The sequence below is a fragment of the Thermobia domestica genome, chromosome 8, assembly GCF_964235325.1.
Source record: "Thermobia domestica chromosome 8, izTheDome1.hap1.1, whole genome shotgun sequence".
Lineage (NCBI taxonomy): Eukaryota > Metazoa > Arthropoda > Insecta > Zygentoma > Lepismatidae > Thermobia > Thermobia domestica.
In genome coordinates, this window is record NC_137461.1 from 194,033,163 (window position 1) to 194,532,350 (window position 499,188).

The 499,188-nt window shown below is 36.2% G+C and overlaps 3 protein-coding genes across 3 annotated transcripts; 1 reads left to right on the forward strand and 2 right to left on the reverse strand.

Moving 5' to 3' along the window:
• Positions 1 to 36,134: 36,134 nt before the first annotated feature.
• Positions 36,135 to 134,288, forward strand: LOC145693405 (carboxylic ester hydrolase). The gene is made up of 11 exons (XM_081769372.1): positions 36,135 to 36,451; positions 73,505 to 73,642; positions 85,163 to 85,319; positions 85,686 to 85,871; positions 91,557 to 91,747; positions 92,104 to 92,308; positions 93,043 to 93,129; positions 107,252 to 107,355; positions 117,060 to 117,213; positions 127,684 to 127,831; positions 133,507 to 134,288. Exons 1-11 carry the CDS (start codon positions 36,185 to 36,187, stop codon positions 134,084 to 134,086), a joined length of 2,217 nt encoding a protein of 738 aa, XP_081625498.1. The 5' UTR covers positions 36,135 to 36,184; the 3' UTR covers positions 134,087 to 134,288.
• Positions 134,289 to 141,429: 7,141 nt separating this feature from the next.
• LOC145693404 (proline-, glutamic acid- and leucine-rich protein 1-like) lies at positions 141,430 to 278,547 on the reverse strand. The gene is made up of 13 exons (XM_081769371.1): positions 278,331 to 278,547; positions 254,413 to 254,477; positions 229,437 to 229,588; positions 227,293 to 227,396; positions 219,190 to 219,261; positions 196,746 to 196,961; positions 187,732 to 187,856; positions 180,541 to 180,723; positions 178,147 to 178,257; positions 172,394 to 172,538; positions 160,666 to 160,854; positions 153,433 to 153,639; positions 141,430 to 143,998 (listed from the first exon to the last, which is right to left on the reverse strand). Exons 1-13 carry the CDS (start codon positions 278,439 to 278,441, stop codon positions 142,538 to 142,540), a joined length of 3,141 nt encoding a protein of 1,046 aa, XP_081625497.1. The 5' UTR covers positions 278,442 to 278,547; the 3' UTR covers positions 141,430 to 142,537.
• A 58,719-nt stretch (positions 278,548 to 337,266) lies between these two features.
• On the reverse strand, positions 337,267 to 358,412 carry LOC145692406 (uncharacterized). Its single transcript, XM_081767712.1, has 2 exons — positions 358,026 to 358,412; positions 337,267 to 337,323 (listed from the first exon to the last, which is right to left on the reverse strand). Exons 1-2 carry the CDS (start codon positions 358,410 to 358,412, stop codon positions 337,267 to 337,269), a joined length of 444 nt encoding a protein of 147 aa, XP_081623838.1.
• Positions 358,413 to 499,188: the final 140,776 nt, after the last annotated feature.

The following is a 499,188-nucleotide window of genomic DNA, read 5'->3' on the forward strand; positions in this document are numbered from 1 at the left end:
TGTATTCCCACTACGCCACTGGATATGAAAATATCACCATTTGGTTTGTCATGTACCATTCGGTCATCCATTTTTGTTTCCAGTGTCTACGTGCGCTACGTGCTGAGAAAAATGCCTAAGACTGGTGGTCTGATACACCCAATTTTTTAATATATATATATAATATATATATATCACTCTCCCCTTCCCTACATTGCACCGTCAAACTTAAATGATAAAAGTCATCCCAGGTCCGAACTTCATCCAAGTTAAAAATTTGAATGAGATCGGTTCAGTGGTTCCAAAGTTATGAAGTTTTACTAGCATATATTTACCCGCTTTGCTGGGTGAAATGAATACAATTCCGTATCTCGTGTGTTTAGCACCGGTAAATATGATGTTTTTGTTTTTAATGGCATCAAATTAAACGGCATCGGAAAGATCATTGTTCATCTCGACAACCCCGAAAACCATGAATTCGACACTAATATTATCGTTTAAATCGTTTTCGTTCATTTTATTATCTCCCCCTTTCCTAAGTTACAGGGCAGAATTTGGTTTCAAACGGGATCGGAAGTGTCATTCTTCATCTCAGCGACCCTAAAAATTACGGATGAGACACTAACATCGGAAAATTTTGACTATTTTTATATATCTGCCCCTCCTCCGCTTCAGTGTTGCGCGGCATAGCATCGGATGTGTCACCGCTCATCTCAGCGACCCCGGAAACTATGGATTCGACCCTAATATGGGTTACTTTTATCCGTTTTATTTATTTCCCTTTCCCCTCTCCCAAGATGCGGGACTGGATTTGGATTTAAACAGCATAAGAAGTACTGTTCATCTCGGCGATCCCCAAAACTATAGATTCAACACAAACATCGGTCATTTTTGACCAATATATCCCCCTCCCCCATGTTGCGGCCGATGTCATCGGAAGTGTCACCTTCATCTCAGCGACCCCAAAAAATGTGGATTGAGCACTATTATCGGTCATTTTTGATCATTTTTAAACCTCTTTCTCCGCCTCCTCCAAGTTGAAGGTTTGAATTTGAATTTAAACTGGATCTAAAGTATCACTCTTCATCTAAGCGACCCAGAAGACTATAAATTCGATACTGATAGTGGCCATTTTCGATCATTTTTATATCTCTCTTTTTCCCTCTCCTGGAGTTGATTTTGGATTTAAACCGGATCGTTAATGTCACTGTTCATCTGAATGGTCCCGAAAACTATGGAGTAGACACTAATATTTGTCATTTTCGACCATTATTATATATAGATCCCCAATTCCCTCAACCGTGCTGCGGCAGACGGCATCAGAATTGTCACTGATCATCTCAGCTAATCCTAAAACTACGGTTTCGTCATTAATATTAGTCATTTCCGATCATTTTTATGTTTATTCCCCCTACGTTGTATCCTCCCCCTCCCCAACTATGAGGGCTGAACTTGGATTGAAACAGCATCAGAAGTTTCACTGATTCTCTCATCGACCCCGAAAACTATGGATTCAACACTAATGTCAGTCATTTTGCCCATTTTTAAATTTCTACCCCGTCCCCCTCCCCTACGTTGCATCGTCAAAGCGAATATCCTAAAGATATCCCTGCCCCAAAACTCATGTATGTGGAAATTTGATTGAGATCGGTCAGGTGGTTCAAGAGTGATGAAGTCAAAAACAATTCCTTTTTATTTATATTTCCTTTTTACATATATATCTTCCCCTCCACCTCCCCTACGCTGGTTCGTCAAAGTGAAACGATAAACAACACTCAAGGCCCGACCCTTATACATGTTGAAAATTTGATTGAGATTGGTTGGGTGGTTACAAAGTTATTAGTTTTATTAATTTTTATTCATAAGTTTCTCTCCCCTCCCCTTCCCTAAGATCTACCGTTAAAGTGAAATTACAGAACTTTTTCCAAATCCAAATCTCATGTATCTGGAAAATTTTATTGAGATCGGTCGGATAGTTCAAGATTTATTAACTTACAAAAATAGTCACTTTCAGTCTTATATAAATTGATTTTACATATCACCCCCTCCTTCTCCTCCCCTACGTTGCTCCGTCACATTTAAATCATAGAAACGACCCCAGGCCTGAGCCTCACCTATGTTGAAAATTTTATCAAGATCGGTCGAGTGGTTCGGGAGTTATTAACTTTTATTTATTCTTATACCCCCTCCTCTTCCCCTATCCCTCAGTTGTACCGTCAAAGCGAATAGCCTAAAACCAGCCCAGCCTCGAACCTCATCCATGTTACAAATTTGATCTTGATCGGTCAGGCAGTTCAGCAGATTTAGTCACAAACATAGTGATTTTCAAGTTTATATATATAGATTTATTTTTATATACACACACCTCTACCTCCCCTCTCCCAACTCTCACTTCTAATAAAATCATTTTAGGCATAGGGTTATTTTTACGTAATATCCATATCCGAGTTCTTACCGTGAATAATTCCTATGCTAAAGTTGCTAATTTTCTTTAACATTTCAACAAATACTTGATTGGCAACAATGGTGAACGCAGCCGCTGGAAGTTTGAATTGCTCTAGTTCCAGCTTGGAACACACACGTAGATGGCACTGCGTCGGAATACACACCGATCGAGAAACGAAATTTTTCAGTCTGAATACACTTTACACACACAACCGGCTGTATCCGTATAAACGAGCGGAGTGAAAAGAACTCGCGGGGGGACCCCTATAAGGGTCCTACACGCGTTAAAAGTGAAAAACATTTCAAGCAACCACTAAAAAATGCTCGCTTTGCAAAAATTGCTCACAGTGCTGCTGTGTAGACCGACCGACCTACAAAGATTGTCGGGTTCACCAACGCACATACACACACACATGTGCATATATATATATATATATATATATATATATATATATATATATATATATATATATATATATATACTTGTATTTTTTGCATTTAAAAAACTTAGGGTACGTCATAATCTGGATTCTTATAAAGCAATTTGAACAATTCTTTAGAAAATGTGTACTGCTTAAAATCGGATTAAATCGGAATGCCAGTAATCTGTAATATCTTACATTTTTATCTATTTACATTGAATGTGTATCTGTTTTATACTGTATAGCATGAATATTAGCTGCTACATAAGAAACAATTATCTATAATTGAATTTAAGTCGGAAATCGATATAGTTATTATAAGAAGAAGCTTCTGAAAATGAAGTGTATAATAATGGTTGTATTTGAAATAGATGTTGCGTAATGGTGTAGTTGGTTACCCCGCCAGCTTTGGAATGCTGGGTTCTTCAAACTGTCCTTCCTTAGGGATGTGCAGAGTCGAGTCGATACAGAATTTTCCTGACAAAATTCGAGTCGAGACACAGCTCTTCCAATAGAAAAATATACATTTGTCAAGTCGAGACATCACTTTTACAGCATATTGTCGAGACGAGAGGGCCTGAAACCTTGTCTCGTGCGCATCCCTATCCATCCTACCTACATAAAATCAATTTTGAATACGAATATTCAATTTCTTTTAACAATAATTGTAATCTACGATACAGATTAAAGTAAGATATTGGCTTGAACTGCTCTATTAACCACTTAACCTTCGTATACTACAATTATATCTAAGTTTGGCATAAATATTTATTATTATTAGAATGTAAACACTGAAGAATATATATTAACACACAATGAGGAAGAACTCAATGCTCGTAGTAATTAACAAATTGCTTGCATGTTTATTTAAAATTAACTCTCTTGAAATCTAAATAATCATTATTAGAAAGAAAGCAGGAGAACCGTTTTGTTAATTTGGACATATTATAAGAGATTGAGGAATGTGTATGTAATCGAACAGAATATATGAAACGAAATGGAATGGCATGTGGAACTGAACTTGAAAGAAGATAGGATGTGTAAATGAAAAATTAAAGAAAGCAATGGTTAACATCAGTAGTCACTACTTACAGCAGATGAATGAAATCCACCCCCCCCCCCCATAAAAAGTTCAACAACTCTGAAACATAAGGGCGTCACATTTTCTTCGTTTCCTGACAAAATTGAAAAATGGATTTTGCATATTTTTCGTCTATATCCCTTCAATATAGTTAGCTAACAAACCAAGTACGATCGACTGACTAGACGTTACGTGAGTGAAATTTATATAGGAAGTTTCGATACAGCGTTCACCGAAGTGACGAGGACATGGTGTTGAAGCTTCTGGTAGGTCCTATTTCATAATGAAATTTAGGTCAGTGAGATTTCTTTATACGTATCAGAAAGCTCTTTAACTCCATACTAAAGGCGTGTCGTATGATTTATTCAAATCGTCAGGTATTCGGACAACCATGAAGCCCAATTGTTTTGCTTCACTGCTCACAAGTTTAACTTGAAATATATTCTTACTTTTCCACGGAAATACAAACTGTTTTAATGCTCATTTTATTATGGGTGAAATGTATAATTCTGCAAGTAATAAAATTTTCATGTCTTCTCCTAGATTTGATCCCTCGTCCTTTGGCTCAGCAATTCGACACGTAGGCAACTAGACTAATTGTCGTTGTGTAACAGCTTGTAGGAAAATCGGTTTCAACTGTACGAAGGAAATTGAGGGCATTGATTATAGCTGAATGGAGGCAAATACCATGTGCTTCCAAGTTCGTAGTGCCACTTGCTGTTTTTGGAAGATGAGGACAGCCTTAGGGAAATCACGTGTACTGATTGAAAGCACCTGGAAGATTTTGTCGTAGATTTTGAGAGCTCCAAATCAATACATTCAGTGAGTGAACTAGGAGTGCAATGATACCGGTAGTCTATTTTACTTTGATTGGTGTTGTTTTTATAAAGATGGAGAACGAAAATATTTTACCGTTCGAACATTTGAAAGTATACTTTTTTCTTAAGAGCTGAGGATGATGGTGGACAGAACTTAAAAGTAAACAGTCTGAACTGCCCCGGTGGAAAATATTTATCAACAACTAGGGTACCATAATTAACGATTTATAGTAAGGGGTTAATATGAATAAACTGTGTTCTGATGAGCAGGCCTACTTTATTACTAGAAAATAGTTTGCTGATGGTATGTAATATTGGAGTTCTTTCAGATCAGTTTACTTATCCAAGAGTCCCGTTGATTATAGAGTTTGAAACTAGCTTTAAAAAGCATGTATCAATTTTAGAGTTACTGTCAAGTTTTGATTCACTCCCAGTTCTTGTGTTCTCATTTTATTAGTTGTAGTGTAATGTTTCTCTATATTCTGTATTTTTAATTTTACGTAACAACATTGTTATTATTATATAATTAGTTTAGCAGAATAATAATAAGCAACCATTTTTTCTAACGCATAGGAATGAGAACGAGTCAAGCTAAAACTCTACTCGACTCGAATTCAAATCGAGTTTCGAGTCAAGTCAAAGGTAATAACCTCGAGTCGAGTTCCGAGCCGATTCAGTTTATCGCGTCGAGTTTCGAGTTCAGTCGAGTTTGATAAATGGTTCGTTCGTTTTAACTCGTCTTGAAATCATGGCCTGATTACACTGGAAAACGAAAGCCATGAGAAATGTAAGCTAAACAGTAATATGGAATACTTTTAGTGTTGCTCACGACAGAGGACACTGCTCGCATCTCGTCTCGTCTCGATAGAGAAAACACAAGAGATTTTTCATAACAAGCTCAGCTCGGCTCGGCTCAACTGAGAGGATGGCTCGAGTCGGATCACTTGGGATGAACCATCGGCTCGAGCTGGCTTGGTAGGGATGAGCCATCTGCTCGGTTTGGCTCAGCTGAGCCGAGTCGTTGGGTGAGCTGTTGGCTCGGCTCACTTCTCGGTTCGGGTTGATAGTGAATGAGCTTGAGCCGAGCTGGTCGAGTCGTTGACAATTCTAAACCCGGACCGAGCAGTTTTGAAGATATTTGGCCAGTGCCCTATAACTTTTAACACTGTTTGGCTCGAGCCCGAATACTCAACCTAGACCCTCAACCCAAATTCAGAAGCTAGTGAACAATGTCCTTGATTTCTAGACTTCACGACTACCGAGGTTCTCATTCAACTAGTTTTTTAATACTCAAATACAAACCGCCTATCTTTCATGTTTACATACAGAGTTGTTATAATTAATAATAATAATAATAATAATAATAATAATAATAATAATAATAATAATAATAATAATAATAATAATAATAATAATAATAATAATAAAAGTTGTAGTAGTAGTAGTGTCATTGATAATAATTATACTGTCTATGTAATATACTTGAAGAATGTATTCGAAACTACACACCGGATTTTGCTCGACTCGACTCGAATCTCGACCCCAATTCGAGTTGAATTAAAGGAAATTTTTCGAGCCTAGTTCTCGGTTCGATCTCAAAGATGTCTGTTTCTAGTCGAATCGAGTTTCAAAGAAAACTCGCTCGAACTCACTTGTGTGCATCCCTACGAGTAACAACACAGTATGGCATTTTATCAATGTTACATTATATGAGAATGTTCATATATCAAGTAAAAATGTATCCTTGTATTTACATAAAGCGATTCAGAACGTGCAATAATAATAATAATAATAATAATAATAATAATAATAATAATAATAATAATAATAATAATAATAATAATAATAATAATAATCTTAATCATAATAATAATAATAGTAGTGGTAGTAATAGTAGTACGGAAAATTGAAGTCATAACTTTTTTCACATTTTTAAAGTTCCTGACCTAAAAGTAACGCGTTAGTAACGCGTTACTTTCCAAGTAAATTAACAGTTACTTTTTGTTGCAAGTAACGCGTTACTAACGCGTTACATTTTAAGAGAAAGTAAAGTAACTTGTAACGCGTTACATTTTTACAAGTAACTTACCCAACATTGCTTGAGACTGACAACATCGTGCTCATGGGTTTTCTCGGGACACTCGCACTTTCTCATTCCATCAATTCGTCCATTATAATTGACTTGCTTCAATCATAGTCTTCCTCAACCTAACAGGCATTATCGTTGGACATTAAACATAAAGATTTATTTTTCAAGCTGTTAACCCAAACCAATACGAATCGAAAAACAGTTGTACTTTCTATTGCTCATTAACGTGTTTTCACACAAAAATATATATATATATATAGAGAGAGAGAAAAAACATGGGGAAACGTAATTCCATTCAAAAGTGAAACAGCAGACTCAGAATTTCTTAACCTAAAACGAAACCATCATATATCGTTAATTAATATGTCGTTAATTATATTAATCTTTTACGAGATAATTATTATTATTATTACTATTATTATTCCTGAAGATTTGATTTCTCAAATATTGAAACGTCCGAGTATTCAAATATCTGAATATAATAATACGTGTGTCATCGCTGATCAATCACCATCAAAATTCCTTAAGTAAATAAAAAAAATGCCCGACGTGGATTCGATGAAAAAGCTCCAGATTACTCCAAGCGCCTTGACCACTGAACCACGATCATTACAGTGTAAATGATTTGCTGTTAGTCTGGTTACGTTAGGTTTCTTTGCCTCCGCTTGTAAAGTTGTACCATATTTCTCAAAAGTAAATCCCCACGTTAAGCGGGTTTGCATATCCAGGCTCCTAACTATGAAAACATTTACGATCACTCCAACCCCAATCATTTCACAGATTCAACCTGTTGTATATAAGTTATTAGGACGTAAAATTGAATATAATTTATACGAAAAAGACTTTTATGCATTGCAAGACCTGTAACTGCCAAATATTCCCACAAACTTATAGTCGTATCGACATAAACAAAAAGAAGTATGAAGCATGAGACTACTTTATCCAAAAGTCAAAAGAGACGCACTGAAGACATACGAAGTAGTCGAGCGGTTTGGGTCATTAGTTTATCAATTAGAAGTTTATGTGTTCAAACCCTGAATGAAGTATTAGTTTTTTGTTGTTTTTTAAAATTGTGTTCCTAGTTTCATCAGAGGACTGAGAACATTTCTTTAAATAAATCTTTGGCAACTACTTTTCTCTCAAATTCCATTAGAAGGGAACATTATATGAATTGCAAATCTAAAATCCACAGCTGAGAAAATATTATGTTCAATATTTCATTATTATCCTTTGATTTGTAATAAGAAATTAATTATAAGCATTGACGATTTCAGAAGATTCTCCCCCGGTAATGGTCAATATATGAATGAGAGAAAAGAAGCCACTTTGAGCATGATCGAAAATAACTTATGGCCACGAAGGGGGAAATTTATGTCGACAGAGCCTCAAATTCTCCCACACGTCATGCCCTGCAATCATCACTGTTTGAAAGGTTTCCTTAACAAATAGAATATTACATTTATTTCTCGTTCTACGTTTTCAAATGGAAAAATCATAATTTTAAAGTGAATTATAATACGATAAGCATAAAGATTTATAGAACTAATGAAGTAAATATTCTTGTGTAAGTTATCGATTTCTAATCGAATTAAAACTCGAATATTCGTTTGCATTGCACTTTAAAGTAAATCCTCTCTCTATATAATTCTTACTGGAAAGTCTGTTTAACTCCAATTACTTAATCAATATTTTTAATCATATATTTTTATTGTAATACTTTTACTATACAATGTTGCATATACACTACATTTCCCAAAGCAAAACCTCGCAAATGTATAGTGGACTAGTGAATATTATCAAATAAATTATCAGCTTGTTTACGTAAATACTACATCGCCTCATTTGAAACTTCGTACTTTAAATAATAATAATAATAATAATAATAATAATAATAATAATAATAATAATAATAATAATAATAATAATAATAATAATAAAATCATAGCCATACCTTTATCAGAACTTCAGGCTTAGTCAATAAATGAATTCAACGTGGTCTCTATTCGAAGTTCTATTTAATCGAATCCGATAGAAATACAGAGAGAAACTTCGAGAACAATTAAAAGAAAACGTTACTTTGGTGGGATTGGAAGTAACTTTTAGGAGTTCTTTACAATTTACAAACAAATGCCTTAGACAGTTTTTTCTTTTCTGTAAGTTAACTTATTCACCGAACGTATCTGAGTAACTTGTCTCTATTTTCTACTCGGTTATATACGTTTTACAATCATTTCCCTTCATCTTGAACGACATGAACACGAATACAAAAACATCTAAGAGAATTAAAATTCCACACCTGCCCACCGGGAATCGAACCCGGGACCCCGTACACCTTAGGCACACGTCCTAGCCACTAGACCAGCGGGGATAGCAAGTGAAATGCATTTTGTAGTATCTGAAATTTACACCTATTTCATCCTGCTGTAATAATGTTTACCGTATTCGTTACTTTGAGGAATGATACATGTTATTCATATAGGTTCTATTACATATTCGTTCATAAATGTTATATAAATTATCATAATTATTCATGATCTTCCATGGAAATTCACTGGTGCATGCGCAGTAGAAACAGAAGAATGCAGTTTACTGATATTAGTCAGAATGCAAATTTCTAACAGGCTATCAGAATTCCTTATTGGAAAGTAGTGGTTCCCAACCTGGGGACGCGCAACTTCCTCCTGAGTAAGCATGAAGCGGGAGTAAGGGGGCGAATGCTACTGGCAGAAATGAATTGTGAAATATATTATTATTATTATTATTATTATTATTATTATTATTATTATTATTATTATTATTATTATTATTATTTGTCATACCGCTAAAACAATTTCTTCACTGCTTTCTCGTCGCAGCCCAAAAACCAAGCGATCTGAGTGAGAGTTTGTTCCACTTGTACTCGACTATAATTTCTCCTCGCAGACTAACAGATAGTTCTCTACAGGCTTTAGAGCTAGGCATTTTGACAACTTGTAGAAATTTGCATTGTGATTCGTATGAGCAATGACAGTAAAGTGGATCTTTCTGTTTCTACTGTGCATCATCAGCATCATTATATCAGAAGTATTCCGCCATTACCAGCGGGTCACTTACCGCAGCTGAGAAGCTGCCATGCTCCACAATCTTCTGTTAACCTCTCCACCTTCACATACGATTTTTCTGTTTTGATATCGCCAATAGCCTAATTATGTTTCTATATAGTCTAATTCGTCCCCTCCCTCTCTTTCCTGCCACCATATCCTCTAGCACATCCCTCATGATACAGTTCCTTCTTAACCAATATTCCAACCAGTTTCTCTTCCTCTTCTTAATAATATTTTTTCCTTCCATTTTCAACCCTCTCATTCGTTTTCCTCTCGACCCAGCTATTTCTCTTCATTCTTCTCCACGCACATATTTCGAAAGCCTCCAATTGTTTCTCATCATTTCTGCGTAATGTCCATGTTTCTGTCCTATAAATACAGCAAAATACAGTACACGAAGAATTTTATGAGTCTTTTTTTTAAACTCTAAGGCCCCACAAAATAGTATTTTCTTCATCCTAAAGGCTTCTTTCGCCATTTCTATCCTTGCTTTTATTTCACGTTCACATGTCATATCACTAATAATACTACTCAGACATCAAAAACTAGTCACCTGTTTTTTTCCCGCTCCTACTTCTATATTTGACGCCGATCGCTTCGTTTCAATCACCATGGATTTTGTCTTTCTAACATTTATTTTCATCCCATATTCTTCAAAAGCCTTTCCCAAGTTTTCTACATCTTATTAATTTTCTTTTTAGATTCTGCAACAACTATCATATCAACCCCAAACCGTATACACCTCATCATTCTATCTCATACCGAAATTCCATCTTCATTATGACAACTCATTTTTGCTATCTCTTCTACATAGCTATTAAATAATGTCGGCGAAATATATAATATCTGTTGAATTCACCTTTCAATTACACTGTCTGTCTACTGTGCATGCGCCAGTGAATTTCCATGGAAGATCATGAATAATTCTGATAATTTATATAATATTTACGGACGAATACGTAATAGAACCTATATGAATAACATATATCATTCCTCAAAGAAACGAATACGGTAAACGTTATTACAGCAGGATGAAATAGGTGTAAACTCCAGATACTACAAAATGCATTTCACTTGCTTTCCCCGCTGGTCTAGAGGCCAGCACGTGCGCCTAAGGTGTATGGGGTCCCGGGTTCGATTCCCAGTGGGAAGGTTTGAAATTTTAATTCTCTTAGATGTTTTTGTATTCGTGTTCATGTCGTTAAAAATTAACGGAAATGATTGTAAAACGTATATAACTGAGTTGAAAATAAAGACAAGTTACTCAGATACGTTCGGTGAATCAGTTAACTTAAAAAAAGAAACAAAGTGCCTAAGGCATTTGTCTGTAAATTGAAAGGAACTCTTAAAGGTTAGTTCCAGTCCCACCAAGGTAACATTTTTCTTTTATCTGTTCTCGAAGTTTCTCTCTGTATTTCTATCGGATTCGATTAAATAGAACTTCGAATAGAGACCACGTTGAATTAATTTATTGAGCCTGATATTCTGATAAAGGTATGGCTATGATTTTATTATTATTATTATTATTATTATTATTATTATTATTATTATTATTATTATTATTATTATTATTATTATTATTTAAAGTACGAAGTTTCAAATGAGGCGATGCAGTATTTACGTAAACAAAATGATAATTTATTTGATAATATTCACTAGTCCACTATACATTTGCGAGGTTTTGCTTTGGGAAATGTAGTGTATATAACATTGAATAGTAAAAGTATTACAATAAAAATATATGATTAAAAATATTGATTAAGTAATTGGAGTTAAACAGACTTTCCAGTAAGAATTATATAGAGAGAGGATTTACTTTAAACTGCAATGCAAACGAATATTCGAGTTTTAATCTAATTAGAAATCGATAACTTACAGAAGAATATTTACTTCATTAGTTCTATAAATCTTTATGCTTATCGTATTATAATTCACTTTAAAATTATGATTTTTCCATTTGAAAACGTAGAACGAGAAATAAATGTAATATTCTATTTGTTAAGGAAACCTTTCAAACAGTGATGATTTCAGGGCATGACGTGTGGGAGAATTTGAGGCTCTGTCGACATAAATTTTCCCCTTCGTGGCCATAAGTTATCTTCGATCATGTTCAAAGTGGACTAATAATGTTTTATAAGTTTTCTCTCATTCATATATTGACCATTACCGGGGGAGAATCTTCTGAAATCGTCAATGATTATAATTAATTTCTCATTACAAATCAAAGGATAATAATAAAATTTTGAACATAATATTTTGTTCTCAGCTGTGGATTTTAGATTTGCAATTCATATAATGTTCCCTTCTAATGGAATTTGAGAGAAAAGTAGTTGCCAAAGATTTATTTAAAGAAATGTTCTCAGGAACACACTTTTAAAAAAAGGGAAAAAAACTAATACTTCATTCAGGGTTTGAACACATATATTTCTAATTGATAGACTAGTGACCCAAACCGCTTTTTTTTAACATCTTTATTTCCCAAGGTCACTTACATACCTGAAAGAAATTGGTCGTTTAGACATAAGACATAGACGGTAAATACAAGTAGAAAGTTGAAATATATACAGTGCTATAAGAACAATACAAATCACATCATCATATTACAATTTTTTGTGCTTATCAAGGTAGAGACAAGAATTTGTAAAATATTGACCGTATTATAAGAAATTTAGAGGTACTACAAATATGATCTTACAGATATTACACTAGTCGTATCATGTTAAAATGAGGCAGTCAAAAAGTTTGCGAAATTCTTTTGGAAAGGTACTATACCAAAAGTTTTCCATCTGGTGCGTTTTAAGACTTCATGATAATCCGTGACACTTATGTGACTGCGACTGGAATCAATATAGTATAAGGTGTGTCCTATTAGCCAAGTAACAGCATTATTGCGGGTTGGAGGGTACCAATGGTAATCGGGTAAGGTAATAATATCAGGTGTAAAATGGTGGGGAGATGTCCGACATACGATAGCAAGGAGAGCACATAATTTTAACCACACAGACATTACTAGCTGGCAAGAGGTGTATCTGTGGATAATGGTGTCGGGGTGTCCACAATGGGAACACGCATTATGTGGTAGGCGATGAATGTCGAACAAACGTTGATTAGTAGCATGAATATCATGCACAACACTATACCATAAACTACGTACACAAGTCGGAAGAAACTTTCTATGAATATTAAACCATATGCGATTCCAGTTACAACTATTATTGTTCTGCTGTACTCGTATCATAGTTGGAGTAAAGGTCATTTTTAAAAAATACTGATAATAATCACGAGAACAGATTTCTCTTATCTCATCATGTTTAGACAGATAACTCCAGGCTAGGACGAATTTATATACATATAAAGGTGCGTGTTGAAGGAAAGGAACATTGGGTGGATTTGGAGCAGGTAAGGTGGGCGTCCAACATTGTAGCCATTGTTGTGTATGACTATGGTCCAAATGATACAATTTATAGCTACGTAATAAAAATAATATTTTACACTTGAGTCGTACATTGATTAAAGCAAGGCCACCATTGTCTACTGGTAACACCATTACTACCTGTGGAACTCGGAAGAAAAAGCCGCACCAAATAAACCAGCCAATGATCGATTGCACTTTTTTGGCACAGATGTCCGGAAGTGGCCATACCTGTGCTGTATACCATAATTGAGAACATATATAAGTATTCACATACCAGACTCTCTGGATTAAATTCAGCTGTCGATGACGATTTTGGAGAACAACTGTCCTGATTTTATTGATTATTGGCGTCTAGACTGTCTCAGAGTCTGGATCAAGATTACTCGTAAAATTAACACCTAAAATTTTTAATTTCGTCACAATTTCTGAATGACAGATAGTTAACCCTTTATTGACCGTTGCCCAATTATTAAAGGTTAAACTCTTCGTTTTATTGACATTAATACTTGCTCCACTAGCATTACAATAACTATTTAAGCACTGGTGCACATAGTTTACCTGAGCAACAGTGGTACAACTGATTGAGACATCATCAGCGAAAGCAAAACAAACAATATTTTGAAAATCATGTAAATGTGAGACTGGAAAACAGGACAAATTTTGCAATAAAGGTTCAAGAACTAAGCCAAATAACAACATTGACAATGGACATCCTTGGCGGATACCTCGCTTGATAGATATGGGTGAGCTAAAGTAACCATTGATGTGAAGCTGGGATTTTGCATTGTGATATAAATTTTTAATATTAGCAATAAAACGTGAATCAAAACCAAATGCTTGTAGTACAGCATAAAGATAGTTATGCTCGACAAAATCAAAAGCATGTTTGAAATCTATAGAAGTGACACAGGCAGGGAGCTGTTGCACTTGAAAATATCCCATGATGTCTCGTAGGCTACACAGGGCATAGTAAATATTACGTTCTTTTGATAGCGCTGCCTGCTTACCACTTAAAAGTTTCTCGATAACTTTTTCCATGCGTACTTTATATACCTTAGACAATAATTTGACATCAGTATTTAACAGCGTAATGGGTCTAAAATTAGAAATATGAGCTTGGGCTCCTTTTTTCGGAACTAAAATAATGATACCATCATTTTGCATAACATTTCCAGATTGAAACATATCATTAAGTACAGCAGTGAAAGTATCTCCTACCACATCCCAATACTGTTTATAGAAGAGAAAAATGAGTCCATCCTTGCCAGGACTGCTACAATGCTTTGTAGTATTTAACACATCATAAATCTCTTGTTTAGTAATCGGGGCTAACAATTGTGCATTGTCAGCCGCTGTTAATTTACAAGATATATTGGAAAAGAAAGTGGGCCATATCTGAGTAGCAACTGGATGCGATTCAAATAGTTGTTCATAATGCTGTGTTAAACTGGACATAATATCAGGTAATGCAGTAACAACTTGGCAATTTTCTAATACAAGATGTTCCATAAAAGTAGTTCTCCTTCTATTATGTTGCCGCATGATGTGGAAAAATGTAACTCGTTCATTAGACAACAATAATTTGGAATCGAATGATTTAGTGATAGTCTGTAAAGAGTCGTTTTCTAATCGAATTAATTTTGCTCTGATTTTATTAATATGCATATACGTGTGCGCAGAGGGAGGCTGTTGCCACAACTCATGTAACACTTTGTAAAGGTAGTCAATGGTATTTTTGCTGTTCTGACGGTATTCAGAATGCATCCATTGGAAAAAGGATTTAATTTTATGCTTAGCATAATGAACCCACCACAAATTTAAACTGCCAAAATATCTCTGTTGTCGACACCAGTAAGCCCATTTCTCTCGAAACAGTTCTTTAATATCATCAGATTTCAGAAGCTGTGGATTAAGTTTCCAGTTAGAGGGACCGAACGTTGGGCTCAAACCAAGGAGAGGGGGAGGAAATTTGAGTAACATACACACAGCACTATGATCACTAAACGGAGCCATAAGAACATTAATGTCACACACACGAGGAACGAGATCGAAGGAGGTATAGATCCTGTCTATGCGTGACTTCACTGATGGAGTGACATGCGTATAAATGATATCAGTTCGTTTGGACCGCCAGGTATCAACTAATCGGAATCCGTGGACCAGTCTTCCTAACGCTAAGCATTTATTAAAATAGCCAGTAGAATCGTTACAAAACAAAATGGAATTGAAATCTCCAGCAAGGATAATACTCGTATGCGGAATAGAAAACAGAGGCACGATATCAGCATTAAAAAAATTTTCACGGTCAGTTTTGTGTAGAAAACCTGACATGCAATACACATTTACATATAGAATGTTATCGCATACAAGGCTGAGCCCATTGCCAGACGGTAAACGAGTAACGTGTTGCACATGGATTCCTTTCTTCACTAATATTGCAGTACCTCTACCACTATATCCAAGATTAACAAAACAATTATACCGATCTAGGAAACTTAAATCAGCAATTTTGAGTTCTTGCAAATTGAGTATATCAAAGTCATGTAATCGTATAAAGTTATGTAACAAGCGTTGTTTCGTAGGACTAGTTATACCATTTAAAATTAAAGTACCCACTTTACGAACAGTGACAATAGGGTAAGACATACACAGCGGATAGAAAGTAAATAAAATTATTAGAGCTGCAAAATAAACAAACTGCATGCTGAGACCTGACAAACAGGAAAAAGAAAAAACAACACTATTCAGGTTGATTCTTTACACTGTCTGTTTGTAATGAATCGTCAAGGACAGTCGAGAAGCTAGGTTGCGATGATGTAATCGAAGCACCAACAACAGGCTCACGTGAGTCACGTGTCACGACAGCCTTCCCTTTCCCTGTGTTTGTTTTGATTTTCTTGTGTGTTGACAAGGCAATCTTACCTGCTTTTTCACTTATATAAACCGTTCTCACAGTTTTGCTGCTTTCCGCATCAACTGAGTCAGATAAAGGAGGCGGAAGGTCGTGAAGTACCTTAGTAGGCGGTATCTGCGAAGCACTGGTGTTGGAAGCCTCGTCCATTGCCGACACACTTATTAACGAACACTGGTCATTGACATCAGGCACCATGGGCGGATCTCCTATATCTTCGGGGGGCGCACTAGTTATTAAATCCTGTATCCCGGTATCCGTGGGTCGATCCAGGGAAGTAGGCACAGTCAGCACTGGAAACTCATTGAGGTCCTGTAGCGATGGAGCACTGTGGGCACTGGGTAATGAGTCAGATAAGGCCGTTGTTAACGTACTGTTACCAGGTTGAAAGCTCTGATCGGTTGAGTAACGAGGAGTTTGAGGAAGAGTTTTTCCAGATAACTGGGACATATTGAGCGTCAGAGGAGCTGTACTCAAATGTTTGGCGCGCTGTAGGCGTCGGGGACAAGAACTAAACGTGTGATCGACCTGGTGGCACGCGAAGCAAGTTGGGGGTTGCCCAGAGTATATAACGCTTGTTCGATAACCTTGGATGAGTAATTTCGAAGGAATATGCTTCTTGAGTTCCATATACGCTATACGTACGCCATTAAACACAGGAAAGCGGTACTTCTGGGGCCACTGCTCATTTTCTATCTTTTTCACACTTCCGTAATTACTGAGGGCAGAATTGAGAAAACTAACATCTAGTTCAAGGGGGAGATCTGTGATACGTACACGTGTAAGAGTATCTGAAGCATTTTGCACTGAAACAAGGCTCCGCGAGCCATCTTGATGCAAAAAGGGAAGTTCATTAGGTGTATTGACGAGAAATTGTTCAAATTTTTCCGGAGAACTAAATTTCAAGAACACGCAATATTCCTCACTGTTTAATTGAATACCATCAATCTGATCCAAATTCACATGTACCTGTTCATCCAGCCAAATATGGATATCCAAAGCAGTTGGGCGTATATGTCGTGTACTTTTATCGAATGCAAGTTTCACTGTGTTCTGACGTAAACCACGAAACATGATGCTCACCAATTCAAACAAAAAACAACAAATACTTTTCAAACAATAACTATATACTCGAAAAGTATCAAAGCTGTGCACTATAGCAAGATAGCACTAATCACAGTCACTTGAAATAACACTTAGCTAGCCGCACTTAACTGGCTATTCGGTAGTCACAACGAGCAGGAGCAAACGTCCGCACTCCTTCACGTCTACCGGTGAACTCACCGCTCGACCAGTTCGTATGTCTTCAGTGCGTCTCTTTTGACTTTTGGATAAAGTAGTTTCATGCTTCACACTTCTTTTTGTTTATGTCGATATGACTATAAGTTTGTGGTGAATATTTGGCAGTTACAGGTCTTGCAATGCATAAGTCTTTTTCGTATAAATTATATTCAATTTTACGTCCTAATAACTTATATACAACAGGTTAAATCTGTGAAATGATTGGGGTTGGAGTGATCGTAAATGTTATCATAATTAGGAGCCTGGGTATGCAAACCCGCTCACGTGGGGATTTACTTTTGAGAAATTTGGTATGTTATTTTTCTACGTTTCAAAGTCTCTCGTATTTCTTTTATGATGATGTAAGTTAATAATCTTTGGCAAAGTTTATATTAATAACATTAGTTGTTCTTAAACCTTTGGTTCACATGTTTGTTTCTTCTCCACACGAAACTACAGATATAGCAGATTTAATTCTCATACTCTACATTTGTTTCAAAGGAGTCGCCATTACTTGGTCAAAGACTTATGTCCGCAACGATACATTTGCCTTTTTCACTATGAGGTAACTTGCAAACAAAATGAAAACAATATATGTTATTAGGAACTCTCTCAAGACAAAACTGGCAAGAAAATTGTGGGTGTCCCAGTTAGTCCTCCACTATTTTTTTGAAAATTAAAAAAAAATCAATTTTCAACCCCAGAAAATTTCAATAAAATATTTTCCGACTTTTCTCTTGTTGAGTACACCTAACATATTTTTTTCATGAAAATCGGTTGAGCCGTTCAGGAGAAAAAAATAATTTCAATTTTCCTTCCCCCCTCCAAAAGCGCTTGGGGGGCTGAAAATTTTGGAAACTGAGTTTCTCATAAATGTTAATCGATACTATAAATTTGGTGCAGATATACTTGGGGCAGTTTTCGCTTGCTTATTCCGCTAGGCCCTTTACTATAATGACGTACTGATCAAATTATTTGAAACTATATGGGTATTATTACAGCCAACTGTCCAACAACTTTTCTACAAAGAAAACATGGACAAATAAATCACGTGAAAGTATTGTTTGCCTCTGCTCATTTTATGTCATTTTCGCTATCGTTGTTAAATAGAACACTTCTGAATCCTGCATTGTTATTTTTCTGCATGGAACTCGCCGATTTCTACATTACGTTGCGTTGCAGCTATTTTCAAGAATGGTGTCTTTTTGTTGAAAAAATTCAAGCTACACTACTGTGGATTCGAAGCCGAGTGCGCCGAACAGAAGTCACGTGATTTAACCGCTACAGTACATACATGTTGTGTTATGTTCGTTCCTATATTGTGAACTTACGAAGCTTCTTCATCGTGATTTGTATATTGTGATTAATGATAATTCTGTTTTTTGACTATTGTTTCGTATTTTTCTCTCGCAGCAGAATTCAGAGTATTCTAACAGAACGCGTGTATAGTAAGATAAAATAGCTAACAAGGTGATTGTAAAATGATCCTTCCCTGTTTGTTAAGTGTAATAGATAATTTTGTGGTTGGAAATAATTGAATAAGGACGCTACGAAGTAGTTGTTTCGTAGTCGTGTGGTTAGAGTGGCTGTCTAAAGTTGCGAAGGTTCGCTTCTGGATGTGGGCCTTTTTTTCTAATCATTTCTGACATTTTTCATGTTCGTGAGAAAAAATATTATACATTTCCACGTGAATTGCAATTTGGAGGCAACAAGTCATGTGACTATGTTTGTGGTAAAGTAGTACATTTTTAACAAATTATAACGATTATAAATTAAATGTGTCGCGGAGTATCGTAATGGCGTATTCGAAAACTCCTTGCTTTCCAAGCATCAGTCTCACGTTCGAGTTTATATTATTTTATCCTTTTTGCAATTGAGTGGTGATATTTCACTTGGTTTTACTGTGATGCACTTTTCTCTCTCATAAAATTAAATAGAGACATGAATTAGGAAGTACGGTCGCTGAAAGTGTTTTTTTGAGAAACGTGACGTAACCTAAGTTGCAAATACACAGACCTTGAATCACATAATACTTAATGTAAAATGAAATCTTGCAGGTTTACGCCCTATGATTATGCCGAGTAGGCTAAGGGAGACAGTGATGATGAAAATAATGAAATGATGGAGTCAAAGGGGTGAGAGGAAACGGAAAAACCCAAGAAAACCCACCACACCCTGTTTGTCTACTAGAGAGACCACTTGACGCGAGATAGGATCGAACTAAAAACCCCACTTACAAGAGGTGATTGCTCTATTATTGTGCCATACTTAATGTAAAATAGCTATTATTTAAGCACATTGCTTAACTACAGTGAATACGTTCAATACTATAGTATGTAAGTAAATCTAATGTGTTTTGACACGTATCTAGAAAGAACCGAAATTGTTTTGCAAATCCGGAGTGGGGGCAACTTCGACCCCCGCAGTGGGAACCCATGGTCCTACTTTTTCCTCTTTATTTATGCTAATTCCGTAAGCACGCCTAAGCTATTCAAGTGTTGTTGTTTCACGGATTCTTATTTTTGATTATCATTTTAACTCACCAACAATTTGGGGCACTTCGTGGTATTTGTTATAAACGTGCCCCCTCGGAACTTGTGGATTTTTAATCCATTTGTGTCGGAACTATTCTCAAGACAGAAAGTGCAACAAAACCTTACCTCAATGCTTATAAATATTTTTTACAAAGTTTGAGGTCCACACACACCGAACTCTTCCCCTGGTTATCCCCTATTCCCAAAGATTCTTTTAGTGTCTTCTCACTTCAGGAAATTTCTCCTTGGTAATATATACGTATGAAATTCCTCTAGGGGTCTGTGGTGTATCGTACGAGCTAACAAACTTGTTTTTCTTAGTTACGTTTCCGCACTATATTTAAACGTATAACAGTAAGAATCAACTATTATACGCGTAGTACCACCCGACTGCCGCCGCTGTGCAAACTTTCATCATAATCTGACGTAGGACAATGAGTGGAATTAACGTAGTAAGATTTGAAATCAAATTTGCAATATTGCAAGTAAGAGAAAAACATATAATAAAAAGTCTCATATTTGAAAAGAAATTCGGCTCAAACTGCCTGAGACTACATATAAGTCTTAACAGAACTTGTGGAATGCTCAGAATAAATGTTGCCAAAAATGCCCCTTGCGTGGACCCGAACCCGTGACCATCTATGTAGAAGTCCAGTACGCTAACCACTCATCCAAGAAACCTAACGGAAAGCGATCCTTTATTTGAAATGATAAACGAAGGGCACTATTATGGTTATGACTAATTCTCTCTCTTTCTCTCTCTCTTATGTTTAACAAATATTACATGTTTCAGACATTTTTGAATATTAGCTATGCTTTATGTCTGATTATTTGGTAGTAGTTTTTAGCAGACGGTTCTTCCAAATAAATCTTAACTAACACAGTAGTAACCAATGTTTTGTTTACTGATTTTCTGGAGGGGAAAGAACTTAGACTCTTGGCTAGCTCTTGGCAACTTAAAAATTGCGGCTCCCTCCTGGGCCAGGGCATGGTGGAAAGACTACAAGGTGGATGCACTGCAGTGCTACATTCTTGTCGCTCTGGCGCATGACGTCACTTTGGTCGCAGACGTGGCCAGCGAGAGTCAGATGAACTTTTAACAAGCGCTTGCTCGCAATCTTCTGTTCTATTTATAGTGATCTTCAACGAAGTAAAAATTTTAGTACAAACAATAATTATATAAACGTAATGCAATCAATGCTTAAGCTAAGTGAATTCAAAGGAAGATATTTACAATAGCAAAAGAAACAGCAATATCAGTTCATAAATTTATTAAACAACTTTGAAGCTTGAACAAGCCGATATTACTCACTACATTTTCTGCTTTTTCTTCCTTTTTTTTTTCTTTTTCTTTTTTAAACATCTGAGGTAATACACTCGAGTATGTATAGGCCTGAATAATTTATAATACAGTGTGTTGTTAATGCATTTCATTATATATTTATGTATGCTCACGTATATTTTCGTAACACATTAATCGGTTTTGATTTACTATTATTATTATTTTGCTTGATGAGAATTCTTTACTGATGATCCCATATAAATTTTAAGAATACCTCAAGGGAGAATTCATGGTTTTCGTAAACAGAAATGCACGTACTTATATTTTAGTTATGCTTGGACAGTTTTTCTAAGAGGTTGCTCCCACGTAAGTTTCGTCAGAATCTCAGGGGAGGTTAAAATCTTTATTGAGCAGGGACGCAATTTAATATTTTAAACATCGTTTTTTTTTATTTACAAAAAAATCATCTTATTTTAAGTCGCTGATCGTTTATTTGTAGAATTTGTATTTAAACAAAAGGTTTGGTGAAACTGACAGTTCTCTGAATATTAGTGTCAAAATTTACGCCATAACAAACTGTATTATTAAACATTTGTACGAAATAAAACGTTACATATACTATTGTATTCTAAAAATATATAGAAATAAATATGTATATACAAAGCACCTCAAACAAATTGCAACTTGACTATTTCAAGCAAGAAACAAAGTACTAGGCGTAGGTGAAGACGATGTAGGCATGTTACAGCTAGACTAGAAAAAATAAACCATAAAATTACATAACTTCTTTAATTTTTGGTTTGGAGGCGGTATTAAGAGTAGCAAACGGAGTTTCGTCACTGCAATTCCATTATACGACATTTTCTCCCTATGGATATGTGCCTGTCTTTACAGGTATTTCTCTACCTTATATCAGTAACGACTTTACAAGAAACCCTTTTTTATTAATCTTGAAATTGGGGGAAAGAAGTGAAGATGTTTTTGTGTTTCTTATCCCATATTGATGGAACACTCCTCACTAGTTCTATTAATATGTCTTTCATAATCACATTTAACAGTGCAGCAAAACCTCTCGAGTATAGACATACAGAATCCTCTGCAGACGAAATTTTAAGCAAATAAAGACTTTATTCCTTGCAGCGCTTCAAGGCAGTAGCGTCATTTCAGATTTGGCTTGGGAGGGCAAGACCCCATGATATATGTAAAATTTCGCGTTTTGAACTTACTTACTACTATTTTATTGATAAAATCTATATAAATCTCAAACTCAGGGTGGGAAAATGTCCCTCCCTGCTCCCCTAAATGACGCCCCTGCTACAAGGAGAACCAAAGAAACATGAGCCACAGCGATGCTTCCGCTGAACACCGATGTAAAAACAAACTCGGTTGTTTATAATCGCGACCACTGATTCACCCTCGCTGTCGACCTCTAGGTCGCAATGTAGCGTACATATTCCGCATGTGCATACCCATTTGAATCCATGTGTTTGTGCCAGTATCGAGAGTGACACCTCGACCTCGATCGCGAGGTCTCTTCGATATGTTTCTACCCTTGGAGCTTATTTTAACAACTTGTGCAAATGTCCGGGGGTTCCAGACCTCCTGGCTACGCCACTGCTTGGTAGCATGCATTCTTCCTAAACATCATCAGTCTCTGTTCACTTCCACCTTCAGCCGTAATTTTATTTTTTAAAGCCAAAGAGAATACATTCGTTCTCCTTCGCGTTTGGCGTTCTTAAAAATAAAATTATGTTATAATTAAACGTGCGATTTTGCATTTTCAATGTAAATTTCTGTCCCCTCCTCCGCAAAACAAATCTCATGGGCGCAACTTGGGTGTATGGTCCCCCTGTTCCAAATAGAAAAATTGAATTTGGATATTTTCTGCAAGACTATTGCCGAGATATAGAATTTCATATCCAGTATTTCTGTTTACTTGGTACTGGAATTAATAGAATCAGAAGTAATTGTTTTGTGTAAGTATACTTGTGCAGAACAGCCATGGATAAATGTTTTGTGCTGCTACATATAAATTGTTAGGAAAGTTTATGGAGGGGTGGAAAATATTCTTCTCAGGCTGCGACAACAGTAATTAAGTTAGTGCCAGGGAAAGAAAAGCTAGAGACGGGGAATTTCCTTAGCTTTCCCCCTTACAAAAACGTTTTGTAAGTAACAAACGTTCTTTGTCTGACGTATGACTGCCTATCGTTCAGTGTGGCTCCGTGGATGAGTGAACAGAGTCGTTGCTTGGTAATCGTAAGTTTCATGGTTCGAGCCCTCTTCAGGGCAATTCATTTTTTTCATCATTTGTTTCCCATATATGAAGATGTTTCTTCCCCTCCGTAATCATCTGACACTCTCAACTGAGTTCTTCACTTGAATTCAACAATTGGTAGTGGGATGCTCTTAGATTCGGGTGAGCTTTTACATGTCTACTTACCAAATCAAACTTTTCGAGAAAATATGGATGCTATCTGGTCATTTTGTCTCAAATTCTAAATTTGCGCATGTGACTGTATCTTTCATCATATTTGCATCTCTCATTCTCCAATGTCATCAGCTATGGGATGAGATGACTTGGGAGTAAAACTTGAAATCATAAAAGTGCTACACCAATGGGCTCACTCTCACTAAGCATTTGATTAAATGTATGTTTTCACACTGAGGAGGGGGTGTCCGCTCTTCCTACCCTCTTTAAGTGACAGAATATTTATTCAGACTCTGCAATGTAATTTCAGATCAAACGACTGAAAGAGTGTTCATTCCAACAGCAACAGAATTGGACTTTAAATTTTTGTTTCAATTTATCTCCACAAATAGGACAAATTTCAAGTAATATGATTGTCATAAGAAGTATACGTCTAAGATTCATTTCATTTGGAGAAATGATGCTGTAGACGATAGTGGGAATTTCGCCCAAGTGTACGGGAATTTTCAGTGCCTGGCGATTATGCCACCCGCCTTCTTTTAAAGTTAATTCGGTTGCAATACTTCCCGGCAAATGCTTCAGACTCAACTGGTGGAGCACTTTAGCCGTAAATCTCCATATGGCTGTACCATCCAGCAATGTCCCTTACTGTACGTATTGAGCTACCTAATGGTAATCATTAGCTTTCGATAAATAATATTGACTACCGGAGATTTTACAAATCCGTCCGTTAGTCGACAGGTATCAGAGCTAGGTATCAACATAAGAAATAGGGATTCTTGATATAGGATCACTCTGCCATAAATAGAGATTCACTGGGCCACGTTCGTTCTTACCACTATACGAAGTCTCAAATTCAAATAATAGTAATAATAATAATAATTATTATTATTATTATTATTATTATTATTATTATTATTATTATTATTATTATTATTATTATTATTATTATTATACGGTAATAATAAAAATACTACCAACTTCAATTTCAATATCTTTCCCATAGAGCAAGTATAGTAATGGACAGCGAGAAAGGTTTCTCTATATCAGTTTAGAGTCCTAATAGTAGATCCAATCTCGGCTGTAATCTCTATATTGACACCGGAAGTAAAAGAAATATACTATTTCCAGTTTCAGTTTCAATGTTTGGCGCTATAGAGCATAGTTGGTAAATGACAAAAAATGTTTTAAAATGGATTCAACTTTAAGACAGCAGATAACATCTCCGTCCTCATGCCCTGTTTTAACCGGAAGTGATAAATTTATCATTTCTGGTTTCAGTATTGCATACACACAGTGGCGTAGGGGAAGGGGGCAGGGTCCCCCAAAAGGGTTCCGACAATGTACCGTGATTTTTTCTCAGAAGAAACAATTGCATTCCATGTACTCTATTTCAAAATAAAATATCATATGTCACTAAACAGTTTCAAGAAAAGCTATGTTCGCCAACGTCATCTTTATTCTTTAAAAATGTTTGCATTTGTGGGAAGGAGCATTGAAATCGAATTTTCCAGGAATTCCTGCTGTTCAAAAGGAAGAAAGGAAAAAGAGTGAGAAATAGATGAAATGATGGAATGAAGAAAGTGGGAGGAAACGGGCGTACCCCGAGAAAACCCACGAGCACGGTGTTTGTCCACCACAAAGTGCACACGGCGCAAGCTGGGATCGAACCAAAACCCGTCGCAAAACATTTTAAAAAGTGGTTAAAGCGGAAGAAAGATAATTGTGTTAATTTCGGTGAGAAAAATGGGTAAAGAAAGGAAAAAAACGGAGAAAAATCTAAATAAGATGTTAGATCGAAAAAACGACAGTTGTGGTGTTAATTTTGACGAGGAAAATGTGCATAAACCAGGGGTGCCCACAAGGGGGGGCTATGACGCAAACTGCGTCATTGAAATATTTGGGGGGGGTTAAAAATCTATATAAATATGTTTGATGGGGGGGGGTAAAATTAATCGGAAAGAAAATTTTTTTCATGGAAGAACACCTACAGATAGACAATTGGGGGGGTGCGTCATGGACATAAGGGGGGGTGGGCACCACTGCATAAACAGCCATCGAAAAACAACGAAGAAATATCTAAAACAGCCAGTACTTCAGACAAGGATGTATTATTATTATTATTATTATTATTATTATTATTATTATTTATATTATTATTATATTTTATCTAAACATTCTGGCGTAAGAAACGCATATATACCTTAATCCTAACTATATATAACTACATGAACTAACAAAATAACGGGTACTTCCGGTGACGTGGAAAGTTGAAATTTGTCATGATTCTAGCTTTTCGGGACTAACTCACAGGAAAATTGCCAAAAGTGATATTTTTAAATTTTAGGAGGTCTAAAGGGGAGATAAAGAAATGCTTTATGTTTTTTAAATAGAATATTTTTTGGACATATAATCTCAGGTGTTAGCTACTTGGGAGTGAAATAAAAACTTGAAATTCGGTATGCGTGTACATTTTCGACACTAGAAATAAAAATTTCCAATTTTAGTGGAGTTTTAATGGCAATTGCAAAATCTTTCCCGTTATTTATACGGACATCTACACTCCAAAATTATAGGGCACTTTCTGTAGGGCTACCATAATTAAATGTGGTATGATTGTAGGTTTTCAGGACTAACCTACAGAAAAAATGCCAAAAGTGAATATTTTAAATTTTAACAGGGTCTAAAGGGGGGATGAAGAAATTCTCCATGTTATTTAAACAAGCATTTTTTGGACCTATAATATCATATTTTAGGTACTTGGAATAAAAACTTGAAATTCGATATATCTGTAAGCGTTACCCAAGTAAATCACTAAAAGTAAAAATTTTCAACTTTCATGTGGAACTTCTTCTGCACTATAAAATGTTTAGTCACTTCCGACAGGATTAGAATAAAAATTGGCATGATTGTAGCCTTCCGAAACTAACCCGGAGGAAAATTGCCAAAAGTTAATATTTTTAGTTTTTAAGGGGTCTGAAAGGGAAATTAAGAAATTTCCATGTAAGTTAAATAGGCGTTTTCTTGGGATATTAAACCTTATCTTTTAGGTAAAGTATTAAAATAAACTTCGGTAGAATTTTGGATTTAAGAAGTGATTGGCCGTAGACCGAGAAACGCGGGGGTTTGGGGGACAAAGCCTCCAGCTGGCCAAATTCAGAAAATATTAAGAGCAATGCACGAAATTCGCCCTTTATGCAAAGGCTGATAGGTGCGAGGCCATAGGCCGAGCAAAACACGTGCTCTGGGGGCATTGCCCCAACTAGCCAAAGACTAGTCTATATTATAAAATTGAAAGTCACTATGTTTGTGACTCTTAATCCTTTGAACCACCCAACCGATCTCGATCAAATTATCAACATAGAAAGGTTCGGACCTGGAAGGATTTTTATCATTTCAGTTTGACGGAGCAGCATTGGACAGAGGGATGAGGGGGAGATATGCAAAAATCAACATGGAAGTAATTATATTTGTAACTTAATAACTCTTGAATCATCTGACCGATCTCAATCTAATTTTCAACATAAGTGAGGTTCGGAACTGGGATTTTTTTTTCCTTTACAATTTCACTTTTACGGTAGAACTTTAGGGAGGAAGGGAAGGGTGAGAAGCATAAAAATAAATAAAATCTAATAACTCTTGAACCACCCAACCGATCTCGATCAAATTTTCAACATAGATGAGGTTCGGTCCTAGGAAAATTTTTGTCATTTTATCCTGACGGTGCACCATATGGGATAAGAGGGGATATATATAAAATGTAATTGAAAATAACAATCTTTGTGACTTCACCACACTTGAACCATCCTACCGATCTCGATCACCATGGGTGAGGTTCAGACCTGGGATATGACCGATATCAATGTCAATGTGAAATCCGTAGTTTTCGCGGTCGCTGAGTTGAACAGTGACACTTCCGATCCCATTTACATCTAAATTCAGCTCAGCAACTTCGTGGAGGGGAGGGAGAGAAACATAAAAATGACAAAAAATGACCAATATTAGTATCGAATCCATAGTTTTCGGGGTCTTTGTGAACAGTGAATACTGACACTTCCCTCAACGTTTAAATCCAAATTCAGCCACGCAACATGGGGAAGGAGGAGGGAAGAGACATATGAAAATGATCTAAAATGACCGATATCAGAGCGCTTTAGTAATAGTAAAAGAAATGACTGATTAATGGAAGATACTGCTATTTTTTTCTTAATTTAACCTAGTTTCAACATTCACTAATACTGAATATCCAATGAATAAAAGTAAAAAACTTGAAAACTTGTTTTACGGTGTGGATTCAGTGGGAAGAATAAATTCTATAACCGTCATCGTCTCTTTATTGAAACCTGAAATAAATAAATACAGTGGAGTTCCGATAATCCGAACACGTTTAATCCGAACATCTGGTTAATTCGATCAGGTTCGGGAGGATTTTTTTGGCAAATATACGCAGTTTTAGGAAATTAATAACTAAAAGGATGGAAATGGGACTATGTTTTCGTAAAAAACAAAGTAAACTTTCGCTAAATACAGTTTTTTTCTTTAATATCTGTATTTAGACCTTAAACCACATTACGACAACTTCACAAAGTTTGAAATAGAATAAAGTCATCAAATTTTTCCAACATTTTAAACATTTTTCCAGTACAGTACATATACTGTAGTCAGAAAACGTGTTTTGAAATAGACCTACTATACGCTATATTACAGCACAATAAATTCGTTCATCTGCTTCAAACCGCGATTTTACTGTTATTCCGGCTAATCCAAACACGGTTCGGTCTTAATTAGTTCGGATTAATTACTCCACTGCAGGGTTGGCAAAAACCATGGTTTTTATTGAAAAAACGAAAAAACCCGTTTTGTTTTTGGTTTAAACCTTTTTTTTTTTTTTTTTTGTTTAAACCAGGTTTTATTGATTTAAATAATTTGCTCTATGTATTTATAATACATAAAGACAGAAATAAGTTTGTTTCGCCTTGCTGTTATTATGCAACGACAGCGTTATGCTGGAAGGGGTCTTATAAGCTTAAAGTGGGATCCAAACAGCTTCCCGGCTTACATCCGAGAGAAATTGTCCTCCATTTGGACTCGAAACCGGGACTAATTGGCCACCAATGCAATGAGTCTGCCGACTCACTCAGGAAGGACTCCTGATTAAAATACGTTGTACTGATCTTTACATACTTGTTAATATAATTGTCAAGAGTCATTTCAGGACAAGAAGATAAATAGTTGCACAAGTGAAACCATTATACAGAATTACATATAAATCGGGAAACTCCCGCGTTAGCCATTGGGAAAATTTTGTTATTACTTTAAATGCAAAGCAAATCCTATTATTGCTTTGCATGTAAAATCTAAGGTCAACGTATCATAATCAGTACGCTAAAACTGAGGTATTAAATTCCAAATTTAGTATGTAGATATCATTCAATAAAATTAAAACGAAGTTCAATCCAAGCTAATGTTGGAAGCTACGTAGGCAGTCGTTAAATTTTGCCAATGTCTATCAATACATTTAGGGAACCTTTGCTTCTTTATAAAGCAACAAGCATTCAGGAAATCAAAAACATACAATTTGGCTTCGTTTCGTATGTTTAGGCTTAACATATTTATGTAATACCGAGGTTATAAAGAAGACTTTCGCTTTAAAGTGACATCCAAACCGTTACTTGGTTTACACATGAAAGAAGGGTTATGGTTCGATCGAGAATTGAACATGGGACACCTTGATTAAAAGGTGAAAAGGAGATAAAACTAATGCAGATGGTTTGATATGTGGTAGCGTCACCATGAAGTTCACACGATTTAAAGTGTTTTTCGTTTGTTTTTTCTTTTTGGTTTAAAGCAGTTTTTTTTTTGTTTAAAAAAAACAGCTGGTTTAAACCAAGGTTTAAACCAGCCAACCCTGCTCCACTGCAATTACTATTTCTGGTTTAGGTATTGGATTCTCATATAAGAAAAAAAAAAGTTTTAAAAATAATCATTTGTTCATTTATTTAGATTCAACATTCCAAGAATAAGTTCCACGTTCATATTTATTCCTCTTTTGACACCGGAAATGATAAATCTAACACTTTCTGTTACAATATTGGGTTGGTTCCTATAGTTTGGATTGGAAATCCATCATTGTAGTTTTACAATGAGAAATGGAACGCGCTTTTTATTAATAGAATAAATTAGATAGACACTCTTTTAGTAGTGAATTGCACCTCCCTATAAGAATACTGTAATCACAATTTTTTCAATTTCCAGTCCTTAAATTATATCAAAATGAATTGAAATCTTTCAATTTAACATCCACAATTATGCCCGTTATGCTAAGGGAGACGATGATTAAAGCAAGTGAATGATAATGGAAGAACTACTGGAATAAAAATGTGGGAGGAAACGGGAGTATTCTGAATAAACCAGGACACCATTTTGTCCACCACAAACTTACTTGGTTAAGGATCGAATCAGGGACCTAACGCACTAGAGATAAGCACTCTACCACTTATCAACTGTGCCTCCCTCTCAAATTATATAATGTAAATAGGGATGCATTCGAGTCGAGTCGAGTCGAGATTTAAGCCTGTCTCGACTCGACTCGAGAAAATGTTGTCTCGACTCGTGTCTCGACTCGAAAATATGTTTCTGTCTCGACTCGTGTCTCGACTCGACAGTCTCTGTCTCGACTCGACTCGAATTCGAGTCGAGACGTCTCGAAATTCGAGTCGAGACAAAATGTACGAGTTAAAATATACGCACACATCAGCCAGACCATCATGACTACCTACCTAATTGTCAGTATGTCTACTTTTGGCATGGATAAAAACGGCGACACGTCTTGGCATACACGCAATGATCCTTGATAGGTCGCTGGAGAGAGCTGGCACCACATGTGCTCACTCAGCTCACCTTCAATCACATCCCACAAGGGACATCACTCAAATGTCCGGCTCCAGTTTCAATGAAACTTTTTTGCTGATAGAAGGCATGTATGCATCATTACTTGTGATGACAATTTTTTGCCATGGTGAATGTTTTCTATTTTTTTTAAAAAAAAATAACTTTTAAGAGTTGTGATGTGGTTATTAGAGATTACTACAGAAGTCCCTTACTACCCTTTGTAAACGGAGCGTTAATGAAGAAAAGTGAAGAAAAACCATGTGGATACATGTAAGTCCTGGGGGGAAGTCGTATGGTAGATATGACCTTGATGGCAGTCATCTTGAAATCCGCCATTTTGAATTAAGGTCAAGTTTTCAAAATGGGAATAGGGTAATATGATACATAATTTCGGGCTAGAATTTAATTAGAAAAATAATGGTGAGGTTAGTTTTAAGATACACCCATTTAAGAGAAAGTTACAGGCATATTAATTGTTTTTACTTACTGTGTGCGTAAGTCCCTTCTTACTTTCGTCTCAAGACCTGTAAATCGATCGCAACGGCAGAGCCCGGTTTCGCACTAGTGTTTAGAAATCTTTAAACTCACTTGAGGCAATATTTGAGGATTATTGTATTGTATTTTGCCTTTAATTAAATTTGAACCCACTTCATGATCTTGTGTAAAGTATCACTAAAAGAGAATTTCTGTTTTTATGGAGAACGTAAGCATAACAATTATAAAAGGTGAGTAAGGTGCGTATGTATTTATAAGAAAGTTTATTTTACGAGTCTTTTCTGGTTCCTCCAACCTATTCTTTAGTTGTTTTTTTTTCAAAATACTCATATCTCATAAATAAAAGAGCTATTATAAAATCTCTTACCACTATTCTTTAATACTTATAAAATTTTATTTATTGTAAAAGCACTGGCGAGATATTTCTTATCGCCCACTAAAATTATGGTGGAGCTCCTTCCTGGCTAACGGTTAGCATACTTGCCTTTGGCGTGGGAAACCTGGGCTTGATTCCCGGTGGGAGTTCATGTGGTTCGGTGGTAGCCGCGGTGGCTCAGTGGTAGAGCGTTCACCTCTGGTGCTTGGGGTCCCGGGTTCGATCCCAGCCCCCGCCAAGTGAACTTTGTGGTGGACAAACACCGTGTGCGTGGGTTTTCTCGGGGTTCTCCCGTTTCCTCCCACTTTCTTCATTCCACCATTTCATTCATTACTCATAATCACCGTCTCCTTTAGCCTAACCGGCATAAGCGTGGGACGTAAAACTCACAGATTTCATTTCATTTTCACGGTCAGTTCGCAGGAGGAGTCCATGGTAAAAGATTTGACTATCTCGAAAACACTCGCAAAACCGTACAAATACAAAAGACTGCGCTTCAAAGAAAGTTTAGACACAGATGTTTCAATTTTCTTTTAGCATCTTTCTTCAGCAAAAGAGTCGGTTCATTGTATTCGAAAAAGGGAAGGGAGAAAGGGTGAATTTATATTTTATGTGGGGGTAACTTTGTAAGTAGTATAAACAATACATACCGCTTCCGACTCTGTACTGAAGCACTTCCTTTAGCGGTATATCACTAGATCTATCTTGACCCTCATCCCACCTCAAGTTGTAAAGTAGAAAGGGACAGAAGTATTCAACATGACTGCGCACTTGAGTTTCAGTTCACAATACTAAAACCAGTGAGCAAGTAAACAGTCTTTTGTAGGATCGTGTTTTACTTCTTGAATTTATTTTTGAACATTTCTGTGAATTCAACAACAGAACGCAGTAGAAATACGGACTAGTTTTTACTCCAACCATTACTTTCGCTCCAACCCAGGGATGCCACATTTATGATTTCGTACTAGATTTAGTGTTACTATTGAACTAGTGATCTAGTATGTACTTTGGGTAAATAGGCACATTCTAGTGATTTTTTTTGCATTTTTTTCTGATGCAGACAAATGAGAAGGAAATGGTTCTTAAAAGGAAGAAGTATATTGCACTTCAAAACAAATGTAGAAACCTTAAATTATTTTTTCTTTTCCCTCTGACTGAATGAAACCCCTGCTGTGTAACGACCTTAGGTAAACAACGGCTATCTTTGGTCCGCTACCTCCTTTTGTTAGCCGACATGAGATGGGTTACTTTTTTTTCTGGAAGAAAGTGAAGAAATAATTATCCAGTACATTTACGTTTTGTCAGGCGCAGTCTGTACTTGTTTCCTAACGAATTTTTTGCAACATAACATAAATGAAACATATGTACCAGAAAATAGAGGCAGTACAAACGGAAATTTTCATTTGTGACACATTTGATGAGAAATATAGTTAGATGTCACGTGCAAGCACTCTAAACATGTCCTATCCTGTAATTCTATTCGTATGTTTATGTAGGTGAGACTGAGAAATCAAGAAACAATAATAACTGGTTTTCTTCCAGGGGAAAAATCTAAATGTGAAGGGGTGTTACACTGGGACTTTAATTGCGTCCTTTGTACAAGATTAACAAGTAATAGCAATTTTTTAATTTATTTTAGTTCTTGGGGAGAGGAAGACGGAAGCGAACCCTCGTAAGGACCTCTGCAAGGAAACATGAATACTATCCGCCACTGTTTGTTACATTACACAAAATAGTTTTATATATATATATTAGTCAGGGTTTTCATTCTGCAGGAGAGGGGGGATAGTAATACCTGACGAACATTTTCTATTCTCAGAGTGTTGCAATGATAGCATTTCCTCCATTATAACTTGGCCAAGCTAGTTGCATTATATGTAAGGATTAAGTTAGCCTAAAAAGCTTAAATTTCTATGGCTGTTTTACTCTGTAGCCATGGATCTCATTTTCGGTCTACGGGACTCTGTGTCCGGAAATTTTCGATGGCTTCCAAGTCGGAAAATAAGTGTATCAAAGGCATATATATTATATCTATGGTTATATGAGGCATGGATCTACAGTTTAAAGTGGGATACCGGTAACAACTTCATGAGCTTCCACCGTAAATCGAACCAGAGTCTCCCGCGATCAAGGCGTATGTGTTAACCATACAGCCATGAGGAAATTCACATAAGCACACACACACATATATATTGTTGAGTTGATTTTGACTTTACCGTCTCTTTCAGCAGCGAGGATATATGAAATGTACACCTACTGATTAACGTGGAATCCGAACTACATGAGCTCGCGCCGGGAATTGAACCCGAGTCTTCCACGGCAAAGACGCGTACACTAGCCGCGGAGTTCACACACACACACAGAATCAGAGTCCTCACACACCAAGGGTGAGAGCTGTGCCACTGAGTCACAGCGGCCACGGGGCTAGGTCGAGTCCACTTTACGTTCATAGTTTCTTAGTACATAAATGTTACGATTATGAAATAGATTTTCCTTAATGAGCTGCATAAAAACAAAAGCTTTCGAAATGCATTAAACAATTAGCTCGATTTGAGTGTGAACTTAAAGTTATATCAGAGTGTAAATATGGATACGCACCAAAGCTCGAAAACTTAATACACTATTTCTCCTATATAGTCAGCATGTATCAAGCAATCGTTCAGCTTTCATTTGAGAGGATGGAAATCGAAGGCCCCTGAACAACTATGTTACTAATGTGCGGAATGTATTTATCTTACAGTGAACTGCTTTGATGCCAAGTGGCCTAACTCCAAAATTGAAATTTTCCAGGAGTGAAAGTTGAAGTTCAATATCTCATGAACAATCCATATTTCTTTTATGTTGGGAACCAAAACCATAACTACTGTATGTAGTTCATTGTTTCATAACTTAGTGTTTACAAAAATCCTTTTAAAAAATACCTATTCATAGAAGTGAATGGTACTTATCTGTACTAGTTCTTGGCATCCAAGCAGTCCATTTATTGTAATACTAGCTTAATATATTTGGAAGTCAACACCTGTGGAAGTATCACCATTCATTTCAGTGACTGCGAAAACTATGGATTTGACACAAGTATCAATCAATATGGGCTATTTATACACGTCTCGGTATTCCTCACCCGCTGACACCCGGCCCACATACAGTAGTAGCTGAATTTGCAAGTCATCACTGATGGAAGTGTCACCATTGATCTCAGCGACCGTGAAAACTATGGATTTGACACTAATGTCGATCAATTTGGATTACTTTTACTACATGTCTCGCTAAACGCCACCCTGAGACCCCCTGGTTCCAATTTTGACAAAAACGCTTCGCCTAAGACTGGGACCTGGACCAAGGTATCCGTGACCAAAATTTGGTAACTCTCGGTCAACTTGTCTGGTCCCCAGGTCGGTCCCAGTAAACGTCCCCCCCGAGACCCTCTGGTTCGAAATTAAAAAAAAAAACGCTTCGTCTTGATCTGGGGCCTGGACTAAGGTACCCGTGACCAAATTTTGGGAACTCTCGGTCCATTCGTCTGGTCTCCACGTCGCACACAGACAGACAGACAAACACACAAACAAACTCTTTATTTTATTTATATTAGATAAGATATACTATGTAAAATAGTCTCGTATCATAATATGTGATGTACAACAAATGTTACATTATATATTATCCGTAGCTCGTAATATGCTGCAACATATTAAAGCCTCAGAATAGTTGGGCAAGCGAATAATCCAGAAGTTACGTAACCCTATTGCGTTCATGGGAACGAAAACACAATAATTATAACTATGCTAAATTACTATAGACTACCAACTGCTCATTCAGAGAATTTATGAAGTTCACTTTATCGCAATAGTTTTATACAAACTAGATTTAGACTACTGATAATAGTTTTATACAAACTAAATAATCAATTATTATTATTATTATCATTATATTTGCAGTACAACCAAATACAACGACATTAACTATTAGTTCTAATTAACTGAATTGAACTGAAAATTAAATCTTGATCTTTAAAGATTAACTACTAATTTTATGCGTTCTGTACCTTTCTGAAGGAATAAAAGCTGGAATTGGTTTCAAGGCTGTTTCTGAGTGAATACTTTCTTCAAAATAATATTAAAAATTATAGAAAGATTTTCGAGACATTCGAGTCGAGTCGAGATTTTTAAGAGCCGTCTCGACTCGACTCGTGTCTCGACTCGAAAATTCGAGTCGAGAAATACGTTTGTCTCGACTCGTCTCGAATTTTACAAAGTGTGTCTCGACTCGAATCTCGACTCGAATTCGAGTCGAGTCGAGTCGAGATTCGAGACATGTCTCGACTCGAGCGCATCCCTAAATGTAAACCTAAATAATATTTCCGATTTCAATGTTTGAATATTCTAATTTAATGAAAAGGATGCACATATAGCCACATGAAGGGTTCCATATAGCGGCTCATAAATATAGCTTTCGCTGTGAACCAGTTATGTGACACTGTGCAAATGTTATCTGTTAATTGTATTGTTCGTTGTCCTGATCGCAACATATCACAGGAAAGGAAGAGAGGAAGCACGGATAATTGGATGAAGGCCGCTCTCTTTCCAGCAGAGAGTTGGTGACTTCTCGTAAACTTCTGCAGATCTTCGCAACATCAGTCTTGTTTCCATTGTGTGCGATGGCCTTGCGTGAATCGGTTCTTGTGTTGTTGCTACTTGTAGTAATATCAGTATCAAGTGAAAATTCTCACAGAAGATCAAAACGAATTGTAGGTGGACATCCAGCAGCTATTCCGGATGAAGATCAGCCCTTAGTTTATGTCTACAAGGACGGAAATGAAGCTCGAATATCTGGAACCAAAAACACCACAAGAAATGGCAAAAGTTATTACGCCTTCCGAGGTTTGCGCTTCGCTGAACCTCCTGTTGGGAAATTCCGCTTCCAGGTAATCTTTTCATCTACTTTTTTTTCTTTCTTTAAGTCAATTACTCATAAAATGTACACGTAGCCACTCACTGAATTCAATAATAAATGTACGAGGTCCTCATTGTTTCTTTTATACAACACAAAAGCAGATATCCTTCTCCTTTACAAGTTAAATTTGCTACAATGTCCTTATTTACTTATTGATATACGATGCTATATGCAAGTAGAGTGCACTTCATACTTTCACATTGCTTACCAAAAAATGTTAATAATATGAACAAAAGCAACGAAGAATACACTTATGTATGTACCTAGGTGTGGTATATTATTTGAATGCTTTGTCCGACGACGAAGAAAATGAAATGAAATGAAATCTTTCAGTTTAACGTCCCAGACTAGACTAAAGACGGTGCCGTGTAGACTAAAAGAGACGGTGATGATGATAAATTAATGAAATGACTGAATGAAGGGTGGGGTGCTGACTGCTACAGCCAATTATTGGTGCTGATTGCCACGACTGGCGCTGATTACCGATATCAAGGTGCTGATTGCCACGTCGGCGTGCTGACTGCCACGAGTCTGAGAGAAAGTTGCTAGACGTAACATTACCGGATCCCAAGAAGCATGAAAGAAACGCGATGAATCTTAACACGCCACATTTAATCCATACTTTCAGGCTCCGATAGGAACCTTATCACTTGCTTTCTTCAGTACGCACGTCTTCCAGGAGACTTGTTCAATACATACGTCGTCAAGTAAAAAAGAAAATAAAAATCATTACAAAAATGCCTCTAATATATACTGACTTATATTGATATATAAAAATCATTACAAAAATGACTTTAATATACACTGACGATTACTCTAATTTATTTACTGTGATGATTACTAGATTTATTGTGATGATTACTGAATTAATCGATCATACTCAGTGGCGGCGATTGGACGTTAAAGTTGGGGGGGGGGGCAAGACCTGAATATTTGTATATTAATGTTAGTTTCCTTGGTTTTTCTAGCACTGTTTGACGAAAGATTGTATAACAAATAGGATACTTTTTTCAGTTAAAATATCGTATAACGTATTTCATATTTTATTAAGCAAATTGAGAAGAGCAACGCAAGTAGGTACTAGTCCTTTATACTCTTAAACAACAAAGGTGTAAGAAGAGATTTAATTCCTTGCTCATGACATCTGAAAATTCTGCCTGGAAAACTGTATGATCAGATTATTTAATAATAGATTTGCAAAACAAATAAACAGAAAGGATAATATTAATCATAGATCAGTGGCGTATTTACGATTTTGTTTCGGGAGGGGCTTTGCTAACTTTCGGGAGGGGCTTTGCCTAGAAATGTGAAAATTCTGCAAGATATTTAATTTACTTTACTATACTAAGTAAGATTTCGGGGGGGGCTTAAGCCCGGAAGCCACCCCCCTAAATACGCCACTATTCATAGTAATGAATAATGAGGCTTGTTTTGTAGAAGTTATATTTAAACTGAGGATTAATGAACAACTTATATTTTTAATTCCACACATACTATTAAATGTATGTTAATAGCTTATTACTCTTAGAAAATGAAAGAAATAAAATACTACAAGCATATGCTACGACATTTAAGGAAATACTTCTGCAGCTTCCCGAAACATTTTCGTTGCCATTAGGTGCAGTTTTCACTTTCTTGGACACCAAAACACAACGATACTTAGAATCACTCCACATTTCAGTTATAAAACCTAGAGTTATGTCGAATTCACTATATATAATTGTATATACAATCGTACACCCCTAAATACATTACTTCACTCGTATATTACACTGCAAAACAATGGAAAAGGTATGGGAGACTCGGCTTCAATTCCCGGTCGGAGCTCATGTGTTCGGATTCCACATTAATCAGTAGGTTCCGTCTCATATAGCCTCGCTGCTGAAAAGGGCGTTAAGCTAAAAATCAACCCTTACTATTAGAAAGATGAAAAGATATTTTAGAAACTGTCGAATTTTGTGCAATTAAAGAATAACTTGTGAAAGACTTATTTTTTGCGAAATATTCTCTCAATTAGTTTCAAAGCGGCTGATTACGATATTGAACCCTTGTAAAAATAAATAAAAGTACGCTGGAATTGTTGCGCTCCAACAGGAAAGTTTTTGGACCATTTTCCGTGGCAATTAAAACGCAATTCATGTAGTTTAACTACACGGGGAAGCAATCAATACGTACTCACGCAACGGAAAATATTATATGGTACATTTTATTTTCTATGAACCAGTAATACATAACAAAAACTTTACATTTCCAAATGAAACTCTATACATTAATGGGTCACTTCAAAAAAAAGTGGGAGCAACTGCCCCTTTGCCCCTCCCTAATCGCCGCCCATGGTCATACTAAATTTACTATGATGATTAGTAAATTTAGTATGAAGGATTAATTCCGCTCTTTCCAAATACAGTTTCTCCAGGCTAGTGGCAGTCAGCACACCGTCGTGGCAATCAGCACCTTGATATTTGCAATCAATGCCAGTCGTGGCAATGAGCACCAATAATTGGCTGTGGCAGTCAGCACCCGTGGCAATCAGCACCTATCCGAATGAAGAAACTGCGAGAAGACCGAGAAAACCCATGCACACGGTGTACGTCCACCATAAAGCCTACTTAGCGCGAACAGGTATCAAACCAAGGGTCCCACGTACCAAGGCTTTAGCACTGAGCCACCGCTGCCCCCTATTGAACGGCGAGTTCTACAAGTATTATCTATAATAGGAGAGTAAGGGTAGAAAGCTAGATTATTTCCTTGCAGCAAGAAAGAATACAGAAAATGTAAAATATAAAAGTAGATAAAGTGAAGGAATAAATTAGAAAATTAAAGATAACATGCATACAATAATTAACCAATGCATTGGATTTATTAAACAGGTTTTTACTTGTATATGTCGATTATTGTCAACTAATAGGACAATATTAAGATGGATCTCGCAGAAATAGGAATACAAAGTAGAAACTGTATTCTGCTGGCTAAGAATAGAAGTCAGTGGAGAGCTTTTGTGAATGCGCAGGCACGTAGCCAGGATTTCGTGAAGGGGGGGCATGTCACGTCTGTGACATGAAATACTGTGGTCAGCACACCAGGGGCTCGATCATTCTAAACTATTTTACTGGAACATATATTGATTCGTTTAGCCAGGATTTCGTAAACGGGGGGAGGGGGGAGGGGGCAGGCATGACATGAAATTCTGAAGGCCCAGGAGTTCGATTATATCAACATATTTTGGTTTGTGAGGATATGTTTGTAAGTATTTTAATAAACTATGAAGAAGTCTCGAGTAAAATTTAAAAAAAAAACTTATTGAAAAAGATTTTACAATATTTACATCCTTCCTCTGTTTATTCAAATATAACAATTTTCCCTTCATTATGACCCCAACTATTATAAAAAGCATATTCACTATTATAAAAAGTACATACTCAATAATGTCTTGTAAAATATTTTTACAATATCCGCGTTCCTTTTTCTGTTGAATCAAATGTTAACAGAACTTTCTTTCCACATATGTTTTTGTTTTTATTATTCAGTCAACTACTGTCTGTTTCAAATGACAGGTTAAAGGAGCAGTTGAAAATTGATTTTGAAATAACATCTTTGATGTTGCAAGGACGCGATGACGAAAAATTATGATAAAAAAATATCCACGCTGTTACACAACGGCACTACGGTTTCGGACGCTTGAACTCTCCCTGACTAGTAGCAGAAATTCTGAGAATTCCGCAACTTTTCTAGAAATTTCAAATTCCCTGACTCTTCCAGGATATATCGCTCACCTCGCAACCATGTATTGCAAGTAATACAAATTTCCTCATAAGAAAGAGTAACCAAAAGCTTCCTGTAGTTTATTTTTAACACTGATCCTTCTTTTTCTCATTTTATTTTGTTTCATCCTTCCTTAATTTTTTCATTTCTGGTCTCCAAGGGGGGAGGGTCCGGACCCCCGGACCCCCCCCCCCCTTGGCTACGTGCCTGGAATGCGGCATTAAACCTCCGGTTCCATAGGCCATAGAGTTAGTTAGTTATATATCAATTAATATTCTGCTTATATGAGATGTTGACTTCAAATGTTGAGATCCTTAACTATAAGTATACAACTATTCAATCATAACTCAAATTAACATCTACTAGCAAGTTTATTCCAAAGAGCAATTAGACTCTAAATACTTCTGTTTATCGTTAATTTGAGTAAGTCATAATCCCAGGAACCAAAGGCCTAAACTAAGCTCCATATGCTTACTAAGCTTGTCATGAACTCTCTCGTGGCTAGGGGGCGCGGTGGCTCAGTGGTAGAGCGTTCACCTCTGGTGCTTGGGGTCCCGGGTTCGATCCCAGCCCCCGCCAAGTGAACTTTGTGGTGGACAAACACCGTGCTCGTGGGTTTTCTCGGGGTTCTCCCGTTTCCTCCCACTTTCTTCATTCCACCATTTCACTCATCTCTCATCATCACCGTCTCCTTTAGCCTAACCGGCATAACCGTGGGACGTAAAACTTAAAGATTTCTCTCGTGGCTACATAGGTTAGCGTACGTGACGTAGGCGCAGAAGATCTGGGTTCGATTCCCAATAGATCATGTGCTAAGATTCCACTTTAAGCTGTAGACCCACGTCTCATATATCATCGGTCCTGAACGAAACGCAAAACTCCAAACCAACCAGCCACGTTCATTATGATCTATCTCCATGTCAAGTTTTATCAGTTGCACGTATTATTATTATTATTATTATTATTATTATTATTATTATTATTATTATTATTATTATTATTATTACAAATATCAAATAAAAGACTGAAATTATTTTCAAGATAGAGTATACTTTGAATATGAAAGATATAACAACAGGGGCTCGAGTGAATATAGTGGTATGTTACATTTTCTAACTTTCGAATAAACTGGGTTGACCATTTACATGGCATTCAGTTCAATGATACATCAAACAAGCTTTTCCTGCCATCTGCAGGTACATTTCCAAAATTAAACAGTGTACATTCTCTTCTAATGGTTCGATCACAACTCTCACCTCAATTTCACCGGAAGTAGCGCTTACTATTATGTTCGCCTGAGCCGCCCGTATCTTGAGTGGAGATATGGTACCTTTTTATGGATGAAACAATAGAAGAAATTGCAAACTACATCTTTAGACAATGAGAAGCAACTACAGCAGGGACAGCAATGTTATAGACAATCACGATGAGGTTCATGTTCTCATACGGATGTTGTATTCGGCTGGAGTACTCATATCTTCGCATCAAATCTGTGCTATAATTTTCACGTAAATTTTTCTGTATATCTTACTGAAAAACATTAGGCAGCGAGCTGAAATAAAAGTAGACATGGTTCACTTTCCATATGTTTAAACAAATCTTCTATTGGAATTTATTAATATAATATCAGAACGTGAAAATCTCATATTGCGCAAAATATCAACTGAAAATTCCAAATTATAACTACAAGAATAAAATAAACGCGTTTTTTAGGTGTGAGCACGGTGGTCACAACCGACCAAACGCATTACAAAATTTAACCGAGCGATGTAGGGTTAAAGGGTAATACCGCTATCATTAATCTTCTTTATCCTACAGAATATAACGCTTCGATTTTTTTTCTCTCTCTCTTGTAAGAAACTCCGAAATGTTCAACAGATAATTCTTTCAGCAATAGGGAACAGATTATTTTCGGACGTCTGTAGGTTGACCAGTTTTATTATGATGATCTGAGTCAAGAACATTTATCAATGATGTCAAAGGAAGAGAAAAATTTCGAAACTGATTTTTCCGATGACACGTCCAAAGCTCAACACAATAACACCAGCGTACACTTCATAGAGGGTAGGCTACATGACATATGTGGTACATTTTATGAATGATAAATAAAGCTGAGAACTTATAACATCAACAGCACATAATATGAACAGCCCAAAAAAAAAAAAAAAAATGAAGTTGAGTTCACCTAGCAACCCTTTCAAGTCTTTAGGTACTTTGGTATGACTAGCTCAAGAAGACCTCCCTCCCTCGTTTGAGGGGAGGAGGAGAATGAGAGCCCTTTTACAAATATGGTATCTAACACTAGCGGATCCAGAAGAGTCGTTTGGAGGGGACGGATCGTCTCCTGAACATTCATGCAGGCACGAAATACGAAATATATATCCAATACCTAATAAAGCAAATCATAAAACATGATTTATTATTTTTCGTGGTAGATTTTAATATAATATCCTATAATGATTCTAATGTGATGCTAAATAGCAGAGCTTAGAAAAAAAGGAAGCTTTCGAGGGAGGCAATTGCCCCTATCACTCTCCCTCAATTCTTACAACGAGCACCTGAATTTCTTAGAATTGACAACCGTTGCGCGAGCGGAATACCTTAATCAATTTGAACAATTCCTTTTTTCTTCAACATTAGCAGTTCGAGTAAGATTCTACTAGAGCTATTACATTTAAATGTTGACACGTTAAGATAAAAAGTATAGTAAAAATGTTAGACAAAAGCAAATTTTTTACTGGATACCACAAGTGACAAGAAGTGACCTGCACAGCATTCTAATACAAGGTGGTGTGACGAAATTAGGTACTACTGCAAATATCTAGGAAACAAATTACACAACATATATTGTTGTCAAAAACTATTGGAAAAATCTTAATCCAGCAATGGATCAGCAAGTGTTGATAATATGTATGCGTTTATCAAAATTCGGCAAATTTTAAAGCACTGTGCGACCAGAAGGTATAGATCGATTCTCCTTTCTAGTCTCCCGAAATCGCAACTTTTCCGCAGTATTACGACTTACAGAAAAACAATCTTGAATTTTTTTCGGACACCCTAATGTATATAAAATACATATGGTTTTCATTCGCACGAATTCAGTGTGGCAGTAAAGAAAAGGATTTATGAGCCATGATTGTGAGGTGAAGGACTTGATCGGTTAATTAGAATTTGTGTCAACGCCGCTCTTTATGCAAAAAAAAGAGATTTTTTTTTTACAATGGATTGATAATATTTTGTTTGTTTGTTTGTTGGTTGGTTGGATACAAATTTTTGCAACTTAAATTTCACATACTTGCATACTAATTAGAGCTCTGAAAATTTGTACAAACACGTAAACTCGATGACTATACAACATTTTCACATAATTTTGCTGTAGCTTATGGTTGTATTGTAAAATTAATCAAATTAATTGTTTAGAAATAATTATGGAGTGCCTGTTGCGTACAACCGAAACCCTTACAGAAGTTTGGTTGGTTGCAGATAATTACACTTTCTGATCATTTCGTATTAACAAATTTGAGCATTTTTCTTTTTGTAATAATAGTATACTGTAGAGATTATTGTTTTCCACAATTCAATTAAAAATTTATCCGAATTCTATGTTCATACGTTAGTTGCCAATTTCTTTCGACGATGAGATCTGAGAAATCACAAGTTCTTGAAACGTATCGGTTTCGTTGATTATTCCACATTTTGTGTAGGTTTGTTCTCATTTATTTTTTTAATGTGCTGTTATCTTTCTATTCAGCATTTTAGTGGTCATCTTGAAACTATAATATTAACTTTGTCGTTGCGGCATTGCTAATGTAAACAATACTGAGGCGGAAAATGATTTTGTTTTTCTAACGATTGTTTCTTCGTTCCAAAGCGCCAATTTTGGCTAGTCTTGGTTTAGATATTTTAAGAAATTATACAATTTTGCAATATTGTATGTAATAGAAAATTGTTGCACATAGATAAATTCGCCTCCTTTGTGAGTCCTCCCATTCTTCACTTGTGTCTGTAAAAGGAAGTGTACAGTGGGCCACAGAAATTCTTGATGTAAATACAAAATATTTTCAGCGGTTCAACGAGGACTGTGTTCTTCATCCAGACGATCCCTTCTTTGTGTGTCAACAGTGTGAAATCTCAGACATATATGAATATAATGTTTGCACTTTCCTATCTATGAAGCTAACACTAATATTTTAATCTATAACCATACTTTTAATAACATGTGGTTAACATAAATTAACAAATACTTTTTTATGAAGTACAGAATTTTTATGCTCTCTGCACTAGCTCACATTTAGCATATTATTTTTTAAATTAACAAATACTTTTTTATGAAGTACAGAATTTTTGTGCTCTCTGCACTAGCTTACATTTAGCATATTATTTTTTAAAAGAAATTCTTGCTTCATATATTTTTTGTAACTGAACAAATTTTGCTATTATTTTTTCCCTCATTTGTAACTCAGTGACATTTTTGAAATATTTTCTGTAGCTGTAAATAAAGACATTCTACATTCCCACAATTACAGATTCCCGTGTTTGTTTAAAGCTCGTGAACTACTTTACGAACAGTAATGTGCGTTGTGGAATTATTAATGACATTAACATAGTACGTAAGGTTTTAATGTTGATGTCGGTATTACCCCATCAACCTGTCGGTCTTCCCCATAGAGTTGGGGAATTCCGACACTTCTTCATCGTTCATTTGAATTGTGGCTCCATAGCCACACATTGCTTTTGTGGAACATGTATTGTATCTGTCAAGTAGGTGAAATAGTATACTTAACCATGGGCTATAATTCGTTACAATCTTGTAGTAGTGCAAATGTCCTTAGGGTGTCGGTATTGCCCCAAACGACCATATGAGTCTCACATCCTTCACTTGTGTCTGTAAATAGCAAAGAAGTGGGAAAGAGATCCATATTCACATGGGAATGATGCGCTGTGCACACAGTGGAGATTCAGGAAGACGGATCTAGAAAGTGAAAACGGAGGGGGGGGGGGCAGCCAGAATCTAGAGTATGGTAGGTTATCATGAGATTACTACAAACTTCTAAAATATATAAATAATAGTTTACATTATTTTTGTTATTAAAAAACTGGGGGCCTAGGCCCCCAGCCCCGGGCTAGATCCACCACTATATATTAAAATGCTAAGTTTATAAGTTTCTGGCCAACTATTTCGATAGTGAGATCTTGGAAACCACGAGTTCTAGAAGTAAGCTAATTTCGTTTCAGCTGGCCAATTCCAAAGTTGGTGTAGATTTACAAAGTTATCACTGTAAGGGTAGGGACATGCCGAAGATATCTCAAGATTGAGGTCGAGGTTTAAGGGTCTTCACTACTGCGAAATTAAACTACCGCTAATCTTAGAGTTTGTCTGTAATATCTTCAAAACAAATAAAAAATATTCCAAAAGCAGAAACGTAGTGAACTAGACAATACGATTATGCATGTGATACCTTTACCACAATTCACCTATCTGCTTTTGGTATGCCGCTATTTACAGAACTCGCAAAAATGCTATATATATATATATATATATATATATATATATATATATATATATATATATATATATATATATATATATATATATATACAGTTGCAAATCGAAAGCAGATAGATGAGTAGTGATAACAGTATCACATGCAAAATCATATTCTCTAGTTCACTACGTTTTTGCTTTTCGAATACACTTATTTGTCTTGAAGATATTACAGAAAAACTCTAAAATTAGCGGTAGTTTAATTTCGCTGTAGTGAAGACCCTTAAGTCGCGGTCGCTACCTCGATGTCTTGGTCGCGATGGATGAAGGGCGCACATAGCGAGGAGGTCGCACCCTCGCTGTTAAGTTCTCAGTTTAAGGAGAAACATTGCTGTGACGCATGTGAAATTATTCCCTCAGTGCATAAAAATCACTGCGAAACCACATTTTGAAATTGAAAGAACCAAACAGTTTGTTTATAAATAGGGATGGACGTGAGACGCGATATTAGAAATGTCAAAGTTTCATCTCTTGTTTCACAAAAATATTTGAGTCTCAGCTCTTGTTCATCTCTATCTATATTCTAAATCAAAGACTTTTGCCTTTTATTCAATTTTCCGTGAAGAAATGCCCTCTTTCAGCAATCAGGCGAGAAATCGTTTCCCAGTAAAATTTAATAAATAAATAAATCAGGTATGTCTTCGGGTCTCGAGGTGGAGGGGTATTAACTGCAGCAAGTGAAGTTTCGGCACTGCAATTCCATTATTCGACGTTTCCTCCCTATGGATACGTGCCTGTCTTTACAGGTATTTCTTTACCTTATATCAATAACGAATTCAGAAGAAACCCTTTTTATTAATCATGGAATTGGGGCGGAGGCGTGCAGTTTTTAAGAACAGATATGATTAACAGTAGCTTCTTTTTTTCTTTAAAAATTCTACAATTTACGGACTTCAGCCCGAAAGCGCCCTCCCTGTGACCGCCACTGCATTATATAATAATAAGCTATAGTATAATTCTCAAATGAATAAGTTATCTGACATTCCCATTTCAGTTGCTAGTTTCTTCCATTCTCTATTTAAAACGTGCCTATTATGATATTGTTTGTTTTTCTTATTCAATATGGCCGAAACATTTCTCATTAGTTCTATTAATATGTATTTCATAATCAAATACAATAGTGCAGCAAAACATCTCGAGCATAGACACATACAATCCTCTGCAGACGAAATTCTAAACAAATGAAGACTTTATTCCGTGCAGCGCTTCAGGGAGAGCCAATGAGAACATGAGCCACAGCGATGCTTCCGCTGGACATCGATGTAAAAACAAACTCAGTTGTTCATCATCGCGACCACTAATTCACCCTCGCGGTCGACCTCTACGTCGCAATGTAGCGTGCATTTTCGGCATGCGCTTACCCATTTGGATCCATGTGTTTGTGCCAGTATCGAGGGTAAAACCGCGATTTAAACCTCGACCTCCATCGCGAGGTGTCTTCGGCATATTCCAACCCTAACTTTTTTCCTTAAATGTGCCATTATTTTTCTTTTCAACGTTTTAGCGGTTACTTTGTGCACATAAGAGTAACAATGTCGTTAGGGCATTGCAAAGATAAACAAATACACTGAGAAAAAAAATGCAGGTGGCGTACTTAAAAATTCGTAATGCGTAATTCCTGTAGTTTTTGGACTTAACGTACAGCAGACGCATGGTTTATAATACTTTCTGTATAAGTGTTCCATCTGTACGTACTTTCCGTATGAAACAATGTAGGCGGTCATGATTTCACATACAAATGGACGGACGTATATAACATATAGCTGACGAAGGTAACGTAAGTATATCCATGTGATATACGGAAAACTGTTAGATGTCAGACATCCTGCAACGGCATCTAAGGTCAGTGCCTATGTAGCATACGGATAACGTATGCTCCGTACTGATTTCTATAGTAAGCAAGAGGATACCGTATATTTGTACAATACACCGTTGTCCGGAGAACGGAATTTTCTCTGTGTACTGAGGTGCAAAACTACGTTCTTTTACAAACGATTTTTTTTGTTGTTGTTTGTTTGCGTAAAAGCTCTAATTCTCGCTTACGTATTTTTAGAAGTGATACAATTTTATAATTGTATAATAGAAAATTCTTTCATGTAATCATATAGCAATTCACTTTCTCTGTGGATCCTCCTGTCCTTCGCTTATGTCTGTAAAGGGAGATGTACAAATATAGTGAGCTAGTGAGAAGGAAATTAATGCACGTATTAGAATGACGCATTGTGTAGACAGTGCAGGTTCAGCTGATTCGAATAAGAATGAAAGTAACGTTGCTTGGCGGCTAACTCCTCCTAGACTGCTGGATAGATTTTGATCGTTGTTGGTATATGAATGGAGCATGGCTCAAGTTAGGGCTTTATCATGATATACTGTACTTTGATGAAACTGCATATCCTAAAGTGGAGAAAGGGATCAAAATTTATGTGAAAAATCGAGCATTTCATAATCCTGTAAAGTTGGAAATATTAAACTTGGTATATAAACTTCTGATTAAAAGTATGCAAACTTGTATCCCAGCAATTTTGAGAATTGTTGGTTTCTTTTCTTTAAAAAAAGAAAAAGAAAAAAGAAAAAACAAACCACTGATATCTCTTCGAAAAACCCTGTACTCTTACCTACAGTTAGAAGTAAATCAAACAACTGTGAGTTTTCTGCAGCCAACTGAGAGCTTGATTTACTGTCAAATTATTAAAATTTTCACGTAATTGCCACAATATGGTCTTCTGAAGCAAGATTAGTGACCAAGACTTTTTGAACAAGACCTGCGTAATTCTGGAACGCCTGAAGGAATTTCAACCAAACTTGTTATGCAAATAGTTGATTTCTACCACTTCCGATGTGAATAGCGGGTTAATCTAGAATATGGAGTCTATTCTTGAAATGCTGAATCGATTGCAGAAACCTGCTTCTCGTACTTTTTTTTCACCGTTTTTGCTCTATGAAAATTAGCATTGAAACCGTAAGTAGTAGCAAATTTTAACCTCTTTACATTTTGGTAGAGCGTTGTGGATGGTGACGATATGTTTCCGGGAAATACTAAATCGATTGCAAGAAACATTTGTCGTTATCTATTACGGTTTTTTTTTTTTTTAGTGAAAAACATTGAAACCAGAAATGACTAATTTCAACCATTTCTGGTTTGAATGACATGTTAATAGAGAAAATCAAACCTTTTCGTGGGACGTTGAATTGATTGCAAAAAGAATTGACCGCTTGTCGATATCTCCTACCGTTTTTGCTCTGATACCTGTCAACAGACAGATAGCTGTACAGACGGACGGACGGATGGATATACCCATTCTATAAGACTTCCGACAGTTAAGCATAGGATAGTTTGGAACTCTAAAAACAGAAATTAATGTACTAAGGTTATGCTAATAATGATTAGATCTGTTGATGACGATTTTATTGTTACTATTGCAAGCTCCAGTTTAGCCCAATGATGAGCACTCGTGCCTTCAGTAGTCTAGTTTCGAATCCAATTCCCAGTGCGAGCTTTCAGATTTCCCGGTGTAGAGCCAGTATCGTACGGTAATCGGAGAGTTACCTTAAAAGGTAGCACTCAAGTAAGGCAGACATAATTCTAATGAGACACTAACTAGGGATGATTCCATACCGGGACCAAGTATCTGGGGGAAAACCTATATATTATCTGAAAGCTCTGGCCATGAGAAGTACGAAACCGTTTTGAAATCACGGTCAAACCCGCAACTTGACCCTATAAGAGGCCAGTTTGTTGGTGTTAGTGACACTATGTGCAGTATAGTATAGTAGAGTTTGTCAGTGTTGTCAACCAATTGTAAAAATGAGAAATTGTTAAACAGATTCCGTACGACGAGACGTTTATACATCAAGCTTGGCAGAAACATCACATGACACTATAGCAGAAAGACGTTGAGTCAGTGGTTGTCAGTGTTTCCAACCATTCTAAAATACATTTTCTCGATAGGTTGCCTGACCATTGCATGCATAGAGAAAAAACTTGCCATAAACATCATTTGACACAACAGCAAACATACTGTGTGGTTGGTACCATTCCCCAAACACCCCAGTCGGTCAGTATTGCTAACGTTTTCAAAATGAAAGTTTTTCAAATAGCAGTATACTAGCTTGATGGTATTTTTATATTGTTTCATAATATTAACATGCGGGTAAACATATATCATGAGACATGACTGTTGACCAGGCAACAATGAACGGCACAGGTTAGGAGCTCGTATACAAAGATAGGGTTGGATGAGTCATGCATACGTCTGGTCATAGGTGCTTCATTGTGACATACCGAATAGAAAGCAGTTGTGGGGAACGAGAAACCAAGATTTGTCTTTAGAGTTTGCTCATCGTATCAAATTATGTGATATGCTTCATGCTAAGGTTGTGCCATACAGATCCAGAGTCCAACAATCTTGACAACACATTCCACATACAATCAGCGGAACATTACGAGCGTAGTCAATCAGCAAGGTGGGTCAATAGATTGTAAGAGAAAAACAGTTATGAAAATTATTCCGTGAAGCAAACGATTACTGTTGAATCCTAGAGCTTTCTCAATTGGAGGTATCCCTGACCGTGCGCATTGCAAACTTTCGTGAAACATAAACGTACCGGTATTTAAACCCACTGTGTTTGACATTTTCGTTTTATAAACAGTTGTTCAAGGTGAAACTCGTGTTGCTATTCTACGTGATTTTCGAGAACTCTTGTTCTAATTCTGACAGCATGTTTTCAAAACGTACATCAGACTTTCGTCATGGCAACGTCAGTTGGTGTCATAAAAACCCTCCCTCAGTTCCAACCTGTCCATGGTGCGACAGTTACACCCACAGCAAGGCAGAAAACAATTGCATGGAAGATACATACCAACATGGAAATAATGATTGGCCGACGAAGAACCGATGGATGCCTTGCCATTTAAACCGCTTCCTCTTGGTGGTGAGTCAGACGCCAATGTGAATAAGAAGACATTCACTCTCTCACAAGAAACTGCAGCGTGGTGATTGTGGAAGCATGCCAAGATTGCTGCAGTAGTTGAAGCCCACGAGAGTGCACCAAGAGCCAAACAGGCTAAATCAGCATCTCGAAGAGCAAGAGTTACAGTCACTGACAAGGATATCCAGCGCATGAGACGGCAATTGTGCCAAGATTCGAAGAACCTCAAGTTGAGCACTCTTCACGAATCTATAAAGTCTTGGGTTCTGTTTGAACGTGCTCCTCCCAACTATCATCGGATTATTGAAGAGGAACTTCGGATATATGCACGAAATCGAGAACCGATTTTGGGATTGCTGGATTTATGGCTTCTCGGAAATGACTTCCCGAATCAAAAAGGAATTAAACCTGCAGCCACGGAAAATCACCAAATTTGTAACAATGGTTACTCGTGCAAAGCAGGATGATCAGTCAGTGGAAGCGGATAGTTTCGTTCGAGATATACGTCAAATGATTCACGACAAGAAGTATTCACTGTACAACATTAATCAGAGTGGATTTAGTTATGTAATGATTACGCCATGACGTAATAATTTCTCCACAAGGACCGAAAAACTCTACGAGGACCGAAAGACGTGTCCTGCCAGTTCCGCTCTGAAGATAAGACGAAACACTCGTTCACATTCCAGCAGACAATAAGTGCTGCAGGACAAGCATACAACAAAAGCCTCTCCAAACCAGGCAGTCAGTGCACCCAAAGGATTAGGGTCTCAAGTAACTGCCAAAGTACCCGCGTGTCCAGGACTCATCCTGCGAGGTAACTCGTCCGATAAAATGACTGCTGACGTCTTTGAAGAGTACTTGGAAGCGTTGGTGGCCGAAACGGGAACGACTTTACTGCTGATCAAAAACGGGGCATCAATCATGAAGTGTTCTTCAATGTACGACAAATGACCTGATTTGGAGACCATTTCCATTTAAGCTGAAACATTAGGTTTAATTCAACCTTGGGATGTGCAGGTCATACTGCAGATGAAACACATGGTGCGAAGATGTGTGCACGAAGAGTCGATTTGCTCTCGTCGCCATCATGACAGTGACTAGGAACCAGCTGCAATCCGAAAGATCCCATCCTCGTTTGCAGTACGCGTTCATGAAACCAGGATACATCGATCTACCTGCGAACTTCACGTTCACGTCTGTCAAGGATATGTTTTGGCTTTTCAAGAAAGAAACCTTCGCTGTCAAAATGCAGCAAATCCGATGAAGAACCTTGTATGGACACAAGTTTCATCCAGTGTAGTCATTGCCTCCAGCCTTTTTGTTTCTACCACTTGTTCATTAAGAACAACATTGGGAAGGGAATTGAACACACATGGAAACTTCATTACCATGCTGTATAATCAGCATGAATGTGTGTGAGATATATGGACCTCACACATTATAACATGGAACTCCAATGTGGAGTGTTCGTTATATGGCACGTACATACAACAATAAGCCTAACTCTGGCGAACAACATTTATCCAGATTTTTACATCTCATTATTCGAACCTTACCATGGACAGAGTGCTTGAACTCATAAAGTTCACCAAGCGGGGCTCTAACAGAAGGAGTAGACACATCGCTTTGATCAAGTAAACACATATAGTGTTGTAAAAAAACGGTTTTTTTTCTGTGAAGTTTTTTTCAATAAAAAACATCGTTCTTTTTCATGTTTTTTTCAAATGTCTGTTTTTTTTCTGGCAGCTATTATTTATTGATTTATGTTGAAGATTATTGAAATAATCAATAGAACTTGAGTCGAAGCCCTCGTAACTTACAAATCGTTTGTTTCCTTGTACCTATACGAGCAAAATCGTGTGATTATTCCTTTCGGACCCAGATCATTTTTGGCGTTTTCCTACTTTGTCAGTTAGTGACTTATTGCTCAAAAACCATTTACCCTATTGATATGGTTAAGACCTTGTTTTTTAGAAAAGGAATGTGGCTATTTTTGCTGTACGTTACATTGCAGTGTTGCGAGCGGGTGGGAAATCACTGAGGGAAATGTAGGGGTGAAAATTTACAAAAAATCCCTAACCGAATTTCAAGATTTTTTGTATCTAGCACCACTTTTGCAATATGGGTCTAAGTCACCTAAAAAAATTCTTTGGTGCGTTGACAAGGTACAGTGAAAACCTAAAGTCGCTGGCTTCCATTCAAAGAGAGAAAGAAAAAATTCTCTGTTTCCATACACATGAAATTTTGACACTTTTTACGCCTCACAAGCAAAAACCAACAGATATGCCGGGGCTACAGCTTCTCTAATTATCCTATTGAAACTTTTTATGGTGCATTCTGTAGGCTAAAGAGAAGGCTTTCAGGTAGTGGTACATTTGTTGCAACGAAAAAAGCAAGAGGGAAATAATAGAGGGGAAAGGGAAATTTGCCGAATTTTTTACTTAAAATCGGGAATTAATTGTTTTGGCTAAAAACACTGCCATAAAACAGACGTAAACTATTTGAAAGTAAACCTTCGTACCCCAAGAATACTTCCTACAAGTATCATGGCGATATCTAACAAAGTAAGCATGATTTAAAAAAAAAAAAAATCTCATTCTACCTCAGAAATTCACAATTTTCTTAACATTTACAGAACATAGTTTATTATAAGCCTTAACTGTACTTCCCCTAATTATTCTACCGAAACTTTTTATGGTGTGTTGTGTAGGCTAAGGACGAGACTTTCAGACAGTGGTACGTTTGCTGGAATGTAGCCAACAAGAGGGAAAATAATAGAGACAAAAAGGGATTTTTTCCAAAATTTCCCTCTAAAATCGAAAATTAAAATTTTCTGTAGCTGGCAACAGTGCTAGCAGACACACACAAACTATCTTAAAAGAAGCTTTGGTATCCCTATAATATACCCTATAAGTATTGTGACTATATCTAATAAAGTAAGCAGGTCATTAAAAATATTCAGTCTACCTAAAAAAAATCACAGTTATCTTTCCACTTAGAGAACAAGATCTACTGTAAACCTTAGCTGTACTTCCCCTAACTATCCTATTGAAACTTTCTATAGTGCGTTGTGAAGGATAAAGACAAGACTTTCAGATACTGGTACTTTTGTTCCTATGTAGCCAACAAGAGGGATATAACAGACAAAACACGTAATTTTCCCCTAACATCTTGAATTAAAATTTTCCGTAGCTGGCAACACTGCTACCAGACAGATGAAAACTATCTTAAACACTGGTACATTACTAATATATCCTACAAGTATCATGGTGATATTTAAAAAACAATGCTTTTAATTACCAAAAATATATTTCGATAAAGAGAAAAGTAGGGGAAAATCAAGAGTTAGAACCTAAATCCGAATTTTTCGTGCGTCCCCTAATTACCCCACTGTAACGATATGTACTCGAGTTTGTTCAGTAAGAACAAATGTTCGACTGGCGTAAGTTGACTTGCATTCGGACGTATAGGTACGGTTTACAACAAAAATTTCGAATTTTTTGCCCCAATTTAAGGAGATTTTAATTTCCGTAGTTGGCAACACTGCGTGCAAGCCCGTCCAATTGATGTCAACAATTAGGTATCCATCCGACGTATCTACCTGACAAGTCTTAAGGAGGTCTCTCTAAAGGGAATGAAGCTACAGGGGCAAAGTAATAAAGAAAATTCGAAAATTCTCGAATTTTTGAGTGGGGTGAAATTTGAGAGGGAAATTCCACACACAGAAGAAAAAGAAACTAAAATGATAAACTATGGACCAACCATATTTAGCAAAAAATATATATACCGATATCTTAATTAGTGACCATACAGGAGCTGATTAAAAAATTGACACACCCGTATGTGCCGCTTTGGCCACCTGGGTCCGAAAGGGTTACGACTGTACATTTAATTACATTTTTGACTACTAACTTGTGTTGTTGTAGTAATTATAATCTTGACTAATAATAATATCGTTGTTGTAAACAATCACAATATCTCCTTTTTACATCTTAGTTCCAATACTGATGCTGAGAAATGCAGGGTGTTTCAAAATGAATATCGGGGAATTAAGTCTTCGTAGTACTTATTACATTTTACGCACAATTATAAATAATACATCAAACAAAAGAACACCGCAAACAGTTTTTGCTTCAAGTGTTCGATGTGAGCTTCATTCGTCACATGGCACACATTGAGTCAATAAGTGAGAAATGCCCATAAACTTTCCGCCATATGACACAAAACATTCAATTCACACAGACGGTTGCACTGTAACTACAGATTCAGTCTTTGCAAAGTTAAAACACACAAAGCTTTCTGGTCTCTAGTCTCCATCTTTGCTACTTGCTCTTTCTAACGGCAGACAGAGGAAACAATGCATGGCATGCGTGTGTACAAAACTGTTTGAGTTGCTCTTTTATTTGATAATACTTATAATTGTAAGTTAATTGTAATAGATACTACAAAGTTTCAAAATCCTAATATTCATTTTGAAACACCCTGCATTACTTCAAATTATGTCATCCTATATTCATGTCTTGTATGTACACTTATGTCCAAGATTATTGTCGCATGTCTATAAATATGTTGTTGTAGGAATATAATTTGATAACGAATCCGCCTGGTATTTCTTATAATGTTAGTATGTGTATAAACGGCAAAGACATGTATGTGGCAAATTTCATGTCAAAACAGCAGTAAATAAGAACAATAAAACGAAAATAAAACTTTCTTGTCCATTTAACAACAGTTTTTTTTTACTCTTTCTCATTTTCGTATTTATAATTCTTTTCCTTTGAAATTTACCACAAATATACATTTTCCGATTATACACACATCATCAGTATTAAAAGTACCCTGCAAAATCATTATCAAATTATATTCTTACAAAAAGACCGTTATAGATATGCGACAATCATTGTGGACATGAGTGTACATATCATCGGGCCGGCTCTAGGCAATTTGTCGCCCGCGCAATGACGTAATTTGCCGCCTAAATCTTTCTCCAGAAAGAACAAATCTTAAAAGTCACGATTTTAAGTATGCTACTCCAGCATGAACAACGAAAGGGAGGGAAACTACACTCGCACTCAGAAAGGCTTAAATACTTACTTACTACAAATACAATATTGTTGTGTCTGTTTTTTTTAATTATTAATCTATTATGTTAGTGAAAAATAAAGCAAATACATCCTTTTTATAGAATTCAATATCGAGTTTCAGTCTCAACATATCAGTTTGCAATCATAGTGCAACTAGCTCTTTTACCTTTATTTCTTGATTTTCCTTCTACATCTGTTATTATTATTTTTTTTTAAATAGTGTTTCCACCTTCAATGATAACGATCTTATTTGCGACAAAGACAAGAGAAGCTTTCATATCAGAACTTTGATAACTAACCGAAGGGGACAGGCATTCGAGAATTGAGTTCCTGTATTTGACAACAATCAAGCAATTTATTCTGGGATTTGTTTTACCATTTGCTTTAGCACTGATCATGTGACTTAAACTAATGCGACCTAAACAAAATTTATGAATGTAGTATTCAAATAGAAGGTCAGCTTAGTAAATTTAGCTACCATGATTATGAAGTCTGTCTCCAACAAGAAATATTTATTTTAAATAAAATACTTAGGACAGATATTGCAACCCAGTGCAAATGTACGTGTTGCACATATTGTAGAGCCGGGAATGCATATTATATATCTAGTCGACAAATTATTTATATATGATATTCAGAAAAATATTAGTAGGCAAATTAGTATTAATTTTTACCTTTAGACAAGTTATTTGCATTTTATACTGTTCGTGATATTATTTTCGTACTTATTAAAGGCCTACTTTCACGAAAAAAACAAACGTTCATTTATACTTTTATTTCTTCGTTGATATTGGTGAAACAGTACAGAAACCCGGATTAGTAGGTACGCTACTCATATAAATTGTAAAATATTTGTAGCGTATCAGTATCTAGTGTTTAATTTATGTTGCATTTTATGGTAATTATACCTACATAAAAATACTTCAGACTTAAATGACGTAAGATACATTACAAATGACTATTTGAAAAAAAAAACTAAATTTAGAAAAAAAACGAGAGGCAATGTTTTTTTTTTCTAAAAAAAAACGTACATTTCTGAAAAAATACGAACGGTTTTTTTCTATTTGGTCTAGGAATTAATTCGTGCGGTTGGTACGCACACATTGAAGCTGTAGTACAAGCACAAAATACATAAATACCTTAAGAAAAATATTGTCCATCGCTAGCCACCACTTTCGCCCATCTGTCAGGCAATGTACGGATTCCGTGGCGAAAGAAGTCCTCATCCTTGGAAGCGATCCAGTCAGAGACCCATGTTTCGATATCTTCTGAAGAAGTAAACCGCTGTCCAATCAAATCGTTGTTCATGCAATCGAACAAGTAGTAGTCCGAAGGAGCAACGTCTGGTGAATACGGCGGGTGGGGTAAAACTTCCCATCCGACATTTTCTAAATAGGTTTTGACCGGTTTTGCGACATGTGGGCGAGCGTTATCATGTTGAACAATAAGTTTATCATGTCTGTTCTCCCATTCTGGTCGTGTTCTGGCCAGAGCTTGCTTCAAACGCATTAATTGTCGTCGATAACGTTCTCCATTCATAGTTTCACCCGGTTGCAGCAGCTCATAGTACACCACACCTTTCATATCCCACCATATGCACAGCATAACCTTTGCACAGTGAATATCTCGTTTTGGTTGTGATGGACCTGGTTCACCTGGTTTCACCCAGGCCTTTTTTCGTTTAGGGTTCTCGTAATGGATCCACTTCTCATCACCCGTAATAATTCGATGCAGAAACCCCTTTCTGCTCTGTCGTTGAAGCAGCAATTCGCAAATGGTTTTTCGTCTTTCAACGTCTCTGTCTTTCAATTCATGTGGAACCCAATGTGACATCTTTTGAATCATTCCCATGGCTTTCAAGCGTTTGGAGACTGTTGTTTGATCAACGCCTAATGCTGCTGCAAGTTGTTCCTGCGTTTGACACGAATCCTGCTCGAGCAATGCTGTCAATTCTTCGTCTTGAAATTTTTTTGGCTGTCCAGCTCGCTCTTGGTCTGCCAAGCCGAAATCACCACTTCTAAACCGTGCAAACCACTTCTGACACGTTCGCTCAGCTAGAGCATGGTCACCATACACTTCCACCAAAATACGATGACTTTCAGTCGCACTTTTCTGCATGTTAAAGTAATGCAGCAGGACACCCCGCAAAAACACTTTATCAGGCACAAATTGCGCCATGTTCACTTAACTACAAACTGGTGTTGTTGACGCTTTAATCCACTGCCCTATACTACGAACGATACGCGATGACAGGGGTTTGCAACACATGTGTGGATACACGGAACTGTGGGACGCTCCGTTCGTTGCGCCATCTCTTGTCCACCCGCACGAATTAATTCCTAGACCAAATATTTACAACACTAAACACATATGTACATAATAACGTATCAATACTGACTCTACTTTCATGGCCTTCCCTACTATGCTACATTTCAAATAACTCACTGCGATGCCAGAAAAACACATATGCTTCCAGTTTGAAATTGATTAGCTTTCCTGCCACAGTTTTTGTAAACGCTAGTAATGTAATACCATACTTGAAATGACCCTGGGGTCGTTTGGCTCAACCCTAGCATGTGGCATATTACCTAATTTGGTATGATGAGCAAATTTTAAAGACAAATCGTGGTTTCTCCACGATTGCTTTCTATACGGTATGTCACAATGAAGCTCCTATGACCAGTTGTATGCATAATTCATACAACCCTTTCTTTCTATACGAGCTCCTAACTTGTTCCGTTCGTTGTTGCCTGGTCAACAGTCATGTCTCATGATATATGTTCAGTCACATGTTCATATTATTAGACAATACAAAAATACCACCAAGATAGTATACTGCTATTAGAAAAACATTCATTTTGAAAACATTAGCAATACTCACAGTATGTTCGCTGTTGTGTCGAATGATGTTTTTGCCAAGTTTTTATTTCTATGCATGCAATGGTCAGGCAACCTTTCGAGAAAATGTATTTTAGAATGGTTGCAAACACTGGCAATATGGATGTTTGTAGGTTTGCACTAACATACTGCAAACAAGTATGAGTCGGAGTCTAATTATGTCTCGCTATGCTGTAGACTTCATGTGAAAATCTTGACTGTTTGCATTGGTTGGCAACACTGCCGAACTTGGGTGCTTGGGAGACAGAGACATTTACATTATGCTTTCCATTGTCCAATACTGCTTCTGTCACATTTGTTCTATATGGCACGCACCCCAATTGCAACATTATGATGTTTACACTTGCTTGGCAACACTGACAACCTATTATGGTTGGGAGACGGTAACACTCAACGTCTTTTTGCTGTAGGCAATTGAAGGTGAGTCTCATTTATTTCGTTTCAAAATGTACATTTTAAAATTGCAATTTCTAGGTTTCCAACCTCAATGTTCATAGCTTCTTTTCTCGACGTTCTGAAACACGTCTCAGTGTGCACAGAGCACAGAATATTCTCCATTCCATTATCTTTCATATGGTTTTGGTTTGAACTGATTACCTTTAACACCTATAAAGTTACAGAGTTTAACGGAATGCACCAGAAAGTTCAAAATGTGCTCAGGCGCCTTTGCAAAATGGCCGCTACGACAAAACTTACACGGCTAAAAAATAAATGAATACCCGTTTTCAACTCACTAAATGTGGTACAAACATAGGTAAAAAATTAATAAAAAAAACTAAATTTTGTTAGCAACCATCATCGGTCGATTTCATTTGGATTGCCCCATCAGTAAGAGTCATTTATAGATGTGGGAATTAAGGTATCTGTCTTAATATAGCTTTAAATATCGAGTGACAGTTTTGGATATAGAGTTGTAAATACGTTATGCTATGAAATGGTGGTACTCGTTCCCTTCTGACAGGTACGCGTATCATTCAATAGTATTTATTTAAGCAGTTACCGATAGTGAAAGAGACAGACTGAATAAAGTATTCTGGAGAGGTGCCTAAGGCCTTTCAGCGGAATGAAACAAATATAAGACAATGAGTCACTTATGTTTCGTGTCTGCATAACTTGAAACAAACAATAAACCAGGTGCTAACTTAAAAAACACAGCGAAATTTGCATTTGCTAAGGTAAAGAACAAATTATCCAGCGATGAAGATAATAGCATGCGCACATCCGATAAAGACAACAAAATGACATATTTATTTGATAGTATTATTTATTATTTACTTATTTATTTTCTGAAATACAAACACATAGGTCTAACCTTGCAGACAACATTCTCGTCAAGTTCATTGTGCAGAAAGTTTCTATGGCGTACAACAGCCAGAGATGGAGTGCTCATAGATCACGTGGGTCAAGATTTGTGAGTGCGCCGTGGGTCAACAGGTTGTGACTCACTGCGATCCAACACACACCCACACTCACCGAACCACCATGACCCACTCTGACACACCGACCAACTACGATCCACCGACCCACTCTGGTCAGTGCCTTGTATTTAGCATCTTCTGAACACTGGTGAATATGTCTACGTTTTACTTTTAATGCCTTCATTTTTCTTCCTCTTTAACCCTTTAATTCAGCGTTTCCCAACCAGTGTGCCGCGGCACACTGGTTGCCGTGAATGGGCCGCTGGTGTGCCGCAAGGAATCGAAACAAAATTATTAATTTTATAGCAATCAAATTGTAGAAAGTAGGGGAAACTGTATATTTGTATTTCACATTACTATGAACCTCTACTAGAAATGTACAATTTTAAGTTTCATACCGTGTTACTGTTCTGCACATTTCTAATGTTGAAAAAAGTATTTGTTGTCATTGTTATGGCCATTATTGCTTCTTTGTTGTAGACTATTTCGTAGCTTGAAAATTTAAAATATCATTCAATCCTTTCGACAAATTACCTACATTTGTGTTCTAAAAGTAAATGAGGTTTGTTTGTTCGTTCGTTGTTTAGTGATTTTTCTTCTTAGTAAAAGGTTGGATACATTTTTTAAAAAGAAAGCGTATTTAAAAAAAAAAAAAACTTGAGTACAATATTTCATTGCAATTGTTTTCTATTTTTAAATTAAAATGAAAAATAAGCATAATGATTTACCACGGGGAAAAAACAGTATTCGAGCTTTCTTCTTTGTGAGCAGGAGATCAATAATCACAGAAAAAATACCACTGTGTTTTATATTTACAAATAATATCTTTAAGTGTGCCGCGAGAATCCAAGTAACACCCATAGTGTGCCGCAAGTTGAAAAAGGTTGGGAAACGCTGCTTTAATTGGCAAGCATTGATAGCATTACCATTAAAATATTTAGTTTGTTTTTATGCTTGAAGCATGTCTTCTTGATCATAATTTCATATTTTTAAAAATACTTTTGTATTTTGGTTACAAAATACAAAGTGTTTATTTCAATGCAACATTCCCATAAAATAGATTTTATGTGCAGCTCCTGAGCAGCATTGCCCTATTATGGTCAAATATCATAAGAATACTCTCAGTACTTAGCAGCAGTTTCGTTGAAATATTTTCCTACAGAGCAAGAAATCACAAATAATAAATAAATAAATAAATAGGAACTTTCGCGGAACGTAAGAGATAAAGCTTCTACAATACTAAATTTGACTGTCCCCTGTTGACTAAGGTGACCCGCAAATCGTGTATATGAATATGTATGAAAGCAATAATGATCACTGAAGTTATAATTCGTGCGGATAACGCACTAGAATGCGATGTTGCTTGAGAGCAACAGTGCCAAATATGTTCCTACATAGTACTGAAAATTGTCTGAGCCATGAAAATTTTCAGATTCTTTAAATGATCTTTCACATTTTAACATTTATATACATGAATTCAATCAATTTTATGATTACTGAGGAATTGTTACTTGATTACTGTTTTTTTTTTTTTTTTTTTCAGAACGGAAAATTTTTCGGAAAAATGTAGCGGAAAATTGTTCGAAATGGAAATTTTTCCGCGGAAAATTTTCCACCTCACATCACTACTCATGGAATATTTTTAAATTTTTTTATTGGGGGCACTTTCTATAAATGGGACATTGGTAGTGGATTGATGCACAAAAATAATCGAAAACAATCGACATTAGTAATCAGCCTTATAGAAACTAGCAAACAATTCTAGTAAGCAAATTTATAGAATCGAAATGTTATCTGTCTAAGAGGTTATATGTTAACAAACCGAGCAATACAATGCAACTTTTCGTAAGTTGTAAATATTGCCTGATACACGAGCCAGGGATACCCGTTCTGAAATAGCTTGTTTCGGGGCAGGGTGAGAACTTTTAGGGAAAACACTCCCCACACCAAACCTGTCCACTTAAATTAGCATCATTGATGAAATTAAAGGTAAATGTTACAGTTATCACATTATTTGTAAATGTCAACCCTGCAAAAGGTGGCTGTAAGAACGGGCTCTGAGTCTTCCATAAGGTTTTCTGGAAGAGTGAATGAAGAAAGAAGAATACTGAAGTTCAAGCAAAATGGAAAAGATATTTATTAGAACACTGTCCAAGGATGAATTGCCTTATAAGAGATAATTTATAAGTATTAGTTTCTGGAGAAAAAAGAGGGGAAGAGGAAAGTGTCAGCTCGATCGAAAATTTTGATTCCGTAACAAAATCGAAGGCTGAGAATAGAAATGAAAGATCGGTTTGCTATCATGACCTGTTAGTGTGGTGGAACACTGATGATGATAGTAAGGTTATAGTCACGCTCGTAATAAAATAAGTAGGATTTTTGTTGTCTTCATCATGATACATAGTAACGCCATTTCTTTGGGTAAAAGAATATGGATTGTTTATGCGTTATATTGGTATTTTAACAAAATATACATATACGAATATAATAAAGAATTGATCCTATTTACAAATTTTGATTGAACGGATATATTGGAAATGGTGAACGAAAATATTATTATTATTTCTAGCAGAAATACTAATAGTAGAAGAAGAATAGAAAGTTAGAAACAATTCCACAATTGCTAGGAAACAATAACGTCTGTTCTTGATCAGTCACACTTTTAACCTTTACTAGCAGTAAAAATGATGGGGAAGGGGAAAAAACAAGGGATGGGATGGGGAAGGGATGTTCATGTGTGTGCTTTATCGGGTACTTTCTCCTATCTGTTGGTGACTCTTGGCACTATTTGACAGTATATACCATGCATGCGTAGATGTCGAAATGTTCATGTAAAAAGGGGCTAAAGATTTGACTCACCTATTTTATTACGCAGTTTAAAATATAAAAACGCCGTTTTCTCGAAAATGAAGTTTTGTGACATTCCTTCTTTTTTTTCCCTTATCCTTCAAATAAGCCTTATGTATTCATTTGGTTCAACACTTCACGTACCCAGACAGTACGAATCAAGGTTGATACGACTGGCGTATGTTGTGTTGTTAGTATTTCACCTACGAAGAAAGTCGTTTCAAGACAGTGAGAAACTTGATATTTTTCATGTTAGTATACATCAGAAGTATGAATATTACAAATGATAAAATTTTCCATAATTATTTCAAAGGGAATCGAACCCAGGATCCAAAGATTGTGGAACCGACGCTTAAACCCCAACTCTGAGACATCACTGTTGAGGAAGAGGGGGAAAGACTCGATATGCAATGAATTTAGCAAATTGTATACTTTTACGATTCCAGTGTTGTAATAATGAAGGAATACTCTGATTTCAGTCATGATAAAATAGTAGTGTTATGAAGAAACAATAGTCCAAAGAATTCAAATTTAAATTGAAAAATAAAGATATACAAATACGCAAGGACACGAAGGAGAAATTGGTCTTCAGAGGACTTCGAACCCTTAAGAGGCACTCCTCTTGGCCGGAATCTAGTGTTTCAGAGCACTGGATTATTATTATTTTTTTTTTAGAAAGGTAACTAATTTAGCGAACTTTCATCAGCACTCTAAGTTGCGTATTTTTACTCGCTTTACTTAATTTTACTCGTTTCACTCACTTTTACCATTTTTTCCAGTAATTCTTTAAAGAACAGTAACAAGAACACGGAAACATCGAGGACAGTTAATATCACAAAGACTCTCCCATAAAGAAGCGAACGCGGAACCTCGTACCCCAAACCACGGAACTGAAGTAAATATATGTTGTAGTAAGACGATGAGAGGCAAACGTTCCAGTAGAAATATCAAACAGAAAATATCCATAGAAAGCAATTACTAATATGTATATTACTTCCATATTATTATTATTATTATTATTATAATTAATAATAATAATAATAATAATAATAATAATAATAATAATAATAATAATAATAATAATAATAATAATAATAATAATAATAATAATAATAATAATAGTAGTAGTAATAACAGTTGTTGTTGTACTTGGGGTTGTTGAAATATGTGTGGTAGCAGTAGTATTAATGGATGTTGTTGCAGCATTTAGATAATCTTATCGCCCTGCTTGAGGACTGAGGCTATACGTTATGTTAATTAACAATATTTTTCGGGTGTTTCTTCATTATTATATTTTTTCACGAGGCACTTGTGCATTGTAGATTGTCGTGTTTACTATTTTTCTAGTCTCCTTGATATTGAGGAATTGTCGGGAGCAGGGATGTCTAATTGTTGGACTGCGAAGCAATGATATGTGACCTCGCGTCCTCAAACATATGTTCTGTTTATTACGTTATTGTGTATGGATTTTTTTTGTGGAGTGTAAAAAGCGAGGAATTATAATGTAAAAAAACTGATACTACAGCTATTGCCTTTTACACCTCAAGGAAAGCTAAAATAGGTTTGAAATAAATAATATTCGTAACATTTCTTTTCCATAATGTCCAAATTGCCACTTTTCCATATAAATGCAAAAGGAGTAAAGTTTTAAATTCATATTAACAACTTTTAACATTTAAAGTATATTTACAACTACAAAAGTTTAGTGTTTGGTATCTAACGTTTACAAAAACGTTGAAAAGTTTGTTTTTTTAATGGATTTTGCGAAGACTGCTGCTTGTATTGTTTTTCATTGTGGCCTGCAACATGATGCTAAACTGTTCAAGTAGCCTGTTGAGTTCAAAACAACTTTGGTCATATCCTTGACCTAAGAGCGTATTCATTACCTTCCTTATATATATATATATATATATATATATATATATATATATATATATATATATATATATATATATATATATATATATATATATATATATATATATATATATATATGCGTGGATATAGGGTATGGTCAAAGGGGTGGTTGGTAAAGCTGGACGGTTCGAGGAATCGCAAGCCTCAGTTTTGGTTTGTAATATGAACCGGTTTCAAACTTAACGGAACTGAAAATGGTTCTATTTTCTGTTGATTATTAATGTCTTTTCTCAAGACTATTAAGAATAAAACATGTGAAATCGTAATTCCCTTCAAAAGTGAAACAGCAAATCCTCTGCAAAGTGGCAACCTAATGTCTGTTTTCAAATCGAACTGAGGAAAATTATGGTTCGGGTTCTGAAGTAAACCGACAGATTATGTTTGATCGGTTTGATGAACTTCGACCGAACCTAAATCGGTTAAACGGGTTTTGGGACATTTCTAGTAACTAGACTCATAGTTAAGGGATGATAGGAGAACAATAGAAAGAAATGCAGAGGTCTTAGTAAAAGCTTGCAGGGACATGGGTTTAGAAGTAAATGCAGAGAAAACTAAATACATGGAAGTTCGTCGGGATCGTAACACGGCAAATTATGGATGCGTCAAAATATCAAATATTTTTGATAAAGTGGATACTTTCAAATATCTAGGATCAATATTAACAAACGCAAACTATATTCGCGAATAAATTAAATGTCGACTAAAAGCAGGGGATCCGTGTTATTATTCAGTTCAAAATCTCTTATTGTCGCGAATTCTGTCGAGGAATTTGAGGGATAAAATATACAAAACGATAATCATGCTTGTTGTTCTGTATGGTTGCGAAATATGGTCTCTTACTCTGAGGGAAGAACATAAACTGGAAGTATTTGAGAACAAGATCCTGAGACGAATATTCGGACCCAAGAGGAACGAGAATGGGGAGTGGCGGAAACTTCATAACGAGAAACTACATAATTTATACGATGTACCAAACATTGTTAGCGTAATCAAATCTAGGAGGCTTAGGTGGACAGGTCATGTAGCCAGAATGGAAGAAAGTAGGAACACTTTCAAAGTCTTAACTGGAAGGCCAATCGGAAAACGACCATTAAGAAGACCTAAGCGCAGATGGGAAGACAATATAATGATGGATCTCGCAGAAATAGGAATACAAAGTAGAATCTAGATCCCGTTGGCTAAGGATAGGTCAGTGGAGAGGATTTGTGACCGCGGCAACTTCTGGGTTCCATAGGCCATAGAGTTAGTATTTTTTTAAAAAAATAGACTCTAGTTAGTCCTTCTATTGTCCACTGAAACCAAAGGCCATTATGCACTAGAAATTTTGAGGTAAAGCCCATTTAGCCCCTCGATCCGCCCATATATATACAGTATAATACATTACATAAAAACAATATTTAATCATCAACAAGACTACTTCAAAAAAATTACCATGATTAATACTACTGTACTGTTGTTCAAATATGTAGCGGCTTCCTTTCGCTTCGCCCTGTAAGTCAAATCTTGTCTTGCGAGAAAAACAATCTCAACTATTCGCATTAGAACTTTCTTCCGTAAATCAACGTCACTTTTGTCTCTCACTAACATCCCTGTTTTTCATAGTTTCATCTTTCCATCACATAAGCTACAGTATAGCATGTATGTGCACTTTTGAATGTTCCTGCTCTTCAAGATCATTATACTGATGTTTTATATCAATCTTGGGCCTAATTACAAATGAACTTTTTCATTTGAAAATGCCATGCAAATCAAACAAACGCACTTGTTGTTTTCTTTACAATAAGTAAATCATTTATGTACTCCATAGTTTTCCTGGATAGGTGCTGATTGCCACGGGTGCTGACTGCCACAGCCAATTATTGGTGTTGATTGCCACGACTGTCGATGATTGCAAATATGAAGGTGCTGACTGCCACGAGCCTGGGAGAAACTGTATTTGGAAATTAGAGGAATTAATCCCTCATACTAAATTTATGATTATTAATTTAGTAGGAATTAATTAGGAATTAATTTAGTAATCATCGCAGCAAATCTATGTGGCATCCTATAAGTTACAAAGTTGCTCACTAAGTGGAACGACATACATTTGGATGTTTATAAAGGAATTGTCTTTTTTGTTATATGTACAATTTGCACATTTCATTGTTTACATTAATTGTTTTATTGTATTATTTAATGGATATGATGGTCTGAAGCCAGCTGACAAGGGAAGTTTGGGAGAAAGCACTCGCCTGCAGAGAAATAAGCATGTCATTTGAAGGACCAATTCATGCTGATTACAACAGGTAATAAAACTCCTGTACGTTGAGAAATGTTCGTGATATTCATCTTGGAAATTTATATAAGAAAATGAGTGGATGCACGTTTCAATGCATTGTTTCTAAGTATTCTCTCCCTTGGCGAAGCCTGATGGTTTGAATTTGCTATTGCTTGATCATTGGGGTCCATTCACAGACAAATTGTCCATTACAAGTAGCATTACGGATGGCAAAGACCTAATGGTTGAGAAGATACCAAAGAATTACACAAGATTTGTGCAACCATTTGATGTGTTTTGATTCCGATCAATCAAAGATTATGGCAGGAGATGAAACTTCTTCATCTGGACGTTATAATGTACCAATGAAACAATCAAATAAAGTTAGTGTCCATACGAATCACTTCCGATCACCGCAATACATTGGATTGTTTCAGTTTGCGTTCTACAAGGCAGGTTACGAACAAATTATAGGCCTATAACTTTTGAATCACTTGTCGAATTTGCTTTTTGCTTTGGTTCTGCGAACTGTTCCCTTGACAGATGCAACGCAATTGCACATATAAAATGTTCATGGTGCAAGGGAGTCTTTTGCCTGCGTCATTTCTTCAAAAAACAACAGTGATCAATTTTCATCTCTAACCTATGATTATTGTGAACAATGTAATGACTAATTGTATCTATCAAAATCGTTAGTTATTGCAAAGCACTTTTTTCTGTTACTTCCGATAGCTTTCAATTCGTATGTCAATATTCGTTACTAATTATGTTGTACTTAACGCGTATAAATGCGTATATCCTCATTTTCTCATATAAACTTCCAAGTTGAATATTAGCCCAGTCAATGGTCAAAAAACATCAAAGTTCGGAAAAAATTTGGGTAAAGCTGATTTTCTCTCAAGTTGGGTAAAGCTGATTTTCTCTCAAGTGATAGACCACTATGACAGGAACATTTTCCCAAAAGTCCCCGCCCCTCCCCCTGGAGCTTTCCCCCCCATGCCTCCTCAAAGTTAAAAAATTGGCGTTTTAGAAAAAAGGCCATATCTTCAAAACTAATGGACATATTGACATGCTTCTTCTTTTCTCGTAATCTGTGAAATGTGCTCTACAATTTCGTATTCCTTAAAGGTTTTCATAAACCTAATGGTTTCTTGGCAATTTTAACCTAAAGAGTAAAAAATGAAAAAATCGCCCGCGCCATTTTGTTTTTCCTCTTATATTTCCTTAGTGAGTTGTGATATGGAAAAATGTTTCAAATGAATCTTAAAGAGCATAAAATTATCTTTCCAACGGTGTATATATTGTGGGGGTTACTCTTAAAATTAGCCATGTAGCGAGGTAAGTTTGAAGACGAGCGGGCTCAAATTTTCGCCTCAAATATCATGGAGGATAAAATGCATAACACTAAGTAAATGTGTTAAAACAGAAGTGGAGGTGAAGCGAACTCCGTTGGGAACATTTAATCCTGAAACTATTCGTATTCTTTCGTATGCCAAAAAAAGTCACCGTAGTGGGCTCTCCAATATTTTTGAGGAAGATTTTAATGACCTGAAAGTTACCAGAGGAATTGAATGTCGAACGGTACACCCCATATTTCCAATGAATGTTTTGTGGATTGCAGACGCAGATATGCAGCCTGGGTGGAATGGATTCATGACCTCCGTAATGAGTAGACGAGAATATTGTGAGGATACATATATATTAGGAATTCCCTTTATAAACATGGATCCTAGCAATCCATCAACAATTTTCTCTGCTCTCAGTTATGCTGCAGAACAATGTCAGAAGCAACGCCGTGCCTGTATTGTTACGTTCGACCAACCATTGTTTTTAAAGGCGGCTGAAATTGTAGCGTCAGCAAATCCCAACAGTGAAGTGTCAAAAATTATTCTGAGGCTAGGAGGATTCCATCTATTAATGTCTTTTATGGGTGCTATTGGAAAGATAATGGAGGGGAGTGGTTTGGAAGACCTATGGGCTACAGTTTACGGTAAACTGACTGTGAACCACATGTTAAATGGTCACGCATACGCAAGAGCTGTCCGAGCATATAGCCTTACTGCTTGTGCGATTGTTAAAGTGATGAAGAGCAGTTTTCCTGAAATAAATGGCTCTCTTGCATATTTGGAAAATATTTCTAAAGATCTTCTTGAAAAGGGTTTTAATGAACAAGATGTTCTAGAAGAACCAGCTGTAAAAGAAGCTTTGAGCAAATTTAACGATTTCTTGCAGGAAATTAGAACTTTAAGCAGAACAATTAAGCTGTGGGTTAATCTCCTTAGGTGCATTGACCTTATAATGCTGTTTATCTATGCAGAAAGATCAGGAAACTGGGATTTACATCTGAATACAACAATTCAAATACTCCCATATTTTCATGCTGCCGGACATCTCCCTTATGCTAAATCCGCCCACTTGTATGCACAAGAGATGTGCAAACTTGAATCAAAACTCACAAATCAAGAACTAGTTCTTTTTAAGGAGAAAGGATTCTTCACTATTAGGCGGAAAGGCAAGTACTGGTCAGGAACGTGGTCTGATATGTGCATAGAACAAGATTTGATGCGACCCACGAAATCTGTTGGAGGACTGACACATGACCGTGGCATTACTGACAATACTCTTTCAAAATGGGTACTTGGAACACCATTCTTTCTCAAAGTTCATGAGGCTGTAGAAGATTTTTTCGGAACAGCAATGCAGTTTAGCGAATGAAGCCCGATACCACAGATTTTTGTCTTTGACAAAGAAAAGTTCACTAAGATCTAACTTTGACCTGGCCAAACTACCTCCAACTTCTGAAGCGTGTAATGAACATTCGCTCAGAGTATTTTTGCAAGTACAGAAATGGTTAGGAAATAAACTTCCTGACACAGAATGGGGTTGGAGGATAGAATTAATTAAAGAAAACGGACGCTTCAAAAAGACATTGAAACCTATTCCCACCTCCAAGCCATTTGCACCAGACGAGCTTCTGTACATAATATCATGTTCGTGTAAGCAAGGATGTGGCCAATACTGTAAATGTAAAATAACTAAAATAGATTGCTCTGCAATGTGTGAGCACTGTAGTGGGCTGTCTTGCCTAAATTCACATTTCTATTCCGAGGAAGAACTTGTAGAATCATCATCCGAAAATTAAATAGTATACTGTATAGCTACGGAAGATTAAGTTGAAAATACTGCAGTAACAAAATATTTCAAATTTTTATAGTTTATTTGTTTATCTAGAAATTATTAGATTTATAAAAAAATAGAAAATAAAATAAAATAATTTTGTCACTTTTTAAGAATAAAACAGAATGTGAAAATTACCAGTGTGTTGAATAGTTTTGGAGATAATACCTTTTGTCAGAAACGCTTATTTTTAAATTTGGAATGGTAATGGGGATAGAGTAAGGGTTAAAGCTTCACAGGGGAGACAGGACTAAACAAAAATGCTTTTCTTGGTTTATTATTTGAAAAAAAAAGCTTTGTTATTAGTATTTTTTTTTCTTTCGAAATGAAACATAGTGACTGATGTTTGAGGCGAAAATTTGAGCCCGCTCGTCTTCAAACTTACCTCGCTACATGGCTAATTTTAAGAGTAACCTCCACAATATATACACCGTTGAAAAGATAATTTTATGCTCTTTAAGATTTATTTTAAACATTTTTCCATATCACAACTCACTAAGGAAATATAAGAGGAAAAACAAAATGGCGCGGGCGATTTTTTCGTTTTTTACTCTTTAGGTTAAAATTGCCAAGAAACCATTAGGTTTATGAAAAACTTTAAGGAAAAAAATGTGTAGAGCACATTTCACAGATTACGAGAAAAAAAGAAGCATGTCAATATGTCCATTAGTTTTGAAGATATGGCCTTTTATCTAAAACGCCAATTTTTTAACTTTGAGGAGGCATGGGGGGGAAAGCTCCAGGGGGAGGGGCGGGGACTTTTGGGAAAATGTTCCCCTCATAGTGGTCTATCACTTGGGAGAAAATCAGCTTTACCCAAATTTTTTCCTTGCAAAAACCTTTATTGACTGGGCTATATCTCGAACCGTTCTCAACCGTACAGGAATTTTATTAGCTTGTTGTAATCAGCATGAATTGGGGCTTCAAATGGCATGCTTACTTTCTCTGCAGCCGAGTGCTTTCTCCTGAACTTCCCTTTCCGAAACAATTTGCGCAGCTGTACACAGTTCATGCTGACAAAGGGAGTTCAAGTGAGAACACATAAATCGTACCAATTTTGTACGCACCGCAACCTGACAAAACTGAAAGTACACTCATGTCCAAAATTATTGTCGCATATCTATAACTGTCTTCTTATAAGAATATAATTTGATAATTTTGCAGAGTACTTTCAATACTGATATTATGTGTATAATCAGGAAATGTATATTTGTGGTAAATTTCATAGGTAAAGAATTATAAATACGAAAATCATAATGAGTAAAATAAAATGTAACTAAATGGACAAGAAAATTTTATTTTCGTTTTATTGTTCTTATTTACTGCTCTTTTGACATGAAATTTACCACATACTTGTCTTTGCCGATTATACACATACTAACATTATAAGAAATACCGGGCGAAATCGTTATCAAATTATATTACTAGAACAACATATTTATAGTCATGCGGCAATAATTTTGGACATGAGTGTACATACAGAGACCTGTTTACCTTTGTTAGGTGTTGGTGTGAACAACACGATCCTAAGGTTCATCTAGTTTCTTTCATGCTTCTTGGCGTCCGGTAATGTTACGTCTAGCAACTTTCTCTCAGGCTCGTGGCAGTCAGCACCTTGATATTGGCAATCAGCGCCAGTCGTGGCAATCAGCACCAATAATTGGCTGTGCAGTCAGCACCCCACCGTTTTCCCTAGTGAAGTGCGATAATACACCATTTCTTCAGTTGAATATAAAGTTATCAAGATCAATTTCAGTTGACCGAATAGGATACCGCTTTACGAAATTTAGCTGGTCCAGTACTGTTGAATGGGATGACGACGAGAGAGTACAGAATGTTCCATAATCCTGTTTATCTTCGTGGAAACTGTATCCTCTTCTTCAGACAGGCCTTCACTGCTGAAGGTTTTGTTAAGTATTTACTGTTCTTCAGCCTGAACTCTTCAAATTTACTGAATAATGTATCATGTGAAGTTTTTTGTAAGTTCTCGAGTTCCGTCCACAGTGTTTTCATTGAGATTATAATTTTTTTGAAGTTTTATCAGTTGTAGATACTTAAATAGTTAAAGATAATTACGAGAAATATAACAATAAAGCCATCAATCCCACATCTTATTGATTTATTTAAAGACTCACTCATACCATTGGACTAAAAAAAAAAAAAAACGACAGTAAAGTCGTAAAGACAATGAACAAAACAAAGATTAGCCCTTAGTTTCAGCTGGGCTAGCTTTAGTTTCAGCATTGTGCATATCTTTTCAGATGTAGGCTGTGGTTGATGTCGGTTAGCTTCTTAATCAGTGGCGTATTTACGATTTTGTTTCGGGGGGAGCTTCGCTAACTTTAGTCCTGGAAATTGAAAATTCTGCAAGATATTACATTTACTTCAGTATCGTAAATAAAATTTCAGGGGGAATTAAGCCCGAAACCCTCCTTAAATACGCCACTGTTGTTAATGCTCATTTACTATGCTTCGTAGATGTAAGAAGTGTTTTGACTTCAATTTGTGCTTAGGTCCTAACTCAACTGGACAGCTGCTAAGGAGGAATCTACGATTTTAATGAGTGACCCACACCACTACATTCAATCCATTCCTCATTATTCTAATGTGGAAGAGCTTGGTAGTAAGGAGAGATCCCTACTATACAATCAGTTTTCTGATGGCCCAATTGAAACAAATGTATCAATTATAGAAAACTAATCATCCTGTTCTATTTTTAAATTGTAAAAAAAAAAGAAAAGAAAAAAGAAAGAAGTTTTGCGAAAAATACAGGAAAACGGATAACAAATGAACTGGCAGTATTTAAGATGATTAAAGCCTCCTCCTCCTCCTTTTTTTTTTTTTTTTTTTTTTTTTTTTTAAGAAAATATATTCATGAGAACATTTCATGCAGTCTAACACTAGAAGGTGTTGAAGGAAAAACAAGGTAAAACATTCAAGCAATTTCTAGAAATAGTCGCTTTCGTCTTTATCATGTTGACTCATCCACCGATTGCTAGGTAACTGGGTAGACCAGTCCGCCCCTGATGAAGAGATGCGCACTGGACTCGATTGCCGCAGCAGCTCATGAAATTAATAATGAAAGACGCTAAATCTACTATGCATATATATTTTTATTATGATTTACAAATAGAAATAAAAAAATATGTAAATTTTCCTAACTAATAAAAATTATTTGTATTGACAGCGACCAAGAAAGTTATTTTTGAAAGGCAACATCAATGGAACAGCACCGGGTCCTCCATGTCCACAACCAGCACCTTGGGGCCAGGAAGGAATTATTGGAAGTGAAGATTGTTTGTTTCTTAATGTGTTTACACCACGGGTAAGAATAGATTTAATATTATAATTGTATTGTTAGAGGTGGTAGACTGCGATTAAGAAAGCTAGCAACAACGGTTATTATTATTATCTACAAGAGAAAATTGATTGACTCTGTATTTGTAAAAAAGATACTTGACAATCGATGTACCTCGAACTATATTTTTAAAAATGTAGATTTTAAAGTTCCAACATATATGATACAATGGTAAAAATTTTATTGGAACCACATAATAGAAAACATATTTTAATTTTTAGGATTCTAACACGCTATAATGAATGCATGTCTCAAAACATGACTTTATTTTAGAATTTTTAATGTAACTTAGTAGTTTTTATTTTTACTTTTAATTTTTGACTTGTCATTCTTTTTAGTAATTGACATAGACTACACTGTCAGTAATTTTATAACCAATAATTAGGGGCAGGAGTTTTTCGCAATTTGAAATTAAACATTTCGCATTTAAAATTAAACATTTCATATTTTGTCGCATTTTGAGATATAAAATTTCTCATTTTGTCGCTAAGTAAATTATTTTACAAACTCTAATATAAATTATACAAACTCTTATATACGTCCAATATAAGTAATAAACAATATTACTACTTAGGACAATGAAGTTATTCTTTATGCAGCTAATAACAACAAACTACTTCTTTCTTCTTTTACAAGTCCAAAAACTTAAAATACATTAGCACAGTATCATCATGATTGCCATCACAAAACACCATACGTTGTATTAGCTATACACCAAAAACACATGCAAAAAAAGAAAAAAAAAGATACATTACATTAGATTAGGAAAATTATACTTTTTATTTTTGTATTTTAACAACTGAATTTGATGTTTTAAAAAAATCGCAATTTGTCGCGTTTTGCGACATATTTCGCTCAGAATGTCAGTTATCGCATTTTGTCGCGACTTCAAAATACCTACTTCCTTACTCAATCTGATGTAGTTCGTTGAAAAACTAATTCCCGACTTTGTTCGAAAACTTGCGAAAAGCTCCTGCCCCTATCAATAATTTATGTTTAAGAGGTAATAAATTTTTATCACTACTACTACTATAAATTATAGCGCTAAAATAATGTATATTAAGACAAAGTGCTGTATTTTAGCTGTTCTCAGCACGTGAAATAAAGTTTATTATTATTATTACATTGTGTTTTATATTAGTGCTCTTCTTTTTATTGTTTTCTTATTTCTTCTTCTTCTTCTTCTTCTTCTTCTTCTTCTTATTATTATTATTATTATTATTATTATTATTATTATTATTATTATTATTATTATTATTATTATTATTATTATCACACATCCCCATGTCAAATCACGCGTCGGTCTTCTGACGTTCTTTGGAGTTCGGTGCCACGTTAGAAGAGCCCGGATAAAAGGGCGAGGACACAAAGGCCCGGGTCAAAAGAACTCCGGTCATAAGGACTCGGGTCGAAAGGCCTTGGCGCGGGAGACCCGGGTTCGATTCCCGGCAGGAACTCATGTGGTTCGGATTCCACGTTAATCAGTAGGTCCACGTCTCACATAGCCTCGCTGCTGAAAGGGACGCTAAACTGAATTTCAACTCAACTCGAGTCGAAAGGGCACCGCGACAAAAGGCCCAAGTCAAAGGTGAACCGCAAAAGGACTCGAGTCAAAAGAAAATGAAATCTTTCACTTCCCACGATACTGCCCTTTAGGCTAAGGGAGACGGATGATTAAGGCAAGTAAATGATGGAAAAATTAGTGGAATGAGAATGTGGGAGGAAAGAGAGTACTCCGAGAGAAAACACGTTATTATCCACCACAAACTCACTTGGCCGGGGATCGAGCCAAAGAACCCAGGCACAAGAAAAAATATCTACCACTGAGCCACCGTACCCCCTCCACGTCAAAAAACAAAGAAACCTGAGATCTAACCTGAAAAGCTTGAAAAGTATAGGTCTAAATGGAGTAAGCCTATATGAAAAATATTCTGTGGACAGTAGCTGATTTATTTGAGTTGAAAACACATACATCTGTATACAGAGTTAGTCAAAACACATACATCTGTATACAGAGTTAGTCAAAAATATTACGACTGACAAGTAATAGCGATACGCGTGGACGGAGGAAAAGGAATCCCCTTTTGTTGGAAGGGGGAAAGGTCTCTTCCCATTAAAGCCCGCTTTTAAAAGAAGAAAACGGAAGTTTTCGCTTTTCTTTTGGTTTTCTGTGACTTCCTTATTCAAGTAGCACCTCTGTATTCTTGTAATGGTCTTACAATTAAAAATAGTGCCTTTACGTACATCCTATTCAATCAGGGGTTGGCTATATTAATTGGTTTTCAAACTGGTATTTCTTCGGTTCCCAGGAAGTATAAGTTACGTAACCCAACATTTACATGGTGTCGATTTGGTTATCTAAGCACGTAATCCAGTGCCTGAAAATTGTACATCTTGTATGTATATCTTTTACGGAATGTCTAAATTCGAACTAATAGGCAAGAAAAATTACCGTAAACCAAGAAACAGATAAAATAACATCTTCGCTTGCATTTCTTCTCCGTTCAAAAGTACTCTTTACAGTTCTACAAGTAAATCCTTGGAAGTAGGAAAATGGGGCGAAATGGGGCGTATACGGGAGTATACGGCGTATACCCACCTAAAATTTTTATAGTTCAGCGTATACTCACCTTAAATTCACGAAAGAATGAGCTTATATTGGAGTGCGTATACGCCAAGTAATCTTGCGTATACGCTATACTTTTGAAAACGATCAAGCATATGCCTACCAAAAATGCTAGCATTACACCACTGAGGAAACCCAATGTGTCCACTCATTTGACTTTTCCTTTCCTATCAAGTAATTGATTCTTGAATTTTTCTGTCTTTTTCTTCAGAGTACAGAAATTAAAGGTTTCACGTGTTATAACGGAGGAAAGAAAACGTACTGTTGTCTCTTCATTAAAGTCAGTGCGTTCAGAACAGCCTAAAATGTCCCAGACAAAAGAACTTGATTTTCTTTCTTTCTTTCTTTCTTTCTTCAAAAAAGTTGTTTCTTTTTCGAGTCTTTGCATCTCTAGATGGAAGAAGAGATCATTAGAAAGAGAAAGAGTGACGAGGAACTCTATTGACATCAGTGCAGAACATAAATATTTGAATCCTAATTTGAAACTAGTATAGAAACTACTTTCACTGAATGATATATATATATGTATATATATATATATATATATATATATATATATATATATATATATATATATATATATATATTGATATGTATAATTAATTGCAAGGGCCTCCGAATGAGACATGAGAGCATGCTAGACAAGGACTACACACAGGAAATGACGTTATATTTTTTTCCAACGTGCTTGATTAGCCATCCGAATGATATTAGAGTGATATTACTATCAAGTGACAAGGAATTTATGAGTTAGCGGCTATTACGAGTCTCTGAACAGCAACTTAGTTGTACATAAAGCTCGAAAGAATCATAAAGGAAATGTCGAATATATTTTTGAGAGGCAGATGGAAAAAGATGTGGAAATTAGATTGCAATAAATTATGTAGACTGATTTGAATATTTCTCATAGAATATTAATAACAATTTTAAAAATTTATACATAAAAACATCTTAATGATGTCAAATTCTCTCGCAGTTACTGGTTAGCATTATTGCTTTTAGTTCAGTAGACTTGAATTTGATTCCCGACGTAATACATGTAATTCGCGCTGTAATTACGTCTTACGCGGTCTCGATGTGAACAAGAATGTTAAACTAAAAATAAATAATATGAAGCGTTTGGTTTTATAAGCTTCAATTTTCTTTCAAATACTTACAATTACTGTAATTATGTAAGTAATGTTGTGCGTTTCTATGCTCTGAATTAGAGCAACATTGCTTAGTTTCCCATAAACTATATCTCTTTCTTGCTTCTTAAATACTAAACTTTTTCAGTGATTCCTAAGTAGCTTTCAATATTTCAATCATAAAAGATCTTCACAAAAACTGTCATACCTATATAGGAAAACACGAACATTGTATAAAATTAGTTATATCTGACTCTAATAGCTACAAGAATACTTATAGTGGGGGTGTGGTAGTTTAGTCAAAGAGTGCTCACCTCTAATACAAGAATCCTTGCTTCGATCCCCGACCGAATTTGTGGTGAACAACATTCTGGTTTTTCTCCAGGTTCTTTCCTTTTCTCCCACATTCTCACTGCCACTCTACCAATTATTTCATAATCCTTCACTTTCATTATTCATCCATCTCCTTTAAATTAAGGACATACTCGTGGGATGAAAAACTAGATATTTCATACATAGGACTAAGTTGTAATACACTCATTTCTGGCCCAGTTGGTCACAGGCTTGGTTTTAGAACATAAATTTGTGATTAGACATCCTTCTTACAACATTTCTCGTTATTTCGTTTCCTTCCACTGTTATTAATCAGCTAATTCTGTCATGAGTCATAAGCTATGTGAACTTTGTGGAGGACAAATACAGTGTGCGTTGGTTTCTTGTTCCTCGGAGTTCTTCCATTTTCTTCATTCACCATTTTATTCATTGTCATCATCACAATCTTTCTCAGTTTCGGTGCATAATCGTGGGGCGTTAGAGTAGAAATTTCATTTAATTGATCATGAACTATCCTTTCAGCCTTTATCGATAATTAATTATTATTATTTTTTTGTTTCAGAAATTGTCATCAGGTAATTATGTCAATACATTAAAATCAAACGTATTATTATTATTTGTGTTGAGAGAATGAAATTGCAAATTTATTTTCAATTTCGTTTTTTACTGCTAATAATTTTGACTGAATTATACTTTTATGAATCGTTTAAATGAGACATGATTCCTACTCACAGAGAATCGTAAAAGAGAAGACGCACCATCTTACGAACACTATTCTTTGTTATTTATGCTATTGGCTTATACTCATAGACTAATTTGAGGGGGTGAGCGCAACAGTGGTCTAATCCACATTGTTTAAAAATGGAGAAAAGTCAAGTTAGTTAAACACATATGCTTTTTGTACATTATACCAAAAGCAACCACAAGAGGTTGAATGTTGAGTGGTACAATGTTTTCATACATACATATATATTTGTATTATATATACGAGGGCTATCCAGAAAGTAGATTACGTTTTCGTCTGTGTCCGCTAGGGGCGGGGCTAGCGCGGCCATCTTGGGGTCAGAGCGTTGCGCAGCTCAGTCGGCATCTAGCAGTGCTAGTGAGAGGTTCGTGCTGTGCTCCGTTAAGATACTGTGACGGTTTGAAATGTCTGCGTTAATTGAAAATCCCGCGAGCTGCGAGGTGCGTGCAGTAATAAGGTTTCTGACAGCAAAAAACTGTAAACCGATAGAAATCTATCGGCAGCTGTGTGAAGTGCATGGGGACAACATTATCACTGAAGGTGGAGTGCGACAGTGGGTCATAAGATTTAAAAAGGGCCGAACCAATGTTCACGACGAAGATCGAAGTGGGAGACCCAGCAAAGTGACTGCCGAACTTGTCGAAAAAGTCGATGTTAAAGTCCGTGAAAATCGAAAGTTCACAATAACGGAACTTTCTTTGAGTTTTCCACAAATTTCGCGAAGTTTGTTGCACGAAATCATCAGCGAAAAGCTTGGTTACCACAAGTTTTGTGCAAGATGGATTCCAAAAATCTTGACAGAGGACCACAAAAATCAGCGAATGGCTGCAGCGTTGCACTTTTTGGACGCCTACAATAAGGATGGTGACTCTTTACTCGATCGCATCGTTACTGGTGACGAAACATGGGTGAAACACGTGAACTGTGAAACGAAATTGCAATCAATGCAGTGGGGGCACACAGGTTCTCCCCAAAAACCCAAGAAATGCATGCAAACAATGTCGGCAAGGAAGATGATGGCGACTGTTTTTTGGGACAGAAAAGGTGTGATTTTGGTGGACTTCCTGGAAAGAGGCACTACAATAAACGCTCAAAGGTATTACCAAACTCTGCAAAACCTCAGAAGAGCAATTCAAAACAAGCGCAGAGGAATGTTGAGCTCTAAGATCTTGTTGATTCACGACAACGCCCGGCCCCACACGGCAAATGTCACGCGTGAAGTTCTTGAATCTTTTCAGTGGAAGTTGTTTCCTCATCCGCCGTACAGTCCCGACCTGGCACCGAGCGACTTCCACCTATTCCCAGCAATGAAGAAGTGGCTGGCTATGCAGCGTTTTGATGACGACGAACAGCTGCAAGAAGAGGTAACGAAGTGGTTGAAGTCGCAGGCGGCCGAATTTTTCGACGAAGGAATTTCCAAGCTCGTACATCGCTACGATAAATGCCTTAATTTGAATGGTGACTATGTCGAAAAGTAGTATTTGTGTGTGGCTTTCATCTGTATATAATAAAATTTGTTTCCTATACTTTGTTGATTTTTTATTCCAAAACGTAATCTACTTTCTGGATAGCCCTCGTATATATATATATATATATATATATATATATATATATATATATATATATATATATATATATATATATATATATATATATATATATATATATATATATATATATATATATATTACAAAAAAACACATGTATTTAACTTTAACTTGATTTTCTCCATTTTCAAAAATGTGGGTTAGACCACTGTTGCGCTTACCTCCTCAATTGTGAAATTAGATTCACATTATTAATATTTTTCACTCTTAAACTTGAAACAGTAATCATTTTATCTTCAACATCATTATATAGTTTTATATAATAGATAAACGGTAGAGTAAATAGTGAACTAAAGTCCGATTCAAACCTCTTGATGTGTATCGAAAGCTAATGTTGTTCAGGTGCGACGTAGTCGGATTTCGCTTCCTTTCGTGCGCAGGCATAACGTGAAACATTGTCGTGAGAAATTAAGAGAGAAACAAGAGAAACATTGGCGCGAGAGAAACAAATCCGTTCTTACAAATTTATCAGTGCTATAGTGACATATATCATAAGGACATTCCCGCCTTTCTCCTAGTCCAGGAACAAAACTATTAGACAACGTTGCCCAACTTGCATTGGATATTGTGAAAAGGAATCACATCTTAAATATCAGGAGGTTTGAGCTGGACTGTTAACTGAAAAATTGATTAATTTCTCACCAAAAACATTCCTAACGAAGTTAAAGCTTGGCATGTGTGTTTTCTGTGTATCTGGTTCCAGATTCAATTTCAGGAAATGGCACCTTTGCTTTTCATTCATTTTAACTGTAGGCTTTGTTAATATTATATCGGCACTGAAAACGAATATTAAATTCTAATCTCCTCCTTAATGACTGTAAATTACACTGCTGCTAGTGGACAATGCAACACCAAGAATGAGTAACGGAAATGTATTCAAACTCACAGAATTTGTACGTCAGGTGTGACGTATACATTGCTATAATTTCATCCTAGGACCCAGTGAAGTGCAGTGAGTTCAATTTCCGTAATATAAAGATAATCAAGAAAGTTCTGTCGCTTTTTTGTGGAGGTCTGTGTTCAATTGGCCCTCACACCTTGAGCTGAATGCGAATGGAGATAAAGCGAAGGCCAGTTGTTGGTGTTGATATATCCAACATACTGCCTGGTTGTGACTTTGGAGGAAACACATACTATGTATACTAAAGGTCTGACTACTGCATGAAACATACGTTAGTCGAACTCTTTAGTATGGCACTAATCACACGACTCTGCATAAGGCCCAATAAGTTTATTTTCCAATACTAGTTCAGGCTCCTTTGGTATAGAGACAACTAAGGGAAAAAGAGTACTGTTCGCAAGCATCGAAGTTCACTGAAAAATGTTTTGTCATAAGCTATTAAAATCTATTCAGTGATCTACATACAATAGTGAGAATAGTTAATTTAAATGACTTGTTAACCAACATTTTAGAAACAGCTCTTCCCGCTGATATAGTGGTTAGTGCATAGACCATTGATACACGTAGTTCCGGGTCCGATTCCTATACAGAGAGCGTTGAAATCGGATTACGGTGGATCCAATTCCACTTTAATCTATAACTCCGCGTCTTATAGGCTATAGTCTTGTTGCTGGAAAGGGATGCTAAATTTCCCAGAAGTTTTCGAAGCATTTTACATTAGCCATTTCATAATATTGTAATGTAAACACTCATCCAGAGAGAGAGAGAGAGAGAGAGAGAAACGCCCTAACCACCCCACTTCTACTTGTGAATCTCGCGAGATAAATAATAGTGCTAGAGTTGCCAATCCAACATATGAATTTTCGGCTCGGTTTCTTTTTGCGGATATTAGGCATAGAAAAGGACAAAATCAGTAAGAAGAAATCGTTTATCAACGGCACGTTGTAATAATTTAACATTTTATAGAAGAACCTCGAAAGGTGATTTAAAATAAACCAACAACACAAAAAGTAGTGTGTTTCTGGTACTTAATCTACCTTAAAATAAACTATTGTGCTGCCAAAATGTCTTGAGCCGTGGCAAAAATGCAAACTAAAACTCACACCCTCGTGTTGAGCCAATAAGAGTTCAGATGTTGCTAAGCGAGAGAATGTGAGTGGAGTTCCTTCAGCCGATAGCAGCGCTTGCAACGGAAGACTAGGGATCAAGTCAATGTGGTATATGTATAAACTGCCAACCCTGTAATAGACGGAGCGCCTAACGTTTTCTGGAAGGTTACACAAAGCGAGTAATTGGTCTTTAATCGCGGTGACTCGTACTCCTACGCTTCTATAGATTGATGCAAGAAATATAGATCCAACACAGGGATAATGTTTAAGGTTTCACTTGACGGTGGACGATCTGTCTACCTACATGGAAACAGGGTCTAAATAAGAATATACTTTCAACTCGAGAAAAGAAAGGAAAATAAATTATAGGAAATTTTAAGGTAGGAAAAGACCTAAACTTAATGCACATAAAATTCTAACGGGTAGTCGCTGTCTACCTTGTCTACTCTTAAGCCTTGCCACTGGAGATGAAGTATATGTGCAAGAGCGGATAAAATGTAATGCAGCATTGTTATAATTCGTACCAGGCTTTATGCATGAAGAACGCGTATTATATTCCGTCAATGTAATCGCTTCTCATCTGCATAACCTTCTTCCATGTGTGGAAGACGTTGTACATCGACAGTGCGTCAATCTTTGTCGATGTCCGCAGGTACTGCCATATAGCATAACTGATGACTTATCTTGTGTCATAGCACTTCACGCGAACTGGTCGTCACGGTGTCCTTGGAAACATTGTTGTGCACTGCGCCGAAGTACCATTTCAATCTTGATATACTCATATTGTTCGTCTTTCCGAATCATATTATTATGGCGGTTCCAGTTTTGTCCTCCATTTCACGACACTGCTGCTTTGTACTGAATAACACACAGTCGTAGCCACTGGCCCCATTTCATCGCCTCACATTCCCTTATCAGGTACGGAACTCTTGTAGTGCTCAGACACAGCCCTCTGACGTGACAACAGTGCAGCTACATTTCTTTTATCTAACCTATGTAAGTAAGTCAAGAACTACACATTAAACCAGTCAACTGGGTGCTTGACGCCGTTGAATGAGCGTATGCAGTGTGAAATTATCGCATTTACAATGACTGAATGGTCACAGACATTAGAATACTCAATTTGCATCAAAGTGGAACATTCACATTTACTGAATATTTGCGAAGGCTTTCGAAGACAAAAAACTACGCGTAAGGCCTACCGCTCACTGGCGACAAAACAGTTGCGCAACTATCTCGTCGCTGTCGCCTGCAGTCAGCAACTTCGCGGAGACAAAACAGTTTTGTTGCCATACCCTCGCTCACTGGCGACGGCAACAGAAAAGTTGCCGAGCATTTGATATCACAATTTACATAATCGGCAACCGGAACAGTTCACATAATCGCTGGTTTCGGACATAAAAAAACTACCGCCCATTCCAATGGTTAAATAAATAAATTTAAATAAACTTTCGAAGATAGCGTCAACAGGGGCGTTATTTCAGACTTCACTTGAGGGAGGCAAAAGCACCACCGACATAAGACTTTCACGTTTTGTACTAGTATATTAGTAGAGAATTGATTAAAGTATATGTATTCGTCAAACTCTTGTAGAGCAATTGCACCTCCTGCCCCCCTTAAATGACATCCCTGAACGTCAATGAGTGAGCTAATATGAACGGGAACAATTATTCGAATCAAAAGATAACAAGAATAACGAAAATATGACTGGAAATAACTAACAGAACGAAACTAACAAAACCGTCAATCCGACAACACTGTACAGTAACTGTACTCTTAATGTTCTACGTATAGCCATAAAATAAAAATTGGCTTTCTTCGTTCTTCCCGCGTATTCTTCACGTTTTAAAATCGGTCATTTTTATACAGTACAGTTTTTTCTTTTTTATATTTGAAATGGAAAGAAACTTGAAAATGATAATTTTATCTGTATTTTTTTCTAGTTATGGGAAATTAATGAAAGTAGTAGTGTGTAGTATGACATCGATATGTCATTATCGAAAAATGTGCCTACCTGTGTTGTTGTTTCTTGGCTGGAAAGCTCATTCTAGTTTCTTATAACAGCGAAACATACTTCCTTCCATAATTTCTTCTTTATATATATTTCTTCTTTAATGCTGGGCGTTTCTCTATTTCCTCAATTAATTTTTCATAGTCTTTATCACTGAAGAAATGCTAGTCACTAATCAAATAATGTGTTAGTTTCCATTGCGAACACTTCTTTTCACGCGCTACACACGGAACGAACTGTTACGTGAAAAAAATGTAGAAAACATTTATTTTTTTTATCTTTCTATTTGGAGGTACCTCGGCAACTTTTCTGTCGCCGTCGCCTCAGTGAGCGGACTACCATAAAACTCAATGCATTTTTAGATGTTGCGCAACTGTTCCGTCGCCGAGCTGTTGCCCTGCTGTCGCCCTGCTTGGCGACACCTCGGCAACTTTTCTGTCGCTGTCGCCTCAGTGAGCGGACTCCAATAAGACTCAATGCATTTAGCCAGAGCAACAAGATAGTTGCCCGACAAAATGTTGCCAGTGAGCGGTAGGCCTAAGTGTAGCTCAAATTTAAGTTTGCTACAATGGCTGAGAAATTATCAGAAACCACAGCAACGCGAAGATTAAATTGACAACTTTCCCAAACCCATTAAATTAATTAGGAGTATTATTGGACGCTCTTTATCAGATAAATGATATAGTACAAAGGAAACTCCTGCAGCTGGTAGCAAATGGTATTTAGTATTTATATCATTACAATATGCTCACTCATTTTACTGAGTCAAGTGGTGAATGTTTTGTAACAAAAGCAGCGATTTATTTAGGACTCTCATTTCCCTATAACATAGATAAAGATATTTTTAGCCACTCTATAGTTCTGCTAAAACAAACAAACATGGTGTTTTGGATGTTGATTTTAAAAATCTATCACATATTAATCCATCGGTTTAGTACAATACTTTTCAAAGATACTTGTACCAAGACACGGTTTTCATATCTTATTCGAGTTTAATAATTTAATAATTATGAAATATATTATTTCAGGTGCCAGATGTTGGCAGCGATGAAACTGGCCACCCAGTTCTATTTTGGATTCACGGAGGAGGCTACAGAAGAGGTTCTGCAGCCCAGTATGAGCCTGGCCCCCTCGTGGAAAAGGGAGTAGTAGTAGTCACAACACAATACAGGTTAGGATCACTAGGTGAGTACATAATGCAATCGCTATTTTCTTTTTAATAATTAGTAATTACTCTTTTATTATTATATTCAAAACACAATACTCACATAAATCGTTTGTGTAAGAAATTTATGGAATCACCTTGTTTCCAGTAACTCTTTTTATACAAATTATAACCTTATTAACGATAACATATTGATATAAAAGTCCCTTTTATACTTTTAGTTCAATAACCGATTATATATATATACCTCATTTTCTTCATTGAGCTAAGAATTTCGAGTATGAGTGTTGTAAGACTAACTGAGATACAAAATAACTGTTTTGTAATACTTATATTAATTTAGCTTCGTCAATGTAAAACAATGATTGATTTTACTTTCACCTCAGGTTTTCTCAGTGCGGGAGTAGAGGAATTGCCTGGTAACATGGGTATGTTTGACTTAGTGGTAGCAGTTGAATGGGTAAGAGATTACATCGAATTCTTTGGAGGCAACCCTAATCTCGTTATTCCCTTCGGTCAAGATACTGGCGCAAGTTCAGCTTTTTTCCTTTCCATATCACGGTTAACGCAAGGTAAGTCTAAAGATAAAATAACGTCTGAACATGAGATAAACACAAACACGACTATTCTTGTTACCAGTCTTTACATGTAATGGTTTCAATATCATTGCTGAAAATTCATATTATAACGAAATGCAGATTCTAAGGTTGCAATCTACATGAAAATTGAATTATGAACTAAGTTTGGTAATAACTTAAATATTTCCAACAAACTTGGAAATAATACCGTAACCTTAAAACGGAGTCTAAATAATGACTTATTATAGCCTATTTCATTATTATTAACACAAATTACTAACATGAATTGTGGAAAATATAGCATAATTATTGTGTATTACTAATAGAAAAGAATGCTATCAACCAAACTAACAGCAGGCCTATAGTTAAAATTTATAGTAATTATTAATTTTGAATTGAATAGAGACGCTTTCCATCTCTAAGTATTAAATTACTTGCTTTTGATGCTGGACATCTGGATTTCATTTCCGGTAGGAATGCATATGATTCAGACCTCATGTTAGTAGTTGGTGGTTTAGTAGTAGGACTAATGTATAAGTATGAAGGGTCTTGTTTCGATTTGGTTCCAGACTATGTAATCTTATAGTACACATCTCCGTGGGTTTTTGGGTCTCGCCCACTTACTTGGCGGTAACATGCCATCTACATAAAATGGATATCAACGAAGGACAACTTTGAATTTTTTACTGTTAAACTAATAACATTGACGAAGCCACGCATGCACAGAAGCACGATATAGTACTCTGCGCCTACAACAAATGTATAAATATCAATGTGGAATTGCGTAAGTGCGAGGAGCAGTAAGTAGAAACAACTTCGCCTTAGAAAATCCTGCCCAACGTGAGGAAAGATCTGTGATCCAATTTCCTAATTCAAAAGAACAAAATGCACTTGACATCGTAGCAGACGTATATTACCAAATACTGTGTAAGCTGCGATGTGCTATCCAAAACCGGTAAAGACGAATATTACGGTCTGTAAATCTTCTGATTCATGACAAACAGCCGTCCACACACAGCTTTCTGTGTTGTTGAGACAATACAAAAATTCGATGAGAACTTTTTAATCACTCTTCATACAGCCTCAACTCTGCCTCCTAGTGGTTTTTTGTCTTCTTTTCACCTGGAAAGGTGTCTAGCTTCAAAATGTCTCAATGAGACTGAAGTGGTCAAGAAAAAATTTTCGTTTAGCTGATAACATATTTAAAAAATGCAAAAGTAATATATTGTAAATAAGTAGATAGTTAGTTGAGTAGATAAAATTGAATTTTTTATAGTTAGGCTGTGTTGTGTAATTTATTTTTTTAAAATTTTGAGTGTGGTTAGTATTAGTGGCCTGAAATGAGAATTAGAGGTTTTATTTAAAAAAATATAATTTATTATGATTGCATTGTATAGTGGGTTGCGTGTTACCAGGAGACTTGTATTTATAATGATGAATCATCTTTTGTTTATACATGCCAGATGGCAGAGCTTTATTGAAATTTTTTAAAGTGGAGGAGGGATATTATGAAAAAAAAGAAAAGGTATTTATAAAGCAAGCAAAGCAAATAGTAAATTGTGATTATTTATGCTTTTTCCCGTGCTTTTTAAATAATACTAGTCAACAAATTTTAACTTTTTTTCTGCCACATGAGAGAAAACACCTGATCTTAAAGGAACTTTGGCCGCTGAATTCGAATTTGCAATCCGTTTTTTTCTATCACGCACAGTTTTCCCGTGACAGAGGGATTTTCGGGAAATTTCCCCCAAAATTTCCCTTTCTCTTCATTTTTGTACCTCTAGCTCGGGTACCCTTAGGCATATAAACATACAAATTATATTTTAGGTTAGCTTGATTTATACTTAGTAAACCCTGTAAGTTTCATTTGAGTCGCATCATTCTTCATTGAGAAATAAATATATTTCTATAAATATATGCTATGTGTACTGTCCATTTTACCATATACAATAGGTGCAGAAAAATCACATGTAACTTCCACGGGAATTTTAATATAAGCAAGGTTTATACTTCATTGGATTTGTAATGAAACATGTCCGCCATTTTTATAAGAGGGAAATTCTAGAGGGATTTTTCGGGAAATTCCCTAAAAAAGTAGATTTTTTTGTCTCATGTCACTGTTCATATAGTGATACAGAAGCAGGAATTGCGCCAGAATATAGATTTATATCAATTCAATAAATCAATACCTCACTAGTAAACAAGGTTTTTGCCACATGAAAGAATACATCTGATCCTAAAGGAACTTTGGTCGCTGAATTCGAAAGTGCAATCCGTTTTTCTCCATCACCCACAGTGTTTTGCGTGACAAGGGGAGGGGGCTGAGAAATTCCCTCAAAATATACCTTTTTTCCTAATTTTCGTACCACTGGCCCTTGAAATATAAATACAAAAATGACACCATATAAAACTTTGATTTATACTTAAGAAACCTCGCAAGTTTCAGAACAATCGCATTATTATTTCTAGAGAAATAAATATAGCTGCATGTATGTTGTTTCTTTGCACTGAAAGAAAAAAACACAATTTCATTTACCCATACAGGCACAAATACGAAAAATGAGAGTATACGACATGAAGTAAGAGGTCTGTGGTTTTCTACCACCTGGCATGTGATTGCATTGATACAGCTGTACAACAACACGTGTTTAGCTTATGCAATAAAGCTGCGCAAAATCGGACTCTACTGATAAATTGTCAGGTGCATGCAAATAGATAAGGAAGTGTTGTATAACTGCATACATATTGTAGGTTTAGTTTTAATTTGGATTTATGCTATTCTAACATGCTATTCTACTCTTATTAAGTAGAAAAGTGGCGATAAAACTCGAGCTATGCCTTTTGCGGTGCCAATGGTCTGGCGAGAACCAACCAGTCATGCTGAAGACTGTTATTTCTGTCTAACAAAAATTTGGGGTCATTCTAAACGAACAAAAACTAATATTGAGTACCCAAATATTCCATCCGATCTAAAACCCATACCACATGGACCTGAACTCCCAATCCCTGATCCATACGCACAGTCAGAAGAATCTTCTCCAGCAGAAGAGCAAGTAGGTGAGTTGCCCGAACCATCAACTTCCTTTGATCCAAACTATAGCCCAACCAAAAACACACCTCTTCTTGTTAACCAATCCAGACTGAATGACTTAGTGAGGGATCTAAATCTGAGTAAGCAACAAGCTGAGTTGCTCGGATCGAGACTTCAAGAATGGAATTTACTGGCTCCTACCACCTGAATTTCAATTTTCAGAAACCTACATGATCAATTTTCAGATTACTATATAATGCAAAATTCCCTCTGTGCATGTACAAATATAGATGGTTTAATGGATGCACTAGGTTTCCAACACATCCCTGAAGAATGGAGGTTGTTTATCGACTCCTCTAAAACAAGCCTTAAGGCTGTTTTGCTACATAATGGGAACACTAAACCATCAATTCCAATGGCATATTCCGTAGAGATGAAGGAAACTTATGAAAGCTTGTCTGTGTTGTTAGCTGTGATACATTATAACAAGTACTGTTGGCAAATTTGTGGTGATTTAAAGGTCATTGCTATATTACTGGGGCTTCAGGGAGGATTTACAAAATACTGCTGTTTTCTTTGCTTGTGGGACAGTAGGGCAACTGAATCACACTACATTCAAAAAGAATGGTCCCCAAGAGAAACATATATGCCAGGAAAACACAATGTTAAGTATTCTCCCTTAGTTAATTCAGAAAAAATTCTGCTGCCGCCTTTACATATAAAATTAGGCTTAATGAAAAACTTTGTTAAGGCCATGGACAAGAATGGAGAAGGTTTTGCGTACCTTAGAAGTCAGTTTCCAAAACTTAGTGACGCGAAAGTAAAAGAGGGGATATTCGTCGGGCCCCAAATTCGGAAACTATTAAAGGACAACATCTTTGAGACAAAGTTAAATAATGATGAACTATCCGCCTGGAGAGCTTTCAGTAAAGTGGTGTATGGATTTTTGGGAAATCATAAGGCAGAAAATTACCGTCAATTGGTTCAAGAGCTTTTGGATAGCTATCAAAGGTTAGGATGTAAAATGTCCCTGAAAATTCACTTTCTTCATTCCCACTTGGAATTTCCAACCGAAAATTTAGGAGCTGTAAGTGACTAACAAGGGGAACGATTCAATCAGGACATTCAAAAACTGGAGCAACGTTATCAAGGTAAATGGCATCCTCATATGATGGGCGACTACTGCTGGTTTTTAGTTAGAGAAAGTGACTACAAAAGGAAGAATTAATTGTAAGTACAAATGTTTTATTTTCATACTGTGTAAAGCAGTTGTGCATTTGATCCATTGTGAGTTATTGATATTTGTTTTTGTAGGTCAATATTAATTTTTTGTTTACTATCTTGAATAACGTTTAAAAGGCGTGGAAACTAAGAATTTTGTTGTATACTTTTGGAGTTAAAGATCAGTTTTTCAATAGGATTAATCTGGCGCAATTCCCGTTTCTGTATCACTATATGAACAGTGACATGAGATAAAAAATCTACTTTTTAGGGAATTTCCCGAAAAATCCCTCTAGAATTTCCCTCTTATAAAAATGGCGCACATGGTGTATACATCATTGTAAAGTGTGTTTCATTACATATCCAATGAAGTATAAACCTTGCTTATATTAAAATTCCCGTGGAAGTTACATGTGATTTTTCTGCACCTATTGTATATGGTAAAATGGACAGTACACATAGCATATATTTATAGAAATATATTTATTTCTCAATGAAGAATGATGCGACTCAGATGAAACTTACAGGGTTTACTAAGTATAAATTAAGCTAACCTAGAATATAATTTGTATGTTTATATGCCTAAGGGTACCCGAGCTAGAGGTATAAAAATGAAGAAAAAGGGAAATTTGGGGGGAAATTTCCCAAAAATCCCTCTGTCACGGGAAAACTGTGCGTGATAGAGAAAAACGGATTGCAGATTCGAATTCAGCGGCCAAAGTTCCTTAAAGATCAGCATTCTTCTTTCATGTGGCAAAAACCTTGTTGACTAGTGTAATTTAATTTTTTGACATATTACGCAAACAAATAAAAATTGTTTTAATAAGTATTTTTATTGCTGTTATTTTTTTTTAAAAAAAAGTTTGTGCGTTTGCTTTTTATATTACATTATTAAATGTGTTTATGTTTAGTAGAAACAACGGGTTAAAAAGCTTAGGTAAAAGTCAACTGACTATTATGTTGTTGTTTTTAATAAAAACATTTGTTCTTTCTATTTATACAACTAATCTTAATTATATATTGTTGTTTTTTATTTGTTATTTTCTACCTTCCGTGTACGAAAATGCTGAAAATATAATTTTAATTAATCATTTATTGCAATTTTATAAAAAAAAACTTTATTATACTAATTTATTATATAACACTGAAGTATCAGGCGACAAATTTCTGTACAGAAGTCTACAAAAGTTGTGCTACTCTGTCAAATATGCTTAGAGGCCTATGTCGATGTAGATTAATAGCCAAGGTATGTACTTGTAGAATCAGCAATAAAAAATGTCTCCCTTTATTTTCTTATTTGGAATAACGAATATTTTTTTTTACATGAACGTTGTATTTAAAATGATAGTATTCGTAACGTTACTGGAAAACAATAAACAAACTTATGTACTTTCTATACTTCTACTCATCATCATCATTATTATTAGGTTATTTCAGTGGATTGATTGCTCTGAGTGGAACTGCACTTTCCGCATTTGCTCTCGATCGAGATCCATTTGGTACTGCAAAATCTATTGCCGAACAAAATGATTGTCCTACAGAACCAGTGAGAGATATGGTTCGCTGTTTACAAGAACTAGATGTTGATAGGATAATTCAAGCAGACTCTGGCCTTCAGGTACGTTTACATCATTAACTTCATTCAGGTATGACATGAAAGTTACAATCATCTAGTAAATACTTAATGTAAAGATCCGTGAAAACTAATTATGTGAACAACTAGTAAATAATATCTGTGTCTAGTAAACTAGAATTATAAAATGACTATTTACATGTATTCAAATCAAATGATAGTTCATATTATACATTTGAATAAAGAAGTCCTAAAATCTTATCTTTTTGTTATTTTTTATACTAGGTATAAGTTATTTTCATATTTAATTACTTAAGGTGATTTTCCATTCCAGTGTTCTTTATTAATGATCTAAAGTTGTGTTAAAATTGCTGAACGATTATAATTCTGAATAACTGCAGGAAATGAGATTAGCGGCTCAGGGATTCATAGCTGCTGTGACAGGATTGTTAGGACCTGCTCCTGTTGTTGAAGGTGAAAATGATGCACGTTTCTTGCCAAGTTTCTTAACAGAATCACCCATGGATACGCTCAAAGGAGGGAAGTTTCCAGACATTCCTTTAATCACTGGTGTAACTAAAGACGAAACAGCGGGAAGAACAACAGGTAATTCTCACATTACAAAAATGTGTCTGGATATTATACTAAATAGTTGTTAAGAATCCTAAATAGTTGTTATACTAAATAGGTAGTTGTTAATACAAAGATGTTAAGAATCCAAATCGTTACTAAAAATAACACGAGGAATATTGGACTGGCGATAATAAGACCTATTTGTAGTGAGTTCTAATTCACCGAAGGTTATGAACTGTACTATATATTCATCCATTAATTTTCATCATCTTCTTTAGCCAAAACGGCTGAGAGACGGAATCTAAACACAAAAGCGAACAGAAAATAACCCTTCGGTAGATACAAAGTTATTATGCATCTCCTTCCATTCGAAAAGCGATAATGGTATCAGATGGGTCTTATTTGGACCAATTCTCTTTGATATATTTGATATTTATATATTTGTAGAAAGTAGGTTCTAGCATTTCCTTTTTTCCAAACAATATAAAACTAAATATAATTACAAAAATAAGAAAAACGAATGTTTTGTAGAACTTGGAATACTTCGGTGTGAAAACTTGAACATTCTCAAATATTTCATTCTACAAAACGCATCGATTCTACAGTTTTTGGTGGTTTTCTGGGATTTGATGTAAATGGACAAGAGCCGTTTTGGTACTGGACTCAAGTTAAACTGCTCTCCCTTTGGGTGAACAAAAGTGCTTATCTCCAAGAAAAATGAAATGTCTAATTCAATTCATTTGAAAATTTACTTTATTATTTTTCAGAATATGAGGATGATATTTTCAACAAAATTTCTACTGTTCCTAATTACCTTAATGAAGTTCTACTTGGAAATCTGATTCGGAGTATAGGTAAGTTTCAGGAGCAAGGATACTAATAGCTAACAATCGTGAAAAGTATTAAGTAGTCAAATCTGAAACACTTGTCTATTTATAACTTTAAATTAGGCAATTTAAATCATAATGACCAAGCTATCAAACCAAATTCAACACCCATTTTTACACAAAAGTAACTTTAGTATGAATAACAAAAGATAATTTCCAAACATTAGATAAAAAATATTAGAGGACTATTACAGTTCAAAAGGAATAGCTATAATATTGATGCATTTGAAATATTGCGAAGACTAAGATCATAATATCACAATATCAGTTTATGAATTTCCGCAACAAATCTTAGAGTTACTAGAATGCCCATATAGTTCTTATTGATTCAGTTCAGTCACTTCGACGTATTTGCATAAAGGTTATTAATTTCCCAATGACATTATCTTGGACACGACACGAGTAACTCGCACGATATTTCATTCCATATAAATTGTATTTTTATATCAGAATGAATTAGACTCAATTGTCGAACTCCTCTCCTGTTTATATGATTAGGGCAGTGGTTTGGATCCCAAGTTAAACTGTACGCCAACATCTCATATAACTTTGATGCTAAAGAGACGTTGAACTTCCAACCAAAATAAATTCATGTTAAAAGAAATCGGACAGGATTATAGAAAATATTAGTAGTTCCTACCCAGAGATTAAGCTGTTCGATGAGAGACCTTACCTTTTACGGTGTTATGGCACTGCCATAACACTCACCAGTTGCTGTTGAGCGATGATAGTATTGGCAGTGCGAAGACATTTTCGTTCTTTGCATGTGGTGTATAGGGCTCTCCATTTACAAAGTAGCCACTCTTTTGATATTTTCTCGGACAACAGTTAGAAGGGTGTATCAAGAATGCGTAAATTCTGGAGAGGCATGAGATTGATCTCCCAGAGCGAATGGAGAAACGCAACCGCAGGCTGCTAACTACAATAGTAACACGCAACGAGGACAAACTCTACGATAAATCCCAATTGATGGTGGATGTTGTTAAACCTATAACAATCAATGCATTGCACAAACATACACTGTGCTCCCTGAAGCGTGGTAGTCATGGACTAACACGGGTGTCAATTTGAACATTCAGGCATCAGTTCTGCACTTGACCTAAGATGGACAACGAACGACTTTTGTAGTCTGTCAAACTACGTATCAAAGGGCCTTATGCAGATTCGTTCTGACGCGTGATTAGTGCCATACTAAAGAGTTCGGCTAACATATGTTTCCTGCAGTAGTCAGGCCTTTAGTATGACACTAATCATATGTGAAAACGACTCTGCATAAGGCGGAAAATATTTTAAGTACATTGTCGTGTATTATTTGTCAGGAAAGTAAATGTACACCTATTTTTCGAGTCTGGCATTCCTGCGCTCCATCCGTGGAGAGTATGAGAATTAAATCAATCAAATGTTTACTGAGGGTCAAAGAGAAAAGATTAATCTGAATAAGACATTGCAGAGGGACACAAGCTGTGAATACGAATAGTGCATAATGTAAATAAAAGAAGACACCGAAAGAGAAAGCCAGAAACAGTGTTAAACTTAGAAAAAAAGAGTAAAAATTGTCGAAGTGGGACATAAAACCCAAATATAACAAATACGTCGACAACTAAACGTTCACCATGTCATGATCTTGGTGTAGTGGTTAAAGTGCTGGTTTACGAATACGAAGGAGGGCAGTTCGAATCCCAGGGAAGGACTTTTTTTTTAAATTTTTTGCTAATAATACATACAGCTCATGAGAGATGGTAAAAGAGGTCGTATTTAGTTTTTCGTAGCAATTATTATTGGTAATGTTTAGTACTGATAATACTTTTTGTCTTTGCGTATTGCTTTTATTCTTTTCTTCATTTCAAAAGAGAAGAATATCCGATCAAATGCCACTAAAATTCCTCATATTTTGAATGTAAACACCATTTGCAATTAGTAAAGAATAAAAATTGAACGTTCCGATGTAGGTGCAAAAAGTAAAAAAAAAAAAAAAAAAAAAAAATGGAAGTAGACCATACTCATGGTTATTAAAAATAAAATTTCTACATGCCTTACACCTCCCGACCACGTTTCTACGTTAGCAAGTAAGAGATTTGTGTTTACGTTAGGCTGGTCAATACGTTTTGCAAAGGGACCCGGTTTAGCTCTGACGCACCACAGGTGTGAGAAGGGAGCAAAACACTTTTTCTCTCTCCCTCTGTGCGTCTATTATTCTATCTATCTGTATATATATAACGCTTTTTGCAAATGCCATAACCACTCTAATTTTCAGCGGATTGAGACGAAACTTGGCACAAACATTAATAGTTGAAATATCTTGAGGTCGTTAACCAGAATAATCAGACGAAAATGTTCAAAATGGCAGCCCATCAAACTCTTAAAAACTTCCAAGGGAACCAAATTTCGCCCATAAATAGGTATTCAGAAAGTTTGAATAACTTTTCCTCTTTTACTGAAATATTTGTGTGCAGAGACTTATTGAAATATTGGACCCGATTAATCGCTTAAAGAAGGTTCACGCCCTTTCGCTACGGTCAGGCTTTTTTTTTTTTTTTTTTTTTTTGCAGGAGGGGGTTACTTTCCTATCGGAACAAGATAATTGTTAGTGATGATATGAAATTACACATTGAAAAAGAAGTAACTTGTGAAACGTGTTATTTCAAACAATAATATAATAAATGTGATTTCCTCTAACAGAGAACTGTAAATCATTTGTTTCGAGTTCGGGAGCGTGAATGGTGAGGATTGTTATTTGATTTGCTTTTTAGTAACACATTGCATTGCAAATAAAGGAGGCAACATTAGTGGTAAGTAAAACAACAACAAGAACAATAATAATAATAATAATAATAATAATAATAATAATAATAATAATAATAATAATAATAATAATAATAATAATAATAATAATAATAATAATATGAACTATTACTAGCTAACTCGTGTGTGTATTTCGACAATATAATTTTATATTATTATGTGGAAATAAGTAAGACTGGCTGGCGCCCGCCCCCCTAATTTTTTCGATCCGCTTTATGGGTCCACGGTGTCCAACGTTGGTCCAATCTCACCAACACCTCTTGTTCTCTCGATATAAGTTATCGACATTTTGCCTAAAGAGGGCTCTGCCGTGGTTCCATGACTACCCATGACAATGACTCTTCGTTCATTTTGCATTGAAATCGCTTATTTTTCTGAGTACTATGAGTGCATACTTTTTCTCAAATGGATAAGAAATCAAGCCGAGATAGATTCGAACTCGACGGCGCGAACAGCCAGTTCATTGTCCACTATTATTTTTAACTGACTCACCGAACGTGTTTTAGTAAATCACTTATTGCTAATTTTACTTGCTTCACCTGTTTAACTTGCTTTTTCTAGTAACTTATAACAACAGGGACACGAACGCAGAAACATCGAGGACAGTTAAAAATCATAGATGCTCTCCCGCCGGGAATCGAACCCGGGACACTATACACCAAAGGCGCACTGGCAAGCCACTAGACCAGCGGGGAGGGCACCGCTCACTCTCTGTGTCGTTAGGGATTACGACCACTGTATTGCCAGCTATCACTTCTGTGGGTTGTATACTATGATCACATGTTTCTTCTTTCCTGGAAGAGTTAAACCTACATTCTATGTAATACATGAGGTATTTAGACCTACATGCTCTTCATATAATGTAATAAAAGGGTCATGCCGGGAATAAGAAAAAGAACTTTCCTTGGACAAAACGGGAACTATTGCCATCAGAAATATTTATCTAGGAGGCATGCGCAGTAGTATATTTCAGAATAGTTACTGTTTAGTTCAGTAAATGAAGAAAGGGGTATAAAAAAGCAAATATGTCGCGTCAACGAGATCGACCACAGTTGATAGAGGCGGAAGCAGATGTGTGGTAATACAACAACTTGGTTAAATTGATAATTGGTTCTTTATTCTGTAGTAGATCGTATCACAACTTTACAGGAGAGCAGAGAAAGATTTACTAACGCTGTCATATAGTAAGCTTTAGTAACACGATCATATAGACACAAATGGATGTAACTGTGAGTACTACAACTTGGATTTAACGAAAGCCGTTTAGATATTCAGTGGTTTGCGGAGTTCTATAAGACACAAAAAGTTAAGACACAATACAATTCTTCATACCTCAGCTTCCAGTAACTAGATACATACAATTTCTGGATAGATACTGAAACTGCTGTCGGATTTTAATACATGACGTATTGCAGGATACAAAATGCTTTGCATTACTTGTTTGTTTGTAGACAGCTACTAGCTTAGTGTTCTGAAAGGTTGTGTATAAACTAGAGATAGCCAATTCCGAAATTATTACTTTTCGGACTCCCGAAGATAAAACCGGACAAATTCCGGAATTCGGAAAATTCCGATTTTGGAATAATTCCGGAATTCGGAAAAATTCGGAATTTAGAAATTTCTGATTTCGTTAACATTCCGGAATTCAGAACAATGCGATTTTTTCGAAATCCAGAGCTTTTCTCAATTCCGGAATTTTCTGAATTCCGGATACTTCCCGAGTTCCGGAGTTGTTCTAAATTAGGGAGTTTAACTGAATTCCATAATTTTTCGAAATCCGGAAAGTGAAAGTTCCGCTTCCAAAAAATGAATTTATTTTGGTTAATATGAATCGTGGCGGAAATAAGTCTTTGACCACGTAATGGCGACTACTTTGAAAGAAATAGGGTGTATGAGAATTCAATGTCATATTTGTAGTTTCGTGTGGAGAAAAAAAAAACTTGTGAACCATGTTTTAAGAAAAAGTCAAGTTATTAATGTAAACTTTGCCGACATCATAAAAGAAATACGAAAGACATTTTGAATCGAAGAAATATAACATACAAGTTTGCAAGCGGAGACAAAGAAACCTAACGTAACCAGACTAAAGACGAATCGTTTACCGCGTAGCGATCAATGTCAAGCTGTTTTCGAGGGCGAGTTTCGAGTTGAGTCGAGTTTCATAACAGCTCGCTCGCTCGTTCAGCTCGTTTTAACTCGTTTTGACATAATGGCCTGATTAGACTGGAAAGCGAAAGCCATGAGAAATGTAAGCAGTAATGTGGAATGCTTTTAGTGTTGCTCACGACAGCGGTGCGTCTCGTCTCGTAATTTTAGTGCATCTCGTGGGGCAATTTTAGTGTATCTCGTCTCGTCTAGATAACGAGAAGACAAGATTTTTTTTATTATTACGAGACAGCCTCAAATGTCGTAATCACCAATAGAAGTATATACTGTGGTTCTTAAAATCAAGGCTGAGACCTGCACTGTCGAATTCTTGATCCCAAGCAGAAGACCAACTCGGGTAGTGATATCAACCGGCTCGGCTCGTATCAACTGAGCGAACAGCTCGAGTCGGCTCGGTTGGGATGAGCCGATGACCCGAGCCGGCTCAGTTGGAACGAGCCATCGACTCAGCTCAATTGAGCCGATGATTCGAGCTTTCTCGGTTCGGATGGGTCCCCTACTAGGCTCATGTAAACCGGTTCAAGCCAGCTAAGTTGAAACTAGTCCATTGGCACGTTTCGATTCAGCTCAACTAAGCCGATGGCTCAAATCGGCTCGGTTGGGTAAGCTGTTGGCTCGGCTCAGTTATCGGTTCGGTTCGATAGTGAATGAGCTGTAAGCCGAGCCGCTCGAGCCGTTGAGAAGCCTAAGCCCGGTCCCAGCTGTTTTGAACATGTTTGGCTGAAGCCTATATGGCTCGAGCCCAAATACTTGTCCCTTCGGAACTCAAACCAAGAACGTGAAAGATGTCTTTCCCTCCTGAAGACTTCTCGACGACCGAGATCGACAGTCAATTAGCTCTTACTATTCAGATACAAACCGTATATCTTTTAAAGATTATACACGGTGTTGATATAATAATAATAATAATAATAATAATAATAATAATAATAATAATAATAATAATAATAATAATAATAATAATAATAATAATAAAAGTTTTAACCTTGCCGTTGAAATTTGGCAAAACTTACTTAAAAGTAGAGATTTCGGGGAAAGGGTTCCGTACCTTCAAGACACACCTCTGCAACTACCAAAATTTTAAACTAGAGCGTTCCAATAAAGATTCATGTAGAAAGTATTCTACTGTATGTTTTAACGAAAATAACTGTTATAAAAATAACTGAATATCACGCAACAGTGAGGCATATAATAAACTAATTTTTTAGGATATGCAGAGGTAAATATAAAAGCTTTGCTACAAAATACCCACACAGAGCATAATTCAATGAGCTATGAAATATAATGTAAGGAAATAGCCTATGAGATTCAGTCTACAGAGCAATTGTTACTTAAAGAATGGACATACACTATTTCGAGAATCGAGAGAAGACGGGAAATGTTTACCATACTTTTCGTCTCGTCTCGATTCTCATCTCCAAAGAGAGACGAAACTTTTGAGTTAGCCTTGAACCGTCTCGAATGTAAAATGTTAATTCTCATGTTATTTTATTTGTTTTAGAAACGAGATGAGAAACTCCTCTTCACGTAAGCAACATTAAACCAAACCGAAATATTCTTTCCAAATGTCACGTTTCTGCTTGTAATAGTATGACCTGAGAGATAATTAGCTTCTAGCTTTTAATCTTCTACGAGATAATAATTATTATTATTAGTTTATTATTATTACTATTATTATTCCTGAAGATTTGATAGTTTAAGTATTGAAACATCCGAGTACTCAAATATCTGAATATAATAAAACGTATGTTATCGCCGATCAATCGCCATCAAAAATCCTAAAGTAAAAAAAAAAAAATTACAATATGCATTCGCACAAGCACCTTGACCACTGAACCGCGATCGCTACGCGGTAAAAGATTCGTTTTTAGTCTGGTTACGTTAGGTTTCTTTGTGTCCGTTTGTAAACTTGTATATTTCTTCGATTCAAAATGTCTTTCGTATTTCTTTTATGAAGTCGGAAAAGTTTACATTGATAACTTGAGTTTTTGTTAAAACATGGTTCACAAGTTTGTTTTTTCTCCACACGAAACTACAAATATGATAGATTGAATTCTCATACACCCCATTTCTTTCAAAGCAGTCGCCAATGCCTGATCAAAGACTTATTTCCGCCACGATTCATATTAACCAAAATAAATTCATTTTTCGGAAGCGGAACTTTCACTTTCCGGATTTCGGAAAATTATGGAATTCAGTTAAACTCCGGAATTCAGAAGAATTTCGAAACTCGGAAACAATCCGGAATTTAGAAAATTCAGGAATTGAGAAAAACTCCGGATTTCGAAAAAAATCGGATTTTTTTCGAATTCCGGAATGTTAACGAAATCGGAAATTTTTAAATTCCGGATTTTTCCGAATTCCGGAATTATTCCAAAATCGGAATTTTCCGAATTCCGGAATTTGTCCACTTTTACTTTCGGGAGTCCGAAAAGTAATAATTCCGGAATTGACTATCCCTAGTTTATACACAACCTTTCAGAACACTAAGCTAGTAGCTGTCTACAAACAAACAAGTAATGCAAAGCATTTTGTATCCTGCAATACGTCATGTATTAAAATCCGACAGCAGTTTCAGTGTCTATCCAGAAATTGTATGTATCTAGTTACTGGAAGCTGAGGTATGAAGAATTGTATTGTGTCTTATTTTTTTGTGTCTTATACAACCCTGCAAACCACTGAATATCTAAACGGCTTTCGTTAAATCCAAGTTGTAGTACTCACAGTTAAATCCATTTGTGTCTATATGATCGTGTTACTAAAGCTTACTATATGACAGCGTTAATAAGTCTTTCTCTGTTCTCCCGTAAAGTTGTGATACGATCTACTACAGAATAAAGAACCAATTATCAAATTTAACCAAGTTGTTGTATTACTACACATCTGTTTCCGCCTCTGTCAACTGTGGTCGATCTCGTTGACGCGACATATTTGCTTTTTTATACCCCTTTCTTCGTTTACTGAACTAAACAGTAACTATTCTGAAATATACTACTGCGCATGCCTCCTAGATAAATATTTCTGATGCCAATAGGTTCCGTTTTGTCCAAGGAATGTTCTTTTTCTAATTCCCAGCATGACCCTTTTATTACATTATATGAAGAGCATGTAGGTCTAAATACCTCATGTATTACATAGAATGTAGGTTTAACTCTTCCAGGAAAGAAGAAACATGTGATCATAGTATACAACCCACAGAAGTGATAGCTGGCAATACAGTGGTCGTAATCCCTATCGACACAGAGAGTGAGCGGTGCCCTCCCCGCTGGTCTAGTGGCTAGCCCGTGCGCCTTTGGTGTATGGTGTCCCGGGTTCGATTCCCGGCGGGAGAGCATCTATGATTTTTAACTGTCCTCGATGTTTCTGCGTTCGTGTCCCTGTTGTTATAAGTTACTAGAAAAAGCAAGTTAAACGAGTGAAGCAAGTAAAATTAGCAATAAGTAAGTTACTAAAACACGTTCGGTGAGTCAGTTTAAAAAAAAGTGGACAAAGCACTGATTTTTCGCGCCGTTCATGCGAGTTCGAATCTATCTAGTCTTTAAAGTAACTGACAATTCTTATTCTTTCTACGAATGATAGATCTTGTCTTTGACTTCATGTCAAACATGCACACGTAATGAAAAGATGCTGTCGATAATAATAAAAATTTAAATAATAATAATAATAATAATAATATGAAATATTACTAGCTAACTGTCGTGTGTGTATTTCGACAATATAATTTTATTTTATTATGAGGAAATAAGTAAGGCTGGCTGGCGCCCGCCCCCCTAATTTTTTCGATGCGCCTTATGGGTCCGCGGTGTCCAACGTTGGTCCCATCTCACTAACACCTCCTTTCTCTCGATATAAGTTATCGACATTTTGCCTAAAGAGGGCTCTGCCGTGGTTCCATGACTACCCATGACAATGACTCTTCGTTTATTTTGCATTGAAATCGCTTATTTTCCTGAGTACTATGAGTGCATACTGTGCAACGTTGCTCCCATCACTCAACAGTTTCCCGTTCTTTCGATATAAATTGCTAATATTTTGTTTGTAAGGGAGATATGGCGTTACAATTATTACGTTTGAAGAAGAATTGAGGAAGATATTGCCTTGCCGCAAACAACACCTATTATTATTATTATTATTATTATTATTATTATTATTATTATTATTATTATTATTATTATTATTATTATTATTATTATTATTATTATTATTATTATTATTATTATTATTATTATTATTATTATTATTATTATTATTATTATTATTAACCACTAATGTTGCCTACCTTTATTTGCAATGCAATGTGTTACTAAAAGCAAATCAAAAACCACTCCTCGCAATTCACGCTCCCGAACATGAAATACATGATTTACAGTTCTCTTTGTTAGGGGTAAGCACATTTATTATATTATTCTTTCAAATAACATTTTTCACAAGTTACTTCACTTTCAATGTGTAATTTCATATAATCACTAACAATCATCTTGTTCCGATAGGAAAATAACCCCCCTCCTGCAAAAAAAAAAAAAAGCCTGACCGTAGCGAAAGGGCGTGAACCTTCTTTATGCGATTAATCGAGTCCAATATTTCAATAAGTCCCTGCACACAAATATTTCAGTAAAAGAGGAAAGGTATTCAAACTTTTTGAATACCTATTTATGGGCGAAATTTGGATCCCTTGGAAGTTTTTAAGAGTTTGAAGGGCTGCCATTTTGAACATTTTCGTCTGATTATTCTGGTTAACGACCTCTTCAAGATATTTTATAACCGCCACCAGGTTATAGAAGGATTTTTTGTGGACACTCTGTATATTTCGTAAAGACAGTGATTATTATTTTCGATTTATACTTTATTCTGCAACGCACATAAGTTCTTTCTTTGGTGGGAATTGCTTCTTTCCCACACAATTGGACAAAGAAGTCTTTCATCGTTTTTTTTCATATATATATTTAAAACATTGCTTTTGCTGAGAACATTTCGGTTAGTGACTAACCATTTCAGTGTTTCTCCCTGACTCATTATATGCACAGTATTTATTCTGCAGTTATTTGGAACTGAATTAAGTGCTTTCGTTAATCGCTTATGGAAACATTACAATAGATTAGAGAAATACGGGCTGACCAGATGTTCAGTAGCCAAAGTGGCACCAGCCTCACAGTTTTCGTAGTTCGTTATCTGTACTTTCTCACGCCAGTGTTATCGCCGCGTCTAGTGCATTATAGGCAGTTGACTAAAATTAACATAAATTGTTTTCCGTATTCTGTTTGTATGTGCATACAGGTGAGTTAACCGAGTTATTTTTGAAATGAACTGCCAACACTTTTCCGTTGACCATTGCAACCCGTAGCTTGAGCTTGGACGCTCGAAGAGTTTGACTCCAGGTCTGGAAGATGCAACCACGCATCTCGCGTTGAACTTCAAACATAAGTTGTGTTAAGAGGCACAAGCTATTTAGCCGGTGAAGGACGATTTCTTACGGCTAGCCCCAATCAGTGAAATCCCAGGTCCTCAGACCTTGTGCGTTTAAAATGTTACATACGCGCCCTCCAATATCTGTATTCCATTGTGGAGATCTTCTTTTGTGTGTTTGCTGAAGATTCACCTTTACGCTGCAGGACTGTTCAGCGTAACAACTGGATTCATCGTGGGACGATCCAGACAACTTTTCCCCAGTGCGAATCCCCCAAGTGTGTTAATGGTGTGAGCAAAGTATTTATAGTGATACCTGAATTATAATCATATATATAGAAAGGGCTCTATTTCCCGAAAAGGGCAAAACGTAATTTCAGCGGCAAAATTTATTAGTGTCCAGTGTTGTGTTCATTTCTCTTCGTTATTTTTTTTTCAGAATAGTGTTCTAATAAATAAGTATAGTGTCATTTAATTCAGTGTGTTTTCGTTGTTTGTATGAGTGATGTTTGTGTGCGTTATGGTCTGGATGACCGTCTGATCGTCCGTGAGGTTTTCGAGACGAGACACCCGAACCTCTCGGCGCCTAATGCTCATCTCATTATTGAGACCGACGAGCTTTTTGGGAAACAGTTTGTAACCTTTCTTGGAGAGGTCTTCGTCGTCCTGTCCAGGTAAGTTAAAGTATCAGGAGTATACTTATTGGTAATACCACGAGCCAAGGACCACGAACTTGAGAACGGTTACAAATAAATGCCGCCCGAACATGGACCACGAACTACAGGCGGTTACAATTTCAACTATTAATGTTTGTGCCACGTTTCGTCTCAATCCGCTGAAAATTAGGGTGGTTATGGCATTCACAAATAGCGTTATATATATACAGATAGATAGATAAATAGACACACAGAGGGAGAGAGAAAAAGTGTTTTGCTCCCTTCTCGCATCTGTGGTGCGTCAGAGCTAAACCGGACCCCTTTGCAAAACGTATTGACCAGCCTAACCTAAACACAAACCTTTTACTTGCTAACATAGAAACGTGGTCGGGAGTTGTAAGGCATGTAGAAATTTTATTTTTAATAACCATGAGTGTGGTCTACTTCCATGTTTTTTTTTTTTTTTTTTTTTTTACTTTTTGCACCTACATCGGAACGTTCAATTTTTATTCTTTACTAATTGCAAATGGTGTTTACATTCAAACTATGAGAAATTTTAGTGGCATTTGTTCGGATGTTCTTCTCTTTTGAAATAAAGAAAAGAATAAAAGCAATGCGCAAAGACAAAAAGTATTATCAGTACTAAACATTACCAATAATAATTGCTACGAAAAACTAAATACGACCTCTTTTACCATCTCTCATGAGCTGTATGTATTATTAACAAAAATTTTTTTAAAAAAAGTCCTTGCTTGGGATTCGAACTGACGTCCTTCGTATTTGTAAGCCAGCACTTTAACCACTACACCAAGATCATGGCATAGTGAACGTTTAGTTGTCGACGTATTTGTTGTATTTGTGTTTTATGTTCCCATTTCGACAATTTTTACTCTTTTTTTCTAAGTTTAACACTGTTTCTGGCTTTCTCTTTCGGTGTCTTCTTTTATTTACATTATGCACTATTCGTATTCACAGCTTGTGTCCCTCTGCAATGTCTTATTCAGATTAATCTTTTCTCTTTGCCCCTCAGTAAACATTTGATTGATTTAATTCTCATACTCTCCACGGATGGAGCGCAGGAATGCCAGACTCGAAAAATAGGTGTACATTTACTTTCCTGACAAATAATACATGTGTGCCTAAGATCACTTAAAACTATGACTTCACCATGTCAGTAAAGATATGGTTCAGGGTGATAGTGCTTCTGTAATGGGGGAAGTATGTTCTATTGAAAGGAAAAGGAATTCCGTAATGACATTAGTATCTAGCTTGACTGGTGTGCGTGCACAAATCTCCTGGCAATCTTTTCTGCGCGCCTTTATCCTCGCTGTACTTCTCGATGGTGACGGCTCCTCCATCAGGATACGGCCACCTTCCGTAACATACAAGAGCTACTACAGTGACTCGAGAAACACGAAAAAAAATTTACGTACGTGCTCTTTTGGTGCTCTCAATCACCAGATTAAAATACTATAGAGCATTTTTGGGGGACCGTGTAAATGTCATTGAATGTCATGCAGAACCATCTTCGAATACAACCAATTTATGGACAACCATTAAACGCACCAGGATTGAAGTGCAAGGTTTAAGAGAGACTGCCACTTCAATTGTCAATAGTGTAAAAATTACCGACCTGGACCATATTAGAACATACTATTCCAACCTAGGTCCCGCCTGATGGGAAGTACTCAATGTTCCATTGTACCATGACACGTGATGCCACACGTATCGCCCAGCTATGGAAAATCGAACACCCCGAAAACTCGATCTATTACTGTACTCCACTGTACCAAGCTTTTTTCTGCTTAGTACAAAACTGAATAGGACACACAAATTTATCCGTCGCTCTGTTTACAAGTTATTAAGGGTTAAATATTTGACCTTCGACCTCGATGGTCAGTACTTTTGCGACATGCAGTAGTTGATGACCTATTATTAAATGTGGAAACTGCATCTCAATATGTCGCTCCGTTTACGACTTATTGGGGTTTAAATATTTGACCTTTGTCCTGAATGGTCAGTACTTTTGGGACATGCAGTAGTTGATGACATATTACTAAATAAGGAAACAGTACCTCAATATGTGGCTCCGTTTACGAATTATTGGGGTTTAAATATTTGACTTTTGTCCTGGATGGTCAGTGCTTTTGACACATGTAGTAGTTGGTGACCTGTTACTAAATGTGGAAAAACCACCTCAATATGTGGCTCCATTTGTGAGTTATTCTGGTTTAAATATTTGACCTTTGACGTCGATGGTCAGTACTTTTGGGACATGTATTACTAAATGAATGCTTGTGTAATTTCTGCTATGTTATAAAGGGGTTGATAAAAGGGAACGAATACACTCCTGCTATTAGTTCATATTATCTGCTGTATTAAATAGTCTTATGTAATCTGTGCGATGTTAAATAGTGGTTAAAAATAGGTCATACCGTTTTATACATAGTGGGTTGCGAAAATAGGTGTTCAAAAAGGAAACGAGTACACCCCCATTATTCTCTGCTAAGTTAGTAGTATTTACTATGTTACATAGTTCTGTGTTCATTGTCTTACGTAATTTTTGCTATGTTAAAATAGGGGTGTGTTCATAGTCTTGTGTAATTTCTGCTATGTTACATAGTGGTTGGAAAATGTGATCATTGTCTTTTATTAGATCTGCTATGTTACGTAGTCTGTTATCTTAAAATATGGGTCATAAAAGGGAACGAATACACTTAAAAAGGGTCGTAAAAGAGAACGAGTTTTGGGGTGTTCGATTTTCCATAGCTGGGCGTTACGTGTGGCATCACGTGTCATGGTACAGGGGAATATGGAGTACTTGCTATCAGGCGGGACCTGGATTGGCCTGGTATGTTCTAATATGGTACCAATCGGGAATTTTTACACTACTATTGTCCGCTGCTATTCGGGCTTGGGATCGGAAATTTTTTTGAGCACTTTACTTCATGTAAACTTCTAATTTCATTTTTTGTATAATCATTTGAAACAACATTTGGTTATTTTTTTTATTATAGTATTGTTAATATATCAAATACAATAATGTCTTCTTTGTATTTCAGGTTTCATGAACAACAGTAACAATATTGTACAGAGTGCGTTCTCGAACTATTTTCAGCAGTTACCACAGGGAGATCCTCAGAGTACAATTAAGAAAATAATTGAGGTAAAATACATGTATTCTGGTACTACTCTCTATTTCCACGTATGTTTATAAAATACAGAAAATTAGTATACAATACAATAATATTAAACAGTGGAAATTCCGTTACACGCTAAGGACTTACCGTGACATGAGGATACTTTAAATCCTGGGGATACTTGGATCAAAACTCCCAAACTAAATAGAGAGTCACCTAGCGGAACCATAACAAAATATATTGTAGTTATTTTTACAAATATGAAAGCTCTGAGAATCACGTCACGTACTCACTTCACAGCTGTCGATCAGTTCGCACGTGTCCCTACGAGGAAGTGCTTTATCTGCAGTGAAAATACGTATAAATTTGTAAGCGTAAATAAAGTATGCAAAACTTCCCACATACAAAGGTAAATGTAAAATATATACCAATTGAACTGATTATAACTTGTGTTTGGTAGCTCTGGGAGTATAGGAAAAAACATGAATGCAAAATATTTGTCTCATGTGTAGAAAAGATTAAAAATTGAAGAGGTAATTTTGATCACACTATAGGGGCAACATTGATCAAGGTTGCCCCACAATATTTTCTGTACCAAGCCAATAGAAATGTGTATGTAACTGTTTAGACATTTTCTCTGTTATTGTTTGATATGGTTACGCTTAGATGTAGAGTTTAAGAGTTGCAAATAAATGCGAAATCTTGTCTTTATGCGCTGAAAATGCCATTGATTTTACTTGCTTGTTTCTAACTCCACATATCTTGGCCGCTGGATGTTGCGTTTTTCAGACCCATGAACTAAGCTTGGCGCGCATGTCTCACTGATTTGAAATTACAAAATCCACAATTAAGCACAGTTCCAAAGAACATGTTCTCCGTTCTACTGACGAAAACTCTGAAGCAAATGGATGCAATAGTAGCACGTGCCATACATAAGACTACAACTGCAACATGACATTAGCAATCAAGAGAAATTGGACCAATGGATTCCGAACGTGTAGGATATATCCCATTGATCGTGAACAAGTGATTAACAGATTGCCCAGAGAACATGCCGCAGAAGATTCCACCCATGGTGTCGAAGATGCTTTAACCACTCTGCTCAAAGAGTAGCGATTCGGTACCGGTACGTGAAGCAAACTACCCAGAAAGTAGAAAAGACTGAATGTTGCACCTGGATGTAGTATATCTATGGTTGTAACTCCACCAGAAGGAGACACTGACAGCGACGATCCCACTGATTTGCTTGGGATAGAAGAGCATCTCTTGTCCAGAGATGCCGAACACGCAACACTTGTTCCCCAGCAGCAAGCAGCCCGACATACGAAGTTGGTCGGTATATTGAAGCAAAGTTTGCTTCACAGTAAAGGGAAAAATACTTTAAAATATCTATGTCAAATAACAGACACTGAACCAGAAATAATCGTCGTAGGCTTCAAAAGGATTGGCGCAAATAAAAGAGGTCAAGCTTGTTGCTGACGATATCTGCGTCATTCAACCAGACAATATAGTTGAGATCCTTTCGAACCCTCCCCCTGATGTAGACTGCGATGGGAACATATGTCTTTCCTATGGATGTCCAAGTGATTGAAGTTTAAAGTTTTGTTGTTGTTGTTGTTGTTAACTTTTCTTAGGTTTTCTCCTTTTGTTTGCCATTTTTTGTGTTATGTAACTTGAGTGAGGAGCCAAATCAATAGATGAAACTACAAGCTATGTGAGCATTTCACCACTTTTCTTTTAAACATGTTTCACTGTTTAGTATCGTTATGTTTCTAGCTCTTGAATCATCCAATGTGACATACTGCAGCTACATTCTCCCTATATATATAGTTATACATATTTGCAATGTCATTTACTTTGGTTATTTACTACCTCCATCCCATACATACGAACCTACGATATACTAACGGACATTTCCTTTTCTTTTATAGCTTTTATGATGGAATTTCTTTGATATTGCAAGACAAAATCAATAATGATCAAAGTATCCCCAAATCAAGTATAACTTTGATCACACACATTTAATTTCTTTTCTCGGCAAGTACACAACAATTTGACTTTATAATTACAGAACATGTGGATACAGCAAGACCGATATGTCATGTTTTTTTATGTTATTTCTAATGCTGAAAGATACGGAGATATTGACTTTTACAGATGAAATTTGATCAAAGTATCCTCATGTCATGGTATAACCTTAAGTGACAATGCAATAGACTAACGCATGAAAAAAGTAAAGCCAAGGCATGTTAAACCTAAAAATTGTTTTGTTTTTAGTTTAGCGTCCCTTCTCATCATTGGAGGCTATATCAGACGTGGATCTACAGCTCAACGTCAGATACGAACCATATGACCGCAAATCGAACCCGGGTTTCACCATCGAAGGCAAACACAAATAATTTTTTAATGAGGGAGCTCCTCTCTGAAAATAAAGTGAATACTTGAGCTAAGGAGCACAAAGTCAAATTTATTCTTCACCACATAAAGCTGATTATACTTTTGAACGTGAGACAGCCATTTATAAAGCTAACCAATAAGGTTCTGTCGCTTGTTCTGGAGGTCTGTGTTCAATTAGCCCTCATACCGTGAGTTGAATGCAAATACAGATAAGGCGAATGTCAGTTGTTGGTGTGGATATATCCAACATATTACCTGGTTGTAGCAGTTCAGTTACACCATGAACTTGCATGATGACAGAGTGAACATGGGACCTCCACAGAGCATCATAAGGGCGTGTATGCTGTACGAGTTCAAAATGGGGTGAAACGCCGCTGCAGCACCGCGGAAGATATGCCAGCTCTTTGGTGAGGATGTCGTGACTATGCAGACAGTGCAGCGGTCGTTTAACAAGTTTGAGGACGGTGATGAAATATTCGAAGACGCGGTACGTGTCGGACGACAACACATGTACAAAATGAAGATCTTCAGGCAGCAATTGAGGCGAACAGTACCCAGTCATGTGAGGTACTGAGACTATAAGTGTGAGTGGAAGAACCATTCGGCAGCACCTCCATCAACTTGGGAAGCAGTACAAGTTGGGTCCATGGGTTTCACATGATTTGAATCCGGGCCAGAAGACAACGCGAGCATACAAATGTGCTTCTTTGCTGTCTCGTCTGAGGAAGGAGCCATTCTGGACAGGGCGTAGACATGTGATGAGAAATGGGCCATGTATGAAGCTCCATGGCGCTATCATCATTGGTTAGCATCCCATGAATCGGTTCCAAAACAGTCGAAGCCAGCACTCCATCAGAAGAAAGTCCTCCTGTGTATTTGGCGGACTGATCACGGCATCGTGAACTGCCATCAGCTGGTCAGAGCATCAAGCTGTCAGCAGTTAAGTTGTGTTCAAGAAGAATTCAAACCTCTGGGGCAAGCACTTGTGAATCGCACAGGGATCCTTCTGTTACAGGACAACGATAAGACCCACATGGCTAGGATGACCCAGGACACCATTCTACACCTTGGATGGCAAATACTATTGTAACCACCATACTCCCCAGACATTGCATCGTCCGATTATCACCTGTTTCATTCCTTGGACAATCATCTTCGAGGACGCCAGTTCAAATCCCTAGTAGAGGTGTAAAATGCACTTGATACCTTCTTCGCTTCACGATCCACCAAGTTCAACCGCGATGAAATCCGTGGACTTCTAGAACGTTGGTAGAAGGTCGTCGATGCTGATGGGGACTATTTTTGATCTTCCAGGTACGTTTTAGGTGGTGAGTAAAAAGGAACAGAATTTTCTTGGTTACCTTTATAGAACTTAAGTTTCAATTGTAGTATATAAAGAAAGATGAACTTAGGAAAAAAGTATAGAAAATTTTAAGTTTGTAGCAAACTAAGTTTGGCGTCAATATACTTTTGATTTGTAACTAATTCCTACAAGACGTCGCTAATACGTAAAATCAAGAGTAGATAAAAATTCAATAAACTTTTGATTTGTAATATACCGTTTTGTTGCAGAAGACAAAATGAAATGAAATCTTTCAGTTTAACGTCCCACGATTATGCCCTTTAGGCTAAGGAAGACGGATGATTAAGTCAAGTGAATGATTATGAAATAATTGGTGGAATGATAATGTGGGAGGGAACGGAAGTATTCCGAGAAAACTGGACACAATGTTGTTCACTACAAATACTTGTTCGGGATCTAACCAGGAACCCCATGTACCAGAGAAATGCGCTCTACCATTGAGCCACATTGCAGACTTATTAATTTACTGACGTTTACAAAAATGAACCTTATTTGTCTTTTACATCTAAATACCGCGAACGAAAAAAGTTACTAGTTTTACTCGTATTAACCTTTAAATGCCCATTGATGCTTACATGGGGAGGAATGGGGCAAATTTGAACAAATTTTTAAGTCTCAGTTTTTCGACGTAAATTACGTTTATTTTCAGGACGGTTCCGTATAAGACAAGGAATTGCACAAATTTTAACCTCCTTGCAATGTGTGCTCCATAAGCTTTGCAGCGATGTATCAATAACACTGTCCTAAAAATTTTCACTTTTTTTTCTCTTTCCTGAATGAAAGTAGGTGTTCTTTATAGTATTTGACCTTCTGATTATGAATCTGAAGTCAGATATGCTGTATCAGGTCTGGTTGTTTAGAAATTTGTAAATAAAGATTAAAAGGTTTTTTTAATGTATCAATTTTAATAAATATTGTGACTTTGTTGAAACGAGATTGAAACGAATGTTAAAATATATATATATATATATATATATACGTGGCACATCAGGATCTCATAATTATAAACGAAAATGTATATCTGTATTTCGTGGCATTTCCATTCATATTAGACTGACAAACAATGAATAAGGTCAAGGGTTTTTTCGCATGTCGATGAAATACGTATATTAAGCCTGTATTAGAGTTTGTATAATATTATATTTTTAATCTTCTAAACTAATTTACTTGGCGACAAAATGCGCAATTGTATAGCCCAAAATGCGACAAAATCTGAGATTTGAAAAAAACAAATGCGTCATTTGGTATGTCAAACTGGGAAAAACTCCTATGCCCCTAACAATGAAAACTACAAAGTTTCCACGTGTAAGTGAGGAAAAGCCGCGGCTGAAATCACTGCACTTACACAACAATTTCTCCTGGCACTCAAACGAAAAGAAATACTTATTAAGCTTGCCTCTTGTGTGATGTGGGGAGCGTGTCACGTGCCAAGTTCCAGCAGAAATCTGCGAGCATCGACACACCAAATTTTCCTTTGTACCGCTGCTCAAGGGTCTGAATGGATTGGTGAAACCTCTCACCGTGCTCATCAGACACAGCTCCTAGTTTTCCGGAAAGAAAGACTAGTGACTGTGTAGAAAATGCACTTTCAGTGATATGTTGCATTCCATAGCGTGCAGGTTTGACAACTCCTCCACTAGTTGCACATAGTTCGCACTTTTGTTATTTCCCAGAAAGTTTTTTGAGACACTTTTAAAAGAATTTTAGGTTTTCCGTTGCACCTTAGTTTTGATTCGAATATGTCATATTTCATCAATTGACGTATATGGGGTCCAATGAATACACCTTCTTTTAGTTTAGCATTTAATATTTTTGGGAACTTTTTTTGAAGATACTAAAATCCTTGTTCTTCCTTTTCCAACCCTTTCATAAACACCTTCATTATGCCTAATTTACTGTGCAGGGGAGGTAGAAAATTTTCTTGGGACCAACAAGAGGTTTCTCTTTCACATTCTTAATTCCGGGAGTGAGGGATGTACGAGTAGGCCATTCTCTTTGTGTGTAGTGCAGATACCTTGTTCTACTGTCCCACTCACACAGAAAACAACAATATTTTGTTTAGCTCAACTGTAACCCTAACACCAAACCAATCACCTTCAAGTCGTCACATATATTCTTCTGATGCACAGCATACCTCACTTTGTTGAAAAGGAATTTCACATTTTGATACGTCTCCTTCAAGTTAACGGAATATCCAATTGGAATGGAAGGGTACGTATTGCTGTTGTGGAGGAGAACACATTTCATACTTGCTTTTGACGAGTCCAAGAATAAACGCCACTCATCGACTTTATACTTACTTTGTAATGCCTGCATCAGTCCTTCCATGTCAGTACAATATATGTAATCATCACTACTGCTGTCAAATTTGAGGAAGTCATATTGTCTATCACGGTTTCCTTTTCCAAGAAGATTCCAACCTTGAAGTCTTGAAGCTAAGAGTTCAGCTTGTTGTTTGGGTTAGGTTCAACTTTCTAATAAGGTCGTTAAGTTCCTCTTGCGTTATCAACTGTGGTTCTCTGGTACGTGCACTGTATGTAGGGTCTTCACTCTCAGTATCCACAACATCTTCACTTTCATCAACATCACTGCTGTCTACTGTCCATATGTCTGGCGGCACTGGCACAGGAAAACCTTCACCATGTGGGATGGGTCTTCTAGCTGATTGTAGATCTGGGTAACTACTGATCGTTTACCCTTGGAGGTTATTTCCTTTACATTTGACCAGCAAAAGTAACAGTCGTGTATATGATCACGTGATTCAACCCATAACAATTGGTGTAGCAAATGGCATACACTTGTGAGAACGACATAACCAGCCCCTTAGATTGACTGTACAGGATTTACAACAGAATTTCGGTGTCCAGGGTTTGTCTACGTCAACTTTCAATGAAAAATACAATTCATACGCATTTTTCACAACAGGCGTTATTTTAGTGAGCTTCGTGTTTGGAGTTACCTGTCCGCACACAGAAGTTGGCAGGATCATTTTTACACTTTCTAGGTATTTTCAAAATTGCACCACTATAAAACACAAAACACAACAACGTTTTCAAATGTTACCCAGTTCACAACAAAAGTTCCGTAAATTATGAGTCACAAGAACATATGTTACAATGTTGTTGACCTTTTATTATCACAGTACGTGAAGAGATAACGCAGCTCACCACACCAATAAGCAAGGAGGAAGTAAACATACAATATTGATGCTCAGTTGTTTCACTGTCGTCCGATGTTGCCAGGTGTAGGTGGGAAAAGTTAGTTACGACTGTAATGTTTCTACTTTCTCCAGCAACATTTTTTCAACTTTAGTCTACGGCGGGGGGTACAAATAATGTATTTTCCATTAATGATCGTTTGTATTTAATGTATTGCTATGTGCAGTATATGATATATATATATATATATATATAATTATTATTATAAAAAGGATATGTTTAATAACAAATCCAAATTAGTCCTAGAATATAGAAACTTGTAATTACATTTTCCGGGTTTTTCAAAAATTGAGACCTGATGCGCAAAAACTATAATTATTTTCAAATTCAGTGGGACAAAACCTTTCAGAATCGCCTATTAGTTTTCAGGAAATAAAGTTGATGTTGAATAGTGATAATTAGCAGGATCACCAGTGCCGCCAACGCGAAAGTCTGCAACAGCCCTCGAAAATGATATACAGGGCGTTTCTACAGAAATTTCGTTCTAAATTTTTATCTCGCTTTGTATTGCAGCAATGACTAACATTTTTTAATATTATTGTCAAAATTGCGTTGCCTACACATTAGCATGATTTTGTCAGCGTAGGGTGACTGCAAGGGTTGCCAGGATCCCCAAATCCTATTATATTTTTAAGGCTTGTTGTTTCTTGTTCTTCTACGAATAGGCGTAAATTGCACAAATGTTACCTCGCTGAAATCTGTGTTCCACAAGCTTTCCAACAATGTATCCCTCATGACTCTGTGATATCAGGGCCACTAGTGGTACTGCAGGATATATCAAACAATGTCCCCCTGTCGATATTTGCATGGTAAAAGCTCAGCGTTTTGTTTCTATTAGTTTAAAAGTAACAAGATCGTAACAAGATAAATAGTCCACCCTGAATATTACTTAAAACTCACTCCAAGTGGGTTTTGAACCTTGTAAAAGGACCATTTCAAAGTTATTTTTGCAATATCTTCCAGAAATATGGTCCATTTTTGGATCAGTGTCAAATATTCGGGGGTTAAAATTATCAATTCCAGTAACTTACAAGACCACATTAGGCAGAGTATACACCTGACCTTAGAAAATACGGACAAATCAGGAAATTTCGGAAAAATTATCAAGATGGAAATTTTTACTTTCAAAATCCGGATATGCCTGCATAAATGCTGACGTGCGGTAACTCTTAGTAATTTGTAAATATTAAAATTACAGGAATGTTTATAAAATTATTGTTTGGTTTCCACAAAACTTTGAAATACATGTGAAGTTGCGGGATATATTAAATTCTTAGTCTTCTAGGTTTGTACTCACGTGAAGTGAAACATACTGAAACAAGTATTTCAATTTTACAAACCATGTTAAGGCTTAGTTTTAAAAATAAGTATCAAAATATGCCATCAATTTGTTTATAGAAAGATCATAAACCTCTCCAGTGATGTAGAAACTATTTTCTGTTTAACACTCTAATGTAAAGATACTATAATAATGATTTTTCTAATCAGAGTATGTAAGTTCTTTATTAAAATTAAAATATTTCGTAACAGTTTCTATAACATAAGGTTATCTTCCTCAGACGTTAATATGTATGTTCTTATTAATGTAGGTAATAGAGACATAATAATAATAATAATATTAATATACTTAATTAATATGTGTAATAAATATAATTTGTATATTGTTGGACATGATTTATATCGTTTTTATGCTCTTAAAACTCCAAAGCGCGTTTTTGAATTCTGCTTAATAAGAAAATATTAAGAGCCCAACCAAAATTCCAAGCCTTGCTCGAAAGTTCAAACCCACAAAATGACTCCACTACTTCAATCGTTATTACAAAGTAAAAGAATGTCTCAGTCTGTGAGTAACGCCAATTCCTGATCGTTAACAGATACCGTTCATCTATCTGCTTGTCTACTTTCATCAGTAAAACATTTCAAATGGACAGTGATAAGAAACAGCAGTGTTTTATTCAGACATTGTAGGAAGAAAAGTTTTTCCTTCTTAAAGTTCTGGAATTACCCCTAAATATTTTGAAGATGCAGGTGTAGCGTGTGGATGATTAATCTGGTCTCTTCTCTTGAGCTTTACATTCCCTCACGACTGGATAAACCATTGCTGAACATGAATGCTTTGCTATTTATTAAGACAAAGGCTGTAATAAATGTAAATAAGGTTGTAGTTACTTATATGAAATTAATAAATATGTTCCGTGTCACAATATAATTAAGTGATTAGGCTACATCAATAGGCCACATAAACTAAAGACAATTGTTACCGTTTATCTTTAGGCCAATGCAAGATTTAATGAGTCTTACCATGAAGCAACATGATGCACATTATCATTAATCGTATTTGTTTAAGAATTAATATTTGTGTAACCTCAAATTAGTTGAGCAAATTAAAAAAAATAAATATAAACAATTAGAATCTTTAATTGAGCAAAATTTTAACCTACTGTGTACAGTGAACCGAGTCATGGGCGCCCGAAAGTGGGGGCAGGATGGGGCACGGCCCTCTCTGGCTCACAAATGTATACGTAATATAGCAAATCACGTACGGTATACTAAATACCAGACGTAATATGGCAACCATGGAGATAAGCCCCCTTTGAAAATTTTCCTCGGGCGCCCCTGAACTGAGTACTTGGAGGAACAACTATTTCTAATAGTGGGAAAACTCATAAGTTAAGGGTGAATTAAAAACTGAGGGAAATAAGTGCAAGATTACTTTTTATTTTTAACCATACTTTCTTTGTATTATCAACAGGCAACTACAGACGCCCTGTATAATTTTCCTGCTTATCTTTCTTCAAAATTTTGGTCAAGGAAGGCACCAACATATATGTATAGTTTCCAACATCCAGGACAAGTACATGACTATGAGACATCTGGACTGACAACACCGTCTCCACGAGAAGAAAGTGAGTTTCTTTTAGTAATTAGGCAACACTAACAATCTGCACATGAATGAATTATAACATAGATGATCATCCAATAAGAATCTTTTTTATAACAATGTTTATCAATGCCAATGTAAGGTGTTTGCGAGCAACTGCTTTACCTGCTCATAGTGCTCAGTGCAAAGTCTCTAGGCCCCTTGCCTATGTGCTCCCTGTCCGTAGTGATTGAATTTGGTAAGGTAGAACATTAAAGATATATCGAGTGATTGACACGTGACTTTAGTCTCTTTTTTATTTTCGTGGGATTTGAGAGTAAGGTAATTAACAAAAATTTTACTATTTACTACTCCATTTTTTAATACAGGGTGTCTCGAAAGTCCCCTGACAGGGTAACATTATCAGAGCAGCAACAAAATGTAAGAGGAGAAACCGTCTTTAAGTATAATGTTTTCAATCTAAAGTGACAGGATTTTTTAAATCCGACGACCCGTTTGGGATGTACACTCTTTATGCACCCAATGTTAAATGAAAATTAAACGTTGCCATATACCTAGATCCACAACATAAGTGAATGAAGTTACCGTTAGTTACGCTAACGTGTCGATGGCCAGTCCCCATTTGAAACATGCCCTCATTCACCATACTCTTACAAAATTTGTCCACCTCCCGTTCAGTCCTTCCCTTCCCCAGCCCCAGGTAAATTGCAAAGTTGCATTTTCATTTAACATTGGGTGCCTAAAAAGTGTGCAACCCAAACGGCTCGTTCGATTTAAAAAAATCCTTCACTTTAGATTGAAAACATTATATTTGGAGACAGTTTCCCCTCTTACATTTTATTGTACCTCTGATAACAGAGTTACCCTATGTCAGGGAACTTCTGAGACGCCCTGTATATCAGAAGTGTTTTAACTCGAATCGTATCATCTTATGGCACTTTCTAAAATTACATCGTTTTTCATCTGCTGATATATTCGACAAATATATATAAAAATTAGCATTAACTTTTGATAATATTTAAACGCATTAGAATGGAGAAACTTTTAAGTATACAGTACTTAAGGTAAACCCACCAAATATCAGATACTATTCAAAATGGCTATAATTAACAGATTGAAAATTACCCAAAATGCGTAGTTCTTGGTAATGTGAATGCTTAACCTCGTATCGTTTATCTAATGTGATATTAATCTTCCGTGGTGTTGCACATTTCGTTTCACAGAGAGAGAGAGAGAGAGAGAGAGAAAAAAACTTTTTAAAATGACAAATTTGAGAAGTTAAAAATATCTGTCCAAACATCGGATAGTGAACATGTCTATTATCTATTCCAGGCAACCTGATAGGAAACTCCCCTTCCTCCCACCACTGGAGGGGAAAGCAAGCCGTTGACCTTCACAGGGAGGGAAGCTTTTCTAATAAACAGAATCGTGTACACGCTAAAATCGTACGTAAATTCGCTTGCATCTGATGGTGAGAACGCACTGCTGTTTTTACCTGTCAACCCCGAATAACAAACAATTACTGTTTTTAATTTTTGTCTTTAAGAAAAGTATTTTTTACTATTTATGTATTAAAGTTTTGGCTTTAGTCCTATTTATTAAGGGGCACGGTGGCTCAGTAGTAGAGCGTTCACCTCCGGTGCGTGGGATCCATGGTTCGATGCCAGCTCGCGCCGTGTGGACTCTGTGGTGAATAAACACCATGCTCGTGGGTTTTCTCGGGGTTCTTCCGTTTCCTCCCACTTTCTTCATTTCACTCATTTCTCATTATCACCGTCTCCTTTAGCCTAACCGGCATAACCGTGGGACGTTAAACTTAAAGATTTCATTTTCCTATTTATTAAATTGCATTTCTAGAAATAAGAACTAATTCGTTATAAAGTTAATTTCCATCATTGTTTCATTTAAGAATCGGGAGAGAAAGCAAACCAATCCTGTCGACATTCTGTCTTTATTTACAATTTCAAGAAAGGTAATCTGACTATCGACCTGTGCAAATATTGTATGAATTTAGCGTGTGTGGTAACTATATTATATATAGTGTCGGTGAAATTAGGGCATATTAAATTGTATTTTGTATCCATTATATTTTGTATAGTTTATATTATCTGAAACAAATTTTACTCCATATTAAATTGTAAATAATTGCGTATTTAGTGCTTTGTGAAGCGACAATTCATGATGCTTACACTAATTCTGTTATAAAACATGAACCCGGGAAAGCGTTATGAAGTAGTGATAAGCGTTGCATTTTGAATATATTCCGAGAGCAACACCCTAATTTAACTGTTGAAGAATTCGCCGACATGACTGGGAAATAGACAAGTATAGGAAAGGCAACTGTTTATAGAAGTAGGTGGGAGGCTAAATTTAATGAAAATAAGTTAAGTCGTCCCAAAAATACGCGTACAAGTATTTCCCCTCTCGGAAAACTATGACGACTTCACGAAATCGGCAATTCGATATTAGGTACACCAGGTCTTTTCCCGTAATGAATTGTCAACGTTAAATACAATTCTGATAGCTATAAATACCGATGATGAACTGCCCTGTTTTTCTCACTCAACTCTCCATAGACTATTGAAAATAATGAAATTCAAGTATGTATAGCGCAATAAAAGGTCTGTTGTAGTTGATAGAATGGCATAGTATTATGGAGGAGAAAATATCTCCGTTTAATTAAGAAGTACAGAGCAGCGGGTAGGAAAATCTACTATCTTGATAAGACACGGGTAAATGTTTCTCATACCGTGTCAAGGGTAATGGTAGATGAAACTGTGAATTCTAGTAAACAAGCCTTTCTTTCTGGACTCTCCACTGGACTTAAGAACCCAACCAGTAAAGGTAAAATGTTACCTTGGTTTCAAAACATACTTCCACATCTAGAACCGAATTGCGTGATAGTCATGGATAATGCATCTTATCACACTGTAAAGGTAGACCGGGTTCCCACCATGTCTTGGGAAAAAAAAAAATAAATAAATAAAAATAAAATAAAAGAATGGCTTCAAAATAAAAGCATTTCTTATGACGACACGTTCGTTAAAACTGAGTTAATTAGTCTTATACCTCCTGCAGCCAAAAGTAAATGCTGCAAATATAAAGTGGACAAAATGGCGGCCTCTTCAGGTAGGGAAGTTTTCAGAATACCCCCTACTACTGTACATTTAATCCAATTGAACTGATTTGGATTCAAGTCAAGGGACATGTGGCACGAAACAATAAACGTTTTACACTCTTTTGGAGGAAGGGTTAGAAATGGTAACAAGTGAAAAGTGGAAAGATTGTGTGCAACATGTAGTGGAGATGGAAGAAACGAAACACTGAAAACTCGACAGGATAACTGACGAAGTTACAGAAAAGTCGTTATTAACCTTGGAGACAACAGTGGGGACTCTGGCGTGAGTGACCAAAGTATGAATACAGAAACTCTGGAGAGCAGCAACTAATACTAATACATTTTACTCAGTATTATTTGTTCTTTCGTGTGTATTTATATATGTTGATTTTATAGAGGATTTGAAGTTAATGCAAGTCAGCACCCATTAATTGCATTGACCTCCAGAGAAGAGTTCTGTGAGAACTTTTGTTGGGGCCGTGGTGGCTCCGTGGTAGAGCGTTTACCTCTGGGGCATAAGGCTCTGGTTCGATCCCAGCTCGTGCTTAGTGGGCTCTGTGGTGGACAAGCACTGCTTTTGCAGATTTTCTCGGAGTTCTCCTGTTTCCTCCTACTTTTTTCTTTGCACTGTTTCATTCATTCTCGTCATCACAGTCTCCTTTAGCTACCCGGCATAACTGCGATAGGTAGAACTCAAATATTTCATTTTATTTCCAAACTTCTGTTCCTCTCAATCCCCCACAACGGTCGTCAGCACTATTGACAACTCCGTTTTTATTAAAATAGTCAAGTAACAATTCAAAAGTCAATTTCCTCTATTATCAATTGGCTAAACTCAAGGCCAACGAAAAGGGCCGGGTGAGGATTGCAACCGCACAAGGCACCAAATTTTAGGGGATTTTAGAGGCGTCAAATTCACTACGATGGTTAAGCTCCAATAATTATAATTTTGCTTGCAAACGGCAGACTCAGACATGGGCCTGTACAAATTACGTAGCATCCATCTGTAGTTACTACTTCGTGTCAGGCTTCAATCAATCTGGGATTGTTTTTCTAAATCCACCATAACAAATTTTCCCCCTTAATAAACTCAGAACACTATAATGTTGATGAATCTTATATGTATGATGCTTTACCGTAAATTTATCGCCGCGTATTAATAAACAACAAACAAACAAACAAACAAACAAACAAAAAAAGATACTTTGCCACCATCACATCAGGTTCACGTACGAAGAGAAAAACGTAGGAAAATGATTTCATTGAAATATAATCAATAGAAACCAGGGCATTTGTCTGAGTTGAGGCGCCCGGGGCGAGACGCATTTATTCACTATTATCAGTGTTTATACATATGGTTATTTTTCTTCTGGTTCTTTTTAATGTAAGAACACATGTATATAAGAGATAAAACAAGAAGTGTTTTATTATTATTATTGTTATTATTATTATTTCAGGTTCTATTGTTATTATCTTAACGCACTGATAATTTACCCATACATATTGTACTTGGTTTCCGATTTTATATTATGAAATTAATGTATCAAAGCAGTAAATACCAATTCAATTACCAATCCTGACATCCCTTGCCATTCCAACATTATGTCACAACCAACCCCGACTGCCAAAAAAGAAGGAAAATAAACAATACAACTGTTCAATAAAATTTCCATTAAAATGACACATGTGCTACTTACTCACTAATGCAGGTAAATGTAATTATTTAGGCCTAGACATATTTAGATACACTCTATACCTCCGTGTGCGGGGGCTGATGGTGGAAGACAGAACACCAACATTCACCTGTACTTGAGCGTGGTGGGGGAAAAAACTACTACTTTTTCCTATCAGCTTATGCGGAACAGGGAATAGTATCGGATGAGAATTTAACATGTAATTTTTTAAAAAATTGGAAAACTGCTATTTGTTCTTACTTTTAAAGTTATCTATTACTATCGTGACATAATGTTATGGCTACAAAATGGTTGCTTTTACGTATAGTTACAATTAGTGCAATTTATTTCTTAGAAGTATCACACACGCATGTCTTCCAGTTACTACTGACAACACGTCACTTATGTGCCTATCGGAAGCAATGGGTGCACCGAATCTACACCATGAAATTATAGAAGAACATTATAAATCCTACCTAACATCGGATATCTAATATTTGATCGGATAATGAGTACCAGATATCAGAACTGAAGGTATCACATCGGAAAGATAACCGTACTTACAAAATAAATTCATTTAGCGTAAAAACAATTTCATTCTAGAATGCTCGATTCTTATCTTTTTATAATAAATTAGTAAGTTATAGTTCCAAGGAATATTAAACTACTACTAAAAAAAAAAAAAAAAAAAAAAAAAAAAAAAAAAAAAAAAAAAAAAAAAAAACTTTGAAACTGATAAATGTTGCTTTTCTTAACACGAGACAGCCCAAGGGGTGACTTGGAGGCACCCTGGTCAACTTTTAATGCCATTATTCTTAATTAGGTATTTCGTCCCATGTCCTGCGCTCTAGAATTCTCCTATCTCTTTGAAATACACCCTCTGATTGCATTGCCTAAGCATTTTTTAAATTTTACCTCAGAAAAATAGGGCTATTTTTTATACTAACGTAAAGGCCCAACGGGTGCCTCTGAGGCTCCTATTGAAGTATGTACTTTTCTAATTATTTGATACTGTTCATTTTATATTAGTATTGACAAATGATTTTATAGCAAAGTAGTGACTAGCCTTTCCTATTAATGACGGAAAATACAAATGGTCGCGGTGGATTCAGGTAGCTTGTATATGCAGCAGGGAGTCTCAGAGGGACCCCTTGGGCCTTTAAAGGGAAAATTAGTATGGGCTTTCTCGGGTCAATGAATGCGCAGTTTTTTCGCTGATGTTCTAATTCATAATGAAACTGGCCAGAGAACATGCTCCTAATTTAGTGACGGGTAACAAGGAGCAGCACTTATTTTTTTGAGAATCGTGAGTATCCGATATTCGGCTATGGAAATGCCATCTTCCATAGAAAATACACAACACTTTACGACACAAGAAGAAATTGATGAACGCTTACGATACAGATATTTTTTATAAGATCTTTATGATATTAATCTGAATTTGAATAAATTTCAAAACAAACCATTTATGAGTTGTTATATAAGTACAGAGACGTTTTTATATAAGTTCCAGATGATATTGTACATTTTAGAGGTTATGTTCATAAAATAAGGATTTCCAAGTTTGCCGTATTTGATGATCGATCACCACCCATACCCATTCACGTTCACGTTCGAGGTCAAGTAGATAGAAAAATACAGGAACTTATTAATGCCAAGATTATAAGGTCCACAGATGATAATAGTTGCAGTTCTCCGTTGATTCTTATAAAGAAGCCCGGTACAACTTTCGCATCGTTCTTATCCTCCAGAAGTGTAATAGTTATATTAAATATCTCTCTGTATTGTTCCAATCTACTGAAGACGTACAAATATACTGCTATTCGATCTACTAATAAAACTCATGCTTGTGTTTAGCTGCATGTACTTAACTTACATGTAACATACAAAGTAATTTACTTTTAATAGAGTGTTCATAATTATATTACGAAGAAATGAAATTAAAATAGATGATTTTAATTCAATAACTTATAGTATAAATAATGTTACGTATAGTATCACTCAAACTTACAATAGAGTACCCAAAATATGAAGGATAAAAATTTACCGTATATTTGAAAAATTAAAAAAATACTTTTCAGATGAATATGTTAAAGAATAAGTTATAAAAATGAACAGCTAAGGCGAAGAGAAATTGACACACAAGTATTATAAGATAGAAATAGTTAACCCCTTAATGTGAGCTAATGGTGATTGGGACTACCTAATTCTCATTCTTTGCTTTCGACATCTTCAGTATCTTCAACATATATGGGTGAATGGTGAATCCATATGAAGTGATCCAGTGAGGGTTCCTTGACAATTTTTAATTTTTTAAAGACACACCATTACCATATAGCGGCACAAACTTTTTGTTTTAAATGTAATTCCAGCCCGTTTGAGAATGGTGATCACTTTCGTTGAGCAGTACTTGTCAATTAGTGACTTTGCAGACGTTAGTTTGAACTTGATATCTAAGGACTGTATTATTCAAAAACATTGAAACAAACACCATTTTCTTCAGCACTTTTTCTTTAATTACGTGTCTCGGCATGAAAAGCCTTAATTTTACCCTAATAGGTAAAAACTACTCCCTAAGTTTAGTATCGAAATTTATCAAATTCCACTTTTTAGAGATGAAGTTCGTAATAAAGGGAGTGAAATACAGTATCAAATGTTCATTCTTAAAAAGGAAATTTAAAAATCAGCTCCATCAACTGTTTGGCATTCATGTCTGTGGTATGGAAATTGGAAGTGGCGTAAATGTGGTGGGCTTACCGCTGAATATCTTATTATGTACATGATATTCTAATATTAGGTGCTTAGGAATTTCTGGCAATTTCCATTGTTGGCAACGCTGAACTTGTATTGCAGTCTTTAGATGTATTGTTGTTGCTATCGTTACCATGGCAACGAAAGTTGGTCAGTTATCAACGATTCAATAGCTCACCTCTGCTTAAGACTCTATACAGAGTATAAATGTCTAAGCTCTGAAGATATCTCTTTCAGTTAGTGTCTGATGAAGACAACATTAAGTTGTTGAAAGTGTTACACTGTAATTCAATTAAAAATAAGTGTATATACTCTGGTCAGAAGTGTGTATTATTTCTTTAGCTATAATAAGTATGGCACCGCATGTACAGCCTATTCCAAACAAGTTGACCGCATTGATTAGGCTGTTTTGAGCAGAAAATTCTCAAACTCAGAAAGTCCAACTTCGAGTATCTTTGGAAATAGTAAACCACAAATGCTAGGTTCGAGCCCCCAAGGGTAGAGTGAACCTTTGTAATTGGTTAAAGTTTGTTCCGATATGTTATTCTTTTAAGTGCAATAAGACATGGAATGTTAAGATAGGGAAAAGTAATATTATTCACTGAAATACGCAATGATACAATGTTTCGGAACTGTTCATACGCTGAGCACATGCTAGTTTATTCACCTACGTTTCCATACGTAAAAGAACATTTCTAATTAAAGGAAAGACAGCGAAAGACAGACAAAGAAACAACTTAACTTACCGTTGCCTGCAGTACCTGAAGTACAAAATTAGGCTTCACCTTACGGTAATATTGACCTTTTCATTATGCTCGTGCCCACCCCTTGGAAGGATCTTTATGCATGTTTCCTATGGCAGTTCAAATCATTCTTTCAAACGTCACACTTTCATATTTACTAAAACATCAAATATGAAATTTTAACTTTGTGACCTTTGATCTCTGATGACATTGTTTACTTTTTCGCTTTGCTAAAAAGTGCGTCCGGTAGATCCTTTATGAATATTCTCTTTAGCATTATCTTCAACTGAATTAATTGTGTACAATAGGTAAAAAAGAAATCTTTTTCCGTAGAGGTCACTGGATCACGAAGTTTCTCATTATCACATTGTTCCGGATCAGAATTTACGCCGATATACCAATTTTTGCTATTTAACACTTGCCAGAATATAACCCAGTTTTGCTCTCATTGGTCGCCCACAACTAGGACTATCTTGGACATCGAAATTTCCAGAACGACAACGATTGAACATAAATTTGACTGTTTTGATAACGTATCTTGTCCGTAAACAGTACAAATTTCAAGGGCCTGCGCAATATTTGCGCTTTTATCAAAATAAAATTGCAAAATGTAGCGCAGATTTGTACAAAGTTCACTCATCTTCACGGCACAATAACTTGGTCTGATTATAAGAATTCCAACACTTTTTTTTTTTTTTTTTTTTTTTTTTTAACACAGCTACTAGTTTCAACTGTATATGACGTTGAAACTAATACCCTGAGATTGCGAAGAACGGCATCTCATTTGCAATCCCTCAATACTTTTTAGACTACCTGATGCAAAATTTAAGTGCAAGTTACAAAGGTCAGTCAAAAAGTAATGCACAGTCTACTGTAGCTCAGTAATGGAGAGCACAACACAAAATAAATTTTGTAGGTACAAATACTGGTCTCTTACCACCTAACCTATATCGAATATTTTATTTTTGGTTGTTACACGTAAGCCAACATGGATGATAAACTAACACTTACCACGCCAAAGTTTAGTGATCTAATTTCTCAACAAATCGAATAACTCAGCAATATCAGTTCACAATAAGCTGCTGCCATCTATAGGGATAACAGAATAAACCGGGGTAATGAAAGTCGATGGCTTTCAGAGGTTTCGGTATCGTGATTGCAGCATTCGGGACCAACCATGGTTAGGGAATCATCAACGATCACAACTGACGAAACCTCATCTGTCATTGAGGAACTCATCCAAAAAGATAGATCCACCACCACGAGACAGATCATGGAGCACACATGTATGGCGAAAGGACTATGTAAACAGGAACCAAACTATTAAGATACAGGAACTTTTGTGTTCGCAGGGTTCTACGGCTCTTGCAAGAGAGAGTATGCAAATCTGGAAAACTAATGCTTTTGTACCGTTTTTTTGGAGACTGTCCAGCGTACTTTCATGGAGTAATCATGTGTGATGAAACCTGATCGTTTCACTTTGATCTTGAGAGCAAATGGCCATCGATGGAATGGAGATCTCTGGAGTTAAGATCTCTGCGTCGAAAGCTGCAACTTCAGATCACACAATAAACTTAACAGTTTTCAGATCACAAGGGGGCGATTCTCATACTTTCGAACACGGATCTACCATTAGCAAAGAACGATATTGTTCGTCCTTTATAAGGGTTCAGCTTATTTTACGAACAGAGGTCAGAGTTACATGCAAGGGATATTGAGTTGCATTACGATAATGCAAGACTGCATATTGGACACATGACGGTTCAGAAGATTGACCAACTGGGATAGACAGTGGTGTCAACCTCAATATAGTCCCGAACTAGTGCCACAGGATTTCTATCTGTTTGGACGACTGAAGGCTTAACTGCGTGAAAGAAAGAAAGCAAGAAAGAAAGAATAGACAGATAGATAAGAGCGATCACATTGTATGTGTGTGTGAAAAAGTGATGTGTTATGGAAACAAAGATGGATGCAGTATAATGAAGCAAATAGATTATTTATTGCGTAATATTTCCAAAGAACCAGTGCTTCTACCTACAAAACTTAATTTATTTAGTGCTTACCATTAGTGAGCTATATATAGTGGACTATGCGTTAATTTTTAAGCGACTCTCGCATATTATCTTCTGATCACAAAGAATTTGATCTTGCATGTCTTCATATAGCCTCACAATCGGTTTGAATGTTCCATTTTTTATTTTTTTTTCCAGGTGTGGATCATGGTGACGATGTTTATTATCTGTTTGATGTACGATCTGTAGATGGAAGACCGAAACCTGGAGTGCAACCCAGTGAGGAGAAGGATATTAAAGTTCGAGAATTAACTACTTCATTGTTAACGTCGTTTGCTAAGAATGGGTGGGTTCAACAATTCAATTTCAATTTTAGTGTAACCTAATGAAATTATATCTTAGAAGTGTAACAAAAAGAGAGACAGAATTCAAATATACTTTCCTTTTAATGTTCAGAGACAAAGAAACCTTCTAATGTTTAGAGATAAGATAATGTTCCGTAAGAAAAGAATAAAGATTCCTATGAAATACCTACAAAACAAGACCACAGGCATTAACATTGAGAGTTCAATATTTCAACTTTCAATAATCTTGTATTTAAGATGTTTGGCTAAAATCATATTGGGCTTGTTCTTCTCGTTAAATTATTGAGACATTATAAATATACAGGATGTTTGAAAACAATACCGACAGCGTTTGGGAGATGATTTTTTACACTAACCAGGGATGATATCGAAACTGCACCTTGAATTAGGAGACATTCTATTTATTTCCTGATAGGACTTCTCGAGCAAGTTCCAAAACAGGTGTTCGTTTCTTGCCCGGAAGTGACCCCGCCTTTACAGGGGCTAAAATATATAGAACATTTTGACCTATTTTCTATAGCAGATGTACATAAAGTACGTTGCAACTCCTAAAAGTTGAAACCTATGCTAAAACGCCAAAACACCTGTTTCATCATTATAAAAGCATAATTTAACGAAGTGAAAATATTTGCCCCAGGGTCTCCGCAGGGTCCAACTCAAAATTGGCAATTGAAAAGAGGGGCAAGTAGCATATCGTTTGAAAGCTAGTGTTAAAAGAAAAACGATAACAAAAGTCTCACAGCTCTAATCAAACTCTGTGCGAAATGGAAGAAGATTCAAAATTTGAAAACAGTTTGCAGCTAACAGTGCATGGCCACCACTAGAATTCCAAAACTGTGATACAGGTGTCAAAATTCTAAAACACGTGTTTTATTATTTGAAAAGTTCTATTTATCGAAATGATAATGTTTACCTCAGGGTTCCAGGTGGGGTCCAACTCAAAATTGGCAATTGAAAAGAAGGGCAAGTAGCATACCGTTTGAAAGCTAGTATTAAAAGAAAAACGATAACAGAAGTTTCACAGCTCTAATCAAACTCTGTGTGAAATGGCGGAAGATTCAAAATTTGAAAACAGTCTGCAGCTAACAGTGCATGGCCACCACTAGAATTCTAAAACTGTGACACAGGTGTCAAAATTCTAAAACATGTGTTACAGTATTTAAAACGTGCAATTTATCTAAATGAAAATGTTTGCCCAAGGGGCCTCGTAGGGTCCCACAAGGAGTCTACCTCGAAGTTTTCATTTGGAAAGGCTTCAAAAAGTATATCGTTTATAAGCCATCGTTCTTCAACTTTCCGACGACCCGTCTGGTAGAAGCAGTCTAGAAGACACGGCTCCGTCGACTATTGTTTGCTGAAGCTTGGCTTTTGTTCTGGTCTATGTGTGAGAGCCACGTAAGTCACATGCCACGGTCGTAGCAACGTGGTAGCTGCCAGGACCGTATCTTTTGTTATGCAGGTATCAAGGCCATATGTATGACGATCACTCTATGGCGTGATAGTGAGACTTGAGTGTCTCGTCGAGTGGTGCGGCCGTGCTATTGTTCATGAAGAAGTGATAAAAGCACAGTGGTTGGAGACACCAAATGCACTGAATAAAACTCTTCTCCATGCAGTGTTCGTCGTCCAGAATCGAACATGTCAAGAAAGCTGGATTCTTTGTGTGGAAACTGAAAGACAAGTCTCTCACTGACTGGTAACTAAAATCATCAGGAAGGTCGATGTATCCACATTTGCCGAAAGCGTACTTGATCATATCTTGGAATCTGGGTGATTCCAACTGATTTCGTGTTACCCCAATCAAGTGAGCACTGGAATACCGATTTGTCATGTCTAGCTTGTCTCCAAGTCCTTCATTCCGAACATGCTTGTGGGCACGCTTCACCATCATTTTTCTGTAAAGAATATATCCCATATCGAATGGCTGTACATAGGAAGTACAGCCTGGAATGATTGTTCCTGGATGTAAGTCAGGACACTCTTGATAAAAGTCCGGATCTCTCGTGATGGCTGAATCGTCCTTCAACAAAAGACGAGAAGTTCTCGAACAAAATGTGGCAGGTATTCCTTGAATATTGCCTTTGTCATCATTCCTGACTTGTTTGCTCTGAACATGACTCCAGGGATCTGAGGGATTTTACATTGGACCATTGATCCAAATTTCCCGGATGGTTCGCGGAGCACAATGACAGTCGGGCCCACGAGCTTTCCTGATGCCGAAATCGCTTCCTGGACTGTGTAAGAATGTGTCACTTTTGATTCGCATCTTACTTGAGTTTCGACATTTTTTGCTCCACGTTGAGTTAGAGTTCGTGGTGTTAGTAATTCATAATTGAATCCACTTTGATCAAGATTCACAATTTGATTAAGGTTGTAGTTATCCCATTTAATATCTCGCCTGATTTGTTGAATATAGCTGTCGAATTCGTTTGAACGTTCCAGTGCTCTTGTTCTGACTTCCATTGTCATGATTTTTGTGATTTTCCTGGAACCCCAGTTCATTTCTCTCAATAGTCGGCGGATCCAAAATCGGGATGCCTTGAAAACAGTAACCCATAGCTTCCGCGGTTTTTCTAAGGCTTCCACGGCAATGCCTTCTTCAGTGATCCTGAAAAAAATTCGGAGCAGCGCGTTGATTTTTGCACCATGCTTTGACAGATTCTCGGAGTTCTGCTAGCTTGATCAGCTTGGATGCCTTGTCCAGGAATAGTTTCATCCAAATGATGTCACTTGTACAGATGTCAACTCTCGCTACACGTTTCGCATCCTTGAGTTTGCGACCACTGGACGCGTTGTTATAAGCTGCTACAGTATCCCTCAATTTCGCTTCACTCCATGATCTCCAAAATGCGGTTTCCTGAGAAGGATTTGGGTCCAGGTAGTCGTAATCAGGATCGCCTTCGGTACCCGAAGCAGTTCCTTGTTGACTTTATGTCGTGTCCAAGGGCTGGAATTGAGTATTATCTTCGAACGTAACATAATCGTCTACGGTCATTGTAATGTCCTGGAGAACAGAGTTTGTCACCATCAACTTGATGAGCTTGTGAACCTTCTTTGCAATCTAGAGAATCAATTTTCTAGATTTAAGTCAACGTTATTGCAAATTGACTAACACAACTTTTCATTCAAGCTAATAACAGGTTATAAGTCAGGGTTGCTGGCTTTCTAAATTCGTCATTGCAAACGCTTAATGTATAGAAATGAAAACGTATGTCATGTAGTCCCTATATGCGGGCAGCGGTCAAACTACACATTTTCAAATGGGTTAAGTAGTATTTCCTTTCAAGGTTTCTCAAAACAGACAGCATATGGAACCAATCTTTCGTCTCTACGCTAATCCTGTGCAAAATGGTAGGGTGTTTACACTACGTCTACATGCTGAATCTTAAGGTTCATGACCACCTCTTACACCTAAACTTTGAAACACTTGTAAATGCAAAACAGCCACGTGGTCTTAAGGTTTCTAGATCACTTCTACCAGACGGTAAGTTGTAGCGGGATAGCTTTCGAACGATATGCTACGTGCCCTCTTTTCAATTGCCAATCTTGAGTTGGACCCCACCTGGGACCCTGGGGTAAACATTATCATTTCGAAAAATAGAACTTTTCAAATAATAAAACACGTGTTTTAGAATTTTGACACCTGTATCACAGTTTTGGAATTCTAATGGTGGCCATGCATTGTTAGCTGCAGACTGTTTTCAAATATTTAATCTTCAGCCATTTCGCACAGAGTTTGATTAGAGCTGTGAGACTTCTGTTATCGTTTTTCTTTTAACACTAGCTTTCAAACGATATGCTACTTGCCCCTCTTTTCAATTGCCAATTTTGAGTTGGACCCACCTGGGACCCTGCGGAGACCCTGGGGCAAATATTTTCACTTCGTTAAATTATGCTTTTATAATAATGAAACGTGTTTTGGCGTTTTAGCATAGGTTTCAACTTTTAGGAGTAGCAACGTACTTTATGTACACCTGCTATAGAAAACAGGTCAAAATGTTCTATATATTTTAGCCCCTGTAAAGGCGGGGTCACTTCCGGGCAAGAAACGAACACCTGTTTTGGAACTTGCTCGAGAAGTCCTATCAGGAAATAAATAGAATGTCTCCTAATTCAAGGTGCAGTTTCGATATCATCCCTGGTAAGATAAGGCAAAAAGTATAGACCAACCTGGGTGTACAAATGCTTCCTTTCGGTGTTATAGGCTGCCGAAAACGTGAAAAAATTAATTTTCAAGGTCCATAGCTCCAAAACTATGGGAGCTACCGTAGTCAGGCCAAGACTTCATTTAGGAACTAATATGTGTCCTGTCAATATCTAAGTTTCAGAGCCCTGCGGTACTTCCACAAAAATTTTTATAGAGGTAGTTGGTGAGTACTTCAAGCTATATGCCCATAGCCAAACTCCCTCTATAAAAATCGTTGTGTGAGTACCTCACGAGTCTGAAACATGTATTTTTATATAGCTTACATATTAGTTGCTAAATGAAGTCTTGAGCCGACTACGGTAGATCCCATAGTTTTGGAGCTATGGATCTTTAAAATTCGTTTTTCACACTTTTGGCAGCCTATAACTCCGAAAGGAAGCATTTGTGCACCCAGATTGGTCTATACTTTTTGCCTTGTCTTGGTGTCAGAAATCACCTCCCAAACGTTGTCGGTGTTTTGAAACACCCTGTATAAGCTGAAATACCCGGCATTACACAATATTATTTATGCACAATATTTAAAAATAAAGAACTGAGTAGAATAAATAACGAAGAGCAATGCCTTAGGCCATCAATTCCGGTCCAACTGACATGTGCAACGCCTTCCGCATTGATCCTGTCAGAAAATAGAGAAGTGAGTAGAATAAGTAATAAGCAACACCTTCGTCTATGTCCTGTCAGAAAATAAGGAACCGAGTAGAATTAATAACAAGAAGAAACACCTAGAGTAAAATAAATAACCACAAGCAATGCCTTTGTTGTTGTTCCTTTCAATCCCTGGGCCAGCTGACATGCACGCTTTTAACTGAACTTGGACTTAAATGTCACTGAGAATGTCACCAATCATCTTAGCGACCTCGAAACCTATGAATTCGACATTATCTATGTCATTTTGGACATTTTATTTTTCGCTTTTCCTCGCTCCCTCCCCATGCCGTTGAGGGCTGAATTAGCACTTACCCGGATTGAGAGTGTTACTATTAAACTCATTTTTACATAAATTTTAAACCACCTGTTCCCCTTTGAAGTCAAATTTTTCCTCTTTAGGATACGAACCATAAAGTTGTATATAGCATACTATCTTTTCCAGACTACGGTTTCTTTTATAAAATTACTTTTAAATTTGTCAAACCAACGGTGTAAATTTGTGTACAGGACAAACACACATTCATTGACATACATTCTTACTTTAAAGTAACGTGTATACGTTTTGCTTTTCTTCAGATTTACCTCCATTTCCCCCATCTTCCGAACTCCATTGATTTATTACCAGTGATTTCTCTACCTTCTTCATAATATATTAATAATGCCACGTCATTTGTATACATAATCATTTCATCCATTACTAATATAAATAACACCAGATACAAATCATAAGAAATTTATCTAAAAATATTTTAATCTGATATTTCAGAGAATTTCACTCTAATCTAGGTTCATAATTTACAGGAAATCACCAGGCATGGACGTATGGCCTCCATTTTCTGAAGAAAGGGATAACTACTTAGAGATATCAGAAAACCCCAGGTCAAAAAGTGGATTTCGTCATTGTCAAATGGCTGTTTGGGACCAGCTTCTCTCACGATTACAGACTCCTCTGTGTCAAGCAACTCTGTCTTTGGGCAGTGGACTTGAAGAAGTGGGTAATATAGCAAATGTTGGTGGTGGTGGTGGTGGTGCACGCAGTGGTGTATTAGGTTCTGTAGGTAATGTGCTTGGTGGTGGTCTACTACCTGCAAATAGTACAAACAGCACTACAAACCTCCTTGAAGGAAGTATCGTTAGACCTATTCTTGATAGTAACACATCGCATGCCGACAGTAGCAATGCACCAGAGCCTTTGGATCCTACGCGTTCTCCAATTGATGGCAGTAGTCGAACTTCTGAAGCTCCCGCCATTGAGAGCAATATTATAGAAACAGACGTTGAGGTGGAAACCCACAAAGAACTATTCACCACAACTCCGGCACAATTATTACCAATTCTTAAGAAACCTAAAACACCAATAATTGGAAATATTTTGGGATAGTTGAGCATTTTTAATAACATCAACTAGTGCACACAAACTAGGTTCTTAATGAATAAAGGTATCACAAATGCTTCTATGTATGAATGCAAACTTTCGTGATGAAAGATAAGTGTACTTACGTGAAAGAAAATACATCTTTTACCTTTAGTTATAGCCTTTAAAGTACAATTAGCAGGATGCACTTTAAATTTTAGTCTTCTTTATTTATTTATTTATTTATTGAACAATTTCCCAGATACAGCATAACTTTGCCATTTTACACAGGGACATGCTAACAAAAGAAAGAAAAAAAAACAAGACAACAATAACAACAACATAGAAAAAAAAGAGTGTAAAAGTAAAACTATTCCGTCAAAGCTCGTTTAATTGCTCTTTCAAACACTGGGTAGTTCAAAAAAATGTCCACATCAGTTGTTACTTGATTATAACTGTTTGGTATTCTATAAAAAAGAGACCTCTGTGTAACAGCCAACCTAGGACGGGCAAGATGGAATAGGTGGGTATTCCGAGTGATGCGGGAAGGGACACGTAAGGATAGTTCCTGAAGTAATATTTCCGATCTTAAGGTTCCATTAACTATTTTATGTAGATACTTCAGGTCAGAGATAATTCTGCGTACTTCAGGAGTCTGAATATTAAGATGTCGCAAGAGCTCCTCCTTAGATAATATTCGAAGTGCAGGAACACGAAAACGGACTATAGCAATGAAGAAATTGAGAACAGAATCAAGTCTGGAGAGATGTGTAGGTGCTGCCATGGCCCATATGGGAGAGCAGTATTCGATCTTGGGCGCTATTAAAGTCTTATAAAAAGTTGCTAATGACGAAACAGTGCGTAGTTCGGTGAATCGATAAAGAAGTCCCAACATGCGCATTGAATTCTTTAGTATTGAGGAGATGTGGTCAGAGAAGGTGAGTTTTGAATCAAAGATGACACCAAGATCGTTATGACTAGCAGAATGTGTGATAGGGGAATCGTTGATATGGTATGTGGAGGGAACAGGAGACTTTTTCAAAGTAATAGTAATACTGTCACATTTCTTACTGTTGAGTTTCAAGTGCCACATTTCACACCAGCGTGTAAGGTAATTTATGTCTTCCTGTAGAGCAATTGTGTCATGGAGACATGATATTTCTCTGTATAACTTACAATCGTCAGCAAAAAGCAGAAGGCCACTAGGTTGAGCTGATAAGTGCGTGTAGAGATCATCCATATACAGGACAAACAGTAGAGGCCCAAGTACACTCCCCTGAGGCACCCCTGAGATCACGGGTTGGGGGTTAGAAGTCGCCCCTGAAAGAACAACTCTCTGTTTACGGTCCTTCAAGTAGCTTGTGATTAGAGAGAGAAATTTGCCATGTACATTAAATCTATTGGAGAGTTTATGAAGAAGATGAATGTGACTGACAGAATCAAAGGCCTTCGAGAGATCAAAGTAGATAACATCTAATTGAGTATTGTTATTCATACATTTGACTGCACAGGAAAGAAGAGTACTTAAGTTTGAGAGACTTGAGCTTTTCGGTAGAAAGCCGTGCTGAGAACTATGGATGTAAGGTGAGGTGAATTTAAGTAGCCTGTCTTTAATTATTTTTTCGCAGATAATTGATATTACAGAAAGAAGAGATATTGGCCTATAGGAGGATACATGATCTTTAAGTCCTGATTTATATATTGGGGTCACGTGAGCTAGTTTCCAACTGGTGGGATAATACCCTTCCTTGAAGCATCTATTGAATAAGATAGATAGAGGAACCGCAATAACTGAAGCAGTTTTGTTGAGAAAGAGAGGACTAATTTTATCAGGTCCAAGTGATCTATGTGGAGATAACGATAGCAAGAGAGCCAGAACTTCGCCCGGGGTGGTAGAAAGAATGGATAAGGTGTCCGAACAGATGGGGTGGAGAGGAGGGAGATGGGTTGTAGAGGAAAGGGAAGTAAATGTTTTGCAGAAGTAGTTATTGAAGAGGTCTGGTCTTTGATCATCACTCGCTTCAGTATTTTCATCTTGAATTGTTGCCGGTATGCCCGGAGATTTTGTTCTAGATTTAATTACAGACCAAAAGACTTTAGGGTTACTAACAGTAAAATCACCAATTGAGTCCATGTATTCAAAATATTTACGCCGCTGTACCTTCTTGGCAAGACTTCTAATTCTAGCAAAGTTTTTGTATGTGTAGTCACTCGGATGTGATTTCCATAGAGTCCAGGCAAGCTTTTTGTTTTTAAGAAGGTCACGAAGTTCATTGTCGTACCAGACCGGAAACCTGTTCGATTTTGATGCTTTCACTGGCACAAAGTCCTTTATGGCTGAGTGGACAACGGATGTAAATAAGTCCACAGCGTCGTCAACAGTTCCTACCTCTAACAAACACCAAGGAAACAGTTCAATAGCCCGGCAGATGTCACCCCAGGGGGCTTTCTTCCATAGAAGTTGTGACCTACTTTTGAGGGGCTGGTTTGTAGTAGTGGAGGCGAGGAAATCGAAAGAAACATCCAAGGAATCGTGATCCGAGGGAAAAAGATTTCTGCATGGGACAACACAACGAGGTTCTAAGTTAGAAAGAATATAGTCAAGATTGCTATTATTGCGGGTATTATGCATATTATGTTGACCTAGACCAAGTCCATGAATAAAATTGTCCATGAAATAACTGTCGTTTCCATCTTTAGCGACTCCATGCTTGCTGTCCTGCCACGTGATGGAAAGGTTGAAATCACCCAATAGGATGACGTCACCGTGTGACAACGCATGTAACAGTGAGTCATGGCAAGTTTCTAAGATGTGCTGGGGGGTGTTCTTGTGCGGCCTATAGAAGCACCCAATAAACACAGAACGACGCTTTGGAATAAATACTTCCACACAAATAAGTTCACAATCCCGTTCGAGATCTAGTCTTCTCTTGCTCTTCCACTTATTATTTACACAAATCATCACTCCACCTCCACGAGTTATGCGGTCTTTACGATAAATGGTGAAATTATTTATCTTATATATAAAAGAGTTAATTATTTAAATACTTGGTATGAAGTGTTAACTTTCACTGTTTGGTTTTGTTACCTTGTTTATACATTTATCTTCCTACAAAAAGTCGAGGTCAATAGAGACCAAAGTTTATGGAAGGGTTCTCCCTAGGGAGGATATGAAAAATTGTCCTCTAGCATAAGGAGATAAAAGCAACGAAGCTCAAAGTCTCTTAATTTCTTGTGAACTATCTATTGAATACCTAAATTAGCTAAGTCTACTCACTCCAGATAAGTCAAAATTCAGATTTTTTGGATAAGAGGAGGTGTAGAGTCCGGGTGTTTTAAGTATTACCCAATGATGAAAGTTCCATTTCGATAGGTCTAGTGCCTGAGCAGAATTTGATTCCTTTTGGTTACATCTACAAGGTATTGAGGTAAAAATAATAATTGCTTAATTTGCAGTGGGCTATTGACAGTATCCTACCGGAATGGATAAGGCATTCGGGAGAGAAGGAAAAATTGAAATCCTAACCTCCATGGAATACTCTTTAATGTAACGAAAAAGAAACCATTTTCAGTGAGATATTCATTGGAAACCTCGGAACCTGACTACCTGGAAGTCACCTTAACCCCAAGCAATGTAGGATAAAAACTAGATATCGGGGTACCCGACCCCATCAGTAAGAGTGAGTACTACCCAATGACAAACATCTCAGCCCGATCTACTCATACGTTTGGGAAATACAACAAAGGAAAATGATTCGATATGCCTTTTACATAAGGCCAAACCGTGGGTTGTGTAATTTTCAATGGACATCATATAACTAAAATCAAATCAGCAAAATTTGTATTTCTACTAACTAAATTCTGATATCTATTGGCACCAAGTGGGGTTATTTATAGATATCCTATTTGTAGATTTATTTATTTATTTATTTTTTTTATTTATTTAACAATCACCAGATACAGCTCAGAGGCCATTTTACACTGGATATCCAACAACAACAATAACAATGGAAAGGTTTTGGGAAGGTATCGGCCAGGGCCTGTTTTAGTAGGTACCATCCCGGCATTTGCCTGGTAGAACTGAGGGAAACCCTGGAAAACCTCAGTCAGGATGGTCGGCAGCGGGATTCGAACCCACGACCTCCCGAATGCGAAGCCAACGCTCTACCACTTGAGCTACTTTTTAGGATACAAAGGTGCTAAGGCTATGGTGTAGAAATAGTAAGGGGAAAACTACAATGTGATATGAGAGATTCGGAAGATATTAGGAAAAATTATTTTTAAAAAATTAACCCGGGGTAAAGAATTGTTTTGGAGTGTCACTACCTCGGTCATACGATACACAGTGTTTATTACTTCCGAAATAAATGCTCAATTATGATTTAATAATAATAATAAAAAAAAGTGGCACATACCCCTTCTCTTGTGAGTGTAAGGAGCTTTGAGTACTACTACATAACGCAAGTACTATTCCGATAGTACAAGACATCCTTCAGACATAAGGGAAAAATAAAATCTTTATATCCCTTTGGCATGCTCTTCTACATCACATAGCTGTTTGACCCCAGTGATTACGTCATGAAACCACTTTGTTGAAGGTTTCCTCTGTTTCCTGCTGGTTCGACGGTGAAACAACGATGTAGCACTGATTACTCCTGGCATCTGCTATCCGGAAGTGCAAATAAATAAAATACAAATAGAAGACAAAAATTCAAACAGATTAGTTATAGTAGGATAGGTTATTGTCTTGGTGTACTGTAGCGTTTAACACCTCCATTTTAATTCTTTTCAAGATTATCGCTAAAATTTAGTAAGAACATGTAATGTATTTATCATATAGTATAATTATAATTACGGTGTCAGAAAAATATATGTATCATGTAAACTATACAAAAACAATAGTGAAAAATTAAATTTTTGCTGTACAGAAATAGTCTGAGAATCATCTCAAATGTATACATCAAATATTCTTTTAAAACTTTTTTCTTTTAATACAGGATCAATTTATTTGAAATCACCCAATTTCAGATTGAAAGACTGCTGACTTAAAATTTATTATTTTTTTTTTTTTTTTTAATTTTTGTGCACAAAGCTGTACTATATTTAGAGAATTGAAAACAAGCATTCATTCATTTTTTTAGACAGTTTTTCTTTGAGCAGTCGTTTTATCTAAGCGCGCAAGCGTATTTTGCATTTTACAAAGGTTTGTGGTACGTTATTTTTGAAGATACATGCCTACTACACTACAAATATCTTTTAAAAAATCATCCAAAGTTAGTTTGAAATTTTTAATTTCGAAAATGACAATTTTGCGTTTTTCAAAGAAAAATAAATGATTCAGAGTTTTTTTTTTTTTTAAATTTAGATATAGACTTCCTGATATACAAGTTCCTAAGAGAGAGTGATACTTATGTCTCATTATTTATGATTATTTGTCTTCAAATAAGTGATTCTTCCAAAATCTGCTATGTTCAGCCTGAAATGTCTCAAAAAGAAACACTTGAAAAATACCAAATTTCCATAAAACAATTGTGTTTTGTGTAGTAGTAAGTGGTTACGATTAATCCCTCATTCCCTCTCTCTCTCTCTCTCTCACACACACACTCATTATATATATATATAATATATGTGTGTGTGTGTGTGTGTGTGTGTGAGAGAGAGAGAGAGAGAGTGAGAGAGAGAGAGAGAGAGAGAGAGAGAGAGAGAGAGAGAGAGAGAGAGAGAGAGAGAGAGAGAGAGAGAGAGAGAGAGAAACTAAAGTGATTCCTCATTCTACAACTAGTATACTGTACTTGTTAGAACATGTAGCTTCGTTTAATTTGTTAATCATGTTTTGAAGAAAATAATTACTAAAAAATAAATGCTGTTTTGTCTTTAAAGTATTCTAGACCAATTTATTAATAGGAAGTCGTACTTAGCTTACTGCTGAAGCAAAATACAAAATAATATAAAGTAAAAACACCTTTCTTAAAGTCGGTACGGCCAAAAGTCGGACCCGAAATGAATTCTATACCTTCTGGGATACCGACTAGCATTAAATAATTCTTTCGCTGCAAGTAACTTTTATAAAATCACGACCATACTACAATGTTAAGGAAAAATACATACTAAATGTAATTACAATTTTAAGTTTTTATTAACATTTACAGGAAAAAAGATATTTGACATGATCAATGGAGAGATGTTTTTTCTGTATTGTTCACTGACTATGATTTAGAAACAACGTAAGTTCATATATATATATATATATATATATATATATATATATATATATATATATATATATATATATATATATATATATATATATATATATATATATATATATATAAGCGGAAAAATGTACATCATAACACCAATCAACAAACCAAACAATAACGTCACCAACATTTCTCGCGTTTGATTAACATGAACATCAACTTAATGTCGGTAAATGTTACAAAGTTGTTCGGCTTTTATTCTTTCTTCTTCAGTGAATTTTAACAGCAAAGTGTAAGCAGAAATAGGATAGATATTAACAAAAATAATACTAGGTGTCTATGAAATATGCTATTTTATGCCAAAAGTACAACATGTAGTAATAAAACAAAACTGACCAAAGCACCAAATATATTAATAACACTTGTGTAAGTTTCGGAAAGGTAATGTGATCTTTATTAGACGAATACTCTCGCGCCCGCCGACATTTGATCATATAATTAGCCCAGTTGCTACGTTACGTTAAATGTACTGCTGCGACCCCATTCGTACAAAATAAGAGTGCAAAGACGTGTTTAGAACACCCATGAAACTCACTACTATTTCCTCCTTGAGTATCTATCTTACACAGATAACGACAGAGTTCTTCGGCGAAGAATACACGAAGTGAACAAACGATCAATTATACAGAAACAGCACCATCGGCTATAGAAAGACATGCGTTTACTAGTGAAGGCTCCCAACATTGCAAGTTCTTCATATAATCCATCATCTTCTAGAAACACGAAGAGGTTATTGTATTCAGAGCCGTTCTGGGCACAAATAAGGCATGGTATCCAGTGCGGCTCTTGTGGAGCTAAGGTGCCTAAGGTGCTCCTACTGTTAGGAAAAGAAGATATGGATCCAATATGTACGATTATATCAATTCTCCCATTTATATTATATAAAGCATTCCAGTCATATAGAAAAAATGGATCTCCCTAAGCTACCACCATTTAATAGTAAAGGATTGATGCACAGTCCTCCCGCTCTTTTAATGAAGCACAACGATCGAATAACGAAGGAAGATTAGTAACTTTCCATGGCCAATCTGGGCTGTACAATGTAATATCTTTCGGGTCCTACATATAATCGATTTTTTTTTTTTTTAAAGTTCTTACATTACTTATAGATATATAGTACTTATATCCGTCTTTCTCGAAGTGTGGGTTGCGACCATTGGTGGGTCGCAGGGAGTATTTTTCCTTTCAATTATGAAAATTTTATTTTGATGTAGAAATATGTGTTGTGAAGCACCACTGTTTTGATCCTTCGAGAAAGAAATTTACATTACACTTGCTCGATCGTCACCGACTGACATTCTCGTACCGACAGGGCCATTATATTCATAAATTTACATTACAATTAAGTTTGAAAGTGTGATATTTACGATAGAAAAAAGATATCAACTAAATTTGATTTATTAAATTTAAGCATCGGGCTCTACTTTGTAACATTCATTTAATTGCTTCGAAATACACCACCATTATGTAGAATGTCGATATGTATTTGAATAAAAGTAGATGGTTAACAAGATACTATTATTTAATGTGGGTCGCAGTAACAAAAAGTTTGAGAACCACTGACTTATATTACTCAAATAATTCAGATTAATTTTATATTTATTTTTAAAAAATATTAAGACTGTTATATTGACGAAACTATTACACAAGTATCAGTAATTTATTTAGTGTCTTGATGAGTTTTGTATTATTAAAATTAGCAATGTATAGAAAGTACACCATGCTTTAATATATTTTCTTATTTAACGGAAAGAAAACATCGGTCTTTAAAGAAGTTTACATCTTACAACAGAGGATCTAAAAAGTTTTTACTGGACAATTTCACTCTTATTCGGACTAACATCAAGAACCAGTTTTACAAATTTTCGCGGAAGTGAGATGTTCGCTTTCCCCTCATTTCCGACAACATAAGGAATAATATTACTTCTGGGTTAAGAACTGATTTTGGAGAAAAATAAAAACTCAGACATTTAAGTTTCAAGCCTAGTTTCTGTAAGTTACCAGAAGCTTAGCAATATGACGCTCACTACCACATAGCCACTTTGCAGCACAGACAGACACATACTGACGAGTTGTACGAAATTACATTTACATGTATTTTAGCAATAGAAAATCTCTATTCAACAATGTACTTTTCTTTTGACAGCGGTATAAAATAATGTATTTTGCTTAACGCACATCAATCTTTGAAGAAACTTACACCTACCAACACACATTCCTACTGGGCAGTTTCACCTTCATCTGGACCAACATCAACGAATGCTGCCATCATTGTTTCTTCATCCACTGTGTCATCCGTATTTTCAGTTATTAATACTTTACTTTTCTTACACACAGGCTCATCAGAATTAACTTTTTCTGTATCATTTTCTTGACCTTCCTTAGTACAGACAGAATTAGTACAACTTGTTTCATGAGATCTTTTGTTACTTGACAGTTCTGAATTCAATGCGTTTTCTTCATTTACCACCTCAACGGCTAAATTTTCTATTTCTGCTATACTAGTTTCACATGCGGATTCATCTTCTGGAAATTTTGCTACACTGTGACTTTCTGAAGCTGTATCGGATTCTATCTTCAGTCTGATTTCATCCTCATCTTCATTATTTAAACTTTTATCCTGTATCATTTCAACAGTTTTTAAGGTGGTTTTACCCGGAGAACATTCCACATCTCCTCTAGCCATTTCACTTTTGTCTTCTATTATTTCCTCAGATATTTTCGATCCATCGTCAATGTTCTTTTCATTTGGAGTATCGATTGAAGGATCCATTTGTGTGTCACTTCGACGTAGCTTTGAGGGAGAACTTGAGACTTCCTGCTCAGTATAAACCGAAGCTTCACCCTTGGAAACACCATCAATTTCCTTGTCGATTGAAATATTGGTATCTTTCTCACACTGATGTGCATCAGTACCAAATACATGTATTTCAGTACCGTCAGTGGAGAGACTGATAGTAACCGCTTCTTCCTCTGACGGCCGCTTTGTTTCGTTGCCATCCTCAGTACCATCCACGGCTACAATTTTGCTTTCTGATCTTATTGCTGCTTTACTTAATATTACTAGTGGCGATTTATCAACTATATGACTAGATTCAACTTCAGTTTCTTCCGATACTGTGGATTTTAATTTATCCGTAACTTCATTTGAATTTTCATTGTTAGCATCTAAAGCTGAACTCCTATTAGTATTCTCACCTTTTATATCAAATTTCTGTTCTGCCATATCATCCGTACAATTTTGTGTAATTTGAAGAGACTGCACTGAAGTATCAACGGATGTTGAAGAAGCACCTATTGACTGGGACTGCTTGCGTAGCGTTTCTTGTTCCTCATCAGAAACTAAGTCAATACTAAGTATATCGTCCTCTGTGATCTTTGAATTCTGACCGTCACTGTCACTAAGCATTTCCCTTTTTAATTCTTCACTTTTCTTTCCAATTATAGAATTTTCTTCACTTTCTTCTTCTTCTTCCTCCGACACATCTTCATTCATCTCCTCATCTGAAGCTGATTCTTCATTTTCATCTTCCAACACTACACCCTCTTCTTCCTCTTCTATTGACCGGTTTTGGCTGTAACCAACCTGGGCACTACCGAGAGGAAATTCCAAGGAACTAGTCGAAGGATGGATTAATTTTTCACACACTGAAAGCGCTTGGGAACAGAAGCTACCCACCTGGAACAAAGAAGAAATACCACATTAAGGACAATTCTAGTTTCGGATAAAATAATCACTAACAATAATAACTAAATTATAATAAAATTGGTCGAAACAATCGTAATCCCATGACTTACATAATCTATTATTTAGTACTATGACTTAAAATGTGAAACAATGGCACATTTCCAAAGTATGCAAATTCAATATTCAAACGGGGGCAAGCAGTACATTTGTAACTACTTGAATGAAGAATTAAAAGCAAAAACATAAAAACTATTCCTCAGATGCTGAATCCATATGAAAAACCTACTACTCGCTATTTCTTGCTATTTTTGCACTGTGGGGATTAATACTAAAACAGGAAGTGCTCACTGATGTCTAACACTTTTAATTGCAATAGAGGAATGAAATAAGAGGTAAAACACATTCTTGTGGTATTGAATTTATATCAAAAACTGCTTGTCGCTATTTATTTCCGTTTTCAGGATTTAGATTTCTGGGCTGTCAGCATCTAAGACTATTTAGCCCGTCACTTTTGAGGGATGACGTCCCTCGGTGAGCACACTATCCAGGGAAAGGGAAGGAAGGAAACGGCCTGGGACCTATACGTTAGGTACCACCCCGGCATTTGCCTGGTGTGAATGAGGAAAACCCAGGAAAAGCTCATTCAGGCTGGCTGATCTGAAAAAGTGTTTCACACTTTTTCGACCCACTAGGAATAAAAACCCGGGACAGCTCGCACCGAAGGCGAGAGCGTTAACGGTTATCTATTTCCGTTCTATCCAATGTGTGATAGGTATTGTAACCAGAAATCGTAAATTTTCACTACTTTCGATTTGGACAGATAGGTAAAGGCAGAGAGAAAACTCATTCTTGGGATGAAGAATATTGTGTCAAAAAAATCTCTTTTCAAAATATCTTACCGTTTTTGCTCTATTAAAATAAGTATTGAAACCAGTAGTACTATTAAATTTCAATCACTTCCGGTTTTGGTGGACTGCTGCGGGTGGAAATGGTATGTTCTTTTAAGACGCTGATAGACTGCAAAAAAAGCGCTTCTTGGTATCTATAACCGCTCCTGTTCTAAAACAGACCAACGCTGAAACAGGAAACCATTAATTTCTATCACTTCTTGTTTGAATAAAGGGTTAACGGACAAGATGAAACAAATTCTTAGGACCTGAGCCATATGTAAAACTAACGCTTCTCGATATCTTTTCCATTTTCACACTATGGAAATCCAGTTTCCTTAGAGTATTGCAGGTGGTAATGGTATGTTCTCTTGAGACGCTGCATCGACAAAAGTCTGATATCTTTTGCCGTTTTTTTCTACGGAAATCAGTATTGAAAACGGAATAATAGTAAATTTGATTTCTATTGGTAGCATGTTGCGGATAGTCGTGGTATGATGTCTTAAGAGGCTGAATCATTAAAAAAACGCATTTCGCTGTTATTCTCATTCTATGATGATAAAAGCTGAAACTGGAAATGGTTAACTAAAACCATTTCCGGTTTGAATAGAGAGTTAACGGAGATGGAACGTATTCTTGGGACGCTGTATCGATTCCAAAACGAAAACAAAAGCGTTTTTGATCTTGTTACCGTTTTTACTCTATGGAAAGCAATATTGAAACAGAAAATAACAGTAAATTTGAACCACTTCCTGTTTTGGTAGAACGTTGCTGATAGTCACGATATGTTGTCTTGAGACGCTGAATAGTTTGTAAAACCTGCTTCTCGCTATCTCTTTCCGTTTTTGTTCTACGGCGATAAACGTTGAAAACAGAAAATGCTAATTTGAACCACTTCCGGTTTCAACAGAGGGTTAACGGAGGAGATGGAACTTATTCTTGAGACGCTGAATCGACTGAAAAAAAAAAAAACCGCTTTTCGATATCTTGCTCTGATATCTGTCAAGAGACAGAGGGCGGACATAGCCGTTCAATAGCATAGTTGGAAGTCTAAAATTATACAGTTACATGAGGAAACTGCATCTCATTCATTACAAAGAAAACAAGATACAATTATTATCAACGTACACTCGAAACCATGAATACGCAAGACAAGTAACACCAACAGAATTAATGGGCACGATGAAAATACAAGTAATAAGAAACAGCAGCTTGGACCAACAACCGAACGTTGGGTGGACTACGATGAGTATGAACAAAATTGAGTAACAAAAGAAAATGGAACAGACTTTAAGCAGTGAATAAAGATCAATAACTATGCTGCTGCTTTATAAATTATAACATTGCTTCTCAGGAAATCAGAACCATTGATTTTTTTTTTTTTTAATTTTCAACCCATTTGTGCCTGTAACTTTTTTTGTCTCCCATTTTGCTCAGGTTTATACATGCTACCTCTTGTACGTTGTTATTTGATAACATTTCAGTCCAGATGTTTTTTTCTCTTTATTTAAAATTTCCACCTAGTAAACAGGATAAGTAATTAACGATCCCCGTGGACAAATCCTGTAATACAGAAATCGGAGTACATTACATAAACTCCTAAGAATGCAAATTTAATCTCTCATTAACATACTCTTGTAAACAATTTGTTCACATAAATGCATTCTGAAATAAAGTACAGGTCACTGTACTGTCTCTGTTTACAATGCATAGATGGATCTAGTCTGTTAATTTCATGGACGTCCTGAATTCGTTCGGAGGGAGCTTGAGAATGCAATACCTGTAACTTTAATTTATATATACACACAATTCACCTAATCTACATTTGATCCTTGTCTGAAAATATATAGAGCCCCAGCAAATGCAACCTACCTCTTATATGAAACGAAAAATGAACATAGTGTTGTGGAAGAAATTATTATTGAAGAATTAAATTTAGCTGAGAAATTCCCTGTTATAACTGATGAAATTCGCGATATTAGTAACAATAAACAGCTTAATGTATGTAAAATATGATAACACTGGTTGTAAAACTTTTTTCTTTAATTTGTTAAATTTAGAGTTAAATGCTTCTGTGACGTCAAAAGCTATTGTGAATATTTTTCGAGATTTGCCGGTAACGACGGAAGGTATACGATGATGCAAGCGTTATGAGGGGCATATTTAAGGAGTTCAACTATTTTCAGAGAAGAAATGCCCTTATGTAGCCTATACACATGGTTACGCCCGTCATCTTAATCTGTTATCATTGAATCCATGTTCATCTGGGAAAGCAAAGGATTTTTTTTTTTTTTTTAACCCTTTACGAAGTACCCATAATTATTTTCCCTCAGTGCTTCCCTCGAGGGTGCCTTTAAGATATTCTATCATAATTTAATTTGAAACTTCCCAGTATACAGAGTTCAACACTGCACTGATCATCTCAGTCAAACTAGACCGTGTTGAAAAATTACTGTGTAATTCTAGAAGTTTTACGGAAAGAAGAAAACCAGCACTCATCATATGATAAGGGACTATACATATATACACAACTGGCATCTCTACACAACATCGCGTATTTGTTTGTCTTTACACATTTTTGGAATCACGGACGGACTGAATACATTTCTGGAAGGTAATTATAGTACTCTAACAGATGGTCATGTATTTATTACCTCACAGTACGGGATATACGAATGGAAGAAGCATCACTAAGTCTTCTCCAGAAGATATCTGCATTCGCTTTAAAAAATAATACTCATATACCAGACCACGAGTCTAAGAGAAAGTCATAGACTTAACAATTTCATAATTATTGTCAAGGTCTCACTGAGATGTCGGCACATCTTAAAAGAAAATACTTTTTGAATTGATGTTCTTTATCCTGTGATAGATGCCGTTGGTGGGCGCTTTAGTGATGAAGGCAAAATTATTTTGGGAGGTGTGCCGTCCCTAAACTAAATTATCGATTTTCCTTTAAAAAAAAACTTTGCGGAAAAATCTGGAATGGAGTTCAGTGAGTCCGAAATAATGTAAAACATGTGGAAATTTCATTTCACTCAATACCATTTCCGACGTTTATGCTTTACTTCCCAAATCTATATTCCCTCAGGCCAGAGCTTTATTTCAAATTGTCATCTGCTACCGGTGTCATCAAATACATGCGAACAATCCTTTGGTGTTCAGAAAAAGACTAAAATCGTTACCTGCGCAACAGATCAAGAAAAAGAAAGAAAAAAAAAAAAAACGGACGTCTGCTTTGGTTGTTTTGCAAGTCGAACAACAAATAGCCGCTACTTTAACTGTGAATCAAATAACTGATGTATTTGCAATAAAGACAAGACGACAAAATGTGTGTATTTTGAGAAACAAACCATCTGAAGAAGTTGGTTAGTAATAGTATCTGTGATCCTGTAGTGAAGCTTATATGACGTATGAAATTTCGAAATTGAATTCAGCTAAAATTGATATTTCACCGCTGACGAAACACGTGGTGCTACAGGCAAGTATAACTAAGCAGTTTAGTGATGTATATATGTGTAGAACAATATAAACCAGTATTTTGTAGAACTGAAACCCTTTAGAAATTAGGAATATTTCTGACATAGCAAAAGGCTATAAATATCTTATTTGCTTCAGGAGCACGTACCGATCATTGTCCCTTAGGTCTGTGATATTTGCTGTCTTACTACGGTCTTATTAATGTTTATTTTCATTAATAATCACAACTGAATGCAAGTATACCAAATAATCTATGCAGTTTCACGTTGCTACTATTATATTTTTTTTTGTGGGTATTTCGGTAAATTAAAATAGATTCTTTCTTTTCGGGAGGTCTCATAATAAAATCGCAGATCTTTCGTATTGCTAGTTTATCTCTTTAGAATGGAAAGCAGTTGTGAACGGTGTCTCCCTGTTCTATCCACTAACCTTGCAGCCCTTTGTACCACATTTCCTACCTAATCTTTACGCAGAACAAGAATTTCTGTTATGCCTAATCTTCACAAAACATGATTTCAGGGGAATTTAACAATTATCTTCTCAACAAAAAGACGCCACACTGGCTCAGTGATAAAGCGTTCACTTCTGGTACCATGATTCGATCGCAGCTCGCGACAAGTGGACAATTATCATGTGAGTGGGATTTCTCGGGGTTTTCCCGTTTCCTCCCACTTTCTTCATTCCACCATTTAATTTCATGTTTTCATCATCACCGCCTCCTTTAGCCCACACGACATAACAATGGGACATTCATTTTTTTTCGACAACTACAGTAGTTTTCAGGGCTTCTTGATTTTCGTCGAACAATTTCAACATTGTTAAAATTAAATCTGCAATCTCATTGACTTCTATTAGTTTACTACAAGTATTTTTATGCGATGTCACCTGGCTCTTCTATAATGTTACCGATATTTGTATGTTGTATACTAAGCTTCAATATTTGTGTTTAATTGTAGTTTTCGTTTCCTGTATAAAATATGAATAAATTTAACATGTTTAAAAAAATAAATTTTTATAAGTAGGGTAAAGTACATATTAGCCTATTATTATTATTATTTTTATTTTAAAGCACGCCATACTACCTGTAATGTTCCCTAATCGAAAATATGTTTATCTGCCAACCACATTATTTATTTTTACTTTTAATATTAGTTTAGAAACGTGGGAATATAAGTGTACGTAGTACGCCACTTAAGCACACGTAAATTATGAAAAAACAAAAAAATAATAGTTAAGGTGAAAATATAAATGTAATGTAGTAATATAGCTAAAATAGCGCAAACTTTAAATGATAGCGTCAACTTACTACAATGAAACAATAAATTATATTTTATTTTATCCATAGGTAGTATATAGTGTTCATAGAATTTCTACCTAGAAATACAGTATATACTTGTATTATATTCTTCCAGTAATAAAATTGACTCATTTTGGTTAGCTGATTTGGAAGATACTTAACCATTTAATTGGCAAGCATTGTTAGCATTACCATTAAAATATTTAGTTTGCTTTTATTGTTGAACCATTTCTTCCTGATCATAATTTCGATATTTTTAAAGTGTTTTTGTATTTTGGTTGCAAAATACAGGATGTTTATTTCAAAGCAACATTGCCATAAAATAGGTCTTATGTGTTGCTACTAACTTGTAAGCAGCGTTGCCCTGATATGGTCAAATATCATAAGAATACTTTCAGTAATTAGCAGCAGTTTCGTTAAAATATCTTCCTACAGAACAAAAAACCGCAAATAAAAAAATTAAAAAAATGAATTTTCGCGGAACGTAGGAGATAAAGCTTCTATAATACTAAGTTGACGACGATCAGAAATATCTAACACAAGCGATCCGCAAATCATGTATGTGAATATTGTATGAAAGCAATAATGCCAATTAAATGACTATTGAAGTTATAATTCGTGCAGATAACGCAATAGAATGCGATGTTGCCTGAGAGCAACAGTGCCAAATAAAGGGTTAATTTGGTTTTCTTACCATGCCGAACAAATCTTTCCAAGGCACTATGCACTGAAGACAGATAATGTATTTCTGGCTTCCCGAAGTAATATAACACATACTAGAAAGGATTTTTGGTCTTTTCTTTACAATTATCTCATACCAGGTAATATACTAAGCACACCTTTCATTTTTCATAAAATTTTCTTAATTATGAATAGGAAAAACATATTTTTAATAAAATGTAGTAATTTGCAATAGTTATACTTCATAGGTTTTGTGGTCCTTCATTTTGTGAGGGGACCTGATCCTTCTAGGTTCGAGCGTGCAACTAACCAACCAGTAACATATCAAGTTAAGGACATACAACTGCCCCCACGAAACGTGGAAGGACTTCTCTGAGGTGGAAAATTTATACAAAACTAAAAAAATAATAATCTGTATTTAAAATCTGACTTGATAATAAGGCAATTTAGTCAATACTTTCACGTACAGAAGCTGAAATATTACGAACAATAGTAACATAATTATGTACGAAGGGGAACCCAAAAACAAACTGGAATTGTATCGTGTACCTGTAGCAGGGTTGGCAAAAACCATGGTTTTTAATAAAAAAAACAAAAAAAACGGTTTTTTTGGTTTAAACCAGGTTTATTTGGTTTAAATAATTTGCTCTATATATTCATATCATATATGGACCGAAATAAGTTTGTTTCGCCTTGATGTTATTATGCAACAGCCGGGTTATGCTGGAAGGGGTCACATAAGCTTAAAGCGGAATAAAAACTGCTTCTCGAGTTACATCCGAGAGAAATTGTCCTCCATTTGAACTCGGAACCAGGACTAATTGGGCACAAATGCAATACGTCTGCCGACTCACTCACGAAGGAATCCTGATAAAAATACGTTGTACTGATCTTTACATGCTACTTAATATAGCTCTCAAGAGTCATTTCAGAAGGACAAAAAGATAAACAGTTGCACAAGTGAAACCATTATACTGAATTACATATGGACAATTTCAAAGTACTACGGAGTACAGAAGAACTAATTTAATTCAAGTTAGTTAACAACGATTTTTATTGGTCCAAATTAAAGAAATACAACGACTTAATTTGCATATCACAAAGATACGAATTATTTGAGTCCACTTTGGCTCAGACTCATTTATACATAAATAGATATCGAAGATACTTCTCATTTCACTAAATGCCTCTCGTGGGGTCTGTATGACCCTCCCCCCCCCACACACACACAAAGTACGGCATTTCGATGTATTTTATCAATAGTAAACATTGAAACAAAACAATATTTAGAATGTTTCTTTGATTGCAATTACATAACAATAACAACTACAAAAAAAATCAAAACAAACATTTATAAACTTACATTAAAAAAGTTGCTTTTGTAGTATAATCTTTTTGAGTAATTACTGAGGAATTTAGGTCTGAATATAATACGAATAATATACGGGAGTGAAACGTGATAACCCACAAATGTGTGTTCATCAACATTTTACAAACACTTACACTTTTACGAACATTTTCGTTTTTTGGTTTAAACCAGTTGGTTTTTTTGAAAAAACCAGCTGGTTTAAACCTTGGTTTAAACCATGGTTTAAACCACCTTGGTTTAAACCAGCCAACCCTGACCTGTAGTACGAGATTGCACTGCTAGGGCGCTGTGGGAGGACCTCTCCTGAGTCAGTATGCCAAGTAGCGTCAACCGACAACGAAGCATGTGGTTTCTCTGACAGTTGTGTGTATGTGTGTGTGTGTGTGTGTGTGTGTGTGTGTGTCTGCAATGCACTCGTAACACGAAAACACGGCAGATTCCAACAAACAACGTGCGGCTGTGAAGTTTTGTTTTTATCCGGCAAGAAAACCGCAGAAACTGTTGTGATGAGCAAACAACTTACGATGAACATGCTCTCAGTAAAACGCAAGTGTACAAATGATTTGATCGGTTTTAAAGGGGAGGGGGGTAAAGGGGGTAAGACCATTGAAGATCAGCTCCGTTTCAGTCATCCTTCAAGTGCGTGAACCGATGACATCGTCAAAATCGATGGTCTTATCAGAGAAGATCGACGCAGAACAATCGAACTCGAAAACTTATCCGGGTTATCCTGGAGCTCCATTCAGCGCATTCTGCACGATTTGGAAATGCGATGAGTGGCTATTAAGTTTGTGCCCAGACTTCTCACTGAAGAGCAAAGGGATCGTCACGCAGAAGTCTGTCGTGCTATGAAGGACGCAGTCACAGACAATCCACAGTTTTTCAACTAAATATTTTAATGGTAATGCTAACAATGCTTGCATTACACACGACGAGTCATGGTGCTATCCCAAAAGTAAATAACAGTCAAGTCGATGGAAGTCACCTGGCTCGCCTCGTCCCAAAAAAACTCGTCAGGTTAAAACTTTTTTTTTTTTTTTTAAAGTATGGATACGATTCCGCTTCGTAAGGGTGGTTTGTGATCCAAACATGAGGACATTAATTAGTATTTTATCTCACGCTTCAAACTTATGTAAAAGTACTAAATGCATTATTAGTAATACCTCAGTATATTGCACGAGGTTATTGATTTCCTTATTTTAATATTAGTATATAAGGTTATAGAAATCTGTAGGTTAATATATTCCTTAATTCTACCCAAGCCTGTCACATTAAGGTTAAGTAAATATCAAGAACGTTAACTATAGGTAGTTACAAGGATTCTGATTCAATGTTTTCATAACTTTCTCGTTCTAACTACATTGGGAAACACGTTGATACTTTTGTACTTTTCTTTAAAAAACTACAATATATGTATAATAAGTTATTGTACATACAACGGCAATTTTGCAAAAGTTGAATTAAGTATATACTTTTATCATCCAATTATACCATGCTCAAATGAATGTAAAAATAGTAAAATTACCGAATTTACACACCTTCAATCAAAATTTATTGAAGAGTTATCTGCACGACCAATAAGATGGTAACTAACACAGTTAAAGTTTTACATTTGCCGGTTTCCAAACGAGAGCTAGAGAAATTTATATCAAGTTATATACATTTTTCAAACGGTTACTACTCAAGCACCTAAATAGCATATAATACGTACCTTAATATTTTGATCAAACTGCCCTCTGGCAAACAAGCACAATGCAAACTGAATGGGAGCTGACCATTTAGGGCTTGGGTGCAGAACAAGAGCTTCCAAGGATTTGTATAATTCAAGACGACAGTCTGCATTGTTGTAAGGAATGAATGGTGCACATGAGCCTCGTTGAATATCAAGTATTAATGGCACGATAACTTCCTGAATTTCCTGTAATTAACAGAATCAAATATTTGTTGTAAATTTAAAGCACTTCCTTATTCTAAGAGTTGATTTCTATTCTACACTTCTTAGGAGCTTCATAGTTTTATCTCTAAGATGGACTGCTCCAAACATGTCGCTTTTAATTATCTTGAAAGCACACTGATAAAGTCATGACATCAGCCCATGAATAGATTGTTTCGAAAACCTTTTGGAACAATATTTATGCTACTAGTAGATCCCTATTTCTCGTCTAACAATTTCAATGATAAATATTCCTACCTGATTGATGTTCTAGAAAACAGAAGCAGACATTCAATCTAGCTGAGTCGTTGAAAAGTGATTGAAAAAAATAAAATATCAATGGAATATTTGAACTGTTGAGTTGAAAAAGGAAGTAACTTCACATTTTGAAAGAAAATGAGTTGAGATATACAAACTGCTCATTTTGCACAAACGCAGCATATGGTGTACCAAGGAAGAACGTCAAAGAGCTTTCTAAGCTTTCCTATACAGCCTACAAGAGGGACAAACTTCCTATTGAGTTCAAAAAGGAAGAATCTCGGAGTTGCTTTCCGTTTTCGCTCATTGGTTATAGAAATCTCATGCTAATAATACAAAAATAGCTGCAATTTTGGCGCAAGCCTTTGCACGGACGTGTATATACATATATTATGACAGTAGTTGTCTGTGTGGATCAAGGAATTTCTTTATCTGCGATTTCTGTATAGTGGCTTTGATTCTGGACATGAGTTCAAGGAAGTCGGACGTTGCAGAAGTTCCAAAAAGGAGAAAAGGTGTAAGGAACATGTCTGATTATCCAAGAGAGAAGAGTAAACGAGTCAAATTACTAAGTCAGATGTACACCATAGTAAAAGAGTCGTAGCTCCTCCTAAGCGCACTGGTACGCAATGTTCAACCTCTCAATCAACTTAACGGAAGAATATTGCTAAACTCAAACTTTATACACAACCGGGCTCTCAAAGATTTTACCAAAGAATTCTTAACTGGCCTCAATAAAGTAACAACAATGCGGGAATGAAATGTTTCATTATTGCGAGAGAAAAACAAAACACACACACTCTACCTACCTTCTATTACAATGTTACCTAAAATTATTGGAGTACCATATTTATGCATCGTCTACAATTTTCTTTATTGTATTTGACTTTGAAAGAAATTCTCCTGTTATACTTGGAATACAAATGCCTATTTTAAAACATTACCGGTCGATATTGGAACCTCCAAATAAAATTTTGTCTACTGAATTGAAAAAGAAAGAAACATCACTGATTTTGCTAAATCAGAAACCATGAAACTGATTTACTCCTGATTGGCATTCAAATATTCTTTGAAATCAAAATAACTTGGTAATCGATGACGAACACTTCTGACTCATCGTTTCTAGTTTTTTTTTCCTCCCTCAAATACAAGATCGATGAATATCGTTCTCTTTTCAACTCAGCGACTTATTTAACAGTGATTATATGTTTTGTACTCCTTACAGACAGGTAAGATATATATATTTACTTACAAATTGATATTTATTTATTAAAAACAACCATACATGTGATAATGTTTACACTCTTTTCTCAAAAGTAATTAGTTTCCATGCACGCTTTGGGCTTCTTTTGTTTCACCTATATAATGTAAATACTTTTTAAATACTCATTCTATCTACACAATATACTAACCTAATATGGAATGAATCAATCACCATGCCTCTCAATTTCGCAAGGCGACAATACAATTATTAAACAGCATATATCACATGACACCATAAAATACTATTATACAGGGTGTACATAAAGTTTTTAGCAACCCCTAACACTCGGAAACGGTGAAATATATTTCAAAACGGGAAAACACGTATTTCATCATTTCAAAAGTACCATGTATTGAGGTAAACAAAGTTGCCTCAGGGTCCCTCAGAGGGTTCCAACATCAAAATTGCAAATGGCAAGGGGAGTCAAGTAGTATGTCGTTTGAAAGCTATTGTTAAAAGAAGGAAGAGGGAACAAGTCTTATGTTTCAATACCAACCCTGTGTGAAATGGCGGGGGGATTAAAATGTTAACACGGCCTTCACCGAAAAGTCCATGGCCATTTCCACTAATCCGAAACGGTAAAAGATGTCAAAACGCTAAAAGGGGGTGTTTCCTTATTTGTAAAGTACAGCTTTTCGATGCGCAAATATTTGTCCCAGAATCTCTGCAGGTTCCCAAGTGGGATCCAACTTAAAATTTATGAACAGGAAAAGGGTCAGTAGCATACTGTTTTAAAGTTATTGGTAAAAGAATGTTGATGCTACAAGTTCGGAATGGCTATGCAAACCGTGACCGAAAGTACAGGGATTGGGTGAACTGAGAGATATGTAAATAAATCACATTTATCGAAAGGTTTAATTAACTGGGTGCCATGTCTGCATGTACTAATTGAGACAATACTATTTCAAGTAGTGGTGTGCCTACTACTACTTCTGACGCTATTACTACCATTCCTATTACAAGTAATAGTACTATTATTAGTATTACAACAATCTGCTTTTCACATACCTTATGTAAGAAGATGCTCGATCGAAGTCAGCATCTCCGAGTTCATGCTTTATATGCATTTTGTAAGGGTGAAACTCCTTTGTAATAGTTTTCTCAAATGCTCTAGTTGTAATAGTAATAAGTTTTCAAGTCCTTATCTATTGAGCTTCGTGGAATGCGTGTCAAAGCTTAGTACTCAGAGAAGTAGTAGCATTGACAGTTGTACTTCTAATTACTTTAATAACTGTTTCTTCCCCTATCTTTGGTCGTCCTGAGCGTGGTCTGTCTTTAACGCTTTAAGTTTCTCAAAATTTTTGCAAAAGCTGACAGACATATTGATAACTGACACTGGGACGTTCAGGATACAATTCATTAAAGCGTCTAGATGTGGCAAGATATTTACGTGCACATTCTCCAAACAAAAAGATTATTTCCATTTATCTTTACCAAAACATGCCCATTCATTACCATTCATTATGACGATCTAACGTACACTTTAGACATAATACACACACACACACACACACACACACACACACACACAGACACACGCACACTCAAATTCTAACAGTAATACTGTATCGTTGGTATTTAGTTATTTGGGTTTTCCTTATTTTACTTCAATCTCTTCTTAGAATACACACATATCATTCTAGATTCCCTCCCAGCTCTAATCCTATAGAATCAACACAGTAGTCAATATAACAACAATTAGTCTAATCAGTCTTCCTAAGTTTCCATCTTCAACTAGAATCATCTATCAATTATTTACACAGGCTCTTTGCATAATAACCAAATCCATATTTAATATGTGCCTTTTAATAGATACTCTTTGCCCTAACCCGCCTGCCTTAACATGCACACACTCATCTCCTAACAATCGTTATGTACGGTTACAGGATTACTAACTTGGAAGAACAACACACTATTACTAGCTGTTTTCACCTACGTCGATTGAACTTTGCCAGCGCATTACATACCACTAAATTCCGCGATCTAATAAGTACTACAAACACTAGGCACAACTGTAGCATCACACCTTTACAAGTATAAGCTGTGGCTGGTAAGGCCAAACATCAAATGCTCTAATGGGTCAAATGACATATACGCTTATTACGGAGCTAAACATTACGGCATCTGTTACATGAGGCGTGTGCAGTTCCAACAACCAATCTGGAAACACTTTGAGATCTCGTTATTCACGTGTATAATACCTAGTTCGACAGAAGAAAACAAGTAGAAATGAACTCGTACGAACGCGCACATTATGGAGATAGTCATTCCCACTAGGTAACTTCAACATGAACACAACGGTACCGTTTTTGTAAAAAGACAAGTGATCAGTGTTTTCATGGCATTTGGGGCAACTATGGCTCAGGCCGGGAGAAGGATGCGACAATGGTGTTAGAAATGTGGCGGTCAAGTCCGATGCATAGTACTATCTCGAAACTTGCCTGGTGTGGCTAAGCAAACCTCTGGACATTGACATGTCCCGAGCGTAATGCGCGAATCCAAGACCTCCGGAATGTGCAGACAATACTCTACCACATAGTCAAGGCCCGACTGGCATAACTTTTCGGAACATTTGATAGATGGCTTTCTTTGTTTCTGTGTAAGAGCACGCGCACGGGCTGGGTGCAAACATGCAAGACTTCTTTCAACTTCTTTCTTTTACCAATAACTTGCAAACAATCTGCTATTTGACCGCTGCTCCAATTTCAAACTCTGCAGTTGGACCTCTCCTAGGCCCCTGCAAGGACGCAGGAACAAATAATTGTAGCTCGAAACGTACTTTTGATGCAACATGTGTTTTAGGTTTTGACATACGTTTCACCGTTTTGGATTTCTAGAAGTGACCACGGAAAAAGGCTGTGTTAACATTTTCAGTCCTCCTCCATTTCACACAGGGTTGGTATAGCAACAAGACTTGTTCCATCTTTCTTCTTTTAACAATAGCTTTCAAACGACCATTTGCAACTTTTGTGTTGAACTCTGTCTGGAACCCTCCGAGGGACCCTGGGGAAACTTGGTTTACCTCAATACAGGGTACTTTTGAAATGATGAAATAAGTGTTTTCCCGTTTTGACATATATTTCACCGTTTCCGAGTTTTAGGGGTGGCAAAGGACTTTATGGACACCCTGTATACTATTTGGAAAGAAAGAAAAAAAAAATACTGCTCGTTTTATACAGAATTCTATTGTCCACGCTTTTAAGAATGAACTTCGAGAATTTTAAGAATAAACTATACATTTACTTGAATTCACAAGGTTGAGCCTTAAAGTAGGTTCTTCACTTTCGCTGTTGTTAAATGATCTGTAAATGTGAACTATACTATTACACATATAACTTACTAAATTTTATTTATTTTTCAGATGCTTATATTCGATTAGATATGAATCTTCGGACAACGTTGGAAAATAAAAACTGTACTTCAAGTGCAACAAAATAAAACAGATACAATAAAAATCAAATGTATATATTATTTAATATAATTTTAACCGACAACTGATGAACACTATTTATTTATGTAGTGGTGTAGAGGAGAGTTTGATGAGTAACTTGATTCGCATACTAACTATGGTGCTAACGTCATCTGCATACGTAGTTAAAGTTCTCTTTCAATGAATAAATATGTGGTCTCAAGTCATTCTGACAGTAATTCGTTGTTTGACAGTTACGTAAACAGAAATGTTTCGAGTAACAGTGAAAAAGTGATAAAATTGGAATTCGTGATGTCATTCAATTCTTTTTCTGGAAGGAAAATAGCGAAAAAAATCATGAGAGGACTTTACCTACATTCCGTGACCTACGTTTTTCTTATGGCAGTGTTCGACTTTAAATAAACAAATTTAGCAGTGACAGAACAAGCATTGAAGGTGCACTACGTCCTGAATCCCCTAAGTACATGATCTAGTTTTAAACGACAAACGAATGGAAGTATCCGAGTTAGCAGAAGCCACAACCATCTCAACTGAGTATTTTCCTTTTGCATTAATTAGCTGCATATGAAAAAACTTTCCGCAAGATGGGTGCCACGTTTACTCACTCTAGAGCAGACGAAAAGCAGTGTCGCTGAGCAAAAATTGGCCGAGCTGCGATTTGAACTGCTGCTGCATCCTGCCTATTTACCAGATCTACCTCCCTCGGACCAGATTTATTCCTGAAAACTCAATTTCGTGACAGGACAAAAATTTGAGTCAAATGAGGGAGTCATGCAGGAAGTAACCAAGTATTTGGAAGCCTGGAAGAAACTAATTTCTACGAACGAACCGTGAAGCTAGAGAAACGTTGAGGCAAGTGCGCTAAAAACTAAAGTACATTAAATATATATATTATTTAATTTCAATCAAGTTACTTATCGAACTATCCTTGTAATATTCCTCTCAGTGCCACTGTTATACAAAGGATGTATTACCATTTAACAAAGATTACAACGTGTAACCTACTGGAAATCAAATTTGGGACATTGCGGGCAAAAAGTACTGTACTGACTTCACAGCTACTGAGATGCTTGATTTTATTTTCTAACATCATATTAAACTTACTAACAGAGAGTGAAGTTACCGTTCTTCCACCTCTTAAAAAAGATAGTAAATCAATGAATGCGTGCATCACTGGATTATTACCAATTTATACTCTACTATGTATTCTTTAAAATAATTTCGGTATCCTGACAGCTGAGTAAGTGAAGAATAAAGTTTGCTACGACAATGGCATTTAACAGTCACCAGTAGAAATGACAATACCCATTCTAGATATTCTTTCGTCAGTAACTTCGAAACGAGTTGGTCATTGGAATCAAGGATGTTAGAAAATTGAGGGTCTGCCCATATGTATATCTTCATCCTATTAACTTAATGAAGCCAAAAAACAACACAGCATCGGCCCGTCTGATTGACTACTTTCGTTTCCGCCATCAATATTGGCTCAAAACATTGCGATCTTATTGAGTGCAGTGGGCAGAATGGAGGTGCCGAAACTGTGACGTATGGCTTCAATATTTTGTTGTAAAGGCAAATCTTCTATTTTATAACATCCTTGATTAGAATGTTATTTCCAACACTACACAGATAATTTAGTTCTTTCTACACTATTGATTATTACCACAAAAATTAAAAATTCAACAGCTTGAATAAATCTATTTCATGGATGTATTGCGTTTAACAAACATTAATGGAGATTTGAGCTTGTCGCATTTTCAGACAAAACTTCGTGTTACCAATTCGTACCTTAACGTGCGGAAGAGACTCAATACGAAGCAATGTGTGCTGTGAAGAAAAATTAAAGTTTGAGCTCTAGTATTGTAGGCGCTAATGTTATTACTTTGTATGTAAAGTACAGTATACGGTAAACAAATCGTTGGGTATAATACAATCCACCGTCAACTATACATTACATACTGACTTCCAAATACAATTTTATCGTCACTTCCAAGGAAGGTAAATAGAAGAAAATAAGTTAAAATATTCTAATAATACATATTCAGAGTTTTAGTATTACCTTGTGGAGTTGAGGTTTAAGAAAAACACCAGATCCCGTTAACAGCCATTGAAGAGTACGCAAAGCTTCACAACATGTATTTTTATTGGCGCTTCTATTAACCTTTTTCTTGACTGTTGCTTCATCACTTATGAGAGTTACATTTAATTTGCGTTTCTTTTTGCTAATTTTACTTCCTGTGCGTGTGTCCTGGGAAAGAAAATAGCACACTTACATAGAATAACAACTAGGTTTTAATACCATCAATAAACAAAATTATTAGCAAGGTAATTTCTTACTGACATTTTGTTCTAATTGTCTTGTACCCACATGCGCAAAAAAAAAAAAAAAAAAAAAAAAAAAAAAAAAAAAAAAAAAAATTGCGCGTATACTGTAACTCACGATTTTTCGCATTTATTCCATTTTTTCTACGTTTATGAGTAAAATTCAGTTATTAGTATGTGGAGATGATAGAAAGCTATCCATCTAAGGAGATATTTCCAAAAAAAAAATAATAAAATAATAAAAATATAAGCAAAAAACAAAATTACGCTCGGTTTTGTGTATACTGGCAATCATGCTTTCGAGGGATTTTTAGAACCAGAGCACGATTGCGAAGGGAAATTGACAATAGGCAGTAAACGACCTGGCGGAAGGAACTGGAAAGTGGAGTAAAATATTGAATTTATTGGTTTAAACCTAGTGTCTAGATGGTTTGCCAAATATAAATTTGCTTCTGTAACTAAGATGTCGTACGAAAATGTAGAACTAAACAGAAAAACTCTTATCTTAAGGTTCGAAGCGATACGCACCATGGTTATGAGCACTATTTGTTAAGAAAAGAGAGCAAACAAAACGTAGTCTCCGTGGTTAGGTGGATAGAGTGGCGGACTAGCAGTTATTTTATTATTTTGACACGAGATCGAATCCCATCCCGTCCCATATATATATATATATATATATATATATATATATATATATATATATATATATATATTTACAAAATATTATAGGAAGTATATAATTTTGATGCTAATAAGAAACGAAACAATAGAATAAGGAAATAACTTATTGATAGTATCCTTTAATCGACGTATTTATTCAGTATTAGAATACGTGTAGGCCTATTACTGGAAGCAGCGATTGCTTTCAGTTTATTGTCTTGTATGTTAACACCTCCCCTGCCCGTTCTTGAACACCAGACAACTCACTTCGGATTTGTGTCAGGAACAGGAAAAAGAACATACGTGACCTTGACAGTCTTTCCAGTCTTACCCCTTGTTACATAGACCTGATTTCAAATTATCGTTTGTGTGTGTGTGTGCTTGTGCTTTTTGCTTTTTAGAGTATTGACTTTCACTTTTTTTTTCATATCCACAAGTGCAAGAATGCTTTTGTTGAGCGTAACTAAATTATACAGATCTATGTATGCGGAACACGAATATTTCCAAAATATAGCATGAATATGAACGATAATCATTTCATATTTCTACATTATATAGTAACGTGAAAAACTGATATTAAAATGATATAACAAACAGGCATAAGCTTTTTTTTTCTTTCTTTTTTTTTTTTTCTAGCATGGCAACACATGAAACGTAAATCATTAAATTTTGGGGAATACAAATTATCAAATTAGGTGTCGTTGTATTCCTATTCGTTTTCACGTTCGAGCGACGAAAGAAGAAATTGTAGTGATAGTGATAAAAATCGAATTCGAGATTTCAATGAATTCAAGTTTCACGCCCCCACATATCGAAAAACTGATTTTGATGTCTGTCCATCTGTTCCTCTGTCGGTTCGTCACGCTTTTACATGCATTCAAATAGAGGCCATATTGTTCGACGTATCTGGACCTAATTCTAGATATGAAAGTTTTTATAAAACTTTATCGTTTGGAATTCTATATCCTCCGAAACCTAAAAATAAGGGTAGTTTACTGAAGGATGAAAATTTAAAATAATTAAATTGTCTCAAAAACAGCTGTAAAGATTTTGCTTATTTTTTACAAACATATATTTTATATATACAAACATATAACCCTTCACCGTAGTATGAATCATTGCTCTGAAAAAATACATAAGGTGTAATTTACTGTATGGGATGCATTTTTTCGAACAATTTTCTCAATTACATTTCATAAATAAATGTAGCATTAATAACCTAACAATATGACACAACTCGTTCGTCCTGTAAACATTCAGAAGGGATAGTTTGCTCTTCTTCGACGATTTTCTCATTAACGCCTGACGCAATTTTGTTCATATTTCATAAATGTTACATAAATAACCTAACGATATGGTATAATTCGAACATCCTATAAAGCTAGAAGTGTTATATTACTTTTCGGAGTAAGTTTTACCCTACGATTTTGTCGAGAACGACTCAGGCATTTTGTTCGTATTTCATAAATAGCATAACTCGTTTGTCCTGAAAAGATATACAAGGGATAATTTATTCTTGGGGATGACTTTTTTGACGATTTTCTCAGAAAGTACTCAGACGCTTTTGCTCATAGTTCACATACAATTCTTTCCTTAATAATTCTAATATATGGCATAAGTTATTTCTAATAGAAATATGACCAATGGGTACTTTACTTTTGGATGTAAATTGCTTCGAACAAAGTTTCCCAAAACACATTATTTTATTCGCATTCCCCAAATAAATGTTTTGTAATAGCTGCAGCCTAACACGAGTCAGTTTAAGAAATTCGAGCGAGAAAATTCAGTGCGTTTCATCCGTACCCATTCTTAAATATATTTTTAAATCACAATTTTCCTAACAAAATCGAAACTTGTTTTTAAATGTGCCTCGTTGTGGCCAAATGGTTCAAGTGCATTGGTTCTGGATTTGATTCCCGGTGAGAGCTAGTGTATTTTTATCCAACGTTAAGATATAGGTAATAAGCAGGTGCAAAGAGAAAAGTGTTTAAACAAGCCTAACCAAGCTAATGAATAATACAAAGAAATAATACAATATTACGAAGTTATAGAAGAAACGTTGATATTTGCGTGTTAAATGTCCAACCGATGACTGTCAACTCCAAAGGTAAGAAAGTGAAACATCCAATACCAGGTTAATCAGTGGTCTCTAGGTAAACATATCCTACAAGGAAGTGATTGAGATACCAAAAAATGTTGTAATCGCTGGGAGACATGTTAGGAGAATACAGTGGGTGAGATAATTTAATGCTGCGACTCATGGATAGTCTGCACCTTCGTTGAGTATTGTAGTGCGTAGGCCTATGTAGGTTTGCATTGAAATGAGCATTAATACACCATATCTGTTGAACATTACGGGGGGCTTGCAGACAGGTTTGCAGTGCATTTCACGGGGTTCGATATTGTAACGATCCTAGCGAACTCCTAAGCCATCCTCACTGTACACTAAAAGTTAAATTCGTGCTTAATTAAAATTCTATTTGTTTAAATTTAATACTGTTAACCGTTATCACCTGTACACTATGAGCAACAATCCGCCAGTAATTATTTTTGTCCTCTGTTTTAGCGCCATAAATGTCTTTGTTCATAAATTTCTTTGTCTATGGTTTTGTATATACGCAGCGTGGACATTAAATTTTGACTTCTACGCCATATCCATCTAATTACAAACACACCTATAACACGAACACGAACTTGGAATATATAGTTTGTGTATGGAAAATCATACACGAGGTGCTGCACGGGAGAACCGTGTGCATACATGTGGCAGTCAACTTCCTAAGAAATTAATAATAATAATAATAATAATAATAATAATAATATTAATAAACAGAAAACGAAAGTTATTTACATAATTTATTTATTTAAGCACGGAAGTGCAATGGACGTAACTTATTTCTCTCTCTCTCTCTTTGAAGGCAACAGCACTTAAGGTGCCAAGACGTAGAAAAGGACTTGTGGCACTCACGACTATAGGGTGGTGTGTGGTTGGCACATCGGGTTCCTTTGTTGTTAGTTCCAGCTTTCTAGACCGGATGCAGTTATTCCCAGTAGAAAATAAAAGAAAATATACTTTTCTATTACTATTAAAGTAAATAATTACACTCATTCCCTCAATGTGATACTTGTTTGTTTAACTGTATACAGACAGCTGATTTGTGGAAGAATCGTTGATAATAATAAATAAAATAAACTCGACAAATATTCTTGTAAATAATAGGTAAAAGTTTGCGTCACACTGTTCATTTTGCTGGGCACGCCAGTGTGCCATGTTATCCGGTTGTGGCACACTGGAATATAGGGTATGGTTTTCTAATTTTTCCTAATTATTTTAACTGCTTCAATTGAAATGAATCTATAATAATAAGAGAGTGAATTTAGTCTTCTTACCCTTCGATTTAGCAATAAGGACCGCTAGAATTGTATATATAAAAAATAACAATACTCAGAATTTTATAGAGTAGTTTGTTTTATTCGAAATGACATACTTCCTGCAACTGTTTGGGTTGGAATTATTTGAAATGAAATCTTTAAGTTTTACGACCCACGATTAAACCGGCTAGGCTAAAGGAGACGGTGATGATAGAGAAATGAATGAAATGGTGGAATGAAGAAAGTGGGAGAAAACGGGAGAACCTCGAGAAAACCCATGCACCAAAGGTGAACGCCTTATCACTGAGCCAATGCGGCTCCTCTAAAATTATTTACTGGAGAGAGTGAGTACTTTATGTAAACCTGATATCGAACAAATTTGTTTAAAAATTTGGTGAAATATTGCTTAATATTCAGGAAAACTTAAGTCAATAATAAAATAATAATAATATAATCATCTTAAATTTAAAACTTTCTGGACCTAGTGCATTGGCACAATTCCACTAATTAAAAAGAATTTGTTTACTTCTCATGTAAATGCAGAAGAACTTAAGCCCTGTTGCTTTCAATATACGAAGAAAGTGTCCAACTGTCAAATGATATGCTACATAAAATGCCCTATGCAACATAGTGTAGTACAGAGTCATCATTTCTAGGTTGTCTAAAGAACACTTTCGTTTTAGCAAGAAAGGAAGAATAAAAAAAATACGTACTCAGTTTTAACCTAGTAGAAAGTTTGCAGATTTAAGGGAAAATGCAAAGAGTTGTTGGATATTAAATGTAGTTCGGATTAACGGAGTAAGGCACCGTAAGTAGTTTATTGTTTGAAATATACTGGGAGTGACCAAGCCATTACCTATGGAAATATCGAAAGAGATACGTTAATGGTGTTAGTTGCAAACTGTTGTAGAAATGAAAAATTTAAGGACTCTGAAATCTCTAAAACTCTGAAATCACAGATCCAAATTGACTGACTGTTAAGTAAAACTGCTAAATCTAACTAAAGAAAAAAAAAAAGCATTAATGAACTGTGTTACAATTTCAGACATATCATTCTTATATCAAAACTACGATAGAAGTAAATTATGAATAAAGGTGAATTTACAGTTCTGGAGTACCAACAAATTATTTTGCTAGATGTAAATTTTGGGAAAACTTTTTTTTATAAGGCTTTAGATTTATTTATTGACTTGTTTGTTTATTAGCTTCCCCATGCCGTAAACGTCGCCGACACCTAATGGCTGACTTGCCGGTAAATGGCGATCGTCGATATAGCGACGCGTCGAAGGATTGTCGCTAGTGTGCCACTAGTGGCAGGGATTCGTAGAGTCGAAGCAGATATCTAGAATCGGGGAGTATTGAAGTTAACACCTCATAACAGCGAGTACTTCATTTTGATCCGTGCTCCTTTGATTTGCCACGGAGAATCGCAAAGGGACCAACACGAACTATCGGCAGTCATGTGCATGCGGTTATTGTTATAAATTATTTTTCCCTGGCGAATTTTTATTATAAGGACAATACTTGTGCTCCGGGGGTAAAGAGTAACTCCTGCCTTTACATCATGAAGTGAAAAATCTTGAGATGGGTGCGTATAATTGTATGAATTTAGATGGCAACTGTCGCCGATCACTAGCAAGTGAATATGAGAAAACTACGCAAAAAGTAAATAGACGCTTGCCATTTTGTTATAAAATTACATGGCGAGAGCATTTGATCTGATTCCAAACAGTTATCGTCAAATATACACGGTTAAAGGAGCACTCTGATTAGAAATATTAAAAAGACGTCAACGATTTATCACTCTACAAGCTGTGTCCTCATAATTGCCTCCGTGGCGAATTCGGAAGTACACGTAACTAGTAACCCTAAGGTTGGTGGTTCGCGCCCAGCTCAGGGCACTTTTTTACTTTTTTAAAAATTTTTTTAGACTCACCTTAATGAAAACAAATTACGCATATAGACGATTTAACGTATTTTAGGGGAATAATTTTGTGGTTCGTTGGCGTTCCGTCGCTTCTCTGCCGCTGGTGGTATAATTTTCAAAACGGAAGTGGAACCACCGCTTATCATCGCTGCGGGATCGCCAATTTTTGGGGACATGTCGCTAGTTGCCTAACGGTGGTCCACCGACGCTTACGGCATGGGGTTGTCCCCTCACAAGTGAGGCAGATTGTAATCGAACAAGAGTGTTTTGCAAAAATGAGGAACATCTTCCGACTTCGACTTCTGAATAATCCGTTTAGGATCAAGTCGAATTAAGGCTGCCCCACGGGAAAGTAGAACAAGTGAGGCAATCGTTCCAAGCACTACGCTCGACACCCTCCGTCTCATTCAAGACTTAGACTCTTCAGAAAAAGTAACAAGTTTATTACTTGTAATTTATTCTTTGAGTCAAAGTATTTTGCAATAAACCATCGTTTTGTAAGATATTTTTACGATTGTATACTATTACTTTCGAAAATTGTACTCATAATATAATTTCCCATTATGGATTTGAAAAAATCAAAGATCGAACAAAGAAAGATCTCCGATCCACATGTCTCTTCATGTTTGATATGGAAGTCTCATCTTCATTATTGACCCTTAATTTATTTTAGTCCTAGGCAACGCGACTCAACGGGATGGCTCTAAGTGAAAACATTCATTTAGATGGTTAAGTAATCAGGAAATTGCTGCTGTTATTTCACGAAACACAACAGATCTTGAGGAAAAAAAGAAAACAATTTTGCTTACCAGGGGGAGGGAGTAAATCATCTGCTTACGTTTGCTTAACTAGGAACAAGGCAAGGGCGCCGATCCTGGGGAAGGGGGGGGGGCGGGCCCCCAAAGCTCATGTGGGCCTCCTTTGTATTTATGAATATACAATATTTGGCATAATTTTAGTGCAATTTGTCTTAAAATCCTCATATATCTTCTGCATTTGAGTCCCCCCCCCCAAATTTACAGAGAAATCGGCGCCCTTGGAAGAAAGTCTAGTGAAATGAATAAAAATGTGATAACGTAATACTTGAAAACTCTATCTAATGGAGGAAAGTAAATTAGTATTCAACACTTCCTTCAATTTTAAGCATTTCAAAGATTCTCGTAATTTAGTAGCATCCCGGATTTGCATTTTTGAAATATGGGAACTCTATTTATACCTTAACGTGGGAATCGGTTTCGGACCATGCACTTAAGCCATTTTGCCACAAGAGGCACATAGGAGTTTTTCTTTTCCTTTTAATATAAGCATTTCACACCATTGTTCTAGGACGATACAATTCTAGTTCATGTATATGCTAGCTTTGGAAACACAGTATAATTTCGCTTATCCGACAAACAGGCAGGCACAACACCGGATAATATGAATGTGTTAAGAAAAGAGCTATTAAAAGTAAAACTTATGATATAATTTTACATATTACGCATCTAATAATCATGTTTATAACAAATAAATGCACTGCACTGAATCAGGGACGTATCCAGCGTGAGGGCTGCCCCCCTCCGAAACTCAAGCACTTTTTAATAAACTTGCTTTTACCCTTTTGAGATTCTTTTATATCAGTTTACTTGGAGTCAGTGTCAAAACTTTGGGCAATGTGCTGTTGTCTTCTTATAATTCTAAGAATATACCATAATGCCATTATACCAGGTGGAATTAAAGAACAGTTTTAAATAGGATTAACATTTCGTTCCCGTTCTGTTTTTAACTTTAATACATTAGAACGATACAATGTCTTCTTGCTATTTTTGTTATGTGATATACGTAGCAGACAGTTTTCTTTAGTTACATTTCCCTCGAAAATATGTTTCATTTTGTTTGTGCTATAATGCAGTTTCCAAAGTAAACCGGTTTATAAATGAAAAGTAGGAAAAAGTTTAAGAGAAATACAGAACTGTTGCATTATTATTATTATTATTATTATTATTGATATTTTTTAAAACATTAGAATTACGTGCTTACGAGGATTCGTGTTGGGCTCCCTCCGAATAGAAAACCTGGATACGTGCCTGCACTGAATGATAGACATATGAGTCAAGGTGTAGACGGGCGCGCTAGGCGATAGACTCCAGAGCATGAAAAATAGATTAAGACCACAACTTGCAGTTCTTGCCGATTGGTGCTATCTGCAATGATATGTCGGATCATACGGTATGTGGAACAAAGGAAGGTCTGATAACGAGACCATGGTGTATTGGTGTTTTACGCACCTAAATCTGTAAAATGTTTGTATAAACAATTATCTTTCACTCCCTAGCTAAATTTGTGGGTATGATCACATACCTTGCCTTATAAAGTATAGTCTTATAAAGAAAAAAATATTTTTTAGCTAAAAGCTAAAGAGAAGCAAACTTCAATAATTTACTTAGTTTTTTTTTTTTTTTTTTTTTTTTTTTTTTAATAATGGAAAACTAGTCCATTTCATCACGATAAATCACGTTTAGTACTAAGATGTCTTTTTCTGTCCGTATATATATCCTTCACACTTTGTTGGAGACAAAATTGTTCTTTTCCCAAGGAAACAGGATGTGAGAAGCTACACAAGAGCATGAACTGAAAACAATAGCTATTATCAATAGTACTCTAATACTGGATAAATACGTCATTACAGCAAAATATCAATAATTTATGTCCTTATTATATTGCTTCGGTTCTTATTAACATGAAAATTATAATTTGTAAAACAAACAAACAAACAAACAAACAAAGAAAAAAAAGGATGTGATTCGATTTAGTGTCAAAATAGTGTAAGAACTACTAATCCACCACGCTACCCACCTAACCACGGAAAATACCCTTTGTTTGATCTCTTTTTCTTAACAAATAAATGCTAATATCCATAGCGCATGTCACTTCCAACCTCAAGACAGGAGATTTCCTCTTTGTTTCTATATTTCCGTACGACATCTTGGTTACAGAAGCTAATTTATATTTGGCAGACAATCTACACACTAGCTTTTAACCAATAAATGCAACATTTTACTCCACTATCCAGTTTCTTGATCCAACTTCCCTACTAAATTCCCTCCGCAATCGTGTTCTGCTACTGAAAAAATCCCTAGAAGTCATGATTGCCAGTATACACAAAACCGAGCATAATTTCGTTTTTTGCTTATATTTTTATTATTTTATTATATTTTTTGGAAATATCTGCTTAGATGGATTGCTTTCTATTATCTCTACATACTAATAACTCAATTTTACCCATAAACGAAAGGAAAATGGAATAAATGCGAAAAATCGTGAGTTTACAGTATACGCGCAATTTTTATTGCGCATGGGAGTATGTAAGACAAAATTTGCTGCAATTATCGATGTAAGATTGCAGGTAAGTTGTACCATCCCATGATGATACGCAGTGTTCATCTTTACATTGTTCTAATGGGACATTTTAGTGGTAATAGTTATGTTATAGTTATTTGAAAAATGGAGGTCCAATCTGTTCCTTACACCGTATTTCCTGTAGTATAAATTCGATAATATTCAAAGAATGAAAAGTTGCAACTAGGATAGCAGTTAATTCTGAATTTCAATGTTCTAGTTACTTACATTTTATGACACGTCTGATTACATATCCCTTGTTAAAATTTATTTCGTGACGAACATACACTGGGATGGTATAATATGAGAATATAATTTCAGCAGCTACTCGTAATAAGCTTTAAAATTTTTATTAAATTTTATATATGAATACTAACTGTTTGGAAACTTAGTTTACTATTCATAACTAGCACAGTTCAGTATATCATAACTGAAAAAATAATTAGTAGCGTAATAAGTGGACTAACTAGTATTTTGTCTCGTCATAAACAATTAAATTCTGAAAAATATCGTTTGGTAAATGTGGATTATCTTACTCTCGAATATGGCATTATGTACTGACTCAATATCGAATGTCGCAAGGAAATATTAAAACTCGAAGATTGTCATACGACTCTACAGCCATTTGAACGCAGTGTCTATTGTTCCATAGCTACGCAGAATTGGCCACGTATTCCAAATATGTTAGTCTGTCTGCTTCGCTCTAAGGGATCAGCTTCGAGCTGACCCGATTCTGATTACAAAATATTTAGGTTGTTTTTTCTTTACTTTATAATGGTATATTATATATACAGTATATATATATATACGTACGAGATGGTATCGAGAAGTTCGTGCAATCAATTAGAAGAAATCCACTCTGGAGAACTATGACACCATGATGATATTAGTCCTCTACGTAGTCACCATGCCTAGCAAAACATTTTTGCCAGCGGCTCTTCACTTTCCATAAGCCTGTTTTGCAAAAATCTGCAATTTGGCTTTGAAAACATGGTTCAACCTCAGAAATGAAGTCATCCCTGTCAAAATGGCGTCCTCTGAATGGACGCTTCACTTCTGGAAACAGAAAGAAGTCACTTGGTGCTAGATCCGGTGAGTATGGCAGGCGGGGCAATATTTCATACTCTAATTTCACTGCCTTCATCATGGATGCATGAGCGGAATGAGCTAATGAATTGTCTGCCAACAGCACCATAGTTTTTGCGACCAATCCAAGACGTTTCTTCTTCGGTTCTTCTCATAACTTAGCCAGTCAAAGATAAACCAACTTTCACCAATAGTAACTAGTCTTTCGACAAATGACATCCATCTCACAGCGATGCAACATTTATCTTGCAGCGTCCTCGTGATTTCTCTTCTGGAAAGGCGTGAGCACTAATGCCCCCAACCGTGCTGCCACTTTTTGAAGATGCAGCTGATGATATTCCCGGCAGACTCATATCTATTGCACACATAACACTTTCCATAGTTATCCTACTGTCTTCTATCCCCCTATCTTTCATTTCTACCTTCTGAACTTTCTTCGTCAAGACAGCATCATCATTGAAAGACGGTCTTCCAGATCTAGAGGCATCCGCGGTGGTCATGTGTCAAGTTTGGGATTGGCATTTCTACCTGGATACCATCTCATAGGATGGGCTTTCATCCCCGTAGACTTCTTTCTTCTCTTAATGGATCTGTTTTGTTGATTTGGCCTGAAGATGGAGGAATTCGCACCTCAAGCCTGTCAATCATCGCACCTTTAGTGTTTTACCTGAAAAAAGATGTTCTAACGAGTTCAGAATTTGCATGATTAACATACAAGGACCTAACTATAAAATGCAAGTCCGAGGGGGTTTGTAGTTCGTCACCTACTAGTGATTGCACTCTCGAATATAACAAACACTCCATTTACATAACTAATTTAAATTTATCAATCTTGAAAACGCAAATATGGAAACATCTTATGTCCCAGTTATTACTGGGAATTTTATAAAATATGGAAGGAGAACTAACACTTTATTTTATCAAGGTTCCTAGTAATAAACTTTTATTAAACAATGTATTCATTAATTCGAGCAGTAAATATGTATTATTGTTCAAAAACATACAAACTTCAATCATGAACTATTATATTGTATATTCTTACCGTAAGTGTTACAGAATCCTTCTCGACTTTCACATCTTGAAGAATGAGTTGAACTAAATCATCTGCGGTAAGTTCAACTGTACTAGCTCCATGTGACACTTGCAACCAGCACACAAGACAACGATACGCTTTTCCGCGTAAGTCACTATGAAAGAAGATAATTAGCGTTTCTAAATGTAGAAACATTTTACGTCAGAAAATTAGCACGGTCCTTCACCATTACTACAAAATTCAGAATTTCATTTTTACAATCATTTTTGCAGTAACTGAGAAAATGAAGGAAACAGTGTTCCACAGAAAAGTCACATCATGTACAGTTCTGGTCACAAAGCTACACTGTTTTCCAGAGACCTTCCTTGAAGCCAAAAACAGAGTAATCTATCAAAAATCTATCGAAATCAACACTGAGCAAGCAATAATATTTAAAAATATTCTGCTTTTTCTGGAAATATGTTTCTCATCTTATCCATCTGTTGCATAAGAGATAAAAAACGTCTTTGTTTCTAAAATAGTTGAAGATCTCAAGAAATAAAGTAAAATGACACTTGCCCTGTCAATATTACAAGTTTCATAACACTGTAAACTTATGTGTCAGAAGATAATAAAACAAAGAATATCAAAATTTGAAGAACCGAGACGTTAATAAATTTTGCTGCGCACACTGCGAGGATTTCTCCCCCGAACTCTTATAACACTCATTCTTTCAGTGAAAAAGTTCACGGCGTTTGTTACTTCTTTTCTGTTATATATTGCATTTTTGTAAATAACATTAACTAATTCTTCAGAAGTCCTACTGCAAGTGAATTCTGTAATGTAAATAATAAATGATGATTTGTTACATCTTTCTTAAATTAAGAACCTAGAAACTATTTTCAGGGCCCGCTGCGGTTGAACGGTAGAGTGCTCACCTCAGGTGCGGGCCCTTGGTTTAGCCTCAGTTCGCACTAAGTGGGCTTTGTGGTGGACATACACCGTGAGCTTAGGTTTTCTCGGGGTTCTTCCGTTCCCTCCCACTTTCTTCATTCCACCATTATCACTATCCACCGTCCCACTTTCTTCATTATCATCACCGACTCCCTTACTCTCGTAGCATATTAGTAGGACGTTAAAAAATGTTGAACTTCGTAGCAACACCACCTTTCGGCGTTTAGAGCAATTTTATTTTCTAAAATGCAAGATTGATACTGATGTTTCGTAATGTTCAGATAACCCTCATGCATTTTAAATCACTATTCCGGAACTGCAGGAATAAGTTTAACATCGGCTCTTCTAAAAGTATGTCTTCTTAAAATTTCAGTAGCCTTTATTTACGTAACTCCCAGTTCTTGAAACTGACTGTTGTTTGTAAAAGTACATAGAGAAGGAAGTACATAGAGTATCGTGCTATTTTCTTCGCTGTAAAAAGTCTAGTCAGGACGTAAGTTCGGAGGGTGAGATAACAAAATATCCCAGTGTGCGCCGTTTATATTATTATTATTATTATTATTATTATTAAATATACTGTGAACATAATTCGTATATAAAATATGATTATACGTAAAATATACGAAAAATACTGTAATTTTTATGCTGCCATATGTATCTTCAATGTAAGTAATTTCCAGCCCTGTTCAGCACAGGATATGGAGCGTAAGGATTTAATAGTATTACATTTTTTTTTTCTGTCATTTAACTATGATAGATATTCACTGAGCAATTGAATAGTTTTATGCTGAACGTTGGTTTACATAAAGGTTGGAAGCAAACCGTGGAAAATAATATAGGATTGCGTACGTTGCAAATTTCTCTCACAGTCTCTCTAAAATCTGCAAAATCTAAGGTTGGCAGTTCAAACGCTGGTCAGACGCTGTAATTTCTTTTTTTAAGTGTAATTATGGAAGAAAGGAAACGAAATGAAGTATGAACACTAATACCCAGACAAATTAGAAAATAAGCCTAGTGATACTACCTTAATTACAGCTGCACCAAAAATGACCGAGAAGTCACATGATCAACTTAGTGCTACGGGATTCAAACTAGGTGATTTAGCGTTCTTGCATTTGTCTCAGATACTCTCAGAAACTGCTAAACGGATTTAAAAAAAATCTTTCAACCACTGGAAAAGTATTTAATGTAGATAGTGATAAGCTACAAGGGCTGCTGGGAAAGTTTCTGCAAACTACTATCAACAGTGGCCCTATTGTTTTGCTATTATAAAATTTAGAACAGACGCTTCTATGTGTAAATTATCTTTGTTTCACCCTATTAATTTATTTTTCACAGCAGCTGGAGAAGTAGTTCTGTATAAGAAATGGAAATTTCTCGTGAACAGTTTTGGGCAATGACTTTTTATGATTTCAAATGAAGTTTAATACCAAACCAATGCAATGGGCAACTTGTTTTGCTTTCGGGGATGAAGTATCGTCCAGTAGGACTGTGTATGATTGACTATCCGAATTCCAGCGTGATCGCTTTTCTCAGTAATGAATTTCATGAAGATCGTCCATCAATGTCTGTTATTGCCAGTAGTGGTGCGCAAAATGATAAAGAGAGAGCGATATTTTTTGACATACTGTAAAACTGAGGCATCCTTGAACATTGGCATCAAAACAATACAAACTATTTTGCATGGTCCCCTGAATGTACGGAGACTGTTGGATCCAGCACAAGTTGACCGAAATTCAGAAATAGGCTCGTGTCAATTAGTGCAAAGAAATGCTCGCAAAATTCAACCGAGGGAAGTCAAATTTAGTGCATTGCATTTGTTACAAGGGATGAAACTTGGACCTAATCATGCGAACTCGAAACTAAACAGCAATCCACTGCTTGGATATTTCAAAGTGGGTCGAAACCAACAAAAGTTTTTCGTTCGAGAAGTAATGCCAAATAAAGATTGCTTATTTCTTTGGTTACACAGAACATATGTAACCATAGCTTTGGAAGATCGAAGGAGTGTAAATGCTGAATGATAAAGAACAATGTTTGCTAAGTCATTAATGAATTGCATAAAACAAACCCACATCGTCCCCACCACAACACAGTTCCCACTCAGTACACCAAACTCTTCTATTTTTTCAGTAAAAATGTAGAATTAATGACACATTGTCCGTATTCACTTGATTTATCATCTAATGACTTGTTTTTCTTCCCACACATGAAAAAGAAGTAGTGAGTGAACTGTGTCACCTGAAGCAGCTATTGACTGATTCCGAACAGGGTTTCTGAGGTAGCAAGATAAAAAACTGATGCGCGTATGCAAAAGTGAATCGATCTTAAACATGAATATCTTGAAAGCAATAAAGCCATTTCCAGAATTTTACATGTGCTTTTATATTAATTGCAAAAACTTTTGCAGCAACCCTCGCATATTTTACTTCGGTATACGGAGCGGAAAGAACTCGAGGTCCATGTTTTGTTTCCTTGTTTAAGCAAGCAATCAAGAAAGTGACAATTTTAAAAATTCTTTCACCGTTGGAAAGCTTACTTATTATTTGTGCAGCTGGGCATAATTTATTTGTTCCGGAATAGGAGGCCGGGAAAGCTTGGGGCTCACACTTTTCTTTCTTATATTCAAGAAAGCAATCAGAAATTAGACCGAACCTGGTTAAAATTTCTTTAATCACGGAAAGGCATGTATGCTCACAGCCAGAGGCAACTGCAGTCATCTGGAATTTCGAAAGAGGTTCAGTTCTTTGAAATACATATCAAAACATATTTGTAGCCAATGCTCCAACTATAACTACAGTCTATAAACACGTGGTCCATGTGAAATTTACTTGGTCCTTCTCGAACATACCGTTATCTTCCTTGATGGGTGTCAGTCTCGAGAATGAACTCATCACATTGACTAACAGTATGCTATATCAGCACTTCAAGAAAATTTCCATTTTCAGCACACCAAATGTTCCCTACTCTTTTGTCTTGCCCAATAGGAGTACTTGTATTTCTTTCATCATACTGCCTTTTAACAACTATCTCAAAATCCTGTAGTCTGCACTTTCCAATCGCAGATACCTCCCGAATCTTACTTGTAAACTATTCGAAAATTAGTATCACTACCATAGAACCCTCAACCCTTCAGAATTTCTTCATTCAATACTATTCCAGCCATCATTCTCTACAGAAATTTATGGATCTTGCTAATCTTATAATACTTAATTATAGATTAAACGGAAAAAGGCTTTCTTTCTCTGCTCTAAAATAGTTTACAGAAAGCTGCCCAGCCTTTAATATTTCATCAGAACAGACTTCTTAAAACTTCCTAAATTTCTTCTAAAGAAATGCCAGATGTTAAACTTTACTTATATTCGACACCAGTGTAACTTCCCAACATCCTACTACAGAGATTACATACAATCCACATTCACCTAGTTGTAATACTTCCAACCCCGCTTTATTTTTAAAAGCATCAACTGTCCAGAACTTTACGATAACAAAATTCTATCGTCTCTATTGATATCCATCGACGACTTCCGATATTCTTTCAACGCCCGAATTTCCCTACCTTATTTCAACCGCACTTTAGCTTCTACCTCAGTATTCTCAACGTCCTTCCTCAAGATTTTTCTATGTCGTTTAGAAAGAAATCCAAATATACTTACATTATCATTAAACTGACCAACCGCCTCCCTAGTTTTACCAGTCTATGGCGACTCCGAACTCTCAACATACACACTATTTTTACATGCCTATTCCTACTATTCCTTCATATCTTTCAAACATTTCATCTTTTATTATTTGCTGCCATTCTTTAATTTTTTTTTTTAATCATACATACACGTGGATACGGACAATTATTATTCGCTTTGTTCAATTACACAACTCAATGCTTTTTATTATTCCTTTTTTGTGGGGACCCTGGTTCGATCCCCGGCGAAGTAAATTTGTGGTTGATAACATCGTATCCGTGGGTTTTCTCGGTGTACTCCCATTTCCTCCCACTTTCTCATTCCACTAATGCTTCCATCATCATTCACTTGCCTTAATCATAGTCTCTCTTAACCTAAAGGACATAATCGTGGAGCGTTAAACTGAAATATTTCACTTTCATTTTATTTCCTTTTTGCTTTGTAGACTTACCCACCAAACCATACCGTAAGTCTTCTTCGTCCTTTTCCTATTTGGCAACAATTATGTGAATGGATGACATCATGACGTTCATTCGCAAGCTTCTCAGATTACTACTACTTTCTGTCCGAGGAAGCATTTTTACAACTTATATCTTGTGTTTATGTTATTACCATTAGCAGTTTTACCGTTTCTAGGAAATTTGTTTCTCACTTCCCTAATAAATTACTTGAAGCAAATTCAAATTGAGGAATAGAAAATATTGAAAAATGTAATATCAAAGAAGACCTTTTTGCTAGATCTAGACGTACTACTCAATATATTCTAACAAACCACATTTTCGTTTGTCTTTCTCGATTACTCACTTTTTAAAATCAAAACTTCAATCTTTTCTTAATTAGCCTTCACTGTACCATACTTTTAACTATAAAATTATACAGTCTGTGTAAGTAAACAATATGAATATTTCAAATTGCACACTAATATATGGCTACTTTCAATATTTCTGACCCATTTCAACTGCCCGCCATATCAACTACTTTTTTCATTAATTTTTTCGTAATTCATATTTATTGTAATTTCCAATTATGTTTCAACTACAGATTCAAAACAGGGAATAGCAAACATTATAGGAAGTAAATATTGAGCCCATATTACAAATACATGATTTTTGTAAGGACTTAGAAGGTACCAACATTTTAACTCACCTGTATGGCTTCTCGAGTCCATAAGCCCATTTACTTTTGCTTGTCCACTTCAATGTTTGAAGAGTGAGTTTTACAATTAAAGGCCCATATGGAATCAAAGCAGTTTTGCAACTATTAAGAAAAATGACAGTTACAAAGTGAACTTAAGATCGATTAATTGTACTTGGAACAAATCACAACCATACATACAAGTTTCAAGATTATTTTACAATTAGATTTTGAAAAGCTGTAAAAAGCTAAGTTTATATTTTTTTAGCTTATTTAGTAATAATTTTCATTGCTACTTATGCATTAATTTTACAACTTATTACATTGCATTAATTATTTCCACCATCTAACTGTAAGTAACAAAAACATATGTTTAGTGGACCCTGGTTTACGAACTTAATCCGTTACACAACGCAGTTCGTCAACCAAAATTATTTTACCCCACTGAAATATAAATACAATTAATCCGTTCTAGGCACAGAAATCTGGTACGTACTGTACATATGTTCTTCTGTAATTAATGCAAAATGAAAATAGGTGTCCCTTTTAAAGACAAAAGCCAAATGAATAACACTAAACTAAATGAAACAGTATAGGGGCTACAAAACACAAAAACAATTTTTGAACACAGTAGTCGGACAGGTAATATTTACAACAAATGCGCAAAAGCACTACTGAGCACATGGAATTGTGAGTACAGGCTTGTGTTCCTAAGTTGAAGGAAAAATAATTATTCAGAACGCTTGTTCGTAAAGGATTTGTTCGTGAATCGAGGATTCATGAACTTGGAATCAAACCGTATTTTATTATTGTTTTTTTTTTCTTCTTTTAAACTATTCACAAAAATCAAGTCTTAATGCCATTATAGAAATTTTGTTACAAAGAAAGTTATATAAGTTTCTGATATCCGTTTCAACTCTATTTCTCTCCCCGTTAAGTACATAAAAGGAAATGTAGTGATAATTATTAATACTTCGCAATCAATACACATTTTAATACATCAAACGTTTCTTATCTAGTCAGCATCTAGTCTCAAACCGCAGGAGCTATTTCGACAACCTGTTCTGTTGTTTTCTACTGGCCCTAACTAATGGTCGCAAATAGATAAAAACTTAGAAATCATGACTTATCTGTTGTAGAATATGTATATTTTAATAACGAATCACTGGTTTCATTGATTTCGTTAGTTGTGCGTTAATTCATTGTTACCAAATTACTTATCTATCCGAATATTAACTTAAATGACCTGCTTATAAAAAGAACAATCGTTAACTATTCTCTAAATGACAAAACAGTCTGTATGGTGTAAACATAATTGAATGAACATGACTTGTTTAAAAACTAAATATATGAAATACAGCAATAAATGTTAATACTGTGTTAGTCAATATGAGATTGAAGGTAAAATTTGATACTATAAGAGTTCTAGGAGTAATGTTTGACAATTCCTTGCATTTTAATACACAGAATATATGTAACGAAGCGAAGAAAAGGGTTACCTGTTCAATTAATGGTCTGCTTTTTATCAACACGATGCATGTATACTTTTATATAAACTGTTGGCTAGATCTGAATTAGAATATCCCTCAATTATTTGGAACGGTTTAACAAACACTCATAAATAGAGTTGCAATAGTACAAAAATATTTTATTAGAATGCTTTGTTTTAAATTAGGTTTAGATTACTATTGTAAGACACCACTACTGGAAAACATATTCTAAACCTGAATCACTTGAACACAGAAAAATTGCTTGATGTAAAGTTTGTGGAAAAGATACTTGAGAACAACTCTTATTCAAGCTATATTAAAAAAAACTTGGAGTTAAAATTCCCAATATGTGGTACAAAGTATAAAATAGTATTTTAACCAAGCAACAGAAAACCTGTTTTAATCTCAAGACATAAAGTTATAAGCATTGTATATCTTAAAATTATATTTTATTTGTCTTGATTTAGCAATGAATTTCAAGAATAAATGCTGACTTTATTGTTTAAGTATTTCTAATTCACTCATTTCGTATATGATATAACATTTTCTATTGTTTTCTATTTTTATTATATTGTATAGTTTTTATATGCTTATCACTGAATTATACAATCAAGTTCTGTAAAGTACGGGACAAAAATGAACGACAAAAATCTTTATTAGTTTTAATGGTGTTTTTGGACGTTTATTTTTATCTTGTAAATTTTTGCTTTTATCTGTTCTCAGTACATTAATAAAGTTTATTATTATTTCCGAGGACGGTTGAAGCCATTGTCAACTTTTACACTCGACTACAACAGTTTGTAGCTTACTACGAATTTTTGGAACTTATAGGTATACTTTCAACTATATATAATATGCACCCTTAAACCAATTTTAACATTTTACAATTCACTCAACGAAAAATTCAAGTACATACCATGATACTAATGCATGCAAAACTCTTAGCAAACTTCTGTGAATTTCTGGAAGTAGAGAAGCCAGAGCGAGTGCTTCAATGGAAGACTTCTTCCCTAGAGTTTTGCAGGTAACTGCTAAGCCTCGACAAAGTACACCAAAAATATCATTTGGAATTATACCTTTGGCAACAGGATACTCATTGCTGAAAATTAAATAATAATAATAAATCAATTATAATTGCCATGATATCATCCCCATTAAGCTTTAACAGATAAGTCAATATATTTTTTCATAGATTATTATTAATTGTTGTATTTAGACAATTTACCTGCTTAGAATTAAAATTAAGAAGCGGGCCGCGATGGCTCGTGGTAGAGCGCTTCCCTCTGGTGCTGCGTGGGGCCATGATTCGATCCCAGCTCACGCCAAGAGGGATTTGTGATGGACAAACACTCTATGCATGGGTCTTCTCGGAGTTCTTCCGTTTTTCCCCACTTTCTTCATTAGTCACTTCATCACCGTCTCCCTTAGCACGATTCACAATCGTGCAATATTAAACTAAAAAACTATATTTATTAATATAATGATAGAATTGCCATATGATTTATAAAAAGGTTCATCTACAAACTCTGTAATTTTACACTTTCTTTTTAAATTCTAAGTAGTTCGATTAACATAGCCCTTAACTGCACTCGCTGGAGATGCTCCCTTCCTTTGATCCGAGATACGCAGTCTATATAAAAAGAGAGACCACTGTCTGTTCATTTTGTACATTCCATGAGATAAACAATGTGATGGGCATCCCGCTGCGCTAAAGCAAAATAATGTTGTGGTACTTCAAAAAATAAAGTATGATATTTCATCAGCTTTGAGTGAACTTCATTCTGTCAAGTTGCAATCACTATTAGATCAAAACGAACAAGAAAAAATTGCTAGAAGTATATGTCAAACACTAGTAAAGACGGAAGAAAGCTACATCGCCATGTACTTGCAATATCAACTGTAGAATAATAATGTTTACAAATCTTGAAAAGGAACTCATAAGCTACGAGAGAACAGTACTTTTAATAGAATTAGAAGGGAAAAAAATAACCAACAGCTGATGTTCATGTTACTTCGAAAAAGATGAGCCCCGCACCATTTTTTCTTTCACTTTGGAAGGATTCCACGTATTGGCAGCACTTTCTTTTCACATCACAATGGATTTTTTATTTTATTATTTTTTTTTTTTAAGGGTAAGTTTACTAACTGTTAAGAACCCATATATAAACACCAAGATGTGGTTGAATATATAAGCACATCTTCAAAATTCGTTCAGTAGCTAGCACATAGTTCACAACCAACTTATACTGATTTGTTTGTAATTAGTTGAACCACTTGGGCTGAATTTCAAGGTTTTCTAATTGGAACACTTCACATATTTATTTTCTCATCCTTTCAGCCGCTTATAGTTCTGAAAGGACTCACTTATCGACTTATGTTTTCACCTCTTAAGTTTCGTAACATTGTTTCCGCCGGTTGAACATAAACAAGATTTATAATTATGTTAGAATTTTAAAATGTTAACATGAACTTTTTTTCTTCAGCAAAAATCCAGACCACTTCAATGTTTCAACTTAATTTCCATATAAGAAACAGGGACCACCATAAACCATCGTATTTAGAATAAATCATGAGAAAACTTGTTTATGATTTTCTATAAATTCTGTCTTTCTTCAATAGTTTACTTTATCTGAAATATGTTTTGTCATTTCTTCCTTTATTACCATTAGCTTAGGTATCATTCACCCAATTTTGGAGCCCTCTGCTGAGTCAAGCAGGCTTCGACGCTGCATGCAACTACAAGACATGCAGATTGAAGTATCGAATTCCACCTAGGACGTGAATGGGTAGCCGTGTGACCATTTCACTTTCAACCTTAAGCAATCTGTAGTGAAATGTGTAGCTAAAATTTTAAAAACTGAATAATACAATCCTGAACAATACAATCACATAATTTGGTTTGTTTCCCTCGCCAAAATAGTCTAATTTCTCGGAAGTTGATATCACATCGAAAAAACTAATATCGAATATCTAGTAAAAGATTGTGCAACATTTTTAAAGAAATTTTTAAGTGAAATCTAGGCGTTTCTTCCTCCTTTTTTGTACCTGAAATTTTTGCCTTGTCTCATTCAATCCAAAGAGGAGAAATAAATAAAACAGCTGTTGCCTGATTGGTTGGAGTTTAACTTTCCTTTCGGTACAGAAGCTCTGTGAGGAGGAACTAGCGTGCTTGATGTAGTATCCGATATCCGAACCTCACGGACTTTTATTCGACACAAACATCCCACCGGAAATCGAGCCTGCAATCACACGCGTTAGTCACTTAACCGCGAAGGCATACAGGAAACATTTGTGTTTCATTCGATATAGTACAATACATACTACATTGGAAGCATTGAAGGTACGTATGGTGCTTAATTCCCGTTATACACTGCTGCTGTACATTTAAAAAACAATTCAGTGTCAATAAAACTACTACTGTTTTCAGTTTTACTTTCAACTCGCTTATATAGCAATAATATGAATCACAGATTTATTATGACATGATTCTCGGTTTTTTTTTTTTTTTTTTTTTTTTTTTTTTAATCCTTATACTGGCGGAATTGAATAGCTTCGTTGCCAGTTTGCGAATTTCAAATTCCATCAAACCGCACTCGAAAAATGTAGAATTATAAGAGACAGAACTATAATAACTTTTAGAAATTCAATGCCGATAGAATTATAATACTTTAACTTTTCGGTGCTTTTATGGTTGCACATCTTCAAAGAATGATGTCAATACAATTCATGCGTTTTGTTTCTTAAAAAGTCCACTCACTCGACAGTACTTTCGGAACAAAGTACAACTGATGCTTGATCAGCGTATTGATTGTTTGGTACTCTCTATCACCTCTTACTCAATGGATTGGAATTTCACTTTCGTCGATACATTAGCAATAACTGGCATTTGGTGAATTAATCTTCAAATATGTAACTATAAGGTAAAGGAAGATATTTTTAAGGTCTACCCACTATGCCATTTTGGATATATATTCCTCTTAACTTGATAGGAACATACTGTCTTAAACGACAAATCTTAGGACACAACGTGTAGTTGAGTATAATTTTATTTGTTTTCATTTATTTTTACTTAAATTTTTCGAATTTCAAATCATACTTTTCTCTGTCACGTTTCCCTAACCATTCATAATTATGCGCATTCTTATCGTATAGGAAAGTTGATTGGGTTATATCAAACCATTTTTTAAAGTATTTAATCTATGAACATCTGTGCTGCCACCACCGTGTAACGTTCCTCTTTGAGCGTTACATTTTCTCAAAGAGATTATTCGTAGGAATGTTTAATCAGCTCTTAGTTAATGTTATTTCTTTATATTTTCTCAATTCTCGACTCTAGTGAAGGATTCAAGATGGTCGACAATTGGACTAGTGTATGTAGTCAGAATATGCTACCTTTCTTTGTATGTCTATGTTTTGCGTTGAGCGGCTTCTGAGAATAGCGCTGACTGAAATAATTTGAAATTTTGTTTCGTGTAAACGGAGGGATTATTATAAACATACATATATGAACGTTTACTTATATAATTTTTATTTTTATTTGGTCATATATATTTTATTATTCAAATTGTTGTTCCGGTACTACGCTCTAATACGTAGTAAGGAGCGACCAATCAGGAGCGAGCGGGCTGGGGAAGCGTGCTCCCCTTTGTCTCAGCTCTTTGTACTGAAATATGGCGGAAGTTGAGAGGGAGACGTAGTTTGCTCATGCCTTTAGACACAAAATTACTGCAAATCGTGCAGTAAGTGATCGTCTTTTATCATAAGTGTCTTTTAGGAGCTGCTGTGGTCGAACAGCATGCTGGATTAGTGTACGTGCAGTGAATTACAAGAAAATTCACCCATAAACACTCAGCTTGTGCGTGCCCAGAATATTGCTGGGATTGGTGTAACACTCGCTAATCACTGCCGTGATAAAAGCTGAAGTTCAATAGTCTTTCTCTAATTTGTCTCTAGGTCCACATTCGATTGTGTATGGCCTCGTCCTCTTGAAGTAGTGATTCCTCGTCCTCTGTTTTCCTTAATATGGGACTCCGTCCTCTGTTATTCGTCGTCAGTTCCGCCTGCTTCTGTGGGACTTAAATGTAAACGTGAGCGTTGCAGCAGCTGTGCAGTAAAAATCTTGTCTACCTGGTGAGAGTAGTGGTAAAGCGTACTTGCTTGCTATTAACCAAGAAAAGGTTACCGTTTAGTCAATCTGCGCCCGAAGTTATGATTACGGCTACTGCATGGTGAGATGCCTAAAAAGTCGTTGGAGACCGGTTGCCAGTGCTGTCTACTTGTAAAGCGGAAAAGGTTGGGTGAGCTTTGGTCACCGTTCCAGGTAACCATGTTTCATTATTTTCTATTCCATCCGGCGAAAGAAGTAATGTCGTCCAGGAAGTTGTGAAGAAATTTGTCCATCGTTCATAAATTCATCTAAGTTGTCTCTGTTTACAATATCTAAATGTTATATTATTACTACCGTGTGTTTACTCTACTGCCTCAAGTCGTTTTATAAAGCAAAACAATGTACATACATTTATTAATCATTGGTTCCTCAGTGTATTTACATACTATGTGCATCAATTCTACAATGTCTATAATATTGTCTAAAGTAAATCTTGTCCGTAACATGTCCGAGTAAACGAAAGTGAGTCTCTATCCAGTAAGTCGAATCATACGCCAGCGGGGTAGTCTGATATCAACACTGTTTCTCTCTTGCTTTAAATGGAATCATTTCCCAGAGTTGTGTAGATGTATAATGTATTACTCGCTACTATCTAGCTCATGTTCGTCCAGTAGCGGGGATTCCATATTGTGTATTATAATATATATATATATATATATATATATATATAGAGAGAGAGAGAGTTTACGATTCAAGTATTAAGTCGCCACACAGAAATCTATGTAAATCCTCGAGTTGTCTTCATATTATATCTTGAGCTATAATGCACTAGTTCAGTGAGGCTCGTCAAGACGGTGGGTATACGATAATACTCGCACTTTGATGCGATGGTGTCAGGGGTAGAGTGTAACTTACTGGCTGGTCTTGTACTTCCTATAATGTTTCTGCAGTGTGTATTGTTATTACCGCCGCTGTTAATGTGTAAGTTATGTCGAGGGAAATGCCCTCTTAACAGCTGGTTGCGGAAGTAGTGGAGACGTTATGTGTTTAGGGAGGAAGGTTAATCGACACAGCCGCATGTTTACTCCCTCTGCGATGAGATGTTTTGTGAACAGTAATGTAATTGGTAATTTCCTCTCTGTAAAGTAGCCTACTGAAGATTTTGTTCTAATATTTAGTCGAAGAATGTGAACAACTCTCTCACTGTTATTAAAGGATACTGTTTAAACGTTGTTGTTACTCATCTTTGAGTCGCGTTGGCGCTAGAAGTTTCTGGAATCTTTTAAGACTGAATACATATAGTTTTTTTTTTTTTTTTTTTTTTTTTTTTTGACAACTGAGTCTAGCTGTCCATGATCATTAATGTTAACGATAATTCCGATATTATACGTTATTACAAGAGAGTTAAATAAATAGAGTTGCAATATATGTGGTGTTGTCCTGAATGATTTTTTTTCTTTCCATCTCTTCTTCCTCAGCGTCGACGATGCCATTAGTGTGCAAGAGTCTGGAGTAAAATAGCGTTGTGCTTACTGGTCTATAATTACAGCGTAAGAAAGGAATAATATCGGCGACCCAATTTTTTTTTTCTTTTTCTTTCTTTTACTTTCTGTCCTTTCCCTTAGCGTCAGCTACGGATACAATTTAAGGTAAATTGTTATGTTTCGAGTTGGCTACCAGCCATAGAATTAAACTAGTCAGAAATTAAGGGAAAAATAGCTCTTCTCAACCGGTTATCTAATCACCATCATTATGGACTATCGTCTGACACTGCAACGTTGAAACAAAAATCGTTAGAGCAGGGGATAGGAATTCCATTCCATTCCTTTTTGCAAGTTTTCTATAGGCCACTGAGGATATAAAAGCGGCAATGTTGTACAATCGTTTTCAGCCAAATGCACAAAAATCCATTGAATTGGTGTCAGTGCTTTTATCGAATGCCATGAAAGGAAATAACTTTGGATTCCAGTTTCCTGCTTCATGTTATAAAAAAGGAGATAGTCTGGCGGGATGGCTGGGTCGCATCTGGTTCTTACTGGCTTCGAACAAGGGATATTTTTCAGATAGATTGCAGTCAAGATGAATTCCTGAAGTAGGCAGCAGTCATTCTCACGTTTTTGCCCACTTTATGTAAATCCAACTTTTCCTCCTAAACGTATCTGACAACAACCATGCTTTTATGGTGGGAAGCCTGGTGGTAAAATTCAGTATGTTCCTTGCATAAGGTGTCACTGTATGTAACTGCCCAAATGTTAACACTATATAAAGATAAATTAAGGCCTCATCCAACGTGACAAAAGCCTTCCTTTTGATCCCGCCAAGGATTTTTCGTATAGTTTGTCTTACTCTGTGCAGGTTGTAAATCAGGCCATTATGAACGCACTGCCGGCCAAGGGGATAAAAGACGTGGCCAATAGTGGATTATTTAAGAATCTCTAGACTTCGCTACATCGGATTTATTATTAATATTTATTTTTACGACGAATTTTGAAATACTTTCGCTGGTAGCTCGAACGGGCCACTTTGTTCGCAATGTTTCTACTAAAGCCTATTTTGTTTCCTTGACAACAATGTCTTCAATTGTGGTCACTCCGATGGTTAAATAATTTTGCAGGCAGTTTCACCATTCTGTTGTATGGATGAATAAAAGAGTTGAGTTGATTTTAGTTTAGCGTCCCGTTCAGCAGCGAGGCTATATGAGACGTGGACTTACTGATTAACGTGGAATCCGAACCACATGAGCTCCCGCCGGGGATGAATAAAAGAAAAGTACTCTTCCCAATAACGGCTTATTTTTGGTTACATTTTATTGGCACCAAAACGTTACTAGTGGCACTTAGCTGGTATTTTGCTCTGGTATCTGCCAGCTGTGACACCAGATTGATAACGATAAAGATGCAAGATAAATGATTCTAGCGCAATTACACAGGTAACAGAACGTTGTCAAATCGGTAAAATATAAACCTTCTATATATTTATGATTGTAAACGTAATACTTACATTAGTAATGCTTTCATAAATTGACACAAGTTTGATAGTTGACGTTCTCGCTCTCGAATCCTAAGTACAGGATTATCTTGCGATACTGCAGGTAAAACAAACTTAGTAGGAGGAGAACTGTAATTCTGAAATAAAAAAGGAATACATAATGAGGAATTTATTAAAGTAGGTTAACTTATCTAATGATATATTCAAAGAAGTAAACCAAAAATAAATGATCATATGGAGACAATTCAGTCAAATATAAATGATAATTACATGAAGATAATCTATAATAAATACAGAAACTTACATTTCACAATTAACATGTTCACCTAACAACTTATTGTTTATCAAGTTTATGCAACAAATTATCTAATGATGATTGAATATATGCGAAATGCCACATTCTCTGATAGCGTAAAGCACGGCTATTTCTAATGGTTATACACAGTTGGGTCAAAAGTTTTGTCTCAAACATGTACGAAAAATGCCAGTAGTTAGAAATGATCTTAATGTTGTGAAATCTTAATGTTTGTTGAACTTACAACACTATTATCCTCTGTTTATTGCATGGTGAAGATGGAATGCGGATATCCTCCGACAACCATCTTCAAGTTACTGCATAAACTGAACATTACAGATAAATTAGTTTATTGCGTCGCACAGCGATATAACGACATATCATCTGTCGAGGATAAGCCTCGCACTGTTAGACTTCGCTCTGTTGGACAACATGTCTTATTAAGGCAATTAAAGCAAGAATCACTCGAAATCCGGTCCGTAAGCACAAACGCATAGCCCTGCGAATAAATTTGTCGCGATCATCAATGAAAATGGTGATTAATGAAGACCTAGACTGCATGCCTTAGCAGGCGGATAGGCCAGAGGTTAGATCAACGCTTGATGAGAATGCAACGTGATAGATCAAAGGTGCTCCTGCAGCAGTACGCGGATAACAAGAATAGACAAAATTTATTCACAAATTAGAAAATTTTCACATCTGAAGAGTGCCTCAAACAGACAAAATGGTAGGGTGTATGCTACAACCAGTGCTGCAGCATTTGAACAAGTTCCCCGAGTCCAGAGAGGCTATCACCCTGCATTAGTGATAATTTGACTGGGTGTGTAGTGCCTGGGTCAGACTGATGTTCATTTTTGCCAAAAAGATGTGAAAACGGGGCTTAAGATGTACCAGGAAGCCATTCTCGACAAGGTAGTGAAACCCCTTGGCCCACTATCTTCAAAAATAGGCCTTGAGTGTTCCAACAGGATTCAGGACCAGCTCACAAGGTGAAGTCTGCGCAGGAGTGGTTTCGTTGGAACAAAATTTGCTTTCGTCACCACGGGTCCATGACATTTGTGGGCAAAACCTTTTACCCAAATAGGTTTACATACCTGCATATACTGTATTTCATAACTGGAGCCCGTATATTTAGGCACTAAATAAGAAAATAGGCACTGAAAATTTCGAACGAAAAAACTAAAAATAACATTTTGAACAAAACCAAGTTTTTGCACATCATGCACAACTTTTCTCTACCAGTTGAAAAGAAATGGGAAGAAACTGTAGCAGATTCTTGACTATTCGGTCTCCGTACTATGTGGCTTAGTTTTAAAAGGATATGTCTTTTTAATAAAATAGGACATATGTAATATAGACACGTATTTGATTTTTTGAGTTGGACATTATAAAACTTAACCTTATGTGTACAATACTGTACACATTTTCATTTTTGTGCTTTCTTTTTCTATAATAAATTATTAAAAAGGGATGGTACAAAACATAAGAAGTGAATATTAATTACTAGCCTGTACCAAGAAATCAGAGAAAATAAAAGAGCCGGTTTTGGAACAAAATATGGTGCGTTTAATGCATGGACGGTTCAGGAAGTGAGTATTTATTGAATGCTTTGTGTTATTCGATATGCCTCTTAGGCCGGATAGTAGAGACCCTATTGTACTAATAGAAAGTTATTTCAGATTTCGTAAAAACTAGGCACTAACTATACATTGAAATAGGAAGAATAGGTCAAATAAAATTTACTGTAGGCAGCCTGTGACACTCTTTCTGTCCTTTACAAAACTGAGGAAATAAACTTCTGTCCTTTATACTATATCTAATGTAAAGGAACGATACAATTGGGCACCAAGAAATCAAGATATGTGATAGAACTCAAGAAATTTTCCTGAAATTAAGATATATCATTCTACAAACAAATAATTAGACCCGTTTTATTCTGCCTTATACAAAAATTTACCATAACTAAACCAAGCATTAAATGCAACTAAGACTTTCAGTTACTGTTTATCATAGGACATAATATAAAGTAACAAAAATTTAGTTTTTGACGATAATTAAAAAAAGAAGAAAATTGGGGTCAAATTTCACCTTTCTGAATTTCTTAATTTTAATGCGTGCAGTTATTTTTTATGACAGTTTTTGTGATATTAGTATCCAGGCTTTTTGTGCGTAAACATTCAGGTTCAGGTTATGAAATACATTATAACCCATTTAAATGGGCACTGCATCGGTGCTATGCCCTGTGCATTCAAAAACTTTATCACTGTTAGCACTTCACACGCGGCGGGAGCTGGAATAGAAACGCCAATCTTCAATCACTGCCACGATGCTACTGAGAGAATTAGGGAAGTTCTGCCGGCGCATGCGCCATGTTAGGACCTTACTCTCTCACGTACACGCAGTCGCTTCGCGCAACATACGGTTTCCTAGCTATGGGACACGTGGGAAACTTACTTTCTGGTGCGCCTCATAAGATCTGGTCTTATTTGGAGGTGTGTGTGCTCAACCTTACATGACTGTAGACCGCTTGAAGTCTGCTGTAGTGAAAGCAGTGGCTGACAGACAAGAATGTGGTGTGTGTTATCACTGATGATTGGCAGCGACGTTTACGAGTCTGTGTCCAGGTATAGGACCGACGTTTTGAATAACTGCTGTACCCATTGATTTGTCACTTATCCTTGTGTATATTGCATTGCACATTTCTCTCTTTTCATACTTCGTTTCATTTTTATGGTCTACTAACTAGGGATGTACCGATACCACTTTTTCACCGATACCTGATACCCATACTGAAGAGGCCGATACTGCCCATACCGATACAGATACTTGTAGACACATTTCTTATATATTACCAGGAATTTTCAGAATAATGAAATGATCAACATTGTAATACGGTATATTACATATAAGGCCAAAATTTGACATACAGAGACAAAAAGCAGAATTTCATATTCGGTTCCACTCAAAAAATATATTTCATCTAAATTTAATACTGCTCACATAAAATGAACTAAAAAGCAGCAAATACTTATATACTGTAAACTTAATTCTAGGAGTCGTGACTAATATTGAGAGTGATAATGTACTTTGATAGTTACATTGTATTTACTAGCTTCTATTACATACACATAATGCTAACGGATACTACCGTTACAAATTTTTATTGTTTACAAAACTATGCATGCTGAACCATTAGAAGAAAAAAAAGAGGGTTATTTACGAAATCGAAAACAATAAAACTATTAACTTTAGAACTAATTGTTTTTAACCAGTAAGTAGGAGAAAATAGTGACAAAGTGAGAGTCTTGTGGGTTTCTTCCACAGTATTTTCTTCTGAATCGAAACCTGTCTCGTTTGGGATTCAATTTACGGGTCTGCTATCCTGACCATGGAACCTGACCTCGAAGGACCCCCCCCCCCTGGCTCAAGAAAATGTATACGTAATATAGCAAACCACGTATACTAAATACAAGACGTAATATAGCAACCATGGAATGCCCCACCCCCTTGAAAATTTTCTTCGGGCGCTCATGATCCTGACTGAGAATCTTTGGCTTTTCTTTACCACTATTTTGGCATCGAGAGACTAAAAATATCATCTGAGTACAAGTAGTGCAAATCAAAGGCGTACACATGCATAAAGAAATCGATTGTACAATTGATAACAATTTAGACCAACTTTAAGTCTAAAGGAAACCGATGAAACATAAGTGTCACTGTTAATATTAAACAAATTGAAAATAGTTCGGAAAATGTATCAGTAAATATCGGTGTCCATTTGCTGATACCGATACTCCTAAAAGTGGCCGATATCACCGATACCGATATATCGGTACATCTCTATTACAAACCATGAGATAGACTAAATTTCAAGAAGTATTAAAATATAAAATTTGAACTGCACTTTGGTGTAACTAGCACTTACAGCTCCAATTTACAGGATTTAACCTGTGTTAAGTTGAATCTGAAGTAGACCTGGAAGAGGTGTTAAGAGCCAGTTATTGCGAACTGCAGTTCAAGTTTTATATTTTATTGCTTTTTAAAATATAAACGTGTTTCTGAAATAAATTGTGTCATTTTATACATTAGAGAAAGTCCAACGAACGAATATCAAAAGATATATAAAAAAATACCACGAAAAAAAGAAAGTGTAACATTAAATACTGAGTCACGGAGAAGTGATAACCTGTTGCAAATTCACTTATAGTGAACCAAAAAGCTGAGAAGGGTCTCCCTGCAAACCTCTCTCCTGAGAGACACAAATCCCACCAAACTCCGCACACATTAACTATATTTATCTTGTATTATGGGGTATTGTATTCATTTTTTTTTTTTTTTTTAAACGATCCAAACAATCGAGATTGATCGACTTCCACCCAAAAAGATACTTTTATCTGAAAACGAGACTCACTCCGATCCCTGAGATACACACGAGAATACAATATTTTCTTAATATGCTGAATGAATTTCAAAAGATAGTTTGTCGCCATCTATTATCGTCTTTGAACTATGGCAATCAACGTTGAAAATAGAAATGGTCGTTTCTACTACTTCCGGTCTGAATAGAGAGTTAACGGAAATGATGGATCCTATTCTTTGGACGTTGAATCGATTAAAAAAAAAAAAAAACAAAAAAAAACTTTTTGCTATATATTACAGTTTTTGCTCAGTAGAAAAAAGAAATTAAAATATCTTTCAGCTTAACCTCCCACAATTATGCCCTTTAGGTACTTCCTGTTTTAATACAATTTTACGGGTGATGGTATTTCTCTTAACATTCTAAATCCATCTCTATAAACCGCCCGTCGCGATTAATGTTGAAACATGAAATACTAACAAATTTAAGACTTCCAATTTTAGTACTGTAATACGGATGGAGATGGTATCCTTTCTGGAAATGGTGAATCGATTTCAAGAACCTGCTTGTTATAGTTTTTGTTTTGTGGCTATTCAAGTAAAAACCAGAAACTGTTTATTTCTACCGCTTCCGGCTTGACTTAAGGGTTAAGGGAGGAGATAAAACCTATTCTTGACAAGCTGAATCGATTGAAAGAATTACATCTCAATATCTCTTACTGTTTTTGCTTTATGTAATTCAATATTGAAACCGCAATTCTCATCCACTTCCCTTTCTGAGAGGATGCTACTTGTGCGGATGATATGTTTCCTTGAGACGCTGAATAGATTTCAAAAACAGCTTGCCGTTATCTGTCCCAGCTTTCGTTTTTCAGCAGTCAACGCTGAAGCGGAAACAATTTATTTCTCTCGCTTCCGGCTTAATTGAACGAAGGAGATGAAACTTATTTTGAAACTTTTTGGGATATTGAATCGATTTCAAAAACTGGTTCTTGGCATCTCCTACTGTTTCGCTCTATGAAAATCAACATTTAAACAGGAATAACAGGGAAATTTCCACTACTAGATTATTATGGGTAGAGATGGCATCTTTTCTCGAGACGCTGAATCAATTCCAAACAAAATGTTTGTCGCTATCTTTTGCTGTTTCTGTTCCTTAATGATCATCGTTAAAACTGGAATTACTAGTAAATATTTACTACTTTCAGTTTCAATGAAGTAATAACGGTGGAAATGGTATCTTTCCTTGACACAGTGAATCGATTCCAAAAAGCAGTTTGTCATACTATGTTACAGTTTTTGTTGTATGGCGATCAATGTTGAAACCGAAAGTATTACTAAATTACCCTGTTCCAGTTTTAATGCAGTGCTACAGGTCTTTTCTTTAGACGCTGAATGGATCCCAAAAATCAGCTTGTCATGCTATATCACGGTTTTTGTTCTACGGCGATCAACGTTCCAACCAAAAATGGTTGATTCCTACCTCTTTCGCTTTGAATAGAGGGTTAATGGAACAGACAATATATTCTTGGGATGCTGTATAATTTGGAAAACAGTTTCCGATATCTCTTACCATTTTTGCTCAGATCCTGTTGAGTGACGGACGGACGGATGTAGCCGTTCTACAAGACTTCCGACACTTACATTTAGCATAGTTTGGAAGTATAATAATAAACTTTCAATTCTAGAATGTACAGCATCACTAGTTAATGAACAAAACATTTCCTACACCCTCTTGGATTACATATGCAACTTCATGAATGATCAAAATTATCTTCTAGTGTCTTACTTTTATTTTATTAATTCACGTTTCTATTGCAAAGGAAGTTAGGAACTTCTTTGCTCACAACTGCCTTAGGTTCTATGCTATATAACTAATAAACTAAACTCATTCTCGACTAGATCTAATATTCGGGATGCCGATCACAGTCTTGATACAAAACTTTTTAAAAAATAATTTCTGATGTAAAGTATACCCTTATCGTGTTCAAGAAAAAGCTTAGTCATTAAAATTGGATGGATCGATGAATGGACGGATGGAGAGAGAATGCAGCAATTTGAAATCGAGACTAATTTCTTTTTCTCAAAATGTGGCGCAACTATGCAAGTGAGCTGTGATACAAACAAAAGAGAAATGTTTCAATTAGTAACGGATACCAAGTAAGTGCATTGATCTTGATTGACAGTTACGTGTGTGGGTGTGATGAGTGCAGACAAATGTTGCTGAGATGTATCGTAAGTTTAATATAGAACAAAGACCGTACATCACGTTTTGTGCGCGTCTGAGTAAGACCGCTCAAGAAACTTATCAAATGTTGCAGCATGTGCAATGGGCCATAATTTATCCCGTGTGCGTGTTATTGTATGGCACAGGCGTTTCAGGGAGGGACGGGAGTCAGCTGAAGACCACGAACATCCGGGTGCAGCACGGATAGTGAGAACACAGGAATTGGCGGAGAAAGTAAGAACACTAATCATGGAAGACCGAAATGAGACACCGTGAATCCTTAGTGAGGAGATGCACGTGAATAAAGAAACTGTGCTCTATACCCTTTCGTGTTTTATTCCTTAACAAATGACCAACGAGGGGACAGGATTGATCACTGCAACGAACCAATCATTACCACCACTAGGGACCCTAACTTTTCCCTGAATATCGTTACTGGAGATGAGACATGGTTTTCAATTTGACCCGTCGACAAAACATCAGAGTATCAAGTGGAAGTCTCCTAACTTTCCACAAACCGAAAACAAAGTCAAAATTCAAAATCAAGCTTTTGTTCATTGTTTCTTACGGTACTAAGGGCATCATCCATAAAGAATTTGTACCTACAGGACAAAATTAAGGCCTCATTTTACTTTGAGGTATTGAAGCGGTTACTGCAACGCATCACACATGTGAGGTCCGAGCATCAATGTGATGTTCAGTGGGTCTGCTCCATGACAATGCATCAAGGCACAAGGTAGTGACTGTGCAAAACATTTTGTCCCAAAAGGGAATCTGTATGTTGTCCCATCCTCCCTATTCACCAAACTTGGCCCAGTACGATTATTTTCTATTTCCTAGATTGAAGTTTGAACTGAAAGGTTCATACTTCGATGACGTAACGGCCATCAAAAGAGCTACAACAAAGGTTTCCAACACTATTCCTTAAAAGGATTTCCAGCAATCCTTCTGTGCACTGACCACCAGAGCCCAAAGATTTTATGGATGCGGGAGGGTACTTTGAATGATCCACAATAAGAAACTTTCTATATTCATTCTATTTATCAGCAGTTCCAGTCTCGAATTCGAATTGCCGCACTGTGTATGTATGTATGTATATATAAATGGATAATTGTATATGTATGGTTTCACGCACATAAAACAGGAAAAGACAGTGGAAAGAAGCAAATACACGTTATTTGTCTTTTTGAGAGATTATATGTATTGGAAATAAAGTAACATATATCACGGGCTATTTTCGTGAAAAGACAACAGGTCAAAGTAATGTCAATGTTTTGCAGTACAATAAAAGAAATAAATAAAGAAAAAAAAACATTACGAAAGGGGCAGGGATTCGAACCAGGGTTAAAATACTTTCTTCCTGTTGCTGTTTCACAGGCAATCACTACCATCCCCCCAGAATTTGCTAAGAAATTATGCTTTCTTTACCATACGTTGAAAATATTTTTGCCTAGCGCGTCGATCCCAGTCTACGGAAAAGGGGTTTTCTATGTTTCTTCTACATTTGTGTATGAAATATTAATTACAGAAGATTAAGTATGTACGGCAATCAATACAATCACTTAGTTTAAACCAAGAAAGATCATCCTGCTTCAGTTCATTTCTTCATTCAGATCTTTTTACTGAATGTTAAGTCAATTTCGCAATTTCTTTCCCTCAGTTACTCGGAAAATTCGTTCGAAAGCAGGATTGCCAGGATAGTCAATTGAGCTTAATATTTTTCTTATATTTTTATTTCTTATTATTTATGTTTTAAAAATATTTTCACACAGTGAATGCTGTCCACTATCTTCACTTACTAACCACTTAACTTAGCTACAGGCGAAAGGAAAAATGTAATAAATGCGAAAAATGGTGAACTACAGTACATGCGCAAAATTTTCTGCTGATATGTATACCTGTCAGCAAGAAAAGGGATACTGCCAGAATGTTTATTCCATAGGACCAATATTCAGAAACAACCAGTAGTTTAGGTCTTTCAATTCCAGAGTGAATGCATAACACTTCTCGTGAGAAGTACACACATAGAATCAATACTTAAAATATCACGCCGTGTCTATGACAAAATTGCAATATAGCTAAAACATCTTTGATAAGGAAACAAACTGTAAAAAGTTACTGAAGTAATCATATACTACTTTCACTCACCTGGACTTCATCAATATTTTCAAATAGATCATCTAATAAACTATGCAGTGTACCAATCATTTTCTGATACATTACTGTCCATTCCTTCCTATGGTTAATTCCACCTGTTCCTCCACCTCCAAGCTGAGGAACTAGAGACATGCAGTCAGCAGCAGAAGCAACAACAGATTCACATGAATTATTCAACAGTTTTAACAGCATTTTCTCTATCTGACCCTGAAATAAAATTATCAGTTTCAGAATATATTCAAAGTATTAAAATTATACATATAAGGTTGTCAGTTAGTTCTGTTTTGATTTACAGATAAATTTACTTGATAAAGAAAAGTGTATCTTACATTGCACGTATAATTAAAAATATATTGGAAACAGTCACAGAGCTTTATATATATACTTATAGCTTTCTAGTATCTGAAAAAAAAAACTTTACAGGAGAAGAATAAAAACTTTTTAAAAAGTTGAAAATTAGTTAAAAGTCAGCCACTTTTCTGATGGGAAAGTCAATTACGGTAACAAATTGATTTCTCCATCAGAAAAGTTGCTGACTTTTAACTAATTTCCAACTTTTTAAAAAGGTTTTATTCTTCTCCTGTAAAGTTTTTTTTTTTTTTTTTCAGATACAAGAAAGCTGCAAAGTACCGTCCATATATATATATATTTATAGGGATTACAACTTCAATAAGTTACAATTTTTTTATTGGAACCACATACAGACTTGGTTTATATGTCATTATACTGCAGAACACTTCAAGTTTGACTCACGTAGTGAATAGTTGCGGAGTTGACCACACGCGGCGCCACCGGTTAGTCGTTGAAAATGGAGACTTTCACTGGTGCAGAAACAGCTAAGTGCGTGTTTTGGTTTGAAGAAACGAAGTTAGCAACGAGTATACAACGTAAGTTTCGCACGCAATACGGCAAGGAACCACACAGCAGACCAACAGTGTACAAATGGCACCAGACATTTGTTGAAACAAATTGTTCTGTGCGATACATAAAGGCTTCAGGGCACTCACCCGTGAGTGACGATGTGGTGGAAGCAGTTAAAGAGAGTTTTGTCCTCGAAATTCTACACGACTTGCATCACAAAAAACTGGTATCCCTCAGACTACTGTTTGGTGTGTATTGCGTAGACGTTTGTCCATGAAGCCATACAGACTGTCCTTGCTTCAAGCACTGAGTGAAGCGGATAAACATACCCGACATGAATTCTGTGTTACCATGTTGGATCGTATTAGTGGTGACGAGTCATTCTTGAACAATGTGGACATTCAATGACGAATCAACTTTTCACCTTTTCGGCCGAGTAAACACACACAATTGTCGTATTTGGGGCATGAAAAAGTCACATGCGCACGTGGAGCTGGTTCGTGACAGTCCTAAAGTGAACGTGTTTTGCGCTGTTTCCAGAGCAAAGGTGTAATGACCATTCTTCTTTGCTGAGAGCACCATCACCGGCATCGCCTATCTTGATATGCTCCAGAATTTCCTTGTTCCACAGTTAGATAAAGATGACCACGATGGCCGCTTATGGTGGCAACAAGATGGCGCCGCGCCGCACTACCTGATAGACGTAAGGGAATTTTTTGATCAGCGTTTCCCAGGTAAGTGGATAGGTCGTAGTGGACCGATTGCCTGGCCGCCACGGTCTCCAGTTTACACGCCACTTGACTTCTTTCTGTAGGGGGTTGTGAAAGATAAGGTGTACATTCCTCTCCTACCTGATAATGTTAATGAACTGAAACATCGCATCACAATAGCCATCGTGGACGTTACCCCAGAAATGCTGGCTACTATTTGGCAGGAAATAGACTTTCGTTGGATGTGTCCAGAATGACCGCAGGCGCACACATTAAGCCATAATGGATCTGTCACAAAAAACTTGAAGTGTTTTGCAGTATAATGACATATAAACCAAGTCTGTATGTGGTTCCAATAAAGAATTATAACTGATTGAAGATGTAAATCCTATAAAGAATCAAAAGAATGAAAGAAAAATAAAGTTTATATATTATGCACAGCGATTTTGAACATTGGCTAGTTTGCTAGGACAGAAAAACATGGACATATTCAAGTGAGTAGGTATAACAAAGAGAACATTCGAGACAGAAAATTCTGCAGAACATCACTTAAATAGATGTAACAGTTGTATCGTGGAATAGTAGAGAGCATGTATAGGAAGATATTAGGATGTAATATTATACATAAATGAATTACCACAAAACAGTGGAAACAGTTTCGCCAATACAGAAGTACATTCCATAACTACTCTCTTCTTTTCCCCCTACTTTTCTCTTACCATCCGATGAAGCATTAGCAAGTGCATAACAGTGAGTCCTTTTTGGCATATTATATTTTAACTATTTTCAGCTAAATTATTTGTTTTCGTTAGTTTTAATCATATCCTCCTGTGGCCCAAGATTTATTTTTAAAGCTTTATTTTTTTAGATTTTATGAAATTTAGAGGTCCATAAATACGAAATGACGTAAAAGCATAAAAATGTACGAAATCTTCAGCCCGCTGCATATAATTGAAACATTTCTTTCTCTACGCTGGACCTTTACACGAAAAATACGTAAAACGTATATACCTTCACCAGGACATATAGTATAAATATTTTAATGAAGAAAGTTCTGTTTCTCTACCATTATATTTTATATTTATTTCATAATCATTACAGTCAATGTTATTCTTCCAAATAAAAAGGCACATGATCACATACAAATGGACACTCCGACTGTACACCAGGGTTAAAAAAAAAAAAAAAAAAAAAAAAGCCCAACCCACCTAGGCCCATACGGGTGTAATTGGTTTTCTCGGGTTTAAGTGTTATTTTTTTTTTTTTTTTTTGAAATATTTCGATGCCTTTGGGGTAAAGGTATTAAAATGTGATTTATATTTCAAGATTATCATTGTCAAAATTTGCAACAATTTTCTATTCACTGCTGTTTTGAAAAATGACCGTCATTTTGAAATTTTACGTTGAATCGCCGCCAAAATATATACAGCTAATTTAGAGATCTTATGCTTCTACTCTGAAAATTTCAACTTAAAAAAACGAAAATCGCGGTGTGGATACCCGCTATTTTGAAAAAATGACCGCCATTTTGAAATTTTACGTTGGTATGCCGCCAAAATCTGTACAGGAAATTTAGTGTGTCTCGTGCTTGTACACATCTGTTTACAAAAAGCTGGAAACTCGTTCAGAAACTAAGTCCGAAAAAGTGAGCCTAGATCCGTCACAATTCCCGCAGATCTATACACAGGGAATTGCATGTTCTTGCCGTTCTTTATATAGACACTAGCTGCAAACCGTACTGTCATCCGAGCGATGTGAAAATGTAAAAAACAAAATCAAACTACTTATTTCTAAGATGAATATTGATTGCACACCTCACGCACAATTCCAATATGCAAAATCAACCTTTATCTTAAGTAGAAATTGCTGAAAACGACAGAAAATGGATATTTAAACCTCCAAGTAGGAACCTGTGCTTGGAGCGATTCTATTATCAATATTATAACACAATCTCTTGTAAGTTGCGTCTGTGGTCAAGCGGGTTTAGTACTGCTACTGACATTTCTGAAACGAAAGGCGACGGTTCGAGCCTCCGTGCGGAAAGTTAAAGTTTTTCTTAATTTTTTTTTTTAAATATATAAGAACATTTTTATAAATATAAATTTCTACTGTGAAGCGATTGGAAACACATTATCCGATGAACTGACACTTTTCAAATCCCTGTCACATTTACTAGCCCGCCATGTCCATAATTCATATACGAAAACGCTAAAATGAGAAATGTGAACACAGTTGAATACCTAAGACCACACATCCAACATGAAAATTATTCATATATATATTTCGGGGGGCTTTGCTAATTTCATTCTTGGAAATGTGAACATTCTACAAGATATTTCACTCACTTCACACACACACACATTTTATATATATATATATATATATATATATATGCTTTTTTTTGCATTACAAAAACTTACGGTACCTCATAATCTGGATTCTTATAAAGCAATTTGAACAATTATTTAGAAAATATGTACTACTTAAAATCGGATTAAATCGCAATGCCAGTAATCTGTAATATCTTACATTTGTATTTATTTACATTGAATGTGTACTTGTTTTATACTGTATAGCATGAATATTAGCTGCTACATAAGAAACAATTACCTATAATTGAATTTAAGTAGGAAATCGACATAGTTATTATAAGAAGCAGCTTGTGAAAATGAAGTGTATAATAATGGTTGTATCTGAAATAGATGTTGCGTAATGGTGTAATTGGTTACCCCGCCAGCTTTGGAATACTGGGCTCTTCAAACTGTCCATCCTTAGCGATGCGCAGAGTCGAGTCGAGACAGGATTTTCCTGACAAAATTCGAGTCGAGACACAGCTCTTCCAATAGAAAAAATATACATTTGTCGAGTCGAGACATCACTTTTACAGCATATTGTTGAGACGAGACGGCCTCAAATCTTGTCTCGTGCGCATCCCTATCCATCCTACCTAGATAAAATCAATTTTGGATGCGAATATTCAATTTCTTTTAACGATAATTGTAATATACGATAGATTGAAGTAAGATATTGGCTTGAATTGCTTTAATACCCACTTAACTTTCGTATACTGCAATTATATCTAATTGTGGCATGAATATTTATTATTATTAGAATGTAAACACTGAAGAATATATATTATCACACAATGAGGAAGAACTCAATGCTTGTAGTAATTAACAAATTGGTTGCAAGTTTATTTAAAATTAACTCTCTTGACATCTAAATCATCATTATTAGAAAGAAAGCAAGAGAACCGTTTTGTTAATTTGGACATATTATAAGAGATTGAGGAATGTGTATTTAATCGAACAGAATATATGAAACTAAATGGAATGGCATATGGAACCAAACTTGAAAGAGGATAGGATGTGTAATGAAAAATGAAAGAAAGCAATGGTTAACAGCAGTAGTCACTACTTACAGCAGATGAGTGAAATCTACCCCCTTCGAAAAATAGTTCAACAATTCTGAAACATAAGGGCGTCACATTTTCTTCGTTTCCTGACAAAATTGAAAAATGGATTTTGCATATTGTTCGTCTATACCCCTTCAATATAGTTAGCTAACTAACCAAGTACGGTCGACTGACTAGACGTCAAGTGAGTGAAATTTATATAGGAAGTTTCGATACAGCGTTCACCAAAGTGACGCAGACGTGGTGTTGAAGCTTCTGGTAGGTCCTATTTCGTAATGGATTTTAGGTCAGTGAGATTTCTTTATACGTATCAGAAAGTTTTTTAACTCCATACTAAAGGCGTGTCATATGATTTATTCAAATTGTCAGGTATTCGGATAACCATGAGCCCAATTCGTTTTGCTTCACTGCTCACAAGTTTAACTTGAAATAAATTCTTACTTTTCCACGGAAACACAAACGGTTTTAATGCTCATTTTATTATGGGTGAAATGTATAATTCTGCAAGTAATAAAAATTTACATGTCCATATCCGAGATTCGACCCCTCGTCCTTTGGCTCAGCAGTTCCGACACGTAGACAACTAGACTAATTGTCGTTGTGTAACAGCTTACAGGAAAATCGGTCTGAACTGCACGATGGAAATTGAGGGCATTGATTATAGCTGGATTGAGGCAAGTACCATGAGCTCCCATGTATACATAATTTTGAAATACTTTATCCTTAAGTATTACAATGATGAATTGTTTCTACAGTACAGTTAATAACGGATCATCATATCTTATTACACTTAAAAGAGGAAAATACAGATTTACAGAATGTTTTCGATTGTGAACGTTGGATTGTGGGTTCGAACCTATCATCTTTGGTTTACTGTTTCCCGAAGAAACTCGAAGTTGAACTTAGGAAATGTTTGCCTCAAAAGACCAATATTACACAGTCCAAGTTCAAAAACTAGTTCTTATAGCAACTGTAGTGATTTCCTAATTAAATTTACAGTTACCCCGTGCCATAAGCGTCGGTGGACAATCGATGGGTAACTAACGACCTCTCGCCACAAATTTATGGCCCCACTGCAACGATCCGCGGTGGCCCCCACTTCAGTTTTGAAAATTATACCACCAGTGGGCCACCGGTGGCAGAGACGCGACGAAATGCCAATGAATTACAAAATTACTCGACCAAAATATGTTAAATAGCCTATATGCATGATTCATTTACATTGAGATGAGTCTAAAAAGCACTTACAAAATATATATAAAGTTCTCCCGGAATCGCGCGAAACAGTAACCTTGTGATGTAGAAGCATGGGTTACTCTTGACCCCGGAGCTCACTTTAGGAACATTCGTCAGGAAAAACAAATATATAATAATAAACGCATGCATATGACTGACCATTAGTTGTTTCGGTCCCTTCGCCGATTCTTCGCGACGAATCGAAAAGAAGTCATCGCCGCTACGTGGTGGTAACTGCAACACCCCTACTCTAGATGTCTGTTTCGACTCGACGAAACCCTGCAGCCAGGGACACACTAGCGGCATTCTTTCGATGTGTCGCTATATTGACGATCGACATTTACCGGCAAGTGGGCGACTAGATATTGGCGACGTTAACGGCATGGGGTCAAGTTTTATCTCACAAATGTGAGATATTCTGTTTTTGGCATAAATTTTAACTCCTCTCCTCTGTTAGGATACGCAACTTAATAAAAATGGCATGACAACAAGCCAGTCCGCGCATGGCACCCTAAAATGTTCTAGGATTGGCTATCTTCATGGTTGCTATATATTATGTTTCATATTTCTGTTTGTATACATTTCGTGAGTCAGAGGGCGGCCCACCCTGCCCCCTTCGGGTGCCCATGAGTCAAAGGTAGGTGAAAGTGTTAACTAATAAAAATAATTTCAAACGGTTAAGCCATTTTTTGTTCTGATAGACGACGTCTTTTTCATTTATATCCTATGTAGATAGATAAAGATTAATAGCATTATTACTGTCTTATTATTTATTTTATTTTTACCATATACTTTTCTTAACGTTTAAGTCCTTTAGGCTAAAGAAGACCGGTGGTTCATGCAAATAAATTCTAGTTTAAGTAAAATTTTAATGGACCATTAACGGGAATTGAACCCGCGACTATAAGACCCAACAACGAACGCGCTAGGCATTAGATATTAAAACAAAACTGACTTACCGAACGTTCCTCAGTAACTGATTTTTTTTTTTTAATTTGTAATTGTTTTACTAGGTTTTATAGTTTTAGCAGTACCTCTTTAACAACAGGGGCACGAACAAAGAATTATCATAGATAGGTAAAAACACAAGCCTCTCCCAGCGGGAATAGAACCCGGTACCCCGTACACCAAAGGCACACGTGCTAACCACTGGACTATCTGTGTAGGGTAAACAAAGGAGCAGAAATAAATATATATTGCACATTCCGACGAAACGCAAACGTTCCAATGACAGTAATATTAAAGGAAAAATGGAAAAACTTAGTGAGCTCTTGAAAGAGCTCGAAGGTCACCTGGGTATGAAGACAAATATTTATTCAGGTATTAATATCTCGAATAATATTCGTTAGCTTCGATGACGTATCTTAATCTTCTTGGTAATGAGTTAACCAAGCTAGCGACATATTGATGTCCCTGTGCTATTTCTTCCTACGCGTCAGAAACTAGCTCCCAAAGTGCGTCAGCTGTCCTTGGTAGGGGATCAGGCCAATTTTCGTGTAGAGTTCTTGTAACTTCCGCCCATAGATTTTCCATTGGGTTCAAGTCAGATCCTCTTGGAACTCAGTCGACTAGCTCAACATTGGGTTCCTCTTGAAACCAGGCTTGAACTAATGGGAATCATGTATTGAGCTATGATCTTGTTGAACTTCTACAATGCTGTCTTCAAATAAATTTCTCGCAGCGGGGAGCAAGCCATACTGCACAATATCCAGATACTTCTGGCTGTTCAATCGGCCTTCTATACGGTGTAATTCACCAACTGCATCCTTACACAGCCATCCCCAGCAGTGAATAGTAACATGACCCATTCGATGCGTTCTGTGCATGTACTGTGGATCGTAACGTTTTCCTGTGGGTCTATACACAAGTCGAGGACCATCATTTGCTGTAGAGAATATCTTTTCGTCTGTGAAGATTACATGATCCCAGTTACGACCAATATTTGCCTCAGCAAATGCTAGTCGATCAACTTTATGACTATTCGTCAATTGCTCCTTACACGCAGCTCGATATGCGTGAAGCTCTGCATCTTTAAGGCGTCGCCGAGCGGTGAGGAAGGAGCCAGGAAAACTAGACGCTATCACTAACTGGCGGGATAACATGAATGGATTGCGACGGCTTACATCAACTAGGGCCCGATCTTGTTGTGGGGTTGAAACCCTTTGAAGGCCAGTGCCAGGTTTTTTAGACACGTTACCTGTTTCGGAATATTTCTTCCAAGTATATGCTGTAGAACAGGGAAAACCAAGACGTTCGCTAGCTTGTCTCACACTCATACAACCGTATTCAACAAGAGCAGTAAGCTGCTCGCGAACATTCTGACCATGATGAGCCATGACTAATGAATGAATTGCAGCTGTTTGGCTGTAGGTGATTTCGTTACTCGTAGGCTTAAGTGGAGAAACTCGTCTGCTGCGACAAGGCATACGTCATGTTTTCGTAGTTCAGCATTTTTCACGAAAAACAGTGTTACAGAGTTGTGTGTGACACACACACACACACACACACACACACATATACATATATATATATATATATATATATATATATATATATATATATATATATATATATATATATATATCAGGAACACGAATAATTTACATTTTTGACGTTTGTGCTAACGTTTTCATACATAAATTCTGGAAATGGCGGGCTAGTAAATGTAACAGAGATTGATTTGAAAAGTGACAGTTCGTCTGATTGTTTTTCCAAGCACTTCAAAGTAGAAATTTATATTTATAACAATGTTCCCATATATTTTTTTAAAAAAAGGAAGAAATAAACACGAACTCTCCGCACGGAGGCTCGAACCGTCGCCCTTCGCTTCAGAAATTTCAATCAGCATTACTAAACCCGCTTGGCTACGGAAGCACTTAGAAGGAAATGCGTTATAATATTGATAATTGTATCGCTCCAAGCGCAGGTTGACACTTGATGTTTTAAATAGTCATTTTCGGTCTTTTCAGTAATTTCTACTTAAGATATTGATTGTTTTTGCATATTGGAACTGTGCATGAAGTGTGCAATCAATATTAAACTCAGAAACAAGTTGTTTGATTTTGTTTTTACATTTTCACATCGCTCGGATGACAGTACGGTTTGCAGCTAGTGTCTATACAAAGAACGGAGGGAAAATGCAATTCCTGTGTATAGATCTGCGGGAATTGTGACGGATCTAGGCTCACTTTTTCGGACTTAGTTTCTGAACGAGTTTCCAGCTTTTTGTGAACAGGTGTGTTAAAAGGCGGAAAGTGATATCCTGTTCTATGTGTGGTATAGGCAGACGAACAAACAAATGTAGATCGAATCATCCCAATAGCCTCAGTGACATTCGCCAAATATAAACACCAAATATATTAATTTGAAACAAATCTATAATTCATGTTTTATAAAATAAATGTTTCAAAATATATGCATGAAGAAACATTGGCAGGAACACCAGACATTCATCTGTTAATGACATTATTTTGCGAGCCCTCACAGGAATTCCTTTCATTCGTGAACCGTCAGGCTGTTGTTGTTCTGATGGTAAACGACCTGACGGCATCACAATACCTTGGATGAGAGGCAAATCACTAGTATGGGATTTTACATACTCTGACACATTTGCCCATTCAAGCCTTCCATTGACTGTCATGAATGCTGAAGAAGTTGCTAGACGTAGGGAGGCAGAAAAGGAAAGGAAATACAACAATCTCCTCGACAAATTTATTTTTGCTCCAATAGTCATCGAGACCGGTGGGGCATGGGGTTCTAGAAGCCTTGATTTTATCAGGTAGGTAGGCAGACGCATATCTATCACTTCTGGAGATGTTCGTTCAGCATCCTTCTCAATACAACGTATATCCATTGCGGTCTAACGTGGCAACGTTTCGTCAGTTCTTGGTACGTTTCCGCCTGGAAGGGAACTAGAGGAGATATTTCTTCTCTAGTATAACAGAAACAAGGAACAATATCATACATAATTACAAGTATTAAGTACACTATTAATGTAAAAGTGATATCACAAAATTCTTGTAACATAATCCAACACAAATATGCTTAATTTTATTTATATTTCTAGAGATTCCATTATGTTAATTCTATTTCTCTAGTCTATTTATTATGCCACTAAGATCATTATTATTATTTTAAAAAGTTGTAAACAATCATATATTCAACCGAGCCTTTTCATCCAAAAATGGAAAACTAATTGCTATGGATACGTTATATTGAAATTTCTATTTGTTTCTATAATTTGTAAATTTTATGCAATATTATTTAATACTATGTTTAGAGGGAATTTGATAAATTTAGTCAAGTAAAAAAAAAAGTTTCAAAATGTCTTAAATAAAATTAAATATTTTCTATCGTTAAATAAATGATTTTATTGTTGAAGTTCACTTACGATACTTTGTGCGTTCAATTACGGGAATTTCCCGAGCACTTGTTGCAAGACCGTTCTTCCAGAAAATTAATTTAAAACAATTAAAATATGCAAATATGTTGTTTCAAAACAGCACCGACAACGTTTGGGAGGTGATTCCTGACACCAAGATAAGACAAAAAGTATAGAACAATCTAGGTGCACAAATGCTTCCTTTCGGAGTTATAAGCTGCCGAAAACATGAAAAAATGAACATTAAAGGTCCATAGCTCCACAACTATGAAACCTACCGAAGTCGGGTCAAAACTTCACTTAGAAACTAATACGTGTGCTATCCAAAAATACATGTTTCTGAACCCTGCGGTACTTCCGTAACAATTTTTATAGAGGTAGTTGGTGAATACTTCAAATTATATGCCCGTAGCAAAACTCCCTCTATAAAAATTGTTGCGCGAGTACCGCAGGATTCTGAAATATGTATTTTTGGATAGTTCACATCTTAGTTCCTAAGTGGTCTTGACCCGACTACGATAGGTCCCATAGTTTTGGCGCTATAGACCTTTAAGGTTCATCTTTTCATATTTTCGGCAGCCTATAACTCCGAAAGGAAGCATTTGTGCACCCAGGTTGGTCTATACTTTTTGTCTTATCTTGGTGTCAGGAATCATCTCCCAAACGTTGTCGTTGTTGTTTCCAAACACCCTGTATAATTCATATTTCATAAAGTAAATTCCTAAATTAAACTAAATATCTTACAACGTAAAATAAATAGTTTTATTAAGGGCGCGGTGGCTCAGTAGTAGAGCGTTCAGCTCCGGTGCTTCGGGTCCCTGGTTCGATCCTACCTAAGTTAAAAAGTTATTTTATTCTGTGTGGTATCATTTAGGCATTTATTGTGTGAACTACGTTTTAAGTACTTCTGTGAAGATATGTGTATTTGAACACATAATGAAACATTTTATTTCGAACTTAGGGACATTTCATTTAAAATTCAATACAGTGAAAAGCATAATCGTTCATTTAATGTTGAATCACTTTTCGATTTTTTTTTTCTAAGTTTATTTGCTTTTCCTACTAGAAGTTCTTTTGCTGTCTGTCATTTCTTTCTTACACTTGTAATTTCTTAATTAATAAAAACAACAGATTGCTTCCCCGTCCGCATTCCTATCATCACCTCACCTTTGGTTAATCTATGAGTATGCACTTTTAGTCGAGAGAGAAGAAACAGTCAATGATCCAGGATATGAACCCGGAAGGGATACTAAACAAAACGATCGAGAGACTTTTGGAACGGATCGTATGAGAGACGAGTCAACATGTAGGAGCACGAGCCACGATTCCGAATTTACGAGAAGTTTATCTTGCTCTAACTTAGAGAGCACTTTGCCTTAGCTAACGTTGTAGCTATCAGTTGCGATGGATAACACAGGCCTACAGAAAAAGAATTTTTTCTTGGTGCCTAAAATTTTAGAGCTGATTTTAACTATGTGTGGGGCGCTGAATCCAATAATGTAAGCAGTTTTTTTCTATCAGCTCTACTTTGGTAGATACAGGCTACTGTACCAGTAGTGTTATTTACGTTACAATGTATGTGGAAGAAATATTACAATCCAAAATAAATATGTAAATTATAAATGATGTAACCACTATTTCTGCATGCTTCTTGCAATAGTATACAAAATAAGCAAAAGAAATACAAATATTCTCGTAATAACAAGTTTGAATATGATCTTATAAACTCTGCAACTCAAATAAATCCTACTGTGCTCTATAGAGATTTCTATTTGGAAGAACGGCGCTCTTTTCTCATTAGTGCTGCTATCTGTCGGTACTAAACGGAAACTAGTCATATAGTAGTTCCAGGAACGTCCACTAGATTGCATTGGTATTCTACTTGGCTAGTGGATCGTAGTTGTTGTCTTGCAGGTGGAGTGACATGTTGGAACATGTGAGTTTTGTTCTGAAATCATAACTTGTATCGCGTATACTAAGGCTTTATATTTAACATCCGTGTTAGTGGCCTGAACATAAAATGAGTTCAAGTCGAAGAAGTTGTGTTAACCATCCTGATGTGTTTTGCTACATATGTGGTGAGTACACATTTAAAGACAATAGAAAACATATCAGTGACTTTGTAAAAAAAGCATATCATGCATATTTTGGTGTACGCCTAGGGGACCAAGATAAAACGTGGGCTCCACATATTGTGTGTAAAATGTGTACTGAACACTTGCGACAGTGGACAACTGGAAAAAGAAAAAGCCTTAAGTTTGGTGTTCCAATGGGTTGGAGGGAACCCACAAACCATGTTGATGACTGTTATTTCTGCCTGGTAAATGTTACGGGTATGAATAGAAATAACCGGAACAAGTGGACATATCCTGATCTGCCTTCAGCAAGACGTCCAGTTGTTCATTCCGATGAAATACCAATCCCAACGTTTCACCACTTGCCAGAGCTTTGTGAGACTGAAAACGAACGTAGTGAACATTCTTGTGACATGGATGATGGAAGTGACAGTGATTATGAGGGAATGTCAACAATTCCTCAACAGTTTAATCAAGATGAGCTAAATGATCTAGTTAGGGACCTTAATCTTTCAAAAGAATCGTCTGAATTACTTGCTTCCAGATTGAAGGAGAAAAAAGTACTAGAACAAGGAACTAAAATCACATTCTACCGAACAAGGGAAAAGGAGTTTTTACCATTTTTCACTGAAGACACAAATCTCGTATTCTGTCACGATGTTAGAGGTCTCCTAGAACACATGGGTCTTCCAGAATACAATCCAGATGATTGGCGCCTGTTTATTGATAGCTCCAAGCGAAGTTTAAAATGCGTCCTTCTACACAATGGCAATAAATATGGCTCAATTCCAATCGCACATTCAACACGACTGAAAGAAGAATATGAAGCAATTGCTTTGGTTATGGAAAAAATTAAATATCAGGACCATCAGTGGGTGATTTGTGTGGATTTAAAGATGGTGAACTTTCTTCTTGGACAGCAAAGTGGCTACACAAAATATCCTTGTTTTCTATGTCTGTGGGATAGCAGAGACAAAGCAAACCATTGGTCAAAAAAAGAGTGGCCGCAGAGAGACGACATGGTTGTTGGTAAGAAAAATATTATTAACATGCCTATTGTTGAGTGTGACAAAATCATTTTGCCACCTCTACATCTCAAGCTCGGTTTGATGAAGCAGTTTGTAAAGGCGCTAAATAAGGACGGGCCGTGCTTTGCTTACATGGGAAACAAGCTACCTCAGATCAGCACAGAAAAATTAAAAGTTGGAATATTTGATGGTCCCCAAATAAGACAACTCATGAAAGATCCGGCTTTCGTGGAGTCCATGAATGAGACTGAACGTAGAGCTTGGACCTCATTTGTAGAAGTTATCAAGAATTTCCTTGGCAATAATAAAGCTGATAACTATGTTGAGCTAGTGAACCAGATGCTTAATGCATTCCAAAAACTTGGATGTAATATGAGTATCAAAATTCATTACCTGCACAGCCATTTGGACCGTTTCCCAGACAACGTAGGCAGTCTGAGTGAAGAACAAGGTGAAAGATTTCACCAAGATATTAAAACAATGGAGGACCGCTACCAAGGAAGATGGGATGCCCATATGATGGCAGATTACTGCTGGAACCTAAAAAGAGACTGTGCAAAGAAACATTCAAGGATGTCACGAAAACGAAGCTTCCGAAGTGTTGAATAGATCGTTTTGAACAAATTATTTGATTTTTTATTCATAAAAACTATTATAAAATGTAGTTACAGAGTTATTATGTACTTGATGTTTGTGTTTATATGGTTTTCATTATTTTCAAAGTGTTCCAAATAACAGATTTAAATGTCATAGTTTTCTTTTCACTTACAGTAAAACAGCACCTATGCAATTTTCAACGTTGTAGCAGGTCAGTCTTGCAATTCCTATATCTCAAAAACTAAAGCTGTTAGGGGAAAACTAACGCCATATTTGGATTCAGCGTCCCAATTCTACTTCAAATCAGCTAAGAAACACCCGGCACCAAAACCACTGTAAGCCAGTGTAATCCATTAAAGAGCAATTTCGACTTTGATTAGATTTACTGTATTCGCAACGTTAGTTTTCCTGCCCGGGTTCCGTAAATCCTTAACTCACGACGACTTGGGCGCTTTGCAAACCAGAGAATCTGATGGACGGACATGGACCCATTGGAAGAATCATCGAAGAGGATACACCGAGGTCCATAAGTAAGTGCAAGTAGATTAACCAGTCCTAAAAGAATACTCCCTTCTCACCCTTTTCAACCCCTTCGACATCACAATCTGTTTCTTTTGTATATGTTTGATTTTATTTATATGCAATCCAGGTCGTATTTATATGCAATTTGGTACTTTACGCTCTACCAAATTCAATGTTTATAAAATCCTGGGCGCAACTTGTCAGTTCTAACATCCCCAATTACGCTATCTATTAGCGCGTTATCTAAGCTTTCAGACTGATAATGGGCGACTGCACATGGCGGAGATGTGGTTTTAACTTGTGTGGATGCACACATATCTGTAACCCTCGATTTTTTCATCTTGCTGAACATAATTAAGATTTATTTTTGCATTAGTTTGTTCGCCGCCCACCGTTAGAATTTCCTGAAATTCTATTTGTTTTACCACTCTCCCTCCACCCTCTCAATTTGTTGTGTTATTTTGTTTTTTTATGTGCATTTTTAGACATACTTAGAGAAAATGATGAATTCTGATATTATGGCACAAGCTCGACTTACATCTCTAGATTCGATTGTGCGCCCCACATTTTTTCACGGCAAGTATGGGGAAGACGTTATTCGTTTTTTTGAGTATTTTGAATCTTACTGCGTCATTTATGAGTTCAATGCAGTGAAGAAGCGTCATTTGCTTCCATATCTATTACAGGACGGAGCCTTGGCGTGATTTTTAACATTAACTAGGACAGACGAATTTGTGAACTTGTCGTATGTAGACAAAAAGGAGACGTATGATTACATTATTTGGGGGTTTTGTAGTTAATAATTCTATTTTAACGAATATAGGGCAAATATATAACTGACTGTGCAAAGTAAGGTGCCAAAAGCCACGGAACCTTCGAAACTATTTGGTCTAGGAATTAATTCGTGCGGTTGGTACGCACACATTGAAGCTGTAGTACAAACACAAAATACATAAATACCTTAAGAAAAATATTGTCCATAGCTAGCCACCACTTTCGCCCATCTGTCAGGCAATGTACGGATTCCGTGGCGAAAGAAGTCCTCATCCTTGGAAGCGATCCAGTCAGAGACCCATGTTTCGATATCTTCTGAAGAAGTAAACCGCTGTCCAATCAAATCGTTGTTCATGCAATCGAACAAGTAGTAGTCCGAAGGAGCAACGTCTGGTGAATACGGCGGGTGGGGTAAAACTTCCCATCCGACATTTTCTAAATAGATTTTGACCGGTTTTGCGACATGTGGGCGAGCGTTATCATGTTGAACAATAAGTTTATCATGTCTGTTCTCCCATTCTGGTCGTGTTCTGGCCAGAGCTTGCTTCAAACGCATTAATTGTCGTCGATAACGTTCTCCATTCATAGTTTCACCCGGTTGCAGCAGCTCATAGTACACCACACCTTTCATATCCCACCATATGCACAGCATAACCTTTGCACAGTGAATATCTCGTTTTGGTTGTGATGGACCTGGTTCACCTGGTTTCACCCAGGCCTTTTTTCGTTTAGGGTTCTCGTAATGGATCCACTTCTCATCACCCGTAATAATTCGATGCAGAAACCCCTTTCTGCTCTGTCGTTGAAGCAGCAATTCGCAAATGGTTTTTCGTCTTTCAACGTCTCTGTCTTTCAATTCATGTGGAACCCAATGTGACATCTTTTGAATCATTCCCATGGCTTTCAAGCGTTTGGAGACTGTTGTTTGATCAACGCCTAATGCTGCTGCAAGTTGTTCCTGCATTTGACACGAATCCTGCTCGAGCAATGCTGTCAATTCTTCGTCTTGAAATTTTTTTGGCTGTCCAGCTCGCTCTTGGTCTGCCAAGCCGAAATAACCACTTCTAAACCGTGCAAACCACTTCTGACACGTTCGCTCAGCTAGAGCATGGTCACCATACACTTCCACCAAAATACGATGACTTTCAGTCGCACTTTTCTGCATGTTAAAGTAATGCAGCAGGACAGCCCGCAAAAACACTTTAACAGGCACAAATTGCGCCATGTTCACTTAACTACAAACTGGTGTTGTTGACGCTTTAATCCACTGCCCTATACTACGAACGATACGCGATGACAGGGGTTTGCAACACATGTGTGGATACACGGAACTGTGGGACGCTCCGTTCGTTGCGCCATCTCTTGTCCACCCGCACGAATTCATTCCTAGACCAAATAGTTGGAAGTTAAGTACGCCCGTTTCACATTTGTAATTAAAAACTAATATATGATACTGCGAAATAAAAAGGTGTATAAACCTATCCTGATGAATGTTCAAAATAATAAATGATAATTCTTGTGACAGAGTGGAGGAAAGCAACAGCCATCTATTTTTATCATAAAAGGGACAAGCAAAATCAATATTATTACTTTTTCTTCTTTCTTCCTGATTCGTGCCAGAATTACAAATATTTTTGTACTGAAGATTAAAAAGAAAGAAAAAAAAAAACTAGTTTCATGCCACTTGAAAAAGTGCAATTATATACTGACTTGATAACATCCATCATTTGTTGCTTTTCACAAACTTGATAACACTGATCATTTGTTGCTTTTCAGAAAATGTAACAAGCTTTCCGCTCTCTATACTTATTTGACACGCACTTTTATTAAATTTTTCCCGTCGAGTCTTAAGTTACACGTGTCACAGAAGATAAAGTCAACAACAAAGGTGTTTTAAAATGAATCCCCCACTGGAAATCACTAACAACTTTTCTAACGATCGGTAAATTTTAGTAAATTGAGTTTTGAGAGAATGGAGTTTTAAAATTCTATGTAGGTAATTAACTGGTTTTGTGATCATCCCTGAACAGCTTCGGCTGGCTTTTACAGTATATTGGTCAGAAATGTCAGCTGTGCGTTTATGGAATTTGGTACGGTACACTACCTCCTTCGTCGAACCCATAAAGTGACGTTGAGATCAGGTTCACTGCAGGCTATTTATGTAAATTACATGGCTCAGGTAAGCTGAAGAACACTGTAAAAAGGAAACCATCTTGCACGTAAGAATGTCACAGTTTCAAGTGGACACAATAGGACAAAATTACCTTACAACAATTATGCAACAATTTGCGTTAATTGTGATATGAACAAGTTTCGGCTCACGATCTTGCTGAATGTCATGCTCAACCACAGTAACCTTCAAGTATTTGCATTTTTAAAAGTCCGGACGTAAAACCATCTCGTGCTCACTAGTGGTAATTATGGCAATCACAATCTCTCTCACATGTAACAGGTTCATGACAACGAAATTATGTTCAGTAACCGAGACCAATCTTCATGTATTTCCAATACTACATCTGAGGTCACATTCTTCCTGACAATAATGCGAATTTCAAGGGTAGAACTGTAACTCCATCTCCAAAACGGTTGGTTTGTGTGGTAAGTTAGAACATTATGATGACCAGTTTCAAGTGCTATGGTCTTCGAATAAACATCTGCTGTACCTAACGATGTACCGAAGAAGAAAAATAAGTCATCAAAATTCTGCAGGTGACTATAAGCACAACGTAATTCCCCTTCCCCTCCCGCAGAATTTGCCTAATGTCAAGTAACACTACCTCTGGTCTTGATAATTCCTTGAATTGTTTAGAAATTACTCCGTGAGCTATTGTAAGTATATCATCGATGCGAATCCACTCATTCGTACACCTCGTAGTTCCAGAGAAGCATGCCTATTGTGACTTTCACCCACTGCTTCAAATAGATACACACATTTTCTATCGGAGTTAAATCGGGAACTTTCAGGTGCGACACGGTCTAAACGTGCCGCGAGCCCTATGAAAAAACAAAAAAACAAAAACACACACTCTTACTCTTTCTTTCTCACTCACTCACTCACTCACTCTCATAGCTTTGAAAGGAAATGTTTATCGACCCATGTTTATAAAAATGAGATTTTTTCTTCATTTGGTACCGAAGTTTGGTGGTAATTTCCTGCAATGTGCAATTCCTCAAACAGATTTATAAATTTAGATAGCAATAGCACAAGCAAAAAATTAATATGAAATTTTAAGCTAATATGCAGAGAAGCCAATACATGCAAATTACTGATATAGTGTAGTCAGTATCTTAAAGTAAAATTATTAAACAAAAGCATGTAATGAAAATTAAGGCAGTATAAATGAGTAAATTCCTTAGACCATATTACTTTTCACGTTAATAAAAGATTACAATTATAAAAGCTTAAACAAAATTATTATATAATTTCGCAACTTAAGATTTTAACACTTTAGCAAGATGCTTGAATGGTGACTGTTATGGAGTCAGTTCCCAAAAACGAACTTTACCGAGATGAATTGCAAGAAAAGACATTCTTGTACGTGAATAAACACCAGGATTTGTCATTTGTGTTTTTGTTTGTATAGCTTTTTTCTTCTCTCTCTCTCTCTTTTTTTTTTTTTTTCACTTGGCTACGTGTTGAAAATGTACTTACACAATATACACCGTGTACAATAATAATTTTAGTAAAGTTCGCTGACTTATTTCGTAGGAGAACTTTTTGTTTTAAAATATCTATTTTCTTTTTACCTTTCTTTTTAAGTGGAACTGCCTTTGTAAGATTATTTTCTTAATTGGTTTCTCGCTTTTGATTAAATCTTATGTATTAATGTTAAAATTTTAAACTTTTTCTCTTGATTTTAAAATTTCACAACTGAGATTAGTTACCTAGGGCCATGTACAATACACTAAACGTAATTTTGCTACTCATTTGTTTACCCACAGTTTTGCCAACTGCTTTATGCAAAGCTGTTTCCTTCACGTTTCACAAGTAGCCACAAACGTTACATAGAAACATACACTAATTGATTTTTCCAGTATCAGTTGTTAATTCTACCAATATTTTCTTACACATACTTGTCAGGTAATAAAACTGAACTAAACTCAAGTCCCTGGCTCTACAGCCGACAGGATTAAACATAACTTTTTTCTTGGTTTGTACAGTGGAAGGGGTTTGCCGCTCTTGCCCCAGGAGCTTCCTATGAAATTAGATGCGAATGTGGTTGTACTTTTATGGAATGACTAAACCTAACGCAACGACAAACATAAGGAAAAAAAATAAAATGAAATCTTGTAAGTTTTACGTCCCACGAATATCCCAGCTAGGCTAAAGGAGACAGTGATTATGAGAAATGAATAGAATGGTGGAATGAACAAATTGAGATGAAACGGGAGAACCCCGAGAAAACCCACGTACACAGTGTATGTCCACCACAAAGCTCACTTGGCGCGAACTGGGATCAAACCAAGGACCCTATGCACCAGAGGTGAACGGTCGCCCGCTGAGCCACCGCGGTCCAACAAACATAAAACAATGCATTATATATTACAAAGAGAAGGCATCAGTAAATTTTACGCTTATCAAAGCATTTACAAGCAGTATGTGCATCACTGTTAGAAGATACACAATGGAAATAATTTGCTACTTAACCGTTTATTATCTGTTCCAGCAAAATAAAAACTATCAATTATTACTGATAACGAACGATATATCTTTATAGCGCCATAAACTTTTTTTTTTGGGGGGGGGGGGGAGGGAAACTACGTATCATACTTTGCATTGAAACATATCATGCTGTTCATCATCTATGGATAATATTATACCTTAGGAGTTAACAATAATTTTGATCTCGTCTATACAGAGTCTTACTAATGCCATAAGGAAAATCTTAAGGCTATTCTTCAGTATTCGTTTCATGTTAACAGATTTGCCTAGTTATTGTATTCAATTTTTGGGTTTAGGAAGAAAGTTTTTCTCGATTTTCTGACTAACTATGTATGCATGCCGATTTACTCACTCATATCATTTTGTTCGGCTTAATAAGATGTATCGATTGGTATACATGTAAAGTCTCATCTTTGAACCTATTCCGTTAAATGCTAATAATATTGTAGAATCTGAGAAAAAACATAATCGATATCTGTATTCTACATACATCGTGGTCACATACAGAAAACAACGATATGCATTTTACATATACAGTGTGTCAAAACAACACCGTCAACATTTAGGAGGTGATTCCAGATACCAAGATAAGACAAAAAGTATAGACCAACCTGGATGCACAAATGCTTTCTTTCAGAGTTATTTGCTGCCGAAAACATGAAAAAAAAAAAAAAAAAAAAAGAACTTTAAAAGGTCCATAGCTCCAAAACTATGAGACCTACCGTAGTCGGGCCAAGACTTCACTTAGGAACAAATATGTGCCCTATCCAAAAATCCACGTTTCAGAATCCTAAGGTATTCACGCAACAATTTTTATAGAGGGAGTTGGCTACGGGCATACAATTTGAAGTACTCAGCAACTACCTCTATAAAAATCGTTGCAGAAGCACCACAGGATTCTGAAACATGGATATTTAGATAGGACACAAGATAATAAGTGAAGTCGTGACCCGACTACGGTAGGTTCCATAGCTTTGGAGCTATGGACTTTTAAAATTCACTATTTCATGTTTTTGGCAGACTTTAACTTTGAAAGGAAGCATTTGTGCATCACGGTTGGTCTAGACTTTTTGTCATATCTTGGTATCAGGAATCACATCCCTAACGTTGTCGGTGTTGTTCTGAAACACCCTGTATAACTAGCCTTTGGCTACCTAGAGGCTTCGCCCCCAGACACCCCCGTTTCTCTGCCTACGGCTTTGCAACTCTTATTTATCAGCCTTTGCATCAAAAGTGAATTACATGCATTTGCTCTTAATATTTCCTGAATTTGGCCAGCTATAGGATTCTCCCACAGTCCTACAGGAAGTGCTCAATTATTTTGGGATGTTGATGATGTCCCATATAAATAACACGGGGAAGAGTTTTCAGTTCCCCATAAAACCACTGTAAATTTGGTAATTTTTCTTTTTGGTGATTTACTTAGGTAACGCTAACGAAACTTACAAGCATACCGAATTTTAAGTTTTTATTCCAATTCCAAGTACCTAAAATAAAAGATTATAAATAAATAAATAAATAAACAAAACGTCCATTTAAGTAATATGGGGAATTTCTTCATCCTCCCTTTAGATCCTCTAAAATTTAAAAATAATCACTTTTGGCAATTTTCCTGTAGATTAATCCCGAAAAGCTACAATCATGCTAAATATCAACTTTACACGTCAACCGGAAGTACCCGTTATTTTATGTCAGTTCATGTCGTTTTATATATAGTTAGGATTTAAATAAAGAATGATAAATAGTTATAGAATGCTTTTTCAAGACCATGATATTACGTATTATCACAATAAGCTGTTTTATCGCAAAAAATGGTTACTCCCGGATTTATTAGTCATTTAATATTTCATAATCTAGCAACACTGAAGAAAAATGACTACATAAAAACAAATATGACGAGTGACATGTAGTACTAATATTAAAAAAAAATCAAAATTTCTACACAACTAAGGATAAATTTTCGTCCTCTTACGATAAGATTTATTTTTGCAAGTGAGAATTGCTACCGTCTCTAATATCTCAAATTTCCTAACCCATGCTTTCTTAAATGTTCTGATGAAGGATGTAGAGAAAAGAAGTTTTCGTGATTAATAGTTAAAATACTAAAAAGAGAACATCATAAGCTATTTTATAATATATATATATATATATATATATATATATATTACATTACCTTTTGAGGTCCACATGGCCCGCCATAAAACTTCATGCAACATTCTAAGCATTTCAGTGCTTCGCAAGTAACCTGAAAAAATGTGTATTCATTGAAAATGTCTATTACATAAAAATAAAAATTTTAAGTCATGAAAATTTTGTATATCGTATCATGCAAAATTACCTTTGAGACTTCAGTCACTTTTGGTATGAAGACAGGACATTACTTACGCAGATTTTCATCATATTCAATTATTAGAAATCAATCCTCCAGGGGGATTTCCCACTGGTCTAGTGGCTAGTACAGTGCCTTTGGTACATTTAGTTCTGGGTCTGATTCTTGGTGTGAGAGCATAAAAATATAATTTACGATCATTCAGTTTCATTAATCATTCGTAGTCTTTAGCCTAAAGGACATGATCATGGGACGTTCAACTAAAAATAAATAATCCAATCTCCGGGGAAAGGGGAGGAAAATTTTACTATTATTATGTGTATCTTTTCAAACCACTGAATGTATATAAGCACGAATTTTCTATGTGAGGATTTTTTGACGCAAGTATGAATGTATTATTCTCTTGCACAAATTTCACATGAGTTTTCAGTCTCTGTTCTTGAGATATATATATATATATATATATATATATATATATATATATTGTATCCTCCCTGACAGACATAACCTTTAAAATATCTTTTATGTATCAAGTGGAAAGGAGTGCATGCTACAATGAGAGCAAAGTCGGAGACAGTTTATTGTTAGAAAGGTTACTTATACCGAATTACCGTAAATACGCGCGTAATTTTCGCCCTCGCATAATTTTCGCATCCCAATTTTGAAGGGCATTTTCTGTATACTTTATTTTCCTCGCGTAATTTGCGCACGCGGAAACCTTTTGTGAAACAGCATTTTTCCGGGAATCAATTACGGTAGCTAATGAACAATTGGCAACGCAGCAAAGCCATTGTTGTAAGATAAGAAACCACACGACTTCTTAATCAATTTTTTAATGTTATTTTTCTACAAATTTAGAATTAGTTGTTTGTTGTCAATTCTTGCTACAAACAAAATGTGTACCGGTATTTTCGTGTTATTTTGACTGCGGAAAAAAAATAGATGATGTTCACTGATGTGGCTAATTTTTTTCCCCGCATAATTTACGCACCCTTGTTTCAAAACAACTTTTTTCGTCTAAAAAAGTGCGAAAATTACACGAGTAAATACGGTAGTCAGACGAAGTGTTCTGGAAGAAGGAAATAGCTAACCTGACAGAAATCATACTGACTGGTACAAGCTAACGTTAATTCAAGACGTGTTGCGAGTGATTTAAAGAACTGAAACACTTGTGAAGAAAGCAAGAGGAAACTACTACTTTCCAGTTTTCTGCAATCAAAGGGAAGTAGTATTACAATGGCAGTTCTCTCAGAGGGGAGGGAATAACTGGACAAAAGCATAGGCGAAACAGAGCTTTCAGTTTTATCCCACTATTATGACCTGCAGGCAAAACGAGACGGGTGATTAATGAAAGTGAAGCCAGACAAAACCCACGAAGACGATGTCAAAAATAAATTACATAGTCTGGGATCAAGCAGAGACTTTTCGCACCAGAGGTGAGCGCTCTACCACTGAGCTACCGCGTCCTCAAGAAAGCGTTAGGTGTTAGGATAAAGGGCAAAACAAGTACAGATTTGAACACACATACCACACTACAGGGAGGTGTGATAAAATTTTGAAACTAAGAGATGAACTAGAATAATTTAGATTTAGTAACAACACGCCAAGTTCGATAGAAAGATAGTGGGGAAAGAAAGCAGAAATTATAGGATGATAATGAAAGAAAAGGAAATGAGATGTGAGTAAGAAAATACTACGAAAGGAGAAGGCAAGCAAAATACGTGATAGCATTATGACAAACTTAAAAGAAAGCAAAAGTCTTATTCTAATGTAAATATATTCGTCAACCACTCCATACACGACAGAAGAGGACAAATTTACGAAAAATTTGAAGAATCCTATATTATATATAAACTAGGAATTCTAAAGTTGTGGGAGAAAGACATGAAGGTACTACAGTAGCTATATATTTAAGAGGAAAATAAAATAAGAGGAGTAGAAAACACACACACATCATATATATATATATACAGGGTGTTTCAAAACAACACAGACAACGTTTGGGAGGTGATTCCTGACACCAAGATAAGAAACAGTATAGACCAACTAGGGTGCACAAATGCTTCCTTTCGGAGTTATAGGCTGCTGAAAACATGAAAAAATGAACTTTAAAGCTCCATAGCTTTAAAGCTCCATAACCTACCATCGCGTCAAGACTTCATTTAGAAACTAATATGTGCGCTATCCAAAAATACATGTTTCAGAATCCTAAGGTACTCACGCAACAATTTTTATAGAGGGAGTTTGGAAGTAACGCAGGATTCTGAAACATAGATATTTTGATAGAGCACATACTAATTCCTAAGTGAAGTCTTGACTCGACTACGGTAGGTCCTATAGTTTTCCCAGGATGGCTTATACTTTTTGTCTCATCTTGGTGTCAGGAATCACCTCCCAAACGTTGTCTGTGTTGTTTTGAAACACCCCATATATATATATATATATATATATATATATAAGGCTGTTTCTGCCTTATGGTAGTGAAATACAGACCCGTGCCCTAGGGCGTAAAACCCCGTTTCCACCAGCGATCATGTTCGATGTGAGAGCCCCGTTGGTGAACGATTGCACGACATCGCAGTTTCCACTGAATGAGACCTCTATTGAGCACTGCCTGATCCAATTTCGCCCACTCCTACTTGCATACTTTCCAAAGGCCACCAAGTGTGGTCGGACGACGCTTATTGATGTTCCGTTTGAGGAGGCCGAAAGCACAGATGTCCATAGGGGATGCATCTGGTGACTTGACGGGGATGTCTCGAAATAGGAATGCCTTTACACCTGTCTCCTGTTCCATACGTGTCATGTAGGCCACCGTTCGTTTGGCAGCCTTGTCCTGGTGGATGAACACACTGTCAGTGTCATTGCCATACAAAGCCAGGGTATGTTGGCGATAGATGGGTTCCAGTACATGCTCGATATAATACGCTGCATTCACCTTGACATTTGATGACACCCGGTGTATCGAAAGCTTTCCTTTTGCACAGAAACCTGTCACTACCATAAATCCCTTTGGAAAACTATCCTTGCAGGAGCGAACCTACTTTGCATGATTGGTTCCATCACTGCGGCGGTAGTAAATTGCACGCATCTGCTGGGATCCTGTCAAATAGACCCATGCTTCATCTAACGTGACCACATAACACCATTTGTCACCTGCCAGGTAACCTTCACACAGCCTTTTACATCCCACCCGCCGTTCTGCGATGTGCGTTGGCTTCAGAACATGGACTTGCCGCTTGTGTGCACTTCTGAGTTCCAAATTGTCGCGTATGATTCGGTGTACAGTTGCAGTTGACCGTCCAACGCACCTCGCTATGTCACGTTGGGTGGGTGGATTCTCCTGGGTCACAAACCGGCGGACCTTGGCAATGACGTCTTGACTGCGTTGTGGGGCCGGTTGCTTCTTTTGCCCTTTTCGACGACGCATAGCAATGGTTTGCTCTCGGTTTGCATTGCAATGGATGGCTGCATTAACTCCCTTATCAGTCACTGTGAAACCTTTCTTCTTGCACTGTGTTCTTATTCGGCTATAGCTGTAGCCTATATCAGAAAGTGCTACGATGTAGCCCTCCCAAAAAGGGTCGATTTTCGGCGGCATTCTGCTCACACACGTCTCTCCTCTGCACGGCTTGTACACAAGTGTCCGGCTACTCCGTACTGCGTGCGTCACGTTGCTGACGCGAAACTAGCGCCTCTGGTGGCGAATGCAAATTGCTACCATTAGGATGAAACAGCCTTCTGTATATATATATTATCGGACATATGGTCGCAGCACGAATACAAGTATCATATACATTCACTAAAAGATTCATTTTAATTTAACAAACGAAGGGTTCTCTTAGGAGCAGACCGGACTTCTTTTCAAATTACATTTTTATGTTGGCCGTAGTGAAATTCTGTTGAAAAATGTAGCCAGAAAGAAAGACATAAAAGCTAGATACTAAAAAGCTTAAAAATAATAAGATATATTCGTTCGAAATTTCAAAGCATTTAAGCTCGAAAGAAATCAGTCAGTGTTGAATGAACGGTAATAGCAGCTCAGGGTTTGCCCACATCAGTCTGTCGAACTATAGAGATAGTGTGTGTTGCGATGGATCAATTTAATAATTCAAATGAAATTAATTATTCCACACTTATTGATCCAGATCAAAGTGTTAAAATTGCTGTAGAAATACTGCGAGTAAGTTATGAGGAACGATTCGGATTTTGGAAATAATCATCTCAATTCTGTGATACTAGAGAGTTCGCGGGATCGGTTTGACATGCATGTGAAAAACTCCCTTCTACCGATTTAGCTTTAGATGTGATAGTGGTATATTAAATTTTGAGGCTGCGTGTTAGATTTCGCCGAACCGTATTGTGAAACCAAACTACTCTGAACTCCAGACAGACTTTTGCAAGACATGGAGTACCCTTCACTGAGGAGAATGATAGGAGGAGTTACTCGTTTCTGAATGAATCCCAAATGATATTGGCTAGTAGTCCTTTAGATTATACAGGAGATATGCGCGATAGTTAGTTGGTGGATTCTAAGAATGCAGTTCAAACCTTGAAGAATAATCAGGATGGAGAATCCATGACAGATATAGTTGTGAAGGTTTAAAGGGGATTATGTATGAGGCCTTTACAAGTTAGTATTTTTTTTTTTTTCCTTTTTCATTCAATTATTGGAATTAATTATTACAATGAAGCTGTTGGACAAATATACCATGATTGTGACCGCCAATTAGTATTTTTCAATGACAAAGTGAATTCGGATATTATTCCATCTATTATGAATGGGTGAAATCCAGTCTAATGAGAGAGGCGTTGATGGAAGAGCGATTGTTTGGGGATCCGAGTCAGAGATGATTTGTGTACAGGCGACCAACAATTAGTCCCCATTAGTTGTTTACATTGTGAGAGAATATAGTTTTATTATCTTCTTTTTATTAAGTTTTATGTTTCTACAGTGTCTTCTGTGGATTGCAGGAGGAAGATAATGGATTTATCGACATTTATAGGGACTGGGCTTTTAAAAACTTTAAAACATTTAATTAAATCTCGAGGTGGTAGGAAGGTATACATACCAATTTCGTTTTCACAGTAAAGGGCAAATGTTACTATCCTGGAAAAAACATGCATTCTTTAAGACAATAGTTTTTTTTTCTTTCTTCAATTTAAACCCATTAAAAATAGACCTTGAGCAACGCAGTTTTCTATGTCTTGAAACTAATCAAATGCGTTATAAGAAGTAGATATATTGCAATTCTTTTATAGCCATTAATATCTATTTTCTTGTAATTCCCTCTTCTGCATTATATATCTGGGTAACATTCAGAGCTCATTCGTGCCTATACGGCTAGCGTATGCGTCTTCGGCACAGAACACCTAGGATCAACTTATGTGGTAGGGAGCTCATGTGGCTCGGATCCCACCTTAAGCTGTAGGTCCATGTGTCAAATAGCCTCAATTCTTAACGGGACGCTAAACATCAACTCAATCAACCAATCGAATATTATTCACTATCAGAATGTTATCCGTCATTCGGATATACCCATTATCCGGATATTGCTAGTCATTCGAATATGTCCCATTTATCCGGACATTATCAGTTATTCGGATATATCGGTAATCCAGATGTTAGCAGTTATCCGATTTATAGCTTTTTGAAAAACATACCAGATAACTTGTTATCCGGATGTCTGTTATCCAGATATTTTGGCCATTCCTATTTGATGCACGTAGTCCCAACTTAAATTCCCAGTACGAGCACTAAAAAACTGGAACGCTTTTCGGTGGATCGGATTCCACCTTAAACTGTACGTCCACATCTTGTATAGGCTGGGTGCTGGAAATGGACGCTAAACTTCATTTAAAAAGCTAACTTTAACCATTGATGGACTATTTTTTTAATTTAAAAAGAAATTGGAAAATGAAATTTATTCTTTAAACTTTTAAAGATACGCAATTCATTTACACAATATATTCTAATAATTTTTGAATTTTCATTCCTAATAATGTGAATATTATAAACGTTATATATATCACTAAAACAAATATTAACAAAAATTGTGAAACACTTGGCTTGGCTTGTCTCTTTCCAGGTATTTTCCGTTCTTGGATTCAAAACATTCTTCAGAACATCGTCAAAGTGGTTGTCAGCCTTCTAGGATGTCTTTACTTCCGTCTTATTGTGGGTTATAGAAGAAAAATCTCGACCAGTTCTTTACCAGGAGGTAATGTGCCTAAGATCGATGACACATTCCCGCGCTGGATGGCGATGCTGATACGTTGGAAAAGGAATGCAGTAGCTCGGGGATCACCAGATTTGATCGCTATTCGATGACCAACTTCATTGATGAAATTAGATCCTTCGTGACCCCAAGACTCACTGGTTTCTATTGCTACTGTTACAAACCAATATTTGTCCAATAGGTTTGTGTATTTTAGCCTTTTATTGGATTCTCTATGAGCGGCGATGAGACCTGCCTGAATTGAAGAATGGGTTATGTTGGAAGGAGCAAACGTATCGGAACATGTGAAGTCCCAGACTAGTGCTTTTCCGTTTTTCCACGGTACCAAGATCATGCCGTCAGGCCTTTTACCATCAGAGCGGCAACAACCATTTGGTTCTTTTATTGAAGGAACCCCCGCTGATACGAGTGCTCTATAAATGATGTCGTTCACATTATGGTGTCGAGATTGTCTTCCCGCACTCTTTTTACATGAAAGACCATGCAATCCTTTATTATCAACATATGCGCTGCAAGCAGAACTGTAGTGAGGTTCGCAAATATTAGCCCCTAAGCGCAGAGCTGTAGCAATACGAAAGCACTCATTGGAAAGGTGTAGGCCGAGTGTGTGAGCAGGTAGAGCTTGAAGCCATGCTCCGTTTTTGGAGGAAGAGACAGCTAACAGTCTGGCTTTGTCATCTGGGTTATTAGTTGATGATAGGAACGAAGATAAACGAAGCTTGACTATAAGTTCATCCCTAACAGGCTGGACATGTCTTTTGTCGTTAGGTAGGGGATCCATTCCAACCAGACTAGTCCATTTATCGATGCATTCTTGTATATCTCGAACCGAGTCCAAGTCAACCTCCTGTTGAAGAAGAGATCCAATTAGTTCTCGTGAGCCATAGAATGATGCAAGGAAAGAAGGTATGGCGATATTCATGGCTCGATGAATCCCAAGGCCTCCATTCTCAACTGGTAAGGAAGCTTGTAACCATGAACTGTCTTTCAAAGAACAGTTTAGAATGGATTCCAGTCCTCTTCTAGGAGTGTGGTCGAATTTGTCAAGTAATTTATCATCCTGCCTGGAAGGGGAGCAACGAAGGAAATATAGTAATCTTGGAAGTGAGAGTGAAGCTCGTAGTAAATAATAAGCGGAGTGTGTAGAAATTTTTGATAATTGAGAAAAGAAGAATTCTAATTTTGATATCTTGTCCAATAAAATTTTGCTCCTTACCATCATGTAAGTACCAGATATTTAAATCTGTGTTAATATCCTTAACAATGTGATCGATGGTTAGGGTAAACAGTGCTGGTCCAAGTGGATCGTCTTGTTGTACTCCATGTTGTGAGTGAATTATGTTATCACTTATAAAAAGATTGCTTGGTTCGGAGTTGCATTGGTAGATGTAGAGATAATATGTTGGAAAGTTAATTTTAACAGACTGTAACATCGAGTCGCGGTTGAGTTCATTAAAGGCGTTGCGGAAGTCAATTTTTAAAAATGCTTTCATTTTAGTATGAGGAAATAATCTTATATCTCAGATAATGTCGGCTAAATAAACTTCAGTTGCGAATAAACCATTTCCTGAGCAATGATTAAGTGAACATTAGGAAAAGCAACAAGCAGCTTCAACGGCTTGATATCGAAAACAGATTTTCCAAAAATAATGAAACCCAGTATATCATATTCAAATAACTTATTTAAAAAGTACAGTATATGACTTACTTTGCCAGAATTACTACACAGCTGCCCAACAAGTTGCGGAACAATATTGCTAGCAACATGTTTCGTGAACTCTGGAAACTGCGTAGAAGTTTCTATAATTTGACCTATAAATAATAAATACACTACGTCAGTTTTAAGTTTTAAACCTCCATAACTATATAATTATTCTGATCTATTTGAATAATGAGCCTGCTCATTTCCTTCTGTATTAATTCAGGATACATGAAAACAATGACAAGACAATTCTAGGCATGGAAGTATTGCCTATCATATATAAAATAAACAACCAGCATATAAAATGTTTTTAAGATGGTTTTATGTAAGTTACATGGAAAAAGGGATTTCTATTCATTTTTGTATAACACTGGTCTTCTTGCATACGGTTCTTACTCAATGAAGTTTGAAGCGCAAATACCCGAAATACGGCAGGGTTCTTACAAAATAACTTGTATTTTATTTCCTAACGTTTCCCTGATTTCCAGGTTCCAGATCAACATTTTTTCCTGACCCGTGGCATTTAATAAAATAAAGTTCCACTGTTGACAAATAGCTGTCAGAGCTAAATAAAGGCTTGGTTAATAACAGTAGATAAGCAAATACGAAACTATTTGAGCTGCTGAATAAATGTCTAAGTTAATGCACGTCAATGGAATAGTTTTCAAAAAAAGCTCACCCTTCTCCCCAACAAGCAGCTGTAACATTACGATTTTCAGAAGTGTTTCAAGACACTGCTACAGTCAATTTTAAAGAAAATGAGACTGGCTCCTAAAACATGTGGTGGATAAAGGAAAAGCAACTACTTGAATGAGTTATTTCAATTTTTCCCCAAATTCCATTAAAAAAAAAAAAACAAACAAACAAACAAACAAACTCAAAAGATTTTATTTTTGCATATACAAATATTCAAAGGTATGACATAACCAAGATTTGGGAGAGGGGAAAATACAGCTTCCCATGCAATTCTTTGAAACAATTCAACAAAAAATGGAAGTTACACATTATTAATTATATTAAATGTACAAAAATTATAGTGTATAAAATATTAAAATGTAAAAAAAGATAAATGATATTAGATACCAGTAATAGCTAAATAGGACTACATGAAAGTTACTTACAGTAACAACTATGTTTATCAACTTATTGTTTTATTTATTTATTTTCTACAAATACGAGAATATGTTAGAGAAAAATAAAAAGTTATATCGTGTAAAACATTGAAATGTAAGAGGAACGTTGCTTCATATGGCTTTTGTGTTTGAATTATCGGGTTCTCAACAATCAAAACCGGAGAAAAAAAACTTAAGTAAAATCTCTAATTTTCCATGATTTACACATGAAATGAAATGAAATCTCTCAGTTTAACGTTCCACGATTCCCTGATTTCCAAGTTAACTACTATTTTTCCTGACATTTTCATATCATTTCGGTTTCCTTGATTTTTCCACAATTTCTGATTTCCAGATTTGTAAGAACCCTGCATTATGAATCATGAATCTATTGAAACTCTTCTGTTTGATTTTCTTTGAAAATTACCTAAGTTTTATTTTCAAACTCATTTTAAAAGTTTTTAATGTACTTATACTTTTACTTCATGCTAAACAAAATTCGCAGCAACAAAATAATTAGTGAAAATTAGAAAGACCTATGTTCCTTAGTCTTTATACACACATTAAAAGGAAATTTTAAAAAAATCACAGAAATTAATATCTACTTTTTTATCTATACATTTATTCTTATTAAAATTACTATCATAGTATATCGTCGGTGGCAATTCAAAACCTGCTATGTGCATTTTGCAGGAGAAGCGAAAAACAGTATCCTGGTTAGCTTTTTGGCTTTATAAAAGTGATGTTATAAGTAATATTTGATGCTGCACGTAACTTGATACCTTTTCAAGTAACTTGAGAAGGTACCAGTTACGTGCAGCATCAAATATTACTTATAACATCACTTTTATAAAGCCAAAAAGCTAACCAGGATACTGTTTTTCGCTTCTCCTGCAAAATGCACATAGCAGGTTTTGAATTGCCGCCGACGATATATATATATTAGTCGTTTATAATAAAGTTTGAATGCGGCATTAGCAAAGTAGGAATTTCAACAGAGAAAAACTCACATTGCGAGATAATCTTTATTCAACTCACCCAAAACTGAATATGACAAATCATTAATTTCAGTTTTATGCACTGGTTCTGTTCCTTTCAAACATAAGGTCATCCATTGCAACGCATGCTCACTAAAAACCTCCGTGGAACACTGTGGTAACAATCTTTCCAAAATGAGAAGACCTTCAAACCTGGAGGGGAAAAATAAGAACTCAAAGAATACTTATGTTGTATGATACATTAAACAAGAAATTAACAATATACTGTATGTATGTATATCCTGAAACCAACTGAAGGAAGATATTGATTACAATGATATAAAAACTATTTTCTTAGAAATGATGCATAAAATATCATATACATTGAATCTTCGGTAATATTAAGCCATTCTATGATGTTAATTGTACTGTACTCCCATCAGTCATGTGCATTATTTTTCCCTTCTTCAAATTCAATCCTTATTTTTCGACTTCAGTTCTTAGTTTTTAGTTTCATGACCTACATAGGTTGGATTTTCACCAATAAATAAATAAATAAAAATCAGAAACACTCAGAGAAAATGTGTATGTCAACTTTCGGTTATTCGGAACTTTTAATGTACGTATTATGTTCTTATCATAGATGAGTATTGGGATCACTGTGCTAATAATCTATGACATGATAGGAAGAAAGGATGTTTCCTATGCACATGAAGGAGGCTATTCAAGTCGCAACAGATTAATGTCCTGCGTATATGACATCCAGAGACACTGTAAAGTTTGTAAAATTGCAATATTGAAGGGAAAGTGTGTAATTTAAAACCGTAAGTACGTATACCTAACTAACTCTATGGCCTATAGAACCCGGAGGTTTAATGCGGCGTTCACAAAAGCTCTCCACTGACTTCTATCCTTAGCCAACTCGATCCAGTTTCTACTTTGTATTCCTATTTCTGCGAGATCCATCTTAATATTGTCCTCCTATTTGCGCCTAGGTCTTCCTAATGGTCTTTTTCCGATTGGTCTTCCAGTCAAGACTTTGAAAGCGTTTCTACTTTCTTCTATCCTAGCTACATGACCTGCCCACCTAAGCCTCCTAGACTTGATGACCCTAACAATGTTTGGTAAACCGTATAAATTATGAAGTTCTCGTTATGAAGTTTCCGCCATTCCCCATTCCCGTTCCTCCTGGATCCGAATATTCGTCTCAAGATCTTGTTCTCAAATACTTTCAATCTATGTTCCTTTCTCAGAGTAAGCAACCACGTTTCGCAACCATACAGAACAGGCATGATTATATATTTTTATATATTTTAAGTTTCAAATTCCTCGACAGAATTCACAAAAAGAGATTTCGAACTAAGTAATAACACGAATTCCTTGCTTTTAGTCGACATTTAATTTCTTCGTGAATATGATTTTCGTCTGTTGATACTGATCCTAGATATTTGAAAGTATTCACTTTATCAGAAGTATTATTTAATATTTTAACGCATCCATAATTTGCAGTATTACGGTCTCGAAGCACTTCCATCTCTTTAGCTTTATTTGCATTTACTTCTAAACCCATGTCCTTGCAAGCGTTTAATAAGATCTCTGCATTTCTTTCTATTGTTCTCCTATCATCACCTATTAAATTTACATAACCAGCATACGTCATTACCTGGTGAACACCGTTCAACTCTAGGTCCTGATTGATATCTTTGATTTTCCTGATAGCGTATTCCAGGACAAAGTTGAATAATAATGGCGACAACGCATTTCCTTGTTTCAGGCCATTCTCGACGTGAAGCTCGTGGACAAATATTTTCCTACCCGGACTTTACTTTGGGATTCATTTAAACATACCTTAATTAATCTAATTAACTTTTCCGGTATTCCAAGTTCTGTAAGAAAGCTGTACAATGTTTCTCTCCTAACCGAGTCGTAAGCCTTTCTAAAATCAATAAATAGTTGATGTACCGGGTATTGTATTCCCTTCTTTTCGAGTATTTGGCGAATGGTAAATATTTGGCCGATAGTTGATCGATTTCGTCTAAAGCCGCACTGAGAATCTCCAATAATTTCATCTGCGTATGGGGTCAATCTTGCTAATAGAATGTTTGAAAGGATTTTATAGGATGTTCACAGAAGAGAAATGCCTCGATAAGTCAGTTTTGTCGCCTTTCTTGTGAACTGGAACAATGATTGACTATTTCCACTCTTGTGGTAATTCTGCCTTGTTCCAGATAAGGAGAATGAGTTTGTATATCTTGTTCCACAATTTTTCACCTCCAGCTAAAATTAACTCGGCCGAAATTTCGTCTACACCCGGAGATCTGTGGTTCTTTATTTTTTTTATAGCGATTTCTACTTCTATTCGGTTCGATTCTGGAATATACGGTTCTGCGGTGTCTATCTCCCTTTCTCCACTCACATTAACCCTTTCGGGATCCTATGGTACAATTTGTACCATATGCACTTTTCATGGTATATTGCGTTATTTCTCTTCTATTTGAGCTTTTTCGTCCGTTTTTTTTTTCCAAGTCCAGAGGCCTTGTAGAAGACATTACGTATGGTTTCAGACCGTCCTGCGTCCAGACATAGGAGGTGATGACGTCATAAGTCAAAAATTTATTTTCTCATTTTCTAAGCCTATGTTCAATATTTTTTGGCGGGCTTATTTTTCTACGTAGAAGATTGAAATTTTGCACAAACATTCAGTCCACCGAGTACTATTTACCAGATTTTTTGTTCCGATGTCAGTGCTAAAACAGGGGGGGAACCAGAGGGGAAAAGGGGTTAAAAAAAAAGGGATTTTTTAACCCCCAAAATCCCGTATTTCGTCATTTTCCCGCCTCACATACATGATAGGACCACGTGAGTCATACCGTCTGAAAGGCCGTTCCATTCTGAAGAGAATGAGGGTCGAATTTTATTCTAGGGTAATTAGGGACGTCTCAGGGATTTTTTGAAAAATATACTTCTATATAGGGAAATATGGGGCATTGTCGGTATATATATTTTTTGGTGGGCTTATTTTTGAACGTAGAAGATTGAAATTTTGCACAAATATTCAGTCCACCGAGTACTATTTACCAGATTTTTTGTTCCGATGTCAGTGCTAAAACAGGGGGGAACCAGAGGGGCAAAGGGGTAAAAATAGGGATTTTTTACCCCAAAAATCCCGTATTTCGTCATTTTCCCACCAAAAAAACATGATAGGACCACGTGAGTCATACCGTCTGAAAGGCCGTTCCATTCTGAAGAGAACGACGGTCAAATTATTATTCTAGGGTAATTAGGGCCGTCTCAGTGAATTTTTATCCACATATACTTCTGTATAGGGTAAAAGTGGGGCATGGTAGGGAAATTTTTTCTGGCGGGCCTATTTTTTCACGTAGAAGATTGAAATTTTGCACAAACATTCAGTCCACCGAGTAGTATTTACCAGAAGTTTTTTTCCGATTTCTGCGTAAAAACAGGGGGGGGGGGGGTCCAGAGGAGCAAAAGTTGAAAAAGGGAAATTTTGCCCCAAAAAATCCCTTTTTTCAGGAACTTCCCGCCTTAGATGATGCAGACATATGAATGGTACCGCCTGAAAGACAGTTCTATTCTGAAGAAAATGATTGGCGGATTATAGTCCTAGGGTAATTAGGGATGTCTCAGGAATTTTTTCCCCTGAGATCATAGTGTTTTATGGTACTTTGGGGGACTGTGGGAAATTTTGATAAAAATTCTCCCGCCCTTACTATTCAAGATAGAAACTTGAAATTTGGCACACACATTCAGTATACCAAGTACTATTTATCAGATTTTTTTTTAGATGGCTACGATCACACAGGGGGGTCCTAAGTTCGAGAAAAAAATTTGTCCCTCCGAAATTTTCACTTTGACATTTTTTTCCCGCTTCTGGTATATGATATGAGCACGCAAGTGGTACCATTTGAAAGCCAGCTCTATTCTGAAGAGAATGAGGTATGAACCATGATCCTAGGATAAATAGTGACGATACAGTAGCTGCTTGACTGAAAGTGTAAAAAATAGCCCAAAAAGCCAGGATCCGGAAAGGGTTAATTTTTGGCTGCGTGTTAAGCAAATCAAAGAAATCTTTCCGTCTATTTAAGATACTATCTGTATCAGTGCTAACTGCTCCGTTAGCTTTCTTTAATATATAAGCATGAGGTTGATAGCATTTCTTAAATTCGTTGATCGCCTTATACATGTCCCGAATGTTTTTATTTTTACTATTATCTTCAAGTTCCTTAATTTTAGCTTTCAAAAGATCGCGTTACTTTGTTCTGAAAGTTTTGGAGGTTTTCCACCTGATGTCTACGAAATTTTATGTAGTTATTTCATTCGGATTTTGTAGCCAACGTAATTTTGCCTGTTTTCTCTTCTCTGCTAGCTCAATGTATTCCTGGTCGAACCATGGTTTGTTACTACGTATTTCCGTGCGTCCCAATTTTGTCTTTTGCTGAAATCTTAATCCTATCTCTAATTTCAATCCAAGTATCCTCAACACCAGTGCACTCCGAATCCTCCAAAGCCGAGAATCTATTCGAAACTTCAATCTGGTATTTCTCTCTCACCTGGCTCTTCTAATTTCTTTAAATTAAATCTCTGTTTTCAGACATTGAATATTTCCTTTATTTAACGATAATCTCTCTCTTATTATCGCTGCTACCAGGTAGTGATCAGTGTCACAATCAGCCCCTCTAAACGATCGGACATCAATTATGCTGGATTGTCGTCTTCTGTCTACTAAAACGTGATCAACTTGATTATGTGTTTTTCCGTCTGGTGAGGCCCAAGTGTAATTATGAACGTCGCGATGTGGGAATTTTGTACTCTTCACGATTAGGTTTTTGGATGTTGCAAAATTCACGAGTCTAACACCATTGTCATTACTTTCCTTATGCAGACTTTCGTTCCCTATAATCGGTTTGAAAATATCCCCTCGTCCTGCCTTCGCATTGAAATCCCCTAATAGAATTTGCATATAATATCGCGGGAGTTGGTTAAATATCCGTTCCACTTCTTCGTAAAAACTGTCTTTTATATCGTCATCCTTATCTTCTGTTGGGGGATGTACACTCATGTCCAAAATGATTGTCGCATATCTATAACTGTCTTCTTGTAAGAATATAATTTGATAATGATTTTGCAGGGTACTTTTAATACTGATACTATGTGTATAATCGGGAAATGTATATTAGTGGTAAATTTCACAGGAAAAGAATTATAAATACGAAAATTAGAATGAGTAAAACAAAATGTTGTTAAATGGGCAAGAAAGTTTTATTTTCGTTTTACTGTTCTTATTTACTGCTCTTTTGACATGAAATTTGCCACATACATGTCTTTGCTAATTGTACACATACTAACATTATAAGAAATACCGGTCGAATTCGTTATCAAGTTATGTTCCTACAACAACATATTTATAGATATGTGACAATAATTTTGGATATGAGTGTACATTTAAAACAATATCACGCCACCGACCCTTAAGAGTAATAAAAGAAAGTCTCACTAAAAAGTTCAAACCGGTTAATTGCTGATATTCGTTTGTGAACAAAAAACCCTGTTCCTAATTAGTGATTTTTATTTCCTTCCCCGTAAAAGATCGTAAAATTTCCGGAATTCACAATTCCACTTCCTTCCCACCTAACTTCCTGAACTTCTACTAAGTCCATCCTGTATTTCTCTAACTCACTCGTTACAAATTTTAACACGCCTGTCCTATAAAGACTTCTAATATTCCATGTTTCAAATCTCATGTCCATTTTCCTTTGCTGAGGTCGTGCCAAGTTATCAGTCCTCGTCCGGTCTGTCCACGACTGCTTATTCAGTATATTCCCAGCTAACCTCTATATCTAGAGGCCTTCTCCTCGATCCGCAACCTGAAGACGCGCCATGCCGTGGTGACAGGAACCCACGTTATTATACGTAAGTACGTATAGTTGAAAAAAGATATCCGACAGAATCAGCACCTTTGGAATCATCATTAGCAAAAACAGTAAAGTCTTGAAACTGCTGTAAAAGGAAGTGAAACTTTTGTTGAAATTCGTGAGGGCTGCTTGACTTTTTGTATTGGGCCAGATGGACAGAAATAGCTGGACGAAGTATCTTCCATGGAGGTGTAGGTAGAAAACTACTGACAAAGGGGGAACTTCAACGGAAAGGTTATCCAAAAATTTCAAAGTACGAACTCCAAATGGTTTGGTAGCGTTGGGTCGTGTTTGATAATGTTGGTAGCGATCTTCAGCTTCTAGTGCAGAAGATGAAGAATTGATTTTAGATGAGGCACTGATTTAGATAAGCAAAATAATAGATCATCAGCCGATGAAGTCGCTGAGTTCAAGATGGCTCGTGCACTTCAACACACAAGCTGAGAACAGGACTGGTACAGAATGCAACAGTCGCCAACCGTATGCCAAGATGGACAGTGTTCAGTTCGCGTAATGTAATAAGTCTAGTGGATAAACAACCAAAGTCCAACATTGAGCGGAAGGACAATATGATCAGTACCCGAAGAAATATAAGAAAATACTTTTAGAAGGTTGAGTGCTCGTGGACAGCGAGGTTTCAACTCTCGTAGATGAACTGCCGAAAACGGCCTGTGATCAAGCTGAAGACCCAGAAAAAGGATGTCAACAAAAGACAAGCGTTTATGGCCCACATAAGATCCGGATATGCGCAGCTGCGTAAGTGACAGAAAAGGACTCCATTCCAACTGGTACTCATGGTGCATGACCCTTGTTGTCCACGACCTATAACAGTCTTGTCAAAGGAGGAAGTAAATCCAGATAAACACGGAAGTCGGTTCACAGTGAGTTTTAATTGTCTAGCCGGAACACGGAGATCACAAGAGATAAATTGCTAGGTCGTCCACATACAACATTCAACGAACGAGAGCTAGTATGTGTGTCATTGCACCATTTACCGCCACAGCAAAGAGTCACACTTGAGACACTGCCTTGTGGAACGCCATTTTCTAGCACAAAGCAGTCGAAAAGCGGATCCTAATCGGACTCGAAAGTATCAATCTCCAAGACATTGATGTAGAAACAAGCCTATAACGACCTCGTATTCCCCAAAGTAGCTGACGTAAAATTTCATCGCTATGTGGCGTCGTAAGCCTTCAGAAGAACAAAAAGGATGGCGATCAGATTCTGGCGATGGAGAAGAGAATTCTTGATTGCACTCTCAAGATGATCAGTAGACGAACGGAAGTTCCGGAAACTACACTGTTGACTGAAAAGCAAGAAGTTAGTTTCCAAATATCACATTAAGCGTTCACTGATCTTTTTCTCCAATAATTTGTGGCAATAACTGGTTAAGGCAATTGGCCTATAATTGGAGCTTGACGCAGCCTATTTCCCAGTTTCAAGATAGGAAGAATGTAAGCTTCACCCCAGGCACCAGAAAAGGATCTTTCAATCCAGTTACTATTAGAAAGGTCTATAAGAGTTTGCCAGTGATAGGATGACTGCGAAGCATAACAATGTATGGAGTCTGACTCGTGTGTAGTGTTGCTAGTAATAGTAAGCAGTGGTAAATTCAGCAGCACTAAAAAGCAAGTTGTACTCTTCATTACTTGTGACGCAAAATGTAAAGGTCTAATTCGGTTCGTGTTTTAACTTACAAGAAATCAGGCAAACAATTAATGAATTCGAAACTGCACCAAAATGCTGGCCCAATTCATTGGCAATCCGCTTCTGGTCAGTGATCAGTTCATCTTGCCCAAGGAGCGCAGAAACGTCGACAGAAGTGGAACAGCCTTGAAGACGACGAACTTTGGACCAAACAGCACTCATCTAATTATTTGCAGTTAACTGGAGATAGTCATGCCAGCTACGTCGTTTCTCTTGTTTAATCAAGTAGCGTTCTCTGGTACGAATGTAATGAAGTCAGGGTGTCCACTCTCAAAGCGTTTTGAAATTCCCGGTTTTCCCGGCTCTACTAGATAAATTCCCGGTTATAACGGGCACTAAAAGACGAATATTTTGCGAAAGAGGCGGAAGGATTATTATTTAGTTCCCACTCGAACAACATAAAATTATACTATCGAAAGAAATTATATATTTTTTTTTTACCTGTTTTCATTACTTCCCGATAAGTGCATTGATTTTTTCTTCTAGAAGAGCATTTTTTTTTCTTTCTTAGCAATTACCTTTGCCTTTTTAGCTTCCAATTCCAGTCTTTCTCGCGTTACACGTTCTCTCTCTCTTTCCATCTTTTCCTTTTCACTCAAATCCTTCGCCTTTTTCTTCAAATGTTCAGTATACTGAGCATATGCATTTCTGGCCGCATGTATCATATTTTTGTTGATTTTAATTGACTCCAATCCACCTAATGCACTCAGACGATCATACACTTGTCTCATGGCAATAAGGCTCTCCTGTTTGATTCTAAAAAATGTATTCAGAATTCACAGAAAATCCTCTCTCTACTGGTGCATTTCCGTGTGACTGTATCAAAACACATCGTATAAAATCACTGAGTTCTCGTACACTGTCCTCACTGAATACGCTCAGAAATTCAACATAAAATGCATCCAGACGCTTCTCCTTTCTTTTAAACGTTTTGCACTGATGAATAGATTCAGCTGACGAAAACACCTTCCAATATTGTCCCATAATTTTATCTGCTTTGCTTCCCGTAAACCATCGTTTAGCTACCATCTCCTCCAAAGATAATGTCAAACGCTTCTCCGCTAGTGTCAGGTTGTGACCAATAAGCATAGGGTCGAAACACGAAACAGCTCGAGTAAGTTTGTATTTCAATGGTGACCTATCCATTATTTTACTAATCATCGCTGCGATAGCTTCTCTGCACGTTCGTCGCAGTCTTAGCTTGTCTAGATCAGTTATTTCCTTGATTCCACACATGGCATCCCTAGTTGCAAAGCCTATGTCCACATCTTCAGCAGGAAGAAGATTGTTTGGATCTGATATATCTATTTTTTGAACAGATGCACCTGCTTTATTAAGAACATCACCCTTCACTATTTTTCCCATTAATCTTTGTACGAAAGAAGTGTGCTCTTCATGCAAAAAGGGTCCCATGGGTTGGTCTGTTTGAAATTCGGTCAGAAATGGTTCCACCATTGAAGCAATAGTTGAGAAAAAATGCTATTTTGGTGCTAGCATTTTGTCGTGAAATTTTTTCTCTACAACTGAGAACGTTGTCGAGTTAGGTGTTTCCTTGTCCTTCTTGACACACGCAATATATATATATATATATATTTAGATGAGGCAACATTAATAAGGCTCAAAATGCAACGTCACTGTTTTCTACCCATCTAACAGCACAAAACTTCTTTGGGAAAATATCAAATAGAGTGTAATAAGTGTAGTCCGACCTTCGTGCTGGCGAGTCTTTGAATAAATAATACAAAGCACGTAAAAACCCCATTAAGTCCCAATCTGTCTTCTGCATGTCGGTTTTGAACGCCTCATTAACTACTATGAAGACCGCAACTACCAATGCTTAACAACACTGGATTTTCCGGCGTATGTTGCTGTTCAAGTTGCAAATTTGACAATAGTTTAAAATTGACATTTGGCCCATCCATAGACACCTGAATGAGTTTCTTTAAAACATCCGAAGATACCTTTTCACTGACACCTTTTAACAAATCTGGCGCTGTTGAGTATCCGAGAAAAACAGATGTAAAGTATCTTGTAACAAAAGATTTATTTGAATCCCAAAATCGTACATGTAAATCCATTTGTTGCCTCTGAGGAACTTTATTCAATGATTCGTCGAAACAGATCACAACGTAGGTACAGTCTTTTAATAACCTCTGAAGTTCTCGCTCGAAATGGGGTGCTAATCCAAACACTACCACTTTAGTTCGATGCTATTGCATTTTTTCTGCAATATCACTGTCAGAAAACATCAATTTAAACGTTGATGCACAACGCCCAGCTTCTCGGAGAGACATATGGTACATCACAATTTGTAAACACCAAAGCATCTCAGCTTTAGTAACTGAATCTGCTAATAGGTAACGTATAATAGTCTGTTAAGAAGTAGGATGAATACTGCCTGACTGACAAGAAAAAGATGTGTCATTCTCAGTCGAAGAAGCAGAAGTTGACGCTTGACAATGATCGGTGGATGAACTTTGATGACTATTAGTTTTGGACGACTTCTTAAACGCAACATGAGTAAATCCATTCACAACGCAAATGAAAGTCCTCCAGCTGATTTATCCACTGTATTAGGCAATAAAAAATAATAAGAAACCATAATAATATCTCGGCATATGTCGGCCTGATTGGAGCCAGAATTTCTTACCAAAAAATGTTGCTTTTCTTTCAAAAGAAAAGAAAAAAAAGAAAAAGAAAAAAGAAAAATGCCTAATTTTAGTTAGATAAGGTCAGTTTTGGTTAAATTGGGTTAGGTCAGGTCTGGTTAGGTTAGAGTTTTTTCGTTATTTATGTTTGTACTTACTCTCACAGTTTGTATGGATTGGTCCGCAAGAATTTGTGCACGAAACTTCAATATTTCGCTTACATTAAAGTGGATTATTGCCGGAACCGGAGTGACGATTGCTCATCAGACGCAATCCCACACTCGCTCAGTTTCACACATGTTCATGAACAATTTATTTATTTTCTGTGGTGTGGAATCACTGTAACAAAATCTTTTCTACTGTTATTCATATTGTTAAGAGAATAATGACCATCACGAAGTAATATGCTCCCTTGTACTTATTGTGCTGATGTTACCACGCGTGATAAAAAAAAAAGGACTAATGACTTTCTTACTGACTATTTTGTCTTTTTTAGTCACTTCGTGATGCAGAAGTAACTTTTGCGTAATCCAGAAAATTAATGCCCTCTTTTATTTTGGCATTCCGTGCCTAAAAACTGCTTTCGTTTTACATATTTACTCACATCCGTACATTTGAAGTATTTTTAAAACCAGTTTTAAAGATACTCAATAAACTTATACGCCATCAATAAATGTTTTATGAGGACCAGTCCTACAATCTCCTGATGCCGCTTAAATGTCAGATAAGAACGAGATAAGTGATCACAATATTAATATATTATGTAAAATGAGAACTACTGCCGCAACATCTCGCTGAAATTTTAAATTACTCAGTAAAGTTGTATACCAATAAATATTCCCTCAGGGCAAGCCGTACAATTTCCTGAAGTCTCTTAATCGTCAGATAAGATAATGGAATGATACAACTTATCACAGTACTAATGTGTTATTTTACGTAAAATAATAACTACTGCAGCAACATCTTGCTAACTTATCTGGTGGTTAAAGATATCAGGAGAAAGTAGAACCAGACACATTACTAAACAAGCAATCATAACTGCCAAATAGACTATCTCATTCCCGCCATTTACTATTCGCATTCATCTTTACATTGCTATTCATTTTAAACAAAAATAATAATAAAGAATATATCAAAGAAACAATTCGTGCTACTTAAAGTTAAATAATTATCCATATTTTTTTTTCTTTCTTTAAAGACCAAGGCCAGAACAAAAGACCACACACATGATTGTTGACTACACACAGCGCTCTTTCAGGTTTCAAACAACCCCCCTTTGACGCATCACTACTCTATTCTTTTTTTTTTTTTTTTTTTAATACAAAACATGGTCGATAAGCGAGCCACAACGTAGGATTCAAGCGAGCGCCTGTTTCACCGTTGCTACGTTCATTTGCAATTCACCATTGATGCTGAATTCGGACGCCCCAAACGGTGGATACCGACCGGATGACGCTGGAACCGACCCAACGAATCATGAATTCAGAAGCGCCCAGTGACTTATCGATACAAAACAATTGAGTTACGCCTTGCGTTTTTAACTTTCGGCCTCCTTCAGCTATTATCGTTGTGTTTCCCGGTTCTTTGGAGAAATTCACGGCTTATTCCCAGTTTTTTTCCCAGTTCATGAAATTCCCGGCTATTTCCCGGTTTTTCCCGGTGGGTGGACACCCTGGAAGTGCTCAGTGTCGCGAAAAATAGTTTGTCGTATTTTTTTCGACCACAAGGAATAGTAAGTTTTCGAATAGGCCGTCTAACAATGGAATCGAAACATTAGCAGTAGATACTACATTTGCGTGAAAAGTCTTAAGGTCTTCAACTAAAAGCTGGGGTTCTCGAATAAAGGCAAAGCTGTCAGAAAACTGCCCCAGTCTCCACGGCGGAGATTGTAACGAGGCAAATGAGTAAATTAGAAAACAAGTAGCTGAGCGAGAGTAAACTAACGGTTGGTATTTTTGCTTTGCAATCAGAAGAACTCGGGTTCGAATCCGGTGGCAAGCCATCGTAACTGAGGTTTTTTCTCAGTTCACTCGCCGAATATACGGATGGTATCGTTCAAATATAGACTCTGGCCGACTTTGTTGCAATTCCTTTCTTATTGTTGTGGTTATTGATTTCAGTTGTTAATTATTCCATTGTAAATTGGCCTTGCACTACTATATCTGAAAGCTTGTTTGATTAAATTTCTGGTGGATGTGTAAGGTGAAGGTAACTTCAAAAATTTGATTTTGAGATAAAGAAATTTAGAGTGATGGACTACACTCCGTATGATTTCACAGTTACTGAGAGATACATAGTCAAGTTCCCTTGCAATCAACCCGATATGAGATATTGTTCTACACCCAACAGTGCAGAAGAATACAGGCTTTCTTCGTAGCTAAAAAATTCAATTTCCGCAATTTCGGAGATCTCTCCCTTTACGCACCTATCTGAGAAACAGTTCTCACTTTGCTCTTCCAGACATAGACCTTCATTAAGGTCCTAATCCTATATATACCAATTCCATTTCAAATCGTCCAGGCAAACCACAATTGGTCCCCATCATAGTCTCAGATTTAGTTCATTTTTTAAAATAAGAAACTACATACAAAATTATTAGACCCATATTTTTTCTTTTTGCTGAAAAAAATTTTTTCTTCGATATACAGCCTTCCAAAATGGCCGCCCTCCTCTCGGATTGCTCGAAAAACTGAAAAACATGTCGAATTAAAACTTTCATTGTAGAGAAACGAGTGTACTTAGTAACATAATCGCAATAGCAGGAAGAGTATAAAGTTGTATGTTTCGTTGGAGGGTCAAAATTTGTCTATTGGTCCAATAGGAATCGCGCAATTCACTCGCAATGTTGCCAACTTTGATGAAATTTTTCCTAACTTCAAACATTTTTTTTTTCTGTCCTCAAGAGCAATATCAACCATCTGCTTCTAGCATCGAAATCTACTCCATAAGGTATCTTGAAAATGTAAAGGACTTACGTTTCTGATTATTACATCCCACGTTATAGCATGATGAAAAGCTGAAAATTTCATTAAGACGCCATGTTTGGACGCCATTTTCTCAAAAAACCCACCTTTTAAAAATCTGAATTTTTTACATGTATTGGAGAAGTACCTAAGTATTTAATATCCGTTAACCGTTCATGCGGCTGAAGCCCCTAACATTCGCAATTAATTATTGAAATTTCGATTTTTGTACTTGCAATGTAAATATTTCCAATGGGCATTTAGGTCCTATACAGAAGGCGATTTTAAAGGGAGTATGAAAATTTTGAGAGATGAATCCTGACATCAAATCCAATAGAAAAGTTCCTATAAACATGAGTCGAATTCCGCTTAGTTTTCGAGTTACAGGGTTTCCAACTCGGGACCCAAAATCGGTTCGGGACAATAGAAAATAATATATATATTTCGCGTTAAATCAGAAACTGTGTGTTAAAGCTTTGATAAAGTTCAGAAAGTTGATTTGTATCAATATGATGATTTTTACTTGCATTGCAATTCAGTTGGCAGTGTTGCCAACTTGCTAGAATTTTTCTTTTTTTTTTTCTTTTCAAATGACGCTACGTGGATTTTATTTGATATTTGGTATTCATTAACAATTGCAAACATCACACGAAGCACAATCTTCCCTCACATCACCACAGTTTTCGAAAACACATGTATTTCATTAAAAGGTTTTATCTCGTGCGTTATTGATAGTTTGTGTGATTCGGTGTCGTGAACATCGTCCTAGTGTTCTCAGGAACCATGAAAATTGTAGTGCACTAGTTACAGTGTTTGTGTGAATAACAATGGGGAAGTTTTACACAGAAAAATCCGATCTCCGTACAGCGGTATATTGTACAAATATATGGTATCCTCTTGCTTACTATAGAAATCATTTTTTCTCAGTGTATTACAGAAAGGGCCGTATTAAATGGGTTGATAATTCTAAAAGGCGTAAGATAATTGTGTACAGAAAGAATTCTTGACAAACATTTTGTCTTGCGGTAAAATATATGTATTGCGTGCAGCGCGTCTGCCAAAACGTAGTATTAGGAGAGGATGATTATTCGTGTAAAGGGTGCTTTGAATATTTACCGTGAACAACGTGAATGTGTGTGATATATTGGTGATCACGAAAGAAGATTTAAATATGAAATTATGCACCAGCAAGATAAAGAATTTGTTCCTCTGAATGCAGATTTGGAAACCATTAACGAGACAGTTAACATGCTAAACATGAATGTGCCCCCATTAAAACGGCCGTTATCGGTGACACCTAGACTACGGTGAAGGATTCACATCTCAAAATTTTTCATACTGCCTTTCAAATCGCCTTGTGTACAAGACAGAAATAATAATCCTCCCCTAATAGTAAGTTTGGGCTGACACGCAGTACGCAATCCATATATTTTACCGCAAGATAAATTTTTTGTTTAGAATTCTTTCTGCGCACAATCATCTTACGGCTTTTAGCATAATCAACACATTTAATACGGTTCTTACTGCAATAGGACTTCCCCATTGTTATTCACACAAGTGCACTACAATGCCATGCTACCAGTGTAAACAATTTTCATGGTTCCAGGGAACACTAGGACGATGTTCACGACACCGAATCACACAAACTATCAATAACGCACGAGATAAAACCTTTTAATGAAATACACGTGTTTTCGAAAACTGTGGTGATGTGAGGGAAGATTGTGCTTCGTGTGATGTTTGCAATTATTAATGAATACCAAATATCAAATAAAATCCACGTAGCGTCATTTGAAAAGAAAAAAAAAGAAAAATTCTAGCAAGTTGGCAACACTGCCAACTGAATTGCAATGCACGTAAAAATCATCATATTGATACAAATCAACTTTCTGAACTTTATCAAAGCTTTAACACATAGTTTCTGATTTAACGCGAAATATATATATTATTTTCTATTATCCCGAACCGATTTTGGGTCCCGAGTTGGAAACCCTGTAACTCGAAAACTAAGCGGAATTCGACTCATGTTTATAGGAACTTTTCTATTGGATTTGATGTCAGGATTCATCTCTCAAAATTTTCATACTCCCTTTAAAATCGCCTTCTGTATAGGACCTAAATGCCCATTGGAAATATTTACATTGCAAGTACAAAAATCGAAATTTCAATAATTAATTGCGAATGTTAGGGGCTTCAGCCGCATGAACGGTTAACGGATATTAAATACTTAGGTACTTCTCCAATACGTAAAAAATTCAGATTTTTAAAAGGTGGGTTTTTTGAGAAAATGGCGTCCAAACATGGCGTCTTAATGAAATTTTCAGCTTTTCATCATGCTATAACGTGGGATGTAATAATCAGAAACGTAAGTCCTTTACATTTTCAAGATACCTTATGGAGTAGATTTCGATGCTAGAAGCAGATGGTTGATATTGCTCTTGAGGACAGAAAAAAAAATGTTTGAAGTTAGGAAAAATTTCATCAAAGTTGGCAACATTGCGAGTGAATTGCGCGATTCCTATTGGACCAATAGACAAATTTTGACCCTCCAACGAAACATACAACTTTATACTCTTCCTGCTATTGCGATTATGTTACTAAGTACACTCGTTTCTCTATAATAAAAGTTTTAATTTGACATGTTTTTCAGTTTTTCGAGCAATCCGAGAGGAGGGCGGCCATTTTGGAAGGCTGTATATCGAAGAAAAAATTTTTTTCAGCAAAAAGAAAAAATATGGGTCTAATAATTTTGTATGTAGTTTCTTATTTTAAAAAATGAACTAAATCTGAGACAGTCGTGTGGACCACCCTGGACGATTTGAAATGGAATCACTCTATAACAAATGTTACCGTACAGCAAAACTGTGCACCCATATTTTTATATCATCAAAAACGGTTTAAACCAGCCAACCCTGGATGTCAATAGTGCTGTGAAGACGCAACATTGACCGTTGATGACTAGAAATGTGTGATACGGTTGGATGAATCATTGTTCACCTTATTTCGAACCTCGGGCCGTATATGTGTGACAGAAACCCAAAGAATCATTTGATCTGCAGTGTCTCCGCCAACCATAAAACATGATAGAGGCTCTGTGATGATATGGGCCGCAATATCTTTGTTTTCAGTGAGTTCTCGACTGATGCTTACCGGTCGCGTCATTGCCCGTGATTATGTTGTCATTTTACGGACGCACGTGCATCCTATGGTCCAGATGTTTCCAGGCAATGATATTCCAGAATGATAATGAACCTATTCATTCTGCTGGACTGTTGTGCGGTTTGGAGAACATCGGGATGCAACTGAACACCTACTATGCCTCGCCGAATTTCCGGACCTAAAATAATTGACACTTGAGCAATTTCCGCTTTCATCGTTTCTCACGGAACTGAGTGACGTGCTGCACGTGGAATGGTATAGTACTCCACTTGTTAGTATTCACGATCTCTACAACTCCATTCCACGTCGCATCAGAGCTGCTTTGAGAGCGAAAGGTGGTCCAACGAAATATGAATCTGGTAAGCTCACTTTTTCAGGAGTTCTATTTCAACTGATAAGCATCTGCATTTATTGGATGAAGTGCTAGATCTTGTACAGATCATGTAACTAACGATGTAGGAACAACATAATAAAATTAACAATTTGTCCAAAATAATAATCTAAAAATGACTATACTATTACATATTACAATACTGTTTAATGAGTTTCACAGATTAATGAAATATTTTCTTTGTGCTGAATATGCCTATACAATTATTTTACAACAGAAGTAAAATCATTTGCCAACCTTGTCACTCATCCTCCTGACTTGTTATCAGCTAAGTTATATGACGAGTGTTCAGTGAAGTAATATTTTACTAACTTAACAGTACTAACTTCCTTTAATTGAATGACTAGTTTCTAACGCAACAACTACTGCTCTCAGCTAAGACCACACGAAATGTGGCACTTTAGCCTTTGTTCGATACAGTTGGTAACGTAAACTTGTCATAGAAATTGTTACAAAAATTCTAAGTCCAAACTAATAACAAACTCTTGCCCCGTTTTCTTATGCATCCAGAAATACATGTCTCAATCGATTAGTTGCTTCTAGTACGATCCAACTTCACCTCCTCCTCCCCCTCCACGTCTCCTTGTCTAAAGCAGTGTGTGTGACGTAGTTAGAGATGCAAGGGCTCGGAAAAAACCGGCTTTTTTGGAAAAAAAACTCGGTTTTTTCTGCTTTGCTTTTTTGCTTCGGAAATTTTGGGCTTTTTTCAAAATACTGCTTTAAATTGATAAAACAGACTTTGTATCACTTCTCTATAACACAAAAAATCATTTAATTAGTGGTTGATGCTGATGATAATATAAAACATCGAAAATAAACTATGAATTTCGAAAAAATATTTCAAACAATTTTTCTTCAACATATTTACATTATGAATTCCACAGGATTAACCAATGTATATCATAAGAATTTTTTAACCTCCTATATACAAAAGTAAGCAGAGTTGGCAAGAACCGTGGTTGTTTTTATATACATTGCCAAAAAACCCGTTTTTTGGGGGATGTTTAAACCAGGCTTTTTTGACTTAGATTTTTTGCTTTATGTATTTATATTACATATTCACAGAAATAGCCTAAGTTTGTTTCGCCTTGATGTTATTATGCAACAGCGGGGTTATGCCGGAAGAACTCCCATAAGCTTAAAGAAGTGCGGTCAGTAAATTTCTTAAGTTGAGAATCTCCCGCCCTAGCCATTGGGAAAATCCCGTCATTACTTGAAATGTAAGACAATAACAGGATTTTCCCGTTATTGCATGTAAAATTTAAAGGTCAACGTACCATAATCAGTACGCTAAAACTGAGGTATTAAATTACAAATTTAGTACGTACATATCTCTGCAAGTCCAATCCAAGCTAATGTTGGAAGCTGCGCAGGCAATCGATAAATTTTGCCAATTTCTATCAATATATTTAAGCAATATTGGCTTCTTTATAAAACAACACGCATTTAGGCATGTAGAAATATACAATTTGGTTTGTTTCGTATATTTAGGCTTAACATCCTTACGAAATACCGAGGTTATCAAGGAGAAGACTTTCGCTTATACTGACATCCGAACCGCTACTTGGGTTACGCATGAAAGAAGGATTGTGGTTCGACCGAGAATTGAACATGGGACACCTTGATTAAAAGGTGAAAGGAAAATAAAACTATTGCAGGTGGTTTGATATCTGGAAACGTTACCATGAAGTTCACACGATTCGCATTTTTCATTCTTTTTATTTTTGTGGTTTAAGCCAGTTATTAAAAAAAAAAAAAGTTGGTGTAAATTAGCCAACCCTAAAAGTAAACACTTCTTTTTAAAGAATACACAAATAACTAGCAAAATAGTATGTAGTATTTTTACTTCAGAATATTCCATACCCTCTTTTTGAAACAAAATAAAATTAAAATAAAACATAAGAGAAATACTTAGATTTATATGATACACTTAAAGGCTGCACATCTAGAGCTTTTGGTTCTGTATATTCTTGAAATTCTACAGTTAAGTTTTATAGAACCACCATCACAGTTTACCCAATCCTCAAGTTTTCTGAATTTTTAACAAGAGGGATTCAACATATCATTACGGAACTCCCCCCCCCCCAAAAAAAAAAAGACTACGGAATATATTTAAGTTAAGCTAAATACAACTGCACAACAAACATAACTGAGTGATTAGCTTTTGCGTTTCTATCGGGAAGTCCGGGATTCAACCATTCTGACAAAGCTTTTCTTCATTCCATCTGTGAATGTAGAAATAGTGCGTGTACTGTGAGTTGGGCGACTTCCTTTTTTATTGTTTTTAAATCGTTATTATTACTAATTACCAGCAGTGACGGTTTTGCGAAGGTTAGGGTGGCGGTCTTTCGGACTGAAGCCCGTTCCCCAAAGTTACGGAATGTCTGCAACAAACGAAATATCTATTATTTATGCCTTTACATAAACTTTAAGCTCCCGTCAAATAAAAATTACGAATGTTTAAAAAAACTAAACATTAGTAAGAAACCCTTCCCAAAATACTTTTCTAAATCCGCCACTGATTCTCAGTATAAAATAATTTTTAAAGTTGTATCCGAAAGATTATTGCTAAACATATAAACGAAACGAAATATTAGTTATGCCTGTACTCATAAACTTCAAGCACTTCCCAAATAAAATTAGGACTTTTTAGGAAACGAAACAATCAGAAAAAACCCTCCTAAAAGTACTTTTCTAAATCCACTACTGATTATTTGTATAAATTGGTATTCAAGGTTGTATCCGGAAAATTATTGCTAAATCACTTCACAGCTACAGTATAACATAAATGTGGAAGTACGGTTTGACGGATACATTGAAAAACGTACGCTTTGACAGATAAAAAGAAAAACGGGCAAGTTTAACTTTTGCGCTAGAGGCTAGAGTACTAAAAGCTCTTAGAAATGAAACACGGATGACAAACTAAATAGAAAAAAGATGTCGATAACTCAAAAGTTAAAATAAAGTTAAATAGCCTCTAAAATTACCCTCAAATACTACATTCTTCATGTTAGCTTTAATTCGTAAAACATGTGCTCCATCCATCTTGATGGTGAATTTCAGAGCAAAATATCACGTTCAGGTCATGGAATTCTTATCTAACTATAGAATATACTATAAGAAAGCTATTTAGATAGAAAAATCATGAAGTTGAAAAAAGCCAAAATTTCCAAAATTCTCGTTTTTTTCCAAAAAAGCCGGCTTTTTATGTGAAAAAAACCATCGATTCAAAAAAGCCGGCTTTTTTGCATCTCGAGACGTGGTACAATTTTTCCATTCAGACGGGGAAAAAAAAAAAACAGGAATCAAGTTTACAATGTTATAGCTCTAAAACAGTCTTTTTCACTCGATTGTTTAATATCTTTTAAGAGCCTATTAAAAAAAAAATGTCACAATCTTCCCATAGCTTCATTCTTTCCCTTCTTTAAAGACTGCAAGCTAGTATGCTCCCTAAGAAATCTAAGTAACTGAGGAAATTGCCAACAACGGCAGTAAGTTTTGTGCTTTCTTAAGTCTGTAATGCACGCACAGAGCTCGAGAATATCTACTGACAGAAATGAATGTTATTCAATGATTCCCCGAATAAAATCTAAAATGACACGGCTTTTAGCAACAAACCTATAGAGTTACGATAGCACATTGCTAGAGAGCTTACATTTGGTTTCAAGAGTCGAAGGTTTGATCTCAAGTCATATGAGCTCCTGGACGACATTGAGAAAGGCAGAGATTAAATATGGAGACAGAGAGGAATGATTTATATACACAGATTTAGAACTGGAGAAAAATGATCGGACAGCATTCGTATTATAACGAAAATTGTGATTTTGTGAACCAGAAGAAGGGAAGCTTTCGAACTGCGAGGATCACATTAGGCAGTTGTCGAATTAAGGTGGAGAACACTTTTGAGAGCATCAGATGATTACGAATGGAGAGAAAGATCTTGAGAACTAAGGAATTAAGAATTTAAAAAATTTGCAGCTTCCTAGACGGGTTTCGAACCGCGAACCTTGTAGTTATTAAACCATGACTTTATCCATTCTGCTACAAAGAACTCTGTACTCATGCACATACGTTTCCTTTAGCTACGTTGAAAGCTAACTTAATGGGATATTCCAAAAGTTGACTTGGTGGATGCGCCGTTCTGATAGGATATCAACCTCTTGTAACTTAGTTACAATGTGCATAATGAACTCCTTGTTCAGAACACTTTTTAGGGCAGTAAAATTTGTTAGTATTGTGTTAATTAGGTTACATTTGATAGAACCATCTGATAAAGTAGTGCCAAACCCTGTGCGTCATTGTCTGTTAAGTGAATGGTTAATGTAAGTTACTCCTACATGTATGGTCCGAGCTTCGAATCAAGACCATTCTTATTGATTATTTTCTTTGAGCTACGCTCACACTGTGCATTTCACAAATTCAATTTTGAAGTAATGTAGTCAGAGCTAGTTTAATTCGAAATTATTTTCAAATACGATATTTGTTATTACATGCGTTTCTTTAACTTGCGATGTTTCAAACTTGATATTAAACCTTACAACCTTAGTGTAACTCATTTCCCTACGGCATATCATCATGAATGTTTGCACGACGACAGTCAGGCGTTAATACAAAATTCAGTTCTTACTGTAATGTATGTATATATATTTAGAAATTTTGACTCAGAAAAAAAAAACCGTACAGTGCAACATTGACTCTTGGAGGAATTTCAAACGAATATACTCTACGTATAAATTACCATCTGAACAACCTACTGTGGGGGCAAAGACACTGAAACCATTCCAGGGAGGGAAAAAAAGTAATAGAATACGAAGACAACGCTTTTTGAGGGCATGTTTTACTAAAATGTCTATCATAATCTCTAAAATTAGATATAATTTACAGAAAAGTAGTGATTTCGTGGGGCAGGAGCTCTGGATTGCCAAGGCCTGAATTCTGTGTATGTCCCTGCTGCTTTGAATTGTCATAAGCTCCTCTTCAAATGTAGACGTAAAATGTAATTAAGAAACGTATAACATAGAATACAATATATATATAGAAAATATGTTATTATAAATAAGAAATACAGTAGAAAATAATTATAAAGCATAACGTTGAAGGACAAGCTCTTTATTTAACAATTATACTTGAATGTAAAATATACTTTTAAAATTTTCCATTTATGCAAGGCTACAAGCAAGTGAGGAGTGCCATCTGGTAGCCACTATTCATCTCTTCGAACCAGAAAACTATGAATTTGACACCAATATTTTTCGTATTCTATTACTGTTTTACTTGTAACCCCCTTTCCCTCCCTGGAATGGTTTCAGTGTCTTAGCCCCCACAGTAAATTGTTGAGATGGTAATTTATACGCATAGTAAATTCGTTTGAAATTCCTCCAAGAGTCAATGTTGCACTGTACGTTTTTTTTCTGAGTCAAACTTTCTAAATATATATACATACATTACAGTAAGAACTGAATTTTGTATTAACGCCTGACTGTCGTCGTTGTGCAAACATTCATGATGATATGCCGTAGGGAAATGAGTTGCATTAAGGTTGTAAGATTTAATATCAAGTTTGAAACAGGGCCGCGGTGGCTCAGTGATAGAGCGTTCACCTCTGGTGCTTGGGGTACCGGGTTCGATCCCAGCCTCAGCCAAGTGAACTTTCTGGTGGACAAATACCGTATGCGTGAGTTTTCTAGGGGTTCTCCCGTTTCCTTCCACTTTCTTCATTTCACCATTTTCATTCATCATCACCGTCCCCTTTAGCCTAACTGGCATAATCGTGGGACGTAAAACTCAAAGATTTCATTTTTTCAAGTTTGAAACATCGCAAGTTAAAGAAACGCATGTAATAACAAATATCGTATTTGAAAATAATTTCGAATTAAACTAGCTGTGACTACATTACTTCAAAATTGAACTTGTAGAATGCACATATGAGCGTAGCTCAAAGAAAATAATCAATAAGAATGGTCTTGATTCGAAGCTCGGACCATACATGTAGGAGTAACTTACATTAACCATTCACTTAACAGACAATGACGCACAGGGTTTGGCACTACTTTATCAGATGGTTCTATCAAATGTAACCTAATTAACACAATACTAACAAATGTTACTGCCCTAAATAGTGTTCTGAACAAGAAGAAGTTCATTATGCACATTGTAACTAAGTTACAAGAGGTTGATATCCTATCAGAACGGCGCATCCACCAAGTCAACTTTTGGAATATCCCATTAAGTTAGCTTTCAACGTAGCTAAAGGAAACGTATGTGCATGAGTACAGAGTTCTTTGTAGCAGAATGGATAAAGTCATGGTTTAATAACTACAAGGTTCGCGGTTCGAAACCCGTCTCGGAAGCTGCAAATTTTTTAAATTTTTAATTCCTCAGTTCTCAAGATCTTTCTCTCCATTCGTAATCATCTGATGCTCTCAAAAGTGTTCTCCACCTTAATTCGACAACTGCCTAATGTGATCCTCGCAGTTCGAAACCTTTCCTTCTTCTGGTTTACAAAATCACAATTTTCGTCATAATACGAATGCTGTCCAATCATTTTTCTCCAGTTCTAAATCTGTGTATATAAATCATTCCTCTCTGTCTCGTATCTCTGTCTCTCTCAATGTCGCCCAGGAGCTCATATGGCTTGAAATCAAACCTTCGACTCTTGAAACCAAATGTAAGCTCTCTAGCAATGTGCTATTGTAACTCTATAGGTCTGCTGCTAAAAGCTGTCATTTTAGATTTTATTCGGGGAATCATTGAATAACATTCATTTCTGTCAGTAGATATTCTCGAGCTCTGTGTGTGCATTACAGACTTTAGGAAGCACAAAACTTACTGCCGTTATTGGCGATTTTCGTAGATTTCTTAGGGAGCATCTTACTAGCTTGCAGTCTTTAAAGAAGGGAAAGAATGAAACTAAAGGTATTAATGAAGCTATGGGAAGATTGTGTGAATTTTTCTTTAAAAAAATAGGCTCTTAAAAGATATTCTGAATGGAAAGAGTGTACTACGTCACACACACTGCTTTAGACAAGGAGAGGTGGAGGAGGAAAGGAGTTGGAGTTGGATCGTACTAGAAGCAACTAATCGATTGAGACATGTATTTCTGGATGCATAAGAAACGGGGTAAGAGTTTGTTATTAATTTGGACTTAGAATTTTTGTAATAATTTCTATGCCGAGAACTGTACTTGAAGCTTTCAGTGGTTAGGATTTTTTTTTTTTTAATTATACACAATCCAGGAGAGAAACCTCACCCTTTTCGAATTGAAATTGTGACTATATTGATTATTTCAAATCTGATATTTCCGAATTCAACTAAGACTCAAAGTTTTTTGCTTATAACAGTTAGGTATAAAACACATCGCACATACCTTTTGAAAATATTTTTCAAATAATCCCTTCCCACCATAGTCAACACTCTCTTTCCCAATGTCGAAAGGTATGCGGTTTTCCTGAAGATGTCTTATTTACAGAGCAACATATTTCCCGAAAGTTCCTAACTCACAACAAGAATACATTGATCCCTGGAAATGCAATACTGCTGAATGTTGACTTGCAAGAGAAATGCGCACCGAAACACAATTACTGACTCATTGTTCTTTTTTTTAAAAAAAGGTCCCAAACGTGCTGATCATCTCCATCGCGCGAAATAATTTCACCTGGCCACACTACAACTGCCAACCTCAACATTCAGAAACCTATTTCTCAAAGCAACAAATCTTTTAACAGGTTAATTCGCAAGTCGTACAATATCATAAAACAAAGTCTTTAAAAAAATAAAAAAATACTAAATACTAATGCTGTTGATTCTACTTAGGAACTTTGTCATGATTTCATGGTGTACATATATTTTTATACTAGTATTGCAAGACTAGCAGTTTTGAAAAATAGGCCTCAGGTCTGCGTGGAATAAACAGATAAATAACTAAAGATAAAGCCTACCACTCGTGAATACAACTGTCAAGCAAGGGGAAAAACATTAGAACAAAAACAGTTTCCCACACGAAGGTACTGTATGCTTCTAATTGATTCACGCAAAATGCTTTGAGTTACAGTTCAATTCGGAAATAAAAGACCATATGTGAACTATTTTGAAATATATGTGAAATCTGTTCACAATTTCAATTGAAAAACAGTCAGCTTTTTTTTAAAGATTTGAATTCAGTAAGTAGAATGATGTAAAAGGAAATATGTTGAAACTTTTACATATGATTCTTGCACAGAAGTTCTCTCGTACCTACCTTGTGTTAGGGGAATTCAGTTTTCTGTTTATGTGAGCTATTACTGGTTGGACAGCCGATGAGCTCTGTAAAAGATTAAACATAAGAAGATCGTTATATATATATATCTACTCAATTTACCAAAACTACTGAGCAGCAGTTTTCTTTTTCTTTTTAAAACAGCACAGATGATAAAGTTTACTAGCATTTTACTGGCTAGAGCAAAATAATAATGAATGTTATTTCTAAGTGAATATTTGTCTCGCTTACTTTCAGCACATTCATTTCATAAACTTCAAACTTTCACTCTGATACTTCAACCTCTAGGGTTTTGTACCTTGTGGCCTTTCACGTTCTTATAACTTTGTGAAGGGTGACAATATAATATTGCAATTTACCATTACTTACAAAACATTATTCCATTGCAGTCAGCATTTCCGAGCTGGTATTTACTACTGAGTAGTTAACGAATAAGAGGATAAAAGCAAGTTGCCTGGTTTAAACCAAAAAAAGAAATTTAAAAGCAAGGATTTCTTTTATTAATTACAGAAAAGAAATCGCTTTAAGAGGAAAATAAGAAGCCATAACGTAAAACATTAAAAAAAAAAAAAAAAACATGCGATGCGACAACCCAATTTAAGCTGTAGATCCAGTCCTTCCTTACCCGTAAATATTTTGTATATAATACTTGTTTCTACATAGGTAGGCATCAAGGAGAAGAATCTGCTTTAAAATAAAATACCGGTATGGCCCACTAGGACACTACATTGGCTTACATCAAAAATTTACATAGGGATACTTTAGCAAAATTTTGAAAAATTGTGCATAAATGCGAAGGTATAGTGGTGAAACTTCACAATTAAGCAGATGACCGAGAAAACCCTCGAACATACTAGGAAGTGTATGCCCACCACAAACCCACTTCGTGTACGCTGGGATTAAACCAGGAACCCCATGTATCAGACTTAAGCACTCCTAACTTCTCTTATAAATAAATTTCAAAATCTGTTTACTATAATATAGCAATTACAGGGTGTCTACTAAAATTCCACAATGAAATTTCGTGACTTTTTCTTTACCAAATCATAAAATTTCCTAACATTTTCAAGAGCGAATTTGGGTGCGAGTTAGGCCGAATTTTCATCCATGCGATACAAACGTACTTTGTTTGCGATTTGGTAGCGTCTAAAGCCGACCATAGACATTTTTGGTGTTGAATTTTGATGTTTGATAAAACAAAATTTTCCAATCTGTACTTACATTTGCACAGTTAAAAAAAAAAAAAATCGTAACCCAAAAGCTAAATTTCGTGACTTTCATGACAGTTTTATGATTTCGCGACTTTTTCGTGACATTCATGACTTTCGTGACCGATAGACACCCTGAATTAATTACGAGCTACACAGACGAAAGATTGAAGCTTTTACAGTATAATAGCTGTAACAATAATCATCTTCCGCATGCAATGAAACACTCAGTTCCGTGAGACATACTGGGAGCGAAAATTGCTCCGAATTCTTGTCTCCAACACAGACCAGAGATGTTAAACTTCATTACGATATTCCTGAAACCACGGCACAACAGCTCCAGCAAAGCGAACGGGTGCATTATCATCCTCGAAATGGCTTCATTGATTTGTAACATTTGGACCGCACGATATACTCGGTCCTTAAAATGTCGACATAATCATAGGCATTGATAGGACTGGTAAGCATCAGCACAAGACTCACTGTATCACAGAGCCATCAGCAGCATATTTCACGGTTGGGTGGATACACTACGGATTATGTGCCTATTTGTGTGTTCACCACACAGACACGAATTGTGGTCTGAAATAAGGTGGGCGATGATTGCTTCGATCATAAGTTTCCAATCAGCAGTATATGTTGCATGTTCGAGGCACTATTGACGTCGCGCTGAAGCGTTATAATCCATTATCAGCGGTTTTGCCTGTCCATCCCGACCTCATATGTTCATATTATGTAGGATTGTCGACATATGCTATGGCAAGAGGTGCTTGCGTTCCTCCGTCACTTATACTGCGGTCATATGATAGCTCTCAGTAATGATCGGCTTTAGGCTCATTTCACGTGCAATCACCGAAAAATATCCGAAATATCACCCACTGAATAAGTGAAAGTTCGTGTACTTATTAACTGTTATCTTTTTTTTTTTTTTCCTCCTGAATAATTTGTGAAAAATAGAAGAATAAAAGTTTCAGAATTGTATGCATCTCAGTCTTTCTCAAGGCCCTCTAGTATCATGTAAAGCGTAATTCTATACTATACAGGGTTCATTATGAAAGTAATGAGCATGATGCTACCCTGACTCAACAATCCACCGCAGCGCGTGCTGCCGGCGCGGAAAAAGCAGTGGGTGGTCTGTCCTTCCAAAGGCGCCCGCAGTCAGTCTGCTGCGAGCAGTGACAGCGTGTGGATGTCGATCCGTGTGAAGCACGTTTTTACAAGTTGTTACACGGCGCGATGGGGGGTTCGCTCGAACAACGCTACGCCATAAAATTTTGCGTCAAGTTGGGTAAGAATGCTACGGAAACTTACCAGATGCTGAAAGAGGCCTACAAGCAGGAGTGTTTGTCAAGATTCCAGGTCGGAAAATAGCACAAGTCGTTCAAGGAGTGTCGGGAGGAGGTCGCCCACGAGCCCCGTTCTGGACACCCAACAACGGCCAGGACCGACGACAACCTTAACCGTGTGCGTGAAGTGTTGCGCTCAGACCGGCGTGTGAGCATTCAACAAATCGCGGACACCCTAAATATGTCAACATTTGCGGTACATGGGATAGTGACCGAGGACCTGCAAATGCGAAAGGTCTGTGCGAAGCTTGTGCTGAAGGTGTTGACGAACGAACAAAAAGAAATTCGAGTTCTGCGCTGCAAGGAGTTGTTGGCATTGTGTGAAAGTGATCCGGACTTTTTCGACTTGGTCGTAATTGGAGACGAATCCTGGATGTTCGAATACGATCCAAAATCCAAAAGGCAGAGTGCGGAGTGGCACACCTCATCCTCCCCCCGCCCCAAAAAGGCGCGCATGAGCAAATCCCGAATCAAAACCATGCTCATTGTCTTCTTCGATGTTCGAGGAATCATCCATTTCGAGTTTGTGCCACCAGGACAATCTGTCAACGCAGGATTTTATCTAGAAGTGCTCAAGAGACTGAAACGCGGGGTCGCCCGCGTTCGAAGTGACATCAAAGACTCAATGAAACTCCACCACGACAATGCACCAAGTCACACCGCCTTCACCGTCGTCGACTTCCTGGCCCGGAGCAGAACCCCAGTGGTCCTCCACCCCCTATAGTACTGACCTGGCTCCTAGTGACTTTTTTTGTTTTCCTGTTTGAAGAGAGACCTCAAAGGAAAACATTGGGACTCCGTGCAGAACATTCAAGCCCATGTTACAAGGTTTCTAAAAGCCATTCCAGACGAGGACTTTAAAGATGCTTTCCAGGCGTGGAAAACACGTCTCCAGAAGTGTATCGATGCAGAAGGAGCGTATTTTGAGGGATTTTAAAGATTTGTAACAATCGGAACAGTTCTTCTAAAGAAATGCTCATTACTTTGATAATGAATCCTGTACAAATTAACTGACAAAATTTTAAAAAAATTAACTTTTTCCTGTATCAGTATGAAGTGTGTCCTTTTTCTAGCACAATTACCTCTTGATTTTGTTTCGGTATTGATTATACCAATGCAATGAACATATTTTTGACTTCATCATCGTGGAACCACACTTGTATAGCAGTCATTGTCATGCTAAATTTGGTTCTACAGTCCATATCATCTAAACATTTCTTTAAAATATTCCACAAGTTCTCGATTGGATTTAATTCTGGGTTTCCAAGATGAATTTCTTGACCACACTTGAATTGCAGCATGGGGTCAACTTATGTTGAAATGTTTCATCAAAAGTCTGGAAGACTGGAACAGTCTTACGTCGTAATATTTTTAAGTACTTGGATGAATTCATCATACCTTCAACAGGAACTAAGCTTCTAGTTCCAATTGCTGTAAAAACAAAAGTCCCAAAATATCTATTTCTGAGGATGCTTTACAGTTTGGTGAACATGATCAGTTTGGTAATGGTTTATACTTGCTTTGTAACCCAGCATAAATAATGAGTTTCATCGCTGAAGATCACTTCCTCAACATCAGCAGTCCAGGATTTATGCCTTTGGCCCAATGGTAAACTTATTTTCTTCATGGGAGTAGTCAAATATTGTTTTTCATAGGTCTTCCTGCATTCCAGCCAGCTTTCATGATCCAAATGCTTTGAATATCGGAAGAATTATTGATACACGATGTCATAGAGGTGTACTCTGTAAGAGCAATTATTTTTGCACGCTTCCTTGGAGAAGTATCTTTAAATAGACGAAAGCAATACTGTCTCACAGAGACCAAAAACATATTCACCTGTCACACAGAAACGCTCACAACTGAACCTGAAGTCGCCATTCCTGATTAAAACCAGTCAAACGACATTCAAATGTCTGGACAAACACATTCTTATTGTCAAAGTTAAACAGTAATACCACCTCAAGGTAGATAACACCAGTTTAAGCTGGTGCAAACAACTACTGGAATATCAGAATTCTAAGGGGAGGGGGGGGGGGGAAACTTGACACAATCATCAATTAGCACAATGTAGTACAACAGCTCATTTCAGTATATAAGCAATGTGTCGGTTTGAAATTACTGGTTGAAGTAAAATATATATATACGTATATACCATCACAATTACTGTTACATCCAGGGCGAGAAATGCACCCTTGCACTTCGAACATATATATCTGACGCACAAAAATTTATCCTTTATCAAAATAGTAGTCTTAAAATGCTTGATTATCACAATGTTAAGACATTAAAGGAGATCAAAGTTTTCCCATCGTTAAGCCATCCTATCACTGACAAGTCATGATTTCAGTTAAGCAGATTCACAGATTTTAAGATTGTATTTCAGAGCCACATATTTGAATTAGTATTAAATAAAGCACACTTTTTTAAAAAATTTATTTTTATATAATAACTGTTCTCTCTGCACTTAATTTGAGAGTATTATCTGCGATATACCGGTACAATTAACATGGGGAATGGTTTTAGTCTGAAATTATGAACCTAGGTGTATTTTCTTTGTGAATTTAAGTTTATGCATTTTTCAACCAAGTATTTACTCTCTGTAAAATTTCATCTCGTTTTAAAATCTTACTTCAAAACATACTGATTTCACATGTTGCAATCCTCCCAAAACTTTCTTTACATACATTCCGTGTGGAGCCTCCTCTGCGCTGAGATGAAGAAGTTAATCCTGTCGTTCTCGTTTTCTCTTTTGACTATTTTATAATGCATATCTAGCTGATTACGAAGTCTATATGCGAATCATCTTGAACATGTAGAGAGTAGTTGGCATACGCGACTTTGGCGTGGGAGATCCGGGTTCAATTTCTGGCGGGAGCTCATGTGGTTTGGAACTCACATTAAGGTGGAAGTTCACGTCTCATATAGCCTCGCTGCTGAAAGGGACGCTAAATTCAAATTTAACCCAATGTTTGAATATGTAGAAAAGGCATATGACCCATATATTGAAAATCAAGAATACATTTAAATTCTGAAGCTGCTATTATTTTCCATTCATAATTGTTAAGATCCACCTTTAAAATGATGTTTTTCATCTCAACAAACAAGGACAAGGCTTGGAAATGGACTACCCTCTCTCTCATCTCTCAAATGTAATGTCTAATTATTTGCAAAAGTCAGAAATGTTTTTCAAATATAGGTGTGGAAACTTGTCTGTTGTGACATTCAACTAATCGAAATCCCTAAGCAACATCTCTATACGAGTAAAAGTGTGTAACTGGCCTGATGAACTAGTTGTGGTTCGCTGGAGAAGTGAGTATTCTGACCCAGCCGTATATTTTCACTCTTTGGATTTTAAAACATTTATCCTACCATTTAATGATGCAATAAATAAATTATATTATAAGGGAACTGACCATTATTGTCTCATGTAGGTGGAATCTTCTATTTGGAGTTTAGAGTCCCGTTTAGCAGCGAAGCTATATGAGACGTCGACTTACAACTTAAAAAGGGATTTGAACCACATGAGCTCCCGTTGGGTATCGAACCCGAGTCACCTGCCCCAAAATAGAGTTCAAGGATTGAAGAATGTACAACTCGATCAAGATTCGAACTAGGGTTTTTCAACCATTATAGTACGTAATTTGTTTTCTGACTATCCACATATTTCCACGTAGTCTGATTGGTTGAGTAAAGACTTAGCATAGCAAGAGTGAAAACTTTTAAGCAGTCAGGAAGAAGACTGAGTGGTTTAGTTATTACCGCTTCGGTACAGAAGTCAGAGATCCTCAGTCCAGTCGTACATTCCATTGTTTGAATTTCGTGTAATGAACTTACTGGTACTGTTGGTACCATTTTACACTAGAATTAACAATATTTGCGAATACTAATAGCTAAGTTATTGAATGAGTTAAAGATGTTGTATTGATGCTTGCCATTGGCGTAACTAAGGTATTTTCCTTGGGGGTGGGGGGGGGAGGCATGGCCCTTAGTTCTGAAAATTGGAAGAATCTTTTAGAAGACCTTGTTATAATATTTTATATGTATATATGTGAGCCCCACTTAGCCCGCACTCATTATCATCTCTTCAAGTTACTTGGTTCTCCTAACACGGTATTGTCATATAACAGTTCAGTGAAAATCTATTACATCAGAAATTTGCTTAAAACTGTATATTTTCTATATTCTGTTGCAACTAAATAACTACCTAAAATCTACTCTACTTATGAAAACTTAATTTCCTATTACTGTTTTACTCTTGTAATTCTTAGCGAAAGTACATTATTCATAGTCGTTAACTGTCATGTTCTCAGTTTACTCTTACATCCAATAGAAATGCAAATAAATACACAAGCAATGACATAATGTAAAATTTTAACTTTTTAAAAATTAGTCATGGGCTAATATTTATTCATTACTGTATTTAAAGTGTAAAATCTTTTAAGTTTTACAATAAATCGTTGTCGTTTGCTAGTGTTGCAGCTTAATTACACAAACCTTTGCAAATAAAGAAATACAATCATTTTTTATACACAAAACATTTTTAACTAATAAAACAAATAATGGTATGTAAAATTATCGAATCGGAGAAATATAGTTGGCTAACTTCCCGTACAACTTAAATATTATTAAAAAAAAAAAAAAAAAAAAAAAAAAAAAAAAAAAAAAAGAGAAGGAGGTCAACAATACGGGAAGAAAAGACTTGTAGATGGACTTGGAGGGATTTGTTTTCCTATAAAAGATGTTTGCTTTCCATTATCTTTTCAATGAAATATTAAATTATACACCTTACAATTTACAATTTTCGAGAGAACCTATAATAAGTGGCCCTGATGGACAAGCATAAGTGATTGTAAACAACAAGCATTTAATGAAACAAAGATTTAACCAGCAGAATTGATTGATAATAATGTTGATCGCAATATTTTAACAGAGAGAAAGAAAGCGAATTAAATGGTACAAAATAACTTTTACTTTAAATCATTAAATCAGATTTTATAAGCATTTAACATTTTGCAACAGATATAAGTCAATATTTGCAATATTCCTGAATTACATATGAGCTTCTTAGCGTACTGTTGTAGTTGCATCGTTATCAACCATCGGGAAATATGGTTACAGCCAGGGGTCTACCGGATCCGGACCTTCAAAAAATACATTTTTTAATGATTGTGTTTTGTCTGTACCAGGGCGCACTCATGGAAAGTCCATCCGATCTGGACCGCATGCAATCTTAATAAAACTATACTTGCTTTAACATAAAATCAGTAATGTGGCTTAATCATTTGATCTTATACTATACCTGTATTCTTTCCTTTCTGATAAAAAACCATCTAGTCTTTAATAATTTTTTCCTGTAAATACAAGTAGAAGTCGTGCGTTCCAGGGGCACAATGAACCAGGGGGCATGGCATCTATAGCCCTCTTGAATTTCTTACCTCTTTGCCTTCCTATCACTGAATTCCGTTTTCTATATTTCATGTGGGCAACATAATGTAATTGCATATAGAGAGAAACAAATCAACTGGAAGGCAATATACGTTTTTCGTATATCAAAGTTTTTGGAGTTTTTCAGGTTGCACATAAGTGAAAGTAACAAGTAAATGCTCCAGTATATTTAAGATACCTATGTATTGCTTCCACATTCTGACGACTCTAATTTATTATGCACTTCTTAAGAGTAAATTAACTCTTATTTATAAATAGGGCGATACAAGTAACAAAGGACATGAATTTTCTTGTACTAAGGGACAATACTTTGCATATGATGATAGCTATTTGATGTAGCAATAATGAACTTACGAAATTGTATTTTTTAAAACCAATATGTCTAGTTCCATACTCACTGCATGCTATTTCAGCAAATAATGTCATAAAACTGCAATATTATTTGCTTTATATAACATTACATTCCTTGTATTTATAAAGTTATTTGACAATGCAAAAATTCCCATTCTATTGAGAATGAGGAAGCAAACTATGGTTCCTATATTGTATTTATAATTATTTAACAAACAAATTAGTTGGCAATAATCGGTTATCAGATTTATAGTTGTCCCTAGATACAATAATTTACATGCCGTTCCCCTAACCAAGAGACGACACGACTTACTCGGTTAAAATTGCTCTGGCTCTTATTATCGCTGCGATACCCATATAACTTTTACAGTACGAGGTTACAATATCAGGTTACCGGTATCAGGAACATAGCACAAATATATTCACTTTTCAAGAACAAAACATAAAAAGTGTTCCTCGGGTGCACGACTTCCGTTACTTGGAAATTATTTAACATTTACTCGGGTGCACCGTTAACGTTGTGTCTGTGTCGTGAAATATCGTACCCCTCCCAACTTTCGACACCGTACACAAAAATTTCTGGGTGCGCGCCTGGTTGCAGTTTATACCTTAAGAATGTAAAAAGTTCATAAATAATTTCAGCTCATAATATAATAATAATAATAATAATAATAATAATAATAATAATAATAATAATAATAATAATAATAATAATAATAATAATAATAATAATAATAATGAAAAGCGACAAACTATGGTGAATAGTGACTTTTGAATGAGTATTATAATGCATATAAATAGAAAGCAACAATCGCTTGAATTTAGCAGTTCAAGAATTCGGTCTCTTCTTTCTTTCCTTTCTGTTGTTTTTTAGTGTACCTTAATAATTTGCTCTGAGAATATAAACTATTCAAATATTACTATGTTATAAATAAAATAAGACTGGTTTATCATACATATAAACAAGAAAACTTACTACATCAATAATATTACTTGAAACAATACAAAAATAATTTACATTAATGAAGCTATCAAATAAAAAAAAAACGCATATAGCACAAGTTAAGAGGTTGCTAAACTGCCCACTATCACATTAGCCCAGGGATTTTGTTATATCTAGGCACCAGACCTATATTTTCTTTTAAGAAGTCGATTTGCGGACGAGTATAGACACTATTAAATATGTCAAATGCAAGCCTCATTAAAATTGTTGTACGAAAATTGAGGTAAATTAATAACATTATTTTCGTCCAGTGCAAAACTTCTGGGGTGGGCCAGCCCTCCCTGGCCCCCCTTTAGTTCCGCCTATGATGCCCATGGATAAGTGATAAATTTCATAAAAGAAGAACAAATGCATTCAAGGCGACCACAGCTGAGCACTGATAGCACGTGCGATAGATAGAAAATGCTCACATGCAATTCAGCCAATAAGATAAGAGTATTCGTAAAAACTGTGGCAATCTCGCTTTCAAATATTTATAATTAGCGTGTCAATGTTATCGTAATACCGTAGCATGAAACCTCAGGAATTGAATGAGTGAATTTGAATGGGGACACCAGCATCGTGGCTATTTGTCCCTGTCACGAGAAACCAAACCTTGGATTCACCCCTTGAACGGCCAGAGTTACAAATGCTACGATATATATATCTCAAAACTATGAACATACCGCCTACTCTCTCTACCGCCATTTCACCTTTAGTAAACTCAGATGATGTGACAATGAACTCCTGTTTGCTTAATTTGACGATGGTCGAATAGGTTATGGTATCTGTAAATTAAGGGATGAGTCAGGCTTCTCAGCTCTGAATACTGTTATCATCAATACGTGATGTATACAATGCAGTATATTTAAGCTATTGAAAACTGAAGTTATTCACTAGAACCTCCAAGATTTCTAAGAACCAAAATATAACTAAATACCAGTTCATCTAAATATTCATTTCATTTCACTTTTCTAAGGGAAGTGTTCAAAGGGTAAATCCAAGCTTTTTCCTTCTTTACAAATAAGGCTGGCGAAAAGCAGTTTATTATATACGTTTAGATTGCATATGGATAGAGAAAATTTATTTAGCCTTGTCCTCACGCAACGAGGAGTTCAGAAGAACGGGACCTACAGCTTAAATAGGGCTAGTGAGTTTTTTTTTTTTTTCTTTCTTTCTTTAAATTAGAGGAATGATTTATGTTAACAATGCAACCCAAAGATGTAAATTAGCATTCAGAAAGAAAATAAACAGGTCTTGTATTTACCTCTATCTAGCCGGCATCTCCACCTTATGATTAAGAATAGTTTGGTTTTAGCTCTGTAAACATCTCGGTCATACTGCAGTTTCAATCGATCGTGCTATACTAAAATGAGGAACAGAAGTTACTGTAAACTAATAAAAGCAAGTGCTTGTGTATTTTGTAAATATCCTGCGAGTATTTTCGAACATAAAAAACATGTAGGACTGATCTTTACTAAAATACAGTTAAAAGGCAACAAGGACTTGTGTAACATGTTTGGTTCACTGCATTTGAGTGTAATTTCTCAGCATCAACGTTATATGAGACGAGGACGTGTGGCTTAACGTGGAATCCGAGCTACGATTTTTCACTGGCAAATGTAATATACTTTGTGTGTGTTGTAACTGTTTTTTAATGAAACTAGAAGTCATAAGATCTTCCTTTTCCCAATGAAATATCTGACAATCCTAAACTTAAAGTGGGAACAATCCTAAGCTTCAAGTGGTATCCAAACCACTATTTGGTTTGCATCCGAAAGAAATGGTCCTTCATTTCGACACGAATACAGGACCGCTTTGATTACAAAGATGACGAGTTTACTGATTTATCCGAGGAGGACACCTGACAGAAATATGTTACACAGATCTCACATACTTGTCAATATTTGAGTCATTTCACAAGAGCGAAATGATACACAACTGCACAAGTGAAATCAGTGCACCGAGTTATTAAAATAAATGGACAACTTCAAAAGACTACAGAATAAGGAAGACCTGATTTACTCCAAATTAAATCAATAAGTCAGAAATACAACGACTTAATTCAATTCGTGTATCAATAAAATATGTGAATAAAGATATGAACAATATGAATTCACTGTCTCTCTACAATTCATATATATACATATGTAGAAAGTACTTTTGATTTTATTAAAGCCATTACATTCATGTTACCTGAATTTGTGATGTATGAGAACAGATCTTCTAGACGGTTTGAGATACGAATATATTTCACAATCAAGTTCACAGTATTTGTGGCATTTTTACTCTTAAATGTATTTATTTATTTATTAACTTCTTTTGGTTTTAAATTCCTTTTAAACCATCTGGTTTAAACCAGCCAACCATGTTTAACAATAAACTATACGGTATAAGTTATCAATATATCTACTTTGTTATTTACTGCGTCTAATATTTAATGTACTATTAATTGTACTGTTTCAGTTTCCTGACACTTCGCCCAAGAGCCTACGGAACTAGCAATCCAGCAAAGCTTTTACGAACTAGAGCAAAATTGTACCAGTTTCAGAAAAGTCTTGTGTAAGTTTCTCACAGCAATAAACAATTTCAAAAGAAGGCATTCTAGTGTAAAGGAATTTACATGTTCATATTTAGAAAATAGTGTAAGAATCAACTGTGGGAAGTGAGATAGATTGCCAGCGAGTTTCCTGATCTGCTGAGGAAGGTTATCACGGAACACAGAAACGGTACACTTAGTAGTACATTAAATATTAGATGCACTAAATAAAGTATGTATATAAATTGCTGGTAATATGCGTCAATTCATACCCTTAAATCTTTTCTCAGTCCATTGGAAGAATACTTCCTACCTAACATATTATTTTTAAATGCCTATGGAAGACTTCTTACCGCCTCTCACACAAATATATGTTATTTGCAACACAAATTTGTACTGTATGTAGGAGATATACCCCGGAAAAAGTCAAACGATCAACACGAGGTGAGTACGTGGCACTTGCCCTAACAAAAGATTCTAAATATACAGAACGGATCATAGCTTCCGATTTTTTTTTTTTTTTTTTTTTTTTTCACTACAGCAAATCTTAGAAAATGTTAGAAACAATTAAATTGATGCCATTGGCACCATAAGAACAAACTACAAAAGACTTCAATGATGAAAGAGACAGCAAAACTGAAGAGAGAAGGGTTCCAGTTCCAATGCCAGGAGGGTATTACAGTCACCATTCTCACAACTGCAAAATGACGCCAAGAATGGGATAACTTGACATGTGGGATGCCCCTATGCTGTTACTACATGAGGTTATGACAGATCTTGATCAGTTCGACCAGCTTTGAGAACATATGCAATTGGCCAACTTTCCCGAAAATGATAGAATTGTTCCTGTACTTCCTCATTGATCTAATTCTAAAAACCTTTTTACTCTGGAAGTAAGTGCAAGAGATTGGAGTTCAAGACTAACTAGCTTCTGTTATTGAGTGGCAAGACAATTGACTGTAGAATTCTGAAATTGCAAACATAAATAGGATGTCTACTATTTCAGATAAATAAAATTCCCTGACTTTTCCATGTTTTCCAGACCAAAACAGAAAATTTTCCAGACTATATTTTAGTGAAGTTAAATAACCGCTAGTCTCTAAAAACTTGTAGATTCATAATATCTGTTCTCTTTTTTGTTGCGACAGTACCTATTTATTCCTGGAAAGAAATATATTGTCAAATAATGTATTTTTTATGGCCTCTCATCTCCCCTTATAGGCACCTCTTTCCGCTCCTTGTTTCAATACAATATATATATATTCTCTCTCTCTCTCTCTCTCTATATATATATATATATATATATATATATATATATATATATATATATATATTCCTTCTTCAAATGCAAAAAGTGTGAATCACAATACGTATATAATACACAAGAATGCGTATAAAGACTTTACATTTCATACCACGTACTTGTAAGGTACACTCAGTTACATAAACTGGACTATTGAAGTGATTTACTTCTATTCGATATTCTATTATTGCAGGACATGAAGTAGGGCTAATACATACACGACAATGTACATTGATATATGGAGTGAATATTGGGAGTTAAAAGAGGAAGCTGAAAATCGAGGAACGTGGACGAAACATTTTTCGGCCCAAACTGAAAATTAAAGAAGGAAAGAAAGGAACTTCATTGGTCCCAGGACCTGCCAAAAGGCAGAATACTTAATAATATATGTACGAAGATAACATTTTTTACCATTTCCATGTTTGGACCTTCATATTTAGGAACAAATGAAAAGCGTGGTTTATTATGAATTCTAAAATTGGAGTTATTGTCTGTGGGTGCTTGCCTTCTATGCTGCATATCGGTGTAATGTGATACTATGACAAGTGCACAAACCTATACAAGTACGCTATTTTTATGCGATATAACGTTTCTTTTCACTATCCTCGTTTGTGCGCATACCCTCCGTCGCTGGCGCACCTGCTCCCTATGGTCGTATTCTTGCCGGACCCCCCCCCCCTGCTGCGTTCCTGCCCTGTCGCGGTTAGATAGCATTCGTGCTCCTTAGTAGCCATCTAGCAGGGTTTTTTTTTCTCTCAATTTTTATGACATTCGTCGTCACGTGTAATTACAACCGAAAATGGTTATATCAGTTTGCAAGCATATTATCAATCTGTACGCAATTATTTGAGCAAGCCAAAGTATATAAGGGATCAGAATGTATTAGGAAAATTATTTAAAGCAAGGAAAGGCAAAGAAAAAATGTTAATTTGACGGTGTATTATTAATCTGTACGGAAAGTGTATTACATAAGCCTATCCTTTAACCTGAAAAAATGGTCTTGTACCTGATCTCAACACCTATGCCTATCAGAATTTCTGCCCAGAATAGTCTGTATTCCATGCGATTTACAGTACAGTATAATATTTGATTTATTTATTAAGAATTTTGAACCAATTTTAATTCAGAAGTCATGGGTTATGATCAAGCCTTACAGTGAAACTTAAATGAATCACTAGGAGCATTTAATGGCCAGTCACTACGAGCGTCAGCAGCCAGTCTTTCTGTTCCCGTTGCGATGAAGTCAATTGATGACACATACTGTACATTAACAATTCAAAATAAATTTTCTGAAGAAAGTGTAGTTCATAGTCAAATGAAAGTATTTCAAAAAGAAACACTGAAACAGAAGAAACTATACAAATTAAACTACAGGTCGAGAGAAAAGACGAAAACAGCAAAATAAAAAGGTAACAAGAAAATAACTATTTAAAAAATAGCAGTAATAGTTCACTTAAAGGGGAGTTTTTACTTTGTCGATTTGTGGTCGATTCAGTTGAACTAACATTTTTGACTAAGTCGAGGTGTAAACAGGACTTCGACTGAATCGCGTGTGGGTTGAAGGTGACGAATCGACTGGCAACTGAATTGAATTAGGTTCTACTTTCTGGAGTCGATTCGATGAGATTGACCAGCGAAGCCGACTACATTGCCTAATGGAAACACTTCACTTGACAGGTGAAAAGTAGAACTAGAACGCTTTCGAAATAGCCCGTATTGAAAGTAACAAAATTATGTAGAGCGCTTTCGAAATAGCCCGTATTGAAAGTAACAAAATTATGTAGAGTCAAATAAGAAAGAAAAAGAAATGAGTATTATGAAACGCAAGTACACACCAAAATAAGTGCTTCAAAAAAGTTTGGTGCAGGTATGGTAAAGATATACCGAGACGAAAATACTTTCTTTCATAAAAATGATCCTTTCTTACATCATATCATATAAAGGTGAATGTATCGTGGCGGACGTAAGTGTTTGACTAGGTAATGGCGACTGCTTTGAAACAAATGCAGAGTATGAAAATTAAATCTGTCATATTTGTAGTTTCATGTGAAGAAGAAACTAACTTGTGAACCAAAGGTTAAAGAACAACTCAAGCTATTAACATAAACTTTGCCGAAGATTGTCCAGTCATACCATTATAAAAGAAATACGAAAGACTTTTTGAGTCGAAGAAATATAACATACAACTTTGCAAGCGGACGCAAAGAAACTTAATGTAACCAGACTAAAGACGAATCGTTTACCGCGTAGTGATCACGATTCAGTGTTCAAGATGCATAACCAGTAAGCTGGAGGTTCTTGGTACGAATCCATGTCGGGCATTTCTTCTTCTTCTTCTTCTTTTTTTTATTTTACGATTTTTGATGGCGATGACATACGTTTTATTATATTCAGGTATTTGAATACTCGGATGTTTGAATAATTGAACTATCAAATCTTCAGGAATAATAATAAACTAATAATTATTATTATCATCTCGTAGAAGATTAAAAGATAGGTGCTAATTATCGCTCAGGTCATACCATTACAAGCAGAAACGTGACATTTGGGAAGAATATTTCTGTTTTCTTTAATATTGCCCACGAGAAGAGAAATTTCTCATCTAGTTTCTAAAACAAACAAAATAACATGAGAATTAACAATTTACATTCGAGACGGGACAAGGCTAACTCAAATTATCGTCTCGCTTTAGAGATGAGAATCGAGAGGAGACGAGAGGTACCGTCAACATTTCTAGTCTTTTATCGATTCTCGAAATAACGTCTGTCCACTCTAAGTAACAATTGCTCTGTAGACTGAATGTTACTTTGTATTTCAGAGTTCATTCAATTATGGTATGTGTAGGTATTTTCGTAGCAAAGCTATTATAATTACCTCTGCATATCCTAAAAATTAGTGTTTTATGTGCCTTACTGTTGCGTGATATTCAGTTATTTTTATTACAGTTATTTTCCGTAAGACATACAGTAGAAAACTTTCTATATGAAACTTTAGTGGAACGCTTTAGTTTAAAACTTGGGCAGTTGCAGAGATGTGTCTTGAAGGTACGGAACCCCTTCCCCGAAATCTCTACTTTTAAGTAAGTTTTGCCAAATTTTGGGGCAACTTTAAAACTTTTAATACCATTATTATTATTATTACAGAAGTGTTGTGAATTTAATGGTTCACCCTGTTCCACCTAGCTCCTTCCCAGTAGGCATTGTGATGGACAAACACCGTGTGTGTGTAGGTTTTCTCCGGGTACTGCTTCCTCCTACTTTCTTTATTCCAATATTTCTTTCATTCTTACCATCGAAGTCTTCTGTAGCTTAGCAGCATAACCATTACTTAAAAACAAATTTTCTTATGGCTCTTGTGAGTTCAATAGCTCTACTTTCTACATGAATTTTGCCTGAAAATATTACGTTTAACATTTAGCTAGTTGTAGGGACGTATACAGAGGCTATGTCCTGATGGTCCTAACACTTCTCTTTAATCATGACTATTGTGTAACTTTTGCCTAACGCTAGGAGCGATTTTACAGATTGTAATACAATCTGTCCTCATACGGAATTTGTCTTCTATATTATTATGATTATTATTACTGAAAATTTGAGCCCTCAATATTACGTCCTATTTCAATGGAAATAAGCATACTGAAGTTAAGAAAAATCAAAAGAAATTTTTTGGACCCTCTACAAGAGATACTTAGGAAGGAAAAGAAAGGGGAAAAGACAGTGTCAGCTACTGGACAATATGAAAATTGAACCTTCGGATACCTTAACAGAAACTAAGTAGAATTCGTCTTCATCGCGATACCTACTAACGTCCTATCTTTGGGTAAAAGACACTGGATTACATATGCGTTATATTGATATTTTAACAAAATATACATACAAATATAAGGAAAGAATAGTTCCTATTTACCAATTTTCGTTGAACGAATATATGGAACGTGTTGAAAATGGCGAACGAAAATATTATTTCGAGTAAGAGTGGAAGAACTTAGAAACAATTCCACAATGACGTTTCAAACAAATTTAGGACTCATACTAGGCCTTAAGGATGACCCTTTTGTATTCATGAATTGTTTGCGAAACACACGAAGTTTTCAGACAGCAGGAATCGAGATTGTAGACTGTGACGTCATGTTGTTAGCTTTTCCCCTGTGAAGGAAGTCGTTTCAACTCTAACTTGTCAAAACGAAATAAATTAACTATTTGGTCTAGGAATTAATTCGTGCGGTTGGTACGCACACATTGAAGCTCTAGTACAAACACAAAATACATAAATACCTTAAGAAAAATATTGTCCATCGCTAGCCACCACTTTCGCCCATCTGTCAGGCAATGTACGGATTCCGTGGCGAAAGAAGTCCTCATCCTTGGAAGCGAACCAGTCAGAGACCCATGTTTCGATATCTTCTGAAGAAGTAAACCGCTGTCCAATCAAATCGTTGTTCATGCAATCGAACAAGTAGTAGTCCGAAGGAGCAACGTCTGGTGAATACGGCGGGTGGGGTAAAACTTCCCATCCGACATTTTCTAAATAGGTTTTGACCGGTTTTGCGACATGTGGGCGAGCGTTATCATGTTGAACAATAAGTTTATCATGTCTGTTCTCCCATTCTGGTCGTGTTCTGGCCAGAGCTTGCTTCAAACGCATTAATTGTCGTCGATAACGTTCTCCATTCATAGTTTCACCCGGTTGCAGCAGCTCATAGTACACCACACCTTTCATATCCCACCATATGCACAGCATAACCTTTGCACAGTGAATATCTCGTTTTGGTTGTGATGGACCTGGTTCACCTGGTTTCACCCAGGCCTTTTTTCGTTTAGGGTTCTCGTAATGGATCCACTTCTCATCACCCGTAATAATTCGATGCAGAAACCCCTTTCTGCTCTGTCGTTGAAGCAGCAATTCGCAAATGGTTTTTCGTCTTTCAACGTCTCTGTCTTTCAATTCATGTGGAACCCAATGTGACATCTTTTGAATCATTCCCATGGCTTTCAAGCGTTTGGAGACTGTTGTTTGATCAACGCCTAATGCTGCTGCAAGTTGTTCCTGCGTTTGACACGAATCCTGCTCGAGAAATGCTGTCAATTCTTCGTCTTGAAATTTTTTTGGCTGTCCAGCTCGCTCTTGGTCTGCCAAGCCGAAATCACCACTTCTAAACCGTGCAAACCACTTCTGACACGTTCGCTCAGCTAGAGCATGGTCACCATACACTTCCACCAAAATACGATGACTTTCAGTCGCACTTTTCTGCATGTTAAAGTAATGCAGCAGGACACCCCGCAAAAACACTTTATCAGGCACAAATTGCGCCATGTTCACTTAACTACAAACTGGTGTTGTTGACGCTTTAATCCACTGCCCTATACTACGAACGATACGCGATGACAGGGGTTTGCAACACATGTGTGGATACACGGAACTGTGGGACGCTCCGTACGTTGCGCCATCTCTTGTCCACCCGCACGAATTAATTCCTAGACCAAATATTTTTCATGTTATTATACATCAGAAATGTCAACATTGTAAATTATAAAATTTTTCTGAATTTCCTCGGAGGAAATCGAACCGCAGATCCCTAACTCACGAAACGAATGCTGATACCACTACCCTAAGACTGCTCTTTTAAATAAGAGTCAAGAAACACTCATGTATGTAGGAAATTGCAAACATTTACGATACCAATATTTTATTAACGATGAAACACTGATTTCGGCCCTGATACAATACTATATTCCAGAGAATTTAAGTTTAAATTTTTTAAAAAAAGACCGAAAGTATCTCCGTAACTTATCTCTATTATATTCGGCTATTCTCGTTTTACAGATATTTCCAGTAACCTTTAACGACAGGGACACGAACACAGATACATCGAGGACATTTAATATTTCAAAGGCTCTTCCACCGGGAATCGAATCTGAGACCCCGCCAACTACACTATCTGATGGGTGGGGTACTTGGTTCGTTCCCAAGGCAAGTAAGTTTGAGACTGATAACATCGTGCTCGTGGGTTTTCTTGACACTCCCACTTTCTCATTCCACCAATTCATCCATCATAATTCACTTGCTTTAATCAGTCTTCCTCAACCTAACAGGCTTCATCGTGGGACATTAAACGTAAATTCTTCATTTTCAAGCTGTTAACCCAAATCAATCCGAATCGAAAAACAGTTGTATTTTCTATACAACTGATTTTTTATATATTTTATTCGATGTTATACTATTTACTATTTGTATTTTACGTCTTATAAATTGGAAGAGAAGTTTATGACAATTCAGAGCAGCAGGGACATATACAGGATTTAGGCCCTGGCGGTCCAGAGGGACTTCCTCCCTCTGATACTACTTTTCTGTATTTTTTTTTTTTTTTCTAATTTTAGAGATGATGTTGGACACTTTAGTATACTAAGTTCTCATATTGAATTTGAAAAAGCTCTCGATCCCTGAAATAAATTCCTGTCCACGACCCTGTCTACGTCCTAAGCAGTGACTATCTTAGGAAGTCATCAGGTGGTAATGTCTTCCTGAAGAAAAGACAGTTTCCTAGAAGTCATATTACTAATATTTCTCGATGTAATGCCACTATTTGTGCACGATGTAATGCACACTTTTCATTCTCAGTGTACCAAAACTCACCACAAAGGAACTGTTTTGAAATCTTCACTGATTCTCCCCTCTGATCCCCATGCCAATGAGACCAAATTTGGACATATAACACATCTAGAATATCACTTATTTATGTCAGTGACCCCGAAAACCATGCCTTCGATACAAATATACGTTGTTTTTGATTCGTTTCGCCAGTCACTCTCAATCTCTGACTAGCATGCCAACCAAGGCTTAACTTGGATTTAAGCAGCACCGGCAGTGTCACTATTCATCTCTGCTACCGCGAAAGCTATGAATTCGACACTAACATCGTACGTCTTCTATTACTTCTATATGTCACCTCTTCACCTCCTAGGAATGGTTTCAGTTTCTTACCACTCCCACAGTATTCTTCAGAGGGTAATTTATACGTATAATAAATTTGTGTGAAATTCCTCCAAGAGTCGCGTTGCATCGTACGGTCAACTTAGCGTTTTTTGAGAGAGAAAAAATTTTAAGAAACATAAATATATTACAGTACTAATGGAATATTGTATTACCGCCTGACTTGTCGTTGTGCAAAACTTCATCATGATATGACGTAGTAAAATAAGTTGTAAAGTTGTAAGATTTAATATCAAAGTTAAAACATCACAAGATAACGAAAAACATCTAAAAACAGAACGTATATTTGAAAATAACTTCAGTTTAAACTAATTGCAACTACATTTAATTCAAAACTGAACTTCTGGAATGCACAGTATGAGCGTAGCTACAAGAAAGAAAGAAAAGAAACGGTCGGGATTAGAACCAAGGACCATCCCCACAGTTGTTCTTTACACTAACCATTCATCTAACACAATCACGTAAACGAGTACTTTCTTAAAGTTATAAATTCGCATCCAAGTGACCTCATGAGCATTTCCACTTTTTAAACTTGTTCTTTTCAAAAGTTTGACATGTTTATGATTTGTTTCATTCTCCACCAGAGCTTCGCAAAATGTGATTTATGTCTGAGCATTTGGCACTACGTTATCAGATGGTTCTATTAAATATAATTCAATTAACATAGTAGTAACAAACTTTTACTTCTCCCACCGAGTCAACTTCTGGAATATTCCATTCTATCAGTTCCTCAACGTAGTTAAAGAACAAGTACGAGTGGCTACATAGGGGCCTCCGAACGGATAAAATCATGATTCGAAAGATAAGGGATCTATGGTTCGAAACCTGTCTCGGGAGCTGAAGATTTTTAAAATTCTTAATACCGCACATCTCAAGATCTTTCCCTACCTTTGTAATCATCTGATACTCTAAAATGAGTTCTCCAACTTAATACAACAACTGTCTGATATGATCCTCGCAGTTCGGAAACTTTCATTCTTCTGTTTCACAAAATCACAAATCTCTTCATAATATGGATGTTGCCGGATCATTTTTCTGCAATTCTAAACTTGCATATGTAAAGCATTCCTCTTTGTTTCTCATTACTCGTGTTTACGCGCGAAGTCACCATCGCTGTCGCCTGCTCTCTTCAGACGGATCTCTGCGCTATCCCGTGGGTCCACTGACTTCGTTGTGCACTGACTTGGTTGAATAGCATTTGTGCTTTCTTGTGGCCAGTTAGCACAATTTGGTTCGTGCTTCTTTATTTGTACCTGGGTTACTGCTGTATCGCCGGACCAATTTTTGAAAATTTTCCAGATGAATTGGAGAATTTGTTTCGGATTGTGAGGAAGAGTGAACGGAAGTCAGGTGAGGGGAATAGTTGAAGTTGAGAAACTACTTCAGTTTGGAAATGGTGCGTAAATGACAAGACTGCCACGTATCGTGTGAAAAGCAATTGTAACTAGCGAAAACGAGATGAACATATGACAAAATCTAATATAATCTAACCTAATTTATTGGATGGCATTTAGTATCTCCTCCAAAGCTGTGCAACATTTAAGCTATGCATTCTATGATATATAAAGTGTCCTTCCAGTATTCTCGTTTATGCGTACTCCACCGCCGCTAACGCGCCTGCTCCCCACGGATGCACCCCCTCGATACCGCTTGGGTTCTCTGCTGCGCTCCTGCTCTGACTCGGTTAGATAGCATTCGTAATTTTTAGTGGCCACCTAGTACACATTGGCTCGTGTTTCATGTACTAGTTTTCAAGCAATATGTCCACACTGTATTTCAAACAATAATCACTACCAAGTTACCCAGGGGCACAACCTAGTATTTTGGGAGAGAAACCAAATAACATTCACTTTTCTATTGATTATTATTATTATTATTATATTTTTTTAAAGTTTCGTGTGGTCCGGAGATGCAGCAGTAATGCCATGTATCCTTTATGCCATACACCTTGATGCAATATTTACATTCAAATAGTGAGTTTTTATCCTAAAGTATAAAAGCTTACGCTCCTCTGCTTTGAAGATAACTGATTTGTAAGTCAACCTAACCTAATCTAACGTAATGCAACCTAATCGAAGCAAACGTACATTTTAGTAACTAACTGATTTATAATTGCTTTGCTATCCTGAATAACTCATACTAAAAATACAAATCGCTGAACAAACCAACGTATATTTATAAAATAATAAATGTGTGAGTTTCGCCAACTACGTATACATATTGAGCCTTATGCAGAGCCGTTTCGATATGATTAGTGTCATACTAAAGGCCTGACTACTGCAGGAAACGTTAGTCGAACTCTTTAGCATGGCACTAATCGAGAGTCAGAACAACTCTGCATAAGGCTCATTGGTTTCATCAGACACCGTCCGTATAAATAAACGGGTTAAGTTCCAAAGTTGGGCGTCCGTTTCCAGCAAAAGTTTTAGAATTTACATGGAAGATATGGATAATTTGATCGTTTGTGGGGTTGATAATATATAAGGATCTCGAAAAATGTCAGGGTAAACTTTACAAGACACGCTCCAGCTGCGTATCGATAAGTAGGGCCCTTTTACAAAGTATAGTAGAGTAGGGTAGGGTAGGGTAGAGTAAGATATAAATAAGTAGGGTAGGGGTTAGGAACGGGTTAGCTTAAGGTTAAGTAAGTTTTGATCCATTTTCATAAAATTATTAGTGTGTAATTTCCCGTTTCTGACAGAGTATACCTGCTGGAGCGGGCATTGTAAAGGTAACCCAAATATCTTTGTTCTATATAAATGGTTACAAACATGGGACTATCCAGCGAGCGGAGATAACTACTTGGCTCAAGGTAACAAAATAGTTGTACTGTGGGAAACCAACGAGCATTTATATTATCAACATGGCGGCAAATATACCGAAACGATGCACAGGACGTGAACTGACTGTGTTAAATTTCGTGAAGCAATACGTTCATAACGAGCAAAATCATCTAAAAACATTGAGAAGAGCATGAATTAATGAACCTAAGAACAACGCCCAACTTCGGAATAAATGCCTACCTATTTTGTTTATACGTGTAACGTTACTAGTATGAAATTCCAACGGGTATGCTATTAGAACTCTGTATTTGAAGTGCTATGTGTTTCACTAACCGTGCTGATGCACCTGCTCCCTTCGGGTGCACCCCGCCCTACCCTAACTTAAATAGCATTCGTGCTAACACAGGTTGGTTTATGCTTTTTTCATTGTTTTTTTTATACCATACATCTGGACGCTGTATTTATATGTAAATCGTAATTTTTCAACAATAACTTATGGCAAGGTTCTAGAACACAGGTCCCTCTTCCCACTTAGCTGTAATCAAGACAGAAAACAATGTGCTCTGCGGGGCTCTAACCCACCTTCCCACGCTAACGCTCGCTCGGTAACACCATGTGAACTAAATATTTAATTTTGGTACAGAAAAGAACCAACTTAGCTATTAACCTACTGTATATGAGGGCACCTGTGTTCTAGAACCTTCCCATGACTTATGGTCGCCCCTTTGAATTTCATCTATGCTAGGAGGGGTAAAGTTACGTTGCCCGGCACAAATCTCTTTGATCTTAATTAGTATCTCTTTGATCTGAAGAAGTTAATTAGTGAGAAAGCTTATCAACAATTATTTCCAGTTGTGTGCCCAAACTTGACCTGTATGCGAGTTCAAACATGAAGTTCATAGCTAATTTTACATCAAACTCACCGCAATATATCCAATATTAAATAAAATTACCTTTAAGGAAAACGCCTGTTGTGAACTACAGGCCTGAAGTAAGGCAGGAAAATATTTATCCCGCCATGTCGACCCCATGACAGTTTGAAATAAATCTAAAAACCCTTCCATGATCTACTTGACAACCTTCACGTGCTTTCATACGTTTCAAAACCACATGCACAAGTTTCGTGCAAACATGCGTGGAGACAATATTTTACTACAGTCACCAGTGTTGCCAACACATTAAGCGCTCTCCCTACCAGGTTTAAAACCACTAGACACAGACTAGAATACGTATTATAGTCTGTGGCACTAGAAATGTTTAAAAGCCACTAAAAATCTCAACAAATAGGAAAATGGAAAAACAACTGTTAATCCGTCACACAGAATGGACTGTTATTTGAGATATTTTATTTGCTTATACACACGGACGTACGCAGGGAGTGGCTCCTGAATGTCCGGACCCCCCAAAATTTCGACTTTTCTGAAAATTTAGTTTAATTTTAGGAGCAATTTTAGGAATTCTAATATAAAATACCCTCTTATTGAGTTTCGACCCCTCCCAAAATAAATTCCTACGTACGCTACTGCTTATACAATTGTATTGTGAAGCTGTGGCGGCGATTGGACGTTAAAAGTGGGGGGGAAGGCAAGATATGATCTGAATATTTGCGTATCAACCTTAATTTCCTTGGTTGTTTCTAACACTTTGTTTGCCGAAAGGTTGTATAACTAATAGGGTACTATCTTTTTCAGTTAAAGTACCGTATATCGTATTTCATATTTTATTAAGTAAATTGACAAAAGCAACAGAAGTAGGTACTAGCTCTTTGTACTCTTAAACAACAAAGGTGTAAGAAAAAATTTGATTCCTTGCCCATGAACATCTTAAAATTCTGTCTGGAAAATTGTGTGATCAGATTATTTAATAACAAATTTGCAAAACAAATAAATAGAGAGGATACATTGAAACTGGGGTCTAATAAACAACTTAATTATTAATTTCACACATGCTATTAAATGTATGTTATTACTCTTAGAAAATGAAAAACAGTGAATACTACAAGCATGTGCTACATTTAGAGAAATAACGTATTTACTTTTGCAGCTTCCCGAAACATGTTCGTTGCCACTAGCAGGGCCGTGCTGGGATACTAATGAGGGCGGTAGACAAGTCTACTAAAAGGGCGCCCATACAAATGTGAATATATATATACAGTGGCGGATTCAAGGGGAGGGCTATAGGGGCTATAGCCCCCCCCTTGATGCTCAGCTTTACACTGGATAAAATGGGCTTCAATCTTCGTTTACACTGGATAAAACGGCAAACTATGGTTTAGCCCCTCCCTTGATCATATCCTGGATCCGCCACTGTATATATATATATATATATATATATATATATATATATATATATATATATATATATATATATATATATATATATATATATTGTTACAACACTATATATTGTGTGTTATTACAACACTATATATATATATATATATATATATATATATATATATATATATATATATATATATATATATATATATATAGTGTTGTAAATAGAAAAAAACCGTTCGTATTTTTTCAGAAATGTACGTTTTTTTTAGAAAAAAAACATTGCCTCTCGATTTTTTTTTTAATTTCTTTTTTTTTCAAATAGTCATTTGTAATGCATCTTACGTCTATTACAGTACTAAATATTTTTATGTAGGTATAATCACCATAAAATGCAACATAGATTAAACGCTAGATACTAATACGCTACAAATATTTTACAATTTACATGAATACCATACCTATTAACAATTCGGGTTTCAGCAGTTTTCATCAATATCAACTAAGAAATAAAAGTAGAAATGAAATTTTGTGTTTTCGTGAAAGCAGGCCTTTAATAACTACGAAAATAATGTCACGAACAGTATAAAATTCAAATAACTTGTCTAATGGTAAAAACTAACACTAATTTGCCATAGTATTTTTCTAAATGTCATATATAAATAATTTGTCGACTAGATATATATGATATGCAGAGCCGGCTCTACCATACTTGCAACACGTGCATTTGCGTGGAGCGGCAAGTTTGGATGGTCCTGCAAATATCTGCCATAAATATATTATTTAAATTAAATATTTCTGGTTGGAAACAGACTTCATGATGATGGTAGTTACATTTACTAAGCTGACCTTCTATTTGAATACTACATTCATAAATTATGTTTAGGTTGCATTAGTTTAAGGCCACATGGACAATGCTAAAGCAAATGGTCGAATAAATCCGAGCACAAATTGCTTGATTGTTGCCAAATGCAAGAATTCAATTCTCGAACAGTAGTGACTATCTGTTCCCTTTAGTAAGTTATCACAGTTTTGATATGACAACTAGTCTTGTTTTTGTCAGAAACAAGTTCCTTATCATTGAAGATAGAAACAACTTTTTTTAAAAAATGTTAACAAATATAGAAGAGAAATCAAGAAATAAAGATAAAAGAGCTAGTTGCACTGGAATTGCAAACTGATACATTGAGATTGAAGCTCGATAGTGAATTCTATAAAAAGGATTACCATCTTTCCTCTGCAGGTGTGTTTGCTTTATCTTTCACTAACATAATACCGGTAGATTAATATTTAAAAAAACAGATACAACGGGATTGCATTTTTAGTAAGTATTTAAGCCTTTCTGAGTGCACCTGCACTTACCCTCACCTTTGTTGTTCATGCTGGAGTAGCATAATTAAAATCATGACTTTTAAGATTTGTTCTTTCTGGAGAAAGAGGGAGGCGGCAAATTATGCTATTGCACGAGGCGACAAATTGACTAGGACCGGCCCTGATGATATGTATATAAAAGACATGGATATAGGATTACACAATTTGAAGTAATGTTGGGTGTTTAAAAATTAATATTAGGGTTTTGAAACTTTGTAGTATCTATTACAATTAACTTACAATTATAAATATTATATCAAATGAAAGAGCAACTCAAACAGTTTTGTACGCACGCATGTATATGCATTGTTTCTTCTGTCTGCCGTTAGAAAGAGCAAGCAGCAAAGATGTAGACTAGGGAGCAGAATGTTTTTTTGTGTTTTAATAAAAAACTGAATCTGTGCAGTGCAACGGTCTGTGTGAAGAATATTAAGGAGACACTTGCAACTACGTCCTTATCGTTTGCAGTTGCTACAGGTCTAAAGCCTACAGACTACGGTTTACGTGCCAATTTCGCAAGTGAAATATTGCTGCATAACAATGAAGATTTTCTGGATCGTGTCGTCTTCAGTGATAAATCGACATTTCACCTAAGAGCTAATGTGCACTCATAATGTTTGTATCTGGCCGTCAGCAAATCCTCAGGAGATGGTACACTTGAAACGAGACCCCTAAATTGAATGTGTTTTGTACCATATGGCGGAAAGTTTATGGGCCTTTCTCGCCTATCGACTAGAAACACTTGTATTGAACACTTGTAGCAAAGAGGTGCTCTTTTACTTAATGCATTGCTTTGAGGTGCTCTTTTACTTGATGCATTGCTTATAATTGTACGTAAAATGTAATAAGTACTACGAAGACTTAAAACCCCAATATTCATTTTGAAACACCCTGCATTTCTCACCAACAGTGTTGGAACTCAGATGTAAAAAGGAGTGAAAATTTTCTCTATAAAGTTATTGTTTACAACAACGATATTATTATTAGTCGAGACTAACAACGATATTATTATTAGTCGAGACTAAAAACGATATTATTATTAGTCGAGACTATAACTACAACAACAACACGAGTTAGTAGTCAAAAAATGTAATCTAATGTATACTCAATGGCCCAGGTGGCCAAAGTGGCACACACGGGTGCGTCATTTGTTTAATCCGCTCCTGTGTTGACATTAATTAAGATATCGGGATATTATTATGGTTGCACTATAGTTTATCATATTAATTTTTTTCTTCTGGTGTCGAATTTCCTTCTCAAATTTCACCCCAGTCAAAAATTCAAGAATTTTCTAATTTCGAATTTCCTTTACTTCTTTTTTCCCTGTAGCTTCCTTCAGGCCCGTAGCCAGCCCAATAATTTAGAGGGGGCCCGGTAGAAGTTAGGGGGGCCCGACACAATAATATTATACTTCACCACCATATTATAGTTCATTTGCAAGCCTACCGTGAAATTTTATGGGGGCCAGCCAAAATTTAGGGGGGGCCCGGCCCACTCTTGGCCCCCCGTGGATACGGGCCAGGCTTATTTCCTTGTAGAAAGACCTCCTTAAGACTTGCCAGGTAGATACCTCGGATGGATACCTAACTGTTGACATTAATTGGACGGGCCTGCGCGCAGTGTTGCCAATTAGGAAAATTAAAATTTTCCTAAGTTTGGGCAAAAAATTAGAAATTTTTGTTTATAAATCCGTACCTACACGTCCGAGTGCAAGTCAACTTACGCCAATCGAACATTTGTCCTTACTTAACAAATGCAAATACAGATTGTTACAATGGGTTAATTAGGGATCGCACGAAAAATTCGTATTTAGGTTTTAACACTTAATTTTTCTAGTTTTTCCTTACTTTTCTGTTTACCGTAATATATTTTTGGGAATTAGAAGTTTTGTTCCTTAAATATAGTCATAATACTTGTAGGATATATTAGTGGTGCACCAATGTTTAATTTAAGATAGTTTGCACCTGTCTGGTCGCAGTGTTACCAGCTACAGAAAATTTTAATTCCAGATTTTAGGGGGAAATTTTGGAAAAATTATCTGTTTTGTCTCTATTATTTCCCTTTTGTTGGCTATATCGGACCAAACGTACCAGTATCTGGAAGTCTCGTCTTTGCTCTACACAACGCACTATGGAAAGTTTCAATAGGATAATTAGAGGAAGTACAATTGAGGTTTACAGTACACCTTGTTCTCTAATGGGAAGATGACTGTGATTTTTTAAAGGTAGAATGAGATATTTTTTATTGACATGCTTACTTTATTAGATATCGTCACAATACTTGTAGGAGGGATATATTAGAGGGATACCAAAGCTTATTTTCAGATAGTTTGTGTGTGTCTGATAGTAAGTAGTGTTGCGAGCTACAGAAAATTTTAATTCCAGATTTTAGGGGCAAATTTTGGAAAAAAATCCCTTTTTTATTTCTATTATTTCCTTCTTGTTGGCTACATTCGAACAAACGTATTATCTGTCAAGAAAGTTAATGTACATCTATTTTTCGAGTCTGGCATTCCTGCGCTCCATTCCTGGAGAGTATGAGAATTAAATCAATCAAATGTTTACTGAGGGGCAAAAAGAAAAGTTTAATCTGAATAAGACATTGCAGAGGGGCACAAGCTGGGAATACGAATAGTGCATAGTGTAAATAAAGTACGACACCGAAAGAGAAAGCCAGAAACAGCTGTTAAACGCAGAAAAAAGAGACAGAATTGTCGAAGGGGGAACATAAAAGATAATTACAATAAATACACAGAAAACCAAACTTTCACCATGCCCTGATCTTGGTGTAGTGGTTAAAGTGCTGACTCACAAATGCAAAGGACGCCAGTTCGAATCTCCGGTAGGTAGTTTTTAAATTTTTTTGTTAATAATACATACAGCTCATGAGAGATGGTAAAAGAGGTCGTATTTAGTCTTTCGTGGCAATTATTATTGGTAATATTTAGTACTGATAATACTTTTTGTCTTTGCGTATTGCTTTTATTCTTTTCTTCATTTCCAAAGAGAAGAATATCCGAACAAATGCCACCAAAATTCCTCTTATTTTGAATGTAAACGCCATTTGCAATTAGTAAAGAATAAAAATTGAACTTTTCCACGTAGCTGCAAAAAGGAAAAAGAAAAACATGGAAGTGGAGGGGTTCGAATCCATACTCATGGTTATTAAAAAACAATTTCTACATGTCTTACATTTCTCGACCACGTTTCTACGTTAGCAAGTAAGAGGCTTGTGTTTAGGTTAGGCTGGTCAATACATTTTGCAAAGAGGCCCGGTTTAGTTCTGACGCAGCACAGGTGCGAGAAGGGGGCAAAACACTTTTTCTCTCTCCCTCTATGTGTCTATTTATCTATCTATCTGTATACGTAACGCTATTTGTGAATGCCATAACCACCCTAATTTTCAGCGGATTGAGACGAAACTTGGCACGAACATTAATTGTTGAAATATCTTGATGAGTTCGTTAACCAGAATAATCAGATGAAAATGTTCAAAATGGCGGCCCTTCAAACTTAAAAAGTTTCAAGGGAACCAAATTTCGTCCATAAATAGATATTCAGAAAGTTTGAGTAACTTTTCCTCTTTTACTGAAATATTTGTGTGCAGGGACTTATCCTCTTTTATTGAAATATTGGACCCGATTAACCGCCTAAAGAAGATTCACGCCTTTCGCTACGGTGAGGCTTTTTTTTTTTTTTTTTTTTTTTTTGCAAAAGGAGTATTATTTTCGTATCGGAACAAGATGATTGTTAGTTATGATATGAAATTACTTCAAATGAATTTATATGATATGAAATAGTAATGATTGTAACGCCATATCTCCCTTACAAACAAAATATTAGCAATTTATATCGAGAGAACGGGAAATTGCGTAGTGATGGGAGCAACGTTGGACAGTATGCACTCATAGTACTCAGAAAAAATAATCGATTTCAATGCAAAATGAACGAAGAATCATTGTCATGAGGAGTCATAAGGCCACGGCAGAGCCCTCTTTAGGAAAAATGTCAATAACATATCGAGAGAACAGGTGATCGTGGGATGAGACCAAAGGCGCATCGAAAAAATTAGGGGGGGCGCCAGCCATCCTTACCTATTTTTACATAATAATATAAAATTATATTGTCCAAATACACACGCGAGTTAGCTAGTAATATTTCATATTATTATTATTATTATTATTATTATTATTATTATTATTATTATTATTATTATTATTATTATTATCAACGGCGTCTTTTCATTACGTGTGCATGTTTGACATGAAACCAAAGAGAAGATCCATCATTCGTAAAAAGATTAAGAATAGCCAGTTACTTTAATTGTAAAGGACGGCGAAAAATACGAAAAAAATGACTACCTGTACCGATGAGGAACAATATTTTCTTTCAAATGGATAAAAAATCAAGGCGAGATAGATTCGAACTCGCATGGACGGCGCGAAAAGCCAGTGCTTTGTCCACTTTTTTTTTTTAACTGACTCACCGAACGTGTTTCAGTAACTTATTTATTGCTAATTTTACTTGCTTGTGCTTTAACTTGCATTTTCTAATAACTTATAACGACAGGGACACGAACACAGAAACATTGAGGACAGTTAAAAATCATAAATACTGTCCCACCGAGAATCGAACCCGGGACACCATACACCAGAGGCGCACGTGCTAGCCACTAGACTAGCGGGGAGGCAACGCTTACCACCTCTGTCCTTAGGGATTACGACCACTGTATTGCCAGCTATCACTTCTGTGGGTTGTATACTATGTTCACATGTTCCTTCTTTGCTGGAAGAGTTAAACCTACATTCTATGTAATACATGAGGTATTTAGACCTACACGCTCTTCATATAATGTAATAAAAGGGCCATGCTGGGAATAAGAAAAAGAACATTCCTTGGACAAAACGGAAACTATTGGCATCAGAAATATTTATCTACGAGGCATGCGCAGTAGTATATTTCAGAATAGTTACTGTTTTGTTCAGTAAACGAAGAAAGGGGTAAAAAAAAAGCATACATGTCGCGTCAACGAGATCGACCAGAATTGACACAGGCGGAAGCAGATGTGTAGTAATACAACTTCTTGGTTAAATTGATAATTGGTTCTGTATCCTGTAGTAGATTGTATCACAACTTTACGGGAGAGCAGAGAAAGACTTACTAACTAACGCTATCATACAGTAAGCTTTAGTAACACGATCATATAGACACAAATGGATGTAACTGTGAGTACTTCAACTTGGATTTAATGAAAGCCGTTTAGATATTCAGTGGTTTGCAGGGTTGTATAAGACACAATACAATTCTTCATACCATAGCTTCCAGTAGCTAGATACATGCAATTTCTGGTCAGATTTTAATACATGACGTATTGCAGGATACAAAATGCTTTGCATTACTTGTTTGTTTGTAGACAGCTACTAGCTTAGTGTTCTGAAAGGTTGTGTATAAACTAGAGATAGCCAATTCCGGAATTATTACTTTCCGTACTCCCGAAAGTAAAACCGGACAAATTCCGGAATTCGGAAAATTCCGATTTTGAAAAAATTCCGGAATTCGTCTAATCCGGAATTCGGAATTAGAAATTTCTGTTTTCGTTAACATTCCGGAATTCGGAAGAATTCGACACCGAAAGAGAAATTCAGAAACAGGAGGTAAACTGAGAAAAAAGGGTAGATATTGTTAAAGTGGAAACAAAATACAAATACGAATAGGGATGAGCACGAGTCGAGCCGAAATACGACTCGACCCGAGTTCAATTCGAGTCGAGTCATAGGTAATTTTCTTGAGTTGAGTTCCGAGCCAAATCGCTGTTTTCGAGGTCGAGTTTCGAGTTGAGTCAAGTTTGATAATGGCTCGCTCGCTCGTTCAGCTCGTTTTGAAATAATTGCCTGATTAGAGTGGAAAGCGAAAGCCATATGAAATGTAAGCAGTAATGTGGAATACTTTTATTGTTGCTCACGACAGGGGTGAATCTCGTCTCGTAATTTTAGTGCATCTCGTGAGGCAATTTTAGTGTATCTCGTCTCGTCCAGATAACGAGAACACAAGAGTTTGTTTTTATTATTATTATTACGAGACAGCCTCAAATGTCGTAATCACCAATATAAGTATATACTGTAGTTCTTAAAATCAAGGCTGAGACCTGCACGGTCGTATTCTTGAGCCCAAGCAGAAGACCAACCCGGGTAGTGATATCAACCAGCTCGGCTCGTATCAACTGAGCGAACAACTCCAGTCTGATCGGCCCAATTGAGCCGATAACCTGAGCCGGCTCAGTTGCAACGAGCCATCGACTCAGCTTAATTAAACCGATGGCTCGAGCTTTCTCGGTTGGGATGGGTCAGCTACTCGGCTCATGAAAACCGGTTCGAGCCAGCTAAGTTGAAACTAGTCCATCGGCTCGGTTCGACTCAGCTCAACTAATCCGATGACTCAAAATTGGCTCGGTTGGGTGAGCTGTTGGCTCGGCTCACTTTTCGGTTCGGTTCGATAGTGAATGAGCTGTAAGCCGAGCCGCTCGAGCCGTTGAGAAGCCTAAACTCGGTCCCAGCTGTTTTGAACAAGTTTGGCTTAAGCCTATAACTTTTAACAATTTTTGGCTCGAGCCCGCATACTTGCCCTTTCGGAACTCAAACCCAGAACGTGACCGATGTGCTTGCCTCCTGAAGACTTCTCGACGACCGAGATCGACAGTCAATTATCTTTTACTATTCAAATATAAACCACATATCTTTTAAAGATTATATACTGTGTTGATATAATAATAATAATAATAATAATAATAATAATAATAATAATAATAATAATAATAATAATAATAATAATAATAATAATGGCATTAAAAGTTTTAAACTTGCCCTAAAATTTGGCAAAACTTACTTAAAATTAGAGATTTCGGGGAAAGGGTTCCGTACCTTCAAGACACACCTCTGCAACTACCCGAATTTTAAACTCGAGCGTTCATTTGAAGTTTCATGTAGACAGTGTTCTACTGTATGTTTTAAGGAAAATAACTGTAATAAATATAACTGAATATCACGCAACAGTAAGGCATATAATAAACTAATTTTTAGGATATGTAGAGGTAAATATAAAAGCTTTGCTACAAAATACCTACACAGAGCATAATTCAATGATCTCTGAAATACAATGTAACAAAATAGTCTGAGATTCAGTCTAGAGAGCAATTGTTACTTAAAGAATGGACATACACTATTTCGAGAATCGAAACAAGACGGGAAATGTTTACGATACTTTCCGTCTCGTCTCGATTCTCATCTCCAAAGCGAGACGAAAATTTTGAGTTAGCCTTGTCACGTCTCGAATGTAAAATGTTAATTCTCATGTTATTTTGTTTGTTTTAGAAACGAGATGAGAAGTTCCTCTTCTCGTGGGCAACATTAAACCAAACCGAAATATTGTTTCCAAATGTCACGTTTCTGCTTGTAATGGTATGACCTGAGCGATAATTGGCTCCTAGTTTTTAATCTTCTACGAGATAATAATAATCAGTATTAGTTTATTATTATTAATATTATTATTCCTGAAGATTTAATAGTTCAAGTATTGAAACATACGAGTATTCAAATATCTGAATATAATAAAACGTATGTCATCGCCGATCAATCGACATCAAAAATCCTAAAGTAACAAAACAAAAACAAACAAACAAAAAAATGCGACGTGCATTCGCACAAGCACCATGACCACTGAACCGCGATCCCTACGCGGCGAACGATTCGCCTTTAGTCTGGTTACGTCAGGTTTCTTTGTCTCCGCTTGCAAACTTGTATGTCATATTTCTTCGATTCAAAATGTTTTTCGTATTTCTTTTATGATGTCGGTAAAGTTTACATTAATAACTTGAGTTGTTCTTAAACCGTTGATTCACAAGTTTGTTTTTTCTCCACACGAAACTACAGATATGACAGATTGAATTCTCATATTCTCCATTTCTTTCAAAGCAGTCGCCATTACCTGGTCAAAGACTTATTTCCGCCACGGAATTCAGTTAAACTCCGGATTTCAGAATTTCGGAAATCGAAAACAATCGGGAATTTAGAAAATTCCGGAATTGAGAAAAGCTCCGGATTTCGAAAAATCCGGATTTTTCCGAATTCCGGAATATTAACGAAATCAGAAATTTCTAAATTCCGGATTTTTCCGAATTCCGGAATTATTCCAAAGTCGGAATTTTCCGAATTCCGGAATTTGTCCGGTTTTACTTTCGGGAGTACGGAAAGTAAAAATTCCGGAATTGGCTATCCCTAGTTCATACACAACCTTTCAGAACACTAAGCTAGTAGCTGTCTACAAACAAACAAGTAATGCAAAGCATTTTGTATCCTGCAATACGTCATGTATTAAAATCTGACAGGAGTTTCAGTATCTAACCAGAAATTGCCTGTATCTAGCTACTGGAAGCTAAGGTATGAAGAATTGTATTGTGTCTTATACAACCCTGCAAACCACTGAATATCTAAACGGCTTTCATTAAATCCAAGTTGAAGTACTCACAGTTACATCCATTTGTGTCTATATGATCGTGTTACTAAAGCTTACTATATAATAGCGTTAGTTAGTTAGTCTTTCTCTGCTCTCCCGTAAAGTTGTGATACAATCTACTACAGGATACAGAACCAATTATCAATTTAACCAAGAAGTTGTATTACTACACATCTGCTTCCGCCTTTGTCAATTCTGGTCGATCTCGTTGACGCGACATGTTTGCTTTTTTATACCCCTTTCTTCGTTTACTGAACAAAACAGTAACTATTCTGAAATATACTACTGCGCATGCCTCGTAGATAAATAATTCTGATGCCAATAGTTTCCGTTTTGTCCAAGGAATGTTCTTTTTCTTAGATAATTAAATTATAGATAAATTATAGATAATTAAATTATTAATTTTTGTTTTGACAGATGACTATTGTACTTTTACATTCATAATTAGGAAAAAATATACGTTGCATTTGTTTGTAAATATACTGCTGGATGTGTGTAACGATTTCATTGAAGTTAAAAAGGTGAGGAAATCGGCAGTCAATTTAAAGTATAAATAGCACTACTCATGTGATAGTGGATAGAATTGGAACTCGTGCGCTAGGCTGTGATTTGTCCGTAGCCGTCCGTATGTTCATAATTACGACTACGATAGAGAAGTGGACAGTCAAATTCTCAAGGTTCAGTATCTGACCCTGGGTCTTCATTTTAGTTTTCTACAAGTTATACATAGGCAAAAGTGAAAACATGGAAATGTATACAAATTCATGAGTAATGTATTATTTATCAAATGTCGACGAAATGTTTTCTGTAACAATTTCATTCCGAAACTGGAAGAGAAACGTGAAAGGCAAGAATCTGTATGTTATTACGGGAAGTTAAGTTTTGTATGAAATTTTGTGATAACAACGTTCAAGTTATTGCTATATGGATAGTAGAGTTATATAGCAATTTCTTCTAATATCTCAAGATTTATTCTATATTCTGTGATTGATCCGAAAATGTGTTGAAATTTATTAGTGGCAAATGCTATTCTGCTTTTCATGAATTTTATGAATACGGCTATAGTGTATGTATTAGTCAAATTCTTGTGAGTATTGAGTATAAATGAATTGTGTTTAAAGTTGTTTTGAAGGTTCCTTATTAGCTTGTTTTGGAACAAAACCATATATTTATTGTATAAAGTGTAATATTCGCTATGAAAGATGTTGTAGTGATATGCGAAAAATATTGGTAAATGTTAACTTTCCTAATTGAATACTCTTTTATCTCAAAGTTATCCTCTTAAGTTGATTGAAGATTATTGAAGATTATCAAATAAAATAACTTTAATAGAATATTGAATATATTTGTGCTGATAATCAATGAATACACAGTTATTAATTTTTTATATTTGTTGTAGGATCTATTTTGGAGTGATGAAATTGTTTATAAAATTATTTAAGTCAAACTTTATGTTCTGTTTCCTTAATGAAATTTACATATTATAATCCGACGAACTTTATGTATTATTTCATTGCATAATTCAAATAGCCTATTGAGCGATTTACTCAGTTGATAGTATTAATGCTTCTGTTTCAGCTTATCTATTACACACACACACACACACACACAACATATATATATATATATATATATATATATATATATATATATATATATATATTTCTTTAGTTATTTAAAACCAATTGTTTATGTACTTTACCAGTACTTGTCCCATAGCGTTAGTTTTTGTGGAAATATTTTATCTTCCACTCAGGCTACGTTACAAGTCACAAATTCAGTTTTCCACAAAAACAGTATTGTTTTATTTTAATAATTACGAAAGATGGAAAGATTGGTCATTCATTCTACGTGCAGAATTGTGTGGGTCAGGGCTGAATGGGCTATGACTTTTCCTATAGGTACCGTGAGAATGCTTTCTTCAGGGAAGGTTTTTAATCTAGCTATTTTATAAACTGACAATAGAAATTGAAATAATACATAATCATCTTGTCCATCACAACTAGGGATTTGTTTATATAAATTACTAAAGCTGTCTGAAGCAATGTCTACACTTACTTTATCTAAATTAGTATTAAAAGACATAAATGAATTCTTTACACGTGAATCACCAGACACCAGTCCCGATAAACGCCCCCCTGAGACCCCCTGGTTCGAATTTTGAGAAAAACGTTTAACTCTGATCTGGAGCGTGAACCAAGGTATTTTTGACTAAAATTTGGTAACTCTCGGTCTATTTGTCTGGTTCCCAAGCCGGTTCCGGTAAAAGCCCCCTGAGACCCCCCTGATTCGAAATTTAAAAAAAAACGACTTCGTCTTGATCTGGGGCCTGGGCTAGGTACCCCTGACCAAAATTTGGTAACTCTCGGTCCACTCGTCTGGTTCCCAGGCCGCACACGGACAGACAGACAGACAAACATACAAAGAAACTCTTTATTTTATTTATATTAGATAAAGAATTTATATACTGAATATCAGCTCTCCAACTTGAACGGCTTGTGAGATACTAAATTTTTCGCAAAAATTCGGACCCTCTTAGAATATGTAATATAATTTATGATAACTTCCTAGTTGAGATTGAGGCCTAAGTATATACCATAAATCATTTCATTTGACTTTGCAATTTGGATATGATGATCATGCACACATAGTTACATTCAATTTTTTATATAATAATTCATATATTACACATGATTGAAACATTTTTTCCAGTAGTTAGCTCCTCTAAGAAATCACAGGCTGCGTCTCAAATAAGTCCTATTGCTATTATTACAGTTGCAAATATCAATATCTAAAATTGCCTGAAGTTCTTTTGTCAATAGAAACAAATGAAAAGAAAAAGGATGCCTTGAAAGAAGACAAATTCACCAGTGTTCAGAAGCTGTCTACAATGCACTGAGCAGAATGAGTCTGTGGGTCGTAATACGTTGTTAAGTCAGAGTGGGGGGTTGCAGTGGATCACGTTCTGTTGACCCGTGGCCCCCCGACCCGCTCCATCTCTAGACTGTACATACGGATAAAACAATAATATATATGTATTTTAACCTTCTTGATTTTACTGAACCTTCACTAGTTTAAGATAATTTACAAAAAACGCAGGAAAGCAATTATTAATAACATATATAAAAATATAGAAATGTATTTTGAAGGAAAAAGTAATTGGTGTACTCAAGACTCGAACTCGAGTTGCCTACTTAATAAGCATACATCTTACCGACTTATCCACGGCACAACGTGCAATTTGTCGTTTCGAAGCTTTATTTCTAATGTGTGTGTTACGTAACACCGCTACCAGATGCCAGTAGTGGTGCTATCACCCGTTTCGCAGTTACGAAATCACTCTTTTAACCCCCATTAATCCTATTTTTATATACCTACCTATCTCTCTCTCTCTCTCTCTCTCTCTCTCTCTCTCTCTATATATATATATATATATATATATATATATATATATATATATATATATATTGACAACAGTAAGTAAGAGTATAGATTAAGTTATTCTTGATTTTAATCTACAGAACAAATGCTTTTAATGAAAAAATGGGGCCTGTTGCTGTAGATGGCTAAAGGTCGTAAATAAAATTCAAACTTCAAGTGTAACTGGGGTAACTCCCGACAATGGTTGATTTAAGACGTTTGATAGCGTGGGTAATGGCTGGTTTATCAACACACACTTGCTATAGCGTGTATAGGTAAGTGGTTCCAGCGTCTGACTGTTATGCTAAGGGTCCGGGGTTCGAGTCTCGGCCTGGACTGAGTTAAATTTTTTTCAAAGAGTTAAACACTATAAATGATGTTCGCGTTTGATGCTGAAAGAGATTTATCCTATGAAGGGAGAAAAACCAGGACGGATACAGAAGGCAGGAGGAAATGGGCACGAGACGAGTCGAGACAGAATTTTCCTGACAAATTTCGAGCCGAGACACAGCTCTTGCAATAAAAAAGAATACATTTTTCGAGTCGAGACAGCACATTTTCGAGACGAGAAAGCCTCAAATCTTGTCTCGTGCGCATCCCTACCTATCGTAGTCGGGTTAAGACTTCACTTAGAAACTAATATGTGCGCTATCCAAAAATACAATATTTCAGAATCTAAAGTACACATGCGACAATTTTTAGAGAGGAACTTTGGCTATGTGCATATAATTTGAAGTACTCACCAAATACCTGTATAAAAATTGTTGCAGAAGTATGGCAGAATTCTGAAGCATGGATATTTGGATAGCTCACGTACTAGTTCCTAAATAAGGTCTTGACCCTACTACGGTAGGTCGCCTAGTTTTGGAGCTATGGACCTTTAAAGTTCATTTCTTCATGTTTTTGGCAGCCTATAACTAAGAAATTAAGCTTTTGTGCGCCCAGGTTTGTTATTACCTCTTGTCTTATCTTGGTGTCAGGAACAGTATTTCTTCCAGATATGTTTTTGGGGCACTGCCCCCCTCCCGGAGGTCTGAGAGTGCCCCCCGGAGGAGACCAAAATATTACGTCTATAATACAATAATAAATAGAATAGTACCAGCAGTGCCCCCCCCACCCTGAATAGGGATGCGCTCGAATCGAGACATGTCTCGAATCTCGACTCGACTCGACTCGAATTCGAGTCGAGATTCGAGTCGAGACACACTTTGTATAATTCGAGACGAGTCGAGACAAACGTATTTCTCGACTCGAATTTTCGAGTCGAGACTCGAGTCGAGTCGAGACAGCTGCTAAAAATCTCGACTCGACTCGAATGTCTCGAAAATTTTTCTATAATTTTTAATATTATTTTGAAGAAAGTGCTCTCTCAAAAACACTCGGCACGAGTATTTCGGAAACTGCAGGACTTGTCAGGTGTTCGAGGAGTGCTGTGGTGATTGTCTTCAGCAAGTGGCGAAACCAAGGGGAAAAGACGTCCAAATGTCGAGGGGTTGGGTGCCCCCACCTCATTACAGATGTCGAACGTTCTAGTCTGGGCAGATTGGTAAAACAGAACAGGCGGCGAACTGCGTCGGAACTATGATCAGAGTTTAATGCTGGGCAAAGTACAAGTGTATTTGAACTAGTTTTGTCAAATTTCCGGAAATTTTGAACCTGTTTTTTTTAAAAAAAAACTTTTTCGATTTTCTGAAAAAATTGAAAAAAGTAAATATGTTTGTATTAGGTTAATTTTACTAGTAATGATATCTTTTTTTTTCAAACACGGGAAAAATTTAAGTTCAAAAATTTCAATATTGCGAATATTAAAAAATAGCACTTGAAAATAAAATTATTCCAATTATTATCTATATATTAAAATACTAGATTTACGCGTATATGTTTCTCCTCACAGAAAAGTTTATATGTTTGTCTCCAATCCTTTCAACAATGAGACCTCGAACCCACAAGTGCTAGAAACGTGCCGTTTTCAATTGTCGATTCCAAATTTTATGTAAATTGTCCAGTTCTAATTGAATATTTTTGTAAAAAGAAAAAAAGAAAAAAACATGGCCATTAGTTCTTTATTGCATTTATAGGGGTACACAAGAAGTACTGTGGGGGCGCGGTGGCTCAGTGGTAGGACGTTCACCTCCGGTGCATGGGGTCCCTGGTTTGATCCCAGATCGCGCCGTGTGGACTTTGTGGTGGACAAACACCATGCTCGTGGGTTTTCTCGGGGTTCTCCCGTTTCCTTCCACTTTCTTCATTCCACCATTTCATTCATTTCTCATCATCACCGTCTCCTTTAGCCTAACCGGCATAAAAGTGGGACGTAAAACTAAAGATATCATTTCACTAGAAGTACTGAAATTTTTGAAAAAGTAAAGCATCATACCCTAAGAGTTATTTCAACATCACATAGTTGTATATAGGGGTTGTATATCTGTCAGGCGTTTGTTTCATGGCCAAATGATAATGAAAACGAAGGATAACCATTTCTCCAGTCTAAGATTAATCTTCATTGTTTGGAGATGTTTTTTTTTCAATAAACACCGTTTATCACTGACATAATTAATTGTGTGTGTACTTTATTTACTTATTAAATAATGCATGCAAATGCATGCATACACGATATGGGCATTCAGTAAATGGATACTTGAAAATTTGAACTCAATTATCTATACAAGCCGGCTACGAGTCTTTTGTTAGCCGGCTACGGGTGCAGTGCAAGCTACTCTTTGGATTGAGCTTCTTACCGGATGTGTAGCCTACCGAAGGACCACACAGATGTTATCGAAACTATTGTGCTTTGTGTTTTTTTTTGTATGCTTTGGCAGAAAGTTCTGTAGATATCGAAGCCCGCCAGTGAAGCCATATCTAGTATCTTGGTGCTAGATCTAGCATAATTCACTCCCATCTAGCATCTAGCATCTTGACTTTAGCATCTTGGCAAAATCTCATTCTTTCCTCTGGAGAACAGAAAAAGAACGAAAATTTAGATGACTCACTGAGCGTTGGGAATTACCCTTAGTTGAAGCGATGGTTGGAGTAATAAAACCAGTTAGTATTTCCGCTGTTGTATTGTTGAATTCACAGAAATGTTCAAAAATAAGCAAAACGTGACTCTGTACAAGATGTTTACTTACCCATAGTTTTATTATTGTCAACTGAACCGTGAGTGTCTGGGATGTTTCTGTCCCTTCTCACTTTACAACTTCAGAGGGGAGGGGGTATGACCGCTAAAAGAAATGCTTCAGTGCTGCGTCGGAAGCGGCATGTTTTATATATATTTCTTCCCCTGATTCTCTTTCCAATACAGAGAACCGACTCTTTAAATGAAGAAAGAACCCTGAACCCTCCCGAAAATGCAAAAATGAATGATGCGTACAAATAACAAATCTATGGATGAATCAAATAATGCAGATACATGAGAAGATGATGACGTGTGTCTTGTAATTGTTATATTAATATCCACTGGATTAAGTGAAAGTATAAAATGGATTTGATGACTGCCAAATTGACGTCACCTTGGTAAGTCATTATTTTTTAATATTTAGTAATATTAAATTAGATTATAGTTTAGCGTCGTTTTCAGGAGCAAAGCTCTACAAGACGTGAACGTACAGTTTAAAGTCGGATTTGAAACACATGAGCTCCTACCATGAATCAAACCTCGTTCGAGAAAGGCGCACACGCTAACCACATAGCAACGGGGAGCTCAACATTTAGTGATATGTATATTAAGTTGTAAAATTATATTCGTTTAATTTTCACTAATATAATCTTCACAATGTAAAGCATTCGCTAGGTACGTTATCTTGTTTAAAAACAAAAAGCCTATCTCTTATGTTTCCGTCTCGGGGTTGGACTGCGGGATGATAGAAATCCGAAAGAGATGTTTTTATTATATTTTGTGCAGTAGATCTGCTCCTTCATAATCTCCGTGTTTGATAAGAATGAACCTCCCTGGCTCACGAAAATGTACACGTAATATAACAAATCATGCACATTAAATGCCAGACTAATATAGCAAACATTGAAGATGCCCCCCTAGAAAATTTTCTTCGGCCGCCCATGTCTGGAGGTACACAATTTCGCAACTTAGTGGATACGATGTGGATGTATTCAAAGTCTACTTATTTACCCATAAAATTTAAATTTTATAACAATATTCTCAGTGAATACTATTATGGAGAACTATTTTTTTAAATCGATCGCTATTTTTTTTTTTTTTTTTTTTTGTTCACCAGGTCTCGGTAATCGTCTATGATGAAGTTTCTACAAGTGTTTCCCCAGCATTTTTTTTTTTTTTTTTTGAGAAAGGGGTCCTCCAGGAGCGTTATTGATGGTGTAATTCCTACGTTTGTTATATACATGTATAGATATAGATAGATATCAATATAGAGATACTGCGTATATATATAAAGATAAGTAGGAGCGGGTCTTTAAAATTAGTTCGGAAAGATAATATGAAAATCTGGCATAATTTGCAAGAATCTATCTAGTCTAATATATATAAAATAAATAGTTTGTGTTTGTCTGCTTGTATGCGGCCTGGGGACCAGACGAGTGGACCGAGAGTTATCAAATTTTAGTCAGGGGTATCCTGGTCCAGGCCCCAGATCAAGACGAATCTTTTTTTTTTTTAATTCGGACCAGGAGGTCTCAGGGGGCGCTTACAGGGACATGTAAAAGTGGTAGAAAATGGCCGATATTACTGTCGAATTCATAGTTTTCGCGGTCGCTGAAATCAATGGTGAAACTCTGATCACATTAACTTACAAATTCACCCTATTCGGGCCGGGGGTCACCGGGGGGATCGGATACCGAGACAAGTAAAAGTAATCCAAAATGACCGATATTAGTGTCAAATCCATAGTTTTCGCAGTCACTGAAATCAATGGTGACAATTCCATTAGCGATGATATGCAAATTCAGCTATAATTGTATGCGGACCGGGAAAAATCTTTAAGTTTCTACGTCCCACGGTTATGCCGGTTAGGCTAAAGGAGACGGTGATGATGAGAGATGAGTGAAAGGGTGGAATGAAGAAAGCGGGAGGAAACGGGACAACCCCGAGAAAACCCACGCACACGGTGTTTGTACACCACAAAGTTCACTTGGCAGGGGCTGGGATCGAACCAGGGACCCCAAGCACCAGAGGTGAACGCTCTACCACTGAGCCACCGCGGCCCCCAATGAGGTTGCAAGCTGGTCAGTCATGGCGGGAGGTTTCACATGCCATAGGAGTGGCACAAAGTGTGATTTCCCGATCGTGGAATCGATTTCAAACAACTGGAAGTGTTCGAAGAAGACAAGGACAGGGCCGTCCACTAGCAACTAAAGCCAGAGACGATCGTTATCTGTTGTTAACAGCCCGTCGAAACCAGAATACAACTCTGCTACCGCGAGCCTTCCGAACAACAACAGGACGCATAATATCTACTCAAACGGTCCGCAATCGCCTTCGAGAAGGTGGTATCTACGCACGTAGGCCTATGGTGTGTGTCCCATTAACTGCATGACACCGTGTTGATCGAAGAGCGTAGGCGGAGGAACATCGTGGGTGGGGACGCAATGAATGGGGCAATGTTTTGTTCTCTGACGAGTCTCGATTCAGTGTAGAGCCTAATAATCGACGTGTTTTCATCTGGAGAGAGTGTGGAACACGACACAATCCCATGTTTCTGCGAGAAAGATCCCAGTATCATAGTGGTGGACTGATGGTGTAGGCAGGAATCAGCATTGGTGAGCGTACTGAGCTCCACATCATCCGAAATGGCTCTTTGACGGCTCTCAGATATAGGGATGAGATCATGAAAACTCTTGTTCTTCCTTATGCTGGTGCCATTGGTGATTCGTTCCTTTTTATGGATGACAATACTCGTCCTCACACAGCTCGGTTAGTGGATGAGATGCTGAGGGTATCGCTCGGATGAAGTGGCTAGCATGCTCTCCGGATCTCGTTCCAGTTGAGCATGTCTGGGATATGCTTGGCAGACGAATTGCCGCTAGGCCAGTAAATCCAACAACCATTCCAGAGCTGGAAGTCGCTCTTCTGGATGAGTGGCACAACATCCCCCAAGAACTCACGATAATCTGATTGAATCCATGCCACGCAGGTGCGAGGCACTGTTGGCTATTCGAAGTGATCATATGACATATTAAGGAACAATCAGTGTTGTTGCTTTGCCTGTTTATGGGTAGTTCGAGAGGTGCACACATAACCGTCTTGTGTCATGAGCCATGTGAACAAGGTTTTCCGTGCCCCAACACCAGTATGTGCCCCATTTTTCTAGTGTATCTTAAAGCATTCCTTCTTGTATGATATATATGAGTCAAACACAAGGTTATTCATACACTATCTTAAGGTCTTGTGTGATACTTCAGCTGAACCCCTAATTTTTTTCAGCATTATATACAGTATATATATATATATATATATATATATATATATATATATATATATATATATATATATATATATATATATATAGTGGCGGATTCAGGATATGATCAAGGGAGGGGCTAAACCATAGTTTGCAGTTTTATCCAGTGTAAAGCAGGATTGAAGCCCATTTTATGCAGTGTATACTTGAGTGTGAAGGGGGAGGGGGGCTGTAGTCCCTTTGGATCCGCCTCTGTATATATATATATATATATATATATATATATATATATATATATATATATATATATATATATGATCGAAAATGGCCTCACATCCATACTCGCTGAGATGAGCAGAAGATGCCGTTTAAATCCACAAATTCAGCCCCATTAGTACTCTAAGGAGGATGATGACATGTAAAGATAATTGAAAATTATCGATATTAATGTCAAATTCATAGTTTTGGGGCTCCACAAGTTCATTAGTGACAGTTTTGGTGCCCTTTGTGTCCAAAATGAAACGTATTCTCCCCGTGCGAAGAATGGATATTCTGCTAGTCTGTGATAATAACTAACGGAAGTTTCATTTAATATATTTCTCGCTGCTCAAATTTACTCACTTGTGCGGTATATGTGTGTAAAGTAGAATTAAAACCTGTTGCTTTAAGTATTTTTCCGTTAGCGAAATACATTGTATATACAATAGGACGTCGATAATCCTAACGTCAAAAATCCGAATGCGGTCCCTAGAAGCTTTTTACATTTTGTCTTAACGCTAGCGATAAACAAACAATAGCGTGTCCATCGACGTTATGTGAAGTCTGTTTTTACAAAAGTTCATTTATATGTAATTGTTTGTCATGTATTTTTATTTTTATTTTTTCTTAGGCCTATAAGTTTTAAGTGTGATTTACAAGAACAGTGTTATTTAGAGTACAAGCAAGTTCTTCAGAAACATTAAATGTAAGTAGCCTTATGTACGGTAGGATTGTAATTACTGTATGTACTGAATAACCACTGTATCGATAGAAGAACATACCGTACAGTATGTAAGCCTAAATGGCATTTTCTTGGTCATTTTCGAAAATCCGAACAATTTGAAAATCCGAATACCTGTGGGCCCAATTAGTTCGGATTTTCGACTTCCCACTGTATGTTGCAGACATGTTACAGCAAATAAGATTACTAGCTTGAGGCTAACAAATAGTTTTTAAACTACATTATCCTGTTTTTGCCAATATTTCCGAACAAACGATTTTTTCTAATGGTTTCAAAATTTCCGGAATTTTACATAGAACAATCAAAATATCTCTATGAAATATATGTTTGATTTAACATATTAACTAAAATGATTCTGTGATTAAATGATGATTCTGATAATACCCAAATTTTCCGTTTTTTCCCCAGCTCGGAAAAACAGTAAAAAAACTGTTTTTTTAACCCAAAATTTCCGTTTTTTTCACAGGCCTTCACAACACTAGTCTGAACACACACTCCTAACGATGGCGAATGTTAACACTACGACATCGGCAATTATAACTAAAATGAACACGTGACCATCGCCACTAGACCTTGGCACAATGGCAGAGCATTGCATTGTCTGATGAATCCCGATATCTTCTTCATCATGACGATGTGAGGGTGCGAATCCGTAGTGTTCATAGGGAACAGCTCCTTGACATCTGTACTGCGGGACGGAGACAAACTGGCTGCGGCTTAATTATTATCTGGGGAACATTCAGGTGAGCATCCATGTGTCTAGTGGAGCTTGAGCAAGGCACCATGACGGCCGAGGTATCGCACGCTGCTTGCAGACTACGTACACCCCTTCATGACGGCCATGTTTCCCATCGGTAGTGGCATTTTTCGAAAAGATAATGCACCATGTAGCAAGGCCAGGAGTGTGATGGAGTGGTTCGAGAAACACAGGAGCGAGTTCCAAGTGATGTGCTGGCCCCCAAACTCTCCGGATCTGAACCCAATCGATCACATCTGGGATGTGATTGAACGTGACGTGAGAGTGCATCACCCCCTCCCCGGAATTTACGGGAATTAGATGACCTGTGTGTGCATATGTGGTGCTAACTCTCTCCAGCGACCCACCGAGGAACATTGCGACCATGCCAAGACCCGCTGCCGTTGTTATTCATGCCAAAAGGTGGATATACTAACAATTAGGTAGGTAGTCATAACGGTCTGGCTGATGTGTATGTATATTTTAACTCGTATATTTTGTCTCGACTCGAATTTCGAGACGTCTCGACTCGAATTCGAGTCGAGTCGAGACAGAGACTGTCGAGTCGAGACACGAGTCGAGACAGCAACATATTTTCGAGTCGAGACACGAGTCGAGACAACATTTTCTCGAGTCGAGTCGAGACAGGCTTAAATCTCGACTCGACTCGACTCGAACGCATCCCTAACCCTGAACATTTTTTTCTGAAAGAACAACTGGTCAGGAATATCGCAGTTGCATTTTTTAAATGGAGTATCGCATCGCAGTTTGCAGTGCAAATGGGAATGCAATGCAGTGCAAACATGGAAATGCAACATTGCATTTACATGTTTGCACTGCAAATTGAAAAATGTATTGCAAATTGCGATACATCTTTGTGTCTTAAATTACTACGTAAGCTAAAATAAGGAGCAAGTTAAAAATATATTACTATTATTTCAAGAAACTTTCCCCGACTTGAAGGGTCGGTTATTGCAAGAAAAAATGCCTCGACTTTGGATTACAATAGTTTTCCACTTTTGTCTTTCCTTCTCTTTGTCAATTTATTGTTACTGGGTCATTCTTCAGATCTTCTCAGGTTTCGGGTGATTATCCTTGTTTCTGAGCGTGTAATAATAATAAAAAAAATGTTCCTTGAAGAAAAGGCGCATTAGCATCAGATTGGACCTAGCCGATATATGGTATATATAGCATGATTGTGGCTTGGTTAGTAAAACGCAGAAGTGCGTACAGTAGATCAGTAACGGTATTCTTCAATGCCAAAAATACAGTATAGGAAATTACACTCATCTTGGTTTCTCTTTTCTTTTTGCTTTTCATTTGAAGTACTGATATACCTGATACCCATTTACGTTCCTTGTTAAAAACAAAAATATGTTTTAGCAAGATTTCTTCTTGGGAGACGCCGCGGACCTCAAAAAACATCCCGAACAAATGGACTCTCTGTGTGTGTTTGAACCAGTGAGTTGTTTTTCCTAAACCTAATTGTTGAATTTGCCGCTGTGGTAAAACTATTTCGCTCAATTTGACAAATAATATAATAAAATATAATACTTATCCAGCAATGAGCGTGGATTGCAAGGAAAAGCAGTGAACCCTAAAGTACCCCTGTAGCAGGGGCGGATCCAGAACGGACTTCTGGGGGGGATTGTAATACTGCTACTTAGCTAGTTTTAAGAGCTCCAAATTTTGGGATGGGTTTTATTTACATATAAAATAAGAAAGCTTCCTCTTCCGTGGGAGGGGACGATTGCCCCGATCGCTCCCTGGATCCGTGTCTGCCCTATAGCCTCTCCTCGAAATTAAATGCATTGATCTATTCTATCCAATTCGAAGTCATTTTCGCTTCCATGTTATTGGTGACGGAGCTCTTGTCCTTTGTATCTCTGTACACAAGAAAATAATAATAATAATAATAATAATAATAATAATAATAATAATAATAATAATAATAATAATAATAATAATAATAATAATAATAATAATAATAAAGCATCTGAATAATAAAGATATTTTTCACCCTTCTTTAAACTTTCTGTATATTTCTCTGAATCTGGATATGTTGTTTTATAGTGTATAATGCTAAAAGGCTTCAAACAGCAATTTGGCAAAAAGTGTTTGTGTAAAAGACACAAACGTCTTATCAAGTTGTTCTACAAACAACTAAACAGCTGACCTTGTTTCTGTTTGCCTTTAAACACAATGTTACGATTTACAAGGCACAGACAAAAGTAGAGAGCAACATCATATTCGCCTAAGGGCAACTTCGTCGCTAAACTGAAGACTAGCACTCTGTCAATATATTGCATAGCTATCAATAAGTCAGACTCACAGGTTCTTTCCAAACGTTTTGTATAACAGGTTAATCAAACTACGTTGTTGTAGGTAAGTAATGAGACTCTGAAAGGCCGATGTGTTGGAGGTCAGAGCCGTAGCTAGAAATTTCGTTGCCCGGGACAAAGTAGAATTCGGCGTCCCCCGACACTCACCTTACGAAGATTTGACTTTACTTTATGTGCTTTTATTTTTAACATATAAGAGAAACACCTTTTTGTTGTTGTTATGTTACGCTTTTTTTTTTTACCAAAAGCGATCGTTATGTATTCTTTAGACAGCCAAAAGCGATCGTTATGTATTCTTTAACAAATAAGAGCCACTCTCAAGAGGCTTATTTTAGACCTGCTGCTAAACTTGCCAAACTACCTTGTATACAAATCCATTTGGAGAATAATTATGAAAATATAGTAAATGAATATGGTATATGAAAAATGAATAATATGGTAATTTCTAACAAAGTATTGCAGGTAATGACTTGAAATTTTTAATACAAATACACTAGACCCATATAAATCCAACCACGGTTTCCAATTTACGTTACATGCGTTAGATTAATTGCAATATATTCTTCAGTAAGTTTGGCAACAGAGAATAAAAAGTATGCTGCAGAGGGGAGAGGCTGACCATCTGTTCTAGCTGCTTTTAATGTGATTCTCACTTCTCACAAGTAAACCTTACGTTTGGGTGAATCGAGTTGCTGACTGAGACATATATGAGAAAGTAGTACTAAATGTGGTCAGTATTTCAGTGAAGTTTTAGGTGCGAAGCACCAGGGGTTTAGGAGATATAGCTACCAGAACATCACATGAAAGTACAGAATAGTCATCATATAGTTGGAGGTAAAAGCCTTGTAAGACCTCTTGTAACGACAAAAGATGAATAACAAATATATGGGTACATATTAGGACTAGGGGGAAGTCATATAGTAACGGTATATCTGACGGCGACCATCTTGAAATCCGCCATTTTGAATTAAGGTTAAGTTTTTAAAATAGGAATAGGGTCATGTGATACATGATTTAAGGCGCAAATTTAATCAGAAGAACAATGGTGACGTTAATTTTGATTTACGCGCAATTGGTAAAAAGTTACAGGGGAATTAAATATTGTTGCTGCATACGTATTAGTCCTTTACCCCACCTTGTACATTTTGTGTTAATGATAATAATTAAATAAAAAGCAGAGGGATAAATATTAGGTTCTACGGTAAGAGTTGCCTTGATGGCGGTCATGTTCAAATCCGCCATTTTGAGTCAGACAAAAGTTTTAAACAAAACGCATAACAGTGACACCTTATTAATAGCAAATTTTACCATAAATCCAACGGTATAACCATTTTTGCTTTATCATTAACCAGCACAAAATTAAATGGATCGCTCCTTACGACTACTGCTTTGACGGAATTGTTAACGACAAATGTGTCAAGTGTAACTCGATTACCTTTGTCAGGTGTGCTCACTGTGAGCAGAGCATTTGTGCAAGTCATGCACTCTTTTCTGAACTACATATTGATTGTACTAATTGAGGACTTTTCTGGAAGAAAGACCCAAGTTCAATTATGACTCAATTCCATTTTGGTCATTTTTCCCTGAATTAGCAACTTGTTTATGCGATAACAAATGCTGGTTAATGATAAAGCAAAAATGGTTATACCGTTGGATTTATGGTAAAATTTGCTATTAATAAGGTGTCACTGTTATGCGTTTTGTTTAAAACTTTTGTCTGATTCAAAATGGCGGATTTGAACATGACCGCCATCAAGGCAACTCTTACCATAGACCTAATATTTATCCATCTGCTTTTTATTTAATTATTATCATTAACACAAAATTTACAAGGTGGGGTAAAGGACTAATACATATGCAGCAACAATATTTAATTTCCCTGTAACTTTTTACCAATTGCGCGTAAATCAAAATTAACGTCACCATTGTTCTTCTGATTAAATTTGCGCCTTAAATCATGTATCACATGGCCCTATTCCTATTTTAAAAACTTAACCTTAATTCAAAATGGCGGATTTCAAGATGGCCGCCGTCAGGTATACCGTTACTATATGACTTCCCCCTAGTCCTAATATGTACCCATATATTTGTTATTCATCTTTTGTCGTTACAAGAGGTCTTACAGAGCTTTTACCTCCAACTGTATGAAGACTATTCTGTACTTCCATGTGATGTTCTGGTAGCTGTATCTCGTAAACCCCTGGAGCTTCGCACCTAAAACTTCACTGAAATACTGACCACATTTAATACTACTTTCTCATATGTGTCTCAGTCAGCAACTCGATTCACCCAAACGTAAGGTTTACTTGTCAGTGGTTAGAATGGTCTGGACTGGAAGAGCCCAATACCACTTCTTTCTTCCTTTCACGGTTTGTTTGTTTCTTCCACCCCCTGCAGTCAAAAGAAGACAACTTGTTTCGGAAAGCATTTTGAATTAGTAGCAAAAAGCAAAACTGAATGACACCACGGACAGATTTAAACGAGGGGCGGTCACTCCCTCCGAGAACATTTGAATACTTTGAGTAATCGGAGTAAGAAACTAGAAATTGCGTAATCTATTAAGAAAAGTTTCTTGAAGTATACAGATCAAGACGCATTTCAAGTGTCACAGCATTGTACTCTCCTCTCCTCCCCTCCCAATTCCCTTCTGAAGAAGTTCTCTTTTGTTCCTCTGTTCCATATTAGCCTTTACACTTACACTTTCACTATCCAGTATTGATTTTGACCATACCATCTGCACAGCAAGGCGAGTAAGGTTTACGAGTCCTTCCTGCCCCCTTTTTCTGCCCCTTTTTTAAAAATTGCTAATAATAAAATTTATCGAAAACAATTCATCCCAACGATAAAGACTTATACACATTGATTATTGCAATCTTAACCCGGGAACACATAGGGAAATTTTACACACGTGCTTACATAGTGGGGTGCTGTATTACCCTAAGTAATGCCTTAAAGACATTCAGTTCAAAAGAACTGGAAGTAATACCGGGAAGTATGAGTTTGTATCGCAATCCCAGAGAAATCAAACAAATTGTTAAAAAATAGCAATAACAATATTTTATTTCAATAAGCGTCTGTGGCTGCCTGATTATTGTTAGTAACTAAGAGGAATATATATACATGGCCAACTAAGGCAAATCTGAACAGTCGAGCCCAACCGAAAATGCTCGATAATATCTCGGATAACGTTAGTAATTAAACAGTCAAGCCCACGGCTCGGAAATATATATATATATGGTACTTAATTTCTTCCAAGCAAAAGTACGCGAAGTAGAATGCTCATTAAATAAGATATTACTTTTTGATTCTGTTTAATAGCGACCAAGCTAAGAGACTAGATATATTCTTAGTACCCAATAAGTTTTCTAGTATTTTAGAAGCATTAAATATATATATATATAATCATACGTATAATTCAAGCGGTTCCAATAACTGGCTAAATGTAATTGCATCCGATACCATACTTATCGAACCCAGAACGTTACCAGTCTTGACATAATAGTAACGAAATAGCCTCAAATTAATCTCTCAATTTAAATAAAAACCTTCTATATGCGTGTAATCACTTATACTGGGACGAGTATTCAATAATCATTAACGGGATCGAACCCAGGACCCTTAAGATACAAACACAAGACGTACCCAGTCCCTCTTGTACTCGATATATAACCATGAATTTTAATTTCTCTGTAATAATTGTACTAGTTTTTAAATAAACCCTTTTAATGGAATCAACAACCAATTTAGACAAGCTAAAAGTTTTTTTTTTTTTTTTATTATTTGCGTTAATCGCCTTGAATTATAGAGCAAACATTACGAACTAACGTTGGTGTAAACTTTCAGTTAAACTTCTCCCTTTTATATATTCTTTATAATGTTATATTCTTTTTATTTTTTTAACAGCCACAAAACCAGGAGTTTTGAGTCGTGATATAAACGTTAATAGTATTATAATGAAACTGTATTGTTACTACAAATTACTACTAGTTACATTTCGTTTTATAAATTTTTTTTTTTTTAAACAAAATAGTAATGTTACGATCGTTCATTTTGACTCAAAAGCCCTGATTCCGTTGTTTCCCTAGTAATTACCTGTTTTGCACTGCAACGAAGCATTCGTTGCAGCCAAGCAGGTAAGAGGCAGCTTACGTCATCGTGCGAAGCACGCACAAGTCCTTTAAGGGGCGTGGCTAGCTACGAACACCGAGACAACTGCCACGTAACAGCTGGTGGTTCAGAATACAGCACTCATAGCCTCAGCGCCCGGAGATTAAAGAATGCTTGATTTTCTCTCCCATTCTCTTTTTTTTTATAAGGAATCAATAAATTTCGCTACATATAAAGTTAACCGGCCCCTCCAAAATTTTACCTACATAAAAAAAGAAATTTATTGATTACGTGGAAGAATTTAAGTTTCATATATATATTTACAATTAGAACTAACAATTTAAACTCAGATGAACAATAACAAAATAACAAATTTATAATAGTTAAATATTTATATAGCTATTATTCGTTTTGAAGATCGTAATATCCTCATAAATTTAAATAATTATTGCTAAAGTAAGGAATTCATGTAACTTACAGTGACGCAGACTACTCTATCCAACATAAGAATTACAAAGGTGTTAGAACTCCGGAGTTTCTTTCCTTTATGTCGGAGAACGTAGCTACTGCGAACAACCTTACAACGCTTAGGACCAGGAGAACATTTTACAGGCGCCTGCAAATATAAAAGTTTAAACACAGTATGATTGGTATAACAATATCTCCTTAGTCTAAGCTACACAAATTAGATTAACTTACATTAGTTACAATATTTCGTGGTGGAATATATTTCTTTACAAACATAACATGTCTTTTTATACGTATACTCGGATCTTCTACTAGTTCAAGCCAGACAGTGTTTCTGGTCGGGTAGCTTAATATTTTATAAGGACCTGCAAATTGGGTAGCGAATTTAGGATTAAAGTTCCTTTCTAAAGAGGCTTTCATGATCTTTTTAACAAGTACGAGTTCCCCAACCTCCAACATATTTGGAACCCTCCTACTATTATATAGGGCTTCTCGCCTCTTCCAAGCCTTATCAATATTGGCAGCGACAATTTCAGCAACTTGCTCCTTCGTAGCGTTATTATCTAAGATTCCGAGGTCACAAATCCACTTTACATCTAGAGGCGTAAACAATTTCCTCCCTAAATATATTTCACTCGGAGCTTTACCAGTCAGACTACTTTGACTCGCGTTAATGGTAAATTGTACTTGATCTAATAATTGGGCCCATTTCCTTTGACATCTATTAACGTACGATTTCAAAATAGCCTTTACCGAACGAATTCCTCTTTCCGTGATATTACTAGAAGGATTATAAGGAGAGGTTTTAATATCCTTTACGCCTATACTATAAAGAAAATGCTTGAAGTATTCGCTACAGAAATAGCTCGCCTGATCGTGCACGACCTTGTTACAGAATCCGTATGAGTAGAATAATTTATTCAATTTTTCACAGATTACCTTTGAAGTTATGTTTCTTAGAGGTTCTAAAATTATAAACCTACTGGCTGCATCCATAATAACTAATATATAATTATAACCATAACTAGTAGGCCATCTACCCGCTACATCCAAATACCAAACATTATTGGGTTGAGTTATAACAGGAGCATAATATTTTCCGACTAATTTTGTATTTCTATCTCTGCATCGCTGACAAACATCACACCGTTTTACATAATCTCTAATCTGCTCTATCATTCCCGGCCAGGTAAATCTGATAGCGATTTTATTAAGTGTTTTATAAAACCCTTGGTGAGAGCCACCGACAATTTGGTCGTGAAAATATTCAATAATAGTACTTTGTAATTTTTTAGGAACAACAGCTCTAAGTCCCCCATTAACCTTTCCTTTTGTTTCCTTTAATAATACTTTATCCTTTATTAGGTAACCATTAACATGTTCCCTCTTTTCTATCTTCTCTATAATCTCTCTTAACCTAGGATCATCTCGCTGCTGTTGAGCCAATGGTTTATTTAACAAAGGTAACTGCCAAAAGTTAGCATAATTTACAAAAACCTGTTTTTCATCATGTGATTGAAGTTCTACTATAGAGTCATCAACCGGCTCATAATCTAAATAATTGTACATCCTACTGAAAAAATCAGCGACTTGGTTAGCTTTACTCCGCAAATGGATTATCTTAAACTGAAATTTACTTACGGTCTCAATTAGTGTCCCATACTTTTTTTGTCTTTTGTGATTATGTAATAACCACTTCAAGGACCTATTGTCACAATATACTGTAAAAGGAGAATGTAAAAACATTTCAAATTTATTAAGAGCCATAATTAATGCATTCATTTCCAGTTCGTATATATTCTTACTCCAGTGAGCTTCAGGAATCATTTTAGAATGGAAATACACAGGACGCAATAACCCATCTTCGGTATATTGACTGAGTATACAACTATAAGCTTTCATTGAAGAATCAATATGCAGAACAAAACTACTATTAAAATCAGGCACTTTTAATAAAATATGATTAGCGAAAGCTTCCTTTATTTTCTCCAGAATCCTATCTTCCTGTTCTTCCCACCTAAAGGGTGTTTTTTCAGATCTTAATTTATTCAAAGGATCCACCAACTCACCATAATTAGGTATAAACCTCTTGTAATAATTACAAAGACCTAATATTTGTGACAAGGCTCTTCTATTTTTAGGCCGTGGGATGTCATTAATAGCTTGTAATCGATCATTATCGATCAACATATTGCCACCACCAAATTCAAATCCCAAATACTTAATATTAGTTTGGAAAAGGTTGGTCTTCTTTGGAGAAACTGTGATACCCCATTGTCTTAACCTCTCTAACACTTGCTCAAGGATTTGCTTATGTTTTTCTAAGTCATCTGTATGTATTAGGAGATCATCATAATATATATCAAAATATTCTCCTACAATGCCCTTGAACACCTTTTGCATCAAACTACTTAATATAAATCCGCTATTAATGAAACCCATTGGCAGACATCTATGTCTAAGTAATCTGCGCGGAGTAGCAAAAGTGGTATATACTTTACTATCATCCGTTAGTCGGCACTGATTAAATGCTGATTTTATATCCAGTTTAGATATAATTTTATGTTTTCCTAAATTTGCAATACAAGTATCGACCTGAGGACTCGGAAAAGCATTTATAATTACCCTAGAATTAATATCACCATAATTAATAACGAGCCGTTTGGATTTATCCTTGTTAACTACAAGGAAGCAAGGTGAAACAAAGGGAGAAGTATCAACTTCTTCAACCACACCCATTTCAATTAATTCATCCACATACTTTTCGAGTTCGGCAAGTTTATCTTTTGGCAACTGATACGGCTGTTTAACACAAGGAGATTTATCCCTTATCTGAATTTGATATCTAAAATTTTTCACTTCTCCCAACCTATCAGTTATAACGTCTCCATAATTATTCATAAGATTTACAACATATTCATTTAAATTAGGAAACTGTTTATGTAATTCAGAGGAAATAATTATATTACCTTTTTCCGAATCATGCTGCTTGGTATCTAAGCATGCTTGACCCTTGGCTTCATGTCCCTTCAGTTGTAGCTCAGGTTGGTTCAGCTGACAGTTTGGGAACACCCCTTGTGACTCTGTTTCAAAATTCCCATGCCGCTCCTGACACCCTGTAGACCAACGCTGATTTTCGGAACGCCTTGTTGGATCTTGCTGAGGCTGGTCCGATGAACGATGCTTGGTAGTATAATCCTGTACGCCTATTGGGACGTTTAAACCAGACACCCTGTAGTTACTCGAAGACCCCATCGCTGAATGCGCCACTGGTTGCCGCTGGACCGAAATACCCTTAGAAGAACCACCATAGAACTCGTCCTGGTTCTGCTTGGCTACCATAGTTCTGCTCTGAGCAAATTGCCTAGACTTCTTTGGAATGGCACCCCTCGACTGCATACATGACTGCGAACCATCAGACCCAGCGCGAAGTTGGCTGTTTTCATAACCATCCATAGGTTGACAATGCATAGGGCCTGTATCCCCTCTTCCCCCAAGTCCAAGGTGGCGTGGTGGACCGGGATCCGATAAGGAGACCCTACAAGTAGAAACATTACTCGGCAGAAAACTATTATTTGGTAATGGCGTTTCTAACAAATTTGCAGTTAAATTCTCACTCGGTATGGTAAGTTTCTTGGCCTTATAGTCAATGATAACAGGATGTCTTAGGAAAAACTGATTTCCCAGCAACAATTCAAAATCATCCGTTGGGACAACGTAAAAGCACTCCGAAAACCGTTTATTTTGGATCAAGAAGTATAGTTCCGCAGCTTTTGTAATGTTAACATTATTTTTTCCTAGGACGTTAAATTGTAATTTAACTTCCGAAACTTTTGGTGAACACTTTTTAATAAGGTTTTCAAAACAACTCTCACTTATAAAGCTCACTCTAGAAGCTGTGTCTATTATTGCACGTTTTATCAAACCACATAATTTTACATACACAAAAACCATATGTGAATATTCATCACTACTTACATTACAATGGAAGGTTTTATTTTTTGTTGATTGATCGCAGTAGCGTGCCACATGAAATTCAGAATTACATTTAAAACATCTACGCACATTCTTTGCTTTATTTGAAGAACTACTTGGGAAAACTTTACTTTGATTCTTTGGCAAAGCTTCTTTACCTAATGCAGAAGAAAACTGTTTCGGATTGTTTACTTGAAAACTAGGGTAAAGCAAATTACTAGCAGGACGTACTTGTTGATTTATTTTCACAAAATCCATAGTATACCTTTTATGTGAATCATAAAGATCAGCCATTTGACGTAACTGTGCCAATGTGTTAGGTATTCCATTACTTAGGTATAGAGTATGTATTTCGGGAACAACTAAATTACAAATGAGACTGACAAAAGAAGCTTCATCAAAGGTCATTCCCAAAACATTCGCAATAGATTGTTTTTCATGTACAAATTGAATGAACGACTCCGTAGAATTCATTACGCGATATAGTTTTTGTTGTATAAACGTACAACGTGCGATCGTAGAAATAAATTTAACAAATAATCGGGAACAAATATCCTTCCACCCAGTGGTGGTTCCTAAAAGACATAATAATTCACGATATAATTCTCCCTTGGTTCGGCTTAGACTAGCCACTAATACCGCATCTGACGGAATAGCTTGTCTTTCTATCATATCATCGATACCCACTAGGAATTCAAATAGCATGTCACTATTCATGCCATCAACGAGTGGCAATTGATTTATTTGCAATTGAATAGTACTATATAATGCCCTCGATAAATCCTTATTAAATTCAAATCTTATAGGTGGCCTATCCATAGTTACCATTGAAGATTCAGCTTGATTACGATCCGTTATATTTATTAAATCTCCTATACGAGAACTAGTATTATGCACTCTACTATAGGTCCCCACCTGACCCGGTGCACATGCTTGCATTACTAATGGTTTAAGGGGATCAAAGTCATCCGAAACATTTACACTTGAATTAAAGGACATATTACGATCTTCATTACAATCCATTATTGATAAATATATATATAACAGTAACACAATATCGGAAACGTTTAATTTTATATAGCAACAGTTAAATCCAGTATAGTACTACAACCATTTGACCTTGTTTGATTTCACTAGTCAAATTTTCTGGGACGCGTGTATTGCAAGCCTGCCCTTTTATGCCCAAGCTAAGCAAGCAACACTGAAAAGGCAGTGCAAAACAGGTAACTTTTATATGTATTACCCTAAGTAATGCCTTAAAGACATTCAGTTCAAAAGAACTGGAAGTAATACCGGGAAGTATGAGTTTGTATCGCAATCCCAGAGAAATCAAACAAATTGTTAAAAAATAGCAATAACAATATTTTATTTCAATAAGCGTCTGTGGCTGCCTGATTATTGTTAGTAACTAAGAGGAATATATATACATGGCCAACTAAGGCAAATCTGAACAGTCGAGCCCAACCGAAAATGCTCGATAATATCTCGGATAACGTTAGTAATTAAACAGTCAAGCCCACGGCTCGGAAATATATATATATATGGTACTTAATTTCTTCCAAGCAAAAGTACGCGAAGTAGAATGCTCATTAAATAAGATATTACTTTTTGATTCTGTTTAATAGCGACCAAGCTAAGAGACTAGATATATTCTTAGTACCCAATAAGTTTTCTAGTATTTTAGAAGCATTAAATATATATATATATAATCATACGTATAATTCAAGCGGTTCCAATAACTGGCTAAATGTAATTGCATCCGATACCATACTTATCGAACCCAGAACGTTACCAGTCTTGACATAATAGTAACGAAATAGCCTCAAATTAATCTCTCAATTTAAATAAAAACCTTCTATATGCGTGTAATCACTTATACTGGGACGAGTATTCAATAATCATTAACGGGATCGAACCCAGGACCCTTAAGATACAAACACAAGACGTACCCAGTCCCTCTTGTACTCGATATATAACCATGAATTTTAATTTCTCTGTAATAATTGTACTAGTTTTTAAATAAACCCTTTTAATGGAATCAACAACCAATTTAGACAAGCTAAAAGGTTTTTTTTTTTTTTTATTATTTGCGTTAATCGCCTTGAATTATAGAGCAAACATTACGAACTAACGTTGGTGTAAACTTTCAGTTAAACTTCTCCCTTTTATATATTCTTTATAATGTTATATTCTTTTTATTTTTTTAACAGCCACAAAACCAGGAGTTTTGAGTCGTGATATAAACGTTAATAGTATTATAATGAAACTGTATTGTTACTACAAATTACTACTAGTTACATTTCGTTTTATAAAATTTTTTTTTTAAACAAAATAGTAATGTTACGATCGTTCATTTGACTCAAAAGCCCTGATTCCGTTGTTTCCCTAGTAATTACCTGTTTTGCACTGCAACGAAGCATTCGTTGCAGCCAAGCAGGTAAGAGGCAGCTTACGTCATCGTGCGAAGCACGCACAAGTCCTTTAAGGGGCGTGGCTAGCTACGAACACCGAGACAACTGCCACGTAACAGCTGGTGGTTCAGAATACAGCACTCATAGCCTCAGCGCCCGGAGATTAAAGAATGCTTGATTTTCTCTCCCATTCTCTTTTTTTTTTATAAGGAATCAATAAATTTCGCTACAGTGCTCTAGCACCCCATAACAGGTTAATCAAACTACGTTGTTGTAGGTAAGGAATGAGACTCTGAAAGGCCGATGTGTTGGAGGTCAGAGCCGTAGCTAGAAATTTCGTTGCCCGGGACAAAGTAGAATTCGGCGTCCCCCGACACTCACCTTACGAAGATTTGACTTTACTTTATGTGCTTTTATTTTTAACATATAAGAGAAACACCTTTTTGTTGTTGTTATGTTACGCTTTTTTTTTACCAAAAGCGATCGTTATGTATTCTTTAGACAGCCAAAAGCGATCGTTATGTATTCTTTAACAAATAAGAGCCACTCTCAGGAGGCTTATTTTAGACCTGCTGCTAAACTTGCCAAACTACCTTGTATACAAATCCATTTGGAGAATAATTATGAAAAAAGCATGGAGTCGATTCTCCTACGTCAGGACGACCATGTTAGACATGGAGTTGCTGGACGGGAGTGGTAGCGTTGGAAAGGTCCGGGTCCCCTGAGTCGAGTCGAGTTTTCGAGTCGAGCTAAAAGATGTCCGTTTCGAGTCGAATCAAGTTTCAAAAAAACTCTCTCGAACTCGCTCGTGCCCATCCCTAACCACTGCCCCTGAGTGGAGTAGTAATGTCAAAAGTCTGGCCCAGGCCACGAAGCTCACGGAATGGGGTCCTGACGTCATGGATTCGGGTCCCTTCTATTTCACCTATTAAGGGGATCTTCTACCTTTTCGCTTATGTTTCTAACTTCCCATTTGAAAACATGTAAATTTTAATATGGTAATTTCTAACAAAGTATTGCAGGTAATGACTTGAAATTTTTAATACAAATACACTAGACCCATATAAATCCAACCACGGTTTCCAATTTACGTTACATGCGTTAGATTAATTGCAATATATTCTTCAGTAAGTTTGGCAACAGAGAATAAAAAGTATGCTGCAGAGGGGAGAGGCTGACCATCTGTTCTAGCTGCTTTTAATGTGATTCTCACTTCTCAGTGGTTAGAATGGTCTGGACTGGAAGAGCCCAATACCACTTCTTTCTTCCTTTCACGGTTTGTTTGTTTCTTCCACCCCCTGCAGTCAAAAGAAGACAACTTGTTTCGGAAAGCATTTTGAATTAGTAGCAAAAAGCAAAACTGAATGACACCACGGACAGATTTAAACGAGGGGCGGTCACTCCCTCCGAGAACATTTGAATACTTTGAGTAATTGGAGTAAGAAACTAGAAATTGCGTAATCTATTAAGAAAAGTTTCTTGAAGTATACAGATCAAGACGCATTTCAAGTGTCACAGCATTGTACTCTCCTCTCCTCCCCTCCCAATTCCCTTCTGAAGAAGTTCTCTTTTGTTCCTCTGTTCCATATTAGCCTTTACACTTACACTTTCACTATCCAGTATTGATTTTGACCATACCATCTGCACAGCAAGGCGAGTAAGGTTTACGAGTCCTTCCTGCCCCTTTTTTCTGCCCCTTTTTTAAAAATTGCTAATTATAATAAAATTTATCGAAAACAATTCATCCCAACGATAAAGACTTATACACATTGATTATTGCAATCTTAAAATAAACTCGCCGCCTGTCGCGTATGCTAACGATCTAATATATATGAATAGATGAAAAGTTAGTTTGAAGCCTTATGTATTGTTTTTCTGTAAGTAAGTCCGAATTCATACTTGTTTCTATTGTTGCATCGACAAAAGTGAGTGCCAAATCGATTTAGGCTCGTTGGTCTTTGCGAGGTCCCTAAAGATGCAAGGTCGTGGGCAGTCGCCCACCACTTGAAACGCCTCTGCACTAGAGGTCTGCACGTGCTCGGGCCTACAAAGCATGTATCACTTCGGACCCGGGAGGGGTTCGGGCAGTAGCGTCATTTCAGATTTGGCTTGGGGGGCAAGACCCCTTGATATATGTAAAATTTAGCGGTTTTCACTGACTTACTACTATTCTATTGATAAAATCTATATAAATCTCAAACTCAGGGGGGCAAATGCCCCTCCCTGCCCCCCTAAATGACGCCCCTGGGTTCGGGCTGTGAATTTTTAAATATACAACCATATTTCTTGGACTTTTTCGGGCCTAACATTTGTAAATATAGTGTAAAACACAAATTGCACCGTTCTTTCTGAAAGACTTTTAAAACACAACTGCAAAATCAAACCTCGAATTGATGTAAATAAAAATACAATCTTGCATTAATAATTAAGTTTCTGTGATTCGGACTTATTTCGAGCTCATTTGATTATCACGGAGCTCAGTCCGGGCTCGGGCCTAAATGCTAAGACATATTTCGGACTAGGGTCGGGCCTCACATTGTAAATTCACGGGCCGGTTGTCGAACTATCAGACATCGAGTGAAACTATTCTGATACTGGAAAAAGCTATCATTTCTTATGTATCCAACCTCCATTTTCTACTGTCGCTGCTATTTGAATTATGCAATGAAATAATGCATAAAGTTCGTCGGATTATAATATGTAAATTTCATTAAGGAAACAGAACATAAAGTTTGACTCAAATAATTTTATAAACAATTTGATCACTCCAAAATAGATCCTATAACAAATATAAAAAAATTAATAACTGTGTATTCATTGATTATCAGCACAAATATATTCAATATTCTATTAAAGTTATTTTATTTGATAATCTTCAATAATCTTCAATCAACTTAAGAGGATAACTTTGAGATAAAAGAGTATTCAATTAGGAAAGTTAACATTTACCAATATTTTTCGCATATCACTACAACATCTTTCATAGCGAATATTACACTTTATACAATAAATATATGGTTTTGTTCCAAAACAAGCTAATAAGGAACCTTCAAAACAACTTTAAACACAATTCATTTATACTCAATACTCACAAGAATTTGACTAATACATACACTATAGCCGTATTCATAAAATTCATGAAAAGCAGAATAGCATTTGCCACTAATAAATTTCAACACATTTTCGGATCAATCACAGAATATAGAATAAATCTTGAGATATTAGAAGAAATTGCTATATAACTCTACTATCCATATAGCAATAACTTGAACGTTGTTATCACAAAATTTCATACAAAACTTAACTTCCCGTAATAACATACAGATTCTTGCCTTTCACGTTTCTCTTCCAGTTTCGGAATGAAATTGTTACAGAAAACATTTCGTCGATATTTGATAAATAATACATTACTCATGAATTTGTATACATTTCCATGTTTTCACTTCTGACTATGTATAACTTGTAGAAAACTAAAATGAAGACCCAGGGTCAGATACTGAACCTTGAGAATTTGACTGTCCACTTCTCTATCGTAGTCGTAATTATGAACATATGGACGGCTACGGACAAATCATTGCCTAGAAATTTCTAATTCCGAATTCCGGATTAGACGAATTCCGGAATTTGTTCAAAATCGGAATTTTGCGAATTCCGGAATTTGTCTGGTTTTACTTTCGGGAGTACGGAAAGTAATAATTCCGGAATTGGCTATCTCTAGTTTATACACAACCTTTCAGAACACTAAGCTAGTAGCTGTCTACAAACAAACAAGTAATGCAAAGCATTTTGTATCCTGCAGTACGTCATGTATTAAAATCTGACCAGAAATTGCATGTATCTAGCTACTGGAAGCTATGGTATGAAGAATTGTATTGTGTCTTATACAACCCTGCAAACCACTGAATATCTAAACGGCTTTCATTAAATCCAAGTTGAAGTACTCACAGTTACATCCATTTGTGTCTATATGATCGTGTTACTAAAGCTTACTGTATGATAGCGTTAGTTAGTAAGTCTTTCTCTGCTCTCCCGTAAAGTTGTGATACAATCCTCTACAGAATACAGAACCAATTATCAATTTAACCAAGAAGTTGTATTACTACACATCTGCTTCCGCCTGTGTCAATTCTGGTCGATCTCGTTGACGCGACATGTTTGCTTTTTTATACCCCTTTCTTCGTTTACTGAACAAAACAGTAACTATTCTGAAATATACTACTGCGCATGCCTCGTAGATAAATATTTCTGATGCCAATAGTTTCCGTTTTGTCCAAGGAATGTTCTTTTTCTTATTCCCAGCATGGCCCTTTTATTACATTATATGAAGAGCATGTAGGTCTAAATACCTCATGTATTACATAGAATGTAGGTTTAACTCTTCCAGAAAGAAGGAATATGTGATCATAGTATACAACCCACAGAAGTGATAGCTGGCAATACAGTGGTCGTAATCCCTAAGGACAGAGGTGGTAAGCGTTGCCTCCCCGCTAGTCTAGTGGCTAGCACGTGCGCCTTTGGTGTATGGTGTCCCGGGTTCGATTCTCGGTGGGACAGTATTTATGATTTTTAACTGTCCTCGATGTTTCTATGTTCGTGTCCCTGTCGTTATAAGTTATTAGAAAATGCAAGTTAAAGCACAAGCAAGTAAAATTAGCAATAAATAAGTTACTGAAACACGTTCGGTGAGTCAGTTAAAAAAAAAAGTGGACAAAGCACTGGCTTTTCGCGCCGTCCATGCGAGTTCGAATCTATCTCGCCTTGATTTTTTATCCATTTGAAAGAAAGTATTGTTCCTTATCGGTACAGGTAGTCATTTCTTTCGTATTTTTCGCCGTCCTTCACAGTTAAAGTAACTGGCTATTCTTAATCTTTTTACGAATGATGGATCTTCTCTTTGGTTTCATGTCAAACATGCACACGTAATGAAAAGACGCCGTTGATAATAATAATAATAATAATAATAATAATAATAATAATAATAATAATAATAATAATAATAATAATAATAATAATAATAATAATATGAAATATTACTAGCTAACTCGCGTGTGTATTTGGACAATATAATTTTATATTATTATGTAAAAATAGGTAAGGATGGCTGGCGCCCCCCCCTAATTTTTTCGATGCGCCTTTGGTCTCATCCCACGATCACTTGTTCTCTCGATATGTTATTGACATTTTTCCTAAAGAGGGCTCTGCCGTGGCCTTATGACTACTCATGACAATGATTCTTCGTTCATTTTGCATTGAAATCGATTATTTTTTCTGAGTACTATGAGTGCATACTGTCCAACGTTGCTCCCATCACTACGCAATTTCCCGTTCTCTCGATATAAATTGCTAATATTTTATTTGTAAGGGAGATATGGCGTTACAATCATTACTATTTCATATCATATAAATTCATTTGAAGTAATTTCATATCATAACTAACAATCATCTTGTTCCGATACGAAAATAATACTCCTTTTGCAAAAAAAAAAAAAAAAAAAAAAAAAGCCTCACCGTAGCGAAAAGCGTGAATCTTCTTTAGGCGGTTAATCGGGTCCAATATTTCAATAAAAGAGGATAAGTCCCTGCACACAAATATTTCAGTAAAAGAGGAAAAGTTACTCAAACTTTCTGAATATCTATTTATGGACGAAATTTGGTTCCCTTGGAACTTTTTAAGAGTTTGAAGGGCCGCCATTTTGAACATTTTCATCTGATTATTCTGGTTAACGAACTCATCAAGATATTTCAACAATTAATGTTCGTGCCAAGTTTCGTCTCAATCCGCTGAAAATTAGGGTGGTTATGGCATTCACAAATAGCGTTACGTATACAGATAGATAGATAAATAGACACATAGAGGGAGAGAGAAAAAGTGTTTTGCCCCCTTCTCGCACCTGTGCTGCGTCAGAACTAAACCGGGCCTCTTTGCAAAATGTATTGACCAGCCTAACCTAAACACAAGCCTCTTACTTGCTAACGTAGAAACGTGGTCGAGAAGTGTAAGACATGTAGAAATTGTTTTTTAATAACCATGAGTATGGATTCGAACCCCTCCACTTCCATGTTTTTCTTTTTCCTTTTTGCAGCTACGTGGAAAAGTTCAATTTTTATTCTTTACTAATTGCAAATGGCGTTTACATTCAAAATAAGAGGAATTTTGGTGGCATTTGTTCGGATATTCTTCTCTTTGGAAATGAAGAAAAGAATAAAAGCAATACGCAAAGACAAAAAGTTTTATCAGTACTAAATATTACCAATAATAATTGCCACGAAAGACTAAATACGACCTCTTTTACCATCTCTCATGAGCTGTATGTATTATTAACAAAAAAATTTAAAAACTACCTACCGGAGATTCGAACTGGCGTCCTTTGCATTTGTGAGTCAGCACTTTAACCACTACACCAAGATCAGGGCATGGTGAAAGTTTGGTTTTCTGTGTATTTATTGTAATTATCTTTTATGTTCCCACTTCGACAATTCTGTCTCTTTTTTCTGCGTTTAACAGCTGTTTCTGGCTTTCTCTTTCGGTGTCGTACTTTATTTACACTATGCACTATTCGTATTCCCAGCTTGTGCCCCTCTGCAATGTCTTATTCAGATTAAACTTTTCTTTTTGCCGCTCATTAAACATTTGATTGATTTAATTCTCATACTCTCCAGGGATGGAGAGCAGGAATGCCAGACTCGAAAAATAGGTGTACATTTACTTTCTTGACAGATAATACCAGTACCTAGCAGCCCCATCCTTAGCCTACATAGCGCACCATAAAAAGTTTCACTGGAATAATTAGAGAAAGTACACTTGAGGTTTATAATAAACCATGTTCTGTAAATGGTAAGAAACTGGTGAATTTCTGAGGTAGAATGATATATTTTTTTTTATTTTCTTGCTTACTTTGTTAGATATCGCCATGATACTTGTAGGATATATTCTTGGAGTACTGAGATTTATTTTTGGATAGTTTTCGTCTGTCTGATGGCAGTGTTTCCAGCCAAAACAATTAATTCCCGCCTTTAGGTGAAAAATTTGGAAAATTTCCCTTTTCCTCTCTATTATTACTTTCTTACTGGCTAAATTGAAACAAACGTACCACTTCCTGAAAGCTTCCTCTTTGCCCTACAGAACGCACCATAAAAAGTTTCAGTAGGATAATTAGAGAAGCTGTAACCCCGGCATATTTGATTTTTGCTTGTGAGGCGTAAAAAGTGTCAAAATTTCATGTGATGACAGAATTTTTTCTTTCCCTCTTTGGATGCAAGCAAGCGACTTCAGGATTTCACTGTACCTTGTCAACACACCAAAGATTTTTTTAGGTGACTTGAACCCATATAGAAGCAGTGGTACTAGATACAAAAAAATTTTGAAATTCGGTTAGGGATTTTTTTGTAAATTTTCACCCCTACATTTCCCTCAATAATTTCCCAGCCATTGGCAACACTGGAATACAACTTATACCAAAAGATAACCACATCCATTTTCTAAAAAACAAAGACCCAACCATATCAATCGAATGAATGGTTTTTGAGCAATAAGTCACTAACTGGAAATGTAGGAAAACACCAAAAATGACCTGGGGCCGAAAGGAATAATCACACAATTTTGCTAGTATATATGTACAAAGAAACAAAAAATTTGTAAGTTACGAGGGCTTCGACTCAAGTTCTGTTGATTATTTCAATAATCTGCAACGTAAATCAATAAATAATAGTTGCCAGAAAAAAACAGAGATTAGAAAAAAACATGAAAAAGAACGATGTTTTTTATTGAAAAAACTTCACAGAAAAAAAACGTTTTTTTACAACACCATATATATATATATATATATATATATATATATATATGGGGAGAGAGAAAATATGGGTGCCTTTCTATATGAAAATCACCACCAAATTTGTTTTAGTATTAACGTAAATAGCTAATTTGTGGAAACTTTGAATCGAAATTCTCTTTTACTAGAGAAAAAACTTTTTAGTTCCTCTATAACATTTCTGTCAAATAAAAAGAAGCTAAATGTATCAACAATTTAATATAGCTCTCTGGCGTGTGGACACAGGAGGTTCAGTGACGCGTTTACAAAAGCTCTGCATTGATTTCTGTCCTTAGCCTACTGAACCCAGTTTTTACTTTATATTTCAATCTCTGCGAGAACCATTTTAATATTGTCCTCCTATCTGCGCCTCGGTGTTTCTAATTTTCCTTTTCCTATTTGGATATCCAGTTAGAACTTTGAAAGCGTTTCTAATTTCTTCCATTCTGGCTATATAATCTGCCCATTTTAGCCTCCTAGACTTGATGACCCTAACAATGTTTTTGTAAACGGTATAAAGTTATGCAGTTCCTCGTTATGAAATTTCCGCGATTCCCCATTCCCGTTCCTCTTGGAGCCCGAATATTGGTTTAATTATCATGTTTTCAAACACTTTCAGTCTCCGATATTCCCTCAGAGTCAGTGACCATGTTTCGCAACCATACAGCACAACAGGCAGGGGCGGACTGGCAACCATAGGGCCCACCCTGCTAAACTGAAATGAGGGCCCACTGTATAAAAATGTAAAAAAAAATGTACTTGGCATTCTTCATATGTATTACATAAGTCCATCTTCGAACCCACATACACAAACTCGTCTGAATATTGCTGTATAATCTCGAGGAAGTACTCCCCGCTCTTAGCAGACAACTCCCCCCCCCCCCAAGCGTGTCAGGCGAGACAACAGACATGGCGTCAGTGTTGGAAGCTTGAAAAAGCTGTAACTTTATGGCCTCAGTGCAACACAAAGAATGCGATTGGAGGTAAATTTGCGATAGATTTCGAAACGCAAGATTTTCCTTGACATAAGTAAGTCATAATATCATATCTTCATGTCGCAGAAAGATTAGATATCGTCTATCGTCTAGTGTAGTCCGCCCATTCCTCGCCTGGCCCCAACTTCTCTTTTCATATGAATACCTACTTTGCACATCACAAATAATTTTTACATTTTACTACACTTTTATTTTAAATTAACTTTAAATAACTAAAGGGAAGTTAACATTTACACGATATACACACTGATTTGACTGACAGCATAAGTGTTCAGCACTTTTAGAAGTTACACCAACGCTTACTGAGCCCAGTGCCAGTGCCAGCAGCTAGTGCTCTCAAACGGGTCAGGTCAGGCTTCATCGGGTCAGGGCTCAAGTCGAACCTCCTTGGGTCACAGGTCGGGTGAGGGCTGCTCTAGCCACGGGTCGGCTCGGGTCAACTTTCTTATGCGTCGTTTCGGCTAAAACCTATTCGGGTCATGACTCGGGTCGGGTCGACGTTCAACTCGACCTGACCCGAGAAGGATTTAGCCGAAACGGCGCATAAGAAAGCTGACCCGAGCCGACCCGTGGCTAGAGCAGCCCTGACCCTAGCCTAGGTGACTTGACCCGACCTGTGTCTCAAGCAGGCTTGACCCCTGACCCGTGAAAGCCTGATCTGACCCATTTGAAAGCACTACGCGGCAACAAACAGTTCAGTTAATTTCGTGTTCGCCTGTCAAAGTTGTGTAATTTCAAGTAAAAATAGCCATAAAAGATGAGCTACAATTCACTGAAATCATCCAAAGACGTGGTGTATACATTATAATTTATAAAAACACCTTAGACAGAAAAACAAAAAACAACAACAAAAAAAAATTACCTGGCAACTGTCCTGCAGTACTCGAATGAGTCACATCACGCTCATTTGTTTCTTGGGGCTTCACAGATTCAAATAGCCTACGTTGTTTTGGGTCGGATGCAGCTTTTTGTAAATCACATCTTCGTTTGTGTTCTCGCTTTTTAGCACCACTTTTATATTTTTTCTTTACAGTAATCTTACAATCACTCCTACCATCCATACTGACACAACCACATCTGTCTTCCACGACAAACGACACGTAACTGGTGTTCCAATAATTGAATTGCTGCTATCGGATTTGCTCTTCGATCTAATATACAAATAAAACATGAGCCGAGGGCAGCAACTTCATAGTAATTGTTTGAGGTTTGTATAAAACAATCGTTAATAGTGGCGACTAATTTCTTTTCGCTTTACCGCACTGAAAAAAAAAAAAAACGAAGCCGGATCCGCGATTTCTTTCTTCGAAGCTTGGTCTAAGGACAATGCAGTTCAAAAGCGTTCCGGCTCTACCTCCACTTTCCACAATAACAATATCTACGAAACTATTGTTTCTTTCGCCACTCGCCGGCTTGTAAAAGGACCGGAGTAGGCAATGGTATCCAAATCCAATAACAGCCTGAAATCTACTGTGTTTCTTATATTTTAAAAAATAGTAGTTAACGTACTCGTTTTTAACAGCTGCTGTATCACAAACCCCGCAATGTTTTAGGGCATGATTGTTTCATAGGCGAAACCTTTTCAAGTCGATAAACGTGAGGAAGAATAAGATCTGTTCATGGAAGTTTAACTTTACGTCTTTTTTATGCAAAACACAAGTTTGCGGGAGTTACTCTGCCATATTTTTGATGCTGGTAGGTTTAGTTGAGCACATCTTTTTAAAATTGGTGGAGGGGGCCCACCTGTTTGGGGGGCCCACCCTGCATTTGCAGGGTAGCAGGGTGGGCCAGTCCGCCCCTGACAACAGGCATGATTATCGTTTTATATTTTAAGCTACAAATTCCTCAACAGAATTCGCGACAATAAAAGATTTTTAACTGAATAGGAACACGAAATCCCTACTTTCAGTTCACATCAAATTTTTAGTGATTATGGTTTTGGTCTGTTAATAATGATTCTAGATATTTGAAAGTATACACTTTGTAGAAAGAAAATATTATTTGGTATTTTAACGCATCCATAAAATGCAGTATTACAATCCCGACAAACTTCAATTTTTTTAGTTTTCTCTGCATTTACTTTTAAGCCCATATCTCTGCAAGCTTAAGTAAGATTTCTGAATTCCTTTCTATTGTTCTATCATCCCCTATTAAATTTACATCATCAGCACACGCCATAACCTAGGACCTGATTCCTGCCTTTGATTTTCCTTATAGTGTTCTCTAGAACAAAGTTAAATAATAATGGCAGCAACGCATCTCCTTCTTTCACGCCATTCTCAACGTGAAATCTCGTGAACAAGGATTTCTCTACTCGAACCTTACTTTGGGATTCATTTAAACATATCTTAATTAATCTACCTTTTTCGGTATTGCAAATTCTGTAAGCATGTTGCACAATGTTTCACTCCTACCCTAGTCTAAAGTCAATAACTGATGTACCAGAATATTGTATTCCCATTTCATTTTCAAGTATTAGTTGAATAGTAAATATCTGGTCGATAGTTGATTGATTTTACCTAAATCCACTCTGATAATCTCCAATAATTTCATCTGCGTATGGAGTCAATCTTGCTAATAGAATGTTTAAGAGAATTTACTGGATCTTGACAGAAGAGAAATGCCTCAATAATTATTAAATCTGTTTTGCTGCTTTTCTTCTGAACTGGAACAATGATTGATTCTTTCCATTCTTGTGGTAATTCCTCCTTGTTCCAGATAAGGAGAATGAGTTTGTGCATCTTGCTCTACAATTTTTCCCCTTCAGCTAAAATTAAGTCAACCAGAATTTCGTCTACACCCGGAGATGTGTGTTTCTTTAATTTTTTTAATAGCGATTTCTATTTTTGTCTGGTTCGGTTCTGGAATATACGATTATGCTGTATGCATTTCACTTTCTCCACGCACATTAGTTTTTGACTATGTGTTGAGCAAATCGTCAAAGAAATCTTTCCATCTATTTAAGATGCTATCCTGATCAGTGAAAACTGTTCCTTTAGCTTTATTTAATGTATAAGCACGAAATTGATAGCCTTTCTTAAGTGCGTTAATGCATTTATACATGTCCCGAATCCTTTAATTTTTACCATTATCTTCAAGTTAATTAATTTTAACTTTCAAAAATCGCGTTTCTTTGTTCTAAAAGTTTTGGAAGTTTTCCGCCAGATGATAGTGAAATTTTATGTAGATATTTCGTTCGGATTTTGTAGCCAACGCTGTTTCTTCTGTTTTCTCTTCTCTGCTACTTTAGTGCATTCCTGGTTGAACCATGCTTTGTTCCTACATATTTTTGCGCGTCCCAATATTTCTTTTGCTGAAATCTTAGTGCTATCTCTAATTTCAACCAAGTATCTTAACGCTAGTGCGCTCCGAATCTTCTAAAACGGAGAGAGAATCTATTCGATACTTCAATCTGGTTCCCTTCTCATCTGACTCTCCTCTAATTTCTTTAAATTAAACCGCTCCGTTTTCAGATATTGAATATTTCCTTTATTCAAAGAAGGTCTCTCTCTTATTATCATAATCATATCCTCTGAACGACCGAACATCAGTTGTGCTAGACTGTTTTCTTTTATCTATTAAAACGTGATCGATTTGATTATGTGTTTTTCCGTCTGGTGAGGTCCAAGTATTATGAACGTTGCGATGTGGGAATTTTGTAATCTTCACGGTAAGGTTTCTGGATTTGCAAAGTTCACGAGTGTAACGCCGTTGTCACAACCTTCCTTATGCAGACATTTATTCCCTATAATCGGTTTGAAAATACCCTATCGTCCTACCTTCGCATTGAAACCGCCTAATAGAACTTTCATATGGTATTGCAGGAGATGATCAAATACCTATTCTATTCTTTCGTAAAAACCTTTTTATTGTCATCCTTATTTTGTGTTGGGGTATGTACATTTAAAAAATAATATTACACTACCGACCCTTAAGAGAAGTAAAAGAAAATGTATCATTAACAAATTCAACCATGTAGTTGCTGATATTAGTATTCGTTTGTGGACGAAAAGCCCTGATCCTAGTTGGTAATTTTTAATTCTTTCTCCGTAAAAGAACGTAAAATTTATTGACTTGACTCCTCCATTTTCTTCTCATCTAACTTCCTGATATCCCACTAGGTCCATCTTATATTTCTATTTCTAACTCATTCGTTACACATTTTAACGCGCCTGCCCTACAGAGACTTTTTATCTTCCATGTTCCAATTGTCATGTCGATTTTACTTTGCTGAGTTCGTACCAAGTTATCAGTTTTGATCCGAGGATTCTGCGAATATATCTGAACAACTTTTTTTTTTACAGGATGAGTTGTTAGCCCACACCAAATCCCCAAGCTGGAGGATCACCCCTTGTCTGTCTGCACTGCCTATTCAGTATATTCGCAGCTAACCTGTATATCCCAGAGGCCTTTCCTCGATCCACAACCTGAGGACGCGCCGTCCCGTGGTGACAGGAAGACCACATTTTACGGAAATTAATTTAGCTATATTTTAGAATTACAATAGGTACTGACTATCCGAACACTGATTTAAAACACACAGGAACAATCAATATGCTCGGATATATGGATGCATATTAAGACTGTGAAAGCTTCGATGCCGTAAAAATCGTAAATTAGAGACTAGTATCACTGTAGTATTTCATGAATGCATCGTACGTTTGACTATCCGAACTATTCTTGATGTATTACATTGCTTCGTTTTATAGCTACATAACTTTATAATATTTTTGTAACTGATTATACTCTTTACCTGTCCTGCCAATAGCAACTGTATGAATTTATAATACAAAACTGAAATACAGAAGAATATTTTTTTTAAATGTGATATTTCGCAGGGTATCTCGCCTTATATTTTTCACAGCTTCTTTATTAACAATCACTATTCGAATTTATTATACAAAGCTCTCACACAGGATAACTAAAACCACTTAACTATAATGTGATGTTTCGTAGGGCGCCTTATGTAGAAGGCGCACTGTATCTCTCACGGGTTCTTTACCAATAAAACTGTAAGAATTTATTACTAAATCTTGTACCTTTATTTATACTGGGATGTTTCGGAGGGCGCACCGGGACACGTCCCGGTGTCCCGGTGGGCCAGCACGGGCCTGGCCATTAGGTATCCGTACAGTGTTCACTTTCTTGCTACACACCAAAACAGAATACTTAGAATCACTCCACACTCCAGTTATACAAAATAGTCCTAAAACCTAGAATTCAATAAATTTAATTGTATATACACTCGTACAACCCTAAACACACCACTTCACTCGTATACACTGCAAAACAATCGAAAAGGTAGAAGTTGTTTCATATTAGTCCCTTTTTAATCAATGTTCTTTACTATTTAGAAAGAAGAAAAGACATTTTAGGAAGTGTCAATTTTTGTCCAATTAAAGAATAACTTGTGACAAACTTCTTTTTTGCGAAATGTTCTCTCAATTAGTTTCAAAGTGGCTGACTAACATATCGAACCCTTGTAAAAAGTGAAAGTATGCTGGAATTGTTGTGCTCCAATGGGTTAATTTTTGGAGTTATTTTTGGTGGTAATTAAAACCCAATAGCTGTAGCTTTCTTAACTCAACGGGAAGACAACCAATACGTACTCAGGCAACAGCAAATATATGGCAATATTTTTTCTATGAACCAGTAATACATACAAAAACTTTACATTTCCAAATGAAACTATATACCTTAATGGACTACTTCAAAAAAAGGGGGCAGTTAATTGTATATACACTCGTACAACCCTAAACACACCACTTCACTCGTATACACTGCAAAACAATCGAAAAGGTAGTCCCCCCCTTTGCCCCCCCTTTTCCCCCCTAATCGCCGCCCATGTTGTGAAGTTAATAAATGTATTTCTTCCGTATCCATTCTGAAATAAGATATCATCTACTGGATTTCCATAAAATGTTTGTAACTAGTGTATATATAATTGCAAGTGGTGTGGAGTGAATTTTGTCTAACAGTAAAGGTCGAAAGTTAAGATATTTTAACTGCTAGTCCCCGCAGTTAACTATGTACTAGTCGTGTTGTACACTTAACAGAATGATATTTTCTGAAAGTACGACTTGCTTCCGTGTCCACTCCAACAGAAGTTGATTAGAGCAAGAATGTTTTGAAATACAGGATGTACCGGCATGGGCGCCTGAACGGGAGGGCAGGGTGGGGCCCGAGCCCCCTGGCTCAGGATAATGTATTAAATTTCTTAAGATTTTCTTAATACAAACAAAAAATATCAAACGTAATATAGCAACCAGGAATTTGAGCCCCCCACCCCTAGAAAATTTTCTTCGGAGGTTCATGTGCAGTGGTGTAACTGAGGGGCCCGTCAGAGGTGGACTGAGAGTACAAGGACCCACCTGGAGAATGAAGCTTAAGGGCCTTGATGAAGGGAGCTTCTTAAGAAGGACTCCATTTGTCACCCCCTACCTGGGTACGCCTATGCAAATACTAGGAAGAGTTCTGCTGGGGAGGGCGAACGACCCTTCTTCCCCCGCCAATGTTTCCGATTATGGTTGAAACAAAGCTTTCTTAAATTGTTTCCGAAAGTTGAAAACTGAATCATGAAACAAAAGATAGGCCATAGAACCAATACGATATCGTGAGAATACTCCTACTCCATTTTATTCCATTTTAACTCAAAAAAGACAAACTATATAAAGAGCCTCGGTTTCTTCTAGTAGCTTAAACATCGGATTTCTGTTTATGCTGTCCTGGGTTCGATTTCGAGTGAGGATGCAATTTTTTGGCGTTCACCCAGCGTCGTAAGTCTGCTCTCGGAGCAGGCAATTGGGGAGGCGAGCGCGTTCGAACCCTGTCGCCGGCCATCCTAACTGAGGTTTTCCGGGTTTCCCTTTAGTCACACCAGACGAATGCTGGGATGGTACCTTGAATAAGACCCTAGGCACTCCCTTTATAATCCCTTTGCTCGGAGGCGTGCGTTAGCGGACGTCATCCCTTAGTCTTGAGACGGGCTTAGGTCAAAAATGTCATAAATGCCTATTCAAATAAAGTTTCCTATCTCCCTATATAGATAGCAACTTAAAATGTAAATTCCCCTCGTAAAACCTCATTTTCTTCCAGCTATTAGTCTATAAAACGTCTGGTGTAAGTGTGAACTACAATACATGTAATGTAATGCATAGTAGTGATGGTTATTTCCAATCTAGCGGCCGATACATACTTTTCTGCTTATGTCTACCGCTCACTGGCAACATTTTGTCGGGCAACTAACTAGCTTCTTGCTCTGGCTAAATGCATTGAGTCTTATGGGAATCTGCTCAATGAGGCGACGGCGACGAAACAGTTGGGCAACATTTAAAAGTGCATTGAGTCTTATGGAAGTCCGCTCACTGCAGCGACGGCGACAATAAAGTTGCCGAGGTACCTCCAAGCAAAGAAATAAAAAATAAATGTTTTCTACAAGTTTTTTCACATGACAGTTTGTTTCGTATGTACTGTATGGAAAGAAGTGTTCGTAATGGAAGCTAATACATGGATGTCTTTAATTAGTGATGAAGACAATGGAAAATTGAGGAAATAGAGAAACACCCAGCGTTATATATAAGAAAAAGGTTGCAAGAATTTTCAGATATAAATTTAAAGAAGACATTGTGGGAGGAAGTGTGTTTCGCTACTGTAAGAAACTAGAATGAGCTTTCCAACCAGAAAAAAAAGATAGCACAGTTATTTACACAGGAGACTATTACATTTTGAAATTAAAATGAAATGAAACCTTGGAGTTTTATGTTCCACGATTATGCCGGGTAGGCTAAAGGAGACGGTGATGATGAAAATGAATGAAATGGCAGGATGAAGAAAGTGGGAGAAAATGGAAAAATCCATGCACACGGTGTTTGTCCACCACAAACAACACTTGGTGTGAGCTGCGATGGAACCAGGGACCCTTTGCACCAGAGGTGAACACTTTACCACCGAACTCTTTTAGATTCTGAATCTGATATAGCAGTACAACTAAATGGACCAACATCATTGGGCGATCTGATTATTATTAACGATTATTTTACAGGTAAATCAATCTAATACACATCTAGTACAGTAAGGGATACTTCTGGATGGTACAGCCATATGGAGATTTACGGTTAAAGTGCTCCACCAGTTGAGTCCGAAGCATTTACCGGGAAGTATTGCAACCGAATTCATTTTAAAAGAAGGTGGGTGGCATAATCGCCAGGCACTGAAAATTCCCGTACACTTGGGCGAAATTCCCACTATCGTCTACGGCATCATTTTTCCAAAATGAGATAAATCTTAGACGTGTAGTTCTTATGCCAAACATACTACTTGATATTCATCCTATTCGCGAAGATAAAGTGCAACAAAAATGAAAGTCCAATCCTGTTGCTGTTGGAATGAACTCTCTTTCAGTCATTTGATCTGAAATGAATTTGCAGAACATGAGTAAATATTCTGTCACTTAAGGGGGGGGGGGCGGAAAAAGAGCGAATGCTCCCCTCCTTCAGTATGAAAACATATACTTTTAATCAAATGCTTAGCGAGAGTGAGCCCATTGGTATAGCGCTTTTATGATTTGAAGTTTTGCTCACAAGCCATCTTATGTCATAGCTGACAACATAGGAGAACGGGAGATGCAGGAGAAATATGATGAAGGAGAAATACACTCACATATGCAAATTCAGAATTGGAGACAAAATAATCGGATATCATCCATATTTTGTCGCAAATTTTGATTTTGTAAGTAGACATGTAAAAGCTCACCCGAAACTGAGTGCATCCCACTACCAATTGTTGAATTCAAGTGGGGAACTCAGTTGAGAGCATCAGATGATTACGGAGGGAGAGAAACTTCTTAAGATATGGAGAACGAATAATGAAAAACATTCAAATTCCCTCGACTGGGTTCGATCCCAAAACCTCACCATTACCAAGCCACGCTTTGCTTACGGAGCCACACAGAATTACAGAGTCATACGTCAGGCACAAAGCGTCCGTTACGACCATTCATTTATTTGTAGGGGGAAGCTAGGGAAATCCCCCATCTCTAGTTTTTCTTTCCTTGGCACTAACTTAATTACTGTTGTCCCAGCCTGGGAAGAATATTTTCCACCTCTCTAGAAAATTTTCTAACAATTTTCATACTTTTTAGCAACACAAAACATTTATTCATGGCTGTTCTGCATAATTATACTTACACAAAATAATTACTTTCAATTCTATGAATTCCGGTACCAAGTAAACAGAAGTACTGAGTATGAAATTCTATAGTCTCGCAAATAGTTTTGCAGAAAATACCCAAACTAAATTTTCTATTTGGAACAGGGGAAGCACACACGCGGGGCTTAGGAAGCAGATTGCGCCCATAAGATTTGTTTTGGGGATTAGGGGGCATAAATTTGCATTCAAATGGCAAAATCACACTTTTAATTATACCATAATTTTACTTTTAAGAGCGCCAAATGCGTAGAACGAATGCATTTTTTTTTTGGCTTGAAAAAAATAAAATTATAGCTCAAGGTGGAAGTGAACAGATTGATTATGATCAGGAACAATGGATGCTACCAAGCAGTGGCGTAGCCAGGAGGTCTGGAACCCCCAACATTTGTAAAAGTTGTTAATATAAGACCTAAGATTGCGGTTTTATTCAAACTTTTTCCCGGGGTGGACCCCCGGACACCCCCCAAATGAACGTTTAGCCAGCGGCCCCCTGAAGTCAAATCCTGACTACGCCCCTGCTACGAAGTGATGTATTCTCTGTCAAATAAGAAAATGCAAGTTTTCCGTGGGATACTATCTTTTGCCCCTTACTATTATAATGAAATTGGTACACATTCCTTGCTACCACATCGCGATTTAATTAAATGTTTTAAAAGTTTTTAAAGCTCAATCACTAACCAAATCGATAACTGCATGACCTACCTCTTTGCAGTTCACACAAGACACTATAGAAATATCGTAAAACTTAATAAAAGGAAAAATGTTCTTTCACAGTGTGAAACTTACGGTTATAGCCATATATTTATAGCGTAGATGTTTCGTGTATCTTATTCCGTAGCTCATTGGATCCGTGCAGAATTCCCGCGACCCATGTTTGACCCTACTTTTTTATTTTTATTTTTTCATTGATCAGGTAGAACTCCAGTAGAAAGAAACATATGGTTACAGTTTAAGGTGTGATTCGATATTCTGCAAGTATTTATTTATTGTCAAGCGAAAAAATGAAGCAGAATTTTACAAGCGTAAAACTGTTCTATATTTGACTGTTAATAAGAACTATGAATAAGATTACAGCTCAAAATAAATTGAATTCTCTTCAATTGTAGAACATAATTGCCTATGGTCAAGGAAGTGGATTTCAGCTGTTTTGTGTGTGATCAGCACATTGACTTCCATCATCCCTATTTCTTGAACTAAATATCACTAATTCTGTTTTTTCGTTTATAGGCCTATATAAAATTCTCATCTTTTAGTACTTAACAAAACAGATTATAGTTCAAACTGTCACTATGGCATTACATTTCATTATATAAAGAAATGAAACTATATATATATATATATATATATATATATATATATATATATATATATATATATATATATATATATATATATATATATATATATATATTAATACTTAAAAATCTCGAAAATAATATTACAAATATTATGAACAATTTTATAATAGAACTAAGCAATGGTTTATAATAAAATAAATTTCTATCAAATGCAGGATGTTTGAAGTTAGCGAAAATATTGCCAGTAGATGCTGAAATACAAGTTTCTTGAACAGATAGGGACACATCAGCTTGAAGTATACACCTTGAATTTGATTCTCGATAGAATCTGAAATATGTTAAGAACTTTAAACCTTGAATAACGCAACACAAGTTGGAATCCGATGGTTATAATGTTGTCGTTACAAACTCACTAATGATAGTGGCTCATTGAAGGAATTTCTGCTTCTCGATCTTTTTATATAAATCAACCAATGTAAATCCGGATTTTTGATCAAAACATATTTTCTCCTTTGCATACATTTCAGGGAGAACATGTAACGTCAACTTTTTATTAGCAAATGTAACAACTGATCAAATTGAATAATGCTAAAGAAAATAGCCCACTTTACTTGTTAGAACCTATGTTTGGTAGAAGTTCATATATCAAATCGTTTTTTTGTTTCCTTTTTTGTTTTCGTTTCTTAGGTTTATGAATTCTTCAGAAGATTTTAACAGAATGCTTGTTATTATACATTTATATTTGTCCTGTTTGAAACGAAAAAAATGTTTATTATGAAGAAAATGGTCTGCAGAGCTCTTTCTAGAATGTCTGTTATTAGTTGTAGTAGTTGATTTGATTTTAGCGTCCCATTCAGCAGCAAGGCTATATGATACATGGACTTACAGCTTAACGTGGGATTGGAAACCGTTGGCTTCTATGGAGAATCGAACTCCGTTTTTAGGAAAAAGTATCTGACCACAGTCAGTTCTTACCCGTTATGGTTAGAACAGACCCTACAGTTATACTGGTATTTGGAAGAAGTGATAACTAGTTACGAATTTCGTGACCTGGAAGCAATCACACTCGTGTCCCGGTATGACCGGAACAGACCTGAAGGCGACAAAATGTCGTTATACACACGGCGTATTTGTATGATGCTGTTAGTAAAAGTTATATGGTTTCTGCTTGTCTAGTGGCCAGCCCGTGTGTTTTTGGCTCTTGTAGTGTCGTGTTCGATTCCCGTTAAGAATTAATTAAAATCTTACTTTAACTAGAATTTACTTTCATTAACCATCCGTCCCCTTTAGCCTAAAGGACTTGAACGTTAAGAAAAGTGTATGGGGGGAAAATGTTAAATTCTATACATGCAAAAGTCAGGTGGAAGGCTTTGTAAGGTGAAGGAAAATCTCTTGAGAACTGAAACTGAAAAATGTTTAGTATTCATGCATTTACTACTAATTTACCAGTAACGCGACACATTAAATTCAATGTGATATGCATATTACACACAGTGGTGGATGTAGAAGGTAAAAACTGGGGGGAGTACCTAGACTACGATAGGTATATATAAACTTTCAAAAATATATAAATAATAGCTTAAATTATTTTGTCACTGAAAAAACTGGGGGGTCTAGGCTCCCCAGAACTGGCCTAGATCCACCACTGATTACACACAAAATTCGCTACTTGACTGTTGATAACATAGAAAATGCTAGGTATTGTTAAACATTAAACATAACATCTCGTTTTTTAATCAATAAATAACTTAAATAAATAAATAACAAAACAGTAACAATACTATTAATCTATATCTACAGAGTATGTAGAGTATGTAAATGAAAAATACGTTGTTTATCATAACGAAAAATGGCTGAACCTTTTGAAATGAATTTTATTAACATAGTTAACAGTTGCCTCGGACTGGGTTGTTGAGGACTAGCTCGGGAGAGTACTCCCGGAAGTAGTAATTAAATACATGGTACTGATTGGTTGGCGTTATCTGTATCTTGCCACGTAGCCTATACCTATGTATATAACTAAGTTTTTAGTATAGGCCTGATAATAAGTCTCTGGAGTACCGGAGAATTTCCGGCCTAAAAATAGATATACTATTTGTGTGAGCAGTGTGTCTGTCCACTATGTTCTGTATTGTTAGGCCTACTTGTATAAAATAAATAAATAAATAACAGAAATCAGACGCTTGTTGCTGTTGGTCCTCGTGGCTGTGTGCCCTAGCGCTCTAGGCTGGTAACGAAAATCGCTTTTAGCGTGAGTTCAAACCCGGTCCAAATAAATCTTTTTAATTTTTTTAATCGTTCATAACACTTTTCCTCCCCCTCCCCCTCCTTCTCCTCCTCCTTCTACTTCTACTACTACTGGCACTATCAAACGCGAAAGAAGTAAGTCAGCCGGGTAAAAGGGGAAAATATTTCCAACCCTGTTCACGTGAGTTAACTTCTCCGAGAGACTTTCTGCTTTCACGTAAGGTCTGTGAGCAAGCGACTCCTGTCAAACAAATCTAGTGTCTGCTGAAAAGCAATCTTCTTTTCGAGACTAAGCTTAGTGCCTTCAGACAGAGAAGAAAAACAATACTTGAATGTCTTTTTGACGAAAACAAGAAAAATAATTTATACACAGTAGTTTACAAGTGCCAGGGTACTTACTATAATTAATTTAGATAACTAAATACTCATGATCTACTCACAAGTAATTAGGTGTGAATAGTGAAGATTAATTTTAGAAATTCAAGATTCAATTATTGATCTAATACTATGAAATGAAACGAAAATTTTTAACATCGCACGATTATGTCCTGAAGGCTAAAGGAAACGGACGAAGAGTGAAGAAAATAAATAATGAAAGAAACTGATGATTGAATTGGAAGGAAAAAAGAACCCTTACAAACCAACGGACACGATACTGTTCAACTCAAACTTCTTGGCATAGACTGGAATCGAATCTATGACTTTAAAACCAGAGGTGAGAACTCTATCATTGAGCCACTATTTCCCAATTATGACAGGGAAAGTCTGACTTCAATTGGTTGGTTAGTGGGTTGATTTGGAGTTTAGTCTCTTGTTCAGCGCCGAGGCTATTTAAGACATGGACCTACATGGAATCCAAGCCAGATAAGCTTCCACCAGGAATCGATTCCAAATCTCTCGTGCCGAAGATGAGTACGCTAATTATATAGTTACGAGAGAATTCCCCTCGGTCACGACGTAAACTTCGGGATTTTTCTAGTGTTGTTCACGTGAATGAGATTTCGGTCTCTCTGCCACTGCGCCAAGGTTCAGTGGCAATGGTCACATGCAGGACAGTATCCACGGGGGGCAAGAGGGGGCCCGCCCTCCCTAAAATTTTCTTGGCCCCCTAAAATTTTCATGGAAGGCTTGCAAAAAAACTCGATTAATTCTATGTGTAAACACTAAGAATAAAATGCAATATAAAACAGATTATTCCAAGAATTTTTCCATTTTAACTATTTGATGAACACTTCTAAACATATTTTAAAGGAGTTAAAGTAAAGTTTATCAGTCATCGCGATATGAAATGACACAATACATATTGAAGCAAGTTTTTATGAAAAGAAGGAATATGTTCATAATACATCATGCCACAGTTGTAATAGCAATCTGGAAGGTAGGAGACGAAGTGTGAAGTGCTTGCTGCAAGACAAATCATAAAAACAGGAGCAAGAATAAAGCGTTTATCTTTTGTTGATTGCAGTAACGGCGGTAGGTTATTGTTATTCTATTGTGTAGTTGTAGTACATACATGCATTGCAAAATCCTCGTTAACAGCAAACCTTAGATTAACTGTGGAACAATTAGTTGTGAATTGAATTAAGAGCTCCGTTAAAGGCGATTGATTCCAGTAGGGTCCAAATTATTCTGGTGTGATATGTAAAACAGGAACTGTGGTGGAACATTCATCGAAAAAGTAATGGTTGCAAAAACTTTCATATGTTTGTTCTCGTAGAAGAGTAAAGTTAAGCTAAATTACCTTAATTAGATGAGTAACTGAGCAAGTGAACATATTTAACGTTTAAGTTTAAGAATTAAATTCCGGGTTGTGGAGCCAGGACTAGTAAAAATTTGCAAGATTTAGAGGAGAAATTAAGTAGCAAAATGTTTTGTACTGTACTTGTGGTGGGAAATCCCGTGGAAGTAGCTAGTTTTCATATAAAACGTTGTAAATTGGAACTATTTCTTAGTCGCGTACGCGTAATAATGTGATTCAACATGAAAGAAGCAGTGATGCTTTTACTCGATACTAGATGGGTGTAGCGTTTTACTTACATTGAGAAAAATCCGTTCTCCGGACAGTGGTATATTGTACAAATATACGGAATCCTCTTGCTTACTACAAAAATCAGGGGGGGCGGTGGCTCAGTGGTAGAGCGTTCACCTCTGGTGCTTGGGGTCCCGGATTCGATCCCAGCCCCAGCCAAGTGAACCTTGTGGTGGACAAACACCGTGCTCGTGGGTTTTCTCGGGGTTCTCCCGTTTCCTCCCACTTTCTTCATTCCACCATTTCACTCATCTCTCATCATCACCGTCTCCTTTAGCCTAACCGGCATAACCGTCGGACGTAAAACTCAAAGATTTCATTTCATTTTTTACAAAAATTAGAACGGGGCATATGTTATCCGTATGCTACATAGACACTGCCCTTAGGTGTTACATCATGTCGTTGCAGGATGTTTGATGTCTAACAGTACATACATATATGTATGTTACCTTCGTCAGCTATATGTTATATACGTCCATTTGTATGTGAGTCCTGACCGCCTACATTGTTCCATACGGAAAGTACGTATAGATGGAGCACTTATACAGAAAGTGTTATAAAACATGCGTTTTCAGTTATACGCTTGCTGTACGTTAAGTCCAAAAACTACAGGATTTAAAAATGCAATCTACGATATTACGTATGCCGCATACATTTTTTCTCTGTGTAGCTTTGAATAACATTATAGTATTTTTTTAAAGGTGTTTTGGTATGTGTCTTCTTGGTATAGTGTGCAGGTGGTTCATTTATATAAAACGAGTTTAATTTAAGATTTTAAACAAGAACTTAGTATAAATATATATATTTTTAAATACAACTGTAATTGTAAACAAGAGAATTACTTCAAAGTTACCCGTCCACCTAATTTTCAACAAAAAACATAATAAAATCTATGATAATCAATTTCTACTTAAACTTTACTCATTTTATGTTCTGTTACGTTAGCTCGAGGGTGTGAGTACGGGTGAGGAACCACAATGACATATGGAAATCCATTATTAACCTAAAGGGGAGACTGGCTTGCCGCGCGGAGCACGGTTGTGGGTAGTTAATGGAGAGTGCGGAGTTGAGAGGGAAGAACGAGCGAAGCGAGAAGCCGAAGTAAGGTGGGATAAGGCACTACTAGGTTACTTAGGTTAGGTTATGTCTACTTCGCACTTACGTTAGTACGTACTTAGGTTTGCAGAGCTCTCCTATCTCAAGCAGAAACTCGTGAACGATTGTTGGTGGTCTTTGTTCTTTAATTCATTAAGCCATGAATATTCAAAAGTTTAACCATTGTCCGGGCAAGATATTTTTGTAACGTAGACGGGCAACTGGGGCCTTACCATCTCTATTAGCCTTACCAACTCCATATGTTCATGACTTTAACTTCGACTAAAGATAGAAGAATTCAGAATTTTATGTCATCGGAATATTTATGGTTATTGAGAAATTCGAAAAAATATATGAAGCTACTGGGCCTAGGAGGCCCCGCTTACTCGGATAACATTATGTTTTACAAATGTTAGTACTGTAAATTCACATCCAGCGCAAAGACCCTGTACACTTGCAGGCATGTTTACTCGAAAATTATCCATAATCCAACCGTCCTGAACCTAGAGACAAGTAGTTACCTCTACTTGCGAATTAGTCCCGTCTTTATAACCGCTTATCAAAAGGTATTACACATAAATTACGCTTAACTTACATGTTATCAAGCACACAAGTAATCAAATTATCAAATTATTCTAGGTAAATTTTCAAAATTTTGATAAGAACGGAAGGGCAACTTCGCAAGTTAACCCTAAACAAGATCCTAAGTAAAGTTGAGTTTCCTTATTTCACAGTAGATCATCTCTCGTTCTTGATCTTAATGTTAGTATTACATGTGGGACTATTAAAACATTTATATTTTAATTCTAATAGGTGTAGTTAGTAATACCCATTTTTAAAAAATTCACGTTTTTTTTATGTAGATTACAGAATGTTAATTTAATATGTGTGTGTAGAGGGGATAATAGAATTAAGTAGAGGCAAAATACTTAAACATTCAAGAGCAGATATGATGAATTGCTGATGTTACTATTTGATGAGCTATAATATGGTTTGCTCGGGCTCCCTAACTTCTACCAGGCCTCCTCTGCATTTTTGGGCTGGCTACGTGTTCACTTCAGTCGTAGTTGCCGATGTCATGGTGCTAACATTTTAATTAACTGAATTGAGCTGAAAATTAAATCTTGATCTCGAAAGATTAACTACTAAGTTTATGCGTTCTGTGTCTTTCTAAAGAAATAAATGCTGGAATTGGTTTCAAGGCTGCCTCTGAGTGAATACTTACTCCAAAATAATATTAAAAATTATACAAAGATTTTCGAAACGTTCGAGTCGAGTCGAGGTTTTTACAAGCAGTCTCCACTCGGCTCGAATTTTACAAAGTGTCTCGCCTCGAATCTCTTCTTCAATTCGAGTCGAGATTCGAGACTTGTCTCGACTCGTGCGCATCACTATGTGTATAGGTTAAATACCATAATCATCTTTTGCGTAATTGCTGCTTGTGAAATTTTCAGCAATACTGTTTCAAGCGTTTAATTCAACAAGTTTCATTAGTTCCGTTTGTGAAGGGGAGTTTGGATCACAAATTCTTGATAAGTGAGATTAAGTCTCGATGGAAGTAGTAAAAAAAAAGGGAAAGAAGAAAAATAAAGGAAAGAAAAAACGGGATAAGAAAGATTCTGTAGTTGAATATATGCTGCCCACACAATAAACGATAAATATTATTTTGCAACATTTCAGATTGAGAATGTCCCAGATGTATTCATCTTCCATTAAATAATCAAGAATCAGATTTCATAAAACGCTACAACAAAACTGTTGATTGAAAGTGTTGCGAAACAAGATATACTATTTCATCCACTGTGTTTTCGATGGTGACATTAGGTCGAAAAAGTGTAACGGCTTGTTCAGGCCAGCCATTCTGAGTGAGACTTTTCTTCGGTTTATCTCATTCTTACCAGGCAAATGCCGGGATTATATCTAACATACATATTCCAGGCCGTTCCCTTCCTTTCCCTTCCCTTCCCTTCCTTCCCATCCCATTCCTTTCTTTCTTCCCCCTTACCAGAAGTGTGTGCTCTCCGAGAGACGTCAGTCCTCATATGTGACGAGCTAAAGGCCATAGGTGCTAGTAATGTCCAAAGATATGTATAAATCATCCAGTGTGACCATCCTTATCACTTGGCTGGAATTTTAACTGCTACATCATCTTGCTAGTAATAATAGCAAAATAAATAAAACTCATACAAGATATTTTGAAGTGGAGACTGGTTTAAAATTTTGCCATGTTAGCAGAGAACATATAAAATAAAATGGTTAGGATGTGCACCTTCGCACAAGAGACCCGGGTTCGATTCTCGGTTGAAGCTTATATGGTTCAGATCCCACGTTAAGTTGTAGATCCATGTCTCATGTACCCAGTTCTGAACGGGGCGCTAAACTCCAAATCAATTAAAAAATAGAACCTACAGGCTAACAAGCAACGCACATTAAGATGTCTCTTTGCAGCAGTCATTATAGAAGCAAGGAGATACAATAATCAAATTGGGCCAGTACGGCATACCAGTAGTAAATTAAGATGCCTAAAATCATACCAGTTGTAAGAAGAAATTACAATAAGATGTAAGCTCTACTATCTTGTCGAAGTATACTTAACACAGGTCTATGTATACAAGTAAAACGGTAGTAATTTATTTCCAGTTCGACCACTGGAGATATGTTGTTGACTTGTTCGAGAGAGCTTTTAGTGCACTACCAAACCTCATCCTATTAATCTTAACACATTTACTAAGAAAAGATGGAGTAATGTAACATCACACGGATTGCTTCAATTTGCTGATATTACCGTAAAGTGTATTAGTCTGTGCATTGGATTATTATCAGTTAATACTGCGAAGGTGAGCTACAGCTTAATAGGATACCAAGCCTTATACTTCAGAAGTAATAAGAGGCCGTATAGTTGGCACGTGGAAATGGGGTCGTAATGCTTCGTATATTGCTATTACGGTTAATCGAACCAAAACATGTGTTCAATACTGGATTCGACGATATCAAGAAGAGGGCGAAGAAGGACTACAAAACTACCAAGAAGCAGGAAGACGTAGAAAAACTATAGCAAAGGAAGATAATGCACTCGTCTCTGCTAGTCGGAAAAATCCCTTTCAACCTTTTTCAACTCTTGGACAAGACCTGCATTTGAACATATCAGCAATTACAGTAAGGAAATGATTACATGAAGCGGGAATCCATCACTGAATTCCTGCTGTAAAAGAAGAATTGACTATAGAACACCGTGCCTCAAGAATGTCGTTTTCGTTGCAGTATCTGCCAGCTACGAAAGAGTTTTGGGATACCGTGATTTGGACCGACGAGAAAGTGTTCTTATCTGCCCAAGACGGAAGACTGTCTCTGTGGCGCCCCAATTGCACTCGATATTCACCAGAACATATCTAAAGAGGGCAAGAAGTGGAAGAATTAGCGTTGCTTTCTGGGATTGGATATCAGTAGCAGAAGTTGAATAATTAGCAGACATATCGCCTAGGATGGATTCGGGAGAATATGTGAAAATATTAGAACGACATATGTTACCAACCGTCAGGACCATATATCCGGAAGACGAAATGCCTGTCATTAATTACATCCAAGATAACAGCAGTGTCCATACTTCGAGAACAACTAAACAGTGGTTCCAGAAACATCCTGACATTTCTTTGCTCGATTGGCCATCTAAATCCACAGACCTTAACCCCATCGAAAGAATGTGTGGGCATTAATTGTGCAGAATTGGGAACCGAGACGGGAGAAAACTGTTGAAGCTCTGAAGAACTATGTTCGAGAAGTATGGGAAAGCTTCCGTACAAGACCTGACTTACGTTCGTCACTAATTGATTCCATACCTCTTCGAATCAATACGGTGATAGATAATAATGGTGCGTGAACAAGCTATTAGGTTTAAAATTATAAGATTTTTATGTTTACTGAAGAGTAATTTGTTCAAGATGAATATTAGTTTGAAGATATGATATGTTCACGAGCAGAAGAAAAAAACAAACATTTACGTTCTAAGCATTTGGAATTGCCAATACAGACTGAATATATTTTATTCTTTTTGTTTAATAAATATAATTATATTTTTCTTTATTTTTTTATGGGAATTAACAATTCTCATTATTTATTTTTATTATGAGAATTAAAAAAATATTCTATGCTATTTTATATGCAATTTAATTTCGTTATCTGTATGATATATGATATATATTTTTCTTTCTTCTTATATAGGAGAATTAACGTTTCCCTTTAGTCTTCTAAAGAAATTAGAAAATGGATATTTATAACAGCATTGGTTTCAAACACTTAATGTCAAGGAGCAGATAGACTATTTTATTTTGTTCTCCTTATGAAATAAGCATACCTTTTTCTTTCTTTCTTTCTTTCTTTCTTCATGGTGGCTCTTAATACTTACCTAGTCGATCGTCAGTAGTTTGCCTGAAGGCATAACGTCGGTAGCAAACAGCTCGGTTCGACACATGCCAATATACCTACCTTCTGAGTAGGGTTGGAAGTCAATTTTTTCACTTTAATGATTTCATGGAAAGATATATATATCTTCGCTTCTGTACTACTACTACTTATCTGCACAAAAGTAAGTAAATCGCCTTTTTGAGTACTTTTTTCATCATATTTTATTGAAAAAACTGTTATGAACGATTTAAAAACCTCTCCCTCGGACGGGTTTGAACCCACGCCAAAAGACATTCTTGATACAAGCCTACAGCGCTAGCGCGCATGGCCACGAGAACCGACAGCAACAAGCGTATGATCTCTGTTATATACACAGATATAGGCTATAACGTTTATATATATAGATATAGATATAGATATATACGGATAACACCAACAAATCGGAACCGTGTATTTAGTTACTACTTCCGGGAATACTCTCACGAGCTAGATCTCAACAACCTAGTCCAAACTAGAGGTTAACTATGTTAATAAAATTCATTTCAAACGGTTCAGCCATTTTTTGTTATGATAGACAACGTATTTTTCATTTATATACTATATAGATATACGTTAATAGTATTGTTAATGTCTTTTTATTTATTTATTTATTTAAGTTGTTTATTGATATAAAAATGATGTATTAACTTTAATGTTTAACAGTATCATACAAATTCACCGTGTGTATGACGTGTATTTCGTCGTCTCCAGGTCTGTTCCGGTCATACCGGGACACGAGTGTGATTGCTTCCAGGTCACGAAATTCGTAACCAGTTATCACTACTTCCAAATACCAATATAATAATAGGGTCTGTTCTAACCCTGACGGGTAAGAACTGACTGTGGTCAGATACTTTTTCCTAAAAACGGAGTTCGATTCTCCATAGAAGCCAACGGTTTCCAATCCCACGTTAAGCTGTAAGTCCATGTCTCATATAGCCTCGCTGCTGAATGGGACGCTAAAATCAAATCAACTACCACAACTAATAACAGACATAGAAAGAGCTCTGCAGACCATTTTCTTCATAATAAACATTTTTTTCGTTTCAAACAGGACAAACATAAATGTATAACAACAAGCATTCTGTTAAAATCTTCCGAAGTATTTAGAAACTAAGAAAACAAAAAAAAAAAAAAAAAAAAAAAACAATTTGATGTATGAACTACCAAATATAGGTTCTAGCAAGTATAGTAGGCTATTTTTTAGCATCATTCAATTTTATCAGTTGCTACATTTGCTAATAAAAAGTTGACGTTATATGTTCTCCCTGAAATATACGGAAAGGAGAAAATATTTTTTGATCAAAAATCTGGATTTACATTGGTTGATTTATATATAAAAAGATCGGGAAGCAGAAATTCCTTCAATGAGCCACTATCGCTAGTGAGTTTGTAACGACAATATTATAACTATGGGATTCAAACTTGTATAACGCTAATCAAGGTTTTAAGTTCTTAACATATTTCAGATTCTGTCGAGAATCGAATTCAAGGTGTATACTTCAAGGTGAAGTGTCCCTATCTGTCCATGAAACTTGTATTTCAGCATCTACTGACAATATTTTCGCTAAATTCAAATACCCTGCATTTGATTGCTGTTTATTTTATTACTAGCAGCGTTCACCCCGCTTCGCTGCGGTCACCCCGGAACGCAATAAACTTTGTTACTTAGATAATTTTTACTTTTTCGCTTTCAAGTGATATGATAAAAACCATAGAAGATTGCACTAATGTTAACATTATATCGCCTGTCATTTATGTTAACCCGCCCCGCTTCGCTGCGGTCACCCCAACCCGCCCCGCTTCGCTGCGGTCATCCCCGAACGCAATAAACTTTGTTACTTAGATAATTTTTACTTTTTCGCTTTCAAGTGATTTATAGCGCCTGTCAGTTATGTTAACCCGCCGAGTCACAGGGTCATGCGGGTTGCATATAAATACGTTTATTTTTATACCTATGATGAACTAATAACAAAGGATTTGTACGTATGGACACCTGAATGGTCAATTATCTCAAGACACTGGTAATTGAAAATTAAAGTGATATGATAAAAACCATCTAGGGTCCACATCCTAACAACCCCCCAAAAATGAAAGAAATCGGTTCAGCCGTATTAGCGTGATGAGCGGACAAAGGATTTTTTGTACGTATTGACACCTGATTGGTCAATTATCTCAAGACACTGGTAATTGAAAATTAAAGTGATATGATAAAAACCATCTAGGGTCCAAATCCTAACAACCCCCCAAAAATGAAAGAAATCGGTTCAGCCGTATTAGCGTGATGAGCGGACAAAGGATTTTGTGCGTTCTCTTTTATATATATAGATAAACCATTGCTTGGTTCTATTATAAAATTGTTCATAATATTTGTCACACTATCTTGGACATTTTTAAGTGTATATATTTTCTTTATATAACGAAATGTAATGCCATAGTAACAGTTTGAACTATAATCTCTGTTTTGTTAAGGACTAAAAGATGAGAATTTTATATATAAACGAAAAAAACAAAATTAGTGATATTTAGTTAAAGAAATAGGGATGATGGAAGTCAATGTGCTGATCACACACAAAACAGCTGAAATCCACTTCCTTGACCATAGCCAATTATGGACTACAATTGAAGAGAATTCAATTTATTTTCAAGCTGTAAACTTATTCGTAGTTTGTATTAACAGTCAAATCTAGAACTGTTTTACGCTTGTAAAATTCTACTTCATTTTTTCGCTTGACAATAAATAAATAAATAAATACTTGCAGAATATCGAATCACACCTTAAACTGTAACCATATGTTTCTTTCTACTGGAGTTCTACCTGATCAATGAAAAAATAAAAATAAACAAGTAGGGGCAGAGAGATTCGAATGGGAATTCTGCACGGATCCAATGAGCTACGGAATAAGATACACGAAACATCTACGCTATAAATATATGGCTATAACCGTAAGTTTTACACTGTGAAAGAATATTTTTCCTTTTATTATGTTTTACGATATTTCTATAGTGCCTTGTGTGAACTGCCAATAGATAGATCATGTAGTTATCGATTTAGTTAGTGATTGAGCTTTAAAAACTTTTAAAACATTTAATTAAATTGCGATGTGGTAGCAAGGAATGTATACCAATTTCATTATAATAGTAAGGGGCAAAAGATAGTATCCAACGGAAAACTTGCATTTTCTTATTTGACACAGAATACATCACTTCGTAGCAGGGACTTAGCCAGGATTTGATTTCAGGGGGCCGCTGGCTAAATGTTCATTTGGGTCCACCCCGCGAAAAAGTTTGAATAAAACCGCAATCGTAGGCCTTATATTAACAACTTTTACAAATGTCGGGGGTTCCAGACCTCCTGGCTATGCCATTGATTGGTAGCATCCATTGTTCCTGATCATGATCAGTCTGTTCACTTCCACCTTCAGCCATAATTTTGTTTTTCCAATCCGAAAAAAATGCATTCGGTCTACGCATTTGGCGCTCTTAAAAGTAAAATTATGGTATAATTAAAAGTGTGATTTTGCCATTTGAATACAAATTTAAGTCCCATAATCCCCAAAGCAAATCTTATGGGCGCAATCTTCTTCCTAAGCCCCGCTGTGTGCTTCCTCCTGTTCCAAATAGAAAATTTAGTATTTCTGTTTACTTGGTACGGGAATTCATAGAATTTGAAGTAATTGGTTTGTGTAAGTAAAATTATGCAGAACAGCCATGAATAAATGTTTTGTGTTGCTAAAAATGTATGAAAATTGTTGGGAAATTTTCTAGAGAGATGGAGAATATTCTTCCCAGGCTGGGACAACAGTAATTAAGTTAGTGCCAAGGAAAGAAAAACTAGAGACGGGGAATTTCCCTAGTTTCCCCACTACAAATAAATAAATGGTCATAACGAACGTTTTATGCCTGACGTATGACTGTTTATCATTCTGTGTGGTTCCGTGGTGAGTGAGCAAGGCGTGGCTTGGTTATTTTGAGGTTTAGAGATCGAATCCGGTCGAGAGAAGTTGAATTTTTTCATTATTCGTTCTCCATATCTTAAGAAGTTTCTCTCCCTCCGTAATCATCTGATGCTCTCAACTGAGTTCCCCACTTGAATTCAACAATTGGCAGTGGGATGCTCTCAGTTTCGGTTGAGCTTTTACATGTTTACTTACAAAATCAAAATTTGCGACAAGATATGGATGATATCCGATCATCTTGTCTTCAATTCTAAATTTGTACATGTGAGTGTATTTCTCCTTCATCATATTTGCATCTCCCGTTCTCCTATGTTGTCAGCTATGACATATATATATATATATATATATATATATATATATATATATATATATATTCTGTTCCTATGAATACCTTCGACTATGTTACTTTTTCCTTCTGTGGTAATAATAATAATAATAATAATAATAATAATAATAATAATAATAATAATAGTAAAGAAATAACATAATTATAATACCAATTACATAAACATTAGCTTTCCATTCAGAAAAATTAATAATGGCCACGACGGGATTTGAACCCAGGTAGCTTCAATGGGAGTTTCCTGCTTTCACAATTTTTTAAAACAAATCGCCCCAAGCAGAGTATTGTTCGACTCTGGCATCTCGTATTCTTTCGACGTATCCCTAGCACTACAGGAACAGGATCACAGAAATATTAAGGACAGTTAAAATTCCGACCTTGCTCTTCAGAGGAATTCGAAATACTAGTGGATTGCGCCTTATGATCAGAAGCCGAACGCCCGAGATCACTCTGCTAGTGTCACCCTCTCAGTTTGCCACAAATTCGTCATACGAATATAAGAAAATAAACTAGAATTATGCAACAGAACTGTCTATTTCTACACGTGTTGATACAATTCAAAGAATGTGAAAATAATTTCTGGCGTCTTTTCTTCTTTGGAAATTAGAAGTTATGGCAAAGACAAAATGTAATGTAAATCGGGACCATCCCTGCAACCGATGACCAGCGCAGTGAATTAAATTCTTTCTGGGGGAGCAAGCATTAATAAACTTATTTGAGCCCCGTAGAAAAAGTTGTTTTTCTAATTCTTGGGCCCCTCTTTCCAACTTTCTCTTAATCTTTATGGGCCCTCGGAGCCTGTGGGCACGCCGCACGGCAAGGTCTGCGGTTCCGTTAGCTACTCCCTGGGCCCATTCCATACATGACAAAATTATTAAGAGGATAATATTGATAAATCTCGAAGCCATACAAATAAATTTTATTTCTAGAGCCCCTAATAGTAGACATTTTTTACTAAAATGGGTGCACGACTAATTTTTGTTCTATTTACCTTTTGTGTGCTGTTTTGTTTATGTAATGTAGCGACCCTATTTGATGATTCATTTCTAATTTCATATTCGTATCGTATATGGAGTAAGAAAATTTTGTCTCAAAATGGGCCCCCTCAAATTGCGGGGAGCTTCTCTGGGGTGCAGTTAGCCCCTACCCCCAAGAACTTACGGCTCTGCCGACGACGTAGCCTAAACTTGAAGAACGTTTCGTGATATTTTCCTCATTGAGGAACGTTTATATAACTTGTTTTTGAGATAAACAAGGAAATCTCGAGTAAGTCATTAAGACACTCACAACTTGCTTATATTTTCTTGTTTATATTTTTATTTATATTTTGTTTATATTTGTTCGTTTTTGTTATATTTGAGTATCTTCTTTATATTTTTCCATGATACGATTTTAACTAGGTATTAGTTTGGGTGGAATTGGAAGGTTAAGTGGCGCGGTAAGTGAGTGGTTAGCGCATTGAACTTCTATTCGGTAGACCCGGGTTCGAATCCCGGCCAGGCTGAAACTTTGTTAAGTGTTCCTGTTTCAATTTCAATTTCAATGCATATTCAGTGTGTCAAGCAAGATCTTCTCTTCCCTAAAAAGAAGAAGATGTTGGAATAAGGAGAATTGGAGAAGATCTGTCAATGGAGACAGTGATTTACAAATTTATTTCCAGCAGTTGTTCTAGATTTGATATTTCGTCTACTTTCAAGAATTTTCTGATTCATGTGTAATCAGTGTTTTTATTTCTTTGAATATACATTATAATAATAAAATAATACATTACATACACCGCAAATTGAGATTAACATATGGTGTTCATTGGACAACACGCTCTGATCTCAGAATGGAGAAATGTTTCGTGCGTCATCTACTCACAATTTTACTAGCATAAAGGCTTGACTCAGTGCTACCAACTGCTGTCAGTGCCGAGAAAAGTTACTTGTAAGTTGGGTTGAATCTGTCTAGGCGTTCTCACAACGGCATATGACCTGGACCCCAAGGAATGGAATTGAAGCACTTGGGGGTGGGAGACACTTTTGTGAGTGGCTGTACAATGTAACCACACATTTGTTGTGGCTGAAGAAAGAAATCCGTTTCGGACGGTAAATGCAACTGCGGCAGAAGAGGAAATAGGACAGAGGCACAGAGCTTAGATGTGTCCTTTCGCGCGAACACGAGTGCAGTGGGAGGATATGTTCAGTTTCTCACACAACCAATCCACACAGAAAAGAATTACTTATGTTGTATCAGAGACGAGAGCAGTTCACAGTAGAATTTCGAATCATTATTTTTGTTTGCGATATTTATATTCATAAGGAAAATATAAAACCATTTTCTTAGAGTATTTTACAATTTCGGTATTTAATAACACTTTATGTGTGATTGCGTAATTTTATACTGTCAAACTAAGCTACGTATAAGTGTCGGACGTCTTACAGAACGGCTCTGTCTGCCCATAGGTATATTCCTTGAATTTTCCAAGCGGGTCGGCAAAGTGTAAGTGAAAGTGTAAGCGAAGATCTGCTGAAGACTATCCACCACTGTGTGTTAGTGACAGGGTTGTTGGAATTTTCCCTAATCCAAAATTCCCCAGTGTTTTTTGGGGGGTGTAAAACCCACATAAAAAACTCAAAATAAAACACAAAAAAGCCCACTTCAAAAAATATACTTGAAAACATGAATTGAAATAACCTTAATGTGATTATAATTACTGTCTTTAATCGTACTTACTAGTTTGCTCCTAGTATCAGAATTGGCTTAAAACGTGCGTTTATAACCAGAACAGACTACCACTAAAAAAAAAAAAAGTTTGGGAATCATGCATATCAAATTTTGTTTGTACTGGATCAAATACTTATAACAGTGTTCAACTGTAATCTATTATATAAAAATGAAAAGAATATTGTTTGTGCTCACATCACGGAGAAACGATTCAGCTTTTTGGAATAATTTTCGGATGTAGTTGTCACGTACCTCGAACTAGGTTTCTAATCATGCTCTACGACGAGGCAGGGGGTCAAAATCTATGTGAAGAACTTAGTATCTCACAGTGTTTTCAAGTTAGGAAGATATTTTTTTTATATATAAACTTCTCATTAAAAATAAGTGGGCCCGTGTTCCAGTGGGTGTCTTCCCGTTTGGCCTATTCCCGTTTCGCCTATTCTCGTTTCGCCTACAGATCTTCCAGCAATTTATAATCTCATCTTCTCTGTAAGTAAAACAAGTACTCCCGTTTTTGCCTACTCCCGTTTCGCTTATACTCACTCGGCAACAGATGTTTAGTGTTTGAGGTGAGAACGCAATATAAAGATAATGAAAATATTAATAGCTAACATCTAATGTTTGTTCAGGAAGAGGCGACCCGTTTCTTCAACATCAACTTGAGATACAAAAAGGACATTAACAGTTTTAGACAAACTGACAGCATAGTCATAGAATTTTTGTGCAGAATTAATTTTTGTGACTTTATTATTACATTCTGAAGGTTTTATGTAACTAAGAAACCTATTGTATCGATTGTACATGAATTTACGTCATTATTTTCTGTAACGACCAGGTTACATTGTGTCAGTGTCAATTCAAGACATGTAACCTCCGTTACACCTTTTAAAAAAGAAATATTATATTTATAAACCAGTTATTGTAGATGAGACATTAGTTATGTCTTCATTATTACTCTCCGCAGGTTTAGTGCAAATAACACACCTATGTTCCATTTTATATGAATTTATCAATATTTGTTGTAACGGAGGTTACATCGTGTTGTTATTCATCAAAACTTGCATAAGTTTAAAACAGTATCTGCCTTGGTAATACTTACTGCTTTCTTGAAAACTACAAGTGTGCTTCTTTCGTTCCTCCCCAAAATATGTTACTTTACTTCGTCCACTAAATTGATACAAGCTATTCAAATTCATCATGTTTGAACGAATCTTTGACAATGCGCGAACAGTTTCATTCAGTGATACAAATGTATAACAAAGAGGTACAATAAATGCACAAATAAGTTGTTTTTATACAATATAAGGATGGTCAATTCCAGTGTAGATAGAATTATTCTTCAGATTTCATATGTATCGTCATCCGCAAAAAAAAGTTCGCATATACTGTAACTTCCACATTTTCATTAATAACTCAGTTTTCTTAATATTTTATCGCTTCTTTGTGCTTTCCTTAACAAAGCAGTGTAGTAATGAATAATTATTTATGATTTTTGTGAAAAAATAAAGCAAAATAAGAAAATTATAAGCAAAAAAACTGTGATTGTTATGAAACTTTAGTCTGTCAGATAATTACGCGAAGAATATCCCGAGGGAAATTCACTCCATACAGTGCACAGGTATTAGGAGCACTCACACATACGTAAAATTGAAGAAACAGAAAATAATGTATTTTTGAGATGAACATACAATTCACACTTCACGTGAAGTTCCAATATGGGAAATCAATCAATATCTTCAGTTGAAATTACTGAAAAAAAAAAAACAGAAAATGGCTATTTAAAACTCCAAGTGTAAACCTGCGCTTGGAGCGAGTCTATTTCTAATATCAGAACGCGTTATTTCGTAACATGCCTGCGTGGCCAAGCGGGTTTAGCAATGCTGTTGAGATTCTAGAACCGAAGGGTGGCAGTTCGAGCCTGAGTACGGAACGCTTTTTTTTTTCAATATAGTGAAATATTTTTTAAAATATAAATGTCTAATTTGAAGTGCTTAAAAACACAAGACCAGATGAACAATCACTTTTCAAAGCTCAGTCACATTTATTCACTATGTTCATCAATTAGGCTATATACGAAGACACTAAAATGTGGAACGTTAACGATCCTTATTAACGTTAATACCACATCCGTTATAATGAGAACAGATTTGTGATCTGAATACCAATCTTAAACCATACGTCCAAAATGAAAATTATTCATGTTCTTGATACCTATTGCAACACTCAGTTGTAATATAGAGAGTGAGAGTGCGAAAGAGAGAGATAAAATACTGTATACAGGGTGCGGAAAAATTCCCGGAACGGTCCAATATCTCGCGCAGTATAAATATCACCAAAACAAAAATAACACATGTGAAATAGTTTTAAAGAAGCTATCCAATGATAGAAAACACAATCACCTATCCCTACCTCCTTGGGGACTACGGGGGATAACTTTAAAATTTTAAATGGGAACCCCTATTTCTTATTTCATATGTGGATTCTCCAGAAAAAGTGATAGTGATTTGATCAAAAATTGAAAACAGTGTGTGCGAAGATGAAGTTACATGGAATACAATATCGATAATTGTTTTGCAAAGTAGCTTTATGAAGTAGTTCTTAGTAGTAGGGTTATTTACAACAAAAATAAGCCATTTTTGTCACCATTTGTATTTTCTTGCAAATTAATAAATATGGACAAATGCATTATTTTATGGACGTTAAAATGTATGAATTCGTTATGTGGGTAAAAAAATCATATGAAAATTTTACTCTGCGTGGAAATCGAACTCATGACCTTTCATGCCGCAGTCCCGTACGCTAACCGCATGGCCCAGAGCTCGACACTGAGAGGCCACATTTTCATAAAGATTTGCCGCCTCCATTTTTTATGTGTCGATTCAAGTGCTATCCGTGAAGGCACTGTTTTCAATTTTGGGTCAAATCACTGTTACTTATTCTGAAGAATCCAAATGTGCAACAAAATATGGGGATTTCCATTTAAAATTTTAAAGTTACCCCCCGTGTGGGAATGGAGAGTTGCGTTTGGTATCATTGGATAGATTTTTCAAAACTGTTTAACACGTGTTATTTTTGTTTTGCTGATCTGTATATTTCGCGAGATATTGGACCGTTCCGGGACTTTCCCCGCACCCTGTATAAGCTTGTATTTTTAATTAAAACAGTTAGTGTAAATCATAATCTGGATTTTTATAAAGTAAATGAAACAATCATATAGAAAATGTATACAGTTTAAAATTGAATTAAATTGCAATTCCAGAATCTGTAACATTATACATTTCTTATTTATTTACATCGAATGTTAACTTATTGTATAGTTTATAGCATGAGTATCAGCTGATATGTAACTCAAAATTATCTATAAATTGAATTTAAATAGGAAATGATATAGTTGCTATAAGAACAAGTTTATGAAAATGAGCTGTATAATAATGGTTGTATTTGAAACAGAGTTTGCGTAATGGAGTAAATATTTACACCGCCAGCTTTGCAATACTGTGCGGTTTAAATTGTCAATCTCATCAATTTTACTTATTTTTATGGAATTTAGTATAGCATTATGAAACATTCAACAACTGATCTGGTAGTGAAACATATTTAATAAGATTACCGCACATTACGGTAGATTCCGAGATCGCTCCCAGCTTTGCGAACACTTGATAATATCTTATTATTATTTCAGATAAAATATTATGTGGAAGAGCTAAATTAAATTAGAAAATGAAATGAAATATTTAACATCCCACTATTACGCCCTTTAGGCGGGAAGGTTCTAGATTGCTGGTCCTCACATAGAGGAGAATTTGGATTAGTAACCAGTTTGGTTCTTTTCTTTATCAAATCTCAATATACAATTCATATAGTAATGTCGAGCAAGCGATAGCGAGTGAAGGCAGGTTAACCAGGTTGATTGCTTTCTTCATCACCACTCAATTGGTATACGGACCAGTGTTCTAGAATCCTGCTATTTTAGGCTAAGGGAGAAGATAATTAAAGTAAGAAAAATGATATAAGAATTGGTGGAATGAGAAAGTGGAAGGAAAAGGAAATGCTTTGAGAAAAGTCACGGACATAATGTTGTCCACCACAAGCTTACTTGAACGGAATAAAACCAGAGACCGCATTCTCCAAAGGTAAGCGCTCTACCAGTGAACCATCGCGCCCCATAAATTAAATAAGAAAGATAAGTAGTAGGCATTTTATAATTGAATATTGTATGTAAGAAACTTATTGTCCATAAAGATTCTTTCTCTTCAAGCTTTTGTGATTGATGTTGCAAATTGTCCGATGCTTTGCAATGCGGGTCAAAGGAATAAATGCATTTTTTCGGGATAGTATCGTCTGCCCCTTGCTGCTATTGGTGGTATAAAAGTAGTGTTGAGTTGATTTTTAGTTTCTTGTTCCTTTTGTTATGTGAATATAGACTAGACCAAAATTTTTTACTGGTGTTCATTTCAGGATCACTCGGTAGCATGTTTTTAGTGGAGGAATGTTACGTGAATATAGATTACAGCAAGTCACAAATATTTTGACAAAGATATACATTTTTATTACACAAATAGTTTCTGCTTTTCCTTTTACTGCAAATGTTTGTTTCTAATAGTGATTTTTATTCTTATTGTATCCGTGAATACACATTCAAGACTTTTTTTTAAAAAATAAGTTGTTTAATAAGGCACTGAAAAGTGTTGGATTTTGGAACACTCTAACACTTAAAAACATAATACTGAGTGATCCTGAAATGGACACCAATAATTAATTTTGGTCTAGTCTATATTCACGTAACACTTTCAACAGCGAGGCTATATGAAACGTGGGCTTACTAATTAACGTGGAATAAAAATAAAAAAGTCTAGTGGCTAGCGCGAATGTTTTTGGTTCTTGTAGTCTCGGGTTCGATTCCCGGTAAGGGGCGATTCAGGTTAAATTTTCAGGGGAGTTTATGGGGAAAACGTTAAAAAATATAATTGCAAAAGTCTGATGCCAGTGTTTTGTAAGCTATTGACAAAATAATAGAAAGACAGGAAAGAAATTCTCTTGAGAACTGAAAGTGAACAATGTTTTCGCATTTATGCTTAATTTGCTACTAGCGTGACACATTAAATTGAATGTAATATAAATATTAGACACAAAATTCGCTACTTCACGGTTGATAACATGGTAAATGCTAGGTATTGTTAAACATTAAACGTAACACCTCAATTTTATATCAATAAATAACTTAAATAAATAAAGAACAAGACAGAACAATATTATTAACCTATATTTGCATAGTATATAAATTAAAAACACGTTGTTTATCATAACGAAAAATGGCTGAACCGTTTGAAATGAATTTTATTAACATAGTTAACACCTACCTCGGACTGGGTTGTTGTCACGCCATTTTTATTGAAATGCGTATCCAAACAGAAGAGAGGGGGTTAAAATGTATGCCAAAAATAGAATCTCTCACGTTTGTGAGATGAAATATGATACATAAATTCCTTATTTAAAACGAGTGTGCACGTGTCCGACCGTGTTTAGAAATTTCGGTACTAAATGGAGAAGAGGGGCAATTTGTATCGTTTTTGCTCAATATTTAAGAATGATGGCATCGAGATTGTGTCTTGTCTTCACAGCAAAACGGATGAAGCACTTGAAATTATCTTTTAAATATACGGTATTTAGCATTTGGTCCAGTCGGATTCATTAACACATATGTCGTAAGAGGAACAGATGGATATAAACACCTTATTTTAAAATATGTGAGCCCATCTTCCGTTGTCCTTAAAAATCCACTTTTGAGGGGGAAATGGGGCAAGTTCCAAATAAGGCGGTCAATATGTAAAAGTGACGTCGTGTTTGTCTGTCCGATCATCACGGGAAATCAAATCAGCCGTTTGAAATAAATATTTGAATACATTTAGTACTTGGAAGAAAATGGTTAGCTGACGTTCACTAGAAACTTGACAAAACTTCGATACAAATTAGAAGATAGTCAGCTATGCCTAAATCTAATATTGTAGGTGGAAGTGAAAACGACGAACGAAGTAACAGCGGATTAAAATTTAGCATTAGAAGTAATTGAAAAACAGAATGTGATGCGCGAAAACAAGAAAAAAAGGAAAAACGTAACGTTGCCGACGACAACACACTGGATGGTGCTTATTGAAAGACCCATAAACGCTATTCATTAGCTCATTCTTCACGGTTTGGATTGCAAGAAATAAAACTATTTCTTCGTGCTAATACGCCTCTCAAAACGAAATGTTATATTTCTGCAAAATTTGTTTTTCTCACATGACTGGATATTTTTTTTAAAAATTCTATTGTGCTGAAGAAAACAAAACCATATGACAAGCTGTATTTGATCTGAAGACCCCATGATCTTTACTCCATGTTGTTACTCATTACATCAGCGACACGTTGTTTGCAATGACACTGATACATTGAGTGGTTTGTTCGAGAAAGTTGCTTGTCTTGATTTTGTTTACTCTTTAGGTTTTTCGTAGAATACATGAAAAAGAATACATACATTTTTCGCTTAGCTATCCAGTTTTAACTGATCAGAAAACAGCAATCTACTGGTGAAATGATATGGGGTAATGTGTAGCATTTTGTTTTTACGCCATCGATAGCAGCAAGGGGCACATGAATTACATAAAAAGGGAGTGTGTTGTTATGAACTACTAATATCTTTTTCAAAAAATCTACGTGTTACTTCGTAGCTCAGGGGATAAGTGAGAGATTACAATACACAAGTTCGCACGATCGAGTCTTGTCCACTGCTATTATGTTTTTTTTTTTTTCATTTTCATTGTTTAACGGTGAAAGTGACGTAGATACATTTTCATTGGCATTCAAAAAAAAAAAAAAAAAAAGAATGGAAGGGAATACGTAGCCCTGAAAAGGGCTGTTTATATATAAGTGTTTAATAGGAGGTCCAATGACCTTCTACATCCATGACTGCCTGGAGCCTTCTGGGCATGCTTTCGGTAAGTCTGCGGAGAAAGCGTTCACTACGGGAGACTTCCTCCCAGCTGTTTTCAACGATTTCCCATAATTGATTTTTTGTGGATGGAGGCGGGTTAGGCCAGTTCTCCTTCATCACCCTTTTGACCTCTGCCCATACTGTCTCAATTATATTCATATCGGCTCCACGCGGTGGCCAATCTAGGACCTCTAAATCAGCCTGCTGCGAGAGCCAATTCTGAACTAATTGACACATATGAACCGGAGACCTGTCGTGCTGAAACTGGATTACTCCATCGGGGTAGATAAAACGCACAGATGGCAACATAACATCCCGAAGGATATGTAAATATTGCTCACCTGTAAGACGCCCCTCTACCCTATGGAGTACTCCAAGACACTGTGATGTCATGAAACCCCAAGCAGATACAGATACGCGTCCACAGTGACGTTTGTGGAAAACGTATCTGGGATCATGCCTGGAGCCTCTCGGACGATACACGACTACTGGGCCATTATTTGAGGAAGAAAATGTGCATTCGTCTGTGAAGACAACATGTCTCCAATCACGGTTCACATTTTCTTCCGCAAACTGAAGCCGTCGTCTTATATGCTCTTCCGAGAGGAATTCTTTCACCGCAGCACGACGGGCGTGAAGATTAGCTTCCCTAAGACGCCGTACAGCAGTATCTCGAGATCCTGGAAAAGCTGATGCGTGCCGAAGTTGTCTGGCGGTCATGTTGGGATTAAGTCGAGCAGTAGCAACAAGCTGGGTATCCTGCTCAGGTGTTGTCACACGACGCCTACCACTACCTCGGCGCCGCATAGTTTCTCCAGTCTCTCGAAAACGCTTTATCCACTTCTGTGCTGTTCTTGGTAAAACTCCACACCTTTCAGCGGCTTGTGCAGCGCAATAGCCTTCTTGCACTAAAGCAAGAACACGCTCTTTTCTATTCTCAGCCATTTCTAACTTCTACCCTTTTCACGAGTTGCACGTTGAATGAGCACCCCTTTTAGTTGAAGCTATTAAACGACATGCGCAGTTGGTTACTCCAAGAGCTAGTAAGATCGTAGTTTTTATTTGCTAAGAGGCAGAAAACACGTTATTTCGATATATGTTGTTTGACTACAAGGGAGCACTTCACAACTGATTACTGAGTGATAAGATCTGTGGTATTCTGTTCAACTTTCCTTTAGGCAATTTTAAACGTAATAGACGATATTTGTCTGACCTTGTCAGTGCCTGAGGCAGAAGACAAAATCAATGAAAATGTTTTCAACATAACATTTTCTATTTATGTTTATCTCCTATCCGTTTTTGTTACGATTGCCTTCTTTAGAAATATCAGCTCTCTTTTTTTTTTTGGCCCCTATAAGGAAATGTTATTGCGGTTTTCCAACGTTCAATATTTTTGGCAAAATTAACACTTTCAAATAAAGCTAAACAAGCATATGTTTCACAGACAAAACAATATGTAAAGTTCTACTTTCCAGTTAGGCAACATTCCTTCAAAAATTGCAACTATAGTTTGCATCTCAAGTAATAGGGTAAATGTGCCAGTAGTCGACCATTTAAGGAGATTTTCAACTTTGTTAAAGTATAAAAAAATCATTTTTTACTAATAACTTTTACTGCATATGTCATTAGAAAGAACAGTGTTTAAATTTTACGTTTGTGTAGCTCGCATAGGAAATCTTTTATACATAATTACACAGGAAAAAGAAAATACCAGAAACCCTGAAAAAAACAGTAGTCGGCCTATGAAAACCAAAGGTCAGCCATTACTTTAACCAGTACTCAGCCACACAATAGAATTGACTTTTTTAATGGAATTTTAGAGACCAATTCCTCAGTAGCAAATTAAGGGACAAATATATTGCACTCAGAGTTCCTACAAAGAAAAACTACGTGGAAAACAGGCCCGCAACTAGAGGGAGCTAGGGGGCCTGGCCCTCCTAAACGTTTCGTGGCCCCTCCAGACCTCAACACAAAAAACACAATTTAGATATGTGTAAGAGATTTTTAATGACTTGCCCCTCCTAACATATCTATGACCCCCCCCCCCAAACCTCTGTGGCTAGAAGCAGGCCTGGTGGAAAATATATTGCGATACAGGAAAAAGGACTTCTTGTATGATATTTACCATAAACTAAGAAAAATATGCCTCGGCCTAGACTAGCCTATTTAAAACTAATATATAGGCCTATTTATATTTACATTTATATTTACATTGATATTTATATTTAGCTATGACATTAACCCTTTAATATGAAGTTCATTAAGCACATTCAGGACACATAAGCACTTGTTTAGCAGGTTCCTTGTACGATAATACACTGAGGCACGTGCATTTTAAGTGGTACCAGTGATCACAAAAGTGACACCCAATATATTTAAGTGTATCGTTCTCAATATCACTTATGAATTCTTCTTCAGGCCTTAGACGGCATTTCAACAACTTCTTGCGTCTCGTCTTTTTAACTACTAGTGCTACTTGGCTTGACAGTCCTTTTCTTTTTGTTTGACTTAAAATTTTTCCTTTCTTTTGTATTCTCTCCCTTTTTCATTTTAGACATTCCTCTTCTAGTTTTCTTTTATTTTCATTCTTTACCATCTGATAATTTCTCCATGCTTGGGAGGATACTGCACTCTGAACTTTTTCTCTGGGCACATGTTTGGTAGTTTTGTTTTTGATTGGAGCTAGCCAGAAAAGATGCTAATCAAAGCCAGATGATATGGAAGTATTTTACGAAGGTTTTCTTTGAATTTCTTCTGAGATCATATGGAGTTATTTCTGGCTCTACTGACTGTAGAAACAGAAGCAGACCTTTCACCTTGCGTCGCTTCAGTACAAGATGCCATAACGGATATGTTGTTTTCCTGGTTTGAGTCAGACGTAACGTCTATTTCTGATATCGAAGATATATTTGTAGGCTCTAGACGGCCAATTGCTAAAATTTGGTATGTTCCAGGACTAAGATATAGAGCATTTCACTAGCAAGTATCTACTGATAGCAGATCGATCCTCTTCGGACAGAACAATAGCCTTATATGTGTTCATTAGTGTAGAATAAGAAGACTCTTTGGATAGAGTATCCTCAACGCACCTGATTGCAAAAACATCTGACACTGAGTCTATTCCAGTAGATGTCTTTGGACTGGTTGAAAGAAACGCTAAATCACGCGTTCTTAAACTGTTAGACATATTTTCCTCACGCTCATAGTAAATATTTATGATTATTCTGTATTGTTTCGGCAATCAGGCAACTTTAGGAACAGAGCAGATAAGAACAGATAATAATAATAATAATAATAATAATAATAATAATAATAATAATAATAATAATAATAATAGTTGAAGAGCAATTCCAGCCTTGGAATTAAAAACGTGCAGAAACGCGACATTGTGCGGAGTAATTTAAAAAAATAAATCAATTAGATATGGATAACCCTTACTTCCTCATAGCTACCTTAGATTAAAAGACTAAGCTATGATCAGGGTCAAGGGCGTCGATCCTGCTAGGGCCGGGGGGCCCGGGCCCCCAAAGCTTATGTAGGGCGTATGCTTAGGGTAAAATAAATACTCATTACCTGTCCTTTTTAAATTTTAGAGAAATAATTCAGACCAGCCATAAATCCTTAACCTTTTTTCCCTCAGTTCTAGAAAAATACAAGAATTGAAATGGTTACAATACCAGACTGATATTAAAGTACGGGACAAAAATAAACGACCAACATCGTCATAAGTTTTAATGGCATTTTCGATCGTTTAATTTTGTCCCGTACTTTATAACTGTATTATACTTGTATGATGCAATTAGTGACATCATAACAGTTACTTTTTCATTAAATCGTTAGAAAAGTCTTCTACGTATTAGTTAAGTGTCTTAGTTGTATGTCATGTGTCATTTAAATTGAATGAATGATAAGTGGATGACTACTGGAGTATATGTATCCAGTAGTCGTCCGTTGAAAGTAATGGGGGGCTGACCATTGGAAATTGAAGTGAAGAGTCATTTCCAGTAGTCAGCCCCTAATGACTGACTACCGAAAAACGTTATCAAAAATGCAACTTGTAGTTAGCCCCCCTTATTTCTACGCAATATCTTGGTTTGTATCATAAACCAAGAATTTTTGATAAGCTACGATACATTCATGCATAGAAGAAAGCAATAACTCGTACTATTTTACAATAATATAATTTTAACTTAACTTTGAAGTAAAGCTTCTTCCTTATTTTTTTATTAACAAAATGCGCACTTTGCTCACTTGCATCAGCAGACCTCAAATGATAATTTTTCTTTTCTGCCACGAGGAGTCACACCAGGCCAGAACAAATGAGGTTGAATACTGGAGCTCTGATTTAAGTTGTAGTTGATTATTTGTTTGATAACAAGCTACTGTATGTTTATTTAATATGCTTTTTACTGAAAAATGGCTGACTACTGGAGACGGCTGACTTTAGGCACACTTACCCTCCTAACTAACTAACTAATTCTATGGCCTATGGAACCCGGAGGTTCAATGCCGCATTCACAAAAGCTCTCCACTGACTTCTATCCTTAGCTAACTGGATCCAGTTTCTACTTTGTATTCCTATTTCTGCGAGATCCATCTTAATATTGTCCTCCCATCTGCGCCTAGGTCTTCCTAATTATAAGCTCAAGTAATATGTAACATAATAATAACAATAATAATAATAATAATATCTTAGTATCAAACTTTAAGCGATTTTTATATGATGCATATATTCATGAAAATAGTCACTACTTGTTATGTACTCATTTGGTGTTCCCCTAGGGTTACTAGGAATTGAAATCAGGATCTCTGACTGTGCCGTCCAGTATGCTAACTGTATGACCACAGAGCACGGATCTGACAAAAAACATTTTCATAACGTTTTGCTACCCCTCCTTTTCCCGTATCGATTAAAGTGCCATCCGTGAAGGAATTGTTTTCAATTCTGGGTGAAATCAGTCACTTTTTTCTGGAGAATCGAAATGTCCAATAAGAAATGGGGGTCCCACTTTAAAATTTTAAAGTTACCCCTACCGCCAAAGCGAATGGGGATAGCGGATTTTGTTTGGTATAATTGAACTATACATATAAAGCAGAAACATATATTCTCATTTTGGGCGTGTGTTTTCAATTTGATATTAACTTAGAAATCTATTTGAACTTTGGTAGTGCTAGCATTTCCATAGCGTCATCTTCGTATACAAACAGATGGTGAATAAAAGTGACAGAGGTTTGAAAGCTGACAGTTTATCTGATTTTGTTTTTATAACCAATTCAAATGTTAAAAATGTAACGTTGTATTTAGAAAAAATAAAATATCCTTATATTGAAAGAAAACCGGACTGGGAACCGAACCGTCAATCATTACTGTAATTTCAAGCGCCTCGCTAAACCCACTTATTTTCTTCTTAATTTACGTCGCGAAAGGCGGCCCCGAAGTTCACTTACCAAAGTCTACTTTCCCCTTATCAGTACTTTCTGTATATTTCCTACTCGGTTATACACGTTTTACAGTAACCTTGAATGATAGGGACACAAACACAGACACGTCGAGAAAATTTAAAATTCCAAAAGTTCTCCCACCGGGAATCAAACCCGATACCCTGTACACCACAGACACACATGCTAGCCACTAGACCACACAGCCAAGTTATAAAGCCAGCGCGTTTTAATAATTCTACTGGAAATGCACGAGATATGCACTTGTAATACATTGAGTGATTTATTCGAGAGAGGCAAAGCACTTTACTTTGAATTCATTTCTTGGTTTCGTTTCTACTGTTTATTCTTTGTATTTTTCGTACACTACTTGAAAAAGCAAATACATTTTTCGCTACGGTGTCCAGAAATACTATTTTAACTGATCATAAAACAGAAATCTTTCGGTGAAATAATATGGGGTAATGTGTGCTATTCTAGTTTCATACCGAGTTCCTTCGTAGCTAAGCGGTTAGCATACGCACCTTTGACGTAAGAGACCCGGTTCGATTCCCGGTGTGAGCTCATGTGGTTCGGATTTCACGCTAATCAGTAGGTAAACGTCTCATATAGCCTCGATGCTGAAAGGGATGTTAAAATCAACTCAACATTATTTTATACCATCAATTGAAGCAAAAGGTAGACAATACTATCCTGTTAAAAACATGCATTTATTTCTTTGGCACATATTACAAAGCATCGGACTATTTGCAACACTTCAAGAAAAAGATGCTTTATGAATATTAAGTCGCTTCAAGCGTTCAAATCGCTTTGTAAAAATCCAGATTATGAATTGCAATAACTTTTTACGTTGTAATTAAAATTACAGCATATATTGTTTTCTATCTCTCTCACATACTTTCTCTCTCTCTCTTTATTTCTCTATATATACACACCTGTATATTACAATAGGTATCAGAACATGAATAATTTTCATTTTGGACGTGTGATTGAAGGTTGGTATTCAAATCAGAAAGTTGTTCCCATTATAAAAATGTTAACGTTCCTCATTTTAGCGTCTTCGTATATAAATGATGACAGGGTGAACAAATGTAACAGACTTTGAAACGTGATAGTTCATCTGATTTTTTTTTTCAAGCACTTCAAAGCAGAACTTTATATTTAAAGAAATGTTTCCATATGTTGAAAAAAATCAAAACTGCCGGGAGGCAGATTCGAACTGCCGCCCTACGATGTTAGACTTTCAAGAACACTACTAAACACGCTTGACCACCGAGACAATTCATGAAAGAATATGCTGTAATAATGCTCATATATCGCTCCAAGCGCACGTTCACACCTGAAGTTTTAAATAGTAATTTTCTCCCTATATCAGTAATTTCAACTGAAGATATTGACTGATTTTGCATATTGGAACTGTGCATGAAGTGTGAATTGCATATTAAACGCAGAAATACGTAGTTGACTCTTCAGTTCATGTTTCTGTTCAATAGCTTCACATGTTAGTGAGTGTTTCCTAATACCTGTGTCATTTTCCCTCTTTTTTCCCACGGGATATTCTTCGTGTAATTATTTGACACACTAAGGTTTCATAAGATTAAAGGTTTTTTGCTTATAATTTTCTTATTTTGCTTTATTTTTTCTCTAAAATAATAAATAATTATGCATTATTACACTGCTTTGTTAAGGAAAGCACAAAGAAGCGATAATATAGTCAGAAAAGCGAGTTATTAATGAAAATGTGGAAGTTACAGTATATGCGAACTTTTTTTTGCGGATGACGATACATTTCTCGTGGAATGGACTAAATGCAGTCATGCCATTTTCAAGTTAAATCTATGGAAATTAGTCAGTCTAGGGAATAATAATTTAAACCAAGTACTTTATAGAAAAGAAAATTCCAGAATTGACACTACATATTGATCCTTTTATTGTCTAAAATTCTCATATTAATTAATAAATTCTGTAGTAAGTTTAGCTTCCCTCTAAATTGTTTCTAAGTTTCTACGCTTAAATATCCAATTTTTTTTTTTTTTTTAAATTTTAAGATTACGATTAAGGTAAATTGAGTGTGTTATCATAGGTAATATTTTAAAGTGTGATTCAGCAACTTTCAAATCCCGTCGTTGTCTACTATAATAATATTCACTTTAAACGTTACACCTTGACTCAAGACTTATTCCAGCCCATCAATCCTACAAAACTAATTCCTTCAATATGAGAAATTTGGCTTAAAAATTAATAATTTAGCTAAAAACAAGTTTAAAGAAATTCAGATTTGGAAGGTAGTTATCTCTCATTCGAGCTATTCCACGTTAAATACTAAGAAAACAAAACAGCTTCTATATCTTTTCATTCTGAAAAACTGATACTCAACTTATTCAAATAGGAAGAACGAGGGAGAGAATTAACTCTATTCACTTCACTACTGCTACCTTTGGTTCGATACTCATCCACCACTCTGGACATGAATGAAGCATTCCAAATTGAATTTAATTGCTAATATTCATACTATACTGAGCCTTCTCTTTGGGCCTCAATTTTACTCTACGTACAATATTACAAGTATTTCTGCATTCAGGCAGAAAAACTAGTTACTTTCACCCACCACTAAGGCAGGGGTGCCCACAAGGGGGGGGGGGTATGACGCAAATTGCGTCATTGAAATATTAAGGGGGGGGTAAAAATCTATATAAATATGCTTGAGGGTGTGTACAAATTAATCGAAAAGATTTTTTTTTTCATGGAAGAACACCTACGGATAGACAATTGAGGAAGGGGTGCGTCATGGACATGAGGGGGGGTGGGCACCACTGACTAAGGTTGAAAAATACATGAAGAAATTTTCCTAGCAGGGCAGTTGAAGGGTATAATGGTTCATCTCTTAGAACCACGAGTCTTGTAAAATTCGATAAACTGATCTTGGATAGCTAGTCACTAGCTTTTTAAAACTGTTCTGTGAGCTCGTAAAAATTAGAACGTTAGACGTTACGATTATAAAGTATAAGGAAAACCAGTAGTCATTCATTCATTCATTTTTTAGGTTTAGTTTGTTTATGAGGAGTCGTTTTGTATCAACAGCTTTGTAAGCTTTTTGCACTTTACAAAGATTTGTGGTAAACTCAGTAGCTCCTTTATTGCTGAAGATATTGATTTGAAACGAAAAGACAATTTAAAGTAAATTAAATGTACTACTTGATACTTAGTGTACATTTAAGCCTTCTGTACTATAGATATCATTAAAACATTTCTGAATGTTATAGTTTAAATAACGAAAACCATAATTTCAGAAATTAATTTAAAAAAAAAGAACAAAGTCGCTTTAAATTTTTCCCTCTGTAAAGATTTCGTTATATCCAGGTCGTAGCGTCCAATAGTTAATAGGAGCCCTGTATAATGATGTACAGGTGCATAACGAGCATGGAAAATGAATGGACCAGAACAGTATTAGATGAAATAGTAAATGATTATTATAAATATGTTAAAGGAAATGTTTAAAAAGATATAGGAGCTACAGAGTTTAGGGCAAATCTTTATGAAGTTCAAAATTAGCTCAAACAGGTAATAAAACAGTCCATCATAAACAAACTAAACATCTAAACAAAAAAATGAATGGCTACTTGTTTTATAGTACAACTTTGTGTACAAAGGTAAGAAAACTATTTTTTGATAGCCACCATATAGTTGATTTGAAATGGCTTGACCCTGTGCTGAGCATCATTCTAGTTGGCACTTTCTAAAACGGTTTTAAAACTTATCTCCTCTCTTTACCCTTAAACTATTCAGAAAATTCGAATCTGCTTTATAAAATATATAATGTTACCAATATCTAAGATAGAATTACAAGAATAATCGTTATTAAGTCTTTAGTTTCATGGCCTTCCAGGATTTAAAGTGCTAACTCAAAACTGGGGGACATACTTTTTATACAAGTGTAGACCCACTTTCCCTACTTATTACTGCTTTTGTTTACGTTCAAAAGTGGATTTTAATGAATCTTCTCAAAAAGACTCTTTTAACTAGTAGATAGTATGTCTGTAAAGTAAATTTAACATTTTCAAGAAGAGCCATTTTAGAAAAAGTATTTTTGAAATGGTGACCTTTGGAACTACTAGGGGCACGGCACATATTTGGTTAGAATTACAGTCAATCACGTCAGAGCTGTTGCTGAAGAAAGAAATAAACTTGTTCATAAATCTTTGTAGAAAAAGTCCCTCAGACACTAAATATCCCTCGTTGAGTGAGTGTAGGGAAAACGGGAATACCCGTTTGGCCTAGATCTAAGATGAGATTGAGATAATGATATATATATTGCTGGAAGGTCCGTAGGTGGAACGGGAATAGGCGAAACGAGAATGCACCGTTCCAGTGTTAATGGGAATTTCTATTTTAAGTGGAAGAAGAAGAGCACTTTCTATAATTTGACAGCGATGTTGCCTGTTGTTTCTGATCATATCACGGAAAAACGATTAAGAAGTTTGAAATTAACTTTTGAACATACGGTAGTTAGTACCTATCCAGAACTTTGATTCAAAGGCGCATCCTAGGGTTAGGGGGTAGAGGGGGTTAAAAATCATGTAAGAAAATAAAGTATGTCACGAGACCGCCAAGTTAAGAAGACAAAACTCGGTATATAATTTCCTTATTAAAAACAACATCCATTCCATAGAACTATTTTTATCTCTGGCTCCTGAACTTGAGGTACTATCCCTGTATTTGCCTGGCGTCCATTGAGGGAAACTAAAAGTCTTTAGTCAGGATAGCTGGCTCAAGGATTTAAATTCTGAGTGTAAGAGGGGATTTTATTCTTATCCTGTATTAATATTAAATTAACATAAAATTATCCACCACTTTCTACTCTAGAAAATCGTGTACTTCCTTCTTTCTAGAAATCGAAATATAAGTGAGTTAGGTTAGGAATTAGATTTATAGGCTTTTGGCATCTATGACCATGTTAGCCCATCACGTATGAGAATGATGTCCCTAGCTGATGACACTATCCGAGGAAAGGGTAGGAACAAAGGATTGGAGTCGGCTTGAGACGTGTATGTTAGGACCATCCCGGCGTTTGCGTGGTGTGAATGAGGAAAACCCAGAAAATTTCACTCAGGATTGCTGGCCTGAAAAAGCTTTTACACTTCCTAACGAGGAAATATAAGCGAGTGTCAGTGGTGTTAGCTGTGTCCCACGAAACGCGGATAGAGCTCATGGATTTCGCGACAGTAGAATAAAGGGGGTTCATCCCCGTGGGAAAATTTTGGCCGTGGGAAGGTTCCCAGGAGCTTAAACCGGTGTAAACTAGTATGCAGCTATATGATTATGCTCTTGGACGCCTACCAGCTGTAGAAACAAGATGAAACATGCCTTCTTCGTCTTCTCGTCGCCTATTGGCTAGTTATTTGAACCCCAGCCCCGCCCCTCCTGCGAAGAGCATAAACGAAACGTATGTGTTTGTGTAGATCATTCCGTTAGCAGCTGTTGAAAAGGAAGATACCTCAAATTAAAGATTGCATCGTCAATGAATTTATTAGATAAGCTTAATATGCCATTACTGGTACCCTTTACAAAAATGCGCGACTTAGAGATTGGCGTACCATTTCGTATAGTAAACTGTGAGATAATTAGAACGGTATATGGTAGGAAGGCATTTGTAACATTTTAAGAAGGCGAAAAAGAGATTTTACCAGGACGCTGTACTGAAAAATTGGAGGCAGATAATGGTACACTCTACATCAAAAAAATTGCGACACCTAACGCCTTGCAGTTAGGCCACCCAATATACCCCTTCTTATCCCATAATTGTGTCTGATAAAAGCATCCCCTCTCACTCCTCCTTTCCTCTCTCCCATACTAAAATCAGCAAAAAGATGAGTGCAATTCTTATTTCAAAATATACATATATTAGTATACACAAAATGAAACAATCAAACCGAGACGAAACAAGATTCATAATATAATGTAGGGAGAGACTTAAACACACACAGAATGAACAGTTGAAAGCGATGTATGCCTGTTAGACAGACATACAGAACTGAGATAGAGAGAGGAAAGGGGAGAGAAGAAGCAGAAGAAAAACTGAACACAGATAAAAATAAGGAATTTAAAAGTATTTTAAAAAAGAACCTAACATTATAAAGTTCCGTTTCCAGAAATCCAACAGGAATATAGAAGTAAGTTTAGATTATATATTTCTTCAGGACTATTCGAATACATAGAAAATACAGGAAACAATCATTAAGTCACTTTCAAAATGAATACCAAACTTGGAGGTCAAATTAAATACTCAATTTCCTGTGAAATTGTAGAGCTCTGAAACATATAGAATAATGTCAGTAGTTTAACACACGTGATTTGTTTCACGTGTTTCGGTAACAAATTCGGTGGTGTTCATTGAACGTACTGATACGAAATACATTATAATAAACCCAGTAATACCTCCATTCCGGACTACTAATACAAACTCAACAAAAATTTAAAAAAAGGAAAAGAAGAAGGAAACAAAGAAAAGGATAAATGAATGAGTGCTATTTTACTGCTAATATCTATTAGAAAGAGTCAATATTAGAAGTCCAAACTGTATCATAATAAAAAGCTACAAATTTCCAAAACAAAAATTGGATGTTCTTTATAAACGTAACAGACCTTGCATGTTTCACATTGAAAACGTGAATAAAATACATTGAATTATAGGATGGAAACGAACTTTTCGTCAAACTAATATAAATAAAATCTTCTCTTGAATCAGCAGAAAAGGGACCATTTTCTAGTCATCTCTGAAGATTTATCTGTTCTGAACATCCAGTCTCGATTTCACCTATTGTGAATATAACTTTCTAATTCGAACAGATAGAATGAACGCGCCAGAGCTTAAGTGGACCATTACATCAGTTGGGTGATGTGGATTGGTTATGGACCGACACTGCGTCGAAGATTCGAACCCGTACTTACCCAGTGATTCGATTGAGACACGGTAACCTGGAGGACAAAGAACAATTTACGAGAGAGAGAAGCAATAAGAGAGAGAGAGAGAGAAGAAATAAATAGGAAACGAAGATGAAGATGACTAGACACAGAGAGAAGGATGAATTTATAAATGAACACTACTTATCATTATACTGTATGACAAGGAATGCATACACTCTTTACTCATATTCTCACAAGTGATGCTTTGTAAGTTCTCCAACGGGAGATGAATCTCTGTTTGTAGCCATTATTTTATGAGAAAAAGAATTTACTTGATGGGGAATCGAACCGAAATCTTCCAGTTGCAAATCCAGCACGCTACCGCTACTCCACAGATTACTGTACCCAAAACATGTTTAACAAATGGTTTAGTGTTTGTTTCTAAGACCAATAATATGAAAAGTGGATACTTTAGATCATTGAATAGGTTCGATCTGTCCTAGTCATTCCTGTAAATGTTGTTTGCTCATCCCAACCAACATTCGTAAATTGTCTCCATCGTGATACAGGTGTGTACATCCTCCTTCTTAACGATTCCTCATTTAGTATGAAAAGTAAATCTTTGATTCCTCACGATCGCTTTGTGAGAAAACAGAGGTTGGCCTGAAGAAGGTTTGAACGTATGTGAGCACTACTCATGAGTCACACACGTTTCCCCTACGCTATCTTGGCAGCTCACAACATAAGCCAAATATTACTAAGTTCAGTCGTGAGGTTTGGAATGAACTAGTTTCTTTATGTAATGCTATTTACACCACAGTACACGTCGAAATTCATTTGTTCGATGACCTGGAGACAAGATAGTGCCCACTAATAAATTAAATAACATACAATCCAGGAAAAATTCAGAAATAATTACAAGATACGCATTAATTTCACAGTGCACATTCAAAAGTACGCTAATAATAATAATAATAATAATAATAATAATAATAATAATAATAATAATAATAATAATAATAATAATACATTTTAACCTTCATTGCATAAGATGTCACCTCAACGAACAATAATATTAATATCCTACAATATTTTCGTCGCCACGCACAAGCAAGTCACACAGCGTCCATCTCACGGACGATCCTTTTGGGATTAGGCTCCTGTCTCATTTCCTTTTTCGTTTCTATAAAAGCCACACACATGGTGTTTATCCACCATAAAGTTATATGGCACGAGGAGGGATCTATCTTACGTATACATAAAAGTCGGGAACAGTACTACAAGTATTATTGTCGAATAAGCTTGCGCACAGCGTTACACAAAATATTTACTTACGTCTTACTGCACGTGGACACGGGTTTGAGTCCGTTGAGGACTATTGACTACAATAGTTCTTAACCCACTTTAGCCCAAATTGCAAGCCCCGTCGTTAGGAGCCTAGATGTTCGTTTTAGTCATTCGTAGCAATTCTTTAGTACTGGTAATAGTGTTTGTTTGGGTGTATTGTTTTCACTATTTTCTTCGTTTTAAAAATATATCCAAATAAATGTCAACATAATTCCTCTTATTTGGAATGTAAAGATGAAAATTTGAACGTTCTGACATAGCTGCAAAAAATAAAGAAGCGGCAGCGTTGGGCTTCGAACTTATACTCATGGACACCAAAAATACAACAAACAGGTGCCTGAAACCCCGTGACCATAATGGTTAGTGTTAGGAAGACGTAATTTATTCAAATTCTGTACCGCCACATTATAGCAAGCTTGTGCGGATTATTTTCGTTCCTTATTGTAGAGAAATGGTAAATTTCGAGATAAGTTTGATGCTAGGAGACTTCAGTCAGTAAGCTTGTTCTTCAGAAAATATAGGAGAAGTTACAATTTCGCGGAAAAGAGACATATGAGGTCAAATCCAATCCTAAGGTACTTTTTTTGAGTAGGAATCAATTCAATACGCCTGCGTTGTTTTTACAACGTCACAAGCGACTGCATATTATCGTTAGCTGATAATATGCATTGTGGTGTGCTGGGACTCTGGGAGCATGGCGCGTCATTACGACAGTGCAGTTAAACAGGGTGTTATAGCTCTCATTCAACATGCAAACATAAGTGTTACTGATGCAGGTTTGGAATATGGCGTCGATCGTGCTACTGCGTACACATGGTGGAAACGTCATCAAGAAAGTGGAAATGTAGCCCAAAAACCTGGATCTGGTCGGCCTCGAGTTTCTTCTGCAGTTCAAGATCACTCTCTAACTGAAGAATTCCGTCGGCATCCTTTCATGTCTGCCCGACAACTAAAAGAAGCATCGGGGTTTCCAGGTGATGTAAACACCGTTCGGCGCCGCCTCACAAATGCAAATCTGAGGTCGTTCCGGGCTGCAAGGAAAGAACAACTGTCAGATAGCCACATGGTCGATCGACGGGCGTTTGCAGAAGAAAATATCAGTCGTATGTGGGACAGCGTTGCCTTTACAGACGAGAAAGTTTTTTCTACTGCAAACGATGGTTCTCGGCGTGTCTATCGTCCACCTGGAACACGATATGAACCACGATATATGACCCGTTCATGTCGAATGGGACATTTTACCATTCATTGTTGGGGTTGGATATGTAAAGATGCCGGCGGTGGTGGTATCTACCGCATTAATGGTCGACTTAATGGTCAGAAATATTTGGAACTATTGGAGGATAGTTCCGCACTAGGCGCTTCCTGAGATACGAGCTCAATTAGGTGACGACGCAATCGTACACTTACAACAGGATCATAGCTCTGTACACGATTCTAATCTTGTTCAGGCATATCTACAACGGGAACCACATATCGAGCTAGTCGATTGGGTACCTCGGGCAGCGGATTTGAATCCAATAGGAAACGTTTGGAGTACCGTTGTAAGAGAACTTCAAGAAAATTGGCCGCAGAATCTACCACGCACTGGAGATGAATTATGGGAGCTGGTTCAACGTACATGGACGGACTGTACACGGCGAAACTATATTGCTCGCCTGGTTGATTTCATCCCAAAACGACTGGAAGCAGTTATAGAAATTAATGGCGATTACACTCGCTATTAAATAAACATACTTCCCAACAATTCACCTATAACAGCTACCTAATTCATCTAGCGCATTTGAATATTGTATTTTGGCAAAACATGGTCTATGGCCTGTAATGTATCTAACTCCATGTATATTGCTACTAAAGACTTTTTTCAATGTTCTCTTTAGTCGAGTGAAAAAACAAAAATAACAAATAAAAATAATATAAAAATAGAAAGCAAAAATAAAAATAATTAAAATAAGAAAACAAAAAATAGAAATAAAAAACAAAAATAATAAATAAAACATTGCATCATACAGGTTCTGGGGGACTTTCTTTATGGTTGTTTATTTAAAGCTCCTGCAAATGATGATTTGTCATGATTACAATATAAATTTCCAAACGTTACAATTTGTGTTGCGTTCAATTTATCATAATGCACAAAGTATATTTAAAATTTTATTTGTGGTTTAAGTTTTCTATTTGTTATTGAGTTCGCTTCGTTCAGGCTGGTTTACGTTAATATAATTGACAATGAATGATTTCACCTCAATGTGAAAATACTAACGCTAAATTGCATTTGTTAATACAAGTGCCAAAATATATTCATTGCATAATTCGACATGAAAAAAAGAACAAAATTTCTCAAAAGTAAATCCCAACGTTGAGCGGGTTTGCATATCCAGGCTCCTAACTATGAAAACGTTTACGATCACTCCAACCCCAATCATTTCATAGATTCAACCTGTTGTATATAAGTTATTAGGACGTAAAATTGAACATAACTTATACGAAAAAGACTTTTATGCATTACAAGACGTGTAACTGCCAAATATTCACCACAAACTTATAGTCGTATCGACATAAACAAAAAGAAGTGTGAAGCAGGAAACTACTTTACCCAAAAGTCAAAAGAAATGCACTGAAGGCATCCGAACTGGTCGAGCGGTTTGGGTCACTAGTGATTAATAAAATTGTAAGAATGTTATAGTATCGGCAGTGTAGAGTATCCATTGCTGTCAATTCAAAAATAATGGTTCTTATCTCTTCTCTGTGGAAGTAAGTAAAAGAACCGGGACGAATACTTAAGTAAGCAAACTTTATTAACACTGAGAGTGATTATATGAAAATGCAAAAACACAATAAAATTACATTGAAATAAAATAAATTTCGTAATCACAAAATATTATACACGAGAGACCTTACTTGGCTCAAATTCTTCTCTAACTAAGATTTTACAAAGAGAAAAAAGGTCTTACATGAATGTTAGGTGTCCTCGCACCCACATGACTGAATTTTCCCCTCGTCTTTGCCTGCTTCCGTCCTCCACAGCCAGCCTGGATATTCTTCTTATGTTCCCCACTTTATCTCTCTTTAAACAATTAAGAGGCCTTGTTCGTTCGTTTATCTTGTCCCTTAGGCCAAGTTATTTGAAAAAAACATTTTAATAGTTCTTCATCTTAGCACATATTAAATTATCTTATGCATTTTTTTCTTACAAAATCTGTTTCCCAACACATTCCCTCACTGTATCAGTACATAACTCGAACAACACCTTTTTGTGTGTGTCGGTCTTATCCTTTTTCTTGCAAAAATCTGTCCTGGCAGTAAGCCACTTAACATTGTCACAGAATGTATTAGATTCAAAATAATGTGAATCATGGATTAGTGATCAGAATCAGGGATTTTATAGGTTTAGTGACCATAAATGATGATACTTGTTCCACACCTACGTAAAAGTGTGTGTATTCGTCACCCTGTGATGGCATAAGTTTGCCACATATATTTATGGTCCAGCAGTCGAAGAGGTCACCAGTCGGTATTCTTTGAACTGTGTCAATGTTTTGTTGGCAACTCCGCTTAAAGTAGCCACAATCCAAGCATGAGTTTACTTTGTGATGTAACCAATTTTTCAGATTCGGTATATAGTATTTGCTACGAATGAGGTAGTATAATTTCAAGTATCCAAGATGAACTAAAGAGTTATTGTGAAACTCGTTAAATACCGTATCACGCAGTACCCTCGGTATGCATAACAAGGTGCGCGGTTGTGTTGGTGAATACATGTTACGGTATAGTAAATTCTTTTTGAAAAAGTATTGATTTTGCCATGTTTTGTAGTTTTTTATCGTTTTTATTCTCCGTTAGTAAGGTTCGCACTATTTTAGAGAACAAGGGATCATCCCTTTGGAGTTGCGCAATGTCAGTGTTTCCATCTAATGCCAAGAGATGAAAGGGATGAACTTCAGTGTCGAGAAGTTCCATATCTTTTTCATCAAAAGGCAAGGGGTTCCGACTTAATAGGTCTGACAATGAATTTTGATATGACCTGACGTGAATTATTGTGAAATCAAAGGTTTGTATCTGTTCCAACAACCTCGTAAGTTTAGGAGTTAATTGGGTAGTAGTCTTTAATGCTAGCAGACTCTTATTATCCGTTACTAGTGTAAAATGTTTAATTAGTAGATATTTCTTTAACTTCATTAGCGAGTAGAAAATCGCAAATAGTTCTAAATTGTGGATTGGCAGAGGTCTGATTCTGTGGGGGTGATGGGCTGAGACGTAGCATACCGGATGATAATTTTTTTCGCCTACTTTTCTCTGAAAGAGACACGCTCCTATGCCTTCAGCCGAAGCATCCGTCATTAACATGTGCTCTGTGTTTTGTGTACTATATAATTGTAAGATTGGAGGATTTACCAGAGCTGACCTCATTGTCTGAAATGCTTCATCTATATCAGAATTCCACGTTAATGTTTTTGGATTTCCCCGAAGTGCTTTGTACAGTGGTTCTAGATTTAGCGAAATATATGGAAAGAAGTTGCGAAAAAAATTACACTCGCTAGCCAACTACGGAGTTGTTTTATGGTTTTGGGTTTTGGTAGTTTAGTAATGGCAGCTATTTTTTCAGGGTCTGGCTTAATTGTACCATTTTCAACTATGTGCCCTAGACATTTAACAGAAGTGACCCCAAATTCAGATTTGTCTACATTAAATAAAAGTGAATGTTTTTCAGCAATAGCTAAGACTTGGTCTAATAGTTCCAATAAATGCGAGTATGAAGAAGAATAAAGAAAAACGTCATCAACATACAGGGAGAAATTTTGAGCTGGTATATCGCGATAGATAGTGCGTAGTATGCGTTGCAAGTTAAGCGTACTAGATTTATGTCCTTGCGGTTGCACTGTAAGTTCAAATTGCGTGTGGGGCAAATGAAGATCCCTAACCGAAAATGCCGTGGCCTTGCGATCTTCAGGAGCCAAAGGACACTGATAGAAAGATTGTGCTAGGTCAAGATGAATAATCCAGCGAGAAGCCGACATGTTATCCAAAACGTCTGTCATGGGCTGTATGGGATCTGCTAATGTTTGGCATTTGCTAGACAAAGTTCTGAGATCCAAAACTAGACGAATGTCCGATTTACTGTTTGGTTTCAGCACTGCAATAATATTATTTCTATACTGACTGTTAGATGGTTGGATTATGCCCTGTTCAAGAAACTGTAGGATTTTTTCTTTCACCATAGGCCTAAGGCGATGTGGAATGACAAATTGGGGCATAACAAAGGGTTTATCATCGATTTAGTCCAAAGAAACTTTAAAGGTTTTTATTTTACTAAAATCAGTTTTTGTCCATTTAAATGTAGTGAGCCGCTTTTCTAAAATTTCCAACATTTGTTGCCTCTGGGATGGAGAAAGTGCAGGATTAATGTTAAATTTAGTGAGATCAATGTGATCCTTAATTTTTTCCATCCTTTCCCTTCTATTTTGTTCCGCATGTTCTTCTGTCGGTTCAAAAGGTTGCCTAACAGAGTATGCCTTATAGGTACGAGGCTCTGTAGGGAAGATTGTGCCCGAGGAAATAGGTAGGCCCTTGAAAAAAGTTTAATAGTAGGGAGAGAGGTTAATAATTGGTATTTGAAGGTTGTCAATTGAAGTAGCCGTGTGAACCGTGTAACACCCTTTAAGGTTGGTATGTATAGGGGAATTTATGTAAAAATGTTGTATGCTTGTTTTTAGAGGAATTGTTAATCTTAGCATGCCAACACTATTTGCCGGAATGGTTTGTGTTTTAGCAATTTGAAAAATAAATTTGGGGTTTTTCTTAACTGCCAGTAAATTTGAAAGAAAACGAACCTCCTCAGGTTTATGTGATATGGGTTGTGTCGGTTTGCGCCCAAAATATGTTAAGCTTAGTGTGCCTGTTTCGTCATCAAGTTTAGCCAGATACTGTTTGAGGAATTGATTTCCTAAAATGGTGGGGAATGACTGCAGGGGTGAGATGCGAAAAAGAACCGAAAATGTACGACCCGCTATTGTAATTGGTAATGTAACTGCGTGGGTAAGGGTAAACGGTAGGTTTGAGACACCGTGAAGAAGCGTGGCCAAAGGAAAAGGTCGCGCTTTTTGAGGAACTAAATAGCTAGGAATTAAATTTAGCTCTGCTCCTGAGTCAAGGATTATTAAATGTCGTTTTGAAGCAATAGAGCCCTCAATGTAAGTTAAATGCCTTCTAAAGATCAATGGGACATTCAACGTACACTGTTTACCAGACTGGTTAATATGCTCGTCTGTTTGTATGGGAGGAGGAATATGATTATTTTCAGCAACTGGAGAAGGTTGCTGGATCTTTGTGTTCTTGTGTAGGTCGGATGTTTGTTGTGATTGTAAGTCATTGAGAGAATGGTTAGTTGGAGGAGGAGAAGGACAGTTGCAGTAAAGTTGGAACAAAAGGGGTGGGACCACAAGGAGTTTGGGAAGTTGTAGGTAGTGGAAATGGAAAGGGAGATGGGTATGGTGGAGGGTAAAACTGTGGGTAAGGCATAGGATATATAGTAACCAAGGCAGCCTCGTTATAGTTTGCTCCCTTTCGATTGTTCCCACCTTTTCTAAAAGGAGGACGACTTTTTCTATTAACATTCTTCTGGGAGGGGTCTGAGTGGTGGGCTTATAGTTTTGTTGTGGCTTCGGAGGTCCGCAAGAACAACATTTATGGGTGTGAGCTGGGGTTGTGTGGGAGTAGGAGGTGGGGATTGAGGTGGGTTCTTGTCATTGCGTTCCCTACTTTGTGATCGTTGCCGTGAACGATGAGTGTGTTCATCCCGCCCCCGGGAGAAATTTCGGGAGTAGGAAGGAGACGGTGAACGATCTGAGTTGCGATGCCTGTACTGCGGTTGATTATGTTCCATGAATGCAACAGTATGTTGGACGGGTTGAGCATTAAGATGGGTATTAAGTTGCACTTGAAGTGAATCTAAACGAGAAATGATGTTGTTTAAGGGGTCTTGCTGATGTGTTTGTGGTGGGGGGGATTGGTTAAGCTGGCTAGGCGCCGCTGGGCTAACCTGTCTGCTCTCTCCCTTGTGGCTGCTAATTCGATAAGTTCATCAAATGACTTAATAGTCTTTTGAGAAAATTCTACAATAAAGTGGGGCAATAACCCCGTAATTGAATCCAACAGAAAATCTTCAAAGGAGGGTGGGTGATCGAGTTGAGTGGCCAAGTACTTCTTGGCATATAAATAGTGGAGGAGTGATTCTGTTGGTTCCTGAACTCTGGATCTATATTTTTCAGCGGCGGAGAGCGGTAAATTGTTGGGCCCAAATTGCTTTAGGAATTTATCCTTAAGTGTATTCCATGGCAGGGTGGAAAGTGAATCGGTACTTTTGTACCAATATAGCGGAATGTCTGCAAGACATAACGGAAAGATGGAACACATTTTGTCTTCACTCCATCCCGCAATTTTAGCTGTACGCTCAAAGTTAGTAATGAATAGGTCTGCTCTTTCGAACGGGGTAGCCGAAAATATGTTGAGTGAATTTGGATGTATGGGAATGGTGGGATCACTTGAATTTCCTTGTGTGAGTGGTGAAGTGGCCGATAATGTCGGCCCTGAGCTGTGAGTTGGGGGATTAACAACGGATAAGTTTGAAATGTTAGTTAAGGGCGACCCATTAACTTGAGGACTTGATGTAACATTGTTAATCTGATGAGAGAAATGTTGTGAGGTGGGAACTGGTGCTGGGGGGTTGGAATGTAACCAGGAATTAGTAAGACTGTTTGTAACCGACTGCATCTCGGTGAAGTTTACACCTAATTTCCGTGATTGAACTGCACTGCGCGTTAACGGCATACGGAATCACTCAACAAAACAAAAATTATAAGGATATTAAATTTATAAAAATAATTGCACTGAGAAACCCATCAGCCGTAACCAAGAAATAGAGAAAAAATAAAAAAAATAGATGCTGGTATAAAATATGTAAAATCTAGCCAAAAAAGAATCTGAGCATTAGCATGTCGCCAGGGGAGCCATGGTTAATAAAATTGTAAGAATGTTATATTTATTGGCAGTGTAGAGTATCCACCGCTGTCAATTCAAAAATAATGGTTCTTATCTCTTCTCTGTGGAAGTAAGTAAAAGAACCGGGACGAATACTTAAGTAAGCAAACTTTATTAACACTGAGAGAGATTATATGAAAATGCAAAAACACAATAAAATTACATTGAAATAAAGTAAATTTCGTAATCACAAAATATTATACACGAGAGACCTTACTTGGCTCAGATTCTTCTCTAACTAAGATTTTACAAAGAGAAAAAGGTCTTCCATGAATGTTGGGTGTACTCTCACCCACATGACTGAATTTTCCTCTCGTCTTTGGCTGCTTCCGTCCTCCACAGCCAGCCTGGATATTCTCCTTATATTCCCCACTTTATCTCTCTTTAAACAATTAAGAGGCCTTGTTCGTTCGTTTATCTTGTCCCTTAGGCCAAGTTATTTGAACAAAACATTTTAATAGTTCTTCATCTTAGCACATATTAAATTATCTTATGCATTTTTTTCTTACAAAATCTGTTTCCCAACACACTAGGCTATCAATTAGAAGTTTATGTGTTCAAACCCTGAAGGGAGTATTCGTTTTTTTGTTTTTTTAAGTGTGTTCCTATTTTCATCAGAGGACTGAGAACATTTCTTTAAATAAATCTTTGGCAACTACTTTTCTCTCAAATTCCATAAGAAGGGAACATTATACGAATTGCAAATCTAAACTCCACATCTGAGAACAAAATATTATGTTCAATATTTCATTATTATCATTTGATTTGTAATGAAAAACTAATTGTAAGCATTGACGATTTCAGAAGATTTTCCCCCCGGTAATGGTCAATATATGAATGAGAGAAAACTGATAAAACATTATTAGTCCACTTTGCTATGATCGAAGATAACTTATGGCCACGAAGGGGGAAATTTATGTCGACAGAGTCTCAAATTCTCCCACAGGTCATGTCCTGAAATTATCAGTTTGAAAGGTTTCCTTAACAAATAGAATATTACATTTATTTCTCGTTCTACGTTTTGAAATGGAAAAATCATAATTTTAAAGTGAATTATAATACGATAAGCATAAAAATTTATAGAACTAATGAAGTAAATGTTCTTGTGTAAGTTATCGATTTCTAATCAGATTAAAACTCGAATATTCGTTTGCATCACACTTTAAAGTAAATTCTCTTAATATATAATTCTTACTGGAAAGTACGTTTAACTACAATTACTTAATCAATATTTTTAAAAATATATTTTTATGGTAATACTTTTACTATTTAATGTTGTATACACTTCATTTCCCAAAGCAAAACCTCGCAAATGTATAGTGGACTAGTGAATATTATCAAATAAATTATCATTTTGTTTACGTACATACTGCATCACCTCATTTGAAACTTCGTACTTTAAATAATAATAATAATAATAATAATAATAATAATAATAATAATAATAATAATAATAATAATAATAATAATAATAATAATAATAATAGCCATACTTTTATCAGAATTTCAGGCTTAGTCAATAAATGAATTCAACGTGGTCTCTATTCGAAGCTCTATTTAATCGAATCCGATAGAAATACAAACAGAAACTTCGAGAACAAGAAACTTCGAGAACAAGAAACTTCGAGAACAAGTGTAAACAAAAATGTTACTTTGGTGGGATTGGAAGTAACTTTAAGGAGTTCTTTACAATTTACAAACAAATGTCTTAGACAGTTTTTTCTTTTCTTTAAGTTAATTTATTCACCGAACGTATCTGAGTAACTTGTCTCTATTTTCTGCTCGGTTATATACGTTTTATAATCATTTCCGTTAATCTTGAACGACAGGAACACTAATACAAAAAGATCTAAGAGAATTAAAATCCAAAACTGCCCCACCGGGAGTAGAACCCTGGACCCCATACATCTTAGGTACACGTGCTAGCCACTAGACCAGCCCGGAAAGCAAGTGAAACGCATTTTGTAGTATCTGAAGTTTACACCTATTTCATCCTGCTGTAATAATGTTTACCGTATTCGTTACTTTGAGGAATGATATATGTTATTCATATAGGTTCTATTACATATTCGTCCGAAAATATTATATAAATTATCAGAATTAATCATGATCTCCCATGGAATTTCACTGGTGCATGCGCAGTAGAAACAGAAGAATGCATTTTACTGTTATTAGTCAGAATGCAAATTTCTAACAGGCTATCAGAATTCCTTAATGGAAAGTAATGGTTCCCAACCTGGGGACGCGCAGCTTCCTCCTGAGTAAGCATGAAGTGGCAGTAAGGGGATGAAAGTTACTGGCAGAAATGAATTGTGAAATAAATTATTATTATTATTATTATTATTATTATTATTTGTCATACAGCTAAATCAATTTCTTCACTGCTTTTCCGTCACAGCTCAAAACCCAAGCGATCTGAATGAGAGTTTGTTCCACTTTTACTCGACTATAATTTCTCCTCGCAGACTAACAGATAGTTCTCTACAGTCTTTAGAGCTAGGCATTTTGACAACTTGTAGAAATTTGCATTGTGATTCGTATTAGCAATGACAGTAAAGTGGATCTTTCTGTTTCTACTGTGCATCATCAGCATCATTTTATCAGAAGTATTCCGCCATTACCAGCGGGTCACTTACCGCAGCTGAGAAGCTGCCATGTTCCACAATCTTCTGTTAACCTCTCCATCTTCACATACGATTTTTCTGTTTTGATATCGCCAATAGCCTAATTATGTTTCTATATAGTCTAATTCGTCCCCTCCCTCTCTTTCCTGCCACCATACCCTCTAGCACATCCCTCATGATACAGTTCCTTCTTAACCAATATTCCAACCAGTTTCTCTTCCTCTTCTTAATAATATTTTTCTCCTTACACATCTAACCCTCTCATTCGTTTTCCTCTCGACCCAGCTATTTCCCTCCATTCTTCTCCACGCCCATATTTCGAAAGCCTCCAACTGTTTCTCATCATTTCTGCGTAATGTCCATGTTTCTGTCCTATAAATACAGTAAAATACAGTACACAAAGCATTTTAAGAGTCTTTTTTTTCAACTCTAAGGCCCCACAAAATAGTATTTTCTTCATCCTAAAGGCTTCTTTCGCCATTTCTATCCTTGCTTTTATTTCACGTTCGCATGTCATATCACTAATAATACTACTCAGACATCAAAAACTAGTCACCTGTTTCTTTTTTTCGCTCCTACTTCTATATTTGACACCGATCGCTTCGTTTCAATCACCATGGATTTTGTCTTTCTAACATTTATTTTCATCCCATATTCTTCAGAAGCCTTTTTCAAGTTTTCTACATTTTATTAATTTCTTTTTTAGATTCTGCAACAACAATCATATCAACCCCAAACCGTATACACCTCATCATTCTATCTCCTACCGAAATTCCATCTTCATTATGAAAACTCATTTTTGCTATCTCTTCTACATAGCTATTAAATAATGTAGGCGATATATATAATATCTGTTAAACTCACCTTTTAATTACACTGTCTGTCTACTGTGCATGCACAAGTGAATTTCCATGGAATATCGTGGATAATTCTGATAATTTATATAATATTTACGGACGAATACGTAATAGAACCTATATGAATAACATATATCATTCCTCAAAGTAACGAATACGGTAAACATTATTACAGCAGGATGAAATAGGTGTAAACTTCAGATACTACAAAATGCGTTTCACTTGCTTTCCGCGCTGGTCTAGTGGCTAGCACGTGTGCCTAAGGAGTATGGTGTCTCGGGTTCGATTCCCGGTGGGGTAGTTTGGAATTTCAATTCTCTTAGATGTTTTTTATTCGTGTTCCTGTCGTTCAAGATTAACGGAAATGATTGTAAAACGTATATAACCGAGTAGAAAATAGAGACAAGTAACTCAGATATGTTCGGTGAATCAGTAAACTTAAAGAAAAGAAACAAAGTGCCTAAGGCATTTGTCTGTAAATTGAAAGGAACTCTTAAAGGTTAGTTTCAGTCCCACCAAGGTAACATTTTTCTTTTACTTGTTCTCGAAGTTTCTCTTTGTATTTCTATCGGATTCGATTAAATAGAGCTTCGAATAGAGACCACGTTGAATTCATTTATTGACTAAGCCTGAAATTCTGATAAAAGTATGGCTATTATTATTATTATTATTATTATTATTATTATTATTATTATTATTATTATTATTATTATTATTTAAAGTACGAAGTTTAAAATGAGGTGATGCAGTATGTACGTAAACAAAATGATAATTTATTTATGTCCGTGAACCTGGCCCCACCCACATCGGCACTAATTTTAAAACATATGCCAAAAATTAGTGCCCAATTAGTGCTGACGACCTGTAATGTTAAAAAAATTTGTGCCGTTACACAGACTTCAAAAAACCAAAAAGATTCTGGGTGGGGCTAGGTTCACGCTAGCCCCACCCACTCAACCGATCGAGATGAAACCTATACCCAAGGTTAGTGTTAAATTAGTGCTGTCGATACCACATAAAAAGAAAATTAGTGCTATTATCAGAAGGCCAAAATATATTCGAAAATGTTCAATGGCGGCATCATCAAAGAAAACCAAAGATCCCTCATTTTTATGATAAGATATATAGCACGAATCTTCTTTCTATGCAGTATCGTCAGCACTAATTTAGCACTAATTTTTGGCATAGTTTACAAAATTACTGTTCCATTATTAAAAGTGGGTGGGGCTGGCTTCACGTGAACCTGGCCCCACCCACAGCGGCACTAATTTTAAAACATATGACAAAAGTTAGGGCCGAATCAGTGCTGACGACCTGTAATGTTAAAAAAATTAGAGCTGTTACACAAACGTCAAAAAACAGAAACGATTTTGGGTGGGGCTAGGTTCACGCTAGCCCCACCCACTCAACCGAGTGAGATGAAACCTATGCACAATGTTAGTGGTAAATTAGTGCTGTCGATACCGCATAAAAAGAAAATTAGTGCCACTATCAGTAGGCCAAATATATTCGAAAATCTAATATGGCGGCATCATCAAAGACAACAATCGATCCTCATTTTTATCATACTATACATAGCACTAATTTTCTTTCTATGCGGCATCGTCAGCACTAATATAGCACTAATTTTTGGCATGGTTTTCAAAATTAGTGCTGTTACACAAACGTCAAAAAACTAAAAAGAAGTGGGTGGGGCTAGCGTGAACCTAGCCCCACCCACTAAACCGATTGAGATGAAACCTATACACAATGTTAGTGTTAAATTAGAGCTGTCGATACCGCATAAAAGAAAATTAGTGCCATTATCACTAGGCCAAATATATTCGAAAATCTAATATGGCGGCATCATCAAAGACAACAATCGATCCTCATTTTTATCATACTATACATAGCACTAATTTTCTTTCTATGCGGCATCGTCAGCACTAATTTTTGGCATAGTTTTCAAAATTAGTCCTGTTACACAAACGTCAAAAAACTAAGAATATGTGGGTGGGGCTAGCGTGAACCTGGCCCCACCCACTCAACAGATTGAGATGAAACCTATACACAATGTTAGTGTTAAATTAGTGCTGTCGATACCGCATAAAAGAAAATTAGTGCCACTATCAGTAGGCCAAATAATTCGACAATCTAATATGGCGGCATCATCAAAGGAAACAATCGATCCTCATTTTTATCATACTATACATAGCACTAATTTTCTTTCTATGCGGCATCGTCAGCACTAATATAGCACTAATTTTTGGCATGGTTTTCAAAATTAGTGCTGTTACACAAACGTCAAAAAACTAAAAAGAAGTGGGTGGGGCTAGCGTGAACCTAGCCCCACCCACTCAACCGATTGAGATGAAACCTATACACAATGTTAGTGTTAAATTAGTGCTGTCGATACCGCATAAAAAGAAAATTAGTGCCACTATCAGTAGGCCAAATATATTCGAAAATCTAATATGGCGGCATCATCAAAGGAAACAATCGATCCTCATTTTTATCATACTATACATAGCACTAATTTTCTTTCTATGCGGCATCCTCAGCACTAATTTAGCACTAATTTTTGGCATAGTTTTCAAAATTAGTACTGTTACACAAACGTCAAAAAACTAAAAAGAAGTGGGTGGGGCTAGCGTGAACCTAGCCCCACCCACTCAACAGATTGAGATGAAACCTATGCACAATGTTAGTGTTACATTAGTGCTGTCGATACCGCATAAAAAGAATATTAGTGCCATTATCACTAGGCCAAATATATTCGAAAATCTAATATGGCGGCATCATCAAAGAAAACAATCGATCCTCATTTTTACCATACTATACATAGCACTAATTTTCTTTCTATGCGGTATCGTCAGCACTAATTTTTTGGCATAGTTTACAAAATCAGTGCTATTACACAAACTGCTAAAACCGCACTAATGTTTCCTTTATTGCTTATCTGGAGGTGGTGAGTTATATGTCATGAATCTCCCTTATGAAATACATGGGGATATTTTATTGTTCCAAATCCTATCACATTCGAAAGCTTTAATTACCTCTAATAGTGCAATTTTTAGTGATTCGTAAGTGCTTCGTAGTGCACCTACAACTGAAGTTAATGTTTTATTAGTATAGGTGCTACAAATAAAATAGGTTTGAACGTTAGGGTGAAGTTAGTTGTCCCTCTTCAAGTACTAACTAAAAATGAGTGGCATTCGTTAGTACATCGTTAGTGCTTCAAAAAAACTAACAGTTACAATAATGTTGGACTATTAGTTTAGTTATGGCCAATTACATGTCACGAAATTCACATAAGAAATATATGGGGAATTTTTCATTGCATTGATTCCCGCCAAATTTATATGCACTAATAATCTCTTCTAAGGAAATCGTTAATGCATTTTTAGTTCTTCTTTGTGCACCAACACCTAATGTTAGTGTTTCGTTAGTATAGGCCGTGCGTGAACCTTGCGCCCCCACTTCAAGTACTAACGTAAATATTAGTACCATTCCTTAGTTCATCTTTAGTGGTAGTATGAAACACTAACAATTTCGTTAGTGCTTCACTGTTAGTGTATTTATGTCCAATTACATGTCAGAGAACACAGATAAGAAATGTATGTTGAATTTTTCATTGCGTCAAATTTCCGCCAAATTCAAAAGCACTAATGATCTCCTCTAGTGCAATAGTAAGTGCATCATTAGTACTTCTTAGTGCAGCAACCACTAACGCTAGTGCTTCATTCGTATAGGTGCTAAAAGTAAAATATCTTTCGAGGTTTGCTTGAACTCCCCCCCGAAAAAATTAGTGATATTCATTAGTATATCGATAGTGCTTCCATTAAACACTAACAGCTTGTATGGAATTTGATGTTTCTGAAGTTGGCCCTTCAATAAAAATCTTCAATAAATCACAATATATGGTAGCACTAACGTTAATGCTTAGTACGTTTAAATGCACTAACAATGCTATAACAATTCACGTTAACCCCATGTTTCTACATTAATTTGTATAGATATGGATATTTCTGGAGTTGTCCCCCAAACAAAAATCTCCAATAACTCGTAAACTCTGATACCACTAACGTTAGTGCTTAATGCGTTTACGCGCACTAACGATGCACTAAGGATTGCCATTAACCCCAAATTTCTACGTCAATTTATATGGAATTTGATATTTTTGAAGTTGGCCCCCACCAAAAATCTTCACTAACTCGTAAACTCTGATATCGCTAACGTTAGTGTTTAGTGCGTTTAGTGGATAATGATGCATTAACAATTGCTACGTTTGTTGTAATTTGGAAGGTGGGAGCCAAACTTCAGACACGTCGCATAGAAAGAATATTAGTGCTATGTATAAACGTGCTTGTAGTTGGCTCCCATCTCTTCCAAATTACACCAAACGTCACACATCGTTAGTGCATTGTTAGCGCACTTAAACGCTTTAAGCACAAAGGGTAGTGCTATCTGAGTTTACGAGTAATTCAAGATTTTTGGTGAGGGGCGAACTTCGGAAATATCAGATTCCATACAAATTTATGTAGAAACATGGAGTTAACGGCAGTCGTTAGTGCACTTAAACGCACTAAGCACTAACGTTAGTGCCATCATATTTTGTGATTTATTGAATACTTTTGGTATTGGGGCTGCTTCAGAAATATCAAAATCCGTACAAATGGACGTAGAAACATGGGGTTAACGGCAATCACTAATCCATCTTTAGTGGGGAGAATAACTACATATGAAGTTAGCCCCTACCAAAAATCTTCAATATCTCGTAAATTGTGATTGCACTAACGTGTACTAACGATGCACTAACGATGTACGACGTTTGTTGTAATTTGGTAGAGGTAGGGAGAGGGCAACTTCAAACACGTCGCATAGAAATAAAAATATTGCTATGTATACACGTGCTTGAAGTTGGCCCCCCACCTCTCCCAAATTATACCAAACGTCGCACATCGTTAATGCATGGAAAGCGCACTTAAACGCACTAAGCACTAACGTTAGTGCTATCAGCGTTTACGAGTTACTGGAGATTTTTGGTGGGGGCAACTTCAGAAATATCCAAATCTATACAAATTGACGTAGAAACATGGAGCTAACGGCAATTGTTAGTACATCGATAGTAGATCACTTAAACGCACTAAACACTAACGTTAGTGCTATCATATTTTGGGATTTATTCAAGATTTTTGGGGGAGGCAACTTCAGAAATATCAAATTCCATATAAATTGACGTACAACCATAGGGTCAACGGTAATCACTAATGCATCGTTGTGCTCTTAAAAGCACTAAGCAATAACGTTAGTGCTACCACATATTGGGATTTATTCAAGATTTTTGGTGAGGGCAACTTCAGAAATATCCAAATCTATACAAATTGACGTAGAAACATGGGCTTAATGACAAATCGTTAGTGCATTGTTAGAATACTTAAACGCACTAGGCACTAACGTTGAGTTGAGTTGATTTTGAGTTTATCGTCCCGTTCAGCAGCGAGGCTATATGAGACGTGGACCTACTGATTAACGTGGAATCCGAACCACATGAGCTCCCACCGGGAATCGAACCCGGGTCTCCAGCGCCAAAGGCGCATACGCTAACCGCTTAGCCACGGAGGAGCTCTAGGCACTAACGTCATTGCTACCATATTTTGGTATTTCTTCAAGGCTTTCGGTGGGGACAAACTACAGAAATATCAAATTGTATACAAGCTGTTAGTGCCTTTTAGGACTAATGAATGACACTAACTTTCTCGTTAGTTCTTGAAGTGGGGAAAGTTCAAGCCAACTTCCAAATATATTTTAGTTTTAGCATCTACACTAATGAAGCACTGACGTTAGGGGTTGTTACACTAACAAGCACTAACACTGCACTAACGATTGCACTAGAAGAGGTCATGAGTGCTTTTAAATGTGGTGGAACTTTGATATACTGAGAAATTCCTCATAAATTTCTTATAAACACTAACGAAACTTTTTCTAGAAGCACTAACTATGCACTAACGAATCGCACTAATTATTTCCTAAGTGCTTATAGTAGGGCCTAAGTTCATACTATTTTCCAAAGTATTTTACATGTTGCACCTATACTAATGAAGCACTAACGTTACGTGTTGGTGCATTAAGAAGCACTAACGATGCGCTAACGAATGGCTCTAATTTTTCCGTTAGTGGTTGAAGTATCTGTAGCAGCGAGAAATTGTCACACGAAGGGGTTTCCTTCTAACACCTTCATTAACAAGAACTAACGACGTCCCTGAACATAACCTCCACATCACGCACTAACGATAAATTTAGTGTCAATCGCTAGTGCATCGTTAATGATTCTTAGTGCATTAACGCCTATCGTGCACTAAGGCGTTAATGCACTAAGAATCATTCATTCACTTCATAAAGAATCATTCACTTTATTCCTATAGGAGCTACAAATAAAAACCTTTTGTGGCGCCAAGTTGACGCTGCACCTGAAATTTCAAGTACTAATGAAAAACTTAGTGTCATTCGTTAGTGCTTCCTAGTGCACCGACAACTAACGTTAGCGCTCCATTAGTGTAAGCTCTACAAGTAGAAAAACATTTGGGACCAGCGTAAATTTGGCTCCCATTTTAAGCACTAACGGAAAGTAAGTTTCATTCGTACATGCATCGTTTGTGCTTCTACAAAACACACATTGTTTCGTAAATGCATAACTATTGATGTAGATATGGCTAATTACATGTCACGAAACTCCATAAGAAACCCATGGGGAAGTTTTCATTCCGTTAAATTTCCACCAAAATCAAAAGCACTGATGATCCCTTCCAGCGCAATTGTTAGTGCATCGCTAGAGCTTCTTAATGCACAACAACCTACCGTTCCTGATTTATTAATGTAGGTGCTACAAGTAAATACAAAACCTTTGAAAACAGCGTTAACTTGGCAGAAATAACGAAAATATTAGTGCCGTTTTTGTCGTTTGTGTAACAGCACTAATTTTGAAAACTATGCCAAAAATTAGTGCTAAATTAGTGCTGACGATACCACATAGGTAGAAAATTAGTGCTATGTATAGTATGATAAAAATGAGGATCGATTGTTTTCTTTGATGATGCCGCCATATTAGATTTTCGAATATATTTGGCCTAGTGATAATGGCACTAATATTCTTTTTATGCGGTATCGACAGCACTAATGTAACACTAACATTGTGCATAGGTTTCATCTCAATCTGTTGAGTGGGTGGGGCTAGGTTCACGCTAGCCCCACCCACTTCTTTTTAGTTTTTTGACGTTTGTGTAACAGTACTAATTTTGAAAACTATGCCAAAAATTAGTGCTATATTAGTGCTGACGATGCCGCATAGAAAGAAAATTAGTGCTATGTATAGTATGATAAAAATGAGGATCGATTGTTGTCTTTGATGATGCCGCCATATTAGATTTTCGAATATATTTGGCCTACTGATAGTGGCACTAATTTTCTTTTTATGCGGTATCGACAGCACTAATTTAACACTAACATTGTGTATAGGTTTCATCTCAATCGGTTGAGTGGGTGGGGCTAGGTTCACGCTAGCCCCACCCACTTCTTTTTAGTTTTTTGACGTTTGTGTAACAGTACTAATTTTGAAAACCATGCCAAAAATTAGTGCTATATTAGTGCTGACGATGCCGCATAGAAAGAAAATTAGTGCTATGTATAGTATGATAAAAATGAGGATCGATTGTTTCCTTTGATGATGCCGCCATATTAGATTGTCGAATTATTTGGCCTACTGATAGTGGCACTAATTTTCTTTTTATGCGGTATCGACAGCACTAATTTAACACTAACATTGTGTATAGGTTTCATCTCAATCGGTTGTGTGAGTGGGGCTAGGTTCACGCTAGCCCCACCCACTTCTTTTTAGTTTTTTGACGTTTGTGTAACAGCACTAATTTTGAAAACCATGCCAAAAATTAGTGCTATATTAGTGCTGACGATGCCGCATAGAAAGAAAATTAGTGCTATGTATAGTATGATAAAAATGAGGATCGATTGTTTCCTTTGATGATGTCGTCATATTAGATTTTCGAATATATTTGGCCTACTGATAGTGGCACTAATTTTCTTTTTATGCGGTATCGACAGCACTAATTTACCACTAACATTGTGCATAGGTTTCATCTCACTCGGTTGAGTGGGTGGGGCTAGCGTGAACCTAGCCCCACCCAAAATCGTTTCTGTTTTTTGACGTTTGTGTAACAGCACTAATTTTTTTAACATTACAGGTCGTCAGCACTAATTCGGCCCTAACTTTTGTCATATGTTTTAAAATTAGTGCCGCTGTGGGTGGGGCCAGGTTCACGTGAAGACAGCCCTACCCACTTTTAATAATGGAACAGTAATTTTGTAAACTATGCCAAAAATTAGTGCTAAATTAGTGCTGACGATACTGCATAGAAAGAAGATTCGTGCTATTTATCTTATCATAAAAATGAGGGATCTTTGGTTTTCTTTGATGATGCCGCCATTGAACATTTTCGAATATATTTTGGCCTTCTGATAATAGCACTAATTTTCTTTTTATGTGGTATCGACTGCACTAATTTAACACTAACCTTGGGTATAGGTTTTATCTCGATCGGTTGAGTGGGTGGGGCTAGCGTGAACCTAGCCCCACCCAGAATCTTTTTGGTTTTTTGAAGTCTGTGTAACGGCACAAATTTTTTTAACATTACAGGTCGTCAGCACTAATTGGGCACTAATTTTTGGCATATGTTTTAAAATTAGTGCCGATGTGGGTGGGGCCAGGTTCACGGACATAATTTATTTGATAATATTCACTAGTCCACTATACATTTGCGAGGTTTTGCTTTGGGAAATGAAGTGTATACAACATTGAATAGTAAAAGTATTACCATAAAAATATATTTTTAAAAATATTGATTAAGTAATTGTAGTTAAACGTACTTTCCAGTAAGAATTATATATTGAGAGGATTTACTTTAAAGTGCGATGCAAACGAATATTCGAGTTTTAATCTGATTAGAAATCGATAACTTACACAAGAACATTTACTTCATTAGTTCTATAAATCTTTATGCTTATCGTATTATAATTCACTTTAAAATTATGATTTTTCCATTTCAAAACGTAGAACGAGAAATAAATGTAATATTCTATTTGTTAAGGAAACCTTTCAAACTGATAATTTCAGGACATGACCTGTGGGAGAATTTGAGACTCTGTCGACATAAATTTCCCCCTTCGTGGCCATAAGTTATCTTCGATCATAGCAAAGTGGACTAATAATGTTTTATCAGTTTTCTCTCATTCATATATTGACCGTTACCGGGGGAAAATCTTCTGAAATCATCAATGCTTATAATTAGTTTTTCATTACAAATCAAAGGATAATAATGAAATATTGAACATAATATTTTGTTCTCAGCTGTGGATTTTAGATTTGCAATTCATATAATGTTCCCTTCTTATGGAATTTGAGAGAAAAGTAGTTGCCAAAGATTTATTTAAAGAAATGTTCTCAGTCCTCTGATGAAAATAGGAACACACTTAAAAAAAAACGAATGCTCTCTTCAGAGTTTGAACACATAAACTTCTAATTGATAGACTAGTGACCCAAACCGCTCGACCAGTTCTTTTTAACATCTTTTTTATTAACTAATAGAGTTGGATACATACGATCATTAATACAACTGCAGAACTATATAAATATATACAGCTAATAGTGCACAATGCAACTCAAGGAAAGAAAAAAAAACTTCCTATCGAGCATAGATACAAGTTGTATCATACATTTTGTGCGTTTTTTTTAAAAGAACGTATGTAGCATATACAGAAGTTTTACAAATGACTAAAAACTCATTGGAATAACAAAGGAGTACAAATTAATTACGCATATATGGTATTGTCGAGAAAACGAGCAAAAGTACAAGTTTTCATAATGGAGTTCATTTTGTCATAATTAGTTTGAAGATATTCAGTATAAAACGAAGAATTACCTGAAGTTTCCACTGAGAGTACATACGTAATTGTTTGCGCTATAAGCCAAGTAACAGCATTGTGTTTCGTTTTGGGATACAGAGAATATTCCGGTCGTAACAGGAGACTGACCTCGATTGAGCGACGAGGTTGGCGCATAATAAGACCCAAAAATCGCTGCAATTGGTACCAGATTTGTTTGCTGTTCACACAAGTTGTTAATCTATGACTCAAGGAATCAGCAGCACCGCAGAAAGAACATATTATATCAGCACTAAACCCACATTTGTTTCGTTTTACTTTCGTATCTACAATGTCATTCACTACTATGTACCAAAAGGATTTATTTTCTGCTGTTAAATATTTTGAGTGTATATTACGAAATATTATATGCCAATTGTATTCTGGTTCTCTTTCTATTAGTTTGCATGGTGATAGCTGTTGTATGTGGTGCATGTACCATTGTTTACTTGTTAAAGTCAAAACATCGGGAGTTCGATGACATTGATAGATATAGGCACACAAGACATTAGTTAAGTTAGAGCAACTGGAGGGGAGGGAAGCTATCGCCAACGGCAGTGTTGGATCGATCGTATCCAATAAATATCACAGCAAGTGTCTAGTGGGAGAGGGTACATCTTCAACTAAGGGAGTCAAGTTACGTCTTATAAACAAACTCTCAGCCTTGAACTGCACGTGAGTCATGTTAATGCCTCCGTTCGCTACCGATAAACAGATGTCATTATAGCGAACACGAAACACACAATTGTTCCACAAAAACCAACCACAAACACTTTGTAGTTTTTTGCCTGCTGTTGAAGGCAGGGCAAAGACGTTAGAAACATACCACAGTTTACTCAAAATATAAACGTTGAGAAGTCGAGCACGAGACAATAAACATAGTGACCTACATTTATGCAAGAAACTTAAATGCCTGATTTTATTAATATCAAGGTCATAATTATATTTTACTGTTTCAACTAGATTACTCATAAATGATATTCCTAGTATTTTAGTCCTCGATTGAAATGCAATGTCCTGAATTTTACTAAACTCCTCAGAATTATATATTATAAGACCGGTTGATTTTTTCTATTTAGGAGAGCTCCAGACACTTGTTGATAATTAGCAACACTTTGCATTAAAAGGTTATAGTCATGAACAGAATGCAGGAAAACATTGACATCATCAGCATATCCACACACACGTAGAGGATGTGCAATAACATCAAAACCCTGAATTTTGCGGTTTACATCATACAAGAAGGGTGCAATAGCCAAGGTAAATAATTGTAAGCTTATAGGATCTCCTTGTCGAATACTACGAACTACTTTGATGGGAAGGGTAAGATGACCATTAATATTTAATTTAGTCGCAGCGTCTTTATAGAAGAATTTAAACCAGTTTATAATGCGAGCATTAAAACCAAAACCAGTCAAAACTCTCCACAAATAGGAATGCTCAATGTTATCAAATGCATTCTGAAAATCTAAATTAACAATAGCTGCGGTAATCTCACAATCTTGACATACTGTAATACAATTTCTAACATTCATTAGAATCTGATATATAGTCTTACCCTTAACTGCAGCATATTGCAATCACCCAGCAACTTATTCATATATGGAGCTAATCTACAAGCCAAACAACGACTAATAATTTTAACATCAGTATTTAAAAGGGAAATAGGTCTGAAATGTTCAACCATTGTTGGTTGAGGCACTTTGGGTATAAAAATAGTGACAGCAGGATTGGGTCGACAGATATGTTCGGAAGCAAAAAACCAAGCATTGACCACATCAGTAAGTGTCTGACCTATGACGGGCCAAAGTTTTTGATACAATATACCCGATATTCCATCTTGTCCCGGCGATTTTCCTGGCTTTGCAGCAAATGTTGCCAACTTTACATCTTCAAGTGTAAAGGGCGCCGTCAAAGACATATTATCATCATCTGTTATGACGTTAGGAATAACTTCAAAAATAAAATTCTCAACATCCAGTCCTCGTGATTCACCAAAAAGTTTTAAATAATGATCATAAAATACCTTTTGAATTGCAAAAACATTCTTGCAGGGATCTCCATCCGGAGTATGAATCGACTTGATCAGGCGGCGCTTGCCACGTCGGTTTTCTTGCAAAACGTGAGTAAGAGAACACTGTTCAGTAACATCAAACATAAGAGCCTTACTCCTAATTTTTACACCTTGAACTTGAATTTTATGAAAATCTAAGAGTTTTGCTTTATATTTTTTAACAAGGGGCAACAATGTTCTGTCGGAAAGAGCATCTCGTTGAGCCTCTAATAAACATCCGTAATAAAAATTATACAATTTCAGGCGATCACGAGAGCGTTCACCAGAGTACCATTTACAGAAGCGTATTAGGTTAGGTTTAAAATAGGTAGTCCACCATATGAGGATATTTGGGTACCGTTTTGCTTGCTGTCTCCAATAGTCCCATTTACTCTGAAACAATGTAAGAAATTCCTCATCTGTTAATAGTGTTTCATTCATATGATAGTAACCACGTCCACGCACAATTTTATCACATGGAATCTTAACTTTCATCACTAAAGACAGATAATCACTAAAACAAACAGGATAACGGTATATATCAAAAAGCTGAGATTTAAGAGATTCCGTCAAATAGAATCTATCGATTCTCGAGGCACTATTCTGGCGAATCAGGGTGTACCCCAACAGATCACTGTTCCTTAGTTGCCACGCATCATACAAGGGATAATGAGAGATGAGTTCATCAAGAGAAGAACAATAATTAAACCCTGGGTCCATATCTGCTCTATTCAATACGCAATTCATATCACTCCCCAAAATGACATTGTCTGAGGCACAACTAAACGATGTCGCAACATCAGTCGCAAAAAATGTGTTGCGCGCACAACGATTATGACTTCCAGATGGGGAATACACATTGATCATAGTCATTCCTAACAAATCACCTCGTATAATTCTACCACTGGGGTGACATTGTACATTCGTAAACGGTAACCCATTTTTAACCAAAATCGCAGTACCAAGATGATTATACGTTGAATTGTTATAAACGTGATATGAATCATGTACATTCACCACTTCCGGACCTACCTCTTGCAGAAAAGCCACCTCAATTTCAGATTTCAACAAAATATCAGACAGAGCATGATACTGTGTGGGTAAAGATATTCCATTTAGATTAATACTAGCAATGGTAAGAACAATTGCCATGAAAAGGTAGGGAAGGAGACAGACTTGATAGTACATGATGAGATGGCGTAGTTACGAAGTGGGAGGACTGACTCGGAAACACACTAGGAAACATATCATGTCACACACACAAGAATCACTAGGTGACAGTGACACCAGAAAGCGGAGACTCTACAGATCCAGAAGCACTGTCTTCTACCGAAGTTGTTGCAACAAGCTGCAATTGTTTGGAAACATTAGCACTAGTTATCCTGTACAAAGCATTACTAGCTGGTTTATCAGGTTTTCTAGCAGATGAAGAAACGTTACCGCCTTTCACTGTTTTCCGTCTCTTCTTATCTTGAGAGGATCGCTCTTTAGAACTACTTTGCGAGGGAACTGAGGCTAAAACGAAGGTATGATTATAAGATGAAATGGATTTCTCACTCTCAGATGGACCACTGTCAATAGTAATAGGACATTTGCCATATCACTTATATCGTCAGAGACACAGTCAGCAGCGTCAGCAATAGAAACCTCTGGAGGTGTCGAGTCGGATACACTAATTATAACTGGAGATGAAACAGAACCTATTGCGGGAGGCAAAGAAACCTCGACAGGTGGCTGATTATCCGAAGTATGCTCAAGTACTGGATTAGATCTGCATTCAGAAGTAGCCGAAGCTACCGAGGGAACATTAGCAGTGTCAGCATTCACTATCTCCGCACAAGAAGGTGACACAACTTTATCACTGTCACTAGTTAATGGGGGAAAATTCTTGTCACTAAAAGACGAAGGTAATGAAACAACAGGTTGTACACTCGTAACTGAATTAAGTGTCCAGACTAGGTTAACTTCGGTTGAAGATTGTACTATAGGTTTAGAGTTTACATTACGTCTATCACATTGGTCATATCGATGTTGAGGGCTATTACAAGCAAAACAGGTACGTTCCTGACCAAAATAAGATACTAAGTATCGTTGACCTTGGATTTCAATAGACGATGGAATTGCCTTATCTAACTGTATGTACACCAGTTTTCTCCCAGTACGCACTCGGTATCGATGACTACTATCATAAAACTCGTCCTTGATATTTTTGACACTACCATATGGTGTCAACACTTTTAGTATTTCTTCATCGTCCGATTCACTTGGCACTAAAGATAATTTAACTAAAGTAACAAGGCTTATCTGCAACTTCCACACTCACTTCATACACTCCATTTTCATCAGTATATCGTAATCCAGTACTATTATCTCGAATTATCTGTTCACACAAAAGCTGGGATATTAACTTAACGAACACACAACGTCGGTAATTGTCTAATTCAATGCTCACAACTTGGTCATTGCTTAACTTGAAATTGTCAAATATGAATTCATGTATTCTATAAGTAATTGGGCGAGTAGGCACATTACTAAAGTTTACACGCAAAGTATTAACTCGTTTCACTACCATTTAGACGATCAGAAGAATTATAACTTGAAGTATGAAGGTATGCCGTATAAACAAGCAACAGCGCATTCCGCAGGTCTGCTCGCAACCGCTGCTACAACACGATTAACAGTTCGGATGCCTTCAGTGCATTTCTTTTGACTTTTGGGTAAAGTAGTTTCCTGCTTCACACTTCTTTTTGTTTATGTCGATACGACTGTAAGTTTGTGGTGAATATTTGGCAGTTACACGTCTTGCAATGCATAAAAGTCTTTTTCGTATAAATTATGTTCAATTTTACGTCCTAATAACTTATATACAACAGGTTGAATCTATGAAATGATTGGGGTTGGAGTGATCGTAAATGTTTTCATAGTTAGGAGCCTGGATATGCAAACCCGCTCAACGTTGGGATTTACTTTTGAGAAATTTTGTTCTTTTTTTCATGTCGAATTATGCAATGAATATATTTTGAAACTTGTATTAACAAATGCAATGTAGCGTTAGTATTTTCACATTGAGGTGAGATCATTCATTGTCTTTTATATTAACGTAAACCAGCCTGAACGAAGCGAACTCAATGAAAATAGAAAAGTTAAACCACAAATAAAATTTTAAATATACTTTGTGCATTATGATAAATTGAACGCAACACAAATTGTAACGTTTGGAAATTTATATTGTAATCATGACAAATCATCATTTGCAGGAGCTTTAAATAAACAACCATAAAGAAAGTCCCCCAGAACCTGTATAATGCAATGTTTTATTTATTATTTTTGTTTTTTATTTCTATTTTTTGTTTTTTTATTTTAATTATTTTTATTTTTGCTTTCTATTTTTATATTATTTTTATTTGTTATTTTTGTTTTTTCACTCGACTAAAGAGAACATTGAAAAAAGTCTTTAGTAGCAATATACATGGAGTTAGATACATTACAGGCTATAGACCATGTTTTGCCAAAATACAATATTCAAATGCGCTAGATGAATTAGGTAGCTGTTATAGGTGAATTGTTGGGAAGTATGTTTATTTAATAGCGAGTGTAATCGCCATTAATTTCTATAACTGCTTGCAGTCGTTTTGGGATGGAATCAACCAGGCGAGCAATACAGTTTCGCCGTGTATAGTCTGTCCATGTATGTTGAACCAGCTCCCATAATTCATCTCCAGTGCGTGGTGGATTCTGCGGCCAATTTTCTTGAAGTTCTCTTACAACGGTACTCCAAACGTTTTTTATTGGATTCAAATCCGCTGCCCGAGGTACCCAATCGACTAGCTCCATATGTGGTTCCCGTTGTAGATATGCCTGAACAAGATTAGAATCGTGTACAGAGCTATGATCCTGTTGTAAGTGTACGATTGCGTCGTCAGCTAATCGAGCTCGTATCTCAGAAAGCGCATCCTCCAATAGTTCCAAACATTTCTGACCATTAAGTCGACTATTAATGCGGTAGATACCACCACCGCCGGCATCTTTACATATCCAACCCCAACAATGAATGGTAAAATGTCCCATTCAACATGAACGGGTCATGTATCGTGGTTCATATCGTGTTCCAGGTGGACGATAGACACGCCGAGGACCATCGTTTGCAGTAGAAAAAACTTTCTCGTCTGTAAAGACAACACTATCCCACATACGACCGATATTTTCTTCTGCAAACGCCCGTCGATCAACCATGTGGCTATCTGACAGTTGTTCTTTCCTTGCAGCCCGGAACGACCTCAGATTTGCATTTCTGAGGCGGCGCCGAACGGTGTTTACATCACCTGGAAACCCCGATGCTTCTTTTAGTTGTCGGGCAGACATGAAAGGATGCCGACGGAATTCTTCAGTTAGAGAGTGATCTTGAACTGCAGAAGAAACTCGAGGCCGGCCAGATTCAGGTTTTCGGGCTACATTTCCACTTTCTTGATGACGTTTCCAACATCTGTACGCAGTAGCACGATCGACGCCATATTCCAGACCTGCATCAGTAACACTCTTGTTTGCATGTTGAATGAGAGCTATAACATCCTGTTTAACTGCACTGTCGTAATGACGCGCCATGCTCCCAGAGTCCCAGCACACCACAATGCATATTATCAGCTAACGATAATATGCAGTCTCTTGTGACGTAAAAACAACGCAGGCGCATTGAATTGATTCCTACTCAAAAAATGTACCTTAGGATTGGATTTGACCTCATATGTCTCTTTTCCGCGAAATTGTAACTTCTCCTATATTTTCTGAAGAACAAGCTTACTGACTGAAGTCCCCTAGCATCAAACTTATCTCCACATTCACCACTTCTCTACAATAAGAAACGAAAATAATCCGCACAAGTTTGCTATAATGTAGCGATACAGAACTTGAATAAATTACGTCTTCCTAAGACTAACCATCATGGTCACGGGGTTTCAGGCACCTGTTTGTTGTATTTTTGGTGTCCATGAGTATGGGTTCGGAGCCCAACTCTGCCAATTTTTTTATTGTTTTGCAGCTATGTCGGAACGTTCAAATTTTCATCTTTACATTCCAAATAAGAGGAATTATGTTGACATTCATTTGGATATATTTTTAAAACGAAGAAAAGAGTGAAAACAATACACCCAAACAAACACTATTACCAGTACTAAAGAATTGCTACGAATGACTAAAACGAACATCTAGGCTCCTAACGACGGGGCTTGCAATTTGGGCTAAAGTGGGTTAAGAACTATTGTAGTCAATAGTCCTCAACGGACTCAAACCCGTGTCCACGTGCAGTAAGACGTAAGTAAATATTTTGTGTAACGCTGTGCGCAAGCTTATTCGACAATAATACTTGTAGTACTGTTCCCGACTTTTATGTATACGTAAGATAGATCCCTCCTCGTGCCATATAACTTTATGGTGGATAAACACCATGTGTGTGGCTTTTATAGAAACGAAAAAGGAAATGAGACAGGAGCCTAATCCCAAAAGGATCGTCCGTGAGATGGACGCTGTGTGACTTGCTTGTGCGTGGCGACGAAAATATTGTAGGATATTAATATTATTGTTCGTTGAGGTGACATCTTATGCAATGAAGGTTAAAATGTATTATTATTATTATTATTATTATTATTATTATTATTATTATTATTATTATTATTATTATTATTAGCGTACTTTTGAATGTGCACTGTGAAATTAATGCGTATCTTGTAATTATTTCTGAATTTTTCCTGGATTGTATGTTATTTAATTTATTAGTGGGCACTATCTTGTCTCCAGGTCATCGAACAAATGAATTTCAGCGTGTACTGTGGGGTAAATAGCATTACATAAAGAAACTAGTTCGTTCCAAACCTCACGACTGAACTTAGTAATATTTGGCTTATGTTTTGAGCTGCCAAGATAGCGTAGGGGAAACGTGTGGGACTCATGAGTAGTGCTCACATACGTTCAAACCTTCTTCAGGCCAACCTCTGTTTTTTCACAAAGCGATCGTGAGGAATCGAAGATTGACTTTTCATACTAAATGAGGAATCGTTAAGAAGGAGAATGCACACACCTGTATCACGATGGAGACAATTTACGAATGTTGGTTGGGGATGAGCAAACAACATTTGCAGGAATTACTAGGACGGATCGAACCTATTCAATGATCTGAAGTATCCACTTTTCATATTATTGGTCTTAGAAAGAAACACTAAACCATTTGTTAAACATGTTTTGGGTACAGTAATCTGTGGAGTAGCGGTAGCGTGCTGGATTTGCAACTGGAAGACCTCGGTTCGATTCCCCGTCAAGTAAATTCTTTTTCTCATAAAATAATGGCTACAAACAGAGATTCATCTTCCGTTGGAGAACTTACAAAGCATCACTTGTGAGAATATGAGTAAAGAGTGTATGCGTTGAGTGTCACACAGTATAATAATAAGTAGTGTTCATTTATAAATTCATCTTTCTCTCTGTGTCTAGTCATCTTTATCTTCGTCTCCTATTTATTACCTCTCTCTCTCTCTCTCTTATTTTTCTTGCTCTTGTAAATATGTTCTTTGTCCTCCAGGTTACCGTGTCTCAATCGAATCACTGGGTCAGTACGGGTTCGGATCTTCGACGCAGTGTGGGTCCATAACCAATCCACATTACCCAACTGATGCAATGGTCCACTTAAGCTCTGGCGCGTTCATTCTATCTGTTCGAATTAGAAAGTTATATTCACAATAGGTGAAATCGAGACTGGATGTTCAGAACAGATAAATATTCAGAGATGACTAGAAAATGGTCCCTTTTCTGCTGATTCAAGAGAAGATTTTATTTATATTAGTTTGACGAAAAGTTCGTTTCCATCCTATAATTCAATGTATTTTATTCACGTTTTCAATGTGAAACATGCAAGGTCTGTTACGTTTATAAAGAACATCCAATTTTTGTTTTGAAAATTTGTAGCTTTTCATTATGATACAGTTTGGACTTCTAATATTGACTCTTTCTAATAGATATTAGCAGTAAAATAGCACTCATTCATTTATCCTTTTCTTTGTTTCCTTCTTCTTTTCCTTTTTTTAAATTTTTGTTGAGTTTGTATTAGTAGTCCGGAATGGAGGTATTACTGGGTTTATTATAATGTATTTCGTATCAGTACGTTCAATGAACACCACCGAATTTGCTACCGAAACACGTGAAACAAATCACGTGTGTTAAACTACTGACATTATTCTATATGTTTCAGAGCTCTACAATTTCACAGGAAATTGAGTATTTAATTTGACCTCCAAGTTTGGTATTCATTTTGAAAGTGACTTAATGATTGTTTCCTGTATTTTCTATGTATTCGAATAGTCCTGAAGAAATATATAATCTAAACTTACTTCTATATTCCTGTTGGATTTCTGGAAACGGAACTTTATAATGTTAGGTTCTTTTTTAAAATACTTTTAAATTCCTTATTTTTATCTGTGTTCAGTTTTTCTTCTCCTTCTTCTCTCCCCTTTCCTCTCTCTATCTCAGTCCTGTATGTCTGTCTAACAGGCATACATCGCTTTCAACTGTTCATTCTGTGTGTGTTTATGTCTCTCCCTACATTATATTATGAATCTTGTTTCGTCTCGGTTTGATTGTTTCATTTTGTGTATACTAATATATGTATATTTTGAAATAAGAATTGCACTCATCTTTTTTGCTAATTTTAGTATGGGAGAGAGGAAAGGAGGAGTGAGAGGGGATGTTTTTACCAGACACAATTATGGGATAAAAAGGGGTATATTGGGTGGCCTAACTGCAAGACGTTAGGTGTCGCAACTTTTTTGATGCGGAGTGTACATTATTAACGTATTTACAAAGTGGAAATGTATGTTTAGCATATAAAGGAATGACGATTAATTTATCTAGACGTAACATGCACGATCTTGAATTCGCTGAGTTGGTATATTCATCGTAAGTGTATGGTGGCATGTAGAAACAAGATCAAACATGAATTTTCCTCTTCGTCTTCCCCTTCATGTATGTTCAGTCATCTGCATGCATAGTGTTGTTATTCTGTGTTGACCAGCTACTGGAGTAACATGTCTTTGAGTGCTTGTGCATCAACTATGGATACCAAGAAAGAGTACTTGTTAAATGTAGTATATGGTTTTAATTCAATGAAAACCAAATTAATTTGAATTGGACTGGATAGTGATACATTTGGGCCAGTGATTCGTGTTGTTAAAGGACTTGTGTTTGGAGTGGAGTTAAATTTTGCAGAGTGGGAAAAACTTGTACATTTGACCTCGTTTGTTACGGACTATTTAAATTCTCCAGTGGAAATTACATTTATACAATCTCTTGGCCGAAAAACGAACTGGTAGTGCGAAAACTAATGGGTGAAAAATTAGTAATGCTAGAGAAGAAAGGAACATTTCATGCTCCTCGAAACACTGTGTACTTAACTTCAAGTGATTGCTTTATTTCTTGGAAATATAACCATGTATTGAACATGCTGTGAAAAACAGTATAGTTTACAGTGTTGTGCTACGTGATTATTTTGACTTGTGTATAGATACTATTCGCAATCATGTACAATCGCAGTGTCTTACATGCAGAAGACTTGCCGGAATCCATACATGTGTAGATGAACAGAGTATTATTAACTGTATGAACATCAGTTTTCCAAATGTATCTCTTGATGTGAACATTGACGGCGAAAGATTATAATTTGAAATGAAAGTATTTTGCAAACAAAACTCATAGATTTATTTATGGCTGATTTATTTGATATTGCACACACACAAAATGGTGAGGGGAATCCGATACTCAACCTTCGGAGGGTATCAACGAAGTACACGTCTGTTCATAAAGAAGAAGAAAATTGATTTACACTGAACAGTGTAGTTATAAGTTCAAAAATTTAAAAAAATGTAGTGAAAGTGCAATGTTTTATTTGTGATTTGTGCTCGTTTAATGCACTTCAATATCATAGGAACTTTTATTAGTGAACTAATGTTTTTATGAAAAGAAAATCCCAACATATTTTTCCCTGTATATGTGTTATGTATAATAATAATAATAATGAATTCAAATACTTGAAATGTTCTTTAAATAAAAGATAGTACTTGAAATTATTATTATTATTATTATTATTATTATTATTATTATTATTATTATTATTATTATTATACAACTCTGTCTTAAGTATGATAGGACTTTTTTATTTTGAAAAAAAAGAAACTTTAAAATAATTAATTAATATTAAATTTTGAAACAAAGCCCTATCATAATAGTAATAATAATATTGAATTTACATACTTGGTTTAATTTACGAAAGAATAACTGATTAAGTATTTGGATTCAATATTATTTAGTTATATGATTACCTCATTGAATTAGAAAAATCAGCTCTAGTTTCTTTTTTAAAAAAAACATAGTATGCATTTTTTAATTCAATGAGTTTAAAAATATGTTTTATGATATATTTATTTAATTACATAGTTGATCATAAAACATATTTATTGGGAAATGAAAGAAAATAAGAGAAAAATACAAACTATTTATTGATGATGATAATATTTACATAAGAAAAACGAAGGTAAGTATAGTAAATTTTTGTTTTAAAAAAGGATTTAAACAGTTAATTTTTCTTCTTCTTCCTGTTCCATGTACAAATGATTTTAAAAGAGTCACTTTTTACACAACACACACACAGTTCTTTAATAGTCTTTTTTATATGACCACTTGACGAGGACTCCACAGATGACATATATGACGACGATGCTGCTGCTGATGATGATGGAAGGTACATATAAATCATACTGTACAATGATACTGCCCATACACACGCTGACGATCTTTTATTGTCTGAAATGAAAAAAATGAAAAACAACTTAAAATTTATTTTCTTTATAATCATGAACAAATTTAAAAATGATAATATATATACAAAACACGTTATAATAAAGAAGGAGAAATGACTACCTGCAGTAATAAATAGAATTTAAGGTTTATTTTAGCTATAAGAAAAAGTATCCAAAAAAACGAAGAAATAATAGTCATAATAATAATAATAAAGAAATGATAATATATGTAGAGGAGAAATGATTACCTGTATTAATAAATACAACAAACGATGATAATTTTTCCAGAGTTGATGACAAGGTATAATGAAAATCGTTTAAGCACTTTGCTTTAGTTTTAAAGCAAAGGAATACGTATGAATAATGTCCACATAGGGACGATTTCACACTCTGAATTTGTTTATTATTAAATATATAAGAATGTAAATTTCTACGTAGAAATTGAATGTTGCATTACATATGCAGGAAACCGAAATGTATCGAAGTAGTGGCACGTCCATCAGTATTAATATATACGAATACCCAATGGGTACCGATTTTATTAGCGGGGTCTGTATTTATGATGATAGCTGCAGGTAATGGAACATGCGTTGGTAACGAATTCGCTGCATTTACCCCAATGAAATTATTTTCAAATAAAGAATTTGTTTGAAGTGCATTCAATAAATCTAGCATAGAAGACATCATGTATAAAAATGCAGACATGTACATATATGTTACGGTATTTTAATAATAATAATAATAATAATAATAATAATAATAATAATAATAATAATAATAATAATAATAATAATAATAACGTACCTTTAAAAATCCATAATGATGTTACTCTGATGATCCACTTCTAAGAGAGATTGGAACTTGCCATATGTGATGCATGAGACAGGTGCTGGTAGAGGATTCTTAAAATGAACTTCCAGATGAACACAGCTGTGGCGTATATGGTACCAAAGCTGCACAGCGCTGTCTTCTCCATCTTGCGTAATGTCGAAAACAATAATAGTGTATCCTTGAGGAAAGTCAAGGCGAGAGATGTTGTTGCCATGATTGGAAATGAATACCTGATCCACAGAATAAGGTATGATATGAAGAAACATAGAGGTTGTTTTCGAAATTTGGTTGTAAAAGTTTTGAAGGTACAGGTTTTCCATCAATGTATAATGAGAAGAAATTGATGTCAAACTCTTTGAAATGAAATTGATTTGAAGTTATTTCTTGTTAGGGATGCTCAGGAGACAAGATTTTTGGCTGTCTCGTCTCGAAAATGTGCTGTAAAAGTGATGTCTCGACTCAAAAAACGTATATTTCCCTATTGGAAGAGCTGTGTCTCGACTCGAATTTTGTCAGGAAAATCCTGTCTTGACTCATCTCGAGCGCATCCCTAAATCCTGTATATCCATCATTTTGAGTAAATGCAACAATCACTTGAGTTAGTAATATTCCCATAAATAAATTATCGATTGTTTTTGATTGAAATCCATTGGAATGACGAATGATTTCATTTGTACTTTTGTGAGAGGATATTTAGCGGTTGTTGATTGTAGAAGCTTGTTATGTACTAGTTTTATTGCAGGACTAACATCAATCTTTTTAATATGTAAAGCAGCGTCTAAAAAATATTCAGTTTAGCCTCAACATACGAATCACTAGCGATGAGACAAAAGTTTGGCTTTGCTGGAATTAACTTGATGCGTAATTCTACTCCTTGAATTAAAAATTTAGCCTGATTAAAAATATCACAATGAAGATGTCCAAGCATGTCGAATTTTCCACTATGTTTTGTTAATTCATAACGTTGTTGAAATCCTCTATTGCCATTAGATGTTACAGCCATATGTCCAGCAGTATCTTGAAACCAGAACATTGATAAGTATTTTTAGCAGATTCGTCATAATTTAACAGCTTTTCGATGTATGATCGATATGGATGATTATCAGACGGAAATGAAATCAGTTTGTTATTCAAATGCGCTTCCACTTCGCTGAACATAGAAATTAAAAAGTCATTAATAGGAGCCAGAGTCTTATCACTTTCACCAAATGCTGATCCATCAGGCTTAACGATTTGAGCTTCAATGTAAAGAAGAGTATGTGGTAGATTCATCACTTGTTCCTGAAATGACAAATTCTATAGGAGCATTATCAGCTAGGAACTGATTGGTTTGTATGTAACAACATGATTATCCAATATACTGGTTTGCGTTGGTTTTGTAGAAAAAATATCCAGTTCACTTTTTATACACTCACAGGATTGATGATGTAAAAAAGCCATGATGATTGATGATTTAACCAAAGATATCGTGTGATAATTTCCTCTTCTTATAAGACTGTTTTTTTTTGTTTTCTGTGTACGTTTCCACTTGCCCTTGTTCTTCTTCTCCTTCTTGCGCTTGATGATGTGTAATAATGAAGGGTTAAGGATGGAATGATATGTAATTCTTCTTTTCCTTCGTTGATATCCAGATCCTAGCATAGATTTCAGTTTATTTTTATCTTTCTCTTGCAAGGTGGACCTCGCTTCACCCATTCGTTGATGAAAGGAATCGTTAATAAGTTGTTTGTCAACGATGACATCATTAATAACGTTTGCTCCAGATTTTAATAATCCCTTTCCTATTGTTTTAGCTCCTTGTTTTACTAATGGCATGACAGAACGAAATAATCTTCCAACAAAACTTCCAATAGCATGTCCAACTTGATAAGGTGATCCAACAGAAACGTTTCGAGTTCCAGAAAGAGCTTGTTTTTGATAATATTGAAAATATGGATTATTGATATTTGTTGATGTTGAAGCACTGGTCGAAAATGTAGTTTAACTCATACAGTTCCGAAAGTGAATGCCAGAGGAGAGCCTGTACTATCTCATATCTATTTTGATGTGTTCAAAATGCATTTTCTCTATAGGCACATAATGTGGAGGATTAAAAATTTCTATAATACTACTTCCAAATGTATGATTCACAGGATTCATATTTATGATGCGTAAAAATGGTGCTACTGTATCTCCAACAAATACGTATTGAATTATATCACAATATAATACATTGTAGATGGAAGTCCTAAACGTAAATTTGGAATTGTTTGGTCTTGTTGCATATCCTTTAAATCAACGTTTGGATCAAATCCCAACATCGCACTAACACTTGGTGATAATGCAACGTCTACATCTTATGAAGACGACGTATAATACAGGTATTACTCTCACGAGTGTAGAAAATATGTAAATTTGTGAATCTATTGTGCGTATTATCTTTATCAATTCTGAAATGTCAGTGTAATAGCGTACAGTAATAGTTACAAATTTCCATTCATCACTTTTTGCAGGTTTATAAAAAAATATTATTTTGTTCATTAATATTTAATATTGAATGAGGATAATGAATCTAACCAATAGCCACTTCCCACTTTTCACGGAATTCCATTCTTTGATGAAGTTTAGTGGTGTATTATATTAAGGTGTTGTCAGGAAAATATTCCATAGAACTATTACTGGGAAACGTAACGTAAAAATCTCCATCAGGTTCCATTGTACTTCTCAATTTTCTTTGCGAAAGGTGAAGGTATCCAGGAATCGAAAGAAGAAAGATATCCTTTCCAATGAACAAGATATTCTTTCCTGCTACCTTTTCTTCTTGTACGTATGATTTTTTCTATGTAAAACGTTTTTGATAACGTCAGAGGTTGTAATTATTCTCTATAAAATAATCCATCCAGTGGTTCCTTGTTTAAATCTTCTATTTCATAAACAGGTGGATCTCTTGGTATTATCTTCTTCACTTTAAATATTTCCCATGTCCAGTTTTGCATGTATCCTTTATCAAATGTACGTTTAGTTTTACTAATTCTTACTTTATCACCAATCCTAAAATGTTTCGAGAAATCTGGATTCTTTTTCTTTATTTTATTATCATACTGATTATGCCATACTTGTAATAGGTTATTTTGAGAAACATTTGCAGGTGACATCTTAATGCTTGAATGATAATCTTCATTGTATGATTTTACAAGAAGAGGTAATACATTTAAATAATTATACGTTTGATACTTTGTGAAATACTTCCACATTTTTTAGAGTTCTATTAAAACATTCTACAATACTAGCCTTTATATCAGAATTTTTAATTGTAATATGCTTTATTTTGTTGTCCTGTAAGCATTTTTGTATTGTTTTATTAGTAAACTCACTTCCTTTATCTTTTCGGAATGTAATTGGTTGTCTGTCTTTGAAAACAATTTTTAATGCTTTTAAGACATCATTTGTACTTTTTGATTTTAATGGCACAGCCTAGGCGTATCGACTGAACACATCTATCACTGTAAGAATATAGCGGTATCCGTCATTAAATTTATGAAGAGATTGAATATATTAATATCACTTTCCCACTCATCATCAATGTCATTCACTACATAGAAATCTCTTTTAAAACGACGCCATACTGGTTTGTGTAACGTATATGTTCTTTGCTTCAGTAACCACTTTCTTATACAGTGTATAGGAATTTTTTTCTTTGTAGCTATCCACAGTTTTTTAGCAGTTGAAAACGAAGCAGGATGTAAAGGTTTGTAGTAAATGTTGTTTAACTGTTTGTTTATGGTATCCATCTTGACCATACTGGACATTTACATGCACGTTTCCTTTTCCTTATAGGAGATACTACTTTTTCCTTTTCTTCTTCTTCTTCTGCTTCTTCGTCGTCTTCTGCAAAGGATTTCAGAGGTTTTTTCCCTTGACGATGATGCTACTGGTGATGCTTTATTTAGTCGTAAAATATAAGACAAACGTTTTGGATTTCCAATAAGTTCTTGAAGAGTGTTATTAAAAGATAAATAATTACAAAATTGTTCCCATCCAGATGGATTTGTGTTTCCGCGGTCGCGACACATCACAAATTAAATCTACTACATGAGATCCTTCTAGTTTATCACCTTTGATATAAACAGCTCCTTTATTATCCCACATGATATTATCATCATGTTTCATTCTATGTAGTAGTAACTCAGCTGTTTTACGAAACATTTTTGGTATATATAATAATATTTCGTCTTCTACTTCAGGCTTCTCTGATTTAGTTGACGTAATCGAAATTTGATATTATTCGTTAATTTCGTACATTTTAAAGTTGTTTATTGAGGCTATATTCTCCCCTTTCTTCTTTGTGTCTCAATGTGTAAAATTTCACAAATATTATACAAATCATGAACCCTGAGTTATATTTGTAACCTAACGGAAATACGTGAATAAGTAATAAGTTCTCCAACTCGTTTGAGTGTTATCGAATTTTGCTTTTTTAACATTTACAAATAAATTGCCAATAGTTAGTATTTTCAAAAATTATTTAACGGATAATGAAATCAACAATTTCTCCTTTCGAAGTAGTATTACGTATGAATCAGTACCGCCGGAACCTAGGAGTTCACGCCCTGTTAGACCCCCAAAATTTTCATTGGGGGTTGGATTCTTCCCCTCAAACGATCCATCCCTACTTTTAATTGATTTGCAGGTAGGACTAGCGCGAAACTCGGCGCAAAGCTTTGGGTTAGTTAAAAGAAAATGACTTACCATATATACCGCATAATCTAACCGTATATTATTTGATACGTGGATATGTATAGTTATATAACCTGAGTAAACTTGTCTATGTAATCCTCATTTGAGTTAGTTATAAGATTAACTAAGTCCCCCAACTGTTAACTTCTCATCAGCGCCTCTGGTATCCGTATATTTTTTCAAATGTCTGTGTATATTTTTACATGTGTGTCATACAAACAAGCACTACTGTGAGTACAAGTATTCAAATACTCCCTTTTGTCATTTCATCGGTCAGCGTTTAGCTCCACTTCTGCACAAAAATACTCCTTACGATTTGTGCTTTTAACAGGTGAGGCAACTTCACGCTGCTGCGCTAGCTACTTACTACCAGGCGTAATTAATCTTGGAGCAGGTGTAGTTGGGTTGCTTAACTCACGGACGTTGTACATCAATAATTTCTTTAGCCCACTGTACATAAAAGTTTCAAAAGTTTCTTAGTTGTAAGTTTTGAGCAATGGCACAATTTCTAAAAAACCCTAAAATTTGCTTTGTATGCCCATTAATGTTTGACAGTGTAACGTTTTGCAAGGTTTCTTAGGATATACTGAAATAATAAATATTAGAATTTCATTGGACACCTGGATGAGCCCAATAACTTCAAAAATAAGAAAGTTTTGGTAATTTTAGTTCCATGACGCTGTGCCGAAAAGTGAAATTGGCGCAAAATTCACATTTTTCAAAAATTTCTCTCCGGCCCATTTGTCATCCAAAAAATTAGAAAAAGTTAATTTAGAAAATTTCATTGGTATCTATGTATGAAAAAAATTTGAGGAGAATCTGGGACATTGAAGCACGGTCATATTTTGAAATTAGGTGATTTGACATGGAATGACCCAGTTATTACATATTTTCCAGACACATCTGGAACATAATTGGAGAATACACTATGATAACTATATTTTGGCCTATAGAAGGATGTTTAGAAATTCAGTGACCAAATTTCGGAAGATGATTCCTTATTTCAAATGAAAGAAATACGTTCTAAGAAATATAGGCCGACAAACGCCTTTTTTCAGTTAGAAACAGCAGAAAATACTAAATATTAGGCCTACATTTTAATACAACCTAGTTTGAAAGCTGAGAGATTTTCAAGCGATTCAAGTAATTACACTGGAACTAGCATGTGCTCTATATTAATCAAATATTTTACAATCCTACGGTACTGGTGAAACAATTGCTCAAAGTACTTAAAAGTACATTCTCGTACTTTAACTTCCTTCATACAATTCCTTTCGTCGGTACCAGAGGATTGTAAGACATAAATATTAGGGTGGTTCGAAAAAAATCATTTTTCTATTTCCGGAACGCTATAGTGCCATTGGTATAGACAAGAAAAAAAACAAAAAGAAAAAATTTTATTACATATCTTCCGGTCCCTCATCGACGTTGAAATTTGAAAAATCCGGTAAAAACAATAAATTTTCAATATATTTTTAAAACGACTAAAGAATATAGGACGAGAATTCTATATGGCCTAAACGTTTCTTCAAGTATGTAAAAACAACGTTAAAATAAATAAAATATATTTATATGATATCTTGTGGTCGCTCATCGATGTCAAATATTGCAAAGTTTGAGAGTTTAATATTTTCTTATTTTCTTAAAACAAGTAAGATAAGGACGCTACTCACCACGAGGGGGCGGCTGCATTTGGAGTTCCACTACCCAACCAGCCATAAAATGATTAGGCTGTATTATTTACAATTGTGTTTACAGATTTATAATTTTACGTAATTTGTTCCATACAAATTTCCATTTTCCCCTGTATTTTTGTGCATTACTAATGACTTTAAACTGTGATCTATGCGGAGGCAGCGGTGGCACAGTGGTAGAGCGTTAACCTCTTGTGCATGGGGTTCTTGGTTAGATCCCAGCTCGCGCCAAGTGAGTTTTGTGGTGGACAAACACCGTGTGGGGGTGTTCTCCGGATTATCCCACTTTCTTCATTCCATCACTTCATTCATTTCTCATCATCACATTAGCTTTTATCGTAGCCGGCATTACCGTGGGACGTAAAACTTAAAAGTTTCAATTTTTCATTTTTTTCTGATTTATGCGAAAATGTAGGCATGGATAATCTTGACAATATGTAGCTCTGATGAAGCCGTCTCTAGCACTTTGTCCATACACTATACCAGAAGCTTCCGTCACAACCTTAACGTATCTTCCAACAGCATGAATATGACATGAGAACTTCTTGGAATTCATAACTAGCTTAGTGTCTGCTTATAAACTATCTAATTTCGTCATTAGGCAATGGTCTTAACAATGAAGGAGAAGTAAGATTACAAGTATCCCATTTTATTATTTCGGTGTAATCTTTAGCTACAAAGTTCATGTTTGGTGGCCAAAATGTCTAATAGGATCACTTTCAAAAGCTGCTTTCTTTGCTTTCAAAAGTCGTCAATACTTAACCCATATCTTTCCATTGACCCAAAAATGGGGCGGTCTTCATTTTATTTTTATCCTTTTACCTGTTATGTTATTTAAAAGTAATTATTGTACTGTTCGATAGGTTTGGTATGTGGCAACACAGGACCTGCAATTTCCGTTCGTCATTTGTTTATTTAGTGCTTATGGAAAGGAGTGAATTTGGCGGAAACTCAACCAAATATCGAGTTGGAAAAAGTTAATTGTTTTTTCTATCTTCTAGTATTTTAAATTTGATCAATTTTATTTACTCATTGCATTAGATCCTTTCATATTCAAAAACAATATAGTCGTATATCCTCTTTGCATATATATTATAGTTTTATGTTGCTAACGAACATAAAACTCAGACGCCCGAATAATGGGGTAATGGGAGCTGTAGGTATGGTGGGAGCATAACCTACAGAAGTAGTTGGTTTGCATAACTTTACCTGATAGTTACAATCTGGATGTAAATAGAAAAGGATATTTACAATATTTACTTCTTGTATCTGCATTGCCTACGTTTAAGATAACTTCAGACACACACACAAATAAAATAATAGATAACATTCAATATCACTCAACGCAAAATTTGCGTGTTGCAGCACATCGCAAACTATAAAAAAATTATAATAGTTATGTCCATTACGATTACTTAAACTAAAACGCAAATTTTGCTTTGCATCATCGCAAACTCCTATGGAATAACACCCAATATGTTCCATATTTTTTTTTTTTTTTTAGCTACAACTCTCTATTATTTCAACTCTAAAGATACGGCCAAAAATGAAAAAAAATTCTAAGTGGGTCATATAATCAAATAACAGATATAATATCAGGCGTAACAACTGTAAGGCACAGAGATAATAGTATTGTTAATGCTGCTATAAATAAGGTAGGAGTATCTCCATTAGGGAAAACAAGGCAAAATGAAAAATTTAAATAGGTCAACCATCATACACCGCAGTATATATAGGTTGATAGGGGTGATGATACGTTAGTTGAAAATATTGCTGCTTACAGAGTCCACATTCGTATGAAGGAATGGTACCAGCAATTTCGAATGTATCCTCTCAATGCAACGTGTATCATTTATTCAAATTAACACATAATGGAAGGCAAAGGAATAGCACGGACTTTTAGAAAAGTACAGGAAGTCATCCAATCATATATAGGAACATACAGTGACTCAAAAAAGTATTCATACACACAAAGTTTTTGAGGTAGGATTATATATAAAGGTTAAATAAAAACAATATTACAATCATCTGAAAATGTACATAATTTATTATGCTTGTTTGTACAAAAAATATCAAAAGAAGAAATATTTAGATGACAAAAATAAATAAATGTACTTTCTCAACTCAAAAAAAGTATTCGTACAGCAACACGAACTACAAATCTCGACGAGATCTAACAATATGTGCTAGAAAATCAAGTTTTTAATACTCTGTATGCATATCTTTAAAACAAATCATTGCCTCGAGACGCCTTGGCATGGACCGAACAAGCGTCTTGGTCATTTCTGAGGAAATCTTAGACCACTCGTCCAAAAATATCCTTTGTCGTTCTTCCTTGCTTGAAGAACGGCGTTTCTGTACTGTACGGGTGGTGGTGTCGAGATAATCCAACAAGTGTTCGAGAAAATTGACATCTGAGCTTTGTGGAGGAATCAGAAGCCGTTGTGGAGCGTTGTACAGTAACAATTCCCTAATTTTCAAAGCGGTGTGCTTAGGGTCATTGTCCTGTTGGAAAACAAAGCCTGTCAAGACCCAACTTCTGCACACTGTTTGATAAGTTATGGCGGAACACACTAATATACTTATTACCGTCCATGACACCTTCAATAAAAACTAAGTTTCCCACTCCAGAAGACGCCATGCATCCCCAAACCATCACACTTCCTCCTCTGTGTTTTACTGTAGGGATAATATGTTGCGATTGCAATTCACTGTTTGGCTTTCGCCATACCCATCTTTTGTCATCTGATCCGAATATATTAAACTTCGATTCATCGGAAAATACAGAGTATCCCAAAATTCGTTAGATTTAGTATGGTATTCGTTGGCAAATTTTAGGCGCTTTTGTCTGTTTACTTCTGAGATGTATGTTTTTTTTTTATTTTGGCTCTCCTACCATGAAAATTGGCACCATATAGTACATTTCGTATAGTTTGAGGATTCACAATGCAAGTAGATGTTGACGCGATTTCTTCAGCCAAAGACACAGCCCTTCTGAAGGGTGATTTTCGTGCTAAATTGACTACTTTCCGTTGGTCGCGGCGTTTAAGTACTTTTGAACGTACTGATCTTCATCTATTTTCTGTTGTTCCAGTTTTCTTTCTTTCTTTCTTTCTTTCTTTCTTTCTTTCTTTATTTATTGAACAAATTTCCAGATACAGCATAACTTTGCCATTTTACACAGGGACATGCTAACAAAAGAAAGAAAAAGCAAGACAACAATAACAACAACATAGAAAAAAAGAGTGTAAAAGTAAAACTATTCCGTCAAAGCTCGTTTAATTGCTCTTTCAAACACTGGGTAGCTCGAAAAAAGGTCCACATCAGTTGTTACTTGATTATAACAGTTTCGTATTCTATAAAAAAGAGACCTCTGTATAACAGCCAACCTAGGACGGGCAAGATGGAATAGGTGGGTATTCCGGGTGATGCGGGAAGGGACACGTAAGGATAGTTCCTGAAGAAATATTTCCGATCTTAAGCTTCCATTAACTATTTTATGTAGATATTTCAGGTCAGAGATAATTCTGCGTACTTCAGGAGTCTGAATATTAAGATGTCGCAAGAGCTCCTTCTTAGATAATATTCGAAGTGCAGGAACACGAAAACGGACTATAGCAATGAAGAAATTGAGAACAGAATCAAGTCTGGAGAGATGTGTAGGTGCTGCCATGGCCCATATGGGAGAGCAGTATTCGATCTTGGGCGCTATTAAAGTCTTATAAAAAGTTACTAATGAAGAAACAGTGCGTAGTTCGGTGAATCGATAAAGAAGTCCCAACATGCGCATTGAATTCTTTAGTATTGAGGAGATGTGGTCAGAGAAGGTGAGTTTTGAATCAAAGATGACACCAAGATCGTTATGACTAGCAGAATGTGTGATAGGGGAATCGTTGATATGGTATGGAGGGAACAGGAGACTTTTTCAAAGTAATAATAATACTGTCACATTTCTTACTGTTGAGTTTCAAGTGCCACATTTCACACCAGCCTGTAAGGTAATTTATGTCTTCCTGTAGAGCAATTGTGTCATGGAGACACGATATTTCTCTGAATAACTTACAATCGTCAGCAAAAAGCAGAAGGCCACTAGGTTGAGCTGATAAGTGCGTGTAGAGATCATCCATATACAGGACAAACAGCAGAGGCCCAAGTACACTCCCCTCAGGCACCCCTGAGATCACGGGTTGAGGGTTAGAAGTCGCCCCTGAAAGAACAACTCTCTGTTTACGGTCCTTCAAGTAGCTTGTGATTAGAGAGAGAAATTTGCCATGTACATTAAATCTATTGGAGAGTTTATGAAGAAGATGAATGTGACTGACAGAATCAAAGGCCTTCGAGAGATCAAAGTAGATAACATCTAATTGAGTATTGTTATTCATACATTTGACTGCACAGGAAAGAAGAGTACTTAAGTTTGAGAGACTTGAGCTTTTCGGTAGAAAGCCGTGCTGAGAACTATGGATGTAAGGTGAGGTGAATTTAAGTAGCCTGTCTTTGATCATTTTTTCGCAGAAAATTAATATTACAGAAAGAAGAGATATTGGCCTACAGGAGGATACATGATCTTTAAGTCCTGATTTATATATTGGAGTCACGTGAGCTAGTTTCCAACTGGTGGGATACTCTTCCTTGAAGCATCTATTGAATAAGATAGATAGAGGAACCGCAATAACTGAAGCAGTTTTGTTGAGAAAGAGAGGACTAATTTTATCAGGTCCAAGTGATCTATGTGGAGATAACGATAGCAAGAGAGCCAGGACTTCGCCCGGGGTGGTAGAGAGAATGGATAAGGTGTCCGAACAGATGGGGTGGAGAGGGGGAGATGGATTGTAGAGGAAAGGGAAGTAAATGTTTTGCAGAAGTAGTTATTGAAGAGGTCTGGTCTTTGATCATCACTCACTTCAGTATTTTCATCTTGAACTGTTGCCGGTATGCCCGGAGATTTTGTTCTAGATTTAATTACAGACCAAAAGACTTTAGGGTTACTAACAGTAAAATCACCAATTGAGTCCATGTATTCAAAATATTTACGCCGCTGTACCTTCTGGCAAGACTTCTAATTCTGGCAAAGTTTTTGTATGTGTAGTCACTCGGATGTGATTTCCATAGAGTCCAGGCAAGCTTTTTGTACTTAAGAAGTTCACGAAGTTCATTGTCGTACCAGACCGGAAACCTGTTCGATTTTGATGCTTTCACCGGCACAAAGTTCTTTATGGCTGAGTGGACAACGGATGTAAATAAGTCCACAGCGTCGTCAACAGTTCCTACCTCTAACAAACACCAAGGAAACAGTTCAATAGCCCGGCAGATGTCACCCCAGGGGGCTTTCTTCCAAAGAAATTGTGACCTACTTTTGAGGGGCTGGTTTGTAGTAGTGGAGGGGAGGAAATCGAAAGAAACATCCAAGGAATCGTGATCCGAGGGAAAAAAAATTCTGCATGGGACAACACAACGAGGTTCTAAGTTAGAGAGAATATAGTCAAGATTGCTATTATTGCGGGTATTATGCATATTATGTTGACCTAGACCAAGTCCATGAATGCTTTATAATTTATGATGGAACTACAATACCAAAACTAACTTAGAGAATTTTTTGCAATTTCACGATAACTTCTACCTTCTTTATAAAGAGAAACAACCCCATCACGTTGCGTCAAGGAAAGTTCATTTTTCTTGCTCCCCATTTTGACTACTAGCACTCACAACAAGAGCAGACTAACAGACAGGCAATGAGCTGCAGTTAACGGACAATGCAGATACTGTACGATTGCTCGAGTTGAACAGTATAAGTGTTCAAGGCACAGAACAGGATCCGCCTTATGCAGAGTCGTTTCGACGTGTGATTAGCATCATACCAAAACACTGACTACTGCAGGAGACTTATGTTAGTCAAACTCTTTAGTATAGCACTAATCGCGCTTCAAAACGACTCTGCATAAGGCCTAATAACTTTTAATTTTCTGCTCTCTCATATAACTCACCCACGACGAAATTTTTGGGTGTATGAATACTTTTTTGAGTCATTGTATACACAACGGCTATCTCTAGGAAGAAACCCGGAAGGCAACCACGAAACATATTCCTGACTGGGTGCGGTTAGACAAGGTCAGACATCCAATACGAAAAGATGTAATATAAAAAAGGTGTAGAAAGTATCATAAAAAATATTACTAAAGCATGTGTAAAGTGTAATGTCAGGCTTCGTGCTAATTGTTTCATAAATTTTCCCTCCTGAAGATTGATGGAGTTACGAATCGTGATGTTGTGTCTGCTTCAGAACCGGATCTAGAAGGTAAAAACAGGGGGTTGGGCAACCAGAACCAGACTATGATAGATATATCATGAGCTTACTACACACTTCAAAAATATATAAATAATAGCTTCAATTATTTTCGTTACTCAAAAAACTGAGAGGGCTTAGGTCTCCCCGGCTCCGGGCTAGATTCGCCACTGGTCTGCTTACAGAAATGTATCAACTAATTACATTATTTAGTGGCGTGTATTTACAATGATCTTATACCTAGGTATATATATATATATATATATATATATATATATATATATATATATATATATATATATATATATATATATATATATATATATATAAAGAAATACAGTCCTAAATAGAACAAAATGTTGGAATTCGCTCTCTTTTTTCTAATATATATATTAAAAGTGCAGTTAGCCTTCACTAGTACTTTCCATCTCGCCTACCCTCCGGTGGCCATGCCCCATTTTTGGTGCTGTCTACTGCGCACAGTCAGAAAAATAAGTTGTCGCTTTCTTGATATTACTTGAACTCTAAATAGACTAATTAAAGCGAGAAACCACAACAAATAAAGAAAAATCATTTGGGAAGATATGGGTTAAGCTCTCGAATGTGGTTTCTGTCATCAATAACCATCGCCAAAAACAAATTTTTGGGATGAGAAAAATAAGCATTTCGTTCTATAACGGGTCTACAACTTATTTAAGCTCTTCTGGTAAAATACCGTTTTTTTAATGGTCCCCTAAATATGTTGTGGACTTTCGGTCAAATTGTTGCTCAACTTAATGGCAAACCACATAGGCATATATAACTTTAAGTTAAAGGTGACAATTTGCCTCGTTATCTGGACTTTCCACACTAATGTATAGCCGTAGAACTCTTAGCTGTAGTGAGCCATCTTGAATGTGACAAAGGGCCAGAATCACGAACTGGAAAAATCTTCAGAGCAGTGTCTTAACTGGATGACTTTTGATATGTCCAGTAAATACAGTTGGTCTTTGCTCAGGATCCGGCAGTCTACTTCAGGAATCACACAATTGATAGGTTCAAATACAATAACTGGTAGAGTGTGTGGACACAGTGGAGAAGACGACTTCATCAGAGCTACACTATTGTCAAGATCACCCATGCCTACATATTCGCATAAATCAGAAAAAAAACGAAATTTTTAAGTTTTACGCCCTACGATTATGCCGGCTAATCTAAAATAGACGATGATGATGAGAAATAAATGAAATGCTGGAATGAAGAAAGTGGGAGGAAACGGGAGAATCCCGACAAATCCTACGCACACGGTGTTTGTCCACCACAAATATTACTTTGCGCGAGCTAGGATCGAAACAAGGACCCCATGCGTCAGAAATGAACGCTTTATCACTGAGCCCCCGCTGCACCCGCATAAATCAGTTTAAAGTTATTAGTAATGGACAAAAATAAAGGAGAAAATGGAAATTTGTAGGGAATAAATTATGTAAAATTATGAACTTGCTAATACATAATAAATAATGCACCCTAATCGTTGGATGGCTGGTTGGGTAGTTGAACTCCAAGTGCAGCCACCCCCTCGTGGTGAGTAACGTCCTGATCTTACTTGTTTTAAGGAAATTATAATAAAAAAAAATGTTAAACTCTCAAACTTTGCTATATTCGCAAATTTTGCAAATTTTTTACAGTGATGCGCGACCACAAGATACCATAGAAATATAGTTTATTTATTTTAACGTTGTTTTTACATATTTGAAGAAACGTTTAGGCCATATAGCATCCTCGTCCTATATTCTTTTGTCGTTTAAAAAATATTGAAAATTTATTGTTTTTACCGGATTTTTCAAATTTCAACGTCGATGCGGGACCGGAAGATATGTAAATAAAAAGTTTTCTTTTTGGGGTTTTTCTTGTCTATACCAATGGCAACTTTTGAGCACTATAGCGTTCCGGAAATAGAAAAATGAATTTTTACGAACCACCCTAATAAATATTAATTAATTGTGCAAAAAAGTCTAGTTTTTGTTTAATTACTAAACGTCTAAAGGGGTCATGTCTAAAATTAACGTTTAACAGATTTGTTCCATGACTGTGGCCATAGCAGTAAAGACAGGCAGCATGATATAATGGTGGGGAAGACTAACTTGAGTTCACCTAACATTGTTTTAATCATAAATATTAATATGAAGACGACTTTCCTTAACCAAACAATGGAAATGTATTGAACTTTAGTTTAATGCTTCACAATTACGCACCGAGGCTAAGGGGTAGGTATTTATCCCGAGAAAACCTAGATATGTTATTTGTCAACTACTAAGCTCCCTTAGCAGGAGCTAGGTTCGAATCAGGAATCCCACGCGCTAGAGTTGAGGTTCTACCACTGCTCCACTGTGTTCTCATAATAAAAAATTAATACAGTTTAAATTATTTTAACAGTATCTGACAATTGACTACAAACTGAATATGTAATTCTATTAATTGAATATAGAGCGTGGCTGATGGTAGAAGACAAAGCCGTCTGGAACCTTCAGCCTTCCCGGCTGGTCTATTGGGTGGTGTGCACTCCTCTGGTGCACAGGATTCAGGGTTCGAATTTCCGTGGCAGAGCATTGAAATTTGAACGCATTATGATGATTCAAACTCTTCCTAGAGCTGAAGGTCCATGTTTCATACAGCTTCTGTGCTTAATTGCGATAGTTACAACAGCTTATTTCAATCATTTTTTTAAACATTTTGTTTGAATGAGGATCTTGATCTTTAAAATCACTGCAGTGGAAGAAAATTTAGATTTGACATTTCTTCAAAATTAATCTAAATCTTCAGATTTCACCCTTGTTTACTATTCTTTATTCCTTCATAAAATATTTTCTTTTGTAACATAATTATGTAATAGATAATTTCTTCGGAGAACGATTTGTTAAGAATCTATTGGTAGTTCAATAGTTTGTTTGTACCGTAGATCTTTGTGATTTGTCAAAAATTGTATCATCATTCCTAGTTAGGCGGTATCTTCTCAGTTGTTCAATCTGACCTTTTGATCGAAAAAAGCCCACTTTTTATGGCTCCCGAGATCACTTATAAAAGACTGTTAGTTAAAGAACGACATCAGTTTATGTCAATTGACATATTTTGGATTCAGTCTAAAACTTAATGAAAACTAGAATCACTATTATTATTTGTTTGGTAACTATTGGTGGTATGGAAGGCATCATATTTGTGTAAGGAGATTAGCGGACATTTTATGGGCAATAGTGAGTGTCCGGAAATAAGGTACTTTCATGTTTTAGGAATTTGTTATTTGATGTAATTTATGACATGTTTTTTTTTCTATTTAAGAAGTATATCTTTGGTGCCACCTTTAGTCCACCCTACAAAGTAGTTCATATATTCTTTCTGAAGGGGGAGAGATTCATATCACATTCTATTCTGTACTAATGTAGAAAGTAATTCGATAATATTTTGGTAATTTGCTAGCTTGATGTTAAGTTATTTACCGAATACAAAAGTCTAAAAGAAACCTTTTACAAAATTACGCGTTCACTGAAGAAAAGATGTTTCAGATGATCAGTGGTTTTGTTTACTTTTTCCTTCTTCCGCGTTAATGATTTAGAACGATGTGTGCAACGTCATTCGTCAGTTTTGAAACATCAGCATTTCTTAATGTGTGAGTAAGTTCAATTTCTCACTATTCCCTTAACCAAATTCATTTTTCCTTAGAAAAATAATTCTTATAACAATACAATTTAATATACTATAAAAATGTTTGGTGCATGCAGTTTATTATTATCGATCGAAATTCTCGCCTCCAAAATAAATATTTGCTTTTCATCACGGCAGCAGTGATAATAATTTTGCTAGCTTCTCCGTAATAGTTATTTTGGCGTCTCAAGTATTTCCATTGTTTTCAAAATATAGCAGCGTACATAGTTGAGTTAGTGATTTATACTATTTACATTTGTATTTGTAGAAGGAAAATATCGAAGAGAATTTAGTAATGAAAATGTAATAACTTAATAATGACGTTTAATGGTTTTTTGGTGTTCATAGAAAGAAGTAAGTACGAATATATTGTAAAAATTCTGTCTTTTAGGATAGATCTAAAGGATAATACACAGGAGTTTTGGACTTTCCCACTAAATTTTACTATAGAAGTTTCCTCTTGTATACGACATTAATAAATATTACCGATAAAATATAAGTTTCTCCAAATAACTTGGTGATTTGCTAGTGAGTTGGAGCTCAATGAACATGCGTCTTAGGACGATAGGAACGAAGACACTTGCAGTCAAGGTGTAGGTAGATGCCTCTCAATGATCAGGCGTTGTTGAAAGTGTATGATAGGTTCATCTCAATGACTAGGCGTCTTAGAGAGTATAGAATAGGTTTTCAATGATGAAGCGTCTTAGAGAGGGGATTAAGGAGTCTTTCAATGACATGGATTTTGAAAGTGATGAGTTATCAATCGGTGGAGATCGATGCCTGTTGCAGTGTTTCATCTTCTTTTATCCAGAAATGTTGCTGACTGTTTGAATTTACGTAAGTTGCAGATCATTGGCGATGGTTGACAACGCCTTCTTCGTGGATTTCGTCTGACGTGTGTTTACAGCCAACATGTTATGTTGGAAACACGTGGAACCTAGCAAAATAGTCAAATTAGCAAAAGAAAAGATCGTGTATTTTCTTACATGAAACCAGTAGATTTTTGCGTGGAAAGGCTGTGCTCGTTTTTCATAAGTTTCCACGCAACAAAAGTGATGTGATTACTTATAAATGCAGTGACCAAAGTACTTTAAAATTGTAGTGAATAGTTATTCTTCTGGCATAAAAATGTAAATTGGTCAGTGCAGGTATTAGTAGAAGTAATTAAATGCACCTTGGTAATGTGTTCCAAATTGTAATTTGAAATATATCCTTGAATGTAAATATGCAGTTGGGATCGGTGCAGCACTGACATACCTAAACTTCCTAATACTCGGCAAGTCGAATATATTGTTTGAAAGATGAGATTTACATGATAGCGTGGTGCACTCCACATATGATAATACAGTAATATATTTAAGTGCTGTGAAAAATTTGCAAAATTAAGCGAAGTAGCGTTTACATGTCAGGCATTTCGGGGTTTTGTTGTAATAATTTGCAATAATTGATAAATTTAGCGAACAGTAAGAAATTGCATCTGCAATTCAAACATTTACAAGTTTACGAAAATTAATGTAGATTGAAGCGTAACATTTTATTTAACAGAAGAAAGCAGTTATAGGAAATTTAAATCGGAGAGTAGTAAACGGGAATACACGAAAAGTACAGTTTCAATGAGTTTTGATGCCGATCTCGCCCATAAACAGCCCGAAGGTTTAGAATATTCCTGTTAGTTGTATTTAGATATCCAAATTAATAACATATTTTATTTATTTTCTAAAATTCCGAATTACTAAAATTCTTAGGAAAGAAAAATATTTTTGTTACTCTTTCCAAAGAAGACTTCGATCGAGACTTCTTATACGTTGCCTCTCATGAAACGGGAGACATGTGAGGTTCCAACCTGCTACAGGTGTAAGCTCTGTCTGGGAATCCGGAGGAAGGTGAACTTTTGATTGAGTTAATCTTCCTGGTCTCTGACGATACCACACTGTCAAGTTGAGGGCATTTACTGAGGCAATACAGGTTCTTTATGCTGGCAGGATACAAACTCAGTTTGCAGGAAGATCACTGAAGGTATGGAAAGAAAATATCTTGTCCTAAAAACATCCGAATATTATTAATATTAATAAGTATTTATTATTATCATTATTACAAAAATGAAATGAAATATTAGTTTAACATCCCACAATTATGCCCTTAATGCTACAGGAGAGGGGTAATTAATGAAAATGAATGATTATGAAATTAAATATTTTGTGCTTTCCCACCGGAAATCGAACTCAGGACCACGTGCACCAGGCTACCCGGGAGGGCTATTAGTATTATTATCGGTTATTTTTTTCTGTTGTTGAGAAGAAATGTAACAGTAGTTTCTCGAAGTAAAAGGTGAAGACGACAGTACTGGTGAATGGGTCGGGAGTTTTTGTTAGTGGTCACTAAAGACCTAGGATTGTAAAACTATTTTGTGAATGTTTATTTCGGCATTGGAATTAAATATTGGTTTCATTACAGGAGTGAGCTTGTGAAGTTCATCCTGTACTGTACCTCATAAGTTGCTGCTCTTGTAGACTTTCCCCTAATTACACACGTGAAGGTTTGGTACGCTGTTTTCATCGTTTCGTCCTGTACGTCTAATCCTTATTACAGCCAGTTTGGTTTGTAGTGTCTTGTCCTTTTTTTTTTTTTTTTTTTTTTGTTCATGATGGATTGACTTATTTGATCTTCCTCGGTCTTGGTTTTGTTGTACTTTCTAGCATCAATTTGATATCATAGACTTCTTCCAGGTCTTTTGCCTACTTGGTAGGTTGACAACTCAGACTACTATTGTTAGCTTTCGTGTCACTGATGGAAAGGTTTCGAAAGCTTCTTTTTTCTTCTTTCTAGGTGCCATGTTCTTTCAGTCCTCTGTTGCCAAAATTTGAGAACCGTCTTAGTTTCTCTGGAGTAAAAATTATATCTTCTGGTGATTTACTTCAGATTATCTTAGTATACATCCCGAAGTAATTTTCTTGAAAGTTATGAAGAAACGAGTTCCTTGCTTCACGTGTTCGGAATTTCAGCCAGCGTCTGTCTTCATCCTTTAATATCGTCTTTCTTCCTGTAGGAATGCTGGTTTCAATCAGATACGTCCTGGTTCAAAAAAACCTGCTCATGTAGCGAATGGTCTGTGGGTCTAATTTTATATTCTGGAACTATATATATATATATATATATAACTCAACCGAGGTTCAATGCCGCGTTCCCAAAAGCTCTAGACTGACTTCTATCCTTAGCCAATTGGATCCAGTTTCTACTTTATATTCCTATCTCTGCGAGATCCATCTTAATATTGTCCTCCTAACTGCGCCTAGGTCTTCCTAATGGTCGTTTTCCGATTGGTCTTCCAGCCAAGAATTTGAAAGCATTTCTACTTTCTTCCATTCTATCTACATGACCTGCCCACCTAAGCCTCCTAGACTTGACGACCCTAACAATGTTGGGAAAACCGTATAAATTATGTAGTTCCTCGTTATGAAGTTTCCGCAATTCCCCATTCCTGTCTCAGGATTCGTCTGAGGACAAATATTCGTCTTACGATATTGTTTTCAAATACTTTCAGTCTATGTTCTTTCCTCAGAGTAAGCGACCACGTTTTGCAACCATACAGAACAGGCATTATTATCGTTTTGTATATTTTAAGCTTCAAATTCTTCGACAGAATTCGCGACAAGAGATTTTGAATCGAATAGTAACACGAATTCCCTGCTTTTAGTCGATATTTAGTTTCTTCGTGAATATAATTTTCGTCTGTTAATATTGATCCTACATATTTGAAAGTATCCACTTTATCAAAAGTATTATTTAATATTTTAACGCATCCACAATATGCCGTATTACGGTCTCGACGCACTTCCATGTATTTTGTTTTCTCTGCATTTACTTCTAAACCCAAGTCCCTGCAAGCGTTTAATAAGATCTCTGCATTTCTTTCTATTGTTCTCCTATCATCCCCTATTAAATTTACATCATCAGCATATGCCATAACCTGGTGAATACAGTTCAACTCTAGGCCCTGGTTGCTATCTTTGATTTTCCTGATAGCGTATTCCAGAACGAAGTTAAATAATAATGGCGACAACGCATCTCCTTGTTTCAGGCCATTTTCGACGTGAAAGCTCGTGGACAAAAATTTGCTACCCGGAATTTACTTTGGGATTCATTTAAATACAAGTAATCTAATTAGCTCTCTCGGTATTCCAAGTTCTGTAAGAATGTTGTATAATGTTTCTCTCCTAACCGAGTCGTATGCCTTTCTAAAGTCAATAAATAGTTAATGTAATGGGGTATTATATTACCACGTTTTCGTTTATTTGTCGAATGGTAATTATTTGGGCGATAGTTGATCGATTTCGTCTAAAGCCGCACTGATAACCTCCAATAATTTCATTTGCGTATGGGGTCAATCTTGCTAATAGAATATTTGAAAGAATTTTATAGGATGTTGACAGAAGAGAAATGCCTCGATAGTTATTAGTCAGTTTTGTCGCCTTTCTTGTGAATTGGAACAATAATTGATTCTTTCCACTCTTGTGGCAATTCTTTCCTATTCCAGATATGGAGAATAACTTTGTGTATCTTGTTCCACAATTTTTCGCCTCCATCTAAAATTAACTCAGCCGGAATTTCATCTACATCCGGAGATTTGTGTTTCTTTAATTGCTTTATAGCGGTTGGGTTCTGGAATATACGGTTCTGCGGTGTGTATCTCTTTTTCTCCACGCACATTAGTTTTTGGTTGAGTGTGAAGCAAATCGTCAAAGAAATCTTTCCATCTATTTAAGATGCTATTCGTATGAGTGAGAACTATACCATCAACTTGCTTTAATATATAAGCACGAGGTTGATAGCCTTTCTTAAATTCGCTGATTCCCTTATACATATCCCGAATATTTTTACTTTTACCATTATCTTCAAGTTCCTTAATTTTAGCTTTCAAAAAATCGTGTTTCTTTGTTTTAAAAGTTTGGAAGTTTTCCGCCTCATATTTGCGAAATTTTGTGTACTTATTTCATTCAGATTTTGTAGCCAACGTAACTTTGCCTGTTTTCTCTTCTCTGTTAGTTTAATGCATTCCTGGTCGAACCATGGTTTGTTTCTACGTATTTCCGCGTGTCCCAATTTATCTTTTGCTGAAATTTTAATGCTATCTCTAATTTCAATCCAGGTATCCTTAACATTAGTGCACTCCGAATTTTCTAAAGCTGAGAATCTATTCGAAACTTCAATCTGGTATTCCTCCCTTTCCTGGCTCTCTTCTAATTTCTTTAAATTGAACCTCTCCGTTTTCGGACAATGAATATTACCTTTATTCAACGATAATCTCTCTCGTATTACCGCTGTTACCAGGTAGTGGTCAGTGTCACAATCAGCCCCTCTAAACGACCGGAAATGAACTATGCTAGATTGCCTTCTTCTATCTACTAAAATGTGATCTATTTGATTACGTGCTGTTCCGTTTGGTGGTGTCAAAGTGTATTTATGAACGTCGCGATGTGGGAATTTTGTACTCTTCACGATTAGGTTTTTGGATGTTGCAAAGTTCACGAGTCTAACACTTTCCTTATGCAGACTTTCGTTCCCTATAATCGTTTTGAAAATATTCTCTCGTCCTTCCTTCGCATTGAAATCCCCTAATAGAATTTTAATATGGTATCGCGGGAGTTGGTCAAATATTTCTTCCACTTTTTCGGTAAAAACTGTCTTTTATATCGCCATCCTTATCTTCAGTTGGGGCATGTAGAGTTACAACAATAATATCAGACCACCGTCTCTTAAGAGTAATAAAGGAAAGTCTGCCAGTAACAAAATCAACCCGTTTAATTGCTGGTAATATTCGTTTGTGAACGAGAAACATTGTTGCTAACTAGTGATTTTTATTTCCTTCCCCGTAAAAGAACGTAAATTTTCCGAGTTCGCAGATCCATTTCCTTCTCACCTAACTTCCTGAACTCCTACTAGGTCCATGCTGTATTTCTCTAACACTCGTTACGGATTTTAACGCGCCTGCCCTATAGAGACTTCTAATATACGATGTTCCAAATCTCATGTCCATTTTCTTTTGCGGGGGTCGTGCCAAGTTATCATTCCTTGTCCGAGGTTTTGTGAATATTTCTGAACAAGTGTCTTTTTTTGCAGGCTGAAGTGGTTAGCCTTACCCAAACCCCCAAGCTGGAGGACCAATCCTAGTCGTCTGTCCGCGACTGCTTATTCAGTATATTCGCAGTTAACCTCTATATCTAGATGCCTTCTCAAGGAATCACTGCCCTTTGAGCGGTGAATGAGCCAATTTTTCTGATAGTTTTTTGGGAAGGGATTTTTCAATTTTGTATCATGTTTAGGTGTTAGAGAAGGCTTCATATAGCCTTAACCTCGACATGTAAAATAAGTCGAAATAAATAATTAAATAAATAAATTCATTACTCATCTTCACCATTTCCTTTAGCCTAACCGGCATAACCATGGGACGTAAAACTCAAAGCTTACAAATATCATTGTTCAAAAATGCCTGAAGTTCTTTTTTCGCTTAGAAGGAGAAGGCAGACTTTGGTAAGTGAACTTCGGAGCCACATTTTGCGAGTTTGTAGTGCACATTTAAGGAATTAATATTGCAAACTGGGAGAGCGCAATGGCCAAAAATAACGGAGAAAACCGTCTTAAAGTTTTCTACTCGTATATATTGTACGACGCACACATTTACCAAGTGTCGGCGTGGCAAATTGAGCAAAATCTTTGACTCATGAGTAAAGGGTTCCGGCTTCGATTCATGTTCGAGTCATACACTTTTTTTTGGTTGAACCAATAAAGTAGCCATTTGTAACTATAAGTAAAATATTAGCTCACTATATGTTTATAATGAATAAAACAATAGAAATTTTCAAATCACTTGTAAAATCTTTCAATCTTCCACTTTAACTATGGTAAGAACAAAATTTAACCTATTCCGTAAATATTATTTTTACCGCAGTCGTTGTGTAAAAAATGTTCTTGACGTTTCGTGTCTACATCTGTAGACAGTGTGCGAATTCCAAGGTGAATGAGGAGGAAATCTCGTTTGGTTATAGCAACATCCAGTATTAGCAAAGCGAATTTTCCTTTCAACTCCTTTGTAATTCGCAAATTGTCAACAGGTGTAGACACGAAGCGTCAAGAACTTTTATTACCCAACGACTGTCGTAACCAGTGGCGTATTTAAGGGTGGCGCTTCCGGGCTTAAGCACTCCGGAATGTTATTTACTATATTAAAGTAAATAACATATCTTGGAGAATTTTCACATTTCCAGGACTAAAGTTGGCAAAGCCCCAGAAATAAAATCGTAAAAAGGCCACTGGTCGTAACCATAATATAACTCGTGATATCAGTATATTTACGGAATAAACTAAATTTTGTTTGCCAGTTAACATGAAACATTGAAAGATTATACATACAAGTGATTTGAAATTTTCTGTTGTTCTATTCATTATAAACATACGCAGAATTAATATTTTACTTAGTTACAAATCCCTACTTTATTAGTTGAGGCAAAAAAGAAGTATGACTCGAAGAGGAATCGAACCCGAGACACTTTATACAAGTTACAGATTGTACTCACTCTGCCCCACCGTCACTTGGTAAATTCTCGCGTCGTACGATATATGCGGTGAGTAGAAAATTTTAAGACGATTTTTCTCCTTTATTTTTGGCCATTGCGCTTTCCCGGTTTGTAATTTTAACTCTTTAAATGTGCACTATCACTTCACAAAAAACGGCCCCGAAGTTCATTTACCAAACTCTGCTTTCTCCTTGTTAGAGATACTCATCTCAGGTAAGTAAACAGAAACAAATGCCAAAGAAAGGGTAATGGAGGCCTTGAAAGTAAAACGTTGACAAATTCACCAGTGTTGAGAAGAATGTATTTTAAAAAACAATCGACCCTAGCAATAGGAGCTAAATACGCGGTTCTGATTAGCTGAAGTTATCTGTTTCTCGCCATCTACAATAAGTATATCAGAAATGAACTACCTACTCCTGTCCGTCTTCGTGGCCGAGACTGCTAGCACAAATAGGTAGTAATTATAATTACTTTTGGCGTGGGTTCAAACCCGCCTCAGATAAACTTTTTTAATTCTTATATTTTATTATTTATTAAGTTTCCATAACACGATTTCCATTAAAATATGATAAACAATACTCAAAAAGTGATTTACTTACGTTACGCATGCAGTTTTACTATACGAATCCATAGTATAGGTAGTAATAATACTAGTAGTAACAAAGGGTCAGAAGTCAGCCAGAGCTCGTTTTGTTCCATCTTGACTACCATGATATTAATTTAACAGCTGCTTCTTCAATTTTCTTCTTTAATTCCAACAAAGTGACAATTTTCTACTATTACTATAATACGCAATACATACACTAGAAGGTTTGGACAATCGAAAACTGGAACCAATCAGAAACATGTATTTAGTTCCTATGGCTAGGGTGGAGGGAGAAAGAAAATATACTGTTCAGAAGACTTTCTACAGTGCACTAAGCAGAGTGGGTCGGCATTTAAGAGTTTGTCGGTGGATCGCAGTGGGTTCTGGTGGATCGCAGTACGCCATGGTGTGTCGCAGTGGGTCATGGTGGGTGGTGTGTCGCGACCATCGACCCAATGATCCACTCAGAAAACTCGACCCACTGACCCATCGACACACTCCAACTCTGATCTGATGTTGGGGTACTTGGTTCGTTCCAAAGGCAAGTAAGCTTGAATTGGACAACATCGTGCTCGTGGGTTTCCTTGGAACACTTCAATTTCCTTCCATTTTCTCCTTTCACTAATTTGCTCATCATAATTCACTTGCTTTAATCTTGGTCTCTCTTAACCCAACATGCATAATCGTAGGACATTAAACGCAAAGATCAGGAAATATCAAAAGTGCTAAGAAGAGTGTCAGAAGAGCCTAAAAGACATGATGAGTTGCAACAAAACTTTGTGTAGGGACAATACGCAAAAAACAAACGAATAAATATTTTTTCACTTCCTGTGGAAAAAATGATTTTAGTGGACAAAACCCCCACCCAAAATTTTCAAATTTGAGGCCCGAAAATTAAAATATGGACGGAAGCGAACAAAATTGTGGGCAGATATTTAGACCCGAAATGAGGGAATATTGATTTCATATTTTCATGGAAAAAAGGTGGGATGGGCACGGACTCCGGAAAGCCTTTGATCACGAAATATCAAAATTACTAATAACATTATGTCAGAAGTGTCTAAAGGTCATGAAGAGTTGCAACGAAACCTTCTGTAGGGCCAATACCGAGAAAGGAAACGAATATTTGTTATTTTTCATTTTCTGCGGAAAAACTGCCTTACAGCGCAAAAACCCCTACTCAAAATTGTGAAAGTTGACGCCCTAAAGGCAAGAAGTATTGGACTGAAGTGAATATAATTGCGCATAGATATTGTATACATAAAATGAGGCAATATGTGTTTCGTATTTTCCTTTAAAAAACTTCCACACCTTTGATTACGAATTATCTAAAGTGCTGATAAGTATACGTCAGAAGTGCCTAAGAAAATGTAGGATTGCAAACAAACTTTTGTAGGGACAACACCCAAAAAATAAGCAAACATGTGTTTTTAGCTTGTGCGGAGAAACAGTGTTGGGGCCAACGCCTCTGCCGCAAAATTTAATATTATAGTAGAAGTACTGGAAGGAGTGGATGGAAGCAATTGAAATTGTGTGTAGATATTGTACATGTAAAATAAGGCAATTCCCGTTTCCCAATTGTCCCCATGTAATCTATTTCGTAAATATATGGATATCACGAGTTATATTATAGTTACCACAGTCGTTGTGTAAAAAATATTCTTGACGCTTCGTGCCTACATCTGTTGACAGTGTGAAAATTACAAGATAAATGAGAAGGAAATCCTTTTTGGTAATACTGGATGTTACTATAACCAAAGGAGATTACCCTTTATTCCCCTTCTATTAAGCGGCGAAAATCTGTCCCCAATATTGAGGGGGGAGGACGGATAAGACAGTTCGCATATTTTTTTTTTTTAAAGCGATGTTCAAAATATTTGTGATGTTGAAAAACAATACTGTGGAGGACCAAGGGAGCAGAGTTGTCTTCAACATTGTGAGGCGGGCAGATTTGATGCTTATTTTGGGGGAATATCAATTTGATCTCATTTTCCTTTGTGGCAATCGGACACAATTCATCACATTTCTCACCAAAAAAAATTTCAAATCGGATTATTGGGGACACAACCCCTCAGTGCCAAGATTGGAGAGGACATGCCCCCCTTATCCCCCGTGCTATTTGCGCCGTTGCTTGCAATACACACACTGTCAACACGTGTAAACATGAAGCATAAGAACATTTTTTACACAACGACTGTGGTAACCATAATATAACTCGTGATATCAATATATTTACGAAATAGATTATATTTTGTAGCCAGTTACCATGAAATATTGAAAAATTTTACAACTGATTTGAATATTTCTATTGTTTTAATTCATTATAAACATATGGAGACTTAACATTTTACTTGTAGCTACAAGTGGCTACTTTATTGGTTGAAGCAGAAACCAAAAAAGTTGACACCAGCGGGAATCGAACCCGTAACCCTTGGAACGTCAGTCAAAAATGCTTCTGACTCTACCACGCCGTCACTTAATACATTTGCGCAACGCACGACATATGCGACGAGTAGAAAACTTTAAGACGCTTTTCCTATGCTATATTACACCATTACGCTCTCCCAGTTTGTAATATGAACACCTTAAATGTTCACAATCATCTTGTAAAAATTGGTTCCGATGTTAATTTACCAAAGTCTGTTTTCTCCTTGTAAGTGAAACGGGAAATTCAGGCATTTTTGGATATAGATATTTGTAATTGCATAATAGCAAGATACCGAGATACTTTCGGTGAATCAGAAAAGAAAGTGGTCTGAGGCGCTATATGTCTATTTTTGTTTTTTAAAATTTAAATTTGAAGTCTCTCGACTACAGTTTTTTTTATCATGACAGAAATCACTGTGTTTCGTTGTTATCGTAAACGTGTGCAATTTGCTCTATAAACGAGTGTCTTTTGACTCTTACTTAACAGAGAAGTCTTAGTGTAGTGGTGTGAGCATTAGTTTCGTGATTAAGGGAACAAGGGTTCGATTCTCGCTGCGGTAAGTGTTTTTATCAAGTATAATATTAATACTTCTGATGTGTAATAAAATGAAATATACTAAATTTCTTTCGGTCTTACAAGTTAGAGCGGAGACTGCTTTCTTCACAGGGAAAATACTAGCAAAATGACGTCAATGTCTGTGTACAACTTTGATTCGTACTGTGTGAAAACGTAACGTGTTTAGCAAACAATCCATGAATACTACCCTAATGGTCATGCGTGGGGCCTAGTATGATTCATAAATGTGTCTGAAACGATATTGTTTCCGAGCAAACATTCCGAACGTCTTTCACTATTACGTCTACTGCTAGAAATAATAATATTTTCGTTCGCCATTTTCAACACGTTTCATATATCCGTTCAAACAAAATTTGTAAATAGGAACTATTCGTTCTTATATCGGTATGTATATTTTGTTAAAATATCAATATAACGCACACATAATCCAAAGCCTTTTAGCCAAAGAAGGTGTGTTACTATGTATTGTGGTAAAGACAAATCCTACTTAATATCTGTTTAGGCATCCGAAGTTTCGATATTAATATTGTCCAGGAGCTGATACCTTTTTTCTCCCCCTCTTGTTTCCTTTCGGACACTAATCGCTCTTATCCTTTCTCTATCGCTATCTCTTATCCTTTCTTTTTCTTTTCCTATCAACTTCAGTGCGCTTATTTACATTGCAATAGGATGTAATATTGAGGTCTTAAATTTTCAGTAATATAATAATAATAATAATAAAATTTTTAAAATTGCCTAAAATTAGGCAAAACTAACAGATAAGTCGGCTTTTCATGAGAGTGTCTGGACATCCAGAACACACGTCTGCAACTACCAAACTTTTAAACCAAAGCGTTCCACTGAAGTTTCATATAGAAGATATTCTACTGTACGTTTTGAGGAAAATAACTGCAATAAAAATAAATTAATACCACTGAACAGTAAGGCATATAATATACTAACTTTTAGGATATACTGAAGTAATTATAAAAACTTTGCTACAAAAATACATACACAGACCATAATAAATTCAAAGAGCTTCGAAATACAAAGTAACAAAATAGCGTATAAGATTCAGTCTAGAAAGGAATTTTTACTTAAATAATGGACATACACTATTGCGAGAATCGAGATAAAAAGGGAAATGTTGACGATACTTTGCATCTCATCTCGATTTTGATCTCGAAAACGATACGATAATTTGAGTTAGTGTTGTCCTGTCTTAAATGTAAAATGTTAACTCTCCTCTCAATTTTGTTTGTTTTGTTTAAGAAACGTGATGTGAAATTCCTCTTCTCGTGAGCAACACTAAACAAAACCGAAATATTCTTGCCAAATGTTACATTTCTGGTTGTAATGTCATGCCCTGAGCAATAGTAAGCTACTACCTTTTAATCTCCTATGAGATTATTATTATTATTATTATTATTATTATTATTATTACTATTATTCCTTAATATTTGATCGCTCAAGTATTGAAACATCCGAGTATTCAAATATCAGAAGAAAATAAAACTATGTCATCGCCTAGCAATCGCCACCAAAAATTCTAAAGTAAAAAAATGTACTGATTGTTCGAGGATCCGACTCGATTTTACTACCTTCAGATTACTGGTCGAGCGCCTTGACCACTTAACCGCGTTTACTACGCAGCAATTAATTTGTCTTTAGTTTTTTTTACGAGTATAATACACGAGCCGTATTTGATTCAAAATAAAGGAGTTTTGTATTTTTTTCTAAAAATCTGTAATGTTGATAATTTAGTGAATAAAGTGATATAAACCTGTCCGAGTCAATTACACATTTCTATGTTTTGCCAATCAATCTGACAGTAGAGTGGGGACAATTGGGGCTGTTTTTTTTCCTACTGCGCATGCGCAAACCCTTGACGCTGATTGGCTGACGCAGGTCACGTGACCCCGCACCGCCCCCTGACGCTGATTGGCTGGCCACGCCCCCTTGACGCTGATTGGTCGGTGCAGGCCACGCCCCTTGACGCTGATTGGCCGGCGCAGGCCACACCCCCTTAACGGCGATTGGTCACGCTCTTTTACGACCTCCTATCTACCGCGCTGACTGGCCGGCGCGGGACCCCCGCCGATTGGCTGGCAGCGGACCCCCGCCCCGTTCACGCCGATTGGCTGGCGTCGGACCTCGCCCCCTTGACGCCGATTGGCCAGCCACGCGCACGGTCTGCGCAGATCGGTCGACGCCGGATCACCGCACCGGCCACATGCCACACAAGATTCGTTCCCTTTTATGAGCACTTTACGAACACATAGCAGACCAGATATCACATTCTTCATCCACCTATTTAACATAGCTCATATTACACAGAGACTCGTTCCCTTTTATGAGCACTTTTAACATGGCAGAAATTACACAGAGACTACGAACACATAACATAGCACATATTACATAGCAGGGGTGCACTCGTTCCCTTTTATGAGCACTCTTTTTAAACATAGCAGAGAATAATGGGGGAGTATTCGCCCTCCATTTTGAGACCAATTTTTTTACCTACTGCGCATATGCGCAAAACTGTTCCAATTCCGCCGGAGAAGAACTGCCGTTCTATTTATCAATGGTACCAGAACACACACACACACACACAGCAGACCGCAGACTGTTCCGGTTAAGGGACAGATTACGGCTATGCGCAGAAACATAAAATAAGACATAACACCCCCGTTCTCTTTTACGAGCACTTTATAGCAGCATAATAGAGCAGAGAATAAAAAATAACAACACACACACACTCACTTGATTGCTTATGCGCAGTAAAATTAAATTTCCAATTAATTACACATTGCAGAAAAATTACACTAGACTACAGACTGTTCCAGTTGCAGTGCTGGTTCCGGTTCAATAGAGCAGACTACGTGCAACAAGCAGGTCATAAAAGACTATGACCTATTTTTCATCTCCTAAATAACATAGTATACACACACACTTGGTTGCGTATACCAAAATCCGATTTAGTACAAATAACACGCATGCGCAGAAACATTTACATTTCCGGATCGAGCATGCTGGTAAAGAATACCACACTTATTTCTACCAGGGTCTTATAGTTTATGTGGGATACGCCCTTTCTATGACAATTTTAACCGATTTGGATGAAACTCGGTATATGGGGGTTTTCGAACATGCTGATTACGAATATCATACTTATTTTTCCCTGGGTCTTATGGTTCATGTGGGATACGCCCTTTCTATGATAATTTCAACCGATTTGGATGAAACTCGGCATATGGGGTTTTTCGACCATGCTGATTACGAATATCATACTTATTTTTAACTGGGTCCTATAGTTTTTGTGGCATACGCCCTTTCTATGACAATTTTATCCAATTTGGATGAAACTCGGATTATGTGGATTTTCGGACATGCTGATTACCAATACCACACCTACTTTTACATGGGTCTTATAGTTTTTGTGGCATACGCCCTTTCTATGACAATTTTAACCGATTTGGATGAAACTCGGTATATGAGGGTTTTCGAACATGCTGATTACGAATATCATACTTATTTTTACCAGGGTCTTATGGCTCATGTGGGGTACGTCCTTTCTATGATAATTTTAACCGATTTGGATGAAACTCGGCATTTGGGGGTTTTCGACCATGCTGAGTACGAATATCATACTTATTTTTAACTGGGTCCTATAGTTTATGAGGGATACGTCGTTTGTGTGACACTTAAAACCTAATAACTGAAAAACGGATCCACATATTGAGGTCGTGTTTCCACATTTAGTAACGGGTCACCAGCAACTACAAGTTCCAAAATAATGACCATCGAGGTCAAAGGTCAACATACTTCAAACCTAATCACTCGGAAACTGAGCCACATATTGAGATGGTGTTTCCAAGTCTGGTAATTGGTCATCAGATACTACAAGATCCAAAACATTGACCATCGAGGTCAAAGGTCAACCTACTTAAAACCTAATCACTCGAAAACGGATCCATATATTGAGATGGTGTTTCCACATTTAGTAATTGGTCATCAGGTACTACAAGATCCAAAACATTCACCATCCAGGTCAAAGGTCAACATACTTAAAACCTAATCACTCGAAAACGGAGCCACATATTGAGATGCTGTTTCCAAATCTAGTAATTGGTCATCAGGTACTACAAGTTCCAAAATAATGACCATCGAGGTCAAAGGTCAACATACTTAAAACCTAATCACTCGAAAACAGATCCATATATTGAGATGGTGTTTCCAAGTCTGGTAATTGGTCATCAGATACTACAAGTTCCAAAATAATGACCATCGAGGTCAAAGGTCAACCTACTTAAAACCTAATAACTCGAAAACGGAGCCACACATTGACATGGTGTTTCCAAGTCTGGTAATTGGTCATCAGGCACTACATGCTCCAAAATAATGACCATCGAGGTCAAAGGTCAACATACTTAAAACCTAATAACTCGTAAACGAACCCACATATTGAGATGTTGTTTCCAAATCTAGTAATTGGTCATCAGGTACTACATGCTCCAAAGTACTGATCATCGAGGTCAAAGGTCAACATACTTAAAACCTAATAACACGAAAACTGAGCCACATATTGAGGTGCTGTTTCCACATTTAGTAATCGGCCACCAACTACTACAAGTTTCAAAATAATGACCATCGAGGTCAAAGGTCAACATACTTAAAACCTAATCACTCGAAAACGGGTCCACATATTGAGATGGTGTTTCCAAATCTAGTAATTGGTCATCAGGTACTACAAGTTCCAAAATAATGACCATCGTGGTCAAAGGTCAACATACTTAAAACCTAATAACACGAAAACTGAGCCATATATTGAGGTGCTGTTTCCAAATCTAGTAATTGGTCATCAGGTACCACATGTCCCAAAATAATGTCCACCGAGGTCAAAGGTCAAAATACTTAGCAAAGATATGCCATTTTAGCTAGCTGAGAATTTAAAGAAAGAGAGGGAACCTACTCAATTTTCTATCAACGAGAAATGCCATTTCATCTACGTCAGAATTTATGTGCCTTTTTGTGCTAAGGTCTGTTTTAACTCCTCTTGACTAATTAAATAAACGAAGGAATATTGTACCAATGAGAAATACCATTTTTTCTAGACCATGTTCTAATATTTAAACAAGCGAAGGGGTGAATTTGATTGAGCTATTCAATTTTGCACCAATGAGAAATAACGTCGTATTTTAAATCACTTTGTACTATTTAAATAAACAAACAATCCGATAAATTTAACCGGCTCAGAAGTGTACTTTTTAAACAAACGAAGGTCTCTTGAGTGAGATTTCCAATTTTGTAGCAAGAAAGACTATTTTCTAACTAACTCAGAATTTCATTTCATTTTGTAATACTCAAATTTGGATGGAGTGTTTAGTTTTGTTCGAACCAGAAGAATTTGATTGGATTATTTCCTTATGTACCAACTAGAAAAAGGGAATGGCCATTAATCAAATAAATGAAGGAATAAATTTGGGTAGAATATTTAGTTTTGTACCTAGCAAAATTAGAAAAAGAAGTGAAGAACGAATAAAATCTGGATGGACTATTTTCTTATGTACCAACAAACAAAATGGAGCACCAGCGACAAAAAAGAAACCGAAGAAGGAATAAATTTGGGTGACCTATTCAGTTTGCAGAATCAGCATTCTATACTTTTTTCTGCCATTCATTGGGGGTGTCCTATTTCTTTTCGTGCCAACGAGACCATTTTTAACCGACTTAGAATTTGTACCAAACAGAAAAGAGGAGCTACACGATTAAACAAAGCAATCAATTTTTAACTAGCTCAGAATTATGTGCCTTTTGTAACGAAGAAACAAATTTGAAGGAGGTTCATTTTAACTAATCCTGCTGCGAGTAGATCAATTAATACATAGTAAAAAATAAAACAATATGGCATTATTGCGACCTTCATTTTCGAATACATACGGATTAAGCCACTATGGCAAAAAATACTACTCTCTCCTTATGCTTATTTGGAGCAGACTTAAGAGGACCAAGCATTAGAAACCACTAGTAGGGCGTCGATTCAGTAAACTCTACATCTAGTAAAAGAAAACGAATAGATAATTTTGAGACAGTTCCATATGGGTAAATACAGTATTAGTAGAAACGATAGTTTTTAATTAAGTAGAGATAAGGAGAGAGTGAAAAAAATGGAAAATTAAATTTTAAATCATTATTATTATTATTTTAGAGGTCAAAAGGAAGAATAAATGAATTTGAGTGGTATATGTACGGAATTTAGTTTTCTACCGGGCAAAAAAAATTTGAATGGAATATTTTATTTTGTACCAGCTGGGAATTTAGTGTTGTACCATTGTATCAATTTAAGTATTTTGTACTATTTAGTACCACCGAGAAGGTGTAGAATATTTAGTTTTGTACCAAGCAGAAATTTGTTGGCTTCTTTATTTTGTATTAACGACTAAAACCTTTAACACATACTTGGTTGTGTGCATTACAATGGCCGAAGTTTTTCATTTCCCTGTGGTACAACGTAATGGTCGCCCCGCTTATTCTAGGTCTACAGTTAGATATTTTCGATTGGATAATGGTATAAAGCCACGTTTTGTTGAGCACAATGCCCACTATAACGATGTGGTAGACAATTATTTGATGGATAGATATTTGTTTAATAGTCGCTATAACAAATGGTATATGGTAGAATTTGTTAAGCATTTATCGCAGGTAGATATTAAGATAGACTTTTTGTCGTTGGTTACTCGTTTAACTGCACACAGTTCTCTTTTCCAATCAGCTACCTTTTTTGCCATGAAAACTAAGGGTAATAGTTATACTGTGACAGCTTTCTTTCGCTATGGGGGAACGCAGGACACTTTGGATGAGTTATTAAAGTTTTGGAATCATGTGTGCGAGTTCAGGCCAAGTATCCAGATTGCAGATTTACTTGGTTGCTTTACACGATGTGGTAAAACTGGCCTTTTTGCGGTATCTCCTGATACCTATCTGTTGGACCTCGCGGTATTTGGAAACTTGGTGAAAAAGAATAACAAATGGTTTTTCTCACAATAAAGCTATACATACAGAATAATCCATTATGGCAAAAAAATACTACTTTCTCCTTATGCTTAGTTGGAGTAGACTTCGATAACAAGAACGGTACATTGTGTAAGAATTTCCAATTAATAGCGGTATTGCACTGTACTTATAATAGTCTGTAATAGTGCAGTTTATTGTAGTCTACCAGCAATAATGATCTCTAAGAGAGTTATTAGGTAAAGATAACAATTACACCGTCATTCGATCGAACACATTTATACGATCCAATTTTTCAGATTTAAACAAAGAAAGACCATATTCTGCTACTCAAACAAACGAAGGAATAAGCTCTGAATTTCTATACCTTTTTGTGCTATTCAAATAAACGAAGGAATAAACCTATTCACTTTTATACCGCCTTTTAGTTTTGTACCAACCGCAAAAAAGGGAAGAAGGACCATTATAACAAGCTCACTATTTTTATACCATTTAGTATTACTGTAATAAATTTTGGAGGTCTATTTTGATTTTTGTAACAACCAGAAGAAAAGTGAAGATGATACATTTTATACCTTTGTGACGGGTTAAAAAAAACGAGTGGTTCATTTAGTTGTGGTGCTACATTTTGTATATTTTTGTGGCATCCAGATCAGTTTCTTTATTTCTTTTAAAGAAAACAATATACTACTTTCACTGACAATCTCGTTGCCAGTGTCCAATGTTAGTTATCTACAATAGTACAAATTGATCCATTTAACAGTTCAATTCTCAGTAATCCTTTGTACTTTTAGCCCTAAAATGTTCTATTCTTACACAATCAAATACATATGCTACAGTGGGCTCAGTGTTCATTTACAGAATTAAATAATTGTTTATCTTTTTCTAAAAACATTTCTACTATTTTGTTGATATAATAATCACACTCTGTAATGTATTCATATACCAGATTAAATTTTTTCTCCAAAGTATAAGTGTTCTTAATATTACAACCTTTAAAATGCTTCTTTATATAAAGTTTATAGATTTTTTCTCTCATTTCACGTTTAATTAAGATCGTCCACACCTTTTGCAATAATTCGTAATCATGCTGCAGCAAACAGTTGTGATCTTTTTCATTCTCATCATGTTTAGAACATGCTTCACATAATAATACTGAATTTGGTGTATACTCATTAAATAATTGTATAACACATGTATGACTAATACTTTCACTAGTACACTCGCACTCATTATCTTCCAGTTCAAAACAGGTAATATTTGAAACACTGTCATCATCACTTTCCGGGAGTATTTCATCATTATATCTATTATAGCGTCTAAAATAATACACTTCTTTTATTTATTGTGTTGGATATATGATTCTCACTTTATCACATAATTCATCTGGCAAATCGGGGTCAGACGGCTGGATTAACAGTATTGGTTTCTAGTTTTCACGCTGAATTTCTTTTTCTCTAGGTGAAACATAAGCAATTTCCATGCTAGTCATTTTTCTGCTCTTCAGCAAAAAACAAATCAAATAAATAATTTTATATATCTACAATACAAGCATTCTATGCATTATCCGTGTTTAATAATATTTTTCAAGGCAATGCAAAATAATTCGTTAATATAACATCATGATGTATGTTCTATTATTTCCAAATATACTCCATAATCTTATATTCCATTATAATAAAATACATAAATGCAAAAACATATATTTGTCTTTTTAGACTTAGACGAGGAAAGATAGTTTAAAAAATAATTGAATCGTTGAGCAATAGGCAGTACCTTTGCAATACAAGTGTTAGGTAACGCATTCGTAACGCTGCTTAAATATCTGCAGCAACAGAATGATTAATTTCGCACTCTTTATAGATGGTGTGGAACATGAAACTTTTGTATTCCTTGATGAGCTGATTCCTTCTGCTTTTTTCCTCTATCACCACTCTGATCAAAAATGGTCATGCATGCTGTTATGATTCGTCGTCATTCATTAGTACGCTAATTGCTATGGATTAAGTTATAATTGAATTATGACGCAATTTAGTTAGTGACCGGGAAACTTTGGACTTTAGCGTCGCCGTTAGTATTTTGTAAACCTAATTCGCTAAACACACATCAATACCCATATAGTGACGGGAGAGGCAATTTAAATTGTTCTCTGGATGCCACAAAAATATACAAAATGTAGAACCACAACTAAATGAACCACTCGTTTTTTTTAACCCGTCACAAAGGTATAAAATGTATCATCTTCACTTTTCTTCTGGTTGTTACAAAAATCAAAATAGACCTGCAAAATTTATTACAGTAATACTAAATGGTATAAAAATAGTGAGCTTGTTATAATGGTCCTTCTTCCCTTTTTTGCGGTTGGTACAAAACTAAAAGGCGGTATAAAAGTGAATAGGTTTATTCCTTCGTTTATTTGAATAGCACAAAAAGGTATAGAAATTCAGAGCTTATTCCTTCGTTTGTTTGAGTAGCAGAATATGGTCTTTCTTTGTTTAAATCTGAGAAATTGGATCGTATAAATGTGTTCGATCGAATGACGGTGTAATTGTTATCTTTACCTAATAACTCTCTTAGAGATCATTATTGCTGGTAGACTACAATAAACTGCACTATTACAGACTATTATAAGTACAGTGCAATACCGCTATTAATTGGAAATTCTTACACAATGTATCGTTCTTGTTATCGAAGTCTACTCCAACTAAGCATAAGGAGAAAGTAGTATTTTTTTTGCCATAATGGATTATTCTGTATGTATAGCTTTATTGTGAGAAAAACCATTTGTTATTCTCTTTCACCAAGTTTCCAAATACCGCGAGGTCCAACAGATAGGTATCAGGAGATACCGCAAAAAGGCCAGTTTTACCACATCGTGTAAAGCAACCAAGTAAATCTGCAATCTGGATACTTGGCCTGAACTCGCACACATGATTCCAAAACTTTAATAACTCATCCAAAGTGTCCTGCGTTCCCCCATAGCGAAAGAAAGCTGTCACAGTATAACTATTACCCTTAGTTTTCATGGCAAAAAAGGTAGCTGATTGGAAAAGAGAACTGTGTGCAGTTAAACGAGTAACCAACGACAAAAAGTCTATCTTAATATCTACCTGCGATAAATGCTTAACAAATTCTACCATATACCATTTGTTATAGCGACTATTAAACAAATATCTATCCATCAAATAATTGTCTACCACATCGTTATAGTGGGCATTGTGCTCAACAAAACGTGGCTTTATACCATTATCCAATCGAAAATATCTAACTGTAGACCTAGAATAAGCGGGGCGACCATTACGTTGTACCACGGGGAAATGAAAAACTTCGGCCATTATAATGCACACAACCAAGTATGTGTTAAAGGTTTTAGTCGTTAATACAAAATAAAGAAGCCAACAAATTTCTGCTTGGTACAAAACTAAATATTCTACACTTTCTCGGTGGTACTAAATAGTACAAAAATACTTAAATTGATACAATGGTACAACACTAAATTCCCAGCTGGTACAAAATAAAATATTCCATTCAATTTTTTTTTGCCCGGTAGAAAACTAAATTCCGTACATATACCACTCAAATTCATTTATTCTTCCTTTTGACCTCTAAAATAATAATAATAATGATTTAAAATTTAATTTTCCATTTTTTTCACTCTCTCCTTATCTCTACTTAATTAAAAACTATCGTTTCTACTAATACTGTATTTACCCATATGGAACTGTCTCAAAATTATCTATTCGTTTTCTTTTACTAGATGTAACCTGATAAATTCTAAGATGTGGATAATTTCCAAGTAAAGCAGAAGATCGAGAGAATCGAATTTCTATCCAGCAGAAGTGTTATTTAATATAGTGTCTTGCTGCCCTTGGTCTAAAATGCATGCCGAAGACAGTAGAAGAAAGAATTTGTTTTCTAATTTCTGGAGTGGGGCTAAGAAGCTTGTTTGTTGTATAAAAGGTATACTCCAATATGGATTACTGAATCGACGCCCTACTAGCGGGTTTCTAAAGCATAAGGAGAGAGTAGAATTTTTTGCCATAGTGGCCTAATTCGTATGTTTTCGAAAATGAAAGTCTCAATAATGCCATATTGTTTTATTTTTTTACTATGTACTAATTGATCTACTCGCAGCAGGATTAGTTAAAATGAACCTCCTTCAAATTTGTTTCTTCGTTACAAAAGGCACATAAATTCTGAGCTAGTTAAAAATTGATTGCTTTGTTTAATCGTGTAGCTCCTCTTTTCTGTTTGGTACAAATTCTATGTCTGTTAAAAATGGTTCTCGTTGGTACAAAAGGAAATAGGACAACCCAATGAATGGCAGAAAAAAGTATAGAATGCTGATTCTACTTATTACAAACTGATTAGGTCACCCAAATTTATTCCTCCTTCGGTTTCTTTTTTGTCGCAGGTGCTCCATTTTGTTTGTTGGTACATAAGAAAATAAACCACCCAAATTTTATTCGTTCTTCACTTCTTTTTCTTATTTTGCTAGGTACAAAACTAAATATTCTACCCAAATTTATTCCTTCACTTTTTTCCAGTTGGTACATAAGGAAATAATCCAATCAAATTTTTCTGGTTCGAACAAAACTAAACACTCCATCTAAATTTGAGAATTAGTTAGAAAATAGTCCTTTTTGCTACAAAATTGGAAATCTCGCTCAAGAGACCTTCGTTTGTTTAAATAGTACTCTTCTGAGCCGGTTAAATTTATCCGATTGTTAGTTTATTTAAAATAGGACGTTATTTCTCATTGGTGCAAAATTGAATAGGTCACTCAAATTCAATCTTCGTTTGTTTAAATATTAGAACATGGTCTAGAAAAAATGGCATTTCTCATTGGTACAATATTCCTTCGTTTATTTAATTTGTCAAGAGGAGTTAAAACAGACCTTAGCACAAAAAGGCACATAAATTCTGAGGTAGATGAAATGGCATTTCTCGTTGATAGAAAATTGAGTAGGTTCCCTTTGTTTCTTTAAATTCTCAGCTAGCTAAAATGGCATATCTTTGCTTTCTTTTTCGTTAGTCCATCCAAATTTTGAATAACCCAAAATGTACAGAAATTCTGAGCTAGTTAAAAATGGCGTTGTTTTGATTTTTTCTCGTTAGTACAATAGCAAATAAGTCACTAAAATTTATTCATTCTTCACTTTTTCTGCTTGGAACAAAAAATTGAATAGGTCACAGAAATCTCTTGCCGGCTCCGTTTACGAGTTATTAAGGTTTAAATATTCGACCTTTGACCTCGAAAGTCAGTACGTTTTTAACATGTACTAGTTGATGACCTATTACTAGATTTGGAAACCGCACCTCAATATGTGAATCCATTTTCGAGTCATTAGGTTTTAAGTATTTTGACCTTTTTGGGGCATGTAGTTGCTGGTGACCAATTACTAAATGTGGAAACACCGCCTCAATATGTTGCTTCGTATTCGAGTTTGACCTCGATGGTCATTATTTTGGAACTTGTAGTACCTGATGACCAATTACTAAACGTGGAAACACGACCTCAATATGTGGCTCCGTTTTCGAGTGATTAGGTTTTAAGTATTTTGACCTTTGACCTCGGTGGACATTATTTTGGGACATGTGGTACCTGATGACCAATTACTAGATTTGGAAACAGCATCTCAATATATGGCTCAGTTTTTGTGTTATTAGGTTTGAAGTATGTTGACCTTTGACCTCGATGATCATTATTTTGGAACTTGTAGTAGTTGATGACCAGTTACTAGATTTGGAAACACCATCTCAATATGTGTCTCAGTTGTCGAGTTATTAGGTTTTAAGTATGTTGACCTTTGACCTCGATAGTCATTATTTTGGAACTTGTAGTAGTTGGTGGCCGATTACTAAATGTGGAAACACCATTTCAATATGTGGATCCGTTTTCGAGTGATTAGGTTTTAAGTATGTTGACCTTTGACCTCGACGGTCATTATTTTGGAACATGTAGTACCTGATGACCAATTACTAGATTTGGAAACACCATCTCAATATGTGGTTCCGTTTTCGAGTGATTAGGTTTTAAGTATTTTGACCTTTGACCTCAATGGTCATTATTTTGGAACTTGTAGTACCTGATGACCAATTACTAAATGTGGAAACACCACCTCAATATGTGGTTCCGTTTTCGTGTTATTAGGTTTTAAGTATGTTGACCTTTGACATCGATGGTCATTATTTTGGAACTTGTAGTACCTGATGACCAATTACTAAATGTGGAAACACCACCTCAATATGTGGTTCCGTTTTCGTGTTATTAGGTTTTAAGTATGTTGACCTTTGACATCGATGGTCATTATTTTGGAACTTGTAGTACCTGATGACCAATTACTAGATTTGGAAACACCATCTCAATATGCGGGTCCGTTTTCGAGAGATTAGGTTTTAAGTATGTTGACCTTTGACCTCGATTGTCATTATTTTGGAACGTGTAGTACCTGATGACCAATTACTATATTTGGAAACACCATCTCAATATGTGGCTCAGTTTTCGTGTTATTAGGTTTTAAGTATGTTGACCTTTGACATCGATGGTCATTATTTTGGAACTTGTAGTACCTGATGACCGATTACTAGATTTGGAAACACCATCTCAATATATGGCTCCATTTTCGTGTTATTAGGTTTTAAGTATGTTGACCTTTGACCTCAATGGTCATTATTTTGGAACTTGTAGTACCTGATGACCAATTACTAAATGTGGAAATACCATCTCAAGATATGGATCCGTTTTCGAGTGATTAGGTTTTAAGTATGTTGACCTTTGACCTCGATGGTCATTATTTTGGAACTTGTAGTACCTGATGACCAATTACTAGATTTGGAAACAGCATCTCAATATGTGGCTCCGTTTTCGAGTGATTAGGTTTTAAGTATGTTGACCTTTGACCTCGATGGTGAATGTTTTGGATCTTGTAGTACCCCATGACCAATTACTAAATGTGGAAACCCGACCTCAATATGTGGATCCGTTTTTGAGTTATTAGGTTTTAAGTGTCATACAAACGACGTATCCCACATAAACCATAAGACCCAGGTAAAAATAAGTATGATATTCGTAATCAGCATGGTCGAAAACCCCCATATGCCGAGTTTCATCCAAATCGGCTAAAATTATCATAGAAAGGGCGTATCCCACATGAACCATAAGACCCAGGGAAAAATAAGTATGATATTCGTAATCAGCATGTTCGAAAACCCTCATATACCGAGTTTCATCCAAATCGGTTAAAATTGTCATAGAAAGGGCGTATCCCACATAAACTATAAGACCCTGGTAGAAATAAGTGTGGTATTCTTTACCAGCATGCTCGATCCGAAAATGTAAATGTTTCTGCGCATGCGTGTTGTTTGTACTAAATCGGATTTTGGTATACGCAACCAAGTGTGTGTGTATACTATGTTATTTAGGAGATGAAAAATAGGTCATAGTCTTTTATGACCTGCTTGTTGTACGTAGTCTGCTCTATTGAACCGGAACCAGCACTGCAACTGGAACAGTCTGTAGTCTAGTGTAATTTTTCTGCAATGTGTAATTAATTGGAAATTTAATTTTACTGCGCATAAGCAATCAAGTGAGTGTGTGTGTGTTGTTATTTTTTTATTCTCTGCTCTATTATGCTGCTATAAAGTGCTCGTAAAAGAGAACGGGGGTGTTATGTCTTATTTTATGTTTCTGCGCATAGCCGTAATCTGTCCCTTAAGCGGAACAGTCTGCGGTCTGCTGTGTGTGTGTGTCTTCTGGTACCATTGATAAATAGAACGGCAGTTCTGCTCCGGCGGAATTGGAACAGTTTTGCGCATATGCGCAGTAGGTCAAAAAATTGGTCTCAAAATGGAGGGCGAATACTCCCCCATTATTCTCTGCTATGTTTAAAAGGGAACGAGTGCACCCCTGCTATGTTAGATAGTCTTATGTTATATGTGCTATGTTATGTGTTCGTAGTCTCTGTGTAATTTCTGCTATGTTAAAAGTGCTCATAAAAGGGAACGAGTGCACCCCTGCTATGCTATATGTGCTATGTTAAATAGGTGGATGAAGAATGTGATATCTGCTTGCTATGTGTTCGTAAGGTGCTCATAAAAGGGAACGAATCTTTGCTATGTTATGTTAAATAAGCCATAGTCTTTTATTAGCTCTGCTAGTCTTATGTAATTTCTGCTATATGTTCGTAGTCTCTGAGTAATATCTGCTATGATAAAAGTGCTCATAAAAGGGAACGAGTGCACCCCTGCTATGTTAGATAGTCTTATGTTATATGTGCTATGTTATGTGTTCGTAAAGTGCTCATAAAAGGGAACGAATCTTATATGGCATGTGCGTGGAGGGTGATCCGGTGCCGGTCGTTCTGTGCGGACTGTGCGCGTGGCCGGCCAATCAGCGTCAAGGGGGCGAGGTCCGACGCCAGCCAATCGGTGGGGGTCCGCTGCCAGCCAGTCAGTGCAGTAGATAGGCGGTCGTAAAAGAGCGTGACCAATCGCCGTTAAGGGGGCGTGACTGGCACCGACCAATCAGCGTCAAGGGGGCGTGGCCGGCCAATCAGCGTCAAGGGGCGTGGCCGGGGGCGTGGCCTGCACCGACCAATCAGCGTCAAGGGGGCGTGGCCAGCCAATCAGCGTCAAGTTGCGTGGCGGGGTCACGTGACCTGCGTCAGCCAATCAGCGTCAAGGGTTTGCGCATGCGCAGTAGGAAAAAAAACAGCCCCAAGTGTCCCCACTCTACTCTGACTATTAACAAGCTGCTGTTTTGAGAACAGAAAGGGCTCTTTATTTAGGCTAGCCAGAAGATGTAACACTTTAGATGAGTGGTTAAAGTGGTAGTTTTCTATTCAGGCGGCCCGGGTTCGATTCCCTTTTTCGCTGTTTACCATCTTTAAAATGTTTCATTTACAAGGCTGAGCTCCAGTTGAATGCTGCTAAATAAAAGATAATCTCCAGTGGAGAAATTCAGTGATGATGTAATCCTCAAAATAAAGGAAGCAAAATGATGGAGAAATCGAGTTACAGAGTTAGTTTTGTAAATGGTTCTATATTTGATATTATCCGTTAATTTCGTGCACTTTTAAGTTGTTGTTCGTTGACACTATATTCTCACCTTTTGTCTTGTTGTCTCAATGTGTGAAATTTCACAAATATTATACAAATCGCGAAACCTCAGTTATATTTGCACGTTAACAGGAAGTAGGACTACTTTAATACGGATAAGCTCTCCAACTCGTTTGAATGTATCGAATTTTGCATTTTTAATACTTACCATTTTCAAAAATTATTTAACGAATTATGAAATCAACAATTTCTTCTTTCGAAGTAGTGTTACGTATGAATCAGTAGCGCCGGAATCTAGGAGCTCACGCCCTTTTATAACCCCAAAATTTTCATTGGGGGTTGGGTTCTCCATATATTTTTTGAAGTGGCTGTGTAGAGTTTTACGTGTATGTCACACAAACAAGAAGTACTGTGAGTACAAGTATCCAAAGACTCCGTTTTGTCATTTCGTCAGCCAACGTTTCGCTCCACTTCTGCACGAAATCACTCTTTACGATTTGTGCTTTTAACAGTTGGGGGCAACTTCACGCTGGTGTGCTAGCTACTACCAGGCGTAATTATTCTTGGAGCAGGCGTTAGTTGGATTGCCTATCTCACGGATTTTGTACATCAAGAATTTCTATTTCCTGCTGTACACACCTTCTGATATAAAGGCACTTTCCGAGGCGTTACAATTAAAATTCAGTATGCCTGGAACTGACCTGGAAAGGTAACAACAAGAACAACTACTACTGTAACCAAGCAAAGAATAGGAAAATTATTGTGGATTGAAGCTCAGTGGTAGATCTCAACAGCTCTGATGCTAACGTTAAGGGTTCTTATTGGTTCGACTATAAGCCATATAAATATATGGTGGAATCATCGTGTCATTTGGTTTGCTAGTATTTCTCCGGTTTCCTCCTACATTATTATAGCACCAATTATTTCGTTATCAATCACTTTCATTAATCATCTGTCTTCTTTACCCTAAAGTGCAAAAACATGAAATGTAAAGCTACAAATTTCATTTCAAATATAAAATTCACTTGTATGCTGCCATTGGTATCAAAGCTTGAACAACTAAACAAACTTGTCACAAATGCTTCTTCTTTATTCTTTCTTTACTCTTATTTTTTATTCCTGGTAATAATTAAACTAAAAATCTGACGTTAATTGAATACCAAAACTTGAAGAGTGAGGCACTTGTAAGTACACGTGTCACAGTTGGTACCAGAATGTTACTAATGTATATATAAAAAAAATCGGTGACTCAGTGGTAAGACACTCAGCAGAAGTATGAATAATTCCTGGATTTCTGCTGCTGCATTTCTGTAGCTACAATGTCTTATCCTTGACCTTACACCTGATGTCACGTTTCCTCCCATTTTCATATCATACTAATTCATTCGTTACTCAATCTTCTTTATAATCAGTTGTTTATCTATAAGCATATCTGAAGTAATTAAGATCCCAGCCCCCGCCAAGTGAACTTTGTGGTGGACAAACAATGTGTGCGTGGGTTTTCTCGGGGTTCTCCCGTTTCCTCCCACTTTCTTCATTCCACCATTTCATTCATCACTCATCATCACCGTCTCCTTTAGCCTAACCGGCATAACCGCGGGACGTAAAACTCAAAGATTTCATTTCATTTCTGCAGTAATTAAAGTAAATGCTTAATTTGGTTTCATGTAAAATTTGTAACGTCTTGAAGTTGACTTTAAGGCACTTAGTTGTCTAAAAACACGTTTCTCTTTACAGCTACACGTAGAAGAAAATGATAATCCTAAAAGTGTTGCTGGGTCTAATGGTATCTTCTGTGGGCTTTCATATGCCAGAAAGCGTATTGTAAGTATTTGTTTGGATCTTTTTTGATAGGGCCTACAATATGTTTCAGAAACTCTTACTATAAACGAAAATCGCCAATGCATTCAATTATTGATGTATAGTTATATCATAAATACTGCCGCACAGTTTGGAGTGACGCTGTAGGTATCCGGAGTGGGACAGTGCTGCCATATTTGTATAAGGCGGAAGATGCATGTAGTGTGTATTTGACTGTTCATGACATACGTTGATATTGTACTGGAACGGCAGCTGATCGCACAAGGAGTGACAGACCACGAACGGTACGAATCCCGCAGGTCCAGAAAGCAGTCGCAGCAAGAATTCGAAGAAATACTGTTCGAACACAAATTGTGATGGCTGCTTAGATGAACATCAGCAGAAATTCTATGTCTTGTGTGCTCAGGAGTGACTTACATCTACGGACGTATAAGAGGTGGACTGGTCACTTTCTGACCCAAACATTAATGTCGCAGAGGGTCCTTAAATCAAAGAGACTGTTGTGGTGTTACGCCAACAAGCTGCACAGAAAGATTCTGTTCACTGACGAAAAGGTGTTTACAATTGAACAAACCCACAACGCCCAAAATGAAAGTGTATATGCCACCTCCTCCTATCTCTGCTGAAGATTGTACCTTAGCTCATTTTGTTTTAGAGATTAACTCGGGACCAAAAAACTAATGAGGATCAATTTGACAAGTACCACAGATGTTGTGTTGAGGATGAGTTGAGGATAAGCATGAAGTTCCTTAAAGAGTTGTAGATAATTTCTAGCTGCCGTAGAAATCTGCTGTGCCGGAAACCAGAATTTAACATAAATGTTCGCTAGAAATACGTTGAGATCTCGCAATTCCTGCAAATCTGTCTCTGTCACCTTAAATTTGGAACGGAACAACCAAACCTTAAGTCGGTAGATTGCCTTCGTCATCCAACGAGCTTGATGCCCAGGAACTCGGAACATGATCTGGGTTGATGACAGATGGAAAAATTCCCAAGATTAACATCAACAAGAACAGTTCGAGATAATCATCTTGCTGTTGATGATCCTGCAGTTGGTGTTCGTAGGTAGAAATTACTTCATTCTGAACATCACTTATTTCTCCAGCTGCAAAATCGTCTAAGATGACATCCTCATACTTTCCCTGGTCAATAGAAAACAACTGTTGCTCGAAACGTTTGAACATGAGAATATCTGGTGATCAGATGTGTCCTAAGCGTGCTTCAAATGCAGAGGACAATATAAGCTCCAGGATGTGACGTTGAGATCCGAAGTATAGACGACTATGACCTAATAGTTGTTCAAGAATGACACGCGCTCCTGATGAATTGTCTGTGCTGGAACTGGTGGTATCAAAACACATGACATACATCAAGTTTTTTAGTTTCCATTCTTTCACTCTACTGTCTACAGCGTGAGCGGTAGTCCTTTCCACTCCCAAAGGATAACTTCGGAATTTCTAGTAACATCTTCTCTCCTATGCTCGATTCCAAAATGGGCAACCACTCAACCTTATTCTTTCTATTAATATCACAATATTAGCTTCCCATCTCAATGAACTGTGAAAATTGTTTTGGTTTGAATGACTTCAACGTGAGTAGCAGCCGATTGCCTGTATTGTTGATGCTCATAGTGGATGGTTGATCTATTAATGGCAGGGATCCTAGAACGGAACCGGAAGTCTTGAACTCAGCCGTTCGGATCGTTTCTTTGAGAAAATTATGATGATACAAAGAATGGGAAAGGACTTGCTTCATTGCTACAATTGTAATATAAATATATATATTGAGAATGAGCCTCTACTACAGGCTTCAATTGTCTTTAAAGGAAACATACTCTTACAGCCGTATATTTTATAATGTATGGCTGTAAGAGTAAGTTTCCTGGAATGTCACTATTAAAACCTGATTAGTGTTTAAATGAACTGTTGTCAATAAAAATGTAAATCATAAAAATGACTCCTTCATTAATTAAAACACGCCAGTCACCTATGACGCAGTTCTTAAAGCGACTTAACATTTAAACTCGTGAGATTGAGAATGTAGACTATAGACAGAGCCATGATAATATTGCTGCTTTTCGGTTACACTTCAAACAATGTGATATAAATCGTAATTTTTTTGGAGGGTTACAGGTATTAATTTTCTGTGGTGTTCTTTCTGGGCGCACACGCAGACAGACAGAATCGCCCTATAGATAAGTATACTTATCATTAAATTTATAAATTTACATATCTCTACGTTTATTAATTTGTTATGGTACTTATTATTTTTGTTAGAATTAACATTATTACTTATCATGAATTTATACAATATGGAATGAATAATTAAATAACGTGATAGCATGTAACGTACAACTTGCATTGTGCTCTGCGGTAGACTGCAATAAACTTCAAATCGCTTGAGCCACCTCTAAATATTAATCAATTTGATTGAAATTTAACAGAAAATTGTTTTTCGTGGAAAGGAGCAATATAGAGAGTGTCAGAGGTTGAAATTTCAGATATATGAAAATAGGGACCACTCTAATATATATATATCTGGTTATTTTTCGTTTAAGTTCATTTAATTTTTCTACTTTTTTGTTGCCCCACTCGTTTATTTAGATATATTATTCGAAGACTAAAGGTAGTGCACTAATTTCCTATAAAGTTGATCAGCTTCCGAAACATGCATGACATATATATAACTCTGAAGACTGTAATCAGATCCTAATAAAGTTTCTTAGAGCCTGCGAAACAGTATGCTCTTTGAAAATAAACCAGTTGCAATGTCATGTGCACACCACGTGAAAGAATTTGTTGTTTTTGATATTTTCTCGATTTTATTGAAAGCGAAGGTGGTAAAATATTGATAACATTTCTGGTTTTAGTAGAGAGATTAGAGTGGAAATGGAATATGTTCTTGAGACACTTAGTTGATTGCAGAAAACAGCTTCTCGTTAGGTTTTACAGTTTTGACTAAAATGATCAACGTTAAAACAGGAAATAGTTGATTTTTGTTACTTCCCGTTTAGTAGAAATACCCCCATTTTGTCGGGATTTTTACACTGTTGCCTGTAATGAGAATAATTACAGTGATTCTTTTTTTCCCTAAATAGGTAAATTTTCCTGATTTTTTAAGGGATTTTTAGTGATTTTTTGCAGTGTTGCACCGAAAAGTAACTAGATTTTCGATAATTTTTGTATGTAATGTAATTATTGTTCCCTTTTATGACTTATTTTAAGCACACTTCAATTAGTTTTTGTAATTAGAGTCTAGTTACTCTAAGAGCGCAATGAGTTTTTCAATTGAAGTAATAAGATTGCAATTATCCTGGATTGACAACGTGCGTTAGATGGTGCCGCTGGCGCCATTACTGTCTAACCGTAGTGCGAGTTCCCTTTATACTTTTTCCGCCCGTCCACTTTGTATATTACCGACTGCCCGACAGCCGCACTGTATTGAACGTTAGCTTTCCGCTGGCGCTATTACCGTCGCGAGTTTTCAGCCCCGCCCGCTTTGTATATTTGCCGCCCGACAACTGTGGACGCTAATGGTATTTTCCTTTATAGATACCGACACACTTTGTATGTTTATTTAATATTTTAACTTAAGTAAGAAGAAAAAGTTTACTTACCTTTGATAATATTCCGCTGCTGCCTATTTCCTGGTTGCTGTTACTGCTTTATTGATGATGACAATCTTTTTTATGACGTAGAAGAACTTGTTGCGCGAAGAAACAAATATTGCGATACCGCATTTTGTAATTTTATGTTTTAGGATATATTTATAACCTCGGTTGACTTTTTGATTCAGAATATTATTAAACTTAATAAAATAGTAATTCATTGAGTGAATATATGAATTTGATATTGTAATTTTATGAAAAGTATAGATATTGTGCCTTTATTAATATTTTATTTTTTATACATATGAAGCATATGTATTCTTCCTTTATCTTATACAGAATACACATACTTTAGTATAATGTACGTAAATAAGTTTATATAATAGTATATGAACCATATGTATTCTTCCTTTATCTTATACAGAATACACATACTTTAGTATAATGTACGCAAATAACTTTATATAATAGTATATGAAGCATATGTATTCTTCCTTTATCTTATACAGAATACACATACTATTTGTATTAAGTACCTTTTAATTTTATAGGATGTAGAAATTAAAAGCATGAATATAGTTTAAAAAAATTTATTGTAAAAATAATGACAAAATATTATATATAATAAAAAATAAAAAATTGTAAATATAATAAAATGAAAATTGTAAAATATATAACAATTGATTAATATAATGATATATACAATATTTTATTGATTGTTTGTACTTGATTAACCAAACTAATTTAATATTTGAAAAATGTTATTTATTATATGAAAAAATCTATTTACAATATATAAAAATCTATTTACAAAATGAAAAAATATATTTACAATATATAAAAACTACTTACAATATGAAAAATCTATTTACAATATATAAAAAAGTATTTACAACATGAAAAATTCGCAAAATATAAAAAACTATTTAGAATATATGAAAAAATCTATTTACAAATTGTATATATTATTTACAAATGAGGGTGCGGTGTGAGGGGTGCAGATATGTTATAAAGATGATATAATATCCAGTACTTGTGAGTTATAGAAAGAAACCTTATACTGTAAAGAATTTAATATGGTATATCCAGGAGGAGCGCAATGTATGATTCCCATATTTATTTCCCTTCATTCATACCATTGATAAATTATATAAAAAATTAATGCAGTGGGAATATTTACACAATGTACATATACATTCAACCATTCACTCATCACACGACAAGACTAGAACTTCTATATCCATACGGTATGCTTGTATAATCTGTTTCATCAGTTGGGTTAAGTCTACGTCTTTTGTTATTGACTTGTCGATGTGTTTTTGTCTCTGGTCGTGATACAATGATAAACCCCCGCTTACGAACTATTCTACCTGGATTGTTTAACTCCTTTTTCTCAATTTTTCCGCGGACTAAATCAAAAAAATGATCAAAAGTGATTTTTCCCGAGTTCTACTATCTAATGTGATTCCCCTAATTTTATATATATAATCATATTTTCCCGACCCAATTTCTTTTAACCTATACGCATAATTTTTGGGCCCCAAACCTATAAACATATCAATTTCCCACCCATTTGGTATTTCATCAGTTAGCTCACCAAAGTAGGAACCAGTAGTAAGCTTGGGCTTATCATTTCGTTTTTGGACATACATAATACTGTCCGTATCACAATATAATACGGCTTCAGGCCCTACAGCCGTCAAGAGATCATAGAGTTTTAGCCTTGCCCAAGATGTAATAAACGCGGCAAGCACGACATTCGAAAATTTCCAGGGCCTGTTTTCATTTTCGATGTCTTTATATGTGATAATAAGATGACGTTCACCAATGTGTGACACTGTTTGCACCTCATATTGCGCTGACAGTAAGTAGGTCAAAAATGTTTCTGGATCATCAACAATTTTCGATTGCGGAAGATGTGTTCGCTGCCCCCAGTTTCCATATAATGAGTTGAGGAATATCTTGGAGATATACCTCAGTCCCGGGTTCTTCCTGATATTGCTATGATTTAACTGTATGCCCTCGTGGGCAAAATACTCCTTAATATATTTTTCCTCGTCTCCTTGAGTGTGGCATGATTCAGGAAAACCAGACGCTTCCTGCTTCATTTGGAGGAAAGAATTTACGTAGTCACGGAATAAACTACGCTCATTACAATTCTCCGAACCTACGAGTTCAAATTCCCATATTTCTTTAATGGCGAGTATTTTATAGCCACACTGTATAGCCTTATGCAATTCAGGGGTGCAGAATGTGCCAGTAATGGCACGATCCCTTTCGCAATGCGAACAATCGTTGATATTTTCCTCCTCCATACATGTACGGCAGAGTCCGAAAAGTAATCGGTCTCTCGCAACATATGGCAGGACCGGAAAATACAAATCAGTTGGAGGCAAAACGGTTCATTTAACCATACCATGAATACTTTCCACATCTGGGAAGTCCGGCTCCCTATGTATTTTTGGCTTACCTACTGGCAACGGCTTACGCGCCATTACCCAGGGGTAGAGACTAGTTACATCCAGGTACGCAATACTTTCATCACTGCTACCTTCATCTAGAGCTTTAAAACATTCGGTTCGACCACCATTAAATCCTTCCTTGGGTATCAAATGATCGACAATATCCCCACATTGAGTTCGAATGAACTCTTGTATGGACTTGTCTTTTTTCACTTGATTGTCTCAATTACATTCCCACATTTCAACAACGTTGAGACCACGTTTACGCAAATAATTAGTTTTAATAGTGGTAGATTCGAATCGTTCTTGCATGGATGTAGATTGATGTGAGGCAGAGTCAAGTTGTTTGTGACGCAATTCAGGGTAACAGCTGAGACAACCATGCCAAAAACAACCCAGGAACTCGTACACAGTATTACTGCTTGGTTCATAACCATCAACTTTATATTTTCCAAATTTCTTTTCTCCACCATTTCCAGTATACTGAATTTCAGTACCTCTTGTTTTCTTTAAATACCGCAACCATTGCAGTGCTTTTACACTTTGACGGTCACGGTAATCAAAGCCAAGAGGAGGAATTACAGGGATTAAGTCTTTTGGTAAATACAAGCTACAGTACACCAACATAGCAAGACTGGCTATGGTTCCTGCAGAAATGAAACACTGGATACCACCAGTTTTCTCTTCAATCAGATCGGAAAATTTGACAACGGCTTCCGTTAGAATTCTCACGTCGTTGCGGCAATAATCTAGCATCTCCTTTTGCAGATCATACTGCTCGCCAGTTAAAGTACGTTGTTGGTACCATGCGTACAATTGCTGTCTATTTTCAGGACTTCTACTATTGGGATCAAAATACTTAATATCAGGGATTGGACCTACATAATTTTGATTAGCCGGAATATTAAATAAATACGGGAAATCTCCCTTCTTTAAATTTTGATTAAGGCCTAAAGTTTTGGTTAAGTCAGACAACCGGACTCCCATATAAAGAAATGTGTCTCTGAAAACAAATTTATTCCCGATCCGCAACTCGATAATTTTTTGTCCTGTCATTGTAACTGTTGGAGAAAGATGTTGAGATTTAATGAGACTTCTAATTGCGAAGAACATGTCAAATCTTGATCCATTATGCGAAAGCACAATAGTTTTTTCAAAAGCACAATGAGCCTTTAGTGTATAACTAATAAACTCATCAATGCTCTTGAAAGAAAACTCGCGATTTCCATTTTCATCCCCACATACATGACATGAATCATCAAATGATTTACCCTTGCATGCATAACAAACAGTCATTGAACATACTAAACAGACAACATGTTCCTGCTCTCCCTCACAAGTAAACCTTACGTTTGGGTGAATCGAGTTGCTGACTGAGACACATATGAGAAAGTAGTACTAAATGTGGTCAGTATTTCAGTGAAGTTTTAGGTGCGAAGCTCCAGGGGTTTAGGAGATACAGCTACCAGAACATCACATGGAAGTACAGAATAGTCTTCATACAGTTGGAGGTAAAAGCTCTGTAAGACCTCTTGTAACGACAAAAGGTGAATAACAAATATATGGGTACTAGGGGGAAGTCATATAGTATGGGTATACCTGATGGCGGCCATCTTGAAATCCGCCATTTTGAATTATGGTTAAGTTTTTAAAATAGGAATAGGGTCATGTGATACATGATTTAAAGCGCAAATTTAATCAGAAGAACAATGGTGACGTTAATTTTGATTTACGCGCAATTGGTAAAAAGTTACATGGAAAATAAATATTGTTGCAGCATATGTATTAGTCCTTTACCCCACCTTGTAAATTTTGTGTTAATGATAATAATTAAATAAAAAGCAGGTGGATAAATATTAGGTCTATGGTAAGAGTTGCCTTGATGCAGTCCATGTTCAAATCCGCCATTTTGAATCAGACACAAGTTTTAAACAAAACGCATAACAGTGACACCTTATTAATAGCAAATTTTACCATAACTCCAACGGTATAACCATTTTTGTTCTATCATTAACCAGCACAAAATTAAATGGATCGCTCCTTACGACTACTGTTTTGACGGAATTGTTAACGACAAGTGTGTCAAGTGTAACTCGATTGCCTTTGTCAGGTGTGCTCACTGTGAGCAGAGCATTTGTGCAAGTCATGCACTCTTTTTTGAACTACGTACTGATTGTACTAATTGAGAACTTTTCTGGAAGAAAGACCCAAGTTCAATTATGACTCAATTCCACTTTGGTCATTTTTTCTTAAATTTGCAACTTGTTTATGCGATAACAAATGCTGGGTAATGATAAAGCAAAAATGGTTATATCGTTGGATTTATGGTAAAATTTGCTATTAATAAGGTGTCACTGTTATGCGTCTTGTTTAAAACTTTTGTCTGATTCAAAATGGCGGATTTGAACATGGACGCCATCAAGACATCTCTTACCATAGACCTAATATTTATCCACCTGCTTTTTATTTAATTATTATCATTAACACAAAATTTACAAGGTGGGGTAAAGGACTAATACATATGCTGCAACAATATTTAATTTCCCTGTAACTTTTACCAATTGCGCGTAAATCAAAATTAACGTCACCATTGTTCTTCTGATTAAATTTGCGCCTTAAATAATGTATCACATGACCCTATTCCTATTTTAAAAACTTAACCATAATTCAAAATGGCGGATTTCAAGATGGCCGCCATCAGGTATACCCATACTATATGACTTCCCCCTAGTCCTAATATGTACCCATATATTTGTTATTCACCTTTTGTCGTTACAAGAGGTCTTACAGAGCTTTTACCTCCAACTGTATGATGACTATTCTGTACTTCCATGTGATGTTCTGGTAGCTGTATCTCCTAAACCTCTGGAGCTTCGCACCTAAAACTTCACTGAAATACTGACCACATTTAGTACTACTTTCTCATATATGTCTCAGTCAGCAACTCGATTCACCCAAACGTAAGGTTTACTTGTCAGTATTTGTATCTAGCAGCATAGTTTCTACATCAAACATAATGTACAAATACTTTTCCACCCTGGTAAGACGCTGGTTCTGAACATAACAAATATGATTCCGTTCCACGTGCATATAACACGATTTACATAAACGTTCATCACATTTATGTTCAGATTTCCTACGACGTAAATCAAACATAACATCACAATTGCTACACACCTTCACATAATCACATATACTCTTGCCTCCTTTATTTACACTTTTGTGATTATCATAACACTCACTCGTTGGAAATAACCTATGACAATCATTACATTCACACTTAATTTCATCATTATTTGTTTCATGATATTGTTCACAAAATCTACACTTAAGTTCACACTTGTGATAAAGCTGTTTGTTATTATATCCTTTCAAACATGATTTACAATAATCTTCGGTTCCCAAAAGTTTGCGCATGTTTTCAATTAGCTGGTAATGACCGTCTTCATACAATACGAATATTTGTTTACCACCTTTAATTCCTGGATATATCACATTAAATTCACGTGTTTCAAGGTTCCTTTCATACACAATGATTTGGTACTTAGGTGCAAGATAGTTCTGTATCTTTTTAGCGTCTTTCAATGTACATTCCTTATTTTTTTCGGCTTCAATTCCCAAATTATTGCACAAAATATCAGCTTTTTTAAGTAACCGCTTCGGATTTTTTTTTCAACTCATACACTTGTGAACGATTTTGATCGGCCCTTGCCATCCCCAGAATTACACTCTTGGGGAGGCAGTACACGTCCTTCTCCATGGAAACTACTTTTTGTTCCAAAAACTCTGTTAAGATATTTCTGATTAGTCCTGGTTCGATTCTTACCTCTTCCTTTGCGAAGGTTAACATAATGGACCTTAAAAGTCACATTACCTCCGAATAAATAATCCTCATTTGAATTGAGGGTGTTCTCTATCACGGAGAAGAGGACCTCCGAGTTCAATTCCGATTTACGTCTCCACGAGACATACAGAGGCTTATTCAACTTTGAAGCCGAGCTCTCAATTGTTATTTTTACCCGGGCATTTTCATCAACGTCACTTAACGCTTGATTCATTACAAAATCAAATAATGCCCGGATATAGGATTTAGGGTTTTTTATTTCATTTTCTGTTGTGCACTTAATACTTATTTCCCTCCCCTTAATGCCATAATATGCATAATGACGCTGACTTTTACCTACAATTTCAAATTGTGGCGCACCCATACCAATCATTGCATTAGGTACTTCCCCAGAACTTACAGAAGTTGGTCCTGATAAGTTCTTAGGTTCCCCGGAACTCTCAGAGCTTGGTCCTGGTAAGTTCAGAGGATTACCTAATAGCTTGCGAGCGATCTCAAGAGATAAGCCATCTGTTTTACCAGATGATATCAATTGGTTGAGCTTTTCACAAGCCTGCTTTTTTATATTATCTTTGCGGAAAAATCCTGCCTGATAAAGGTCTGTAATATCGGCAGCTGATATGCATCCCTCCAAAATTACATCCTGTCTTCCATCAAAATGTTTTAGTAACGCAGTTAGTATTTTTCATTGGGTACACGCGCACCCTTGGAATGATAAGTATCTACCAAGCGCTTCCAGGTATAATATACCACTTCGGGGGCAGCATATCCAAATCGTTGAAGTAAATCAATAAGCTCTTCAGCTTCTTTAATTAATGCCATATGTGTCATCTGTAATTAAATATTATATCACTATATTTTATCAATATATGTTCAAGTTAAATTCACAGTATTTTTCACCGATCGCACAATGATAATTGTAAATCACAAATTCAGTTTTAAGTTTACCGACAATACACTTAAAAACTTATCGGTAATTGCGCTAATATTTGGGGTTAACTATAATAATAAATCTTCTCGTAACTTTTCTTTCAGCTCACTGAAGATATACTTTTAAGTTTATCGGTAAATCCTTCACTAGTTTCCGCTAGCACCAGTTTACAGTTTGCCGTAATAAATTTCTCTTTAGACTAATTGCACCACGTAGTATAAACCAGGAACGTCTTCAAAATTTCAATATTTCTTCACTACTGACTGACCGCTGTATTTTGCCTGTTTTATATACACGAAAATATTGTAAATTCCACACGAAGTTTTCCGAACATTAACGAAATTTTCCGAAGTTTGCCGAAGATTGCCGAAAATACCAATCCTATATTAATACTGTTTATTGAAAATTTAATTAAATGTTTATCAACAGATCCTGATTACTATAACACCGTAAGTTTTTCAGTTTACAGAATCAGCAAATCCGCTCACAGTTTCCGATAACACTAAATGACAAAATCATGTAATATTTATCTAACTTTTTTGCAATTGCAACACACAACGTACAAACAGGAACGTCTTCTATACTGATTCGCCGCGGCTTGCTGCGCTCTATTTTTACTTTCGGAAATGTAATCTCGTACTCAAATGCATCTAGTTTGTAATCTCGTACCCAGATAATTTAGTTGTAATCTCGTACCCAGACGTATTAAATCACGAAAATATTTTCTAAAGTAATAATGCTATTTTACAAACATGTATTATTTAAAGTCATATGACATTTTTGAAGATTTCCGAACTTAACCGAATGTTTCCGAATATTTAATTTTCACGGACATTAATATTTTCATATTTGAAAAATGAACATATCTGATGTGAACAATCCAAAGAATAAGAATCATTTCAAAATAACATTGGCAATAAAAAGAACAAAGTAGTAATAAACAGAAACACAATTTAATAAAAATAACATAGTAAACAAAACATATCAAAGAAGAAATAGTTTACCAAAAATCAAATAAGAAACAAGGTTAGAAAAAAAGGTTTAGAATAGTTTATGACCCAAATCATCAGAACTTTATCAAACAAACAATATAGCAGGGATTTAAAGAATATACTGAATTAATCCACATAGATTAGGAAAACCATATTTAATTAAGCCAATTATTAAACAAACGATACCATAGAAATAGCAGATTTTAAAGATAGTTAGTTAATGCAGTTGTATTCAACAAAGAATAGCAAAAGATAGCATTAGGATAGTTAATTATTACAAATCGAAGTTAAAGGCCAACCAACAACAACATAACAACAAAGAAATTAATAGAATAGCAATAGTATAAAAATAGCAGAGAACAAACAAACTTGAAATCAAATAAGAAAAGAGAAGAATGGTTGGGAAAAAAGCACATTTACTTTAAACAAATTATTTAGCAGTTCACAACTTTTAACAAGTTTTGAAACATTTAACAACTATTTTTTAAACGTTCACACAAATAATTAATACTAAGTTTATTTTAGTATACTCACATATTGTTCGAACATCTTAGATTGTTCAGAGTTTCACTTCATAGGAAGCGTACGAATTAAAATTGTAAAGTAGCATAAAATGTATAAGTAAACAAAAGTAACAAACACATTAAATATTTTTTGATAATGTAGTTTTTATAATACAATTTTTAAATTCTGTTTTAATGTGTTTTGTAACGCATGATTTATTTATTACTAAAAAAATATTATTCACTTGTAATGTAAGTTTTCATTAAGTAAGTGTTAATAATATTTGTATCTTCTACTTTGATAGCCATTTATATTCTAACTGATAAAATTAAGAATGTCTTGTATTAGTAAAACTTTTCATATTTCTAATTTTACTTGTGGCGATACTTTGAAATTGTTTTACGTATTTACATTATACAAAATTAAAAAATACAAGTTTAGAAACGAAGATGTAACTTTCAAAATTAAAATTCAATTTACGAAAACGAAAATACAATTTTCAAAATAAAAATACGTTTTTAAAAAAAACAAAGATGTAATTTTAAATTTAAAAAATGCAATTTGTAAACAAAAAGTGTAACTTTGAAAAATAAAAAATGTTTTGAAAAAATTTTTTTCTGCACACGTTCATGAAAGTTCGTTAATTGTAATATTCAATTCTTCATAATTATGTTGTTTTTTGTGCAATTAATCTTCTTATATACTCTTTATATTTGATTTTTCATTAGATTAAAATATTGTTTCTTATTAGTTCATTTATGTAAGTAACAAAATATTTTTTTCTATTTATTAACAAGTTTTAAAGTTTAACAAGTGTATATGAACACTTACCGCCGCTGTGAAGACAGGAAATCCTTATTTAAATGTTCTTAGATGTCAAATAAAATGAGAAGTGCTAAATTCACAGTTGAGGATGAAACACTTGAATGCTGTAATAATAAAGAAAGACAATATTACTTTACATGAAATTATATTTCAGTACAAAAAAATTGAAAATGTGTATTACTAAACTGTTGAAATTAATTTGCAAAAATTTAACTATGTTGCGTGCTACAAAAAAATTAAGAGGTGTTAACAAAACTGCATGTTGAAAAAAAACTTACATGTATATTGTGAACAAAAAAAATCAATTCAAAGAAAAAATGTATGCAAGAAAAAATTTATCAGTTGTTAAGAAAAAATGTGTTGTAAACGGAAACATGTTAAAAACTTTGTTGTGCAAAACAAATGCAGGTTCTCAAAAATAAGTAACGCAAAATAGTTCTTTCATAAAGTGATCTGCATGCTACACAAACTCAGAGCAGATACGCTGTGAACTTGTAAATAATGAACTTGTAAATAATTCGTTTGCTGAGCAAACTCGTTCTTAACTTTAATTTGATCGCTTGCTAAGCAAGCTCAGAACACTTACAGTGTGAACTTACAAAAAATTTCTTAAGCACAAACTAATAAGTGTTGTCAATGATACTTACGTTACTTCTGTGAACTCTGATACTTTGGAATTCTGAATTCCGCTGCAACTTTTACTTCAATTAGTTACCTCCAATTAGTTGCCCTGAAACAAAGAAACATTACTAAGTAACACTTGTAATTTATTTTTCTAATCATTTTTATGATTCGCTTCTTATTTTTTATTGTTTCGTATCTTATTTTTGTAATCTCCTTTCTTATAGAAAGTCGTAAGAGCAGCTACGCTGTGAACTTACAAAAAATTTCTTATTTTTTTATTGGTTCGTATCTTATTTTTATATTCTCCATTCTTATAGAAAGTCGTAAGAGCAGCTACGCTGCGAAACTGTAAATTATTCGCTTCCATAAGAAGCTCAGAGGAATTACATTCCGAAATATTAATTATTTATTCTCTCGTCTGTTACACAAACTCGTTTTCTACGAAAACTCTCAAGAATAAAATCTCATTAAGAGAAACTTGTTTCGAAAATACTAAAAGTTGAGAACTTGTAAATTAGTCGGAACAACTATACTGTGAATATTAGAATGTTTAATCAAACTAACTCAACATAACTTAAGCTAACCTTTCTTATATATTTGACTATTTCTATTTGGTCCTTAAATGTTCTTTCTTATATATTTGACTATTTCTACTTAGTCTTTCAATGTTCCTTTTTTATGTTTAACTATTTCTACTTGTTTTTTAATGTTCTTTTTTAACTTTGACGGATCATTTTCTGTGAAAACTTCTTATTTTTTATTGGTTCGTATCTTTTTTATTTCGCTTGGTACACAAGCTCAGAGCAGCTATGCTGCAAAACTATTAAAATATTCATTCTCTCCTAATAAAATAGTCGAACACTTCGTGTGAGCATACCAATTATTTATACTCTCCTAATAAATTAGTCGGAACAACTTATTGTACTATTTCGTATTATTTTCAATAATATCCTTGCAACAACATAATTGGTCTATTTAAGTACAAAGGAATAAAAAATACCTTTGGTAGCAGAAAATATCTTGCTCCTTTGGTACTTTTGGTTGGTACTTCTCGATACTTTTAGTATTACACCAGTAATAATGGTATTGCCAGAAAAGGGTAACCTAAAATATAACATAAGAAGTGTTAGAACATATGCTGTAGTATAAAACCTTATACCTAACTATATATCTATATTTACATTAGAGATATATCTATATCTACAACTATATCTATAACTATATATCTATATTTACATTAGAGATATATCTATATCTACAACTATATCTATATCTATAACTATATCTATCTATCTATCTATCTATCTATCTATATCTATAACTTTATATCTGTCTATATCTATCTATATCTATATCTATCTATAACTATATATCTATATATAGCTATAACTATATCTATATCTATAACTATAATTATTTATCTATATCTATCTATCTATCTATAACTATATATCTATATATAACTATATCTATCTATTGATATATATTTATATTTACATTAGAGATATATCTATATCTATATCTATCTATAACTATATATCTATATATAGCTATATATATATATCTATCTATATCTATAACTATATCTATCTATCGATATATATTTATATTTACATTAGAGATATATCTATATCTATATCTATCTATAACTATATATCTATATATAGCTATATATATATCTATCTATATCTATAACTATATCTATCTATCGATATATATTTATATTTACATTAGAGATATATCTATATCTATCTTATATGTTAGTATACTATATGGTATGCCTTATATAAGATAGAAGAACATGATATTGAGTGCATTTAAAGATATATATTTCTGAAATATGTATAAATCATTTGGTTCTGTTAGAATTAAATTTTCAAATATCAGTACTATAAGATACTAGGAAGAGGTGACAAGAAAAGGTATACAGAAGATGTCAATGGAGTTAAGTTACGAGTAACCTAAAGGAAACATTTACAAAAAACGTCTACGAAAACAGAGTACAAAAACAATACAAAGAAAAACAAAGGCAGGCATAAGAAGAAAACATGCATAAAGACAAATGACAAAACATAAAATTTGGATTATACACAAACAGAAAGCTTCTGCTATATACAGAAAGATAAAGACATATGATAGCTAATGTCAAATAGTTTGGGTTAGGTTATAATAGAATATCAGACAAACATCTTGAAAAAATACTAGTAGTGCTAATAATAGCAAATAGCAGCAGAAGCCAAGCAAGAAAAAAATACTAAACACAATAGAATAGTACTCAAGCAGATTAAGAAATATATAATGCTAGCACAATAAGGAATCCATACAACAGTGTTAAAAACATCTACAAAGAGGCGCACAATTGGAAATTCTAAAAGACATCTAATAATAAAATTGGTAACAGACATATAATAACAAACAGGGAGGCAAAAAACTTTTCAAATAGCTTAAGCTTAGTTCAGGATAGGAAAAACTTGAGTATGCAATAGTTAAAAGTACCATACTGGTTTAGCATTAATTAAGAACTAACGAACTAATTAGTTAGCAAGTAAAAGCAAAACATGAACTTAAGTTTAGAGTTTAGGAAACATTTAAAGCTTAGTTGTTGTTCTGTATGGCTGCAAAACATTGTCACTTACTCTGAGGGAAGAACATAAACTAAAAGTATTTGAAAACAAGATCCTAAAACGAATATTCAGTCCTAAGAGGAACGGAAATGGAAAAATGGCAGAAACTTCATAACGAGGAACTACATAATTTATATGGTTTACCCAACATTGTTAGGATCATCAAGTCTAGGAGGGCAAATCATGTAGCTAAAATGGAAGAACGCTTTCAAACTCTTGACTGGAAGACCAGTCGGAAAACAACCATTAGGAAGACCTAGGCGCAAATGGGAGGAAAATATTAAAATGGATCTCGCAGAGATTGGAATACAAAGTAAAAAATTGATGCAAGGATAGAAGTCAGTGGAGAGCTTCTGTGAACCTCTGGGTTCCATAGGCCATAGAGTTAGTTAAAGCTTAGTTGCGGACAATACCTTAAAAGTTTTAAATTAATTCAAAACAAATTATTCAGATCATAACCGTATTGGCGTTTATTAAGTATTGTAGGTCATTGGCAATTGACGAATGAGGCAAAGCACAAATACAATAAATTAAATTTAGTTTACATTAGAAAGTATAATAACAGCAGGAAAAAAATTAGCGGCAGCAAAGTAAAGAGGAAATCATGTAGTACAACAAACAGAAAGAAAATATTTAGCGATTCATACCATGAAGTTGTTGAAGGGCAGATATATTACATAACAAGTAAAGGTGAGTGGGTTAATCAAACAGAAGCAAGAATATGTTAGCTAAAGCATAGTTGGAAAGATACCAAAGAAAGAGCGGATCAGGACGTAATTTATGTAAAATTTAATTGGGAGCCCATCAAAGTTAGGGTAACACAATAAATTGGAATAGCTTAGGTTAGGACAGGATACATAGAAAGTCGTCAGACTCAAGAGATGACTTGTTAAAGGAACTTTACTTAGTTTTTATCTACTTCATCATATTATTCTATAAAAAGAGATAGACATACATGAGAAAAAAAGAAGAAAATTCAATAGAGATAAACCAACAAAAGAAACGGAGAATTTAGAAGCTGATCAAGGAAAGAGTAAAATAAAAATAGGTACAAATAGTACAAAAGGTGAAATAGAAATCTAATAGCATTCCACATAGAGCAAATAGGTAAAAAATAGTTAGAGAGAAACACAAAGAAAAGAAACTTTGATTAGAAAAAAGGGGATACAGGCAAAGAAAGAAAAAAGAGGCATGCATGCAAAAGTTTACATGGTAGTAGAAGAAAAAAGGTTAGATTACAAGCGGAACAAAAAGTAGCAGCAAAGCAACAAGTAGTAGTCGATATTCGATAGTTCACATACAACCAATAGGAGTAGTAGTAATAGTAGTACTAGTAGTAGGGGGTATTAGTAGTAGTAGTAGTGGTAGTGCTGGTAGAATACTAATACCAGTAGTGATGCCAGTACTAGTAGTCGGTAGTAGTAATAGTAGTAGTAGTGGGAGTAGCAATAGTAGTACTAGTAGTAGGGGGTAGTAGTAGCAATAGTAGTACTAGTAGTAGGGAGTAGTAGTAGCAATAATAGTACGGGTAGAATACTAATGGCACTAGTGGCGGCGACAGTGATAATACTAGTAGTCGATAGTAGTAGTAGTAGTGGGAGTAGCAATAGTAGTAGTACTAGTAGTAGGTGTAATAATAGTAGTAGCAGTGTAGTACTAATAGCGTATTAGTAGCAGTAGTGATGGCAATACTAGTAGTCGGTAGTAGTAGTAGCGATAGTAGTAGTAGTAGTAGTGGTAGTGGGAGTAGCAATAGTTGTAGTAATAATACGAGTTCATGTAGTTTCAACGATCATGTGTTTTTTACATATATAAAGTATCTGTACTTCAAAACTTAGTTACTTAAGAACCCAAGGTAAATACATATGTAGCGGACTCAAGTAATACAGATTTACTTTTAATTAGATACTTTCTGTTACATATACAATAAGTTTCCATATACGTAGACTCTCATTGGGTAAGCATTTATCTAATGTAGGGTTCCAGGGTAAGCATTCTACTTTGAACTAAATTAGTGACTATTTATTTATAAGAAAAAAAGGGATGCCTAAATTTAATAATTATTATTGGTAAGCTTGAAAATGAGTCTTTACAATGTATCAGCTATATTTTCTAACAATATCAATAACTTGGCCCTATCTGAAAATATAAGTTGGACAAATAATAAACCGTTTTTTTTCTTAGTTTCGCATGTGTCAGTGTCTTGAACAATAGTATTCACATTGAATTGAGACAAGTGTTTCTGCTTCTATTATTCATATTGACTACTCCCTATACTTTCACGAATATTAACAGCGTACAGTTCTTTCGCCTCTGATTGTATTGAAATCTTCTAATTAAATGCGTATCCTACTTATAGTTAAAATTGCGTCCATTTAACTCGAATGTATGCCATACTCAATAGTAAAATTGTTGGGGGCCAATGCTAGAAATTCTTGGTTCAACAAATCCTGTAGTGTTCTCATGACAAAAACAAGTGTTTTGTATAAATTGTAGTAACCAATCATCGTAATCATGGGTTTCCTTCCACTTTTTTTATATACTTTTTTCATCAGCTTTCTTTGTAAAGCAAATCAATATAAAAAATCATTTCTCATAAGGGGCCACGGTGGCTCAGTGGTAGAGCGTTCACCTACGGTGTTTGGGGTCCCGGGTTCAAACCCTGCTCCCTCCAAGTAAACTTTGTGGTGGACAACATCGTGTCCATGGGTTTTTTCTCGGGGTTCTCCTGTTTCCTCCCACTTTCTTTATTCCACCTTTTTCATTCATTACTCATCATCACCGTCTCCTTTAGCCTAACCGGCATAACCGTGGGACTCAAAGATTTCATTTCATTTTTTCATTTTCTCATAATCACCATAAACTGAAAAATACTGATTCTTTAACAAGTACATACAAAATTTCCCTCTGCCCCAATCTTAGTGTCCGGTCTTAGTGTCCATGTCCGGTCAAGTAATTTCATAACAATTTTAAATCTTATATAAATTGTGGTGGGACCCCACCCCGCCTTTGGCTTACATTTGAAACAAAATTGGTGAGTATTTTTTCGAAACTCATAATTGTGGGACGCTAAACTAAAATATGTCGTCTTATTATAATAATAAATTTCAAAGAATAAGTTGAGATATGGTAGTATCCATGGCTGTATGCAACCCAGCGGTACATAGGTGCTTATCTAGTCTACATAACATTTCAGGTACTTTTCTATTAAATATGTTTGGTATTGTTCCCTAAAGTATATGTGTTTCTTCCCTGTATAGTTAAACCTCCTGTACGCTAAGCATTTTAAATGTCAAAATACACAAGTCTCGGCATATCCTCAAATAAGTCATTATCCAAGAAAGCCCAGAAAATCTAAAATCTTAATTCCAATTCTATATGTATTTCTAAGTATTGTCCTGAACATCCCACTAATCAACCTTACAAGTATTGAGGAGTGCTATAACATTTCTCGACGGCATCAAATATTTTAAGGAAGCTAAAGACACTATTTGTTAATTAAAAAAAATCATTTCAAATTGTTTTGTCCATCTAAACGATTTCTCATTTGTATTATAGGGACACGAAGGGACACGAAGGGACGATAGGGACACGAAGACAGATACATCGAGGACAAACAATTTCAAAGGATCTCCCACTGGGAATTGAACACGGAACACCGAGCACTGAACTATCTGAGGCAGCGATGGTATGGGTCAATGAAAACTTGACCCACCACCCACCATTACCCTCCACCAACAATGTCCCACTCTGACCCACAACCCACCATGACCCACTCGGACACACCACCCACCATGACCAACTCGGACCCACCACCCACCGATCCGCTCCGACCCACCACCTACCAAAACACATCTTTATCAGCTCTGACACATGATACACAGCCCCTTGTCTACTGACTAAAGAGTTTATAGTTGTAATAAAACCCGGTTCTGAAATTCTAATTCTTCGGAGTTTGAAATTTCAAGGCCACTCGGTCAAGCACCGGTGTGGTAAAATAACGGTGTATCTTTATGATATAAAATGGAAAAGTGTCATGCGCCAAGTTTCGATAAATTTCAATTAAACTATTATGGTATAATTAATTCCTTGTTGAATTATCGATACTTTCCAGTAGAAAAACGCATAAAATTTGAAAGTCCCAAATCAAGGTAAATAGTCCAACGTATAGTCCAAAGTTATAGTTTCCGTATAATTAAGCGTACATTCCAAATTTTATGTCTATTTTTCTCACAACTTTATTACTTGATTGCCCTGTGCCCTAAGCGCTCTATATAATAAACATAAGCTTCAGCAATTATTATAGTAGAAAGCGCATGATTTCTGTTTCTCAATTTGTTTTTGAATTTGTTTCTCAACTAATATCGATCGTTTGCAATTTTGAAGCAAATCGGATGGGAGAATTGGGAAATACGAATTGCCTTATTTTACATATACAATATCTACACACAATTTCAATCGCTTCGATCTACGCCTTCCAGTACTTTTACGATAATATTTACTTTTTGCGGAAAAGGCCTTGGCTCCAACACTGTTTCTCCGAAAAAGCAAAAAACACATGTTTGCTTTCTTTTTGCGTATTGTCCCTACAAATGCTTCGTTGCAATTTTCCATATCCTTTAGGCACCTCTGACGTATACTTATTAGCACTTTTGGTAATTCATAATCAAAGGTTTGGAAGGGCCTGTGCCGCACCCAACTTTTTTTATTTTTTTTAAGGAAAATACGAAACACATATTGCCTCATTTTCGTATACAATATCTGTGCACAATTACATTTACTTCAGTCTACTATTTCTTGCCTTTAGGACATCAACTTTCACTTCGGGTAGGGGCGTTTGCACTCTAAAAGAGTTTTTGTGTAGAAAATGAAAAAAATTCGTTTCCTTTTTCCGTATTAGCCCTACACAAAGTTTCGTTGCAACTCATCATGTCTTTTAGGCACTTCTGACATACTTTTATTACCACTTTTGACATTTTGTGATCTTTGCGTTTAATGTCCTACGATTATGCTTGTTACGTTAAGGGAGACCATGATTAAAGGGAGTGAATTATGATGAGCGAATTAATGGAAAGAGAAAATGGGAGGAAATTGGAGTGTCACCAGAAAACCTACGAGCACGATGTTGTCCACTTCAAGCTTACTTGCCTTGGGAATGAACCAAGTACCCCACCCTCAGATCAGCTTTGAAGTGGGTCAGTGAGTCAATTGGGTCGAGTTTTCTGTGCGGGTCATTGGGTCGATGGTGAACAGCATGTGACCCACTGCGACCCACCACGACCCACTACGATCCACCGACCCACACTGATCTACCGACTCACTCTATTTACCAGTATCTTTTGAATAGTATATTTTTTCATCCTCTACCTTAACCATAGGAACTAAATACACGTTTCTGATTGGTTGCAGTTTTCGATTGTACAAAGCTTCTGGTGTATGTATTGTGTATTATAGTAATAGAAAAGAATTCACTTTGTTGGAATTAAAGAAAAAGAAAATTGAAGAAGCAGCTGAGGCTAAATTAATATTATGGCAGTCAAGGTTTAACAAAATGAGCCCTGCGGGGCTTCTGACCCGTTGTTACTACTACTACTACCACTTATAATATGGATTCGTGTAGCAAAACTGCATGCGTAACGTAAGTAAATTACTTTTATGAGCACTATTTATCTTATTCTAATGAAAAAAGTTTTATGAAAACCTAATAAAAATATACAAATTAAAAAGTTTCTCTGAGCCGGGTTTGAACACATGCCAAAAGTAATTGTAATCACTAACCAGTTGTGATAGCACGCTCAGCTACGAAGATCGACAATAGTAGGTGGTTCATTTCTACTATATTTATGGTACGTAGCAAGAAAGGGATAACTTCAAGTAAGCAGGACCGCGTATTTAGCTCCTATTTCTAGTGACGAGCTTCCTTTAAAAATATGCTTCTGTACACTGGTGAATATGTCTATGTTTTACTTTCAAGGTCTCCATTACAATTCCTTTTTCATTTGTTTCTGTTTACTTACCTGAGATGAGTATCTCTTAGTTAAGAAAGAACTGGTATGTTATCATATCACTTTCATTATAATAATACTTTAGGGGATAGTGGGAATCCGAATTTTTGCGAAAAAAGTTGAGTATCTGACAAGCCGTTAAACTTACGGAGCTGAAATTCAGCATATGAACTCTTTATTGAAAATGAACTGAACGTCTCAGAGCATTTTTTAAAATTCTTCTTTATGAGGGCACTTTCTATATATGCAAAGTAGGTAGTGGGTTGGTTTCTGAAAAGAATCGAGAACGATCGATATTACTTGACACACAACTTCACAAACAAATTAAGAAACAGAAATCATGCGCTTTCTACTATAATAATTTCTGAAGCTTATGTTTATTTTATGGAGCGCTTAGGGCACAGCGCAATCAAGCAATAAAGCTGTGAGAAAAATAGACATAACATTTGGAATGCACGCTTAATTATACGGAAATTTTAAGTTTGGACTGTACGTTGGTCTATTTACCTTGATTTGGAACTTTAAAATTTCATGCGTCTTTCTACTGAAAAGTATCGATAATGCAACAAAGAAATAATTATAACATGATAATTTAATTAAAATTCATCGAGATTTGCCCCATGACACTTTACCATTTCATATTGTAAAGATAAGATCCACCGTTATTCTACCAAACCGGTGCTTGAGCGAAAGACCTTAAAATTTCAAACTCCGAAGAATTAGAATTTCAGAACCTGATTTTATTACAACTATAAACTCTTTAGTCAGTAGAGAAGAGGCTGTGTATCATGTGTCAAAGTTGATAAAGATGTGTTTTGGTAGGTGGTAGGTCGGAGCGGATCGGTGGGTGGTGGGTCCGAGTTGGTCATGGTGAACGATTTGTCCGAGTGGGTCATGGTGAGTGATTTGTCCGAGTGGGTCATGGTAGGTTGTGGATCAGAGTCGGTCATTGTTGGTGGAGGGTCATGGCGGATCATGGTGCGTCATGGTGGGCGGTGAGTCAAGTTTTCATTGACCCACACCATCACTGCCTCAGATAGTTCAGTGCTCGCGGTTCCGTGTTCAATTCCCAGTGGGAGATCTTTTGAAATTGTATGTCCTCGATGTATCAGTGTTCATGTCCCTATCAAGTATTATAATAACAAGTTACGGAGATAGTTACGGATGAATCAGAAAAGAAAGTGGTCTGAGGTACTATAAGTCTATTTTGTTTTTGTTAATTTAAATTTGAAATATCTCGACTACAAAATATTATCATGAGCGAAATGAGGGTGCTTCGACGTTATCGTAAACGTGTGCAGTTGCTACATATAGGAGCGTTTTTTGACACTTACTTAACAGAGAAGTCTCAGCGTAGTGGTGTGAGCATTTGTTTCGTAATTCAGGAGTCCCGGGTTCGATTCTCACTGCGGTAAGTTGTTTTTATCAATTACAATATTCATACTTCCGATGTGTAATAAAATGAAAAATACTCAATTTCTTTCGGTCTTATAAGTTATAGTGGAGAGGGCTTTCTTCGCAGGGGAAATACCAGCAAAATGACGTCAATGTCTGTATACAACCTTGAATCCTACTGTGTGAAAATGTAATGTTTTCAGCAAACCATTCATGAATACGACCCCTAAGGGTCATACTTAGGGCCTAGTATGAATCATAAATGTGTCTGAAACGATATTGTTTCCGAAGAATTATTCCGAACGTCTTCCACTATTACTCCTACTGCTAGAAATAATAATATTTTACTTCGAAATTTCCAACACGTTCCATATATCCGTTCAACCAAAGTTTGTAAGTAGGAACTACTTTTTTATATTGGTATGTATATTTTGTTAAAATATTAATATAATGCATACAAAATCCAAAGACTTTTATCAAAAGAAAACGTGCTTGTATATATCGTGGTAAAGACAAATCCTACTTAGTTTATGTTTAAGTATCCGAAGTTTCGATATTAATATTGTCCAGGAGCTGACACCTTCTTTATCCCCTCTCGTTTCCTTTCGGACACTAATTCCTCGAAAGTACCTCTTACCCTTTCTTTTTCCTTTCCTATCAACTTCAGTATGTTTATTTATATTGCAATAGGACGTATTATTGAGATCTTAAATTTTTTATACTACTACTTCTACTACTACTACTACTACTACTACTACTACTACTACTACTACTAATAATAATAATAATAATAATAATAATAATAACAGTAATAATGGTATTAAAATTTTTAAAGTTGCCCTAAAATTAGACAAAATTTACAGATTGGTCGGGATTTCGGGATACTATCTTGACCTCCAAGACACATCTCTACACCAAAGTGTTCCACTAAAGTTCCATGTAGTAGAGAGTATTCTACTCTACGTTTTGAGGAAAATAACTGTAATAAAAATAACTGAATATCACTGAACAGAAAGGCAAATAATAAACTAAATTTAGGATATACAGAAGTAATTGTAAAAGCTTTGCTACAAAAATACCTACACAAACTATAATAAATTCAATGGGCTCCGAAATACAAAGTAACAAACTAGCGTATAAGATTCAGTCTACAAAGCAATTGTTACTTAAAGAAAGGATATACACTATTTCGAGAATCGAGATAAAACGAGATATGTTTACGATATTTTTCGTCTCGCCTCGATTTCCATCTCCAAAGCGAGACGATAATTATGGTTAGCTTGTCCCGTCTTGAATGTAAAATGTTAAGTATCGTTTCAATTTTGTTTTTGTTTTAGAAATGTGATGAAAAATTCCTCTTCTTGTTAGCAATACTAAACAAAACCGAAATATTGTTGATAAATGTTACATTTCTGGTTGTGATGTTATGTCCTGAGCGATAATAAACTCCTAACGTTTAATATTCTATGAGAGATTAATTATTATTATTATTATTCGTTTATTATTATTATTATTATTATTATTATTATTATTATTATTATTATTATTATTATTATTATTATTATTATTATTATTATTATTATTATTATTATTATTGCTATTATTATTCTTTAATATTTGATAGTTCAAGTATTGAAACATCCGAGTATTCAAATATCAGAGGAAAATAAAACATATGTCATCGCCGATCAATCGCCACCAAAAATCTAAAGTAAAGAAAAGAAAGTATTGCTCGTTCGTGGATCCGTTTCGATTCGACTACCTTCAGATTACTGGTTGATCGCCTTGACCACTGAACCACGACTACTACGCAGCATTTGATTCGTCTTTAGTTTGATTACGAGCATAATACACGTGCCGTATTTGATTCAAAATATAGGAGTTTTATATTTTGTTTTTAAAAAATCTGTAATATTGATAATTTAGTGAATACAGTGGTATAATCCCCTTTAAATCCTTAATTACATATTCCTGTGTTTTGCCAATCAATCTGACTATTTACAAACTACTGTTTTGAGCGAACAGAAAAGGCTTTTTATTTGAGCGAGCCGGAAGAAGTAAAGCTTTTGATGAGTGGTCATAACGTGTTTGGTTTCGCCTTGGTTATACGTGTTTGGTTATACGTGTTGAGTGTTTGTTTCGCCTTGTTATACCAAGTGAAGCTTCTATTTATTGTTTCGAAGTCCTTCTTTTGTTAGAAAAGTAGTACGTTTTGTTCTTGATGAATATTGTGCTGCATTTGAAGATGTCCACTCTTAAACGATTAAACATGCTGAAGTTTGATTTCGGCTATGTCTCTCGAGATTCATGGGTGGTTGCGGAATACCTTTTCTTTTACTATTGATTAAGTGTTTAGTATAGAGATGGATATGTGTCGTAAGTTTGCTTTTGTCAAACTGGTCTCTTCACAGCTATGTGAGAAAATTCTTAGTGATACAAATGCTGTTGCAAAGTTTAGTGATTCTTGAAATTGATATACTTGATTCTTGAAAGTGACTTGGTCCGACCTTAGTATTTTAAGAGTGAAACTGCATGTTACTCCCTTGGAGTTGACACATAATGATATTAGTGATATCCTTAAAAAAGAAGGTAAGATCTATAGTATACAGAATGAAGTTTATTCCGCTCAACGTGTGTACCCTATTCGAACTGGTACTAAGTTGATTAAAATGGAACAAGCCATCCCTTCGTTTATCAGGATTCAGAATAGTCGATATTGTGTTACCTATCCAGGTCAACAAAAGACATGCTTAGGTTGCAATTCTCTCCAACATCTACACTCGGCTTGTCCCCTCGGTCCTCGACCCCGGACTTTTCTGCTTCTTCGAGTTATTCTGGACGAGTGTTTATTTTAGAGCTTTACAATTTGATATCACCGCCGGATATTGTTCCTCCATTTTCCAACCTCACCCAAACTATTCCGAAGCAAGGACGTGAAGCAAGTTTATCCCCAGTGTCTGCAACAGTATCAGCATCAGACAGAGATAATAATTATCTTAATGTGGACGATAACACTGCACCTGTTATGAACAATATAAGTGATTTTTTACTCCTCTCGTCTGAAATGCTACTGCCCACAAGACCACATTATGTGATAATGAAACTGACGGCTGCCAGTCTTTGAATGTACGATCAACTGAGCTCCAAGAATTACTGCTCCAACCTTCCAACTCACCTGTCTCCCCAATGGAAATTGCTTCCAATATGGCCAAATCTCCCCCCTCTTTTTCAGCTGATGATTCCAGTACTATGATTACCGATACAGGTGTAAGCCAAATTCAACCGCCCTTGGAAAATCCTAGTGTTTCATCTCTAGCTTTATCTGCTGCAAATATTACGGGTGCAGATGATGTGCTAGAGTACCCTTCTCAACGAGACAGTGTATGAAGTGCATCCAGTTCAACTCATCGTACTAAACGGAAACGTGCAAAATGACAAGAATTCAGCAAAGTTCTGTCTCCTAGGACTGAACATCTGTCTTAAGATACAGTTTCCATACGTTCTTCTGACAACAAGTAAGCTCAATAACCTTGCCTAGTGTATTCAATTTTCAATTTGTGCCTGTTCTTTGTCTAATCTGCACATTAATAAGACAATATCAGCGATTTCTTTGGCAACATTGATGTTGCATGAAATTTCCATTCTCAGCATTAGTGAATTTTCTAGGATAGTTCAGTTAATCATATCACTTTCTATCGACTTCAATATCTTCTGTAAAATATGGTGCACTTACAGGACAATTGAAATTTTTGTACAGTGTTTCTCTTAACAATTCTCATATCTGTCAAGATAGCTACCATCTATATTAACAACTTGCAGACACATACGAAACAATTTTCGTTACGGGATTTTCTTGTACAGTCCGCGGCATAAAATTTGTTACAAAAATTCTAAGCCCAAATGAATAACAAACTCTTGCCCAGTTTTCTTATGCATTCCCGCAATACAAGTATCAATCGATTAGTTGCTTCTAGAATTTATTCCAACTCCTCCCCGTCCTCCACCTCTCCTTGTCTAAAGCAGTGTGTGTGACGTAGTACACTCTTTCCATTCAGCTGAAAAAGAAACAGGAATCAAGTTTACAACGTTATAGCTTTAAAACAGTCTTTTCCATTCGTTTGTTCTGAAATATTTTTAAGAGCCTAAATTAAAGGAAAGTCACACAATCTTCCCAGAACTTCATAAATATCTTTAGTTTCATTCTTTTCTTTCTTTAAAGAGTGCAAGCTAGTAAGATGCTCCCTAAGAAATCTATGGAAATTGCCAAGAGCTCTAAAATATCTACGGACAGAAACGAGTTTTATTCAATGATTCATTGAATTTCTTTTCAGTAAGTGCAAGCAAATGTTTCAGGGGCGTCATTTGGGCAGGACAGGAGGGTGTAATTCCCCCTCTCTTGAGCTTCATAAATACGTATTTTTTGATCAAATGTATAGTAATACACTAATAAAAAGTGAAAATCTTATGTCGCCGGAGAATCTCTTCCTTCCACCCCCCCCCTCCCGAATAAAGTCTAAAAGACACTGGTTTTAACAACAAACCTATAGAGTTAAGATAGCACATTGCTAAAGAGCTTACATTTGGTTTCAAGAGTGGAAGGTTTGATCTCAAGTCATATGACTTCCTGGGTGACATTGAGAGAGAGAGAGAGAGAGAGAGAGAGAGAGAGAGAGAGAGGGATTCAAGTATGGAGACAGAGAGCGATTATTTGTATACACAGATTTAGAATTGGGGAAAAATGATCGGACAGCATTCGTATTATGACGAAAATTCTGATTTTGTGAAAGATAAGAAGGGAAGTTTTCGAACTGCGAGGATCACATTAGGCAGTTGTCGAATTAATGTGGAGAACTCTTTTTAGAGCATCAGATGATTACGAAAGGAGAGAAAGATCTTCAGAAGTGAGGAATTAAGATTTTTAAAAATCTGGTTTCGGCGACGGGTTTCGAACCACGAACCTTGTGGTCATCGAACCATGACTTTATCCATTCTGCTACGGAGAATTCTATTACTCGTTCACATACGTTTCCCTTAGCTGCGTTGAAAGCTACCTTAAGGGGATATTCCAAAAGTTGACTCGGTAGATGCGCCGTTCAGTTAGGACGTAAACCTCTTGTAACTTAGTTACAATGTGCAAAATGAACTTCCTCTTCTTCAGGACACTTTTTAAAGCTTTAAAATTTGTTACTATTGCTTTAATTAAGTGACAAATTGCTTTAATTTTATAGAACTATCTGATAAAGTAGTGCCAAGCCCTGTGCGTCATTATCTGTTAGGTGAATGGTTAATGTAAGTTACTTTTACGTGGATGGTCCGAGCTTCCAATCAAGACCATTCTTATTGATTATTTTATTTGAGCTACGCTCATACTGTATATTCCACAAGTTCAATTTTGAAGTAATGTAGTCACAGCTAGTTTAATTCGAAATAATTTTCCAATATTATATTTGTTACTAAATTTACATGGCACTCCTCACTTGTTTGTAGCCCTGCATAAATGCAAAATTGTTTTAAAAGTATATTGTACTTTCAAGTATTATTGATTTTTTTAAATTGTCCTTCAAACACCTCAAAAATATAGGCTCATAATTGAACCACTGATTGGAAAAAGGGAATAAGTACATAAAAATATTTTTTCCACTTTTAAGCTTTTCTCACCAATTGCAGTGCTACAATACAAGATTCTTCCTCTTGTCTTAGAGTTTGTCAGTACTTTTGCTACAATTAATCAGTTATACAGGTGTTGAAACAAATACAAATACGCCTCGGGAAGGTTTTTTAGTGTTTCTGAAAACTTAGGTCTGATGTACTTATTCCCTTTTGCTGGAAATAGTTGCTGCAAATAGTTGCTGCAAGGACGTGATAAATCTTTTCGGTAGACTTCACAGTCTATAGCTCCTTCACAACTTCCTTTTCATCTAAGGCTAAGTAGTTACATTTTAGACATTGGGGAAAAAGTGTGAAATTAATAAAAACCCTTCACAGTGGAGTTACGAATCTTCAATGGACTCCATTTTGCTGTTGGCCTCGCTCAACGCACTCCCGTCACTGTTCAGAGTGCACGATGGAGTTTCTCCTTTTTAGGAATACTTTCTAAGACAGTACTAGTTTTCTTTTTTTTTTACAGCTGTTTCAATTGAGTTGTATTTGCTAGAACTGTCGGTTAAAGGAAACAAAAGATCCTATACTCAAACACAAATCATCTCTCTAGAAGCTCTAATGGAAAACGAAACGAATCGTCGTAAACATGTTACGTTCTTGAAGAGGAAAACAGCAAAACATTGATTGCACAAACATATATAATGGTATCATTTGGCAAATTTAAAACTCATAGAAGTTGATGGCTTGTTAGGTGAGGGGTTAGTGAACAGGATTTTTGTACTGGTGGTCCAGGGTTCGTATCTCGTCCGTTCTTCTTACGTTTTGTTTCTTTAAGCTACACTGAGTTTGTTCATTCCAATTCTTTAAGCTTGAATTAAATCTACTACCAGTTAGTGAATTAAAAGTAGCTAACATTATTTTCAAATACGAGACGTTATTACACGCTTGTCACTAGCTCACAATACTCAACTTTGATATAAACTCTTGCAGCCTTCATTTAACTCATTTCTTGACGTGTTTTGTTACAAAACTCATGAATCGTGGCGAACAAAATTGCTTTACCAGATAATGGTGACTGCTTTGAAACCAAATGACAAGTATGAGAATTAAACGTATCATATCTGTAGTTTGGTGTGGAGAAGAAACCAAATAGCGAACGAAAGGTTTATAGTGCGGCAGTTTAGCTAGGATATTTCAACATATTGTGCACTTTTTGATAAAAGCACCAAATTTGGCACAGAGCCATACAGATGTAAGATGAACAAATTTGGATGTGGAGCCATCGGCCAACTGACCCCTGGCGGCCGTGGTGGCCATTTTCCAAAATGGCTGCCGTTGGACATCCGAAAGACAACAGAAGTTAGATAAAGTTTGTTGCTGAAGGTTTTAATAGATGCTTTGAAGAAAAGTATGCCAGATATTTGTAAGTTATATATATTTAGTTCATAATTTTACATTTCAGAGCATTACCCGTCGCAAGCACATAGTGGTGTGCATTCCAGACTAGCCTTCCTGCACTTGCACTTTTTCATGCAGTCTTTGCATTTGTAAGAGACGAGCTCACAGCAGATCTTGGATGCTTCGGGTAACGTTGTCCATAGAGGTTCATACACGCCGCTGGTCTTGATCCAACCCCAGTCGGTTGGCGTTGGCAGTGTTGGTGCAGGAACCATGGCGTGACCCCAGACATGTCCGCCCTGATATACTGCTCTTCGGACGTGCTGCTCCAGGGCTGCTCTTGTCGGTGGGATCAGCTGTGCGTTGTTTTTCTTTGCAAACAGTTTGCGACGTGCCTTGTCAATGTCCGTTTCTGTGCTTTTTCTGTCATAAAGCAGTATGATCAACCTTTCAATTATATGCATGGCTTCTTCATTAATACGATCTGGTGCAGTGGAGAGAAGAGTGGGCGTATGCGTGAGCTCAGGTAGCACTGTCCATACTGCCCATGCTGTCCTCTTTCCACGTCCGGCGAAGCGTGTCGCAGCCCGTGAAAGCATGAAACATCGGTAGTGCCTGAGCTTTTTCAGGACCCAGAGCCAGAGCAAATTCATGGGCTGCCAAACAGCGAAACGTCTTCCCCGAGCCGAAGGATACACACATTTCAGTTTCCTCCTTCAAAGTGCGTGCCAGAGCCACCGCGAGGACAACAATATCATTGTCTACTGTACAGATGAGGATCTTCTTGCGACCATTGTGAGCAGCGTGGGCGGCATGCAACATAATACGGGTATCGGCCTTCTCGTGGTTGCAAGGTGCCAGAGCTTAAGTATCCAAAAGCGCTGGCTTTCCTTTAGTGATGAGCAGCTCCTTATCGTCAAGCTGGAATGAGTCGTACAGGATGTCAGAGAGGAAGATGAACAGCTCTGTCTTGTTTTCGTCCACTCTGAAGAAGCTAACCCAGTTCCCGGGTATAGGTGAATTACCCATCACTCGTTTTCTCACCCCTTTTCCCGCTTGGCCCTTCCTGCATCTTTTAACGAGTTTCTTGTGTAGTGGTCCCACACCAGGTCCAGTCGCGTGGCTTGATGAAATTTTGAGAGTATGTGAGGCACAAAAACTTGTTGAACATATTCTTTGAAGGTTTTTGCCATAGCAAGCTTCAGCAACTGGATGCTGACTGCTCCATCTAGGACAATGCAGCTTGTTTGAGGTACCTCAGACCTAGGCTGACTGAAGTCTTCTAGACAACTGAGAAGATCACTTTTTGCACCAAACCGGATGCCTCTGCCGTCCGATAGTGTAGGAGGGAAAGCTTGGTTTTTATGTTTGAAGAATTCGTCTAGATTTCCATCCCGGTTCCGGCATCCGATATACAGACGAGAGAAGAGGTTCACGTCATTTCTGAGGGATTTCATTTGCTGCTTGCCCTTTGCTTGAGGTTTTGTTGTAGGCTGATCAAATATTTTGATATTGTTTCTTTTGATAGGATCATGTATGGGTTTCGTTCTCTCCACCAGGCGTTCTCCGACAAATTTGTCAAACTGCACCTGTCCCACTTTCGACGGAGGTCGTCTACAGCTCAACATGGCGCGATCTCCTTGGTGTCTAGTACCAACAGATCTTGACTACCCTCTTCAAAGGAAGGATTCCCAAAGTCTTCAATCACTTTGATCATTGACTGTACATCGTTTTGGAAAGCAGTTTGCACACTCGATGTCTGCTCATGATGCTTTGTGTCTTTTGATCGTTCTTGGTTAGAGTCCTGGAACTCTTCGATGAGCCTGGCAACCTCTGGTCCTGCCACCATCCACCGTCGCATTGCGCTGGGATTGTCAGTCAGACCTACTGCACCTCCATCTCCTTTTATGGCTGCAATGTTCTGTTCGTGGGCCTGATCGATAGAGATGGCGGAGAACGGCCTAGTCGTTCTGTGGACTGTGAAATTTCCTACGAAGAAATCATTGGCGATTTCAGGGTATTTAGTCGGCAGTTCCACCATGTCTCGCAGATGTACAGGTATCCAGCGTGCGTAGTTGGTGTGATCCAAGGCATGGAACCACACTGCTAGTTCTTTGAGCGCATCGACATACATAGCAAACGATGCTTGGCGCAGAGAGCGCAAGTACACTAAGATCGTCAGTTCCAATTCCAGTACAGTTGCCCAGTAGTGCAGCTGGGGGCAAGTCTCCGCCTTTTTCTGGTACCACTCTGCGAACTCAAGCTGCTTGGTGCTGGCGTCTCGCAATTGGTCAATGTAGTGGTTGTATGCGTTCTACTGCAGGGTGAAGAGGGCTGCAGCTGTTACTTGATGAGCTCTCCTGGTTCGAGTGACATGTGATGCCCATAGGAAGGAATCCGCAGTCCCAGCACTGGTGATCTCTGCCTCAATCAGTGCTTGCACCCATCCGCTCCCTCGCAACAAGTCACCAATGGTCTTCAGCGCTGCCATCTTGGTAAGAGGATGACGAACTTCTCTTCACCGTACACCTGTGGCCACTTCCATTGGATTTGCTTTGCCAGTGCAAAAAGCGGTTGGTCGAATGTGAGCACTAGAATCTGGCCAGGATTACTGCGTTCCTGACGACATCCATGGAGGCTTGATCATAGCGACGGTATGGGCACTCTCCAGGAAGAGTGGGAGTAGTGAGGTGTGGCAGATAGCCCGACTTGTGTTACTGGACTGTAGACTTGAAGTGTTTTCTAATAGAAAATTTTCTTTTACGGCTAATTGGATGTGTTGTAGCCAAAGATACTCTGTTTCAATATGTTGCTACTGCCTCTCAGGGATGTCACGTTGGTAACCGGTTCCTGCGTGTACTTGATGCTGCTGTTGACGGATGGAACATCTGTATAGTATTGTGGAAAATGGTCAACTGATTTGAGGCCTCTTTCGTTCGACCCTCCGAGGATACTGATGCAGCGGTGAACACCGGCTCCATGGAACGCAGGATGTTGCATCAGCGAAATAGCACTTCCATGAAATGACTGTTTAGAGGTCATAGAACTTGGATTATGGTCGATGTTGTCTACTGCAGCTGTGATGAAGACTGCCTCTCATCTTGCGAGGGCAGACTACTTGCTTCTGATGGCAGAGGCGGCAGGCCCTGTTCCCCAACTGTGCGGAGAGGGACAGGACTCGGTCGTAGGAATTAGAAATACCCATGTGTGACAGCTTGTCGACTAGCTTCCTTTTACGAATGTGTGCATGTAGCATGAGTCCGATATAAATGGAAAGTGGCGTCTCTTGCGTGGTGGCGTACCGGACTGGTCGAGATGTACTGCCTATGTCGGCTCTTCGGTGCTTCACACAATTGAATTTGAGGAGTGTGCTCATAGACAGTGCCGCTTGTGTAGTGCTTTCTCTAAGGTCTTTGTTACTTGATCCTTCCAAGATCGTAGTGACTAGGGCAAGCAACACGAATGGCACGGAATCCTGTTGACATTCTGGAGGAAATTCGTTGAACACATTGGATGTGGCGTCGCACATCCGAAGATGTGGCGTCGCACAATTTGGGCAGCGCGCCAGATGGACAGCATCAGTATCTGTATCCAGTTCACAAGCCTTTGCCAAGGCATCGTCGAGGTCTTCATTACATGCAAGCAGGACATCGCGCCCCTGATGCTGTATGCACATGTTAGGAAAGTAAGCAAGCAGTCTCGTTTAAGACGGGTCGTGTGCACTTTGTCTTCATACTTGATTCCCAACATTTATTCCATCCGCGAAACATATAACTGGGACAGGTCTGGAAGTTTGAAAACCGGAGCCGTCTCGCCTTCCACTAAAACTTCTTTAATAAACACGACCAGTTGTGCAAATACAAGCCCTTCTATTGTTTGTTCACCATTTGAACTTTTACGAGACATTTCCTTAATCTTCCGAACGCGGCTATACAAATTCACGAGACAATTGCAGTGGTACTTCGCATCCTGTGCAATCATGTCCCCAGCGTTGAATTTCGTCTGTAGGTCCATATCGCCCAGAATCATTGCACACGACCTGACACGCGAGTCCAGTTGGAATGTCGCAGTTTCATGAAGAGGGGCACGACCAGCAGTTTCTAAGCAAAAGAAATATTTCACTTCTCGTTGTTTAGGTTCAGTACGTTATTGTCGTGATAGACTGCATTTTCACTTGTGGTCAGCAGCTTTCTGTACTTCGTCATCTTCGCCTATTTTCAGCTGCCTCTTTTCTACTCTCTCTAACTTCGTTTTGTTATACCTCAGCATGCAGGTTTTATGGTATCCTGCATTGTTTGTAAACAATGCTGCATCAACGCCACTTCCTTCATCTAGTCGGCTGAAAAGAAATGATTTGGGGAGAAGGTCAAGGTCATTGAACCTTTTCAGATAGCTGCTCCCCTTGTCTTTACGTGTATTTCTGGATGGACATGTTAGCGATTCTCGCGTCACTTCTTGACATATGAAGCATAATGATCAGTCTGTCTCTGTTCTTGCTGTTCGGCCGGAAGTAGACTGTACTGTTTCTGCTTCTTCAGTACGAGTCTTCACGAGTTTGAAGACCCTCGACATTGTTTTCGAAACAGAGAAGGAAGAATGAGTAAATATGTAAATTAGTATTAAAAAGTAGCATCTTTCGAAATTTCAAAACTAGCTCAAATTAATGATTGTTTATAATTAGTTTAGATGGATGACACTCCGGGAAAGTTTATTATATTTTTTCCAAAATTGTGGTTGTATCTGTAGTTATGCAATGGGAATGAAAGGGTTAAGTATTACTGTTGTAGATGTTGCGCCTATATATATCACAAGACAGCATCTTTTTATTCAAAACATTCAATAAGTATTCACTAAAACATTCAGCAACAAACTTTATATGATTTCTGTTGTCTTTCGGGTGTCTACTGGCGGCCATTTTGGAAAATGGCCACCACGGCCGCCAGGGGTCAGTTGGCCGATGGCTCCACATCCAAATTTGTTCATATTATATCTGTCTACCTCTGTGCCAAATTTGGTGCTTTTATCAAAAAGTGCACAATATGTTAGCTAATCCGCAGTACTATTAAGAACAACCACGTTATTAATATAAACTATGCCAAAGATTATTGACTTATATGATTAAAAAAATCGAAAGAAATTTTGAAAGAACGAAAAATACTAACTTAGAATTTTGTAACTGGAGGCAAGGAAATCAATTAAACAGACTAAAACATACCATTTAGCGCATATAGAGCGTGGATTTGTGCTCAAGGCGCTAGCTAATAATCTGGAGGTTCTAAGTCGGAACCATGTGTGAATATTTTGTTTAAATTTAGAATTTTTGGTGATCATTAGTCGGCGATGACACACGTTTAATTGTCTTAAGGTATTTGAATATTTTGATCTTTCAATATTTGAATGATCAAATCTTCAATAATAATAATAATAATAATAATAATAATAATAATAATAATAATAATAATAATAATAATAATAATAATAATAATAATAATAATAATGATAATAGTTATTATTATTATTATTATTATTATTATTATTATTATTATTATTATTATTATTATTATTATTATTATTAGCAAAGTAATTCAATAACAGGTTAATATCTATAATTATTTCTCGATAACTACTCGAACTTAAGACGTTCTCGAATCTAAGTCGCACCCCGCTTTCGCTGGGCTAAATTAAAGAAAAATAGTAATATGTTATGGTTTTACTATTACTAAAGCACTCTTTGATATTGGTCATTTTCGATTATTTTATGTATCCCTCTCCCCTCTCCATGTTGGGGGCACGGTATGACAAAAATTATCCCAGGTCCGAATGTCATGTGCGTTGAAAATTTGATCGAAATCTGTTGGATGGTTCAAGAGTTGTTCTATTTATTTTTATATATTAATCTCCCCTTCTCTTATCCTCTCCTATGTTCTACCGTCAAAGTGAAAATATTACAACAAAAGTTTCTAGGCCCGAACGTCGTCTATGTTGAAAATTAGATCGAGATCGGTCAGGTGGTTCAAGAGTTGTTAAGTTTTATTCATTTTTATAGATATCACCGCTCCCCTCCCCTACTCCTACCCTACGTTCTACCGTCAAAGGGATATGATAAAAACCACCCCAGGTCCGAACCTCATCTATGTTGATAATTTGATTAAGATCAGTTCGGTGGTTTAAGCGTGATGAAGTCACCAAGACAGCATTTTTATTTTTATTTTTTACATAGTCCCCCCTTCCCCTCCACTACATTGTGCCGTCAAGGCAAAAAATGAAAACATCCCAGGTCCGAACCTTATCTATATTGAATGTTTGATTGATTGGGATCAGTCGGATTGTTCAAGAGTTACTAAGTTTTATTCATTTTCATATATTTATCCTCCCCTCCTCTTCCGCAAGTTCTAATATCAAAATGAAATAGCAAAAAGCTTCCCAGGTTCGAATTTCATCTATGTTCAAAATGTGATTGAGAACGATCGGGTAGTTCAAGAGTTATTAACCACCGAACATTACCACTTTTATTTTTATATTTATAGCTGTTATGTATCTTCCCCCTCCTCTCCAACCTCTACGTTATTCCGTCAAAGTGAAATGGTAAAATCCATCCCTCGCGTCAATCGAGACAAAGATATATAGCCTCATTGCTGACGTCCCCATTAATCCCCCTACTCATACCCTTTAGTGTGTTTAAGTTAGTTTTTTTTTTGTCTTCAGTTGCAAATTTCTAAGTTATTTTTCTTTGTTTCAAAATTCTCGCATTTCTTGTATGATAATACAAGTTAATAATCTTTGACTTGTTTTATATTAATAATCTGAGTTGTTCTTAACCCTTTGGTTTCCAATTTTGTTTTGTCTCTACACCAAACTACAGATATGACAAATTTAATTCTCATACTTTACATTTGATTTCAAAGCGGTCGCCATGAACTGCTTAAAAGCACTTTTTCCGTCACGAAACACCCAGCAGAGGGCGTACGATATCGTCTACAGCAATGAGAGGAAACTCCGCCTTGTTACGTGACGTCACATGAAGCACGTTCCGTTCAAACACCTAAGCAAAGCTATCATTTGCTTCTGGTGTGAAAATGGCTCACTACGAAGCTTCTGTTAAAAGCAGCGTGATTGCTTTAATTGAGCATGCGGGCATAAACTATAGCGAGGCAGGCGCGAGATATGGCGTTAACCGTGCTACAGCACGGAGGTGGTGGAGGAGATATGAGGAAACAGGAGATGAAAGACGTAAAAGAAGAAGTGGGCGACAAAGAGTTTCCTCTGCCGAAGAAGACCAGAGTGTAATTGCCCAATGCCGTGAGCACCCTTTCATGTCTGCCCGACAGTTACGAGAGGAAACCAATTTCCCAGACGATGTTACGACTGTCCGTCGTAGACTCAAATCCTTTGGTTTGAGATCATCCAGGGCAGCTGTTAAGGAGCGACTAACAGAAGACCACATGGTTGACCGTCTGGCGTTTGCACAGTTAAATATTGCACTGTGTGGGACGAGGTCGTTTTCACAGACGAAAAAATATTTTCCAGTGTAAACTTCGGGCCAAAGCGTGTTTACCGCCCCCCTGGAAAAAGGTATGCCTCTGAATACGTTTCCCGTTCTGGTCGAATGGGACATGTAACTGTCCACTGTTGGGCGTGGATATGCAAGGCTGCAAATTTCGGAGGAATCTACAGGGTTCCTGGTCGCCTAAACGCCCACAAGTATGTGGAACATCTGGATGAAACGCTTCCGGAAATAAAAGCTCATGTAGGTGACGGCACATTATATTTGCAACAGGACAATAGCTCGATACATAATTCAAATGTGGTTCAGACATGATTGCAGAGGAAATGGTGTCGAAATAGTTGACTGGGTTCCTCATGGAGCAGATCTGAACCCTATTGAAAATATGTGGGCCTCTGTTACAAGAACATTGCGGGAAACCTGGTCGAACAATCCTCCACGAACATCTAATGATCTTTGGGAGCGTGTTGAAGATGCGTGGTCGATCTGTTGCACCCAACGCTATATCTCTCGCCTGCTGGATTCAATGCCACGGCGTATGGCGGCTGTAATCGAGTCCCAAGGGGACTATACACACTATTAATAAATGCTCGCCCACAACACCATCAGTCCTCTCGAGGGCTACCTAATTCGCCCCACTTATTAACAAAATTTTATGAAATACATTACGCGACACCAGTGAATGTAAGTGTCTCAGTATGTTCTGCATTAATAAAGAGGCTAACGTGCGAGACTTGGTGGCCGAGTGGTATTATGCTTGCTATGTAAACCAAAACCGCCTGTAACAGTGGTTCGAATCTAGTGAAGAAGACCCCTACTTTTTATCACCAGGGATATTTGCAATACGCCTTCTGCTATGTCCGCCTTCGTACGGTCTATTATATGGCACATAATGTGGACTGCCATAAGTTTTTACTCAGTAAACAATTTATAAATATATGAACAAATACCTAGGTATATTAGAGTAACAATGGAATATAGTACTTTCGTCCGACTGACGTCGCTCTGCAAATGTTCATTGTATTACACCGGAACATGAATTAAATAAAGACTGGAAAATTTGATATAAAAATTGATACGTAATAAGTTAAAGACAAAATATGTAATTATAATCTCATATTTGAAACTAATTTCGACTAAAATTAATTCTCTACCTGCTTTCATAAATAATCCAAACCAAACTTCGAGGTTTGGAATGCACAAACTAAGTGTAGCTAAGAGAAAAAAAGTAACAAGAAGAGCAGAGATTCAAACCCACGACCACCAGCGTAAAAAATTTTTTTACTAACCCTTCATCTATCAAACCATGACGTGAACATGACTTTTGTAAGTTATAAATTTGTATCCAAGAAACAGCATTAAGCGTATGTGCAACTACTACTTTGCTCTTTTTCTCTTCAAAAGCGTAACATGTTTAGGACGATTCGTTTCGTTTTCCATTAGAGTTTCGAAAGAGATTATTTGTGTTTGAGTGTAGGATCTTTAGTTTCCTTTAACCGACACTTCAAGCAAATACAACTTAATTCACACAGCAATTAAAAAAACTCGTACGGCCTTAGAAAGTGTTCCTAAAAGCAGAAGCTGCACCATGCATCCTGAACAGTGACGTAACTAACGGCAGTGCGTTGAGGGAGCCCAGAGTAAAACGGGGCCCATTGAAAATTCGTAATTCCACTATTTTTCCTCGATGTCTAAAATGAGACTACTTTAGCCTTACATGAAAAAGAAGCTGTGGAGGGGACTGCGAAGTCTACTGAAAAGATTTATCACGTCCTTGCAGCAACAACTTTAAGTTTTCGAACAGTAATGAAGAACAAGATTGAAATTTTAACTTAGAATGAAATAACTAAAAATCTAATCTTATATAACTCTCATTGATAGTAGTGTTCCGTATTTGTTTAGACGCCTATTCTTTTATAACTTTACCTATGGTGCATGGGGTCCTTGGTTCGATCACAGCTCACACCGAATGAACTTTATTATGGACAAACACCGTGTGCATGAGTGTCCTCGGGTTTCTCCCGTTTCCTCCTACTTTTTTCATTAAACAATTTCATTTATTTCTCCAGATTACTCTCTCCATTAGCAAAGTCGACATAATCGTGGGTTGTAAAAATTAGATATTTCATTTCATTTTTCTTTTATAACTGTATATAACTTTTTCTGTGACGAGAGCATCATCTAAGCGAGTATTCAGTAAATTAAACCACTAAAACCTATATTCATTGCACAATAGTGCAGATGAAGTTTAGCCCTTTGGCAATCTTCAGCATGGACAGCAAAAAAAGCCAGTACATTGATATTGAAACAGTAGTTAACGAATTCCTCTGCGAAAAAGATTACCCGTACTGTTGTGTTTCAGATGATAATTTATAATTATACTTAGTTGGTCGAAATTTCTCCATAGTTGTGGGGGCGAGATACTGAAAAAATCCCTACCAAGAGGTGAAGGTGACATGTAAAAGTAGTCAAATACGAACAAAATTAATGTCGAATTCATGTGCAAAGATGAAAAGTGACACTATGGATGCTGCGTAAGCCCAAAATAAGCCTTGGTTGGCTTCGAGTTGACAATGGGAGGGTGACAGGAATAAAGAATCGAAAATATCCTATATTTGTGTCGAATGGATAGTTTTCGGGATCACTGACATAAAAGGTGATATTTCAGATGTGTATATGTCCAAGGTTGGCCATATTGAAATGGGGTCATAGGGAGAACCAGTAAATACTTCAGAACAGTTCCTTTTTGGTGCGTTTCAAGACACTGAGAGTGAAAAGTGATAATGCACAAATCACATTCTGAATTAACGGAGATATGTCTTCTGGGGAAGTGTCGTTGCTCCAGGGAGGCATTACTAACTGATCACTCCCTAAAATCGTCACTGTTTTGCAGGGCCGTAGACAGAAATTTATTTCAGCGATCGAAAGCTTGACAGGAATTTATTTCAGCGATTGAAGGCATATTTTACTAAAATGTCTATCATCCAGGGGCGGATCCAGGATGATTGTTTGGGAGGGGTGGTCGTTCGAAGTCAAATCAAGGTAAGAGCGGATTGCAAAAAAAGAAAGAAAGAAAGAAAAGAAAAGAAAGAAAAGAAAAAAATAGAAAATGAGAAAGAGCTCTTCTGTAGAATTTACTTTCTTAAGAAAGTAAGGCCTATCTACTTTAGGTTTTAATTTACGTCTATAATACAAAGATGAAAAATACTTAGGATATGTTTTATTTTTAAAATAAAAAGTATAAAAGTTCCCTATTCTGGGGGATGCGATCACCCCAAACATACTCTCTGGATCCGCCCCTGCTATCACCATCTATAAAATTAGATATATATACAAACAAAAAAGTAGTGATTTCGTGGGGCAAAAGCTCTGGATTGCCAAGGCCTGCATCCTGTGTATGTCCCTGCTGCTCTGAATTGTCAAAAGCTCCTCTTCAAAGGTAAGACATAAAATGTAAATAATAAACGTGTAACATAGAATACAATATAAATAGAAAATATGTTATAATTAAGAAATAGAAAGTAAATAAATTTGAAGAACAATTTTAAAAAAAATCAATAATACTTGAAAGTAAAATATACTTTTAAAACAATTTTGCATTTATGCAGGGCTACAAACAAGTGAGGAGTGCCATGTAAAGGAGGTGGGCTGATAAGGGCCATTTTTCGCCCATCAGGCCCGAGATGTGAAATGCATGATTTTCAATAGTATAACTCATAAAAATAAGAAAACAAATATATTTTGACAGAAAGCACTATAAGCAAGAGTTAAAAAAATAAACAAAGACGTAAGTCGTGTGTTAATGAAAGAACGTAAACACTAGTGTAATGAGTTGGTATCCATAAAAGCAATAGTAAATAGAACACTAACAGCAAGAATAAGAAGATTGAAGTCTACTACGACTATCAGATCAATATATTGCATGGGAAATAATCAAACATAGATAATAATCAGATAGCTGAAGACACTTGTAGCTAGTTTGCAGATTAGACATCGTGCTTGCTGTCGTCATTCGAATCGCCACTGGAGCATCCTGCAGCGGCGGCATCTTGTAGTGTATGAATATATTCTAGACTTGGTTTCTTAACTGCGGTGGAATTGTGGCGCCAGTAAGCCAGGAACCATAGTAGGGAAGCAACATGCGCACAACATCCGACGACCCGTGCGTCTACTTTACATTGACAGTACCACTATATGTGTGCGACGTTGCTTTGCTCTGTGTTGATCCAAATATTACAGGTTTTGGATCTTATGTGTCGTGATCGTAACTGAACTCGGAAAACAGAAGCATCGTCATGATGTATGTACAGAGAGTACATACCTTCGTCACTTAAGTGCTCGTGAGTATAAGATTGGCTTTGTTTAAGTTGATATATGGCAAGAGTTAATTGCCGTACCTCATCCCAAGTTAGCCGTGGAAAATCTTGAAGATCTGTCTCGGTTAACTTAGCCCAAATTACCTTTTTTGAGCCCAGCCTTGTTGGTCGACCATCTGTTTTAAGTAATTAGGTTTTTTTTAACTAAAGCCAGCATCCACTGAGCGATTATTTCATCATCTTCGGTGTTGTGAATCCTTGTAGGATAGAAAGTATTGAGAAGAGCACATATAATTCGCACATAGTCACCAATATAAGGTAATTGCGTATTGGGTACCACTTTATCCAATGTGCGCCACTTTTTCAATTTCCATTAACGGCTTCGACGACCCATCGAACTTTCGTCACAAGACGCGCCTCGTTAGCATCCGCTGTTCTAAACTGTGGCTGCTTATTGAGTAATCTAGGCATTTCAGGTACGAGACCCATTTCTTCCAGAGGTGCCAAACAATCACGGAAGCCTCTATCAACAATCAGAACATCCTTTGGCTGCAGCCACTCTCTGTTATTGTGTGCATCTTTTTTTTTAAGATATGAGTGAGTATGTTAGCGTCATTGTTCTTTGAATCCGCGAAGTAAGGTCCAAAGACATTCAAAATGTAACCTGTCGTCGTGACCAACATCAGAGGCTTCACGAAAGGTCTTCCTTTGTGTAACGAGAATGATCGTCGCTGAAAGGAATAGTGAGAACTCATCTGGATATAAATGTACGTGCCATCAGCAACAAGTATTACAGTATCATTGTCATCGTGGGGAATGAATAATCGTAGTGCTAAAGACCTCGTATGGTTTTTCTGGTGGTGTGTTCCGTTCCAAGATATAGTGGAACAAAGTAATGCATCAAAGCCTCACGTGCAGAGTGCACAGAAAATGATATTCTTCGTTTTCTGACATTGAATAATGTAGACAGAACACCATTCGAGAGACCCGTTCGAAGCTTTACAAGTAACACTGCCAAACAAGTACGAGAGGATCTCTGTGTTGAGGAACGCATTTTGGACTTAACTAGGTCATAAATACAGTTAAAATCAGACATTGATATATCCATGAGAGTATAATAATCGGAGTCGGAAAATCGTCCCGGTGAGTCGAAATCGATACCTTTCTTCTATGCTACCTTTTTGATTTTGTTTATCAGGCTTTCAATATCTTTCGCAGACATTGTTGTCTTCTCACTTACAGGACGTACAGCTTGCAGACGTACAGCCTGCGTTGGAGCTGCTTTTGGTACAGCTACTAAGTATTTCTTACGCTTACATATTATACAACAGCTATTAGAGTTGCGACAACGAGGTATTGGTAACTCTATTTTAGAACTCTTACAGGTGGTGTCTACGGCAGTACTCGTAGACGAACGATCTCTTTGTACAACAGACTAAGGCATAGGAGTGCTATATATGTATATATATATATATATATATATATATATATATATATATATATATCGGGGTGGGATGGGGGTGTTTGTGGGTATGGGTATGTATTAGCTTGGATCGGATGCATCTGGTAGCTATTGTTGGTCGTTCTTTTTCATCTTTCCCTCAGTATTGCAATATAACGTATCAATGAATTCTCATCGGTACTTCATTGACGCGTGGTATGTATGATTGTTCGATATATATATATTGCAGAATTTTATGCCATTCTGCGACTGGTTTTCCTGCTCGCACTTTTACTCAAACCACTTTCAGAAATGACACGCTTTCTCAATACTCCATAACGTGCTGTCTCTATTTTTGCTGCCCTACACACACATCCGCGCAAACAATACATTTTTAAATATATTTTATTGACATACTGAGCATGTATTTTCAATCACAATCGGTAAATAACATCAGAGCTGGAGTCTCCAGTTGAACTCGTACATTACAGCGTATAAACGGTAGACATCGCTCTATACTCTCGCGCAATACATTTTGTTCTCTAATAGGTAGAAGAACACACTGAACCAAAATCAATTAGTACTCATATCAAAGGTTACACAGCGTTATATTATGACGAGTCACAATTATTTTGGTTCATCGACTCCTTCTTCCTATAAGCCTCCATCAAAGACAGCAAACAGTATCAAAATGTCGCAAAACGCTGAAACCAACTATCTTTGGGCACTCATTTCTAAGACTTACTATTTTCTTTATGACATATCCATTATCTTTACATATGTAACATATCTTCTAGTATAAAAATACATTGAAAAGTTGTCGGAATCGGACACTTTATTTTTCCGTTGTCTGATGGGCGAAAAATGGTCCTTATCCGCCCACCTCCTTTAGTAACAAATATAATATTGGAAAATTATTTCGAATTAAACTAGCTGTGACTACATTACTTCAAACTTGAACTTGTGGAATATACAGTATGAGCGTAGCTCAAATAAAATAATCAATAAGAATGGTCTTGATTGGAAGCTCGGACCATCCACGTAAAAGTAACTTACATTAACCATTCACCTAACAGACAATGACGCACAGGGCTTGGCACTACTTTATCAGATAGTTCTATCAAATGTCACTTAATTAAAACAATAGTAACAAATTTTAAAGCTTTAAAAAGTGTCCTGAAGAAGAGGAAGTTCATTTTGCACATTGTAACTAAGTTACAAGAGGTTTACGTCCTAACTGAACGGCGCATCTACCGAGTCAACTTTTGGAATATCCCCTTAAGGTAGCTTTCAACGCAGCCAAGGGAAACGTATGTGAACGAGTAATAGAATCCTCCGTAGCAGAATGGATAAAGTCATGGTTCGATGACCACAAGGTTCGTGGTTCCAAACCCGCCGCCGAAACCAGATTTTTAAAAATCTTAATTCCTCACTTCTGAAGGTCTTTCTCTCTTTTCGTAATCATCTGATGCTCTAAAAAGAGTTCTCCACATTAATTCGACAACTGCCTAATGTGATCCTCGCAGTTCGAAAACTTCCCTTCTTATCTTTCACAAAATCAGAATTTTCGTCATAATACGAATGCTGTCCGATCATTTTTCCCCAATTCTAAATCTGTGTATACAAATAATCGCTCTCTGTCTCCATACTTGAATCCATCTCTCTCTCTCTCTCTCTCTCTCTCTCTCAATGTCACCCAGGAAGTCATATGGTTTGAGATCAAACCTTCGACTCTTGAAACTAAATGTAAGCTCTTTAGCAATGTGCTATCGTAGCTCTATAGGTTTGTTGTTAAAACCAGTGTCTTTTAGACTTTATTCGGGGGGTGGAAGGAAGAGATTCTCCGGCGACATAAGATTTTCACTTTTTATTAGTGTATTACTATACATTTGATAAAAAAAAATTCGTATTTATGAAGCTCAAGAGAGGGGGAATTACACCCTCCTGTCCTGCCCAAATGACGCAACTGAAACATTTGCTTGTACTTACTGAAAAGAAATTCAATGAATCATTGAATAAAACTCGTTTCTGTCCGTAGATATTTTAGAGCTCTTGGCAATTTCCATAGATTTCTTAGGGAGCATCTTACTAGCTTGCACTCTTTAAAGAAAGAAAATAATGAAACTAAAGATATTTATGAAGCTCTGGGAAGATTGTGTGACTTTCCTTTAATTTAGGCTCTTAAAAATATTTCAGAACAAACGAATGGAAAAGACTGTTTTAAAGCTATAACGTTGTAAACTTGATTCCTGTTTCTTTTTCAGCTGAATGGAAAGAGTGTACTACGTCACACACACTGCTTTAGACAAGGAGAGGTGGAGGACGGGGAGAAGTTGGAATAAATACTAGAAGCAACTAATCGATTGATACTTGTATTGCGGGAATGCATAAGAAAACTGGGCAAGAGTTTGTTATTCATTTGGACTTAGAATTTTTGTAACAAATTTTATGCCGCGGACTTTACAGTCGTACATCGATATCGGACTCTTACAGGTAGTTGACATAGAGCGGCTCAATTTTTGTACAGTTTGTAAAGTATATAATAATTATACCACAAACAGCACAGGTACTGCAACAGCGGTTAAGTATGATATAAACTTCACACCTGGTGAAATTCACCCAACCGGTAGTATAATAATTGACACACTAGGAAATATACAGATAATCAATCTGTACTCACCATAAGGAGCACATCAACGTTTAGAGAGGCATGAATTTTATGCGCATGATGTTCCATCTACCTTATCCTCAAACAATGAGCATTTTTTATTGCTGGAGACTTCAATTTCGTAATCCATCCTGAAGACCAAACTCCTGGTTTTAACTATTGTCCTACCTTACATGAACTGGTTCAAAGGTTTCACTTACAAGACAGCTGGTCCTTAAAACGTCCAAATGAACGTGCATTTATTTATTTATTTGTAATAGTCCTCTGCAGAGCCAAACTCCATTTACAGAGGAACATAGGTATACATACATAATTACATATGAAATACATATATATCTATATATTGAAAGAATTAAAAAAATATACATGTAAACAAGGAAAAATACAAGTTAAATAATAAAAACAAAATTAAAATATTAGTAGTATAAATTTAAAAGAAAATGAAAATTATGAAAAAATGAATGACTTACGTCCGGAACAATTTCGCTTCGAGAATTGACCACATCTCTGTCTTCCGTTCTGGCAGAAAATATTATAGACGTAGAAGCTACTCCTACCGTCTTTTCCGATCATCAAGCTTATGCCATCTCTTTGAAAATTCCTGAAGCTAAAATTGAACGTGGTAGAGGATATTGGCATTTCAACACTTCCCTTCTCTCTAATAGCTACTTCTGTGAAGAATTTACAGTTAAATGGCACTGTTGGGTGACACGACATTTCCGAACTCTCAGAGAATGGTGGCATAAATATTTGAAACCTCGTGTTTCTAGTTTCTTCAGATTGTATTTTTTTTTTTTGAAAAAGTCGAGATAATCGAGCCCTGTATATTTTTTCTACAAATGTTTATGTGACGCTCAACATTCTGCCATTTCTGAACACACTTTCCTACATACTGTTAATAAAGGTAGGTAGGACAACACAGATAGGTAGGAAGGTAGGTAGGTAGCAAAATTTTTAACCCTGAGCAGACACAGAATAAAAGGTGTACTTATCATAAGTAAATCTCCTATATTCGATCTCGAGGAAGAGCGATCACTCTATCATGTTATACAGGAATACAAGCGTGGTTCGAGTCAATTAGTAGTACGCATTCAAGATGAGGACGGGAATATATTTTCCTTCACCGAAATCAACAAGGCATTTTACTCCTACTATAATAACCTATTTGGCAAACACGATGATTGAAACATCCGAACAGCAATTGGTCACAAATTTGGCGTAATATTTTTGCTGTCCATATTCCACGATATGTTCAATCGACGTAGTATACTATTGTCAATGAGTTTCTAATCACGAATGCTAAAAAGTACTTTCTCAAATTCAGTGAAATTACTCGTTGTGACAAGTGTGGTAATGAAGATGATCTTATGCATCGATTAACTCAATGTTGATTTGTAACAGCAATACGGTTCAAATTTCAAATGGTTATCAGCAAAATGTCGTAAGTTCCTACTCTTACCACAATTTGAATACTACTTCTACCGGACTTTAAATACTGTCCAACAACTAAACACAATTCTATTACATTGTTAGCAGCTAATACGATTGAATATATACTACACGGCTCAAAACCAGGATATCCGCTATCAGGATTTCTTCTGTAGCCCTACTCAATATAGACACTTTCCTCCAGTTAGTAAGAAAAGGCTATTTGCAAACTACCTGGACATTGTACTTTCTGAATTCATAT

What these genes read in the sequence shown, in the direction of transcription:
- LOC145692406 (XM_081767712.1), bottom strand. Translation starts at nt 358,412, where the DNA reads ATGGCTGAGAATAGAAAAGAGCGTGTTCTTGCTTTAGTGCAAGAAGGC. An exon ending in TTCAGTTTGCGGAAGAAAAT is followed by an intron (nt 337,324 to 358,025) that starts GTGAACCGTGAT and finishes TTTGTCTTGCAG; the next exon opens with CAAGCACTTCACACTTCGTC.
- LOC145693404 (XM_081769371.1), bottom strand. Translation starts at nt 278,441, where the DNA reads ATGGAAGGGTTTTTAGATTTATTTCAAACTGTCATGGGGTCGACATGG. An exon ending in GGCCATGTGGACCTCAAAAG is followed by an intron (nt 196,962 to 219,189) that starts GTAATGTAATAT and finishes ATTTTATTTCAG; the next exon opens with GGTCAGATAGAGAAAATGCT. An exon ending in TTGCATGCATTAGTATCATG is followed by an intron (nt 178,258 to 180,540) that starts GTATGTACTTGA and finishes TTTTCTTAATAG; the next exon opens with TTGCAAAACTGCTTTGATTC.
- LOC145693405 (XM_081769372.1), top strand. Translation starts at nt 36,185, where the DNA reads ATGGCCTTGCGTGAATCGGTTCTTGTGTTGTTGCTACTTGTAGTAATA. An exon ending in TTAATGTGTTTACACCACGG is followed by an intron (nt 73,643 to 85,162) that starts GTAAGAATAGAT and finishes ATATTATTTCAG; the next exon opens with GTGCCAGATGTTGGCAGCGA. An exon ending in ACGTCGTTTGCTAAGAATGG is followed by an intron (nt 127,832 to 133,506) that starts GTGGGTTCAACA and finishes CATAATTTACAG; the next exon opens with GAAATCACCAGGCATGGACG.